The sequence below is a fragment of the Elgaria multicarinata genome, chromosome 6, assembly GCF_023053635.1.
Source record: "Elgaria multicarinata webbii isolate HBS135686 ecotype San Diego chromosome 6, rElgMul1.1.pri, whole genome shotgun sequence".
NCBI lineage: Eukaryota > Metazoa > Chordata > Lepidosauria > Squamata > Anguidae > Elgaria > Elgaria multicarinata.
Window position 1 is genome coordinate 108,384,109 of NC_086176.1, and position 544,036 is coordinate 108,928,144.

At 43.3% G+C, this 544,036-nt stretch overlaps 6 protein-coding genes, 4 non-coding genes and 1 pseudogene across 12 annotated transcripts; 8 read left to right on the top strand and 3 right to left on the bottom strand.

The window, feature by feature from the left end:
* Positions 1–2,872: 2,872 nt before the first annotated feature.
* On the bottom strand, positions 2,873–27,362 carry LIPG (lipase G, endothelial type). The gene is made up of 11 exons (XM_063128802.1): positions 27,103–27,362; positions 25,635–25,675; positions 24,826–25,022; positions 21,005–21,184; positions 17,906–18,017; positions 15,867–16,091; positions 13,394–13,636; positions 8,060–8,180; positions 5,997–6,215; positions 4,614–4,715; positions 2,873–3,324 (listed from the first exon to the last, which is right to left on the bottom strand). The coding sequence occupies exons 1-11, from the start codon at positions 27,360–27,362 to the stop codon at positions 3,303–3,305; spliced, it is 1,722 nt and encodes a 573-aa protein (XP_062984872.1). The 3' UTR covers positions 2,873–3,302.
* A 36,694-nt stretch (positions 27,363–64,056) lies between these two features.
* RPL17 (ribosomal protein L17) lies at positions 64,057–70,682 on the top strand. Its single transcript, XM_063128260.1, has 7 exons — positions 64,057–64,130; positions 65,648–65,700; positions 65,797–65,837; positions 67,572–67,706; positions 68,380–68,478; positions 69,569–69,760; positions 70,593–70,682. The coding sequence occupies exons 2-7, from the start codon at positions 65,661–65,663 to the stop codon at positions 70,638–70,640; spliced, it is 555 nt and encodes a 184-aa protein (XP_062984330.1). The 5' UTR covers positions 64,057–64,130; positions 65,648–65,660; the 3' UTR covers positions 70,641–70,682.
* On the top strand, positions 65,492–65,558 carry LOC134400988 (small nucleolar RNA SNORD58). Its single transcript, XR_010025620.1, has one exon. It is a non-coding gene; the product is annotated as a small nucleolar RNA SNORD58 (small nucleolar RNA).
* Positions 67,349–67,416, top strand: LOC134400987 (small nucleolar RNA SNORD58). The gene has a single exon (XR_010025619.1). It is a non-coding gene; the product is annotated as a small nucleolar RNA SNORD58 (small nucleolar RNA).
* On the top strand, positions 68,233–68,299 carry LOC134400984 (small nucleolar RNA SNORD58). The gene has a single exon (XR_010025616.1). It is a non-coding gene; the product is annotated as a small nucleolar RNA SNORD58 (small nucleolar RNA).
* LOC134400985 (small nucleolar RNA SNORD58) lies at positions 69,334–69,399 on the top strand. Its single transcript, XR_010025617.1, has one exon. It is a non-coding gene; the product is annotated as a small nucleolar RNA SNORD58 (small nucleolar RNA).
* Positions 70,683–74,290: 3,608 nt separating the features above from the next.
* Positions 74,291–82,560, top strand: C6H18orf32 (chromosome 6 C18orf32 homolog). Of its 2 annotated transcripts, none has more exons than XM_063128705.1 (3): positions 74,291–74,367; positions 78,022–78,275; positions 82,343–82,560. In XM_063128705.1, exons 2-3 carry the CDS (start codon positions 78,060–78,062, stop codon positions 82,415–82,417), a joined length of 291 nt encoding a protein of 96 aa, XP_062984775.1. In that variant the 5' UTR covers positions 74,291–74,367; positions 78,022–78,059; the 3' UTR covers positions 82,418–82,560. The 2 variants fall into 2 exon arrangements, with proteins under 2 accessions (XP_062984775.1, XP_062984776.1); XM_063128706.1 differs by lacking the exon at positions 74,291–74,367 and adding an exon at positions 74,382–74,402.
* A 3,728-nt stretch (positions 82,561–86,288) lies between these two features.
* DYM (dymeclin) lies at positions 86,289–314,922 on the top strand. Of its 2 annotated transcripts, XM_063128261.1 has the most exons (19): positions 86,289–86,501; positions 98,547–98,619; positions 104,063–104,255; positions 122,213–122,265; positions 124,527–124,620; positions 126,306–126,439; positions 129,937–130,009; positions 138,320–138,445; positions 143,418–143,560; positions 169,269–169,451; positions 171,309–171,487; positions 175,774–175,899; positions 186,331–186,444; positions 187,486–187,580; positions 213,965–214,129; positions 227,794–227,896; positions 258,531–258,713; positions 266,209–266,322; positions 313,211–314,922. In XM_063128261.1, exons 3-19 carry the CDS (start codon positions 104,116–104,118, stop codon positions 313,358–313,360), a joined length of 2,175 nt encoding a protein of 724 aa, XP_062984331.1. In that variant the 5' UTR covers positions 86,289–86,501; positions 98,547–98,619; positions 104,063–104,115; the 3' UTR covers positions 313,361–314,922. The 2 variants fall into 2 exon arrangements, with proteins under 2 accessions (XP_062984331.1, XP_062984332.1); XM_063128262.1 differs by lacking the exon at positions 213,965–214,129 and having other exon boundaries at positions 86,291–86,501.
* Positions 176,716–181,701, bottom strand: LOC134400124 (F-box only protein 24-like; annotated as a pseudogene).
* Positions 314,923–352,519: 37,597 nt separating the features above from the next.
* On the bottom strand, positions 352,520–356,223 carry LOC134400472 (zinc finger protein 157-like). Its single transcript, XM_063128803.1, has 2 exons — positions 355,876–356,223; positions 352,520–352,633 (listed from the first exon to the last, which is right to left on the bottom strand). Exons 1-2 carry the CDS (start codon positions 356,221–356,223, stop codon positions 352,520–352,522), a joined length of 462 nt encoding a protein of 153 aa, XP_062984873.1.
* A 66,816-nt stretch (positions 356,224–423,039) lies between these two features.
* SMAD7 (SMAD family member 7) lies at positions 423,040–475,763 on the top strand. Its single transcript, XM_063128263.1, has 4 exons — positions 423,040–425,039; positions 426,940–426,993; positions 437,345–437,419; positions 473,289–475,763. Exons 1-4 carry the CDS (start codon positions 424,298–424,300, stop codon positions 473,825–473,827), a joined length of 1,410 nt encoding a protein of 469 aa, XP_062984333.1. The 5' UTR covers positions 423,040–424,297; the 3' UTR covers positions 473,828–475,763.
* Positions 475,764–544,036: the final 68,273 nt, after the last annotated feature.

Sequence of the window (544,036 nt, forward strand, 5' to 3'; positions counted from 1 at the left end):
CAGTAGTTTGATCTGTTGACAGGACTGTCATTAGGTATGTATATCGGAGAGTGACCTGCTATAGAGGACATCCACCATTATGTTGACTTTTTTGTTAAAAATGTTCTTTATTTTGGCTAGTTGACCATCCCAATTTTATGCCTTCTAGAAATTTGACACTGTGCAATGCAATATTTGTCTACTCAAAAGTAGGCTCCAGTGATTTAAATAGGGCTTACTTCCAGGTAATAGAGTATAGACCTAAGACTGCAATCCTATGCATACTTATCTGGGTCTAAGCCCATTGTAATCAGTAAGACTGACTTCAGAATAAAGATGCATGCAGCAACCTGATTCACATTTACTTGCGTGTTCCACTAAAACCACTTTCATTTCAAATGAACATGTGTGGAATTAGGATTTCAAATGGGACAGTTGTTGGAATAGTGAATGCAGGAGATCACAAAGAGAGAGAGAGAGAGAGAGAGAGAGAGAGAGAGGTGCAAGCGAATGGTTAATTTGTTCTTGCTATTTTAAAAGTAGTTAGTAGGTGCGATAGCAAGGTCACTTAGGTTTCAATGTTAATTAATAGCTCAGCCATGTTGCCCAGCAGCCAGGTGGAGCCATATAAGTTTCCTTTTAGCTTGGGTTTCTTGTGTATAAAAAAGACTAGTATGTTCAGTATGTTCTGTAGTAGTGCTGATTTCATTCTGTAAGAAGCCTGACCTGATTTGCTATTTCATACTTTTGGCTGCTTAGCCAGTGGACTTTGTCCATAAACAGATATTTACAGCAGTCTTGTTACAGTTTTGTTCAGCCTGTTTACGACGCAGTAAAGTTTGCCAAGCCCTTCACTTTCTGGATTCAGTCTGCTTCATTCACCCATTTCCTCTAAGTATGCATTTTAGTGAACCAAGTGTTAAACTTGCCCTGTGGAATCCTAGGCCTCAGCTAGACCTACGGTCTAGCACAACGGAGGGGTGAGGATCTCGCGATATTGTTATCGCGAGATCTCCCCCTTGGTTTACACATGGCGCATGACGACCTCAAAGAAACAGGACGTCACGCCCGCCATTTTGTTTTTTCTTAAAGGAGAAGAGTACAGAGCGCTTGTGCGCAAATTGTATTTTTTAAAAAATTTTAAACAATTTTTCCCCCTCACCCCACCCCCTCAGGAGCTCTGCGCCCCGTGCATGGTTCCCAGCTCCTTGCGAGTAACCACGAGGAGCCAGGACAAACCGTGACGCCTGCCTACACATTCCGCAGTCTCAAGACCGCGGAAAAAGCGGGCTACAACTGTAGGGCCATATCCTGGGGAAAAGGAGGAATCATTCTTCCCTGCTCCCGGGATCCCCTGTGCGTCATGTGGACACACAGGGGCGATCCCCGGGATATCCCCCCATCTAACTATGGCCCTAGCTTCAAATCCCTGCTCAGCTAAAACATGTATTGGGTAGCACTGAGCATTACCATCACATCCTAGCCTACCTCACAGGGGACAATAGGATAATCCCCTATACACCAAATTCAGGTCCTTTAAAGGAAGAATACAAATGTCACCAATATATATATATATATATATATTTTAACAAGAAATCGCTTAGTTTATTTTTCAAATTCAAGCTGATAAAAAAAACTTGTTAGATTTTTTCCCCAAAAGTTAAGACTTTTTATACATATAAAAACACAAACATCTGGAAAATAAATAGGGGAGGTGCAAGTATTAGAAAACCTATTATATACACATTAAACTTCACAAGGCTTCAAGATCGTTTGTATAAATATGTAGCACACATGTCACAGCAAAGTTATCAACGGCTTCAGCTCTGCAGGATCAAGACAAATTATGCCGAAAAGAATTTTGACTTTCGGGACAGGACATCGGACAATTCGCCCACGCAGGTACCACTTGCAGCTGAAGAATGCCCAAAGGATAGTTTCTTTGGGCATAGCTTCACGCATGCTCAAAGTAACTGGGCACTTCCGTAGTGTATTTGTAACACTGAATTTTGCAAACATTTTATAGCTAAGGCACAACTTTGTTTCTGAATTACAACTGGAAGCACACTTCACATATACCTGAAAAGGCTTCTTGTTAGTACGTGTGCGAGCATGGGTTGGAATCACCCATGCGCAGTGGAGTCCACCCTGTATGGTCTCTACATCAGTCCCTGCTGTGAGTGTACCTCCTCATGAATGAAGAAAGCAAGTCCACAGCAACCAATTGCAACAGGCCTTCTCTGAGTAATTCAGTAACATCTTGGTTATCCCATGTGTGCACGACTTCATCCTACAATCACATCCAACATGCAGGTAATTGGCCCCACAGCTGACTGGAGAGTTGTGTGCCAGAGCAGTAAATCACAAAGAGATGCAGCAGGTCGCCTCGGTTGGGTACGCCAGAGCCTTCAATGGCTACTAGCTCTGATGGTTGTGTGCTATCTCCAATATTTGAGGCAGTAAGCCTGTGTGCACCGGTTACTGGGGAACATGGATGGGAGGGTGCTGTTGCAACATGTCCTGCTTTGTTGGTCCCTGGTTGATGGCTGGTTGGCCACTGTGTGAACAGAGTGCTGGAACAGATGGACCCTTGGTCTGATCCAGCAGGGCACTTCTGATGTCTAAATTATTATTTAATTAGTTTCTCACAGCATCCTAGCAGTTCTTTCGTGGCCTAGTACACTTTGTGGGAATGACCAACTTAAAGGAACCGAAGGACATGGCTTAAAAAGCAGAAAGGGGATGGGAATGATGGGAGTTGTAATCCAATACTTTCAAAGGCACCAGGCTAGGGAAGGCTGGTCATGTGATTGAGCTGAACGTGAAGAACAGCCTGGAGTGAGGCAATCAAATGATTTTATTGCAACCCTGTGCAACGTATTGGTATTTTTATGAGCAGGGAGTAGGAAAGATGTAGAGCTGGGATTTGGCAGGAACGCTCATCAGGACAAGTACATTTAGGCACATTAAGACAGGCTCTCCAAAAGGAGGGCCAGTTTAGTAACAGGTTGCCCGGTGTTTTTTTCATTTTTGTAAAATAGTCAGAATAACTTATTCTAAAAAAGGTAGCCACTGAAGCCATAAATACATGAAGTTCTGAGAAGTATTGTTCACATTGTCACAGTTCTTCGAGGCCATCCCTCCTTAAACAGCAAGTTGTTGCAAGTGCTAGCAAGAAAGAATAATAATAAAAATAAAAAATAGAAAAGAGTTTGCAACAACATCTTTTGCCTGAGCCATTTTTCTCCTGCAGTAGCTTTCTCCAGTTGATTTGGCTGGTTTGGTCCCCAATGAATGTAGAAAGTCAACCCAGAAAGACATTTTCAGTGCAAATCTGATACTGATCTAAAGGAGAGGGAAAGATTGAGAGCAAGATTTAAATGATTTGAATGCACTTTCATATAGTCCGACAACATTAACATAAGACGAGTTGTGCTGGATCAAGCTACCTAGGCCATAGCTAGGCAGGGCGAAATCCCAGGGCGATCCCTGGGATCATCCCTGTGACACACAGGGGATCCGGGGAGCAGGGAGGGATGATCTCTCCTTTGCCCCGGGATCTTGCCCTCCCCTTTGAGCCCGCTTTTTCCATGGTCTCGGGATGATCCCAAGACCGCGGAACGTGTGTGCGGGCATTGTGGTTTGTCCTGGTTCTTGTGCCCATCAGAGGTGGGGTCGGGAGAGCGGGGAAATTAATTTAAAATTTAAAAACCTCATCTTCTGCGCACGACCGTTCATGCGCTCTTTTCAAAGTATAAAACAACAGTATAAAACCATAATATTATAATATTAACAACAACAAAATGGCGCTCGCAACATCCTCTCCATCTGAGGTCATCGTGCACTGCGTGTAAACAGGGGGAGATCTCGCAATAAAAATATCGCGAGATCCTCACCCCTACGTCGCGATAGACCCGTAGGTCTAGCTGAGGCCCTAGTCCAGTATTCTGTTTTACAGTCTGACCAACCAGAATTCCCAGTGGGAAGCCCACAACCAGCAACCTCCCACTCACGTTTCTCAGCCACTGGTATATTGCCTCTGATCCTAGATGTAGCATATAACCATCACGCCTAGAAGCCATTGATGGCCTTCTCCTCCAGGAATTCACCTAATCCCCTTTGAAAGCCATCCTGGTTGGCTGCCGTTATTACATCTTATGGTGATACTGGGCACTGGGCAGTATCCATTGATACTTCTACATAGAGTAACCCCACTGAAGTGAATGGGCCTAGTGTACCTAAGACTGTCATTGGATACTGCCCACTGTAAGGCAACTGGGGGGGGGGGGGAAGAATGAAAGAAAAAAAGCTCCCAGTTTTTCTTGGGTCAAATTTGCCATCCGGCGCAGCTTATGAAGGGTGTTATTTCAGCTAATGGGCAGTGGACCGCAGAATAAAGATGTCGAGGTTCGAAACACCACTAATGAAGGCTTCCACCCACCACACAAAGTTAAATTTGCCTTATGGTAAAACTGTGCCACTGGCAAGAGTTCAATAAAACTCCGTTTGTGCTCCGTGAGACTTAAAAAAAGTCTTCTAAAGCGGTCATGAAGCACTTGCTATGAAGCTGGGCAGTTGCCCTTTGTACTACTGCAGAAAGCACATGAGCTCCTGGAGTCTCATCAGACCCTTACATGGTTTGGTTCTTCTGCCAGCCGTCTCGACATTTTACAAACCAGAGCTCTTGGCCAGGAGATATGCTGGTCATCTGGAGGTCTTCTGCACAAAAAGTGAACCTGAAACAAAAAGAAAGAGAAAGAAATCCAACTGTCCTAAGATTAGAGCGATACATGTTGTAGAGAGACCTCAACATGGAAAGCGTGATAGCAACCCACATGCTCCAACGCCTAGAACTTTCGGTAGCAGAACTGGTAACTCCGACACTTTCTACACCACCTGGCCTTCTGGGAGGGAGGGGGGAGGATCTCGCGATATTCTGCTCACGAGATCCTCACCCAGGGTCCATACACGTGCGTGACATCCTGGGAGGAAGGAGAGACGTCGTGCCTGCCATTTATTTATTGTTTAAATGAAGATGAGCACACTTGCGCTCCAACAAAAAGGGAGGGTTTGGTGTGTGTTTTTTAAGAAAGCCCTGCTCTCGCTCCCCCCACTTCCCATGGGCACAGAGCGCCTGAAGAGCTCCGTGCCCCATGCCTGTTTACAGCTTTCTCGCGTTTACTCACGAGGAGGTGGGACGGAGCTGGGACGGGCGCCCACACACCTCCCGTGATCTCGGGACATGTCCCCGGGAGTCCCTGTGCATCATTTGGACACACAGGGACTCGGCCGTGACCAGCCCGGATTTTCGGGATGGTCTAGAAACGGCCTCCCACAGAGCCATTTTCTTGTCAATAAGAAGAGCAGGGTCCTCAGCTATTTTGTGTTGGTGGGAACATCTAGAATTTTGGGTTAGTGTTGTGGGCACTCTCATAAAATGGCAGCCATTGGGGAGGAGGGCTTGCCCATTCATAAAATGGTTGCCACGGTGGGCATCGTCACAAAGCCCTCATTTGCCAGAAGGTAAACCGATAAGCCAAAATCAATCAATCAATCAATAACCTACCTAAGTACAAAGCAGAGGTGAGGTTTGGGTCTCACACACAAAACCAGTGCTTTGAACACCAAAGGGTGGTGTTGGATGACAGACCTACACTCTGCAGTATGTCAGCCTCCCAGGTAATTTTCTTTTTAAAAAATCTTAATATTCAAATTAGAAAGGGCAGGGAGCCTGTAGGGGCACTTAGAGAGGTGTCTGTGGTCACAATTAGGAGTGTTTGTGCAATTTGTTTAAATAACCGGAGTCAGCAAGACTATCTCAAGCATCTTGGCCCTGATGGAAAAATGGAACCTCCATTTGGTGGCCAAGTCATTCATTGGTTTCTTCCCAAATCCTGCCATTTTGATTAAAGCCAACCAAACTATCAGAACCAAGAGTCTCTTGTCTGTCTTTCTCTCTGTGTTACTCTCCAGCAGTTCAAGCTGAGCCTTCCTTGCATCTATCCAACCACACTTACTTCTGTTGAGTTTCGCCAGACTTCACCCGGATCCGCCTAATGTGCAGCTCCTTGGCCGAGTTGTCTGGCCGAGCCCAGAAACTTTTCAGATCTCTCCATAGGCTGTACCAGGACTGAGTGGACCCCTCCCAAGTGAGCTTGATCTTCAGAACATCCCCAACGTCTTCTCCAGTGTAGACCAAGAAAGTGTTGGTGAAGTTCAGGCCAATCTGCCCAAACCTGAAAAGAAGGCAGAAGTAGTTTTGGTAAGGAAGCACAGAGCCAGATGGTCAACCCACTCATCTTCGTTCAATGTTGTTCCATGACTTCTTCCCCACAAAATGGCTCCCGGTTCAGCAGTTTTCAAGGCTGTGTTGCAGGGAACCAGGCTGATCAAGGACTCTTCAACAGGAAGGTCAGTAATGGGGAATGTGAAAGCCAGCCTGTCCATCACTTCCCATGAGTTTCACTAAAAGCAAAGTCAATTCTCTGAGTGTCAGTCCTGATGTGGCTGAAACAGCAACATCCATGCACAAGGGTGGGTGGGTGGTATCCCCAGGCTTGGGGAGAACCCCAAGGTTTGCAGAAGTACAAAAGATATAGAGATAAAAATAAAAGTGGGGAGAAAGACATCAAAACAGCCCAATGAATGTTAGAGTTAGATGGGACCACAAAGGTCATCTAGTCCAGCCCCCTGTTCAATGCAGGCTCTGTACTCCGAGTTGCAGCTACAGCATCCCTGACAGATGGCCATCCAGCCTCTGCTTTAATACCTCCATTGAAGACTGAGCAGGCTCAGTAGGCACGAAATGCTGAGTGTTTGCTGGGAAAGAGGAAGCGGAACAGAACGGAGTATCTTGAAACAAGGTATGGCTGGCTGGAACCCTGAACAGGTGCACTTCACAGAGAAATGTTTTGTTGCTGCCTCCATTTCTCTCCCTCCAATATGCAGCCAAAAGAGCATGAGGTGCGTCCTCAGTTCTCACAGAGCAATGATAACCAGCATTAACCCACAGTGTGCCCTCCAATATCCCACAGAATCTTCTGTAATGCACAGGTTCACGGCCCCCATGCAGCGGTTCCTCAGCAGCCAAGCTGAAACAAAGGAAGTGCCTCCACTATAAGGAAGCTGGAAGACCATCATCATAATCCAAGAACCCACTATTCTCGCATGTTGTGATCGCCACTACAGCCTTGTCTTCAAATGCAGCGGGCTAAGGCAATGCGATCTGATGGCGGCAGACTGGACAGAGGAAAAACCCAATTCATAAAATGTCCTTATAAATATATTTAAAAATCCCTGCAGGAAGAAAACTAGCACCACAGGAGGAAAGATTCCAGTCCAGATTGCTCCTTGCTTTCTTCCTGTGGTTTGTTTTTTCTTCTTGGACTTCTGCCTTTGTGAGTCGTCCCCCCACTGTGTGCCACTCCTCTCAGGGAGAACTACCCCCTCAATTTTGATCTAACAGCCCAATCAGCCACAGATTCAGGTCACACACACACACACACACACACACACACACACACACACACACAGACATTAGGGATACACTGCAACATTTTGTTGCAGGGTCTCCACTCATTTTGTTCTAATTGCCAGCTTAGTCTTAAAATTATTGAGTATCTCAGCCTACCCCAACCTGTTGCCCTCCAGATGTGTTGCACTGGAGGGTAACAGGTTGGAGGAGACTGGAATATCTTTTTGAAATCATTCTCCCATCATTCTCCATAAACCATTCCAGGTGATTTATCGCAGAACAGAGGTGGAGGAGCAAAGCAAGAAAAAGGTGCTTCATAAACAACCTATTTTAAGAGCATCAAGTTGAAGAAGGGTGGTGAGGAACAGATTGATCCTGTTCAGGCAAAACACTAAGCCATGATTAGGCCAGTAACCCTGTTGCAGCAAATGGTTGGTGGGCATGTTTAAACCGTGGTTATGTAGCCACCATGGTTAGAATGGTTCACAAAACAAGTCACGGTTCACATGACACATTAAGCCAGAATGTTTAGCTCAAAATGCTTAACCATGTTGGCGGATTGTGGCGTCTGAACAGGGTCATTGATATCTAAAATGCCCCACTTACACTTCCAGAGGGAGAGGCTGGGAATCTCCCTCGGTGCCGTGCAGCGTCACAGAGAACGTTGGTTCCGTTTCACCCATGTTTTTGTAGCTGAAGACGTGCATTTTCATTTGATAGTGGAAAACTGTGGGGACAACAAGCGAAGACACTTAGCAGAGAGGCAACGTTTGGGCTACAAATCCATTGTTCCATAAACAGACATGGTTTGCGAAGCCAGTGCCAGCTGGCAGAGGGTCCCCCTTTTCTTTGCCAAGTAGCATTGCCGGGATTCTGTGCACATTAACCTTGATCAGAAGCAGATAACCACAGATGATGGGGAAATGAAAGAACCTGGAAAGCGTTTGTATGGCTCTGTCATTTCCATCCCAATCCCTCCAAAGAGGAGGAGGAGGAGGAGGAGGAGGTGATCCCTCTCTGCTCTCCTGCAAAGATCAGCCATTTTACACCAGCTGACTAGTTACTTGAAGTGGCAAGCTGGAGTGCTTACTCATGAGGAGCAGTTTTGTCTCCCGCTCGCAATGCAGTTCTTTCCAACTGAGCCAGCAGGTCCATGGCAGCTTTTTGTGGGAGCAGATCCAGCAGTCCAGATGATGAGACATTCAGATCACACATGAGAACTATTTTTTTCTTGAACAAGAGACACTCCTTCATACAATCCAGGATTCGAGGAGCACTCTACCATTCTCCCTAACAACGACGTGACAATGGCCGGTGGAGTACATGGGCTTCATGGAGGATAGATCGATCAATGGCTATTAGCCCCAAGGGCCAGTTGGAGCCTCTATGTTCAGATTCACATAGCAGAGTGCCGTTCATTTAGTGCCTGCTTGTGGGATTCCTAGAGACATCTGCTTGGCCACTGTTGGAAACAGAATACTGGACTAGGTCCATACTTGGTCTGGTCCAGCTGGCCTCCTCTTCTTATGTCCCAAGGCATACCCCAGTGGTGGGAAAAGTACTGATGTGATCTCATCCTCAGACTGATGTGGGTTGGTGTTTGGCTCCTTGCATTTCCTTTCCTGAACGAAAGCTAATGCCAGTGATGCCTTCATCATGATTTGGAGTCAGGAGGTTGGTGGATGTCCAACAGCAAAGCGAACTCTGCTTTGCCTTTCGTAACCCAGGAGCAAGGCCTCTTCCCTTCTTACTACCTAGCCCAGCCTTCCCCAACCTGGTGCCCTCCAGATGAATCATAGAATCATAGAATAGCAGAGTTGGAAGGGGCCTACAAGGCCATCGAGTCCAACCCCCTGCTCAATGCAGGAATCCACCCTAAAGCATCCCTGACAGGTGGTTGTCCAGCTGCCTCTTGAAGGCCTCTAGGGTGGGAGAGCCCACAACCTCACTAGGTAACTGATTCCATTATTGTACTGCTCTAACAGTCAGGAAGTTTTTCCTGATGTCCAGCTGGAATCTGGCTTCCTTTAACTTGAACCCATTATTCCTTGTCCTGCACTCTGGGAGGATCAAGAAGAGATCCTGGTCCTCCTCTGTGTGACAACCTTTTAAGTATTTGAAGAGTGCTATGAGTTAGACTACAACTCCCAGAATGCTTGATCATTGGCCATGCTGACTGGGGTTGATGGTCATTGTAGACCAACACACTCGGAGGGCAACAGTTTGGGGAGAGCCGATTTCTTGACTGCTTCTGGCTCGCTTGCTAGCATTGACAGTACTAGACATAGTTGAGCCACCGGGGGCGGGGCAGGGGGCTGAGAAGAAGAGGGAGCAAGCAAAGAATAAAGACCGCTGTGATGGGGCAAGAGACACCTTGCATATGCAAACAGAAATGGAGATCTATATGGGATAGGGGCACTGATTTTCTCATGCCCATCTGTGCCTCCTGTGCCAGGGTGGACAGAAAGGAGCTCCCCAGATGTCTTGGACATCAGCTCCCAGCACTGCTGACTATTGGTCATTCTGTCCAATGGAGCCCAAGCCCAGATGTTGGGCCTGTTCAGAAGACACCTTAAACCCTGCTGGTTAAGCAACAGGGTTTTAAGGTGTCTTGTGCAATGTGTTTGGCTAAACCCTGCTCACTCACTAATCACAGACCATCTGCAGCAGGGTTAGGAGCTCTAACCGTGGCTTAAACTGTTGTGTGCAACAGCATGGCTTGTGGTTCGCGCGAACCCCAGAGAACCACAGTTTGGCTAACCACAGAGCCTGAAGCGTCACCTGAACAGGCCCTTTGTGACAGAGAGCCCACACTGGGTTTAGCAGCACGAGCCACCAGGAGGTTAGTAGGCCGTGAGGGAGAGGCTCCTTGAGAAACCAGAGAAATTATTATCTAAGAACGGTTAGGAAGACGGTGCTGTTGCAAAAGAGGAGCCGGCATTCGGAGTTACACTGATCAGCAATCAGGCCAGTCTGGCAAGCGCAGGGAAAGTGAGACATGACGTAAGCGAGTCAACGCAGATAACAGTCTGTCAACCAGGATTTATTGCTACCAGCGGGACCTGCAACAAGATGTTGCAGTGTGAATTCCTCCCTATTCCAAGTCCAATTCCTTTACCACTCTGGTTTTCCGTTTTCTCCCCGCCTTGCCCCCAGTCAGTTATCATTCCATGGCCAATCAGCATCCAGTCCTCACTGGGTTATTGCGTAGGGATGTGCTCCGCTTCTAATCGGACCGGAGAAGCAGGAGCGGAGCGGGGGGCTTCGCCTGCCCTTAAGGCGGAGGTGAAGAGGATTGGGGGGCCGGCGGAGCGTGGCGAAGAGGATCGAGGTGAAGGCGGATCCTTCGCCTCGATCCGGAGCTCCACCGGAAAGGTAAGTGGGGTTTACCGGGCCCTGCTGCTGTCGCTGTCGCCCATGCGGCGACGGCAGCAGGGCCCGGTAACGCCCCCCGCCCTCCTCTCCCTTACCTGCCTCCGTCCGCGGTCCGTCAGCGTCTCCAATTGAGCCCGTGGTTCCAGCAGGAAGTCTGGGCTGCACTTGCGGCCCAGACTTCCTGGTGGAACCACAGGCTCAATTGAAGACGGCGGCGGACCGCGGACGGAGGCAGGTAAGGCCCCCTCCCCCTTGGTCCCTTACCGGGCTCTGCCGCCGTCACCGCATGGGTGGCGATGGCGGCAGGGCCCGGTAACCCCCCCTATGGGGGGGGACCGGAGCTCCGATCCGGATCCGGAGCTCCGAGCGGAGCGGAGTGGGCACAGGCGGAGTGGGGGCGGAGTGGAGCGGGCCGATCCGAAAATGGCGGATCTTAAAGTGAAGCGGAGTGGGGGGTCCGTGCACACCCCTATTATTGCGGGGCATGCGTCCCCCTTTAAGGGTTATTTTCCTTTAAAAACAAACAAACTACTTCTACTAATCTTGGCGTTTCCCTGAGCCATTCTAACGGCTTCTTCTTGCCTGTGGGTGGTGCAGTTTTGACTACATAAGCCTCGACACTCACAGCCTGAACATCAGAAATAGAAGGAACGGGATTATGAGGATCTGAATGGAAAACAGCCAGGGGAGGATACAAATTTGTTCGGAGGGACAGTTTCATGGTTTCCCATCCAGCAGTTCTTCTGCTCAAAACTGTCCCCTTCCAAAGGGTTATTCACCTTCTCCCAGCACTGCTCGTCTGCTCTACAGCTGTTTTTTATTCTTAATTGACCACGTAATGTCTAGTTTGGCTTCAGTCTCTTAGCAAAAACAAGCTGACTGGCTACTGCCCAAACGCCAAGGGCAATCGTTTTCAGCTGCTGGCCTACAGATTTAAGCTGGCTCAGCTTCCACCAGCCCTGCATCGATGGAGTCAGGGCCATTAAGCCATTCACCGACCCCATAAGAGGAAACCATTACGGACTCCCAACCCTGGGCCCCTCACATTATGTTGGATTCCAACTCCCATCACCCTTGGCTCACACAGCCTATGTTAAGGGATGATGGGTGTTGAAGTCCAGCATCTGGAAACCCAGGGGCAGTATCCAACTGTATTATTCCATCAGCGCAAATGACGTTGCACCAGCAGAAACTAGGTTCCAAGCTAGGCACAAAAGGAGAATCCACCTAAAGTTATGCTTGTGCAAGCAGTTGTACATTCCATTTGCGCAACCCAGGGTGCAACGTGCTGCTCAACCAGTTGACCATTCTGCTTCAACAAACTGGTGTGCAACCAGCCGCACAACTGCTTGCACAAGCGTAACGGGCAGCTGCCTGCACAACGGAAAGATTCAGCGAAGTTTGGCTAGCACGGTCTGAGTCTGTGGAATGATGCGTTGGATACTGCCCTAAGGTTTTAAAGAAAAATAGCTGTTTGTTTGCCGTTGTCGCTCTACCTAATTTTGGCAGCAAATCCAACCAAGCTTTGCCCAGTCCTGAGTAACTCCTTAAGGGGAAACTGCTGGAATTTGTCCACCCTTGAGTTACTCCCTAAGAAAAACCTTCTGCTCTAGTGGTTCCCGTATACAGGTCGCCCAGATGTTGGACTCAAACTCCCATTATCCCCAGCCTATGTTGGAAGATGGAGTCCAACATCATCTGGTGACCCAAGGTTGGGAACTTCCAAAACTACGCCCTTATCTGGACAGAGATAGCCTAGCTACAGTTATCCATGCTCTGATAACCTCTCACTTGGATTACTGCAATGCGTTATACGTGGGGCTGCCTTTGAAAACGGTCCGGAAGCTTCAGCTGGTACAAAATAGGGCGGCCCATTTACTAACAGGGACTGGCCGACGAGATCACATTACGCCAGTCCTTTTCCAGCTTCATTGGCTGCCAGTCCAGGTCCGGGCCCAATTCAAAGTGCTGGTATTGACATTTAAAGCCCTAAGCGGTTTGGGGCCAGGTTATCTGAAGGAACGCCTCCTCCCATATGTACCTGCCCGGACCTTAAGATCATCTACAGGGGCCCTTCTCCGTGAGCCCCTGCCAAAGGAAGTGAGGCAGGTGGCTACTAGGAGGAGGGCTTTCTCCGCTGTGGCACCCCGGTTGTGGAACGAGCTCCCCAGAGAGGTCCGCCTGGCGCCTACACTGTACTGCTTTTGTCGCCAGCTGAAGACCTTTTTATTCACTCAGTATTTTAACACTTAATTTTAACTTAAATTTAAATTTTACTGTTTTAACTCAGTATTTTAATCTTATAATCAACTTTGCTGTGTGGTTTTATCCTGGTTGCGCTTTTTATACCGTATTTCGTAATTGTGTTTTTAACCTGTTGGATGTTTTTTGCGGTTTTAATTTTTGTGAACCGCCCAGAGAGCTTTGGCTATTGGGCGGTATAAAAATGTAATAAATAAATAAATAATAAATAAATAAATAAAACTTCAGATGTGGGAAGTGCTGTCTTCCATACACACACACACACACACTCCCAGGGACCAATGGGAAAAGGAAGACGCCCACCTTTGAAAGGCATGTCGGCTCGCGTCTTCAAGTACATCTTGGTGTTCCTCTTGTGCCTTATTTTCCTGGCATTGTAGCCGATGCTATTGCATCGGTTCTTTCGGCAGCTCAAGCAGATGCCCTTCTTGAAACGGCCGGGGTCCGTGCACTGGAAGGCAAAGCTCTGCTTATCTTTGTTCACGAGGGAGTCCACGAAGAGGTGCACAGACCGCTCGTGTTCGCACCTCATAACCTCCGCGATATCTAGAAGGAAGGGTGCGGGGGACAACAGACGACACTCGTAAAGCAGGGAAACAGCCATTTGGCACCCTCCACCTCTGCCAGCAGGGAAAAGACACACTTCCAGCAAGATTTACAGACTTCTCAGTCCTTTGAAGCTCGGCACGAGCCACACTTGGCCACAGACCAAGCAGGCCCGTAGCCAGAAGTTTTGCAGTGTGACCCAAAGGCTTCCAAAAAATCCATGCAGAACATAAACACAGGTGGTTTAATATGTTCAAGCCACTGAAATGATTAAAGGCAACATTTAAAATAGGATTAAATGGGTTTGCCAAGGTCTCGTCCATCACCCCAGTGGCTGGGAAAGGTTGAAGCCAAATTCTGTATCGGAATGAGCAGCTGGATAAATCGGCCTTCCCAAAACCTGGTGCTTTCCAGATCGGTTGGACTACAACTTCCATCATTCCCAGGCAGCATGTCCAGTGGGGGTTGCAGTCCAATATATCTGAAGGACACTGGGCTGGGGAAGACTGGAGCAGAATATTGTTGGCATTCTTTTCCTTCATGTTTACATAAGCAAAATGTGAGCGAAGATATAGATAGATCACATCCATACAGCATTTTCAATTGTTCAAAATGCTTCACGTGCATTATCCAGATCAGGTACCCTCCAGATCTTTTGGACTACAACTCCCATCATCACTGACCATGGGCTAGGTTGGCTTTGGCAGTGAAGACTGATGGCTCCAATGTCAGGGTGGTGGTGAATCCGGGTTTCAATCAGAACTCTAAAGGAGCACCTTCAGTTCTTACTGAAACCTGGATCACCACACTACTGACACTGGAGCCTCCACTGGGCTGTGGCTTGTGGGATCTGTAGTCCAGGATGCCTATCCATGAACTAAATCATAGAACCATAGAATAGTAGAGTTGGAAGGAGCCTATAAGACCATCGAGTCCAACCCCCTGCTCAATGCAGGAATCCACCCTAAAGCATCCCTGACAGATGGTTGTCCAGCTGCCTCTTGAAGGCCTCTAGGGTGGGAGAGCCCACAACCTCCCTAAGCAACTAGTTCCATTGTCATACTTAGTTTAAGTCAGTGTTATGTCCCCTATACTACAGGTGGGAGACGGAGGCAGACTGACTTGTCTAGCACCACCAGGGGTTCATGGCACAGGCAAAATTCAAATCAGAGGCATCCTGATTACTACACAGGTTCCTACACAGCTTCTTAAAATCCAATTTAAGTCCTTCTTAGAGCAGACCCATTGAAATGAACGGGACTTAAGTTAATCATGACTAACTTAAATCCCATTCATTCCAATGGGTCTACTCAAAGTATGATACTGGATTTTGCCCAATATTATTAATACTTGACACTGGCATGTTCAAGCACTTTACATGCATTTATCTTGTTATCATCCTTACAAGAAGACTGGAAGGTAAGAGTAGTTTGATTGAAGCAGCCTTCCCCAACCTGGTACCTTCAGATTTTTGGAGTACAACTCACAGAATTCCTGACTACTGGTCATGCTGGCCGGGGCTGATGAGAGTTGAAGTCCAAAACAGTTTGAAGGCCCCAGGTTGGGGAAGACTGGGTGAGAGTGGACATCAGGAAAAACTTCCTGACTGTTAGAGCAGTACGACAATGGAACCTAGGGAGGTCGTGGGCTCTCCTACATTAAAGGCCTTCAAGAGGCAGATGGACAACCATCTGTCAGGGATGCTTTAAGGTGGATTCCTGCAATGAGCAGGGGGTTGGACTCGATGGCCCCTTCCAAGGTTTCTATTCTATGAGAGCATTAGACTTTGGCTGGGGAGATTTGAGCAAAAACTTCCCCACTCTGCCTTGAAGCTTACCAGTTAAGCTTAGGCCAATCACTCTCTTAGGCTAGCCTACCTCACAGGGTCGTTAAGAGGCTAAAGCAGGGAAATCCACACCCATGCATGTCACACTGAGCCCAATGGAGGGAGGTTGGGATACAAATGAGAATAAGAATATCACCATCATTCATGTCGTAGATAAGGCCAAGCCAGCTTTCCTCAAGACCCCTGAGAGCAGCAACTTTTGCCCAGCATGTCGCAGACATGACACGGAATTTGAACCAGGGACTTGGCTTCCTAAGCCCAGCCTTAGCCACTACATTATGCCACTATTCCCAGAGAAGAGCAGTTCTGCCTGGGGAGAAGACTTCGTCCCAATCCGTGCGGCCCCCACGATCCGCCAAAATGCCCGCTTGCAGGAGAACTTACTCCCGGTGGCAATCGCGCCCAAGACGTCGGTGAAGCCGCATCCTGGCTGGGTGTCTCCTCCGTTGGGGTAGACGTCAATGTGGCCCACGGGCATCTGGATCCCAATGCTGAAGCCCAGCGTCTCCGACGTGTACGTGTGCAGGACGTCGACGAAGTCCGCGTCGTCCGGAGAGAGGCGCCTGCTGGGGTCGGCGCCTTCAAACATTGGGCCAGCTGGATCCAAGCCTGCAGGAGCAGAGGTAACTGGTCAGCCCTACTGTTGAGATGGCCACAGATATTTCGCAGGAATCTGGTCACAGTATTTGCCCGTCTAGGCAGTGGAGGCTGGTGGGCTCCGATGCCAATGGGGTGGTGAATCCGCTCCGGGTTGCAGTCAGAACTCTAAAGGAGCTGCCAAGGTGTGAAAACACTAGGGCTGTGCAGGGACCCCCTGATCCGCCCTGGATCTCCATCCGGACCTTCCCGATTGGGTCCGAACCGTTCCGGATCGATCCAGACCTCTTCCAAACCCATCCGGATCTAAATTTAGGGGGTCCAGATTGGCTCAATCCACTCTGGATCCAGGGGTCTTGAACAGAGCAGATCACAGCCCTAGAAAACACCTTGGATATCTCCTTTAGAGTTCTGACTGAAACCCGGAGCAGATTCACTGCCCCATTGGCATTGGAGCCACCAGCTTCTACTGCATCTAGCTTTCCGGGGTTTGCTTTCCGGGGTTTGCTTTCTACTGCATCTAGCTTTCCGGGGTTGCATTACCTGCAACCTGATCTTTTTAACTGGACGTGGCAAAGACTGAACCCAGAACCGTCTACATGCAAAACACATGCTCTACCACTGAGCTGTGCTCCCGTCTCGTTTCAGCTGCTCATTTAATTCCCCGCCCTCTGTTTCTGTAACGCCCAATAGCTGAAGCTTTCTGGGTGGTTTACAAAGATTAAAATCCATTAAAAACACATTATACATACTAGGAAAACCCACTGATATACATACATGTAAATAGTATGTATATCAATGTAAAACCCATTGATATACATACATGTAAACATATAAAGCACACACACAGACACACAAGTATCTAAATCTTTTTCTTTTTTTAAAAAGGTCAGTAAGAAAAATCCAGAACCTGGTTAAAACCTCATCACATGCTGCCAAGTGCCTGAGAGAAGAGGGAAGTCTTAACTTGGCGCCAGGCGGGCCTCTTTGGGGAGATTGTGTAAGAATGGGGGGCCACCACCGAGAAGGCCCTCCCCTTTGCGGACGCCTTCCAAGGCTCCCTCGAAGGGGGTAATTGAAGGAGGGACTTAGATGATGAACACAGTGTACAGGTACGTTTATGCCGAGAGAGGAGCTTTGTCAGGTATTGCAGTCCTGAGCTACATCACATCAATTCCCCCCTAAAGGCCTGTCACTGGCTGCTTTAAGTTGTTTAGAGGTCACAGGAGTCACTAGCAAACCATTCAAGTGAGACCCATTGACACAGCAGTGAGGAACGTAGGCCCTCCAGATGAGGTTGGATTGCAACTCCCATCAGCCCTAGCCAGCATGGACAATGGTGCAGGATGATGGGCACTCCCTGTTCTCGTTGCTTCCCTACGGCAAAAATCTCTAGCTTCCTGTCTCTCAGCTAGATCAGCCTTCCTCAGCCTAGCACCTCTAGATACGTTGAACCACAACTCCCATAATTCTCAGCCAGCATGGAATGATGGGAGCTGTAGTCCAACACATCTGAAGAGTGCCATGTTGGGAAAGGGTGCTCTAGGCTGAAGCAGCAGGCAAGACTGACTGATCTACGCTATCAAGTAGCAGAGTGGGGAAGGTCAGATAACCCAAGTCTGTTTTGAGTGACTTCCAGTCAGATGGGGGGTCTGGGCCAATGGTGGGTCACTGAAGTTGCCTTGCACAGCCTCCAGATTCAACAGGTTTCTCACGGCACAAGGCTGCCTCAACCAGAAAACAGGGCATTTAATGGTTTCAGAAAGACAATGAGCCACATTCAGATTTGGAAGGGAAGAAGGACGGCCACCTGATGGCCGGCTTACCTGTAATTCTGCCTATCGTCCCATGTGCATAGTTTCCAGTAAAGCCGGCAACGTGGGCGCCAAGGCTGTAGCCAATCAAGTGGACATTTTGGAGCTGAAAAGGCTCTTTCTCCTGCAAGGACAACATCAACAGGATTAGCCAATCGTTTGCGGATGAAAAGGGATTATTTAGACAAAGTGGGACGCAAAGAACAGAGGTGGAAAAGGACGCTGAATAGTACCAGCAGAAATATTGCTGGATCACTCCCTCTCAAATCTAGGAGTAGTGTGAAAACATCAATAGCAGTCATTTCAAAGGCAAGCAATTCCAATCCGAAGATATCAACCTGTTTTTCCTGTTCAACCCACTCTGGCTTTACAACCTCCAGAGGGCAATTTTCAGGGCAATCCAGAGCGGAATCTTGAGTGATTCATGCTGTTGTGGACAAATGTTGCTTGACTACAGCTCCCATCAGCCCCAGCCAGCATGACCAAAGGGCAGGGACATCAGGAACTGTAGTCCAACAATATTTGGAGGGCCAAGCTTCCCAGCCTTCATCAAAGGGCTACAGACAAGATGCAGAAGAATGGATCCAAGGTTAGCCAAACTTAAGTCCCATTCATTTCAGTGGGTGTACTCGAAATAGCACTAGACAAAGTGGTTAAATATCTCAGTGGCCCAAACAACTGTGCCCCAGAACAGTTGGTCATGGAACCGATCAGAGGGGACGCAACAATAGATTTAATCCTAAGCGGTGTGGCCCAGGGTCTAGTACAAAGGATGTGAGTGTTGCCGAACCAATTGGAAACAGTGAACACAGGCCATAGCTAGACGGCGCGGAATCCCAGACTGATCCTCGGGATCGTCCCTGTGCATTCACATGATGCACAAGGGATCCCGGGATCAGGGAGGGATGATCCCTTCCTTGCCCTGGGATCTCACCCTACCCTGTGAGCCCGGTTTTTCCACGGTCCCGGGCTGAGCCCGAGACTGCAGAATGTGGCCAGGCATCATGGTTTGTCCCAGTTCCTCATGAGGAGCCAGGACCCGCGCACAGGGCGCAGAGCTCCTCAGGAGCACTGCACCCATTGGGGGTGGGATGGGGGGAGCAGGGGATTTTTTTAAAAAAATAAAACACACCCCTTACTTTTTGCGCATGAGTGCTCACGCGCATCTTCTCCTTTAAGAAAAAAAACCCAAAATGGCGGGCGCGACGCCTCTCCCTCTGAAGTCGTTGCGCACCACGTGTGAACAGAAGGGGAAATCTCGCGATAAAAATATAAAAATATCGTGGGATCTTCACCCCTCTGTCCCGCTAGACCAGTAGGTCTAGCTAAAGCCACAGTATCATCAATATATATTGAAGTGGAAAACTGCCCAGGAAGTCCAACAAAGTCACATTTGACTTCAAAAGAGGAAACATCTCTAAAACAAGGGAACTGGTGAAAAGAGAGTTGAAAGGGGGAGTCTGAAGTGTTAAATCCCTTCAAAATTTATTTATTTATTTAGAATATTTATATACCGCTCCCCATTGAAAAATTTCGGAGCAGTGTACAAGGTAAAATGAAAATAAAAACAGAATAAAACAGTGTGCTTGGAGGTTACTCAAAACCACAATAACCGAAGCTCAGCTAAAATATATACCACAGGTTAGTAAAGGCAGCACTGAGTCCAAGAGGTCACTGGCATGGTTAACAAGCAGGGTCAAGGAAGCTATTAGAGAAAAGAAGGCTTCCTTCAGAAAATGGAAGTATTGCCCAAGTGAGGATAACAAAAGGGAGCACGAATTTGCACCAAGCTACTGTGCAGAGAGAGCCCCTCCTAGACTGTACCATTTTACATGGCTGGTGGGGGAAATCACCACTTTGGACGCTCTCTCACATGAAGACCATGTCTGTAAAAAAAAAAGCAAGCGTGTCTGGGAAAAGGTTAGAGACCAATGCATTAGTTTAGGTACAGATATGTTTTTTCCCCTTGGTGGATGCCCATTCGAGTCTGCAATCCCCCAAATGCAGTCTGAAATGTTATAGTCCAGGAAGGGCTGTACCAAGCAATTCAATATGTAGTTCTGAAGGTACGAGTTCAGTTGGGCAAGGCTTGATCATAGCGAGAGGATGAACAGTAACAGATTGGAAGAACGGGTTTGGGGAGGCTATTCCGGAACAGAGGGAGAGTTTTGAAGAGGTAGTGGACCAAAACAGAACCCACACTGTCTAGCTACGGGGAGGCTGGTGGCCATGCTAGAGCAGTACGACAATGGAATCAGTTACCTAGGGAGGTTGTGGGCTCTCCCACACTAGAGGCCTTCAAGAGGCAGCTGGACAACCATCTGTCAGGGATGCTTTAGGGTGGATTCCTGCATTGAGCAGGGGGGTGGACTCGATGGCTTTGTAGGCCCCTTCCAACTCTGCTATTCTATGATTCTATGATTCTATGAATGAGCCTGCAGTCTGCCTAAGGCAACACTGGGGGACAACCACGTTCGATCAGGGATCTCCTTCCAGTACTTTAGACGGGACTCCTAAAGTATTGCCAGCTGATCACACTCTAGAGGTTTCTTCGATGAGAGTGATACGGAATACACGGGGCCGGCCCTGCCATTAACCAGGCTGATGTGCCCACATCAGGCAGCGGAGCATGAAGAGTGGCGAATTGCACCACTTCCTCCCCCCCCACTAGGAAGGGCTCATTGCTACCTTACCTCCACCTCTAGAGAGGCCTGCAAGCCGCAGCAAAACAGCAACCGGCAGAGCTCTCGAGAGCAACCTGCTCCCAGCCACTGCTTCTTCTTACCACTGCTCCCACCTTGGGCCTTGGCCGTGGTGTCCCCATGAGAGGTGGGCCAACCTCTCGTGGGAGCCCCGGGGCTGGGACACAAGGGAGCGAGCAGCCAGATACTTTGGTCCAGGGGAGTAGCCAGATTCAACTTGCACCATAAGAGAAGCCCAAGCATCAGCAGCACCCTCCAGCCTACAGACCAGCGGCTTGGCACCTGGCCCGCCTTCCGAGGCAGCGAGCGGTGGGCCTTGCAGCAGCAAGCTTGGCGCAAGTTGCAACGGTTGCCTTCTTGCTCAATCTTCCCTGTTCAGCGTGGGGAGGCCGCGGCTCGCACGCCTCACCTGTAACCAGTCCAGCAGCTTTGCAACTTCTTTTCCAACCGCTCTGGTGTTGTTCACAGCATCGGAGTAATGCTGATGGGCCAGGGCGAGCCAGTCCACCACCACCACGTTGGCGTCCTTCTCTCGTCCCTGCAGAGCCGACACCAGGCTGTCCATCCATGCTTCAAACATGCCACTCAGCTGGAAGGAAAGAAACCCAATTCTTCGGTCCTCGGTGATCAAAGGAGGGCTCTAACCGAGACCCCTCAATCGCACGTAACGACAGGGCTCAGCGGCATCAAATGTGCGGCGTCCAGTGCACCTGGCGCGTCTGTTTTCAATTAACGACCCAAGAATGCTCCCACAACGCATCGCCCGTTACCCCGGAGCAGTGAAGGCTGGTGGCTCTAATGTCAGTGGGGCGGTGAATCCGCTCTGGGTTTTAGATGGAACTAGTCAGATCTGTAGAAGAGCTGTCCAAAGTGCAAGTAGAGTTCTGACTGGTCCTGAGCAGTTAACTCCCTTAGAGTAGGGTAGTGAATCCGAAGCGGATTCACTACCCCACTGGCAATGGAACCCACAGCCTCCACTAGGCTGAGCACCACACATCTCCATGCTTAGTCCTTCACTCATGCTGCAATGTACCACACAACTTTGCTTATCTTTAAGGAAAGGGAATCCCCCAAAGTCTCCCCAGGGACAAGACCAGGACCAGGATTAATCAGACCATCTCCAATTATCATGGCCACTTTCTCCAGATGCCACAATCAATCAGCAACTGGTTTAAAAAATAGACATTGTCCCCATTCAGAAGGCACCTTAAGCCACAGCTTTAAACCATGGTGACTAAGGCAATGGTTAAAGCCATGGTTTAAGGAGTATTCTGAGCATGGCCCGGCTTTCTGGCTTAACCACCATGGTTAAAGCTGTGGTTTAAGGTGTCTTCTGAACGGGGCCATTGAAGTCCCTTGTAAAAACTGGGAGAGTCAGAGCAAATCCAGATTATATTGGACCAAACAAGTCACTTCTGGTTGGATAAGCCCTGTGCTGCTGTGGCCCTGTGCAAAAAAATGACTCTGTGGCATTTCTATATACTCCGTCCCACAAGCAAGGTGTTTTCCCAAGTGTCCTTGGAGCCAAACATAGCGAAAACCTGGTTTGTAGCCCAAACCCAAGATTTGGCTAGTCCTTTCAGACCAGTAGGTGAATGTTGCCTTCTTTATAGGGTCACCTTATGGAAAGGAGGACAGGGCTCCTGTATCTTTAACAGTTGTATAGAAAAGGGAAATTCAGCAGGTGTTATTTGTATATATGGAGAACCTGATGAAATTCCCTCTTCATCACACCAGTTAAAGCTGCAGGAGCCCTGCCCTCTTTTGTATCTGGTCACTCTAGTGTAGCTCCTGCAGCTTTAACTGTTGTGCTGAAGAAGGAATTCCACCAGGTGCTGCATGCACACAAAGGACACCTGCTGAAAAAAACCCTTTCAATACAACTGTTAAAGATACAGGAGCCCTGTCCTCCTTTCCATATGGTCACCCTACTTCTTTATCCATGCAGCTCCAGGCCAGCTTGACCTCTTCTTTCTGCTTACACTTTCCGCCTCCCCAGTCTTTCCTCCCTGCTCAGACCTTTTCCCCATTCTTCTCTGTCAACCCTCCTCGAGTCACCAGGCTCCCCATGGATGGCGGCTGCCTTTGGGCCAATATGGCCAGGAATTTTCATATACGCATCAGAGTGGGAGGCTCCCAAGTGGGGTGCAAGCCCTTTTGCATCCTTCTGTGCAAATGCATGAGAATTCAGGGTGGGTTGGGGCATAGGGTGACCATATGAAAAGGAGGACCGGGCTTCTGTGTCTTTAACAGTTGTATTGAAAAGGCAATTTCGGCAGCTGTTGTTATGCATGCAGCACCTAGTGAAATTCCCTCTTCGTCATAACTGTTAAAGCTACAAGAGCCCTGACTAGCAATTCCAGATACAAAAGAGGGCAGGGCTCCTGCAGCTTTAACTGTTGTGATCACAAGGGAATTTCACCAGGTGCTGCATGCATACAAATGGCACCTGCTGTAATTCCTTTTTTCTATACCACTATTAAAGATACTGGAGCCGTGTCCTCTTTTCCATATGGTCACCCTATTGGAGCAGTGTGGTTGCAGTGCTGAGTGAGGCCTGGAGAAAAAGCATGGGTGGGAAGAAACATAAGAACACAAGAAGAGCCATGCTGGATCAGACCAAGGGTCCATCTCATCCAGCGCTCTGTTCACACGGTGCCCAACCAGCTGTCAACCAGGAACCCACAAGCAGGACACGGTGCAACAGCACCCTCCGGCCGACGTGCCCCAGCAACTGGTGTATATAGGCTTACTGCCTCTGGTACTGGAGACAGCACGTAGCCATCAGGACTAGTAGCCAGATATGCTGGAGGGCTATAGAAGGGAGAAGAGGGAGAAGAGAGGGAGGCCCTTTTGCTATCACTTGTATTGCGCGTCAGAAGTGGTTTGTTGTGCAAGTGAGAATTCTGGGGGTGGGGTGGGATGGGGGGAAGACACAGTGCAGCCTTTGAACTGCATTAAAAAGGAGGGGCAGCAAATATGCCAGGGCTCACGGCTGCCAGGTATGAGAAGGGGGAAATGAAAAGAGAACAAAGTGCCGTTATTAATCTTTAAAGCTCTAAAGGGCCTGGAGCCTGGTTCCCTGAAGGACCATCTCCTCCCATACTTACCTATCCAGGCCCTAAGGTCACCTGAGGCCCTTCTCCAGGTGCCCCACCCAAATGAGGCAAGAGGCTGGCTGCAAGACAGAGGAATGTCTCAGTGGCGGCACACCGTCAACGGTGTGTTGTGAACCGCCCAGAGAGCTCCGGCTATTGGGCGGTATAGAAATGTAATAAATAAATAAATAAATAAATAAACGCAGTGCTCTCCCCAGAAAGACTCATTGTGGTCTTTTCGGTGCCAGGCAAAGATCTCTCCCCCCCCCCGCGCATTATTTTCCAAAGCATTTTAGGAATTGTTTTGAGAGCTTTTAGATCTTTGCACAGTTTTATCCCTGCTGGCTGGTTTTACTTTTGCTTTTTATTGTAATTTATCACTCTTATTACATTGCCATTGTTTCGTTAGCCTGTATTTTATTTTTTTGATTTGTATGCTGCCCGGACAATTACTTTGCGGTTTTGAACAGAAATGGCAGCCCCAGTGCTTTCTTCCTTCCTTCCTTAGCCCCTTCTGCCTGTCCTGCCTAGTTAGGGTGACCCTAGGAAAAGGAGGACAGGGCTCCTGTATCTTTAACAGTTATTTAGAAAAGGGAATTTCAGCAGGTGTCATCTGTAGGCATGCAGCCCCTGGTGAAATTCCCTCTTCATCATCACAGGTGAAGCTGCAGGAGCCCTGCCCTTTTTTGTATCTGGTCACACTTGGCAGGGCTCCTGCAGCTTTAACTGTTGTGATGAAGAAGGAATTTAACCAGGTGCTGCATGCATACAAATGACACCTGCTGAGATTCCCCTTTCAATGCAACTCTTAAAGATACAGGAGCCCTGTCCTCCTTTCCATATAGTCACCCTATGCCTTGTAGTTCATCCAAAGGCAGCATTTCAAATAATAGAACTACATACCTTTAAGTTCCAGAGACTAGAAAGAATACCATTCCAGAGACTAGAAAGAATAGGTGGAGAAGCCTCTACACACCAAGTAAGATGCACTCTGTATTGAATCCCTGCACAAGGCTATATATAATATCTGCCTAGATATGGAAATGCTGCCAACACCAAGCACAGCCTTAATTGGGCGGTTTCTCTTGTGCCAAGAGCAACCTGGAGCTATGTAAAGTTTCCCTGCGCTTACCGTCCATCCGTGAATAATGAAGAAGCTTTTAGCGGAGGAATTGAATTTGCAATCTTCTAAATTCTGGTCTTGGCCAATGGTGAGGTAGCAGTCTTTGTCTTCTGAGTCTGCAGAGGTGCGAACGTTGAATTTCACTTGCAGGTTCTGAACATTTGATGGCCTTTTTCCTGGCGTTATCAGCTGAGAAATGCCACCATCTGGAACAAAAATATTTGGAATTTCGCATCACCCAGCAGGGGCGAGTACTTTGAACTAGGGATGTGCTCCGCTTCTCCTCGAACCAGAGAAGCAGGAGCGGAGCAGGGGGCTTCGCCTACCCTTAAGGCGGCGGCGAAGAGGATTGGGGGGCCGGAACCTATGGCCTTCCACATGTTGTTGGACTCCAACTATTGCACATGTCTTACTTGTGAGTTTCCCAGGAGAAGCTGGTTGGCAACTGTTTGAACAGAATGCTGGACTAGGTAGACCCTTGGTCTGATCCAGCATGTCTCTTCTTAGGTTCTTAACTGTAAGCTACAGGTAGCCACAAGCGCACATAATCTTCCCATTCTCCACAGACATGTACAATGTTCTGTATATCTGGCAGCTTTTCAAACTACCTGAGGCACAAGCAAGAACTCACTCCTTATATACAATACTTAGTATATGTGTCAACTGCAGTTCCCATGGATAAAGGCTTCAGCCTTCATTGGGGACTTACTGAATGGCATTGGCTAAGTAACATAGGGTTCTTGCAAATGTTGGCAATGCCATTTATTTATTTATTTATTTATTGCACCGAACAATTGTTATACATTTTTTAAAAGTACCTGGATAATGAGACACTACAATAACCACAAGAGACACAATCCTGTCCAAAGGCAGATAGGAAAAATTAGCAGAGAGCCAGAGATTTAAACATTTGGATTTCCCCCCTCTGCTAAGAAGCTCAGGTCACCCCATTTTTATCCTCACAAAACCTGCAAAGTAACTAAGCATGAGAAATAGGCCGCTCAGTATAACTCCTTTAGTTGAACAGAGTACAGCATTCCGCCTTCTCCACCACATGGGCTTTCTCCTCCTTAATGCCTAATGTTCAGTGTTTTTCAAATCTTCAGGAAAGGTTTTCCACAACCCCTCGGCAGCTGGGAAAGACCCACATGTCTGCCCATTGCAAAGCATTCTGGGGGATCCATGATACACGCTCAGTTCGAGCAGGATTTGAGGCTGTCCTTCTGGGTCCCACCGTTGAGTGGAAAGTCAAGCGGTTCAACTGAGGGCCTTGCTAGACCTACCTGATAATCCGGTGGGGAGTCGGGGCGAGGCCGTGCTACAGCTAGCGCGGGACGTCGCCCTTTTCTACACGTAACACACGATGGGGTAAGGGAAAGCCCCGTCGCGTCCTCCTTTTTTTTTTTTAATTAAAGGGCCATGTGCGCAGGAGCGCACCAACGGAAAAGTAAGTATTTTTTTAAAAAAATTAAAGGGTTCCCCGCTCCCCCTGCCCCTGATTTCCCCCCCCAATGTCTGATGCCCCCCTGCCCGCTTGCTCGCCTGCCCGTCCCCGCTCGCCATGTCCGACCCCGCTCGCCCGCCCGCCCATCCCCGCTCGCCATGTCCGCCCCCGCTCGTTCGCCCGTCCCCGCTCGCCATGTCCGCCCCCGCTCGCTAGCCCGTCCCCGCTTGCCATGTCCGCCCCCCGCTCACTCGCTCGTCCCCGCTCGCCATGTCCGCCCCCCGCTCGCTAGCCCGTCCCCGATCTCCTTGCCCTGGCCCCGTTCTTCTCCCCCCTGTCAGCCATGTCTGATGCCCCCCTGCCCGCTCGCCAGCCCACTCGATCTCCCGCCTGCCATGTCCGATGCCCCCTCTGCGCACCCCCCCCGTCCGTGATCTCCCCACCCTGGCTCCGCTCTTCCCCCCCATCTTTCCTGCTGGGTCCGCTCTTTCCCCCTGCCCCCATCTCCTCCCCTGTGATTCCCCCCCCCGCCAGCCCGATGGGCACAGCGCTCCTATGGAGTGCTGTGCCCAATGCGCGGCTTCTCCTGGCTGCTCGCGAGTAAGCGAGCAGCCGGGAAAAGCCACGGAAGTAGCTAGACCTTCCACAGTCCCGGGTTCAGCCCAGGCTGTGGAAAATCTGGGCCATAAGCGGATCTGGTTATCCCGGGTCAAGGGAGGACTTAGCCCGGCCTGACCCCGGGATCCCCTGTGCGTCATCTGCAAGCACAGCAGGGAGCCTGGGCCTCACACCGGGCTAAGTCCTCATCTAGCAATGGCCTGAGACACCCAATGGTTGCTTACTGCTGGACGTTGCTGGAGAACTCTGCCAGGTTGCCTTTCATGGAAGCTTGTCTGCTGATATTCACGCTCTCATCAAGGACACCCTGATGAACTTCCAAAAAGCCCCAGAGTTCCACAGAAGGTAACACAGCCCCATGTTGATCAAATTCAAATCCTGCCCAGGCATTTGCAAAGCATGTAGCCTCTCCTGTGAGGACAGGGAGCAGGTATAAGCAGGGGTGGGGTGCAATTGTCTGCAGCATACAGCCTCCGCTGTCCATGCTTTAGAACCTTGATTTTCCAGGATTCTGGATCACACCAATGGCCTCCATGGACAAGGAAAGCTCTCTGTCACGTTCTACACATGGAGGGCTATGAGAACAGTGCCCTGGGTGGGGACAGAGCTAGTGTGCGTGTCCCCTTTCCCTTGTAGAGCCTACACCTGGAATCCTCCAGGCATTTTGGGCTGCAACTTCCATATAACACCCAATGGCCATGCTGGCTGGGGAATGGAAGTTGTAGTCCATCAAACCTGTACGGCTTCTGGTTGAGAAAAGCTGCTCTATGTACCACAATACTTGACAGAAGGCACCTCACCCAACGTGAACCTACCCATATACTATGATCAACATCAGAAGCCTTCCTCCAAGCGCCTCCTCTGAGGGAGGTTTGGAAGGTGGAAACAAGGAAGAGGGCCTCCTCAGTGGTGGCCCCCGATTATGAAACAAACTCCCCACTGAGGTCCACCTGGTGTCAACACTTATTTTTTTGGCACCAGATTAAGGCTGTCCTCTACTCCCAGGCACAAGATGGGACATTTATGTCAATTTTATATATATATATCAACTGCAGTATCTTATTGTAACTACTTTAGCTGTTTAAACTGTTTTAAATTTTTTATGTGAGAGATTTATATTATGTCTATATGATCTTGTATTGTGGTGTGGGTTTTTTTGTGAACCACACACAGGAAGGAAAGGAAAGGAACCTCTCGTGCAAGCACTGAGTCATTATTGACTCTTGGAGGGATGCCAGCTTTCACTGACGTTTTCTTGGCAGGCCTTATAGCGGGGTGGTTTGCCGTTGCCTTCCCCGGCCATTATTACCTTTCCCCCAGCTAACTGGGTACTCATTTTACCGACTTCGGGAGGATGGAAGGCTGAGTCGACCCGAGCCGGCTGCCTGAAACCAGCTTCCGCTGGGATCGAACTCAGGCCGTGGGGAGAGTTTCAGCTGCAGAAACTGCTGCTTTACCGCTCTGTGCCACACGAGGCTCAAACCACACACAGAGCTTCAGCTAATGGGCAGTATAGATATGAAATAAAATAATAATAACACATGTAAACACAGACTTTTAAGAAAACATGTGCTTTTCTTTCTTTCCCACCCCGAAAGATAAAGTCTCAGTGCACTCAGCATACCCAAACCCCAACAGAGACTGGCGCTCAAACTGCACTGGACACTACATGCCCGCACAACAGGTACAGAGAACTGGAGAATGTGCACACATAAGGCCAGTAAGGTACACACATTATCACTGTATAAAATCTAAAAAGTACATACAGGGGGTAGTGGGATCACGCCTACTAGCACCACACCCTCTTTATGCACATTCAGTGTCATGTACACACAGAGCTTATGCATGTACAAACTGTTAGGAAACCTGCCAAGAGCAGGGTTTCAAAACAATGTGCACAATAAGTACACATAGGCTTTCTGCATACATTATGCTGAACACATGTTGAAGAGGGGCAGAATTGACAGAAAGTGTCCTACTCCCACTTAAGCGAGCTTTCCCCAACCCGTTGGCCTCCAGATGCATTTTGGACCACAACTCCCATCATCCCCAAACACTGGTAGGCCAGGGCTGATGGGAGGTGTAGTCCAAAACAGGTTGTGGAAGGCTGATCTAAACCGATGTAATGTGCGTACACTCCTATAGTCTCTTCTGAAAATTGGGAAGCCATCCCATTCTCCCTCCAAATATCGCGCCCCTCAAATTCAGCAACCGCAGTGCTGAAAGGTTCGCATTTTAAATAAAGCTTATATATTCCACACATCATGGGTATCTTGAGGAAAAAGAAGACTGTAGTGAAGACTGTTAAATCTAGTTTGAAAAATGCTTCCTCATTACAAGCAGTCGGTTCGGCTTGCTCCCTTTCCACATGTGGGAGACCTAATGATCTATTTTCCGCTCTTTGAGCAAAATTCTAGCATACCCTTTATTCTAGCATACCTTTTCTCTCCTAAAGAAAGCAAGGGTGATAAAGAATCCTTGAAACCTTGAAGCCCCCAGTAAATTAAGCACACCTTCAGCTGTAAGTTGCATGTGTGTTGACATATAAGCCGCTATAGTAAAATTCAGATGCAGGCAAGTGGAATTACACACAGTGTTACACCACAGCGGCAAGTTGGGTTTTCCTTTTTGAAGTCACAGAACCAGTTGAACAGGCTAGACCAAGTGCACGTCAGCAAAAGAGATAGTGTCCTCCAGTGCCATTTCTTCCAGGTCGCCCACAAAATTCCAGAGAGCACCAAAGGCGAGGCACACAGGGAGACAGCAGACAGCAGCTTTTTTTCCTCTTTTTAAAAGAGGCACAGGAGACCCACCAATGAAACGAAATTGGAATATGAAGCAGGCTTGCTTTATCTCTCAGTGCTTTGGGCATGGTTAACTAACAGCACAATCCTATGCATGTTGATTCAGAAAGAAGCCCAACTGCAGCCTTCTCCAACCTGGTACCCTCCAGATTATTTGGGCTTCAGTTTCCACCAGCCCCAACTAGCACAGTCAATGGTCAGGACTGCTGAGAGTTGCAGTCCAAATCATCTGGAGGGCACCAGGTTAGGGAAGCCTGCCCTATTGTGTTCCATGGGGCTTACACCTAGGAAAATTGGCACAGCATTCCAAGTTCAGCTCCTTCTATTTAAGAACTTACACTGCAGATCAAGTTTTCAGTATCATACCAATACAACAATTGCATGAACGCTGGTACTGTTTCTTATGAGTCCAGGCTTATTTCACCTAAGTCTCCACATTCTGCTTTCAGAGCCAGGGCATCAAATTTGCCCTAAATAACCAAGAGCTTCTGCCCATGTGCAGAGTGCCTCTCCTTCCCCCAGCAAGGACAACCTGTCCCTGCCCATAAAAAGGTCTTGTTGATCAGATAATTAAGTTCAAGGCAGTCTTGTGCCCAGGATTATATATTTTTAAAAATGTAAGTGGGAACTAGCCGTCACTTTCCACACCACAAGGATGTATTTATTAGCGTTACCTCCGACCAGCTTTAAAATAAAAACTCAACACATAGCAAAAATTTATCTCTTTAGGCGTTTTCTATTAATAGCGGAGCAAACATCCTAACCAACTCAGTCCCTTTAAACCTGAGAGCCTGCTGCTATAAATCAAGAGCAGCGTTAGCAGAAAGTCATCAAAGCAGAGAGCTAAAATAAGGCCATTGAAAATGAAATCTTGTGCCTACTCAGAAGTATGTCCCATTGAGTCAATGAAACTTACTGCCAGGTAAGTAGGTCTAGGATTGCAGTCGGAATTTCTGCAGGATCAGCTTATTCCGTCAAGGCACACAATCCAGCATGAACTTTTAGGCAAGCCCCATGCGTGAGACGGTACTGGGGGCGTGTGGTGTGTGCCTCTCTCTTGAAGCTCTCCTACTTTTCAACAGTGCTTGACCCACGCGGATTTTGAAAACTTCAAGGGTGCCATCCTACGCGCGTGAAGACAGAAAAACGCCCTAAGCCTCCAGCTAATTTAGAAGTCCAAAAGCAGTCAGGAGTGGAGCACACAAATCGGCACCAAAACGGTTCTTTGAACACACTCCAAGCAAACGCACAATATGCCACACTGCTGCCTCCCAAGGCTTTTCCCCAAAAGCGAAGTGCACGCGTTTTTCCCTAACAGTGAGAAAGAAGGGCTCTACATGCATTTCTCCAAGGAGAAAGCGCCAAGTTCCTTCCCACCCTTTGGTGGTGGCAGTAAGTGGGACAGTAGAAGACTTTTCCATACTCCAAGGCTTAAAATGCTTGTAACCGCTGATCTGAGTACAGTGTGAATAGAAAATCTACATGGGCCAGAATGCTCAGGTGCATCACAAATGCCTCTCCAACCCATTAACGATCACACACTGCCAATCAGGAGAGAGGGAGGGAGGGAGAACACACACTGGTAGCAATTTAAGCCTCGCCTAACCTCAGACCATCATTCCATTTAGCCCAGTGGGGTTGACACTGACTGGCAGTAGCAGTTCTCTGAGATCTCATTCAGGAGTTTTCCAGCCCTACTTGGCGATGCCTAGGGTTGAACCAGGGACCTTCTGTATGAAAAACACCGGGTTTCCCACCGGGCTACAGTCCTCTCCTGCGGGCGCTTGGTTTTAAGCCATCCAAGTACACCCAGCCAGTGGAGGCCGGTGGCTGCGAGACCAGTGGGGCAATGAACCCGCTCTGGGTTTCGGCCAGAACCAGGCAGAACTCTAAAGAAGCTATCCAAGGTGCGTCAGGAGCTACCCAAGGTCCTGCCTGGTTCCGGCTGAAACCCCGGAGCGAGTTCACCGCCCCACCGGCTTCGGAGCCCCCAGCCTCCACTGCAGGCAGGTGCATTTCACCGGCCGGAGCACGACGCCCGCGGCCCGCTCCGCAAGCAGGTGGCCGGGCGAGACGCGCCAAGGCTCCCGCGCTCCGCGGCGCGGCTCGACGGCCAGAGGCAAGCGGTGCCGCAACCCGGCCCCGCCGCCGCCGCCGCACGTGGCGGGGATGGCGCCGGGCACCTCCCGGCCCGGCAGCTCCTCCGTTACCTTGCCGGCGGGACTCCCCCTTCGCCGGCGAGGGGTCCTCCAGCGAGGCGGCGATGGAGACGCACGACTGCAGCAGCAGCAGCGCCAAGTTCCTCATGGCTTCGGCGCCGCGGGGGCTTCCCTCGAGGAACGGCGTCGGCAGTGGCTGGGCGGCTGGCGGGAGCGGGTCGGTGCTGCTGCTGCCGCTGCTGCTGCTGCTGCTACCCCGCAGAAAGGCGGCCGGGCAAAGGGGGTCGCGTTTCTAAATAGGCAGCCGGCAGCGTCACCTGACCCATGGCCAGATGGGATGGGACTCCTTAGGCTGGGGCTCCGATTGGTCACGCCTCCCTGACGCGGAGGGAAAGCCGGCCAAAAAGTTTGAATGAAAACGCCGCACACCCACCTCGAGGGAGGGAGCCGGGCGGGGGCGGGGCGGCGAGACGCGAGATGAGGCGGAGGGGAGCGAGGCGGGAGGGAGGAGAAGCGGGGTGCCGGGGCAGCCCCAGGGGAGCCTCCCTTCCAAAGCAGAGAGGTAGTGCAGTGGCCAGAGAGTTGGCTCCAGGGGGGTTTTTTGGGGACGACGACACCCAGGCAGTGTCAGGGCCTCTTCCCCCAGTGGACGCTGGTGGCTCCAATGTCAGTGGGGTGATGGATCCGGTCTGGGTTTCAGTCAGAACCAGTCAGAACTCCAAAGGAGCTATCCAAGGTATCTCCTTTGGAGTTCTGACTGGTTCTTACTGGAACCCAGACCGGATTAACCGCCCCACTGACAACAGGGAACATAAGAAGAGCCATGCTGGATCATCTAGCCCACCGTTCTGTTCACACAGTGGTCAACGAGCCATCCGCCAGGGGCCAGCAAAGGAGGACATAGTGCAACAGCACCCTCCCGCCCATGTTCCCCAGCAACTGGCGTATAGAGGCTTATTGCCTCTGATACTGGAAGTAGCACATAGCCACCAGGACTAGAAGCCATTGATAGACCTTCTCCTCCAGGAATTTATCCCGCCCCCTTTTAAAGCCATCCAAATTGGTGGCCATCGCTACATCTTGTGGTCCCGAATTCCAATCCGTGAAGAAGTCCTTCCTTTTATCTGCCCTGAATCTCCCACCAATCAGCTTCATGAGATGAGCCCACTGGATTCTAGTATGATGCCTCCCTGTCCACATCCTCCACACCCTGCATAATCATGTACACCTCTCCACTTACTCGCCTTCTTTTCCAAGCCAAACAATCCCAGCTGTTGTTACCTTCCCTCCTAGGGGAGATGCCTCCAGCCTCTGCTGCCCTCCTCTGTCCCCAGGCTCGAATGGGCTTATCTGGCCATGGTACAAGCAGTGCTGGACAGCTGGCTGGGGATGATGAGAGTTGTAGCACAACATTGCTGGAGAGCACCAGATTTGGGAAAAGATGACTCAAGGACATTTTCCACAAAGTCCAAGGCTTCTCCTGTAAACCTCCATGCCCCAGGATTGAGTAACAGAACTCCCTGCTCTCAAGCCACGCAAGTAACATGAACAGCAGGCCTGTGTTTCCTCAGAAGTCTAGAACAACAAGCTGCCCAGAAGTTTTCACTTCTCTTTCTGACGCTCCCTCATTTCACTTTCCATGTATCTTTGCAAAGTGTCACTTGCCTCTATGTCTCCACTTCAATGGTGGTGGATGTCCCCCTCTCCTGCGTCAGCTGTCTCCCACAGATCCCACTCGGATACTCTTCTTTTTTCTAAAGCTTTTAAAACTTGATTTTGATCTGACTTTTATACTGTTAGTTTTACTCTACCCTGTGCCTGTTTGGTGCATTCTCTTCCCCTTCTTATTGTTTTATTATGATTTTATTAGAATGTAAGCCTATGCAGCAGGGTCTTGCTATTTTATTGTTTTACTCTGTACAGCACCATGTACATTGATGGTGCTATATAAAATAATAATAATAATAATAATAATAATAATAATAATAATAATAATGCTTCCAAACACACCCTAATTTTGCCCATTTACACTTCTGCTGGTTTCCACAATGGAATGCAGGCTTTTATTTATTTATTTATTTATTGTTTCATTTATATTCTGCCTTTTTTCCTCCTTAAGGAACCCAAGGCAGCATACAGAATCCTCCTCTCCATTTTATCCTCACAACAACAACAACTCTGTGAGGTGGGTTGGGCTGAGTCTGTGACTGGCCCAAAGTCACCCAGTGGGTTTCCATGGCCAAGTGGGGACTAGAACCCAGATCTCCCGACTCCCAGTCCAACACTTTAGCAGCTACACCACACTGGCTCTCTTATTTGTATTTGTAATAAGGAGGATTTCTTATTTGTATTTGCGTTATTATTCTTTCCTATCTTGTTAACAAGAGGACTCTGTGGTCCCCTACATGCCCAGTATTGCAGCTGAAGCATCAGGGTCTCCAGATGTCTGAAACTGGAACAAGATGCATCCTTTAAAGATGGGTACTTAATGGTCCTTCTAGGAAGACTTACCTGGAAGAAAGCCTCACTGAACACAATAGGGCTTAGTTTGAAGCAAACTGAGGATCAGGATGCAACATGAACTTACCCGTACACTACACTCAACATCTAAGGTCCTCCTCTGAGGGAAGCTTGGAGGATGGCAACAAAGGAGAAGGCCTTTTCAGTGGTGGCCCCCCATTACAGAATGACCTCCCCGACAAGGCTCGTCTGGCGCTGACATTGTTATCTTTTCGGTGCCAGGTCAAGACTTTTCTCTTCTCCCAGGCATTTAACAGCATATGCTTAGTTTTTTAACTGTTGTTTGTTTTTATTTTATGCTTTTTATGGTTTTAAATTTTGTATATTTGTTTTTAATGTTCACTGTTTTTAACCTTTGTAACCCGCCCAGAGAGCTATGACTATGGGGCGGTATATAAATGCAATTAATAATAATAGTAATAACAATAATTCTACGGATGCTTTGTTTACTGAGGAGTAAGTCCTACTGGATTTAGCAGAACCTACTTCTGAGTAAACATACCTAGAATTGGGCTCCACTGCAGAAAAGATTTGGATCCCAAGAAAAAGATGCCTTATTCAGAGACAGAATAGAAGTACTTCAAACAGAAGCACAGTACATAACAGAAATAGGTGTTTGGGTCAGAATATCTGTTAATCCCATGCGCTCCCTTAGTTTAAACCCAAAACAAACAAAGGGAAAAATAGTGTGCTCAAATATTCTGGAATCACAGCTCCGGTTTCCTAGGGGCTTGCTGGGTGGGTTGTTACTGAAATTAATTGCACAATATTAAGAGAGGGAAACACTTGTAGAGTGAAAAGAAGCAAACTCTCATTTGCATGAGAAAAGCCCAAATGAAATTGCAGAGGAGTCTTATCTTCCAATCTGCAATTAAAAATCTAGGGTATGCTTTTGACCTACTTCTGGATTTCCCCTTTTATATTACTTCCCATGCACCTGTCACCCTGCAATCACCCAATACCTAACAGGAATTTTATGTATATATGCCAAAAATATACCCCACCTCCACTCTCTCTGTTTGTATTTTTTCAATGCTCATATAACATTGGCACAAGAGAATAAAAGTTAAGAGGGCCTTGCTGTCACATTGAAAGCAATGGGACCCAAGACTGTTAGTCTTTTGCTGGATCAAGCCTTTAGTAAGGCTGCACTATTTATTTTGGCAAATAATTGCATATGCAGGCGATCTCCTGAGACACCGTTCCCCCAATGCCTGGCTCTGAGGAATGACCCCCTCAGCGCTAGGCATTTCGGCAGGCTGGCTCTCTGGAATGGCTGCTTCCTCTTGACAATACGGCTCTCAAGACAGCCTGCTTACGCTCTTGCCTTGAGATTCTCAGCGTGAGCTAGAGGGCAGATAGTTCAGAGCCATCCTCTGTCTCCTCAGAGCAAAATCTCCTCAGAACACAACAGAAGATGGGCAGCTGCTCTGAAGAGCCTCAGTGGCCATTTGTCACAGCAGGGCTGGCAGGGGACTCTGGAGTCCGAGGCTGCTCCTGAGAGTCCTGGCAGCCCCATTCTCCTGCTATAGCAAAGGTCACTGTGGAAGAGCACTATTCAAATCTTCTGCTGCCTCAGTTTATCTATGTGTGAAATGGGTTTCATAGAATCATAGAATCATAGAATAGCAGAGTTGGAAGGGTCTCCTTCCAACACTGGTCTCCCATCTCCATTTAATTTAAATGTTGGAGAAGTGGGCTTGTCTATAAATGCCTTTCTCTGTGTTGTAAAATACTCTGGATAAATTGTGTTTTTCTAAGACATTTAAAAATCCTGCTCTCTATTGGTTCTGGGAACATACTATGCTGCAGTTATGTAACCCAAACCCTCCCTCTTGCAGTCATTGACTCGTATTTACCTGCTGCCTCAGTTTGCCTGTGTGTGAAATGGGCTTCTTCTTTTCCCACCTCCCCTTGCTTCAATAAGTGGACTCTGCAACAAACGGCTTTCTCTGGCCCTTTCTACACCTAAGGATTATCCCAGGCAAATAGAGGGATCGTTCCTGCCTGCTCCCGGAATCCCCTATGTGTCATTTGGATAAACAGGGATAATCCCAGGATGATCCCGGGAAAACAGGCAGGTGTAGAAACAGCCTCTGTGTTATTCTGGAGAGGTTTCTGGGAGGGAGGTGACCTCCTCGGCTCTGCCTCCAGCAAACCCACTTTCTGCCTCACCAATTAGGTTAGGTAACTGAGGTTTGGGGTGGGGGCACTTATAACTGCATCACACTTAAAACCCCTGATGCTTAAACTTATTCTTGGCAGTTCTCCAAACTATATGCCAGCACCAGCAGCCAACCAGCTAGAACACCCTTGGAAGAATTAATGGGGTTCCTCAGAAAGACTAACTGAACCAGAACTTGACTGGGAGGAGGAATAGTCTAAAATAGATACTCTTCCTCCCGATGCAAAGAGCACACATTGTTCCATTCAAGATGAATAGTTAAGCATTATGAATAGTTAAGCAATTTCTCATGAAGTGAAGGATGCTGGCTTCTTCGCAATAATTGATGATGAAACTAAGGACATACCCAAGCAGGAACAAATGTCAGAATTTCACTGTTATTGCTACAATGGCAATATATATGAACGTTTTGTTGGTTTCCATCCATGCCGTTCACTGAATGCTCCTTCACTACTGAGTTACATAGGGGAAATCTTAGCATGTTGTGGCACAGATATCAAGAACTGCATAGCGCAAACATAAGGTGCCACAAGCCATCTATGTTCACTGTTTCAACCGCAGGCTGAACTTAATTATTGTTGATGTGTGTAAGAATATTGATGTTGTTGCAAACTTCTTTAATCTTCTTCAACAACTACATATTTGAATCCTCTTCTTATGTGCGTCCACATTTCATTGAATTGCAAAGACAAACAAGGAATACAATTACTGAATTAAAAAGATTGTCAGACATTCACTGGGTGTGTCAGATTGCATCGTGTCTAGCTGTTAAGTCGAAACTTCTTATAATTCTATTGATTCTGAATATAATCAGCAATGAATCAAATTCTGAAAGAAGTGTAGAGGCTTGTGGCATTCTAAATCAAACGGATTTTGGCTTTGTGTTTTGCCTGAATCTTTTTAGTGAAGTGCTTCTTGAACTAAAAGTGGAATCAGATTATTTGCAAGAATCCGATTGTGATATGGCTCAAGCATGTGCCCTTGTTAATTCTGTGATTGATAAATTGCAAGATCTCAGAGATCAGGAGGAAAATTTCCGTAAAATTTTGGCAGATGTGAAGATGTTTGCAGAAGAAAATTCAATCAAATTGCAAAATAAAGGAAAGAGAATGTGCTGTATTCCAAAACAATTTCAAAACTATGTTACTCGATAAAATACAGTGGAAAGTATGGATCCAGAAACTGACCATGATTTTAGAATTAAGGTGTTCCTTCCTGTTGTTGATCACACTATTAGTGAATTTCAGAGATTTACAGACAATTGCAATATTTTGAATGGGGTTAGCACTTTCAATCCCAAGTGCTGTTACTTTCTTGATCCAGAAAAACTCAGACCATTTGCAAGTCATTATAGCAGTGACATGGATGGATTTGAAGCAGAACTCAGACTTTTTGAAAAGTTCTAGAGAGGTATGAACGAGAAAGACAAATAAAAATTGACAGAGTGAACTAAGTGCTTACTCTTCTTGAAGAACTGAAACTGCCTTTCAGTGAACTCTGCAGACTTGTGTGCCATAGCCATTACAATACCTCCAACAAGTGCTGGATGTGAACGAACATTTTCATCTCTGCAGCAAATTAAGACATACCTGAGGGGCAGTATGGGTGATGAACGTCTAAGTAATATTGCTATACTGGCAATTGAAAAGCAACTGTCACAAGCCCTGGCCCTTGAAACTGTTGTCAATTCTTTTGCAGGCGTGCATAAGAATCGGTGCATTCAGCTTCTTCAGATCTACATGCTTCTCTATTCCCTTTCAGCGAGTGACAATCTAATCAGCCGGCGACAGCTATAATTCAGATACACAACAACATACATTGGGTTTCCTAGGTGTTCAGGGACCAAGTGTCTCAGTTTGCTCTTACTAAGGGCTCATCTACACCAAGCAGGATATTCCACTATGAAAGTGGTATATAAAAGGCAGGAGCCACACTGCTGTTTTATAGTGGTATCGATGTGCATTGCAGGATTTACACTACTGCTTTATAGTGGTACTGAACTGCACTGACAAATTGTTGGGGCTCATGACACATATACATCAAGCAGGATATAGCACTATGAAAGCGGTATATGGCATGTGTCAGTGGGCCCCAACAATTGTCAGTGCACTTCAATACCTCTATAAAGCAGCAGTGTGGCTCCTGCCTCTTATATACTGCTTTTATACCGCTTTCCAAGTGGAATATCCTGCTTGGTGTAGATGAGTCCTAATAGTCTACCACCTTGGTTCTGCCAGCCCTGGTTGAAAAGTAACTGTTTTCTAAAGGAAGTGTTCGGTCTGTTTAATCTGTATGTCAAGGAAATGCTTCTATACTGACGACCTCGTTTGAAAGCCTTTTTCCTTTCTGCGATTTGAATTTAGCTAATACATGCTATATTTAAAAAAAACCTAAATTAATCAATATATGATTTGTTTCAGAATATATTGTTAGGATGGCAGTTATAGTGTGAGATGTACCATAATTTTTCTTCAGAGACCTTAACAACCCGCCCACCTAGAAATATACTTAGCCCCTGCTGTGCCCCACCGGATTTTTTTTTCTAGTTCCGCCACTGCTCTGGAACTGGATCAAACCCTTGGCCTCCACTGCCGCTGCCATCTTGGCCGTCCCGGAATGCAAGCAATTATAACAGGAGTCCAGAAACTGCAGTAGCAACTGGGTGGCAAGCTCCTTGTTTGGGGTGTGTGTGCTTGCTCCCCTCCGCCTGCCCCCCACTGTGTGGTTAGGATAACAACTTAAACTGAATATTATCCAAATATGAAGCAGTTTTCCTTTCACCCTATTTTTGTACATTTCTTCTTCTGAACAGGGGGAGAGAAAAAAGAATGAAGAAAGAAAGGGGAGCAGAGGGGAGGCGGAAACAAAGAACAAGCGAAGAGAACACATGAGGATTTAATCAGGCTGTGGTTGCCAGGTTGCCTGCCCAGCACACACGCACACGCACACACACTCCACCTAATCTGGGTTTGAGAAAGATGGAGAGAGGGAATTTGTACAGGGAGCAGAGAGGTGCTAAGGAATGAATGGATTTATGGGGGAAGGGCAGCTTTGACTGCAAATAACCTCGCACATAAAGCTTGGGTCTCCGAAAGGGCAGTGAGATGCTTACACAGGCTCAAAAGCGAACACAGGATGACTGAGCAAAGACGTCCAGCTGGCCTTGTAGGCCCCTTCCAACTCTGCTATTCTATGATTCTATGACGTTTAAAAAGCCCTAATAGCCTTTTTAGCAGAAACTCAACAGGTGCCGCTTGCTCTGGCATGGAGATGTAGAAATGGGAAACAACTTGACTGTTGAATTCCTGCTTGTTCAGGCACAGGAAGAGAATAGGGAGGCAGACCCAAAGGAACTACTTAGGCCACGGCTAGACCTAAGGTTTATCCTGGGATCATCCAGGGTTCTCCGCTGCCTGAGCACTGGACCCCCTGTGTGTCACCTAGGTGAACAGGTTTGACCCCTGGACGATCCAGGGATAAACGTTAGGTCTAGCTATGGCCTTAGACTGAAATCTATAGATGTTTTTGGAGAATAAATAAACAACGCAACCTTCATGTTTTGTGTTGAATACTGAAGAAGTTGGTTTGAGGTTTGGAATCATAGAATCATAGAATAGCAGAGTTGGAAGGGGCCTACAAGGCCATTGAGTCCAACCCTCTGCTCAATGCAGGAATCCACCCTAAAGCATCCCTGACAGATAGTTGTCCAGCTGCCTCTTGAAGGCCTCTAGTGTGGGAGAGGCCACAACCTCACCTGGCAACTGATTCCATTGTCGTACTGCTCTAACAGTCAGGAAGTTTTTCCTGATGTCCAGCTGGAATCTGGCTTCCTTTAACTTGAATGGTCTGCCCTGTTCTATTGGTGTCTTGTTTTTGTTTTTAACGGATTCTTTTAAATTCTGCCTGCTGATTTTGCAATTGTGTTGAAAAAGCTGTCTATAGTTGATGTTTATAATACCGTATTTCTTCAATTCTAAGACGCACTTTTCCTCCCATATAAATATCTCTAAAAACGGGGTGCGTCTTAGAATCGTGGGTGCATCTTAGGTTGTTTTTTCTGTTGGTGGTACTGAAATTAGTGTGCATCTTACAATCGATGGCATCTTACAATCGAAGGAATACGGTAGTAGTAGTAGTAGTAATCATCATCATCATCATCATCATCATATGGGCATTTCCTAAATAATACTAAGATTGCAAATTTGTCCCTAATGTGTTTTTTTTAATATATATATATATATATATATATATATATATATATATGCTAAGTATAATTAATGTGTGATGTGGGAAATTTTAATCTGAAATTTAGCTATGTAACAGCACAATCCTATACACGTTGGCTTGGAATTCAGTTACAGGGGGGCTTATTCTGATGTAAGTGTTCATAGGATTGCAGTCCTGAGCACATGTATGTAGGAATAAGCCCTCCTGAACACACTGGGACTTACTTCTGAGTAAACATACATAGGAGTTCACTGCACATCACCCAGAGGCTGTACAGTTTGAAGACACAATTTTGTGCATTTAAATAGATTTAAACTAGGGTGACCATATTTGGGAAACCAAAAAAGAGGACACCTAGTGTGTGTGTGGGGAAGCAGCTTTCTGAGTCCTGCAGAAAGTACGTTATTCCCCCGCCACCTTAAAGAACCCGATTGGAGTGAAGGAGGGGAAAGGATTTCATTCTTCACCACCACCATCCACTCCAATTGGGGCCTTTTCTATAATGTCCACGAATGACCCACTTTCCCCTTTAAGACCTCAATTGGAGCTCGGGGTGGGGGAATGACGTGCCTCAAGAAAGCATGTCATTCCGTCCTGCCATGCTAATGGCAGCCTTAAAGGGGAAGGTGTGTCATTCCAGGACATTATTGAAAATTATAGAAAATCCCCCCTGACACCATGGAAAGAACAAAAACCAGGACAAATCTGGGGAAATCCTGACAGTTGGTCACCCTATTTAAACGCCAGAGTCCTGTGAGTAGAAATGAACTCTCTGCACTGCTTAGGTGTGGGGTAGTGAATGAGTGGAGGTTGTGTGTCACCCGCCCCACCATCTCCACATTATTATTATTATTATTATTATTATTATTATTATTATTATTATTATTGCATCAGCAGTGTACATGGTGCTGCACATGTGCTCATGAAATGCAATGGAGGAGTTACTTCTGAATAATAATAATAATAATAATAATAATAATAATAATAATAATAAATTTCTTACCCCTCCCTCTCCCTTTGGATCGAGGCAGGGAACAACAGTAATACAACAATACAATATAAATCAAATGCATAAAACTTATTAGAGCATATAAAACCAATACAACATTAAAATAACAATCAGGGCATCTTAAAATTCTGGGATTTAAAATTCATCTGGGTAGGCCTGCCGGAAGACACTAGTTTTGCAAGCATCCATCTACCCTTTCCCGTCAGGAGGAAGAAGGCCCCATTGAGGGCAATGGGCAAGTCATATCGTTACTCTCCTTTGTAGTTACCCTATTTCTTTGATACTAAGACACACTTTTTTCCCCGTATAAACATCTCTAAAAATGGGGTGCGTCTTAGAATCGCAGGTGTGTCTTAGGGTTTTCTTTTTCTGTGGGTGGTACTGAAATTAGTGTGCGTCTTACAATCGATTGCGTCTTACAATTGAAGAAATACAGTATGTCCATTCAGTTTCACCCTGTAATGATGCCACTTTCCCTTCCGTCAATCAGAGAGCCCGAATGGAAGGCAGTTCAGGTCACATAAAGTACTCCCAAACCACACTGAAGCTGGTGCAATGAGAAAATCTGCAACGAAACCAGTTTGCAATAACGTGGTTTTTAAAGCATGAAAAAACACGCTAAGCTATGGATGGGGGACGTGCATCATCCTCCACGATAATCTCAGAGGCGCAGTAGACCCAGAGTCAAAGCCCTGTATAGATACCCCTTGGAAATCAGAAGCAGTTGAAAAACATGGAATGATGGTTGGGATGTGGTGGTGAAGGAGAGAGAAATGTCAGTTGCATGCTTCACAACTGAGGCAATACACATGGCCATCTAAAGTCCCTCTCCTCCCCCTCCAAAAGACCATTAAGTCCAAGGTCTAAAATTACCTAGCTGCACCACTGCTTTTAATAAATCTGCAAGGTTTTCTGACATCAAATTGTTTAACAATAGAACTACTAAAAGTCTCTCTCTCTCTCTGGCAGGATCTACACTACTGCTTATAATGGTTTATAAGGGTTTTGAGAACTGTTCAGGCCCAGGACATATTACATATACCATTTTCATACCGTTTTAAAAGTGTTATATCCTGCTTGGTGTAGATTGGCCCTCTCTCTCTCTCAATGAAATGAAGAAAACACGAGAAAAAACCAAGAGAGGATTTTTGTGTGAAAACGCTGAGAGTCCATTCTAGCAAGGAAACCAAATTCCTGGGCTGAGCATGTTCTTCTCTACCCCCACCCACCCTAAACCAGGGGTGCTGAACCTCTTTCAGCTTGAGAGCCAAATTCAACTTTGGAGAATTTTCAGGGGCTGCATTCCGGTGGTGGGTGTGGCTGAAGGCAAAAGGAACCAGGCCCAAAATACACAACATGTTGGTGTGTTATAGCTTAAAGCTCTTCCTGCCATGTAACTAAAAGCCCCATCGCATGACATCTAGGTCAAAACACGCGGCTCCGGTCTCTTCTCTGTCATCACTTCCTGAAAACAGGAAGTAATTAGGCCCATTCAGTCCAGTAGGAGAGAGGAGCAACCAGACTTTTTCTGGGGGTGGGTGGGGTGGATTGCAGCGCAACAAAAGACAGAAGGGGGAAGACACGCAAGAGGCAGACGACCTCATATGAACAATCCGTGAAAGCCCAGTAACGAACGTGCAGTAAAACACTCATCGGATGAAGCTTTAAGCCTTAGCAGAGCCGTTTCAACCATTTAGAATGGGAGGAAAATTGCACTAAAGCAAGGAAACAAGGGCGTGGCCAAGGGAAAGGGCTGTGGCCATCTGGGGGAACCCTGGAGGGCGGAATTGGGAGCGCGGGTGGGCCGGATTTGCCTCTCCAACCTGAAGTTCTGCACCCCTGCACTATGCAAAGTCTTGGCTCCAGTTGGTGGCTCTTAGGTTCTGGTGGGGGTGGGAAACAAGGCAGATTCCACAAGACTGCCATCTGCCCACTCTTGCTTCAATGCATAACCCTTAGGGCCATGTTCCAGGGCACACTTTCAGTTCAGACACAGTGACTCTGCTTAGACAACACACAAAGTCATGGTAGTTAAGCATTTTGAGCTAAACATTATGGCTTAGCATGCTGTGTGAACCATGACTTAACGTATCGTGTGAAACATTCCTCACCATGATACATAACCACAGTTTAAACCTGCTCACTAACCATTTGTTACAAAAGGGTTAGCAGCCTAACCATGGTTTAGTGTGTTGTCTGAACAGGCCCAATGAAACAAGGACCAAAAGGCCTGGCCACCATTTCACATGCTTTGAGTGAGCACCCCTGAACACTTCCCAGAATCCTCTACAAACAGCACATTGCATCCTTTGGCAGAAGTGCAGGAGATCTGATCAATTGCAACTGGGTATTTTGCAACTGTTCATTATGCTAGTGTTGGTGTATGTGCGTGGGTGTCTGTACATGCATGTTTGTACATGTGGAATCAGCCTCCTGCAGTGGGACCTTACAGCCACAGCTAAACCCCTGAGATCTGTTTGAATGTTCTTATCCCTACATGCAAGTATGTCGCTCTGGCTGGTTTGCACAAACCATTTCTTAGCGCTCCTGAAAAATGTTAATTCCCATTAATGTGGCTGCAAAGCTGTAGAAAATGCCTGCGTGTACCTGGCTCCAAGCATCTCCATAGAACTCTTTGAACTGGACTCCTCACAGGGAATATAGCAGCTTCTTGTTGCCAAGGTAAATGAGCCGTTTTTCAGGGAGGATCAGGTCTTTTGGCTCTGTATATATAGCTGCCCTTCCAAATTTGCTCTCATTGGCAAACCCACATTTTCTTTGTCTTTTCTTTCTCCTCCTCCACTTCCACTCTCTCTCTCTCTCTCTCCTTCCCTCTGACTTAATCTGTCCTTCCCCACCCGACCCCCGTCCCCACCCCCGACTTCCCTACTTATCTGGTTATCATCATCAGTGTATTGATATGCTGCTTTTCCACCAAAAACTGTGAAGGGAGGCCCCTTACACATAGCTGAAAAAAGAGGACACAGAGTTGTCTAATATTTGCATGTGCTGATTTATAGGTATAGATGAAAATCTGGAAATAATTACTTTAACTTAAATGGAAATATATCCAACCTACTGTGAAAGACTGTCACCAGATGAGCTGGGTGCCTGCCGAATCTGTGAACTGAGGATGGCCATCTTCAAGGCCCCCTGTTCTCCCATCTTATGGTTATTCATCTTTAAACCGGACTTAGACAGGGCAGATAGAGAACATCTTCAAATAGAGCACTTTATTTATTTACTGAATTTTTATACCGCCCAATAGCCAAAGCTCTCTGGGCAGTTCAGAAAAGTTAAAACCATTCAAAGTATAAAACAACAGTATAAAAACATGATATAAAATACAATATAAAAGCACAACCAGGATAAAATCAGCAGCTGTGCAGAAATACAAATTTAAAATAGCAAAGTTAAAATTTATTTATAGACTGTTAAAATACTGAGAGAATAAAAAGGTCTTCATCTGGCGTCTGAAAGACTATAGTGTAGGTGCCAGGCGAAACTCCTTAGGGAGCTCATTCCACAGCCAGGGTGCCACAGCAGAGAAGGCCCTCCTCCTGGTAGCCACCTGCCTCACTTCCTTTGGCAGGGGCTCGCAGACAAAGACCCCTGAGGATGATCTTAGGGACCGGGCAGGTATTTATGGGAGGAGGCGTTCTTTCAAATAGCCTGGCCCCAAGCCGTTTAGGGCTTTAATTGTTAATACCAGCACTTTGAATCGGGCCCGGACCTGGACTGGCAGCCAATGAAGCTGGAAAAGGACTGGCGTGATGTGGTCTCGTTGGCCAGTCCCTGCTAATAGACGTGCTGTCTTGTTTTGTACCAGTTGAAGTTTCCGGACCATTTTCAAAGGCAGCCCACATATAATGCGTCACAGTAATCCAAACAAGAGGTTATTAGAGCATGGATAACTGTAGCTAGGCTATCTCTGTCCAGATAAGGGTGTAGTTGGTATATCAGCAGAGCCTCGTGTGGTGCAGAGTGGTAAAGCAGCAGTTTCTGCAGCTGAAACTCTCCCCACGGCTTGAGTTCGATCCCAGCGGAAGCTGGTTTCAGGCAGCCGGCTCGGGTCGACTCAGCCTTCCATCCTCCTGAGGTCGGTAAAATGAGTACCCAGTTAGCTGAGGGAAAGGTAATCATGGCCAGGGAAGGCAATGGCAAACCACCCCACTATAAGGCCTGCCAAGAAAGCGTCAGCGAAAGCTGGCGTCCCTCCAAGAATCAGTAATAACTCAGTGCTTGCATGAGAGGTTCCTTTCCTTTCTTTTCCCCTGGTATATCAGCCTGAGATGATAAAAGGTGCTCTTTGCCACTGAGTTCACCTGTGTCTCAAGTGACAGTTCTGGATCCAAGAGTACCCCCAAACTACGAACCCGATCCTTTAGGGGGAGTGCTATCCCGTCTAGAACAGGGTGAACATCACCTAGCCGGGCAGGTGAACCACCCACTAACAGTACCTCCGTCTTGTCTGGATTTTCAAAGAAAGGGCTGCCCACTGCCCACACTTCAAGTAGAAGACTGTCCTCAGTAAAGTAGGGGCATTTCTACATGATGCTTTTATTCCGCAGCTTTACTGGGGCTTCTGATTCTGGATTCTTTGCAGGATTATGTTCGGCTCCTTTTCACATGCTTTTTTCCAAGGTTTTACTTTCTCTATATTACACGCCAACTAGATGGCACCGTGGTAGTGGAATTGTGCAGATACATAAAGCATTTCATAGCACTATTCAAGATATACAAGACTTTCCTCAAATTAAAAAAAAAAACACCTCTTGATATGAGTGTACAATAGGGTGGATTCCTGAATTGAGCAGGGGGTTGGACTCGATGGCCTTGTAGGCCCCTTCCAACTCTGCGATTCTATGATTCTATGAAAAGCCTGATGTAGAAAGGCTCTAGGACACATAACCACCTTAAAACAGTACCTAAAGTTGCTCATAACAATATCAGAATAAGAGAATAACAATGGAAAGACCATAAATCATAACACCCATATTTCTTTGTTATGGAGTACTGTAACCTTCTTCTGACTGGCCTTCCTTCTTCTCACATCAGTTTGTTGGTTTCTATTCACCACTCTGCTGCTAAGATCATCTTCTTGGCTCGCCGCTCTGATTATGTTACTCCCCTTCTGAAATCTCTTCATTGGCTTCCAATTCACCTCAGAATCCAATATAGGCTTCTCCTGTTGACTTTCAAAGCTTGTCACACTCTAGCTCCTTCCTATCTTTCTTCTCTCATCTCAGACTATTGCCCTGCTAGTGCTCTTCGCTCATTGAATGCCATGTTTCTTACCCGCCCAAAGGTCTCTACTTCTCTTGCTCAGCTTCGTACATTTTCTCTTGCTGCCCGTTATGCCTGGAATTCTCTTCCAGAGCATTTGTGGATCACGAGTTCAATTACTGTTTCTAAAGCTCAATTGAAAACTTTTCTTTTTTCTAAGTTTTTAGAACTTGACTTTGTTCTTACTTTCACACTGTTAGTTTTATTGTCCCCTGTGCCTATTTGGTGCATTCTCTTCCCCTTCTTATTGTTTTATTATGATTTTGATAGAATGTAAGCCTATGTGGCAGAGTGTTGCTGTTTTATTCTTCTATGTACAGCACCATGTACATTGATGGTGCTATATAAATAAATAATAAATGGAGGTACAGTCGTTGTGAATGTGTGAACAGCTTCTTCTTCTTCTTCTTCTTCTTCTTCTTCTTCTTCTTCTTCTTCTTCTTCTTCTTCTTCTATCCATAGTTTTTTAATTAGGATATTATTATGAACATGGAACAAGAGTGCTTCTGTTTCATCCAAAAATAATCTTTCAGATAGTGGAGGCTGGTGAATCCTATGTCAGGGGAGCAATAAATCCAGCCTAGGTATCCAAAGTGCTGTACTCAACCCCCCCCCCAATGGCTTCAGAACCATGGATAGCTCCTTTAGAGTTCTGACTGAAACCCAGAGTAGATTCACTGCCCCACTGACATCAGAGCCACCATCCTCCAGACACAGGCCCCTTCCCTTAGCTGTGGGGTTGAAGTCCTATAGAACAGACTATTTGTCCATCTATTTGTACAGCATTATCTACACCAGACTTCCTCAGCCTGGTGCCCTCCAGATATGTTGGACTACAACTCCCATAGTCCCCAGTTCCCATGGTCTATGGTCCATGCAGTGACTTTCTAAGCTCTCAGAAAGAGATGTCTTCTTTCTCACCTTCTACCTGATCGTTTTAAGTCAAGATACCAGGTGGGGTGGGGAGGTCAAGCCTGGGACCTTCTGCATGCAAAAGAGGCGCTCTACAAACCTCTGATGTTTCTCTCACTATTCCATTACCATTGTCTCCCAATGAAGAAACACCAGCCAATCAGCCTCGTCCATTTACATGCAATCCATCTGACAAAGGAATGGCTGGCCAACACCAGTGACAATATTGTAATAAACAGTAGGTGAAGTGGATCAAATTAAGCTTATGAAGAAGACTAGCGCCCCCTGCTGGTGCTCCCTTGAGAATCCAGCAGCCAGAAGCAACGGCGTCGCACCAATTTAGGGGGAAAGGCAGGAGGAAATCAGGCTGCATGGGTGCTATCAAAATGGGTTTATTCATAAAATTTACCCAAGGCCTTTCAAACACATTGCTCTTAGTCATGATAACCATGCTCAGGGGTGGGCAACTTATGGGCCGTAAGATGTTTTGGCCTACAATTCCCATCAGCCCTAGCAGAGCAGAGCAAAGGATGATTGAAGCTGGAGGCCAAAATAAGCTGGCCATCCCTGCTCTAGGAAATGAACTCTTCACCTTGGCTATGCTAGTTGGGTTAATGGGAGTTGTAGGCCAAGTTACCCAACCCTACATGCAGGCATACATTTATACTAACATGAAGAAGGGACTCCAATTGGAGACCATCTCACAGCCTGCTCCAACTGGACTATCCCATCTTCCATCTCCTACGAATTGCCCCCGTGGGAAGTCCTGATGACTTATGCTATGTCTGATAAGCTTTGTTGCTTTTTGATACTTATTCAAGTAAGGTGCTAATGTATCTTTTAATGTTGTGAAGCTCTTTAAAAATATATATTAAGTGGTATAAAACGTTTCCGATAAATAAATATGTTGTAATTATTTATTGTTGTTACAATGCATTTTCATTTTATTTGCAAATCACCTTGGAGATACAAATAACTGTAATAAATAAATACATTTCACTTCTTCATTTGTATTTATTCATTATTTATTTCTTATATTTATAAGTGGCCTGAGAATCCAGATCTCCTGAGAGTCCCAGTCCAACACTCTAGCCACTACACCACACTGGCTCTGTAAGTTTGTATGTTGACTTTGTAGAGTCCAGTAGCTAACCTTTCACATGTGTGGCTGTTGGAATGGGCACGACCAGTGGGCATGTCAGCTTCAGAGGGGTGTGGCTTGAGGTCCTGATCCCACTCTCCCCTCACTCATTCATTCTCCTCATTAAAATTCTCTCCCCTGGTTTTTAAAAAGAAAAGAAAAAACCCATTGACTCCAATGGAGACTTTTTTTCTTTGCTTACTGCTCCCATTGGGAGACACATGCAGAATTTCGGGAGGCAAATAGGTGGATGGGTCAGGGTTTAATCCCCCCCCTGCTGGTATGTACTGGTCGTAATCTAAATTGGGAGCTGCAGACACTTACACTTGAGTTTAAAAAAGAAAAGAAAAGGCCCAGCCCCACGCTATGCAATTAACTTAATGTATGGTTTGACTTTGAAGTGGCTGTCTCATTCTGCCAGTCCTATGGTTGGGACAGTCATGTCACAATATTCTCTTCTGCTCACTTACACCATTCTGAAAATGCCCCCAGCAGTAGCAACCTTGTCCTGCCCTGCCTGATATTCACCCATTAGCATCTCTGTCCAGTTTGTCAGTCCAAGGTCACTAACACTAGATAACTACTGATAGATTGCTCCTCCTCTGTGAATGTGCCCAATTCTTTTTTAAGGACTGCAGTCCTATAACCCCCATGGGACGCAACGGGGACTTCATTCTGAGTAGACTTATATATAAGATTGCAATGTAAAGTTATTTGTTCAACTGGCCATCACAAAAATCTCACATGTCTGGACGGTCAAAATTTGATGTGCTGAAAGAACACTTTTAATAGGGACATCTGTAAAACCACTATATTCAAAAATTCAGCCTTAAAATGTGGAAATACTGCTATTTCTGTCTACATATGTTCAGCTTACAAATATTCCTTCAGTGAAACATGGGTGGGAGGGTGCTCTCGCACCGTGTCCTGCTTGTGGGTTTCTGGTGAACAGCTAGTTGGACACTGTGTGAACAGAAAAATGCTGGACTGGGGTGATTCAGAATGGTTCTTCTTATTCATTGCGTGCACATTGTCTGTTATCCATTTCTGGTCAACACCCTGAGACCCATTTCTCCACACGCTGGAGTTCCCCCATACTCATTCTGGAATTTTAAAAATTCATCCCAGAAGGCTCAAACCTGGATACAAAGGCAGCCCAACTTGATCCAATTTCAGAAATGTGATTGCCTGCTATTAAATGCATATGATATGCTGACAGAACTTGTTTTCTTAGGGTATCACATATTATTTGCAAGCACTGTTTTGGAAGCATGGGATGGAACAGAGTTGGAAGACGGGTAAAAGCTGCTACTTCCATATGTTTTCTCAAACATTCTTGTTTTCTGCATATAGCTTTGTACCTTCTTATCTTTCTGGAATCACAAAGATATATTAATTAAATGGAGTCTAGACAGCCTATCTTCAAGCAAATTATGTTAATTTTTAAAAAATTGCTGATAATTGCGCAATGAGTCATTCTTATTATTACGCATACCTGGATCGTACTGATTGTAATATACATTTCTTGAGTACGACCCAAAAGTAGTTCTTTTACCCACCTCCTCGGTCTGGCAATTATATAGAAGGTGTTCCCAGTAGATAGTAACTTTGGAAATAAGGCAATCCCTCCAGTGACTTAAAAGTTGTTATTTTGGGCTGGATTGGACCCTATGGCTGCAGTCTTTAATTTGTTTATTTTGAATTAAAATCACCGCAGGCAACAAGATAAAACAAAAAAAATTGGATAAAACCATTTAAGGAAAGTTCCTGGTTAGTGACTGTAAAGACCCCCTTCCCACTCCAACAGGATTGGTGCTGATCTGATCTGGACAGGCAGGATGCAATGGGAGTCCTTCAACCTCATGGGAAACCTGCAGCAACAGAGGAATTGGAACATTCTAGTGTAATGACCTCAGGGGAAAAAAACAAGGTTCCTCCTTTCACTTGCAGAAATATGATCCTGCACGTGTTTCTGCAGGTACAACACAGGAGCAATTGCCATTGTAGAACAGATGAATTGAGGTACTATGGAACATGATGACCCTGTTCTTCCTACATTATATGCATGAACACTTCTTCAGGAGCTATACTAGAGTGACAAAATGCAAAAGAGGGCAGGGCTCCTGCAGCTTTAACTGTTGTGATGAAGAGGGAATTTCACCGGGTGCTGCATGCATACACATGACACCGGCTGAAATTGCCTTTTCTATGCAACTGTTAAAGATACAGGAGCCCTGGCCTCCTTTCCTTATGGTCACCCCAACGTAGAACCAAATCACTGCAACGTCAAGTCTATGTGCTGTTGCACAACAGCGCTGCGGTTTTCGACTGCAGAAGTGTTCATGCATATAATGTAGGAAGAGCAGAGTCACCATAGCTCCTCAATTCATCTGCTCTACAATGACACTTGTTTCGGTGTTGTACCTGCAGAAACACGTTGTTGTTGTTGTTTATTCGTTCAGCCGTTTCCGACTCTTCGTGACTTCATGGACCAGCCCACGCCAGAGCTTTCTGTCGGCTGTCGCCACCCCTAGCTCCCCCAAGGTCAAGTCTGTCACCTCCAGAATATCATCCATCCAACGTGCAGGATCATATTTCTGCAAGCGAAGGGAGGAACCGTAATATTTTCTGAAGTCATTATAGGGCATGTGGGAACAAGGCAAGCATCTTTAGCCAAACAAAGTATGTTGGAATATCCGTCTTTAGGGAAAGTGCTGACCTCACACTCCTTCTGCTTTTTGTTACCATTTTCCCTGCTATAGAATCATAGAATAGTAAAGTTGGAAGAGGCCTATGAGGCCATCAAGTCCAACCCTCCGGCTCAATGCAGGAATCCACCTGAAAGCATCCTTGACAGATGGTTGTCCAGCTGCCTCTTGAAGGCCTCTAGTGTGGGAGAGCCCACAACCTCCCTAGGTCATTGGTTCTGTTGTCGTACTGCTCCAACAGTCAGGAAGTTATATTTTGTAATCACAAAGGGTTACATTGAGATTAACCTTGCATGCTGTAGCAAACATTGCATCTTGTTTAAAAGATGTGTTCAATAGGTTGTTAGGAAATAGGGATTTAAGGCTTGAAAGCTTTTCAAGTTTTTATTGGCAGAAGCCCTAAAGATGACTTGGGTAAACGAGGGCTAAGGGTGTGTCTGCACTGGTATTAGTGGATGTTTTCACACTTACTTTGTGTAATTTTTTTCAGAGACTTGAAAATGATACAATAAAATGATTTATGACAAACTGTGTGTGTGTGTGTGTGTGTGTGTGTGTGTGTGTGTGAGAGAGAGAGAGAGAGAGAGAGAGACCTTTTTCCTTCTTTATATCTTGCTTGACTAATATGTTAATTTTTACCAATAGTTTATTAAAATGTTCCATGATCAATATTGCTCCTTTATCTTTAACAATAATAATAAAAATGAGAGAAATATTCTTTAAAAAAAAAACCTGTAAGAACCTTATTTATTTATTTATTAAATTTATATACCGCCCCATAGCCGAAGCTCTCTGGGCAGTTTACAACCTTGAAGAAAAGACACAAGTGTGTGTTCTGAATGGATATAACTTGCAAATGCAGTGAGAAGACTCTCTTGTGTCTTTTGTTCAAGCTTCTTACAAATTTATTTATTTTTAATGAATCCATCCTAAAGCTGAGGAACACCAGGGATTTTCACCACTCCTGCTGGGTGGATTCCCTACAACCAATGGAAAAATCACCCTGCCAGGTCTGAACATCACATTAAGCCGTCCTGTCAACAAGCCACCCTAAACAACCCTACTACAAGACGTAAGATTGGAGAGCGTGCAACATTGCTCTAAAACTCAGAGAGACAGAGGCTTTCTTCATCTGATACATCAGATTGTATAGAGGTATTCTGAAGAATTTCCCTTACTTCCTGTAATATGTGATCAAAAGTAAAAGTATTTCTTTAGAAATTTCTTCAGAAAAGCAGGAACTCAAGCATGCTCTAGCTCTGTGCTTTTTGGGTGTGGTTCCAAAATAGATCCTGAATAGAGAACTGTATGAAGAAAGCCAAGAAATTAAACCAGATATTGTGCGCAAGAAATCCCGTCGTGCAAAGCTCTGTGAAAGCTCTCACGTTGCCTGAAGCAGGAGAGCACATGCCCAGCAACACCCCCCATGGCAAGCCCTGTCTCTCCATCACCCCCCTCAGTTGCATCAACCCCTCCGTCGCATCCCACTCATCCCATGGTCGTCACCTCCCTTCTGGCAGCGAGCCAGAGGGCAAGCTCTCTGAAGAGCCACGTTGACTGCTCATGGCCAGCTCTGAAATTCTCAGATGACCCAGAGGGCAAATGTCTATTCCTGAGAGCCCACTGGCTGCCTTCCTACTGCAGCATCTGCCACCGTTGGAGAGTAGGACCAGTAGGGCTCTCCAAAGCTGCTGCCCGCCCAGCAACACTTCAATGGGTGCTCTGGGCGAGTGGCAGCTCAGAAGAGACCGTTCTCCCACTATGGCAAATGCTACAGGGGCATCCATTGTATTGCTGCCATGGGGGCACTCCCGTTGGCGGGAGCACACAATATGTCACTCCCCCCATGCCTGAGGTGGGGGATTCACTCCACCTCATGAGAGGGCCAGCCCTGACTCACCTTATTGGTGTAGCCTATGTTATACTTCCTGTCCTCATACATTTGCCCCATTTCAATGGAGCAGTGTGGTGTAGTGGCTAAAGTGTTGGTAGTGGAAGTCAGGAGATCCTGAGTTCTAGTCCCCACTCAGCCATGGAAACCCACTGGGTGACTTTGGGCCAGTTACAGACTCTCAGCCTAGTCTACCTCACAGGGTTGTTGTTGTTAGGATAAAATGGAGGGGAGAAGGATTATGTATGCCGCCTTGGGTTCCTTGGAGGAAAAAAGGTGGAATATAAATACAATAATAAACAAATAAATAAAGCAAAAGAGGCAGGCTACACCAACTGGTAACTTTGATTGGTCCAGTTTCTATTGGTGAATAGAACCCTAGTAAATAAAAATGATTTTCAAAGTGTGTCCTGAGAAACCTGGTATAAAAGAACAGTAACACCAGGCAGATTTCCCAGAAGAATGGCTCACCCACCATGGATTGCTTTCCCAAGCAATGCACCCTTGTAGGAGAGCATTGGAAATGTTCTAGGGCAGCCTTCCTCAACCTGGGGCGCTCCAGATGTGTTGGACTACAATTCCCAGAATGCCCCAGCCAGCTGGCTGGGGCATTCTGGGAGATGCAGTCCAACACATCTGGAGCGCCCCAGGTTGAGGAAGGCTGTTCTAGGGCACATGTTCTTCTAGGCTTGCAAGGCACAGCAGCAAAGCTGAACAGACCATGAGCTGAGGGTACATCCTACAAACATGCCTTATGATTATTATTATTATTATTATTATTATTTATGATCAGTGAGGGTTTTCTACCAGGATGCATTGCTGGAGGCTTGGGTCAGAGGTTAATTGTGCCCAGTCCCTTCCTTTTGTTCTGGGGATTAACCTGAGGGGCCTCCATCCCTGGCCTTTTGAATGACAAGACAGTAGCCCTGGAAGAGGTCTTACCTTCCTAGAATTTTATTTATTTATTTATTTATTTATTTATTTATTACATTTATATACCGCCCCATAGCCGAAGCTCTCTGGGCGGATTACAAAACAGTGAACACTAAAAACAAGTATACAAACAAATTAAAACCATCTAAAGCATAAAAAACAACAATATCCATTTAAAACAACTATTCTGGGGTCAGTGAAAAACTAACAAACTCAATCCATGCCGTTAACTGCCGGGGAGAAGAGAAAAGTCTTGACCTGACGCCAAAAAAGATAACAACGTTGGCACCAGGCGAGCCTTGTCAGGGAGATCATTCCATAATTGGGGGGGGGGGGCACCACGGAAAAGGCCCTCTCCCTTGTTGCCATCCTCCGAGCGTAGCGTACAGGTAGGTTCACGTCGGAAGGGATCTTGCTTATCGTAGTCCAGCCCACTTCTCAATGCAGGCTCTGCAAGGCAGGATGCAACTACAGACTCTGCTTACATGCTTCCTGAGAAGGAGAAGCCCCCATCTGGACAGAGATAGCCTAGCTACAGTTATCCATGCTCTGATAACCTCTTGGTTGGATTACTGCAATGCGTTATACGTGGGGCTGCCTTTGAAAACGGTCCGGAAGCTTCAGCTGGTACAAAACAGGGCAGCCCGTTTACTAACAGGGACTGGCCGGCGAGATCACATTACGCCAGTCCTTTTACAACTTCATTGGCTGCCAGTCCAGGTCCGGGCCCGATTCAAAGTGCTGGTATTGACATTTAAAGCCCTAAACGGTTTGGGGCCAGGTTATTTGAAGAAATGCCTCCTCCCATATGTACCTGCCCGGACCTTAAGATCATCTACAGGGGCCCTTCTCCGTGAGCCCCTGCCAAAGGAAGTGAGGCAGGTGGCTACTAGGAGGAGGGCTTTCTCCGCTGTGGCACCCCGGTTGTGGAATGAGCTCCCCAGAGATGTCCGCCTGGTGCCTACACTGTACTCCTTTCGTCGCCAGCTGAAGACCTTTTTATTCACTCAGTATTTTAACACTTAATTTTAACTCAAATTTAAATTATACTGTTTTAACTCTGTATTTTAACCTTATATCAATTGTGCTGCGTGGTTTTATCCTGGTTGTGCTTTTTATATTGTATTTTGTATTTGTATTTTTAACTTGTTGGTTGTTTTATGATGGTTTTAATTTTTGTGAACCGCCCAGAGAGCTTCGGCTATTGGGCGGTATAAAAATGTAATAAATAAATAAATAAATAAATAAATCTCCAGAGACAGTCTATGCCACCGTCAAACAGCTCTCACCAGCCTCTGATGCGAGACAGCACATGCAACCCTGCCACAGTATGCCCCATTTCCACATTACGCCCCCTTCCTCTTACCTCTGCCGCATCTTCTCCCCTTTCCTTTACCACATCATGCCCCCACCTCCTTCCCCTCCCTTTTACGCGACCCGCTGCCCCCTTACATTCAATGTCAGAGGGAGCGGCCAGGGCAGGTTTTCAGAGAGCCGTCTTAGCCAAAATGCCTGGCTCCAAGGGGGTCTTTCCTTGGAGCCAGGCATGGGAGAGATGTCTCAGGAAACAGCCACGGTGCAAAGGCCACAGTGAGAAATTTATTTATTTATTTATTTATTACATTTCTATACCGCCCAATAGCCGGAGCTCTCTGGGCGGTTCACAAAAATTAAAACCATTCATAGTATAAAACAACAGTATAAAACCATAATATAAAATACAATATAAAAGCTCAACCAGATAAAAACAGCAGCAATGCAAAATTACAAATTTAAAACACCATGTTAAAATGTATTTATAGATAGTTAAAATGTTGGGAGAATAAAGCAGCTGTCAGGACCGTCCAGAGCACCCACTGGAGGCGGCAGCGGTGGGGAACACAGCGGTTCACTCCTCCTCCTACTCTGCTGCCTGAACTACGGGCTTCACTCTGCTTCATGAGAGGGCTGGCCCAGGCTCTCACATTTAGGGGGATCCCCTAATATTTAGCTGAAATCTGGTTCCCTGCAATGTCTACCCTTGGTTCTAATCCTGCCTTCTGGAGCAACATAGAACAAGTCTGCTCCCGCTTCTGCATGGCAACTTTTCAAATATTTGAAGACCGCTATCAGAAAAGATCAAGCCGGGAGTCAGAGAACTGAGTTGGAACTCTGGAGGCATTTTTAGGGTGCAAGAGCCTCCCCAAACTTAATGGGGGAACAATAGCTCGGATGTTAATGCTTTAAGTCCCCATCTATGCATGTGTATGAGAGAGAGAGAGAGAGAGAGAGAGAGAGAGAGAGAGAGAGAGAGAGAGACAGAGAGAGAGACAGACAGAGAGACAGAGAGAGAGACCTAATATACACCAAGCAGGATATTGCACTAAAAAAGCAGTATAAAAGCAGTATAGAAGAGGCGTATATAAGAGGCAGGAGCAACACTACTGCTTTATTAGCAGCATTGAAGTGCACTGACAACTGTTGGGACCCATTCACACATACCATATACCACTTTCATAGTGCTATATCCTGCTTGGTGTGGCTCCTGCCTTTTATATACTGCTTTCATACAGCTTTTATAGTGCAATATCCTGCTTTGTGTAACTTAGGCCAGAGAGAGGGGCGGGGGCTTAGCTAGACCTAAGGTTTATCTCAGGATCATCCTGGGGTCATCCCTGCCTGCTCCCGGGATATCCTGTGTGTCATTTACATGAACAGGGATGACCCCGGGACAATCCCAGGATAAACCTTAGGTCTAGCTAAGGCCAGAGAGAGAGAGAGAAAGAGAATATGAAAATAAGGCATATATCACAAAAGCACCATAAGCTTCCAAGGAAACCAGTACCCCAGGCAATGCTTGCACCCCTGGTTGCACTCACTGCTTGGAGAATTGGGGTGTGTGTGCAAGCCCATAGCAATATGAATGAGTAGAGGGACACCCCTGTAAGAAGGAACAGCAAACTAGTGTCCATATAAACACAGAAACCACCTGCACCGCCCTGAAGTGATAAGAGACAGGAGAGGCTGGAGTAGTAAATGTGCAGTGTTTACATACAAGCCCTTGGCTATGCCAGTCCTAGCGCAGAAAAACATACCTGCTAGTTAGCATTTAGAATGATTGATAATTAACTTGCATTAGCTAATAGGTATCTGAATGCCAATCCAGAGCCTCCATAGACCCCAAGGCTATGTTGTTCACAAATACATTTGCGTCAATTGACCCCCGAATGAAGTCAGCGGAGTTCCACTTCACTAGCACAATATTATTTGGAAATGCAGACTTGCTCCGGGGATACAAGAGTTTGGGGGAGGGGGGAAGCGTGTCTAAAGGAAGTCTGTGGAACGGCTGGATGGGCATTACTTTTAAAAGCGCATAAAATAACAATGGAACATTTCATTATGGAAATCCATTTTTTTAGGTTGAAATCCTGAATCCGTGGATGTCGCTAGACTTTACTACGCATAAGTGACGACAAAATTAATCTCATAATGGAAAAAATGCACCCTTTTAAAAAACACACCACATACTTTGGTTGAAAGCAAATAATCTATTAATTGAAGTTCAATGTTCATGAACTTGGAAAACAGTCCTTGGGAGAAACTCCCATCAGTTCCAAGTCTCATGATGCAGAATGTGTGTAGTTATGCAGCTGCATCAGGTTCCACTTCCTGTGGTAGGATTCGTGAGCATTCCATTCATGGGGAGCCAGGGGGTACAACTGCCCCCCACTGGATCCCAGTCAACATCTAAGGTCCTCCTCCGGGTACCTACTCTGAGCTAGGCTCAGGAGATGGCAACAAAGGAGAGGGCCTTCTCTGTGGCGGCCCCTCAATTATGGAATGATCTCCCCAATGAGGCCCACCTGGTGCCAACATTGCTATCTTTTTCGTGCCAGGTAAAGACTTTACCCTTTTCCCAGGCATTTAACAATATGTGATGAACTTAACTGATCCCGGATCTGTTTTCATGTTCATCTGACAGCTTATAGTTGTTTTTGTGTATACTGTACGTTTTTATGGTTTTCAATTTTGCATATTGTTTTTAATTGTTTTAATCTTATGTAAACCACCCAGAGAGCTTCAGCTATAAGGCAGTATAGAAATAATAATAATAATAATAATAATAATAATAATAATAATAATAATAAATGTCACTCTGAGAGCAGCAACAGCTGTGCTGTCTATCTCTACCTTCAGTTTCCAGACACAAGGACAAAGCTTAGGACAGGACAGGCACTCAGTAAATTAAATGGAGGAGTGACTGATGCCCTTGAGTTTAACCTGCACCACAGGAGTGTCTCCTTGTAAGGCAAAGTGGTTGTAGCAGACAGCAGCATGACTATCTTGTTTCTCAAAAACCTCCTGCCTTCTTGGGAGAAGATAACGAGGACTGCTAAGTAATCCACAAAGCTTTATTTAAGCAATAAACTTCTCTTCCCACCTGAAGAGAGTCTAATCTCTTGGAAATTTCCCCTAGGCAAAACTATGCAAACTAAGCAAGACAATTGTCCTTTCAAAAAGAATGGAAAGCCTTTTCCCAAGACCCATTAACATCAGAGAGACTAGTTCTGAGGCAGCTTCTGACGGAAGCCAGCTGGGCGGACTTTCTCTCACCTTCCTTTAGCTCCGCCCGTTTCACTTTGCGGTGTATTCTAGGATCGGCTAACCTGTTAGAGCTCTCTCCTTTGGAAGAATGTTGGCTTCCCACTGACTGTATTATTTGCCCTTGATGAGATGAGCTCTGGAGAGAGTTCACCACCAGCTGGTGAAGAGCCCGTGAGAGCTTTCTCCCCCACTGGTACAGGCTGGCCTGCGTCTGGCGCCGACTCCTCTACATCAGGGTCTGATTCTGATTGATTACTTGAAACACCTTCTTCCAAACGAGGGGGAGTAGGGCTAGACATGACAATGACCAGGTTCCTCCACACCAAACTAGCTTCATTCTGAGAGTGGCAACAGCAAGTGGTGCTGTTTATACCTTAGAATCATAGAATAGCAGAGTTGGAAGGGGCCTACAAGGCCATAGAGTCCAACCCCCTGCTCAATGCAGGAATCCACCCTAAAGCATCCCTGACAGATGGGATCTGTCCCATCTATCTCTACCCTCCAGTTCCCTGCAACACAGGCGGACAAATCCCAGCCAGAGAATGTTAGTAACTTCAACCAGCGGCGGGGGAGTAAGCAGCTCCCCAAATTCATCCAGTCTTCCGGATGAATGCTGTTCAATTCCCAAGATCTTCTGCTACTCTGGGTAGACTTTTAAATGTCATGGAATGACATTTAACAACAAAGGCCCAATTCAGACAACACACTAAACCATGCTGCTTAACCACAAAATCCCTTAACCATTTTGTGGTTAAGCAGCATGGTTTAGCGTGTTGTCTGAACCAGGCCAAAGAGTACATACAAGACACATTCACAAGTGTGTAGTAGCGGTGTGCACTATGTGTGAGAATTATAATCACAAACTGCTGTGCAGCTTTGTTCCTCGCTGGATAAATTCCTGCAGACATCCATGGTAGGATTTCTTGAAAAGAAGGGAAATAGGAGATGTTTCATAGAATAGTAGAGTTGGAAGGCCATCAAGTCCAACCCCTTGCTCAATGCAGGAATCTACCTTAAAGCATCCCTGACAGATGGCTGTACAGCTGCTTCTTGAAGGCCTCTAGGGTGGGAGAGCCCACAACCTCCCTAGGTAACTGGTTCTGTTGTTGTACTGCTCTAACAGCCAGGAAGTTTTTCCTGATGTCTAGCCGGAATCTGGCTTCCTGTAACTTGAGCCCATTATTCCGTGACTTGCACTCTGGAAGGATCGAGAAGAGATCCTGGCCCTCCTCTGTGTGACAACCTTTCAAGTATTTGAGGAGTCCTATCATGTCTCCCCTCAGTCTTCCCTTCTCAAGGCTAAACATGCCCAGTTCTTTCAGTCTCTCTTCATAGGGCTTTGTTTCCTTTACTTGCTTAAGACATAAACTGTATGGTATTATCCAGCCAAAGTCAAGCATTTTGAAATCCCAAAGACGGGAGATAGTTAAGCAAGTGTTTAGCTTTCCTTTTGAAAGAGCTTAATTTTGATTGGATTGTGCCCAATATATTTATACGTGGGGAGAGCAATCCTATAACTCCTAGACTACATCTAGAGGCCATAGGATAGTTTGGATTCCTGAATCCAAGGTCAGAGGCAGCACCTACAGCCATCCCCATAGGATTTCACCCTAACTATTTAAATTTCACAAATCTGGAAGTTCTTCCCCCGTGGTATAATCCAGCCCCTCCCAACCCGGTGCCCTCCAGATGTGTTGGGACTGCAACTCCTTACTTTTATCATTCCCATCTGAAAAACTTCAGCTTGTGGAAAGTTGATATAATCTTTGTGCTTGACTGATTGGCTTTAGAATTCTTGTTCACAAGCCACTGAAAGGATGAAATTGCAGGAGAATCCCAGAAATCTCATAGATCTTATTTTCCATAATGATCTTGAGAATGTCAGCTTTCATTTGGGCGTTTGTTTAATAAAGCAGGTTTTTCCGTTCCTTTGATTGCAGACAGGCTCAAAATTGTGTGGGCTGTATTGTCTGCTGAAACTTGACTATTGAATTCAGGCTCCTAGCAAGGTTTGTTAACAAGGCTCTATACTGGTAGGGCTGTTAATACAACCCTGCAACAGGGTTTCTCCTATCCGGCCTTCCCCTTGTGTTGGACTACAACTCCCATTACCCCCAGCCAGCACTCAGAGATCAGGCTTCAGTAGCCAGCATAATTCTTTGACCCTCCCCATAACTAGCAGAAGTTGAATTTGTAAAATAAGCAAATGTACACAACCACATTGATTTATGTAGGTTACAGAATTCAGCTTTCTTTGGCATCCAGTTTGGTTTGCGCTCTCTCTCTCTCTCTCTCTCTCTCTGTCACACACACACACACACACACAGAACGAAGAAACCGCAACAATTCCACTAGCTGCAATGCTAGATCTTGGGCTCATTTAATGAAGCTGTACAAATTTTGACCATATAACCTCAGACAACTAAAGATTAATTACACATTTAACCAACTGCAAGAATGAGGAGGAACAGTAGTAATATATATATATATATATATATATATATATATATATATATTAGTCTTCAGCATGGAAATGAAAGGGTGCTAAAGAATGATGCATAATTTCCGCTGGTGCACCTAAAATTATGCAGATGTTTGTCAAAATGTCAAGAGAGTATCAGACAGCTCCCCCTGGTGTTTGGTTTTGCTTTTTACTCCTGCAGTGCTGCTTCATTCCTCCTTATCAGGAAAACCTCTTCATATCAAGACTTTAGGGTGCTTTAAGATGAGGGACCATAGTCCAGTAGTAGAGCAAATGTTTCACATGCTGAGGGCCCCATGTTCAGTTCCTGGTATTTCCAGTTAAGTGGGGTGGTAGCAGAGACTTTGAGATTCATCAGACAAGCGTTTTATCGCTCGCTCACTACTGCCCACTTACAGAGGTGAGTGCATCCTTTAAATGACATTGTTCGCCTCCCACACACCTTCCGCTCATTTTTCCATCCCAAAATAGACCTTTAACCCAACTTTTTTTTAAAAAACGGAATGTGCCACAGACTCCTGCATGAAAAACGGCCCCAAATGAGCCATGTGGTCTTTGTTTACTTCCTCTTTCTCTTCCAGGCAGAAAGAGGAAGTATTGAGGGACAAAAGCGGGGGCGGAGAAGCAACAGTAAGGAAACACCATTTCCCCCTGTGTGATGACGCTCTTCTTTTTTGCCCGAGACCTTCCAGGCATTTAACAGCATACGTTGAGTTTCTAATTGACCCCTGATCTATTTTTAGACCTGGCTGAGAGTTTAAAGTTGTTTTTAAATGTATATTGTCTTCATTATTTTGTCTATTTTTATGCTTCTAGGGTTTAAAATTTTGTATATCGAGTTTGAATGTTTAATGTTTTCATCTTTGTAAACCGCCCAGACAGCTTTGGCTGTGGAGCGGTATAGAAATGTAAATAAACAAATAATAATAATTTCACCTTGTCTTGATGAATGGAAATAAAAGAGTGCTGAAGAATGATGCATAATTTCTGCTGGTGCACCTAAAATTATGTTTGTCAAAAGGTCAAGAGAGTATCAGACAGCTCCTCCCGGTGGGTTTCCCCCCCCCCCTTTTTACTCATGCATTGCTGCTTAAATCCTCCTTATCAGGAAAACTCTTCATATGACTTTAAGGTGCTTTAAGAGGAGGGACCATAGGCCAGTGGTAGAGCAAATGTTTTGCATGCAGGGGACCCCATGTATTTTATCAGTGGTTTTATTGTATTTGTCTTTATGATGTATATTGCCCTGAGAGCTTTAGATTCATAAATTGAAATAATAATGATATATTTGATGTTCATGTAATGCACTGGCTAGAGATTTGGATCTGGATGTGAGAAAGTCAGATTCTTGTTCAGCCATGAAGGTAATAGTTACTATTTCTGAACTTGACCTAACAAAGTTATTAAGGCCAGCATGCTAAGGCCGCAATCCTATACACATTTATCTGGAAGTAAACATCATTAAACTAGAAGGGACTGACTTCTGAGGAAGCATAGATCAGACTGGGGGGGGGAGTCGAGGTATTTAAGCTAATATTTTATATTAGTTTCTTGACAATATACAGCATTTTATAACACAGTGTTCTGCATTAATTGCTGTGAATAAAATTTTCTTTGAATAAGGAATTTGCTTGTTGTTTCTTTGTTTTAATGTTTTGTTTTACTGTTATGTTGATCTGACTTTTATACTGTTAGTTTTACTCTACCCTGTGCCTGTTTGGTGCATTCTCTTCCCCTTCTTATTGTTTTATTATGATTTTATTAGAATGTAAGCCTATGCGGCAGGGTTTTGCTATTTTATTGTTTTACTCTGTACAGCACCATGTACATTGATGGTGCTATATAAATAAATAATAATAATAATAATAATAAATTTCAGTTAATACATGTGAAATGTAATATGTATAAATACAGCTTTCTAAAAATAAAAGAGATTATATAAAAACTTCAACAAAAGCAAATCAAATATCCCTACATCCATATATGTAAGCTGCCTTGAGTTTGATTTTATCATAGAAATCCAAGGTATAAATGTCAAAATAACATTAGGGTGACCATATGAAAAGGAGGACAGGGCTCCTGTATCTTTAACAGTTGCACAGAAAAGGAAATTTCAACAGGTGTCATTTGTATATATGGGGAACCTGGTGAAATTTCCTCTTCATCACAACAGTTAATAACTAAAGTATAAATAGCAATACAGTATTATCCTCTGCGTGTTCCATATGAAAGGAACATTGCTCACTGCCCCTTGGCATCTTCTGCGTTTTATTCTCACTTACGCACTTTCCCCACGGTCCCTTACTCACAAATCCGGATTTGTGACGAGATCTCGCGAGACTCGGAAGTAACACGAGTTCCTCCCAGAATCCTTTGCTCTTCCTTTTCCCGGCGGTAGTGGCCGATCTGAGGTGAGTGCAATGGAGCTGCGTCGGGCCCTGGTTGATATCCGCCACCGTGGGCTACCATCCCGCCATGGGGGCCCCGGAGACTGCCCCATATGGAGAGGGGAAGCCTGTAGCAGTTCGATCGCTGCGGTATTTATGTATTTTAGACTGTGGGAGGGGGAAAATAGGAGATGGAGAAATGGGGGGGTTCGGGTGTCGAGGCAGTAAAAAATGGCCGCTGTTGTGAACCTCTGAAAACCCCGGATGTAGAAGCTCTAGCTTTAGGACCACATGCAGGCGGCGGGGGATACAGAAGAGAGAGCGGGCCCGGGAAATAGACCTGGGAAGAGGAGGCATTGTGTAGGTTTCTTGCGAGTTAGTCCTCGTAAAAGGTCAGGATGCCTTTGCTTTGGTTCCCCCAAGTTGGTGGCTTCCACTGCCAGCATCCCTGGCTGTGCTGGCTGGGGCTGATGGAATTGAAGTCACAAAACATCTGGAGGGCACCAGGTGGTGGAAGGCTGGTCTACCTGGATAGCTTGAAAGCAGAACTCAAGCTTTGCAATATCATGGGGCAAACGGTATTAATGGGGTAGGAAGTGAAGCCTTGATGCAAGACGTGTCTTCTCTCCCCCCAATGGTTCTACAGATGTCGGAGGCTTCATTGGGGTTGTTATTGCTAAAAGATCCATAATTAGAACACAAACGATCCTGTTTCTGGAGGGGTAGTCGTGTGGAACTGAGAAGCTCTGAAATGTAATAGGCTAAGAAGTAATAACACTTGTTTAAAGTAATTTTAACAGGGCTGGGTAAAAGTTGATCAAAACTGGCTGTTTCTTCAGCTCTGTGCTGGACTGGCACCATTTGCTAAGCAAATCCATTCTAAGGTTGACATAAGATATATCCTGTATTATAGTATGATTCATGCAAGTCTTCAGTGATGGGAGGCTGAGTAAGGAGTTAGGGGGTTGGTATTTCATCCTTTGCACGGCCATGTGAAATTATTGTGAACCATCTAGTGCTGTGTTATGGCTTTAGTGAGATGTTGTGTTGGTTCTGTACTTAAAATGAGCAGCATGATCACTCTGAAAAGCAATGGTGCACTTCTAACATTCTTTTAATTGTTTTAGGGCACAATCCTATGCATGTTTAGACATTAGAAAGGCCTACAACTCTCAACATAGTTGGCTGGGGAATGCTGGGAGTTTTAGGACTTTTTGTTTGTTTCTTTGTCTAAACATGCATAGGATTACACCCTTAATTGCAGTATACTGATTCTGTGATAATTAAAATGTGAGGAAGTGAGACACTGAATTCTCTGTATACATGAATTATTAGGGGAAAAGAGCTTTGAGGACAGTCTGAAAATCTTGTTATAAAAATAGAAGCTGCATTGATGACTCTCTTAGGACACCTTTGGATTAAATCATGAAAATACTAGGACTTCTGAGCAGCTTTTCTCTAACCATCTCAGTCAACTTGAGAGAGTACAAATACATTACTGCAGCAACTCTGAAATATACATCTTTCTAAATTCTTCCTAGGTAACCTCTTAAAATGGTCCGCTACTCGCTTGATCCAGAGAACCCCACAAAATGTAAGTAGGTGCATGCTTCAAAGAGTTCATTCTCAGGTGCATACTTCAAAGAATTCATGCATGACTAAAACTTTCGAATTCTTTTCCCCCCTATAGCATGCAAGTCAAGGGGTTCCAACCTTCGTGTCCACTTCAAGGTATGTGAAATCTTGATTCCTCTCCTGCCCACAAATGTTTTAGGTGTGGACCAGGATATAACTTTTGGTGCAGTCATTATCTTGGACTAAACCTAGTTTGTCACATTGCTTTTTATAAACATCAGGGGTTCTGCAAATGTTAGTTTGTCATATACAAGACAGTACATTATCTTCCAGTAACTGCCTTCTTCTCCCCCAACTTATTTTTTAATTACATTTATATCCCGCTTTCCTTCCATGAGGAAGGCAGGGTGCATTTAGTTTCTAGATTGTCTGCCATCCAGGCACTGACCACAGGTTAAGACCATGCCCTGGGACTACAGATAGTTTCTTGAAAGTCCTATCTTATCCTTGCCTGTGTAATAAGTAAAAGTAAAAGAACTGAAGAAAAATCTATATATAATGCTTCCCCTTACATATTTATGATGGTCAGTGACAAACTCCAGCCTTTTTCCCAACCTTGGAGCTGCAGAGGTAGGCAGGCAGTCACACAAGACTTCCCAACCTCTCCACAGCTCCACATTTAGAAAGAAGGCTGTGGGTTCCTTAACTGCTGCATTGCCAGTTGCTGCATTAACAGAGTTCCTTGGCCAGGCCAGCAAGTTCTTGGCAACTCTGTACTGCTCCAGAAAGAGAAAAGAGTGGGTTGAGCTGGCTTGCCTGGTTGCTCTTTGCCTAAAGCACCTGAAAGTGGAGGTTGCCCTTTCCAGCTCCAAACCTGGGAGTTGAGGTGTAGAGGCCACGGACTGGTCCCGGTCCGTGTCCTGTTAGGAACCGGGCTGTGCAGGTGAGCTGCTTTCACCCCCCACCCCAGCATATCTGGGCGTGGGGTGCCATCTCGCCTGCCCAGCCAAAGTGAAGTCAGGATGCTGGGGTGGGGTGGGACGGCTTTGGAACAGCGCACCCGGCCGGAAGCCGCTCTGGGAGAGCAACTTCCGGGCGCGCCGTTCCGAAGCTGCCCGCCCCAGTGTCCTGGCTTTGCTTCGGCTGGGCGCCCACCCAGCCGAAATGAAGCCAGCATGCTGGAGTGTGGGGGGGGAACCGGGGGGCCCTAAAACCATCCCCCACACCCACCTCGCCCTGGTCCGTGGAAAAATTGTCTTCCTCGAAACCAGTCCCTGGTGCCAAAAAGGTTGGGGACCGCTGGTGTAGAGGATATGGGGTTGACAGAGGGGAGGGCCCAGGGCCCACATTTTTTTTTACCTTTGCTACTTAAGCTGGTCAAAGAAGGATAGTCAAAAACTGGACACCTGTTCAACTCTTTCATTTTGTCAACCATTTATTGTAATGGGGAAAGCTTGATGTTATATTTAAATCCTTTCCCAGAAAGCTCTGGGATTAGGAAGAGTCATAAATAATTATTTTTTTACATTATCCACATATATATCTTGCTGTGATCAGATGTCCTGTTTTAAGATAACATTCGAACAATCAGTGTGAGATTCTTAGTACCAACGATGGGGGGATCTGTTTTTTTATTTTTATTTGCAGAGCTGATATGTATTTGAGAACTGCAATGATGACCAGCTTAGGACACCTTTGGAATTACCATGAAAACAACTAAGTGGATCTGAGCAGTTACTTACCTGGATTAGTTTTGATGGCTGTACAAGCTTAGACTCATTCTATAGACAGTGGCTTTGGGCTGTGCCCAAGTAGGCAGCTTTGCAGTTGAAATCTGTATACCTGACAGAAAAACAGGCAGTTATGGAATTCTTCTTTTTCCCTCTTTAGAACACACGTGAGACTGCCCAAGCTATCAAGGGTATGCACATCCGGAAAGCCACCAAATATTTGAAGGATGTGACCCTTAAGAAGCAGTGTGTTCCCTTCCGTCGTTACAATGGTGGGGTTGGCAGGTGTGCTCAGGTATGGATTTGGAAAATGGGGTGGTGGTGAGTGTTGATGACAACCGATAGCAGTTTGAGGAAAAACTTCTCAGTAGTTATTCATTTCAGTTATTAGTGATGAGAATATTAGTTGGGCAAGGAATAGTCATTTGAAAAGACTTAAGAAGGCTGTTGATTATGGCTAATGTTAAAAATGGAAGCCTCAATGATACTTGACACAATACAAAAAGTATGTTTGCCACTTGGTGCACATGGGATAAAGCAGCTTCAGGCTTCAAAACGATCCGGCTACATTGTTGTCCTGTCAGTCTAGTGCTAAAATGGCCTATTTCAGCAGCAGGTTATTTTTACTATTTGACTTAGTTGCTAACAATCGTCATATAGGAATTTTGGAGATACTGGAAAGTATCAGGGAAATAATACTTGGTCTTTAATGAATCCTTATTCCCATTTTGAGTAGAAACTAGCTATAAAGTTCTTTGGATAGAATATGTTTGTGACGAGTCTTCACAAGTCTTTTCATGTTCTTCCACACATGCCTGTGGTTGCAATGATGACTTTCTTAGGACACCTTTGGATTAACCATGAAAATAAAGTCTGGTTCTGAGCAGCCTGAGAAACAAAAAAAAAACAGAAAGCATGTGAACATTTTAATTTAAAGGAAAGTTCACACTAAACTCTTTATCTTACAGGCTAAGCAGTGGGGCTGGACACAGGGGCGCTGGCCAAAAAAGAGTGCTGAGTTCCTTCTGCACATGCTCAAAAATGCTGAGAGCAATGCTGAGCTCAAGGTAAAATTAAATACATGTTGGTTCATATTGGAGAGTATTGTGCTGTTGCTTAGGTTTCATTCTGCATTAAGGTTCTCTCCTCTAAAATACTGCTACTGTTTGTTGGGAACCTGACTAGCAAAAACAATAAGAGGGCAAGAATAATAGTGTTATAATCAACTCAGAAGCAGAACAGAGCAAGAAGGATGTCTGGTAGAATTCCAACTGGCTTTTCAAAGTCTTTCCCAGTCCTGGTACCTGAGATACTTTTTAACTGGAATTGTTGGGGATTGAACCCGGGACCGTTTGTAAGGCATGTGTCCTGCCACTAAGCTATGACCACTTCCAAGAGTTTTGCTTGGATGGAATAAACGGAGCAATAGTTTCAGTAATTGATTGAGACCATATTGAATAGGATGGGAGACCTTTTGCTCAGTGTGATTGGTGTAGAGGAGATGAGCCAGTATTTAGTGGGAGAGCTGAGGTTAATGTAAGAAATGGAAGACAAATTGAGCCGATTCATACGATCGCCACATCCTACTGTAACTTACTTAAATCGTGATGGGCTGTGGCATGTGCTGATGGCCATTGAGAATATTCAAGTTGCAGCAGCTAGTAGCCATGGTTTATTGTGATGTCTGAACAGGGTGGGTTGTTGCTGTGTTAAACAAACAACTACCCAAAACAGCCCATGGGTTGTGGGCAGTTTATTAACTACGACAATAACCTCCCCTTGTTGGATTCAGACGATAAGCTGGGACCACCTGCCACAGCTTAAATATTCACAGTGGCCGCTAGCCATGGTGGACTGCGGCAGTCACGCGAACCAGGCTTTTGGCTTATCGGGTAGAATGTAGAAATTGTAGTGGGTTTTAGTGGCGATGATGACTATCTTAGGACACCTTTGGAATAATCATGAAACAAATGCAGATTCTGAGCCACTATGATTGTGTATTAGATTTTCTATTGGAAAGTATTCACCATTCCATTATTCCATTCAGTTTAACTCTTCAGGTGTAGTTTTGGAAAGTTTACGATTCACTTTTAACTAGATAAAGCTACTTTGTTGATGGGATTGTAATGGGAAATTTCTAAAATGTTTATCCCCCAGGGTCTGGATGTAGATTCTCTGGTAATTGAGCACATTCAGGTTAACAAAGCCCCCAAAATGCGCAGGCGAACCTACAGAGCTCATGGTCGCATCAACCCCTATATGAGTTCTCCCTGCCACATTGAGATGATTCTCACAGAGAAGGAACAGATTGTACCTAAGCCAGAAGAGGAAGTTGCTCAAAAGAAGAAGGTATGAAACTTGTTGGCATATCTGCAGAAGGAACTTTTGTCAATGTGTAAAAACAACAACATGGCACCTTGGCATAACTAGAACTTGATTTGCCTTTTTTCAAAGTAATCTGTTTAATGAAATTACATCTTACATATATTTATGAAAAAGTAAATCCCACTATGTTAATTGTACTTTCTCCCTGCTAAGTGTATTTTGGATTGTGTTCTAAGGTATACTTAAGTGACGAGGCAACCATTTCAGAGCAGTATTTAAGATTGATTTTTGCAAACATTTTACAAAGTATTTTTTTGTAGTCAGCAGAACTATGACCCAGTTTGCACAACACTGAGCAATTCCTGTGTTTATTTGTTTAAAGAACACAGAGTTAATCCAACAATAAACCGTTGGGTTAATTGTGGGTTGCTTAACTATAAACAACTCAGAGTTTCTGGGTTCAGACATTATGAAACAGCCGAGGAACGATGCGTTCTTAGGTTGTTCATTGAAATAGGAACTGGCACACCCTTTGTGCACTTTGGTCCTCCCACAATTCCTGGATTAAACAAATCTGCAATGGAAATTAAAGCACAGAAATTTCAAGCTTCAAATTTTCATACATAAATATAATTTGAGTTTTACTGTGAAAGTATGATTTGATTTCTGCTGTTGCAAGATCTTTTTCCTGAAACTTCTCTGGACTTGCTAATAGAAAAAGGCATTGCTGTGATGTACATTTAATAATTCCTTTAGAGTATACTGTGTTGTAAAGGTGGTTGTTATTTTCCTGCGTTCTAAATGTTTGTGATATTTGTGGTGAATGAATATTGATTTGATGTATTTTCCCCCCCAGATATCTCAAAAGAAACTGAAGAAGCAGAAACTGATGGCTCGGGAATAAACATCTATTTGGTTCATAAATAAACATAAAAATTGGAGTTAACTGTGTGCAGTTGCTCCTTTTTTATTTCAAATAAGTTTGTGCAGTACTCATCATATCTTCAATTTTAATATTAATATTTCAAAAGTATTTTTAAGATACATGTTACACTCTTATTGGTTCCTCTCAATTATTTTGAAGTTTGGTGTTTTGAACTAATAATATCCACAATGTGATCCCATGTAGATTTAACATGGACTTCTAAATAAACATGCATTGGATGGAGCTGTAAAATACCATTTCCCTACTCCTTGAGTGTGTGAGTGGGACATAAATTAATAAATTGAGACTGGCTTGCTCGTCAATTGGCTCTTCAAATATTGTCAATTCATCAATTGGTGGGCTATTTGTCAGTGATCGTGTGTTAACAAATATTCCAGGAATGCCACAATGGCTTTATTTAGGTGTAATGAGAAGCCGTGGCTTGTTATAATGAAGATGGCCACGTGGCGAAACAGCTGTTGACCAGGGACCCACAAGCAGGACGTTGTGCAACAGCACCCTCCCAACCATGTTCCCCAGCAACTAGTGTATACTGTGTAACTGCCTCTGATACCGGAGGTTTCACTTAGCCATTAGGACTAGTAGCCATTGATCAGTTAAAGGCCAGTTTGATAGGTGTTATAGAGCAGTATACAAATATTTTTTCTCCGCAGCAATGTTGCAACCTCACAACAATTCTGAGAAGTAGACTGCTTGAAACAGTTATGTAAGACAATTCAGTGTGTTTCATAGTTTTATTGTATGTGAACTCAAAAGTTGTACATTAATCACTACACAAGATTGGAAGTGGCCATTCAGGTCCTCGTAGCTCTATACAGAAATGTAAAGACCTACACCCAAATTATCACTATTAATTTCTTGAGTAATGTTTTGGCAGACAATATATCCAAAGAAAGAACTAAAATGACTGCTGTAGAATGTACAATTGCTTGGAAAAGTTGAAGTTATTGGAAATGTCTATTTTAAGTTAATACACACCTCAGTTCTAAAGGTCCTTTAGGATAAAGACCTAAATGCACCCTTTAAAGACAGGCTTTAAATTGAAAGACTGAGAAATTTATTGTTTATTATTTAATCAGTTTATATACACTTCCCATACCTAAAAATATTTCTAAGCTGTTTATAAAAATCAGTAAAATTACATGATTGTAAATACAAAAACGTATCAGTCAAAATGTTTAAAATATTTAAAACCAAAACTGAGAACACAATTTAACTGGGCAATGCAACTGGTCAGGGAAGGCTTGGGGAAAGAGACGGGTCTTTAGCAGGTGCCTGAAATACACCACAGTTGGTGCCTTGGAAATTTCAGTGGGGAGGGCATTCCATAAGGCGGGTGCCATCATTGGTGTGCATAGTGCTTACAGCTGAAGGGGGTGGGGGGAGGAAGTAGATGTGCAATTATTTAGGACTTCCACCTCCTGGCATTCCTGATGATTTGCCACTGTTGGTAGGGGTGTCTTGAGAGTCCCAAATATCAGATCTATCTTCCGTGAAGGCCAGCTTTACAGAGTCTTAAGGGTAAGTTCCTGCCTGCAGAAGCTTCAGCCGAACATTGAACGAAGGGAAGTGGTGGCATGTTTTTCAAGTTTTTCTAATGTTTAAATAGTATAGCTGTAAAAAAACGTCTTGTAGCAGCCCTGTTCAAATAGATACGGGCAGTCAACATGGCAATATGGTGTCTCGAAAAGGGGTTTTCCTTAAAAACAAGGCGCATGAGCAGGACAATTTTGCTTTAAAAGGAGGTGCAGTGGTGGCAATTTCTACAGGGATGAATGCCCCTGGACTGGCCAAATTGCCCACCTTTGAAATGAATAAGACTAGCCGGGTGTGATTATATGGAAGCTGCAGCCAGCAACAGCTTCCAACATGAAAGCCTACATTGATAGACTAGTATTGTTTGCATAGAATGTATCCAGAGGTAGAAACCTGTTCTTAAATCTCACTTTGAACAAACCTCTCAAACAACTTTACATTCACCTATGAAAAGCTGTATGTCTTTAACAGCTGCATGACAGGCAAAGATTCAACACATGAACCATTGCCATTTACTATAGTAATGTGTTGTGGTAAGCTGCACTTGTGGAATTCTTCTCATTTTGCAACTTATTAGCCCTTCCAGAAAACGATTGTAATCTTATGGGGGGAGATAGCATATTCCAATTGATCTTGACAGATCTAGTGATTTACTTGATTATACCCTAGTGAACTTCACAGTGATACTGTCAGGTAATCATGCAATAGGATGATGCTGTAAATGTTCACATGGTTGTATGTGCTCTATTGCAGACAATCCTGGCTCTTAAGTTACATGAGAGAAATCTCAACATAGTACATCTTAGTCTTTAAAGATGCCACAAGATTCTTTATACTGTATTTCTTCAATTCTAAGACTCGCTCCCCCCCCCCCCCCATATAAACATCAACGGGGTGCGTCTTAGAATCGCGGGTGCGTTTACTGTTTCTTCGAATCAAAGCTTTTTTTCTGTTGGTGGTACTGAAATTAGTGTGCGTCTTACAGTCGATGGTGTCTTAGAATCGAAGAAATACGGTAGTTTGAAAATAGGTAATATGCCCTCCCAGTATGCAAACTACCCAGTCTGAACAAAACTGTTTCGGAATCCTTGATCCAAGCCAGTTCATAAGTTTCTCCATTGCAGAATTTATGGTAACTGAGAAGGGGAGGGGGTATAGTGCATACTCTCCAGCCTAGGTGCCTTCCAGATGTTCTGGACTACATCTCCCAGAATTCCTGATCACTAGTCATGCTGTATGAGCTGATGGGAGTTGAAGCCCCCAAACATCTGGAGGACACCAGGTTTGGGGAGGCTAGTTTGGGGTGGGTGGGTCTGCGTGTGGTTACATGCAGGCAGGGAGCCTATATGCAGTATCTGTTAAACTCCAGAGCTTTCCAAAGCTACAATCCTATACACACTTACCTAGGGGTAGGCCTCTTTGAAAGCAATCAGACTTATCTACTCAAAAGTCAGTAGACATGTATAAGATTGTACTCTTAAAGGTGCAATCCTAAGCATGTTTAGGCAGAAAAAAAGTCCTACAACTCCCAGCATAACCCCTGCCAGCCAATTGTAGAATTTTCCCCCGATCTAAACATGCATAGGATTGCACCCTAAGAATCCCTGGTCCTCTGAACACTCAGGAAGAAACTTCTAGGACTGTAATTATCACGACCACTTCTGCATCCCTGTACAGGAGGCTTTTGTCTGGAAAGGCAACATACATATATTTCTGAATTAATGTTTATTATATGCCTACTGTTTCCATTGCCAATCATCTATCAATAACAGTAGGCATGGAGCTTTACAAAGTCTAAGAGCGTAGATCCCTGCCCCGAAGGGCATACAATCCAAAAACTCCGATGAAACAGGAAGGGGAGACAGGGATAAGCAAGAAAAGAATGCACAGTTATTGCAGTTGCATGTACATGGGTTCTGTTGCAGTAGTAAGGCATGGGAAAGAGTTCAGGGTTGGGGCAAAGATCTTTGATGCCCTGCCTCTAGTGTCATGGCTCCCGCAGTGAGCCACCCACTTCCTGTTGCGTCACATTGCTGCCTGCTTTCCCCATTGGAGCTGGTCGAATGACGACAGTTTTTCCTTCCTTCTCGGAAGTGGTGTTTTTCTCTCCTCTCGTCGGAGCTCAGGTAGACGTTACAGATTCGCGCAGGTAAGTGTGAGGCTGGGACTTGGATAGGTGGCCAGGTAGGCAGGTAAAGGGTTGTTATTTGGGGCTGTGCTTTCTTTTTCTCCTAGAATCATAGAATAGTAGAGTTGGAAGGGGCCTAAAAGGCCATCGAGTCCAACCCCCTGCTCAATGCAGGAATCCACCCTAAAGCATCCCTGACTGGTGGTTGTCCAGCTGCCTCTTGAAGGCCTCTAGTGTGGGAGAGCCCACAACCTCCCTAGGTAACTGATTCCATTGTCGTACTGCTCCAACAGTCAGGAAGTTTTTCCTGATGTCCAGCTGGAATCTGGCTTCCTTTAATTTGAGCCCATTATTCCGTGTCCTGCACTCTGGGAGGATCGAGAAGAGATCCTGGCCCTCCTCTGTGTGGCAACCTTTTAAGTATTTGAAAAGTGCTGTCATGTCGTCCTTCCTTCTCGGCCTCTTCATATCTCATAGAAGATGACCTAAAAACAGTTGCTCATTTCCTGATGTTATTTTTTATACTGTGTTCTCGTTAATTGGGGTGGGTGGGTGTTGCTTAAAAAAGTAAGAAAACCAAAAATATATAGTTGCATAGTATGGTATTCAATATATAGTTGTATATTGTAATTTAAATGCATCCAGACGAGAAAATGATCTATTTTAAAAAACAAAAGAGATAAGGAGGAAAAATCTAGTAATCTTGTAAGTGCCATCCCCCTTCCTAAAAATGGTGGGGAGCTTTTGATAGTAACCAGTAACTTAAAATAATTAGCTTAAGGTGCAATCCTATGCATGTTTAGACAGAAAAAGTCCTACAACCCCCAGCCGGAAGTTCTGGGAATTTTTTCCTATCTAAACACGCATTCTGGGAATTTTGGGGGGAATTTTTTTCCTATCTAAACACGCATCGGATTGCATTTTTAACTGGGTAACTTAAAATGCCTGTCTGTATGTGTTTAAACTAAGCGTTCTATGTGTCATAGATATACTTTTAGCCAATTATCTCCTTTTCTCTATAATTTACTAATTGAGGGCACAATCCTATGCATGTTTAGACAGAAAAAATCCTACAACCCGCAGCCGGAAGTTCTGGGATTTTTTTCCTATCTAAACACGCATTCTGGGAATTTTTTTCCTATCTAAACACGCATCGGATTGCACTTTTAACTGGGTAACTTAAAATGCCTGTCTGTATGTGTTTAAACTAAGCGTTCTATGTGTCATAGATATACTTTTAGCCAATTATCTCTTTTTCTCTATAGTTTACTAATTGAGGGCAAAATCCTATGCATGTTTAGACAGAGAAATGTTCTACAACTCCCAGCGTTCCCCAGCCATCTATGCTGGGAGTTGTAGGTCTTAAGGCTGTAATCCTATACCCATTTACCTGGAAGGAAGCCCCACTGAATTTAGTGGGACTTACTTTTGAGTAAACATGGGTAGGATTGATGTGTTAAGCTGCTGTCTTGGCACACTGTTGAACAAGGTGGGATTTTATTTAGTTGCCTCTTTCTCCCCTGTTTTTTTTCTGGAAAAAGAATTCAAAGCTGCTTATGAAATGAAAAATAAATTATATCTTGATAAAATGCCTGGTAAACAGGCATGGGAACTGGCTATAAATAACTGAATTCATTGCCCTAGTGCACTGTCATTGTTCTCAACAAAAATCAAACAGACATGTTGTAGTTTCTTGCAACAGCGACTTCATAACTTTTTGTCTCAAAATCCCATGAATGAAAACTGATTTAAATGTATGACAGATAAAGTATCTGGACTGGTCAGTCATTTAAGCATTGAACCAGGATTCAAAAATTAAAGAAAAAATGGCCATGTACCATCTGTAACAAAAACTGTCAGTTGTTACTATACTACTTGGAAAGGAAGCTCATTATACTTCAGACAGAACCTGATATATTTTTTAAAACTTGAATGTGATGAACCTTCCAGAAAGCTTTGATTGGCAACTATGTAATGGTGACAAATTGATGCTATGTAGTTTGAGAACTAACCTATGTTTTACTATGATTTTATTAGATTGTAAGCCTATGCGGCAGAGTCTTGCTATTTACTGTTTTACTCTGTACAGCACCATGTACATTGATGGTGCTATATAAATAAATAATAATAATAATAATAACCTAAAAAGGGACAGAACTCAGCTGATTGGTCTTCCCCCTTTTGGGGAGAGCAGCACCAGTCTCTGCCTTTTGATCCATAGTGCAGACTCTAGGAATCAACCGTAAACAATATTTTATGCCATGCCAGTGTATTACTGGGATTTAGATGGGTGTTTTTAAAGCTAGAGTTGGTAGTTCTTTAGGGGTGGGTTGCCAACTAGATTGACCAATAGTTCTGATACTGTTATACCTTTTCTCCACCTCTTTAATATCTAGAAAACCTCTTTCCACTTATTCACCATTTAATTTGTCAGCAGAAGTTTGCTTTCACAGTAGTAGGTTCTGAAATTTCTCGAAGAATATATTTCTCTGGAAATGATTTAAGAGTACCATGCATTGGACCCTGATAAATAAATACACTATGAAACTCAAAAGAGATGAAACAGTCTGTGTTTAACCTGAGTTGTTTTTAGCGGTGTGAGACATGATAGCACTCTTCAAATACTTAAAAGTATTTGTAAAAGTCACACAGAGGAGGGCCAGGATCTCTTCTCGATCCTCCCAGAGTGCAGGACACAGAATAACGGGCTCAAGTTACAGGAAGCCAGATTCCAGCTGGACGTCAGGAAAAACTTCCTGACTGTTAGAGCAGTATGACAATGGAATCAGTTACCTAGGGAGGTTGTGGGCTCTCCCACACTAGAGTCATTCAAGAGGCAGCTGGACAACCATCTGTCAGGGATGCTTTAGGGTGGATTCCTGCATTGAGCGGGGGTTGGACTCGATGGCCTTGTAGGCCCCTTCCAACTCTGCTATTCTATGATTCTATGATTGCATGGGTCCATTAATGCTTCTTCTTGGGGTAGCTAAACCATTCCGCCATTTCCCCCAGTGGATCCAGAATTCAGTTTAGGTATATTCAGTTATGCATGTTACAGCATTTGGATTTCTCAATAAAACTGCCTTTCAAAGCGCAAATTTCTAAAATACCAGTTTTTCAAGTGACTTTATTTTTTGTATTTAAGGCTGCAATCTTATACCTGCTCAAATAAGAGAAAGGTCTTATGGGACTTACATCTAAAGAAGATTGTATAATGTATATCTGTGTATATCTGTATATCTCTCCTTCATCCAGTGGTGTCGCGCAAAGGAAATTTGACTAGAATTTGAGGCCTTGTTCTGAATTACATATGTATGTATTTGAATTCCCTGTGGTTTGGTTTCAGACTTTTTCTCTACTGTTCTATATTTTCTCCTAACAAAAACGAATTGTCAGGAGAAAATAATGCAGTACTTTCTGACTTGCTGTTTTGGGCCAAATTGTGTTGATCATGCGGCTTGATCCTATACACATTGCATCCTCAAGGATTCTGGAATGAACAGGCATGGTTTTATTGATGTAACTTGATTTGTTTTGTATTTTGATCTTTCCTTATTGTATGCCTCTCAGGAAACTTTTTTGAGATATAGAGCAGTTTAATTTTTTTGTAAATAAATGGGACGCATAGACTGCTGGATGTATAAATCTGTTACTGCTTTATGTTGTTATTTTTAGCATTCCAGCACATTCCTGCCACAGGATCTGAACGAACAATGGTGTGCATTCCCTGTATAGTCATTCCAGTTCTGCTGTGGGTTTATAAAAGGTTCCTTGAACCGTATGTTTATCCCTTCGTCTCACCATTTATCAAGAGCTTGTGGCCCAAGAAAGCAGTGCAGGAAATGCCGAAGGAAGACCAAACCAGCAGCACTGAAAGTGGACGTGAGACCATGGACGAGTTCTCCACAGATGAATCCGAACTTTCTAAAGTAAGCATTAACTAAACAAGATGTGGAAAAAAAGCTCCTGTCTGAAATAAAGGACAAGCTAATCATGTTGCTTTGCTAGTGGAAAACATTTCTAGGACACTAACTGCCCTTATTCTAGTTCAACACTCATGTGATCTTAGAGCTGATAAAGCTGCTGATCTGTTTTCCGTTCTGCAGCTGTAGCCGTGCATTCCCAGGAGTGTGATTCTCTGTTCTAGAACAGTCATGGGAGGCAAAGAAACCATTCATTTTGAAGCTGATTTAGAAATATGTTGTGTTTCTACTCTCTGGTGGTTTTTTTAAACCTGGGAAGGATGGGGTATCTCCATAATAATTTCTATGGGTAGTCTGAAGTAGGGATGTGCTCCGCTTCTAATCGGACCGGAGAAGCAGGAGCGGAGCGGGGGGCTTCGCCTGCCCTTAAGGTGGAGGCGAAGAGGATTGGGGGGGCCGGCGGAGCGTGGCGAAGAGGATCGAGGTGAAGGCGGATCCTTCGCCTCGATCCGGAGCTCCGCTGGAAAGGTAAGTGGGGTTTACCGGGCCCTGCCGCTGTCCCCGTCGCCCATGCGGCGACGGCGGCAGGGCCCGGTAACCCCCCTCCCCGCCCTCCTCTCCCTTACCTGCCTCTGTCCGCAGTCCGTCGGCGTCTTCAATTGATCCCGCGGTTCCACCAGGAAGTCTGGGCCGCTTGCTCCGCCGGAAAGGTAAGTAGGGTTTACCGGGCCCTGCCGCTGTTGCCGTCGCCCATGCGGCGACGGCGGCAGGGCCCGGTAACCCCCCTCCCTGTCCTCCTCTCCCTTACCTGCCTCCGTCCGCGGTCCGTTGGCGTCTTCAATTGAGCCCGCGGTTCCACCAGGAAGCCTGGGCCGCTTGCGGCCCAGACTTCCTGGTGGAACCGCGGGCTCAATTGAAGACGCCGATGGACCGCGGATGGAGGCAGGTAAGGTCCCCCTCTCCCTTGGGGATGATGGGACTGCCTTGAGTCTGGGCGTGCGTGTGCACCCCTGGATAAGCTTTCATGGTGGAGAGTTTGAGATTTTTAACATGCAAATTGACGGAGCTATGGAAAGGGGTGTGAATGGGGTGCCCGGTTTTCATAAATTCCCCAAAAATCAGGGGATGATGGGATTGCCTTGAGTCTTGGCGTGCGTGTATATACCTCCATGAGGTGTCATGGTGCCAAACTTGAGGTTTCTAACTTTAACAGAAAAAAAGTTGTATACTTTTTTAGCTTAATGCAAGCCTATGGGGGGGGGGGGGAATGGAGCTCCGATCCGGAGCTCCGAGCGGAGCGGAGTGGACATAGGTGGAGCGGGGGCGGGGCGGAGCGGCCCGATCTGCAAATCGCGGATCTGGAAGTGAAGCGGAGCGGGGGGTCCGTGCACACCCCTAGTCTGAAGTCTTTTCTGTAATGCTCTAAACCTGTGTATGCTTACCTATGAATAAGCCCCATTCAGTGTAGTAGACTTACCTCTGAGTAAACACACATGCTTTCCTTCCTATTGAGTCATCAGACAACTATCATTGGAAACGAAGTAGGGGAGAAGGTAAATTGGGGCTAGAGAGGTAAGCACACACAGCCATTTGAAATGAAGGTGGTTGAGAGAGTTTTGCTTTCATATTCTGAATCTAATAGTAGCACTTGGGGCTTCCTCGACAGTTTCCCAACTGTTATGAATACTGAATGATGTGTATACATTACTGTTGGCAGAAATGGATTGGATGAGGGCAAACAAATTGAAGCTTAATCCAGATAAGACAGAGGTGCTCCTCGTCAGTCGAAAGGCAGATCAGGGAATAGGGATTCAGCTTGTGTTAGATGGGGTTACACTCCCCCTGAAGATGCAGGTCCGCAGCTTGGGTGTACTTCTGGATTCAGCCCTGAGCCTGGATGTCCAGGTTTTGGCGGTGGCCAGGAGTGTATTTGCATAGTTAAAGCTAGTGCACCAGCTGCGCCTGTTCCTAGAGATGTCGGGCTTGGCCATGGTGACACATGCCTTAGTTACATCCCGATTGGATTACTGTAACGTGCTTTACGTGGGGCTGCCTTTAAAGAGTGTTCGGAAACTCCAGCTGATTCAAAGAGCTGCAGCCAGATTGTTGACTGGGGCGGGTTACAGGGAGCAGACAACTCCCCTGTTAAACCAGCTCCACTGGCTTCCAGTCTGTTTCCGGGCACAATTCAAAGTGCTGGTTATGACCTATAAAGGCCTATATGCCTCGGGTCCAGGTTATTTGAAAGACCGTATTCTCCTTTATGAGCCTGCCTGTGCTTTAAGATCTTCTGGAGAAGCCCCTCTTTCAGTCCCACCATCTTCACAGGCGCGCTTGGTGGGAACATGGGAGAGGGCCTTCTCGGTGGCTGCTCTATTGCTTTGGAACTCTCTTCCCGGAGAAGCTAGGCTGGCTCCCTCCTTGATGGGCTTTCGGAAGCAGGCTAAAACTTGTTTGTTCCAGCAGGCCTTTGGAGAATAATCTGCCCCCCCCCATGTTAATGACTTATAATTTTGTTGTGTTTTTTCAATGTTTTTTTTTTCAATGTATGTTTTAAACTTTGTAAGGCCGCCTTGAGGCCCAGTACTGGGCAAAAGGCGAGATACAAATAAATATAATAAGAATAATAAGAATATTATATGGGGGAATGGTGTGGTGATGGTTGTGGGTGTTGCCTTCATGCCCTGCTTGTGGCCTTTATATTACCTCCAGTATTGGTGGTAGTTTGCCTATGTAAACCAGTCACTAGGAAACATGAACTGGAGGGTGCTGTTCCATTCATGTCATGTGGGCTTCCCACTGCGGTGTCTGGCTGGCCGCGTTGCATGCGGAAGGCCCTGGGTTCAATCCCCAGCATCTCCAGGTAGGGCTGGAAAAATCCCTGCCTGAAATTCTGGAGAGCTGCTGCCAGTCAGTGTCGACTGTACTGGTCTAGAAGGACCAAGGGTCTGACTCAGTATAAGGCAGCTTCCTCGGTCCCTGCATTCCTGTGAGTTATTTATTTATTACATTTTTATACCACCCAATAGCTGAAGCTCTCTGGGCAGTTCACAACAATTAAAACAATAAAATACCCAACAATAAAATGTCGATGAGAAAATACAATATAAAAGTTTAAAACTACAGTCTAAAAATTAAATAATCAACAGAAGGTAGCAGCACTGCAAAATTTAAAATACAATACCAGATAAAACAAACTGAAAAACTGAAATGCCTGGGATAATGAATAGGTCTTCACCTGGTGATGAAACGAGCACAATGTAGGCACCAGGCAAATCTCTATGGGAAGCTCATTCCCCGATAGGGGTGCCACAGCAGAAAAGGCTCTCTTACTAGCAGTCACCCACCTTAGGGTGGGGAAGGCTGGTTTTACATGTTCTCAGTGTTTGGCCTGCCAACCTGACAGGGCTGCAGGCAAAGTGCTTTAGGGTACACTCCTATGCATGTTTAGACCACAAAAGATCCTACAGCCCCAAACAGCATGACTGGCTGGGGAATGCTGGGAACCTTTTCTGTCTAAACATACATAGGATTGCATCCTTCAACACTCAAAAAGCACTGATTATAGCTGTAATCTGTAGTTCCAGGAACAAAGGTCCTCAAGACTGTGAGTCTGAAAGACCAGGAGATGTTCAGTTCTGTCTGTACCAAGAAAATCCCCAGAGTTGCCCCAACTCTGCTGGCATCCTGAGTTTATGGCCCCGTCTGACTTTCATAGAATCATAGAATAGCAGAGTTGGAAGGGGCCTACAAGGCCATCGAGTCCAACCTCCTGCTCAATGCAGGAATCCACCCTAAAGTATCCCCGACAGATGCTTGTCCAGCTGCCTCTTGAAGGCCTCTAGTGTGGGAGAGCCCACAACCTCACCAGGCAACTGATTCCATTGTCGTACTGCTCTAACAGTCAGGAAGTTTTTCCTGATGTCCAGCTGGAATCTGGCTTCCTTTAACTTGAGACCGTTATTCCGTGTCCTGCACTCTGGGAGGATCGAGAAGAGACTTTTTCCCATCGCTTACTCCGATGAACTGAATGTGTGATTAACAGCATTTTTTCCCTCTCCATGTGTTTTCAGACCAAAAGCAATGGCATTGCAAACGGACTTGCCGGAACTGGTCCTATGGAAATCTCCGACAAAAAGACTGATTAAATAAGCTCGTGTCGTGGGATTGTGGCTGCTATAAGAAATGAACTGATGATGCTGTTCCCAGTTGGAAATTAATGTCATTGCACTTTTATAAAAATGGAAATGTGGAATATGTATAGACACATATGTATAGGATGATTCTGCCTCCGTAACTGAAGGAAAAGAAGTTTTAATATATTGTCTTGCTCTTTTTGACATTTGTGGCCAGAAGTTGCAGTGCGGCTGAGACTGTTAGAGATTTTAGGCTTCACGTTTTATTTACACTGTTATTGTCAAGGTGGCAACTTGTTTCAAAAACTTTCTTGGAATTCTACTTTCGTAGCTAATACACTTGTCTTTGTATGCACTGTGCCTGAAAAGAGCAGCATTATAAATACTCTAAAGCTAATAATAAATGCTAGTAGCTGCCAAACCCCTGTTCCTAAATTCACCCCTGCAAAACTGTGCACTACATTGTTTGGAAGTGCCTCAGGACGTCATGAAGCAAACTTGGTGTGAGCAGATGCTACTGTTTGAAAGGGCAGCCCTCCTGATACGATAGGAGAAGAAAAATACATCCTTGCTTTTGGTGGTTTTGAGTTATTGTTTGAGGCTTGTTGCCCTTCTGATGGTCAAAAAAGGGAAAAAAGTAAAAGGAAACAAAACATAGCATTACAACTTGCGTGCAAGCTGCTATACTGCATAAACTTCAGAATAACTCCAGGTATAATCTAAAGGTTTTGCCTGTATTATAGCAAGCTGCTGTTCTTAATAAAAGGTGTTTTGTATGGGAGTGGATCCAGGTTTTTCTTCCTTCTTGAGTCTTGCAAATTGAAGAGCAGGGCATAGTGACTTCAGGCAATCCAAGGGCTTGCTTTGCAACTGCTATTTGTATATACCATAAACACAAAGGAGAAACAATAGTTCCGTATATGGCCCTGAGCTCCTTGGTGGAGGAGTGGGATAAAAATGCAATAAATAAATAAAAGAAGACAGTAGGTGGTCGTTTAAGTATCCTAGATTCAAGCCATTTACTTTTGAGTAAATATGCTTAGGATGGCTCACTGAAAGTATTTTAACTGCCATCATGACACACAAGGAAGGAGCTAATAGATTGATAGCTTTATAAGGGGAATTGGAGTCAGTTTTTTTGGGTTCTTTTTTACCTGTGGTGTTGATAAGAATTCACAACTTCAGACAGGGTTATTTTAACCATTGATTCAGGGGGAAAATGAAGGCTAGTATGGGTACACATTCTATTTTCCAATAAGGCTGAGAAAACGGAAAATATTGGGAGGATAATTTCTAATTTCACTTGATACAAATGGTAAAAAAAAACACCACAATTTTGTAGACTGGGATCATTGTCAACATTTTGTTACACCAGAACTTCATCCACAAACTGCATTTTGTGTTCCCCTTTTCTGCATATATTTGCATATGATTATATAATTCAACTACTTTTCCCTTTAGAAGAGTTGTGTTTCCAGCCAGAGGCTGTTCTGATTACGGCATTAAAAAGAAGGAGGAATTATTCATGGCTTCGTCTAATTTAATTTTCCCTTAATGTAGCCATTTCCATTAATGGAGATTTGATACGCTGAGTGGAAAGCACATAATGAATGAAGATGCTGGAACTCAGAACTAAGTAATTTACTGAATAAGATTGGCGATACATCTTAACACTTGCATCAGAACCTTTCAGACACAGCTACATCAAGCCTTCCCAAGGCATTAAAAAGCAATAAATTAAGTGCGTCTAGGTGTGATTTAGACAAAGCTAAACATACACTTAATCCTTACTCACAGAAAAACAAGAGTTAAGCCTAGAACAAGAATCTAGATTCCTATGAATGGAAACTTTTGTTCAGTACTGCATCTAACACACTGATGATTTAGAAATCAATGCTAAAAAGCCTTAGAAACACAGGAGGGTTTGCTGACAGGTGCCTCTTCCTGAGGCTTCCGGTGTTACCTTCACAGTGCAGGAAAGACCTGAGTTCCAGAGGTGCTTTCCAGCAGTCACAACATAGCACATTGATCCATGTTCATATTTATGTAATTTAAGAGCCAGGATTGCCTGCAGTTTCAAATACCATGTTACTTAACGACAAAATGGTTAATGGAATGCAGTGTTGTCAATGGGGCCAGTAAGTCTAATTGGCCCAGTTCAGAAGACACCTTAAACCATGGCTTTAACCATGGTGGTTAAGCCAGAAAGCTGGGCTGTCTTCAGAAGACACCTTAAACCACAGCGAATAAGGCTGCCTTAGTCACCATGGTTAAAGCCATGGTTTAAGGTGTCTTCTGAACACAGCTACTGGATCTCTAACTTCTCAGTAAACATGCATAGGGTCTATGGACAGTTTACTGCATTGTGTTTTATTTTTTAATGTGTATTGTTTTAATTATATTGTAAGCAGGCTTGTAGAGCTATTGGGTTAAAAGGAGATGTAAAAATATGTAAACAAACAGCTGTAGTGCAGTTAACTTGTAGACTCGAGAAGAACCAGTTACTGCTTGGGCAGTTGATGGTGGATCCCCCACCCACCCCATCAAGTTGCTTAAAACAACAGAAGCATATTTCAGTGACATACTAGTCATGTTATTCTGTTGTAGCAAAATAAAGAATTAAATAAGAGTTCTGTGGCATCTTAAAAACTAACATTTTTTTTCTAGAGTATTCACACATAGTAAGCATATAATCGTATGCATATGTAGACAGAAAAAAAGTCTTAAAATTCCCAGCGTTGTAGGACCCTTTTCTGACTAAACATCCATAGGATTGTGCCCCAAGCAAGTCAAGGAATTTCTGAATTCTAGCCAATGTGGTGTAGTGGTTAGTGTTGGGCTGGGACTGGGTGACTTAGGGCCAGTCTCTGACTCTCAGCCTGACCTACCTCACAAGGCTGTTGTGAGGATAAAATGGAGAGGAGGATCATGCAAGCTGTCTTGGGTTCCTTGCAGGAGGAAGAAAAGGTGGGATATATAAATGTAATAAATAAAATGAATATAGTATCAGCTCTTTGTAACTTTTAAAAATATAATGTGAATGAGACTAGGCAGCAGAATGAGCTGATAAAAGCTGTGGATACATTTTTTGAATGCCACCTCCAACTCCCTGCCAATGGAAAACTAGTACATCAAGGAGTGAGTTGAGCTAGAGATTTTCTTCCTAATGTACTCGCTTTTTTAAAAAAATCCTCACTTGCAGGGAGGTGTTTTTTTAAGGAGATAATTAAAAAAAAAACCATGGCACTCCTCAACTGTAGTCTGAGGCGGTATAGCCGACTTCCATCATCATCATCCAAATATCAGGCTGTAGGGTGACCATATGAAAAGGAGGACAGGGCTCCTGTATCTTTAACAGTTGCATACAAAAGGGAATTTCAGCAGGTGTCATTTGAATGCATGCAGCACCTGGTGAAATTCCCTCTTCATCACAACAGTTAAAGGTACAGGAGCTATACTAGAGTGACCAGATTTAAAAGAGGACAGGGCACCTGCAGGTTTCACTGTTGTGATGAAGAGGAAATTTCACCAGGTTCCCCATATATACAAATGACACCTGCTGAAATTTCCCTTTTCAATACAACTGTTAAAGATACAGGAGCCCCGTCCTCCTTTTCATAGGGTCACCCTATATCAGGGGTACAAAAACGAAACGCCTGTTCCTCCCCTTCTACTGACTGAACAGGTCTAGGCTCGGAGGACTACATTTCCCGGCATGCTCTTCAGGTGGGCAAGGAAAGCGTTCGCTTGCTCGCTGCTGAGTGGGTGGCAAGGGGGAGGTGTCGGGCGGGGAGGGGAAAGAGTGGATTGGCACGTGACCTCAGGCCCCGCCCTCCCAGAGATGATGGTGTCGGTAGTGGGGAGGGGGGAAGTTGTGACGACGTGGAAAGATGGAGACCGTTGGAGGGAGGGAGTGACTGACTGGCTGAAGGCGCGCGAGTCCCTGAGGAGGGAAGGCGGGGACGCGCACGCAGAGGAGCGAACTAGGGAGTCGCGAGTGCGCGCGGCAGCTCCCTGAGGAGATCCCGCGGGGCGCGGGTTGTCCACGAAGGGAGGGTGCCGCCGGTTTCCTCTTCCTCCTGGGAGCCGGAGCCGGGTGAGTCACTGCCCCACTCCTTCCCCCACACTTTCGCGCCGCCCCAGAGGCTGCTGAGCATCTCTCTGGCCGTGAATAGAAGAGGAGGAGGAGGAGGAGGAGGAGGAGGGGTGAGGGAGTAGATCCGTGTGTCGCAGAGGGACTTGGCTGTGAGGGGAAGCTACGGGGATGGATGGGCAGGGGGTGCTGAGGGAGGAGAGGGGCTCGTGGCAACCGTGGCAGTCGGGAGTTGGGGGCAGAGGGGGTCAGGGGAGGTCAGGACTTGGAGATGCAGACTCACGGCGGAGATATTGTAGTATGACAGTGTCCCCATATGAAAGATAGAAAGGCTAAGAACAGAGTATTTTAAATATCTATCTATATCTATCTATCTATCTATCTATCTATCTATCTATCTATACACACACGTTTCGGCTTCTGGGCAGGAAAGGGCACCTAAAATAATCAAGGGGCTGGAGCATCCAGCCCCTTGATTAAGGGAGACGTGACAGAGGTGTGCAAAATTATGCATGGTGTGGAGAACGTGGCTAGGGAGACATTTTTCTCCCCCTCTCAAAATGCTAGAACCCGAGGTCATCCTGTGTAGCTGATTGTGGGAGATTCAGGACAGATCGAAGGAAGTTCTTCACACAGTGCATAGTTAAATTATGGAACTCACTACCACAAGATGTAGTGATGGCCACCCATTTAAATGGGTGGTTGGATAAATTCCTGGAGGCAAAGGCTATCAGTGGCTACTAGCCCTAATGGTTGTGCGCCATCTCCAGTATTCAAGGCAGTAAGCCTGTGTGTGCACCAGTTGCTGAGGAACATGGGTGGGAGGGTGCTGTTGCACCATGTCCTGCTTGTTCATCCCTGGCCGATGGCTGGTTGGCCACTGTGTGAACAGAGTGCTGGACGAGATGGACCGTTGGTCTGATCCAGCATGACTCTTCTTATGTTCTTATACTCATGGGGAGATATTGTAGTATGCCAGTGTCCCCATATGAAAGATAGAAAGGCTAAGAACAGAGTATTTTATATATATATATATATATATATATATATATATTGCTAAACGTTTTGGCTTCTTGCCCTCAATGGCAGAAAAGGGCAGCTAAAATGATCAAGGGGCTGGAGCATCTCCCTTATGAGGGAATGTTACAACAGATGGGATTGCTTAGCTTGGAGAAAAAGGCAAACAAGGGGAGAGGTGTACAAAATTATGCATGGAGTGGAGAATGTCCACAGGGAGACATTTTTCTCCCATCTCTCATAATACTAGAACCTGGGGTCAACCCAGGAAGCTCACTGGTGGGAGCTTCAGGACAGAGAAAAAGAAGTACCCATCCACAAAGTGCACATTCAGAAAGATGGAATTCGCTACCGCAGGATGTAGCGATGACCACCAAGTTGGATGGCTTCAAAAGGGGATTGGACAAATTCATAGAGGAGAGGGCTATCAGTGGCTACTAGCCTTGATGGCTATATGCTAACTCCAGTTTCAGAGGCAATATACCTATGTACATGAGTTGCTCAGGAACATGGGTGGCATGGTGCTCTTGCATTTGTGTCCTGCTTGTGAGTTTCTTATGGGCAGCTGGTTGGCCTCTGTGTGAACAGAATGCTGGACTAGATGGACCCTTGCTCTGATCCAGCAGGGCTTTTCTTATGTTGTTTTGTAAGTCAAAATGTTTAGCTCAAATATTTTGCTTTAAATAATGTGTTCTTAGTCTTTTATCCTTCTTATTATCCTGGATCGAGGCGGGGAACAGCATTAAATATACATTCAATACAATATAATACAATATAACATATTTTACCTTAAGACTGACTGCATCCATAGTGGATCCAGAGCCTCCTTGTTACTTTGCTGTTGTGCCTCTTTGCATCTGCTTCTCTCTCTCTCTCTCTCTCTCTCTCTCTCTCTTTCTCATACACACACACACACTTTGTAGCATGCACAGTGTTTGACATATTGGTACTCTGAGCCCTTTGCAATCCTGTGCAGGCTTATTTGGAGGCAAGACCCACCTGTGTGCAGGATTGTATACTTAGTGATTTACTAGGGCATGGTTCAATTCATGCTAGGAAAAAGAAGCTTAAAACATTTCTGTGAATTGGCCCTCAGTTTTGTCAGGTGTTTCTTCAGTTATGCACAGAAATTTCTATTTGAACAGATCCAGTGTGAACTTTGCTGCAACAATACTATTAATTATAACATATGTCATGAAGCCAGTCCCTGGTATGTTTATATATGTTTGTTTTATCAATTTTTTATTGTAAGCGTCAACAAAACAAACAAAAACAAAAAGTGAAATAAAAATAAAAAGCATGTGTAACTACATACTTTAAAGGCCTCAGTATCAAATATTACAATTTTCTAAATAAAAAAGGAAATAAGAGTAAATTACACATGAACTTTTGTAAAGGCAGACGAAATATCCAAATATAAGTCCATTCGGCACCTATATACCACTCTTTCAGATGTTGCAAGTGTTTGTTGATAGGTCTTCAATCCGTTCTGTTATAGGTGGTGAGCTTTTATCTTTCCAATGTTGGAGTGTCAGTCTTTTAGCAGTCAAGAGTGCATGAAAAATCCATTTACACTGGCCATGTGTTAAATTCCAAGTAGCAGGTACATAATTTAAGAGAACATGTACATCAGAAAATATTTGTGTAGAAAAGAAAACAGTGTAACCATTTTTAAGTTTCCCATTTCCTTATTCACAAGCATGTGTGAAAATGAAATACGGTAAATTGGACCTCTGAAGCATTATAAAGGCTGAGGTGTACATGGTGCCAGAAAATGGAAATTCTAGACCAAAATAACCCAAGTTCCAGGCCAAGAATAGATTGTGATCTGTGTAAACCTCACAAATCAAGCAAATTTATATAGTATTTCCTGACTTTACAATTTTGCTATGTTTCTGTTAATAATGGGATGGGGCAAGAATTATGCAGTTAACTAAAGTTCTTTACCAACGGTCCTCTCTGGGTCCTGTGCCCTGGGTGTTTTCTGAAGTTTTGCTAGCATAGGCTTAAAAACATGGGGAACCTTCATAGCCTTACAGGGGAAAAGCTTGCTTATAAAAGCAGGAGCTGTAGTGCTCTAGATACCAAATTAGGTAGACTGTAACAAAATCCATACAAGCTGCACAGAGAGACATTGAGTTATGACCGCTTAGCACTGGTTTCCAATTAGTTTCTAGGCTCAATTTAAAGTGATGATTTTTATCTTTTAAAGTACTTCATGTGACAGGTGGCTCCAAGGGAAAAGCCTAAGTTGGTGGTGGCATCATGGCTGACCAGGCCCTTACCTTGATATCATTTTGGTGTCAGACAAATATCTTTCCGAAAGCTTCGTAATCTTTGTCCATTGCTATTATGCTGATCAGTATTTTATTTATTGCTGCTGATTGCTTTTATACTGCTTTTTATATTGTGTTTTAATGTTTTTGCTTTAATTTATTTTAATATGTTCTTATTTGTTTGTAACTCATTCTAGGACCCTGCTCAAATTTGAGTATAAAACCCATTAAAAAAAAAATCTGTGAGCATAAAATTTTGTGTCTGTGTGTCCATATATTACTCCATACTTGGGAGAATGAGGTTGATTTGCCATCCATGTTCCTGCTATCTATTCTATAATCTGTCTGGAGTAAGGTCACATAAGGGCACTGGGCTGAAATTACTTTGAATATAAAATGATATCTGAGTGTAATTTAATACCTTTTTTGCATGTGACATCCATGAAACAGAAATTTTCCTCTTAAAAGAATTCTTATGAACTGCTTAAAAATAGCACCATATTTTGAATTACTTATCTCATCCTTCACCAGGTGTGCTGATGTGAAGGGAGATGGGTGTAGAAGTATTAACCACTTATAATTCCTTAGCATTGCTGTGCATCTGAGTAATATCTACTTGTTTCCATGGTTCCCTTGGGTTTGTGAACTGTGTTCTTGCTATCTCTTTTACACCTGCTTTCCAGAACAGCCGTACCAGTGAGAACAAATTTTTAAAAATTGATACGTTCAGTGATTTCTAAAAGTGAACCATTTCAGACAATGCTATTTCAGAACTTCTATTGCCCATAGTGACTTGATAAAACAGAAGGTTCAGAAATCATCAGAAATGTCTGGATGGGTTTACTATAAAAGTTTGGCCATGGAACTAGGTCTTGACATTGAGCCAGCCAGACTCTTGTCAGCCTAACCAGCCTCAGAGAGTGGTTGTTATAAGGATAAAATGTAGAGTATATCCCACCATATACACTACCCTTTGGCTTTGGGATGTAGATGTAGATTATAAAAATGTGATAAATTATTATAAATAATGAGAGAGGAAGAGAGTATTCCATACAGTTTTTCCATATCCTTAGCTTTAATTCTCAGTGCTGCTGTGGTAGAGTTCCAAGTATGGTAGTAGAGATTGAGGTGGTTCGAACAACCCTATAGCTTTAAAGTGTAGGAGCTGAGAGCTGGTTTTTATGTTGTTTAACCCATATAAAAAGCCTCTGGAAGACATGGAGTTCAATGCAAAGGACATGTGGTGCTATTTTGTGGACATTGCACACATTGGGACCTGTGTATATAGAATCATAGAATAGCAGAGTTGGAAGGGGCCTACAAGGCCATCGAGCCCAACCTCCTGCTAAATGCAGAAATCCACCCTGGAAATCCACTAACAGTCAGGAAGTTTTTCCTGATGTCCAGCTGGAATCTGGCTTCCTTTAACTTGAGCCCGTTATTCCGTGTCCTGCACTCTGGGAGGATCGAGAAGAGATCTTGGCCCTCCTCTGTGTGACAACCTTTTAAGTATTTGAAGACTGCTATCATGTCTCCCCTCAATCTTCTCTTCTCCAGGCTAAACATGCCCAGTTCTTTCAGTCTCTCTTCATAGGGCTTTGTTTCCAGACCCCTGATCATCCTGGTTGCCCTCCTCTGAACACGCTCCAGCTTGTCTGCGTCCTCCTTGAATTGTGGAGCCCAGAACTGGACGCAATACTCTAGATGAGGCCTAACCAGGGCCGAATAGAGAGGAACCAGTACCTGGTTTTTGTACAGCTTGTAGATCAGATAAATAATAACTAAACTGGCCTGCTGGGCTAGAAATGGTGCATACTGGGGTGTACAATCACTTCAAGCTGTATTCATCTGTGGCTTGGTCTTTCCTTTCTGCTGGGTGCTTGTGTTGAGATTCTGTACATGAGTTCATATCTGTTTCTTTCACCATATTTACTATGACCACTAGTGTTCACAGCATTTCTTCTGAATCCTGAGAGATCTTGGTCAGTTGGCTGTTTTGCAATGGCAGTCTCTTTCTCCAGTAGGCTGTAGAATAAAATTTATAAAAGCTATTTTCAATTTGGGAGTGCTTCCTAAAATTATCCTGAATAATGATCATAACACACTTAAAGTCATTTGTGGCGTTGGCATCTGTGCCTTCTCTAGTATTGTAGTTTTCATAGGGACATCTGTGTTTCTAGTTGTTTCCCTCCCCGATATTAACTTATTGTATACATTCCCAGCAGGGAAAGGAAACAGTTTATTTTATGTTAAATACCCTTTTCCTGAACTTTTATATAAACATTTTAAATACTCCATATCCTGTCCTGGGTCATAAAATACCTAGAAGTGTACTATTGAAGTGTATGGTGAACATGCAGTCCTATGCCATTATTACTATTTATTTCACAATTTCTGTTCAGGCTCTCAGTAGCCTTGTAGCTTATATGTTTCCATTGTAACTCTTAGTGTTCTGAATAAGTTATTCATCTAGCCTGGTTGAATAGCAGAACTTATTTATTTATTGTTTTTCTATACCACCCAATAGCTGAAGCTCTCTGGGCAGTTCATAAAAATTAAAACCATGAAGACTATTCAAAGTATAAAACAAACAACAGTATAAAAACACAGTATAAAAGTACAGGGAAGATTTGATGGTGTATATTACTCTTGACTCAAAGGCTAAATATGCTATAGTGATCATGAGTCTCTGTGGTTGTGGAAGGCCTTCTAATAAATATTAACTTGTTCCATTCCTTTAGCCTTGTTACTGGAGGAAGAAGTTATTTGACTTTACTCTCCCTTTTATTGTTGGGAGAAAAACTGGAAGTAGTGACTGTGCTTTGTAAAGCTGGCCTTACTGATTTTAATTAATTAATTAATTAACAATACTTATGAATTGCTTATATTAGATAATTTTCTAAGCGATGTACAAAAACAGTCTTCATACAGAGAACAAGATTACCTTCCTGGGAATGCCTGTTGGAAAAGTTATGTTCTCAGTAGGTGCCAAAAACCTGGAATAGTTGCCACCTGCCTAACTTGTTGGCAGTTCCAAAAAGTGAGCACTACAATACAAAATTTATTATTTTATTTATTTATTTTATTACATTTATATACCGCCCCACAGCCAAAGCTCTCTGGGCAGTTTACAACAAAAGGCCCTATTCTGAATCATGATTGATCAAATCTCTGAAGTCTTGGGTACCATCTTTTGATGAACACAGTAATCAAGCAGGCTGGTGGGGGATCAGGCTATCTCTGATGTAGATCCCAGAATCTAACAAGTTTGGGACAACCTGCACAGTTTTTGCCAATTCTTTCCAGCATTTTAGAGACTACTTCTTCAAGCCCTCTTTGCTCCCCTTAGTATGGCTAAGCCAATGGAACCATTCAAAATTTATTTGGATGTGGGATCTTCCAGTGCCCCAATTTCCTTCTCTGTGGTGAGGGGAACAAATGCACAATTCTAAGGGCCCACTTCCTACTTGCTGCAGGTAAAATGTGTGTGTGTGTGGGCAGCCCCCAAATATCTGTTCTGAAAATCCTTTATGTAGTCCCTGTGACTAGTTTTGAGGGATACTGTGTATGCGTTCATGCAGCTTGCCAGCCAAAATATTCTGGAAAATTTCTTTATACAGCAACCTGAGTAGATAACCATTCTAGGAGAATGACATGGACCAATTGCAGGAATTATTGCGATGCTTCTATGTGGCACTTCTTATTTCAGAATGGTTTATTCCGAAGCAGAACTCTGCATTTTCTCCCAACAACCATCTAAGCAGTCCCCATAAGGAAAATTTACGGTAGCCAAAGCTTTAAACCGCTCTGTTTTTACCTTGATATGTTGAATATCAGCTTTGGATTTTTTTACGTGTTCAACTGATAGGCATTTATTTGCTGTCACTGCTAGGATTCAGGTGCTCAGAGGATTCCAACACTTTCGAAGCCTTAGGAATTTAAGGAATGCACAGAAAAGAATATGTGTGGTGGAGAAGCCACAGCTGGTAAAAGAAAAAAGAAAAAAAACCTTCTGTGCAACTCTTAAAGATACATATACAAACCAGGCAACTATATGCATGGAAGTTAGTTGGCTGATATGGCATGAACTTTGCCATGTAAATTGAACAAGGCTTTGTTAGAATCACAGTGGATGTGGTGCTTGCATTGGTCATGAGAAGGAAAGCTAAAAATAGTATGCCTGAATTGGCCTTTTCCACTACTGATTGATTTCTTATTCCAAATAGGATTTGTAGTTTCTTCTATTAGGATATTAGCATTTTGGAAGACATTTCACGTTGTGTATTTTATTTAAATTTCTTTCCCCTCTCTTTCTGTTTATTCAAGGCAGGTTGCAGTGTATCCTTAATATTATCCCTTGTGAGGGTAGATCAAGCAGTGACATAATGGCTTGTTTAAATTTTCTAGTGAGTTGTATCAGTGAGCCAGGTCTCTCATGGCCAAACCACTGACTCAGTCAAATGCATTGAGGCCCTCACTCCTCTTTTTCCTGCTTCTCAGAAGGAGAAAGTAACAAAGAGCCTTTTTGTTCTTGCTTTACAAATGCAAAATGGGGCAAGGAGCATTTAATGTGGTTCAGATTAGATTTAAGGTATGCTATAAGTTTTCATACTGTGTCTCAGGGAATCCTGGAGTTTTTCACAAGCTTATTGGAGATTCCTCAGTGAGATGATCAGTACTGAAGGACAAGCTTCTGTGGTGGTGGACAGGCTGACTTTCAGCCTTCTTCTGTGATGTGCAACCTTGGAAGGGTGGAAGCTCATTGCAAGCAGATGCAATAGCTGTGCACTTTATGAACTGTATCCCTGAATTGCCATTTCTGAATAGCTCTGCTCCAGAGCTGCCATCTTGTAGTTGGTTTTACTTGAACGTTGGAGCTTTTATATATATATAATATTTCATGTAAACTTGAAGTTTATGCATCCCATATGTAGCGGATAGTGTGTTGCATTTGGACTGGGGAAACCTAGGTTCAGATTCTGCTTGGCTGTGAAGTTCATTGAGAAGCCTTGGCCCAGTGTGTATGTCAGTATATCTAACCTAATTCACAGAATTTTAGGATAAAATGGGGCGGGGGGAACCCACTGTGTGCCACCTTGATGTCCTTGTAAGAATGGTAGTATATACAAATACAATGATAATAAGAAAAATGTTCTACAATTTCAGTTGATGGAGAAAGCAGAATAGTTTTTTGGGGGATTGGGTGTTCTATAACCATCTGTCACCAGATTTCCTTACAAATGATTTTTTTTCATGTAGCAGATGTCAAATACTTTTTTTGCTGCCAGGCTCGCTGTTGCTCAATCTGCTTTACATTTTTTAAATATAGTATATATATATCCGCTTTTTTCTATATATCAACACTGTATGTCCTGATTCAGGATTTCAGGTCTGCATGGTCAGACGTACTGGTCTGGTGAAATCTATACATATCAAGTGATCAAGTCAAATCAGAGAGTACACATGTATAAAATTGCATGGTAACATTAGCAAGAAATGGAACCCAAGGTGAAGCACTGCAGCCAAGAACAGGTGTGGTTCTTAGCTGGGTTCCCAAGAGGCAAGGAACTAATTGATCTCCCGCCCCACCAGTGCCCCTGAGTGAATCTCTTTTCTTATTCCCAGTTGCCCCATGAGGAAAGTAAAGTGCTGCATTCAGGGATACTGTAGAGATAAGGTCCCAGCTTCAATCCCATCTCCATTTAGAAGGGTTTCAACAGGACCAGGGAAGACCTCCCCATGACGTCTTGGCAGGCCACTACTAGCCAGAGTAGAAGGAACAATAGGCAAATTCTCATCATCATATATTCTCTGACACTGGGTGGCCTCACCCTGAGTGACAGGGATACCACAGGTGGATGTCAGCCGCAGGGGTCCTTACAATATAAAAGCCCCCTCTCATTCTGTATACACATCGTGATGACAGGCATTTTGCTCTCAACTCTAAAAGGTACTGTAACGTGATTGCCAATGCCTGTGGCAAAAATCCCAGTCCGTGTGTTTTTTGTAAACTTCTTTTCTTTTTTTTCTAGTTTTTCTGGCTGTACTCACCCTTTCTGTTCTGGGTTCTCATACTGTTTATCATGCCAAGCTCATGCAGAGAGACAACAGTCTTTATTTTTTGGGGAGCTCCACTATCTTGGCTTCTCTGGTAACCTCTCCCACAGGAAGGTTAGAGGCTTCACAGTGAGACTGCAATCTTGGGTATTATCGGCTGTGTTCTAGGCAGCAAGTGGTGGCTCATCAATCCCTTGCACCCCATTTCCTACTAGCCTTCAAGGTCTCTGGGTTTTGAGGAGGGGGTTATTGGTGCCAAAATATTTCATAGATCTGTTGGAAAAGTTGTTATACCCAGAGGGCATGTCAAGAGGGATTTACTTAGGTTTGACATTAATGACTTTTTGGCCGTGGATGAGAAGTTTACCATTGGTTGTAACTTGTCTCTCTGGCTTGGTAGAGATGACTGTGATCAGACAGATGACAGTGAGCAGAAAGCAAATAAGAATGAAGTTTTGCGATAGCCTGATTCTAACTTGCACCGTTTTATGGGTGAACGTCAACACGATCTTGTTAAAGTTTTACAAGGCTGAGTTCCGTTTCTGCTGTAGAGTGTTTCCAACTTTATTCTTAATGTCACAGTAGCTTGCAGAGTAGTATTACATAAAGTATTACAAAATATTGAACCTAAAGATATAGGTAGTCTAGTGGCCTGGGGAAATAAAAAATATATGGAATCTAGAAAGACAGAGGACAGTTTTTCAGTTAACAGAGATGTATAAGATTACTTGAACATTTAATTACTTGAACATCTTACTTGAACATGTTTACTTCTATAATGCCAGATCCAAAGGATGAAGCCCTTAGAATATCCAAGTAGGCAGCAGCTCAAGTACTTTAAATAAAGAACAAAAACTACCCATCACCCTGGATTAAAATTTAAGTGAAAATATGGAAACTTTTCATTCTGAAACTTGGCCCTTTAAACTTTTAAATATTCTGTGAAGCAATTAATTAAAGTAGCAAGGGCCATGTTCGCAAACCTGCAAAAATGTAGTCCCAGTTCAAGATCTTTAAAATAAAAGCAAACAAGAGTCTTGTGGCTTTTCAATTGCTAACAACTTTATTAGCGGATAAGCTTTTGTGAACTGCAGTCCACATCATCAGATACATGAAGCATTATCCAGTGTTGCAGGTATATGTATATATGTGTGTGTGTCACAAACATGCACGCACACACACACACACACACACACACACGATTGTGGAGGGGTGTAAACTGTAAGGTCAAAGGGAAATACAAAAAGCACTGACAGTGACAATCACATCAACAGTGGCTGTCCACAAAATTGGTGTTTGTTGAGAACACAAACATAATTTCGGAGGAGTTTGGATATGCAGACTTCCTGAACATGTGCATCGTGAGCTATCTATGTATTACATTGGCTCAGGGATTCATTTTGGTTTTGGAAGCATGGCATGGAAAATTGCCAAGAATGTCATTATGGCTCTGGACAGCCACAGAGCAATATTATGTACATGCTTCTTCCATTGATAAAAATAAAAGGGAGTTCTCTGTGACTTATGGAAACATGTTAAATGTCTGCCTTATTGCCATGCCCATCACCCCATAAAGGAACCCACAAGGGTACCTTTGAGTTGGCCAATTGGGAACTTTGGCGGGAACTTTGGCCTAATCCTGAAGCATTCCCATTCCCTAGACAGGTCAACAGGTTCACATACCACCTGGATGATATTGACAATATCTGTTCTGAATACCAGTCACTAATTCTTTTCTGCTGTACTGCTATGGCCTGAGTAGCCAGTCAGAGGCAAGAAACTCCCCGAGCTTACTTTTCATTCCCTACAGCCAACTTATTGTTGCCTTTGTTCTGACCCATCCTTGGTCCAGGCTCAGCCATCAAACCTTTTGAACCCTGTAACTGCTCTGGAGTTTGAGCAGTAGTTCATTCTTTCAGTTTGGCCAGACTTCACGCTGAGGGTCTCAGGGTCTGATTGGCTTTACCTATAGTTCCTTGGGATCTTTTCTTAACATCCTTCACATGATTCCTCACTCCACTCTAGTGCCTATTCCATGTTTCCAAGGCCAAAATTCCCACTTCCTTGCTTCGTTTACAATATATGTCTTGTATATCCAGATAGAGAAGTATTACAGAGCTGAACAAAGACCTGGTTAGAGGCAACCAATTAATACTCATGTTTTACATATGACGACCCCTGAGGCTGAGAGAGAAGTGATTAGCACAAGGTCCATTTTATTTTTTGCAATTTTACTTGCTATTGTCAAAATGCTGGGAGTTGAAAACACTTGCTGATTTAATATAGATCACCCAAAGATGCACCACTACATCCCAGTCGACTTTCTGTCCACCCTGATAACGAAATGTAAGTAAATGGGGGAAATTAGAAGTAGGGTAGTATGGTCCTGTAGTATGAGAAAAGCTCAAACACTGCAGTAAATATGATTCTTAAATAGTCTTCTAGTGGTCCTTCCTAACTGCTCAGGGAAAGTTCTTTGACACTTGCATATCAGCGGCTTGATTGTGATGTTTGTATTAGCATCAAAGGGCCATGAAGCAGGATGCACTAGTGAATAAAGAAAGGTTACTCATTAACTTCCTAGTAATTCTAGATGTTCCATGAGGACTGATTCTCTATGCATAGTCTGTTATGAGAAAACCATGAAAACTTGGTATTGCTGCTTGATTAACTTCATATTTATAAATCTGTCTTGCAGTTTTTGCAGTAGTCGTTGTGTCCTCCCGTAAAGGAAGTCTGAAATTCAATCAGCAGAACAGTGTGCACTAAAGGTAAGAAACTATTTTGGCACATAAAAACTTTTAATGTTGTTGAAATGTAGCTTTTAGCAGAGACTTCACATGTACACCTTATGGAATGTAGCAATAAAAGGGAAGTATGTGGGTACTAACTGTCTGCTTCTGTTGACAAACCGAGGAGCGTCTACGAGGAAGTGAATGAGATTGCAAGTACTTTGCTCGTTCAGGACAATGCATATTTTACACACAATGGTGTGACTTTTAGACTGCAAGGTGGCATTCCAAGGGTGGGCAAGTGACTCTCTAAAACTTGCTCGCTCCCTTCTGTTCCCTCATCAAGTTTTATGATTGCCTGGGAAGAATGAGTTTTGGATTGTTATTTTTCCTGGGGATAAATGGAAAAATAAAATTTAAGATTGTAGATTTATATAGATGTTAATATTAATAGTGGCACAATGGTATGGGATAAATGTCCAGCAAATGTAAACTGAGTAACTTCAAGTTTTGGATATATTAATCCAAAATTAACAAGTAAGCTTGCTCTTCTACATTGAGAAATGGTATTCTGCCATGGAACGTTGCATGGCCATCCAGGTATGAACTAATAATTATAAAGTAATATTAATATTTTACTGGAGTCCTCTAGCATTGGTTGCTATTTGCTTTTTGTTTTAACTTTGAGGCTTTGGCTTTTATTACAAAATCTGGAACATATGTTACATATGTTTAGGGAAAATATTAGAATGAGAAACCAAAATGTATGTGTGCTACTTAAAAGTATTAAATGCTATTGTTACACTTAACTTAAATTGCAGATTGAAATGCTAAGTATTAACAGTCATTTTTGCCTTTGCAGTTGCGACTACTCTGATATGTAGGTTAGTGTTGCTCACATTTTACAGATGAGGAGCATAGGTTAAGAGAGGGTGACTTTCCCAAGACAACACAATGGCTCAATTCTTATGTCACAACAGGCTTTGGCTTGTCTCTCTCCTGATAAGCCAGAGAAAGAACCCAGGGATTATTGTTGGGTTGTTGTTTTTTTGTCTTCTTGGGAAAGAGACAAGCCACAGTTCCTGGTTTCGATGTAGTTCTAAACAAACCACGGACAGAATGTCTGTGGATTGTTTAGCCATGCGACTGGTCAGGCTCATTCACGATAACTCACAGTTTTAAAAAAATGTGCAAGCAGACCCTCTGAATTCATGTAGAAATGGGATTAAAGTAGAGCTACAAATTCCTGCCAAGCCAAGTCATTGGCACTTGTAGAGCCTGGTGAATCAGTAGGTGGAGCCCACAAAAGAGAGAGTATTCATTCTCTCACTCACAGACAAACCTGCAGCAGGCAAAAGTTGCCACCTCTTTGCATTACAATGGAGCTCTTTAGCTATGAATACAGATATTCTGCATTGTTTAGGGTTTATTTATTTATTACAGTTCTATACGTTTCTTGTGTTGTTGAAAATCTACTTGGGGTCCTGGAAATTTTATTCCATGTAAAATGTATGACAGTGTTGGAATTTACTGTGTTTTTAATCCACCCATTAATAAATTTCCTCTGGGCGGATTACAAATCTAAATGATTAAAAACACAATACAAAACAACAGCAACAAAAACTACAGGAGGACAAAAAGCTATTTTGGGCAGAAAATCCATTTGACAAGTTTTGTAGGATTGTGTATGTGTGTGTTTCCACCCATTTCATCCTCTCAAGAATCTCGATATTTAAAATAAAAATAAAAATGCAAGAAGCGTCTCTTAGTCTGCGGAAGTGTGTAGGCTCATTTAGTTAAGTGTCTGTGCATCTCTGAGGTATGGATTCTTGACTGATGGGTAAAGAGGTTAATTGTATGATCTCCATCTGTCTCCGTTTTAATCCACACATCTCCTAAATCCCAATTAAATTTGACAAGTTTTTGCTCTCTTCCTATAGATTAAAGTATTTATAATTGACAGCCAAGAATTTGAGCTGCTTCCTTCTATGTACAGAACTATTACAAAAGTGCTAGTGAAAAGGTAGCACATTTGATTCTGCCAGCATAAAGCTAACTTCATTTGACATGAGCCATATCTATATATGTCTACAGGGAAGTAAGACCCTAGAGGTAGTATCCTGTTGTGCCTTTGGGACCCATCACTCATGTAATGGAGCTTTGGTACTTCAAAAAGTAACCTGAAGCGAGTAGAAACACTTCATTTCAGAACAGGGCTGATCAGTGGAGCTTGCAGAAGGGAACTTCTCTGGCTTGTTTTGATCTAGAAACGAGCATTTCTGGGGTTGTTTTTAGAAGCATGAAAGCCTTGTTGAGCAAGTGGTGAGTCCCGCGGGCGCAGCAGAGCCGCCCCATTGGATAGAGCCCATAGAGTTCAACAGGGCATATTTCCAGGTAAATGTTTATAAGAGTGCAGCCTAAGTTAGAGTTGAGGATCCCATGAATTCTGTGTGCAAAAAGTTCTGCATGCTTGAAGGCTTGTGTGTCTCAAACAGCAGCTCCCATCTTATGAAATGGAAAGGGCCTTCAATAAGATGCTTCCAGCATGGCCAGGGGTTCTGTTTTTTCTTTGAACAGCAATAAAACGTTTCACCAGCCATGTGCAGGCCCAGAGGCAGGCCTAAAGTAGTTCTTTGGATCACAGCCATAATACAAGGTACCAGTTTGGTAGTCAGTGAGCTACTCACTTTCCAAAGCATCTGTTGTATTCACATAGCCAGGATTCCTTGCTTACTATGAGAAACTGAATGATCATGTGCACTACTTCACAAAATATGTAACATAATATTGTATAGTTGGTACAACACAAACTTAAATGTGATAGGTTAGGAAAGATGATATTTTAATACTTGTTAAATGTTTAAATTTCCTATGTTTTCCTTAAATTGCAACATGGTGTTCTTTAGTTTATCCATACTGGGGTATCCATACTGGGGGTGCACAACTTTTTCTGCCCTGAGGGTCACATGTGATGCTGGCTCAGGGGCCATACATATGTGTACACACACACACACTTGCATCCTAATGACCCTGAAACAGATTACTCTTTCCTCACTGCTAGCAGTGGCAGGAAAAGACCGTTCTGTATGAGGATCTCTGGGGGAGGCAGTGGAGAGTACAGGTGGTGGGGAAATTGGTGATGCTAGGAAATTTGGTGGTGGTGGTGGGGTCAGGGCACCATTGGTGGGCCACAGCAAAGACCTTGGGGATCCACAGGTCATGCACTGCAAAACTATACATAAAAGTTTTCCACTATCTATCACTTACAGGTCATTAAATATAAAATCCAAAGAGGTCATTAAATATAAATTCCAGAGTTCCTCCTCTGGAACTTATAAAAAGCTGTTTGGCCATAAGAAAAATTCCAGAAATTATATTAATTCAGTACCTTTATTAGGCTAACAAAAAGATCACAAAAATGTGTAAGCTTCCAAGATCTTCAGATACCTTCATTAGGCATGATGTTTCAAAAAAGCAGGTTGGCGGTGGTGGGGTGGCAATAGGAGGGTGGGGGGAAAGTCTGACAGGATGTTGTAGTCAAGATGTCTGCCTGATCACAATCTTGAGATGGGATGGTGGAGGAAGGTGCCACGACACAGGCTCTGAACACCAGACCTCACGTCTGCCACCACTTATTATGGGGCGACACAGGCTCTGAACACCAGACCCGGCCGAGGCTACTCCCTGCTCAAGTCAAGCACCACCGCTTGATACGCCTGAGGCAAGGGATAAAACCCACCTTCCTCCAAACTATGTGGAGAAAGGGGTTTAAAATGGAGAATGGATTTTAATATATATATAATATAATATGCTGTGAGTTATATCTGCTTAGGTGAATGATTGTCAGAGTGGGTGTTAAATGTGTAAACTTAAGATGATAAATGCCAAACAGACACATGGGACTTTTGTGGTAGTTTAAAAACAAAACAATCAACATTTATTTTTAAAAGTTCCTAAGCTTTGTTTCAAATAACAACATTTAAAAACCTTTTTGAAACCTTTCATACAATCCGGTCACTCATTCACATTCGCGCTTTCCTTTTTCTCACACAATCACTCTTGAACTTTCTTTATTCTCAGTATTGATTAATATACATCCAATATGTGCACCCTACACTCTAAAGACACCACTCACTACACTGACCCTCAAATTTCCCAGAACTTAAGTACCATAAATACAGAGAGCACTACAGACTCTAAGAGTACCTAACAAGTCTCCCTGAAAAGATTCCCTGAAAAAGAACTCACAATCCCCTCAGTCCTTCCCTTATATATCACTCCTCCCCCTCCCCAGACATTCTAACTCCGCCCACTCAGGCCAACATTCTAAAAACCACAGACTTACACACTGCAGACATACATTTGGAACTGACTTGTGGGGTGTAACGCCACAGAAGGGTCTGCAGACGTTCAGGTTTCACAGTCCAAGTGAAACCTGAAACCATCATCACCATTCAAAGTGCTGGTATTAACATTTAAAGCCCTAAACGGCTTGGGGCCAGGTTATCTGAAGGAACGCCTCCTCCCATATGTACCTGCCCGGACCCTAAGGTCATCTTCAGGGGTCCTTCTCCGTGAGCCCCTGCCAAAGGAAGTGAGGCAGGTGGCTACCAGGAGGAGGGCCTTCTCTGCTGTGGCACCCCGGCTGTGGAATGAGCTCCCTAAGGAGGTTCGCTTGGCACCTACATTATATGCTTTTAGATGCCAGGTGAAGACCTTTTTATTCTCCCAACATTTTAACAATCTATAAATTTTAAATAACATGGTTTTAAATTTGTAATTTTGCGTTGCTGCTGTTTTTATCTGGTTGAGCTTTTATATTGTATTTTATATTATGGTTTTATACTGTTGTTTTATACTTTGAATGGTTTTAATTTTTGTGAACCGCCCAGAGAGCTCCGGCTATTGGGCGGTATAGAAATGTAATAAATAAATAAATAAATAAATAAATCTGCTAGTTCCTGGGTTGGGCAACTTGTGGGCCTCCAGATATTTTGGCCTACAATTGTCATCAGCCCTAGCCAGCATAGCTGATGCTATTGCAATTGTAGGCCAAAACAAGTTGTCCACCCCTCCTCTAGCAGGTGATGGTTTCTGGTTTCACTTGGACTGCCCCTAGGGCTGCTTGGAGCAAGAAAGGCAGGAAAATTAATGCCCAATTTTTGAAAATGTAAAACCCAACCATTACTCAAAATGTCTCCATGCTGAGCAAAGCACACGGAAGCTTCTGATCAAACGTTTCTGCCTTTCTTGCTCCCAGAAGCCCTAGGGGCAGCCTCATCAGCTTCAGGTAAAACTTGAAACAGCATTTCCCCTGCCAGAGCCTTAATTAAACATCTGCAGACCCTTCCTTTCCTGGTGTAGTTTTGCTGTTTTGGCATGAATTAGAGCATTATTTCCCTTTGATACTATTTTCGTGTCTACTTTGTCCAAAAGATGCGATGCTGTTAGTGGAGTTTAAGTTTCTTCAATCTGTTTGTAGGCTTTTCGTCAGTGGCATGAAACCTTAAAAGGTGCGATCCAAATAAGGAGAAGATGGGAGCAACTAGCAGCAGCATTAACGAGCTTCCAGAAAACGAGTACTTAAAAAAATTGTCGGGACGAGAGGCGATCTCAGAGAATGACCCATTTTGGAATCAGCTCCTTTCTTTTAGCTTCAACACACCAACAAACAGGTAAGGTGTTTAGTAAATATGTGGAGTTTTTAAACTAAAGCAGTGGCAGCTATTTCCCCAAATGGTTCCTTTTTAACTGGTTTGGCCTGACTCCTACTTTGAAGCTACCGTTTCTAGTTCTTTGCCTGCAGATGATGCCCCTCTCTCTTTAAAAGGTCTTCAGCACAGACACAGTAAGCAGCCATTGGGCTTTTTGCCCACCTTTGTGCCTAGCTTGCTGTAGGAAGTAGATCTTGGGTTTTGCCCTTCAGCAGGTGGGAGAGAAGAATGGGTGAAGGAAGTGGTAGAATAGTGGGGTGAGGAAGGCACAGCAGTTTCATCCTCGCTTGGTATTGCAGAGTTTTTATAAAGACAGGTGTCGTATGTGGATGAAAGACCTAGCAATCTTAGTAGGTTGCAGTTGCTGCTTTTTTTTCTTTTGCAAGAATGGTTCAGTTAGTTTATATCAGGGATGCACAATCTTTTTGGTCCCAAGGACAGCATCAGGGTACACACACACACGCACATACACATTCTCACATGCTCTCTCTTCAGAGGTCTCTGCTGGTGGTAGAAATCTGCAGACTGCCCCAGCCTCTTTGGCCCGATTGCTGCTTTATTGGAGGTAAAGCAGCGATCCTAGCTGCTTCAGAGTTGCTGGGAAAGGGGGGATGTTAGAGGCCCCTCCCTGCCTCAACCACCCAGATCCAATCAGTGCTTTACTGGCACCAGTAGCCCCCAGTGTTGTGCTGCTGCGGTTGTGCAGCAGTGGTTTTTACATTTGAGGGACCAGAAAACAGGGCTTGGACGACTGTGGTTTGTGTGCATCCCTGGTTTACCTGCTTTCTGAACACACTTGCTCCACGCAAACTTTGTTGACGTCTTTGCGGACACATTTGGAGACAAAACTTGGAACTGCCTAGTGTCACCTACTGCTTCATATTATTAAGGAAACTTATTAATGTAATGTGTATTTGCATGAACCGAAGGAAACAGTGTTGCCTTTCTCTGTAGGTTATCCTTGATTTTAAGGTCCATAATGCCAAGTTGGCCTTGACTCTAAGTTGACTAAGTCTGGATCCGAGCCATATTTAATTGAAGTAAGTCTTCCAATGAATGTGGCCATATTGAGTAATAGTTTGGGATGGAGAATGTTGCAGAAAGCAGAATTAAAGGGCCCTACTCTATTTTTATATTTTGCTTTATATCTTGATATTCCCCATAGCTTTGTGAGTAAGCATTATCATTTTGTTAATAATCAGTTCAGTTACAGCTGATTGTACTTGAGTGTCACGGTGCTGGGTTCTAGAATGGTTATTTTATCAAAACAATATTTTAGTTGTTAAAGAAAATTGATTAAAAATGTAGTATGTTGTGCTGAACACTAGATGGTGCTGCTGTAATGACAACTGAGCTATTGAGAGGCGTAGTGTCTGTTACCATTTAACTATTAGAAGCTTCAGATGTGAAGTATTTCCTACATAGATACCGCTTCCATATAGAAGCTTCGATGCAGACCACATCTTCATTGTCAAGTGTTAGAGTCACACACCTATATGTTTTGTTCTTCATGCTCACTCTGATTGGGTATATATGCACGTAGGAACTCTTCTTCATTATCTGCCCATTCAAATACCCTGACATATTTTGCCTCCTTAGGATGGTGAGTTTTGTGTGGCAGTACATAGATTAGACATTTGCATATCAGCAACGCTAAAGCTCCTTGTGCTTCTCTGAATTGCACCTTGATTCGGATTCACAATCTGAATCCGATTGTGAGTTTTGTTTCACTTATTCATATGAAATTGCATGGGTACTTTCATGCACATTTTCCAAATTAACACAACAGTTGTGTGCATCTTTGAAATGTATGTGATTCTCCCATTGATTTAAATATGTCTGTTTACATTTTCATAAATATGCATTTTTCATGTGCATTATTCAAATGTATGCACTGTTTGAATGCATTACCTCCCGCAATAAATCACATTGTGAGCTCAGAAATATATAGATTTTGAACACAGATTGCATTTGGGGCTGTTTTGGGGTCCGAGAGGTGCGAACTGGGTAAATTCTGGTGAAAAACAAACTGAAACAAATATCTTATATATCCCTAAAAAGTGAGAGAGACATCTTTTCCCACTGCCTCATAGTTAATAGAGTAAATGTATTTACTAACTTTGATGTATAAGAGCTCTTGGAACTCTCATTAGTACATTACCTGCACATTTGTTTATGGACAAGTGTGAGCTGCTTTACTGCTGGAAAATGTCAAATTAAAGCAAAGTTTGCTGAAAAACTTAGGCTTCTCTTAATATTTACTGTTTTACTTTGTTCTTTTCCCTTAAGTTTTATTCAGAGCTGATTGAAGAATAGTGTATATGACTCTAATGTTAAAACATAAAGTGGCTAGCTTTTAAGTTGCCTTAATACACTGCATTTTTTAAAAATGGGCACAATAAATTATATGCAGGTTTTCCATGCATCAGTGTCTTATGAATAGTCCATTAAAGTCTGTACTATGAGTGTATTGAATGATGACAAGGAGTGAGGAGAGCTTTACCTAGCCAAGGGACAACAGCATTCATGAAAACTACTTCACACACCCTTCTGCCACAATTGCTTTGGAAGATGTTGTTTGTATGTTATATGAAAAGTCAGGTGATTATCTGTTGTTAAGTACCAGTTGTCTTTTTCTGGTGTGTATTTTCAAACCTTTTTAAAAAGTCCTCTGTGCTGTTAAAAGCAGATTTTATTCAACTAAAAAAAGAATTACCTTTTTTAAAAAAAGAATTTCAAAAGATGTTTATATTCACTCCTTCTTGAAGGAAATGTCTACTCCAGGGTTAATGTGTCAAAAAAAATGACTGCTGTGTGGGCAGCTGCCATCCATTTGGATGTGTAAACTAGCCCATGGCTTGGTATAAAGAGTATGGGTGACACTTGTTTTGGCTGACAAGCTGCGTGTAGTTCACAGGCAGCTCAAGTGTGACTTCTGAGCAAAAAGGTTCATGTGTATTTCCTTTAATGGGGCTTTGAGAAGAAGTTCCTTCTGTCTACTTATGCTTAGAGGGGCAGATATGGCTAGCTGTGGCCAAGGAAGTGCATTTTCCTCTCTTTACAGTGAGTGAAAAGAATAATGGGGAAGGGTGGCGTCTGTCCTATGAAAAGAGGACCAAACTGTGCAAAAGGATATTGGAATATGGAAACACAGGTGAGAGTGGGATGGGTTTAAGGGAACATAGATCCAGCATTCTTGCCATTTATCTGGAAGAGACCCTGATGCGTGCAGAAATGGCAGCAGCACTGATAAAATTAGCTATTGGGCCTTATGGTGTCTTGCAGTGTAGGTGGAAGAGAGAGTTCATGTCCTTGGTGATTTTCTTCCTTAGCTTGCAGCAGTAGCAGTCCTGGTCACTGTTAGTCTATAGGATTTACCTTGACATACCTAGCAGGTATAAACTTGTTCAGACTTTTGCTTTAGAGTCCATTAATTCAAGCTGGGAAATGTGGTCTAAAACTGCAAGGCAGGGTGAATTTTTAATGTCAAGCTCTTAAATGTTGCTTGACTTAATTTAACATCATTTTGACTGTTTAGTCATTTACTACTACCAGTGTTGTGAAACAATTAAAGTTAAGTAGCTCTTAAGATAACTATCATAAATTGTGCAAAGGTTTCACAAGAGCAGCACTGAAAGCCCATCAGTTAACACAAGGATTACTCAGTTGGAAAGACTACAATAACACACACACACACTTTATGTAATGCACACATAATCTCCAGAAAATGTATTTTTCTTTCTCCCTTTGATGAACAAGAATTACACCTTTGTAGATTAGTGCTGGGGTCCTATCTGTTCTAGGATGCCCAGCTCTATATACACAGGACATCTTTACCCCACCCTCTAGGCATGCTGGTGATTTAGGAGACTTGCTGGAATTCTTCAATCTCTGAAAGATCCAAGATAGAGTAAGGCATGGTGTTGCCTTCTCTACTTTAAAAGCATTTTTTGGATTGTTTTAAAAGGGGGTTGAATAAATTCCTGGAGGAGAAGGCTATCAATGGCTACTAGCCCTGATTATGTGCTACCTCCAGTATCTGAGGAAGTGCCTATGTGTACCAGTTGCTGGGGAACATGGGTGGAAGGGTGCTGTTGCACCATGCCCTGCTTTGTTGGTCACTGGTTGACAGCTGGTTGGCCACTGTGTGAACAGAGTGCTGAACTAGATGGACCCTCTGTCTGATCCAGCATGGCAATTCTTACGTTCTATGTTATTACTTCAGTGGCTGGCTGGCTGGCAGTTCTGGACCTTGCTGTCCATTGGTTAAATGGGACAATTGTCTTGGGCACTAGCCACATGGCAGGGCAGGTGAGGTAGGATAGAGAGCTGGCTGCTTAGCATCTCTTTCTTACCACCATTGTTGGAAGAGCCTATGAAGAATGTCCTGTGACTGCCTAACAACTGTGATGTATTCCTTTCCCTTTGATGCAGAGGAGGGTGAGGGAAGGCCATGCAGAAATATGGAGACAGCTTAGTGAAGAATGAAGAATAATGTCAGGGTATTTCTGTTGGAGGCATCAGTGTCAGAAGGGAGGTTCATGTACTCGTGTTCCTGATGTGATATTGATGCTGCAACATCCAGTAACCATTTATGTGAGTGAATAGGCCATCACAGATGTAGCACCACAGGCATAACTTTAATATTCCTTCAAGCACAATGCTTTTTGGTGGAGCTAGTTCACAGATCCAGCTGCCAGTCATCCATGCATCAAGTGGGAGGTGCAGTTGGCCACGGTGTGAACAGAACACTGGACTAGATAGGCCTTTGGTTTGATTCAGCATTGCTCTTCTTATTTATTTATTTATTTATTTATTTATTACATTTTTATACCGCCCAATAGCCGAAGCTCTCTGGGCGGTTCACAAAAAAGCTCTCTGGGCGGTTCTTATGTTCTTGTGTATGTGTGAAACAGCTGTGAGGCAAACCATGTCTTCCTGTGAAATGCTGTAGGCCTTCCATCCCAACAGCATATCGTAGGAATGCAGGGAAGGATGTTTTCTAATCTCACAAACTGTTTTACAGGCATATCCTTTTTCTTGGTTTTGGCTTTTCGTCCCTGGTTTGTAACAAATCTTTTAACTGGGACCAGATTTTCATCTGAGCAAGAGCAGAGGGGCCAGCATCGACTCCTCCCACTGACTTGCTCCAATGTGCGTCAAGATGTAGGCAAAGAGCTCTTTAATCCCTGTCCCCAAGTGCTTTGGTCGAACTCATCCTTGAGGGACTTCAGCTGCCCTCCGCCACTTTCTTGTGTCATGATTTGTGTGTTGGAATGAACGCCTGAGGTGCATGATAAGGGGAGGCCCTGCCAAGACCTCTTGTGCAGTCCACGCTGCAGGAGAAATAGGTTAATGAGCCATTGCCTGTGCTTCCGTATGGGAGTAAATGGGATGTGTCTGTGTGGTCCTGAGGATCTGGAGGTTCTCTTGGGCTGGATTTGGTATCTGAGCCCCCAGTGACATGACACTAGAGTAGAGTGGGTGGGTTAATCTAGCGTTGCGGAAAATATTGCACTTTAAGATTCATGTCAATAGTGTTCTGGGTTTCTTAAAGTCATGTTTGACAATATCAGCAATATATTTAAGTGGGAATTCATGAACACCTGTCAGCCTGGTAAATAAACTTTTACTGCTTGGAAAATACCACCCTCGGGTTAATTTTTCAGAATCAGAAAGCAGTTTGAAGTTTAACAGTGCCACACTGTGGACTAATGAAAGGATCCATACTACCCTCCCCCCTATGTTTCCATCTTGATATTCATTCATTTTTAAATGAGCAGGGCCTCCATAGGGATTGTGGTGCAAAGCAAATGTAATAAATAGGTAACGTTAGTGTTGCTGCTCTTGTGCCACTTCATGAATCTTGGTTGATGACATGCGGATGCATTTTCTACGTAAGTAGGTAAAATAGTTCTTCTTCTGTCTTCACAACAGAAAAAAAAATATCCAGGCAGTTTTTCTACCACTTCTACTCATTTCCCCCCCTGCCATAACGTAGCTGTTACTTATATATTCTGCATTTCCTTGGAAGGTTTGCCATAGCTTCCTGAATGCAAGGTGAGCATTGGCACGCTCTTTGACGACTTAGTTATATCAATTTTGGTTAAGGCAGAGTATTAAGTCGAAAGCCTTTCTGTTGATAATTTCACTTAAGTAATCATGATAGGATAAAAGACATGTTGGTGGATACGATGAATTTTTTTGATTGCTCAAGCATGACAATTGTTTTAAAATTGAAATCATTTAAAGTGCCAGCAGTGGATAGAGAAGAATCTGGAATATGTTTGAATTTGAAAGACTTTGGGAAGGAGCACAGTCTTGAAAATATGAAGACAGAATTGAGTTATATAGGCTAAGATCCAAACCTCAGTTTGGGCACATAAGGGTATATGTGACCAGATTTTACACATGTGCACGCACGCACTGCAGCCTCTCACGCAACCCCTGTTGCTTTGGAGGAGCAGACAAACATATTTGGATCCAAGCCATGGTCTTGGAATTACGACTGTTTAATTCAGGTTTGAAGCTGGTTTGCAAACGTGGCTAAGAGGGAATCTGGTTAATGTTAACCATAGCAACAGTTGCTGCAGAAGTAATGCTAAATCTGAGAAATTTGTTGGAGGGATGTGAGGGGGTGTACAACCCTGCAGGCCCTTTAACAGGGCATCCCGGCTGTGGAATGAGCTTCCCTGAGAGATTCGCCTGGCACCTATGTTATACCCTTTCCGACGCCAGGCTGTTTTATTTTCCCAATACTTTAGCTTTTTACCATCCTGGTCTTTTAACTTGCTGTTTTAAACCTGTGTTTTAAACCTCTGCATTGCTGCTCGGTTTTATTCTGGTTGTACTTTTATATTGTGGCTTAAATTTTATACTTAAGTTGTATTTTATGGTTTTAATTTTTGTGAAACGCCCAGAAAGCTTCAGCTATTGGTCGGTGTAGAAATTCAGAAAATAATAAATAAGTATATAAATAAATCTGCACCAGGCCTGTTCAGATAAATAGGCTCTACCTGAAAGCTGCAATTTCTCTGATTGCATTTTTCAGCAGACTGCAGATGCTACAGTTGCAATTGGGCCTTTCTATTTGAAGGATTTATTTATTTATTTATTTATTTATATAGCATCATCAGTGTACATGGTGCTGTACAGAGTAAAACAATAAAATAGCAAAACCCTGCCGCATAGGCTTACATTCTAATAAAATCATAATAAAACAATAAGAAGGGGAAGAGAATGCACCAAACAGGCACAGGGTAGAGTAAAACTAACAGTATAAAAGTCAGATCAAAATCAAGTTTTAAAAGCTTTAGAAAAAAGAATAGCTGAGCTTTAAAAATTGCGATTGAACTTGTAGTTCGCAAATGTTCTGGAAGAGTGTTCCAGGCGTAAGGGGCAGCGGAAGAAAATGGACGAAGCCGAGCAAGGGAAGTAGAGACCCTTGGGCAGGTAAGAAACATGGCATCAGAGGAGCGAAGAGCACCAGCGGGGCAATAGTGTGAGATGAGAGAGGAAAGATAGGAAGGAGCTAGACTGTGAAAAGCTTTGTAGGTCAACAGGAGAAGTTTATATTGGATTCTGAGGTGAATTGGAAGCCAATGAAGAGATTTCAGAAGTGGAGTAACATGGTCAGAGCGGCGAGCCAAGAAGATGATCTTAGCAGCGGAGTGGTGAACAGAAACCAACGAACTGATGTGAGAAGAAGGAAGGCCAGTGAGAAGAAGATTGCAGTAGTCCAACCAAGAAATAACCAATGCATGAACAAGAGTCTTGGCGGAAGAGACAGACAAAAATGATCCAATCCTAGCAATATTATACAGGAAAAACCGACAGGATTTAACTACTGCCTCAATTTAGAAATTGCAACATGATCTTCGTTTGTTTGTTGTTGTTTTGAAGATAAAATGCAACGATATTATTTTTTCTGCGATAAATTACATAGGTATTCCCTTTATTTCTGCTTGTTTTTTTCCTGAATTAAATGTGAGTTTTTATCATATTACTGGTGTCATTAAACACTTCACATATTTTTGTGGAAACTTTTGTAGTATCATTACAATAAAAATTATAGTTTCAAAAAGGGATTTAGAAACCGTGCTAATGATGATTTTTGTAATGATGAGAAAACCAATGGTAAAGCCGAACAATGTTCTGGTAATCATCTCATCTAGTGGAAGTATATGTTCCATCAGAAAGAAACACTTTGGTTCATGGCCTGCCCTATTGCCAGGGTTTAGTTCCCAGCTCTGTTATGTTACCCAGGTGGGTGCACACTACCGTTTCTCATCAGTCTGTATGTCTTTAAAAACTAAGTTGCTAATTATCCTATTAAGGTAGCAAAACTGAGCACAGCAACTAAGGCTTTCAAAACTAAAATTTGTCGAATGGAGAGGCGTCCATCATGCCACCTTTTGTTTTTAAAATAGAAAAGAAAAACAAAAGGCTGGTTTGCTCCAAAGACAGTGCAGCACTTCAAGTAGCTAGTTAGTACTTCTGCAGCCTAAAATCATTCTATGTCAGGAAGGGATGCATCTTGACGTCAAGCAGCCAGCTGTAATGCTTTAAAATGTGTTGGGAATTACTGGAGTCCCGATTTTTCAGATCCAAGGAACTGTGATGTGTGACTATAGATTGTATGGCGTTCATACTCCCTTTTTCTTTTCTTACCATTTGTCTTTAATTATAGCTGTCTGTTTCTTGAGCTGAGAAAAAGGACCACCTAGGAGATGAAGCTTTAACACTACTTGTATGTAATCAATAGGATCCATTAGACTTCCTAGCTTTGTATTCATATTCCACCCCCCAATGTTCCTGTCCTACTTGTGTGTGTCAGTGAGTGTTTACAGTGTGGATTGACTCCTGTTGGGTGTGTTTCTTTGATCAGACACTCCTCCTTTGTTGCGCTTAAAAAAAAGTACACATATGATAAGAGCGATAAAATATTATGTACAAGAATCAATAAGACATCCCCTCTGGCTTTTTAGAATAAGGTAAACGCATTTTAACACCCACTTATGTATACATTATATGTTTCATATGCAGAATTCAACACCATATTTACCAATAACTTTTTTCTTTTCTTTAAGTACATGCATCTTATAAATAACGAAATCGGGTTATTGAAAAACAAAATTGAATATTTGGATATGTTAGGGTATTTTATCTAAATATTCTTCCCTCAATGGTATTATTTGCACTCTACACTATTTTGCATTTTATAATTTACCATTAAAAGCAGCCTAAACATAATTTTAAATAAATAAAATCATTCTTGCTATAGCCAACATATTAATCATTCTTTGATACCTTTTGGGTGTGTGTGTAAATGGACATTTTCACCATAAATAATAATTTTAAAAATCCTATTGATTTCTGGCATTTTCAACAAATAATTGGATCCAGACGCTTCTGCAACTACTAGCAGTGATAACATCTGTAGTGGTTAACAGGAAGCATTTCTAAGCCCAAAGGTACACTACTACCTCACATGCGCATCTATAACAAGATTGCACAATCATGTGAGCTGGCAAAGCAAAATCAGTGTTCAACTTGGAAAATGGCAAATTGTGGAGATCTGCTATATGCAGTTAGCATGTGGTAATTCCAGGTTTAATTCGAACAGTTTGGGCTAATGTTTGGGTGATAGCGAGGGACATTTCAAGTCAGTGCAAAGCAGACAAAAACTGAATGTAAAGAAGCTAGTATTCTTGCATATGTTTTGTTAAAATTATTTTAATACATTAAACAAGCAATTCTATTGATTATGTCCTCTATGGTTGGAAACCCACCCACCCCCAAACCTAGAGGCTTCTGATCATGTAGTGGAGGCAATCTTCACCTCCCCATTCTCCTGACCTGAATTTTTTGCTAGATGGGCTTCTTTGCCCATCTAACTGGGGCGTTTAGGAGGCAGAGGGAAGGAGGTTGGAGAGACCTCAGGATTCCTCATACCTTGACTTCTCCTGTCACCTCTCCTCCCCACCCACCGAAATGCCTCTTTCCCCCCTCTCTGAGGTCACTTTTCTTACCTCAGAGAGCAGACGGTGTAGTTCCTTCCATGCCAGCTGCGAGGGGTTGGTGGGTTGGATCTCCAACTCCCTCTTCCAAGGTCAGAGTACTGTCTCGACCTCAGATAGGGGAATCCAAACGATCCTATGGCCCCTCAGACGATGTCTGGTGCCCATAAGATTGCTCCCTAAGTAATGCGTTCATTCTAAGCATATTTTTTAAAGTTGTCAAATGTTTGTCAATCATCCTATTACCTTTGCATTTATTGGCCAGAACAATTCAGTGAGAGCAGGGTTACTTCCTATTCAACAGTTGTGCGGAATATTGCTGGCATGTTTTCTCTTATTTCTAACTCTTTTACTTGCTGAGATACAAGTGTGTATTGGTTTTTTTGGTTTTTTAAAAAATGTCTGTTTTAGAGTTGAACTGTCAGAGAAGGGGCATAGAATGTTGCTGGTTGGGGAGGCAATTTCCACTCCTCTAGCTTTGTATGAATCCACATAGCATTAATTACATCAGAGCAAGGGTGTTGTACATCCTTCAGCCCGTGGGCTGAATTCCATTTCAGAAAAGCTCTCTAGGGCTGTGTCTAGTGGTGAGTGGGGCCAAGGGCAAGGATCTGGCCCCCAGGCGGGCCCAATTCTGCACCCCTCCATTAGAATTGCAAGAGTTAATACCACCTGAAAAAGATTGTTTTAGTTCATATTACCTTTATTGTTTCTTTCTAATCAGGGTCATAAATAAATGGTTCATTTATATATCGCATTTTCCGCAAATACACTGTATTTAAAGTAGTTCATAGAGAATAGACAAAATACAGTAGCTACAACAAAACGACACTGCAATATACCATTGATATTTCAAGAATTGCAATTTGTTTAAACATATCCAAAGTATAAATGAACATGAATGGGACAGATAATAATATACAATACTATGCTATATTATATTATACCCACCTTTAACAGTTCATATTAAGAGACCCAGCTAGCTTGCCCATACCGAATTAGTAGTAAAAGAAGAAATGATAAAATTAATGCAATGAAATTGCTCGTAGTGCATGCTCACTTGGAGGCTGCTGCCATTGGTATACACGAACATGTCAAATGCAAAAGCCACAGTTTTGTCTGGTTAAGACCCCACCCCCACCCCAGCTCACTGGGATCTGAACTTTGGCCCCAAAAGAGATTTCTTAGGTGGAAAGGTGTTCCAAGGCACTGTACAAAAGTAAAACTTTGGAAGATGATATTCCAGGGTTCTTCAGATGACCAAAATAGAAACAGTGACTGTGTTTTGGTGTGGCATGGAGCAATGAGAGCATGGGGCAGCCCCTCTGCTCCCAATCTAAGCATGTTCATTAGTCTGTGTATACAGTCCCTATATAAAACTGTATGTGTGGTTGGGAAACCTATACAAAGCAGTTGATAAGTGCATAAGGTCTGTATGCACAGTCCAGTGAATCCATACAGGGGTTGGGGCCCTTTCGCCACAGTCTGGCTCCCCTTTTACATAGTGTTCACTGTATGTGCTTCAACCGCCTGTAGAATTTTGTCTTTTGCATTGTAAGTGATATGTTTGCAAGTATGTGAACTTCTTTTGCAGTCCTAGGAAAGGTCATGTGTCTCTGAAGCCCTCATCAATGCTGAGCTACAAAACCTCTCCAACACACCCCAAAGGTTATAAAGTAGTTTGCAGTTCTGCAGAATGACAGGGTTGCTGTGGTGTCTCAGCTATACACAGAGTCTTGACACGCACACATTCCTGAGGATCATAGCTGATTCATCCATAGTTTGGTAATGTCTAAGTGCAGAAGTTCATGTTTTACAGGCAAATACAAATTTTGGAAAAAGGGTATGTAGTGGCTAACACACATGTGCCATTTGTGGTTGTATGTGTGGTTCAGCAGGGCAGAATCAGCAGGTGGGAGGGATAGCGGTGTTCAGTCTTTGTGTGTATTGTTTCTATTCTACAAATGTCCTGCCCTGGCTTGATTTTCAGCTTGGCTTCTTCTGGATATGGACCTCAGCTGCAAGGAAAATGATAAACATAGCTGAGGAGAATTGGTGGGAAAGGCACTGTAATGCCCCCACTACTCCTCTATTAATGTAACATATAGACCCTGTTCAGACAACACTCTAAGCTATGGTGGTTAGCATTTTGAGCTAAACATTATGGCTTAGCAGGTCATGTGAACCATTCCTAACCATGGTGGCTACATTTGCTGCAGAAGGGTTAGCAACCCAACCATGGCCTAGTATGTTGTCTGAACATGCCCATTTTTTTAATCTTGAGGGTAACTGGTATATATATTTCTTTGCTACTGTGCAGTTTGCCATTACTTACAGGTTCTCTGCTTTCTATATCCGAGTTTCCTTGCAGCGTTGCAACTCAAAGGGCGATTTTGTTGAATCTTATTCCTATAATCTTTTGGCTAGAAGATGAGTGAGATAACCAGACCTCCCTGAAATGAGTTTGCTTTACATCTTAACTCCCTGGAGAAGTTTACGCTTTAGCACGCACCTCTAGTACTTCTACAAATGGAGAATCCTATGGAGAAGATGTGGGGATGATATATAATTATCCCATGAGTAGGCAGACTGGGAATGTACAAAAACATCATTGCATGAGTAGATACTTGAGCTTCAGGACGGCTCTCAAGTGGATTTCTGCTGTAAATGTACTCTGACCTTTTGCAGTGGTTTTGATTGCACAAAGTGGGTGGCAAACAGCCTACCCTAATCTTGGGAAGAAGCAAATTGCTAGAGCTCAGCACTGCTTTTTCCCTGACTTCCACTTCCTTTAAGCACTGTGTGCTGCTGAATGGCTATTAATGGCAAGTAATACTGTTTCCAGCAAGAAAGACCATGAAGCACGCAGTACAATGATTTTCTATACAGCTAAGGGCCATTTCACACATTTTCATTAAACAAGTTGGTATTATGGGGAAATGGTAAGAGTTTCTTCTTTGCTGTTTGCCGCAGATTTGAAGCTGCGATGTACCACAGCTTCCAGACACAAGTACACATGGCCAAATAGACAGGGTGTACTAACGATTGATGAGAGTAGGGAGCATGTAGACTATCTTCCAGAAAGGGTATCAAATCTACTTATGTAGATAAAATGTAATGTATGTGAAACGGCCCTGCTTCAGTAGCCTGTTTCCCATTAACCCATGTGGTCCTCCTTTGGCCTACAGCTCCCATCAGCTCTAGCATAGCCAATGGTGAGGGATGATGGGAGTTGTAGTTAAAAACATCTGGAAGGCCACATGTTGCCCACCTTTGCATTAACCGACGGATAAGAGGTTTTGAATGGAAGACGTTGACCTTAAAGTAAGTGGCACTACTCAAATATGGACCTTCAATCCCGAGTCATATCTGCCCATCTTTAAGTTCTAGCAGTTTCTTGCCACTCTTATCTAGTCTCCGTCCATGTTATGTTGTCCTAGAAAACCCTTTCTTTATTATTTTGGAGAGGCTTCTCTGCCTTGTAGTCTTCCATTGCCTTGGTGGCTCTATCCCTAAAACTGTCCATAGCTGGAGCTTTATGCCTTCTACAGTTAGCAGTTGCACTGCACAAATGTGAAATTTGGCATTTGAATGTGGACTTCAGCATCTTGAGAAGCATGGCTTTCATTTTCAGAAGCAAACTTCTAGCCAGCTCTTGAATCTGCGTGTGGGATAACACGTAGTGGAATCTCAGAAGCCAGATGAGAGCTGAGCAAGATCTCTGGTGTCCATGGGTGGAGCTTCAGCGTTCTGCACGACAGTTTGTCATCCACTATGACTGGCAGGAGCAGTCTGAATTCTGCAAAGCGAGCAAATGTATGCAAGTTCAGCTTTTCTTGGGGCAAGATTTTGATGGCACTTTAAAAACAAAGCGTATGCATCCCTATCTATTGCCAGTGGCACTCTGCTCCCTGCCACTTTTACATCTCTTGCTACTGCCAGTTTCCCCCCCTGGAATTACTGCCTACAGACTGTAGACTACAGGGCACCAGTTAAAATCACCTGATATGGGAAGGGAGACTGCAGTGTACAGAGGAGCAGTGAACACCATAAAGGAGGGAAACGGGGTGTTAGACTCCTTGGATCAATGGACAAGGGTTGCTACTGGCAACTGTGAATCTTTTCCTGGCAATTGCTTACACAACATGAGGCACACCCCTTTCCTCCCCTGAGTTCTCTGTGCGTCGCAGAGAAGGCGGAGTAAAGGGAGGTCTCTCCCTTTCTGCTGGGTGGGAGAGCCAGACTGCATTCCCCCCACCCCAACCCCACCCGCCAAAGATTTGGGGCTGGAGATACTTTGGAGATACTCAGAAGCAACTTGAGAGTTTCTCTCTCACAGCTTTTGAGTATATAGCCTGGTGCCAAGCAAGTGAACAATCTGCCTCTATTTCAAGTCTGAGTTGCACTCTTGGGTTCAACCACATTAAATGAGGAGAATGCTTCTCACTGCTTCTGAATTTCTGTAAGCCTGGTGCAAAGTAGGAGTTGGGAAAGGTCAGAAATAGTGAGAGAAATTGGGAACAAGCAAGTGCAAATAATGTCTGGCTACAGTTTAGAACTCTGCTCAAAAGTTATAGTTGCTTTTTTTTTTTTTACATTTATTAAAATATTAAATTAATGTGTTCAAGTTTGCTGCAATTACATATTTTTAAAGTGTTGGATGTAAAAGAGATGTCATGCCATTGGTTGGTGTTGTCCACCATGTGTGAACACGCCATTAAAAGCCATGCATTGTACTCTGGTAATCTGTGCATTGGCCCCTAAATTCCTGTTTCATACAGCACAGCATGTTTTCATTGTTTTCAAAACCCAATCTGAAGCAACTATTATTCACTAGCATATTTCTTTTTATGAAATGTATGTTTAACTTTTATACAGTTCCTCGATCTTCAGGAGCTGCATTTGTTTTGCTGATGTTATAGCTTATTGAAAACTTGTACATCCCTGAAAGCACTAAGCACACAAAGACAAAGTTTTTAGTAGAATGAACCATGCTTTGAGTTGCACATAAAGTGGCATTTATGTATTCAGATGACTTCCAGATGATCTTGGTTCTACAGGACAATAGGGATAACAGTGTTGACATCAAAGCTATGTTATGTTTTAATTAAGAGTTTGTTTTAACTTGTATTTTATTATTGTTAGTTGCCTTAAGCACAATTTTGGGCAGAAAGCTGGGATATAAAAGAAGTAAATAAAGCCTGAATAAAATCCTGGCATAGACGTGGGAGTGATGAATGTGATCAAGATAACTCTTGAATTATGTAGAAAAGGACAATTATGTGGAGGAAGGGAAAGATGATGGTGATAATGCAATCATGATTTTTCTACTGACATCTATACCGGTAGTTGCAAGAAGACCTGAGGTCAAATCCCACTTCAGCTGTGGATGCACTGAGCAATATAAAACAAATAATTTATTCTCCATATCTAAGCACGTGCCCATGGGGGATGTCTGGGCATTTTTGGTTGCACCCCCTATAGTTCCAATTGTGCCCACTTCTTACTTGTACTAGTAACAACCTGTTTGTACTGAGGACAGGTTCCAGTGTTGCCGGTACAATCAACACAGGTTTATGTTTGGAGGGCAGTGTTAAGTAATGGCATGAGTTTTTCCCATGCCACTTTGTTCCTGCTTCTGTAAGGATACACTCTTACGTCCCCCCTTCTAATTTTTTTGAAAAAGGAATATATTTTATTTAAAGGAATGTATTAGCTGCCTTTCAAAATGAAGTATTTTCCAAATGCAGCAAAGAGTTTATAGTAAAATCAATAAAAGAAATCTATAACGTTATTAAAATTAACAGTTACCTAGGGAGGTTGTGGGCTCTCAGTTACTTAGGGAGGTTGTGGGCTCTCCCACACTAGAGGCCTTCAAGAGGCAGCTGGTCAACCATCTGTCAGGGATGCTTTAGGGTGGATTCCTGCATTGAGCAGGGGTTGGACTCGATGGCCTTGTGGGCCGCTTCCAACTCTACTATTCCATGAACATCACAATAAGGATAAGCAGAAAAACATGACAAAATTAAGCAATTTAATTCTATTGCAGCCAGCCAAGATCTACAAATAGGGCTATTAACAATAAATGCAAATATAATCTACCTTTCCATTTAAAAGCAGTCTGGTATGAAAATGTTTTTAGGGCCAACCCAAAAGAGGGAAGGAGCTGATTATATCATGTGAGGGATGATTATATCATCTGAGGGAGGGAGTTCTAGAAACGTGGAGCCATCACTGGAAAGGTTCTGTCTCTTGGGCCCTCCAGCCCGCCCTACAAGTGGGTCCTGCACAGTTAATCTTAGTGCTCTAGCATGTTGGTATGGGTGTATGTCCTTTCAGTAATGTGGCTCCAAATTGGTAAAGCCTTTAAAAGTCAATACCAACTTTCACACAGATGTACCTTAAAATTAGATTTGCGATCTTCATCAAAGTAAATGCAAGCTTTTGCTTATTAAACATTTTGTGTAAATGCTTATTAATTATTAGATGTTAGCAGTGAAATGTTAATGTGAAGAGGTTCTGCCTTCTTGAAAGCATGAGATGAAGGTTGGTTGCCTTTTGCGTGGTTTTCAAACGGTGTTCCTGGAATTCCTCATTGATCAGGGTTTCCTCAGTGAGAGAACCAATTACAGTGGATAAACTTCCTTGAACGATTGGTAAGGATGGGCAATCGTAGGGTGACCATATGAAAAGGAGGACAGGGCTCCTGTATCTTTAACAGAAAAGGGAATTCCAGCAAGTGTCATTTGTATGCATGCAGCAACTGGTGAAATTTCCTCTTCATCACAACCATTAAAGCTGCAGGAGCCCTGTCCTCTTTTGTATCTGATCACTCTACTATAGGTCCTGCAGCTTTAACTGTAGTGATGAAGAGGGGATTTCACCAGGTGCTGCATGCATACAAATGACACCTGCTGAGATTCTCCTTTCCATGCAGCTGTTAAAGGTACAGGAGCCCTGTCCTCCTTTCCATATGGTCACCCTAGGCAACCTAGCTCTCGTAGTGTGTGGCCAACTGAGAGAGTGGGTTATATTCCTGGTCTTACTTTTCACTCAACTGAGGCAAAGGTTAGCCCCAGTAGGCCTGGCCAGTGTCTTGCATGAATGTCAGGTGTGCCATGTGGCATGTGTGCCCCCAGATTCCTTTGCAAGGAGCAGAGGTTCCATGGCAGACAAGTTGAAGTGGAAACTATTCCCTGAGGGTAGAAAGCTTATAAACCAGTGGATTGTCATAACACTATACAGATGCAACATGTTTCTTTTGTCTAATGCAATGAGGTAAGCCAGCATTCCCCCAACCTGGGTCCCTCCAGACGTTTTGGACTACAACATCCACCAGCTGCTACCTGTATGTCCATTGGTCTGGAGTGATAGAGCTTCTGGATGGAAGCTAATTTTTGTATTATATAATGAAGGAAAAGGAACGCACAGATTACCTTATGTGCCTTCCTTCCAGAGAAACGAGGCATTTGACCATTGTAAGCAGCTCTCCGTTATTAGCTATCTACAATTTAGAGGATGCCACTATATGCTCAGGCACTTTTGTAGATGCCCCAAACTCAGTTAACTTTGACTGTATTACTTTTTTTTTAATTTACCATCTAGTAGCTGGAATTAAAGTGGTATTAATGTAGTTTTAGCTATCTTTGTGCTGTATCACATTTCAGTAAGTTTTTCAGTGTGTGTATGTGTGTTTATATATTGGATTTTTATTTTCACTTACCCTGAGCCCTTGAGTAGGGAAGGGCTAATATTGCAGTTCATAAGAACCACATGCTTCATGATAACAGATGTTAATTGCTTTCCTTTTAAAAAAAATTTCTTTGTGTCCTTATTAATGAACTGCTTCTACAAAAGCTCAGTGTTGGTTCTAATCATTTTTTTTTCTTTGGTCTTCAGTGCCGATTTAAAGCTTTTGGAAGAAGCTGCTGTTTCAGTCTGCAAGTCTTTAGGTAGGAGGCTATTTTGATGTTGGCATTTATTTCCATGTTCTTCATATTGTCAGCTTTCCTACTAAATCGCACTGCTCTATAAACCTTTTGTATCTGTGGTGCATTTAATATCTTCCATCTGTGCTCTGTGCATGGGATTTTGAAAGCCGCTCTTGACTCTCAAGGCTTGATGTAGACATATTGTACCCGCATGTGCTGTTTGAACATAAAGTTTTCACAGGTTTTTCCTTTATTTTGCATGCTGTCACAGGAAGTGGCTTGGGCATAGCGATATTAAGTTGTAGTAGAACAGGTTGTTTTTCATCTTTCTTTTCTTTTAAAAAAAGATTTAAAAGCATTTATTCCAAGGAGAATATGTGTAGGAGGTAAAAGCAGAGATGGAACATGAAAAGGGTCCTGGAATCAGCAGTAGCTGCCTCTTTAAAATTCTGAATGGTGAACCTTCCTAAAACCTATTTTGAATTGAATCATGAACATAACAATTGCCTTGTTGAATTAGAACAAGGCAAACTACCCCTGAACATCGTGATTTGTTTTTTTAAAAAATTTGATCACTTCTGTCATGCCACATGGCTCCTCAGATCTTGTACTATGGGTTCTATTTGGCTGGCACAGCTCATAGCTGTTGACAGACCTACCTTCCATGAATTTGTCTAATACGTTGTCTAATAAGTCATCTGAGAGGGTAGAATTAGACATTATGGGACATATGTGGCTGCTGCTAAAAATGGCAAAACCATGTTAAATTCTTCTACCCCTTTAGAAAGTTCCTATCTATGCTGTGACACTGGAAAAACATGCAGCAGCAGGACATTATGCATTACCGAAGGGGAGGGGACAAGAGTCAAGAAAGAGATGCTGTTCAAAGGCTGCAACTAGTTCCATCTAACCTAGTGCCCATCAATACTATGTGATTCAAGAAAAGTTAGTCGTGAATTTTAACTGATTGATCAATCAAGACTTTTATACAATGAAACCTATTGCTTAAATGCAATAGATGATCCATGCAATAAACATTACATTAGAAGAGGCATTCTTTGATGTGTATTAGAGAAAGGGCAGTGCCTCTTCTGAGATAATGCCTGTCACACACAGTGTTTGTAAGTACAATGGTGTAGTGGTGAATTTTGAAGTTCAGGAGCTCATCACAACAGGCCCCGTAGCCATGTCCTCAAGGATAGTCCAACATTTCCGGCAGCTGTGTTGATCCATTTCATTCGTGTGTCTGTGCGCGCACACACACACACACACACACACACACATACACTCATGCCACTAAATAGCAGCCGTACATAGCATAATAATGTTTAATTAACGTTTCAGCTCCACTACCTCACTGGTAAGTACTTGGATGAAAAGTAATTTTGCATAATTTTTGCTTGATAAATTAGAGCTTGATTAACTGGGGCACCTTTTTCAGTGAAAGAGGTTTTTTTTTAATTACTTTAACCCATCAAGTGACAGAGGCTGCAGTCTAGGACGTAAGCCCCATTGAATTCGGCAGGACTGAAGTTCTGAGTAAGCATGTATGGGTTTGTGCTGCAAATCTTGCAGTCCTGTTATGCATTTGTGAAGAAACTTGCAATATATATTATGAAAACAAAGAACCCTGAATTTTAAAGAATAGGAAGAATAGATAATAGAAGTGTGAATCTCAAAATTATACTAACTAAAGGGGAAGTTAATAGAAGTGTCTTTACCTGTTCTGTCCATGTTTAAGGCAGAACAAAACAAAACAGCCCAGCCCCACTTTAGGGAATAACCTTGTAGTGGCAGAGTGGCGGACTCAGTGTTCTTAGTTGTTATGGTGACATCCAGTTAAGTCCGTCAGTGAAACGGGAAGGGGGCCAATGCTCTCTGCCCACTGCAGCTCTCTGTGCACTTTCAAAATCTACTCTGAAGGGTGGGGTGCCCTCCAAATAGATTTGGGAAGTGTGGGGCGGCCTTTGAGGGCGAGGACTTTGCAACTTGATTCTAAGCACATTTGCTAGGAAGTATGTACCACTGTGTTCAGTTGGGCTTATTCCCAGATGCGTATACATAGGATTGAAGCTTTAATATTTTAAACCTGAAATAAGCTTTACAGCAGCCTTTCTCAACCTGGGGCGCTCCAGATGTGTTGGACTACAACTCCCAGAATGCCCCAGCTGGCTGGGGCATTCTGGGAGATGCAGTCCAACACATCTGGAGTGCCCCAGGTTGAGAACCACTGCTTTACAGGATCTGAAATGGTCTGTAACCTGTTCAATTCTTCCTCCTAGTGGAGAATAATCCTCGGACAGGAAATCTTGCAGCGCTGATTAAAGTCTTCCTTTCCAGAACCAAAGAGTTAAAAATCTCAGCAGAATGTCAAAAGTAAGTGCATTATGTTTGTGAGTTTAAGCTAGCTTTGCTGATTTTTAAATACGAGAACATTTACCACCAGGCTCATCAGTGTGTACTCAGAGCTGGTGGAGCCATGTGGCTGGAAAGCTACTCACCCAGGGGGATAGCTAAGTGAAATGCTGGTTTTAAGTATTTCTCACAACCCTCTCAAACTAGGTGTAGCTTGCACCTCCTGTAAGCTTAGTGAGTCCTGCCTCAGGCCTATTGTGGCTTTAGTACCAAATTTCATCATAGTACCTTGATTTATAACAATGGGTTTTCCTTCTGTTAATTGCCATCAGCAAGTCATACTAACAAGTTTGCATATCGCATCAAGCGACATCAGTAGTGGCATCAGGTCAGATAAAGGTCTTGCATTGTGTAACCAGCCCATGGCACCATCTTCTGTGTTCATTGGCGGCTGTTTGGCAGTGGGTCCAAAGAGGTTGGGCACCTCAATGTGGCTGTTAACATAGGTTCAGGCTGGCCAGCTAATTGCATGAGGCCCACCTGAGCCACAAATGTCTTCCTACAAATACTTCACACATGTAATGTCAAGAGAATCTGGCATTTCATCCATACCAATACTTTCAGAACTGGGGCTGTAGTTAGCAAGGTGCTCTATTCCCTAAATGTCTGTAACCTTATATTTTAAATAAATTTATTTAAAACTCCTTGCATGGTTCAGAATTCTGGGGATGAGTTCTAATGTTGGAAAGCAGTGGTGTCTTAATAGACTTTGCTGCGTGTTCCCAGTTACACAACAAATATTTGCTTACGTAAGTTTGTATTAATCTCTGGTGTATGTCTTACACAGGGCAGTGCTGCCCCATTATTTGCAGAGGGTGGGAAGGAGAGACAATAAAAATGGCGTCCCAATGCTTCTTTCCTAGGTTTATAGTCTGTGACTCAAAATTCCTTGGAGCTTAGAAGTTTTTAAGATAATGATTTAGCAATTATTTTATGTGCGTTCCCCCCCTTTTAGAATGTAGCAATCACTTCTAATGTTGTGCTACCAGCTGTCTAGTTTGCAAAATAAACATTTGTTTTTCAGCTTAAGTGATTATTTTTAGGCGTATTTACAAACCAGCTTGATGAAGCTTTGTCGTTAAACCTCAATTTGTTTTAAATCCAGCGCATTATCTCTGGAATACAGTCCTTTCGTATAGGATAGAAAATGTGACTTTCTGTTTCCTCCACCCCACCCACCCAACACCCACCCCAAACAGAGGGATTGTTTCAGCATTTGAATAGACTAGTTCGTATAGAAATTGCATTCTAGATGTTCTTCATCTTCTTTGAGAAAAGCAAGATGTGCAAGGTACTCATATCCCCAGTATACTTGGGGGTGATTAAATCAAAGAGCTGAGACAGGAAGAACTTCTAAGGCTGCCTAAACAATTTTTTGATCTCATGTCCTTTACAGTAAAATGGTGTTTCTTAGTAACGATAGCTGTTATTTCACATACAAATTTGAATATCTTTTTAAAATTAACTATTTAGATAAAATATTTTCTCTTTTTAATTGCATGCGCAACTATTTCTGGCTCACACAAGACCTTGGTTTTAACTCACACATGTGGCCTATAGAACTTGTGATAATGTGTATTTAAGTCCAGTTTTTGCATTACGATTGATTGGTAGATGTGCCGTTGAAACTTCTGTTTCTCTTCTAGCCACCTCTTTATCTGGCAGGCTCACAATGCACTGTTTATTATTTGCTGCCTGCTCAAGGTGTTGATCTGTCAGATGTCAGAAGAAGAGTTGCAACTTCATTTTACCTACGAGGAAAGAACGCCAGGCTCTTATGGTAAATATTTAACAATTCTAAGGGAACAAATGGCATCACACATTTACTAGGCTAAATAAAGTAATAAAGGCTACTTTATTACTGAAAATGCTGTCTGTTGTTAAGCTTCCCGGTTTTGGGTTTCATAATGCATGCATTTTATGATTGATAAATAGAGAACTCATTTTCAGAATGCCAATCCCTGTGTAACCAAAATGGCATTCTCGATGTACAGTAGGGGAGGCTTTAGCAGGCTTGGGCAAACCCCAATTTTGGAAGACGTACAACATATTTTTTCCAGAATAAAACCCCTAAGCAGTTTTCCTAGGGGGGGAAACCCCAGCCCAGTAAGGACTAGGCAGGCTGAATGGGCATGGAATACTTTTTAATATTTTATTTATTTATTTATTTATTATTTTATTTATTAAATGTATATACCGCCCCATAGCCGAAGCTCTCTGATTATGCTTACTGATTATGCCTCCCACCCCTGAAAAACCAGGGATGGAGAATGGAATGGAGTGGCTGAAAACCTCAAGAGTGTCTTGTTGGGGATATAGGCCGCATGCAAATGTTGCAGCATAAAATTAAATTAATAAACAATCATAAAATTAAATAAACAATCTCAGACTAGGACATGTATCATGTGAAAGCCATTCACTAAAATCCTGTTTCAGTCTTGAGAACTTGCTGTTGCTCTAAAACATCATGAAAAGTAAAATATTAAGATGGTTTTTATATCTCCCGATTTCGAGTAATACTGGAGTGAGGTGTGCTAGTTGATAATTTTATTTTAGCAGGCAATACTGCTTTTATTTGTCTCAGGAAATCAAGGGTGAGCTTTTAACAGCTACAGTAATATTCATTAAAGCTAAATCACTTGCCCGTAGAAGTGCTCCACGCAAGCCCTATCACACACAAATCCATTCATCTTGTGAGTTAGCTTGTTTATGTATGGCGCTAACATGACAGCGAACAGCAGCCTGCGCTGTCGTGCCAACTCTGCATGTGAATGGGCTGACTTGCATAGCAAGTGTGTTTTATGCATGACTGAGGATGACATTCTGCTGAGATTTTGCCCATTTAAATGGGCAAAAGCTTTATCCATAAATACTGTCATATCTGGTTCTTATGGTGGCATAAGGTACAGTGTTAAGTGCTCCCCCATTTTCTCAAGCCATAAGAAGTCCAGGGACATCTCTCTCTTAGTTATATTTGTTTTAGTTATAAATGTGCAAGCACAATGTATTGGAAGCAATTGATTCATACAGCAGCGACCACAGGCCCAGCATCAATTCCTCAAAGAGCAACTGTTTGGATCCCTGCAGCCCTCTACTGCTTCCAATTCAGCTGAGCACAGCTCTTTGCACACACACCCCAACACTCAAAAGCTCACTTCAAACATTTCTCTCTATCCTACTCACTAGTTCTGAACAGTGTCACATTCCAAAGGGAGAGAGAGGCATTAAATCACCCCCATCCATTAAGGAACATTAATTTTGTTCTGTCCCTGGATGGCAAAACTTTTGAGATGGTCCCATCCCTCCGAATCAAGACAGCAAATCTCGCAACAGTATATTGGTTGAAGAAAGTGGCATTTAATTGCCTTGTTTATAGACAACAGCATCTTTAAAAAAGAAGGTGCTTGTGTGTGGTCTGTTGGTTTGGAGCGGGGATCCAGAAGCCAGGAAATTGGAGTTCCTCCTTGGTGTGATTTCTGCTTCACTGTGATCTTCTGCCAGCTGATTGTTTCCTGCTTTAGTTTAGCTCTCTATAAAATTGGGATAATTTCCTCATTTGGGATGTTGTGAGGCTTGGATAATGATGGCACATAACATTCCCTTTATGCCAGGACTTAATTCTACAAACTCATGCATTGAAAGGCGCTCTCTAACCATGTGTAAACTCAAGAATGTCTTGGTTGCAAATGACTGGCGTGTCCTCAAGTAAGCATAATGGAAAGAGGATGGGGTGGGTGTGGGTGGGGGGAAGAATCCTGTTGCCTTTGGACCTGGCGAAGCAGTCAAATGAAAGCTATTACATTTTAAGGCCTTGCTTAATAACTGCATCTGAGAGAAGAACACTTCCCACTACATATTTTTTCAGCTGTGCAGTGCTCATAGTAATTTCATAAGGAAGTGCTAAATTGAATGAGTTGTGTCTCAGCCAGCCAGTTGTACCCATCATTTGACCTAACTTGGTAGTCTTCATAAACTTCTGAGATCCAGGAATTGCCTTTAACCCCAAACTGAAATGTAGGAACAACTTTAATTTTGAATTATATATGTGTCTTCTTTCTCTGTTGCTCTTTTTTTCCTCCATTCGTCTTTCTTTGCTCCTTACCTTTCATTTCTCTTGAGCTAGGCGTCTCTGCTATAAAGTTTAAAACACCAGGTGGAGCCTTTCATATAGCTTTTTTGCTCCTGAAGATCCATGGTGCTCAACCACTTTGAGTGGTGGGACTGATGACATCAAATCAGTACATGTATATTTTCCTTCAGATATGTACCAAAAATGTGAGGAGTTCAGAACTCCAGAAAAGTATCCAACTGTGTCATTCTGCTAGTGCAGATGATGTGTCATTTCTGTCATTCCACAATATGCTGGAGAAGAATCTAACTAAAGTTACACTTGTGCAAGTGTGATTGTGCATTGTGCTTGTGCAACCCATTGTGCATTATACACTTGCACAACCTGTTGTACATTGCGCTTCCACATCCAGTTGCACAAGCGTAATGCACAGTTGCTTGCACAATGGAAGGATCTGGCGAAGCGAAGCTCTGCTAGCACTATTTTACTTTGCGGAATGACACAGTTGGATACTCCCCAAAGCTCTTAATATCCTCCTAGCCTAGCTTAAATTGTTTCTTTGATATGAATGCGAGTATTACAATTTTTAATTATTGAGATCTAATGTGATGAACCAATGACTAGAGAGTTGGGACTCAGAGCTTAGAGTTTGGGGATAAGTCCAGCAAGCTCTATCTTGGGCAAATCAGACTTGATGCCCTATTTTATAGAATTGGAATAATAGTTACCTACCTCACAGAGTGGTTGTGAGAGACAACACGAAAAGCACTGAGCGCACTTTATGAACTCAGTCTCTTCATTTCATTCCTTCACCCCTCTCTGCCCTGTTCTCTTCTTGTGTTTCTACCCACCAGTTCCTTCCATTGTTTTATACTTTATTTCCATGTGACACAGTATACTAACCGTTTTCCAGACAAACTTCAGATACGTTTTGCCATGTTTATACTTTATCCATGGTAGTAACATTGAAAATCTGAAGATTCTGAATTCGTAATTTTGAGAGAATTAAATTCCCATACACCCTTTCGCCAAATTTCAGCATTGTGTTGTTCATTTGTTGTTGTTTTTAAAAAAACAAATTTTGGTGGGCTTGAACTACAGTCAGTGGGAATCTGGATGAAAATTGTGGATTTTCTCTGTAATGAAGAGAAAGCAAGACTGCTAATATTAAAACTTTCAGTAACGGTGTATATTTTTGTTTTCTTTAGGAACAGAATGTGAAGACCTTATAGAAGAGTTACTGTGCTGCCTCATTCAGCTAATTGTTGAGATTCCTCTTTTGTAAGTAGACTTTATATCATACAGGGTATAGAATATCTATTTCAATTGCCTTCTGAGAAGATGTCGTTCTCATTGTTGCAGAATTCCATAGCAATAGAAAATTTAGTCAACATTTTGCCAATTATATAATAGTCAAACAAAAAACACAGGGCAAAGGATACTTCTGTTGGACCAAGTAATGTTTGAAATGCCACAAGCAATCTTTTGAGTATTGGGGCAGGTGTTCAATGAAATAGGTGGTACAATATGTGATTTAAAAGAAAAACGAAATCAAAACAAAATAGTATTTTATGCCCAAGGTGATATTAACCAGATGATGGTGAGTGCTTCTTGAAACAAAATAGTAGGAAACCTTTAAACATAGTTTTAACAGGCAACATGGTAAGTTTATATTTCTATATGGTGGGGTGCTTTCAAAGTTACATTTCCCTCCATTTTTTCTTTTGGAAAAAGCAGCACAGTTACACATCCTTTTGTCCAAAACGTATTTATAGTTTAAGTTGATATTTCCCCCCAAAGGATGGGGTGGGGGTTTAACGAAGCAATCTTAACTTATCGTGTGTTTAGCTACCTCTTTTTAAAATATTTGTACTGGCTAGGCCTGAACAATCTCAGTAGAATTTGTTTTCTGTTTTCCCCAGATTAGCTGCTGAAGTTCATGTTTCTCTCTTTAGAGCCTTTTTATATTTTACATGGCTGATTTCTTTTTCACTTGGACGTTAGACAGCCATTTAGCATCCTGATAAAGTTGCTGCTGTTTTCTTTGGAAGCTTTGCTGTCATGAAACATGGTCCAGTCGTCATTACACTAATTTTGGGGCAGTGGTTGTCTAGTGGGTTTGTGGCATGATTTAGAGAAGTCTTTCTGATTATGCAAAGAGGCATTGTCGGTACTTCCTGCAATAATGATACCTCTGTCTGGGGCAGATTAGAGGAAATGCTGAGAGGTGGAAGGACTGAGTAACATAGACACATTCATAAATCATTCTCTTTGTTGGAAGGCAGCATGGGGCTGTATGGAGACAAGCGATAGCCAGTCACTCCATTTGAAAACAGGCTGCAACCACAGTCAACCCCTATAAAAATCACTCACCAGGATCCAGAGTCCCATGAGCCCAGCAGGGCTTTAGAGGCGTATTTCTTAGTGATCTCATCCCCTTAAAAATGCTGCGTGGCAAGAGACATTTGAATGGCGTTTCAGAAGCAATCTGTGACATGGAATGGGGGCAGGGGGCAATTGTTCAAAGAGAGGTGCCGGGACTAGTGTCTTCCATAAAGACATTATCTGCCCAAGATGCTGGGCTAAACTTAGAACCAAGTATAGCTAAATTAATGGCACCTGTGCCTATCTCTTGGTTTGTCCAAATGCCCACTTTTCTCTGAATAAGGTGCCCTGAGAGAAGAATGCTATTAATCTGAGACAAACCTTCTGCTGTGTCCAGGAATGAATTCGTTGAAAGCAGTTTGCTACGGAGACAACCGATGGCTGGGAAGATAGCAAGATGAAAATCAGCATTGGGAGAGGGGGAATAAACAACCCAAAGCTTCCAGAAATGAAGTGTGCATATTTCTAGGCTTTATTTCAATTCAGGATGTTAAATTTGAGTCAAAATATGGGATTTTGAAAGAAAGAAAAATGCCTTTGCCCAAGAGTGATCTGTATTTCTGACATTTTAATTGTGTTCAAATGAACTCTTTAAATATGGGACTTCTCTGCAATTCGCAACATGCATGAAAGGCATTGACATGTCAGATACCACAAAGGCTTTTATTTGCCTTATTATCTGTTCCTGCCATCTGGGTGTGTATATAGGTATGTTTAAATTTCCCCCTTCAGCCAGCCAGAATTATGGATGCTAATTTAAAAAAACAAGCAAACAGGCTTATCAACATTTTAAAGCCCTTTAGGTAGTTATGGGTACTAGAGAGTTGAAATGCTTAGGAAAAAAATCTGCACCCTAGCTTTTCAAATCTCATAGTCATCTCCCAGTGCCAGGATCATAGAATCATAGAATAGCAGAGTTGGAAGGGGCCTACAAGGCCATCGAGTCCAACCCCCTGCTAAATGCAGAAATCCACCCTAAAGCATCCCTGACAAATGGTTGTCCAGCTGCCTCTTGAATGACTCTAGTGTGGGAGAGCCCACAACCTCCCTAGGTAACTGATTCCATTGTCGTACTGCTCTAACAGTCAGGAAGACCCCGTTATTCCGTGTCCTGCACTCTGGCAGGATTGAGAAGAGATCCTGGCCCTCCTCTGTGTGACAACCTTTTAAGCATTTGAAGAGTGCTATCATGTCTCCCCTCAATCTTCTCTTCTCCAGGCTAAACATGCCCAGTTCTTTCCATCTCTCTTCATAGGGCTTTGTTTCCAGACCCCTGATCATCCTGGTTGCCCTCCTCTGAACACGCTCAAGCTTGTTTGCGTCCTTCTTGAATTGTGGAGCCCAGAACTGGACACAGTACTCCAGATGAGGCTGAACCAGGGCCGAATAGAGAGGAACCAGTACCTCACATGATTTGGAAGCTATACTTCTATTAATGCAGCCCAAAATAGCATTTGCCTTTCTTGCAGCCATATTGCACTGTTGGCTCATATTCAGCTTGTGATCTACAACAATTCCAAGATTCTTCTCGTTTGTAGTATTGCTGAGCCAAGTATCCCCCATCTTGTAACTGTGCCTTTGGTTTCTATTCCCTAAATGTAGAACTTGGCATTTCTCCCTATTAAATTTCATTCTGCTGTTTTCATCCCAGCACTCCAGCCTATCAAGATCACTTTGAAGTTTGTTTCTGTCTTCCAGGGTATTAGCTATCCCACCCAATTTTGTGTCATCTGCAAATTTGATCAGCGTTCCCTGCACCTCCTCGTCCAAATCATTAATAAAAATGTTGAAGAGCACTGGGCCCAGGACTGAGCCCTGCGGCACCCCACTCGTTGCCTCTCCCCAGTTTGAGAAGGTTCCATTGATAAGTACTCTTTGAGTCCGATTCTGTAGCTAACGGTGAATCCACCTAATAGTTGTTCCATCTAGCCCACTTTTAGCTAGTTTGTTAATCAGAATATCATGGGGCACTTTGTCGAAAGCTTTGCTGAAGTCAAGATATATGACGTCCACAGCATTCCCACAGTCCGCAAGGGAGGTTACCCGATCAAAAAATGAGATCAAATTAGTCTGACAGGATTTGTTCCTGACAAATCCATGTTGGCTTCTAGTAATCACTGCATTGATTTCAAGGTGTTTACAGAATGACTTCTTTATAATCTGCTCCAGAATTTTCCCAGGGATGGATGTCAGACTGACTGGTCTGTAGTTCCCAGGTTCCTCCTTTTTGCCCTTTTTGAAGATAGGGACAACGTTAGCCCTCCTCCAGTCGTCCGGCACCTCACCCATCTTCCATGATTTTGCAAAGATAATAGACAAAGGTTCTGAGAGTTCTTCTGCTAGCTCCTTCATTACTCTAGGATGCAGGATAAAGGGCATCAGTAGATTCTCCTTCCTCCAACACAGACACATGTACACACACACACACACACACACACACACACTTTTCAAAAGGCTACCTGCCAAAGCTTGAAAAATTAAAATCAAACCTAAAACTGCAAGAACTGTTTAATCTGTCTGTAAAATATATATGCCTGCCTCTGTAGTAGCTGCATTCAGAAAACATGGTTTGCCATTGTCAGCATGAACAACCTTGAGCATACATACCCCATCTTCCTCTTTTCCTCTGTTGATGGGCTTTTAAAGGGCATCTGGTTGGCCACTGTTTGAAAAGAATGCTGGACTAGATAGGGCTTTGGTCTGATCCAAGATGGCTACTCTTATGCTCTTAGATTAGAAAGTCTGTATCCTGATGAGTGGCAAACCATAGATTTCTGTTTCATCTGAATGTGGCAAACCATGGTTGCCTCATTGAGATGCAGTAGCAAGATATGTTTTTTCATTAATCAGTGTAGGAAGCTTCTAATCTGCTCCCCTTGCACAGAGACAAAGGGGAGAAAGGGGTGCACAAGTTCATTGTTGCATGTGCTCAGAATGGCAAACCATGGTTTGCAGTACATCTGAATGCCCCCAGTTTGTATGGCTAAACCATGCATCTGAACAGTTTTTGTTACTGACTGAGAGTGGGTTGTTGTGGGGATGAAAACTCTTTTGTTTGGTTTAGTCTTGCTAGAAGGAACTCTTCATTTAGGATCGTTAAATTTAGTTTCACATCACTTATATAATTTTTATTTGTATGGATTAATATAATTGTTGGTAGGGATGAGAAATTTAAATATTGAATGTCTGAGGTTTGCCCAAAGAATTACTCATAAACAAGACATCTTTATTTCCCCTTGTAGCCTCTGAATGCACTCCCTTCCTTTTTGTGGAGGTGGGAGAGCTTACTGGGAATATTTCCTGTTCTTTCCATTAAGAAAAGGTTGGCAGAAGAGGTCACTGTTGGACTTTTGCTTTCAATTGCTTTTTAAAAGTAAATTGGGAAGTTTTCCAAACATTTCTTGACAGCCATAAGTAGTGTATTCCTTGCATGCATGTTTGCCATTAGTGGGTGTTAATTTTGGGAGCTTTGCCAAAGAGGGAAGATCATGTTCACATTGAGCTCTTGTATTTGTGTCCTGAGACCGATAACCAGATACTCAGCATTGCTTTTCAGTGTTCTAAACCAACCTATCCTCTTTGGCGACTTCTCTTTCACCTTTCTGGTGGACCCTCAGGAAGTATGGCAGTCAAACCCTGTTCCTGTATCATTTGAAATTTGCAATGTGAATCAGCCTGTTCTGGCAATCTTCCTAAATGAGTGAACTTTGAACTCTTAATGCTTCCAGTGCAATACGTTTACTAGGCTGAAGTTGAAGAATAAGAAATGGCAATTGTTCAAAAAGCTAATGTGGGCCAATCTATAGATCAGCAGTTCCCAGTCTGGTGTTCTCAGCTGTTGGTCTGCAACTCCCATCATCATTTACTATTGACCATGCTTTCTGGGGATGATGGGAGTTGTAGTCCAACAACATGTGGGACCCAATGTTGAGAACTACTACTTTTAGAACATCTCTCCCATCCAGATATCATACATCAGCAAGGCAAAAAAGAGAGAAGAAGTTAAAGTTAAGATGAAAATTATTCAGCTATCGTTTCTGTAAGCTGAAAGTAAGAACCAAGTAGGCTGACAAACTCACTTCGTAATCTTGAATGTAATCTTTTTTTAAAAAAAATCCCCTGTGATTCAGATCACAAAAACGTTTTGTTAGAAAACAACTTGTATCTCTGAAGGGTCCATTTATTATTATTTATTATTATTTATTTATATAGCACCATCGATGTACATGGTGCTGCACAGACCACACAGTAAATAGCAAGACCCTGCCGCATAGGCTTACAATCTAATAAAGTTGTAGTAAACAATAAGGAGGGAAAGAGAATGCAAACAGGCACAGGGAAGTGTAAACAGGCACCGGGTAGGGTGAAGCTAACAGTATAGAGTCAGAACAAACTCAATGTTTAAAAGCTATAGGGAAAAGAAAAGTTTTTAGCTGAGTTTTAAAAGCTGTGATTGAGTTGGTAGTTCTCAAGTGTTCTGGAAGAGCGTTCCAGGCATGAGGGGCAGCAGAAGAAAAAGGACGAAGCCGAGTAAGGGAAGTGGAGGTCCTTGGGCAGGCGAGAAGCATGGCATCAGAGGAGCGAAGAGCACGAGCGGGGCAATAGTGTGAGATGAGAGAGGAGAGATAGGCAGGAGCTAGACCATGAAAACCTTTGAAGGTCAACAGGAGAAGTTTATATTGGATTCTGGAGTGAATTGGAAGCCAATGAAGAGATTTCAGAAGCGGAGTGACATGGTCAGAGCAGCGGGCCAGGAAGATGATCTTAGCGGCAGAGTGGTGGACAGAGACCAGCGGACTGATGTGGGACGAGGGGAGGACAGAGAGAAGGAGGTTGCAGTAGTCCAACCGAGAGATAACCAGTGCGTGAACGAGAGTCTTGGCAGAAGAGACAGACAAAAATGGTCAAATCCTGGCAATATTATACAGGAAGAAACGACAAGATTTAGCTACTGCCTCGATATGTGGAATAAAGGAGAGCGAGGAATCGAATATAAAGCCAAGACTACGAGCTTCCTTGACCGGAGTAAGCGTGACATCGTTGACAGTAAGAGAGAATGAGAGGTGAGGAGAAGGTTTAGGAGGAAAAACAAGCAGTTCAGTTTTTGCCATATTGAGTTTCAAACGGCGATGAAGCAGCCAGGCTGAGATATCTGTAAGACATGCCGAGATACGATTGTGAACATCAGGAGAAAGTTCCGGAGATGAGAGATATAGTTGTGTGTCATCGGCATACAGGTGATATTGGAGGCCATGAGATTGAATAAGTTTACCCAAGGGCAGCATGTATAGAGAAAACAGCAACGGGTCAAGCAACGAGCCTTGCGGAACCCCTACTGAAAGGGGAAAGGAGGAGGACGAGCTGCCGTTAGCCGACACGCTGAAAGAGCGACCCTCTAGATAGGAGGTGAACCAGTTATAGACAGAGCCACAGAGTCCAAGGTCATGGACGGAATCTAAGAGAAGATCGTGATCAACCGTGTCAAAGTGTGCCACTTCTCTGAGAGTGACCATTACTTAGTTGTGGTAAAGTTTAAATGTTTTAAATCAGGGTTCCCCAATGTGGCCCCCACGAAGCTCTCTGTTCCCTTTTTTCTAAAAAAAACAACACTTGTCAAAAATGTTAGGGCAGGTTTCTTTATCTCCCTTTTTAGCTCTCTATTATTGTTCGTGATCTTTCTCTCGCTACTAACCCTTTACCTTGCTATTTCCACCTCCCTGCCGGCCTCCCTGTTTCCGACCCCTCTTTAGTTCACTGTTTTCCCACCTCCTAGCCTCTGGCCCTTCTCTCTCTCTACCGTTTTGCCTTGCCATTTTGGCCTCCCTCCCAGCCTCTAGCCTCACTGTTTCTCTCCCTCACCATCTCTGTGGCTCAGTTTTGATGTGCCAGGTCCCCACAGTGGCCATTTTACGACTAGTCACATCTTCCGAGAGGGCCATTTTGTGATGGTTCCCACAGTAGTTTCTCAATTCCCAAGGTAGGGGGACCCCTGATTTAAATGACCCTATTTAAATGGAGAGTCATTGTGTGAGCCTTTCCCATCACAATTTCCTTGTTTGAGGGCTCTACCTACCGAAAGCATCATATAAACATTATCCTAGCCACAAGGGATGGGAGATGCTTTTATGTGAGAAGCTCTCATGTGGTTGGGTAATATTTAAAGAGAAAAACACAAAAATGCTAGAAAACTGCATACGAGTGACCCACAAATTCATGAATTGCTAAGAGAAAATTATTTAACAATGGAAATGCTCAATTTACGTGTCATGCCTAGCCTGCTTCAAGTACAACATATTCTTCTTTCAAGGCAATTCATTTGTATTAAATATTTGCTATTTACTAGTCTCTTGAATAAGGAGTTTCTTTTCCTTTTCAGAGGACGCTTGTCCAGTGTCCTTTCTTATCTTTTGGGTGGAACTATATATTATGCGCAACACAGGGCTACTGCTAAAAATGGCATCCTTAGGTCAAGACCCAGCTGTGACATGTAGAAACACTTACCCCCTTATTGTGGATTATTGTGTGGTGTGTTACCCACTACTTGCCAGATAATGATGTGGGAGTTGGGAAACACACAATAACACCACAGCATGGGGTAAGGGATCCTCAACATCGCAGGGAGAGAACGCGATATGGGGATGCCAGTTTTGGTGGCCGCACCTCATACACACCTTCTAGCTAAATGTATGCACTTAGTTTATTTGTAGTTATAATGAGACCTCATTCAATTAACTAAGGTTGCAATCCTATACACACTTACCTGGGAGTATGTCTCATTGAACTCAGTGTGGCTTATTCCGGAGTAGATGTTTGTGTGATTATGCTGTAACAGAACAAAGAAAAATTACCTGTAAATGAAGCTTTTCATTTAAATAATTTATAATATATAAAGGATGATGGCTATTTCATTGTAAGACGGAGTGATAAGGATGGTCGAAATGGGAGAATACTGAGTAGTGTATTCTTGACTCATTGCCTGTTTGTAAGTACATGTGGAAGAGAGTCTGTGACTTACTGCTGACAGGAGCCTGGGAGTGGTGGGGGGCATCTTTTCTTATTGTCAAGGACTCCCTTGTGCCAGACTTTTTATAAATGCTCAAAACACTAATTTCAGGCATTTGCGTATAATAGAAAATTTCAGCTAATAAAGATATATTCATTGGTTTGAATTCACAGTTGGCATTATTGTTTTTCCTCCCCATGCAGAGACATAACATACAGCATTTCTTTGGAAGCTGTGACGACACTTGTTGTTTTCCTCTCCTGCCAACTTTTCCACAAGGAAATTCTGCGGGAAAGCATCGCTCATAAATACCTCATGCACGGTCGATGGTATGTCAAACCATAGTGCTGTTAAGTATATGAAAAGAAATACTTGCTTAGTCATTAAAATTGTGTGTGTATGGCTATCTCAGGGTTAAACAGAGAAAGTCTATCTGTGGGCAATTACCTTGAGATAGAGGCTCTTCTGGGAACCTTGCCAAGATTCTAAGTTAGCCTCATCACAGCTGTATGTAATGTAGATAAGAATTGTGTAGATCTGTATATAGTTTCTCACTTGTGTAAAATGGAACTGATCACTGCTTACTGATCACTGCTCTCTGATCACTGCTTACTGATCACTGCTCTATGATCACTGCTCTCTGTGTATGCCTCAGTGTGCTGATCTGAACTGATCTGAATTGAACTGCACAGAAGCCTGAAGGAAATAAACCAGCTCTGCTGTGTAAGACCTGTGTGATGTGTGTTTGTTTCTGAGCACAAACAGAGTTCTAGAGAGAGAAAAGTTCTGGCACAATAACCCAACAAAGGTTATGGGCCCAGTCTAGCCTAGACCAGCCTACGCCAGCCTAATCCAGGCAGAAGAACCAGAACTTGGTGGGAACGGTGCAGTATCAGAACCAGGAGTCTGCTAAAACAGAAAACTGTTGATGAAGGAAGACATCAAGCTAAAGCCAGTGCTGCAAAGTGAGGAAAAATCTCAGTCGGCTGACTCTGAGGAGGACTCTGAGCAGGAGGACGGTGAGATACAAATTCCTAAAGCAGAGGAAATGGCAGGAGCTAATATGTCTGGTTTGCATCAATTGTTGGAAAAGCTGAATGACTCTAACTATGCATTATGGTCTTACAAAATGCAAATGTATCTGATTCAGGCTGAACTGTGGTATGTAGTCACAGAGGATCCACCAGATAGAGCAGATCCACAGAATGCTAAATGGTTTAAGGACGATGCAAAAGCAATGGCAGTTATTGCATTAGCTGTGGAAGACTCTCAAATTTCCTTCATTCAGTTTTTGAATACATCAAAAGAGTGCTGGAATGCGCTACAAGCTGTATATCAAAGAGAAACAGCGGGCAGTAAAATAATTCTAACCCGGAAGCTGTATGGAATGAAGCTGAAACCAGGGGAGTCTATGTCAAACCATTTGAAAAGCATGAGAGAAATCTTCAATCAACTCAGGGCACGAGGGATGGAGTTTACAACTATACACCAAGTCTATGTGATTTTGTCAAGTCTTGATTCATCGTACGACGCGGTTGTCACCATGATGGAAAGTCAAGAGGAGAAAAATTTAACCCTCGAGTATGTAGCTGGAAAACTACTGGAAACCTATGAAAGAAGACAAGCTTCAAAACAACAGAGCCTTAAACATCCTGTGGCTGAATTTCAACAAAGCCATAAATCTTCTGACGTGGTGGCTGCATTAAAGGCAAGGAAATGCTTTAACTGTGGTTCCACAGGACACTTAAGGCGGGATTGCAACAAGAAGAAAAAGCAGTTGACAGCAAAGTGGAGAGAAGAAAACAACATGAATGAAGCTGAATCAACAAAGAAGTGTCTTCTAGCAAGAGTCAAAGAGACAATGAATCCTTGGTTTTTGGACTCTGGGGCTTCAATAAGTATGGCAAAAGACAAACTTTCATTTGTAACCTTGGAAACTTCTACTTCAGAGCAAAAGTGTGTTACCCTTGCAAATGGAACAAAAATCCAAATTTGTGGTGTGGGTAATGTATATTTTGATTGTCTGGGAGTTGAACTACAAAGTGTTTTATATGTACCAGAATTAGAAACAAACCTTCTAAGTGTGTTTCAGTTAACAGAAATGGGATATGAGGTTTGTTTTACTGAAGAAAATTGTACTATAAAACAGGGAAACAAGGTGTGTGTGCAGGGAATAATGAAAGAATCTTTGTATGTGATTAATACTTGTACAGAAAATGAAGTTGTAGCCAGCAAAGTCACAACAAAAACAATAGCCAATTGTAAACCACACCAAGAGTGTATCCATTTAACTCATAAAAGGTTTGGTCATGCTAACTATAAAACAATTTCTAAGATTCCAGAATTGTGTGAAGGGGTGAAAATCAAACCATGTTCTAACTATGTAGAATGCAATGTATGCAGTGAAACCAAGTGTCATAAGTCAAACATTCCAAAACATAGTGAGAGAACAACAAAAAGAATTTTTGAATTAATTCATGCAGATCTTGCAGGTCCTTTTGAGACAAGTCAAGGAGGAAACAGATTTTTCTTGTCTATTGTTGATGATTACAGTAGATTTGGATTTGTGTATGTGTTAAAACAGAAGAGTGAAACTTTTGGAAAGTTTAAAGCCTTTGTTAAGTGGAGTAAAAATAGATTTAAAGAACCTATAGCTAATCTAAGAACGGACCGGGGAGGTGAATTTCTTAGCAACCAATTTAAAAAATTCCTCAGTGATGAGGGTATACAACATGACCTTACTGCTCCATATTCACCATTTCAAAATGGAGTTGCAGAAAGGAAAAACAGAACCTTGCAGAACATGTTAAGAGCTCTATTGAAAGAGTCAGGATTGTCTAATCTGTTCTGGGCAGAAGCTTTGTCCACCTCAAATTATTTGTTAAACAGGCTTTACCACTCTGTACATGAAAAAACTCCATATGAAATGTTTTACAAAAGAAAACCTAGAGTGTCACATATAAGGGTTTTTGGAAGTAAATGTTTTGCTCATATTCAGAAAGAAAACAGACCAGGAAAGCTAGCTCAAAGAGGTTTGGAATGTAAACTGTTGGGATATGATACACAAACAAAAGGCTATCGTTTGTGGTCTCCATATCACAAAAGTGTAATTGTGAGCAGAGATGTAGTTTTTCATGAACAAATGCAGGAAACAAAACAGTATGTAAGTTTGCCTGTAGAACAGAAAGCTGTAGAAACAGAAGAAATTCCTGAACAATCTCAGCAAGAGAGGGAGGGGGAAGAAACTGTAAAGGAGAAAACTATGCCTGTAACTATGCCAAGACGATCAGAAAGGGAACGCAAAGCTCCAATTCGTTACTCAGATGAATACCAAAGCAAACAGGTTTCTCATAGAGCTTTACTAATAGCCTATGAACCTACTTCATTTGAGGAAATTCAGGAAATGGAACCTACAGAAGCTCAGGGCTGGCATGAAGCAATGTCAGAGGAAATCAGAGCAATGGAAAAAAATGAAACGTGGGAGCTAGTACTTTTACCTGAAGGTCGTAAAGCCATTACCAGTAAATGAGTATTCAAAGTAAAACAAAATGAGAAAGGACAGGTGGAACGTTCAATGGTAAAACACAAAGAGATGTTTTAAAGCTGGGTCTCAGATTGTAACACAATTTAAACAACATGCGCAAGAGGAGGACTGTTAAGTATATGAAAAGAAATACTTGCTTAGTCATTAAAATTGTGTGTGTATGGCTATCTCAGGGTTAAACAGAGAAAGTCTATCTGTGGGCAATTACCTTGAGATAGAGGCTCTTCTGGGAACCTTGCCAAGATTCTAAGTTAGCCTCATCACAGCTGTATGTAATGTAGATAAGAATTGTGTAGATCTGTATATAGTTTCTCACTTGTGTAAAATGGAACTGATCACTGCTTACTGATCACTGCTCTCTGATCACTGCTTACTGATCACTGCTCTATGATCACTGCTCTCTGTGTATGCCTCAGTGTGCTGATCTGAACTGATCTGAATTGAACTGCACAGAAGCCTGAAGGAAATAAACCAGCTCTGCTGTGTAAGACCTGTGTGATGTGTGTTTGTTTCTGAGCACAAACAGAGTTCTAGAGAGAGAAAAGTTCTGGCACAATAACCCAACAAGTGCCACTTTCAATATAAGATTGTTGTCATTATTGGAGTTTATTCAATGCTTGTGTTTGCCTTCTCAATGTTGCAACTGCTTTCATTTAGCTATATGTTTATCTGTGATACCAGAGTATCTCTCACTTTATAATACGTATCTTAGAATCTTGGTGAATTTGGAAGGTTCAGCAGATCTAGAACAATTTTTTTTTAAAAAAAATGCTACAGAATTTTTCAGTGCACAAAGTGCTTCATAGTATTATTTCGCTTACAGCACAATCCTGTGCATATATTCCTGCAAGTATAGGGTGACCCTATGAAGAGGAGGCCAGGGCTCCTGTACCTTTAACAGTTGCTTAGAAAAGGGAATTTCAGCAGGTGTCACTTGTATGCATGCAGCACCTGGTGAAATTCCCTCTTCATCACAACAGTTAAAGCTGCAGGAGCCCCACCCTCTTTTGTATCTGATCAAGAGGGCAGAGGGCTCCACAGAAAAGGCCCTCTCACAAGCAGTCACCCACAGAATTTCAGTACGTGGGGGCGCTTGGAGTAGAAGACCCACTGCATTGCCAAAAGTTCTCTTGGCTAACTTCAGTCCCACCTTTAACTAGAAAAAACCAGCATTGGGGAAAGGGAAAACATCCACCCCTTGAGACATGGACCAATACATGCATTATAAGCCATAAAATGTGCAGGAGACCAACCTGTAAAAAGCCAATCGGGGAAATGTATTCTACAATGAATTGTCCATTCTCCATACTACGGGAAGTTGATTTGAACCACTCTGGTGGACCATTTCTGAGATGAGGAAGTACAGAATATTTAATTCTCTGGGTTAGGTTGGCCAGTTCCCTCCAAAGCACCTAAGAATATGTGTGTGTGTGTGCGTGTGTGCGTGTGTGTGTGTGTGTGTCTCAAAATAGTAAAATGCTTTTAAAATGGCAGTAGCCTCATCATGTGCACAGTTGAGAGGATGTCTCGGTACAATCAGAGACTTGAGATTTGTTTCCAAATGCCTGTGCTTGGGTTCTGGGTATAGATTATTTAGACTGAAGTGCTGGTGTTAAGAACCTTTACATGCATCTTTTACTGTCCTGTTGTCAAATGCCTTTTTAAAACTTCTTTAAAGCTTGGCGTTTATGTAACCTAAATATTATTTCTGTGCCGTCATAACTCAACTTAGACATCTGGCTCTTTTGCATTTTCAGTCTCCCATATACCAGCAGGCTTGTGAAAACTTTGCTATATAACTTCATCAGACAAGAGAGAAGCCCTCCCCCAGGCACCCATGTCTTTCAGCCAGAGTCAGATGGAGGAGGCCTGCTTTATGGAATTGCATCAGGAGTAGCAAGTGAGTCTTAATTGTGCCAGTGCTATCTATGTCTGAGTCCCTGTGGCATCCAAGCCTTTGATTTTACTGCATGTGTGGTTTACTTGCCTATCTGTGGGAATGAGGACGGGATTCTGGGAGCAATAGGAAAAACGGAAGCAGAGCAGGACTTGAGCTGTGCTGAGTGGGAGGGATTTTGCTGTGGGTTTAAAAAAAGGCTGAGGGAAAGCCTAGCAGTAATTCTGTAGCATGGATATTTTTCCACTTCTATTTTCATAGTTCTTTTCTAAAATATGCTGTCAGATGGTATGAATTTCTTTTCACCTTTATAAAGAATAGACAACAAAAGTAGCATTGTTTATTACGATCTATATCTGGAGAGTTAGTTGTCTTAATCATTTCACCCCAGCCTGCCTAGCCCATTGAAGCTGGCGTGGCAAAGCCACACGAGTTTCAAATGTAGGGCCCAATGGATCATGCCGCCTTTCACTGTGATACCAAGTGAGACGGAAACCCTCATTTTTATTTATTTCGTTTTTATACCGCCCAATAGCCGAAGCTCTCTGGGCGGTTCACACAAATTAAAAACCATTCAAAATATTCATATTTGGTCATGTGAAGTGCCCTGATCGTGTTGCTCCTACATCTCCCTTATAAGGCCGCCCAGGAGATATGGCAGACCATTTTGAAGGTATAGAAGAGCAAACACTTGTGAGTGTTGGCAGCTGTTTACATTGCAGGGGCAGCTGTGTGTCCCAGTAGTAGACCAGTTTTTTATGCCGTATAAACAGGTATTGCCTCGTTGTTGTCTTATCAAGTTTTAAGTTTTCCTTCTGCTCTGACAGGAATCATATTTTGGTACGTCCTGCCTCCTTGGGTATTTGTTTTCAGCATGAATCAATTGTGTGTCTGTAGGGAATGCTGACAAGTCCTAACCACAGGGCTGTGTGTGGTAGGAAGGCTTTCATATGCGTTTTATTTCCTCTTTTCCCCTCCCCTGTCTGCAACTCTCCTGCAACAAAAACAATTAAAGCAGATTGTCTGCACTTCCTCCCCGTTAAAGACCCCACGGTGAGCAAAATGTTAATCCTAAACATACTGACAATTTTCATTCTTGTGATGTCTCACGGCAGCAGAGAGCAAAGGAGGACTTAAAAAAATAATAATGAAGGGTCTTGGATGTACTGAGTTGCAAACAGTCTACATCTGCGTGGGCTAGATTTAACCCTTTAGTAGTCACAAGTCAGATAAAGAATATCCTGTAGCATTGGCAGTAGACAGTTTGTTGAAGCTGTGGGTGCTTAAAGAGCAGATAGCTTTATTTTTGCTAGTGATTTCGTTACTTGAAAGGCGCCTTCTCCCTGATTAACATCCTCTTCAGAAGCCCTCCTCTGAGAGCCCTTGCCAAATGAAATGAGGTGGGTAACCACTGGGCAGTTGGCCTTTTCAGTAACGGTATCCCAGTTATTGAATAGCCTTCCAGGAGAGGTTAGCCTGGGGCCATCTTTCTGGTCTTTATGGCACCAGGAGAAAATCTTTTTATCAACCCAGAAAATATTTTTATTCACCCAATAATACTGAGTTCTTTAGTTTTCAGTGTGTTCAGACAGTATTAAGACATGAGGGGTGCAATCCTGTGGCCCCTAGACAGAGTCCGGGTGGGGAGGTCAGTGGATACTTCGGAGTCCTGGATCCAAAGTCCCAAGAATCCAGGCTGCACCCTCTCCCTCACAGCTGGTGCAGAGAGGAAGGGAAAGGCGGCATGCTGGTGGACAGGGAGGGGATAGCTTATACCGTATCCACAGGCCACCCCAGCCTCTGCCCTTCCCCTTCCTGCTGTCTCAGAGTAGGGGAAGTGCTAAGGTGAATATTGTCTCTGCTGCTCTTCCCGCTCTGCATTGGATGGCCATAAGCCTCTGAATTTGGAGGCTTACAGCCATCCTGATACGATTGCACCCTTACACACCTTCTTAAAACTCGTCTCTTCACACAGGCTTTCCAGGAAGTATGACACAGCCAACTGTGGTTTGTAGCACATGGTAGAGTTTGCAGTTTTACTGTTGATTAATTTTGCACTGTGTGTTTTATTGCATATTGTATTGTTCTGATGCCATTGCATTTTACATTCACAGCTTTGATACCTCTGTGGAAAGTAGTATATAAATAAAATAAATAATAGTTCGTTGTTGTTGATGTTGTTCCTGGAGGCAAGGACTATCAATGGCTACTAGCCCTGATGGTTGTGTGTTATCTCCAGTATTCGAGGCAATAAGCCTGTGTACACCAGTTGCTGGCGAACATGGGTGGGAGGGTGCTGTTGCACCATTTCCTGCTTGTTCATCCCTGGCTAATGGCTGGTTGGCCCTGTGTGAACAGAGTGCTGGTCTAATGGACCCTTGGTCTGATCCAGCAGGGCTCTTCATATGTTCTTATGTTGTTGTATGGTGTATCTGTCTAGTGGGCTTCCCAGAAACCTGTTGTGGGATGAATATATAGATACTGTTTAAATAAATATGTATTTATCTATTTAATATCCACTTTTATGCCAAGGATCTCAATGTTAAACTGAGAGTGTGTGACTGATCCAGGATCACCCAGTGAGCTTCATGGCTGAGTGGGTATTTGAACTTGGGTCACCCAGGTCATTGTCCAACTCCGGTGACTACATAGCACTGGCTCTCAGCTTTTTGATTTCTTTATTCATAACCGACCCTCTTTCCCTCCCAGGGGGTGGTAAATTTGCAATAGCATCTCGGATGACCGTTGCCTACAAATTGTAGGTACGATTCCGTCTGGGGCTCAGGCATCAAAATACAGCACCATGTACATTGATGGTGCTATATAAATAAATAATAATAATAATAATCTGTCTGTGCAAGGATCCTCATGTGCTAAACTATGGAAACAGGAATTGTTCATGGCTTGGGGAAGCATGGTAGAAGGTAGAATCAGTTTAGAAGTTGGGCGTGAAGTCAAGAAGTTTGAGAGATGTTGCAGCAGTAATACAGTATGTGTTTCTTTTTCCCGCCCTCTGCAGTGAAGTGAAATCCCATGCATGCAAGTGGATAACCTAGAAATATGGGAACTTCTTTTTTTCTTTAGTAAAATCTATCCAGTGACTAATTTGCTGAGCCATATTAAAAAGCAGGCCTGTGTTAACTTGCCAGGAAAGTTTACAGCCCAGCCGTGACAATGCATCTGATTTTCCTCTTGGAGGCAGTAAAAGAGCACTTTGTTCTTTGGGATAAGTACAGGGTATGCTGCTCATAGAACGGGCAGCCACCCACAACCCTTTTTGGCTCTGTTTAATTTAGAAACATGCATATCATTTAACATTTTGACTTGCAAGACTATTGCTGTTCTTTCAAACATAGAGCAGTTTTTCTTTCCTCTAAAGTCACGGATAAATTGCTTAAATTGTTTAGAGATTCCTGGCAGCCATCTTTCCGAACAAATAGGACTCTCTTCCCTCTTGTGCCAGAGACGGGATCGTATAAAAAGTCTTCATTTGTCAGGGTTATCAAAGTGCTTAACGCATTTCCTCCGCGGAAAGGTGACGTTTAGTGCATATGTAGTTCAATGGAGCTTGATTACTGGAAAAGCCTGAAAACGGGTTTCCCCTCTCAAATGTCAGAACATGAAGTCTGCCTTTTAGCAGTAGCTAGGGCTCTAGTACAGAGCAATCCAAGGCATGGCTAGGATGGAAAAGGGTGGATTTGCTGTAGAAGACTGGAATATTTGATACTTGAGAGAGCGCCTTCTCCCTTACCAACCTGCCCGATCACTGAGGTTGTCTGAGGGCATGCTCCTGGTGGTTCCATATGGACCTGTGGCCCGATTGGAATCCACCAGGAGAAGAGCCTTTAGTGTAGTAGCCCCTTCTCTGTGGAACTCCCTGCCCCTGGAGATCAGGCAGGCGCCAACCCAAGGCTGCTTCCAGCGCTTCCTGAAAACAACTCTGTTTCGAGAAGCCTTCCTCAGCTGACTAACCACTGTTTTTCTGGTTCCTTTGTTTTTAAATTGAACAACTCTAATTTGCTTTTTAAAACCTTCTTTCTTTTACTGTTTATACCTATGTTTACTGCTCTGGAATCTGGGTTAGATAATTAAGTGGTACATAAATATTGTAAATAAAATAAATAAATATAAATCTGAAAATAGGACAGACTACTCAGCTGGGAATTCTCCTTTACACAACTTAACAATTTTTTTAATATACATATTCTTGCATGGGAAGTTTTGAGTAGTTTATGTGGGGTTTGCAGCCTTACCTCATCCAGTCACCAATCAGGTCCACACCCATTCAGCTTCGACATTGCTTACAGCATTAGGTCCATCCAGAGCATCTGCAGGTCCCAATCCTTTTCCCCAATGATAGGAACTTATCCATGTTGGCAAATTACAGACTTTCTCTAACCTGGCACCTTCCAGATGTGTTGGACAACAACTCCTATCATTCCTAGCCAGCATGACCATTGGCCATGCTGATGGCAGTTGCTGTCCAGCACATCTGGCCAGGCTGGGGAAGGTTGCTTCGTCTGCTAGAGCAGGGCCCATGGGCACACCTAGAATTGTGTGAAAATGTCATGGGCGCCTTCACAAAATGGTTGCCATAGGGGCATAGCCTTTCACAAATAGGTGCCCTGGTGGGTTTGGCTGGCCACAAAAAATTCATTTCACTGAAGGCAAATTGCTAAAGCTGGGAGGCAAATAGCTTGCCTAAGAAACTGCAAATTATTATTATTATTATGAGCCAAAGGTGAGGAATGACCCATAAAACCACTCCTTTGAATCTACAGTTTTCTACATAATACTTATTTCACATGAGGCAAGTAAATTAAGTTCCCTAAATCATCTCTAAATAGGAAATTAATAGGGAAATTACCCCAGATCAATTCCGCCCAAATTCATTATTCAAATCAATCCATTTAATTCTCAGTCCATTCATCTCCCCTCTGCCGGTCAATTCACCCCCTTCCTCTTTCCCTCCCATGATCACCACTGAAACATACACATGCATCCTCCCTCTTTCGGAAAACAAAGATGGCAGGTGACTTTGCTTTGCAGCGCATCTGGCCACCTTTGGTTAAAAACATTTGTTTTTATTTTTTGGGTAGGGTCAGAGGACCTTTTGGCCTCCAAGGAAGATGTCGGTGGGTACCATGTGGGAGAAGGGAGAGCTAAGATCTTTATTAAAATTCACAAGCAGTTACATTCATTTTTGGCTTATACAACTAATGTGTTGCTATGATTACATCTGTCAAGTGAAAATTTTGTACATTTATTTTTAGCTTTTAGGGGGGAACAGTTTAGACTCTGCTATTACATGTAATTATCATAAAATATCTCCTTCTGCTTGTATGGAACTTAATGTTTTTACCACATCATAGCGATAGGTCACTTGAAGAAAAACAGACAAATCTTCCACTTTTCTTGGTGATTTTTGGGAAGCAACTTTTAAAGATGTAATGAGGAAAGATCGGCTTTATGTTTTAATTGGATTTTTGAGATTTATTGTAACCTATTCTGAGAGGGCAAGATAACAACTCTTGATAAAAATGCTATTATCTGTCTTTTTTGCTAAGTGTAAGCTGCTCCAGGAGCCTTTTTTTGGCTGAGGAGCAGGGTATGTATAAATAAATAAATAAGTAAGTAAGTAGGGATTATAATCAATTTATAAGTAAATAATACTATGAAAATAGTACTATTGAATGTAGCATTACAGTTTCTGGATCCTTGAGCTAATGGCATGCTTTCTAACACTACTGAGGCAAAATGGAGGTTGTATTGCTTTCATAAAATAGTATGTCCCTCCTCATTTCAGCAATAATTTGGGGGACAAGCAAAATGAGGTGAAAAAAAGATATTATAGAGCTGGAAAAAAAAGTGCAGAAAAGGGCAACTAAAATGATCCAGGGGCTGGAGCATCTCCCCTATGAGGGAAGGTTACAACAGCTGAGATTGTTTAGCTTGTAAAAAAGGAGGCTAAGGGGAGACGTGATAGAGGTGTACAAAGTTATGCATAATGTGGAGAATGTGGATAGGGAGACATTTTTCTCCCTCTCCCATAATACCAGAACCTGGGGTCATCCCATGAAGCTGATTGGTGGGAGATTCAGGACATATAAAAGAAAGGACTTCTTCACAAAGTACATAATTAAATTATAGAATTTACTACCATAAGATGTAGCGATGGCCACCAATTTGGATGGCTTTAAAAGGGAGTTGGATAAATTCCTGGAGGAGAAAGCTATCCATGGCTACTAGTCCTGATGGTTATGTGCTTCCTCCAGTATTTGAGGCAGCAAGCTTGTGTGCATAAGTTGCTGGGAGGGTGCTGTTGCACCATGTCCTGCTTTGCTGGTCGACATCTGGTTGGCCACTGTGCGAACAGAGTGCTGGACTAGATGGACACTTGGTCTGATCCAGCATGGCACTTCTTCTGTTCTTCTGTTCAGGGTAAGGGCAGGAAACATCCCCTTGTTCTGATTTGGCATTATGATGTTGTCATATAGCCAAATCTAATTGGGTATGTGGTACAGGCATTATGTTCTGGTGATATGACCCCTGATTGGCTGGATCATGTCACCAGCATGAAGACCCACCCTTTTGGAAGAAAAACGCTCCTAAGCATTACCTGAGAAGGGGAGTAAACAGAAGTGAAAGAGGTGGAAAAGGTGGGCTTTCAGGGGTCTTCTGGACATTGCAAGCCTTCGAAAACTTCCTCTTTTTGCCCGCAAAAGTTCAGACCAGGGCTAATAAAAACACTGTGCACTTGTTTTTTTATATTCTGAGAGAAGCAAGCTTCTGATGTTGGGGTAGCATGCAAGCAACATGAGTAAGCCGCTTCCTTGTGGTCTCAAGGCTGGCATACCGCGTGGAAGAATTTTGGAATTCTCAACCTCAAAATGTTTTGGGCAGCGTTTTGTTAGAAAGGCAGCCAGTACATGTCAAAATAAATAAATGTTTATCTTTCCAATAGCACAGAAAACGTATGTTTAGATATCATCTTCATGTACATTTTTCACTGTATCCTACAGATCTAGCTCCCAGACGTCCCGGCTTCCAGCTTTTTGTGCGGCTTAAGTGTAAACGCTTTAAAGCCTTTGACCCTGCGAGTCTTCCCAAACGTAGGCAGCGTCTCCCTGCCAGCGCTGCACATCCCTGGCAGCCCTGGGCATGGCTATGTTGCAGACATTTGGGCTGACACAGAGATGGCTGGAAGCCTTACACTTGCCTCATGGAGCACTGCCACTGAAAAGTGCTTTTCGGCAGCTTCCACATGGGCGCGGTAATGTTTCAATCGCCCCCCTTATTCTCTGAGACCAACATGGCAACAACTGTCAGTATTAAGGAATCTGTTCTGACAGAAAATGGGCAACAGCCATGGCAAGCAAGGATATTTGTCTTAATTTGCCTTTTTGGATGTGAAGGTTTGAGGGAAGTTTTCTTTTACTTGTCCCATTTATTATTTTTTTAGACATAAAGGCTGGGTTAAGGATGTAGGAAAGTCTCTGACTTTGACATTTATTTCTTTTAATTTAGGCCAAGCTGTTAACAGGATTATAACAAACAACATTATTTTTTCTCCCAACGTTTTAAAAGAACCAAATCTAACAAAATGTGTTCTGCCAAGCTAGAGTTTCCAACACAAGTATGAGATTTTTTTTTTTTTTTACACAACCTCTGATAAATGGCTGTTTTTCCTTTTGAACAAGCCATCAAAAACATTTTCCTTCTTTCTGTGAAAGCTTGCCCAGCCAAATTATAACAAGACTAAAATAGTGTTTCTGCCCTTAGAAAAATAACAGTGTGTGGGTAAAACTAACTACTTAGCTGTCACGGATTAAATTTAATTACCTCCTTCCCAGATCAGTGGTTATAGATGAGTAGATTTGGGGACTAATGTGGCTGCATTTGTGGCAGGGTAGGGTTTGTGTCAGGTCAAACTGTTTGCTTCTCCGGTGGTGTTTCCGGGTGACTTATTTTGCAGGAAAGTGACACCATTATTGGGGGGGAAAATCCAGGTGGAAATATGCTGATTTAAGAATGGATGTCACTGTTTTGTTTAACATAAGACCACAGCTAGCCTAAACCCTTTTGCCACGTGAGGACTGCACCTCCCATGCTACATACAGCAAAGGGGGACAAGTCAGAGCCTTTCCCTCTTCGCCCACACTTCCACTTCCACTCTTCTCTGGAAGTCCTTGCAAAGTGAGTGGATGACTTCTCTTGCTGCCTCATTTTTGGGCCAACCCTACATACGGCAGGTATTTTTAAACTCCCAACCTTGCATGAAACTGGGTGTATTTTCCCCATCCTTAGGACTTCTCTCCATAGTGGATTTGGAAATGATCAGTGAAATGTTTAGAACTTTGTCACATGGGCTTCAGAGTTGGCTCCAGGTTTGAGGGATCCCTGAGAAAACTGTTCTCTGGTCCCTTCCCACCCACCCCTCCATTGGTGGGTCTTGGAGGAGTTCTCTGGCGGTAGCTGCAGCAGCACTTCAAGCAACAGCTGGGTTTAGCCACTATTTTAATTTCCCACAATGCCCTGATGCAGCACTATGGCTTGGTTCAGACAACGCGCTAAATCATGCCGCTTAACCACAAAAGAGTTAAGGGAATGCATTTTGTGGTTAAGCATCCTGGTTTAGCGTGTTGTCAGAACCAGGCCAATGTCAGGTAGATTGTGGGAAATTAAAATGGTGGCTAGACTCAGCTACTCAGCACTGTTCAGATTTCTGAGTCAGATATTTTTTTTGAAGGCCAGTGTCAGTGGTGGTTCCTGCCAGGTTGATGGCTGGCTGGTAGTGGGATTGCATATACATTGGGAGGGTTTCCAAGTGGAGGGGGCAGAGGTGTAAGTGTGTGTGAGAGACAGACAGACAATGATATATGCTGATGCAGGATCAATGAAGATGACACTTTATTTATTTATTTTTAAAAAAGCAGCATCTGCCAGTCTTAGTGCAAATGCCCTGTACTCTTTCAACTGACTTTAGAGAAGCTGACTTCTTGAGATTTCCTCACCTAATTATTATTAATAATCTTATTTGCGTAGTGATTGTTTGTGTTAAATTATTTTTGGACATTCCTCCCCCTCTCACAGAATGTATTACTTCTCTTGCTGTAAGGTTCAAATCACTGTGCTATGTCCCCAGGCTCTGTCGCAGCGATTCCAATATGAGAAGAATCACTGTAATTCTGTAAAAAGAAGGGAAAAAAGGAAATGCTCTTGGCAGCCCTGCCCTGCTGGAGTCTGGAGAGATCTCTTCAGGCTGTGGGCTCAGATGCTTGGCCCTGAATTCTGTGGCTGCATCATTTGCAAGCAGGAGAGGGCAGCCTGGTCCTACTGACTTTGACGTTGGAATCACACTTATTTAAGTGGATGTATCATCAGACTCACCCCTACAAGACTCTGTGAGAAGCAGATGAATCAGACTTCCTTTCCCCCAGTGCAAGACCACAACATGCATCGTTGTACTAGTGCAGCCATGCTTTCGACTAAAATGCCCTTAAACTCTTGAGATAATGCCATCTAAGCCCCGGCCTCTGACTCATTTGGTCTGTAATATGTGCTACCTTGGGGAATTGAGTGAATTGAATTCCAACATGAAACTCCTGTTTGCTGCAAGGTGTATCAAAGCCTAGGCGTTTAAAGCGTTTTGGGGTCTTTCTGAAGGAAGCTGTCCCATGTAGATAGAAGGCCAGGGGCTGTCACTGTGACTTCTTCAAAGAAACCGATGGGGAAAGGTAGGAGTGCTGCCCTCTGGGCACGTGTGGGAGAGAGGGAGAGCAGGTTTTCCACCTAAATGTCTCAGCTCCAGAAGGTTCTGACTTAGGCTCTGCACAGGCCCAGAATTCATATTTGTGCCTGCACAGATGACCACCTGAAGAACTACAGTGACAGGTAAGCAACCTGTCCTAGGAACGCAGGGAATGAACTTATTCCAAGTAAGACGATTGATCATAGGAACATACAAACTTCTTCTGTTGACCTTCAAAGCTTTTCACGGCCTATCTCCTGCCTATCTCTCCTCTCTCATCTCACACTATTGCCCCGCTCGTGCTCTCCGCTCCTCTGATGCCATGCTTCTCGCCTGCCCAAGGATCTCTACTTCCCTTACTCGGCTTCGTCATTTTTCTTCTGCTGCCCCTTACGCCTGGAACGCTCTTCCAGAACACTTGAGAACTACAAACTCAATCACAGCTTTCAAAACTCAGCTAAAAACCTTTCTGTTCCCTATAGCTTTTAAATATTGAGTTTGTTCTGACTCTATACTGTTTAGCTTCACCCTACCCAGTGCCTGTTTACACTTCCCTGTGCCTGTTTGCATTCTCTTTCCCTCCTTATTGTTTACTACAACTTTATTAGATTGTAAGCCTATGCGGCAGGGTCTTGCTATTTACTGTGTAATCTGTACAGCACCATGTACATTGATGGTGCTATATAAATAAATAAATAAATAAATAAATAAATAAATAAATAATAGGGACCTGCCTTATCCTGAGTCAGACCCTGGGTCCATCTGGCCCAGTATTGTCAACACTGACTGGCAGTGGCTCTCCAGGGTTTCAGGCAGGATTCTTCCCTAGCCCAGCCTGGAGAAGCTGGGGTTCAAGCCAGAGACCTTCTGCATGCAAAGCGTGTGCTCTATCACACTGAGCTTTGGTCCTTCCCTGTCCATCTGGCTCAGTATAGTCTACGCTATGGGTGTGCAAGCCACGGCCCACAGGCAGCCCTCTGCTGTATTTTGTGCAGCCTGGCCCTACAAGTGCCCAATCCATTTCCCCCCACCCTAATCAGCTGTGCTGCAGCAAAAGGACAGCTGCTCTAGCGCTGTTATTAGCATCACTAATATGCTAAATAACATATTATTAGCATATAATAATAATATGCAGGGGGAGCTTTAGCCTCCCTCAGTGACCTGGAAGGAGCAGGACCACTGTTTTACCTCTGCTAATGGCAGTGAGAAAGCAGCAATCCAAGTTGGGGACACCTGAGCAAGCTACGACCCTTCCTGTCCTGTTTAATTCCTTCTTGTATTCTAGTCTGTTTTCATCTTCCAACACAGTCTATTTTCTTAGGTTAAATCCCAGCTTTCTTCTTTGACTTTTGTTTTTTGCAGTTCCTTTTACATGGAACTCAGCTTCCACCTTTGTCTGCCTTGCTTGCTCTCTTTCCTTTTTAAAGGAAAAGAAAACTCTCAACCCTCCTGGCTCAACCTGGCTTTTCTTTTTCCCCTATGTGTTTTTTCCCCCATTGCGTCCTTGAGGCTAATATACACTATATACTCCCATCAGTCCAAAATGTATGAGAACCTTACAAAGCATCTTACGCAGTCTTGCCATGAGGGAATGGCTGGTTTTCAGCCAGCAATAGCAAGAGCTGTGGAAATGCTCTTCACCTCAATTAGTTGCAACCCAAGTAATCCAAATTATATCTTGGGGGTGGGGAGGCCCCTGAAAGCACCTCAGGTGGCACAGGGCAATAATATGGTTGTATGAAACATTAATGTGCAGGTATGGCTCACCATTGGTGTGAGAGCATTTGCTCCTTTGTTTATCTCTTGCAATTGAGCCATCTTGCCAAGACACGTTCTTGGAACTTCTTAGATGGTATAATTCATTTTTTTATTTTAATCTTAGGACGTTTAATCTCAGCCAAGCACATCACTCCGTTTTCAGTTTCAACGCTTTTCTGGCCATAAGCTGCTCCCTTTCCCATAGAAGACACCGCACCTAAGATTCAGAAACAAACAGACGTTAGCGAAAGTATCCAGTATCATCACACAGATCATATTGTAGCTATTGAAGCCGGAGTAAAGTATAAATGGCCAGTTCCATTGAAGGCCAGCTACATTCCTATTAGATTAGTTGAAGGGGCAGGCAAATTCTCTGGGTGTTGCTGGAATTTCATCTTATGAGCCAGAGGGAAATGGCAACATAACCTTTCTTGATGCTGCAAAAGAGGCCTTGGGGAGACTGATAAATTTCTTGGAAAAGTCGGTGGATGAGCACTTCCCCTTATTGGCTTTCTTCTGTGACTGAGTGTATCTGAAAAAGTTGAGTAACAACCTCCCAAGTTTCCCCTTTAACATTCTCATCTTTGGTACTTTCTGTTGAATCCTTGGCAATGAGCAAACAATAGACAATGGGAGCTGTAGAGGTACAGCACTAATCTTTGTTTCAACATTCCAGGTTAAAATGCGAGGGAGGGTAGATACATGGTAGAAGAATCTTCACGTCTGTTGCTTTTCTTAGAATCTTTCCAGATTAATTTTCAGACAACTGAATGAATACTGTATCAACTTTATTTAAAAAACGACAAACCCTGCTGGATTTCTGATAATGCTTATTGTGAACCCGTAATATTGCTTTATCTTTGTTTTTAAGGTTTTGCGAAGAATGCATTGCACAGTATTCAGAATATGGCCACAATTAGGTGTTCGGAGGGCAGATGTTTGGAGGGGTGGGACTGTAGCTCAGTGGTAGAGCATTTGCCTTGCATGCAGAAGGTCCCAGGTTTAGTCAACAGCATCTCCAGGTAGGGCTAGGAAGGAATCCTGCCTGAAATCTTGGAGATGGACCATTGGCCTGATTCAGTATAAGGCAGCTTCCTGTCCTCCTATGCTAAGTGGCTAATGTCCTCAACTTGGCAAAGGTGCTTGGAATCAGCCATCCTAGTTTAGCCTTATCTATACTGTCCCTTGACTGTCCCATGCTTACCATTTATTTTTAATCCCAGACCTCTTTTTCCTCTCCTTTTCACTCTGCTTTATGTACCATAGTGGTTTTCAACCCATTTTTAGTTAAGGAATCCCTGTGAGATCCTGCAGAACCCCTCTTTTCTCTCCCTGTTTTACAAAGTACAATGATTTAAAGTAGCCCTAAGTAATTCGGGACCAGGATACCTAAGCAAAGAGTCTTTTCCATGTGTGCACCCAGCCGTCACCTAAGATCTTCAGAGAAGTCCTTGTTGGCCTTTCCACCTCTGAAAATGTCACCATGTAACATCTTGAAAGCGGGCCTTCTCAGTAGTGGTGCCCACCCTCTGGAACACCATTCCTCATATGGCTCAGGAGGCAGAAAATGTGGTGTGTTTAAAACTCCTCCTGAAAACTAGCTTGTTCGTGTAAGCTTCCTCTAGCTTAGAATTGATCATGCTGTTTCTGCTGCTCCATTTTACTGTTTATTTTTATCTTACCTTTGTTGATGTAAGTTGCATTTTTTTTGCTGTCATATTGCATTGTATATGCATTTTTACTGTTATTTTTAATACCTTTGCACGTGAACCGCTGTTTTGTACTACTTGACCATTATAAATTGGAATATTATGCAAGGTGATCAGACAATTGGAATGTTCAAGAACATTCATAATGTAATTTTGAGAGTTTACTTTTCAGTGTGAAACTTATCAAAGTGTCTTGGTTGGGAGGCTGTAAGATTCTAGAGGATGTTCACAGAATCCCACTATTCTACAGTACCCTTTTGAAAAAAATACTGGTCTATCTAATGTAGATTGCAACCACTGAGGAAAAGAACTTTGCTCCTTCTGCATTCTGTACAACACTCAGGCATCTGTTGGAAAGTATATATATGGTAAACAGTTGTAATAGTAGTCTATGAAGAGCCCTATGAAGAGAGACTGAAAGAACTGGGCATGTTTAGCCTGGAGAAGAGAAGATTGAGGGGTGACATGATAGCACTCTTCAAATACTTAAAAGGTTGTCACACAGAGGAGGGCCAGGATCTCTTCTCGATCCTCCCAGAGTGCAGGACACGGAATAATGGGCTCAAGTTAAAGGAAGCCAGATTCCAGCTGGACATCAGGAAAATCTTCCTGACTGTTAGAGCAGCACGACAATGGAATCAGTTACCTAGGGAGGTTGTGGGCTCTCCCACACTAGAGGCCTTCAAGAGGCAGCTGGACAACCATCTGTCAGGGATGCTTTAGGGTGGATTTCTGCATTGAGCAGGGGGTTGGACTCGATGGCCTTGTAGGCCCCTTCCAACTCTGCTATTCTATGATTCTATGAATTCACAGCCAGATTGCTTATTGAAGGAATTTCCCAGAGTTCTTCTGCATCAGTTCTGCATATGTACGTTTTGGCTATCCATTGAGAGCCAGATCAGTGTAGTGCTTAAAGTATTAGATGTGGACCAGGAATACCTGGTTTCAAATTTCTGCTCTGCCATAACTTCACTGGTTGACCTTTGGCCAGTCACACACCCACTCAGTCTAACCTATATCTCGGGGCACTTTTGTAGAAAAAATGGAATAAGAGATATGAACATTAACTGGAGGGTTCTTGGAAGAAGGTTGGAATACAAATGCCATAATAATTCAATTAATGCAGCCTTCCCCAATCTGGGGCCCTCCATATGTTTTAGACTACAACCCTAGTATTCCTGGCCATTGACTATGCTTGCTGGGCTGATGGGAATTGAAGTCAAAAACATCCAGAGGGTACCACATTGTGGAAGGCTGATCCAGTATCTTATGAAGATTTCTCCAGTCATTTGTCCCATAAATTGTCCCACTAAAACAAAAACAAAAAAAAACACGTTCTTGAGATTCTTTTGTCATCAGTTTAACTGGGCAACTCCTTGCAATGAGGCAAGACTCCAGCAGGTAATTACCCACTCAGAAAAAACTTTTTAACAGTTTCCTTGGCGAACACTGAATCAGGCCTGTATATTTTTATTGGAGGAGAACCCTTAAAAAATAATGATCAATGATTACTTCATAGTGCTTTGCTTGTTCAAATTCCTACATAAATGCTAAGTATCTTTATCATTTAAAAAAGAAATAATCCTCTTCATGGACATCTGTTGGCAAGGAAGGCAAGTTTTTACAGGGTTGAGTGCTTCAGGTCTCCCACAGGGTTCTCTCCTTGTGGAATCACATACACAGGCACAGACATGCATCTGGCCAGGGAATCTGAGGCTGAAATCCTATATACGCTTACCTAGATGTAAGTCTCATTCTAGTCTGTGGGAATTCCTTCAAAGTAGACATGTAAAAGGGTTATGCTGTAAGGCTACAGTTCTAAAAACTAAAAATAAAAAAATACTAACCAGGACGTTAGCCTAGCTAAACACAGTAGGACTTACTTTGTAGTAAACATTCATAGGATCGCACCGTTAATGAAAAAAGCAAAGCTTAGTCAGCTTTATCAGTACGGCAGAGGAAGACAATGCACAGTTCTTTATATTTTGGGTACCTGTTTATATCCTCATTTAAAGTTGTTGAGTCAAGTTTTAGATTACATATTGAAATTACTTACATGACTTTCAGGAAGCGATCAACTCAAATAGCGATGCTCTTGGCTAACATGGGATGTGTATATTTCTTGCTTAAATCATTGTTACGTTAAACCACAGTTGCGACACAGCTTTTCCTAACAGTCCCTAATTAGTCCTATCAGCATCAATGTCTAACTTCCAAGAAATGTGCCCATTTCACAACCAATAGTTCCAACCCCCCTAGAAATGAGAGTACCTTTTGCAAGAATAGCTAGAATAATCTCTCTTCACCAGCCAGTTAATTCTTGTCTGCGTCATGCAACCGAAACCTTCTGGCTTTAGGTCATCCATATGTAAGAAGTTCACTCAGGCCTTTAATGTTGAATATAATATAAAAATAGGGCAAATCTATCTTTCTGGTCATCTTTGAGGATTTTTTAAAAAAGCAAATTGTGCTTCCATTTGGCAGTTTTTGTCAATAGTCATGGAAGCTAGAAGCCTACATTTAAAAAACCAAGTATTTTGGAAATGGTGCTGCATGCATCACCTCATCTTCTCCCCCACCCCTCTGTTTAGCACTGCTGCTGGCTTCAGCATACTTGCATGTGAACTATTGTTTTGGTAGGTTTTCATCTTGTATTCACAGTAGAATTATTTCAGGCAACTGGGCTGGGCTGTCCCTAGAGATGCATTAGTGGAGGAGGGCAAACTCTATTGACCCCAACACAAACCTTCAGATTTCAGGGTTGAGCAAGAATGGCTGTCTCAATGTACAATTTGCACGGTACCTGTTAACATACTTCTTTTGGTAGCACAACAAATAAAACGTTCTTCCATTTCCGACTTTGCAGAGCTTTTTTTTTTGCTGGAATGCAAAAGACTTATTGTTCACAAAACATAATAGATAAGGATAAAAAAAAATTCCTGAAATTTGTCAATGGGGAGCAGTAAATAAATATCCTAAATAAATAAATAAAAATATCTAACCTAGATCTCTGCCCTAAGACAGGATGCTGTATGCAACAGCATCTCCTCTTTCTTCCTCTCTGTTTTCCCCACCAGAATCAGGAGTTGGTTCACTCCAGAAAGGTGCTTGCTACCAAATAAAAATAGTTAATTTAAGCATGCATGCCAAGCCGTGTCTCGTAGAGGAAGGCAAAAGTGATGCATCAGATGGTTCTTACGGATGCCTCAACTATTATTATTATTATTTATTTATTTATTTATTTATTTATTTATTTATTTATTTATATAGCACCATCAATGTACATGGTGCTGTACAGAGTAAAACAGTAAATAGCAAGACCCTGTCGCATAGGCTTACGTTCTAATAAAACCATAATAAAACAATAAGGAGGGGAAGAGAAAGCAAACAGGCACTGGGTAGGGTAAAACTAACAGTATAAAGTCAGAACAAAATCAAGTTTTAAAAGCTTTAGGAAAAAGAAAAGTTTTTAGCTGAGCTTTAAAAGCTGCGGTTGAACTTGTAGTTCTCAAATGTTCTGGAAGAGCGTTCCAGGCATAAGGGGCAGCAGAAGAAAATGGACGAAGCCGAGCAAGGGAAGTAGAGACCCTTGGGCAGACGAGAAACATGGCATCAGAGGAGCGAAGAGCACGAGCGGGGCAATAGTGTGAGATGAGAGAGGAGAGATAGGAAGGAGCTAGATAGTGAAAAGCTTTGTAGGTCAACAGGAGAAGTTTATTTATTTATTTATTTATTTATCATATTTATACCCTGCTCCTGAGCCAAAAAAGTCTCTCGGAGCGGCTCACACTTAGCAAAAAAGACAGTTTATATTGGATTCTGAAGTGAATTGGAAGCCAATGAAGAGATTTCAGAAGTGGAGTAACATGGTCAGAGCGGCGAGCCAAGAAGATGATCTTAGCAGCAGAGTGGTGAACAGAAACCAATGGACTGATGTGAGAAGAAGGAAGGCCAGTGACGAGAAGGTTGCAGTAGTCCAACCGAGAAATAACCAATGCATGAACAAGAGTCTTGGAAGAAGAGACAGACAAAAATGATCGAATCCTGGCAATATTATACAGGAAAAAACGACAGGATTTAGCTACTGCCTCAATATGAGGAATAAAGGAGAGCAAGGAATCAAATATAAAGCCAAGACTACGAGCTTCCTTGACTGGAGTAAGTGTAACTAGGTGCTGATCTACAGCAAAGGAACTTAGGATAGATCTGACTTTTGGTGGAGAGGCTGGTATAAAACTGCTGGAATTTCTGTATCTGGGAAAGAAAAGGCAGGCTGGATGAAACAAAATTCGTTGCATATTTCTCCTGCATTTCTTTTCCCTGACAAATCTATTCTTTGCTTTGTCTCTTACCGGGTCATCTCTACTGTAGGGTTGTATCTAGTGTTAGTCCTGCTTAGAGTTAGACCACTGAAATTAATATGAAGCTAGTAATGAATAACTGAAGTCCCATTTGTTTCAATGTGTCTACTCTTAAGAAGGACTAACATTGGATACAAGCCTTAATACCCAAGCCCCGTTGCCGTCTTGCATGATTACAGCTGTACTTTTAGGAACCACTTCGTGTTTAAGATTCTGAGCTGTTTATAAACCATTATTGGTGTTTTAAATAAAAAGCTTAAGAGGTGGGCAACTTGTGCCCCACCCAACTTCTACCATCCCTCCCCATTGGCTATGATGTCTAGGGCTTATGGGAATTGTAGGCCAATACATCTGGAGGCTCACAAGTTGCTCACCCCTGGCTTAAAACATATCCCTGGGTAGCTGCTGTAGATCTGTGTCTGATGTGCTTATGGAATTTATATAGTTGTATTCAATAAAAAAATTAAAACAATCAATTTGGCTTAGCACATGCCACTGAGGGAGAGTGCCATATTCGTGATTTTTTTCTGCATTAATGTTTGACATGAAGTTTTGGTTCCATAGCTGTGTTTGTCCCATCTGGTTTTATTCTTAATACCAGTTGCCTACACCCATTTTAGCACTACACTTTGACTTCTTATAGTCACATGACCATGTGGCATCTTTTCAGCAGCATCTTGATTTGCCAGAACTTTTGCACAACTGAAAATTAAAGAGCTGTGTTTATGGAATGTGTGATCTTTGGAAAGAACTGCTGGTATGAGTACATCTTGAACTATAAATTAGTGGGTTTGAAACTTAGTGAAAATTAAGTAGGCTTTAGAATAAATCTTTGCCAACCATTGCAGATGGAAGCTTTCAAATTTAAATTTCCAGTTAGTGCGTGACATGTAAAGTTAGTGTTGATGTTTTTCCTGTCACTTCATTCTTATTAGGAGGTCAACTGTGAAAAAGTTCACTTTTTGAATAGTAATGTACAGTTCTTAATAGCACGTGTAATACTTGCAATAACTCCCTCTGAAATGTGTGTGCATCTTCATATAATAACGATCCAGCCATGGCACTGATGTCATTTCAAGGTCCATAATAATGGGAACGCGTGTTTCTAGATTTAATGTTGACCTGTTATATGTAGATGAATTTATTTGGATTGATATAGATGCTAAAAAATCCCCATGCTCATTCTGAAAGACCAGTCTCGCTGTTTGGTAAATTGCCCCAAGGACATCATCATCATCATACAGTTGACAGGAGCTGTGACTGTGCAGTTGAATTGAACTGATTTTCTTTGGTGGCTTTCTCTCCCACCCTCAAAAGGGGTGTGTGTGATGACTTACTTTTAAAAACATTTCTTCCTCCTGAGGTTGTTGGTTAAAAAGAAAAAAGAAAAAAGCTCAAAAGAGGCTTTTATTACGAGGCAACAGCGTTTAAAGCAATGCAGTTGGGTCAAACGCCATCCCTAATAACAAAGATACCTATATCCTCCAATATTTAATGGTGTCTAAATTTATGGAGCCTGAAATTATGTGTTAAAAGTGACTGGACAAACAGCCCATTTCGGCAAAAGTGATTACAGAGGCAAAAGGGACTGGCTGAGCCGAAGAGAGAAAACACGGAGCAGAGTTGGCCGGTGAGCAAATATGTCCAGTGAGTCAGGAAGCCGTCATGCCAAGGCGCAGAAGCTGGAGCCTTGGTCTAGCCTGACTGGTGCCAGCGATGTACAGGGGTCGGTCACAAGACCTTGCTATCTTAACTCACCCTGTCAGCTCCCTGCTCTAGCTGTGGATGGAGCTTGCTAGAGGATGCAAGATTCAAGCAGCTTGGCAGTGATACCGGCTTACCCGTTCTTTTGCATGACGTTAATGAAAGCTGACAATTGTACAAATGTTACGTGCACATAAACGTTGAGAGCAGCAGCAGGAGGATTTTGTGCTACAGAATATGTGAACATATTCCTAGTGAAAGGTAAACTGTTTATCCTGTGGTTTTAATTTAAAACAACAACACCAAAATTGACTATCACACATTTTTCGAGGTTCATGAATATTTTATATAAGTATATATGTGTGTCTGTTGTTTACACTTTCCAAAGAGTCCTAATTCAAGGTAGTGTCAAATTAAAACTAAATGTATTTGAGAAGATTGGATAGAGGAGATGAGACCTAGTGTGGTCTCCATTCTAAATAATGCTGGGAAACTCAAATTGGCTGAGGCTAAGCCACCTCTGACTCTGCTCTAGCTGGACTGTACCACTTCTAGCTTCTGTGTACCACTCCTGTGGGAAGGATCCTGATTGCTAGTTTTTTGTTCCTTTTTAATACTGTTGTGATTTTATTAATGGTCATCAATGTTACTTTTAAGCTGCCTTCTATCCTGAAAGGCAGGATATAAATAACTGTAGGAAACGGAGAAGCAATTGTAGTAAATAATTATTATTTATTCTCCCACATCCAAGTATGACAGGGTCTAATCCCTACCCTCATCCACTCAAGATAATCAAAAACAATCTCCCTGATGACCAGAAGGGACCATAAGGGAGGGAGTTTTCTCTTCCCCACCCCACAGTCCAATCCTCCCTATGGTGCCTGATGTACTTCTATGCTGCATGCCATGATAAGTCAACTTGGAGAACGTTCAGTCCAGTCTCCTTTGGGAAATTACATTTTCCAGGACTAGAAGCAGAATTCTTCTCTACCTTAAACTTGGAGGTCATAACACTCACCTTGCGTTTGACCGAGAAATAGAAGTCTTTGTGACATACCTCAATTTCATTTGTTTGCTTACTTTGAACCTGCTCGTTGTGACTCCTGTATAGTTTAGGGTACCAGAGGCTCTGGCTGGGTTCACACATCATGATAAGCTACCCTGTGAATAAGCCACAGGGGACTAGTTGTTCACTGAACATCCCACAAAACACCCGACAGACGATCAGGCTTGCAGTCTTCCCCTCCTCTCCCCTCAATCCTCCAGCCAGCTCTGACGTATGTCGCAGCTGCCTTTGTGGCAGGACCTGTCTTGTCTCTTTGCCTGGTCCCCTCCCCATTCTGATTGCTCCCCCTTTTCAGTTACCACTTTTAAAAAATGGTGCTTTGGGAATATGCAAATATATTCATAAATTTTAAAAATTTAACACCCCTTCCAGTTTTTTCACAAGTGGTGAAGAGCGCACTTTCATCAATGTACATTGATGGTGCTATATAAATAATAAATAATAATAATAATAATAATAATAATAATAATAATAATAATGTTTGATATTTGTAGTCTTTCCTGGTCAATTTCCTTTCTTTGGTATGTTTCATCTGTAAAAGGGAATGGCAAAGTAGAGTAGGTAACATACAAGGAAACTGACAAGACGAGGCTGCATATAGACTGATTTGTGCAGAGTTGCAAAGGTTCTGGGGAGAGATAATAGTAAGAGAAAGGAGGGACCCAGTAGTGCAGTTCAGAAGCACTGAAAATGGGAGGGGGAAGGCAAATGGAGTAAGTGCACCGAAAGGTGGGGGAGACAATATCTCCTCCTTCGCAATGTAATCCTCTTGCTTTGTTGAACTAACACTTGTTAGGGCCCTCCTCCCATTAAAAAAATGGGGGAAGCAGGATTTAAAGAATGAACCCGACAATGGAGTTTTTCTCCTTGCAGTGCACACTTCCTCAAGTTGCCATCCCCTCTTTTTTCATAGAGAAGTGCACTTTTCTATGAAAAAGAAGGGAAGCCAACTTGGTATGGGGTGGACTAGGACACGTGCAAGCGTCCGGTCCACCCTTCCTCACAATCCCATTACGAAGTTGGGAATGTGTAGCGCTTTTCCCCTTAAAAATATATATCTTCATGGTGCTATAGTGCTATTCCCTTGGAGTGATTGACAGCTTCCCAGGACATTGTGTTCCTGTTTGATTCCCCCCACATTATGCTGCTCCTACTTTCCCTATTCTGTCAATGTCATGGTCAGTTTCATCCCTGCTCTTGTTAGCTGCTTCCTCCCCCTTTTTTAATTCTTCATGGTGCTCTAGTGCTTTTCTGCTATAGAGAAATATCGACCTTTTTTAAAATACCATCTGTGCAAATGGCTAGTTCATGAAACTTCTTTTTTAAAAGAAGAATGGAGAAGAAGAAGAAGAAGAAGAAGAAGAAGAAGAAGAAGAAGAAGAAGAAGAAGAAGAAGAAGAATGGAAATGTCAGAGCCTCCAAAGTGCCACTTGAACACTGTTAAAGGAGCTGCCACTGGTGAGGGAGACTTGAGGTGGCTTGTGGTCTGGAAGAGCAGGAGAGGTTTTTGCCGCTCTTGCCAAGCGACTCACATTTGCAGCTTCCTTCAACCTATGATGGATAGGGTGTCCTGGGTTTGGATGACACGCGAACCAATAATGGGTAATGCAACCCTTAGAACAAGCCATTGGCTATTGCTATGGCTTGTTGCAAAATATTAATCCACCCCAGGGAAAGCGGCCTGGGTTCGGACGATATGCTAACCCATCAAGGGTGATCTCCCACAGTGTGTTGATGTGTTGTGCGTACCGAATCCAGGAGGAAAGGGACCTAGTTGTGATCTATGCTAGAGGCAGATGTGGCTAACTACTCATTTTTAAAATTTCTTCATCCCAGCACACTTTGGTGTAAACTGAATAATTAACACAGCCTTCCCCAACTTGTTGTGCTCTTCCAATTTTGGACTACAATTTGCAGGGTTCCTAATAGTTAGCTATGCTGGCTGGGGCTGATGGGACCTGAAGTTCAAAACATCTGGAGTGCATCAGGTTGGGGAAGGCTGCATTTACGCAAAGTATAGGTTGAACCTAATTAGGGTTGCATCCCTATGCACACCTTTAGGTATAGTCCTAATTGTAACGCCCTGGGACTTAACTTCCTAGTAAATGTGTTAGGGTGAGGTTTAAAGTCTACAAGAGCTTCATTATTTGTATAGAAATACTGGAATGACCTGCAGTCCTAAGATGGTGGTTGTGGAAGCTTCCAGCGGGGGCTGAACCCTGTTAAAAATGGTTTTCATTCTCCCTCCCTGTCCACCGAAAGGTCACAGGACACACCCAGCATCATTGTCTCAATCTTGGCTTGAGCATAGAAAACCAAATTTTTACTGATGTTTACTTGCTATTTGAGGCTTGCATAAGTGCATTTACATTTTGTCTGTCTTGCTTAAAAAACTTGTCAAGTGCTAATATCTCAAAGCAAAGCCAATCTACAAGCATTCAAGAATTCAAAACTGTCTTTATTTTGCCAGACTTCATGTCGCCGGGAAATGATGCTTTCATAATTAGTTTTCAGTTGTCTTTTCTTCTGCATTGCAAACTAGTGTCAGTTAGTTTTCTTAGTCAAATGCCATTTACTGGATTCAACTTTCACTCTTAATGCTATTGAAAAATTTAGGAATTTTCTTAAAAATACCCTGGTACTGCTGTCAGTCTTTGAAGCTTTGATTATCTAGTTCTTCTAATGTCTTTCTACTTGAGGTACAGTGTTTTCTTATGCCTAAATATTTAAGAAGAGGAATTCACATTCCATCAAGCTGTGAAATTGCAGTTCTTGAAGGATGACAGAAAGTACAAACTGCTTTCTTCTTGACATATCCAATGCGTCTCTTAGTTTCCATGCCTACTGAGACCACATCACTGAACACTTGGATCTGGGAGTGTTTGTATGCTTCCGTAGTATGTTTTCTTCTGCCTCTGTGATTTTGTCAAAAAGACTTTTCAGTGGAAAGATCATAAACCAAAGGGCAGTGATGTGGGGTGGAATTCCCCCCCCATAACTTTATTAGCAAAAATAAATGTATGTCAATTGCAAATGCAATATCAGGCAGGCCTGGCAGTTTCAGATTTGTAATTAATGTTTTTCTGGTGATTATTCTTAACAAGTATGTGAGAGAATGCATATATGTCTCACAGTGAAATGGGACTAATAAATAGTGATAGTGAAACTGAAGGTGCTCCAAGAACCTTAGCAGAAGAGAGTTGAACTCTGTTGAAATAGATGGCTGCATTCGGACGTCACAATAGCCCACGATGGGTTAATAAGCTTCTCAACAGTTACTTATTTTTTAAATAGTCCACCGTCAGGAGGTGCCCAGTCTACCATCAAACCCCCGAGCATTTACTCGAGAGGAGCAAAACTCCCAAGTGCCCCTAAAACGGGGAAGTGGCTAGAAAACTTTGGGGGTTTGCAGGATCGTGACAAAACTCCACGCACAGCTGCTCCTAGTCAAAGGCACGCAATCCACTAAACCCCATTTACTCCAGAGGAGCGAAAATCGCAATGCCCCGCAAAGGGGGACATGCCTATAACTCCTTGGGGGTTTGCAGGATTGGGGACCAAACCTCGTACCCTGCCTCCTCTGCTAAGGAGGCACCCAATGCACTATGAAAACCCAGCCCAAACTGTGAAAGCAGCGAAAATCCCAGGTGCACCAAAAAGGAAGGGAAGTGTTTGGGGCTTTGTATGTCAACAGGAAAACCTTGAACATGGCTCAATAGCGAATAGGAAGCTAGTGCAGTTCTTTAATACAGGTGTAATGTGTGTATAGCTAGGTGCTCCATTGAGCATCTCAGCTGTTTCATTCTGCACTACCTGGAACTTCCAAACCAGGAGCAATGGCAGCCCCACTTGATGGCCTTTTTTTTTTTGCTCATCTCCAAACTTGCAGTTCAGGGTTGAGAGAAACACCAGTTCAAGGGAGAGAACGCTGGACCTGGGGCCCATAGCTTAGCTGTGCAATAAGCGGAACCACATAGTGCAGCTTTTGCTGAATGGTACCACTTCACTCCATGGAGGGAATAACGCATTTCCCTATTTCCCATGAACTCACCCCCACCCCGCAAATAGAATTATCATGTCATGGAGAAGGCTGGGTTTCTGCATGTGGGGAATTGGGCCGGGGGAGGAGGGGTATAACACGCAAACGAATGTCGTTTCTGAGTAGCCTTGCTCTTATACTATAGGTGCACCATGCCACATCGGGACAGCTATGAATATATGTGTAGAGAGCTTTATTGCTAGGTTAAGCCTGTTTTTAATAACACATGACATTACTATGGGGCAATGGGTATACTTTATAGAGTCCCAAAGGTGCCTTATATGTTTAGTCAGACCACCTAGACAACTGTGTTGCTGTTGCATCTGTGATTGCTTAAGAGAAATTTCACCACAATTGTGTTATAATCAGCGTTTGCTTTTATAAAGCTCTATGGGGTTTGATGCATGCCATTACAAGCATTACTTCTTTGGTGTAATAGAGCAATAGTCAGTACTTACTATACTTTTAAGAACAAGGACAAATTATGATTATTGCATTTGTATCCTGCCCTTCCCCGAAGGTGCTCAGGGTGGCATACGTGGGATTAACGACGTTTATAATGAAATAAGCAGGTGGCATCACTGAACAAAACATGCTTAGCTTCTTTTTAAAATGTTTCTCCTGACCCCTGTATAAAAAGTTGTGTTAGCAGAAACGCGTAGAAAGGAAATATTGCCTCAACAGAAGGAACAAGTGAACTGCCTCAGCCCCTAGTCCTAAAAGTCTGTGCTGCTGTATCCTTTGTGTGTTGTGATAACACTGAGTTGAGGAGCTGTTCGGGAGCTGTTTCTGGGCGCCATGCTACAGGCTAATCCTGATCCAGGGATGATGTGTAAGATGGTGACTAGCGCATTTGCCTTTCCATGGCATCCCCACCCACCCCTCTTTCCAGGCACCTCTGGCTTTTCTTCGGACGTACACGTTGGGCACAATTATTTAGTTCAGAGTATCTAGCTTGTTGTACCAGAACAAGGGGATTTGTTTGTGTTCTTCTGTCCCTCTGTTCTTGGCAAGGGATGCTATCACACAGCATAATACTATGAAACTGCACGTGGAAACGGGCTGCATGTCTGTTTTAAATTACATGCTTAAGAAGGCCCTATTTCTTCATTTTGAGATGATTTCCGTTTTGGCTCTGACGTACTTTGGTTGAAAGAATTCTGTCCTATTGGGGTGAGGTGTAGATACGACTGATATCTGGTCTAAACTTCTAAATCGCTTCCTTAATTTGTACAAACTAAACCAGAGCTCAGAATATTGTTCAAGCATCAAGCCGAGGCTATCCGAGAAATTTAAATCGCACTCTTTCTCCTTTTCATTCAGCTGGTCTGTGGACAGTGTTCACTTTAGGAGGCGTGGGAAGCAAGCGGGCTCCTCAGCAAGAAGAGTCTTCACCTCTAGCTAATCAAAGTCTGCTGCTGCTGCTTGTGCTGACAAATCTGACTGATGCACCAGATTCACCAAACCCTTACAGACAAGCCATTATGTCCTTCAGGAACACACAAGGTATGTGCCTTTTAGAAACTTATCACCTGCCAAGAAACAAAAGTAAGGGGATTTATTACATTCAAATCCTAGCCTTACTCTGGGCTTATTGGTGGTGCTCAAAGTAGGTGTGTGTAAAGTAGAAAAACCTTTAATATTATCCACAAGCGCCAACCCCGGACTCCCCACATCTCATTTTAGCCAAATCATTTCCTCCTTCCCCCCTGTTATCCTTCTAGGACTGGTAGCTAAGGGGGCATCAGAAATGGTATGGGGACCAAGCACGTTCTCTCCTCCCCTTCTCTCCTCCCCCCTCTTCTTCCGTAATTTGGGCCCTGGTTGTTGGGTGGTTATATGTAAGTCTTATCCTCCCAGCCTCTTGTTTCTAATTTGCAAATCAGGAATAATAGTAACTTATGAATTCACATGTGTCAAGTTGAGTTTTATATGCAGATGCTAAATATAATGACTTAGTTGTGTATGAAATCATTCCAGTTACATTGATGAAGTTATATGAAACTGCATCCTATGGGAGTGGGGGGAGACTGTTTGTTCCTAGGAAAATTCAGGATCCTCAACCTCGTGCCTTATTTGGAAAACAAATGCTTGGTGGGCAGTGACAGGGGTGAATGGTCAGGTGGGAGAGTGGCACTTCAACATCCCCCTGCTTGCTGATCTCCTCCCACAAATCACCTTCCCCCTTTAAAATAGTTTTCCCCCCCCTCTAGCTGGGCTCCAAAAGTAGGGCTAAGCTGCAGCGAAGGGAAAATGGAGGGGTGATGGGGAGAGCAGGAGCCGTACACAGGGGAATTCTATGGATATAGAAAGTGCAAAGCACCCCTCCCTTTCACTAAGGCCATAACTAAACAGGGCTTTTCCCCAGGACGATCCCTGGGATTGTCCTTGTGTGTTCACATGACACACAGGGGATCCCGGGATCAGGGAGGGATGATTGGTGTGGCCCACCATCACGGTTTCTCCCAGCTCCTCATCGAGGGTGGGGTGGGGGAGTGGGAAAATGCTTAAAAAATTAAAAAAAAACATACCTTTTGTGCACAAGCGCTGGTGCGCTCCTTCCTCTTTAAAAACACACACAAAATGGCGGGCGCGATGTCCTCTCCCTCTGAGATCATCGCGCGCTGCGTCTAAACAGAGGGGGAGATCTCGAGATAAAAATATCGTGAGATCTTCAACCTTCTGTCATGCTAGACCAGTAGGCCTTATTCTCCCCTACAAATGCCATTTCCACCTTTGCATTTGTGCACATGGTCAAATATGAGGTTGGGGATATGTGTAGTTCTGTTCAGACCTGTGGCAGATCATTGGTCTTTCTAATCTCAAGCTAACTTCTGCTGCTGCTAGCTGCAATTCCAAGCTATCAAGCATTTCAAGTCTTACTCCTTGAAATCCTTTAAACAGAGATGTCAGGAATGGAATCTGTGTAGTTTTCTAGGATCTTCACTAGAGATGTAAATGGAAAAACAGAAAAATGCTAAAAAGATAAAAGTAAAAGACTGTTATTTTCCTGTTTTTTCAGTAATGTCTTCTATCACTGTGCCCATCATAGGTTTTTGGGGTGTTTAGATACTTCCTTTTTTCAATACATACAGAATGTTACAAAGAAATAAGAACTAAACTTAAAACATAACAACAGATATAGCAAGATTTAAAACATTGGTCTTTAACTGGTAGGTTGGGACCCCCTACTGGGTTGCGCCTTTTCTAAGGTGGGTCACAACACCAGCATCAACAACATTCAAATAGTTGTTAAAAAATTAAGCAATGGGTCCCCAGATGTATATTTAGGCTAAAGGTGATTTGTGTGTCTGAAAAATGAATCCTTTAAAAACTATATTTCTGCTGTTTCCTCCCTTCCAGATAGCACAACTCTTCCTACACCAAATCCTCACACTTTCCAGATCAATTTTAACAGTTTGTACACCACTTTGTGTGAACACCAGAACTCTGATCAAGCTACACTTCTTTTGTACACTCTACTGCATCAGAACAGCAATGTTCGAACATATATGTTGGCTCGGACGGATATGGAAAATCTGGTAAGCATTTTACTGAATATTCCACTAATACTCGACACGTATAAAATTTTCAAGCTGCCTTGTTAAATGTTTCTTCTTGTTCTGTGCTTGAGAGAACTAGGCACTAGAGTGAAAGCTCAATCAGGGCGTGTTTCCTTTTCTTTCTGATTTTATGAAATGAGAATTAAAAAGTTATACAACTGTGGTTGCTGTTGGCTGTTGAATTTTGGAAGTGGTGAGACTATCGTGGGGGTGCATGAATGATGTGTGGGTCATATGGTCTGCACTTCTACATGCCTTTGCCTTTTTGGGTATATTTGTGTGTATTTTTGGACATACTTTCACAGTCACTTCTAAATCACTGGCAATATTACAATTAACTGGGACTTTCTGGCAGAAAAATGCCTCTGAAGTGTATGCAGAGTGCGTGTAACTCACCGTTGAACAACCAAGCCACCCACTCACATCTGGGATTATAGCTAACAGAACACAGAGTAGCATCCTTATGCTGCTGTTATGAATGGATCCACTCTTTTATCACCATTCTCTGACTAGCCCAGCTATATGTTGAAAAGGCTAAGGGGCAAATATTTATTGCTAGTATAAAAGTGAAACGTGTAAAATTACATATTTGAAGAACAGCAAAACATACAAGGATAGTAAAATAATACATTTATCAGGATGAAAGCTGACAATGCAGTATGTGAGCTTTTCAGGGCATGGCTAGACGAGGTCTACACATGGCCTGTGATGTCCCAGGGAGAAGAGGACGTTGCACCCGCCATTTTGTGGGTTTTTTTGAATCGGAGAATAGCGCAGGAGTGCTCCTGCACAAAATGTGATTTTTTTAAGGAAAAAAAACCCCTCCCACCCCCCCTGATGCTCCTGAGGAGCTCTGTGCCGGCTACTCGCGAGGATCCGGCACATACCAGTGATGGAGGGCCACACGTCCGCAGTCTTGGGATCATCCCAAGACCGCGGAAATATCGGGAAAAACGGGTAGGGCGATATACCAGGGCAAGGGGGGTGGGATCATACCTCCCTGCTCCCAGGATGCCCTGTGCATCATATGGATGCACAGGGATGATCCCAGGGCAATCCCCGGGATAAGGCCTCGTCTAGCCATACCCTCAGTTACACAGAACCAGTACTGAGCTATGTGGGGAAAAGTAGGTGGACCTTAATGAAATCCAGTCTTCACTCCCTGTCGCCTCCAGTAGTAGCCAATTCATGGCCCCTGTAGCCTTCTAAAAATAATAGCTAACAGGACCATTACAAATGGTAAGGGGTCTTAGCTCCCTCTAGACACCCATCCTCTAGTAATTTGAGCCCTGTACAGAACCTATTCCTCAGGTTGGATGCAATTAAAAAGCGGGGAAATGAATGTTTCTGGGAGAAGGCATAGAATTTTGTTCTGTTTGCAGCCTGTTTTAGTCTTTAGATGACAGTTAAAAAAAAAGTTATTTACTTAAAACTTTCCTCAATAAATAACGTCAGAGGATCTCAAGACTTTACATCTCTGATCTAGAAGGTTGTGATCTATTCTCTAGTGAAAAGTTGCTTGTAACCCAAGAAATTATATTCTAAAGCACAGCAACACACTTTCTAGGAAAAGTTGATTACGTTGATGGGAAGCATGAATGAAAGTCAATCTTTTCACATCCAGGTTATAAAGCAACCGCTGTTGTTGCCATTTAATTCCAGGTTGCTTTGTATGCATTTCGTTTGTTGTTCCTGTGTTTATGCCACAAGAAAAAAGGAATTGAATCTACGCTGTTCTTTCCTTGATATTCCCCCCTCCCCCGAAGTGTCAGTGACAAATTTGCTATGCTACTTCCTAGCTTGTGAGCCTGACTTCTATTTTGTCAGTTGGATTTTATTCCACTGACATTTTTTTTTTTAAAAAAATCTTTTATAGTAATTGATTCATTGTGTCTTGGTACAGTTATACTCTGGCATTGCTCAGTTCTTTCCTGAGCTTAGTTTTCAATGGATCTGTCTCGATCTGTTCATAGCTCTCCTCTCTCCCAATTACTAGCAGCTCTGAAAGGAATTGTATGTATGGAAGCTTGAAATCCACCTAACCCTCCAACCAATAACCTGAATCTGGAGTCTCCTAAGTGTTGCCGACGGACAATAGACAGTTGTTTTGGCGTCCACCAACCTCTCTGCAACTCATGATTTTTATTTTATTTCTTAATTTTTTAAAAAAAATTTTTTAAAACCCAACAACTGGGAAGCTGGCATGCTGTGAAACAAAGTGCCGCCCTCCAGAACCATCTTTATTTGGGTTCAAAATACCAGTTTCTATTTTGGAGCTCATATCCCACCTCTCTTTTGGGCGAATTACTTTTCTTTGACTCCCACGGCTTTGCCTTTTGGGGAATGGGTATTTTGGAACCAGCCATGTCCATCATGACAGCCATTTTACACATGTGCGAACCCCTTGTGACACTCATGGCAGTCTATCAGAATTTCAAATGATTTATTATTATTTATTTATTTATATAGCACCATCAGTGTACATGGTGCTGTACAGAGCAAAACAATAAAATAGCAGAACCCTGCCGCATAGGCTTACATTCTAATAGAATCATAATAAAACAATAAGAAGGGGAAGAGAATGCACCAAACAGGCACAGGGTAGAGTAAAACTAACAGTATAAAAGTCAGATCAAAATCAAGTTTTAAAAGCTTTAGAAAAAAGAAAAGTTTTTAGCTGAGCTTTAAAAACTGTGATTGAACTTGTAGTTCGCAAATGTTCTGGAAGAGCGTTCCAGGCGTAAGGGGTAGCGGAAGAAAATGGACGAAGCCGAGCAAGGGAAGTAGAGACCCTTGGGCAGGTAAGAAACATGGCATCAGAGGAGCGAAGAGCACGAGCGGGGCAATAGTGTGAGATGAGAGAGGAAAGATAGGAAGGAGCTAGGCTGTGAAAAGCTTTGTAGGTCAACAGGAGAAGTTTATATTGGATTCTGGAGTGAATTGGAAGCCAATGAAGAGATTTCAGAAGCGGAGTAACATGGTCAGAGCGGCGAGCCAAGAAGATGATCTTAGCAGCGGAGTGGTGAACAGAAACCAACGAACTGATATGAGAAGAAGGAAGGCCAGTGAGAAGAAGGTTGCAGTAGTCCAACCGAGAAATAACCAATGCATGAACAAGAGTCTTGGCAGAAGAGACAGACAAAAACAATTGAATCCTGGCAATATTATGGGCAGGAGTACCGGTCCAAAAAGTGCACTCAGGAAAAGCTCAGGGTGTTGCAGCAACAAAGTTGTTTCTAGACAAAGAAATGCATTTCAGCATCACCAATTTTTAAGATGGCTTAACCAAGCGAACCACTGCAAATGCTATAGGAGAGAGTTCCAACACCTTCCCTTTGCTTTTAGCATATGTTCCTATCTTTGCTCACTAGAATAAAAGAATGACGATATTTTGCTTACTTGGGGAAGAACAGTATTGTTCTTCCCCAAGAAGAACAATATTGAATATTCAATACTGAATATTCAGTATTCAGTCGTTTCTAGTATAAGAAGGTAACCCATAAAATGAACAGTATGGGACTGAGTTGCTATCTTTAAACTACGCATTATTCAGAAAACAGACTTCAGTTTCTCCTAGCAACAAGACCTGATTGAGGACTTGATTGGTAAAGACGAGAAAAGGGGAGAGGAGAACAGGCATCTTGTACCGAGGGAAGGAGTGTAGCAATCATTGCAGTACATGCTAAGGGAGTCTTCAAAAATAACCTAACAATAAACTTTGCAGGATCTAGTAAACCGTTTAACCATTCTTTGATTTGAAAAATATTGAAATAATTTCAAGGAAAAAATAACACAGGATGCCTGTTTCAAACAGAAGTAGCATAAGGGCCTTCAAACCATGCTGAGTAGTAATACTGGTAAAATATTAGTCCCTCTCCGCTTTACCTGCTGAAGAGATTCAGTTAGACGTGTATTATTATTAGCCCTGTAATGTAAATTGAGATCTGGAAACTTAGAATATAGTGATCCTTCTTAAATGTACCACCAGAAGTCTTGCTTATTAGGAATTGAATTGTAAGTCGACCCACCCAATTTTGTTTACCTGGTTTTTGGTTTGTTCTGGCAGCAGAATAAAAGCACACAAAAGGGTAATTTTTTTATGTCAGTAGAAATTGCTTTTTTATGTTTCTTCTTTTTCTTCCTAATTAATGGCTAAGTAAAAGCAGGAGTGAAAGCAAAAACTGGACCTGCATTTTTGTTCTGGGAAATTTAAAATACTATTCTAATACATCCCTATTTCTCTCTTCCTCACCCCACACTTCAAGGTTCTGCCAATTCTTGAGATACTTTATCATGTGGAAGAAAGGAATTCTCACCATGTTTACATGGCTCTGATAATATTGTTAATCCTTACTGAAGACGATGGTTTCAATCGATCCATTCATGAAGTGGTAAGCTATGAGTTATGTTAAAGTTACTCAAAATAATAATAATAATTAAATGTAGGTCTGTGTAAGTATTGTTGCCAAGTTCACTAGGATGGCTGTTGATTTTATGGATTCAATTTACTCCTCAGCATTTGAGCCTTTCTAGGTTTTTCCTGTAGTGCCATTCCTGCCAAATATTTTTCGAGAAAGTCTTATTGCCACTTCAGTAAGATTCCCTTTGTAGACCCCATTTGAATAAAGTAATACAAAGTAGCCAATTTACCTTGCAGAGTTGATTAGATAAATATTGAGAGTCCTGAAGAAAGAAGTTAGGTTCAGGGGGTTTTGTCTGCATTTGAACTCTAGTTTGTGATCCATCAACAGATGCAAACTGTTAATCACGCTTAGGTCTCACTGAAATCAGTGTGAAAAGTTATTTGTGACAAGCTTAAGTCTCATTGATTTTAATGGGAACTTAATGGGAACTTAATTCATTTGAATTCAGTTGTTTCTATTGGTTTCTTAAAAACCACATTTATGATGAAGTTAATCTGACTGCAAGGTCATCCAATTTTATGTGTGTGTGTCTTTCTTCACCCCTCTCAAGCTCATTATTATTATTGTTATTATTATTATTATTATTATTATTATTTCTATACTGCTCCATAGCCAAAGTTCCCTAGGTGGTTTAGGAAAAATTAAAACATTAAAAACCGTATACAAAATTTAAACCCGTAAAAACACAACAGGCAGTATACACAAAGACAACATCCATTAATCATGAACCATGGTGTTTATAAGGGTGGGGTATTGGGGACAGGGGAAGCCATGATCTGTGAGCTAGTTGGAAGAAGGGGCTTCCTGAAGCTCAGCTGCCTGCTGGATCATCTGGAATGTCACAAGGGGCATACTGCCAACAGTGTCCTCCATCTTGACCATGCGCCCCTCCAGAGTTGGGGGGAATTGTGCAGTTGGCTGAAGTATTCTTCGCATACCTGGGCAGCCATAGTTTCCATGTCACCTGGTGCCACATCGGCACTGCTGTCAGGCAGCTCATGGAAGGCAGGAGCCTCCTCAGTGTCATGGCCAGACAAGATGTAGGGGGCCTTGCAGGTGGAGATGATGTGGCGGGCATCACCTTGATGTGTAGCTGAACAAATAAGGTTCTACCATTGGGCCATCCAGGCAGGTGGCCCTCACTTCTGCAGCCATAGCCCATCAGGTCACTGCTTTGACTGAGGATGAGAGTGCAGTGGGTGCCACAATAGATGTCTATGGGGCACGTGAGGTTGAGCACCTGGACAAGCTCTCCATGGTCTGTCTTGTCCCTAGTGCCCAGCTGACCATAGTGGTGGTTGTCTCTTTGCCTTGTAGATTTGGTCAAATTCAACCACAAGCCCCAGATGCTTGAGCCAAATCTTGACCACCTTGGCTGGGAGAGGGAGTGCCAGGGGTATTTGCTGATCCACCAAGAAGCCCAAGATAAGATATCATAGAACATAGTACATAAAGGGCAAGTTAGACTCAAAGTATGCTGTGCCCTCATCTGTGAGATAGGCAGTGCTGCTCGGGTTTCCCTGCACTTTGCAGATGGAGATGTGGGGAAGGCTCATGGAGACTTTATGCAGCTGCAAGTGCATGGTGTTGGCATCTGGCTAATCTAGCTCTGTCTCAACTACCAGCAAACCGTACATCTTCCCTTCCTCTGTCAAGAGCAAGAGGTACCTTTGTGTCTTCTGCCCCATCAGCAGGATCTGCTGGATCAGATGTGATGGAGGGAGACCAGGGCATTCTTGAGGAAGAAGGGATGCTGTTGTAGTCCAGGATAAAGATGTGGTCCTTTGTGGGCAAGAACTTTTGGTAGTTGTGCAAGATCAGTGGTGCAACTATCTCCCTGTCAAAATGCTTTGGGCGGCTGAACATCTGGACATACAAGCCCTTGGTGCAGTTGAGGATGGCCAATCTCTTCCATGGCCGGTTATGACACAAGTTTTCATTCTGTAGGCAACAGCTGATCCGTTGCCTACAGAATGCCTACACATTGCCTACACAGAATGCCTACCATTGCCTACACATCCACTCACTGTCGCATACCTCGTGGATGTACCAGCAGGTCTGACCCAGAGCCACCACGTCCCTCATGGTCAAGAAGATGATGTAGTACAGCAGTTCTGGAGAGAAGACCAGGATGGAGGTGGAACCCTCCCTGCCCTTCTGGTCTTTGGTGATCCCTGTGGATGAGCTGTGCTGCTCCTGCTGCCATGTTTGGGCTGTCTAAGCATTTCCTCAGTGCTAGAGAAGCCTGTGCAATGAGCGGGAGCTCTCAGAAGCACCCTTGTTGCAGGGCTTAGTGTGGCCAAGGCATACGAATGCCTCTGCTCACAAAGTCAATGGCGCAATATCTGTCCTGATGTGCTGAAGGCTTCACAGTGGGGTTCTCCTGATCAGTGGGGCACTGTGACAGCAGCCATCTGGAAATGTCTTTGTGACCCAGGCATTAGGGACCATCGTGGCCCTGGGATCAAAGACCAAACAGAGTACATGTGCAAAGGGCTCTGGATCATGCAAGCAGCTCGATTTGTACCAGTACATTGTTGTCTGTCCTCTAAAACCCTCACATACTGTTTTTATGTTTTTTAAATTTTTGTATACTTTTGATGTTTACTATTTTTAATTGTTGTAAACCGCCCAGAGAGCTTCGGCTGTGGGGCGGTATATAAATGTAATAAATAAATAAATAAATAAGCAAGCACTTGGATTCTGAGGAGCAGCGGGCAAGGGGAGGAGAGGCCAGGGCTTCTTTCCTTGCAGTTATAGCACGTTTTCTCTTTTAGAACTGATAGGTGAAGTCAGTCTAGAGATAAAATTAAACACACTGGCCAAGATTCATAGAGGTACTTTTGCTCCCACAAGGGGCTTATGGTAGCCCAATGGGAAATATGTGTGTGTGTGTGTGTGTGTGTGTGTGTGTGTGTGTGTGTGTGTATGTATTTCTCTCCCTTCCACCCCTGGCCTGTTATATCACAATCTGCTTTTGAAATACAACTCTGTTTCAAACGCTTTTGTCATTCAACATGGGGGTGGGTGGGAGGGGTCAGGGTCCTCTGTGTTCCTTTTTTTATTTTCTTTAACATAAAGTTTTATTTTAAAACAATGTTGAAAATACGGGGTAAAAAAAGGAATAACATCACACAGCAATACAACGAGATCACTAATTAAGAGGAAAAGGGAAAATGATAATAACTTCAAGAAAAGAAACTCACTGATTCCAACTCCCTTTGGACACATGGAACTAGTTTCATGGTTGTTGATTTTTTCTTCTATTCTAGACATTGTTTTCTGCTCTTCTTGTAAATGATCAGGCTCTAGGACATCCCTGTTGCAATCTTGCTGAATTGTTTCCCATGGATGGGAATTTATGGTGATGGGCAAATGGTCCGAGTTACGGTCAGACATAATAGTCAGGGGTATTATTATGATTATTTATTTTTTACACTTATATACCACCCCCATAGCCAGGGCTCTCTGGGCGGTTTACAGAAATTCTAAAATTGAGATAAAAACAAGTATACAAAATTTAAAATTCTAAAATACGGAACATACACACATAAAGCATTAAAAGCCGTTAAAGAACTTAAACATGTGGGTAATTAAGATGTGCCGCTATATGCCTGGGCAAAGAGGAAAGTCTTAACCTGGCGCCGGAAAGATAACAGCGTTAGTGCCAGGCAAGCCTCGTCAGGGAGATCGTTCCATAGTCTGGGGGCCACCACCGATAAGGCCCTGTCCCTCGTTGCCACACTCCGAGCCTCTATATCTGCCTGCAAAGGGGTGTGGGAGGAGAGGAGGGAAAATTCTAGATTTGGTGCAATGAAATACCTTCCGCGAAGCATATTGGAATGAAGGTTGGTGTACATACTCAAGACACAATTCATTTCATGTTCAAGTTTAAGCGCCATCTTTTGTATCCATTTTTAAGAGAGTTAGGAATGAATAAGGCCTCTCAAAAACTGCTTTGCTGGGTAATTTTTAGCAGGTTTGGAAGGAAGTGGCTTTTGTCCTAGGGTTGAAGACAGAGGAAACACAAATAATGAAGATGTTCTGCATCAGGCTGCGTTTCCCGTTCCATCCTTCATTACCCCTCCATCCTGCTTTTATAACTGTATTGCCTTTGTGAGTCCTTGAATGTATTTTCCTCTTGTGGTATTGTACCCACACTTATTTATTGATAGTTACGATTAATTTTAGTAAGTACCATTTTATAAATCACTGATTATATAGACTCTGACTTGGGTTCCCCCAAGGAAGCCGCAAAAGCTTTCCTGTCTGGTCAAAGGATTTTTGTTTGAAAATAAAATGTGGTTTTGGCTTCCTTGGAAAGAAGATAAAAAAATAAGATCTCCTTCTGCCATTGGCTTCACACAAGCAGCTACCTGTGCCCATATTGAATCTTGTTTTCTTAATAATGGGAATAACAAGTAAATCTAGCAGGACACTGTTTTCTTCAGGGAGCACTTATTTTTCAGATTCTCCGCCTGGACACACAGCACTGCATGTATTATTAAGCTCTAGGCAGGAGTCAAATCGTTAGGAATATTCTGGAAGGAAATAGTTTTGGATTGGGGAAGTTGATTCTCTGCTGTGCTAGTTGAATGCATTTGGTCCCCTAGTAAATAATAATGGTTGCTGCATAGAAAGATATATGTATTTAGAAGTGCACTTCATGATCTCAGACCAACAAAAAGTACTTTTTCTATCCTCCATAAGCTAATTTTCAGCTCTTTCTCCTATTACCTGAGCCAGAGGTCCTGAAGTACTTTGCTGACAGAATGTTAAACTTAAGAACATAATCATAGAATAGCAGAGTTGGAAGGGGCCTACAAGGCCATTGAGTCCAACCCCCTGCTCAATGCAGGAATCCACCCTAAAGCATCCCTGACAGATGGTTGTCCAGCTGCCTCTTGAATGCCTCTAGTGTGGGAGAACCCACAACCTCCCTAGGTAACTGATTCCATTGTCGTACTGCTCTAACATTCAGGAAGTTTTTCCTGATGTCCAGCTGGAATCTGGCTTCCTTTAACTTGAGCCTGTTATTCCATGTCCTGCACTCTGGGAGGATCGAGAAGAGATCCTGGCCCTCCTCTGTGTGACAACCTTTCAAGTATTTGAAGAGTGCTATCATGTCTCCCCTCAATCTTCTCTTCTCCAGGCTAAACATGCCCAGTTCTTTCAGTCTCTCTTCATAGGGCTTTGTTTCCAGACCCCTGATCATCCTGGTTGAACACGCTCCAGCTTGTCTGCGTCCTTCTTGAATTGTGGAGCCCAGAACTGGACACAATACTCTAGATGAGGCCTAACCAGGGCCGAATAGAGAGGAACCAGTACCTCATGTGATTTGGAAGCTATACTTCTATTAATGCAGCTCAAAATAGCATTGGCCTTTCTTGCAGCCATATCACACTGTTGGCTCATATTCAGCTTGTGATCTACAACAATTCCAAGATGCTTCTCGTTTGTAGTATTGCTGAGCTAAGTATCCCCCATCTTGTAACTGTGCATTTGGTGCCATGCTCAATCAAATGCCATGCTGGATCCAGCATGGCATTTGATCCAGTGCCATGCTGGATCAAATCGAGGGTCCATCTAGTTCAGCACTCTGTTCACACAGTGGCCAACCAGCTGTCAGCCAGGGACCAACAAAGCAGGAAACAGTGCAACAGCACCCTCCCATCCATGTTCCCCATCAACTGCCTCAGATACCAGAGGTAGCATGTAGTCATTGATAGTCTCCAATCTCCTTTCAAAACCATCCAAATTGTTGGCCATCGCCACATCTTGTGGTAGTGAATTCTATAGCTTAACTATGCACTCGGTGAAGAAGGACTTCCTTTTATCTGTCCTGAATCTCCCACCAATCAGCTTCATGGGATGACTCTGGGTTCTAGTATTATGGGAGAAGGAGAAAAATGTCTCCCTATCCACATTCTCCACTTCATGCATACTTTTGTATACCTCTATCATGTCTCCCCTTAGCCTCCTTTTTTCCAAACTAAACAAACCCAATTTCAGGTGGGCATGGTGCACTAGTGGCTCACTGGCCAATTTCCAGTGGATGACCTAGTGCCTGCTGATTGCTGGGCTTCTTGACTTCATCTGATCCAACAGTGTGCATCTAATGCTAATAGGTTGTTCAGCAATTGTGCATGGTCAGGATCATTTAACAAAGATTAGTTAAATGCTTAGTTAAACACAGATGTTCTAACTGTTGAGAGTTCCTTAGTGTACACTCTTGCTTTGTAAATTTAAATAGTTAAAATTGTAACATTTAAAATACATTGGAAGACTATGGCTTTTAGTAAAAGTACACCATGCAAGAGTAGGGTCAACCCGCCCGTTTGATGCCTCACTGTATACAGTGAAACAAATATGCATTAATTAGTTGTGCGTCTGCATTGCCATCTCTACTGTATTGTCTCTTTTCGGTGTCTGGATTAAACTGTATCAATATTGGAAAATAAACATACAGTCAAAGAGAGAATCTCTGGGGAAAATGGAAGACCAAGAGAGCTCCCTCTCTCTTACAAGAGTTCTCTGTCTTCTGAATACGCACATGCGTTTCTCCTCCATCACTTCAAAATTCAAACTAGTAGCTTAAACAAATCAGACAAATAACAAACCAGAAATGTTTTAGTAAGACAAAGTAATGAAAAAACAACCACCCATTAATCTTCGAATTAATCTTAATTCTGTCTGAAATTAAGAATCCCCATTTCTGTTTCTCCCCACCTCATTTTAAATTAATAGTTCCATTTTTGGTATTAATTGTAACTGATCTGTAAATTCACAAGTTATTTTCACAGATGGTTGCTGCCTCCTCCTCCTCCTCCTTCTTCTTCCTATTATCATTACCATTACCATTATTGTCTATTTTAACACTAAGAACTTACTTACTCTTTATTTTCTATGCAGGTGTCATATCAGTCATTCTTTTTTCCCCAAAGTTTTGAGTGAATCATGTTTTAGTATTAGAAGGTTTTATTCGCTTACAGGTTTACTGTGTAATTATTATTATTATTATTATTATTATTATTATTAATTTGTATCCCGCATTTTGCCCAATACTGGGCCTCAAGGCAGCCAGTAATTGCCTGGGTGGTTCAGATTTTCTAGAACTCTTAAGTGGTAACTTCATGCTGAACTGGAAAAAAAAATGAGGCTGCTTTATACCATATCAGACCTGATATAGCCCATTAGCAGTAGAATTTCTCCAAGGTCTTGGGCGTAGCTCTTCCCTAGCTATTCTTCTTGAGAACCTTTAATGAGAGATGTCAGGAATTGAACCGGGAACTTCGTGCATTCAAAGCGTGTGCTCTGCAACGTCTTCCCACCTATTTATCCTTGACTCTTTGGAGACGGTTTCAGTTCCAATAATACCATTTTCCTTAGTTAGCATAAAATGTTTACTGGAAATTGTCACACTTCATTATATTTTCTGCAAATTGTTGATCGCTTTCACACTAAAGCCCTGTAGTACTCCGGGGATATTGCCCAAAACAGATGTTCCACATAGTACTTCATATTCTTCTCCATGGCCAAGATCTATAATGTTCACTCCCAAGTAAGCCCTGTTCAGCAAAAGTCCCCTGCAATGTTAATTAAACATTTCCTCCGCTTTCTGGTTGTATTTCTTCCTGTTTTTTGTGACTGCAGGATTAGTAATGGATTCATTAGTAATGAAGGTGTCATTGTTTAAATTACTAGGTCCCTTGCTTTTTTGCTTTCTATCTTTTCTATCAAAATAAGTATGAAACCTGCAAGGAGGGAAACTTTTAATTAAAAGCAGGGAAGCCTTTAAAAGCCTTGAGCGTTTTGCCTGGCCACATTCGATAGGCTGGCACTGCAGTTGTGTGTTATTGCAGCATTATCAGCAGCATCAGATATTAGGTCTGAAAAAATGTAAGAGGGCAACACTAAATACAACAAGTTGGCCACAACGTCAGGCATGAACAAAGAATGGCAATCTAAAAAAAAAAAGGATTCACATAGAAGCAACTCTTATCTCTTTGGCTAGACTTGTATTGTAGTTGCTTTAGCAACAGTGGCAGTTCCCAAAGACCTTGCAAACATTGGCTTTCCTGAGCTCTGAGAGAATTTCAACAGATAAACTAAAGAGCCCTATAAGCTTTTGTGAACTTACATTCATCAGAAGCATAAAGTGTTGCTGTCGTTTGCCAGAGACACCAGCATGGATTTTTGTCTATCATTCATAACTTGTTCAGTATGTTACTGGAAATGGACTTTGCAAAATTACTATATAAAAACGTTTCAGTAAAAGCAGTGTTGCAACATATACATGCAAGTGTGCACATGCACAAATGCGCTTGTAGATGAGAGTGAGCGAACGAGAGATGTAAACAGTAGCCATGAAATGGGAAAAGTACGAGATGTGTTCCTATGAGCTCCCTAATTTGTGAGGTGGGAGTGGGATTGTACCCACTGACTGCAGCCCCCAGCAGCTGTAGGTTCACTGTTACTGAGATGGTCTCCTACGTGCAAGGAAGTACTCACACTTGTTAAATAACCATGCCGGAGCAAGGGTCCATCTAGTCCAGCACTCTGTTCACACTGTGGCCGACCAGCTGTTGACCAGGGACCCACAAGAAGGACACGGTGCAACAACACCCTCCCATCCATGTTCCCCAGTGGTTACTGACCAAGAAAGAAATCTTGAGGTTGTGCTGAACAGCTCGATGAAAATGTCAGCCCAGTGTGCAGCCACTGTAAAGAAGGCAAACTCCTATGTTAGGCATTATTAGAAAAGGAATTGAGAATAAAATTGCCAGTATCATACTGCCTTTATACAAGTCTATGGTGTGACCACACTTAAAATACTGTGTACAGTTTTGATCAACACACCCAAAAAAAGATATTGTAGAGCTGGGGAAAATGCAGAAAAGGGCAACTAAAATGATCAAGGGACTGGAGCATCTCACCTATGAGGGACGGTTACAACAGCTGGAATATTCAGCTTGGAAAAAAGGAGGCTAAGGTGAGACATGATAGAATTATGTGTACAGAATTATGCATGGTGTGGAGAATGTGGATAGGGAGACATTTTTCTCCCTCTCTCATAATACTAGAACCCGGGGTCATCTCATGAAACTGATTGGTGAGAGTTTCAGGACATATGAAAGGAAGGACTTCTTCACACAGTGCATATGGAATTCCCTTCCACAAGATGTGGTAATGGCCACCTATTTGGATGGCTTTAAAAGGGGATTGAATAAATTCCTGGAGGAGAAGGCTAACAATGGCTACTAGTCCTGATGGCTATGTGCTACCTCCAGTAACAGAAGCAGTAAGCCTGTATACACTATTTATTTATTTATTTATTTATTGCATTTCTATACCACCCAGTAGCTGAAGCTCTCTGGGCGGTTTACAAAATTAAGACAATTCAAAACAAAACAATAGTATAAAAACATAATATAAAATACAATATAAAAGCACAACCAAGATAAAACCAGCAGCAGTGCAAAAGTACAAATTTAAAACAGCAAAGTTAAAATTAAAATTTTAACTAGATGGACCCCTTGGTCTGATCCAGCATGGCTCTTCTGATGTTCTTAACTGCTAGATCTCTTGAACTCAGTGCTACCTTTCCTAACCCGTGGGTTGCATTTTAGCTGATCTTCTGTTATTGTGGGTTTGAGCATCTTCCACACATTTTGAAGTGAATTATCCCTCTTGACTCCCCTTTCAACTTCCTTTTCACCAGTTTTCTCATTTTAGAGAAGTTTCCTCTTTTGAAGTCAAATTGTGTTGGACTTCCTGGGCAGTTCCCTACTTAAATATATATTGAGTCTGATAGCACTGTGGCCTCTGTTACCAATGTAAGCATACTCCTGGAATCTTTGTTGATGTGAAAGTTTTAGAGAACGCTATCCTTTCCCCAGTGTTCCTCTTTCTCTCAGCACAAAGAGCATGACAAGCTTTTATCCTGACACTCTAGTTGTCATGCTTACAGAAGGGGTATCTGAGAGGAATATGCGCTTCACTGTGGACCTATATCTCTTACTTTGCAATTTGTGGTCTTTGATGGGGTCCCTCCCCTTAAATACTCTTCATATTGTATAGGAGAAGGCGATCCCACAGGTAGCCTGGACCCAAACCAAGGTGATAACCAACACTTTATACTTTGCTCGGAAACTAATTGGCAGCCAGTGAAGAGATTTTAAAACTGGTGTAATGTGGTCACCCCGGTGACCAACCTGGCTGCCATATTTTGAACTATCGTAGTTGAAGTTTCCGGACTAGGCACAAAGGTAGCCCTATGTAGAGCGCATTGCAGAAGTTGAGCCTTGAAGTTACCAGCGTGTGCACTACTGTCTTTAGAGAATGGCACAATCTTCCCTACTGAAGGACAATAACTTGTGCTCTTTTTTGCCTTTGCAGATATTAAAAAATATTACTTGGTACTCGGAACGTGTGTTAACAGAAATTTCACTGGGGAGTCTCCTGATACTGGTAGTAATAAGAACTATTCAGTACAACATGACAAGAACAAGGGTAAGTGTTGTATTTTGGGCTGATTTCACATAGAACAGATGTGCAATTCCCTGTCATCACAAGCTAATTCCCAACAAATAATAATGATAATGCAAGAGTGCTGTTATGGGAAAGAAAACACACACACACACACAGAGAGAGAGAGAGCATTCTTGCTATGGAAGAATCTAAGGAGAACCAGTTTTAAAATGCTGTCACAGTGGCACATCATTCACAGATAAGAATGAGAACTGAAAATGTTGGAAATGTGAGAGATTGAATATGTTTATCACTTATAGCCAAAATACTAATAGAGACGTTTATGAAGAATGACTTCTAGTAAACGTCTTTTTTTTCCTGTTGACTATATGAAGCTACTTCAGAGAGTAGCCTTTGGTCCGTCTAGTCTGGTACTGTCTACTATGACTGACAGCAAATCTTTAGGGTCTTGGCCGGAAGTTTTTCCCAGCCTTCCTTATCCGAGATCATTTAACGTTGATGCTAGGGACTAACGCATATGAGCTACAACTGAGCTGTGGCCCTTGCCCATATGCTAAATTTTTCAAAAGTGAGAAAACATTGTGAAATAGTATTCTATATGAGTCCACATGGTTCTAACAGCTGGAATTCTGGAAATTCCATTAAAATCAACACCCTTTACTTAGGACATTGAGTACCAAGCTAAAAAGGGAAATTGAACTATTGCAAACCTTTTTTTATTGTTGTTAGAAGTATTCTTTCTATAAAATAAATATTAAAGAGTGGGAAAGTAAGGAAATCTGTTCTTTAGCTTAGCTTCTGACCAGGTTTAAATATGCAGCCACACACAATAGATATGCAGTGACACCTCTGTAAAAGACCCAAGCATATTATGCTGCGATTGCAGGAGATATCACTATGCTTACTTCTAAAATCAGAACACAAGTTTGGTTTGTCTTTATTGCAGCCTTGCCTCCGGTAAACGGATGTTAGGCCAGTGAGCGATTTTCTTTTGACAGGTCTTGCTGTACACAGAAAGGATAGTCTGACGTGTGTGTTTTTCCCCCTCCTCATCTCCAACAGGACAAATACCTTCATACAAATTGTTTGGCAGCTTTAGCCAATATGTCAGCACAGTTCCGCTCACTTCATCAGTATGCCGCTCAGAGGATCATCAGGTAAATATAAGCCTTTTACAAAATATTTAAACTAGCTTCATCCTAAATTCCGCAGGAAAGACACTTGAATTTCCTATTGCTCAAATTTGGATATTAACCCAAGTAAATTCTATTCCGATTCACGGAGTCTGGATTAAATTTTGAAGTGGCATGTGGTATGTTCCATTTATACCAAAGCAAGTTACTAATTACAGCTCTTTATGCCATTCAGAAATGGTATAGATGGCAAACAATAACATTGCTTATCCTGAATGAAAATCAAGTTATTACTAACACTTTTGGGAAAGTGCAATGTAATCTGTATAATTCACTGTATTGGATAAACAAACATACTAGTGTGTTGTGTAAGAGAAGTGTGATTGCCCTAGATGAATATGGAGTCAGGCTCCCTCAAAAGCAGAGAGCGCTATGTGATTATGAGCCTATGACGCATCTTATTTGGATGGATGAAGCTGCTTGATGCACCATTTTTGACATTTTAAACTTTCTACAATCAAGGAACCCTTGCCAGATTGATTTGTCTACTAAGGAGGCCGTGTGCACCAGCCTTAGAAATGCCTGTAACCTGCAAAGGAGTCTAGTGCGCCTTTTCAATTCATAGCTGAGGCCTGTGCCTCAGAACAGGGGAAGAGAAGTAATCATGGATCGAATACAGTTGGAAAACCCCTGTTCCTAAAGACTTATGACTACAGAAAACTTGGGAAATATCAAACATATTCACTTAAAAATAGTCTAATAATATCCTTCTCCCTTCCTGCACCTAGACTGACAGGTTAATCAAAAAACAAAACACTCTGGTTATAAACAGAAGGCCACCTGGAGAGCTTCGGCTATTGGGTGGTATAGAAATGCAATAAATAAATAAATAAATATTCACATGCTGTAGCAGATTAAAAGCTTACTCCATGGCAACTCTGATGTGTGTGAGTCCTATGACTGGTTGACTCCTCTGCTCTCTGCCTAATGGTTTTGAATGAGATACTTGGATGATTCCCATCTCTGCCTTTTCTCTTATGCTTGCTGAGTTCATCCAGTCTGATAAACAGCCTCTACTGTATCAAGCACTTCCCTTTTTAATCATCATCATCATCATCATCATCATCATCATCATCATCATCATCATCATCATCATCTTGATGTCACAGAAGACCCTGTTTGAATCAGAGTTCTGTTCCTCCAATGTTTCGCAAGCCAATAACTCCTCCATCCATCATTAATTCTTTATAGTATTTCTGGGACTAGTCTTGGAGAAAACTTTGGTGTCATTTGATTGACTTTTGAACATCTCTGCTTGACTAGTCTCTAGATTTCCCTCTAGATTTCTCCTGCTACCAACTGTCTCTGCAGAGGCCACCAGTGAGGGAGGAAGCAGCAGCCAGGCACCTCTCCACCGGGCCTGGGTCCAGCTCCAGCTGAGAGCCCCCTCCCTCCTGCTACCAACTGTCACTGCAGAGGCCACCAGTGAGGGAGGAAGCAGCAGCCAGGCACCTCTCCACCGGGCCTGGGTCCAGCTCCAGCTGAGAGCCCCCTCCCTCCTGCTACCAACTGTCACTGCAGAGGCCACCAGTGAGGGAGGAAGCAGCAGCCAGGCACCTCTCCACCGGGCCTGGGTCCAGCTCCAGCTGAGAGCCCCCTCCCTCCTGCTACCAACTGTCTCTGCAGAGGCCACCAGTGAGGGAGGAAGCAGCAGCCAGGCACCTCTCCACCGGGCCTGGGTCCAGCTCCAGCTGAGAGCCCCCTCCCTCCTGCTACCAACTGTCACTGCAGAGGCCACCAGTGAGGGAGGAAGCAGCAGCCAGGCACCTCTCCACCGGGCCTGGGTCCAGCTCCAGCTGAGAGCCCCCTCCCTCCTGCTACCAACTGTCACTGCAGAGGCCACCAGTGAGGGAGGAAGCAGCAGCCAGGCACCTCTCCACCGGGCCTGGGTCCAGCTCCAGCTGAGAGCCCCCTCCCTCCTGCTACCAACTGTCACTGCAGAGGCCACCAGTGAGGGAGGAAGCAGCAGCCAGGCACCTCTCCACCGGGCCTGGGTCCAGCTCCAGCTGAGAGCCCCCTCCCTCCTGCTACCAACTGTCTCTGCAGAGGCCACCAGTGAGGGAGGAAGCAGCAGCCAGGCACCTCTCCACCGGGCCTGGGTCCAGCTCCAGCTGAGAGCCCCCTCCCTCCTGCTACCAACTGTCACTGCAGAGGCCACCAGTGAGGGAGGAAGCAGCAGCCAGGCACCTCTCCACCGGGCCTGGGTCCAGCTCCAGCTGAGAGCCCCCTCCCTCCTGCTACCAACTGTCTCTGCAGAGGCCACCAGTGAGGGAGGAAGCAGCAGCCAGGCACCTCTCCACCGGGCCTGGGTCCAGCTCCAGCTGAGAGCCCCCTCCCTCCTGCTACCAACTGTCACTGCAGAGGCCACCAGTGAGGGAGGAAGCAGCAGCCAGGCATCTCTCCACCGTGCCTGGGTCCAGCTCCAGCTGAGAGCCCCCTCCCTCCTGCTGTCTCTTGTAACTGCTGAACTTTCCAACTAAGATTGTAGTGCCTGAATTTGCTTTCCTTTTCCCCCTCTTCCTCCTCCCTCCCAATCCCCTTTCCTTTTGTGTCATGTCTTTTAGATTGTAAGCCTGTGGGCAGGGACTGTCAAGAAATACTTTTGTAAGCCGCCATGAGAGCCTTTTTTGGCTGAATGGCGGCATAAAAATACTTAAATAAATAAATAAATAAATAAATAAATAAATAAATACAGGAGGTTGGTTCACAGTCAGCTGCCCGTGAACTCTAAATCTGCATTTTTTACCCTCAGTGTTGCCAGTTCTGTGATAAGGCTTTCTCACACTTTTGTTACTTTTGCAGGGTGCTCTATATTTTTTTCTAAACAAATCCACACATGTGTAGATGCTAGCATCTATACATGTGGAGTACCCAGGGAGGTACTCCCTGGGTAGTCTATGTTCCAGGACTACCAGGAGTGAAGCACAGGCCTGTCAAGAAACTCTTTGAAGAGGGCTAATTTACACTTGATTACTGAGGTGCAAATCACTAGGAATTAAACATCAGTTATATCTGGATGGCAGTGTCTGCACTTCAGCCAAGATTTGGTGATAGACACTGATCAGGTGCCAGAAACATGAAACAAATTTCCCCTCCCTTTTGTAAAAAAATTAACTAAGGCTTCATGTCTCACTTGCACTGTGGAATACTTACGTAAGTGTACTTAATTTCAGGACCAGCAACTTCTTTAATGAACACAAACCTCCGTTTGTCCCTGGATGCCTCTATGGGCATGTCTACACCATGTAAAAAGAAAGGGTGTTGTCCTCAACAAAATGTACAACTATTCAGATTCAAAAGGTTAAGGAAAAAGACAATTTTAACAAGGTTTTATCACATAAACACAATTCAACAACTGTATTAAACAATTAAAATGCACTGGCATCTACTGTATACATCTGATTGCATTAATGTTATACAAGAATACCAAAAGAGAAATTTTAAAAGCAGGTCAAACGCGTTTTGACACCGGGGTGTCTTCTTCAGTGACCCGAGGCTTCACAGAGCTCCTGTAAAATGTACTTGTATGGGCTGACTTAATAGAAAAGCCCTGAATTGGGTAGCCAATGTCACTCCCATCTATCCAATAGAGCAAGCTTCGGTCTCTCTGCTCTATTGGATAGACGAGAGTGACTTTGGCTACCCAATTCAGGGCTTTTCTGTTAAGTCAGCCCGTACAAGTACATTTTACAGGAGCTCTGTGAAGCCTGGAGTCACTGAAGAAGACACCCCGGTGTCGAAACGCGTTTGACCTGCTTTTTAAATTTCTCTTTTGGTATTCTTGTATAACATTAATGAAATCAGATGTATACAGTAGATGCCAGCACATTTTAATTGTTTAATACAGTTGTTGAATTGTGTTTATGTGATAAAACCCTGTTAAAGTTGTCTTTCTCCTTAACCCTTTGAATCTGGATTCATGTCTACACCATGCCTATATTCTGGGGTAGTCCTTGGATCATCCCTGTGCATCCACATGACACGCAGGGGATTCTAGGGGTAACCCGGGACTAGTGAGGAGTTACCCCAGGATATCAGGAACCATGGAAAAACTGACTTTTACATGGTTCCAGGAACATCCCTTAGAGTGCGGCTGTGTGGTCGCTGCTCCCGGGTTGTCCTGTCCTCCTCGTGAGTAGTAGGGATCATAAAATGGGCACGGAGCTGCATGGCGGCAGTCCGTGCACATAGGGGGTGGGGAGCAGGGGCGGATTTCCCCCACCTACCTTTAGCGCTGGAGTGCAAGTGCGCTCCTCTCGTTGTTTAAAAAAAATTAATGGCGGCTGCGACGTCCTAGACACCCAGGGAGGATTGCGGAAGCCAGTAAGTCTGCAATCCTCCCCCTACACCCTTGTGGTGTAGACATGCCCTATGTTATGGCAGTCCAGATCCCATTCTACAACAAACGAAAGCGAGGTGAGGTTATTAATGGTAGTGTTGTCTCATCTAAAACTACCTGGATTGATGTTAATTATTTGAATCTAGTCCAGCTTTTGACCTTGATAGAAGCCTCCTTGGTCACCCTGGTGGATGACCTGTGCTGGAGAATAGATGCTGGGGCTAATGCAACCCTGCTGGTTCTCGTGGACCTCTCAGCAGTTTTCGATACTATCAGATTTTTCTGAATATCTCAAGATGGGCCTTGGGGGTCCTATTCTCTGGCCAGCCTTCAAGATCCATTAGATGGTGGGTCCTGATCATCCAGTTGAAGACCAGCGCTCTAATATATTTATTGGTGGTTTGAAAAACAACACTACTTCTCTCTCCATAGGAATAGGCTTTTTCTGATTTTATCGTATTTGAAGATGAGTAGCAGTCGCTCCTATATAAGCAATCGCTTAATATACTCTAAAGTAAAATTTAATTTATTTTTGATAGCATTTCATGGTAACAAAATTTATATGCTGTGACAAAACTAAGCAACCAACTCCAAAAAATGTGGCTTGGATTATAATCACACAACATGACCTTGCTTTTGAGAGTGGGCTAGGAAGAAGCTTTGAGAGACGTAGAATTGTAGTATATAAGTTTTCAGTGGACCTGGTCAAGGAACTGAGTGTCAAGGTTAATTTTACGTAACACATGAGTGTAAAGAGTGAATGAATGATTTTAGGTGAAGTAAAATCCGCTAAGCACAATTTTAATTTTAGTACTTTAGGGTTTTTGTTGTTGTTGTTGTTGTTTAAAAAAAATTAGCTGAGGAACTCTTAACTCAAAACCTACTTAGCCATACAGCTGACAGAGTACAGACGGTCATAATTCAAGATTCACCAGATGCTCTAATAATTCCTGCCTTAATGTGAGAAGTAATTCAGCTTCTATGGAGGTTTTTTTTTAATCCTCCTCTGAGTAAAGATTGCCAATAGTTTTAAATTATGAAGACTATCGTACATTAAAGATTGAATTGATACTCTTCATTTATAGTTCACCAGGAGCGCAATAAAACAGAACTTTATATCACAGTGTAGTTCCCATCACATTGAAAGTTGACAGATTTGTGTAAATCATTTCTTCACACTCGGCTCCTGGCCATGAAATTAAAAGCAACAGATGATTTGGACGGATGTCGCCCTTGCATTTAATCAGTATCGGAACCATCCTTACTTGGGTGTAAATAGGTTCCCAATCTGAGATTATAATGCTACTCATAGTGTTGAGATTGCCTTTTCTTTCTTTTTTCAAACCTTGGAAGATGTGCTAGCGATGGTTCTTATGGGTCAGGTCCCATTGCTGCCATGCTAATTATTGTAGTGTAGATGATCATGCTCATAAAATAGTAACATTATGACCGCTAGGAGATAGGCATTGGGGTCAGCTAGCCCTATTGTAAAGTTATCTTTTATAGAAAACTGATTTTATAATGTTCTTGAGGAGATCCCTTAAATGCACGTAAATGTATGTGTATGGAATTTATTTATAGTAAAATGCCTAAGTGGTTTACATTAAAATGCCATGTAACAATACAGAAACAAGATAAAATAATAAATAATTAAAACAAGTTAACATTTAAACATTTCATCATCTTAACAATAAAATAGGGTGGTCACCGAGTCCCTCACAAGTCAGGGAAAGCCTTTGTGAATAGGTGTATTTTCAAGAGGCATTTAAAACTTGCCATTGTTTCTGCCCCTGGAATCACACCTGGGAAAGTGTTCCAAGGTGCTGTTGCCACCCCTGAGAATGTGCAGCTACCTGATGACATTCCATTGGTTGTGAACGACCAATAAGGCCTCCTCAGAAGATCTCAGGGGCTGACTGTGTATACATAGCTCAGTAGCTAATAGATAGACAGTGCCATTCTTTTAGCATGGTGTAATATGTGTATATCTAGCTGCTACATTGAACACCCTAGCTACTGCATTTTCCCACAAGCTGCAGCTTCCAAACCAGGTGCAAGGGCAATCCCATTATGCATCCTGAATAGAGATGTGAAGGCTTGGGGTGGGGGGGAGACACACCACATTTTTTCTGTGTGTGTGTGTGTCCCAGGACTGTTTTTGGTCTTTTCCTGAAAAAACTGAAAAATTGAACAGCCTTGGATTATGAAACACTTTCATTTAGAATTTAAGACAAAATGTTTATATGTTATTAGCCAGCCTTTACTCCCCCCAATATAATTTCTAAAAACTATATAATAACAACACTTTTATAGAAAGACTAGAGATATAAAATGTCTGGAGATAATGAAGCCATGAGGGGAAATGTTTTTTTAAGCCTCTCTGTAAGATTCCCAGCATAGTTATTTCTTTCATTCCTAATTAAACTTATTAATCTAAAGTATATTTTACTGACATTTATGCACAGTTTCCCAGCATATGATTAGAGTCACCATTGTGCATTCTTGACAGTAAATGTGCATTCTTGACAGTTTGGATTTTGTTTTATAGAATCCTGTGTTTCTGATGCTGTAGCAGTCCTTTAATGTAGCTTTAATCTATTCAGACAATAATTAAAATTTACCAACTGAGTTTATTTTAAAAAGTTTTAAAATATAATGATAATTTTATGAGCAAACGAAGTTATGCATAAAATTCCTTTAGGAACAGAAAGGCTGCTTTATGTTCATAACTCAGCCTCCCCAGCCTGGTTCCTTCCGGATATTTTGGACTACAGTGCCCAGCATTTCTGATCATTGGACATGCTCATGCCTGAGGCTGTTGGAAGCCGAAGTCCAAAATATCTGGAGGTTGGGGATGGCTGCCTTAAAGCGACCAAGTGATTTTAGATCTGTGAAGAGCACTAAAATAATAAGTATTGCTTATTTTTCCAAAATTTCTGTTTTTCCTCAAAACCTCCCCCCACGGACTCAAAATTTCCAGAAATTTTGCATCTCTAACGTTGGATATGCTGTGCTCCTCTTGCCAGATCCCAGGTGGAGTCACTGATCAGTGCTCCATTCTCAGGTCGGATTGCAGGAAAATGAGTTTTTCTTTAATTGTTCTGATATCGCACCAAATCATAAGTTTGGTTTCTCTTCAGATCATATAAATCATAGTTTTGTTTTTGTGTCTGAACCTATGTCCGCGCAACCATAGTAAAACCGGGATATACTACGGCTTGAAGCTGGTTTGCAAAAATCCGCCTTTAAATCTGTATTCACAAATCATTGACAAAATGCTGCACCGCAGAGATGGGAGATGAATTTAAGAAGCTGATTGGATGGAAAGTGAAAGCAGACATGCAGCTTTAAACTATGGCTTGCCCATTGATTCCATGAAGCTCAAATCATGGTTATAATCTTAACTGTGGTTAGCACAAACCATGGTTTGGTGTGATGTCTAAATTGAACCATCCTGGGGCACATGGGAAGGATCATGTCTGCTGCTTGAAACAAACTTAACAGCTGGCAGATCTGCGGCAGCTTCGGATCAGGTAGATCTTCCAACTAGGAAGGACTCCATTTCAAGTGGCAGGCTAGAGCCTCCTCCCCTGAAATACAGCGGCTGATCTTCTCATGAGCAAACATCCCCTTCGGTGCTTACTCACAAGTAGATTAGTCAACAGGAAGGGCTACAGTATATTACTTGAAACAAGTCTTTCCTTGACAAAATATCAGCACTTGATGGGGGTTGTAGCAGAAAAAGGGTCCATTTCAGATAGTAGTGCCTTCAGCCTTTACCAACTTTTATATGCAAGGAAATAAAACATAAGGAGAGGTTTGATTTGAACTGATGGAAGGGGTTTATTCAGTCCAGCTGCTAAGGGTAAAACTCCAAAATGAAAGGAATGCAAGAATATATACCATTCCTAATTCTCATGTATCCCAACAAAAATAAAATAAAAAGTTCTGATTAAGGATGGCCCAACTGAGGGGGAAGAGAGTACATTTGAGTACATTTGTGTGTTGTATGTGGACTGGCTTTCCGGGTCTGTTGCCAGACCATCTGTCACTTTTTTAAAAGAAGGACAAATCAAGCTCCAAAGAGATAATTATGGTACTACACGACTTGTTGTAGTAGAATTTCCAGGTCCCTAATTGGAGTAGCTTTTCTGAAAACCTAACCATAGTCTCAAGAGCTCGCAGAGGGCAAGGCTGCATAGCTGTCTTGCTGTGTATTAATCTCTGTTCATTGTGAATTTGACACACATTGAATCTTCCACTTTCATTGCTTTTGAAAGAGAGCCGTGTATCCCCACCCCACCCCCGAGTCATGATATTTCAGACTGAAGAGCAGTCAAATTATGCCATTTCCGTTCGCAGCACAATAAAGTGTGTGCAGACAAGAGAATTCTGCTAGCTCCAAATGTCTGCCATAACTAATGCAATGTGTGGATGTAGATGGTTGCTCTCCTTCCATTTTGGTTCCACTGTACCCATCCATCTAACTTGATTGCTGCTTTGTCATGCCATTCCAGCATAGTAAAGGTGTGACATTAGCCAGCTGTTGAGAGAGCTTTTGATCATAGAGAATGCAGAGAAGCAAACCCCTGCTCTGCGTCCACTGCCTCAGAGAGGTCCTAGGCCACAGCATACCCCCCCCCCCAAACACACATCAACAAAGGCGGTAGAAAATGTGCATTAGATTTGGGTGTGAAGAACTGTGATTCTATGATTCTATGAACCAGCCAAATGCAGTACGAAATGTGAATAAAACTGTGCAAAACCTAACCAAGTCATCCCGCAGTGCAGAAGATAGACTTAGCTCACTACCCTGAGCAAGCTTATATGGAAGCAACTTCTTTTCAAGTCAGTAGGACTTCTGCCAACGTGTCTTAATATCATTGTGTTTGCATTGAAGATAAGAAGAACCAAGCTGGATCAGACCAAAGGCCTATCTAGTCCAGCATTGTGGCCAAACAGCCATCTGTGGGAAACCCACAGGTAGGATTTGAGTGCAATAGCATCCTCCAACTCATCTTTCCCAGCAACAGGTATAGAGGGAGATACTGCCTCTGAATCTGAAGCTAATTTATAACCATCATAAGTAGTAGCCATTGATAGACTTCTCCTCCATCCAATTGTAATGATGCTTTATAATCTCTCCTACTATGAGACTGGCTAGGAGTGAATGTGTTTAACTGTGCTGTAACATACCTCATCAGTAGTATCAAATGCGCCCAATATGAAGCCACCTAGGGCTGATTATCGGGCTAAGTTAAATAGAAGAAGATGCGAATTACGTGGTGATAGTAGTAATAGGTAGCAAGGCCTGTCTTCCCGTTCCCTCAATTTCCCTCTTGCATACGTACTTACCATCTAGTAAACATTCTTTAGATATCATGATGGAAACTTGATCTCATGGGAGCCTCACAAAATGAAGGCTATGCATTATTGCGGGGAAAGAAAGTCAGCCTGAAGGAGTTTTCAAAGATTGTTTCAGTAAGGTGTTTAGTGTTTCCCACTTTCAGTTCTTTGAACAAGAGTTGGGCAGATCTTAGTTCTTGCCAAGGTCAGGCTTTTCAAGAAAAAAACCCACACCCAATTCCCCCAAAGGACTATCGCTGTAGTCTTGTTGGTGTGGCTAGTGGTAAAAAGCTAAACATTTCTAGAAAAAATGTATTTGTGTTTAGTGATGGAAACTATTTTTTTTGGCTTGGCTATATTCTTGGTTTTTTTCCAGAAATACTGCTAAGAACTTTTTTTTTCCTTTTGGGTCTCTTAATACTATATGGCTCGTGCAGCACGTAATATGGGAAACAGTAATTATAATTTAAAAATAGCCCCTAAAAATGTAGCTGTTTAATTCAAATGCTCTGCTGGGTGTATGTTATCCTGTTCCTGTAAACAGATTCAATTCATCACTAAAGAATCTCAAGCTCCATTCTCTGTTATTGTTTTGTTTTATTTAGAAGATATTTAGGCAGTCCTTCGGTGTTGGGATGCATGAACTGAGCGTGTGCCCTAGAACTTACCCAACACTCATCTGTGGCTAAACATTACAGGGAAACATGGGTACTGATGGTCAAGCTGTCTTTTATTGAAGCTTTTCTATTGTTCCTGATATATTGAGAGAAGGAGCCCTGAAAAGTTTCCAAGGCACCCCAGGGTTCCCTCAGACAGTCTGAAAATTACTGGCGTGGAAAAATACAGCATCTGGATTCTACGCTTGGACAAAAAGGCCTCTCCCTGAGTAGAACATTCTAGGTATAGCATTTCTAAGAGAGCAGAAGCATGAGTGTCTGCATGCGCATAATGCAGGCTGCTGTGAAATCTGCACAAAGATTAAGGCTGAAATCCTAAACACACTTGCTAGGGAGTAACCCCACTGACTGCAACTGGACTTGCTTCGGAGTAAACATTTGCCGGATTGCACTGCCAATGAAGTGAAAAAAGTGTTCTATAAAAGCAACCTTAATCTATTTTGTAGAAGTGTGTACTGATTGAGTTCCACTTATTTTAATGGGAGAAATGTAAGCACATGTTCAAGTCTCCCACTGAAACCAATAGGTCTAGAAAGTGCTTAATATTGGCTTGCTTGTCCATATTATCAATTGAAAAATAAATGCAATGTACTGGGAGTAAATTTTTCAGAGCTCCATCACTGCGCTTGGACCTTGAGGCTTAGGGGCTGTTCATACAACATGCGGACCCACACTCAGTGGTTGAGTGTAGGTTGTTTTGAAGTGTGCGTTGTTTGCTGAACCGTGGGTTATTGTGTTGTCTGAATGCCACCAGGGTGGCTTGTTAACCATGCAGTGTAGCTTATTTTTCTCAAGCAAGCCACCTTGAGAATCTGTGATTTATTTTTGGGTTGTTCAGGGTATTTAACAAGCCACACTGCATTCTTAACAAGCCACCTTGATTGTGTTCAGACAACACAATACTTGTATTGTGCAGACAACACAATACTTGTATTGTACAGACAACACAACTTGTATTGTGTTGTGTTCAGACAACACAATACAACACAATACCCTGTGGAAAATGTGCTACATCCAGTCAAGACACTAACCAATGGTTCAACAAACAGCCCACAGTTAAAAACAACCCACACTCAACCACTGGGTTAGCATGTTGTGCGAATACCACCTCTGAGTAGTTCCTGTTTGCAATACCAACATAGTCATTCAAAGGGATGGAGAACTAATGCATGGACCTCTGAGAGGCATAAAACAAAAGAAACATATGCCAATGGTATTAGTAGAAGCGTGATGACCTAGTTCAGTTGTGGCGAATCTTATAAGCTGATTAACTCCCCAGTTCTGGGAAGTGTCACCGCAATTAGTGGAAAGTATTGTAACAAGATAAGGAGCCTATTAAAATGAGGGCAGAAATTTGTATTGATAAATTATCACAGCAGAGGAAAAGGTCTCCTTACAAAATTAAATCTAATTAAAAGCATTCCATATGAGAGTCATTATTTATATAACACCAACACATCAACCTTTGTTATAGCATTAATGTTTCTCCTGTGCACTAAGTCTTGCTGTTTAGCCGCATCATCAAAATAACAATTGGTTCATGTCCTAGTGTGTGGAGCATATGGAGTTAAGGGTTTAGGCTAATATCTGTAGGTTCCAGCATGGAAATACTGTTGAACCCTGGTTTAAGCCTGGTCAAACCTTCTGGGGATTCCAAAATGGGCACCTGGTAGGACATTAATACATTCATTATCCATCTGGTGCAAACATCCCAGCATACTGCGTTCCATTAGAAGGGCACTGTGAGTTAGGAGGTCACAGGTTAGACAAATTGCCCAGATGGACAGCTTCTCAACATTGGACTTGGATGGGTACAAAACCATGTGGAATATTTTCTGGTAAATGTCTAGACCCTGAATCCCTTCTCTGCCTTTGAAATATGACAGCAGCTCTGAGTTTGGTCTGGAACTGTTGCCAGCACTTGCTTATACTCTCTGAAATGTATTAATGCCTAGCATGCCTGTAAATATTATTAATTTTTTGTAATTGCCAAGTAGTTCGACCTTTTGCATGCTTGATGGTGACCCTGAGAAGAGGCTCAAAAAAGTAGAAGGGAGGGGTTGGTATTTTTGTGTGCCTGTAATTAGGAAATGGGAGTATCCTCGGGAGGAGAAAGTGGCAACATGCTTACGTTAGAGGCCACATTATCTAGAGTTTATGTGTGGGGGATTGTTTTTGTAAACGTGATGGTGTCACATTATGTGGAGCTACAGTTGCTCAACTCTTTTGGCTGGCCTAGAGGTGGCTAGAGCCCCTCTCTTCATGGAGTAGTGCTAGTTTCCATATTTGTCTTGAAATATACATTGCTTGCTTTGAGGCAAAACAGACTCCTTAGTAGCTATGAGACACCGACAGATAAATTAGGTAGCTAAAATCAGTCCATGGTGGGGTCCTCCACCATTTTGGACCAGTGGGCACAGTTGGAATTTTGAGAGTGTTTCATGGGTGCCACCTCAAAGTGGCTGCCATGGAAAGGTGTGGCTAAGAACATAAGAAGAGCCCTGCTGGATCAGACCAAGGGTCCATCTAGTTCAGTACTCTGTTCACACAGTAGCCAACCAGCTGTCGACCAGGGACCAACAAAGCAGGACACACTGCAACAGCACCCTCCCATCCATGTTCCCCAGCAACTGGTATATAGAGGCTTACTGCCTCTGATCCTGGAGGTAGCACATAGCCATCAGAACTAGTAGCCATTGATAGCCTTCTCCTCCAATAATTTTTCAATCCCACTTTTAAAGCCATCCAAATTGGTAGCTATCACCAATACTGTGTGACTGCTGCACCCTTTCTGCCCTCTTTGTGCCTCCAGGTCCTCAGGGGGTTCCACGTGTTTCTCTCCTCACCCCATTGGGTAGATATCCCAACCAGGCCCTGCTGCTTCTTTGTTCTGGTTGGTGGAAGGCATGCAGGAGCAAGCTTTGCATTGGCCCATGTTGTTGCTATGGCAGCAGTAGGGAGAAAAGCAGGAGGAAGATTGGTGACAGGGCCAACTTTGGAACTGTTACTCTTGTGTAACTCTAGGAAGGGAGCAGACAGCTGTGGAAAGCTGCACCAGGGAATGCTTTATTGACCCTGATTGAGAGCAGCAGCATTTTTTAGGTAGCCTTGTGTTTACTAAATGTCCACGTTTACTTTTTTAAAAAATATTTTTATTTTTCTACAATACTTAAACATACACCAATACAATTAAAGAAACAACATACTACATAAATGTTGAATAAATGTTGAATAACAATAATATAATATCTATATAACATAATCAAACATAACATATAAGTGCTCCCCCCACCTCGGGATCTCATTCCTGATTCCAAAATCTCATACTTTCTTCTGCTGGTGGCTTCCCACTTCCCTTAAAAAACACAAATATTAGGAACTGTTTCCAAATTCCTTCAAAATCATTTGTTTTAGCTATACCTCTTCTCAATTTAATATTACAAGTCAGTTTGTCATTAATAGCTAAATCCCAAACTTCTTTATACCATTCTTCGATACAATATTCCCCTTGAATCTTCCAGTTCCTTGCTACAATCAATCTTGCCGCCGTCAGCAAATTCGTTATTAATTCCTTAATTTCTTTTTTACATTTTACATCTTCCAATAGTGACAGTAATGCAACTTTTGGTGTTTGTTCTATCTTCATTCCCACAATTTCTTCAATCTCCAGAAACACCATCTTCCACAATTTTTGTACGTATTTGCATTCCCACCACATGTGTAAATACGTTCCTTTTCCCCCACATCCTCTCCAACAATTTGCTGAATGCTGATTATTTATCTTGTTTAATCTAACTGGGGTTAGGTACCACCTCCATATAATTTTATAATAATTCTCTTTTATTCTCACTGACATATTTCTCAACACTCTTTGTTTCCAAAGTCCCTCCCAGCTCTGTTGTCCTATTTGTACATTCAAATCTGTCTCCCACACTATTTCCCCTGTACTATTCATCGACCCTTTCTCCAACAATATTTTATATATCTCACTCATTAACCCTTTTGACACTGTTCTTTTTCCCTTATCATTTTCTCTTTTAGCTATTAATTCCTCAAACTTCGTCATTTCTCTGCAATCTCTATTTTCTCTTACCCACTTTTTGGTCCACTGTTCTAATTGCCAATAATTTAACCAAGTTAATTTTTTATCTTTTAAAACCTCTTCCATATCCTCTCTTGTATTCATTTCTCTCAACCATTCCCTTAATTTCATTTTATTTTTTTCTATTAAAAATTTACTTAATCTGCCCTTCAGTTCCTCCGGGAAATTCTTTAACATTAAAATGTCCACATTTACATGTGTACATGAACTTGCATATATACACACATGCCAAATAAACCCACAATATAAGGATCTTTTGCACTGGTGTGGTCCGCATACAGCAGGCCATGCACTGTGCTTTGGCAAAAAGTGGGAACGTTAGCTCTTGATGTCAGAAAGAAAAAGGCTCATTTATTATACCACCCAACAAGCACTGGACTGGCAGACTATTCCTAATGTCTTTGTGTGTGTGAGAGGAGAAGACAGAGATGGAGGGTTATGGTTCAGCAAAGGAGGAACGGGGTAGTTAGACAGGGCATAGGAAGTCAAAGCACATATATGACCTTGTTTCAGAGTATTTATTCTATTTTATTTATTTATTTATTACATTTTTATACCGCCCAGTAGCCGAAGCTCTCTGTAAGAGGAAGCCAAAGGACTCCGTTTGTGGGGTTGTCATGGGTGCTTGGAAACTCACACCAGGCATAGGCTACCCTTGGATCCATAGGTTTTAGTCACAAACTGTGGAGTAATCACCTTGGACCATACCATTTTGTGGTGTTTAGTCTGATGCAGACCAAGACTGATATAGGGGGACGCTGTAGCCAATCTGGCTGCAAAAATAGATTTTGGAATGGAGAACCCTGACGTTTTTCCTTAAACCTTGACTAATCAGAGGGAAATAAGAAACACAGAGACAAGGAGGAGAAGTTGTGTGTGTGTATACAGGTGTGTGTGTGTGCATGCATGAGTGGGGGTGTTTGCACTTGGCTTGAGATCCCAATGTCTTGAGCACAATGCCCTAGGCTCCCAGTCTGTTCACCGAATGAGTAAGAGGATAAAGCTCTGTCTGGGTATGCAAAGTGGTTTGTCTCTCTGGGTATACATTGCAGCAGGATGGTCAAGAGAGAAAACTGGCCCAAGAAGCATAGGTTAGGCAGCAGAGTAGGAGAGGGAGAATGTTGGGCTACTATTGGAGTGGTGTGACAGTCTGTCCATGTTAAGTCCCACAATCAAGAAGAGCACTGGGGCACTTGAACTCAAGGACAGTTACAGACTCCAGACTGGGAACTCGAAAGGGCAATTAGTTATGGGTGGACTCAGGATGGGATAGAACAAAAGGGTAGATGGCTTGACTATGGGAAATGAAAGGGAACCTCAAGGAGGTTTCTGCCTACTTGGCTGAATAAAAGCAAGCTGACTAAGCATTACAAAAGCCATGTTTCTGAGAGAGGTATCTAAGTAGAGGTATATAGAACTAAAGGGATACCACCAGGTTATACTTTAACCCGCTGACCACTTTTGAGGTGAGGCTGCTTCAGGATTGGACTGTTTCTCACCAAGGCTAGATACTGGCCAATTTAAAGGTACCCTCGTGGGTTGGCTAGCTGGGGCGGTGACTTGGTAGTCAGGAAGGCATTTCAGTTTACTTGGACCTCTCAGCTTTTGCATACTGCAGAAGGACAATATTTTTAACTTACAATGGAGGACACATCCGTCAATGAACTTAAATTACAATAAAAGTAGGTAACCTAGCATACTAGCACCAAGATCCTCTTGCTCCTAGCTGCCACGTGCCTCCTGCCTATGCAGCTTTTTCCAGAAAAAAAAAGTATTAGATAAGATGCTAGGATTATGCCATCCAAAATCCAAACTACTTGTGCACAAAAGCTCTCATGGCAAGGGCTTCTCAGTATCACTTGTGTTGCAGTTATTAGGTGTTGAGTTCTTTCTGTCTTTACCCACATGTGAAAACATTATCTACAAGTATCTCTTTAAGCGCTAAAGAACACAAATGATTTATGTAGAGTTGGTGCAGAATTTTGGAATGACTTCGAAGTATCAGATAATACAAACAAAAATATCTGCCCAAGTAGTACATGTTCATTTCAGTATGATTTATTAATTGGATTGGGAAATCTAGCCTAGCTTCTGAGAAACATTCCTTTAATATGCAAGACTTAACCACAGTCTTGTTCGTTTGTACCAAGGGATTTTTCTCACACTGCTTGTTCGAACAGCTTCCCCCCCCCCCAGTAATCACCACTCAAACTATTTGCCTTCTTCTTCCAAATACTTAAATGCCATTTCCCCAAGAACTTTGTCTTTGTCTAATCAGAATTATTGTCTCTACTCAAACATAATAACTTTTTCAGAGGCTTGAAGGTGATATTGAAGAGCAACCATTGCCTCATATGCATGTTAATGTTGGCTTTTCAATTGAATAGACCAGAAACTGCCTGCAATTGGGTCCTATCTGAACAAACTTTATTCCTTGAACTAGTGAGTTTGCTTCTCCTCACCCTCCCCATGCAGTTCTGTAGTGACATACAAAAATATATCAAGCTAGAGTTGCTTTCTAGATGGTACAGTGGTAAGAAGGAAAGTCATTTCTTTCGCCCTACAAATATAGATTGCAAATTTGCAGAGAGTTCATTGCCAGAATTAGTACAGTTGTAGAAAGCGAGTCCTTTAATTCCGCTATATTTTTGAATTACTAAACCTGTGTCTAGCCAAAGAATAAAAATGATAGTACACTTTGATAGTATTGTTCCTTAAGCTGGTCTGTCTAGAGGGCCTTTAAAAACTGGCACTTCTGAGTGATTAAATTCATTACGTGCTTTGGTCTTGTATATTGATATTGTAAAAAAACCCAAAAAACCACCAAAAAACTTCTCCTTGTTTTTTTTTTTTTTTAAACATATTTTCCCCATGGTTCAGCAGTTTCAATATTTATTTCTTACATTTCTATACCACTCAATAGCCAAAACTTGCTGGGCAGTTCACAACAATTAAAACCATAAAATAAAATATAAACGTTTAAAAGTTTAAAACTACAGTATAGCATACAAATAAAATCCAAAATAAAACCTAGCAGCAGTGCAATGGAACAGATTTAAAACAACAGAAATTAAAAGACAAAAATACTTTGGAGAATAACAAGTCTTTTTCACCTGTTGATGAAAAGAACTCAATATAGGTGCCAGAGGAGCCTCTCTGGGAAGCTTGTTCCACAACTGGGGTGCCACAACAGAAAAGGCCCTCTTCTTTGTAGACTGCCCTTCCTCTGGCAAGGGCTTCCGGAGAAGGACCTCTGAAGAATAACTTGGAGTCCAGACTGGTATATATGGGAGGAGATGTTCCTTCATTTAACCTGGCTGCAAGCCATTTAGGGCTTTGAATGTTAATACCAGCACTTTGAATCATGCCTAGAAATGGACAGGTAGCCAGTGCAGTTGCAAAGCATGTGATCTCCTCTGAGCATCCTTCCACCACATTTCATTGTAGGGCATGGAAACTGGCCCCGTTCAGAAGATACCTTAAACCACGGCTTTAACCACGGTGGTTGAGCCAGAAAACCGGCTTGTGTTCAGAAGACACCTTAAACCATGGCTTTAACCACAGTGAATAAGGCTTTTTGCCTTAGTCACTTTGGTTAATGCTGTGGTTTAAGGTGTCTTCTGAATGGGGCCTATGTCATGTAATTCAGAATTCAAATAGCTTGTGAAGTCTCCTGAGACTAAACTACATGGATGCTTTGTTGCTCTGAGGATACACCGGGGGTATACACGTGCATGCACAATTGTGCACACACAAACACACTTCTTACCAGTTTGGGCATCTTCCCACCAAGCTAAATTCTATGGATGTCTACTTAGAAGTAAGCCCCAGTGCAACATCTTTCAGTCTTATCTCCAGTCACTGATTTTATATAAAACTGGGGTTTCTCTGCTTACCTGGCTGAAGAAAGCCTCCTTTCTTCAGTCTTCCTGAGTTCCTTCTTTCTGAGGCCTTGAGAAAAGGGCGTCAAGGGGACGGGACACAGCCGCTAGCCAGAGGTGCATTCTGCTCGCAGGTTGTGCATCCAGATATCAAGAGTCCAAAAGTCTGGGAGTGACCAGGGCACTGTTTTGCACAAATGTCTGTCACTCCCTCTATATCTTATATCTATATCTATCTCCCTCTCCTTAGAATTTTTGTTTCCATATCCCATGCCTTTCTATAAGTCCTATGTCTTAATTCCTCACCTGTGACTGCTCCTATACCTCCATTTGAATATAAAATTCCATACTCTGTAGGGAGATTTCTTCTAAACAAAGAAAATGCTCAGCTGTTGTACAGTGTTTGCAAAGTAAATTCATCCAGTTTTAAAAAATAGTTGCAGTATTTGGGGGGTTGTGCTCACAGAAGTTATACCAATATACAATGTCTGATAAACATTGTCTGCCCTGAAGGAATTAGCTGCATAGAGAAAGAACTCACCCTGTCAAAGCCATCTTGCTTCAATACCAATTATGGGACTATTTTTTCTTTTTTTAAAAAAAAATGCTACTCCTTTTAAGATTATCACAATGGGTTGCTCTCAAACTGTGGGTTACCACAATATAAGGCAAATTGAAAACCTCCACATCTGATCGTCACCCACCCTCTGTACATGTGTGTGTAATTTTGAAGCCCTGCAAATGAAGCATCTCTTTAAGAGTTACTTAAACCTCTACTTTCGCTGCTATTCTTTACTGAGACAAAATTTGGGTCACATGTCAAACTAATGACTACATTTGGAAGAGAGGCGGTTAGGACCAAAAAATGTTTTGCATAGCAAACAGTGTGCGTGCATGTGCTTGTGTTGGTCTGATAATGCAGCAGAAACAATATACTCTGTTTAGGTCATAATCAGGTTTGATAGGACTGGGTTTTTGTGTCTCTCGATCTAAGGGAAATTCTGTGGCTTGCAAACCAAAATCTTACTTTTTTGTGAGTACAGATATATGTATTATCCTCATGCTCTCCCTCTGTCCTACTATATTCACCACAGAAAGGCACTATTTTGGATTTATCTAAGTTTTAAAAAAACATTTGTTTAGAGCTTTCAGGAATTCAAGCCCATTCATGTGCATTATGTCGTTGTAATCCATATACCACCACCCCCATGAAGTAAGTTTGTCATACTATCCCCCATATTGCAAGTGGGGGATTGAGGCTAAGAGAGGTCAGCTAGTACCTTCATGGCAGAGGTGAAATATGAACCAGGAACCTCCTGCTTTCTAGCTGTCTCTAAAGCCACTGCACTACACTGGCTGCATTTGCACCTAACACTAAGCCGTAGTTTATGTCAGCCATAATTCGTTGCTTTAGCCATGAATTGTCTTGTAGACAAATAGGCAAGGTGGCTTGTTTTCTCTATTTCTGGTTTGTTTCCCTCATGCCTATATAGATAGATGTTTCAAAAAGGATAAAAGGCACTCACGGTACAGCAGATGCTTGTAAGGACTTTAAAATTTATAATTCATTTTTAATTTCAGCAGAATGGGGAAAAAAGATATAAAATTCTTTGTCTACCTAAATTGAACCATCTCATAAATACCTTGTTACCCCAATTTCTGAAATGAGTACTTAATATCCCTGAGGCAGCCTGGGAAAACAAGTTTATTTCCAAGACCATAGCCTTTTATTCACGTTTTTAAAAATTGCCTGATGCTTAATGTTTAAACGAGGATTGGAACTATATTTGTTCCCGTGGTGCTGCGCATAGTCTCACATAACAGTGGCTAGGCACTTACCACCTGATGCTCCAGGAAGCATGGGTGAGTCATGGAGGGGCTCTTTCCCCCACCCCACACTTTTGCAATGCCAGTTTTCATAGCATTGGGGGCGAGGTGCTGGATCCCACAGTTGTTAGATCACGAGGAGAAACAGCATGAGCCTGCCCCATTTTGAGCATATAATGCTGCATTTTTGGAGAAATGGCAGCTAGACTGACTTAAAGAAGCCACTCTCCTCTTCTCCTGCAGATCGCATGACATGTTGATGCATGTGAATTCATGTGTCTGGTCATTGCTATCTAAACTGGCTTTAAAGTATAGGGTCATCCCACCAATTAACATACAACCTGAAAGCATTTTAGCCTAGCCAGTTAACTGTGAAAACCAACAGCCCTAAGCCATGATGGATAGATATTTTGTTCTGTAAAAGCAGCCTACCCTTGCTGGGTTATGTGTGACTAATCGACTCAAATATGTTTTATTTTAGGGCTACTTTGATTATTATAATTTCCACACAGTGATCAATCTTCTTGATTCTTTTCAGCATAAGTACATTGCTTGCCCAACTGCTCCTTGTATCAGCTGCCTGATTAGTGTACTTGCGGTGAAAAGTACACTCACACCGCAGTTCAAACAATAAGAGCACACAGTTCTTCAAGTTTACAGAGCTTGGTCTTTGTGTTAGAAATTGTGATGTGTGTTTGAGGTGACCCTTAGTTAAGGTGTATTAAATTTGAATTTGTGAGAGCAGCAATTCTAACAGCAGTAGTTTATTTTCCCCTTCAATACTTAACTTATTAATTAAAATGTTTATATCCCACTTCATCCCCAATGGGCTCCACAAGGCAGCTAACAACCATTATTTAAAATAAAATTACATAAAAAGAGTTAATGGGGGAGGGTGGGCAAAGCTGAGCCGATCGAGTCCCTATCACTCTTTCGCTGTTTCGGTGTCAATGTGTGCAGGGCTTCTTTGATCGGGGAAGTCTGTGCATGGTGAAGCAATAGCGCATGGGAATCACTGCTGTTATCTCTTATATTTTATTTTATTTATTTATTTATTTATTACACTTATATACCGCTCCCATAGCCAGGGCTCTCTGTGCGGTTTACAGAAATTTTAAAATTGAGATAAAAACAAGTATACAAAATTTAAAATTCTAAAACACAGAACATACACACATAAAGCATTAAAAACTGTTAAAAAAAATAAACATGTGGGTGATTAAGATGTGCCGCCATATGCCTGGGCAAAGAGGAAAGTCTTAACCTGGCGCCGGAAAGATAGCAGCGTTGGTGCCAGGCGAGCCTCGTCAGGGAGATCATTCCATAGTCTGGGGGCCACCACCGAAAAGGCCCTATCCCTCGTTGCCACACTCCGAGCCTCTCTCGGAGTAGGCACCCGGAGGAGGACCTTAGATGTTGAATGTAGTGACCAGGTATATTCATGTCAGGAGAGGCGTTCCTTCAGGTATTGTGGTCCCAAGCCGTGTAAGGCTTTAGAGGTCAAAACCAGCACCTTGAATTGGGCTCGGAAACATACAGGCAGCTAGTGCAAGCGGACCAGAGCAGGTGTTATATGGTCGAACCTTCTGGTTCCCGAAATCAATCTGGCCACTGCATTTTGCACGAGCTGCAGCTTCCGAACCGTCTTATCTGTGATGTGTGAGGTCATGGTTATCTGTGATCCGAAATAACAGTAAGGATACCTTTCCCCGTCTCCTCCCAAACCTTGGTAGGGCAAAGCTTATGGCAAGAGTGGGACTTGCAGTGTCGAGGGGCAGGTTCATATAAAACAGTGGAACAGTGGAACCAGGCTGATTTCAAAATCTGGGCAGGTTCATACGAAACAATGTAGTTCTTATGATATCCTGGTCACAGGATATTTAAGGCTTTGAAAGTTAGCACCAGCATTTTAAATTGAGCCAATAAATGAAAAGGAAGCTGTTATAAGATGGGACTTATATGGTCCAGGTTCCAGTCCGCATCCTGACAGTCATGTTTTGAACTAGTTACAGTCTTTAACGGCAGCATACACAAGAAGCTTACATAAGGTTGAACTCACTTTTCCAAGTAATCCTGACTATATCTTCACATAGAACATGTCAGAATTGTAGAACTGTGAGAAGCTCCAAGAGACTACCCTTCTTCCACCAATTCTTGGAAATATTACTTTTCAGAGAAGGATAAAATGAATGGTAATTTATTAATATGACAAATGTACCCAACCTAACTAGCGTGTTCAGAGCGTGTTCAGAGGAGGGCAACCAGGATGATCAGGGGTCTGGAAACAAAGCTCTATGAAGAGAGACTGAAAGAACTGGGCATGTTTAGCCTGGAAAAGAGAAGATTGAGGGGAGACATGATAGCACTCTTCAAATACTTAAAAGGTTGTCACACAGAGGAGGGCCAGGATCTCTTCTCGATCCTCCCAGAGTGCAGGACACGGAATAATGGGCTCAAGATAACGGAAGCCAGATTCCAGCTGGACATCAGGAAAAACTTCCTGACTGTTAGGGCAGTATGACAATGGAATCAGTTATGTAGGGAGGTTGTGGGCTCTCCCACACTAGAGTCATTCAAGAGGCAGCTGGACAACCATCTGTCAGGGATGCTTTAGGGTGGATTCCTGCATTGAGCAGGGGGTTGGACTCGATGGCCTTGTAGGCCCCTTCCAACTCTGCTATTCTATGAATCTATGTCCTTTCAAAAACAATGGGCAGAATCAAATGGGGCGCTTATGCCCTTGCCAATTCTTATGCCCTGCCAGTTCTGTTGCGCAAACAACCCCTACCACTTGCACAATGGTGATTTAACACTACTTGGACAACCCGAAATTAGCGGAAACACTCATTTCTGGAAGGAGGCAGGTCGGTGGAGCTTGCATAAGGCATCTCCGCTGACCTTCCTCCTTCCAAAAATGAGTGTTTCTTCTCATTTCAGGGCTTCCCCTAGGAAGAGCTAAATCTCCCTTAAGTAAGTGGTGGGTCCTGCCTGCACAATGGATTTAGTAGGGCCTACCGCTTGCTTAAGGGAATCAGTGGGGCATAAGGGAATCGACGGGCATAAGTGTCCCGTGGAACTCTGCCCTGAGGCTGCTAAGGGCTTTAGGATATAAGCAGAAAGCTTTAAAGGATCCTGAAATATTAAATATGTCCCTTTCTCTGTGCCTGGGTGCATTTGGGAGTGCACGAGCATTTCCACTTTAATAGCTGATGGCTTGATAGCTGGTATATGTCTGTTAATCTTTATAAATAGCTTTTTGCAGTTATTCATTCTCTGAAATAGTGGTCCTAATATCATTTTGAAATTGTTTGTTCTCTTGAGATATTATTTTTATATTAGTTTGGCTGCTCACACTTTTGGATCATATTTTGGATCTTACAGAGTGGTAGTTCAAGAACATAAAGTTGTTGTTTTTTAAATATTTCTTTCGTTGAAACAGAACAGATGATAATATTTTATTTTCTAATAACGCTTCTGATTTATGCAGCACATAACCTTGGCCGGGGGGGGGGGGGGGATTTATACACTGAGAAGGCACTGGAGATATTTTATTGGTTTCATTATCTCCCCAAATGGCAGAGTTTCATCCTTAAGTAAGAACAACTGTTTTCAATAGGAAAACTCCAAACCACACTTATTGATTTCCCAGGCTCCAGTTACCCAGACATTCCAAATGCTAACTTTTTAGATGGCGATATCAAACATTTCAGTGCTTTACTGCCACATAGCTAGAAATTAAGTTTACTGTTTGCAAGAGGAAAATGTGCAGCCTCTAATCTGCTGTGGGTAGCACATGTCTCTTTGCCCCACCCACTCACACAGAGAGAATGCCTGCTGGTTGCTTTCGGGGTTAAGAAGCAGAAAATGTCCCTGGGAGAGTGCATTATTTTTTGCCTTAATCACTTCCTTTTCATTGATTTTAGTAATAAAATACAGATATTAAATACATATTTTTCCTTTCAAGAAGCAAAAGTAATTGGCAGTTTTAAAAAGAGGACCTTGCAGAAGGCACAATCACATACCGAATCTGGTATACAAATCAACCTAATTTTTTCTTCCCAGGAGAAGGCAGGGGTCTTCGAGAGCAGGATTTTGAAAACAGTGTCAGGGCAATCCAACACTGGAGGGTTTTATCAGTATTGTGGGCAGCGGATGGGAAGAATGCAAGACTGATCTCTGTATCAGGACAGCTTGTGGGATTGGGGGGGGGAGGTTTGAGTATGACGCTTGTAAATTGCCATTTAAAATCACAAATTTTAACTAGGAATTAGCTTCAATATTTCACTGATGATGTGTTCAAATACATAAAGTTGAATGTTGAGGGGGGGGGGAAGTGCAAACTTTAAGTCATTGCTCTCTCCAGTGTAGTGTTTTTCCCAATTACAGCACTTCGTTTTTGTCAATAGGAATGAATAACAACTATTCCCCTACATGGGTGAAAATAAGGGGCTGTATTTGGGGATACCACTGGAGCTGAATTTGTTCCTGATGATCTCAGAGCCTGGAGCACAAAGTCATTCCTCCCACCCGTTGAGTTTCAACTGTGTCCCATGGAACATAGTGGGAGCTATTGACCTAGTTTACACGACATGGCAGCCCAACATTTCATTTCCATTAAATCAGTTGCATGTATATACTGCCCAATAGCCAAAACTCTCTGGGTGGTTTACAAAGATTAAAAAATTTAAAATGCATTATAAAAACCACTTGCATGCCAACATATAGCACACACAGAGACATACATAATTCTAAAACAATTTTAAACAACAATAACAAAAAAAACAGGATCTGAATAAAACCTCAGGCCAAATGCACGAGAAAAGAGGAATGTCTTAACCTGGCATGCTGAAAAGATAACAATGTTGGTTGCAGGTGGCCCTCATCAGGGAGGTCTAATGAGAGGGCTACCTCAGAGAAGGCCCTCTCCCTTGTTGCCACCTTCTGAGCCTCCCTTGGAGGAGGCATCTGGAGGAGGGACTTAGATGATGAACATTGTGTACAGGTAGGTTCATGCCAGGAGTGGCACTCCATCAGGTATTGTGGTTCCATCCCCATGGCTTAATTTACCCATGGGGGCTGTTGCGTTGTGTCTTTTTGCTTGGCGCCTGTGGGCACTCAGCTTGCAGTGGGCTGTCGTGTTATGCAGACACAGGCAGCGAGGGTTTTTTGAAGGTTAGACAAGCCTCAAATAACCCTAAAACAAGTCATGGATTATTTGATGTTTGTCTAAGCCTGAAACAACCCCTGCTGCCTGGGTTCGCACCACATGAAAAAAGGAGCATGTGGGTGCCATGCAAAAGTGGTATGACACAACAGCCCCTCCTTTAGATAAATCAATCCATGGTGGGCTGTCATGATATACAAACAGGTCCATTGAGATTTAAGTTGCCCCCCTCAACCTACCCTTCCCCGGGGTTCTGTTTCTTGCTCTCACTACAGTGGGATGAATGCTGTGAATTGGCACAGAGAGAAAGAGAGCTCAATTACAGCAGAGCCAAGTGTCTGGCTGATAACTTCCCAAGAAGCTTCTGTTTGTGCAGCATGAAGACCGAAGTGGATATGTACTGGAAAACAAAACAAAACCCCCAGAACTTAGAGGCAGCATCATGATGATTCATGCACTGCAGGACTAACCAGCCCATAACTCCCTAACTGTTGTGGCAAACTGGGTTATTGTTAACTGCTAGGTTTCTAAAGGCTGCTGGGAGAACCTCAAAGCAGTAACTTAGAAATGAACTTGGCCTTTTCATTCCTCTACTTGAAGATGGCAGTTTGTATAAAACCACACAAGCTGTGTAACTGTTCCCATAACATTTTATATTACTTCTTGGCACAAGGGCGTTTGTCTTCAAGTCGCATGAAAAGGTGGTTTGAATTTTTCCCTAAAAGTAAATCCACAAACATTGGTGTGTTTACACACACCCTCCCTGCTAAAGCCGGCAACCTCTTTTGCGTCACTAATGAAATCATCCTGGGTTGTTGCAGAGACTATCCGCCCTTTCTGCTTTTACAGTTTTTGACTTCTTCCTTTTTTTAAAAGTGCTGCTTTGCTCTTTGACATCTGCCACTGACTTGTTTCGATCATGTTTGGGTGCAGCTTTCTTAAAGGAGAATTCCTGTTTGTTTTTTCTTTTGTCCTTTTCTTTTCTGTGCCTCCCTTTACCCTTGTCTTGCAGTTACACCTGCCGCCACTTGCGGAGATATGTCTATCTCTTGGACAAACTCTATTTCCCCCACTCCCACTGCTCTACGCTGCAGCATTGCTTCTCGAGCCTCAGTGACAATGGAGAGGAGCTGTTGTCTTTAACTTGTTCTCACATTCTCAGATCCTATGCTTCCAGGTTATTAACCTCTGCTCTCCATTTACTGCATGCTGCATGCTCTGTGTGACTGGTCTGTGCATGTGGGAAAGAATAAATGGGCAGAGGGAGGGATATTTCTGGACCCCCAGTACCTGTTCATTAACTAACGATCCCCTTGTGTTTCATAACACATGTAGTTATAAACTGCCGGTCCAACATGGCTAAGCAGTAAGTAGTGTGTGATATAATTTCCATAACTCTACCATAATTTTAATTTGCAAGCATTTCATACCCAAAGTATATAAATACTTTAGAGTCCTTACTTCACAGAACCTTTTCCGCATCAACTGGCGGAACCCCTGGCGTAGGCAAATATTTGGGGGCATGTTCTAGAGAAGGGGTAAGCAACACATGCCTTCTAGGTGTTTTGGACTATGGTTCCCACAATCTGTGACTATTGGCCACGGTGGTTGGGTCTTACGGGAGTTGTAGTCCAAAACAATTGGAGGGTACAAGGTTGGGGAAGGCTGCTTTGTTCTTGGGTCACGCAAGGAGCTATCTGTTGTTCAGAGACGCTCATCTTCTATTCATCTTCTTATTCAGGAATCCCTGGTAAGTTTCCGGGGAGTCTTGGGGTTCCCTGGAACACAGTATGAAAACCATTGCTTTAGTGTGGAATTAGTCATTATGCTAGATCTGGGACTGCTGCTAAAATATAGCAGCAAGTGACATCAGGCAACATGTTTCTCCAGTCCAGTCCATCGGCTGCCACCTACAGGGTAAGGGAAGCTCAGAGTGTGATGATGACTTTGCATGGTTGGATATTAGCTATTAGCTTCCTTCATGTGTAGAAGGGAAGTGGGGCCAAACTGCTTCCTCTGCCCCAGTGCACACCCCTTAACAGGCCCCACCTCTCCTGAGCAGCTGTATAAGCCACGTGTAGCCTCCCCTTTGCAGACATCCATATAAGCCATTGGATGCCAAGGGGGCAAAGCCAGCAGTGGGGCATGACGTTGGAGCAGGCATCTTTCTCTTCTACTCCTGGAGCCCCTTTATGCATGTAATATATTGAAATAGGCTGCTTGATATGTCTACTGTGTAGAGGGGAGAAATAGATAGAAGACTGCCGCTTTTGACTGCATCCCCTTATCATTTCTTCCTTTCTTAGACTGCTGGGGAAATAGCAGTGGTCACAACTAAATTGAGTGATCGGGTGAATTTAGGAGTTGGTTCTACATACCCCAACCTTTTTCTGATGTTCCTAGTGTGCTTGTTCCTTCTTCCAGGAGATGGAGTCAGAAGACTAGGGAAGCATGGAAAGGTTCCTAAGCAGATCTTGCTTTTTACTTGTTAATCCTCCCTTGTTCTGGGACTGATCTGTTTGTCAGGTTCAGGCTAGTTCTTTGGTCCAGGGAATGGCCTAGTAGTTGCTGACGACCGAGCAGTATCTTTTAGCAGATAAGATTGGGAAACTGTTGAGCAGACACTGATACCCAGCAGCAAGTGACACGTCCATGTAATTACTTGGAAATCATCAAAAGCTAATTGGGATAAAGAAACTTTTAAAAATAAATTAATAGCTTTTTTGAGTTGCCTTTCCTATTTGTGAAATGCTCAAGGCAATGTATGTTAAAAGGTCTACCACTAAGAACAAAGCACAGTACCGTTTCTCTGAATAGAATAGTATGTTTAAATTCAAGCTACACTTGCTTTACACGTTCCTTAATGTATTATGACTGGTGCCAAGAATTTTGGGAAAGCAAGGGGTGGGGGGAGGATCGCATGACAAAATTTGACCAGAACATGGAGAGCATCCAGAATGGAAATAACAGTATCTTGGGTATGCAAGCATATAATGGTACAGAGACCACACAGTAAACATAAATAAAACCAGCTTGATTATCAAGGGAAGAAAAAAAAATGTGGCATACAGTTTGAAATAGTTTCCCTCTCTCAGAACAAAAGGAACAGTATAGCGGTTGATAGAATTATTGTTGCGGAGTCCTAGGAGAAGATGAAAACCCAGTGGTAGGAGAGAGGTTTCCAAGCTATTCAAATTAAAACCAAGAGCAAGGAATCTTTATCTGAAGGAACAATGATGTCGCTTGAGGATGCGATCAGAGGCCTCTGCTGCACAAAAGGGGGAATAAAGTTAATCGCTTGCATAAAATGCCCTGGACCAAGGGTGTAGAACCTCAGGCCAGGGGCCAAGTCTACCCACCAGCTGCTGCTAAAGGTTCGAGTGCCAAATATAAGAGGGTTCTTATTGTTTCAAAATGTGCTAAGCACCACTCTTTTGGCAATCTGATCACTTCAAGTAATTCTAATTCTGGGTGTTTTGATTAGGCCAGATGTAATTATTCTGTGCACGCATTCCCTTGGGGTGGGGCTATAGCTCTGTGGTAGAGCATGCAGAAGGTCCCAGGTTCAACCCTCAGCATCTCCTGGTAGGTCGGGGTGGGTGGGTGGGTTGGGGATCCTCTCTGAAACCCTAGAGAATTGCTGCCAGTCAGTGTCATCTGGGCTGCATGGACCAATTATCTGACTCGGTATAAAGTGCCTTCCCGTATTTCTATGTTCCTGTGTTCTTTTCTTTTTCTCTCTCTACAAGATTTTTTTAATTCTCCCCATCCTTTAGGCTCAGGGTTGGTCACAAAATAAACAAATAAGCAAACCAGAGTCAGATTTCATCTAATTCAGTTTAATTTCCCCACCCTTTTCTGGCTTAACCTGAGTCCCACAGAACAGCCCAAGCAGGTGAGCCTTAAAACACTTCAGGATTTTGGCAAATCTGCCATGGGAGGAATTCTTATAATTGGGAGGCAGTACAATAAACAATGCATAATTTAAGGCAATGTCATCTTCACATGAGAGTTACCAATATAACCTGCTCTGTAAACATATGATGCATTTTACATTTGAGAAAGATTTCATGACCAAAGCTTTATTATTAGCTTTATTATGGTAGCTTTATTATTGCTGACTTCTGATCCAAAATCAAGATCATTGATAGGATCACCCACTCTTTGATGTCTGTCCACTGTTTGGTGCTTGTCTGGACTATGACACCCAATATTCTGTGATATTTCTGTTGTTATTTTTTAAATGTATGTAGGCAAGCCCATAGTTTCTGTGATTTGAATTCCTTGCTGCTCTTTATACATATACTTGATAAACTACTTTATATTTAACTTCTAGAGGGTTTGCTATGTTAGTCTGGTGCAGTCTTGTAGCACCTTAAAGTCTTACAGATTTGTTGTGTCACATGTATTTGTGCAAGTGGTCTGTAGCCCACATAAATCTATGCCACACTAATTCTATTAATCTGCAAGGTCTCCTAAGACACTCTGTGGTTTCCAAAACAGCCATATTTCCATGATTTCTCTCACGACCATTGCAACTACCTCCTGGTGGAAACAGCTATCACCAATTTAGCCTTGTCTTCCTTTCTCTTCTGTAGGAGACAAGTCACATTCTAGTTTATTCTCACTTGCTGATCAGCACTTTGATTATTGGATTTGATTCTATCACTCTTTGACACTTAGTATTAGCTAGAAAAATATCCTTCATTGTGCCAGGCAGGTTATATACAAAGAGAAGGCTTATTATGTGTTAGGAACACCACCATCCCCATCCTACCCAGCCTTCCTTCAATGCAACGTTACCTTCCCCCATAGGAATGAATGTGAGCAATTCATCAAAATGGGGAAAAGTTGAGTGGAATGCAGAGGGCTCCGCCTGACTCTCTTCCTTGGTGACCCCCGCCACTGAGATTCAAGTCTGCCTCTACTCAAGTATGATGGAATGTCTGAACGTTTTTCTCTAGAACAGGAGTGGAGAACTACGGGAGCCCCTGGGGCCATTTTCGCCACTTGTAGGCTGCACTGGGAAGAAAATATTTTTTTATATCATCGTTTTGCCACTGAATTTTGGTGACAAATCACTCATTAGTGCTTAGTAGCACTAAAAACATTAATTTTAGCTTGTTTGCCAGCTATATTGGACCCTTTTAGTACTCTGTAGCAGTTACGGAGTGCTAAAATGGACAAATTTAGCTTGCAAACAAGCTAAATTTGTCCATTTAAGTGTGTTGTGTTTCTCAGAACACTCCTGCTTTCGATGGGAGGCAAATGACGAGGCTTGCTAAGTAATCCACAAAGCTTTTATTAAGCAACAAACGTCTCTTCTAACCTCTTGGAAACGCCCTCCTAGGCAAAACTATGCAAACTAAGCAAGACAATTATCCGTTCAAGAAGAATAAGAAGCCCCTTCCCAAACGCCTGTAACTTCAGAGCGCCTGGTGTGGAGGCAGGTTCTGGCATAATCTAACCGACTTTCTCACACCTTCCTTCTCCCCCCCCCGCCCCCGGGTGCATTTGAGCTTCCGGCGGACCCTAGCATCAGCTAGCTTGTCGGGACGCTCACCTCCTGAAGAAACCTCACTTCCCACTGAAACCTCATCTTCTCCCAAAACAGGGGCAGTAGGGTTAGACATGACAAAGTGCTCTCTAGCCATTAGGGAGCGCCATTTTGTTTGGGGAAAAAATAGGTTTTTAGAATTCAGGGTGCACTGTGAGCAGCTTGTTGCCCACCTCTGCTCCAGAGAGAAAATTCTAGAGCACCACTGTTTGATGCACCAGCAGAGTTCATGTGTTATGGGACTTCAAGTGAGCCTTATATGCAATCCTATGCATGTTCATTCAAAAGTATGTCCCAATGTGTTCAATGGGGCCTCCTTCCTAGTAAGTGTGTTTAGGATTACAGCCTTAAACTGATAGCTCTTTAGCTCCAGTTTAACAAAAATTGGGTTTCCCCCATCCCTAACTATGCGTTTCTGAAAAATGAAACCAATTCCAGTTTACAATGTTAAGGGCAAAATAAATATTGGTGCCAGTTCAGAAATTCAATTTCCAGCGCATTGGCCTAGATTATATTTGTGGATTGGCAGTCTCCATCAACATATTATTTTCTTATATAAAAGACTATTCAATCCAGAAGTTCTGCAAGGAAGAAAGTTTCATTATTTATACACACACACACACACACCTGTAAGTCTCTTAGTTTTTTCATGGTACGGAAACAAGCAAGCCAGTTGTCCTGTAACTACTCACTGTAAGAAATGGAGCTCTGACACATAGGAATTACTATGAACTACGATATCGTGACATTCAAAATCTTAATGTGAAATAAAAATTTGACCCCTTTTTAAAGTGAGGGTTGAGGAATTGGGAGGAGGGAGAATCACAATATCCTGCAAAGACCTTGAATTGCAAACATGACAGCAAAATTTAGTCATATGTGAAGGTTCACATAAGTTCACAGAATAAAGGCTAGACTCAACAAAGAATAATGTGGTTTTAAAAAGCACTAATAAACAAAAAACAGTCTTGATGTTACAGTAAGTTTCCACTTGGAATGCTGGACAACTGTATCAGTGAAAGGCAAGCAGTTTTTTTTTTAAATTTAGCACATTTGCATCTATTAAGTCCTTTCTCCTTCCCCGTTGCCCTCTGTAGATTGAGCCATCCTGGCCTGGATCTCTTTTACCCTTGAGGGCCCCTGGCTGGGACAGAGGTTTAGGTCATGGCAATACACCATGTGCTCCCCCTACACATCTGTTGGAGTCCTGCATATAATAGCCAGCGGATGGTGTAGATCTTTGGGTAGGCAATGGGTGAGATCAGTAGCTGAGTGGTGGACCTAGGTAATGTGGAGTGAGTGACCCCTTTAGAACTGCCAGGTATGAGGGTTCCCCCTTTCCCACAGACAGGGCTCCTATGCATTTAAATGTATATCTCCATGACAAGTAGAAGCCAGCAGATGCAGTAATGGGGAAAGTTTCATCGGCCAATTTTTTTCACTTGCCTTGCTGATATTAAAAGCCATACCAGGAAAAAACAGGGACTACATGGGACTGTTTTTTAGAATTGGAGCAATTCCTTACCACGTGGGGCTTAATCAGCATGAGATCTGATAACATTTGGAACTTCATTGGACTGCTGCTCACCTTTAGAACCTGGTCACATTCTAATCCTAAAGTTGTTTCAGGGTTCCTAATAAAATCTGCAGCAGAGCATTAATTGGATGGAGTAAAAGAAAATAAGTTCTTTTCTTCCCTGCCTCCAAACTGGTTCTGTATTGCACAAATCTGCTAATATATATTAACAGTGCCCTGATATAAACAAATGAAAATTAGATCTTGCATGCTGGCCAAAAGGCTCAGCAATACAATCACAGTTTATACTGCTCTTCTAACTTGGCCAGTAATGTGGGATGTGATATTTCTGTGGTTGGATTAAAATGGCCAATATTTGTTCTTATACTTCAAATAATGAAACTCTGAATATGTGAAGGCTGCGTTCGGACAAGTCAACAGTGGGGTAATAATCAACTTGACAGTTGTTTATCTAGGGGTACTCCCCACACAACCTGATATTCCCCTCAGTCCTCCTGCTAGTAGCCCATCAGCCATTGCTGCCGAAAATCTATCATGCTGACTGGACTAGAGTGGCAGTTGCCGCTTTGACCACTCCTGCCTTGCGACTCTGTGGCTGATGAAATAACCAGTGGAAGCCAAGGAAATAACCAATGGTGCCCTCCACACAACATGATAACCAATGTTGGTTCATATAGCCAACTCTACACAGCATTGGTTATTTTGGCCAAATAACCAACTGTTGGTTAAAACACAGACACACACACACACACACACCCGTGCAACACGATAACCTGGGTTAAATAACCAACCGTTGATTATTTGAATCACCATTGGTTATCATGTTGTCTAAACCCAGTTGAATTGTCCCAGTATTTCGTATGTGAAATATATGTGATAAAAATACTGTGTTGGAAACAAATATTGATTGATATATGGTCTCGACTTCCATGGGTGGTAAGAAGTCAAGGGACAGCACTTTAGTTTAGTTTTCATTGAAGGGGAGAGCACACTGAGGACTTTTGGTGTGCTTATTGGAAACCTTTATTTAAAAGCATATAAGCAGAACATTTTGGAACCAAGTAGATTCCTAAAGCTAGTATGACAGTTTATCATTTCAGAGACTGTACTCCAAGGATGCTTCATCATCTCACCATGATGGCCAGCTGAGATTAAAAATTACAACTCTGTTGTAACTTATTTAAGATGAGCATTCCAAGTTATGGAGTTATGTATTCTTTATTTTGCACTATCCCCCCCCCAATCATTTTGTACAAAATAAAACAAGAGCCGTGCATATTCAGCCCAACTTCTGTATGATAAATAACTGTAGTATTTTTACACTCACCCTAGTTAATTGCATTATGTTTCAAGCTACTTAACATTCCTTTGATGCAACTTTGAATGCAGTTTGGGGAAATTTATCTCTCACAGTGGTTTACGAAGTATGTATAACCATAGCAATACTGGTGTGTGGGGAAATAGTGAACTGTTAAACCTTGCTTCTGAAACGTTGCATTTATATATTGCACTTTTGAAACGTTAAACCATCAAAGATGAGAATCCTGCTACATGAACCACAGAGGAGAAAGATCAGTGGGAGAGGGCGAAAAGAGCAACTTTGGGTAATTAATAAAGATGACTAATTGAATAGGCTTTGAGATGCTCCATAGAATCATAGAGTAGCAGACTTGGAAGGGCCTATAAGTCCATCGAGTCCAACCCCCTAGAGTAATGTGTTATATTTCCTTTTATATCTGAGAAAGATTTCTTCTGGCATTCGGTGGGGGTTCATGTTCGTTTGTGGGGGACATTGTCAAGTCTTTTTGGATTATCATGGCTGATCAGCTTGTATCACTCAGTAACTGTTACAGCAAGCGTATCTTCATCCTGGTGCAATGTCCGCTCCATACTGCCTGGCTTTGCTCCTCCAAATGGAACCCATTGTTGAATGCCCTCTTTTAGAAAGGGGGGGGAACCATTAATCTAAAAAGTGAGATATAACATCCCCCTCCATATCGGATCTGGGAGTTTTCCACATTTAGCTTTGTTTGTTGGTTTTTAGATTTTGTTTTGACACAGCAAATTGAAGCTGTGGAATCTGGTCCTCTTTTAGACTGTGAAATTTTTAACCTTCCCTACACCAAGGTGGGCAACAATCTTCCCTCCAGATGTATTGGCCTACAAGTTCCATGGTCCCTCAGCATTGGGTAGGGCTGGTGGAAGCTGTAAGCCAAAACATCCAGAGGGTCAAAAATTGCCCTATACCCTGATCTCCACAAACATGAGCCCCAAATAGATCTGGCAAATGGAAAAATCTGGGTATTATCCTTGTATACTGTTGTGAATGTAGCACAGAGTTACTGATGGTGCATATGGAAAAGGAGTAGGCAGACTTCAGACTTGCTGATCTACTTTAATATAAATCCTGAGACCCACCAAATGGAACCAGGTTCAAAACACATACACTTCGGCCTAATCTACACCAAGCAAGATATTGCACTATGAAAGCAGTATGAAAGCGGTATATGGTCTGTGTCAATGGGCCCTAACAGTTGTCAGTGCACTTCAATACTGCTAGAAAGTGTGGCTTCTGCCTTTTATATACCGCCTTCATACCACAATATCCTGCTTGGTGTAGATTAGGCCTTAGAATTAAAGAAGTGTGAGCCTAGGAGTTTGTTTCATGAACTGAGCTTACAGTCTTTTCTTATAAAAGTCCGCTCCTGGTTATTTCACCCTCCCCTGGTTGTCTTCATTTCAACAGTGTTAATTAAGGGCAGTTTAAACATTTTATTTTACTTTATTTTATTTTAGCTTCTTTTTTATTGTTACATTTATATCTCAATTTTCTTCCTCTTGCAAGGAACTCAAAGCAGCTTACATGGTTCTGCCCCTCTCCTTTTTTATCCTCACAACAACCTTGTGAGGTAGGTTAGGCTGAGAGTCAGTGACTGGCCCAAAGTCACCCATTGAGCATAGAATCATAGAATAGCAGGGTTGGAAGGGGCCTACAAGGCCATCGAGTCCAACCCCCTGCTTCACTGGGCAGGGAATGGAACCCGGATCTCCCAAGTCCCAGTCCAACACTCTAATCATTATTTATTTTTTATTTAATTATTTATTACATTTATATACCGCCCCATAGCCGAAGCTCTCTGGGCGGTTCACAAAAGTTAAAACAGTAAACATTAAACAGTATACAAAATTTAAAAACCATCAGAAACATAAGAACAACAGTATAAAAACAAGAGTATCCATTTAATCAACAACAGTTCTGGGGTCCATTAAAAACAAACAAACTTAGCGTTGTTAAATGCCTGGGAGAAGAGAAAAGTCTTGACCTGGTGCCTGAAAGATAACCGTGTTGGCTCCAGGTGAGCCTCACCAGGGAGATCATTCCACAGTCGGGGGGGGGGGGGGGCATCACTGAAAAGGCTCTCTCTCTTGTTGCCATCCTCCAAGCTTTACACTACACTGACTCTTATTGTTGCCATTGTTTAAAAATTGGGAGTCAGAAATCTTTGCCAATCTACTCCAAATCACCCAAAGATCTGCTCACTGCTGATATAGAGGACTTCTCTTTTTGCAGGGCTATAATCTCTAAAATAGCCACCTGGAATCCCAAGGATAGAATCCCATTGGTTCCAGTTGTAATGAAACCCTGTTTTGTTGTGTTCATATATAACAACGCTGACATCTAAAGCCACCTTGGCTTCCCATTGACTTCACAGTATATGTTCTTTCTTGAACATTTTTTGTATATAAACTTGTCCATGGATTGATTTAACTTGCAAAAGAGCAACAGTTTTTAGTTTAAGATCATGCCTTAGTTATTTTATTTCAACGTTTCAAAGAACATATCAAGTTTCCTCCATGGAAATGAGATTAATTTCCACATAAATTGAATACAATGTAAATCTAATTAGTCTTAAATCTAACTTGGGCCCCAGACTTTTTGTTTTAAAGATCATAGTGGTTATAAAGATGGAAAAACTTGCACAACCATGCTAGTATGAATCACAAGACTATATTGGCCTTCCCAGCCAAATTGAAGTTTATGTATATTTTTTGGTTAAAAAAAAATGTTTCTGCCTTCTCTTAACATATTCCTGTTCCCACCTGCAGTAGCAGCAGCAAATAATCTGAATTTATTGTGGACCACTGCAGGTGGTTTTTTTAATCATCATTATTATTATTTAACTAACTGTATATCTGCATAACATAATTCTCCAACTTATTATACAAGGGGAAAGTGAAGGAAGAAGACGAACATCATCGCTAAAGAACTTCAGGGAATGGTATAGCTGTACTTCTATACAATTATTTAGCGCAGCGGTGTGAAAAACAAAAATAATTGTAATGATAGCTAAACTCTGATAGGAGAAGGCACCCTAAGAAGAATATCTGCTGCACCAATGTTAATGTTAATCACAGTTAGCTATTTGAAGCCTTAACAACTGTGCAGGTAAACTGCTGCACCATGGTTAGGAGATTGGGGGTGCTGTGTCACCACTGGGTGAATGAGAAAAAGAATGTTGCAAATGGCAGGACAAACAGACTGAAATTGACCCAGTTTAGATATAAAAAGAGAATTTAATGCTTTAAAACTGACAGATCTGGCTTCAGCAAGTTCCTAAATGCAGTAGGGCTGGGGCCGATATGTTGCCAGGCTAAGGTCCATCATTCCCTTCTTGTTCAGTATAGGGAGAGAGCCTCTCCTGAAAGCTTTTAGAGAAGTCAAATGTTATCACTGGCCTATTACTAGGGGGTGGTCTTGTAGAGAGAGAAACCCAGGGGGTCAGGGGCGTTTAATGGGTGGTGAGGAGAGGGGTTATTTTACTTGTGCTTTGTGTGAATATTGCTTGTTTCTTTAAGTATGGTTCATGAGTGTTAGCTGGTTTGTTTGTTTTGGTGTGTGTGCATTTTGCCTGGGGTTTGTGTATGTGTTTTGCCTGGTGAGGTTTTTCTCCAGAATTTTTGGAGTCAGGTGTGTTTTACCTGGGTTGTAGCTGCGGGGAGGGTTGACCTGGGGTTTTGTGTGTGTTTCTCTGAGCATCACCAGTTTGTCTTCTGTGAAGTGGGCATTATGCTATGCTTTGTGTGTGTATGGGGGGGGGGGGAGGGATTGGTGATTTAGTATTTGTGGCTCAGATCCAACTTTTTCCTTGTATTCATTTTCTTGGCAAAGTAGTTTGTCTCTATATCTCATCAGTTTGCCTTCTGTAAAAAGGGTGTTGGAGCAGAAAACTAGGTTAAAAAGAGAGATGTTGTGTTTTAGAACTCAGAGCCTACCTCTGCCATGTACTTGGGTCTTGGGAAAGTTATTTTTTTCTTTTAGTCTCGCCAGTTTGCCTTCTGGGAAATGGGTATTTCGTCACTGACCACACCTATCATGGTAGCCATTTTGTGAACTGGCAAGCCCCCTCATGGCAGCTACTTTGTTAGATCCCTACAATACCCTCCCAAAATTCCAGGTATGTCCACAGGCCCAAAAAGGTTGGAGAGCTGTCCTTTAATGTATTTAAGCCACATTAGTAGATGAGGTGTTGGAGTTACTATTTATTGAGAAATGGTTACTTAAGGGATTTGTAAGTGAAACAGATCATTTTATTTTTCTTTTAATTGCAAGGCCTACTGGGTTAGGGGTAGCTGCTTGTAGATACCTAGAGGTTACTAAGTCCACAGAATGAATTGCCTGGAAAGGTAAGCTTGCTTTGATCAGCCTCTACTGAATAACATGAAGGATTTGTATAAATGAATAGTCCATAAATTATTATGTCAGTATTAAGCCCCTAAAATGCTGTGCACATTTCACAATGGCGCATGTGGGAATTGCATTTGTGGTTTGAGGATATCATTAGGCCTGCTTTTTATGTAAGATCTCTATTTTAAACTACTGTTAGCGAAGAGCTAAATAAAATACATCTCTGTCTTTTGGAGCCACATACCTTGTGATATATGGACCACAAGAAAGAGAAGCTACAATCCATAAACCAAGAACTCGAGAACAACCTCAGAGCTTCCATTCAGATCTCTGGGGATATTCAGGAATTCTCTGAAGAGTGTGGTTTGATAGAGTACAGCCTGAGTAAAGCCGGCATGCACAAAAGCATGCTGTATTTCTTGGACTCGTAACTAGAGAAGGTCGTGTTCAAAATGCTGCATAGTAAAATACAGGCTGAAGCCAGTGTGGTGCAGCGGCTAGAGTGTTGGACTGGGAGTCGGGAGATCCGGGTTCTAGTCCCCGTTCAGCCATGGAAATTCACTGGGTGACTTCGGACCAGTCACAGCCTCTCAGGCCAACCTACTTCACAGGGTTGTTGTGAGGATAAAATGAAGAGGAGGAGGATTATGTATGCCACCTTGAGTTCGTTAAGGAGGAAAAAAGGCAGGAATACACTGTAAATGTAATAAATAAAATAAATGAAGCAGCAGTTTCACAGTTGGGAGTATTCCTGGATCCAGCCCTGTTCCTAAATGTCAAGATAGAAGTGACAGCTGAAAATGCTTTTTTACCAGCTTTATCGTATTCACCAACTGCAACCATTTTTGGAGAAAGCAGACCTGGCCTCAGTGATTCATGCTCTAATCAGCTCTGTATTAGCCAACTGTAAAACACTGTACCTGGAGCTGCCTTAAAGACAATGTAGAAGTTTCGGTTGGTTCCAAATGTGGCTGCCAGAGTTCTGAATATCGACAGTCGATCAGATCATGTTGCACTGATCATGTACCAGCTTCACTGCTTGCCGTTTTGTTTCCGGGCTAGACGCAAGCTGCGTGTTTTGAACTTTAAAGCTCCAAATGGCTTGGGATTAGAATTACTTTCCTCCATACGAACCTGCCTGACATCTCTGCACCTTTTACGAGGCCCTGCTTCTGGTCCCCTCAGTATCTGAAAGACAGGAGGTGAATGCCTAAGACAGAGCCTTTTCAGCAGTGGTGCCCAAGATTTGGAACTGCTTCCAAAAGGAGGTCCAGTTGTGGCCTCATTGTTGCTTGCTTTTAGAGCAGTGATGACGGTTTCAGTTCAACATACTTTTTGCATACTTTTGCACAGTTTTATTCTTAATATGTTTGTATGCTCTTGCTGCATTTTATTCTGTTAGTTTTTAAATGTTTCTATAGAGTCTATTGATGTTCTTGTTATAAGTTTATGCTTGTGTATTTTTATTTGTGCTGTGAACCGCCTTGGATATAAATTTCTATAAGGTGGACAGTTGCACACACACACACACACACACACACACGTAAACTTTTCAGTCCATTGCAGATGTAAAGTAATGCAGGCTTTTAATTAAAAAATGAACATCAATCCTTGGTGCCCCAAGCTAGGTATGAACAACTTCCGAATTTGTTTGTGCTAGCTAGTGAACATCGGTCAGCAAACTCTAGTAAAGAGGGTGGTGGGAAATTGCATGAAGGGGGAGGAGCTAAAGGGAGGGGAGCATGTGATTACACAGCCCATTCTCTTAGTTCTACTTCAGTGGTTATCTGTTCACTCTTTTTGGTTTTCAAAACAACATGTCGGTTTTGTGAACTATTTCAAAAATGTTCTGTTATCAAAATAAACCTGTCCTTTGCAGAGTTCCATTTCTAAGGAAACACACCTCATAAAACTTTTTTATATATAAAAAAGTTGACTCCGTAAGATACAATTTTGAAGAGCCTCTACTAAATTGGCAATCTTATTTTATGGAAGCTGAGCACCTTTGATCAATTCTTATAAAAAAATATATACCTTATGTATTTTCTTCTTCTTCCCCAGTTTGTTTGCATTGTTGTCAAAAAAGCACAACAAAGTTTTAGAGCAAGCCACACAATCCTTGAGAAGTTCCCTTGCTTCAGATGATTCTCCACTTCCAGATTATGTGAGTACCAAGCTTAGTGTTTTAGGGAATGTGTCAAAATAGCATCTCCGAATTCTGCAGAAATCTATCAAAGTGTATGACGACCTGGCAACCACCAACACCAAAATATAGGAAGCTCTACTGATGACATCATGTCTGAAAGTCATGAAGAATTTTTAAAAAAAATACATTTGCAAATGGAAAAATAAAAGAAACCACAGCTATTCATAGCTAAGACATTTACTCCAGTCTGACAGCTTGCAATTCTTGAGCATTTGTATTTGATTGCCATGGCAGGGGAGGGCGGAGGGTGAAGTATAACTGGCAAAAGTACTGCAGGATGCTGAGGAAGGAAAACACCATAATGGTTCAGTTCGGACAACACGTTTCTCAATGGTGGTTTTAGAACTCCATGGTGGAGTTTTACACCACCGTTGAGAAATGTGCTGTCTGGTGGGGAAACTCCATGCAATGGTGGAGTTTTTTTGGGAAAACACTCCATGCAGAATATCCACGCTGTGCAGAGGAGAGTTCCTGCATAACTGTTGTATTGCATGTTGTGTGGTGGGCTCCATGGAGTTTTCTGTTGCATTGAGTTGACTTTTCCCACTGGCTACAGATTCCCCTGGCAAGAGTGGCGAAAGGAGCTAGTGCCGCTCTAGGAGAGCTGCTGGGATTGTTTTTTTTTTTCAGCAATGGCTGATGGGATACCATCAGGAGGACCGGGGTAGAAGAGAGGGAGGAGGCATTGTCAATCAAAGATCACAATGGATTTTACTCAACTCCACGGTAGTCCACAGTCACACATTGGTGGAGTTAGAACATGTTTTGTAGGGAGTACCACCTTAAAACTCAACCATTGAGTGGAGTTTTCACGCTGCGTTGACTAACATGTCTGAACTGAGCTAACACTTCCTTTTAGCCAGCATCCACCCATATACAGCAAATGTACACACAGCTGCAGGTTATCATGTAGTTTGGTTTCTAGTTAGCGTGCACAATAGATAGTGTTCTTCATGGGGAAGTACCATGCCTCCAAAATTGTATAACTTGCAATGAATTATATTGAAATAACAAATTTTACTGTAGAACATGTCTCTTTGTGCTTCTGGTCTGCCAGCAGATATTAATAAATACATTTCCCAATATATCCATTAAATTCAAACTTGGCAATCTTTTCTTAGCTTATTGGACACAATGTTTTTCCAGAAGTTATTTGTTTCTTTTAAGTCCTGACATAACTCTCCAGTTCAGCTCTAGTCGTGCTTAAAAAAAATGTCATTTATACATAACTTGACTGGGATTCCTATTAAAGCAATGCAGTGCAAATGGACAAAATCCGCATTGGTTTATTAGTGCACACTTGGGTACGCTCAGTATACACTCACAACTTCTGATCTAGGAAATGGCAGGTGGTGTGCAGAAGCCTTGGGTACACGTGCAGCTCTCTTTAGCTGGGTTCTTGATGTCAGTTTTCTTTATATCCGTGGAAGCCCATGTTTCACTGACTCTCATTTGGTTAGGCTGACTTCATGATGTCGACATATTTAAACAGATATGAATCTAGCAATACGCATTTCTGGGGGGTGTCTTTTCCCCTGGTTTCGGTTTTGGCTACAGTAGCCCTTCCAGCAGACTGTACCAAGGGGGATGAGAAGGGGAACCAGGGCGAATCCACCAGCCATGCCGAAAGCCTTGATAGCCTCCTACCACTTCCCTCCCCTTTCCTTGTGTGCCGTGCTGTTTTAGATTGTAAGCCTGCGCCAGAGACTGTCTTGTTTTACTGATTATATGTAAGCCAGTTTGGCTGAGGAGCAGCTTAAAAATACTTTAAATAAATAAAGACTGAGAGCATTTTTATCCTAGTCTTCAGCTGACAAGGCTCCCGGAGTGGCTTTCATAAGATCATAAGAACAATAACATATAATTAAAACACATAGGCTATTTAAAAAGGTGGCAATGGTGACAATTTCGGGCTTCTTCCCCTTGTGCTGACAGGACAGTTGGCCCTGGCAGCCCTCTGGGAAGGGAGAAAGGTGCTCAGTCCCAGCTGGTGAAAATGATAATGCTGCCAGGTTATCCCACTGGCTTCTTCTGCTGCTGCTGTTCACACCAGCAAAAGAGCCGCGGGAAAAGTAGATATTCGGGATGTGTAGAAAAGGCAAGATTTGGTCCAGACCCTGCTTTGGAGAGGGTTTTGATTTGGTTTGGAGTGCCTTGGAAGCCACCTGCTTCGATTCAGGTCCAAATCAGAACCTTGTCTCGGAAAATCTGAAGCTTCCTATGTTGTCCCTTTGGCTATAATAAGGAAGTAAACAGCTATAAACTGGTTTTCCTTTTGACAGGATTAGATGACATTTGCGAGCCTAGTAGCCCCTTCTGAAGGGATGAAGCCTGCCAAATTTCAGAAAAATAGTTACAAGTAGTCTTTAAAGTTTGATATATTTTTTAAGAAAAGAGCTGCTGTTAGCCTTTTATTTCTTGGACTAGAAGTTCCTGTTTCCAAGAAACACTGGAACCATCATAAAACAGTGCCCCAACTTCCAACCCAGCCAGGAAATCTAGAAGAATAACGTTGTCAACGACATCGAAAGCCCTAGAGAGGTCCTGCAGAACCAAAAAAGGAACATACTCCCCCTCTCTAGGTCCCAGTGTATATCCATCCACCAAGGTGACCAAAGCATCCTCTGTTCCATAACCAGGTCTGAAACCAAGGTTGAACTGGTTCTAGATGATCCACCTCATCCAGAAACACTATGCTCAAGAATGGAATATTTGAGTCCGGCTCACTACTACATGATTGAATCATACACCCTGTTGTAAAGAGGTGTTTACCACTAACCTTACCCATTCAGCCACCCTTAGGATTGCACCCTACTGTAAGTGTTTAATTCAGAAAATAAGATTTAAACAAACAAACAGCAAATTTTGGAAAAGCTCCTCTAGCGAGATTCAACTCCCAAGTAATTCCCTGCTTTCAAAGCTGAGCGCTCTCCCGCTGCTGTCTTTTGCCCCACTACAGAGTAGCCCACAATGAGTAAAATGGAGTTGGGCCTTACTTAGATCATGTGGTTGTCCTGTGTTGGCCCTTCCATGACCATATCATGTGGTTTCTTCCTTGGATATGTAGCCTTATATCTGGCATGTAGCCTTAAGTCTGAAAATACAAATACTCTTTCTAATCTTGAAGCTCACCGCCAAGAAATAGGTTCAGTGTGAACTGCAGTTTGAAGAATGTATCCACCTTTCAAAGCAAAGTGGACACCATAAGAATGTGAACAAAGTTAAAGTGGTCTCTTTTTAGAGTTGAGTTATGCTAGATTTGTGAACACAGTTAATTTCCCTCCTGCCAGAAAACTGAAGTTTTTCTTACCTGCTGTGCAGGTCTGATTGGCAGGCCCAGAACTCTTGATGTAATTCAGTATCCTCCCCCTGTATTAATAATCCAAATAACCCCAGTTACGTTGTTGCTGCGTGAGATGCTTCTCTCAGTCCCTTTCTTTCTCAGCTAATGCTCCATAACGGAGTCAATGAAGCCCCCTGTTTAGATCCATCTTATATTTGTCTATGGTAAATAGAAAGCAGCTGCCAGTTTCAGCATCTAACTCTTGAAAAACTTTAAACCCCTCAAGCATCATCTGGAAATAATATAGCTTGTAAAACAAAGCTAAGAAGAAAAAGCAATGTTTGTTTTATGTGGGATGAATGACTTCAGTTGGGGTCCTTCTAATTTGGCCATTAGGAGGGTTATTAAAAAGCAGTATTACAAAGGTGGTTTCAACAAAAAGATTGTTTTTGTTCTATCTTGTTATTACGTTTGATTATAGCCAAAGCAGTAAGTACTTTATAAATAGCCCTTCATTTCATTCCCCAGCAGAGAAGCAAAAGACCAGTAATCTTACTGTCTCTAAGCATTGGTGGATGCTGAATTACTCCCTTATATTATTTTAGTTCCTTAAAGCAAATTGTGTTTTAGAAGTCATATTTAATTTCCCCTTACATGCCTTGGCATGTGTAGTGTGTTGCAGAATAATCGCACAAAAGTATTAGCCATCGTTTAAGCAAGCTAACAATACAAAAGAATAATGGTTTTGGAATGAATGCTGTCCCTTTTGAGGAAACCTTACGATTTTCAGTACGTGTAGGTATTTGACCTCATACAAACTCCGGTCTGGGATTACTAAGGCCACAGTCATAGGCACACCTACTTGAGCGTAAGTCCTCTTGAGTACAGTGAGACAACTGAGTAGAATATGCATGGAATTGGGCTGTAAGAATATTAACTTTGCTTTACTTGGAAGGGAAAATCAAATTTCTAAACATCACAATTTCAATTTCAAGAGAACAGTTTCACAGCATGTAGACATGTAAGCCAAATTCTGCCTACTGTTCATATAAGGAGACTTGGGGGCTGTTCAGAAGACACCTTAAACCCTGCTGGTTAAGGCTTTTGGTTAAGCAGCAGAGTTGAAGTTGTCCTGTGCAATGCGTTTTGCTAAACCCTGCTCACTCGCTAACCACAGTTGGACCATCTGCAGCAGAGTTAGTGGCTCTAACCGTGGCTTAAAGTGACAGCATGGATTGTGGTTAGTGCTAACCCCAGAGAACCACAGTTTCGCTAACCACAGAACCTGAAGTGTTGTTTGAACAGGCCCTTGCTAGCGGGTTGATAAATTTCCTATGTTTTCTGCCTGCTTGAGAACTGCCAAAAAAAAAAAAAGGTTAATGGAAGGGATTGTCAAGCACACAGCAGGCCACAGCACATAGTGTATTTGGCTTGATGGATCACAGGCTGTTTGGACCTGTTTTGTGCTGTCTCAGATCAATGGTCCATCAGTTCAAATATTCTCAACAATAACTGAGATGATTCTGATGGCCCCAGGCCTCAGTCCTTCCCAGTCCTGACATCCTTTTATTGATGTTTGCAGGAATAGGAACATCAGCCTCCGACTTACAGAATATGTGCTCTACCACTGTGCTGTGGTGGTGAAGCCCTTCTTCATAGAATCATAGAATCATAGAATAGCAGAGTTGGAAGGGGCCTACAAGGCCATCGAGTCCAACCCCCTGCTCAATGCAGGAATCCACCCTAAAGCATCCCTGACAGATGGTTGTCCAGCTGCCTCTTGAAGGCCTCTAGTGTGGGAGAGCCCACCACCTCACCAGGCAACTGAGTCCATTGTCGTACTGCTCTAACAGTCAGGAAGTTTTTCCTGATGTCCAGTTGGAATATGCAAGAGGAATGGCTTGCCCCAAATGTCCAACTTTCAACATAGGAGGCTTTCTCTGCCCTACATATCTTGTGCTCCTTCCACGCCTCTCAAGTCCTTGTTCCTTTTGCTGCTCTTCCCAAAGTGTTCTGCTTCATGGGGAGAACTAAGCACATCTGAGTAGAATTAAGCGCATCTGTACGGAATTTCACAAGTTGCTCAAGGAACCCTGAATTTGGGTTTCCCTTGGATATACCCATTTCAGTCAGTTGGTATGCATAAGGACAATTGAAAAGTCTGTTCCAAAGTCAAGGTATTCCTGTGGGGCTTCTTTCCCCACCCCCTTTCATGTCTAAATGCACATTGGGACGTATCTTTGTAGTATAATGGCTGTGGAGTTCTGCTAATTTTGTTGTTTGTTTGATGTGACTGATCATAGTCAGGAATGGTATAATGGCATGTTTCCATTTGTGGTAGAAGCATTCCAAAGCTTAGCTGGTGTTGTATTGAACTCATGAAGTGTCTCCAAAGAGATATATATGAGACTAGAATTTTTCAGGCTTTCTGTGCAGACCTGGTGATTTTCTAGATTTCAGCTATGAAATGAGGCAGGCAGACATCAGTGGTCTGGTTGGGACAACCCCACATTCTTTGCATCTGTTAACAAGATAACAACAAGCATGTTATCAGTCACTTTGAATTGTGTTTTCTTTACTTATGATGTCTCAGTTGAGACTGTCCATACGTGACAGTTTGAGATGGTGGTTTTAGCGGACCAGACAGCATTTGTTCACTAAAAATGAAACTAGAATGACAGCCTCATTTTCTCACGGTCTACCAGCTACTCATGTAGCTTTATGTAGCCACTTGCGGTTGAGAAGGAATGGTTTGGGGGTCAATTTTTCTAACATTTTATTGGGGGAGAAAGATTGTATGACTAACCACCCACAAGCTTTGTGCTTGAATAATAACTTCAGGGCTTTCAGCTGATTAATAGGGTAGTTAATTACACACAGTATATGCAAGGTATATGAGAGGCTTCGCTTCAGATACTGCATTGCTATTCATTTTGCTCCCACCACCACCCCAAAAGAGGTGCAAGGAATGAGCAGATGTTCAAACGTCACAGAGAATTGTACTGCAGACCCACACGTGCGCGCACAATTTCAGTGCTAAAATATTGCATTACAATGTCTGTTACTTTTCCCCCTTTTTGAAAATGAGTATAGGGGAGATCAAGTGGAGGTTTGAACTTGAAATATAGAATGGTGTCCTAAACATGCGCACAAAGTCATTCCGCTATAGCATTCTTCAAGGCAGATACTGTGTTTCAGTGTGTGTGGCATCATTCTGACATCAGTGAAAACAGGCGCAAGAAGTTGAGGTGCACAATTGAGTGTAAGGAGCAGCACCCGTATCTTCATCCTTTTCCTCCAAAGAAAGGAGGCTGCTTAATGTATAATAATTATTTAGCACCAACACTGTGCTAGGTGCTGTGAAAAGTTTATAAGCAATGCTTCCCAATGGGTTTGCAATCTAGACTAGATGGGTAAAGCAGGGATTGGCAAAGGATTAGCAGTTGGCAAATGTGTAGTGAGGATGGTGCTGGTGGGAGTTGAAAAGAAGAAATTATCAGGTTGCTTACCAAGAAGAAAAATATTCTCCGGCCACAAAAACCACAAGGGATGTGCAAGTAAACATCATTGGAACAATTACTAATTCACTCCTTCGATTAATTACGTTTTAGTGCGGTGATCTTCTTTACTTTTTTTAAAAAAAACTCTGGGACCTTTTTCTAAACCTGCTCTCTTCTCCCTCCCCCCAGCAATAACTATCTATTGCACGAATCTTGGAGTTAGATATGAGAGCAGAACAGGATAACTATGACCCCTGCCTAAACCATGCACAGGAAAACATATGCATCAACTCTTCTTGAGTTCTCTCCCAGATCAAAGAGAACAAACTGATTCTGGTGAAGGCATAAATCTACCCAGTTCTTGGTTGCAGGGAGAGCAAGACTCCACCTGCCTCAAGATCTTGTTACTCTTAAATATTTGTGAACCACCCAGAGAGCTTCAGCTATTGGGCGGTATAAAAATGTAATAAATAAATTAAACATTTCACCTCTGACTCCAAGTATCATATAGTTTCATGGGGTTCTAAATCCAAGGTTTCAGAACTTAGGCTTTAGCTTACTGTTTTCACCCCACACTGAACGTTAAGTTTCAGGCTATTTGGGATCCTTTGGCTCTAGTCTGATTCTCTTTTTGCATTTGGTAAAGCTGCAGATATACGAAATGTTTTTCTGAAATACTGTGAATGGACTAACTTCGGGCATGTCTATGCCATACGTTGTAGAGGGAGGGAGGTGGGACGATCCCAAACTTGCATCCTTCCGGGATCGTCGCAGGGTATCTAGACACGGCGCGTGACGTCCTGGGAGGAAGAGGATGTTGCGCCCGCCATTTTGTGTGTGGGGTTTTTATCTGAAAAGAGCACAGGAGCACTCCACCGAAAAAGTAAGTGGTTTTTTTTTTAAAAAAAAAAAAATCCCGTTGCCCCCACCACACTCCCGATGCCCGGGTCCTGGCTCCTCGCGGTTACTTGTGAGGAGTCAGGACGAAAACGGGATGCCCAGCCACACGTCCCGCAGTCTCGGGATCATCCCAGGACTGCAGGAAAAGTTGGGGTAGAAGGGTGGGGTGATATCCTGGGGAAAGGGAGGGATGATCCCTCCCTGCCCCTGAGATCCCCTGTGCTAGACCGGGTTATCTCCCCGTCTAGCCATGCCATTTGTTCCTCCTATTCCACAAATTAATCTCTGGGTCATATACACCATAGCCTGCACTTTTCCTAACCTTCCTAACACTCATTTAAAAGTTTTCGAAGAAACTACTATCTATTACCATATGAATGAACAAGCTAGCATTCACATTTTGAAGAGGTGTTTTATATGTCTGCCTCTCAGATTTTGCAAGCTACGGAAGAATACGCTATTGAAGATGGTTTTTGTTCATAGCTCTAATTAACCAGTGGTTATATCTGTTTATCCCTGAGGACAACATGGCGTGTTGTCCTATTCTGAATCATTAGCAGGATTTCTCGCATTACTGTCAGTTTCTTGCAGCGTTTCTGGCATTATGCATGTGAACCACTGCAGTTCAGAGGGAGGCAGCCCACACAGTAGGGTGGAGGGGTTGGCCTGAAGGGTTGGGTTAAAGAAAGAGAAGTGTCATAAAGGGCAGGGGAAATGCAGAAGATGTAAGATCTCAATGGAGAGGAAAAATGAAAGTGGGAAGCACCTTCTGACCTTCCTGTTTCTATCCCACCATCTGTAGAGCCTTCTCCTCCTTATCTTTATCCAGCCATTTTGCTGAGCAAGGGAGGAGGTGTTGGAAGCACCTCACAGTTGCTAGGCAACAATTACACAAAATTCCCCGCCTGCTACACTTTTCTACAAACGTCAGGTAATTTGCTGTGCTATTGTGCCTTTTATTTCATAGCAACCTGAATAGGTGCAGTCCTGCAGAGGGTAAATAGGGGCAATTGGTGGCCATATAGACAACTGTCATATACACCTCCAAGCGTTCTCGTGCCACGTAGTTGCCACTGCCATATTATGCACAATTTTGCTGCGTCAGTGAGAAGATGGGGAAAGGGTACTTTTGTCTCTTGCTAGGCAGTGGCTAAATGCTGTCTCCAACCACCTCTAAAGTGGCAGAGGGTTGTTTGTTATTGTGAAGAAGCAGCTACAATTACTTGACAATGTAATGTGAGGAAAAGTGTAGCATGATACTTTTCTTTTGTTATGGACACCCTCGCAAGCTTCACCCACAATGAATCCTCACTCCAATCTCGCATCTCCAATGACCTCGGGTATTTCTGCTTGGATGCTTCATCATCGTCTTAAACTCAATATGTACAAGACCAACATTCTCATCTTTCCTCCCAAGCCCTCTTCTTTTCTTATCCATGCATAATGCTGCTATCCACCCTGTTGAATAGGCTTTATCTTTGACTCCTCTCTTTGCCTTTGTTCCTCATATTCAGTCTGTAGCCAAGCCATGTCACTTCTCCCTTACTACATTGCAAAACCACAGCCTTTCCTCTATCCCCTCAGCAGAAACTTTGGTTCACGCCCTGGTCATCTCTTGCCTAGACTACCGCAGTCTTCTCCTCTCTGGTCTTCCGTTGTCTCACCTTGTTTTCTTCACATCTACCCAGCATTTTGCTCTCTGATCACGTGATGTTCCCCTTAAATCCCTACACCAGCTTCCTATCCACTCCTGGATCTAGCGCAAGCTCTTTGTCTTTAACCTTCAGAGCCCTCTCTAGTCTTGCCCTTCCCCCATATCTCCCCACTCCTGCATTTAAATACAACCTTGCCCATTAACTTTGCTCCTCTTTCATACAAAGGTCGCCTGCTTCCTTTAAAGACTCCACCTTTTGCTGTCCCATATGCTTGGAACTGCCTCCCAGAACACCTGTGGATGTACATTTTGGTTCCCTCAAAGCCCACTTTTTCTGTGTAGCCCTTGGCACAACCCCCTAGTTCCCACGCCCAGGAGTAACTAAACCTGTATTTAAGAATGTGCAACTGAAAAAAAATCATATAGTGCTCCTCTGTTTGCCCTTGCTTCTCCTTCATCCCCCTTCCTCTGTGTCAAATTTTAGATGCTACACTCCTTGGGACAGAGATATGTCCTCTGGCATGCTGAATATAAATATAAATAATAACATATAAGAAAACAGAAAGGGAACACATAGTCTGCTCTTCAGGACTGTAGCCCTTCTGAATTATACATTGTGCAGAAACACAGAATTGCAAGGACTTGTACCTCCTCAGTTCTGTTCCTTTTCTCATTGCGTTTTATCATTTTATTCATCTGTATCTTCATGGTTTCATGCCATAATAATATCTAGATGGAGTCTAGATCTAGATGGAGTATCTCCTATATTGGCAGTCACAGCCTGTTTCTCATATGATAACAAAATGTGTGTGCTGTTGTATAACTTAGAAACGGAGTCTTTAGAAAGTATTTTATTTATTTTAATTAATTTACAACACATCTCGTCATAAAAACCCAAGACAAAACTTTAATCGTAGCCTGATCATCCATAGTCAACTTAAATAGAAAATTTCTTACATTCCTTCCAGAAAACATACATGCTGATTTTGGGAAGGCTCCAGGGGAGGGAATTCCATAGGTGAGGTACAGCCACAGAAGATACCTCTCCATGTGGCCTTGCTGTCCTAACTTGTCCCAGATGGTAAGCGTAAGAAGGCATTGTTAATGGATCTTAAAAGTTGTGATGGAGAATAGAGGCAGAGGTGAATCCCATTTATACAGGTCACAATCAGCACCGTGAATTTAGAACTGGTTCTAAAGCTTTTAGAACTTGATTTTGATCTTACTTTTATACTGTTAGTTTTACTCTACCCTGTGCCTGTTTGGTGCATTCTCTTCCCCTTCTTATTGTTTTATTATGATTCTATTAGAATGTAAGCCTACGTGGCAGGGTTTTGCTATTTTATTGTTTTACTCTGTACAACACCGTGTACACTGATGGTGCTATATAAATAAATAAATACATAATAATGAGCCAGAACAGGCACTGATCTAATATACCCCACATGTAACCCTTGCTGGGACAATAACATGATGACTCTTTAAATCAGGGGTCTCCAATGTGGCACCCACGGGTGCCATTGCGCCTGCAGGGACTTCCAACGACGCCTGATGAAGCTTTCCACTCCCTGCCTCCTTCAGAAAAAAATGTTTTTAATCATTAAAAAACTAGAAAAACGTTTGGGTACAAGATTCTCTTTTCTGTTCATGAACCTGACACTGAACAGCTGTTCATTGGGCAGAAAGAGAAGGAAAGAGTTGCTTCCTGGCCCCACATGATCTTCTATCTTTGTCCTCTTCATTTCGCCTCACAGCCTCTAGCCTTGCTATTTCTTTCCACCCAACCCCTTTCCTCACTCTCTCCCTTCCCTGTTCCTAGACTTTTCTGTTCTCTCCATCTGTAGCCCCTAGCCTGGTCTTTCTCTCCCACTTACCCCGTTATCTTGCTCTCTACTCCCAGCCTCTGGGCTTGCTATTTCTGTCCCCAACACAGCATGGGAGTGCTGTTTCCTCCTTCCCCCCCCCCCCCCGCGCGTCTAGCGTCCATCTTTCTCTTCCCTTCAGCCCTTTGCCTTGCTTTCCCTCTCCTTCCCAGTCTTTAGTCTCACTGTTCCTTACACACACACACACACACACACACACACACACACACACACAGGGCCTGTTCAGAAGACACCTTAAACCATGGCTTTAACCATGGCGGTTAAGCTAGAAAGCCAGGCCATGTTCAGAAGACACTTTAAACCACGGCTTTAACCACAGTGAATAAGGCTTTTTGCTTTATTCACTATGGTTAAAGCCGTGGTTTATGGTGTCTTCTGAACACAGCCCGGCTTTCTGGCTTAGCCACCATGGTTAAAGCCATGGTTTAAGGTGTCTTCTGAATGGGGCCATTCACTTCTTTTGACTAGCCAGGCCTCCACGGCAGCCATTTGTGACTATTGATTGATTGATTGATTGATTACATTTATATACTGCCCCACAGCCGAAGGCTAGCTACATCCTGCATGGGAACCATTTTGTGGTGGTGCCCACAGCAATTTATCAAATCTCCAAATGTACCCACAAGTCCAAAAAGGCTGGGAACCCTGCAAATAATCACGATACTGAGACTCTCACGTTATCCTGTGGGTTACTTAAAAAAAATCAACACTTTGAACTGCTCATGGAAAGCAACAGGTAGCCAGTAGAACTACTGGATTATTGATGCAATTTGCTGTTGACAACCCATCTCCATTTGGAGGTTAGCCTGAGAGATGAGTGGCCCAAACTTGTTCAGTGATGCATGTTCCAACCTCGCCTAGATTGATCCATAGTATCCATCCTTATCGTCTTCCAACGTGACTAGTCACATGGTAAGCACCAAGACTGCAGAACTTTAACCGATATGAAAAGGAGAGGTACAGCTTTCTTAACAATGTAATGACCTTCTGTTTTCTTGTCCAGCGTCCACATATGTTGAACAGCTTGGGATGGATGGGACTATTGTCAGAAACTGAGTGAGACCCAATGGCCCAAATACCACACCCAAGGGCTGGTTTATGGGGGTGGGTTTGATCATAGAGCAGCTTCTGCCTCCACAAAGCGACTTTCATTATAAGAACATATTTCCTAGAGGAACTGGACTGACTTACAGCATTAAGTGGCTTCAGAGAAGGCTGTGAGCTAATTGCCAGCAATCTTTGCTTTTCCTCGCATTGAGAGAGGGGAGAACTGTAGGCTTTGCCATTTTTGCCAATGTACACTCAGCCTGGGGAAAATAAAGAAGCATTCGGGATCATGGTTTTTTCACCCCCAGTTCCCACACTGTTCTTTCAGCATGCTTGTATAGCAGAGTCGTAGAACAACTCATGTTACACTGCCCTGGGAAAAAAAGCTTAATTGGATTTTCCTGAAATATGAAGTCCTACTTTTTGCATCTCACAGTTCATCTTTTTCTCTCTTCACTCTTTCTTATTATAGCCAGTTAATTAAGGTGCCTCGGAAATCTTAGCCTTGAGTTGTTGCTTTTAACTTTCGAGTTAACAATCATCCCAGACTGACAGAATTTATTTTGAGGGTAATTAAGTGGCTCCAAAGTAGATATGCAAGAAGGTAGTGAGGTTCTCTCTCATGTACAGAAACCACAGAGTCAACTCTGTTGTCACTGACAACTCTGTTGTCAGCCTGGCTGCTTCATCGTCGTTTGAAACTTAACATGGCAAAGACTGAATTGCTTGTTTTTCCTCCTAAATCTTCTCCTCACCTCTCATTCTCTCTTATTGTCAACGATGTCACGCTTACTCCGGTCAAGGAAGCTCGTAGTCTTGGCTTTATATTTGACTCCTCGCTCTCCTTTACTCCTCACATCGAGGCATTAGCTAAATCCTTCTCGTTTCTTCCTGTATAATATTGCCAGGATTCGACTATTTTTGTCTGTCTCTTCTGCCAAGACTCTCGTTCACGCACTGGTTATCTCTTGGTTGGACTACTGCAACCTTCTTCTCTCTGGCCTTCCTTCGTCTCACATCAGTCCGCTGGTCTCTGTCCACCACTCTGCCGCTAAGATCATCTTCTTGGCCCGCCGCTCTGACCACGTCACTCCACTTCTGAAATCTCTTCATTGGCTTCCAATTCACTCCAGAATCCAATATAAACTTCTCCTGCTGACCTTCAAAGCTCTTCACGTCCTAGCTCCTGCCTATCTCTCCTCTCTCATCTCACACTATCGCCCCGCTCGTGCTCTCCGCTCCTCTGATGCCATGCTTCTCGCCTGCCCAAGGACCTCCACTTCCCTAACTCGGCTTCGTCCTTTTTCTTCTGCTGCCCCTTACGCCTGGAACGCTCTTCCAGAACACTTGAGAACTACAAACTCAATCACTGCTTTTAAAACTCAGCTAAAAACTTTTCTTTTCCCTATAGCCTTCAAATATTGAGTTTGTTCTGACTCTATACTGTTAGCTTCACCCTACCCGGTGCCTGTTTACACTTCCCTGTGCCTGTTTGCATTCTCCTTCCCTCTTTATTGTTTACTACAACTTATTAGATTGTAAGCCTATGCGGCAGGGTCTTGCTATTCACTGTGTTATCTGTACAGCACCATGTACATTGATGGTGCTATATAAATAAATAAATAATAATAATAATAATAATAATAATAATAACTTTGAAAACATGTCTGCAAAGGTAGCGCTATGTCCCCTTCAGGACACGGCCCACTGCAATTCCTTCGTGTTTCATTTTCAAAGGCATAGCTGCTTCCTTTCCTGATGCAGGAAATATAACCAGCTGAATGGCCATCAGTGCCTTTGAACCTCCTACCTAATGCTTCTGCACTCCCTCCCTCATCCTCAGACCATTTCACTTCTGTCATTTCTTCCTAGGCCTCTGATGTTTCTACCAACTGCATCTTCCTGGACGCCATTGCCTGATTGGTTCAGAGATCACAGTGGACCTTTGTTTCTGGTTCTTGGGGTGGTTTGTTGCATAGACCCCAGCTCCAAATCTATTTACCAGGGCCTTGGATGTTTTCCCCTTAAAGGTGGCCTATAGAAGAATTAAGTAATAGAAATATCAAATCAAATGGGTTAATCTTGCAAAGCAAGTTAGTTGCCTGGCTTGCACATGAAAGCTCCTCTATGACCATGAAGGGCCTGACATGTGCCTGAAGTGCTACAGTGCTTTGACTGGCTTGGCTCCTATGATGTGGCAGAAGGATTGGCAGACTTCAGCCAAAATCATCTCTCTGTTTAGGGCCAAACAAGATGCAGCAGTACAACATCCATATAGTTCAATGTGGCTGAGACCTATATTTTTTTTAATCGGAGAGAAGTGCAGGAGCGCGCCTTGGCAAATTTTTATTTATTTATTTATTACATTTTTATACCGCCCAATAGCCAAAGCTCTCTGGGCGGTTCACAAAAGTTAAAACCATAATAAAACAACCAACAGTTTAAAAACACAAATACAAAACACAGTATAAAAAGCACAACCAGGATAAAACCACGCAGCAAAAATTGATATAAGATTAAAATGCAGAGTTAGAACAGTAAAATTTAAATTTAAGTTAAAATTAAGTGTTAAAATAGAGAATAAAAAGGTCTTCAGCTGGCGGCGAAAGGAGTACAGTGTAGGCGCCAGGCGGACCTCTCTGGGGAACTCATTCCACAGCCAGGGTGCCACAGCGGAGAAAGCCCTCCTCCTAGTAGCCACCTGCCTCACTTCCTTTGGCAGGGGCTCACGGAGAAAGATCCCTGTAGATGATCTTAAGGTCCGGGCAGGCACATATGGGAGGAGGCGTTCCTTCAAAAAAATGAGTTTTTTTTAAGAAGAAAAACCCCTCCCGCTCACCCCATCCCACCCCCAATGGGCACAGAGCTCCTGAGGAGTTCCGTGCCCTAGTCCTGGCTCCTTGCGGTCTCAGGATCATCCCAAGACCGCAGAAAATTCAGAATAAAACTTTAGGGCGATATCCCAGAGCAAGTGAGGAATCATCCCTCCCTGTTCCCAGGATCCCCTGAGCGTCATGTGGATGCACAGGGATGATTCCGGGGTGATCCCCGGAATATCGCCCCGCCTAGCGATGCCCCTAGTGTTATGGAAAGAAGTGAACAGGCTTCTGATGTTAATACAAAAAGGGGACAGAGTCATGGGTTGCTAAACCCTAACTCTTGCAACCCTCCCTCAAGTGTGTGGTTCTCTGACCCCCCACCCACCCCCTGTGCCCAAGTGCATTTCACCTTAATTAAGTTACCTTGGCTGGAAGAAAAGCACTTCAGGGGAGGGACTGCAGGAAAGGCAGGTGTCAGAGATAAAAGGCACAGCTGTGGGGTCTTGCACATCTTAGCTAAAATGTACAAGACTCCACAGCCATACCTTCGATCCCTGACAGTGGGTGTGTTTATTATTTATTCACGTATTTCCAAGATGTATATCTAGGACCTATTAGAGCAGCTTCCAGATGTTTTAAAAACATCTGCCGCATATAGCCTGGCCTTTAGAAGGAGTGGCAAAAGTTTAGAATCTGAAGTCTGTGAACATCTCACATGAATCTCCTCTGTGGCAGTTTGCCATGAACAGTCAGTGGACACTTTATGAATGCAGATTGGTAGAATGGTCATGGAGGTGGTTTTTTATATATAGAAGAAATGGACAATTCTTACTGCTGATCAAATATGAAAATTTGGTATGTTGGAACTCAATTTACAGTATATATGGGCATCCCTCTCTCTTGATTACCAAGCTGTTCTTTGCAGTTTTGGATCAGACTTTGTGGTGTGCATGTGTTCTTAATATCCAGATTTGTACATCGTTGCACAAGCACCTTTATAGACACTGTTGACTTTGCTGGAGTGTGCAGAATCTAAAAAAAAAGCAGGAAAAACAACTTTGGAAAGATGTATCTGTGAAGGCTGACACAATAGGTGGATGTGTTTGAAATTGGAACAGGATAACAAAATGAAAAACAGTTGGTTGTGTGTACAAGTGAGATTAACAGCAACTAAAGCAACAAGATTAAAAGTGCTATATGAAATTAGAGAAAGGTTGAGAATAAAAATATTATGACGTGTTTGTCCAAACTACTGTTCCTTAGGAAAAATCTTGTTTTAAAGTTGGAAGCATTAAATAACAAGTATTAAGTATTTATTAATACTAGAAGCTTGCAGCCAAAATTGTGTAGTTACGTCAAGTCAATGGCTGTGTTTAAACATCACGATAAGTCCTGGTTTGTTCTGACAGGAACAAGCCTAAGCACACTCCACCTTTATATCCTCCCTCGGGGGCGGGGGGGGGGAGAGAGAACCTTTTTCTGCATCCCTTAGCAGTCTTTGCTCCCAAACCATGAGACAGGAAGCTGAATAGCATCACAAGCTTTTGTGTTTATCAGAATCTGCATTGAACTTTTATCCAGCATCCAAGGAAATAAGCTTTAAAAATAATTTGGAATGTAACAAACAACAACACTTAATCTAAAACTATTGTTGTGAGTTCTGCTATTGTAGCTCTCCCTAGTCTGCCGTATCTTTTCCTTCCTGCTTGTACCTTCAACCAAGAGCTTTGGGCCTTTGGAGGGAAGGAAGACACAGTGGATGAAGAGCTTTTGAAATCAATGTGTCTGATATGTTAGACCACAAAAGCGATAGTAATATTTTATTGATTGATTGCCCAATAATACTGGATAATTAATACTTGATTGGTCGATACGCCCAATAATACTAGATACTAATAGTGAAAGACAGTGCTGAAAACAAGAGTTTAAAATAAATAATACTTATGTCTTCACCTCTAGCCATTTCTTAAGTTCAAAACTGTATTAAAAATTCATTTTTGAACTTCCTAGGCTTGCATTTCCTTTCCAGATAATTGTTTCCAAGCTTAAAATATACTTCAAGGATGTGTATGGACATACACGTCTTGAGATATAAAACTATATTTTTTAAGCGTTGCATTTTTGAATAGTTATCTAATAGTACTCTAATTTTACTCTAATTGTGACCTGGTTCATAAGAAAAAATCAATGCACAGACTAGGTTCACACGTTCATCAACAATCCATGTTTAACAAAAATGCAGTGGGACCAAGCATGTGTGCTGGTTCCTGTGTGCACATCCACTACAATAAACAGCCCAGGACACCCTTCCTAGGTTTTTTATTGTGATGTCCAAACCCAGAACTCTGGATTGTTGGGGGACAAAGAGCCCAGAATTTTAACACAGTGGGCATGTGGGAACTGTCACAGATGCTCCCACTGTATTCGAAACAACCCACAGTTTATTAACCATGGGTTGTTGACGATATGAGTACTGGGTGACAGTTTCTAATTTATTTGTAGTGTCAGCGTCCAAAAAAGTAAGTCCGCCAAATACCTTTTCCATGGACAGAGGTGCCACATTGAAGTTCAGTTCATCCTGTTAACCTTCAAAGCTTTTCATGGTCTAGCTCCTTCCTATCTCTCCTCTCTCATCTCACACTATTGCCCCGCTCGTGCTCTTCGCTCCTCTGATGCCATGTTTCTCGCCTGCCCAAGGGCCTCTACTTCCCTTGCTCGGCTTTGTCCATTTTATTCTGCTGCCCCTTACGCCTGGAACCCTCTTCCAGAACATTTGAGAACTACAAGTTCAATCGCAGCTTTTAAAGCTCAACTAAAAACTTTTCTTTTTCCTAAAGCTTTTAAAACTTGATGTTGTGCGGACTTTATACTGTTTATACTGTTAGTTTTACCCTACCCTGTGCCTGCTTACCCTACCCTGTGCCTGTTTGCATTCTCTTCCCCTCCTTATTGTTTTACTATGATTTTATTAGATTGTAAGCCTATGCGGCAGGGTCTTGCTATTTACTGTTTTACTCTGTACAGCACCATGTACATTGATGGTGCTATATAAATAAATAAATTAATAATAATAATAATAATAATAATAATAATAATAATAATAATAAGACCTATATTGATGTAGTCTTACCACTCAGCTATTTAAGATTATATTTTATTTGTTTATTTATTTAAATTTATTTATTTTATTTATTTCATTTCTATACCGCCCAATAGCCGAAGCTCTCACAAAAATTAAAACCATGAAGAGCATAATAAAACAACCAACAATTTAAAAACACAAATACAAAATACAATATAAAAAGCACGACCAGGATAAAACCACACAGCAAAAATTGATATAGGTTAAAATATGAGATGGAAAAGCTCCCAGAGCAGCTTCCAGATCAATAAAAACAAGACAGTTCCTGCCCTCAGGTTTACAGTAAGAAATGCAGAACTCAAAAGGAAAAATTGACGGAGAAGGGAAAAGAAAACAAGATTGCTCAGGCACCCGTTAATGTTATACGGATTTTATCATGAGTGGCTGTAATGCAGCTGGAAGTTGCAAGGTACAAAAATGATAATGACTGGCTGGAATGGAAACAGGTGAAAGAGAAGAGCCAAAAAAAAATATTGCTAAGCTGACGGAGCGGCCCTGCTGCCTAACTCTCCCTCTGCTACAGCCTGATGGAATGGCTGCTGCGTGACATTTGGGAGGGAGGCAAAGCCCAATGGAGCTGACTTCTTAACTAAGCTAGAAGAGCCTTCAGTGTGGTGGCCCCCTTCCTATGAAGTTTGCTGCCTTTGGAGCTCTGGCAGAAGCCAAGTTGTGCTGCTTCCAGTGCCTCCTGAAAACAAGCCTTCCTTGTGTGGCCAGCTGCAGTTTCATCTGAAGTCTATTTCTTTTAAAAATAGTAAATTTAACATGCTGTTCACTGCTCCAAAATGTTGGATGTGGAGTGATATACAAATACTGTATATAAAATAGATAAGTTGGTGATGCCGCTTTGCTTCTCTGCCCCTGCGGCAGCTTGATGGAATGGCTGCTAGATGGTTAAACTACGCATTACTGTAGTATTGAAGAGGAGATACTTTGGTAAGAGAAGGTTGATGTAAACTTTTCTACAAGAAGTATGTGATTACTCCCACTCCCAATAAAATCTTTGGCCACCATCCAGTGCAGAATTATCAGTGGATTTCACTTCTTCACAGTGAAATCAAATACATATCTACTCAGAAGTCACCATGAGCTCATTTGGGTTCATTCCCATGTAGGTTTGCTTAGGGTTTTAACCCATGTCTCTGTTGGATTATGGCTTTTGAACTCCGCAAGGTTTGATTTTTTTCCTATTCAAACATCTATATTGTGGTGTGTGTTTTAAAGATGATAGTAAAACTAAGTTTTGAATCTGGCTTGAAGTTCATCCTTTCATTTCTTTACTTACCATTCCTTCATAATATAACCTCTTTCTAGATTGATTGACTAATGTTTTGGAAGTAATTAACCTGTTCATAGAGTATTTATGGTTTCCTTTGTGTGTGTGTGTGTAAAAAGCTTTCCTATAAATTTTCTAGACATGAGTCAGGAAAAAAGTACTGACGCTTAGAAGTTTTATTCCTAATTGCTGGGAATGCAAAGCATAAATTAGAATTAATATTAGACTCATCGCCTCACCTGCACCCACAGCAAGTTCTCAAAATACCACAGACTTTTTTAGGCTGTAAACCTACACATAGTTACCTGGGAGTAAGTCCTATTGAATGCAACAGGACTTGCTTTTGAATTGACATGCATAGGTTTGTGCTTTTTCATATATTTTGCTTTTTGACCTCTCACTTGTGGATCGAGGCGGGGAACAACACCAGACATAATATAATACATAGAATTAGTTAAAAGAGCATATAAAACCAATACAATATTAAAATAACAATCACAGCATCTTAAAATTCTTAGGTTTAAAAATCTTCTTTGAACTACAAGACTCTGATATCAAACCCATCAAACAAGCACCCACCTCCATCTGATTTCTGCTGCAAATTCAACTGTTTTGTTTCGTGTTTCTCCTTGGCCGATGGCTGGTTGGCCACTGTGTGAACAGAGTGCTTGACTAGATGGACCCTTGGCCTGATCCATCATGGCTCTTCTTATGTTCTTATGTGTTCTTCTGTTTCCACAGGGGTTAGAGATACATATAATCTTGAAAAATGCTTTCTATAGTAGTGCAGTTTTTTCTGAATAGTTGAAAATTTAGATTACCAGTGTAGAAGTAGAGCTCCACTGAGTGAGTCATTATTTCTTTTTTGTAACACTGATCACTCAAAATCCTGTTGAGTGTATATTTAAGCTTGGGCAGTCTCTTATTGTGTTCACAGTGCTGTCCTCCTGTCCTGCATTAGCTAAAATTGCCCTGGCTGACTGTGTGTATGTAAATCCTTGTAGCCACTAAGAGGCTTGAAACAGATACTGCCAAAACTTAACGGGGATCTGCAAACCTGCCATGGCCATTACCACCACCTTTGCAATTCTTATTGGGCCCATATTACATGCCAGAGCCTAGATATACACATATTTTCATAAGCTATTACCTCACATCTCTAGGCCTCTTCAAATGTTCACTTCCACAGGACTGATTTTAGAATGGTTCCCATGTGGAAAATGTGATGGTGGAATTGAAAATCCACATGGATTTCCCAGGAAATATCTATGAGTAGAAGATGGCAGGCGTTTCAGCATCCTGTTCACTGTTCTTTCCTTGCCTGTGTGTGTGTCTCCAGTTTCAGCGTAATGTTTTCCATGTGTATTCCTTAATGGGAACCATTCTCAAAACACTCATGTGGAAGAAGATGTTATATCAGAATTAATTCTCACTTCCCTGACACTTCTTGTCTATTGAAGCATGGATGTATTTGCATACATGTGTGCCACTAAATACCAGTTGCTGGGGAGCAACAGCAGGAAAGGACTATTGCCTTTGGGTCCTGTTCGTGGGCTACCCAAAGGCACTTGGTTCACCACCATGGGAACCATGATGCTGGACTAGATGGACCTTTGCTGTGATCCAGTAGGGTTCCTCTTATGTCCTTACGATGAATTTACCTTTACATGAAAATAAAGGTAGCCATATTGACCATAAGAAAAATTCCAAAATCTATTTTGTTGTAATACCTTTATTAAGCCAACCAAAAGACCACAAATACATGCACCCCAAAAATATGCAACCTTTTGACCTTTGCTACTCAAATTGGCTTCAATTTCATTACCAAGACCAGCATCTACAATTACCTCCTGCTTTGTTAATATAAAGACTGCCTAATTTCTCTCTGTGATTCACTGGCAAAAGGAGCCAGTGTGCTTTGACCAATATAGAAAGCACTCCTGAAAATAGCTGGACTTTATATGTTCCAAAATGGAGGATTCAATATTCCCCCGTCCTCCTTCCCAGTATAACCAGGGACAGAACCATGACAGAACCTGCTGACCTACAGACACTGACCTACAGACACTGAACTTGGAGACAATGTGATCCAGTCACCTCCCCCACCCCCGGCCTTTTATAACAGATCTGGGGATTTTGAAAGCTTGCATAATTTTTGGGTGATCTTTTGGTTGTCCTAATAGAAGTATTGCAGCAACATGGATTTCAGAATTTCATGGTCATTCTGATGTAGTCACAGACATGGATGAAATTGTAACAGGACACTTGTGGGTATTTTTTAAGTGAGTAGAATGTGGCACAGGATGTAAAGATTTTAAATCATGTAGTTGATGATCTACTACCACAACTAATATGGATCCTTAAAATTAACGGATCCCATCCCTACTTTTACATCAGCCCTCAACCTGCAGAACAGATGGGATATGAGAGGATAATTGTTCTTTTAATGTCTCTCATTCTATCTCTAAAACAGCTCAGCATTGTCTGGAAGCATTACAGCATGTGTATTAACAAATTAGCTCCATATACACAATAGCACTCTTATCGCTGAGAAGTTGACTTTGAAAGCTGTTTACACATTGGGCATAAATGCATTTCCTTTTTCTTCTTTCCTCCCCCGCATCAGTTTTGCTGAAGATTTTATTTTCTGTTGAAAGTGCAGGAAATTCAGACAACTGTCTTGGAAATGTCCCAGAATGATTACAAACAAGATACATATGCTTCTCTCATAATGATTCAAAATAGAGGAAACTATCTTAAAATTGTTTACTAATCCAAGTTTTCTTATAAGTTAAAAAGTACCTACCCTCATTGAAGCCCATTTTATGTGTCGCTACCTGAGATCGGGGCTTGCCTCTTGAATCTGATTGGATGGAATCGAGACCAGAGCAGTCAATCAGAGCAGTCAAGCACCATGTACATTGATGGTGCTATATAAATAAATAATAATAATAATAATAATAATAATAATAATAATAGATGCAGCAGGTAGCCTCCTTTTCAAATGGGTGCTTTCAGCTCACAAGAGCCTTTAATTATTTTATCGATTGAGTTTATTTGTGGGATACAAACCCACAAGGGCATACAGTTTCTAAACTGTTAAGCATCTGCAAAATATAGCCAGAGCCATCAGCATATGTTTATTTCAAATAGTCTGCTACCAGGATCTAAGTTTACAATAGGTTTTGCAAAGATAGAGGCAGTAGAAAATACAAGGCTAACATAGAGGTTAGTGTAAGTAAACCGCAAAAGCAAGAGGGCAAGGAATTTGAAGTCATGCAAGACGGAATTGTATAATTGATGATTCTCACCAGTCAGGCTCCTGCCCAGTCACTCCATTACCATCTCCAACATATAATCCAGAATCCAACATGTAAGAAGGGTCTGGTGAGAATAAGGAAGGTACTCATGCCAGTGGCCATGGTAGTTCTGCAGACCTCATCTCTCCAGACAATATCCATATGTTTGCAGGTTTTTGCTGACAGCAGAAACATGTTTAAAATGAAAGCTATGATTGTAAGGATGCCAAACTCTGCAGCCAATACCAGATTCCAACTTGTTAGTTGAACCTGGATTCCTGCTTGTGTTAATACATAGCTAGAAGTGATTAAACAGACTCAGTAATATAATCCCTGTGTTACAAAAAGACATGAAAGCTGTTTAGGTCTAAGCATTGGCACATTGTCTGAAAGACCATTTAAGTGTATCAGGTGAGCAAAATTAAGGTCAGTTCACGCAACCAAATTGGCACGTTAAGAGTTGTGCATTAAGCAAATCCATAGAGCGGATGTCATATGATAGAGCGGTTCTTCAGCTTGATCCCCATCAACCCTGCTACCAAGTTTAGAGTAGCTTAGCAGTACCTTCGTAGATATGGGTTGAGCTGCAACCAGAATATGTAGTGAAACAGTGACAATTTCGCTACTACCTGTATACTTTATATTGTTCTTAGTATAGCAGTTGGGTTGTGTGCAGTGTGGCCCTTTGGGATAGGGCATCTTCAGAGTACTTGCTTGTGATCTCTCACTTTATCATTTTAAATGTCCCTCTTGGTTTTAATCAGCATAGGCTTTATAGATCAGCATAGGCTTTATAGATCAGCATAGGCTTTATAGACAGTATCTGTTTCTGTCTCAGTATTAGCACAATGTCATTATTGCATGCTAGGCAAAGGGAAGAAGCGGCAATTGGCTGTTGAATTTCAGTGGGAAATCAGACCACACTGACATTAGTGGCAAATCGTGCTGCCACAATTCCGTAGCAAATCACTGCTTTTTTTATATAACAAATACTAATGCTGCTTTACAATAGTGCAACATCATTAGCGTTGGTGCTGTGACAGCATTGGAATCCTCCATAGGCTGTCTGTCTTCTCTATCAGCCTTAGGAAAAGGAATAACCGTCTAAATTCGCACAAGTCTGTAGAGTTAGAAATACCCTATGAGCTAACACGAATACAAGGCTAAAAGCTTGGAAAGTGAGCTAGAACTTGCTTCTTGGTATAGTGTTCAGTTTGGGCACAGGGTGCAGCCACTTCACACACAGGGAAAGGAGTTTGGACAGAGCAGAATTGTTGAACCTAGAATTACCTCGCTAGATCGGTCTGATAGTTCTGATAGTTCAGTACATTCTGGATGCTCCCCGTTGTACACTAGAAATATGCTGGGTATGGATATGGAGGCTCCCTTTAAGCTCTCATGGCCATCACTACACTACATTGGAAAGGCAGTGTGGTATAGTGGTTAGAGTGTTGGACTAGGACTTGGGAGATCTGGGTTCTATTCCCCATTTGGCCTTGGGGACTTAGGGCCAGTCCCTGGCCTAATCTACACCAAGCAGGATATTGCACTATGAAAGCGGTATATAAAAGGCAGGAGCCACACTACTGCTTTACAGCGGTATTGAAGTGCACTGACAACTGTTGGGGCCCATTGATACAGACCATGTACCACTTTCATAGTGCTATATCCTGCTTGGTGTGGCTCCTGCCTTTTATATACCACTTTCACAGTGCAATATCCTGCCTGATGTAGATTAGGCCACTGACTCTCAGCCTAACCTAGCCCACAGAGTAGTTGTGAGGATAAAAATGGAGAGGAAGAGAATTATATAAGCCTCCTTCAGTTCCTTGAAAGAACGCGGGGAAAGGTAGGATAAAAATGTAATGATAAATAATAAATAAACTCATTCTCTTCTAATTTGACTAATTATTTTTTAAGTTACTGGTCTCATCACATGGGAAGGAATCCATAAGATTCTTAGGCATTTTAGGAGGAAATACTTCCTTCTGTTCATCCTCTACGTATGGGGAATCACTGGCTGACTCCAAGTTCTTACGCTGGGAAAGAATAAAATTATTTTTATATGCTCCATTTGTTGGCATTTCATAGTTACTTTGGACATGTCTACACCAGAGGAAGGAAAGGAGAGGATCTCGCGATATGCTGGTCATGAGTTCCATCCCCTGGGTTCACATGCGGCACGCAGTGGTTTTACTCTTTTGAGGTTTTATTCTGTTTTAACCCACATTATTGTTCTTTTGTTTTAATATTTGTTATGAATACCATCTTGTGGCTGAAAAGTATTCTATAAATATATTAATTAATTCATAAATACACACCTCGGTAAAGCCAAATTTACTATTATTGCTAATAATTTGTGTATTGTTTCTAATGCCTTTTAATTGTGTATCTCATTCATTCTTCAACAACTTTAGCAAATAGATTGCATTTATTTCCAGCTTATAGAACAGGAACTGCATAGGGACCTTAAACCCATGGGTGACCTGGGATTTGAAGCTAGGTCTTGGTCGGAGTATAATTGGAATGAGCTGGATCTTAAGACAGGTATATGCAAGCTGTCATATCTATTCATAACAATCAAGACTACAAAAATCTTTGCCATGTGATCCTTTTTTACGGGGGCATCTGTGAGGGTAGACTGAACCAGTTACCTAGGGAGGTGGTGGGCTCTCTCATACTAGAGGCATTCAAGAGGCAGCTGGACAACCATCTGTCAGGTATGCTTTATTGTGGATTCCTGCACTGAGCAGGGGGTTGGACTCGATGGCCTTATAGGCCCCTTCCAACTCTACTATTCTGTGATTCTAAGTATAGGATTTGGTGATCTCACTTACAGGGCTGTGGTACTCTTTGATTAGGTCTCACTCACCTCTTCTACCACACTAGCTGAGGTTTATTCAATGCTCTTGGTTGACGTTTCCTTGTTCTAGAAGAAGAAGAAGAAGAAGAAGAAGATTGGGCTGCCTTTTAGGGTAGGAGATGAAGGTATCTGAGCCCTCAACTTTGACCAACCTGCATTGCCTTCACTTTTAAAATGGCATACCCTCTTTTGTGTTTTCCAGAATCTTGCCTGCATGCTGGCCAGACATTCTTGTTCTACATTTTAGTGTTTGGCTACTGTGTCCAAGGATGGATGCTGCCTAAACAAATTTGTAGAATGTTAGGATATTTATCTGCACTAGTCTCATGATTTCAAAGTTAGAAGTGGAGTGGAGGGCCGCAACTGTTTCAAAAACCTTAACTATGTAGTGCAAAAATACCAGTCTAATTATATACCTTTCCTCGTGGATAGCAGCTGTTGCATCGAAGGAAAACGCTGCTAGAACATTTCTCGTTTGACCCATTGTCTTGAGGGAGGAGAGAGATAAATGATGTGTTTCAATTGTTTTGAAATCAGTGCGCAAGTTATTACACAGGGTGATAAAAACTTTCACGTTAACTCTGAAATGTTTTTATAACCTTGTTTATATCTGCCCTGACGCCATGTCTAGATGCAGAAGTCCTTTGCCATACTGATGATGTACAGCAACAAAGCACAGTATTGCTTCCTCTCGTGACAATATTTCACCATCCTCTCATCCACTCATTGTCCTTGGCTTTCTGCTTGTTATCCTGCCCCCACCCCACTGATGTTGCCTCTTCTTAGAAGCCTAGCATTACTCCAAATGCTACAAGTCAACATCAGAGGGAAATATAATACGCTTTTGATGAGAGCATGTAAGAACTTGGGGCGTTTGTCTTGGGACCGCAATACCTGATAGAACGCCTCTCCCGACATGAACCTACCTGTACACTGCGCTCAGCATCTAAGGTCCTCCTCCGACTGCCTACTCCGAGGGAAGCTCGGAGGGTGGCAACAAGGGAGAGGGCCTTTTCGGTGGTGGCCCCCCAACTTTGGAATGATCTCCCCGATGAGGCTTGCCTGGCACCACCACTGTTACCTTTCAGGCGCCAGGTCAAGACTTTTCTCTTCTCCCAGGCATTTAATAGCATTTAACAACGCTAAAGTTTGTTTTTAACAGACCCCAGAACTGTTGTTTTTAAATGGATAATGTTGTTTTTATATTGCTGTCTATATGTTTCTGATGGTTTTTAAAATTTTGTATATATATTTTTAATGTTTACTGTTTTTAACTGTTGTAAACCACCCAGAGAGCTTCGGCTGTGGGGCAGTATATAAATAATAATAATAATAATAATAATAATAATAATAATAATAATACCTATAAAGCCTTACACGGCTTGGGACCACAATACCTGATGGAACGCCTCTCCTGACGTGAATATACCCAATCACTACGTTCAACCTCTAAGGTCCTCCTCTGGGTGCCTACTCCGAGAGAGGCTCGGAGTGTGGCAACGAGGGACAGGGCCTTTTCGGTGGTGGCCCCCAGACTATGGAACGATCTCCCTGACGAGGCTCGCCTGGCGCCAACGCTGCTATCTTTCCGGCGCCAGGTTAAGACTTTCCTCTTTGCCCAGGCATATGGCGGCACATCTTAATCACCCACCTGTTTAGTTTTTTAATGGTTTTTAATGCTGTATGTGTGTTTGTTCCGTGTTTTAAAATTTTAAATTTTGTATACTTGTTTTTATCTCAATTTTAGAATTTCTGTAAACCGCCCAGAGAGCTCTGGCTATGGGGCGGTATATAAGTGTAATAAATAAATAAATAATAAGCTGCAAAAATTACTAGCCTTCAAATGTGTCTACTAGCCTGCTAGGGGTGGAAATGTCCAGCCCTCCTCCAGCAGCCTGCTGCATTTCTACGGTGGGTTTGAAGGGGGTGTTACATCCTTTGGCAGCCTCTGTACTGCGCACAGAGGAGGGGCAGAGTGTTCTAGCTCTTCACCTCTGCCAGACCACTCACTCTCCTGTGTGAAAATACCTTGTTGCCTACAGCAGCCAGGCAAGTGCTTAAATACAAGGCTGATGTACGTATCTACTCTGCAAACTTCTCTCGATTTTGGACGACTTTAACCGCTGTAGCTATCCCTCAAAGAATCCTGGGAATCTTTGTAATAATAAATTCTGGGTGCTGAGGATTCTCTGTTGACAATCCTAGCGCTGCACCGCCAGCACCAAATTACAGTTCTCCAGGTTACTTTGGGAGAGGGAATGACTATTAGGCCACAACTACACCTAAGGTTTATCCAGGGATCATCCAGGGTTCGCCCCTGCCTGAGCACTGGATCCCCTGTGTGTCACCTAGATGAACAGGTTTGACCCCTGGATGATCCAGGGATAAACTTTAGGTCTAGCTATGGCCTTAAACCACTTAAGGAATGAAGTGTCCATACGTCTTGAGTGGTTTAGCACAGATCTTTTACTTCTCCTTGTTTAAAAAGAAGAGTTTTAGGGTTTTTTTCTTATTGCAATGTCTAGCAGGGGATCTCATTAGCTGCAATTCGAGATACAGCAGTATATCTGTGGCATTAAAAGGACAGATCTAAAATCTCATGTCACCAAAACAGCAGGGCGATAGGAGATATACCAACAATAAATATTTGCTCCTGATCAGGGATTCCAACATTTTGTGCCGTGTGTACTGTGTCATGGCGGGAAGATACTTCAGCTAATTATGAATCTGAGTTAATCTATTTCCAAAAAGATTCAAGCAAACGTTGAATTGGGTCCTCACAGAACTGGTTTGTTTGGGAGCCCTAGTTTGCCTTTTCCTGGTTCCTTTTTGCCTGGCTCTGAGGATAACCTTTTTTATCAGCCTAGTTTGTAGGCAAAGAAGTGTTATTTCTCTGTGCACTTGACACACCTGGAGTTCACCTGTATATGCCACTTCAGTGTATTTCTCCCTTAGCTTAAAATACTTTTTCTAAGGAAGATCAACAAAATTATCAATAAAGAACAAACCAACAAACCTAAGAGATGTTATTTTCGTGTGGGTTAACAGCTTGCTCTGCAAACTCAGAGCTCCATTCTCATTCAGGAATATATAAAGGACATAAGAACATCAGAGGTGCCCTGCTGGATCAGACCAAGAGTCCATCTAGTCCAGCACCCTGTTCACACAGTGGCCAACCAGCCATCGGCCAGGGATGAACAAGCAGGGCATGGTGCAACAGCAACCTCCCACCCATGTTCCCCAGCAACTGGTGCACACAGGCTTACTGCCTCGAATACAGGAGATAGCACACAACCATCAGGGCTAGCAGCCATTGATAGCCTTCTCCTCCAGGAGTTTATCCAACCCCCTTTTAAAGCCATTCAATTTGGTGGCCATCACTACATCCTGTGGTAGTGAGTTCCATAATTAAACTATCCGTTGTGTGAAGAAGTACTTCCTTTTATTTGCCCTGGATCTCCCACCAATCTGCTTCATGGTATGACCCTGGCTTCTAGTATTTTGGGAAAGGGGAAAAAATGTCTCCCTATCCACATTCTCCATATCATGCATAGTTCTGTACACCTCTATTGTGTCTCCCCTCAGCCTCCTCTTCTCCAAGCTAAACAATCCCAGCTGATGTAACCTTCCCTCATAAGGGAGATGCTTCAGCCCATTGTTTTGCTTAAGCTATCGTGGTTTTGCTTAAGCCATCAGCTACTTAAATAGTGAGGACTTTGCTACCAATTAAACTGTGTCTAAAAATAATTGTGTCCTATTCTGTGGTTCCTTGAGAATAACAAAGGCAGTTGGTAGCATCTACTGGCAGACAGATCAAGGCAGGAAGTAAATAGGACCTTGGCTAGCTCTAAGTGGGCCCTGCTGACTGGAACTCTCTCTCCTATTAAAATAATAGGAGGATGTTGTCTCAGCAAGGAGATAACAGAGTTCCTACGGAGTTCTGTCTACAACTTGGCATTATGATCTGTTCTGAGGATCAGGGAGGCATGCTGACAATTCTGCAAAGGGGTGGTGTGTCGTTTGAAGATTATATGAACGCATAGATTCCCCCAAGATCTTCACCTTTGCACTTCAAAGAAAATTATTTATTTATAGACTTCTACCATACCTTTTCTCAGCAATTGAGGCACGTACAACATTTTTAAATAGTGAAATTGTACATTATTATTATTATTATTTATTTATATAGCACCATCAATGTACATGGTGCTGTACAGATAACACAGTAAATAGCAAGACCCTGCCGCATAGGCTTACAATCTAATAAGTTGTCAGTGTAATTTAAATGATGGGGAATACATGGGACTAAAAGTGAAAAGAGATATTTGCCTGTTTTGCAAGACAGTTCAATATTATTATTATTAATTTATTTGATCCAGAAGGATTCCCTTTCGATCCAGAAGGATCCCCTTAATCTTTATATAAAATAATAAAACCTAATTACATAAGGGCTGCTTCTACACCTCCCGACTTAAAATATGTCTGCCCTTCCTGATTTTATCATTTGAGATCCCCTTATTAGCTTCCTAGGAACTACAGAATTCTCTGAAACACAGGCATAGCTGCCTGCACTAGCTGACCCTAAAGTTCTTCAGGATGGAGCATTACTTCAATTTCTTGAAGAGCCGCCTTTTGAAATGGAAAATTTTCAACATTGCTGACAGACAGGCTAATCGGACTGAGAGGTATCATCCTATTAGTCCCATAGAATGAAGCTTGGAAAATATGTCAAGGTGCTAACTTCCTCAACGTAATGTGGCCTTCTAAAAGATATCACAGCAGATTTTGTGTGTGCAAAACTTAACATAGACAGTGTGCCCCTGAAGGGCCATTTAGAAAGAAATTAAGAATTGGAAACTGGCTGTACAGTAACTTTTGTTATATAATGTATGTTCTGCCTAATATACATCAACTTGTTTCTTATAGGCACAGGACCTGAATGTTATTGAAGAAGTCATTCGAATGATGTTAGAGATAATCAACTCCTGCTTGACCAACTCCCTACATCATAATCCTAATTTAGTGTACGCACTGCTTTATAAGCGAGATCTCTTTGAGCAATTTCGAACGCACCCCTCTTTCCAGGACATAATGCAGAATATAGATCTGGTAAGTGACGATTAACTTCCCAAGGCATTTGAAAATGCCATTTATATTATTTTCTTAAATAGATACTTTTCATATATATGTTCTTTGCATTATAATTGTTCCCTTCATTGTAGAAGTCCAGTTCATATTTTTCTGGTATTTGCACACATATATGTATAGTTCTCACATCTGTGTACAGACGGCAGAAGTGATGATTTCTATATAAAAGTATCCAAAACCTCTACGCGCGGTACAAAAATGAGAAAGCGGAAGCCTTGCTTTGTAGGCTTGCAATTTAATAGATATGATACTAAAGAAAAAAGCACAGGAAGAAAGACTAAAACATGGAAAGATTGTCCTATGGTTAGCTGTTGTGACTGTTTCTGCTGTAGGGGGTTTAAAATGGTTTTATACAGCTATATTTTATACTGTACTTTTTATTCAATTATAAGCTGCCATAAGAGCCCTTCTAGAGCTACCAGGCATATAATAGCTGCAGTGGAGGGCAGGCGGGTAGAGTTGGGGAGATCTAAATATTTCCTACCTTGCTGGAAGACTGCTGCAATCAGGATGCTTGCTTTCCCCTCTTGCAGAGACACCAGACAAGACAGGAGGTGGCACGCAGTCCTACCTTCCAGCAGGAGAGGGTTTTTGTTTGCTTCTTACTTTTAAGCAATTATAAGCTGCATTCTCTGAAACAGCATATAGAAAAACTGCCTTAAGATAACATCATTAATCAGTGAATTAAAAAAATGCTTTGTCTGTTCCTCCAGCATACACATCTATCGGAAAATAATACTCTTCATAGTTTACTAGCTTTAATATAGTGGAACAAATAAGTCTATACTTATTTGTGCAATAATTACAGAAGTCTGAAAACCCCTCAAAAAGCATAATCTTGAGAGCTAATCGACAAGTATGTGAGGCATGTGAGAACTACCACCCTGTCGCTCATAGGGTAACTTTGGGGCAAGGTTCTTGGCAGCTTCAGACCTTCTTTTAGGAAACTGGTTATCTGGACCCATTTCAGTCTGGTTGCAGGCCAGGGCACGGCACTGAAACAGCCTTGGCTGCTCTGACTGACGACTACTCCGGGTGAAAGACAGGGGAAGTGCGCCCCTGTTGATCTTCCTAGATCTCTCAGCGGCTTTTGATACCATTGATCATGGTATCTTACTGGATCAGCTCTGCAAGATGGGAGTAGGAGGCACTGTGTTACAGTAGTTCCGCTCCTACTTGCAAGGCCGATTCCAGAGAGTGATATTGGGGGGATTCCTGTTCCACCCCATGGCTATTAAGCTGTGGGATGCCACAGGGTTCTGTTCCATTCCCCATGCTGTTCAACATCTAAATGGAGCCACTGGGTGAGGTCATTAAGGGTTTTAGGATTCAGAGTCATCAGTATGCTGATGATACTCCGCTCTACTTCTCCTTGCCGTCGGAGTCAGCTGGGGCTGAGAAGGTGCTGGACCAGTGCCTGAAGGCTGTAATGGCCTAGATGAGGGTTAATAAAGCTGAAGCTGAATCCTGACAAGATGGAGGCTCTGTGGGTTTGTGGTTCCAGAGTCCAGGAATTGGGTAAGCAACCTGTTCTGGATGGGGTTGCACTCCCTCCGAAGGAGCAGGTGCATAGCTTAGGAGTACTCCTAGATTCATCCTTGTCACTGGAGGCCCAGGTGGACTGTGGCCCGGAATACTTGCACCCAGCTTTGGCTGATCCGCCAGCTACAGCCTTTCCTGGACAGGAATAACGTAGCCACAGTAGTGCAGGCACTGGTAACTTCCTGATTAGACTACTGCAATGCAGTCTACTTGGGGCTGCCCTTGAAGAGGACTCAGAAATTGCAGCTAGTGCAAAATGCATCAAGTAGACTGCTGACCAGTACATCCCACAAAGACCATATAACACCGGTCTTAAAGGAATTGCACTGGCTGCCTATACACTTCCGGTTGGACTTCAAGATGCTGGTAATGACGTTTAAAGCCGTAAATGGCTTAGGAACATGGGTGGGAGGCTGGGAAACATGGATAGGAGGGTGCTGTTGCACCATATCCTGCTTTCTTGGTCCCTGATCGACAGTTGGTTGGCCACTGTGTGAACACAGTGCTGGACTGGACCCTCGGTATGATCCAGCATGGCACTTTTCATTCCTAAGCCAACGCAATAATCCCAACTGTCCTGCAACTTGCCTTTCTCACTAAAGCCCTGTGAAAAAAATAAAGTTTTAACTTGCCTCCCAAGCCCATCAACATATTTTCTTTGATAGGGAATTCTGTAATATAGGGGCCACCATTGGGAAAGTTCTATCTTATGTAACCATCCGCCGTATTTCAGATGGTGGAGTAAAAATGAAATGGGAGAAGGCAGTCCATAAGATACCCTAGGCAAAGCAACTTCGTGCACAATCAGATGCATATTTAGGCCAGAAAAGAAAAGAAAAAGAAATCCTAAAACTCCCAGCATTCCTCAGTCTGCTGATGTATTGGAGTAATATTTATGCTCCATGTGGCAAGCCCTGGTTCATGACCTTACTGCCTCATTCATAATTCTGGACATTTCCAGTCTGTTCTGGAAAATGCCAACATTTACTGTTAAATGAGGGTAAATGTGATCATTTGTTGAAGGGACTTCAGTCTTTCCTGGCATTGAAAAAAAGAGGCCAGTAGGAAGATTGTTCATTACCCTGTCTCTATCCCTGATACTTTGGCTGGTGCTGAGAGCAAGTATGCACACAAATGAGGTATGCTGTGCTACTCATACTCATAAAGTTGCATATGCCTACATTATTTACATAATGTTCAGGTTATGCTGGCTGTATTTGTGGGACTGAGTTACAGCAACTCTAATATTGTACAGATAGAAAACATCTGGGTTCACTTCGTAACCAGGGATAGTATGATTTCTGTTTTCATTTACTGCTAAAGTCTGTTCCAGAACTAAATGGACTCCAGTTCTGGAGGTTGTGACAGGCTTATTCTTACTGGTAATTGCTAACGCTGGACTGATGTCCAAAACATTACAGAAAGTTGGTCATTTGTTACTTTTGCTGTGTGGAGGATTTTCCTGCAAGATAGGTAGTTCTGATAAGTAAGTAAGTGGCAAAACATTTCAAGAAGTGGAGAACAATCGTAATAAATAAGTGAAGAATGACTACAAACATTTGCTGCAGTTGCCAGTTGTTGGCCCTTAAGGGTGTTTTTGTAGACAGGGTGTTCACTTGCTGTGCAGCGAGCTATTATTTTCATTTGCTTTAGGGGATATAATGGGACTTGTTAGATTAAAAAAGGAGATACTTGCAGCCCTGAGAACACTGTGGAAGTGTGTGTGTGTGCGTTTATCCTTACCTTCTCTCATGGACAAGATTGGTATAGCATGAAAGGGCTAGAAAGTCCCCAGTTTCAATCCCATTTCTGCCATGAACTCATAAGCTGGCCTTAGGCGAACCGCTCTCTCAGCCTCAGGCAAAGCAACAACCCCCAAGCAACCCAGTGAGGGTGGTCAGTAGCCACAGAAGGTTGAATGGCAGTTGGAGAAGAAAAATGGGAAACTTGGCAGTGGGGCAGGAGTGACCTGCTTTGAGCTCCTTACAGCCAGCCTCCCCTAACCTGGTGCCCTCCAGATGTGTTGGACTACACCACCCATCATCCCAGCCAGCACAGCATTGGCCACGCTGGCTGGAGATGATGGAGGTTGCAGTCCAACCATCTGGAGGACACCAGGTTGGGGAAAGCCTTGAAGAAGGCTTGGCTGGTTGGCAGGAACTCTGAACAGGAGCAGGCCTGCTGAGAGGTGAGAAAGTATACACTGGCCCTGTTTGGACAACATGCTCAACCATGGTGCTTAAGCATGTTGAGCTAAACATTATGGCTTAGTGTGTCATGTGAACTATGACTTAGTGTATCGTGTGAACCATTCCTAACCATGGTTGGCTACATAACTATGGCTTAAATACGCTCAGTAACCACTTGCTGCAAAGGGGTTAGCAGCCTAACCGTGGCTTAGTGTGTTGTCTGAACAGGCCCACTGCAGCATTTTGGTTGCAGGTCTTACCTGTCAAGTATAATTGCAATAAAATTTGAGCTTTTAGTCTTGCAATGTTTGCTTTGTGCTATGATTCTTTTGGGGTGGGGGGAATTTGTTAATGATTTGTAGTAGAGTGTGATTAGACTCAGCAGACTAGTAATTTCTTTACTGAAGAAATGCTTTTCCTATTGAATTTCATTCGCTTTGCACTTCAAGCATATTCTGAAAAGTCTTCTTTGCAAGCCTGACGAGTCTTCTGCTCCCAAAGAGAGGAGATGCCTGTACTTGCTTGCAGCAATGGTGTATCTCATCTGAATCCTAGAGCAATCAAACCATCAGCTCTCTTTTGTTTTACTAATAGCAGCAGAGTTGTAAGGGCCTAATTAGGCTCAAGGGCTCCAGTTGGGAGTCTAGCTCTGCAGTAAAAGGCAACTCAGACCTATAATTGCCATGCTGTAAACCACTTCCCAGTCCTTGAAGAAGATTATCAAAGGAATGTTAGAGCTCTCAATGACATGGGCAATGCTTCGCTTCACAGAAAGCTCCACCTGACTTCTCAAGATTGCGTGCACATGTAGCAGCATTGCTAGACCTGCCTTCCTTTATAACATATTGCAAAAATGATCATTCTAGGCCTTGGAGTGGAAGGTCATCAATGTGGGTTTCACAAGTCAGAGAATGCTCATGGAAAGAGCACCACTCATTACTCTCATTATTTCATGTTCTCTTAGGGAACCTCCTTAACATTTAAATTGGCAACGAAAGCCGTGCTGTAGTGCAGCTTCCAGCAGTGGCAGCACATGTACAGCAGGATTAAAAATAATAATCGTTCAGGTGTTCACCAAGAAGGGGCTGCCCATGGAGAAGAAGCACAATGAATTCTGTGTTGATGCAGATCGATTCGTTTGCTGTATATACTCACAGGCATGCGCACACATGCACGCACACACATGGTGCTTTACATAGGACAGATTAGGCAGGTCCCTGCCCCAAGGGGATTACGGTCTGAAAGCAGACCTAAAAAAATATTAAAGGAAGGGGAGGCTTCACCATAGCTCCTGGGATGCGTGCAATGGAAAAACTATTATTAACGGCACCTTCCTGGCTTCTTTGCTTTCTTTGCAAAGAGGGCTGCTTGTAGCTGCGTGGAGCTAATGTTTATTAACCCAGGATTTGACTATCAGAACGTGGCCATTTGAGAGAGTGGTTCAAAAGGTATGAAGAGAGCCAACTGAGGACATAATCATATGTAGTCTTTATATAGCACTGAGGTCAGTAATGCAGCACCCGTGGGCGCTGTTGCATCCTCACACATTCATTGGCACTTGGGCCACCTAGGGTGGGTTTCAGGACTGGAGTGGAGGAGAAGGGAGGCATGTGCGCCTGCTTGTATAATGCATGAGGGAGGAAGCAGCAGCCAGACACCTCTCCACCGTGCCTGGGTCCAGCTCCAGCTGAGAGCCCCCTCCTTCCTGCTACCAACTGTCTCTGCAGAGGCCATCAGTGGGGGAGGAAGCAGTAGCCAGGCACCTCTGCACCGTGCTGGGTCCAGCTCCAGCTGAGAGCCCCCTCTCTCCTGCTACCAACTGTCTGTGCAGAGGCCACCAGGGAGGAAGGAAGCAGCAGCCAGGCACCTCTGCACCGTGCTGGGTCCAGCTCCAGCTGAGAGCCCCCTCCCTCCTGCTACCAACTGTCTCTGCAGAGGCCACCAGTGAGGGAGGAAGCAGCAGCCAGGCACCTCTCCACCGTGCCTGGGTCCAGCTCCAGCTGAGAGCCCCCTCCCTCCTGCTACCATCTGTCTCTGCAGAGGCCACCAGTGAGGGAGGAAGCAGCAGCCAGGCACCTCTCCGCCATGCCTGGCTCCAGCTCCAGCTGAGAGCCCCCTCCCTCCTGCTGTCAACTGTAACTGCTGAACTTTCCAACTAAGATTGTAGTGCCTGAATTTGCTTTCCTTTTCCCCCTCCTCCTCCTCCCTCCCAATCCCCTTTCCTTTTGTGTCATGTCTTTTAGATTGTAAGCCTGTGGGCAGGGGCTGTCGAGAAATACTTTTGTAAGCCGCCGTGAGAGCCTTTTTTGGCTGAATGGCGGCATAAAAATCCATAAATAAAAATAAAATAAATAAATGAATGGATGCATGTGTGTGTCTGTATAAAACAGGGAGGGAGAGAGAGTGAGTGAGTTTGGGGATATAAATGGGTGATCCAGAGAGAGAGAGAGAGAGAGAGAGAGAGAGAGAGAGAGAGAGAGAGGATTTTGGCTGCTGGGACTGTTGGGGGGCTGCAGTACAGAGTGAGAGAGTTTGGATCCTCAGTGAGAAGGAGAACTGTAGCTTTGTGTTTTAAGAATATAAGAAGTGCCATGCTGAATCAGACCAAGGATCCATCTATTCTAGCACTCTGTTCACACAGTGGCCAACCAGCCTTCGGCCAGGGACCAACAAAACAGGACATGGTGCAACAGCCCCCTCCCACCCATGTTCTCCAGCAACTGGTGCACACAGCCTTACTGCTTCAAATACTGGAGGTAACACAGAACCATCAGGGCTAGTAGCCATTGATCGCCTTCGCCTCCGGGAATTTATCCAACCCTCTTTTAAAGCCATCCAAATTGGTGGCCATCACTACATCCTGTGTTAGTGAGTTCCATAATTTAACTATGCGCTGTGTGGAGAAGTACTTCCTTTTATTTGTCCTGGCTCTCCCACCAATGAGCTTCATGGGATGATCCCAGGTTCTAGTATTTTGAGAGAGGGAGAAAAATGTTTTGGGCCTCAGACCCCCAACTCTGTCATCAATTTTCCCATGTATTCAAGTTCTTGTAGAAGTTACTTGCCTCTTGTTCTCTCCAGTTTGCCTTTCTGTATTCTTGTGACTTGGCATTCCTACGGCAGCTATTTTGTGATGGTTCCCATGACACCTCAAAATTCCAAATGTCCCTACCAGCCCAAAAAGGCTGGAGACCCCTTGTGAATGCTTTCAGGCATATAAACCAGTTCATATGCCTTATATCAACAGACCTTATGAGATAGGTTGGTGTTATTATTCCCAAAGTACAAATAGGTGGAAGAAGTTGAGAAATCATGGCTTCCTAAGGCCATGGGGAGTGCATACATGAGATGAGATTTGAACTGGGGACTTTCCAATCCTCAGATCAGTCTCTTGGCCACTAGATCTGGTATAGGTACGTTTTTGGATCCCTGCCATAGCACATTTGCTCAAGATGTATGTTTCTAAAGAACAGTGCTTAAATCCCCTATGTGGCTTAATTGAATTGTGAATACTAAATAATCTTTTTAATCTAGCATTAAACCTGACAGTTGATGAATATCAGTTAAGTATCCGTGAATGTCACATAAATTGCCATCATGCTCCAGTTTTGGCAGTTTTCAAGGCTTTGACACTTCTAAAAAAATTATCTGGTTGACAGACATCCTGACACTGCTTAATTAACCCATGCTTCCACTTGTTTATATTTTTTCTTATTCCCTTCCAGGTAATCAGCTTCTTTAGCTCACGGATCGAGCAAGCTGGGGCTGAACTGTCGGTGGAGCGAGTTCTGGAAATCATCAAGCAGGGAGCCGTTGCGCTGCCCAAAGACAGGCTCAGGGTGAGTGTTGGCGTAGCCAATCAGGGGGTCATATTCCACACAGTAGCACTTTAAAGATAATTTGTCTTTTCTCTCTTTTTGTTGGAATCTTGCATAGTCTGCTGTGCAGTTCCATGTGCATTGTGTTTAGGGATCTGTATGGATTATTGATCTATGTGCATGCTGCAGAAAAGGAATGAATGAATGGATGTCAAACATAGATTAGCAATTTTGCAACCGTTCACTTTTTAATATTCATTTTTGAGGGGGGTGGGGAAGAGCTTGTCTTATGTTTGGGAATTAAAAATAAAATTCCCTACTCTTGAAAGCTCAGGAGCACAGAAACTACTTAAATATCAAATTAATATTATCAAACTCTATCAAATAAAACATTAAATTGTAGCAATGACCATGAAATAGTAGCTTTGACCTCCCCCAATCTACGCTTGGGGTGGAAGTGAGAATATGCCTGCCTTCCCCCTGCTTCCATCTGGCATGTGGGTGTAACATTTTTCAATACGGTGTAAGCACGTAAAATCCAATATGTGTGACCCAGATTGTGTGGTTAATTCCTGGATTTTATCTAGGGGCTTGAATGCTGTTTGGGCCAATGAAAATTCGACTTTTAATGTGAGCATCCTAGTCATATATTACACCCACACGTGGATGTCCAGTGGTCTTAAAGCAGTTGGTTAGAAAGTAGATTTCCAAATGTTTTGTACTTCAACTCCCAGCATTCCTGACTATTGGCCATGCTCTCAAGGGCTTCTGGAAGTTGAAGTACAAAAACATCTAGAGATCTACCATCTGCCCCCCCCCCCTTCCTTAGAGGATGAACAGGCATGCCTGGTAGGTGGAGAGAAAAGACTTGGGGCACAGCTAGACCTAAGGTTTATCCTGGGATCATCCAGGGTTCGCCCCTGCCTGAGCACTGGATCCCCTGTGTGTCACCTAGATGAACAGGTTTGACCCCTGGAGGATCCAGGGATAAACCTTAGGTCTAGCTATGGCCATGGTCTCACTCCTCCACCACACATGGGGAAAAGAGTATTGTCCAAGCCAGGCTGGTATAATAAAAAATGATCCAATTTCTGGGGGAAGGGAATGCTCATGGCCTGCTCACAATCCCGTAGTTGTGCTTAAGGGTGCAATCCTACAACTCCCAACTTTCTCCAGCTAGCATGTTGGACTTTTTTCTGTCTAAACATGCATAGGATTGCACCCTAAAACTTGTAGTGGCCCCATGACATCTGTGTTGCACAGGACTCTGTACTCTGCTTTCTTTGGATTGGGAACCTTTATACTACTCTTTCTAAAGAAATGCGGACACTTCCTGTTTGTCATCTCTCAGAAAAAAAAGGTCACAAGTTTTATTTTCAAAAGTTTATATAATTACCAGGGTCATTATACAGAATGAAGAGAACAGTAATAAAAATCAGTGGTGTGGTCGGGGCAGGATTTTGTGATAGAGATCCAGGGTCTCACTCAGCAGGGTGAGCAGTTGGGCTCCAAAACGCAAGCAGGGCCGGCTCACCGAGTGAAGTAATACATCTTGCCATCTAAACAAGAAGGCCTAGAAGACCATTGTTTACAACGTTTACTGGATAAAGTACAGTAAAGAAATATCAAATTAAGAAGCAGAGCTGTGTCAGAGGAACTGGTTGTCCACTTAACTTTATGGAGACATTTTCATGACCAAACCCCAACATGAATCTAGAATCGTGTTAACCTGCCTATCCTTGAGAAATTTCATGGAGAACTGATCCTATGTTATATGGCTATGCGTATTTATTTAATGTTAAAAATGTTTTTAGACCACCCTTCATCTTTGTGCAGACCAGGGTGGTATACAAGAGTGTGATCAAAATGATCAAACAAGTTACAATAAAAACAGTAAAACAAATTCATCAGCATCACAAAAACGTAAAAGGGTAGCAAATATGGCAAACAGGCAATTAAAATGCTTAGGAAAACAAACAAACAATCAAGTATTAGAATGTAAGCCTATGCGGCAGGGTCTTGCTATTTATTGTTTTACTCTGTACAGCACCATGTACATTGATGGTGCTATATAAATAAATAAATAAATAAATAAATAAATAAATAATAAGCTGGCACCAAGAAGATTGCAGTGTCAGTGCTAGTCACACCTCCTTGGGGAGGGTTATTCCACACTCAGGGTGCCATGACAGAAAAAGCTCTTCCTTGTTGTCACATAATGTACCTGAGTTCTCCCTTGACCGTCTTAAACATGGGGCAGCACCTTGAATTGGGCTCAGAAGCAAATAGATAGCCAATACAGCTTCTTCAGAATCTGTGTTGTGTGATTCTACCTGGCCATACCAGTTACAATTCTGGCTGCTGCGTTTATTTATTTAGAATATTTATATACCGCTCCCCATTGAAAAATTTCAGAGCGGTGTACAAGGTAAAATGAAAATAAAAACAGAATTAAAAACAGTTAAAACAAAATTTAAAAGAAGCAAAAACAGAAATCCAAGGCTGCATGTTCAAGAAAGGCTTCTTGGAATAAAGATGTTTTCAGGAGGCGCCGAAAGGAGTACAAGGTTGGGGCCTGCCTGACCTCCAGAGGCAGGGAGTTCCACAGGAGGGGGGCCACCACGCTGAAGGCTCTTCCCCTGGTGGATTCCAATCGGAGGATGGATCTAGTTGGAACCACCAGGAGCAGGCCCTCGGATGACCTCAGTGACCGGGCTGGTTGGCAAGGGAGAAGGCGCTCTCTCAGGTATCCTGGTCCCAAGTTGTTTAGGGCTTTGTACACAAGTACAAGAACCTTCAACCTGGCCCGGTAGCGAATAGGCAGCCAGTGCAGTTCCCTCAGCAGAGGAGTTGCATGCTGGAAAGCGGCAGCTCCAGACAACAGCCGAGCTGCAGCATTCTGCACTAGCTCCAGCTTCCGGAGCAGCTTCAAGGGCAGCCCCACATAGAGCGCGTTGCAGTAATCCAATCTTGAGGTTAACAATGCCTGTACCACCGTGGTCAAGCTATCCCTGTCCAGGAGTTCTGCTCCAGCTGAACTTTCTGAGTTAACTTCAAGGGCAGCCTGATGTACAATGCATTACAGTAATCCAAGCGGGAGGTTACCAAAGCATGAACCATCATGCCCAGACTATCCCTGATCAGAAATGGTTGTAGCTAGTGGTGAAACGATCAAAGCTGGCAAAAGGCACTCTAAGCCGCCGAGGCCACCTGAGCCTCAAGTGACAGAGCTGAATCAAAGAGTATCCCCAAGCTGTGTATTTGCTCTTTCAGGGAGAATGGAACCCCTCTGCCCACCCAATTCCACCTACCTTCATGTGTTTAGGAGTCACATCAAACAGTGAGCCCCATGGCCACAAAAACTCATTTCGCAATTGGCTGAATCCTTCAACTATTGGCACTTAAGGAAAGCAGGAGGTTCATATACGCAGAAATGCTCTTTGCATAGAGTAGCATCCTGCACAGGAACATACTGTGAATTAAGATAACAAGGACTTACTGTTGTTTGGATAATTCAGAAGAGGGTGTTTATACTGCAAATGTTACCGAAGATCTTTGCCAGATGTTTGCTTGCTCTCCCATCGAGCATATGTGGCATATGATTTTCACACACTTTGTTGAGTACTTCAGCCCCAGGCTACATAGTGGAAGATTAGATGCTGGACTAGTAAGGTGAACTGTTGGCTTTGATCCAGCAAAACTGTTGTGGTGTTCTGTCAGAGGGCTCTAGCACCAACGTGGAGATCTTTCCAGACACACATTTAGGAGGAAGAGAGTGAAACGTGTTTGACAGTCAGGTCCCTGAGAACTGGAAACTCCCTTAGCGTCTTCACCTGACTGCTGCTCGAGATAAGCGTGATATAATTAGCTGTCAGTTTAAAGTGTCTGCTCCTGGCCGTGTGCTGCGTAGGGCAGGGAAAGTCCAAACCGGGTAATTAGCCTTCTTAGAAGATTCTAGCAGAAGCCGAGAGATAAAGGGGCAGGTGCTGAAATAACCAGCTCTTGGAATTCTCCTTCACCCTGGTGGGAGGAGATAAACTAAGCTAATATGCCTGGCTCTCGAGGTGGAAGCGGCAGCGTTCAGAGATAGAGCTGTCTCCCTTGCAGACAAGCAGCCCACATTACAGGCTCCCTGTTTTATTGCAGAAGATTATTATTAAGAGTAATTTAAAGATCAGAGTGATAAGTTAAAAAAAAAATTGGCTTCCATGTCTATCTTCTCCTCCCACCCCTTCAAAGTTCATAGTCTTGTTCTTTTTTCTTTTTTCCCCCCTTTCTTCCTTTGGGTGAAATTATCTGTAGTTTGAGGATTAGGAGCCTGAGAGGAGTGAGACCATGTCTGGAGTCTGGGAGTTATCTCAGGGTTTTCGTGGAAGTTAGCCAGAAGATAGCTGCAAAGAAAAAAAAATGGTAGTAAGTGGGAAAACCTGTTCTGAATGCCAGACATTATTAACTGGAAGCTGACATTTGAGTTCATAGAATGAGCAACATTTATGAGATCACATTTAAATGCTTTTGAAAGAAACTTCCCGCTGGTTAAGCCATTTGAAGAGAAAACATTTATTTTACAAATGGTTTTCCTCTGTTACATTCCCCAGTATTATTTCACGGTGTATTGTCTAGGTTTTTGTTACTCCTTCCTTTTTCTTTTATGCTTCCCACATACTTGCGAGCGTGTTCCTAACTTTGCCCTTGCCAAGATGGCACCTAAGTATCTAACATTTATTGAAACTTGTTCTACTTAACAGGACACTGAAGCCTGCTCTTTAAAAATAGAGGGGAAGGGCAAAATTGTATTCTGTCTAGCTCATTTCTGTGCTGATCCTTCTTGTCCAAAATGTGTGTGTGTGTGTGTGTGTGTGTGTGTGTGTGCGTGTGCGTGTGTGAGGGGGGGGTAGGGGTTGCAGGTGTCCAGAACCTTGCCTCTTAGACGGCTTCAAAGGGCACTGCTATTTCATAAGAAACAATCCCTCTGAAGTAAGCTAAGGGTATGAAGAGCCAGTGTGGTGTAGTGGCTAAGGAGTTGGACTGGGAGTTGGGAGATCCAGGTTCTAGTCCCCACTCGGCCATAGAAACCCACCGGGTGACTTTGCGCCAGTCACAGACTCTCAGCCCAACCTACCTCACAGGGTTGTTGTTGTGAGGATAACATGGAGAGGAGGATTATGTATGCCACCTTGTGTTCTTTGGAGGAAGAAAGGCGGGATAAAAATGTAATAAAAATAAATAAATGAAGAGCAAATGGAGACAGCGTTATATTTAGAACTAGTGAATGGATCGGGCTTCGCATGGGTTGGAATTGCATTTAGGTTGATACGGAGAAGCCTTCAAGCAAACTTGCTCAGCTGTCACAGTTGGACACCTTGTGCCCACCCCACCTGAGTGCTGGCACCCCTAGGTGCAGCCCCTACCATGATCCGTCCTTATAGCCCCCTGCCCATTCCATCTCCCTTAGATGGAGTTGCCCCATAGCCAAGTGGAGGGGACAGCCCTATAACTCAGACTACTAATCTTCCCTGCTTTCAAAGTGTGATTTTTCGTTTTTCAAATTTTAACTCCCCCCCCCAAAAATATATATATTTGGAGCTTGTTTTTTAATTTCTAAAAATCAAAACATCAATGTTATATGGTTAAAATCTGCTTGCTGCAATGCTGAACCATGATAGAAAGTTTGGTTGAAAGCATTAATATTTATTTATTTATTTATTTATTTACAATATTTATATACCGCTCCCCATTCAAGAATTTCGGAGCAGTGGACAAATCGAATAAAAGAATAAAAACAAAATAAAAACACATTAAAAGTACATTTTTAAAAGAAACAAAATGCAAATAAAACTGCGGCTTGTCATTAAGGGAAGACTTCCTGGAACAAAAGTATTTTCAGGAGGCGCTGGAAAGCATATAAAGTTGGTGCCTGCCTGACCTCCAGAGGCAGGGGGTTCCATAGGATGGGGGCCACCACACTGAAGGCACTTTCCGTGGTGGACTCCAATCAGACAGTAGGTCTGTGTGGAGCCACCAGGAGCATGCTCTCAGATGACCTCAGTGACTGAGCAGGTTGATAGGGGATAAGGTGCTCTCTCCGGTATCCTGATCGTATATGGTATTGATCATATGGTATTGAAGCAGTATATCTTTAAAAAAGATAATTTGCTGCCTTTCTGGTTCAAGATAATGGTTGAAATTTTCACTATGCCTAAAACTATCCCAGATAGAGGTAGAACAAATCCTAAAAGTCTCATAACGTTTGGATGTTACGGTTTGCGAGTCCGTCAATGCATACAAACAGATAGATTACCAAGTTCTTGATCCCAAGACTTGCATTACAAAGTGGGCATACTTGGATGCAGGAATTATGCCATCTCCAAAAGAGAAAATCTGAGAAAGCAAACTGTGAAATTGAGGCCATCAAGCAAATCGTAGTATTGGGACGCAGAAATGGTTAGAAGAAATGCCTTCTCAGTGGCTGATGTTAGGCTCTCTTCTAGACTTTAGGCTCAGAACGTGCCTTGTAAGTGAAACTGTCCCAATCTCTCATCGATGTTGGCCTTGGAAATCTGGAGCATAAGCCTGGGAGAAGATGGCTAAAATGTGGGCATGAACAAAGGAAACATTGCCCTGATGGTCCCCCGCTACAAATTGGAATGTGCCGGGGCCAGGGCTTTTTCAGTGGTTGGCCCCCCGGTTATGGAACAATGTGCCCCTGGAGATTCGACAGGCTCCCACTCTCAATTGCTTCAAACGCCTTTGTAAGGCGTTTTTATTTTCACAAGAGTCTGGGGAGGGGGTGGTTTAAATTGGGGTTGGGGGCTTTTAATGGTTTGAGGGTGAGGGTTTTAATGGAATTGTTTTAATGTGGGTTGAGGGTTTTAATGGAATTGTTTTATGTGTTATTGTAAAGCGCCTCGATGCCAGAAATGGTGAGGCGGCGCTATAAAAATGCTTTAAATAAATAAAATAAAAATAATACTTTGGGAGAACCAACCATTCTTCTGCTTGACCAGCATGGCTGGGGTTTCATTGAATGGTCTAAAGAAGAGCCTGATCCTAAGGACACAGGAGGGCAACACACAGCCCACCGGCCACATTTAGCTCTCCAGACACCAAATTTGATGGTAGCAAAAATTTTGAAAATGTTTTTTTTAATGAAAGTTGGTTGATATAGCTGTGGAGTGCTAAAAACACATTTAGCTTGCAAAATTCCTGAGTGTGGTCTGCAGGGGATGGGGGATGGGCAGCAGGCCAAAATAGCCCATAGACCTGCAGAGTTGCCTACCACTGTCCTAAACAAACCTGGGATGGGAGACTACCTGGGAAATCCACTGCTGTAAATTCCTTGGAGAAAAGGCAGGATGCAAATGTAGGACAAATTGTTTCCTGCTTGAGATATGACTTTGTGGGGCATTGGTATCCTAAATCTGGCACTGGATTTTTAGGCCAAACTCTTTAGTCTGAAAGGAAAGTTCCTTCTTGAGGGGAGACATGATAGCACTCTTCAAATACTTAAAAGATTGTCACACAGAGGAGGGCCAGGATCTCTTCTTGATCATCCCAGAGTGCAGGACACGGAATAACGGGCTCAAGTTACAGGAAGTAAGATTCCAGCTGGACATCAGGAAAAACTTCCTGACTGTTAGAGCAGTACGACAATGGAATCCGTTACCTAGGGAGGTTGTGGTCTCTCCCACACTAGAGGCCTTCAAGAGACAGCTGGACAACCATCTGTCAAGTATGCTGCAGGGTTGATTCCTGCATTGGACAGGGGGGTTGGACTCAATGGCCTTATTAGGCCCCTTCCAACTCTACTATTCTATGATTCTGGCATTTTGAGAACTGTGCAGTACAGTTGGGAGATTCCTATGCTGTGATCCTGAGAAGGGTTCTGCCCCACCATCAGGACTTTGCGCTCCTAGCACAGATCACATGTAGTCAGGTTAATCTCAGCCTGTAGGCAATGTGGACTATCAGGAACTGTAATTGTATATTTGCCCATTTAATCATGGTTGACATCATCTCTACTCTGTAACGTTAATTTACTGCATTGCTTTGGTCAGATTTCCATTTCTTTTGTAAATGCTTGAATGATTTCTGTCCAATTCTGACCATTATTGACACATTGAACTCACATTTTGATAGCTGCAAACAATTCCAACTTCCTTAACATCTCAGCCTTGATTTCAATAAAACAGCCATTCTACCCTCATAGGGTTATTATTATTATTATTATTATTATTATTATTATTATTATTAATTATTTATTTATATAGCACCATCAATGTACATGGTGCTGTACAGATAACACAGTAAATAGCAAGACCCTGCCGCATAGGCTTACAATCTAATAAAGTTGTAGTAAACAATAAAGAGGGAAGGAGAATGCAAACAGGCACAGGGAAGTGTAAACAGGCACCGGGTAGGGAGAAGCTAACAGTATAGAGTCAGAACAAACTCAATATTTGAAGGCTACAGGGAAAAGAAAAGTTTTTAGCTGAGTTTTAAAAGCAGTGATTGAGTTTGTAGTTCTCAAGTGTTCTGGAAGAGCGTTCCAGGTGTAAGGGGCAGCAGAAGAAAAAGGACGAAGCCGAGTAAGGGAAGTGGAGGTCCTAGGGCAGGCGAGAAGCATGGCATCAGAGGAGCGGAGAGCACGAGCGGGGCGATAGTGTGAGATGAGAGAGGAGAGATAGGCAGGAGCTAGACCGTGAAGAGGTGGGAAGTCTTCATGAGAAGGGAATGAGGAGTCTGCTTTAGGCTCCACTTTGCTTCCCGCCCCCACCACAAGACTGTCCATCCCTCCTTCTTTGACCTCCATCTCTTTTCTTGCCTTCCCTTGCCCTATTATTCAGCTGAGCTCACATGCTCATATTTATTTATTTGGTGATGCAGGGAACAAATGTTTCTACAACATTTCCCTGTGCTGAAATCTAAACATTTTTCAAAACAACAACCCTGAAGTACTCATATTATGGCAAGTCGTTCTAAAATGCCCATAAAATGAAATGATCGTTTTTGTATTTTGATTTCCTTAAATTTTAAAATGCCACCAACGCACCCAGTAAAATATCTGCTCCAGAAAACCTCTGAAATTAATGTTTAACCTGTAACTCATTCCAAGGGATTGGTTTATTTTGCTGTCACAAAGAGAAGTCCTTTTTCCACATAAGGTCCTGGTTACATTAAAGTATACTATTGGTCAAAGGATTGCTTGATATAACAGCCGTGGTGTTTATCATGGCATCCGCAACCTCTGTGTGACTCTCCCAAAGAGAGCTTGTTCGTGTTGTAACTAAAACCTTATTTATATATTACTCTCAATGTTTGAAAAGGGGTGTGTGAGCTCTTACCTCTCCCCAGGTATCGTCTGGGTCTGAAATCCTACAGTATTAGTATAGACTTCTTCATGGGAGGGGGAAATCCCTAGATGGGCTGCAGGAAATTCATTTTTAAAATATGGCTGAACATGAGAACTCAAATACCTGAGGTCTGCTGTTATATTGTAGTTGTCAGTCAGTTCTGTAGTTAAAACAGAATTTCTACCTTCATTTGCTTCAAGGCCATGCTGTGGGATTTGTCTTATGGTAAGGAGATGTCAAGGGGGGGATACCTCTCAGGAGGAGGAAAATTAAGACAACTTACCAATGTTGCTGACCAGTGCAAGGACGAAACAGCAATTTTATTTCATCTGTCATTCTGGCATTAAATGTCCTGATGATATCTTGGCTCACCTATAGAAAAGGAATACAATCACCACTTCACCATCTTAACATAGGCAAATGTGCATTAGCAAGGCTCTCTTGAATTTGTGCCATTGAGACTCCTTGCCATGTAATACCAGGTTTTTACTGTAAGCAAGCCACAACGCTCTCCAACAGGACATAATTATCTGGCTTTCTAGCTTATAAGGAGCTCTCCGTAAAACATTTTTCTTTGTAGACCAAGAGTAAATAGTTCTTCAACCCTGTTCCTGTCCGGCAGCCAAGAATGTGAGAAGTTGTGTTGCTTAGCATTTCAAAGAACAGCAGCTTTAAAGGCTGTGAGCTACTGTACATTGTTGTCAAGCAACAGGAGTTTGATCTGAAGGAAAGATCATCTTTCTTATTAAGAAAGATTTAAGTTAGCCTTCTCCAACCCGGTGCCCTCCAGATGTTTTGGACAACTCCCATCAGCCCTGCCACCATAACCAATGATTAAGAGATGTAGTTCAAAACAACTGGGGAACACCATGTTAGGGAAGGCTGACTTAAATAGTTGGATCCTTTTTGGCATTCGGTAAGAAAATTTATTTGGGAACTCTGCAAGATACAGTTCAGAGGAGTATCGTGGCAGCCTTTTGTAGTAAAAACAACACTCTTGTAGCATCTTAAAGACATGATTGTGTTATAAGCTTTTGTCACTTCTGAAGATGAAGTGGGCTTTGACCCCCAAGAGCTAATTCTACATTAAATGTTTTAGTCTTTATGGTGCCACAGGATTCTTCATTGTTTTTGCAGGATAGATACAAACCATGAAGAATTTAAAAATATTCACTCTAAAAGTGCAAAATGCATCAGCTGAGATTGATAAGCAGCAGGTTTCAGACAAACAAGGATTGCTTCGCATAATACACCGTCAACATATGAAACTCATTGTGGTAGGATGTTGTGTTGGCAACTAACATTCTGTTGAAAGGATTGTAGATGAACACATAGTGGGTAGATCTTTCGATGGCTGGTAGCTATGATAGCTAAAAGGGCAACCTCCATTTCCAGAGACAGCATGCCTTGGACTACCAGATGCCAGGCATTCACAACAGGGGATTCATTGTGAAATTCCTGAGACATCTATCCAGGCTCCTGGCAGTTAACCAAATGCCCAGCTAAATGAGCCATAAATCTTGAGCTGTCATGGCAATGCTTAGATTCTCGTTCAATGCTGAAGGCTGAGTAACATCAAAAATGTATCATAAATTCACATGTTAACTGGTATACCAATTTAACAAAGTGGTAAGGGCCAGTTGGGCACTATTTTGTACTATCCCGACAATGTTTCCTACTCTAAAATAGTTATGCTCTGATTGTGCTATGTAAAAATAGTTTGATTTATTGGATAGTTGGAAAAGCTGAAGATAGAGTGCATTCAAGTGTGAATGTGAATGGTGCACGCAGTTTTATCCGATAAGCCTGTTTTTTTAAAAAATGTATATATTATTGTGTTTTTTACCAGTTAATTTGGGAATGGAAGGCTGCTGTCTTTCTTCGTGAAGGTACAATGAAGGTGAAGCTTGCAGACTGAACTGGTAACATAACCAGCAAGCCACTTCCAAAGCCCAGCTGTGTTTATGATAGCGATTATTGGTTTTTCATTTTATCTTCTGCCCTTCAGGGGTCATCAGACTGTGTGTGTATGTATATATATGAAAATATCTTATCTAGAACCATAATCTATCAATAGACTATCAACACTGCTCTATACAATGAACTCATGAACGAGACATTGCTTTTGAAGGTGAAGTTTTTCTGGTTTGCTATTTTAGATTCCAAAATCCACAAAGATGATCAATCTACCAAGACAATGGCTATGCTGACGGTGGAAGCTGGGAGTTGTGGTCCAACACATCAGCTTGGGGGAAGGCTGACTTAAAACAATCTTATAGGAAGTGTATTACAGCCGCTCACGTGTGTGTGAAGTGGTATTGCGTTGTTCTTCAGTAAGAGCTCTAAATGGAGTATGGCACTTCGAGACTTTTTTGCATGGTACTCTTTGGCTCAGCGGTGATAAGCAATAGACAGTCTGGCTCCTTCAAGGAGTCTTTCAGTAATGTCTGAGCCCTCAACAGTTCCGAAACACTCTGGCCGACTTTTCCCAGTGGACCATTCATTTATCAGGAAATGAAATTGGTTACAGAATTCCTCATGTTGCCAAACCTCACTGACGAAATCTGGTTTGCTGCTAGCTTCAGAAACTGCAAGAGTGCAGCCTTGCCCTAAGTTTATTTCTGACATTGCCTAAAAAGAAAGCCTGTTCCATTTAGATTGCAAAGGGATTCAGGGCTGTTGCCTTCATATCCATTCTCAGTATATAAACCAAATGAAAAAGCCGTGGTCCCGACAGTTTCATCCCTAAAAGTGGGAGTCATTTCTTTGGTGTTACACTTCAAATGTTTCTTCTTCAAAGCGGAAATGCTTTCAACTGGTAATATAGCCTGCCTAGCAACCTCAATGGCATATTGCTGCCATGAATCAGATTACACACATAATCCAAAAGGGTTATATGGGGTTGTATTGACTACCCACTATTTTAGTGAGTGATCTCTTTTATGTGTTCTTGGGCTAAAGCTAGATATCGCGTTTTAGCTGCTACCCAGTAATGACGAGCGCAAGCATGTGCCTTCTCTGTTTAGGGATGAGTGGAACATTGTGATTAGGGGCACAGGTTGTTCTTTGGAAGCGCACACTCAGTCAATTTCAACACTGGATGAGCTGGGAGAAGAAAGAGGTGACTCATTCTTGCATTATAGCTCATAGATACTCTGGTCCAAGGATCCAGTGGTATCCCATTGGAACTTTTTAACCGGGCACAGAGCCTTAAGTGACTCTGAATCTGATGGTTCTGTTTTACAAAGAGGACCATTACATCTGATGCTGCAGCTTTGGTGTATCAAAGTATGTGTGGGACCTAGTCACTAGGATCTTCATGTAAAACTTCATTTAAAAAAAAAGTTTTATAATTCATGAATACTGAATTGTCTTAAAATTGCCTCTCTCTTTTTTTAAAAAAATGGCATTGGCCAAGAGATGATGATTGCCTATATAAACCAATTTGTAATAATAGTTGCACATTAAAGGACAATGCATACTCTACCCTTTGTAGTGGGGAAACCTGTTTCTGAGCCCAAAGTATATGCAAACAGTATTATTCATGGATGGCCCACATGAATAAATCATAGCTTTTGCTGGCTAAGTACAGTCGACTGTCAGCCCGGTCTATTGGGCATACATGCGAACTTCTCCAGAAATAAATAATATAATATAAATTTACACCATTCATAAAATGTGTGTGCGTGTGTGTATTTTGCCCTTTAGATTCCAACAGCAAAAAGGAACACATGAGGTGTCCCTGGGTAAGACTGAAAGGCTGATTTCGATCATACTTTGACATCTGCAAACCATTCTATAGTGTTTGTAGCTCTTTTGTTTTCAGCAGAAACCAGACAAGTTAAAAAAAATACACTTTTAATGCAAAATGAAGGGCTGCAGAATTTCTTGGCTTTTGTCAGTGTTATTCACCACTGGATTCTGTGTGCCATAGCAGGAGCAAAGGATCCTTAACAGCTTTTTCAAAGAGCTTCAGGCCCAGTCCTGTTTCCCTGGGTCTTTGCAGTTGATATAATAGAATGTTGCAAAAGGGAATGATTTCAGTGGCATGTCTCCGTGTGCAGCTGCCAGGTATTACAGAGCTGTGTTATCTATCCATATTTATTTATTTATTTATTTATTCATTCATTTTGTTTCTGTACCACACAATAGCCAAAGCTGTCTGGCCAGTTCACGAAGATTAAAACTGCAAGTCGTGTTAGAGGTGTACAAAATTATGCATGGTATGGAGAATGTGAATAGGGAGACATTTTTCTCTCTCTCTTAAAATACTAGAACCCAGTGGGGTCATCCCATGAAACTGATTGGTGGGAGATCCAGGACAAATAAAAGGAAGCCCTTCTTCACACAGTGCATAGTTAACTTATGGAACTCAGTACCACAGGATGTAGTGATGGCCACCAGTTTGGATGGCTTTAAAAGGGTGTTGGATAAATTCCTGGAGGCGAAGGCTATCAATGGCTACTAGCCCTGATGGTTGTGTACTATCTCCAGTATTCGAGGCAGTAAGCCTGCGTGCACCAGTTGCTGGGGAACATGGGTGGTAGGGTGCTGTTGTACCATGTCCTGCTTGTTCATCCCTGGGCAATGGCTGGTTGGCCACTGTGTGACAAGCAGCGTGATCACGGTAGCACAGAATAGTTTATATTTATTGGGCACTAAAGTTCCCCTCAAAATTTATTAACAGGCCCAATCATAAAACACAGCCTTCATGTGGAAGAGGTGAGTTACTAAGACTGTTTGAGTGGCTGCTGTATGAACGCCACTTCACATGCCGTGTTTTTAGGTGCATGCCTAACATGTTCTTCATGTACACTTAAAATGTAAAGTGTGAATATTGCAAACCTATATAAATATATTTGTTATACAGGTGCACTTCTCAGGGACCTGGGATCAGCTGCAGCTCCCTGTTATATGAGGCGGATGGCTACCGGGTTTACTTCTGTTTAATGTGCAAAAATGGCCCTGAATGCAAAACAGCCTTATTGTTCTGTAATGTGTTGAGTTTTCATAACAAGTAATACATTATTATTATTATTATTTATTTATTAATTTATTTATATAGCATCATCAATGTACATGGTGCTGTACAGATTACACAGTAAATAGCAAGACCCTGCCGCATAGGCTTACAATCTAATAAAGTTGTAGTAAACAATAAGGAGGGAAAGAGAATGCAAACAGGCACAGGGAAGTGTAAACAGGCACCGGGTGGGGTGAAGCTAACAGTATAGAGTCAGAACAAACTCAATATTTAAAAGCTATAGGGAAAAGAAAAGTTTTTAGCTGAGTTTTAAAAGCTGTGATTGAGTTAGTAGTTCTCAAGTGTTCTGGAAGAGCGTTCCAGGCGTAAGGGGCAGCAGAAGAAAAAGGATGAAGCCGAGTAAGGGAAGTGGAGGTCCTTGGGCAGGCGAGAAGCATGGCATCAGAGGAGCGGACAGCACGAGCGGGGCAATAGTGTGAGGTGAGAGAGGAGAGATAGGCAGGAGCTAGACCGTGAAAAGCTTTGAAGGTCAACAGGAGAAGTTTATATTGGATTCTGGAGTGAATTGGAAGCCAATGAAGAGATTTCAGAAGTGGAGTGACATGGTCAGAGCGGCGGGCCAAGAAGATGATCTTAGCGGCAGAGTGGTGGACAGAGACCAGCGGACTGATGTGAGACGAAGGAAGGCCAGAGAGAAGAAGGTTGCAGTAGTCCAACCGAGAGATAACCAGTGCGTGAACGATACAGAATACAACAGACAACTCTCCCTCCGAACAAAGAACAAAAAATAATTTTAATGACTGTTACAATTACTGTTGCCCTCCTTGGTTGCTCACTTTTATTTTTATTCACGTACCATAACAACTGGATGCAATACCTTCTCTCCTGTTTACAATATCACAATAAGCCAGGGTTCTGGAAAATCCTGGCTTATTGGGGTCAAACAAGCATGCTGGTGCACACTGGCTCCTGTTTGGCAACTCCTGTCAGCAGGAGCGGCTCATAAACCACGGACTCTCCGTCCGTAGTTGGTTTATCATGACGTCCAAGCCAGAGATTCTGGCTTGACTTTCCTCAAAGCTGTAGTCTTAAGCTTTGGCGGTTTTGTGGTCTTCCGTAGGTGTGTCAGTCGATTTCTGCTTTTCTTGTATTGCTAATTCAGCTGCTAACAAATTACAAATTAATTTCTTACAGAAACATTATAGTTTCACCAACCTAATAGCATTTATGGGAGACAACGTTGAACTTGAATTTCATCATTTTCATAATATTAGCTTGCACCAATTCCCACTGCTTTTCAAAAGAGCCTTATTTAGTTTTCATCTGGATTGTGACATGAACCTGAAACCAAGATATTTTACAGTCATGCTCTAGTCGTTTTCTCTTGTTTATTCGGAATGACTCAGTGGAAAATTAAGGTTCTTGTAGCTCAACCTCTGCCCGTACACTTGAGCTCATCTCCCTAACATTTGCTTCTGCAGTGGACTACCCTGTGACCTGTTCAGGATGCTTGGCTGTCTTCGTTTGCCGCTTTCTGAGATTTACAGGGGCCCCACATGACCAGTCCTTGTCTGGTGCCAACTAGTGGCCTTACTCATTGTCTAGACCCTGCAGGGATAAAGCCATTTAAAACAAAGGCTAAACGGGTAGTTTTGTCTTCCCAAGTAACTGTTAATCACTGAGAATTGCTGAGAATCCTCCCAAATCATGTTTTCAAAGCTACCCCAGCTGTTAAAAACAGATTTACAGGCCTTATAAATATAGCCGCCTCTCTTTATTTGAGATGGGGGCTGGGATATCAGCCTTGGAGAAGAGCCGCTTTCTTAGAAAGCACATAGAAATCATGCAGCCTCCCTCCGGCTCCACCTTTATCCCTCAACTGTCTCAAGCCAGATAGTATTTGCAGTTTTATTTCTGTTACAAATGTAATAGTTATTGCTAAGGTAGGGGCTTTGGTTTTATTATTACTGTTAACATAATTTCTATAAATTTTAGCATACATTTTGCTTTAATCACCCTTACTTTTTTCACACAACATCCTTACAAGCCAGCACGTAAATACCCCCATTTAAAAAATGGCCATTTTTACTGGTGGGAATTCTGGCTCATATACAAGGAACTTGACCAAGACCAGCTGGTAAATTCAGTTTTGTACCTAAGTTGTCTCAGCTCAACATTCATGCATCCATTCATAAAAATTAGACGATTTCCCCATCGTCTAATTTTTTTATCAAAGTTTTTCGTATTAAGATGAATTACTTCTAAATAGATGTGAATGACCTGACAAGCCCCAAATACCCATCCATAGAGGAGGCTTCGTACAGGGCCTCTGCATGATTTCCCATTCTGGCTTTGCCTCCTTCTAATCTGCTTCTGCTGGGGTGGGTAATTTTTGCTCCATGTTGAGGAGGTGATTGAATTGCACATTTACTCCGTATATAGAAACGCAGTAGAATATCACACCTTTAGAAGAAGCTGTGCGTGAGTTGCTGCTCTGGTCCTTCTTCTTTTCGATTGAGAGGCAAGCCCAGAGCAATGACTCCTGCAGAAACTTGGGTGGGGTACTCTGAGGATGGATCATTCTTAATTTTACAGTGTAAGAAGTAAACTTTTTCAGGTATTGGATTGAAACATGCCTCGAATTTATTCTGCTTTTGAAAAGCATGTGTCAGTTATCAGACGTCTGAGAAGTTAAATGTGATGTGTGGAAGTAACCAGGTATAAAATAACCTCTCCATCTTTGACCACCATCATTCCAAGCAGTTTCCGTAATACTGCAGAGTATTTAAGTCATTCAACATTGACTGGCATTGATTGAATGAGCAAATTTTTAGGAAAAGAAGAAAAATGATTTTAAGTGTGCCTAAACGCGTCTTTCAATCTCCTATAATGACAGGAAGGTCATCAGTCTTGACTTTTTCAGAATGCAGGGGAACATGCAGGGATTCTGAGAAAATGGAGTTAGGTTCTACACATTATCAAAATTAGTTCAGCTTATTGCAATTTAGAAAGACTTGGTCCTCCAGCCCTGGGTTTTATTAAGCATGTAGTTTTGATCATACATCGATTCAAAGGAATTGATGAGGAAAGCAATAATAATGTCACTGTAAATTACAGGTGGAGAGAAAGGTAAATGCATAAAATGAGAAATAGTTTGTGGTATTGAATTTTGTTCAGATTTGGAACGCAGTGTCTCAATTTCAAAATTATTAAAGGTAACTGCATGCAGTATTAGGTTTTGTGTAGATAATAACTCAGGTCCATAGGTTTCACAAAAGTACTCTTAGTCTGTAGACTTGTCCCCTCATCACCTGGTAATTCAAACCATGTTTCTTTTCAAGGGTAATTTAGGCATTTTCCCACTTAATGGCACGAGAATCAGAAAGCTCTGTTGGCTTGGTAACAAATTGGAACTACTCCAAAGTGGCCAGACTTGATTAAACCATATCATCCACTCTTGAATATACCTGGTAGATGAAGAGGAGGCAGAAGGCCCCTTCCTTTCTGGGCTTTAAGTGATAAATGTCTGCCTTTAAGGCATCCTCAGCCAAACAAATCCAAAGGAGCAAGGTCTCCTTCTAAATCCTTATGAAGCAGGTGAGGTGAGGTGGCCTATAGCTCTTTGTCAAAAATGTTTTTAAAAGGCCCAGTCTGGAGATGGGAGTTGTTCAAACCCCTTGATCATTTTTGTTTCTGCACTTTTTCCAACTCCACAATATCTTTAGGTGCAGTGACCAGAACTGTATGCAGTATTCTAAGTAGGGTCGCACCATAGATTTGTATAAGGGGATTATGATTTTGGAAGTTTTATTTTCAATTCCTTTTCTAATTATACTTAACATGGAGTTTGTCTTTTTTTACAAATGCTGCACAGTGGGTTGACATTTTCATCAAGCTGTCCACCACAACCCTAAGATCTCTTTCTTCATCAGTCACCACTACCTCAAATCCCATCAGCTTGTACTTGAAGTTAGAAATTTTTGCCCTAATGTGCATCACTTTACACTTGCTTACATTGAACCACATTTGCCATTTTTTTGATGTCCCTTCTCTTAATTTGGAGAGACCCTTTTGGAGCTCCTCGCAATCCCGTTTTGTTTAAACCACCCTAAATAATTTGGTTTCATCAATAAATTCCAGGTCTTTTATGAACAAGTTGAAATACATTGATCCCAATGCAGATCCCTGTGAGACCCCAGTGTTTACCTCCCTCCATTGGAAGAATTTACCATTTATTCCTATTTTCTGCTTTCTGTTCTTTAACCAGTGACTGATCAATAAGAGGACCACTCCACTTATTTCATAAGTTTACTCAGGAGTCTTTGGTCAGGGACATTAACAAATCCCTTTTAGAAGTCCATTAAAATATTCCCCACTTGGGCAGCAGTTTTTAAGAACAATTAAAAATATTTTTAATTCAGGTACTTAAAAAACTGGGGAAGGTGGGCGCCACCTTAGTAGAAGTATTATCCATTCTCTCTCACCCCGGAAGGGCATATTCCCCTTCAGCTATAGTATCTGCTATAACACATGCAGACATCATCTAAAAACACATCATGGATTTTTTTCTTCATAATTATTCTTTACTCCTATGCAGATTTGATTGATTAATCAGTTATTTTTCTAAAGCTTCTTAGCTGGGGCTCAAGGAGAGTACAGTCCTTTATTATTTATTTATTTATTTATTTATTTATTTATTTATTTATATAGCACCATCAATGTACATGGTGCTGTACAGATAACACAGTAAATAGCAAGACCCTGCCGTATAGGCTTACAATCTAATAAGTTGTAGTAAACAATAAAGAGGGAAGGAGAATGCAAACAGGCACAGGGAAGTGTAAACAGGCACCGGGTAGGGTGAAGCTAACAGTATAGAGTCAGAACAAACTCAATATTTGAAGGCTATAGGGAAAAGAAAAGTTTTTAGCTGAGTTTTAAAAGCAGTGATTGAGTTTGTAGTTCTCAAGTGTTCTGGAAGAGCGTTCCAGGCGTAAGGGGCTTTGTAGGGCCAGGTCCTCCAAATTGGCCAAAGCAAAGGAAGAGAGAATCTAAGACTGCAGGGCCAAAAGGTAGGCAAAAGAAGTGCATCTGCTGAATCCGGCAAGATATATGGTACATTAAGCTCGCAAGGGCTAAGGTAGACCTGTCAGTCTCTGATGAAATTGCTGAGACAGTGCTTTAGTAAGGAAGAGAGAAATGGTACCCTATGGAGTACAGCTCAGTTCATAGCACTCCAGTTGGTGTACACTGAGGCTAGGCTCCCTGCTCTGGCTTCACAGTATGCTGGTACATTGCCTGGATTTCTCTCCCTAGAACCATAGCCTGCAATCCTCGCCACCAAATAATCTGGCAGTTATACGACCATCTTGAATTGTAAACGACAGCAATGGCTACCTATGCTTGTTAGGAAGGAGGCCACGACTTTCTGCAATTAGCAATTGCAACATTATGCGCAAAATACAAGTAGTCCGGTCTGTAGGTTACAAAGTCATAAATTAGGGTAGGAGCCTTCTCACTATATGTCCGTGGAGGACATCAGCCTTAGACACACCTGCTACCCAATTGAAGTGATGACTTCTTCAAGCCCAGGTCACGAATCTGAATAGCCGCCAGAAGGTGATCTTCACCACTAGTGGATTCCAGAATCCTCTCTGTATTAGGCTGGCTATATCTGTCTTGAAATAGTGTGGGAGGATTAAACTTTCCTTTCACCTCTTGTTTAGGGTGGGACCTAATAATGAAAACAAGCAATTCAAGTTAAGTGACCTTTTATTTATCTATGTATTTAATATATTTATGAATCTCATCCTCCACCTAACAGTTGCCCGGGGCAATATACAATTAAAATACCATAAAACACAGAAGCACAACCACAAATAAAATAAAATCATTTCTAACTTGAGATGTGCTTGTAGCCTGTAACCTCCGTGCATAGCGTTTTCCTGGAAATCATATCCAGAGCTTGTAGATGAGGACTGGGGTGGATATGGGGTCAATTTTTCTGGTATTGCCCAGGAAAGATGCTGGAAGCAGAAACCAGGCCCCAAAATTAGACTAGTGGTCTCTGAACTTGTTGAGCTCCTGAGATCTCGCCCGATTCCACTGTGAGATTTGCACGGCCTTCTTATTGCATCCTCATCCTTCTTTCTCAGGCTATATGATTTGTAAATAGATTGTAAATCAAACACCAGTAGACTCTTCACTTCCCCTCCCCACCCTCCAAAAATCCCTGACCATGCAAAGGTTATCATGATCTTTTCATTCCTAGGAAAAGAGAGAGCAAAACACACAGAAAGCTCCTCGTTACTTCGGTTTTTTTGGCATTCATTTTCGTTTGGGCTTGCCTACGTTGAGTCCCTTTTCATGGCCAGACACTGAGTCATCACAGAGGCTGCAGGACTTGGGTCATACAGAAACTTAATAGAAAGCTATTTGTCACTGGAATTCTTGGGCAGCTTACTGAAAACATCCCCAGAATCTTTCGTAGCAGCCTCAAATACAAACTGATCAAGGAGTGAAGCAAAGGGAGGGGAGATAAGAATGGAAACCTGCAGAACCCCTCAGGGCTGGTACTAGAAAGATGTAAACAACTGCCCCAGGAAAATTATTATTATTATTATTATTATTATTATTATTATTATTATTATTATTATTTGTATCCCACCTTTTGCCTAATGCTGGGCCTGCAAACAATGCAAACAAGATGTCCATCATCCTCATCTGGAACTTCACTTCCTAGCAAATATGTCTACTTCTCATAGTGAACAGCTAGAGCATCGGACGTTGGGCTCAGTTCAGCCATCACAGTAAACCATAGTTTGTGCAAACCATAGTTAAGAATCATCATGATTTGAACTTTCAGACAAAAAGGAGATGAACCATGGTTTAGAGCTGCTTATCCACCTACTCTGCGCTCAGGATGAATTAGTAGAATCCCATGCATGCCATGCTGAGCTCCTTTGACGAAGGTCAAGATACAAATGTAATGATAATCTACATTGTGCTTGTGGTGATGACGCTTTTGATGCTGATTGGCTGAGCTAATAAGGTGGCATAAAATGTGTTCAGTTGCTCAGGGAAAGAAGCAGTTTTGTTAGTCCAGCTTCTGTGAGAGAAAGCAAAGTTATCACTTTGGCTCAAATTTAAACCACATATAGGGATTAACTGAGGACTTAGAAGAGTTCTTGGCAAATTAATGGACCCTAGAAGCAGGAACGGTGTGGCGTAAGGCAGTGTACTGAGCCTGAGGAGCCTGAAGCGAAGATGGGGTTTGCGAAAAAGGTTGGAGGAGGCAGGGAATCGAGAGGAGAGGGGGCTAAATGTAAAGTGGGGATGGGGGGAGGAAAGGTAGAGACACTGGACAAGAGACAGGATAGCTAAAGAAAATGGGGCAGAATAATAATAATAATTTTTATTTATTTATTTATTTATTTCTTACCTGCTTCTCCCTCTGGATTGAGGCGGGAACAGCATAGAATACAAAAATGTTATAGAAGAAATAAAACTGATTAAAACATATAAAACTAATACATTATTAAAATAACAGCCAGATTTCTTAAAATTCGACTGGGTAGGCCTGCCGGAAGAGATCAGTCTTTATTGCTTTTTTATATTCAGAAAAACTATTGAGTTGGTGGACCTTCTCCCTGCAGGCCATTCCACTGTCTGGGAGCAGCAGAAGAGAAGGTCCTCTGGGTAACAGTTGTTAATCTTGTTTTTGCTGGCTGAAATAAATTCTTCCCAGAGGACCTGAGTGTGCGGGGCGGATTGTACAGGAGAAGGCGATCCCACAGGTAGCCTGGACCCAAACCCTGTAGGGCTTTAAAAGTAATAACCAACACTTTATACTTCACCCGAAACTTTGGGCCTCGGGAAAACACTGTTTGGTGGGAGTCATGGAGTGGAAGAAAGGTAGAGCCAAGGGGAAAAATAGGATGAAAGTTACACACCAGCTGCACACTGTTGGTGGGATTAAAAAGCAGTTTGAGGGGGCTGAACGTTACATGTCGATTTGAATACTAACTAGCCAATTCTTTGGCTGTAGGCATCTAGTAGAAATTGGTTTTTTATAGTGTATTACAACTGTGATTTGTATGGTTATTGCAGTTGAAATTGTTATAATACTACATTTAAATGTGATTTTAATATTATATGTTTACACTTCCCTGTGCCTGTTTGCATTCTCCTTCCCTCTTTATTGTTTACTACAACTTATTAGATTGTAAGCCTATGCGGCAGGGTCTTGCTATTTACTGTGTTATCTGTACAGCACCATGTACATTGATGGTGCTATATAAATAAATAATAATAATAATAATAATAATGTATTTAATGTTTATATTTCTAGAGATGTTATATTAAGCGGTATATACGTATTATTAATAAAGAAAGAAATAGTAGTAATACAAATGAGCTGAGGCACCTGAGCTATCTGATAAATGCATCTCAGGCTATTCAGTCATAGAATCATAGAATAGTAGAGTTGGAAGGGGCCCATAAGGCCATCGAGTCCAACCCCCTGATACCAGCACCCTCATGATCAGCTGTGCCAAAAAGTCATAGAAAGGTATAATAGGGATGATAAAGGCAGCTTATTTCTCCTTTCAATAGGTCAATGTGGGGAGATATGGGGGAAGAGCAAGCCACTCATAGGTGACCTTGTGAGCATCCCATGATTCTCCACATTGTGAGTCTGAAAAGATGCAGTCATCTTAAAGCAAATAACAAACCGTACTCCACCCAGGGTGTGATGCGTGTTCTCAGCCCATCACTATCCGCCTGTCTCCACTTTTCTTTCTTTCTTTCTTTCTTTCTTTCTTTCTTTCTTTCTTTGCCCTAGAACGGTGAACTTTCAAAGACTTTGCTGTTGCGATAACCCCCTCATTTCTCTAAATAGAAGTATGAATTTGATTTTTCTCCCATTCTAATGTCTGGCCTTCTGAACCCAGACGGCAATTCCCTGATCGCTTCTGAGACCTTCAGTTACTTAAGAAGGGAATAATGTCAGTCAGCCACGTACATTTTCCAATACACAAAGATTATGGAGCCAAAGGTCTGCTCCCTCAATAGGGGTGTTAGTCAGCATGTCCTGAACTAAGACAGATAAGGACCCACTTCCTAGGCTGCCCTGATCAGAAAGTTAACAACTGGTGACAGTAAGTCTGTCTCTTGTTCATAAGTAATTGTTATCATTTTGTAATATTTACAGGTCTGGCTTTCTCAGATTAAAATGCACAAAATCTAGGAAGAACTTCTTCCTTTAAAATCTTATGCCACTGTTCACCCCACGGCACATGTTTTGCTGAGGGTCACCCCCACCCCTTTTTCATAAGCAAAAAAGGGAGGAATTTTAAGGCTTGGCACGCCATTCAGGCGTATGGAGGCGGGGGGGGTGGGGAGGCAGATAGCAATTTTAGCTCCGTTTGAGTGGCTACTACTTTATGCAGACAAACTTTAAAATGGGTTCCATGGAGTTCTCTCTTCTTCGGAAACTAATCTGCGGGGACCGATGGGGCAGGGAAAGGGTTTTGGAGATTTCATTTCGAGACAGAGAGAGACCCGTAGTCTTCCAGTGCACGAAACAGACAGCATGTGGTGTTTGTGGGCCCTGGTGAGGTGGCCTTTGGCCCGGTTGTCCAGAGCAGTGTCACTCTGGCTGATTGGGCCTTAAGCCGTGATATCATCCTTGCTTTTTGCACCAGCTCCCAGTAAAAGCATGTCTGGAGCCTCTTCGTTAGAAAACTATGCGGGCTGACTCACTGTATGCCGTTCCTTTTGCCACCCTCCACATGAAAAGGATTTTTATGCAACCAAAACCATGGGAGGCTATTTTTAAATGAGAAAGAGCCTTTTAGCCTTAAGGAGTCCTGTCTGCCTAATCCCTGAAGTTTAAATGTGGTGAAACTGGAACTGTCCCCAGCAACATTGAGGCTCACAGGGCTGGTTTGTACTTCACCTAGAATGGGGAATCCAGTAAACACGAGTTGCGCATGCTGTTTCTGTCCCCATCTTCCACCATAACATGGGAACCAGAGATTGTTCTAAACACTGTGGTGCTTGAGGTGGAAAATCCAAGTGGAATTTGGGGAGGAGGCAGGGGAGAAAAGAACGCGTGTCGTCAGGTCTAGCTTTCTATTTATAAGCCATGGTTTAAAGCGAACCAGCGTTAACATTTGTGTTGAATCTTAGATAGCACTTTCTTCAGAATCCATCAGCAAAGTTCCTAGATTCAGACCATAGCTAGACCTAAGGTTTATCCCTGGATCCTCCAGGGGTCAAACCTGTTCATCTAGGTGACACACAGGGGATCCAGTGCTCAGGCAGGGGCGAACCCTGGATGATCCCAGGATAAAACTTAGGTCTAGCTGTGGCCTCAGTCTGGTATTTTCTGCTGTTAATATATCAAAGCCTGGATCCCAGTATAGTATGTTATTGGCGTTCCAGGGTGATGTTTCTTACAATTCATTTAATGTGCAATTTTATGGCCCCAAGTTTGAAGTAGTTTGCAAAGTAGCATCATCCTCTCCCCACCACAACATGCACACACACACACACACACACACACACACACATTGAGAGAGAGAGAGAGAGAGCTTATATACTAAGCTTCAGCATATCTACATTCCTCCCTATATATGCCGTCTGAGATTTGAGATGTGTTGGAGCAGCCCTCCTCTACATTCCACCAACGCAAAACATGCATTATGGTGGAACATGGGAGAGAACTTTCTCTGTTGTGGCACCCTGGTTGTGGAACACCCTCCCCTTGAAGGCCTGACTGGTGCCAACGCTGGCTTCATTTCAGCACCAAGTTAAAACATGGCTCTTTATCAAAGCCTTTGAGGGCAAAATTCTCCATAGACACACATAGTTTTAATTGTTTTTATTGCTTTTTAAAAAAAATCTGTTGGTTTTAATTTGTTTATGATTTAATACGTTTTTAGCTGTGTAAATTATGTTTATGTTGTTCTGATTTTATCTGCACGCCGCCCTGAGATCCCAGTGATATAGGGAGGGATACAAATGTTTTAATAAATTAATAAATAATAAAATAAATTGTTGTGACTGGTTTTAGGCCTATTTAACTGCTGTGATTTCCAAATAAAGAATCCTGAACAGAGGTTAGGGGCCCTACTGGAGAATTATTAGAATTCCATGAAAATTACAATGGCAAAAGCTCACTTGGAGGAAACTGTGACATCTAAACAAGTTTAAAATCCGTTTCAAACTGGTTTAAATGTGCAGTGTAGCTATACACTTGGGGTGCTGGTGGAATTCCCTGCCTCTGGAGGTCAGGCAGGCGCCAACTTTGTATTCCTTCCGTTGCTGTTTCAAGAAGCCTTTGCTTAATGACCAACCGCAATTTATTTTGCACGTTGTTTCTTTTAAAATGTATGTTAATGTGTTTTTATTCTGTTTTTATTCTTTTTTATTTTCTCCACCTCTCCAAAATTCTGAATGGGGAGTGGTATCTAAATATCATAAATAAATAAATAAATAAATAAATAAATAAATAAAGCAAGCAAGAATATGTTGAAATTAGATTATTTGATTTACTCTAGCTTCAAACATGCAGCATAAAATGACATTTAAGTATTTTGCTGTCAGAACCTTAAGCTTCTGATATAAATTCAAACTATTTTAGTCTAGGTTTATTTCCTTTGGTAACTAGGATTTTACAATGAACAAATAGCTGGTGGATCAAAGACTCTAGGGGATATTTCTGTACAAAAACAATTAGCTTTAGGAAGCACCAGCTGCCTGTTGCGCCAGTGGTCAGTCTTGCATGTACAACAGAACGGGCAGAAATGCATGGGCAGTATTGAATACTGCCCAATGTTTCAACCAAAAAAAGGGGGTTCTTTACAACAATCAATGATATTTAATGCCTCTTATGGATCAGTAATAAGTTAAAGAAAAGGACACTTGATGAGGACTACATGGACAGATCTCACTGTGGAGAAGTCAGGAATAGGGTCTCCCAATCTGTATTGGGTCCACAGCTTTTTAAGTTATTCATAACAGACCTAGAGTTAGAGGTGAGCAGTGAGGTGGCCAATTTCAGTAATGACGCAAATTATTCACAGTGGCAAAAACAAAAAGGAATTGTGAAGAGCTCCAAAATGGATCTCTCCAAACTAGAGAAATGGACAATAAAACTAAGAACATAAGGAGAGCCATGCTGGAACAAACCTAGGGTCCATCTAATCCAGACTCTGTTCACATAGTGCCCAACCAGCTACTGACCAGGAACCCACAAGCAGGACATGAGCGCAACACCACCCTCCTCCCGCCCATGTTCCCCAGAAGCTTCTGTACATAGACTTACTATCTCTGTTAATGGAGGTAGCACTTAGCTATCAGGACTAGTAACCATTGATAGCCTTCTTTTCCAGGAATTTATCCAACCCCCTTTAAAGCCATCCAAATTGGTGGCCATCAGTACATCTTGAGGAAGTGAATTCCATGGTTTGACTGCACTGTGTGAAGAATTACTTCCTTTTATCTGCTCTGAATCTCCCACCAATCAGCTTCATGGGATGACCTCGGGTTCTAGTATTATGGGAGAGGGAGAAAAATGTTTCCCTATCCACATTCTCCACATGACACTTAATTTTGTACCTCTCTCCCCTTAGCTTTAATTTTTTTAAGCTGAACAATCCCAGCTGAGTGTAACATTTCCTTATAGGGGAATTGTTCCACCCCCTTGATCATTTTAGTTGCCTTTTTCTGCACTTTTCCCAACTCCACAATACCCATTTTACGTTGCGGGTGACCCTAGGTTCAAGTATTATTTATTTATTTATTTATTTATTACATTTTTATACCGCCCAATAGCCGAAGCTCTCTGGGCGGTTCACAAAAATTAAAATCATCATAAAACAACCAACAAGTTAAAAATACAAATACAAAATACAATATAAAAAGCACAACCAGAATAAAACCACGCAGCAAAATTGATATAAGGTTAAAATACAGAGTTAAAACAGTATAATTTAAATTTAAGTTAAAATTAAGTGTTAAAATACTGAGTGAATAAAAAGGTCTTCAGCTGGCGACGAAAGGAGTACAGTGTAGGCGCCAGGCGGACCTCTCTGGGGAGCTCATTCCACAACCGGGGTGCCACAGCGGAGAAAGCCCTCCTCCTAGTAGCCACCTGCCTCACTTCCTTTGGCAGGGGCTCACGGAGAAGGGCCCCTGTAGATGATCTTAAGGTCCGGGTAGGTACATATGGGAGGAGGCGTTCCTTCAAATAACCTGGCCCCAAACCGTTTAGGGCTTTAAATGTCAATACCAGCACTTTGAATCGGGCCCGGACCTGGACTGGCAGCCAATGAAGTTGTAAAAGGACTGGCGTAATGTGATCTCGCCAGCCAGTCCCTGTTAGTAAACGGGCTGCCCTGTTTTGTACCAGCTGAAGCTTCCGGACCGTTTTCAAAGGCAGCCCCACGTATAACGCATTGCAGTAATCCAAACGAGAGGTTATCAGAGCATGGATAACTGTAGCTAGGCTATCACTGTCCAGATAAGGGCGCAGTTGGTATATCAGCCTAAGCTGATAAAAGGTGCTCTTTGCCACTGAGTTCACCTGTGCCTCAAGTGACAGTTCTGGATCGAAGAGCACCCCCAAACTACGGACCCGATCCTTTAGGGAGAGTGCAACCCCGTCCAGGACAGGGCAAACATCACCTCGCCGGACAAATGAACCACCCGCTAACAGTACCTCCGTCTTGTCTGGATTGAGTCTCAGTTTGTTAGCCCTCATCCAGTCCATTACCGTGCCCAGGCACTGGTTCAGAACAGTCACTGCCTCACCTGGGTTTGATGAAAAGGAAAGGTAGAGCTGGGTGTCATCCGCATATTGATGACACCTCAGTCCACATCTCCGGATAACCTCCCCCAGCGGCTTCATGTATATGTTAAACAGCATAGGGGATAAAATAGAGCCCTGCGGAACCCCATGGCTTAGGAGCCACGGCACAGAGCAATAATCCCCCAGCACCACCTTCTGGAATCGGCCATCCAAGTAGGAGCGGAACCACTGCAACGCAGTACCTCCAACTCCCAGCTCAGACAACCTATCCAGAAGGATACCATGGTCGATGGTATCGAAGGCCGCTGAGAGGTCTAGGAGAACCAACAGGGTCGCACTCCCCCTGTCTCTCTCCCGACAGAGGTCATCCCACAGGGCGACCAAGGCAGTTTCTGTTCCAAAACCAGGCCTGAAACCCGATTGAAATGGATCTAGATAATCCGTTTCATTCAAGAGTGCCTGGAGTTGTCCTGCAACCACCCGCTCAAGCACCCGCTCAATTATGAGAGAAGAAGAAAAATGTCTCCCTATCCATGCATAATTTTGTACACCTCTGACATGTCTCCTCTTTGTCTCCTTTTTTCCAAACTAAACAATCCCAGCTATTGTCACCTTACCTCATAGGGGAGATGCTCCAGCCCAGCCTTCCTCAACCTGGGGCGCTCCAGATGTGTTGGACTGCATCTCCCAGAATGCCCCAGCCAGCTGGCTGGGGCATTCTGGGAGTTGTAGTCCAACACATCTGGAGCGCCCCAGGTTGAGGAAGGCTGCTCCAGCCCCTTGATCGTTTTTAGTTGCCTTTTTCTGTAAACGAGGTTAAATATGGCAAATGAGGTTAAATGTAAGTAAATGTAAAGTGATACACACTGGAGGGAAAATCTAACTTCACATTACACTGATGGGATGTGACTAGCAGTGACTGATTAGGAAAGGGATGTTAGGGTCATAGTATATATAGCTTAACGAAAACATCAATCCAGTGAGCAGCCGCTATGAAAAAGGTGAATACATTAAGAAAGGCATCAAAAATGAATCTGCCAATATCATAATGCCTTTATACAAATCCAAGATGCAACCTAATTTGGAATTCTGTTGGGTCATTGCACCTCAAAAAGGATTGGAAACGGAACAGAAAGGGACAGCCATAATTATCAGGGAGTTAAAGCGGCTCCTTTAGGAGGAAAAGGTTACAGCCTTCGGATCTATGTAGTTTCGAAAAATGGTTAATAGAGGTATATAAATATATGCATGGTGTCAAATGTGTCAATTTTCTGTGCTTTTTACCTTGCTATATCTGTGACAATTTGTATCAGATTTGTTTGAATTTTTGCACAGTTGTAGACCTTATCAGGTGGAGTATGGTTACCATGCCTCACGTGGTTAACTCAATAGGTGTCATTTTCATAGGCAATAGAATTTTTAGGCTTATAATAGTGGAATATCTTTTTGCACGTATGTGTGACTCACCTTAACTAAAGGGTCACTTGTGTGTGTGTGTGTAAATAATCCTATTTGTTAAGGTTTTCTTTTAATTTTCAGGTTGATAGGTTTATAGAGAGACGGTGGGTTTTTTTAATCATTTTCTGGAATAATAATTTCCATATTAATTTACATGTGCAAATATCCATGTGTTTTCCTATGTCGTAAATTTATTTTTAATATCTTATAGCTTTTTCCTTTTTTCATAATTTAATTCTTATTTTGCCGTATTTCTTTTTATCAGATTTTTTTGTTATGCTATTACTTTATATAAAACTATTCAAAATAAAAGACACGTCGTTATAGTGAGAGAGATAGTGGCTTGCTGATCAAGAGAGTTTCATGGAATAGAAACTAGGTTTCTTACATCTAACTCTGCCCATTGGAAACGTGAAACAGTAATCATACAGAGAAATGCTCTTGAGTTAAAAATCTGCAGTGAAAGCAAATTTTGCCTTCTTCTGTTTGAACACATTCTTGAATTTCAAGGCAACTTTACCACACTTTCTTTCCATCAGTTTTTTTTATTCTTTATATAGGCATCTAAAAAATTACACATATTGCACAAAAAAACATTGTCAGCACAATCCATCCTTAACTTTTCAAAATCCCTGCTTGTTTTCTCTCTGCTAGCTATATAAATAGGCTATCTCAATGCCCTGAAGGAAATATGAATGTCAAAAATATTGTGAACTTCAAGCAGGATGTGTGTCTGTGTGGAGGGGGCAGAATCACAATTTCAAAAATGTTTTCTTTCTCGATATGGGAAATTAGCTTAGAGATGATCCTTGAGGCTCTCTCCAACTTTAGGCATGTTTTTAATTGTTTTTAAAAAAGATTGTTTCTTAGATACATATAGGGCTCACCTACACCAAGCAGGATATTCCACTATGAAAGCGGTATATAAAAGGCAGGAGCCACACTGCTGCTTTATAGCAGTGTTGAAGTGCACTGACAACTGTAGGGCCCATTGACAGATAACATATACCGCTTTCATGCCACTTTCATAGTGGAATATCCTGCTTGGTGTAAATGGGTCATGGGCCTCAACAGTTGTCAGTGCACTTCATTACCACTATATAGCAGTAGTGTAGATCCTTCAGTGCACTTCAATACCACTATAAAGCAGTAGTGTGGCTCCTGCCTTTTATATACCACTTCCATAGTGGAATATCCCACTTGGTGTAGAAGAGCCCATAGACAACAACCTATAAACATCCACATTTGAGGATGTACATGGAGCTCTAGTCATCCCAGAACTGTTCCATTGCCCAATATCCAGCACTGATTCACATGCCCAGGTTGTGTGGACAGGAGCCACTGGATTGGGCTGATAAAAGTCAACCAACAATTTACAAACAATGAAGCGGAATTGTTATGAGATTTAGGGTGGAATCCTATTTGTGTTTAGACAAAAAAAAAAGTCCTACAATTCCAAGAATGCCGTGAATTGTAGGGCTTTTTTTCTGTCTAAACACATAGCATTCTTCCCCTGGCTCTGTCGCTGTTGCATGGGACTTGTGGGAAACAAAAAGTTTGGGTTCCTGTTATTAACATGGAGTGTTGTTGGTTTTTTGAAAGACCAGACGCTGGTGTCCATATATTTGAAAACCCATCTGTCAGAGTTCATATGAATGCACGAGTTGCCTTATCTGAGTGAGGCCATTGGTCCATCTAGCCCAGTTTTGTCTGTTCAGATGGGCAGTGACTCTCCAGGCTGTCAAGGACAGGTCTTTCCCAGCCTTGCTTCCTGAGGTCATTTTTCCTAGAGATGCCAAGGATTGAACAGGCAACCTTCTTCATGCCAAGTCAGGTCTTTCCCACTGCTCTCACGGGCAGTTCAAATGTTTAATCGGAGTCGCTTCGATAGGTTAAGGCACTGGTGTCTTATTTCCCATGTATGGGTTTTGCATTTAGGTGAGGGCAAAAAAGAGGATGCTTTAGCTGTAAAGCTCATGCAGCTCTTCCGTAACATGGCCAGAAATAGCTTCCAGTTGGTATGTGTGCTCTACAAATCCCTCACTAGGAAGCAGTTGATGTCCATTTCATGTCAATAAAGGTTATCCCCCGGTAGCCCCTTAATAGTCTCTTCTCCGTTGGTACGATGGGCAAAGATGACAATATGCAATTGCTGTATTTTAATAACACGGAAATGCAGGTCTGGGGATTATTCTGTATTTCAGTTTTTAATTCCCCAAACTCAAAAACATACAAAGGGATTTTGCTTATCTGTCTGAGCAGTCAATCACTTTGTGTACTTAATGGGGTCACAAATGCTTTGGCAAGGTCAGGAACTAGAATCATTTTATGTTTCATGGGGAGGGGGGGCGTTGCTCAGTAGTTTATTGCTTGTTTGTTTAGTGGGATCTTGTCATTTTCCTCAGATGTTTCTCAATATGTCTGCTTTGAAACTGTTTCCTCGTCAACCATTTCTGTCACGTAGCATGTAACCCTCCCTTGTCTTCCTAATCCCATTATGAAATCGTTCCTCGTGCCCGCCTAATTCCCTACATAAAAAGACAAAGCACCTATTTATTTAAGGGAGTTTCCCCCAATTGGACCCAAATGAATATTAAATTGCATTAAGCTGACACCTCTTTCTCCATTCCCCAAATTGTATGCTCTTTGGTCTCCATTACGTAAGCATATAATTCTGCTTTCCATGCTTTTGCTATAAAAGGCTTTTATCCACATTTGTCCCCAAATATGAAGGACACGCACAACAGCAAAGGTGATTCTTTTATTAGATCCTTCTTTATAGGTCTTTCCATTCCGCATGTTTTAGTATTCTGTACATTGTTAAAGTGTGTATAACCTTTCTCTGATGGAAGTTGATCCAGTGAATGGAATTGTGTTGCTCATTTTAGTTATAATTTCTTTAAGAGTGATGGAGCAGATTCAAGAGATACTTTTTATTGGTCAATTTCTTGTTGGACCTGCAGAAATGAAGCAAGGAGTATACAATTCAGTATTTTGATTATCCTCTGTCCATTTTTACCAGAAGAAAAACACTTAATTTTGGACATGCTCCAGCCAAAGATAAGCACTTCTAAGCTCCATTAATTTCAGTGGGAGAAAGGTGAGCTATGTGGTCTTAACTCTCTCACTTAAATTAATGGAACGTGTTGTGCTTTTCTATCAGCCATCTGAACTTATGCTTGTTTGCTCACAAGTAAGTACCAATGTGTTCAAATGGCATACTCCCCAGTAAGTGTGCATTAAATTATAGCCAAAGTAGACTATCAACTTATTCTGACTCTAATTCTGCAGGACCAACATGGGAATAACTCACTGATTTTTCTTTCTCACCTGTAACCTGCCTATCTTGTTAATGTCTTATCTGCCAACTTCCCGATTAGACTACTGCAATGCACTCTATACGGGGCTGCCCTTGAAGATGACTCGGAAGTTGCAGTTGGTGCAAAATGCAGCAGCAGGACTGCTCACTAGAACATCTTATAAAGACCGTATAACACTGGTCTTAAAAGAATTCCATTGGCTGCCTGTACGCTTCCGGTCAGAATTCAAGGTGTTGACGATGACATTCATAGCCCTATATGGTTTGGGACCTCGGTGCTTGAGGGAGTGCCTGTCCTTATATGTGCCTGACTGAGATTTGAGATCCATTGGAGGAGCCCTTCTCTGCGTCTCACCAACACAAGACATACATTATGGTGGGACGTGGGAGAGGGCTTTCTCTGTGGTGGCACCCCACTTGTGGAATACCCTCCCCTTGGAGCCCCGACTGGCGCTGACAATGGTTTCATTTCTGCGCCAAGTTAAAACATGGCTTTTTATCAGAGCCTTCAAGGGCTAACTCCCCATGGTTACACATAGTTTTAATTGATTTTAATTGTTTTATGGTATTACTTTTAAAATTTCTACCAGTTTTAATTTGTTAATGATTTAATACATTTTAACTGTAAATTATTTATATTTATATTGTTCCGATTTTATCCGTATGCCACCCTGAGATCCCAGTGAAAATAGGGTGAGATGCAAATGTTTTAATAAATAAATAAATAAATAAATAAAATAAAAACTTGAGAGTTCAGCCCAAATGCATAATTTAGATGGCAGATTGTAAAGAAAAAAGGAAAAAAGTACAAGGGCAAGTTCATAGCAGTAGACTCCTTCCCAACTGTTTCATGTCTGTAACTTGACAAATATAACTAAAGCATGCCCATTGCTATGAATAGCTACATTACATTCTCATCCATTATTAATTTCTAAAATATACAAAAGGGATTTGGCTCATATGTTAAGTGGCAGTGGAAATTATCTATCATTTTCCTCCCTTCATCCATTTACTGCTTTTCTCGAGCTTGGGGTCTCTTTTAATAGGTTCCCTTTCTGCTATATATGAATAATTGCCGCACTGCTCATACTAACACACAAGCTGAGGGCAAATCCTTGGTTTTTGGAAATTTTCCTCCATTCTAGTGTAATGTGGCCAGGAATATTTATGGGATTATTCCAGAACAAACCAGTGGTGGTCTTGATGGAGTACTGTGTTGGGCAGTGCTCCATTCTGGGAGTGTCTGCTGTGGGGCTCGAAGAACCCCACAAAGTCAGCTTGGTCATTTTCTTGAACTGTTTTATTAGGAGTTGATTAAACAGCAATAATATATCCCTTCCAGGTATGTGGGTTGTGGTATATTACTTGTTATACACACAAATATTCAAATAAATCAGGGATCCAGTATAGAGGCCAGTATCTAGATTTAATAAACGTTCTGGTAGTATCGTTGGTCAATGGCCCAAGGAGGTGTAATGAAGTTTCTGGAGTACATTGAGGAACTGTATGTTGCCTGAATTATCTCTCATCCAGGGCTTGTGGTCATCTGTTCCATATATCTCATCTATTGTGATCCAACTAATACTATGTTGGATCTGAGCTTTGGAGGTCTTGGTTTATAGCCCTGCTCCCTAGCATGAGTTTTGGGGGCAATGGAGAAAGCATATAATATGCATGCAGGGAATCTCAGTTCAATTTCCAGATTGCTAGTTGTTCTAGGAAAGTCACTCCCTCATACTCAAGCCTAATCTATACCAAGCAGGATATTGCACTATGAAAGCGATATCTGAAAGGCAGGAGCCGCACCAAGCAGGATATAGCACTATGAAAGTGGTATATGGTATGTGTCCAACAGTTGTCAGTGTACTTCAATACTGCTATAAAGCAGTAGCGTGGCTCCTGCCTTTTATATACCGCTTTCATAGTGCAATATCCTGCTTGGTGTAGATTAGGCCTCAGTTGCCCAATCTACAGAATTGAGGTACCCGTATTTCTCCGATTCTAAGACGCCATCGATTGTAAGACGCACACTAATTTCAGTACCACCAACAGAAAAAAAAAAAAGCTTTGATTCTAAGAAATAATAAACGCACCTGCGATTCTAAGACGCACCCTGTTTTTAGAGATGTTTATATGGGGGGAAAAGTGTGTCTTAGAATCGAAGAAATACGGTAATTATTTTACAGAGCTGTATTTTGAGGCCAAAAGACATTCATTGTAAATCAGAAATTTGAAGGGGTTTATAGATTATTATGATATGAATAAAAAATCCAGAGCAAAGCCTTTGACTGTGTGGATCATAACAAACTGTGGCAAGTTCTTGGTGGTATGGGGATACCAAGTCATCTTGTCTGCTTCCTGAGGAATCTGTATAATGAACAAGTAGCAACGGTAAGAACAGACCACGGAACAACGGACTGGTTTAAGATTGGGAAAGGAGTACGGCAGGGTTGTATACTCTCACCTTACCTATTCAACTTGTATGCAGAACACAACATGCGACATGCTGGGCTTGACGAATCCAAGGCTGGAGTTAAAACTGCAGGAAGAAACATTAACAATCTCAGATATGCAGATGACACCACTTTGATGGCTGAAAGCGAGGAGGAGCTGAGGAGCCTTATGACAAAGGTGAAAGAAGAAAGTGCAAAAGCCAGGCTGCAGTTAAACCTCAAAAAAACCAAGATTATGGCAACTAGCTTGATTGATAACTGGCAAATAGAGGGAGAAAACGTGGAGGCAGTGACAGACTTTGTATTTCTGGGCGCAAAGATTACTGCAGACGCTGACTGCAGCCAGGAAATCAGAAGACGTTTACTTCTTGGGAGGAGAGCAATGACAAATCTTGATAAAATAGTTAAGAGCAGAGACACCACACTGACAACAAAGGTCCACATAGTTAAAGCAATGGTATTCCCCGTAGTAACCTATGGCTGCGAGAGATGGACCATAAGGAAAGCTGAGCGAAGGAAGATAGATGCTTTTGAACTGTGGTGTTGGAGGAAAATCCTGAGAGTGCCTTGGACTGCAAGAAGATCAAACCAGTCCATACTCCAGGAAATCAAGCCAGACTGCTCACTTGAGGGAATGGTATTAAAGGCAAAACTGAAGTACTTTGGCCACATAATGAGAAGACAGGATACCCTGGAGAAGAGGCTGATGCTAGGGAAAGTGGAAGGCAAAAGGAAGAGGGGCCGACCAAGGGCAAGATGGATGGATGATATTCTGGAGGTGACAGACTTGACCTTGGGGGAGCTGGGGGTGGCGACAGCCGACAGAAAGCTCTGGCGTGGGCTGGTCCATGAAGTCACGAAGAGTCGGAAGCGACTGAACGAATAAACAACAAGCCAGTTAACATTTTATTTTGAGGGGAAGATTTGATGGACAGATTTTGTGTCATCTTCAGGCCTGTTGCTATTATGGAAGGAACTTTGGCTAGCAACTATGAAGTACTGTATGCAAAACTTTCTGTCAGCCCTGTTTTCAGTTTTGACACATCATAATCTGGATTAATTAGGTTAATCCGTAGGGCATTAATGTGCAGAGAATCCTGCCTTTGACAGACTTGATGATTCCTAGTTATTTGAAGATTTCCCTGTCCTCTCACTCTAGATCCCTGATGGACATTTTGTTTGCCAATTTTTGGCTTTTAATGGTTTTTAATATAAGATTGGTTCTTCTCTGTGGCATTTTTATGATAGCTATGCTATCGCCCAGAGAGCTTTGGTTATTGTGCAGTATTGAAATATAATAAATAAATAATTTTGTGAATTGTCCTTTATATTGGTTGAAATACTTCCAAAGAAGTGCATGAATGTACGCTCAGATATTTTCATAGTTTGTCTGTGATTATACCTGTATTAACCACAGGGATAAGGGGGCTTTAACTCCTGGCCCAGCATCTCATGGAGCCCACTACCTAGCTAGGATTCACAACTTTCAAATAAATTGGAGCAAATCTCTAACCCTTGTAGAACCCAAGATATGAGGCAAAATGTTCAGGCGCTTCCAGTAATTTTGTGAGAAATGGACAATCCTAGATAGAATCAATCCTAACGCTCCCCTCCCCCCAAAAAACCCATTTTTTTTACTGCTTGTAATCATTAAAAAAAAATCTACCAATGTAAATAAAGCCTGCCATTATATCCTCTGTGTGTGTGTGTGTGTGTGGTGTTGGGAGGGGGAGACTGTGGCCTTAGCTAAACGAGGGGTTATCCCGGGCTGATACCCGGGATCGCCCCTGTGCGTCCAGATGACGCACAGGGGATCCTGGGCTCAGGTAGGAATCAACCCTCCCTTGCCCCGGGATAATGGCCCCCACTTTTGGCCTGGTATTTCCCGCGGTCTCGGGCTGGTCCCAAGACCACGAGTATGTAGTCCGTTCCACGGCTTTTCCCAGCTCCGCGCAATTACTCGCGCATAGCCGGGAGAAACTGTGCCCATGGGGGGCAGGGTGGGGAGGAGAGTGGGATTTTTTTTAAAAAAAATCCACTTAACCGAGCACACGAGCATTCATGCACATCTGGCCCCTTTAAAAACAAATTTTAAAATGGCGGACGCGACGGCTCTCCTCGTGAGCTCGTCACACCTGACGTGTAGACGAGGGCGACATCCCGCGATACTTGCATCACAGGGTCTCCCCTCGTCCGGCGCAGATTTAAAGATAGGTCTAGCTAAGGGCTGTTCCTGTCTGGCTTTGATTTACATCAGTATTGCAAAGTAGTCTATGGTTGTTATTCACATATTGCTGGGAGGGAGAGTAGTGTATGACATCACTGCAGTGTAGTCCAGGGTTGTTAGCTTAGTTGGGTAGTGGCTTGGCCTTTTTTTCTTTATTTATTCCTTTTTTAGGAAAATGCAGTGGGGGTAGCAATGAAGTATTTAATGAAAAAAAGGGATAGTTTGCTTCATTTCTTTCATGAAATATTTAATGCATTTAATGTTCTTCTGAACTCACTGTTTGGAATCTTCCAATATGTACTGTGCATAAATCCGAAAAAACAAAAATATTCCGTATGTCTGATGAAGTGGGCTGTAGCACAGAAAAACTTATTGCAGAATAAATTAATTTCTCTTTAAGGTGCCACAAGACTCTTTGTTTTTGCTGTTAACGTTTCTTCGAATTGATGTTCATGCAGAAGATGGAGGCATATGGGTGGGACATATGTGGAACAAGAGGATGTTTTTTTTAAAAAAAAAAATTGAATGTCTAATATGAGTTATAAGAGCTGGTGTCAGGCTTCAGGCTTCCTCCCCAGGGTCTCCATAAAATAAATTTCCAAGTGGGGTATTTGATGCATGTTGTCTGTACTGCATATGCATGTAAATAAACACCAGATGGCCATTTTATGTTTATTTATTTATTATTTATTTATTGCATTTCTATACCGCCCAATAACTGGAGATCTCTGTGCAGTTCACAAGAATTAAAACCATCAAGTACAATTCAAGGTATAAAACAAACCACAAGATAAAAGCACAACCAGGATAAAACTGATCAGCAATGCAGAGAATTATACAGATTTAAAACCGCTTTTAAAACAGCAAAGTTAAAAGAATAAGATGGTAAACTGTTAATATACTGGGAAAAGAAGAAGGTCTTCAACTGTTCTTGAAAAGGGTAAGGCGTAGGTGCTAGGCAAACTTATCTAGAGATCTCATTTCACAGCCAGGGTGCCACAGCAGAGAAGGCCTTCCTCCTGGTAGCAATCTGGGGAGGCTTACTATAAACATATTGAAATATATTTTGCTAGTGGTCAGTGGCCCAGCGAGTTGTCCTTTTCTGTCCATGGCTATGTATTTTGTGCCTCTTTCTCCTGCATTTTGCCATGATGAAGCAGCTGGAGGTAAAAACCTCCCAAAAGCAGCAAAGCCAACAGCAGTGTGCTAGGCCTAGCCAGAAAGGCAGAGAGTGAGGCAGTCGCTGTAGGGCTTTCCAAGGGATCTTATCTGCTATATCATCACACCACATCCTAGTGGGCTACACAAAGCCCATGAGAGCCACTTTGATGCAACGGCTAGAGTTTTAGATGTGGGGAATCCATATTTAAATGCACAGAGAAGAAAGTACTGTTCTGTTTTGTGGTGTGTGTTTTCGTGGTTTCTTCCTGTGCTTCTACTTCAGCACGAAATCTGGAGTGTGGACAGCTCCTGTGGGCAGATGTGTCCTCAACTTTCTTGCACAGTTCCTTTCAAATGACTACACAGGTGTGAACCAGTTTGGAGCATAGCCAGAGGTTCTTTCCACCTTAAAATAAGCTTTATTGGCTTCACAGAGGGATGGCCATCCGCTTCTGTCAACGTCGTGGATGGCTCAACAAGGAAGCAGCGTCTCCACAAGTGGGACGGGAGGGAATATACGAATGAATTAAAGGATTGCGTTCGCACATGCCACCATGCTTTGCTTCTAAGAGATTTCCTTAACAGTTGGGCCAATTTACAGAATCCACTGTAAGGGACCACAAAGTATCCCCACAATCTTCATATGGAAGCACTGCAAGAACTGGTGAACGTATGAAGTTGCCCTTTACCAAGTCAAACAACCTCAGCCATCTTGCCCAGTACTGTGTGCTCTGACTGGCAGCAGCTCTCGGAGGTCTCGGCCCTGCTCTCCAACATCCATTTTTATCTGGAAGTGCCAGAGGTTGAACCTGACACATTCTGTTGCTGAGCCACGGTCCCTCCACGTGCTAAGATTTGAAGCCAAAATCACCTTCCGCTCAGGCTGGTAGAATGAGCAGCGTTATTAGCCCTAAGCAGCTTCTAGGAAGCCAGGCATGCAGTGTGTGTGTGTGTGTGTGTGTGTGTAACAGAGAGAGAGAGAGAGAGAGATGATCATGACATTGGCTCTTTAAACTCTAGCATTAATGCTGTAATAAGCTATATAGTCAAAGCATGCCTGCCAGCAGATGAAAGAGGATAGACCTTGATCTGCCTTGTAAATTTCCACTGGTCTGCTTTGTCTCTCTTGACTGTGAGTTTTTCCACAGTTGATGTCTCTTCTGCAAGTCCAAAAAAAGGCATAAAGATACTATCAGGCAGACATGGTTGCATACCAAGCGGACACTTCAACCAAATCATGTCCCCATTTTCAGCTGATACACGCTGAGGCGACTTTCTGTCGGCAGCGAAAACAAAGCAATGCAAACATTGCTGGCCGAACCTAAAAGGGGGCGGGTTGGGTTGTGCTTGTGAGGCTCAGTAGAGCATCCAAGTTGTCTAATATTCTAGAAAAGACAATGGCAAACGTCACTCCAGATCCCCTGAGCAACAGCATAACCCACCAAATAAATGGATTGCTGTTTGCAAGAGTTTGGCTTTACTGCTTTCAATTATTTTTGCACAAATTGAAACCATTTAAAGTAAATAGAATATTTCAGATTTTTCCAGGGTGGTTAAAGCTTTCCCTTTCTGAACAGGAATTCTGTAGGTCAGCAGGTGTGAGCATGAGTATCTTTGTTACCACCGAAGAAAGGTGGTTTGTTTTCTTGGCGTACATTGCGATGCACGTAGAATTTGCAGAGAGATGCGCTGGTATTATCTGTTCCACAGTTGGCACGAGTGCTGAAGAACGAAGCCAGTCTGTAACATGTCAGGGAATGGAAAGCGAAACTAGTTGCGGACCAAGACTCCTGGCACCATTTCACTCATGGGGCAGTAACAAACTGGTGTTTGCCATCAAGTATAAACATACCAGAGAGCCTCAGCCAGTTGGGAAAGACACATGGGTTTGCAAACAAATGTTTCTCCTGTCCACACTGTACATTTTTGAAATGCGCACTGAAAATATTCTAGGTATATACCCCAAAAAAGTGCCACAGCTATCATGGCCACTTTATACACTATTGGGGTGTCCCTGCGACACCCCACCCACCCCATGTGTGCCATAATACCTGGCAACAGCACATTAAGCATTGGTGAGAAAGAGTCCTTATGCGTGTACAGCCCAATCAGGATTCCTAATTGGATGGAGGAGCATTCAGAAACTTCAGGGGGTTCAGAATGAGGCAGTCAGATTGTTAACTGAGACTTTGCTGATTTGATCGTATCGCTCCAGTACTTGAAGATTTCCACTGACTTCTTCACACTGTGAAGTGCTGGTGATGATGCATAAAATAGCCCAAAATAGCAAGGGTAAACTGAAAGACCGCCGTCTTCCATATGAGCTTGCCCATTGGCTGAGATGGTGATCTGAGGCCCCGCCCCAGGGCTCCCACTTTTAGAAGTTAGATGGGTGGCTATCAAGACGCGGCCTTCTCTTTCATGGCACCCAGGTTGTGCAGCGCCCTCTCCAGAGATATTCACATGGGTACTTGCTTCTTTCTTCTCAGCAGCACGTTAAATTTGGTCTGTTTAAACAGGGTACTATGCCGATTATTTCCTGCTGCTGCTTTGAATCGGCTGTTTTATTTATTTAATTTTAGTCCAGTTTTTGTTTTGATCTGTTTTATATTTTATCTCTGAATTACATTTTTAATTTTCTAGATTAGCTGCCTTGGAGGCTGATTTGTGGGACGAAGGCATAGAAATATTTTAAATAAATAAATACTGGTTAGCAGAAGAAGGAGAAGGCAAATGTGCAGGAGGTCCTTCATGGAGGCTGTAATCTGATCTTTAATGTACTGCAGCAGCCTTTTGATTCAGAGTAGCATTAAATCCTCTGGAGCAAGGCCAGATATGATCGTCTGTTGCTATCTGTGTGATCTTTTAGGTGCCTTTGTGGAGGGAAACTGCACGAAAGTAGCGGTGAAGCTATGGCTGTTTCTGAGCTGCATCTGTTCATGGGGACTTCCTGTGGTTTTGCATTCGATCACAGACTAGATGGCTCAGACAGTCTGGTAAACTTTGGATCTGTCTAGATAGATACTTCTATCCGAAGCCACCAACTCAGACATCTGCTTTGCTTGTGGGGTCGAGAGAGCGGCGTCATTGCGGTTGATTAAATAAATAACTTTACCATTGCAAAGGCATGGGAGGGCGGCAGGTTTACCCTGGACTATACCGGCAGTTCCCATAGCAGTTCTGATGTAGAAGCATTTTCATTCTAGAAATTTATTTATTATTTATTTATTTATTACACTTATATACCGCTCCCATAGCCAGGGCTCTCTGGGCGGTTTACAGAAATTCTAAAATTGAGGTTAAAACAAGTATACAAAATTTAAAACTCTAAAACACAGAACATACACACATAAAGTTTTAAAACCGATTAAAAACTAAACATGTGGGTAATTAGGATGTACCGCCATATGCCTGGGCAAAGAGGAAAGTCTTAACCTGGCACCGGAAAGATAGCAGCGTTGGTGCCAGGTAAGCCTCGTCAGGGAGATCATTCCATAGTCTGGGGGCCACCACCGAAAAGGCCCTATCCCTCGTTGCCACACTCCGAGCCTCTCTCGGAGTAGGCACCCAGAGGAGGACCTTAGATGTTGAACGTAGTGATCGGGTATATTCACATCGGGAGAGGCGTTCCGTCAGGTATTGTGGTCCCTGACATGCCAAGGTTATCAAGGTTCATGCCGACCTTGATAACCAAACATTGTTCACATGATCTAGTATACACTGTGGCATCTTAAAAATAGAGCGAGATCATTTTTAATGAAAACGTCCTAATGGTTAGAGCGGTTAGACAATGGAATCAACTGCCTAGGGAGGTGGTGGGCTCTGCGTCACTGGAGGTATTCAAGTAAAGACTGAACAGCCATCTACTCAGGGATACTTTAAACTGGATTCCTGGACTGAGCAAGAGGTTGGAGTTGCTGGCCTAAATGGCCACTTCCAACTCTGTGATTCTGATTCCCCATTTCTGTTTGGCAAACATACTGTGAGGCCTCAGAATGATGGGTCTTGAGTTAGTTTGGTACATTTGCCAGGGCTCGCGTCATCCGTGCACAGTAGAGGGAGGGGATTCATCCTTTTCCCGCATCATCCTGCTGGTAACAGGCCTTGCTCCCAGGGTGCAACTAGATGAGGCGGTGGAGGACCTATGATCGTATTTCCCACGCTTTCCAAGAGGTCCATGCAGCTGCAGGAGGCACAGTTCGCGTTGCCAGAATGGGGGTCCAACGCATTTCCCCCACCCCACCCTCCCCACTGCACCATTTTTCCAAGCCAGTCACAAACACACAACCTATGTGTGGGGCACAACATACAGATGCTAAAGGCTACAGAACTGATCCAGCTATGCAAAAGGATATTGGTGAAAAGCAAGAGGTCAGTCTCCTCCCACTTATGTTCCCCTTTTTCAACTAATTCCACAATTTACTACCCGACTTGGCCCTGCATACTTTACAGACACGATCCAGTCAAAGACAATCCCTTTTCCCCACTTTGATTTATACGGGAGTGATAAGCAAATGCTGAAATATTTCCCACTGAAATCAGTTTACATGATTAAGCAGAGCTGGATCATGCCCTCTGTTAATTTTTACACACAGAAACACTGAAAAAGAAGTATTTTCTTTACAGCTTCTCTGCTGATTACCTGAAAGTTATTCTCACCTCCCATTGGCAACCAGGCGATTGTCTATTAACAACCCTGCCATTAAAATTGTACATTTTAGTGCAGGGAAACAACTTGATAAAATCAATATTGGACAGATAAATGTAATGCCACCTGTAATACCCTCTTCATCTTTGAAAGGCTGGTATTGTTGGAGTTCTGCACCCCCAAAATGTAGTATTTTATCCCAAAGAGGTTTTTTCCTTGTTCGTCTAAGCCTCGAGGAGAAATTTACCATGAAAGCACTAACTGTACTTTGGCCAAAAGGCTCTTCGGTGGTGCTGTGGTTAACCAAAAATAATATCGCGAGATTGTTTTGTACATGTTTAGGTTACCTTTTGCCATTATCAGTTTATTCCACTAACAACCATGTCACAAAGCGAACTTGAGCAGTTTGCCAAAGTAGCGCATCTCACTTGAAGAACAACGGCTTCTTTGGTGGATGACGACAGCTCCCTGCTATGGATTTGCCCACCACATGACGGGCCTCTTACATCCTGGGTTAGCTGGTGTACCAGCGAACCGAAATCCTCATCAGTGATAACTATGAGGACCTCAAGCCATGATAACTGCAGAGAGGGTTGTTGCTTGGGAATTTAGCCCATATGAGGCAGTTTCAAGGGAATGTAAACGGTCAACATGCTAATATGGTCATTAAAACCTATATGTTAACAACAACAAAATAACCCTACCTGTTTACATTAAAGAAAACCACATAAATGAATTCCGCAGATTAACACTGATTGGCTGAGTAATTTGGACAATTTATTACAAAAGCAATATTTGGTTTTTCTAGGAAACATTTTTTCAGGAAATTAGCAACCACAGAATGAGATGGGGTGCTGGCCGTTCATAGCAATGTCTCCATTGCTTTGCTAAGGGGCTGCTTTGAAGTTCTGCTCCCAAGAAAATGGTGGTTGGGTGTAAAGGCTCACCCCCACGGGGAACCTTCTTACCCAAGCATCCCCTATGGGGATTCAGCTTTTGCTCCCAAGTTTGCCCAAGTTTTCCTAAGGGCAATTCCGCAAAGCAGGTTCCTAGCAAAACTACAGGAAAACATATTGGTGTTTTTGTCAGAATGCTGCTTTTTGGAGTCTCAAATAGACTCAGAAAATGAAGCAAACTATTTCCATCATAAAAAAAAAAACCTTGGTTAATTTCTGAGTCTGTCCTAGTTGGGTGGATCTTGTGAACGTGTGTGGGTATAAACAAGTTTAAAATCTGTGTCAGAAATATATTCGTGTTTAACTGTCTCACTGGAAGTTTGGTATTATTTTTATTCAGAACAGCACGTGGTTAAATCTTTCCCATTGGAATTGATGGGACTTGAGAGTGTTCCATCATGCCCTTATATAGAAGTTCCAGACTGTATGCTGGTCTTTGGGTTCTGCCTTTTATAATCTGACCTTAATCAGAAGTTTAATCAGAAGTCGTTCAGTGTGGCTTCGTTCCAGGCAAGTTAACAGAGCGCTGCAGACTTAAGGCTAAACTACAGTCTATTTTAAAATCGATAGCGTGCAACTCACCTTCATAAGTTGTGAACCGCCCAGAGAGCTTTTTGTGAACCGCCCAGAGAGCTCCGGCTATTGGGCGGCATAGAAATGTAATAAATAAATAAATAAATAAATAAATAAAAATGTTCTTTTCCCCTCCACATACCTGGATTGGGCCCACCACACGTGGTTAGAGGTTTTAAACCTTCCCCGCAGCTGTCGCCCTCCCTAAATTCACACACACACACACACACACACACACACACACACACACACACACACACAGGCCCCTTTCAGAAGACATCTTAAACCATGGCTTTAATCATGGTGGTTAAGCCAGAAAGCCAGGCCACGTTCAGAAGACACCTTAAACCATGGCTTTAACCACAGTGAATAAGGCTTTTGCTTTATTCACTGTGGTTGGTTTAAGGTGTCTTCTGAACACAGCCTGGCTTTGTGGCTTAACCACTGTGGTTAAAGCCATGGTTTAAGGTGTCTTCTGAATGGGGGCAGAGAGAGAGAGAGGTTAAAAAGGTAAAAACCTCCATTGGTTCCAGTGGAGGTTGTTATTTTCCCTCTTTCTTTAGCTTCTGCACGTGGGCGTGGGGGAGAAAGGATGTAGCAGGGGAGGTTTAAACCTCCTCCACCCACTCACAGTGGTCCCAGTCAAGATTGGGTCCTCGCTGGCTTACTTGGAAGTAAAAAAGAAAGCAAGGATCAGCGTCACACTAGGTATCGAATATACCATGTAGTTGAGCCCTTAGTGTGTCAAGTGCTGTGTAATCCACCCTCAGAACAGCCAAGGGAGGTGCTAGGTGGTGCTGACATACTCTGCCCACAGACGCAGGGCCTGCTGCCATCAAAAGAACGTGGCTTCCTTAAGACCACCCTGTGGACTGGAATTTGAGCCCACAGCAGTCCACGTTCCGAGTTGACTCATGGGGGTCACGCTGTCTTTCACGGCCCGTTATTAATGAGCAAGGAGGTACAAGGCCTTTGCCAACATTGCTGTGCTTCTGTCACAGTGTGGCAGTTTGTACATAGTCTTACCCACATCCTTATAAATTACGGAGCGGGATGTGTTTTATCTTCCCTTGAAATGATTGCTGAAATGTGGCTTTTATCTGGACTCCTGCCAAGCCCTTGACAGAGGCGGAATTTAGAAGTCAGTGTTAAAAAAAAAAAAAAAATGAGGGGCAGGGGAGATACTCATTAATTGTTGTTTTTCCCCTTTATGGGCATCCCAACATAAAATAACAGGCATAGCTCTTCCGAAGGATGCCAGAAAGCAGATAGCGGCCACTTCCTACTTATCACAGGCTTGACTGTGTCACAGTAACTGCAGAATACAATATCAAGAAAGGACAGAGGAGGAGGAGGAGGAGGAGGCTTCCGAATCCAGACCCAAACGAGGAGCGTGGTGGGAGGGCTGTTTCGGATGCATTTCTTCCAAATGGTGATTGCGATTAGTGAGTGCCGAGCATTTTTGCAAGTGCTGAATTCTGAGCAGCTTAGTTGAGGAGAGAGGAAAAGACGCAGGATGAGCAGAACGGAAGCCACACCGGAGACCCATTGGCCAGTCTCCCTCCCTCCTCCCCCTCCCTCATAAATGTTTATGGGGGAAGTACTAGGAGGAATAGAAGGCAACGCAACTGCCACACTCCCACCAGAATGTGCATTCTGACACACAAGATAAGAACCTGCACATGAACCTTTTGCAAGGAAGCTGCTGGTTTAGCCGCCCCCAACCTAATACTCTCCAGATGAGTTGGATAGGAGGTATAACCAAACATCTCTAGAGAGGACCAGGCTGGGGGAGGTTGTTCTCCTTGTTTGCTCCTTTTCGGTCTGAGGAATCCGTTCTTTCAACCCACTCTTTCTTACACCAGACATGGCTTCTCAGAAGGAATGATTCAACTTCTCCCTCTCTTTCTCTCTCTGGCTTTCACGCACTCTCTCCTTACACTGTCCTTTCTTGTTTCCAGAAATTTCCAGAACTGAAGTTTAAGTACGTGGAGGAGGAGCAACCTGAGGAGTTCTTCATCCCTTATGTCTGGTCCCTGCTGTACAACTCTGCTGTGGCACTCTACTGGAGCCCGCAAGATGTCCAGCTCTTCACTATGGATTCTGGTTGAAAGGCCGAACAAGTCCAAAGCCAGTGTGTAGGTGTGACCGCCCCCCTCTCCCAGAATGCCTCCCTTCGACCTGAAGCCTACTAAGAAGGAAGTTTGTTACTATTGTACAGTCCCAGTGCGGTTTTCAGGGGTCATGCTAGAAGTCAGAAAATTGTGGGGACTGCAACAAGATTGGATGCTAACTTTTATTTATATATTTGTAAAACCAGGATATTTTTCATTGGCAATGGATGTTGGGTCAGGGGTGTTAAGTACAAAGCAAGACGTTAGCAGTGAAGAATTAAAAATGGGTGAATGCAGGAAAATAAATTTTGATTTAGGAAGGCCTTCAAGCTTCTTGTGGGCCTGGTTGTGCTCCACCCACCCGTTTTTTTTGTTTTTGTTTTTCTCATTTGACCATTGCAACAGTCTTCCCCCTTTTAGTATTGTATGTAACTGAAATGTTGTCTGAATTAATTCAGTTTAAAATACCTTACCACATTAATGATATTTCGTATTGAGGATGTTTAACCAGGATACATGATTTTGCTAAGGCGCTAAAAATTGTCATTCTGGCTATCAATATTTATGAAAGTATTGTAACAAAATTAAGAGTAGTGCATCAGAAATCGCTTCTGCGCAAGATCATCCATCTCAATAAGGCTTATTCAGGAGATGCTCCCTTTGGATCATGCCCATTTGCTTCCAGGGTGTGTGTTATTGTACAGATGCCTATTGCACATGTTTTCTTGTACTCTTTGAAATAGTGAAGAAAAGCACTATTATGATAGTGATCAAAATCCCTTCCAAACGGAAATGCACATATTATGCTTTCAGGAAACCAGAGAAATGCAGAGAGAGATGCATATATACCTCTGAATGTTTTAAAATGAATATTCTACAATACGCTTTTTCATCCTTCCTGGTTTAAAGGGAATTGGCAAAATCTTGTATTAAGTTGGAGGAGGGAATGTTTAATGTAAGATCATCTTTTCACATGGAATGTGGGATTTTGGTGGTTTCCTTCAAATGCACAGTACAGCATGCAGCACTGCAGTGGAAAAGGAACTGATAGATTATACTAGTTTATTGCCTTGCCCAGCATGGTCTATTACAGAACAAATATGGCACAGTTTATTACATTGAGGAACGAGCCAACACTCTTCTGAACAGCTTTATGCAGGATATTTTGCTTTATTTTATTTTTTACCTCCTGACAAATGTTAGAACTGTGTTTTTCCTTCTGCCTTTTTATAGGCAAGGTCATGTAAGGTATTCTGCACAATTCAAACTTAAAAGGGCCTTCATATTTATTTAAAACTGCAAATGTAGAGACACGTACATAGCAAAAGTGTTCATAGGATTTTGCACAGAGACAGATTTGGGGAAAGCGGCAATACGGAGACTGAATTGTCAGCATTTTCGGTGTAAAATATGGGAAGGTGACTGAAAATAGAAGTAACATTTTATGCTGCGCTTGGGTTTGTTTGATTTTCTTTTTTGATATCTTGGTCAAAAGAGGGGAAACTCTTTGTAGTGTTTTCTGCAACCCTTCTCTTTAAATAAAGGACTGTTGGACTGCACAGGTCGGAAAAGTCGGTGTTTTAAAGGTGCACTTCTAAGCTGCAAATTGTAAGGATTCTCTGAATAGCTGAACGTTTTATTTCAATGAGCTACTGTGAAATAGCTAATGTTGTAAGTACGGGATGCTCTTAAATCGACTGGATTCATCATTGATTGAAAGCACCCAAAAGAACATCACCCTACACATTCCTACCAGGTCACCTGGGGCGTTAGATTGGGATGAATGTCGTTCAATCATTTAATCAAAGGCCGGTCAAGAGAGCAGCCCATGCGTTTCAGCCTGGCACATCCTAATGACACATGGAGTTGTTGGAACGCAAGAGAAGTGTTTGCTCTCAGTCGAGTTTTCCCTTTGCATTTTAATTATGAGTCAGCAAGCTTAGAACTGGAGAAGCCTTGGTCTACTGCTGAAACAGCAGAATGGGCCCAAGACAGGAGATGGTTTATATTGAACTTAGTCCTGGTGTGGCTGACTCTTTCAGGCACAATGAAGGTCTATTGAGGTCCTGGAGACTGCAGTCTGGTACGTTCCTGAATACTCCTTTCTGTTCTCCAGATCTATAAAGTGCCATCTTTGGGGATCCTTTTCAGTACTTTGTGCAAAAGATTTACCATATAGTAATAAAATGGGGAGACGACGACACCATGGATTGCAGTGACTTGTGTTCTCTCTTATTATCCCTTACTATCCACAACATTCATCTCATGAGGTTGCGTTTTCTTTGTGAACTATGCTCTGCCTTTACTTTTGTTTTATCCTCTTGACAAGATTGCATCTCGAAGATGGAGCTGGCCCTACCATTAGACAAGGTGAGGCAACGCACCTCTGAGGGATGGTTATTCAGGTATTATGAATGGGCAGCAAATTGAAGGGTATGTACTGCTTTTCTTCTACAAAGTGTCCAAGCAGCTAGAACAACAACAAAAGAATAAAAACATCCATTGAAGCCCCCCCTCCCAAATGGAAACAAAATAATACACCAGCACTAGTACACCAGTAGTGGTACAAGAAGAAATAGACTATCTTCCATCACAGCAGTAGAAAAAACCCACTCAGCGATCAGCATCCTCCAAAGGCCTTCCCAAAGACTCACATCTTTACCAGGCAATGGAACATCCTCAGTGATGGGGCCAGGCATGCTTCCATGAGTGATGGTAACAATGGCACCATTAGTGACTTATCTCTCATATCCACTGGTTGCAGTTGAGATGGGGGCAGGGTGTATACAGAAACGTGGAGAAGGACTCCTAATATTGATCAGAGTGCATGAGCAGGAGCATAAAGGAGAAGCTGGTTCTTAAAATTCGCAAGTTCCAGGTCATTGATGATGATGATGACAATGATGATGATGATGACGAGAACAACAGCCAAGGGCGATGCCATTTTGATACTTTGCCTTTGCACAAAAAGCAGCATAACAGCCACGAAGTAGAATGAAACTCCCCGTCTCCCTTCTCGCTTGCCAGAACAGGCGAGTCTCTCGTTGCGTGTCACAGGCAAGACTGGAGACCTGACTCTGCCATACCCAGAGAGTCCTTCAAGCTAACCATTATGTATAGAACAGCAGTTTTTGGAGCAAGTGGTTAGCTTGTTTCCAGCTCTCTGATTCTTTGCCTTACAAACGAAAAAACGTACGAAGGATTTTATTTGCTGCATTCCATCATAACGTTACAGCTATGAACAAGTCACCTGGGGGGGGTCATTTTGCAGGAGAAGCAGAAATGTAGGACCCTAAGCTCTTAGCAGGAACTTTCACTAAGTAATATTTCTTCCCAAAGGCTTATTTCTCCGTCCCTAGTGATCCTGGACATTTATATAGGGCAGCCTTCCCTAACCTGATGCCCTCCAGAAGTTTTGGACTTCAATTCCAATCATCCCTGATTATTGGCCATGGTAGCCAAACCTGGTGGGAACTCTGCTCCCAAACACCTGGAGAACGCCAGGTTGGGAATGGTTGATATAGTGTGTTGTACATATGCATTAGAAATATTTCACATATGTTCTCAATAATCCTTACATCAGCCTTGTAAAGCAGGCCAGCATTATCCCCCATATTGCAAGTGGAGACTGACAGAACCTCCGTTTGCCAAAGAGCAATCCAGTTTGATCCATAGCTGAATTGAAATTTTAACTGGGGCTTTCCCAGTTCTCACTCTTTCCACAACACTACCCCAAATCAGGGTGGCCGAAAAAGATGACGCCACCACAAAGAGGATACAGACTTGCAGATTCTGGTTTATGCGTATAGATGCAAATTTGGAAAGAACTATACTTGAAATAGAAATTGAATACATCTATCATAGTGGGGAGGACTGGACAGGTAAGCTGTGTGACTGCTGGACAGGTGTGAACTGAATGGGCAACTTCAAGCAGCCACTTGCTCTCCCTTCTTAGGGTTCTGGATTTAGCCTAGGCAACCCTTTAGATGGAGGAGTGTTCCCTATAAAGAAGGACACATGGCCAGTTCCCACCAAACCCCTCCTGTTTAGACATTACTGTGGTTTTCTCAGCAGTGTCCTTAAGATGCAGTTTTTGAGAAGAAGCCCATCTACTAAACAAAGTCAATTTTGCTTTCTGGACTCCAAAATAACTTCTTGGAAACCTCTCTCCTAATTTGCCTATTGGCAAGCAACATTCCAGGGAGGTAAACTCAGCAGTGGCAGGGGAGGGAATTTCATGTTTAAAAGAATTACATTAACCCGGGGGGTGGGGGAGAGCTTCCTCCCACCCCCAAAGAAGAAAATGGCATCTTGAAAACTAGAGGTATAAATGAAACATCTGAACGCCCACTCCTGTCTCTTTGGTTTGGTGATCCTCCCTCCTTGGTAAGAACTGTCCACATTCTCCCCTTTGGTTTGACGTGCAGGGCTGTATTTTTAGCCAGGAAAACATCACGAGAAGAGACCTGAAACATTTAGTCCAGTGCTCTGTCAAGTTCAGGAACTTCAGACCTGCCAACTCCAGGGCTGGTAGGTGACATGGAAAACTCCAAAATAAACCATATTTCAATATTTGCATTTGGACAGATTGCAAGTGTGTCAGGATCTTATCCAAGGCCTTTTCCATGAATTTTCAGTTTTCCTCTAGCTTATTATTTACAAAGATAGTGGGAGAAAGATGCAGACTGCATTCTTCCTACTTGCACGGTTGAGGGCAATGAGTTCAAAGATCTTAACTAGGGTGACCATATGAAAAGGAGGACAGGGCTCCTATATCTTTAACAGTTGTATAGAAAAGGGAATTTCAGCCGGTGCCCTTTGTATTCGTGCAGCACCTAGTGAAATTCCCCTTTCATCACAACAGTTAAAGCTGCAGGAACCCTTCCCTCTTAACTGGATACAAAAGAGGGCAGGGCTCCCACATCTTTAACTGTTGTGATGAAAGGGGAATTTCACCAGGTGCTGCATGCCTACAAAGGACACCTGCTGACATTCCCTTTTCTATACAACGGTTAAAAGATACAGGAGCCCTGTCCTCCTTTTCGTATGGTCACCCTAATCTTAATGTGACTGAAAAGCTCACCTCTTCATCTCGTTCTTAAAACAACTCGATACATCAAATCACACTAAGCATATTTAACTACCTGTATTTTTGTTGAATCCAGATTTAGGTGCATGCAACTGACCTGATGGAAGTGGACTTACTTGCTTCTTCCTCCCCATGGCAGCCTATCCAGCCCCCATAAAATGCCACACAGAATGTCGGGGGAACCAGGATGGATGGGGTGAACTCTTGTGTGACGGGGAGGGAGGATCTCCAAACATTTGGTGGAGATACTTCCCATCCATGAAAGATAGATCCTGGATCTAAAATCTTCTAGTTTTGCAGTTTTTGCTTGGGCTTGTGAAGGCCATCCCTACCAGTAGTCAGCTGTCTCAGGAAGCGGATATTGGGTTGTTTGGAGGTGGTTGTCCCCTCCCTCCTCTGGCTATTCCTCCTAAGTTACCCGGCTTTTCACCTCTGTTGGAGAACAGAGCAGTGTATTATGCCCGGCCTTCCCCTATGGCCCTTAAGCAAACATGCTGCCCCCCGGTGCATTGTGGGATGCAGTGCCATCACTAGCGGAGTAAAATTCAAGTGCTGGTCTAGTCAACCTCTGTATGTAAATGGGGTACCGACCACCACCCCTGATTGGGCCAGAGTGAAGAGGAAGAATAACTACAACTCCATCAGGCTTTTCTCAGTGGGGTGGAGGGCCCACCTTTCTGCCTGCCCTGGACCCAACACTAAAAAAGCAACATTTAAAAATAGCCCACAAAAATGGATGAAGCCAGTGGAGGCTGCTGGCTCCTATATCAGTGGGGCTGTGAATCCACTCTGGAGATTCAGACAGAACGCTAAAGGAGCTATCCACAGTGCTGAACCCAATTCCCGAACTAGGTTCAGCACCTTGCGTAGCACCTTAGAGTTCTAGCTGGTTCTGACTGAAGCCCAGAGCAGATTTACTGCCCCACTGACATTGGAATCACCAGTCTCCACTGGATAAAACGATGCCTACAGGTAAGTGGGTACGGGATTCTAGCCTAAAAGTGATCTGTAGCACGGTGGAGAACTTGAGGCCCTCCAGATGTTGGCTTTGCAACTCCCTTCAGCCCCAGGCAAAGGTCAAGAATGATAGTCATTGTAGTCCAGCAACATCTGGAGGGGCACAGATTCCCCACCCCTGATCAATAGGATTTATGTTACCTGCCTACTTGGTTTTCAATCTTACTTTACCCTCCAAGTGGTTTGATTTTCCTCCAGTTGCATTAATCTGAAGTGTTAGCATTTTATTCGTTAAGATTTCCTAAAACTGAGCCAGCTATAGGTCATATAAAAGGAAGCTGCTTTAGCAAAAGAGAAACCTTTGTGTGCCTGCCTCCCCAAAATACCCCCAGGTCAGTAGATGAATGCACAAAATGTACTGCTTTCTCAAGACAAGTGTTTACAAAATATATTTGAATTTACAGAGTGTCAAACTTTGATCTGTTTTTTTTAGCCTTGAAGTTGGAGGGCATCTTTCTGCATTAGCATGCATTTAGAAAAGTGATCCAGACGAAAGCGCTCCTAAGCATTTGCTTATGAGCAAATCTGTGAGTCGATAAGATATGGTGATGGCCACCAATGCAGGTTGCCAGGTTGGACAAGCCCGTAGTAGCATGACCTGCATCAGGGATGATAACGTCCTAATTGAAGCGAGAAGGCTTGTGCTATTGTGAAACAATTAGGAGTTTTGGAATGATGACCTTATAGGCCCCTTCCAACTCTACTATTCTATGGTTCTATGATTCTATGAAACCTTTGCCCAACTGCTGAAAAACACCTACCAGCAGATCTTGGGCTACCAGAAACTTGTTATATGGCCTCTGAAAATGGCAGTTCCATTTAGCTAAGTTGATAGATGATTTCTCAAATTGCCTAATACTTTGAAAAGCCATCTAAGAGAGGGGTCCTTACCATATCTTTTGATAGAGAGTTCCATACATTATTATTTTTTTACACTGCACTGCATTGCATTGCATGAAGTGGTGGCATTTCCTCTCAATCAGTCTACAGGTCATTCACTTCACTGGGTGATCCCAAATCCCAGTATTGTGAGAGAGGCTTCCCCCACCCCTCTTATCCATTCTCCCTACACCAGGAGTGGTTTTATAAGCTGCTTTTGAGGCCCTCGTGCATCGTATCTTTTAATCTAAACCCCAAAGCCCCAAATTGTAGGTTTTCCATTCACTTGTTTATCATTTTCGTTCACTTAATGAGGTTATACAACTGACAACTTTTGAACTATCTTGCCACAACGCAGGAGAGGTTTGAGAACAACTTGTACAAATTTCCCCAGCTAGATGCTCATCTTCTTCAAGAATCACCTTCTCCATTTTGTCTCTGTCCAAATAAAGTGTTTGGAATCATTCTGTGTACAGAACAAGAGGTTGTCAAAGTAGGTGGGTAAACAGTAACTATTTATGGAATGTCTGCCTTGAGCTCCAACCATGTTTTAAATATACATAATATTGTGGGGAAAGAAAGAAGCTATAAATAGGCCCTTGCTCTGTGGGAGGTTTTGTAAAGCCAGCTGAATAAGTGGTGGGAATAGAATGGCTCTATGAAGCCATGATGGCTCCTGGTTGTATTTTCATATGTCGCTGAAAGTCCCAACCAATTTAGGGCTTCTCTCTCTCTCTCTCCCTCTCTCTCCCCCCCCCCCCCGCCCCAGTTTTCTTTCTAAATAGAGTTTGGTTGAGGCCCAACTTGTATGCTATTGATTTGTATTATTTATGTAAGGGATTTACATTCTACCTTTTGTGTTTGTCTCAAGGCGGCTTTCAAGTCAAACACGATGCAACATAACGTAAAAAACAGAGAAATAAAACAGGAGCAAGCAACTAATAAACTCCATACCCCCGGAGTTGGGTAACTTGTGGTCCTCCAGATGTTTTGACCTATAACTCCCATGAACCTTCATGATTGGCTTTGCTTGATAAAGGCTGATGGGAGATGTAGGCCAAAACATCTGGAGGACCACAAGTTGTCTAACTCCTGCCATGCACCAATAAAAGGAAAGGGAGGGGGGAAATATTCACCAAGAAAAGCAATCAGATACCATTAAAACCATGAAAGAACCACAAAGAGACCTGAAAAATCTCTCTATATAAAACGCTTAGGTTTGTTTCCGTAAAGGCTTCAGCTGATACAGGTTGCTAAGCAACAGTAACAACATGTAACATCAGCTGATACAGGTTGCTAAGCCCCTCGCCCGACTCCTCCGGGCTTTCCAAGGTAATTAATTAATAAACTTTAAGATATGCTACAACGGCGTATGTTACGCCAGGTACAGCTAGTAGTAAAGAAGAGGCCAGGCACACATGACTGGAAGCGGAGTTCTGTATCTCTTGACAGTTTAGCTTCATGCATCAGCTGCAACTTACCTGGTCAGAGATAGCCACAGCGGTCCTTGCCCTCATAACCACCTGGTTCAGCTACTGCAGCCTGCACCAACCTAACATATTTGTCCACCCAGGCTTTGAGTACCTAGTTCTTCAAATTCTGGGTTTCAGTCTTTGTATATTCAACCAATTCATGGTGCTGAATTAGGATTGCCACCTCTTCCCCCCCCCCCCCGCCCCCGATGGGTTATAGCTTGGTAATAGACCCTCAATTTTGCACTCAAAAAAGCCCAGGATCAAACTTGGCCACTGCCTCATGGGTGTTGTCATGGCTGGGAAGGATCGGCGCTGAGCCCTCGGGGGCTAACTGCTCGTTGCAGGATGCCTGGGCTCAGTTTCAGCACTGCAGTGAGCTTTGTGCTTTAAAGTCTAGATTTAATTAGCTATAAGCTACAAAGCCCATTGCAGTGCTGAAACTAAAGGCAGATCTACACCAAGCAGGAGATAACACTATGAAAACGGTTTGAAAACAGTATATGGAATGTGTCCTGGGCCCCAACAGTTCTCAATGCACTTCAATACCGTTATAAAGCAGTAGTGTAGATCCTGTCTAACTTCTAACATAGTACTGGACTAGATAGACCAGGGATGTCCAACCTCTGGGCCCGCATGCCAAATCCAGGCAACCTGGGGTCCCCCAATTCAGCCTTCCCCAGATCGCTACGCCCCCTTTCCCCTGAGCACCATCTTTGGGTGGTTTCTTGGCTTTTTCAGTTTTCCCCATTCCAAAAGGTTGAAATGCCTGTTCTGAAGCTTAGGGCTCATCCTCACCAGGCACGATATTCCACTATGAAAGCGGTATATAAAAGGCAGGAGCCACACTACTGCTTTATAGCGGTATTGAAGTGCACTAACAACTATTGGGGCCCATGAGACATATATACTGCTTTCATACCATTTCCATAGTGTTATGACCTGCTTGGTGTAGATGTGTCTTGGGCCCCAACACTTGTCAGTGCACTTCTTTACCGCTATAAAGCAGTAGTGTGGCTCCTGCCTTTTATATACCACTTTCATAGTAGAATATCCTGCTTGGTGTAGATGAGCCCTTAATTACTGGCAGTTAAGAGTTTTCAGCTGAAATATGATGGCATTCGGGGGTACTTTGGCCCTTCAGCCTCTGGTGCTGCCCACTATTGGGATGTGGCCCCCGACAGCTTCTCCAAAATCAAATCCAGCCCTCAGGCCGAAAGAACTTCGACACCCCTGCGATAGACCCATCAATGATCTGACTTGGAATAAAGCAGCTTCCTATGTTTGGTTTACGTGAATGGAGGCCTAATTTACGGAGCAGCCAGCTTGCAATACAGGCCAAACCAAGCAACACACGTGGAGAAAGCTGAGGGAACGGAGGGGGAGCCGGCACTACAAGCCTCAGCTGCTAGACTCGCCCAGGGTGAGACGGTCAAAGATGGCTTGGCCAAGGCCTTACTCATTGGCACACACACACACACACACACTTCAGGTTGGCCTCATGCCCTCCTGGTTTGTTGATCACCTTTGCCTCCTCATCAAGATAATGAGTCTCCAAGAAGTCATACTTATTATTATTATTATTATTATTATTATTATTATTATTATTATTTATTTATTTATTTATATAGCACCATCAATGTACATGGTGCTGTACAGAGTAAAACAGTAAATAGCAAGACTCTGCCGCAAAGGCTTACAATCTAATAAAATCATAGTAAAACAATAAGGAGGGGAAGAGAATGCAAACAGGTACAGGGTAGGGTAAGCAGGCGCAGGCTAGGGTAAAACTAACAGTAGAAAGTAACAGTAGAAGTCTGCACAACATCAAGTGTTAAAAGCTTTAGGAAAAAGAAAAGTTTTTAGTTGAGCTTTAAAAGCTGCGGTTGAACTTGTAGTTCTCAAGTGTTCTGGAAGAGCGTTCCAGGCGTAAGGGGCAGCAGACGAAAATGGACGAAGCCGAGCAAGGGAAGTAGAGGCCCTTGGGGAGGCGAGAAACATGGCATCAGAGCAGCGAAGAGCACGAGCGGGGCAATAGTGTGAGATGTGAGATGAGATACTGTTGGGAACCTTACGGTGTGACTGTTAGAGCAGTGCAACAATGGAATCAGTTACCTAGGGAGGTTGTGGGCTCTCCCACCCTAGAGGCCTTCAAGAGGCAGCTGGACAACCCTCTGTCGGGGATGCTTTAGGGTGGATTCCTGCATTGAGCAGGGGGTTGGACTCGATGGCCTTGTAGGCCCCTTCCAACTCTGCTATTCTACGATTCTATGATTCTATGAATTCGGTGCAAGGCGAGCCGCCAGCCCTGGTTCACGTTCCTTTCCAGCGAAAGGGCATGCTGCATATGTTCTATATGCCTCGGGAGAGGGAAATTGTAATACAGAGTAGTACACAGCTCATAGAATATGTGGAAGAAGAAGCTACGTTTCCATTCAAAACTCCAGAGAGATCAAGAAACATCTGATGCATACAGAACTGGAACACATGTCCAATGATGGCAGCACATTTCACATGGCCAGAAGCATATCAGTAAAAGGAGATGGGGGGGGGCAGGGAGGGAATGTGACACATAAGGGCTGCTTCATGTCCCCTCTTTTTGCCCAGACTTCATTCCGTTTTAATAGTTTATGCCCTGATCCAACAAGGTAGATCCAGAAGTAGCTTCCAGATGCTTTGGAAATTCAATTACACACCTGGATGTGTATCCCCATCTGCAACGCTTCTCTGACCCTGATGAACTCCCTGGATGCATCTTTTGATGCAAATACTGATGTTTATCCCTACCTGAGACTGCATTACTAGAGGGGGAGCAGCCTTATTCCTTAGAGCAGGGTTGCAAAACCTGAGGCTCTCCAGATGTTATTGAACTCCAACACCCATCAGCCCCAGCTAGTGGTCAGGGATGATGGGAGTTGCAGTCTAATGACATCTCGAGAGCTGTGCAAGTCCCATCCCTCCTGCTACTAGCTGGGGTGATGGGAATTGAAAAGGCTCCCAGGGCGACTTCCATGCAGTCAATAAAAACAAAGCTGTTCCTGCCCAGAGGAAGACACAACACAAAAGGAAAAAGGGAAGAGGAGGGAAGAGGAAGACAAGCAAACTCAGATGCCAATTCTTAAAAGTTCCATGCTAGTTCTTAAAATGACCCACTGGGACGGAAACAGCTCAGGCAGAGGAGTCGTCCAATGTAGCTGGCTTCTCAGCAGAGCCAATGGGGTGGCCCTGCTTTCCGCATCTTATCTCTCCCCATTTTCCCAGTTTACTCCATCAGCTATACAAGCTGCGCTGTTTAGAAAGCTGACATTTAAACTTTCATATTATATGTGATCAATACATTATTGTCCTTAATAATATCTATAAAAGTGTTAGTATATGCAATTTCTCACACTCTCCATTTTGAAACTACATTCAGGAAAAGGCAGAAATAAACGCTGTCAGAACAGCTTGTAAAATTAGCCTTGCAACAGTTGTGAGGAGCTTTAAGCATCTTCAAAGGCGTTTTCATATCCTTTGGGCAACTTTGGATAAAGTCTGTAAAACTGTAATTTTAATAGTGGTGTATTTTTTTCATCCTGTTCCCCCCCCCCCCCCCATTGCAGCTGGCTGTATTCCTGCAAACCAAATTAGATTAACCCATTTGGAAAGATCCTTCCTTCCTAACAAGTAGAGGTTATAAAAGGAACTAACCACACAGGCTGCTGGTTGTGCATGAAGAACAGAACAAAATATGGATTTTCTGCATGTAAAACAATGTTTTCTTTTAAGGAATGAAGAAAACTGCATCCAGAAGTCATTAAGAGAGAGTTTCTTTACAGGCCAAACTAGAGACATGATGTTATTCACATCTTTAGCCCTTGTGTGGTTGATTTTGTTTTAAAAATAAATAAATAGCTGGTGAGGAGGGAGCCATGCTGTAACAGAACCATGACATGGAAAAGGGGTCCTTTAACTCTTTGACACAGCTGGACTCCTGATCTGAATGGGGTGGCTGCACTTCCTATGTGTAATGGGAGAATTTAAATATGTCTCTGCTTACAAAAAGCTGACTGGGGCCCAGGCCAGATCCAGACCCCAGCACCAGAGGACACCGTTTTCCCAGTTAAGATCTCGCCACCACCGAACTGGCCTTGACGATGAAATGAACTAATTAGGATTAGAATTAACTAATATGTTTAGAATCAGAGAGGGATGATCAGTAGATAATTTTTTTAAAGAGAAAATTGAGTTTTAATGTTGGAACAATAAAGTTCAGGATTCAGTACAACCTTATTTACTGCTAGGGGCAATTTAACTGGTAAGAGTTTGATTATGTTTATAACTGTTGTCATCATTTGTAGTTATAAAGAGGGATGTCTGTCTTCTGGAAATCCAGCCCATTTTGGGCCTGATGGATTCCTGCAGCACCTTCAACTTTGCTTGCATTTGCAAGCTGAACAGGGGTTTTGTTCCGAAAATCCGGGAAATCAATTTGTGCAAATTATGGAAAATCTGCCCATAATTTCCATAAATCACACAAATTGCAATCACAGTTTGCACAAATTACAGCCATAATTTGCACAAATTGTGATACAGTTTTAAAACACACACACACACACAAACAGAAATTCACAAACTGGCCCAACTCAATGCAGCTTGAGTTGGGCCAACTGGCAGGAAACTGGTCTGAAGTCCAGGTGGCCAAGATGACAAAAGCTCAGTGAGCTTCACCCCCTGGATGGATTTCCCTGAAGTCCCTATTTATGAATTATACAAAATATTTCCCTTCGTTTATCTACTGGGCGTTTTCTCTGCAATAGGAAAAGAATAAATCAATAAATAATGAAAATAAATTTAAAAGCATGATTTGCATGCAGAAGATCCTGGGTTCAATTCCTGACAACTCCTGGTAGGGCTGGGAAGGAATCCTGCCTGAAACCCTGGGAAGCTGCTGCCAGTCAGTGTCAACAACACTGGGCTAGATGGACCAATCATCTTGACTATGGTCGCTATCTGTGTTCCATTCTATGACCCTTAGTGGATGTAATGGTGCCAAATTTTCTCTGCCCTGATAACAAATGTCTTACAATGTACTGAATGCAGTGCGTCCAAACTCCCAGGGGCAACCTGGTGACCGCCAGGTGTTTTTGGACAATTCCCATAAGCCCTTACCTTTGGTCAGGCTGGCTGCGGCTGATGAGAGCTGTAGTCCAAAATGTCTGGAAAGGACCCAATTGCCTACTCTTTAGCTCCCATGGTCTGCGTGTGACTCCTGATCTGAAAGCCCAGAGCAGCAACTCATTCAGAGGTGCAGTTAACATCCTCTTCTAAGTACGTATATTTCTGCTGTGTTTGTGCATCTGGAGTAACGGAATGACCCAATCACACAAAGTTGCAGAGACATGGTCAAAATTGTGTGTATGGAGGCTGAATGGAAGGAATGCAAGTCCAGGCTGAATGCAAGTCCAGAACACTGGGTGGAGAATGCTGGAAGTTGTAGGACTTTGTTCTGTCTAAACATGAATAAGATTGCACCCTAAATTGTTTCTTGCAGCATACTAGCCATCCCAAGACTGAGCTTAAATATATGTCTATGTACTTTTTAGCACAACCCATAATATAAAGCCCTATATAGCAGCCCCTTTGGCTCAGATCAACTAATCCCATCTAAAAGCATATCTTTTCCCCAAATCTCAAAAAGTACCCTTCCATATCTTACGAGCCCCGGAAGGCACCGGTGGTCTCGAAACACGGATCCCAGAGGTTTTAGGCAGCAGGACTTCAATGACCCATGTAGCTCTTACCCTCCTCTGTGACAAACAGAACCCAAATATTACACATCGTGGTAAAAATGATGGAAAGTGGGAGAGAGAATGCACACTCTCTTGGTTTCCGTAATTTATACAAGTTGCAGAATTCATCTCCAAAAATCGTGGAGCAGAATGATGATGACGACGATGACGACGACGATGACTTTAAGTGAAATATACTCAACAGCCTGGTGATCATCCTGCCCCTGTGTCCAGAAGGTTCTGTGTTGCTTTTATTGTATGTTTCACTGAGGTAGGCCGGCCCGAAAAGACAGCAACGTTGGCATGGGCACCAAGAAGGGTATAGCGGGCCACCACCTCAGCCTACTTTGCAGGGAGCAGCTAAGAAGGCAGCGTGAAGTCTGAACACCCCACTTCTTCAGGATTAAGGTGTCCCACTGGGGCTACCTTGACTGCAACCCCACAGATCCTGGACTTGGCAGTGGTGTAGTTGAGATAGGACCCACAACGGCGAAGTACCAGCACTTTTTTATTAGCAGAGTTGCTGACATCACCTGCCACCACCACCCCTTCTGCCCCGGCAGAATTTCCTGTTCCCTCTTTGCTTAGCTAAAATATTCATCATTTTAATGCAAAGTATTTTGGGGTGACTTGGCCTCGAATGGCCAATTCCGCCTCATTCGTTTTACAAAAGACCTGCTCCTCCCTGGAGAGGAAAACCACTAGAACGGGTTGGTTGATATGGATCAACGAGGATGCAAGGTGAGTAAGCATCCAAGATGAACCAGAAAAAGGGGTAAAATGTCTCAGGATGCTGTAGACAACTTTATTGTGGACATGCGCGACGCGTTTTGGCCTCTGGCTTTCTGTTAGGCCTTCTTCAGGGGGCTGTTACAATACATATATAAACAAGTGAGTGGGTCAATAAAGAACTAAAATCATTACAATTAAGAAAGCATATTGCAAGCAAGCCCTGTGCATATATTTACTGTAAAGCAATTAAATTATTAAATACTCACTTGCAACAATGTCTGCAGAAATCGTTTACAACAAAAATGTCTCATGTCATTACACTGGCGACTGGATAAACCAGAAAATATATCGTATTTCTTCGATTCTAAGACGCCATCGATTGTAAGACGCACACTAATTTCAGTACCACCAACAGAAAAAAAGCTTTGATTCTAAGAAATAATAAATGCACCCGCGATTCTAAGACGCACCCTGTTTTTAGAGATGTTTATATGGGGGGAAAGTGCGTCTTAGAATCGAAAAAATACGATATATATACACACACACATACACACACTTGTACAAGTTGTTTTATTTGAGTTTCTTACAGGTGTTGCCATGGCAGGGCAATCCGCTCAAGGTCTTGCCATATCTGGGCTAGGCTGCAACACCAGGGCGTGTCTCAAAACTTACAGATGGTTACAGGAGTGGTAGAAATTCTAACTCATTTTACCCCTGTGGAGACAGGGGCCCTTTCTACACCTAAGGATTATCCCAGGCAAAGTCAGGGGTCGTCCCTGCCTGCTCCCGGGATCCCCTGTGTGTCATTTGGATGCACAGGGATGATCCCAGGACGATCCCGGGGGGAAAGACAGGTGTAGAAACAGCCAGGGTGTTCAGTTTTAAAAAATCCACTCCAGTTCCTTTCTCAGCAGCTGCTTCTCATCCTTATGGTTAAGTTTTTCCACGGTCCAAAACTTAAGATCTGTTAGAAGATGTTTCTTTTCCCCAAGATGACATACAAGTGGAGAGCCTGGTCTGTTATTTCTGTTATACTCAGGTATTCCCCTATTTGTTTCTTAAGGGGTCTGATGGTCTTTCCTACGTAAATTTTTGGACACGTACACTGGTGGGCATAAATTACATAAATTAGGGTGACCAACTGTCAGGATTTCCCCGGATTTGTCCTGGTTTTTGTTCTTTCCATGGTGTCAGGGGGGATTTTCTATAATTTTCAATAATGTCCTGGAATGACACACCTTCGCCTTTAAGGCTGCCATTAGCATGGCAGGAGGGAGTGACATGCTTTCTTGAGGCACATCATTCCCCCACTCCGAGCTCCAATTGAGGTCTTAAAGGGGAAAGTGGGTCATTCGTGGACATTATAGAAAAGGCCCCAATTGGAGTGGATGGTGGTGGTGCAGAATGAAATCCTTTCCCTTCCTCCACTCCAATTGGGTTCTTTAAGGTGGCGGGGGAATAACGTACTTTCTGCAGGACTCAGAAAGCTGCTTCCCCACACACACATTAGGTGTCCTCTTTTTTGGTTTCCCAAATATGGTCACCCTACATAAATACTGCTGCAAGTTGAAAAATGTCTTAAGGTATATGTTATACCATCGGATGGATTTTTGAATGAGGTGGTTCTAGATGTGTGTTTGCAATAGCTGCAATGTTCACATGGGTCGTATCCCCTTGATATGGATTGACTTTTGCTTTATTCACTGTGGCTTTTGCTTTATTCATAAGGCTTTTGCTTTATTCACCATGGTTAAAGCTGTGGTTTAAGGTGTCTTCTGAACACAGCTTGGCTTTCTGGGCTAACCACTGTGGCTAAAGCCATGGTTTAAGGTGTCTTCTGAACGGGGCCACTGACTGATGTTATCACTGATTCTTCTGTCTCTCTTCCTCTCTCTCTCTTCCTCTCCCTCCCTCCCTCCCTCTGTGTGTCTGTCTCTCTCTCTTTTAACAGCCATTTAAAAACCCTTCAATAAATAAAAGGACAGGCGACTCCACCATTTAACACTGAATCAATTGTCCAGGAACATTTATAGTCGCCCTGACTAATAGCAGGCCTTTAGCCAGGGCACACCTGGTAAAAAAAACAGTAACTTGTGATTACTGGTGCCAGTTTGCCAAGCCTCTGCGATGCCAGCTGTATGAACAAGCTCCGTGCCGGGAATTTCCAGCTCACGAGCGCTATTATTAGGCCCTCCATTTCAAGCGCTCTCAAAAGCTGGGCAGCTGCTCAGGTAACAGCAAGGAACGCCAGGCAAGGTGAGCTTTAGGAATCTGCCTTCATAGGCCGCTCCAGGAAAGGGCAGGCAAACCCAAGTTGCTTCTCAGTTGCTTTTCAACGTCCACTTCAGCCCAAACGCTAAGACCTCTGCTGCAAAGGACACAGGTGGGATGGAGACCCGGTCCTACCAGGAACAGTTGAAGGTTGTGTATGTTTAGCCTGGAAAAGAGACCGTGGAGGGGTAATATGGAAGCCATCTTCAAATATTTGCAGGATTGCTACAGAAATGATGGAGGAAATTTGTTCTTTGTGACTCCAAAACAACCTTTCTCCATCCTGGGGACTTCAGTTCCCATCAGCCCCAGCTAGCATGGCCAATGGTCAAGAATGCTTTAGTCCCAAACATCTGGAGGCCATCAGGTTGGGGAAGGCAAGTGTAGAAAATACTAAACTGGATGGACCCGTGGTCTCGATCTATGTCAATCCTTGTTTTTCCACTTGTAAGCTTTGCCTTCTAGCCTGCCTGTAAATAAATAAGCCTCATTTTGAATATTCAGTGTAGGGTGACCATATGAAAAGGAGGACAGGGCTCCTGTATCTTTTACAGTTGCATAGAAAAGGGACTTTCAGCAGGTGTCATTTGTATATGGAGAACATGGTGAAATTCCCTCTTCATCACCACAGTTAAAGCTGCAGGAGCTATACCTCTCATTTGGATTACTGTTATATGTGGGGCTGCCTTTGAAAACGGTCCGGAAACTTCAGCTGGTACAAAACAGGGCAACCCATTTACTAACAGGGACTGGCCGGCGAGATCACATTACGCCAGTCCTTTTACAACTTCACTGGCTGCCAGTACAGGTACAGGCCCGATTCAAAATCCTGGTATTGACATTCAAAGCCCTAAACGGTTTGGGGCCAGGTTATTTGAAGGAATGCCTCCTCCCATATATGCCTGCCTGGACCTTAAGATCATCCACAGGGGTCCTTCTCCGTGAGCCCCTGCCAAGGAAGTGAGGCAGGTGGCTACTAGGAGGAGGTCTTTCTCTGCTGTGGCATCCCGGCTGTGGAATGAGCTCCCCAGAGAGGTCCGCCTGGCACCTACACTGTAGTCTTTTCATCGCCAGCTGAAGTCCTTTTTATTCTCTCAGTATTTTAACACTTAATTTTAACTTAAATTTAAATTTTACTGTTCTAACTCTGTATTTTAATCTTATATCAATTTTGCTGCATGGTTTTATCCTGGTTGTGCTTTTTATACTGTATTTTGTATTTGTGTTTTTAACCTGTTGGTTGTTTTATTATGGTTTTAATTTTTGTGAACCGCCCAGAGAGCTTCGGCTAGAGTGACCAGATTTAAAAGAGGGCAGGGCACCTGCAGCTTTAACTGTTGTGATGAAGAGGGAATTTCACCAGGTTCTCCATATATACAAATGACACCTGCTGAAATTCCCTTTTTAATACAACTGTTAAAGATACAGGAGCCCTGTCCTCCTTTTCATATGGTCACCCTAATTCAGTGGATCTTGTGGCATGCAATTCAGTCACCTATGAAATCCAAAGCTTGAATCCTTCCTGTGCTATAAACTCAAAAAGTACTTATAAGTAAGGCCCCCACCTCTCTCTCTATCCCAGCTCTTTTTATTATTCTGCACTATGGAGAAATATTAAGTTCTTCTTCGTGGTCTCTGTGCATCACACATATGGGCTCTGCACCTGCACAGAGCTCATATGTGTGAATGCACAGACGGCCATCTGAAGAACCCCAATTACAGATCAGCAATCTGTCCTTACTGTAAGGGATTTTTGTTTCAGGATTGCAAAACTAATCCTGGGAGATGTACACTATGCTCAACATCTAAAGTCCTCCTCTAGGTGCCTACTCCGAGGGAAGCTTGGAAGACAGCAATAAGGGAGAAGACCTTCTCAGTGGTGGCCTCCCCAATAATGGAATTATCTCCCTGACGAGGCCCACCTGGTGCCAACGTTGCTATCTTTTTGGTGCCAAGTCAAGACTTTTCTCTGGCAACTGGCAGCATGTGTTGAGTTTTAATGTGTTTCTGGATTTCTTTTATGGTTTGGCTCATTGCTCAAAGTTGGTTTTAGATTGATTTATTTGACCCTGTATATACTGCCTCTTGTGTGTGTTTTATGTTTTAAAATATTGCATACTGTTTTGAATGTTTTTAATATTTGTAAACCACCCAGTAAGCTTCGGTGATGGGGCAGTATAAAATGATGATGATGATGATGATGATGATGATGATGATGATAATAATAAAGGAGTAAGGAGGAATGCTTTACCTGTGGCACTGATCCTGCACTGATCAGAGGTCTGGACAAGAAGAAGTTGAAGGTTCTTCCTACTCCGTCATTCTATGTCAATGCTGTCCAGGTTCTGTTGATGGACAACCAAGGCCCAACTCTTCCTTCTGATGAGTCTGTCTTTAAACCAGACTTGGACCGAATAGTCCTTTAAATGGAGGAAGTCTTCAAAATAGAGGAGAGTCCTTTGGCAGCCTTTCAAACAGAGGGCTGTCCTCTGTCAAAGAGGACACATGACCACCCTAGGACAATCAGATCTGGCCCTGCCACTATGCAGAGTGACTCAACCTCAAATGCTGGGGGATAGCAGCAGCAGCAGTTTCCCCACTGTGCTTCCTGCACAGCTCCCCCCCCCCCCCGCTATTCCCCTCTGGTTGAGGACAGATCTGTGTGTGCCGCATAGCCTGTCTTGGGCACCCTAATCTAGCCAGCTGCCTCAGGAGCACTGGAGGATGCTGTCCCATTGCCAGTGTTGAAGTAAGCTTCGACTGTGAGTCAAGATGGCTTCTGTACATGGAATGGGTAAGGGGCGCCATCTTGTCCTCAGGCAGAAAACTGTCTTAGGTGGGTCCTGGGGATAGCCCAAACACTTCACAGAAAGGATGGATTTTAAGAAAGGATTTATAAGTACAAAGAAACAGGTCACACAGGTGTTCCGGAAGGGAATTCCTGTCCTAAAGGACAGGAAGGTAAAAGGGAATATAGGAGACTAGAGAAATCCATGTTGGATTCAAATGAGTTCGGATTTCTATGAATCTGATCTGCAGATCCTGCAATAGGCCATCTTTTTCCAGGTCAGATGGATTCCGTGGATTTATGGACTGATTTTTCATATTTGGGAAGGATTTATGCAAGTTCGCACCTGCAAATTCGCACTTGTGCAGGCGGACCAAAATGATCATACATCCCTAAAAATAACTTGATTCCAACAACAGAACAAAGAATCCCTGACACAGGAGAACAGATTTAACATCATCCGTATATTGTTGTTGTTGTTGTTGTTGTCACTGTCATTTATTACATTTATATGCCTCCCCGTAGCCGAAGCTCTCTGGGCAGTTTACAGTATATCCCTATGGGAGACCCATAGGGACATTTGTTAGTGCTGAATGAGTGGAATCATGTCAGTTTCAGGCTTTGGTGCAAGATGATCTCTTGAGGAGCCCCACATCCTATACATCACTGTTGCTCCTGCCCAATCACTTGCCTCCTGAGCCCCCTGGGCCACTACCCAGGGGAACAGGGCAAGGCAAATGGACACTGCTGCTGCTTGTCCTCTCTGCTTGCTCCCTTGGAGAGGACAAGAGAACAGGAAGCAACAGGAAGCAGGAGTAGCACCAGGGTCATGGGGACCTGGAGCTGGTAGTGGGCCCCTACTGGAGCGTGGGCCTTGGCAGATGCCCCATAATGCTGACCCCTGGTGCCGGCCCTTGAGTGAGAGGTGACAAGCAGGTGTAAAAGCAGAAAGTGCAGATAGAGTAAGGCTGCACAGAGCTGTAAAAAAAAGGGCAAGAAGTTTGTGCTGGGCTCTACACTTGTTGGCAAAGAGATGAGATACAATCAGAAAAATAGCGGCCTTGTACACGGAGTGAAATAAACTGGGACCGTGCTTACAGCAACGTCCCTGTGACGTGACCAAAGACATCCAGGGTTACATTTTGGGTGCCAATAATGTAAATAGGAGTGCCATCAGTATAACATGGAAAGCACCCCCACCCCACCCCTGAACACAGACACCCTCCACTACCGCTTCTTTTTGGTCATTTGTCCCACACTGGCTGTTTGTGGAGGTTGGAGAAGATTGGCATCTAAAAGCCACAGGACCTGGAGACAGGAAGTCTGCATTTTCTTCCTGGTTGCACTGTGGGAACGATTCCCAGCCTTTATTACTGGCTCCGTTGTTTCTGGCTCTCTCTCGGTCAGCTCAGATAAGTCACGTATTTTCCCTGGCCCCAAAAGTCTAAGGCTTGAGCAGAACGGGAACTGTCTCGAAGGGCGGTCAGGCGGCAGACTGAATCACAACCGTTCAGAGAAAGGGAAGCTGGTGTTAAATTAGGAAAGTGCGAGGAAAACAGACGGGGACACTGGGCTCATGCAGAGAACCTCTCTGCAAAATGCCCTTGCAGCAATCAACCTTCTGTTGCCACCAGATTAGGCAGACAGACAGGCTTCACAGAAGTCTGGTTGCTGTCTTGACAGTTTTGTATAACTTGAAAACTTGGATACTCCTACAAACTAAAGCCCAACTTAAAGAATAAAAGCCATTACACACAATTTGTATTGTTGTTTGCTTTCTGGGACCCGTCGTTTTTGATACGCTGTCGTCTGCTGGCTCTTGACTACAGGATTTAAGGCTCCACGCGAGTGTTGGCATGTAACTGATATATTTACAAGGTTATATACGTCTCCATGGCAGGACACCCAACACAGGCCTGGAGCAGGGAAAGGCCGAGGGAAAAGAGGGAGGGGTGGCGATACTGGAGACGGCATCGTAAAGTGCAGTGAATTCACTGCCCCAGCACAGTTACTCTCTGTGATATAGGGCTGCCCTACAGTGCCAGCCAGCTTTCCTCTGCTCCATCCTCACCACTCACACAGAGAAAACACGTGTCCGTGTGCGTGGCAAAATCCCCCTCTTTAACACTGGGCAGTCTGATGCAGATGGCCAGACTGATCGTCTGTATCAGGAGCGGAGAACCTCGTTCGTCCCGAGGGTGGGATGGAAGGCAAAAGGGGTGAGGCCAAAAATACCAGCATATTTTAGCTTGAAGCTCTGACTGCCGGTAACTGAGGCTTAGGAGAGGCATTTCAGATTTTGAGAAGGAGTGAAACAACTGCAAAAGTCGGGAAATCCCCAAATGGGAAGAGGGCCTCTGGGGAACCGAGATTTGGCTCCTGGGACTTTGGTTCCCCACACCTGGTCTACATCATCCTATCAGGTGGTAAGGAAATCTTTACCACATGTCAGGTTCAAGCGGTGGGTAGAGAGGAGGAGAAAATGGTCATCTGTAACCATACAGACAACCAGTTTTCCAAGTGGCTACTTGCACAACAGAGTACGTTACCAGTTAGAAAGGGTTGCCTGTCCATCTGCTATTCACTTTTTCTTTGGTGTCTCCTCTCAGCCTGAATTTTGTTTTGCTAATAGGGGCTGCACCTGTATAGTGCCTACCCAAGGTTGCCCATAATTCAGCTTTCCCTAATCTGGGGCCCTCCACATCATTCCTAGCCTATGCGGCAGGGTTTTGCTATTTTATTGTTTTACTCTGTACAGCACCATGTACACTGATGGTGCTATATAAATAAATAAATTAATTAATAATAATAATAATACCATGGTTGTCACACAGAGGAGTACCAGGATCTCTTCTCGATCATCCCAGAGTGCAGGACGTGGAATAATGGGCTCAAGTTACAGGAAGCCAGATTCTGGCTGGACATCAGGAAAAACTTTCTGACTGTTAGAGCAGTATGACAATGGAACCAATGGCCGAGGGAGGTTGTGGGCTCTCCCACACTAGAGGCATTCAAGAGGCAGCTGGACAACCATCTGTCAGGGATGCTTTAGGGTGGATTCCTGCATTGAGCAGGGGGTTGGACTTGATGGCCTTATAGGCCCCTTCCAAGTTTACTATTCTATGAATCTATGAAATCCTAGGAGCTGCAGTCCTACTCATCTGGAAGGCCCCATGTTGGAGATGGATATACAATAAATGAGGTGGAGGAGAACTGTGTTGACACACAGAGAAATTATATCAGCTGTATACAGATATAGTAAAAAGTATACAACTGTATACAGTTAAATATATTGGTATACAGTCAAACTATGGAATTGATTTCCACTATATGTAGTGTTGGGCACAAATTTGGGTGGTTTTAATGTGGGGAATTGGACAAATTCCTGGAGGAGAAGACTCAACGGCTACTAGTCTTGCTGGCTCTATGCTACCGCCAGTGTCAGAGGTGGTGTGCCTAAGTATACCACTTGCTGGGGACCATGCTACTGCACCCATGTGTTGCTTGTGGGCTTCCTGTGGGCAGCTGACTGGCCTCTGTGTGAACAGAGTGCTGGACTAGATGGACCTTTGGCGTGATTCATCAGGGCTCTTCTTATGTTTGTATGTTCTTATCTATAAAGTCTAGATGTTCTGCTTGTCTCGATACATTCAGACAACAGGATGATGTCTGAACTGGCCACAATTAAACGTTTTTTGCATGAGGTCTAACAAGAAAGAGAAACTGCCATGCGTAGTGTCTGTCAAAATACGAAGCTGTAATATAGTGACTCAGAATAAGCCAACGGGGTAATCCCACTTATTCGAGTGCCAACCAGGTTTTTTTATATATCATGGGCAGAAAGGCAATTTAACAGGAGTTAAAAACCGCACATGCACAGTTCTCAGCATGTTTTCAGCATCTATGCTCTTCAGTAAGGGACATAAGAAAAGGCTCACAGAAAAAGACATACACTAACTGAGGAGGAGTCAAATTTTAAAACACTTTTTAAAAAAACATTCCCTGATGAAGAGCATACATGCTGGGAGCAGGGAATGAACAAGAGAAGACAATGGGTCCGACGTCGTCACAGAATGCACAATTAACTTATGGAAATTGCTGCCATAAGTTGTGTGATGGCCACTGCCCTAAAATGGCTTAGACCAGAGTTGGGCAAAAAGTAGACTTACTTCCAGGTGTTTGGGATTTCAACTCCCAGAAGCCCCTGCCAGCATGGCCAATGGTCAGCAATGCTGGGATTTGAAGTCCAAAACATCTGGAGATCTATTTTCTGCCCACCCTTGGCTTAGACCAGGGCTAGGCAACTTGGTGTCTGCCAGAGTTTTGGACTACAGATCCCATCACCACTGGCCATTGGTCATGCTGGCTGGGGCTTATGGGAGTTGAAGTCCAAAACTTTTAAGAACATAAGAACAGTTATGGTGGATCAGACCAAGAGTTCATCTAGTCCAGCAATCTGTTCGCACAGCTGTCGACCAGGGATCCACAGGCAGGGTATGGTGCAACAGCACCCTCCCACCCATGTTCCCCAGCAACTGGTGCACACAGGCTTATTGCCTTGGATACTGGAGGTAGCACAATGCCATTAGGGCTAGTAGCCATTGATAGTCTTCTCCTCCAGGAATTTATCCAACCGCCTTTCAGAGCCATCCAAATTGGTGGCCATCACCACATCTTGTGGCAGTGAATTCCATAGTTTTACTATGCGCTGTGTAAGGAAGTCCTTCCTTTTATCTGTCCTGAATCTCCCACCAATCAGCTTTATGGGATGACCCCTTTGGGTTCTAGTATTTATGGGAGAATCATAGAATCATAGAATAGCAGAGTTGGAAGGGGCCTACAAGGTCATCGAGTCCAACCCCCTGCTCAATGCAGGAATCCCCACCCTAAAGCATTGCTGACAGATGGTTGTCCAGCTGCCTCTTGAATGCCTCTAGTGCGGGAGAGACCATAACCTCCCTAGGTAACTGGTTCCATTGTTGTACTGCTCTAACAGTCAGGAAGTTTTTCCTGATGTCCAGCCGGAATCTGACTTCCTGTAACTTGAGCCTGTTATTCCGTGTCCTGCACTCTGGGAGGATCAAGAAGAGATCCTGGCCCTCCTCTGTGTGACAACCTTTTAAGTATTTGAAGAGTGCTATCATGTCTCCCCTCAAACGGGGAAATGTCTCCCAATCCACATTTTCCACAGGTCACCAAGTTGCTCACTCCTGGCTTAGGCAAATTCAAGGAGGTTAGTATCTTGCCAAAAAGTACAATAGGCCGGTATTGATTGTATTATGGCCCCACCCTCTTTTGCCTCAGTCCTGCCCCTGTGGAGTCGAGCAGAAACTCCCCCATGCTGTTGTCTGAAACTGATCCTGCAAGTAGAAGTGGATCATTCTAACCATTCGTCCCACAACCAACCCACAGAGCTTGGATCAACAAAATACCCTGTGGCCCATGGTATCAAAAGCCGCCGAGAAGTCACGTCTTTAAGGGTTGCACATTCCCTGCCAGTCACCGGACAGCGCCTATCTAGCCATCAAAGTACCCAAAGCTGTTTCATTACAAACCCTTAACTGCTTGCTTATTATGTCATCCAGGAAAGTGTTAAGCTAGAATGAATGCTTTGGGGACTTTTTTAATATCATTTATTTGGCTGTGGATTTGTGTTATTTGTGTTAAATAATAAACCTAATCTCTTGGTTAAGTAAATTTGTGTAACATGGATGCCTGGGTGGATGAGGTCGACTTATCTCACCTCATGCTAATCTCTTTATACTTTGGGGGCTAGATACTAAGAAAGAATACAATAAACCTTGGATAGGATGTAATGGTTAGAGATTAGAACCCCTCTGCCAGAGTAACCCAGGGAGATCTTCAAACCAAAGCGACAACTTCGCCCCGTCATGAGTCCTACATCCCAGTAATCCAGTTGGTAGATTATTTCGAGAAGATCGAGCCCCAGTGCTAAAGTTGGAGGAACTAGGCCCTTATCTAATCCAGCCAGAACTGTAAAGGAGCAGTTCAAGGTTCTGATTCGTTTTGCCTGAAACCCAGAGCAGATTCACTGCCCCACTGACATCGGAGCCACCAGCCTCCATTGGATCATCGTAACACCCTTCCCACCCCTTCCCTGCAGTGCAACCACTTATGAATCGCCCCCAAAGAGGTAGGGTGTCATCAAAAAAGAGGACAGTGATCTGCATACAATACATGTGTCAATTTATGCACAAATCTATGCAAATTTGGGAATAATTTACATAGAAATAGAGTACATTTCACCATAGCACCAAAGATTCGGTCCAGGTGACCTGTGTGTCTGCCTATTTAGCCTACTTCAGGTGCTAAGTGGCAACTGGACAGGACAGTCCTCTAGCAGCCCTTTAAATAGAGGACTGTCCTCTGTAAAGGAAGACACATGGCCAACCTAGCTACCCACCGCCACCTCCCAACAGAAGATACAGCAAGGCAAGTTTGTCAGAGCAAAATTATGCATATCTGGGATGATGTTCCAGTGCCTGTGATGAAAAGCAGGCAATGGCACATGAGGCCTGGAGCATCATCAGATGAGCGTTTTATAGAAGGTCCTATTCGTGAGCGTTTCGCAGGTCCTATTCATGATGCCGTCTGCCTCCCGCGAGTCTCCCGCTCCTTCTGCTCAAAAATAAGATCCAGGACTTTTATTCATAGAATCATAGAATAGTAGAGTTGGAAGGGGCCTATCAGGCCATCAAGTCCAACCCCCTGCTCGGTGCAGGAATCCACCTTAAAGCACACCTGACAGATGGTTGTCCAGCTGCCTCTTGAAGGCCTTTAGTGTGGGAGAGGCCACCACCTCCCTAGGTAACTGGTTCCATTGTTGTACTGCTCTAACAGTCAGGAAATTTTTCCTGATGTCCAGCCGGAATCTGGCTTCTTGGAAGTTGAGCCTATTATTCCATGTCCTGCACTCTGGGAGGATCGAGAAGAGATCCTGGCCCTCCTCTGTGTGACAACCTTTTAAGTATTTGAAGAGTGCTATCACGTCTCCCCTCAATCTTCTCTTCTCCAGGCTAAACATGCCCAGTTCTTTCAGGCTCTCCTCATAGGACTTTGTTTCCAGACCCCTGATCATCCTAGTTGCCCTCCTCTGAACATACTCCAACTTGTCTGCATCCTTCTTGAAGTGTGGTGCCCAGAATTTGACACAATACTCTAGTTGAGGCCTAACCAGGGCCGAATGGAGAGGAACCAGTACCTCACGCAATTTGGAAGCTATACTTCTATTAATGCAGCCCAAAATAGCATTTGCTTTTTTTGCAGTCCCATCACACTGTTGTCTCATATTCAGCTTGTGATCTACTACAATTCCAGGATCCTTTTCGTTTGTCGTATGGCTGAGCGGAACATGCCACTATTTCCTGTTGTGTGCAGGAAAAGCAGTGCGCAAAAAAAAAGGCCCACGTGGTCTTCGTTTATTTCCTTTTTCTTCAGCGGCTGAAGAACGAGGAAGCTGCTCACCCCTATTGTGGGACAGAAGCACAATTCAAAGAGACAGGAGGGAAACGGGGGCCCCGCCCCGTCTGAAGACACTCCTAGTCCCATAGGATGCATACAGACACACAGGCAAATTGGGACTTGCTGTGATTTCTTTCTCCTGCAGCTAGCCTGCCTTCCTCCTTCCCTTCTGCAAGTCCTTGCACTGCACTTGACAAAGATGCTGTCCAGCAAATCAAATGATGATTCAGTGGTCTGCCCGTGTCTCCCCCTATCCTTAAGGGGGGTTATCTGGCTTTTGAATATTTAAAGCCCTGCGTATGGATTGATTTAATTAAATGTGCAATTGTTCCTCCCCCGCTTTCTAAATTATTTTAAAAAGCAAAATCCATTTTAAAAAGATTGGAAAAAAATGCCTTCTTGGAGGAGACAGAGTATCTACATCACTGGTTTCCAGCCAATCACTGAGAGCCAGTGTGGTGCAGCGGCTAGAGTGTCAGACTGAGAGCTGGGAGAGCCGGGTTCTAGTCCCCACTTGGCCATGGAAACCCACTGGGTGGCTTTGGCCAATCACAGACTCTCAGCCCAACCTACCTCACAGGGTTGTTGTTGTGAGGATAAAATGGAGAGGGGGAGGATTATGTACATCGCCTTGGGATCCTTGGAGGGGAAAAAGGCGGGATATAAAAGTAATTAATTAATGACATCAGAGTGGAGTACAGCTCGATTCTGTACCTGCAACAAAATTGGCATCCCCTGAGAATACGTCTAAATAAAACATGGTGCATGAGCTTCCAAAAGTATGTTTGTCTGTGCACTCCTTCAGTACTGGAGGTATTCTGGCCTATACCAGCACACGCATACAACTGATCACTAGACGTGCACAACTTAAGATCGTATTTTTCTGTCTGGCAGGCATGGTTTCTTATTTGCACAGTCTTTCACATGCACCCCAGTGGGGAGCACGTCAATCAGGCATGGCCACATGCACCCACATGTCTGTCACTTACACACTTTGCGCAGAAAACAGCAAAACATCTGGACATCCTGTACAGTAAACAAGGCTTGGAAGACGTGTTTGCCATGCTGCAGATAACTAAATGAAAGATCCCCACAGAAATCTAAAAAGCGAGGGGGGTGGGTGGCGGGATTAATTTGTTTTGCTTGGATACAATTTAAATATGTCAATATTAGAGGAGTATAATTACGTTCCGAGTCATTCAGGCAAACAAGCCGGTAACAGAGACGGCTTAAGGAAAACACGTTTCCGCCTGGCATCGTCTTGAGGCAGGAACCGATTGAATAAAATTAGCTCTCCTGATGTATGTTCCTTTGTCTTCAGGATCAAGTCCAAGGATATCTCTGAATCAAAAGAGCGGTGAAGGCCACGGACCAGTGCAGACAGCATCTGACACATTTGCCTTGTTTAGGAGATATATTGGGACAGGAAAGCTGTCAGGATTCGTTCATTTAAGTTGCTTACAATCAGAGGCCCGAAAGGCGCCAAAATAACAAAGTCCTACAGTACCCTTTCCTGAAGTAAGGTGGTCAGATGTCCTCTTTTAGAGAGGTCAGTCCTCTATTTGAAGCATCGCCCCGTCCAATAGGGAAGGCAGCAGCCTGACACAAAAGATGGAAGTTTAATGATCTTTGCCTTCCCCAACCTGGCACCTGCTAAATGTGTCAGACTACAACTCCTACCATGCTGACAGGGGATGATGGGGTTTGTAGTCCAACCCATCTGGAGGGCACCAGGTTGAGGAAGGCTACCTTAGAGCAAAGATTACTAACCATTTGACTGTTTTGCCCCTGACACTGCTATAATGATCCAATTGTATGATTAAAGTATGCAGAAGAAAATATTACATTTTCAGGACAGGCACATAGGTGGTTTGAGAAACAGGTTTTCCTGTGAAAATACAGATGGTTTATTGCATAAGAACGTAAGAACAGCCATGCTGGATCAGGCCCACAGGTGTGAAGTTCCCCACTCCTGATGTACTTGCAAAATTTGAAGGTAACCAGCCAAAGTCAGTACATTCGGAGGGTGTACTGTGCTGTAGTATTAGGTACAACTCCTGTACACACCAGCAAATGGCACGCAGAGTGAGAAAATGCATACTGTACCTACTTTAAAAGTATGTGTTGTACGTACAAGCTGCACTTTTGCAGGGAACCAAAGAAATGCAAGAGATACTTTCAATGCCATTGCCTCTGAACTCTCTCATCTTGAACATTCTCATCTTGATCCAGGAGGGATCTTCTTACATTCTTATGTAATCAACTTACAATAACTGTAAGTGCTTCTAAATACTAATCATACTTATGATTTATAAAGCACATTTCAAATATTCAAAGTGCTTCAAATACATGACTTTGCCACAATAAACATCAACATAAGAGCTGCCTTGTTGGATAAGATACAGGGCAGTCAGCCAAATGTCCTTCAACTCTAACAATCTTGGGTTGAAGGTGATGGCTCTCTTCTGACACACTTGATCTACGTTTTCATTGAGTTATCCCCCAAGACTCCAAGATCCCTTTCTTAGCCACCCACCAGCATCTCAGACCCTGTCAGCATTAGTGACCCTGTTCAGACGACATGCTAAGGCACAGTGGTTAAGCATTTTGAGCTAAGCATTATGGATTAGCGTGCCATGTGAACGATACCTAACCATGGTGGCTACATAACCAATGGTTTAAACATGCTCACCAACCATTTGCTACAAAAAGTGGAGCAGCCTAACCATGGCTTAGCATGTTGTCTGAACAGACCCTGTGTGGGGTAAGGTATCAGAGCAAACCTCATCACGGATCAGAAGTAACAGTGGGGATTAGCAACATAAAAAGAACCATGCTGGATCAGACCATGGGTCCATCTAGTCCAGCATTCCTTTCACATAGTGGCCAACTAGCCGCCCATGAGAAACCCACAACCAGAACATAAGTGCATCAGCATCCTCCCTCCCCATGTTCCCCAACAACTGCTCTACATAGACATACTGCCTCTTATACTGGAAGTAGCACATAGCCATCAGGACTAGTAGCCATGGATACTTGTCTTCCGTTAATTTGTCCAATCCCCTTTTAAAGCTATCCAAATTGGTGGCCATCAATTCCATAGTGAATTCCATAGTTTAACTATATGCTGTGTGAAGAGGTACTTCCTTTTATCTGTCCTGAATCTCCCACCAATCAGCTTCATGGAACGACCCCATTGAGTTCTTGTATTATATGAGAGAGGGGGGAAATGTTTCCCTATCCACTTTCTCAACATCATGCATAGTTATGATTCCTTGGTGTCAAGTCCCGCCCCCGAAGAAATGCATGAGGTCTCAGTGGGCCAGATGGGGAACCCCGTGGGCAGGATCAGAGGGTACCCAGCCATGTTATAAAGGCAATGCATTGCCATATATGCTAGGAAACTGAGTCTCAAATCCACTAAAGTGAGAGGAATCAGGCCAGTCAAGTGAAAGCCAAAGCAGAGGAGTTGTTCTGTACAAAATTATGCATGGTATGGAGAATATGGATAGGGAGACATTTTTCTCCCTCTCCCATAATACCAGAACCCAAAGGGGTCATCCCATGAAGCTGATTGGTGGGAGATTCAGGACAAATAAAAGGAAGGACTTCTTCACACAGCGCATAGTTAAATTATGGAACTCGCTACCACAAGATGAAGTGATGGCCACCAATTTGGATGGCTGTAAAAAGGGGTTGGATAAATTGCTGGAGGCAAAGGCTATCAATGGCTTCTAGCCCTGATGGTTGTGTGCTATCTCCAGTATTCGAGGCAGTAAGCCTGTGTGCAACAGTTGCTGGGGAACATGGGTGGGAGGGTGCTGTTGCACCATGTCCTGCTTGTTCATCCCTGGCCGATGGCTGGTTGGCCACTGTGTGAACAGAGTGCTGGACTAGATGGACCCTTTGTCTGATCCAGCATCAGGGCTCTTCTTATGTTCTTATGTTCTTATTAGCTTTGTGTATACTACACGCATAGACAGCGGAGTGGGGCCACAAGCCCAGGTCCTACCCTCCCACTGTCCGTGCACCTTCCAACTTTGTCATCCACTATCCACATGTTCCGTGCAATGACAGAAATGAGAGGCTATTGTGACCCTAGAATGGACAGGGTTCCTGAACAGGATGAGAGTCTCTGCAGGTACAACTGTACACACATGAGGTGCTCCCAGGAAGATGGCATCTAGCGCTACTAGACAGGCGCGGAAGGCACATAGAGGTTGGTGGTCAGAGCTAGTGGGGCACCCTCTATGCACACAGTAAATGCTTTTATAACTAATGTCTAGAGAGTGATAGAATCTGGTGGGTTGTAAGTACAGCCTAGCAGAATCAGGTTCACCATCAGAGGAGCTTGGAAAAACTGATTTTTTTTAGACCGCAACGCTGGTTACCTTGACAGAACACCGTTTTACTTGTCAGAGGAATAAAATACTGGCGGGTAGGTCGGCTGACGGGCAACCTCCCCTGATCTAGAACTCGGTTTTTAAATTTTTGCCTCTTGACCTAAAAACGTTCCCACTTCCTGACTCATGCTGATAGTAGCGCCAATAAAACCAGGTCTGGTATTTTAATAGCCGCATTCAATCAAACCGCATTTCTAAATGCACATTACAAAGCACAAACAGTCATAACCCTTCACATTTTAAGCTTGAATAGTAGAGGCAGGGTCTCTTTCTTTCCTTTTTGCTTTGCTTGTGATTTTTTTTAAAATCTGAATTGACTTGTGGATGGAGTTCTGCAAAGCTTGACTTGTTTGGCTCAAAAAGAAGCTCAGTTCTTGCCCACACAAAAAAAGCCCTATTTTTATTATCGTCATAGGTGATGACTCCATTTGGATGCAATGTATCTTGGCTTAATAAACCAAGATATGTATGAATGTTTTGCCTCTGTGCACTGCCCCTTCCCTCCTCCCTCCTTGGCACACCTCAACTGAAAACTTTCATAGAATCATAAAATAGCAGAGTTGGAAGGGGCCTTATTCTAGTCCAAGCCCCTGCTCAATGCAGGAATTCACCTTAAAGCATCCCTGACAGATGGCTGCCCAGCTGCCTATTGAAGGCCTCTAGTGTGGGAGAGCCCACAACCTCCCTAGGTAACTGATTCCATTGTTGCACTGCTCTAACAGTCAGGAAGTTTTTCCTGATGTCCAGCCGGATCTGGCTTCCTGTAACTTCAGCCTATTATTCTGTGTCCTGCACTCTGGGAGGATCGAGAAGAGATCCTGGCCCTCCTTTGTTTGACAACCTTTCAAGTATTTGAAGAGTGCTATCATGTCTCCCCTCAATCATTCTAAATTAAGTAACCATAGTTTCCTTTATGTCCAAACTAGGAAATTCTGGTTACCGGGATCAGAACAAACCAAGATCTGAAACCAACTTCAAGTCTTAATTTCAGGCCGAAAACAAACATTACTTTAAATCTGTGTCTAGCTATTATGTCATTTTAATTTGTTGCTCTAGCATAATTACCGGATCCCCAATTTAGGCCAGGACACTAGCATATGGGAATGTACGGGGGCTTTTAAGATCCGGATAAGTGTCCCAGCACCTTCTGCTGGCTCAAAGAGCTGCAGCCAGATTGTTGACCGGGGCTGGTTACAGGGAGCATATAACTCCCCTGTTAAAACAGCTTCACTGGCTTCTGGTCTGTTTCCGGGCACAATTCAAAGTGCTGGTTATCACCTATTACGGCTCAGGTCCAGGTAATCTGAAAGACCGTATTCTCCCCTATAAGCCTGCCCATGCTCTGAGATCTTCTGGGGAGGCCTTTCTCTCAGTCCCTCCAACATCCCAGGCATGCCTGATGGGTACACGGGAGAGGGCCTTCTCGGTGGCTGCTCCAAGGCTCTGGAACTCCCTTCCCACGGAGACTAGGCTGGCTCCCTCTGTGCTACACTTTCGGAGGCAGGCAAAAACTTTTTTGTTTCAGCAGTCTTTTGCAGCTACTCTGGACCTGTGTTAATGTATTGGGGGAGTCCCTCCCCCTTTTTGATCTGTTACCGTTTTTAAATTTGTTAACATGTTCTTAATTTTACTGTAGGTTTAATTCTATTTTAACTTTTGTAAATGTATGTTTATTTATTATTTATTTATTCATTGCATTTCTATACCGCCTAATAGCTGGAGCTCTCTGGGCGGTTCACAAAAATTAAAATCATTCAAAGTATAAAACAACATAATAAAACCATAAAATACAATACAATATAAAAGCTCAACCAGATAAAAACAGCAGCAATGCAAAATTACAAATTTAAAACACCAGTTAAAAATTATTTATAGACTGTTAAAATGCTGGGAGAATAAAAAGGTCTTCACCTGGCGTCTAAAGGCATATAATGTAGGTGCCAAGCGAACCTCCTTAGGGAGCTCATTCCACAGCCGGGGTGCCACAGCAGAGAAGGCCCTCCTCCTGGTAGCCACCTGCCTCACTTCCTTTGGCAGGGGCTCACGGAAAAAGACCCCTGAGGTTGACCTTAGGGTCTGGGCAGGTACATATGGGAGGAGGCGTTCCTTTAGATAGCCTGGCCACAAGCTGATTAGGGCTTTAAATGTTAATACCAGCACTTTATATTTATATGTTTTAATTGTACATGTTTTAATTTTGTAAACCGCCTTGAATCCCAGTACTGGTAAAAAGGCGGGATAATAATAATAATAATAATAATAATAATAATAATAATAATAATAATAATACTCTAGAGTAAAAGGTAACAAAAGTAGCAATCTATTAGACACAGATTTAAAGTAATGTCTGTTTTGACCTTCAGGTCCTAATTTCTTCCCATCCTGGTAAGTGTTTCCTGGTTCAGAAATAATGGGCAACTATTGTTAATTAACTCAGAAAATCCTCTGTCATGGCTCACTGAGAATAAAGTAGGGAATGGGCAGTGCGTGAAGGCACAAAGCTAATGCTTATCCTTGCTTAATAAACCAAGATATGCTACACCCAAGTAGGCCTGGATCTTCATTCAGCCAGTGGCATCATGAAAAGGTTTTTTTTTTTTTACACCTTTATACCACAAGAAAAAATTATGCTGACCACATTGAGTAAATAGATGTAGTTATAGGTGCACTCTGCAGCCCACCAATCAGAATAATAAATGCATCAATGTTCCCAACTGTACCGACACAGATTGTTGGGACTGTCAGACTTAAATAGTACTACCTTCCGGTGTGGTAGTACAGACAGAGCAAACACTCAAACTATCTGTGGTTCCGTCTTCTGTGGTTGGCACTAAGGTGACCACATGAAAAGGAAGACAGGGCTCCTGTGACTTTAACAGTTGCATAGAAAAGGGGATTTCAGCAGGTGTATATATGCAGCACCTGGTGAAATTCGCTCTTCATCACAACAGGGGGAAGGAGCGTGGCCATCTGTAGGAACCTAGAGGGCCACGTTTGGCCCAGGGGCCTGAGGCTCAACACCTCTGCACTAAAGTATTGGTGCATGTGTGTTGGAGGTATGGCAAAACACACTTCCTGTCCTGGGGCCCACTGGCAAACACCCTCCCTTTGGGGTAGAATATGGTTCTCCTTGCTAAAAGCATGAGATGAAAGTATTGGGAATATTGCAACCTCATTTGCAAGTTTCTGGAATTGGGCAGTGTTGCAGTTAGTTCGTGGCAATTTAGGCCAGGTAGCTTTAGCCTACAATGTGGTTTCCTGTGGTTTCTTCATTTTGCTCCTCCCCTTCCTTCCTCTCTCTCTCTCTCTCTCTCTCTGAACTCCTCCATTGCTGGGAGTACTTCTGTTTGCTGTCTGGCCCCTGTCAGTGTTATGGAACACATCATGAACTGAACAAACTCCTTTTTTTTAAGTCTAGGCTGTACCTGCCTGTTATATGCAAAATTGTATTGTGAGTAAAGCTGTTTTTTTTCCTTCAATGAAGAAAGGTGTGGTCTCCTCTTCAGCCTGGTGTGTTTGTGGGACATATAAAAGCTCATTCTGTTCTGCATTTTGTTTTGTCTTTTTCTTTGCTAACTGCCTTTCTAACAGGAGGCATCCATACTGTATAATTCCCATGAAAAATTCACCCATGCATGGCAGAAGGGTTGCTTTCGTTTCCCAAACACAGCAGCACCGCTGTGTGTGTTGTACTGAGATAATTTAGATCGCAGTTAATGATGCTGAGTTTGTGTGAGAAGCTTGGAAAAACAACCCCAGAGTCTTGATGTGCTCCTTCATTCCTTTGCATATGCTGGACTTCAGCCATCATCTTGTAAATGCTTTAAATGTCTCCCCTGATTATTCATTGGGACAAGTTCCTTGGATTTACAATACTCCAGCTGCGGCAAGAGCTTCTTATATTACTCTATTCACATGGTTAAAATGCCAACATCCCAGGAATACCTTTAAGGATAGAAGCCGGCTCTTAGTTTATGGCAAGTCTTCCCCCCTCCCCTCTGTCTGTCTGTCTGTCTGTCTGTCTGTCTCTCTCTCTCTCTCTCTCTCTCTCTCTCTCTCTCTCTCTCTCGTGAAAATTCTCTCCCCTTTAACTGATTTTGTCAGAGTTTTTGCAGTAGCTTGAGAGTTTAGCCGTGAATATTATGTCCCAATCCTAGCTTTGGGTAAGATGATCAGAGGCACCATTTCCACGCCACAAAGAAGGTTTTGTTGTCAATCTACAGAGAAACAAACAGCTCTCAGAAGGCGACAAGCTGGAGCTCTGTGGGTGTCCACTCCCTGAGGGCAGCCCTGTAATCAGTGAGGCATTATTTTTAGGAAAATGAGATCCAGGGCAGATATCAGCTGCTCCCCTCCAGCTACGCGTGGGCCTCCTCTGTCTGTCTATTTTGGTGCCACTTTTGATGGCAGTGCTAATACAGTCCTTCCCCCACTGCCATCAGAAGATTGTCCCAAATACCTTTACTGGAAAAGCAAATAACATAATTAATCAGACAGACCAATTGTGGGGCCTGAATGATAAAATGCAGCTAGAGGGGAACAAACTTTAAGAACAGAAGAAGCACCATGCTGGATCAGACCGAGGGTCCAGCGCTCTGTTCACACATTGGCCAACCAGCCATCGGCCAACGGACCAACAAAGCAGGACATGGTGTAACAACACCCTCCCACCCATGTTCCCCAGCAACTGGTGCACACAGGCTTACTGCCTCGAATACTGGAAGTAACATATAGCCATCATGACTAGTAGCCTTTTATAGCCCTATTCTTCATGGAATTCCAAGAAATACTGGGATATAAGCAAAATAATAATTTTAACAGATATATAACCGTCGTAAATTAAAACCCAAGACCGTTAATTGGTGAAATAATCTTGAAGGGCTTGACCGTCTTGGGTTGTAGCTCTAGAGGCTTAGGAGGGGAGGGTAACTAACCTCAGACCTTACACGCATTAGAAGATGCCAAGTGATAATTTATCACAAAATGTGAATGGGTCCAATGTTACATTTAAACTCCAGCAGCAAGTGTGGTAGCTTGAGTAATTCCAACTCTCAGATATATATGTGGTGTGCGTGTCATAATGTTTGCTGGCAAAAGTTGACTGAACTTTTCTCCCCCTCCCTAGGAAATTTGAAGCTTACCTTTCCACAGAATTCTCTACCACAAACACCTATGTTGGAAAGCATTCTGGCTTCAGTAAATGACTCAATTCTCTACATGGCCCTGATGCCTTTAAATCCGTCCTCTGAAACCCTGCTGTCAGTAGCTCATTGTGAAGAAGAGACATATATTTAATTTGAACCGCTCTCTTTCTTGTGTGCTGGCTGTTCTCAGATCGGATATGGTCACAGATACAAGAAAAGTTCCATCATTGGAGCCAGGCTGGAGTGATTTCTAAGAGGCAGGGTTTCTTTGTTTGGTGCCAGGAAAGGTCAGTCAAATTATTGTTGGTGCTGAATTGGCATTCTCACAACCTGTTAAATCCTGTCACCTGAATAAGTCTCCAAAAAAATGTTAAAAGAGAGAGGCAGGGGAGGGAGAGGAGGACAGAACTATTTCCTTTCCTCTGAGGAAAAAAGGTATCAAAAGAAACCAACATATTTGTGCAATCCTTTTCCATCCACTATCTACACTCATCATCTGTTAGCAAAAATATCATGTTACCTGTTCTGTGTCTTTGTGTGGGACCAACAAGGAGGAGTAAAAACACTGTGATCTACTATGGAGGGTATCAAATGTTCCAGGCTGAGGGAGGGGTTTTGCAGTCACGGGGAAAAGAAAGATAGAGCTGAGTGTCTTCGAAGCCCGGCACAATGGTGAGAGATGTACTGAGAGAACTCAGGCCTTAGCTAGACCAGGCTATATCCCGGGGTGATACCCGGGATCGTCCCTGTGCGTCCACATGACACACAGGGGATCCCGGGATCAGGGAGGGATCAATCATCCCTCCCTTGCCCCAGGATACAGCCCTACCCTTTGACCCCGCTTTTTCCATGGTCTCAGGCTGAGCCCGAGACCGCAGAGCATGTGGCCTGTTTCCACGGGTTTACCTGGCTCTGCGCGATTACTCCCACGGAGCCATGCACAGGGCGCAGCACTCCTCAGGAGCACTGCGCCCATCGGGGGTAGGGTGGGAGATCGGGGAAAGTAGGTAAATTTTTTTAAAAAAACCACTTACCTTTGCACACGAGCGTTTGTGCGCTCTGTCCCCTTTAAGAAATTTTTTAAAATGGTGGCCGCGACGCCTCTCTTCCTGAGGTTGTCACGCCTCTGTTGTTTTTATGTTTTTGATGGTTTAAAATTTTATATACTTTTTAACGTTCACTGTTTTTAACTTTTGTAAACTGCCCCGAGAGCTTCGGCTATGGGGCGGTATATAAATGTAATAAATAAATATACATGTAAACGAGGACGAAATCTTGCATTAATCGCAACGCAAGGTCTTCCCTCCTCTCCCCCGGAACAAAGGGTAGATCTAGCTAAGGCCTCCGTCAGAGCTGGCCCTACCATTAGGCAGAGTTAAAGCCTGACTGAAACCTAGAGTGGATTCATTGCCCCTTTGACATCGGAGCATGACGTGGAAAGCGACAGGGTCGAGTGCAGAAACTTGAGGCAAACGGTGACATGTTCAAAGCTGCAGCGGCTTTGGACGGGAACTCTCTGTATCCCTGGTCGGCTCCAAGAACATGCCCCAGCAACAGCAGTAGCAGCAGAATGAAAAGAGCGGCCCATGTTGCAAATGCCAGGACTTGAACAACAAAAGCTGATGATGTCAACTGGATACAGAGGCCGGCGCAGAGCTCTGTTATATCCCCATCATGAAAAGTTCGCTCCTCAGCCCTGCGCCTTTTAAATTCAAAACAACCTTTGGCCTGCCAAAATGCCAGCCCATTTATTTGCAGCCAGGACAGAATTCGCAGCCTCCGACTTCCTAAAAGCATGGATCCCTCTACAAAAGCCAAAAAAGAAAGGAAAAGTGAATCCCCGGGGGTTCCCTGTCTTCCTTCCCCCAATGAGTGAGACATACATGCAGTGCTATCACACGGGCTTGTCCCATTTCAGAGGCCTGCCCTAGATGTCTTACATCTTGGCCAGAGAGGCCCAATTTCTCAAGATACTCTGCTGTGATTTACAGGCATCCCTCAATTTGTCACTGGCTGTGGCAAGAGCTCAGGCTGTGTTTTGCATGGCAAAGCGATGGGTTTCCCCTGTTATTTCTTAATCTGCTTGAACAATACAACTCGCAGACGCTTCATTTGAAGCGATTCACACAGCTCTTGCTTTCCCGTCTCTTTTTCTTCTCCTGTTTGCCACAGACATGCTGCATGTGTGTGTACACGTTGCATGCGTTCTGCTGTGGACTGAGCTGTGACACAAGGTTAAGTTAATGCGAAATGAGTGGCTATGCGTCTGCAGCTTCCTTTTGGAAAAAAGACGCCGTCGTAATTGCTGCTGACATTTAAGAGTTTATTTGCGCTAACTTTCTTTCTTTCCTTTTTCTTTTGCAACACGCAAAAGGGGTATTTCCACATACTGAAGGAGAACTTGGATCTGTCTCTTCTAACCCTGGCCCTATAGAGGAAATAAGTCGACAGAGGTCAAAAGCTGGGAGCCATAAGATCAGTACTGTAATTAATGCAGTAAGGTTTCGTGTGGTATTAATGGTGGCAAGGACCAGACCGCTGGAATGACCACCTTCTCCCATAGGCGCCTGCCTGGGTTTTATGATCTTCTGGGGAAGTCCGTCTCTCAGTCCTGCTGCCATCAGAGACATGGTTGGTGGGGGGCGCAACAGAGGGCCTTCTCAGTGGCTGACTCCAGCCTGTGGAACTCACTGCGGAGAGAGGCTACATTGGCTTCCTCTTTCCTGTCCTTCCACTGGCAGGCAAAGATGTTTTATTCAAGCAGCCCTGTTGGGTTGGATGCTGCTTTTATTATTTTGTCGTTGTCTTTTTTAACTGTTAATTTAATGTATTTGTTTTATGATTGTTTTAATTGTGTTTTTATTTTTAATGTTGGCTTGTTAGCTGCCCGGAGTGTCATTTCCTGATAGAAAGGTGGAGTATAAATTAAATAGATAAAGAAAGAAAGAGTTGGCTGAGCTACCATGACGTTATAGAAAGGTGACGGTAGGCAGGACTCTGTCTCCCATTGGTTGAAATGTTTTGATCCTACATAGGGTCAGGAAAGGCAGAGGGACATTAGCAGGACATAATCCTGCATACATAATCCTGTGTACATAATCCTCCACCTCTTCATTTTTATCCTCACAACAACAACCCTGTGAGGTAGGTTGGGCTGAGAATCTGTGACTGGCCTGAAGTCACCCAGTAAGCTTCCATAGAATCATAGAATCATAGAATAGCAGAGTTGGAAGGGGCCTACAAGGCCATCGAGTCCAACCCCCCGCTCAATACAGGAATCCACCCTAAAGCATCCCTGACAGATGGTTGTCCAGCTGCCTCTTGAAGGCCTCGAGTGTGGGAGAGCCCACAACTTCACCAGGCAACTGATTCCATTGTCGTACTGCTTTAACAGTTAGGAAGTTTTTCCTGATGTCCAGCTGGAATCTGGCTTCCTTTAACTTGAGCCCGTTATTCCGTGTCCTGCACTCTGGGAGGATCGAGAAGAGATCCTGGCCCTCCTCTGTGTGACAACCTTTTAAGTATTTGAAGAGTGCTATCATGTCTCCCCTCAATCTTCTCTTCTCCAGGCTAAACATGCCCAGTTCTTTCAGTGGGTCTCTCGACTCCCAGTCCAACACTCTACACCATCCTGGCTCTCAGATTGACCAAAGAGGACAGGCATACTACACAGGAGCTGAAGAGCTACGGAAGGCTGACACTAGATTTCAAAGGCCTGTCTAAATATTGGGCTACACGCTGTAGTAGTAGAAAAGCTGTGTCCACATTGAGTTGAAGTCCAGTCCGCTCAGATGAGCTATTTATTAATGAATACATTTTTATTTCTTTGATTTGTACCCCCACCTTTCTTCCAATACAAATGGCATTCAAGGCTTGCTCTGCACTCATTTCATCAAAGAGCTTTATCACACCAGCGTTATACTGTGAATTGCGTGCAAAGGACTCCGAAGTTTTCCAGTTTATAATCTGCTTTGACTGTGAAGTACTCCCATGCATTAAAGATAAAGGCATCAAAATTGGCACAGTAATAGATATTAAGGAGAGCTTTAAGCATACCAAATTTGAATCGGATTGGGTCATCCGTTGATTTTTTATGATTTTTTACATTTCCCCCTTAAACCCATTTCCTGGTATGCAAAGGATCTTAGGAGCGCTGCCGCCCGGGGTGTGATTTAGCTAGCAACAACAACGGCGACAGCTTAGCGCTGTAGGGGATAATTCGAGGGAAACAGGTACGTGGAATGAAGCTAAATGAGTCGGTAACGTGGCTCGTATGAGTAAGGCTGCATGTAGACCAGCACCATCGTACTGCATTGCTTTTCAGTTTAATCCAACCTTCCGCAAGCTAGGGCCCTTCAGATGTGATGGACTACAATTTCCATTATCCCCAGTCTGCATGACTGTGCGTCTGAAGATGGTTGGAGTTCTAGTCCAATACATTTGGATAGCATGGGTTGGGGAATGTGGATTAATCCTTCATTGCGGAAATGTTGACTATTTCCTGTCCAAATGCACTTCCTCATCTCAGGTATTGCTTTTTCTGTCCTCTTTCCACCCTCTGCCTGCCTTTTCCGCCATCAGTTTCCCACACACACACACAGATTCCCGGGGGGTGTCTATATGCCGCCACCCTGGGATCCACCCCTAGGAATGTCCCAAACCACCAGAGACAGATGAAAGAAACAACGTGGTGGCATTGGAGCAATTGGAAAAGTTGTGGTAAAACACCAAGAAAAAGCGGAGTTGGGGGGTGGGGGGAAGCCCAATGTGGCTGCAAGTTGGCAGCTGCACCATATAAACAACGTAGTGCCACTGTGCAGCCACTACAGGGTTAATAGAGCATATAGACACCCCACCACCCAGGTCAGCCTCTTCCACTGCCTGCCCCCAGCTATTGTTGGCAGGCTCATGAATACCTGTTTCTCTTCTGGCTGAGAACAGCAGTTTGGTCTAGGACAGAACCATCAGAGGCCAAGTTCTTGAAAACCGCTTGGGAAGTGTTCTTGCAAAGTGGTATAGCCCAGACCAAGTTCTTGCAAACTTGGTCTGGGCTATACCACTTTACACTGGGTTGGGGGGGGGCAAAATTTATTTATTTATTGCATTTATATACCGCCCCATAGCTGAAGCTCTCTGAGGCAGTTCACATAAGATAAAACATTTAAAAACAACATACAAAAAATAAAACCACAAAAACATGCAACATTACTCTTTGCATGGATCTTTCAGATGCTTTACCAAATCGTTTTTCCGGTGGTAGCTTTTTCCACAGCGGGGACACTAGACACCTGTTTGCATTCTCTTCCCCTCCTTATTGTTTTACTATGATTTTATTAGATTGTAAGCCTATGCGGCAGGGTCTTGCTATTTACTGTTTTACTCTGTACAGCACCATGTACATTGATGGTGCTATATAAATAAATAATAATAATAATAATAATAAAGGCTTCTCCCCAGTGTGGACGCGCTGGCGTATCAGGAGCTCCCTCTCCGTCTGCGATTGCTTCCCGCACTCGGGGCACGTTGGCCGTTTCCCCGTGTAGACTTCCTTGTGCCTCTGGCGCCGACGGTACTCCCAGTAGTTTTTCCCACAGTACCTGTACTTGAATGGTTTCTCCCCCATGCGGGTTTTCTGATGGGACTGGAGGCTGCACTTGGTGGCGAACTTTCTCCCACACTCGACACAGGAAAAGGGCTTCTTACCTGTATAAGTCCGCATATGTTTCGTGAGGGCTTTCTTGTAGCAGAAGCTGCTCCCGCACTCGGTACATTTATGGGGCCGTTCACCAGTGAGGACCCTCTGGTGGTACATTAGGGCTGACTTGTGCCAGAAATATGACTGAATATTCTTCCATATAAACATTTTTGCCTTGACTTCCCCCCTCACATCTCACTTTTTTTTTAATGTGTGGGGAATGTTACTGTATTATTTTATTTTGCAATTTTGTTATGAAGGACCCTTCAGCCATGTGAACACCACCAGCGGTCTGAAACGCTTACAGCCCAGAAACAGGCTCACTGCCTCACATGCTGTTTGTGAGCACAAGGCCTTAGTGGAAAATGGATGTTTTAGGAAGCCATCTTAGAAGCTCTTTCCAAGTCATTGGAGGAGGAGGAGGAAATAGAGCAAGGAAGCAGCAGCGCAGGGGGTGAGGAGTAGACAAGGCTGACGTGGGTGGTAGCAGGGAGAATGTCCCCCTCTTTAATTAGCCTCGTTGGGTTCAACCAGTTGCAGGTCTTTGAGGGCCCTTGGGCAAGACACCCACAATGGCCCCCTCCCTCAGTGAGTCAACCTTTTTACAACCGTTGTCACCAGATGCTATTGCATCTCATCTTTCCCAACATCGCTCCCACTTGCCTGCTTGCTGGCGGAGAGCCAGTGAACAAGCAGGCCGTGGCATTTGCTCTTCCTCCTCCTCACCACCACCATCGTCTGGGCCGGAGTGAGAGGCAGGTGGACAAGCAGGTTGCCATGGTGAAGAGCAGCAGCAACTCCAGGGGGCTCTTGTCAGTGGGCCCCTGGTGGGCGTGGCCCCTAGGCAGGTGCCCAACCACACCAACTCTTAATTATTATTTATTTATTTATTTATTTATTATTTATTACATTTCTATACCGCCCAATAGCCGAAGCTCTCTGGGCGGTTCACAAAAATTAAAATCATAGTAAGACAATCAACAGGTTAAAAGCACAAATACACAATACAATATAAAAAGCACAACCAGAATAAAAACTATGCAGCAAAATTGATATAAAATAAAAATACAGAGTTAAAATAGTAAAATTTAAATTTAAGTTAAAATTAAGTGTTAAAATACTGGGAGAATAAAAAGGTCTTCAGCTGGCGACAAAAGGAGTACAGTGTAGCGCCAGGCGGACCTCTCTGGGGAGCTCATTCCACAACCGGGGTGCCACAGCTGAGAAAGCCCTCCTTCTAGTAGCCACCTGCCTCACTTCCTTCGGCAGGGGCTCACGGAGAAGGGCCCCTGAAGATGATCTTAAGGTCTGGGCAGGTACATATGGGATGATCTTAAGGTCTGGGCAGGTACATATTAGCATCGTATTTCTTCGATGCTAAGACACACTTTTTTCCCCATATAAACATCTCTAAAAATGGGGTGCGTCTTAGAATCGCGGGTGCATTTATTATTTCTTAGAATCAAAGCATTTTTGTTGGTGGTGGTGGTACTAAAATTAGGGTGTGTCTTACAATCGATGGCGTATTAGAATCGAAGAAATGCGGTATTATTATTATTTATTGCATTTATATCCTGCCTTTTTCCCTCCAAGGAACCCAAAGCGGCGTACATAATCCTCCTCCGCTCCATTTTATCCTCACAACAACAACCCTGTGAGGTAGGTTGGCTGAGAGTCAGTGACTGGCCCAAAGTCACCCAGTGAGCTTCCATGGGAGAGTAGGGACTAGAACCCGGATCTCCTGACTCCCAGTCCAACACCCTAGCCACTACACCACACTGGCTCTACTCTTGGCACCGATCCGGACTCAATACACAGCCTTGCGGACAGTCCGGCTCTGTGTGGTGCACACTCCATCACACTAACTTGCATGATTATCAGTTGTAGATCCCACATAAAAGTGCTGATCTGGGTCACCCTAAAAGATGCAATTTCCTCCCTACGGAGCTTGTGAATCGTGGCCACGCTGAGGTTCCCGGCATTGTTCATTCATCCGGGATGCTTGTGTGCATGTATTGCAGAGCTAGCAGTGACTCAAGAGGGTTATGCTGCGTTTACAGAATGTGATGAAAGAAACAGCCCTTGAACCTCCCCACTTTTTAAAAAAATATCTTGCTATAAAATACAAGGTAATATATTATTCTAGCTCCCACAATTTTCAAAGCACGAAATGGGCTTGCGTAAGGAATCATACATAGAAAGCTTAGTGAGGTGGTAGAATTTTGGACTGTACTTCTTTAGACAGCAGCATATTACATGGCTGTGCTAAATTTCTCTCGCTGGTTTGCTAGTTCTCTACATGCGAGGTGTTTGTTTCTTTTCTTTCTCTTTTGCATGAAGGAGCAATTAGGCTGAAAAGTATAGAGGAAGACAGCCACCCTTTTGCATGAAGGACCCGTCACTCTCAGTCTGGAATGGTACAATCCAGATTTCTACCACTTTGATCTGTTTAATGCTAGAATCTCCAGCACCAAAAGTGTCCATGGCTCCTTGCCCCTCCTGAATTTTATTTTATTTATGATTTTTTTTAAAAAAAAAAATTAAACAGGGAGGCTGGCATGCTTCAAAACGAAGCGCTGCCCTTCAGCACCATCTTAATTTTGGTTCAAACAAATAGCTTTGTGTTGTGAAGCTCAGACCCCCACCTCTGTCTTCTACTTAGAGTCTTGGAGAAGTTTCTTTTCTTTTTGTCCCACCAGTTTGCCTTCTGGGAAAGCCAGATTCTGACTGGACATCAGGAAAAACTTCCTGACTGTTAGAGCAGTACGACAATGGAACCAATCAATGACCTAGGTTGGTTGTGGGCTCTCCCACACTAGAGGCCTTCAAGAGGCAGCTGGACAACCATCAGTCAAGGATGCTTTAAGGTAGATTCCTGCATTGAGCAGGGGGTTGGACTCGATGGCCTTATAGGTCCCTTCAAACTCTACTATTGTATGAAATGAGTGTTTTGTGACATAGCAGCCATTTTATAAATGGGCAGCCCCCTCTACGGCAGCCATTTTGTAAACATTCCAAATGTAGCTGACCCAAAAAGATTGGGACCCCATAATATTATGCTCTAGCGGAAGTTCAAATTATTTTCTAACCTGATTTCCCCCACGGACTATTTTTTTTTATTAGTCTCTTGACTGGGGCCTACTACAAGCCCATTAGACTGGAGTAGGTGGAGGGGGTGTGTCCTGTGATTCCATTTACCTAACTAGATATCTGCACGGTTATTGCAGAGAGTTAGCAGATATGTCTTTTTACTTGGTTGAGCATGTACTTAGTGTACTGTACCACTTCAGATTGAAGGTGCAGGGATTCACATTTTTGAAAGCTCCCGGGGGGGGGGGGGGGACACAACAACTTATTGAAAGTAGGAAAGTGGTAAAGCAAAAAGAAGCTTGGACAGCTAGAATCTCTCCCTGAATATGTTTTATTAAACTGTTCTGGTTTGCAGCTGCAGTTGTTATACATTTTAGCAGTGGAGGCTGGTGGCTCCGGTGTCAGTGAGGCGGCGAATCCAATCCGGGTTTCAATCAGAACTAGTCAGAACTGTAAAGGAGCTATCCAAGGGTACCTATACAACTATTTTGGTTACATCCAAAATAGAATTGCAGTGAGTTTTTTAAAATCCCTAAATATGAATTTGTCAGAAATATGTTTGAGTTCCACAAAGTTTAGGATATTTCACCTTCAAAATCCCAAACATTGCATTAGATCCAGTTTTACCCTGGATCAACTGTGCTGGCAGAAGTCAGCTTCCCTTCCCACCACGGCTTCTCCAGCCCCCTGAAAACGCTTCACAGGGAACCAGGATATTCTTTTGCTGGTATCTCACTGTGTCAAACATGAGCTTGATGTTCCATGAAGAATGCATTTTTAAGGCCACTTAGACTGCAGTGCTAGGCCTCTAGGAGGACATTCTGGGAGGCTGGTGGCTGTGAGGTCAATGGGGTGGTGAATCTGCTCCAGGTTTCGGTCAGAACGAGCCAGAACTTTAAAATGGGTTTAGCCTTTGGATAGCTCCTTTAGCGTTCTGACTGAAAGCTGGAGTGAATTCATCACCCCACTGACATCTGAACCATCATTCTCCACCATAGGGGCCATAAGTTTGTTTAGAATTCACTCTCTGAAGGTGGAGAAAGAGGTTTGCCCTTGGAGCGGGAAATATGGCTTTTGATATCCACTCCTAGCCTCCAGAGAAACTTCTGCAGCTCTAATCTCCCCTACATCAGAGCTCCAACATTGGGAGAAGCAGATTGGGGGCAGATTGGGGATGTGTTGTGAAGGGGATTGACTCCTAGTCTCCCAGTCGTGCCTCCAATATGGAAGGACCATCTGTCAGGGTTCCTTCTGTGTCCTGGACCCCCTGAACAACTCCTTAAAGATCTCTGTCTCCTTAGGAGTCCCGCCTTCCTTCTTTTGCCTTCCCCTTCCCAGTAATGTGGGGTATAGGCTGTAGATGTGGGGTGTTAACACTTCGTTGTGTTAAGCCAGACACTTGTGGCTCAACACAACCATTTACTAGTGAATTAAAACATACAATTTACAATTAAAGGTATTTAGTCAATAGAGCTGAGTGATACAAAAGGCATTAAAGGGAAATAAATGTTGCAAAAATGCAAGTTCTTTTACCCTAAGCTGCAACTAAACTTCTTCAGGCTGCTTCTTTCTGCTCCTTCCTCATGCTTTGGTCTTCCCCTCTCTCCTTGGCTGGCCTTCTCCTCTCTCTTTTTATTCCCTTTCCACCCGAAACCGAAAGTACTGTTCCAACCTTGAAGAAATTAAACTTAACTGAGAAATGAAACTTAACCAGGAAATGAATCTTAACTGGATAAATGAAACTACTCCTCTCAGGGACACACCCTCCCAACAGAAAAAAACCAGGCCTCTAAACCTGACTTTATTACTTTGTCCCTGTAGGCCTCAAACTTTCACAATACCATTCCTCCCTCACTTCTGTCCTGACACATGAACCCAACAGGATTTTGGATGTGGCAATTTGTCCATCTTTGGATCAACCGTCTGCAGTAGCTAGTATTTTTCTGCCTGGCTGAAATCCTCTACTATTAACCTGAGAGGAAGCCCAATTTAATGCAGACTTACTTCTGAGCAGACATGGCTAGGATTGGGCTGAAAATGAACTTCTCTACACCACAGAAGTTTAGGATGCTTAAAATGCCACATAATCCATCTGAGAATTAGCTTCTCAATCCAGCCCCCTTAGAAATTATTGGATTTTTTAATATTTTTATCTGGAAATGATAGGATGAGACATTGATATATGTCCTTCTGCATGCCATTTCCCACAAGGACTTTAAAAAAAAGACCCACATACTTTATTTTATGATCAAGGGGTCATTCATCTAGATCTGCTTTAAGGCCACAGCAGACATTTTGCCAATCACTAATAGAAACTAAATAAACACAGCCAAAACAGTGTCATCTATCTGTGGGTGAGTAATTATGAAGGATTCCTCTTTAAATAGATGTTTCAGTAAATATAGAAATATCGTTTTACAAATGCTGGCTCAAGAGGAGAGGCTTGCTGGACAGCAAAGGAAGGGCAACCTCACTCTGTGTGTGTGTGTGTGTGTGTGTGTGTGTGTGTGTGTGTGTGAAGAGGAGGCAGAATTTACACGTTATCAACATAGTGCAATCGGTGCGCACACATACACACAAAACCAATTCCCCATCCGGTCTTCATGTTGCATTGCTAACATAAAACCAGGGTGGTTCCAGGCTTTTATTTATTTATTGCACTTATATACCACTCCCATAGCCAGGGCTCTCTGGGCGGTTTACAGAAAGGGTCTCCAGGCAAGACACCATCCATTGGCTCTCTGACTCTGACCGGGCAGCCCCCACCCAGAATGAGAGCATGCCTAGCTGAGAGTTGTGTTCTCATTTTCATCCGTGGTCCAGCCAGGTCAGAGGTAAGGCACACTGTCAACAGGATCCAGACTAGTCATGCTTAGAGTAGACCTATTGAAATTAATCGGACTGACATCAGTCATGACTTACTTGCACCATTCACTTCAATGGGTGTACTCTAAGCACGATTAAGTCTGGATCCAACACCGTGTCTCCCTTTCCCAAGCCCCCTGCTCCCCACCAGCGCCGACTCCAGGTTTTTGAGGGCCATTGGGCAAGGCACCCTCAATGGACTACCCGACCCTCAGTGAGTCTACCTTCTCACCGGCATTGTCATCTGCTGCTATGCCTCCTCGCCCTCTTTCTCATCGTTGCTCCTGCTTGCTTGCTTGCTTGAGAGGCAGAAGGCCAGCGAACAAGTAGACCATGGCATGTGCATCACCTCCTTGTCGGCCCGAGGAAGAGGCAGGAGAACAAGCAAGTGGCGATAGTGAAGAGGAGCATCAACTCCAGGGGGCTTTTGTCATGGGCCCCTTCTGGGGTGAGGGTCCTCGGCAGGTGCCGTTGACTTAAAGCAAGAGCACACTGCAGAGGCACCTTGGTCTTGCTTCACACAGGGCAAAGCCAGGTCAGAGACCGCCTGCTTTCAGTAGACCCCTGGACCATCTGAATCTCAGCAAGTGGTCAACCGTGCTGGCTGGCAGGTAGCACTAGCAATGGCTGATCGTTGTGAATCAGGGTTGTTTCCATGCCAGTCTAATGCATCCATAGGGACCAATGACTCTAGCACGTGATAGGACTATGTGATCTCGGTGACAACCCCCACCCCACCCTTGATGATGGGTGCTTTTATATTACTGCTGCAATGCAGAGCCTGTAACTACCACTCCACCTAGACCACCTGCAAATTGAGTCTTAAGCAGCTTGATTAATTAGCCCCTGGCAGGTGTGCTTTTTTATCATCCCACCATCTCTGTTTTATAACTGCACCATCAGCACCTGATATACTGGATGCCTTTTATTATCATGATTTCAGCACCTCCGCTCATTAAAAAAAATTCATTAGGGGTTTCCACATTGTACGAAAGTCTTTATTTCTCAGATGGGGGCGGAAGGGGAGGGGAAAATCTTTGTGACACGACAAGCTTGTGCAATCTGAAGTAATGCCATAATGTGATTTCATGCGCTTACATCCTGTCTGCTTACAGTTGTTAATGATCCAATAACTCCTTTTTGCAAGCGTAAGGGTGTTAACCAAGTTGCCTTCTCTGGCTAGAGGCCAATGCAGGTAATTTCGTTCTCCCTGTAAATTCGTAAAGTCCCCATGCAACATTGGAATACCTGGTGTTATGAATTTATAAATGCCTATACCACTTTTTGATTGGAATACCAGAGATGACAAACAATATCTTTTAAAAAAGAAAACGTACAACTAAAACAATGAACCCAAAGGCCATAGCTAGACCTAAGGTTTATCCCTGGATCGTCCAGGGGTCAAACCTGTTCATCTAGGTGAAACTCAGGGGATCCAGTGCTCAGGCAGGGGCGAACCCTAGTTGATCCCAGGATAAACCTTAGGTCTAGCTGTGGCCATAAAGAGTATAAAAACTAATCTTAAAGACGCTGAATAATCCACAATCAGATGTTGCAGCACCCCAAAATGCCTGAGGAAAAAGAGAACACTTCTTCCAAAAGGTGTGCTGTGAGGTTCTTTCCACAGGAGATTATCCAAAAATTTCATCCCCTGTCGCTTGTGTTCCCACCCAGCCAGCCATACTTCTGATGGAGTGAGAAGTGCCTGGAGCAGTGCCACAGAGTTTGGGCAGGTTCATATAGGAAACCATAAGATCGTAAGAAAAGCCATGCTGGATCAGACTAAGGCTCTATTTAGCCAAGCATTCTGCTCACACAGTGGCCAATCAGCTCCAGCAATGGGAACCCCACGAGCAGGACATGTTGCAACAGCACCCTCCTGCCCATGTTCCCCAGCACCCGGTGAACATACACATACTGCCTGTGATACTGGAGGTAGCACATAGCCATCAGGACTAGTCGCCATTGGTAGCCTTATCCTCCAAGAAATTGCTTTACCCCGTTTTAAAGCCATTCAAATTGGTGACCATCACTACATTTTGTGGAAGTAAATTCCATAGTTTAACTATGTGCCGTGCAAAGAAGTCCTTCCTTTTATCTGTCCTGAATCTCCCACTAATCAGTTTCATGGGATGACCCTGGGTTCTAGTATTATAGGAAGGGGGGAAATGTCTCCCTACTCATCATTTTATACACCTCTATCATGTCTCCCCTTACTCCCCTGTTTTCTAAGCTAAACGATCCCAGATTTTCCAAGCTTTCCTCATAGGGGAGATGCTCCAGCCACGTGATCATTTTAGTTGCCCTTTTTTTCCTGCACGTTTTCGAACACTACAATATCCTTTTTTCAGCGCAGGGACCAGAAGTATACACAGCACTCCCAGTGTGGATGCCCCATAGATTTGGACAAGGGCAGTAGGATCTTGGCCCTTGATTCTTGAGATTCTCTGGTCCCAGGCTGTTCAGAGCTTGCTTGCAAGGTCAAAACCAGCACTTTGAATTGAACCTGAAAATAACTTGGTAGATAGTAGGATGGCCACTTATGTATCACCCCAAGAGAGAAAATGCATCACCAAAAAAGATAAAACAGGGCACCAATTTGCATAACATTTGCATATGCTTTTATATATAGTAATGCAAATTTAGCATCGCTGTTAATAATAATAAAAAATTAATTTCATTTCTATACCATCCCATACCCAAAGCTCTCTGGGCGGTTTACTACAATTCATGAAAATATGGGTCCATCTAATACAGCTCTCTGTTCACACAGTGGCCAACCAGCTGTCGGCCAGGGAACCACAAGCAGGACATGGTGCAACAGCACCCTGCCACCCATTCCCCAGCAACTAATGCACACAGGCTTACTGTCTCTGATACTGGAGGTTGCACCTAGCCATCAGGACTAGTAGCCATGGATAGTCTTCTCCTGCTGGCTTCATCATGCTTCAATGCTTGGTTGAAACTAACACGTGTTGTGAAGTCTGCACAGCTCGCTTCAGCCCACCTCCTCAGGACAACAGTTGATTGTGTGGATTGGTCCTTAGACATAGTTGCATTTTTTTACTTCTTCCTTTCTTTCTGTGAATAGGGGCTTTGCATTGTAATTGATGAATAACACACAGGATCGAATGACATGGAGCTCTCCTAGGCCTTATCCCAGGATCATCCCTGTTCATGTAAATGACACAGGATATCCCGGGAGCAGGCAGGGACGACCCCAGGATAAACCTTAGGTCTAGCTAAGGCCCTAGAATGAACAACAGTGATAGGGGACAAAGTACTTCTGTTGCATCTGTAAAAGGCACCTCTTCATTCTAGAAGAGCAGCTGGAGCCAAAATAACGAAGTCTTGTGGCATTTCCAAGACTAGCACATTGACTACGGCTTACGCTTTTCATGCAAGCAGATGCATCTCATGGAGGCAAGGAGGCTTTAAGGTGCAACAAAACCATTTGTTGCTTCTAAAGGCACAGAGCATTTTGCCATTAACCTAGCGGTAGTCCCGTCCTTAGATTGGAAAATACTCTCTCTTGCCAGCCCAACATATATCCAGTTTAGATAATAGTGGGATGGTTTATTATTTACGTCTTTGACCCTGTTCAGAAGACACGCTAAACCATGGTGGTTAAGCATTTTGAGCTAAACATGATGGCTTAGCGTGTTGTGTGAACTATTATTATTATTATTATTATTATTTATTTATTTATATAGCACCATCAATGTACATGGTGCTGTACAGAGTAAAACAGTAAATAGCAAGACTCTGCCGCATAGGCTTACAATCTAATAAAATCATAGTAAAACAATAAGGAGGGGAAGAGAATGCCAACAGGTACAGGGAAGGGTAAGCAGGCACAGGGTAGGGAAAAACTAACAGTAGAAAGTAACAGTAGAAGTCTGCACAACATCAAGTTTTAAAAGCTTTAGGAAAAAGAAAAGTTTTTAGTTGAGCTTTAAAAGCTGTGGTTGAACTTGTAGTTCTCAAATGTTCTGGAAGAGCGTTCCAGGCGTAAGGGGCAGCAGACGAAAATGGACGAAGCCGAGCAAGGGAAGTAGAGGCCCTTGGGCAGGCGAGAAACATGGCATCAGAGGAGCGAAGAGCACGAGCGGGGCAATAGTGTGAGATGAGAGAGGAGAGATAGGAAGGAGCTAGACCGTGAAAAGCTTTGAAGGTTAACAGGAGAAGTTTATATTGGATTCTGAAGTGAATTGGAAGCCAATGAAGAGATTTCAGAAGCGGAGTAACATGGTCGGAGCGGCGTGCTAAGAAGATGATCTTTGCGGCAGAGTGGTGAACAGAAACCAACGGGCTGATGTGAGAAGAAGGAAGGCCAGAGAGAAGAAGGTTGCAGTAGTCCAACCGTGAAATAACCAGTGCATGAACAAGCGTCTTGGCAGAAGAGACAGACAAAAATGATCGAATCCTGGCAATATTATACAGGAAAAATCGACAAGATTTAGCTACTGCCTCAATATGAGGAATAAAGGAGAGCGAGGAGTCGAAGATAAAGCCAAGGCTACGAGCTTCCTTGACCGGAGTAAGCGTAACATCATTGACAGTAAGAGAGAATGAGAGATGAGGAGAAGGTTTAGGAGGAAAAACAAGCAATTCAGTCTTTGCCATGTTAAGCTTCAAGCGACGATGAAGCAGCCAAGCTGAGATATCTGAAAGACATGCCGAGATACGATTGTGAACATCAGGAGAAAGTTCCGGAGATGACAGATATAGTTGTGTATCATCGGCGTACAGATGATATTGGAGACCATGAGATTGAATAAGCTTGCCCAAGGGCAACATGTATAAGGAAAACAACAACGGGCCAAGCACCGAGCCTTGCGGAACCCCTACTGAAAGGGGAAAGGAGGAAGACGAGCTGCCATTAGTCAACACGCTGAAAGAGCGACCCGCTAGATAGGAGGCAAACCAGTTATAGACAGAGCCACAAAATCCAAGGTCATGAAGGGAATCTAAGAGAAGATCATGATCAACCGTGTCAAAGGCTGCAGTTAGATCAAGGAGAATAAGAACGGAATAATGGCCTTTAGACTTGGCAGTAAGGAGATCATTGGTGATCTTAGTAAGGGCTGTTTCGGTGGAATGCAGAGGACGGAATCCAGATTGAAATGGATCCAAAGCAGAGTTACTAGAAAGAAAGTCAAGACAGCGAGAGTAGACCGCACGCTCCAGGATCTTTGAAACAAATGGCAACAAAGAGACAGGTCGGTAGTTAGACAGAGATAGCCTATCAAGAGTAGGTTTCTTGAGAATGGGAGAGACTGTAGCATGTTTAAAAGCAGAAGGAAATGAACCAGAGGACAGAGAAAGATTAATAATATGTAGCAAGGAAGGGAGGATAGCAGGAATAAGATTAATAAAGACGCGAGAAGGAATCGGATCACGAGAACAAGTGGAAGGCTTCGAAGAGCGCAGTATTGTAGACAGTTCATCCGCAGAGACCGAAGGAAACGCAGAGAAATTTGCAGGAGGAGCTGACAGATGAGGAACAGGAACTGGAAGAGGAGCAGAGCTGGCCAGATCAGAGCGGATAGTTTGGATTTTAGCATTGAAAAAAGAGGCAAAGTTGTTAGCAGACAGAGAGGCGGGGAGAGATGGCGGATTAGGCTTCAGAAGAGAATTGAAGGACGCAAAGAGCCGCTGAGGATGCCTAGCATTTGACTGGATCAGCGTTGAGTAGTACTGCTGTTTGGCCAGTGAGATGGCAGAAGAGAAAGAGGAAAGTACAAATTTGTAATGGACAAAGTCTGCCCGGTCCCTGGTCTTACGCCAAAGGCGTTCAGCTGCCCGGGAACAAGAGCGAAGGTAGCGGAGGGAAGAGGTGAGCCACGGTTGGGGTTGAGAAGGGCGAACTATCCGAGTTATAGATGGAGCAAGATTATCAAGAGTTGAAGATAAGGAGGAATTAAAGAAGGAGACAGCTGAGTCCAAGGAGACAGCCGAACAGACAGAAGGAAGGGAGGAGGCTAGGGACTGGGAAAAAGCCTCGTAATTGATAGATTGCAAGTCACGACAAGAGCGAGAAGCGGGACGTGAAGGAGGAGGATTATGAGTAATATTGAAAGAAACTAGGTGATGATCTGACAGCGGAAAGTGAGCAGTAGAAAAGTCCAACACAGAGCAATTCCGAGTGAGAACAAGATCCAGACAGTGTCCAAGGGAATGTGTGGGTGCATCAGACCAAAGCTTAAGATCATAAGAGGAAGATAATGAGCGAAATCGTAGAGCTGCAGCATCTTGAGGGTCATCCACATGAATGTTGAAATCACCCAGGATAAGAGTAGGACAGTTGTCAGAGAGGAAAAAGGACAGCCACGAATCAAAATCAGAGATAAATTTTGAGGACGAGCCTGGGGGGCGGTACAGAACTGCAACCCGCAGTCGCAGTGGAGCGAAGAGCCTCACCACATGTACCTCAAAAGAGGAGAAGCAATGTGAAGGTGGAATGGAAAGAGGCTGGAACTGGCACAAACTAGATAATAAAAGACCCACACCACCACCCCGACCCTCTGGGCGACTAGTGTGAGAGAAAGAGAGTCCTCCAAGAGAGAGGGCAGCAGAGATGGCAGTATCATGGGCAGGAAGCCAGGTTTCAGTAAGAGCAAGGAGGTGGAGAGACCTAGAGATAAACAAGTCCTGGATGACAGGGGCCTTAGAAGCAAGAGAGCGACAGTTCCATAAGGAACACGAAAAAGGCAGCTGAGAAGAGGGGAGACACCGGATAGGAACTAAGTTAGGAGAGACGAGATTGGAACGAGCCATAAGGAACAGATATGAGGAGAAAAGAACTGAGAGGAGACAATGAGAAGATCGTGACCTGAATCAGAAAGAGGCAGCGACCGGACCGTGGCTGGGGTTTTTCCTCCAGAGTAGAGGATCCGCTTGACCGGCTTCGCCCCACGGCTGAGAGCCACAGGCCGAGAGCCCTTGTGCTCTCGCCCTTCGGCTCGCGCCTCCAGCAAACTGGAGGCTTGAAGTACCTGAAAAGGAGGGGGGAGGAGCAGAAGCTGCAATTCAAACAGAACAATGGCAGTTAGTCAATGCTGCTCAATGGCTTCTCAGAGAGCTAAGTTGCTTCTCCTCTTCAAGTTGCAAACTAGTCCAAAGCACAGTGGCTACATAACCATGGTTTAAACATGCTCACTAACCATGGCTTAACGTGTTGTCTGAACAGTCCCTTTGAAATGCTGTTGATTTTGAGGTGCTCCCTTAATATAGCTTTCTCCAACCTGGCACCACTCAAAAGGGTTGGACTACAATTCACACCGTGGACTGTTCTGGCTGGAGTTGCAGTCCAAGACATCAGGTTGGGGGAGGCTAACTAAATAGCTTAAGATACCAAGAGGGCTGTGAGGTGGGCAGAGGCATCCCAGAGTATTTACCGTATTTCTTCGATTGTAAGACGCCATCGAATCTAAGGCGCACACTAATTTCAGTGCCACCAACAGGGAAAAAAAGCTTTGATTCGAAGAAAAAATAAATTTCTCCAATCAGCCAGCAAAGCAATTTTACGGTACATACACGCAGCGGAGGGGGAGAGGAACAGGGAGCGAGCGAGACACAGACACGCACGCATGCACCCACACACATAGAGGCAGGTTACATTAATGGGACGCAGGAACCAATCGTCCCCTGCCTGGGAACGGACAGCCACACATGCATTCAAAAGCTGGTCTGCACCATTCACACGGACAGGAGGGGGTGGGCGGGCGAGCCCAACCAGCGCTGCTCAGGTGATTCTTCCGCTTCCCATCTCCTTAACAGAGGCGAGGCCGAGCTCTTTGGAAGCTCGCTGGCCTGCCGGAGCTGGAGTCCCTCCCAGCCGGCTCCCGGCGGCAACGTTTGAGATGCTCCGAGACGTTGCCCCTCTCCCCCCCCGCTTCTCTCTCCACTCCCTTCTCTCTCTCTCTCTCGCTCTTCACCCCCTACCCTCTTTCCCCGCCTGTCCCGCTGCAGACTCAACAAATGTAATTACCGTATTTCTTCGATTCTAAGGCGCCATCGAATCTAAGGCGCACCCAATTTTTAGACCTGTTACTTTATGGGAAAAAGTGTGTCTTAGAATCGAAGAAATACGGTAATGCTTGAGATGGGGGGAAAACCCTCCCCAAGTCTCCCTCTCCTAATTGACATAGTGCACACATCAATGGAACACAAGCCCCATGAAAAAATTTCCCTTGTAAGACATCCCATGAAGCTAATAGGTGGGAGATTCAGGGCAGATAAACGGAAGTACCTTGATTCTTGAGATTCTCTGGTCCCAGGCTGTTCAGAGCTTGCTTGCAAGGTCAAAACCAGCACTTTTTCACACAGTGCATAGTTAAACACAAAAGGTAGCGATGGCCACCAATTTTGATGGCTTTAAAAGAGAAGGATATCAATGGCTACTAGTCCTGATGGTTTTTTGTGCTACCTCCAGTATTAGAGGCATTATGCCTATGTACACCAGTTACTGGGGAACATGGGTGAGAGGGTGCTCTTGCACTCCTGTTCTGCTTATAGGTTTCCTGTAGGCAACTGGTTGGCCCGTGTGAAAAGAATGCTAGGCTAGATGGACCCTTGATATGATCCAGCATGACTCTTCTTCTGTTTTTATGAACTCAATATCATTTGAGTCTTGCCAGATTTATTCATTTCTACCAGTTCCCATAAGCTCTGTATTTCATTGTGGCATAGACATACATGTGGGACCGTTATCCTGGAGGGACATGTGGGGACCTCATAAGAACATAAGAACCCTGCTGGATCAGACCAAGATCCCCATCTGGTCCAGCACTCTGTTCACACAGTGGCCAACCAGCTGTCAACCAGGAACCCACAAGCAGGAAATAGGTTTACTGCCAAGCTCTCTCAACAAACCTTCAACTTTCCCTTGTAGAGACATAAGGGAAAGGTTGATGCCGACTTCTCTCGAATTACTCACTAGAGTGTCATACCTCCACTTGATATTATCTTCACACTCATCCCTTCTTGCAGTTCACGCATTAACAATTCACATGTTCTTAGACATACATACCTGTTCTTAAGACATACATACATTTTTATGCAGAACTGATCATACCCTAAGGTGAAGAGCCCAAATGTTAGTTTCTAGAGGGAAGCCAGGTTAGTCTTTTGCAGCAAAAACAACAACTCTTGTGGCCCCTTAAACATTAATTCATTTTTTTAATTTTATTTTGAAATTTTTGAAAATTAATACTCTATTTCCTCCACACACACCATACATGTGATAGTCCAAGCATTCAGTAATTATAATAAATCAAGGCAGAAAAATACAAAATACATTATTCACATGAACCAGAGACCGATATGCTACAGGCAAAGTGTTTATGAAATTGAGTGTTACCAACATACATAATAAATTGATACCAATCCATAGCGAATATATCATGTTCCCTACTTCCTTTTGCCAATTGTAACTTGTTAATATCTAAACACTTTAGCTGTACGTGGTTTCTGACTTTTAAATATAAATTCCTCTATTCTACTCTGCCAAAGTCACAGTGTTTTATATTGAAGTTCTAATGGTAATACATAAAGCAAATTTGTTAACTCAGGAAGGACCATCATCCTAATGGTTGCGATTCGACTAGAAAGTGAACGATTAAATTCCTTCCATTTCATTATATCCTTCAAAATATTTTTCCATAGCTGCCCATAATTTATCTTAAAGAGTTTTCGTGTGTTCCTAGGTATGTAGATCCCTAAGTAATGGAAGCAGTTGTTTACTAATGGAATCCTTCGTTTTTGTGAAACTTTTAATTGCTCACCTGGAGGAAAATTTAGACATAAACGGTCTGATTTCTTATAATTGACCTTCAGGCCCACTGTTTCCTTAAATTTATCCAATTCTACCTGTAAAGCCTGAATTGCATGCAGTGGATTATTTAGAGTGAGTAACATGTCATCGGCGTACAAACTAATCAAGTGCTCTGTTTTACCCACTTTTAATTCCTCTTATTTGTGGATGAGCTTGAAGTCGATTTACCAGGAATTTAATTATGAGGGTTAACAGAAGAGGTGACAATGGGCAACCTTGCTTTGTGCCTCTGTACATATTTATATTACGGGAGTCCAGATTATTGACACGAATCTGTGCCTGGGATGGGATGGAGAATAGATAGCTTGGACTGCATTTAGAAATTTGGGGCCAAATTGGTAATGTCTCAGGGCATTTTTCAGAAAATTCCAATTTACAGAATCGAAGGCCTTAAACAAGTCCAAGGCCAAAATTGCCATCTGGGATTTATGAAGTCTTCTCTCCAATACATCTTTCTAGTTCTATGTCCATCTGCCATAACAAAATGTCTTCTCTTGTCTTCTTGCATGCCTGAACCCTCCCCCCTCCCCACTATGCCCTGAGTACTTACACATCCCAATATTGTTCCATATATATTCTAACTCTACAATATCCTTTTTTCAGTGCAGGGACCAGAAGTATACACAGCATTCCCAGTGTGGTTGCCCCATAGATTTGTACAAGGGCAGTAGGATCTTGGCCCTTGATTCTTGAGATTCTCTGGTCCCAGGCTGTTCAGAACTTGCTTGCAAGGTCAAAACCAGCACTTTGAATTGAACCTGAAAATAACTTGGTAGATAGTAGGATGGTCACTTATGTATCACCCTAAGATAGAAAATGCATCACCAAAAAAGAGGATAAAACAGGGCACCAATTTGCATAACATTTGCATATGCTTTTATATATAGTAACGCAAATTTAGCATTGTTGTTAACAACAACAACAACAAATTAATTTCATTTCTATATCGCCCCATACCCAAAGCTCTCTGGGCAGTTTACTACAATTCGTGAAAATACAAACTGCAACATAATAAAAATTCTTAACATGGAAAAATTAAAAGAATGTAAACAACTAAAAGTAATTTAAATAAACAACAAACCTTGTGGCCCCTTAAACACTATTTGTTCTGACATATTTTAGATGATTCTGAGAATGCGGGGAGGGGGAGTTAAGAAAACATGCAATGTATGTGTGCACAGAAAATATGCACTAAACCTGAGTTATTTTTCATTAATTGGCTCCCCCAGAGTTTAGGGTTGTTCAAAATCTGTCCTTTCTGATAATACTAGAACCCGGGGTCATTCCATAAAGCTGATTGGTGGGAGATTCAGGAAAGATGAAAGGAAGGACTTCTTCACACAATACATAGTTAAACTATGGAATTCTCTACCCCAAGACATAACGATGGTCACCAATTTGGATGGCTTTAAAAGGAAGTTAGAGAAGGTTATCAATGGCTACTAGTCCAGTTGGCTATAATCTAGAATCATAGAATAGCAGAGTTGGAAGGGGCCTACAAGGCCATTGAGTCCAACCCCCCGCCCAATGCAGGAATCCGCCCTAAAGCATCCCTGACAGATGGTTGTCCAGCTGCCTCTTGAATGCCTCTAGTGTGGGAGGGCCCACAACCTCACTAGGTCATTGGTTCCATTGTCATACTGCCCTAACAGTCAGGAAGTTTTTCCTGATGTCCAGCCGGAATCTGGCTTCCTGTAACTTGAGCCCCTTATTCCATGTCCTGCACTCTGGGAGGATCAAGAAGAGATCCTGGCCCTCCTCTGTGTGACAACCTTTCAAGTATTTGAAGAGTGCTATCTTCAGATACTACCTCCAGTATCACAGGCCGTACGCCTATGAACACCAGTTGCTGGGGAACATGGGTGCGAAGATACTGTTGCACTCAAGTTCTGCTTCTGGGTTTCCTGTGGGCAGCTGGTTGGCCAGTGTGTGAACAGTGAGGACTAATATGCATAAGGTTGCATCCTAAGTGACATTCTTCCCAAAATGTTCCAAATTCTCCCAACTCAATTAGATATAGAAAGATCACCTAGAAAACAAATGCATGGAAGTCTTTGTCTTGTATCCGAAGGGTACATTTCTTTGATTTTGTTTAAGCAAAGACAACTCTCAGCTTTGCCCTGCCCTGCCCTGCCCTGCCCTGCCTAATGCCACTGCATCATACAAGTTCTTAGCATTTACGTAGCCTCATTAAGAATGCAAAGCACTGCTCAGCTCCCAGTCTACTACAGACGGTACTTACAACATCCCTGTAAATTAGGGAGCTCAATATGATGATCAATTTATTTTGTCTTTGGTTCTCATTTTACTAATCAGGAACTGAAACTGAGATGGCGATACGAGACAGACGTGGTGCAAGAAAGTTGAGCTGGGGCTGTTTCTGATTCAGGTGTTGCGCACCAGTCAAGGGTCGGCATTTTAACTGAACGTGGACCATTTCTTCATCAATGGAATCACCAGGAATGCAATTGCTTGTCTCTTCCTCCTTTCTGTTGCCACGTCTGCCTGTGCTTTATTTATTAATTTATATCCTGCTCCTCCAGCACACCATTTCGAGTAAGAACAATACAATCAAACACAGATCTACATAAAACCAATATAAAACCTACATCTACATAAAACCAATATAAAACTGAACAAAACGGTAGCAAGAGAAAACACCAAAGCCAGATAAAATAATATAGCACTTGCATTTTAAAAAGGGCCTCCTCCAGGTGCCCCTACCAAATGATGTGAGGCAGGTGACTACAAGAAAGAGGGCGTTTCCACTGGTTTCCCTATTTGTCGCTCTCCCCAGAGTGGCTCACCTGGCTTCTGCATTATGGACTTTCCGGCAGCAAGTGAAAACTGTTTTAGACTCCAAGGCATTTTAAGGGCTACTTTGAGTGCTTTTCGTATTTTCTTCTGCTGGTTTTAATTTGGGTTTTATCTGGCGAAATGGTTTCATCCTTTGCGGCTGGCTTTTATCTTGTTTCTGTTTTGGGGCTGCTCTTATTATCCTTGTGTTTGTTTTGCGTTTTGAACATATTGCACACTGTCCAGAGAATTCCAGTTACTGAACGGTTTAAAAGTAAAGAAAATAAATAAATGAAATAAATAGCCTGGAGGGGGGGATAAAAAGATCTTCAGCTGAGGTCATGCTCAGTGCTGGGGCAGATTCCCTGAGCAGAACAGATGGAGGAACCAAGGAAAAGCCTCTGTAGGAGATCTTAGCAACTGCGCAGGTTCACATGGAAGGTGGCAGCCATATAAGTAGCCTCGTGGCCCCAGGACCTATTGGGCAGCCTTTTCCCACCGAATGTGTTGGATCATAACTCCCACCATTGCGTTGTATTGTGTTGAAGATAGCCAAATTGGGAGGCGGCTGGTATAGGGTTTTAAGAGTCAAAACCACTACTTTTACCGGGCTCTGAGATGCACCAGGAGCCAGGGCAGCTGTCTGAAGAACCAGCAAGTTGTTTTCCATACCACAGCTCCCCTATTATTGCAAGATGCTGCCTGTGGGCTTGCCCTTGAAGACTGGAAACAGCCTAGCATCCGTTTCTTGTCCTGTCATTTCTGAACGGTCTTCAAGGGCATCCCTATAAACAACGTATTACAATAATCAGGAAGTTGGCAGGGCATATGCTTTATTATGGCGAGGGCGTATTTATCTAAGGAAGGCTGTAGCTGGGACATTTGCCTTTGCGGAGGAAAGGCACTGAAGCCACGGCTTCCAAAGGAACGGCTAGAGCCAACAGTGCCTCTCACCCCACCCCACCCGATTGCTTTGGGTACAGTGCAGTTGAACCTACAACTGGGAGTTGGCCTGATCTTTTCACTAGCAGGGTAAGCCCAGGTTTTCCTGTTTTCCCTACTGAAATTAACAGACATGTAAGCCCCAAATCCTACTTCTATCATCTAGTTGCCCCTGCTCTACCACTGCAGGAAATGTCCACTTTTTCTTAAAAGTATTTCATTTTTAAAAGTTGCACCTGTACATTGTTGCACTGCAATGCTTTATTTATTTTGTAAATCTCAATTATTACTTCTTACAGTTGCAAAACTGCTCTGGGGAGAGGTGGAACCGTGACAGTCACTGCTCTCTGAAACTGGGTTTCATTCCAACCCACAGCAACGTTCTCTTTGACTGTTTGACGTCATGCATATGCACCTGACCAGACGCATGTACACTGCAGTCACATGAGATGGTCAAGTATGTCCATTTCATGACATGTACACACAAGGATTTCTTACACAAAGGTGCTTTCTGTTTTAAAAATGTATAAGGTTTAAGTGGCTCTGAGAGGGAACTTGAAACTTCCACCTCCAAGCTCAATACTATCCCTGTCTTTGTCCCCTTAAGTATGGTGATTCATTGTACAAAATGCAGAAGGGGAAAGTTCTCGTTTTTGAGGCTTACGTTTGAGACAGGGCTGGTTTCAGAACCTGTTTTTAGTAGTATAGTTCAGCCCTTGGAGACCTGTGATGTAAAAATAAACACTTATCTTTGGACTCCTGTCCACTGCAATTTCCCCATCCACTGAATAATCCCAACACAGAAATACAGAGCCACGGTTCCAAGGTGAGGTTGTATGATTTCCAGGATCTATACCTGGACACACCTGTAGATTCGTTCTCCCTCTTCCTGCATTGGCTCTCCCACACTAGAGGCCTTCAAGAGGCAGCTAGACAGCTATCTGTATGGGATGCTTTAAGGTGGATTCCTGCATTGAGCAGGGGGTTGGACTCGATGGCCTTATAGGCCCCTTCCAACTCTACCATTCTATGATTCTATGAACCAGGGGAGATTGGTGAGTTCCAACTGGTCCTCACTGAAACCTGGAGTGGATTCACTGACCCACTGACATCGAAGCCACCAACCTCCACTGCCCTTAACACAAAACTATAGAGTTGGAAGGTGCCTTGGAGGTCATCTAGTCCACTCCATGCTCAGTTCAGAGTCTTCAATGCCAGAAGCAACAACAACAGCTGTGAAAGGTATGGCCATTCTGCCCCTGCTTCCCTGCAATTTCCATCCATCAGTTCTAGTCATGCCCTTTGGAGCAACTGAGAACAAGTCTGCTCCTTTATCTGTGTGACATCTTTTCAGAGATTGGAAGATCTCAATCAAGTCTCCCCTTGATCCTTTCTTCTCTAGGCTAAAGCTACCCAATACTTTCAACCAGTCCTTCTAGAACTTGGTTTCTAGACCCCTCACCATCCTGGTCTTCCTGCTGTGGACACGCTCTGCCCAACCAGGCACCCACCCTCCCATCATTCCTGCCACCAGGGTTTGAGTCTCTAGTACTGAGGGACTAGCCATTACTCAGAAGGTAAATCTGGGTCTAACAGTAGTTCCCTGAGTGGTTCACATTGCATCAGCAAGGATCTCTGGCTCCCAGGCATTTAACGATTTCAAAACGAAAGGAGGAAAGCATCCAAGTAAAAAATGTGCATTTTTGCAAGTGCGAATGTGTACAAATTTTGGAAATTGGAAAACAAACCAACCCAATTCTGCCAGTAAGTGAACAGCAGAAAGAAAGCCACCTGACAATCAGCAAAACGCCGATGGTTTTTTTCCAGTTCTGAGACTCCTTGGCCTCGGAATTCTTTAATCCTAAGCATAGGATGTTTACGCCGGGTGGGGGTGGGGGAGATCTAGGAAAAACCAAAAGTAGATCCCACAAGACGTAAGGTTGCCACGCGGGCTCTTACATCTTGCCAGCCAGTTGAACCCTGATTTCACTCTCGCCCTCTGCCACCCCGTCCTTCCCTCTCGCTAGCGGCGTGACGGGCCCGCGCGTCAGGCAGCCAGGCCGCCCGCCCGCCCAGGAAGGAACCCGACTCCCCTCCTGCTGACTCGCTACCTGCCGCCGCCTCCCGCTGGGTTGGAGGGCCCGCCGCGGCGCCAGGCGGAGCCAGCTGCTAACAATCGGGGAGGCGAGGGGCCAGGCGGCGCCTGCCCGCTTCGACCGCCCCCGGGGCCCCGGCGCGCAACGCTGCTGCGCGCTGCCGTGCGCCCTTGGCCTGGCTTGGCCCCGGCTCGCTGGCTGGCCCGCCCGCCCCCATGGCTGAGCCATTCATCGCCTGAGCGTCGGCGGCGGCGACTGCCGGGCTGGCATTGCACAGCCGCCGCCTGAGTCATCATCACAGGGGCCGCCGGCGATGGAGCAACGCGAGGCGGGGAAGGAGGCAGGCAGCGGGAGCAAAGGACAGGGCGAGGGCGGCGAGCCGGGTGCCTCTCCGCGGGGTCACCGCCTGCCTGCCTGCCTGCGTGCCTTCGCCCCTTTGCTGCTGCCGCTTGCCGCTCGGGGCCAGCCCAGCCCGGCCCGGCCCTGCCCGGCTGGGGAAATCCCTCCCCCTCCTGCGCCCTGGCTCCAGCCTGGCAATTGCTGAGCCGGGTCACCGAGTGCGCGCCGCGCCGGAGTGCCCGCCCAAGGCGAGGCCACGCAGCAGGCAGGGAGCGCAAGAGCGCACACGTGAGCCGGGGAGCCGAGCCGGATGTCGCCGCCGCCGCCGCCGAAGGCCTGAAGGGGGGCCCAGCCGGCAGACGCGGGCGCCGCGCTCGGGGGAGGCCGATTCTCGGAGGGGTTTTTTTTCGAAGGACGCGGGGGGAGGGAAGCGGCTGTTACTGAGCCGCTGCCGTAGTCGGGAGGGGAGCTTGGTGCTTCCCTTCAAACATCCTCCCTCCGAGATTAGCCCTACCTAGAGTAGACCCATTGAAATGAATGGGGAGTGAGGGAATTGTAACCCAACACGTATGGAAGGCCCCCAGATTGGGGGGAGGCTACATATGCTCAGACATAGGAAATGCGCAATCCAATCTGTACACATGCGGCAGATGCCTGAGCATGTACAGGCCATGCGTTCCTAGCCGAAGTTTTGGAATATCGTAATGAGCAGATCCCTCTAGAGTGTGGTATAGTGGCTAGAGCATGGGACTGGGAGTCAGGAGATCTGGAGTCTAGTCCCCACTTGGCCATGGAAGCTCACTGGGTGACTTTGGGCCAGTCACTGACTTTCAGCCCAACCTACCTCACAGGGCTGTTGTGAGGATAAAATGGAGCGGAGGAAGATTACATACGCAGCTTTGGGTTTCTTAAGGAGGAAAAAAAGGTGGGGACATAAATGCAATAAATAAATAAATAATAGAGTGCATTATGGTAGCCTATTGTCTTATGTTAACAATGGGATGAGCTGCAGTTACCAGGTTCATATCTGAGGCAAGAAAAAGAATGCAGCCATTACCCAAGAGAAAGCGTTTCTGAAAAGGGCGTTTGGATGAGTGCTGAAATCCAAGCCATGGCCAGACACAGAGTAAGCAATGCAGAACCTGGATAGGATGAAAAGCAGAATCTGGTGTCATCAGTATATGCCAGGCAAATGCCAGTCTTTGCAGTCAAAAGGGCAAATCAGCACTAATGCCCACTCAGCCAGGGAACACAGCATAAATGTACAAAATAAGATAATTCATACAGATATTATGTACATATTCCTAGGAGAAAGCAAGGCCAAGTGTATACCTACAACATACACGTACTCTTATCTTCTATTCAATCAGGGAGCCATCACACACATTGCAGAGAAAAATCAATCCCCACCCCAACAGATAATCCTTTAGCCACTGTGCACGCACATAATCAACCAAGGAGGTAACTTCACACACACAGCACATTTGTGCACACATGCATAGCCTTTAGGGAATGGAAATGCACTAACATGCTTAAACACACATGGGATTTCTTCCAGATTTAGGCAGGAGCCACTGGGGTGGCTGAAGTGGGCTTCCCTGCCACAAACAGCTCCTCCAGCCCCCTGAAAATGCTACAGGGAGGGTTGGGAGACCCTACTGAATGGGATGAGCTGTGGTGTAGGATGGGGTCCCCTAAAATTTAGGTGGAGGCATCTTTTGAGATATCCTGTCCATGGAAAGATGAGACAGATGTTTACCCAAGAAGAGGGTGGTTATGGAATTGCAAAAATTAAAAGATGGATACCAGTACACCCACAAAATCATCTCTACTGGTGAAATAATTCCTGAAACATTCAAAGCCCTTCGCATTTGTTATCTTAACACTCCTTCCAAAAGTCTGTACGGTAGGGTATTATTTCCCCTATATTGATGATGAGGCGGGGGGGATGAGGGGCTAAGAGTTGCTTGCCTTAGGCCAGCTAGATAGAGGCAGGATTTGAACCAGGAAAGTTTGTGGCCTACAGCTCAGTCACATGGCCACAATGCCGAGGTACTAGCTCTAAAGCAGGCACACGCACATCCATTGTGGGATAAATACAAAGCTATTCAATCATAGGTCACACACCCATTCATTCACAGATTAGAACTGTGTTCTTATGAATCACATACTTTAGTCAAGAGGTGTACAGGAAGGTATGCAGTGGCCAAGAAGGATTCAGTCATGTACACCCACACATCAGCCTGGGAACAGGCACGTCCTATCCAGTAAATATACAGATATAAATACTACTAGGAGTCAGTCCATGCTTTTAGAAATATACCTCTAGGTTCTATTCTAGACTGACCAGACATTAAGGGAGTTTCTGGACTGATGTTTGCTGATGTTCCTTTTCTGTTATGATGAATCTAAATCCAATGCTAGAATTAGTTCTGGATGTGACGGATGCAGAGCAACGCCACGTTCATTTGCTCCCTAGGAGGAGGATGGCACCGCTAAATCGATTAACCAGATTAATCAATTAAAGTCCTCCTAATTGACTAAAATGGCATTCCAGTTAATAGAGCAGGAAGTTTTATTAAAACTACAACAACAAATGATTGTTATAGTAATATGCACATGTATGCACACTTAACCAATTAAACACACTGTTGATATGTTCCCAGATTTCTTTAATGGGGTGACAATCCTACTTTTGCTGTATTAATTCTGAAGATGTTCATAGGTGGAGCGAGATTTTCATACCTGGGAGGAACCCTTTCCCCAAAGATGTAAGGATCAGTTCACAAGCGCATGTGCCTCACTTGATCTCTCAATGCACAGCCAAATATGTGAACCATCTTCGTTAAAAACACTGTGTTTATCTTGCTTTTCTACATGTTATTATGAAAAGGGGCTTACATTGCAATCGAGACAGCCAATCAAAGGCAGGAAATGACATGACAATAAATGCAGATGGATAGCACCTGCTTAGTGCAGCCATCATCAAAAGACGAAACTGAGACAAAATGAGAGAAGTACTAGGTTGTATCCAGTGTTAGACCTACTTAGAATAGACCTGTTAAAATGAACGGAGCTTCAATTAGACTAACTTTGGGTACCACCCATTGGATAGAACCCACTAACTGTTCATTTAAAGGCAAGCAGAGATAGGACCTGGAGAATCTCCCAAGGAAGGGTGTTCCAAAATTTAGGTGCCACCACAAAGAATGCCCTAGTTGTCTATAGACAATTAGACCAAGGTTGCAGTTATCCTTGCAAAAAAGCTCTGCTTTTTGCTTTTTGCTGTGACTAGCATTAGGTACATTGTTGGTCTTTCTAGCCTGCTTTTGGCTATTGTGACTAGCAGTAGCTTTCAAGTCTTTCCCACTGCTCCCACCACCAGACCCTTAGCTGGACAAGCAGAGGTTTGAACCCAGGACCTTCTGCAGGCAAACCATGGGCTGGGCCACTGAATGATAGCGCCTGCTGTGGGATTGGCTTTCACAGAATAGTAAGAATTGGAAGGGGCCTATAAGGCCATCGAGTCCAACCCCCTGCTCAATGCAGGAATCCACCTTAAAGCATCCCTGACAGATGGCTGCCCAGCTGCCTCTTGAAGGCCTCTAGTGTGTGAGAGCCCACACTATGCCCTATCCCCAACCCATAGACAGGGACTTAGCAGTTGGGTTTCCCTGAGGTTGTGGCTTCCTAGGAGTGTCACCCCTGTGTGTTCATGGTTAAGGTTCAGGGGCAGTTTGCACAGTCTGAACCAGATACCCAGGTGAGGACACTGCTGGCTGGGGCGGGGGGGGGGAGGATAGGTAGTGGTAGGCGTTCATTTTCACTCACTTCATAGCCCTAGCACGCTTCCCTCTCACCCCCACTCGCCACAGCCAACTGAGTTTCCAAAGGCACCCTCAGATTAAAAGGATGCCTCATTTCTGCAGGTGCAGAATTCTCATTAAAATTAAGTTTTGTTTCTTTTATTACATGAACAGTCTGCTCAAGGCAGTGTACATCATTCTTCCCTTTTTTTATTCTCACAACCACCCTTTGAAGTTGGTTCAAGTGGGGGATAGAGTGACTGACTCAAGGTCACCCGGTGAGTGTCATGGCTGAATGGGGATTTGAATGCAGGTCCTAGCATTAGTACAATATAGGGCTTTCTTGTATTTCCTGGGCTTTATCATGCTGCAGTCCTTACGAAAAGTCTGTAAGGAAGGTCAGCAGGACCAGCATCAAAGGTAGAATCATAGAATAGTAGAGTTGGAAGGGGCCTACAAGGCCATCAAGTCCAACCCCCTGCTCATTGCAGGAATCTACCTTAAAGCATCCCTGACAGATGGCTGACCTGGCATGGTCAGGCACCTGTTGAGGGCCCACAATTGAGCAGGAGACTACAGATGATAGACACACTCACCCTGCAGTTGCTCCTTATTTTCACCATTGCAACCTATTTGTTCCCCTGCCTCTTGCTCAGGTGGTAATGAGGAGGAGGAGGAGATACCACTGCCTGCTTGCTCAATGGTTCTCTGCCTGACAAGCAAGCAAGTGGGAGAAATGATGAGAAAGAGGAGAAGCAAGAGCAGCTGGTGACAATGGCGGTGAGATGGTGGACTCACAGATGGTGTCTTGCTCAAGGAACCTCAAAAAATGGGAGCTGGCACCATCAGACATTATTATTATTTTCTCCTAGAGGAACATCAGACGGGTGGTTTATAGTACACTTCTTACTGGGCCTCGTGTGGCGCAGAGTGGTAAAGCAGCAGTTTCTGCAGCTGAAACTCTCCCCACGGCCTGAGTTCGATCCCAGCGGAAGCTGGTTTCAGGCAGCTGGCTCGGGTCGACTCAGTCTTCCATCCTCCCGAGGTCAGTAAAATGAGTACCCAGTTAGTGGGGGAAAGGTAATAACGGCTGGGGAAGGCAACGGCAAACCACCCCTCTATAAGGCCTGCCAAGAAAACGTCAGCGAAAGCTGGCGTCCCTCCAAGAGTCAGCAATGACTCAGTGCTTGCACGAGAGGTTCCTTTCCTTTCCTTTTCTTACTGGGCACTTGATGGATTTTCGCAGGTCCTTTTCACGACACCAACTGCCTCCTGCATGTTTCCCGCTGCGGCTGCTCGTTTTCCCGATGGGAAAAAAAAAAGACCTGGGAAATCCATCTTTTTTGGCTGTAGCGAAACGTGCCACCATTTCCTGCTGTGTGCAGGCGAAGTAGTGGGATAGAAACGCCCACCGAATGGGCCACATGGTCGCTGTTTGCTTCCTCTTTCTTCCCCGTGTGAAGAAAGAGGAAGCTGCTCATCCCTATTGTGGGACAGAAAAGCAACGGTAGGGAAATGTGATTCCCTCCTCCCCATCTGATGATGCTCCTAGACTGCAGATGGGTGGGCGTTGAGTGGCTTGCTGAACCTAGTGAATTCATAACAAAGGCAAAAAGGCGATTCAGGGACTTGCTGGTTTGTAGCTCTGTAGGGCAGCCCCTTATGAATTGCCAAAAAAGAGGGCACATATTTGCATAAAATCTGCAGGTGCTAATTTATACGTATAGATGGAAATAAGTACTGTAATTTAAATAGAAATACAGTACACCTCATCATGGTGTGGAAGAAAGGGACCAGGTGACCTGTGGTCAAGCAGCAGTTCTGATGGTTTTTTACCTTTTTTCAACTGGAATTGGATGGGAGAGCCCTTCAACAAGAGCAGCCTTGCCCAACCTTGTGCCCTCCAGATGTGTTGGAGTGCAATCCCATCATTCCCAGCCAGCATGGCAGTTGCACTCCAACACATCTGGTGGGCACCAGGTTGGGCAAGGCTGAAAGAGAGGACGCCTTCCAAAAGAGGATGGCCCCGTGTACAAGAGGGCACATGGATACCCTAGCAGGGGCGTAAACTACGGGGGTGGGTGGGGCTCAAGCCCCCTCCGGGATTTCCCAGGATTGGCAAAAATCCCTCCAGGCAACCAGCTGTTATGTGTTTGGGGGGTAATCATCTGGGCAGCACCAATCAGAAGAAATACATTCAGTGTGGAAGAATCCTAGGGGTTCTCCATACGGCTGTTTACTGCGCTGAAAATGCACATTTTCGCATCTTTGAACAGATGACGCAGCCACAAATGTGAAGCCATCCAGGGGGAAACCCTGGAAAATCCGCTCCAAAAAAGTCGGGCGTTTACCCCGACTTTTTTGGAGTGGAGGCAGCTAAGCAGCTGTAAAAAAAGCCAAAAAACATTTTAAAAAACCTTAAAAGTGAAGGAACGCCTCGTCCCATATGTACCTGCCCGGACCTTAACAGGGGCCCTTCTCCGTGAGCCCCTGAAAAAGGAAGTGAGGCAGGTGGCTACTAGAAGGAGGGCTTTCTCCACTGTTGCACCCCGGTTGTGGAATGAGCTCCCCAGAGAGGTCCGCCTGGCGCCTACACTGTACTCTTTTCGTCACCAGCTGAAGACCTTTTTATTCTCTCAGTATTTTAACACTTAATTTTAACTTAAATTTAAATTTAGTGTTCTAACTCTGTATTTTAATCTTATATCAATTTTGCTGCGTGGTTTTATCCTGGTTGTGCTTTTCATACTGTATTTTGTATTTGTGTTTTTAACCTGTTGGTAGTTTTATTATGGTTTTAATTTTTGTGAACCGCCCAGAGAGCTTCGGCTATTGGGCGGTATAAAAATGTAATAAATAAATAAATAAACAAAATTTCTTCTGCTTGGTGCTTTATTTAATTATCTACCCTCACTTCTCCCTCTGGTTAGTTATAATAAATTTATTTAAATCCATAAAAAGGTTTTGTTGATTTTTATCTTGGGATTCAACTTGGATGGTATATTGTATGGGCCTTTGAATGGCGGGGTAGTGTATAAACAATCATAATATTATAATTAAAATGTAATATTTTTGTTGAGTACTTGTTATTTTAATGTGGCTTTAAACACTCTAGGATCCATTGATGAAGGATGGTTTCCAGAAATATAAATATATACATACAGGTAAACAAATAAGCATAGCCCCCTGGCCCAGGTTTAGCTCCATGTGCCCCCCCCCCGGGAATTGAGAAGTCTACGCCCCTGTACCCTAGCTCAGCTGCTATGCTACACTAGTGTGATGTGTGCTGTGCAAGTGGCATGCAAGGTGAGTTTGGACCACTAAATGTGCATGGCCCTGGATATTCCCCATGTGCAGTGTGACACTGCAGGCATGCTCCAGAGCAGAAGTGGTGCTTGGATATTTATCATAGCCATCTTGCCATCAACACAAGCCTTAGCCAGTGCTCAGCAAAAAAAATCCTTGTGGGAAGTTGCCAGCAGGTTTTTGTGTGTTCACAGCTAGCACTTAAGCTTAAAATAGGTTTGATGTATGGAAAACGCCACTGTTCTTAACAGTTTCCAAGGCTCCAACATGGGCGTTCTACCAGCCTAGTCTAGACTTCAAGTCAAAAGGATTTGCAAACATACTTATTAAGGCCTGAAGCTTCTTCTTCTTTTTTAACTAGTTGCTGACAGTTTTTAAAAATATTTTCCCCTTTCCTGTTCTTTTTTTTAAATCTTAAAATAACCATCAATTAAACAAAAAGTCCACCTTGATTGTTGCATTCTTGGTCTCACAGAAATGAAGAACACACCATAGCTTAGCAAAAACTCTTTATGGAACTCACGTTTGTTGTTTTGAAAAGTATATTTTCTTTTGTAAGTTTTCAGATTAGTTATCTATTTGTTACATTTTTATACCGCCCAATAGCCGGAACTCTCTGGGCGGTTCACAAAAATTCAAACCATGAAAAGCATATTAAAACAAGCAACAGTCTAAAAACACAAATACAAAATACAACATAAAAAGCACAACCAGGATAAAACCACACAGCAGAAATTGATATAGATTAAAATACGGAATTAAAACAGCAAAGTTTAAATTTAAGTTAAATTAGGTGTTAAAATACTGAGAAAATAAAAAGGTCTTCAGCTGGCGACGGAAGGAATACAGTGTAGGCGCCAGGCGAACCTCTCTGGGGAGCTCATTCCACAGCCAGGGTGCCACAGCAGAGAAAGGTTTTTCATCAAGCCTAGGTGATGAGAGACAGAGAAACTGAAAAGGAATAGAAGGATAGGTCAAATGAGACAAGACTTATTCCTTGTACTAACTAGAATTAAAAATTTAAATGCAAGTATTTGAGCCATGCAGGACATTTCTTCTTTCTGCGAAAGAATTCTGTGAGTTTCTAAAGCTTACTTTCAGTATTTTAAGTACGAGTTGGTCCAAAATGAAATGATATTTTCTCCACTGACTCCCGGTTTCTTATACTGTGAGTCCAACACAGCTATGTCACTATCCATATAAGTGTGATGTTCACTTATATGAATAGGAGCACTGCCATGTAGTGCAGTTATAAAGCAATCACTTCCTATATTCTGGTTAGACTTTAGATTGTGTTGGGTTTTTGAGATCAAAAGGGATTTCCATGGCTACAGCATTTAGTCGATTAATTGCTTTGGTTTTGTTCATTTTTAAATCCTGATTCTGATAATCTAAAAGTGTGTTCCCCCATTCATTGCTTAGAAGCAGTGGTGTAGCTCCCTGTTGTAATCCAGAGTATTATGGAGGAGGCTTGGGCAATTCAAAGCACAGTCCTCTGTATGTTTAGATAGAAAGCCTCCAACTCCCAGTATTCCTTATGTATATAATCCATGCTGCCTGGGGAATGCAAGGAACTGTAGGACTTTTTTCCTGTCTAAAACACACATAGGATTGCACCCTAAAAGTCATAGGATGAACTGATCGGGATAGATTTCTTTAATAGGATTATTCATTTATTACATTTCTATACCATCCATTTGGCAAAGCGAACCGGGCGCTTTACAAGACAAGAACGACAGAAGTAGAGGTTTCTTCATGATTTCAGTTGTATTTGATGGCTCCTTTAGTTTTTCCCCGCCAGGGCTGTGGTTCCTGTTTAAGATTTTTAAGGAAATGTTTGCCAATGAGACAGCAGAATTATAACGGCAGAGAAGTGGGTCAGCAGAAGCAATGCTTTTAAGCGGGCAGAATTGAGGAGCAAAGAGTCCATAGCTCAGTGGTAGAACACCTGCTTTGCATGCAGAAGGTCGCTGGTTCAATCCCTGGCAACACCAGTAAGGGTGAAAAAATCCGGCCTGAAACCCAGGAGAACGGCTGCCAGTCAGTGTCAACAATACTGGCCATGGTTGGACCAATGGCAGCTTCCTATGTTGCTGTGCATTAAGGACAGGATAAGGCATTGTCCAGGACCCCAACCTGGTGCCCTCCAGATGTGTTAGGCAGATGTGATGCCCTCCAGATGTGTTAATTTAACTCCCACTGTTCCCTCCCTCAGTACCCCTGCTGTCTATTGGTCTAAACAGCAAACACCCTTGATTCCACACAGAAGGCAAGAAGGTGACTAGTAAGAACCAGCGGTTACGGATATGTACTAACCCGCCCGTTATTTCTGAAGGGACCAAGGGACCTCGTCTTAATTTAATTCAGGAGCATTTTACTGTTGCTCAAACAAACCCATTAGTTAGGGCCATTTCACAAGTTACACAGTTAAGGTGCACACTGGAAATGTTTTGTATCAGGGTTGAGCGGTTTTCTGGCTTGTCATATCTTTGTTTTTTACTAGAATTCTGAGTCTTCCACGCTAACTGCAAAAGATGCACACTTTGAATTAAAGAACAGGGTGCCCCTGAGCATATTCTGAGCTCAGGAATTAATTTTCAGTTCCAGAAATGAACTGAGCTCACAGGCTGTAGCTAGACCTAAGGTTTATCCCAGAATCATCCCGGGTTCATCCCTGCCTGAGCACTGGATGCCCTGTGTGGCCCTTAGATGAACAGATTTGACCCCAGGACAATCCTGGGATAAACCTTAGGTCTAGCTACAGCCACAGTCCTTTCACACAGAAAACTAATCTGGTTATTCCAAACTCCCTTTATTTTAGCCACCAAATTTAGGTGGAAGATGCTGTTAATACTGTTGAGCAATTGTGAACTCTTTGCAGATTTACTGCAAATCACCCAAAGGCTAACCAACAGATCCCAATAGACCTTCTGCCCATCATTAGTTTATATGACACTTTAAAACATGGTTTTATTTGGTTTTGGTTTTGGTTTTTTAATTCTAAACCACACCTTCATCCAGAAGGCACCCAAGTATTCTATGTATACAATGGAGGCTGGTGGCCCTGATGTCGGTGGGGCAGTGAATTCACTTTGGGTTTCAGTCAGAACCCTAAAGCAGCTATCCATAAGAACATAAGAGCCATGCTGGATCAGACCAGGGGTCCATTTAGTCCTGCACTCTGTTCACACAGTGGCCAACCAGCTGTCGGCCATGGACCAAGAAAGCAGGACACTGCAATGGCACACTCCCACCCATGTTCCCCAGCAACTGGTGCATATAAGCTTACTGCCTCTGATACTGGAGGCAGCACATAGCCATTAGGCTTCTGTACCTTGGATAGCTTCTTTAGAGTTCTGATTGGTTCTAACTGAAACCTGGAGTGAATTCACTGCCCCTCTGACATCAGAGCCACTACCCTCCACTGTATACATGGGTACATAGCATGGATGTCCAAGAAATGCATGTTTTCCACCCAATCTATTCTAGGTGTGCAAGAGCCAGGGAACTGTGATCAGTTTCAGATCCCTTGTACTTCTCTACATGGGGCTGCCCTTAAAGCTGGGCAAAGTTAAAGGTTCTTGTACTAGTATACAAAGCCCTAAAGAACTTGGGACCAGGATACCTGAGAGAGCGCCTTCTCCCCTATTAGCCTGCCCGGTCACTGAGGCCATCCGAGGGTCTGCTCCTGGTGGTTCCACATAGACCCATCCTCCGATTGGAGTCCACCAGGGGAAAAGCCTTCAGCGTGGTGGCCCCCCTCCTGTGGAATTCCCTGCCTCTGTAGGTCAGGTAGCGTCAACTTTGTATTCCTTCTGAAAACATCATTATTCCAGGAAGCCTTTCCTTAATGACTAGCTGCAGTTTATTTTGCCCTTTGTTTCTTTAAAATTCTAATTTGAATGTGTTTTTATTCTGTTTTTATTCTATTTTATTTTGTCTACTTCTCCGAAATTCTGAATGGGGAGCAGTATATAAATATTGTCAATAAAAAGGTAGATAAATGGTGGAAAACATTGCTTTGTTATCCTTTAACATCTGAAGTGACTGCTAGGAAGAAAACACTTGTGGGAACAAATCTTGCTTCCTTTCCGGTTAAGGGTGGGAAAAGTCAAGGAAGCATTTTAAAGCATTTAAAACACCCAAGCTCATTCCTTAGTGCTTCAGACTTTTAATAACCACAAGCTATATAGAAAATGCAAATGCTCCATGAAGCAACCTCCATACCAAGTTCCATGAAATGATCTCATACTAGGTTTCACAAAGAATGGTCATTTAATTGTAAGGATCCAAACAGTTTTATCACTCATTATGTGAATGGCGCAACCCTAAATATTCGGGCCTGACAAGGCCTGAATAAGTGGGGCTATTGTTTTTTGTATCCAACTAGGTTATGAATTTTAATTCCCAGGTTCGGCTTTTTAAAGGTTTCCTCTTAAGGTAGACAGAGAGGTCAGACGGGGAGTTGTCTTGTTCGAACAAATGCTTGTACATGGGAGTTTTCTTGCTTGTCCAGCCATTCTTCTGCATGAGTTCATTGGAGTCCTTAAAGAGTCCTTGGTGAAATCTTCCTTTTTATTTGAGATCTTAAAGCCTACCTTTGTGGAATGTTGATGTTTACAAGCCAATTGTTTTAGAATTTAACAGAGAAGATTTAGCAAAAACAGGATGCCCTTGGAACACACACGCACATTTACAGACGTTATATCTAAAATTATTTCTAAAAGGTTCAACTCACCCTGCAACGGCCACATCAGCCTTTCAAATACGAACGAAAAATATGATTAGCCCTCTGAAAATGCTACAGACCTTCTATGCATACAAAACCATCACATTTCTTTAAACAGCTCGCACCAGTGCGGTGTAGTAGTTAGTGTTGGACTGGGGAGATCTGGGTTCAAGGCCCCACTTGGCCTTGAGGTTCTCTGGTTGAGTTTGGGCCAGTCACTGACTCTCAGCCTAACCTACTTCACAGGGTTGTTGTGTGGATAAAATGCAGAGAAGGAGGAGGATCGTGTAAGGCACCTTTGAGGAAAGGTGGTATATAAACGGCATATTCCTTCTCATGGCAAGACTCTCTCCATTGTATAGGGAGGGAAGCACTGCTCAATCATCCAGGTAGGATGCCTAAGGTGGCACAGTTCAAAAGGAGTCAGCCATGCCAGCAGCAGCTTTTAGACCTCAGTTTGAGTGTTGTTTATGGCATGTCTTGCTGTTTGCAGAAACTGAGAGTTTGCCCTCCCAGAATCCACTGCAGCTGCAAGACGTCTTGGCATGCGTAAGGTGGCCAAAGAACCACCCCAGCCTCAGGATCCTTCTTAGGCTTAACGCCAAATCACACGTTGTGATGGCTGCCACCACAGATGTTTGGAGAAGGAGACGCCTCCTAGAAGGCAACCAGCAATTGGTCGCCTTCCACCAGGAAGAGGGCGGGGGCAGCTCCAGGACCTGCGTGGCCGCCCAGAAGCCCTGTGCTCCGTCCTTGGCGACAGGACTACTTAATGACACCTTGGGAGATGGAAAGGGAGGGAGGCGGCACCAACCCAGCACCATGAAGACAGACCCTGGTTTGGGGCACATAAAGAATCTCCATGGCTGGATCTTCTTGTGATCTTGTGGATATGATATGAAATGCAAGGCGCCAGTAAGTCGAAATAACTCCATTATTTTCTATGGGAAAGAGCCACTCCTCTTAAATATAATTTGGAACAGTTTAACCCTATTCCCAACATCCTCTCCTTCACCTATCACACATCAGGCCTGGTCAGATGACATGCTAAGGCTAAGCCGTGGTTAGGCCGCTAACCCTTTTGCAGAAAATGGTTTGTGAGCGTGTTTAGACCGTGGTTATGCAGCCACCATGGTTAGGAGTGGTTTACCTGGCATGCTAAAGTCAAGGTTCACACGACACGCTAAGCCACAAGGTTTAGCTCAAAATGTTTAACCACCGTGGAGGCACAAGATCTAGGGCAAACTGCCACTGTGTGATAGAACAGACATGTCCGCCAGGATGGGAAACTGAACATTCAAAGCATATTTAAGTGCATACTGTCCCAAAGAGGCTAAACCAAAAAGCCTCCTGCAAAACGTGGACCTCCACAATTTCTTTTGGAGACACCCCCGTCGGAATCCTTCCCATAGTCCTGGGATCTTGAGAAACTCACGCTGCAGACTATACAAGCACAGCAGCAGACGCAAAAGAATAATAGCAATGAACCACATCATAATAATGCTCAGCACTTAATGACAATGGTGCTGAGGCTGGGCTGGGTCAGTCCGACTTTTGTTTATGGGCTGGTGATATCATTTATTCCCTGCAGGAGGTCAGCAACTCAGATGTCTTAAGATCTTTAGGAGCTAGTAATTGTCTAGCTTTCTCTTTTAAAATGTTCCTGAAATATTTATTTTCCTTTCTGGTCCCCTGGCCTTTTCTTCTTGTTTTAGAAGCCCTTCATCTTTAAACTTTCCCTGGTAGGATGATTCTCAAAGACGGTTCCTCCTTGTCTCATATTTAATGTTTTAGGGCACAATTCTATGCATGTTTAGGCAGAAAGAGTCCTGCAACTCCCAGGCATGGCTGGCTAGGGAATGCTGGGAGTTGCAGGACTTTTTTTTCTATTTAAACATGTATATAGGATTGCACCCTAAAAATGTTCGCTTTTCAGTTATAGTCAAAACTATAACTGAAATGTTCCAAGTGATTTTCTTTCCTGATCATTCAGGATTTTTTTTAAAAAAAATTTTACGAAAACACTACCACAGTTACCATTCCGTTTCCTTTTAACCTTTGCTTTGAATTTAATTGTTTCCTTCCCTTTAAATAGAGCCTTGAGGGTATTCAGAATATATTTATCTGTGGTTTAATTAAGTATTCCTCAATAAAACTATTAAGAAGTTAAGAACAGTGTTCAGAGGAGGGCAACCAGGATGATCGGGGGTCTGGAAACAAAGCCCTGAAACAACTGGGCATGTTTAGCCTGGAGAAGAGAAGATTGAGGGGAGACACGATAGCACTCTTCAAATACTTAAAAGGTTGTCACACAGAGGAGGGCCAGGATCCCTTTTCGATCATCCCAGAGTGCAGGACACAGAATAATGGGCTCAAGTTACAGGAAGCCAGATTTAGGCTGGACATCAGGAAAAACTTTCTGACTGTTAGAGCAGTACAACAATGGAACCAGTTACCTAGGAAAGGTTGTGGGCTCTCCCACACTAGAGGCATTCAAGGGGCAGCTGGACAACGATCTGTCAGGTATGCTTTAGGGTGGATTCCTGCATGGGTGTGTGTGTGTTTGGACTCGATGGCCTTAAAGGTCCCTTCCAACTCTACTATTCTATGATTCTTTGATTCTATGGACACAACAGATGGGTGTGTGTGGAATTGATGGCATGCTACAGACGGGACAACAATGAAAGCAGATGTAGGCAGGGTTGTTTATCTCTCTCTCTGTCTGTCCGCCTATCTCATTTGTGTCCCATTCTCCTTTCAGTTTTGGAATAGATGTGGTTTATCTACTATTTTCCCTCGTCATAATCCGAGTAGCTAGCTTGGAATTAGATAGACCGGCTTGTCCCAGACAACCCAACGAGCTTCAGGGCTGAGAGGGTGATTCGAATCCAGGCTTTTAAGTAAGCATCAAACGAAATAACCCTATGCCTGCTATTCCATCCCTTCTAAACTCCCCAGAGGAGATGCAGAATAAAGAAGTGAGAAATTATAATTATTAATTATACTGACTCACTTCACTGGGGAGATCCAATTTGCAGTATGAATTTCCCATTCAAGCCTCCCCATCTCTCTTTTATAAGCCAAGAAGTCCATAGGGCCATTGCCTTTAGATGAATAGCAGGGCTCTGTGGGGCTGGATTCTGGTTCCTCCACTCTTCCAGTAAGGCACTGAGCTGCTATAGTTTATTGGTTGTACTTCATTCCAGATTAATTAATCTACAACAAGGGAAAGCAACCTTTTCAGTCCCACAAGTACTTATCATTTTTGTGAGGGGATTCATTCTCTTCTTCACCCATGTCTGGATTCCATTATCACCCCCTCCCCCACCTGGAATTGTTCCATTTTTGTCCCCTCCCCCACCTGGAAGTGATCTTTTTTTAAACCTTCCTTTGCCTGGAATCGCTCCATTTTTGCACACTTCCCCCATCCCTTAACCATGATTCCTGCCCCACTGCACTGCCTACCTCATTTCTGTGCCCCCAAAGCCCTAAGAAGAAAGTGGGAAGTCAGCAGACCTGGGGCCCGTCTATACGACAGCGGGATTGCTACTCATTTAATTTCAACGCGAATTTTCGTTGATTCGAATCTAGGTTAAATTGGATAAATTCCTGAAAGAGAAGGGTATGAATGGCTACTAGTCCTGATGGCTATGTGCTACCTCCAGTATCAGAGGCAGTAAACCTATATATACACCAGTTACTGGGGAACATCAACGGATGGGTGCTGTTGCAATTGTGTCCTATTTGTGGGTTCCTGGTCGACAGCTGGTTGGTCACCATGTGAACAGAGTGCTGGATGAGATGGACCCTTGGTCTGATCCAGCATGGATGTTCTTATGTGTTAAGGAGCAACTCATCTCAGAGTTCCCACTGCAGGGCAGGGCAGCACCAAGGGTAGCCATGGTTGGTCTCCTGCTGAGGGCCAATACTCCAGCAAGGGGCCTACTGACAAGCACCCCCCTGGACGTACTCCTTCTCTTCACCACTGGACTGTGTTCATTCATCCTCCTCTCACTCTGACCCCAACAATGGTGGTGGTGTGAAGGAGGAATAGGAAACGTCATTGTTTGCTCGGTGGCTCTGTCTGTCAGGCAAGCAGGAAGCAGCACTGATGGAGAAGATGAACAGGAGCTGGTGACAATGCTGGTAAGAATGTAGACGTGCTGAAGGAGGAGGCCCATTGGGGGGTGTCTTGCCCCCCAAAAGCGGGTTAGACAAATTCTTGGCTACTAGTCCTGATGGCTCTCTTCTGCCTCCACTATCAGAGGCAGTATGCTTATGCACACCAGTTGCTGGGGAACATGGGCGGGAGGGTGCTGTTGCACTCATCTCCTGCTTGTGAGTTTCTTGTGGGCAGCTAGTTGGCCACTGGGAATAGAATGCTGGACTAGAGGGACCCTTGTTCTGATCCAGCAGGGCTCTTCTTACATTCATATATTCTTACGTTCAAAACCTGGATCTGACACTGTCGCTGGGGTGAATGGCACAAGCAAGCTGCCTCCAGAAGGGGCAGGTGGCGAAGCTATTGGGAAAGGGCTGTGTGGAGAAAAAAGGGTCTAGCTGGTGGGTGGAGAGGACAGATCAGGGTCAACCCCAGCTGCTGAAAGTCATCCCAAATAAACATGTTTTGCAATCAGTGCTGTTGAGGGAACTGGCAGCTCTTCAAGCACAAACAACGAGACAGCGCCGGAGCCGGAATTCTGAGTTCAAAAAGGGAATCCGGGGCACGGTCCATTTGGGGCCGCCCTCAGCACAAGCCCCCTGGGGCAAATGGGATTGGCGTAAGAGCATAGAAATAATGTGTATTTGCAGAGGTGACCTTTTGGTGAATCATGTCCTTAAAGTGGAAGATCCTGGGTTATAGGTGAATCCCACAATTCTCCCGCACAGAGCTGAACGTCGTAGGATTTTTTTTTCTGTCTAAACATGCACAGGATTGTACCCTTAATGGTACAAATGTGACCTGCAACAAAACGTTGCAGCGTGTACTCACTTCCTAGCAGAAGTGCTCGTATTGAGGGTTCCAGCCATCCAGCCAAACCTAGGGTGACCATATGGAAAGGAGGACAGGGCTCCTGTAGCTTTAACAGTTGCATAGTAAAGTCAATTTCAGCAGGTATCATTTGTATATATGAAGAACCTGGTGAAATTCCCTCTTCATCACAACAGTGAAAGCTGCAGGAGCCCTGCCCTCTTTTGTATCTGGTAATGCTAGTATAGTTCCTGCAGCTTTCACTGTTGTGATGAAGAAGGAATTTCACCAGGTTCTCCATATATACAAATGACACCTGCTGAAATTCCCTTTTCTATGCAACTGTTAAAGATACAGGAGCCCTGTCCTCCTTTCCATATGGTCACCCTAGACATAGCCACTTCTAGAATACAATTTGTCCTAAGGGGCTCAAGCACGCCGATTCACTCCCCCCGCCCTGCCACACAGTTTGCCAAAGTCAACATTCTGTGGCTCCTGGAGTCCACTGAACATGCGCTGTTGGGGCGGGTGTGAGTGTGTTCCTTTTGGGGTGTTTATATTTCTTACTTCTGCAAACAGCAGGATTCGCCCAAACATTCTATTATCTACCTCCTGTTTCTTGGTGGGTCCATTTTGGCTCCAGTCCTGTTAGCACTCAACTCCTTGAATTCACACTTAGGAGTTCATCGTGGTTTTTTGCGCATTTTATAGGGTGACCATATGGAAAGGAGGACAGGGCTCCTGTATCTTTTAACAGTTGTGTTGAAAGGGGAATTTCAGCAGGTGTCATTTGTATGCAGGCAGCACCTGGTGAAATGTATTTATTTATTTATTACATTTATATACCGCCCCACGCCGAAGCACTCTGGGCGGTTTACAACAGTTAAAAATGGTAAACATTAAAAAGTATACAAAATTTAAAAACCATCAAAAACAAAAACAAAACAGTATAAATGCCCTCTTCATCACAAAAGTTAAAGCTGCAGGAGCCCTGCCCTCTTTTTTATCTGGTCACTCTAGTATAGCTCCTACAGCTTTAACTGTTGTGATGAAGACACCTGCTGAGATTCCCCTTTCAATGCACCTGTTAAAGATAGAGGAGCCCTGTCCTCCTTTTCATATGGTCACCCTAGTTCAGACAACGCTGTCCGCTTCCCACGCACCTCCCGCTCCTTCTTGCCTTTTTTCCGTCACAAAATGGACCCCTTTTAATCTGATTTTTTGTTTTGTTTTGGAAACAGAATGTGCTGTGTGCAGAAAAAGCAGTGTGATGGGCCACATGGTCTTAGTTTACTCTGAATAGGCCATGTAGTCTTTGTTTATTTCCTCTTTCTTCTCCAGGAAGAAAGAGGAAGTATTGTGTGACAGGAGCGGGCGCGGAGAAGCAACGGTAGGGAACTACGATTCCCCCCCCCCCCCCGGTCTGATGCTTCTCTTAAGGGGAATGATTAGGGAAAGGTTTGCTAATGTAAGGGCCAGGCGTCAACAGTTTAATTTACCTCCAACAATGATTTATGCCTCAGGGTCTCAGAGGAAGAGAATCATGTTCCATAGCCTAACTGACTGTACCCCTATCGTGAATAGATTACAAAAAAACACTGTGTAAATAATGTTAAGGTTGTGACCTGCTGTGTTAAAAGGAAGGAACTCTGAAGTTATAACCATATACCTGCCAACAATAGGAATGCTTAGGAAAAAAAGAAAGAAGCATGGTGTTTCCCTATGTTTGGTGTGTTGCAGTTCCATTCTTTTCCCCTGGTCACACCAGGAGCCAGAAAAAATATATGACGAAAAGTCCAAAGCACAATACCATTAATCTACATACTTGCGCTTGTAACAATCCACTTCAGCAGGAATATTTCAGTGTAACTATTGGTGCAATCCTGTCATGCTTATTCAGAAGTAAATGCCGTGGAGGTCAATAGGACTTACTCCCAAGTAGGTGTGTATAAGTCTGCAGCATAAAAAGTAGCGTGACCAGATACAAAAGAGGGCAGGGCTCCTGCAGCTTTAACTGTTGTGATAAAGAGGGAATTTCAGCTGGTGCTGCATGCATACAAAAGACACCTGCTGAAATTCCCTTTTCTATACAACTGTTAAAGACACAGGAGCCTTGTCCTAGGGCGACCATATGAAAAGGAGGACAGGGCTCCTGTATCTTTAACAGTTGTATTGAAAAGGGAATTTCCTCTTCATCACAACAGTTAAAGCTGCAGGCGCCCTGCCCTCTTTTAAATCTGGTCACTCTAGTATAGCTCCTGCACCTTTAACTGTTGTGATGAAGAGGGGATTTCACCAGGTTCTCCATATATACAAATGACACCAGCTGAAATTCCCTTTTCTATGCAACTGTTAAAGATACAGGAGCCCTGTCCTCCTTTTCATATGGTCACCCTACCCTGTCCTCCTTTCCATCTGGTCACCCTAGCTATCATGGTGGCCAAGATTCCCTGAAAGATGGATTTCTCATTGCTACTGTTCCCTCACTAATGATTTATTTCACTGTGTCAATGCCATTTTTCAAAACAAAACCGCTCTCAGGGCAATTCACAAACAGTATTAAAAATATAAAACAACATGTAACATTTTAAACTCACATTCAGGCAACACACTAAGCCATGGTGTTTAAGCATTTTGAGCTAAACGTTATAGTTTAGTGTGTTGTGTGAACCAATTTCTAACCATGGCGGTTACATAACCACGGTTTAAACACACTCATTAACCACTTGCTGCAAAAGTGTTAGTGGACGAACCATGGCTTAGCGTGTTGTCTGAACAGGCCCATAGTAGCATAAAACAGATTCTAGTCCAGCCCAGCAATCCAGATCCATGCTGCCTGGGAACAGTGGAAGTTGTTGTTCAGCACATTCAGAGGGCATCAGGTTGAGGAAGACTGGCTCTACCAGATGTCTAATTTTAGAGTCTACATGGACACTGCTCTAGGCACCAGCCAGGCGCCTTCTCCCTTGTATTTTTAATTCATTTCTTAAGCCTTTTCTTTTTTAAAAAAAGTAAAAGGGGTGTTTTGTTTTAAACTGCCATGTACTTAGTTTCTTGGAGAAGGTATTTTCCATTTAGGCCATGGCTAGACCAGGCCTATATCCTGGGATTGTCCTGGGGTCATCCCTGTTCATGTAAATGACACACAGGGGATCCAGGGATCAGCCAGGGATGATCCCAGGATATAGGCCTGGTCTAGCCATGGCCTCAGTCTCACCAGTATGCCTTCCAGAAAATGAGTGTTTTGTGACTGCCCATGCCCACCATGGTAGCCATTTTATAAATGGACAACACCCTCCCCCATGGCAGCCATTTTGTGAGAGTGCTCATAACACTCTCCCAAAATTCCTAATAATAATAATAATAATAATAATAATAATAATAATAATAATAATAATAATATACATTTATATCCCACCTTTTTTCTTCCAAGGAACCCTCATCCTCTCCATTTTATCCTTACAACAACCCTGCAAGGTAGGTTGGGTTGAGAGTCTGTGACTGGCCCAAAGTCACCCATGGCCAAGCGGAGACCAGAACATGGATCTCCATTCCAACACTTTAGCCACTATACCAGACTGGTTCTATCCATTCCTAAATGTTCCCACTGACCCGAAAAGGTTGGGAACCTCCGGTCTAATTCATTTCAGTAGGACATGCAAAGGGGAACGTCCTGGTGGATTGGGCCCAGTAGGATCGGATGGTCTTTAACAACTGAGCATTCAAATTAAAGGTCTGTGGGGTCGTTTTGGAGCCCTTGTGGTGTATTTTAATTAGGGAAATCAATGCTGACCCACTTGTGGAGGCAGTCCAGACAACACCAGAACAGAATTGCTGACTTCTTCCCTCTAGGGCAGTCCAGACTTTACTTTTTCGGCTCCCTCCTCCTCTGCACGCTGCGGTTGCCGTGCAATTGTGGAACGTGCAGCAGCGGCGCTGTTTGGAAGGCCTTGAGATCGTGGAGCCAGCTCTGAAGATCTAAGGAACCCACCCCGCTCCCAAAGCCTGAGCTTCATGCCAGTAAAAAACCCTGAGATTAACCCAGGTATGATTATGAGCAACGCTCTGTGCTTAACTCAGACCCACCCCGCCTTGCCTTTGTTCCTTTGGGCAAAGGTGTTCCAGTGTGATGCCTCATCCATTTTGGTTCTGCTTATTCCACAAGGCAGAATTAAGCATTAGGGCTTGGCTCCCTTGGAGGAAAACTGAACCTCTACCACCGAGATGAGATGGTGTTTTTACCCTCGTGTGTGGTACGCACAGGACAAAGGTGCAAGGACAAAGGTGCCCTGAGCACACGCTTAGCCGATTTCCTTTATCTGCCACGGACTCCAAAGGATCGGTGAGAAATCTGAAAAAGAGCATGCCATATGATTCACCTAATAGCCATGGCTTTTCAGATACACATCTAACCCATCTCCTGGGACTGGGCCAATGTCTTTTTAGATGACTAGCGAGAAAATATCCTGTACTAAGCGTTTGGCAAAATAGAATGAGTGAGAAATGAAAGGTGGCATTTTGTTTTGTAGTTAAGTAGCTCCATATAAGATTGCAAAAATGGGATATTTCTCTTTTCTCACTGGGTTGTAGTGTAATAATACTAGGGGGGTGGGGAAGAACTCTAACCAAATTCTTTGAGTTTATACCTAAGGGGAAAAATTACACTGGGGGATTAATTATAATTTGATTAAGCAGAATTTAATACCTGCAACTTTGCAGAACATCTACAAATAAATGAGACTTATTTTAAGGCCTGAAATCTTATTTGCAGCATAAAGGTGTGCAGACTTGCAAGGACAATGTTGTTCTGAAAACAAAGAAACCTTAAAAACCTTGCAAGGAAACAGATTTGCAAGGAAACAGATTTGAGCTAAACTGTAAACGAAACTTCCTAGAGCTGTTCGCCACTGGAACAGACTGGGTGGCTCTCCTTCAGATTCTGGCTGGACATCAGAAAAAACTTCCTGATAGTTAGAGCAGTACGGCAATGGAACCAATGACCTAGGGAGGTCGTGGGCTCTCCCACACTAGAGGCCTTCCAAGAGGTGGCTGGACAGCCATCTGTCAGGGATGCTTTAAGGTAGATTCCTGCATTGAGAAGGGGGTTGGACTAGATGGCCTTATAGGCCCCTTCCAACTCTACTATTCTATGACTCTATTTAAGAAGAGGCTGGATGGCCATCTGCCGGGAATGCTGCACTTGCAAGATTCCTGCACAGAGCAGGGGGTTGAACTAGATGCCCTCCAAGTACATTACAGGTCACTTGTTTATTTGCCCATAGCCCAAGGGTTACACCAGAATTGCACAGCTTAAAACATACCAAGCAGAAAGATGCCTCTACCTGCCCCACATCAGTCACCAGTCTCAATAAAACTCCTATTTTGATTTCCTGTCTGGAACTGGGTACAGGGTTGGGGGAGGGTATGTGTGTGTGAACCAGGGGTATGTCAAGTTTTATTTATTTATTTATTTATTTATTTATTTATTTATTTATTACATTTCTATACCGCCCAATAGCTGGAGCTCTCTGGGCGGTTCACAAAAATAGTACTTGGTGGTAGGCCACAATATGTAGCTAGTGGGCTGTATTTGGGTTGGTGTGTTGCAAAGTTGCAAAGACATGATGAACCGCCCAGAGAGCTTTGGCTATTGGGCGGTATAAAAATGTAATAAATAAATAAACAAACAAACAAACACAACCTCTATTTTTTTGTACTTCTGTGTTTCTCCTCCTCCTATGCCTTATTTTCTGTACCATGCAGCCTAATTGAAGACCAGTGATGTAAACAACGCCAGGATTACCACAGGATAACGAACTTGGGATAACAACCTGTCATTAGTTCATTCTGACTGTGTGAAAAAAAAGGGCACAGCAGTGTGCGTATTAAGAACGAAATTCTATGCACGTTTCCTTGAGAGTAAGCCCCATTAAACTCATTGGGACTTACTTCTTTTACAGAGGACAGCCCTCTATTTGAAAGTATCCTCTAGTCAAGGCTCCTTCTATGACCTGAACCCCCTGAGCAAGAGGGGTCCCCACATTCCTTCTTTTTACCTTCCCCTTCCCTGTAACGTGGGCTTTAGGCTGTAGACATGGGGTGAGTAACACTCCAGACACTTGTGGCTTAGCACAACAGTTTACTAGTAAAGTAAAACAAGCAAATTATGACTAAAAGCATTTAGTCAATAGAGCTGAGTGATACAAAGGCATTAAAAGAAAATAAGAGTTGCAAAAATGCAAGTTCTTTTACCCTAAGCTGCTTCTTTCTGCTCCTTCTATAAGCTCTGGTCTTTCTTTGGCTTTGGGGTCCTCTACCTTGACTCTGGCCCTAGTCTGCTCACTCTTTCATACCTTCTTCCCGCAAAACAGAAAGTAAAGTTCCCAATGAACCTTAACTGGAGAAATGAAACTACTCCTCTCAAGAATACCCCCTCCCAACAGAAACTCTTGCTTCTGTAGGCCTCAAGCCTTCACATCTCTTTATGAAGAGCTGTCCAGGCCAAGTCAGGTTGCCCATCGACAGCAATCACCTGGGCAGAAGGCTGAGGAGCACACAGCTCTGGAAAATGCTGACCACAAGTGCAGTCTGCAAGGCTGATGGCTCGTGCTTGGTTTCTACTTATTCAGTAGCAACATGCCTGCATGGTGCTCAGGCCCAGTGTCAGGACTCAGTGTCCTTCAGCAGCTGCCAGTGTACCAGCAGAGTCCACCAGTTCTAACACCTGCCCTGGCCTTCCTGGGAAAAGCAGCTGAGTCTCCAAGCCACTATTTTGATTTTCTACAATGTCTTGGAGCAACGCTACATCAGGAGGCATTGTGGGAAGTGGACATGGAGGCTTCGAGACACCACCACCACCGTTGCAGCAGCAGGTTGGGACTAAAGTGGCCTTACAGAGGTCACCTTGCTGAGGGACCCCTCCAACCTGGGCCCTGACAGTGCTGAGAGACCAGCCCCTGTACCTCTACCAACTTGCCACTGTTGACCACAGGTGAGCAAGTCTTCCGAACACTCGCTTCTTGTACCATATTTCCCTCTCATGTAAAATGGGATTCCGTACTGCCTCAGTTGCATCTCATCCAAACCTGAACTCTGGTTCTCCTTTGCCGTCTTTCTCTGTAGAGCTGGCTATCACCACCTCCCCCAAGGGAGGTCTGCGTGCACCACTCCTGCCTGCAAATCTCTGCCGGTGATCGCTCACTTTCAAAACTGTGGGCCGTATAACCCACTGAGAGAGCTGGCCTGCTGCAAAGTCGTATGGCAGGCCCTTCTATTCATATGTAATCTCATTGCTCCATCTTCAGACAATCTCCCTGGCTCCTGGTTTATTACACAACGACAGCCAAATTGTCCTCTTTGCTGTTTACTAAATCTCCAGGGATCTGCCCCAAGCTTGGGCAGAGGTGCCTTGACTTTTGCTTGTGTTCTCTCGCTCTCTGTTTCTTTCCCTGCAACACTGGCAACATCCTGTACTTTGCCTTCTTGTAAGATGCTTGAAAGATTATAAAAGTGTGAGAAAATGGTGATGGAATTCTCCTCCTTTCCCATTCTCCATCATTATGTTGGTGGCTGTTGTCATCTGTCTCTTTACTAGATGGGTGTCATTTATTTATTTAATTAGAACATTTATAAGCTTCAGCCTAATCTCCCAGGGCGGCGTATAATTAAGAGAACAAAACCATACAATAAAAGAATAAAACAATAAAACAGCATCAGCGTACAGGAATGGCAGCCGCCAACAATAAAACCAGGCTGAACCATACAATGGCAATCAAAAGAACTATTTGACGTGCTGAAATGCCTGAACAAATAAATCAGCCTTTGCCTGATGCCAAAAGGTATCAAAGGAGGCGCCAGGCAAGCTTCTCTGGAGAGGGTTCGAAACGTGAGGTGTCTCAGCTGCGAGCACACTGAACAATGGTGCGAGCACACTTAGAATACTGTGTACTTTTCTGGTCACCACACTTAAAAAAGATATTGTAGAAAAGTGCAGAAAAGGGCAACTAAAATGATCAAGGGTCTGAAGCATCTCCCTGCCACGACACAGGCTCTGAACACCAAGCCTGGCCGCGGCTACTCCCTCCTCAAGCCAAGCACCACCGCAATGGATAAAACCCACCTTCCTCCAAACTATGTGGAGAAAGGGGTTAAACGGAGAAGGATTTCAATATATAAAATAAAACACTGTGAGTTATATGTGCTGAGGTGAATGATTGTCAGAGTGGGTGCTAAATGTGTAAACTTCAAATGATAAATGCCAAACAGACACGTGGGATTTTTGTAGTAGTTAAAAACCAAATAATTAAAATTTATTTTTAAAAGTTCACAAGTTTTGTTTCAAATAAAACATTTAAAAACCTTTTTGAAACCTTTCATCCAATCCTTTCACTCATTTACATACGCACTTTCCTTTTTCTCACACAATCAATCTTGAACTTTCTTTATTATCAGTATTGATTAATATACATCAATTATGTGCACACCACACTCCAAAGACACCACTCTCTATCCTGAACCTCAAATTTTCCCAGAACTTAAGTACCCTAAACACAGAGAGCACTAAAGACTCTAAGAGTACCTAACAAGTCCCCCTCAGTCCTTCCCTTATATATCACTCCTCCCAAGACATTCTAACTTCACCCACTCAGGCCAACATTCTAAAGTCACCACAGACTTACAAACTGCAGACATACATTTGGGAACTGACTTGTGGGGTGTAACGCCACACTCCCCTCTGAGGGAAGGTTATAACAGCTGGGATTGTTTAGCTTGGAACAAAGGAGGCTGAGGTGAGACATGATAGAGGTGTACAAAATTATGCATGGTGTGGAGAATGTGGATAGGGAGACATTTTTCTCCCTCTCTCAAAATACCGGAACCCGAAGTCATCCCATGAAGCTGATTGGTGGGAGATTCAGGACAGATAAAAGGAAGGACTTCTTTACACAGCGCATAAACTATGGAACTCACTACCACAAGATGTAGTGATGGCCACCAATTTCGATGGCTTTAAAAGGGGGTTAGATAAATTCCTGTAGGTGAAGGCTATCAATGGCTCTTAGTCCTGATGGTTGTGTGCTACCTCCAGTATCCAAGGCAGTAAGCCTATGGATGGGTGGGAGGATGCTGTTGTATTGTGTCCTGCTCATGGTTCCCTGGTCGCTGTTGGCCACTGTGTGAACAGAATACTGGACTAAATGGACTCTTCTTCTGATCCAGCATGGCTGCTCTTCTGTTCTTAGAGGGTCACCTCTTGATTCATTACCTTCCTAACTTCAGGTGCTAGTGGGATTCACAGAAGGGCTTCTGATCCAGGTCATACAATTTAGACAGGATCATGTGGTAGGTAGTGATCCTTTAATTCAGAGTGTCACACATCTTCCAGCCCAAGGGGCTAATTCAATTTGGGAGAAATTCTTGGAGGCCATATTTCATTGATGGGTAGGCAAAGGCAAAAGGGCCGAGCCCCAAATGCCCCCAAAATATTAATTTTATTATTACATTTATATCCTGCCTTTTTTCCTCCAAGGAACCCAAGGCAGCGTACATAATCCTCCTCCTCTCCATTTTATCAGTATGTACCAGTATATTTTAGCTTAACCCTCTTATTGCCATAAACTAAGCATTAGGAAGATAGTTATTTCAACCTTTTAGAAAGGGGACACAACATGCAAATAGAATCATAGAAAAGCAGAGTTGGAAGGGGCCTACAAGGCCATCGAGTCCAACCCCCTGCTCAATGCAGGAATCCACCCTAAAGCATCCCTGACAGAGGGTTGTCCAGCTGCCTCTTGAAGGCCTCTAGTGTGGGAGAGCCCGCAACCTCCCTAGGTAACTGGTTCTTTTGTCGTACTGCCTGGATCTCATCAAATGATTGAGAAAGGGTGGGTCAAGGGGAAATGGCTATTTGGGGAACCCTGGAAGGGCAGGTTGGTACCCCGGGTAGCTTGGTCCCGTCACCATTTATTGCTTTATGGGTCCAGTCCAACACTTTGAATGGTGCTTGGAAAGGGACTGGCAGCCAGTATCTCTATGGCCCATTCCAGTTAGGCCATGGCTAGACCAGGCCTATATCCTGGGATCATCCCTGGCTGATCCCTGGATCCCCTGTGTGTCATTTACATGAACAGGGATGACCCCGGGACGATCCTGGGATATAGGCCTCGTCTAGCCATGGCCTTAGTTACCCAGCAGCTGCACCATGTACATACTGAGGTTTCCAAGAACTCTTCAGAGGCATGTACAACACCTTGCAAGCGTCCAATCTAGAGGTCATGGATAACTGTGGCCATGCCGTGTCTGCCAAGGACAACTTGCAGTTAGCAACACCAGTCTTACTGTTAAAAGTGCTGCAATGCCAGTGATATGACTTGGGATTGCAGTGACAATGCTACACTCCCAGGACACAAATCTGGTCCTTTCGGGGAACCACTGACCCATCTAGAAGAGGATGAACACCACCTTCCCGGACATAAGACCCTCTTTCCAACAGGACCTCCGACACGCTTAGAGTTTCAGGCCATAGCTAGACCTAAGGTTTATCCCTGGATCGTCCAGGGGTCAAACCTGTTCATCTAGGTGACACACAGGGGATCCAGTGCTCTGGCAGGGGTGAACCCTGGATGATCCCAGGATAAACCTTAGGTCTAGCTGTGGCCTCAGTTTGTTGCCTCTCATGTAGCCCACTACTGATCCCAAACAACTGATATGGGATGTTGCTTTTCCGTGCCTTTTATACACTACCATCGTTGGTGGGTTGTTGTTTTTTTAAAAAAAACACTGGGTAATGTAACCGGTGTTGTTGACTGCTTTTTGGAGTGTTTATGTGATAGCAGTGGCGTAGCAAGGTAATTTTCAACCCTGGTCTTAATGATCGGTGTGTGTCTTTAGATGGCCATATGTATTACTTCAGTTGTGAAGCACACATCTAACACTTCTCTTATTATTATTTATTATTTATTAATTAAATTTATATACCACCCCATAGCCGAAGCTCTCTGGGCGGTTTACAACTTGTCTTGCTCTCTACTCGAACTGCCATTCCATGCTTTACAACTTCAGTTTGACAACCCCGCTTAAAATAAATAAAGCTGTGAAGGTGTGCAGTTTTGCATTTTAAACTTACTTAAGTCATAGCACCAACTTGACCACAGGTATAGGCCACAGTTTGCTTCTGATGCTGTGAGTGGTCATTCTCCATACAGGGCCATGGTGTGTCCAGGACCACTGCTTGGTAATAGTTACCAGCTGTAGTAATAGCTGTTGTAGTGAACGGCAGAGAGTTTCTATGCCCAAAGGTACGTAACCCAAACCAGGCAGGAGTCCATCCCCAAGACAGACTCACTAAGGGAGGGGTCCCATTGCAGGAATTTTATCCAAGGACACTCAAAAATCTGGAGTTGGCCCTGAATATCAGAAAGCAACATTTCTCAATTGAGTATAACTCATATGATTAAGCTCTAAGATTTATTTGATTGAGTGACAGCATAGATCTATATTTGTATATTTATATCTAGCTAGTAGGCTATACTTACACACTCTCCACTTCCTTGAGCCGTAAGAAGATGCCAGGGCAGAACTACGTAGAGGTTTGGATTTCTTTGGAGGAGAGGCAGCACGGGAGACCTATGGAATTTTTGGTAATATTTGGCTCATTTACAAATATACACGGAGCATAAGTCAAGGTAAGCAACATGTATACTGTCATTGTGCTCTAGTTATGTATTTTCCTGCACAACCCAGAAAGCAGACTTTCAAATACATTTGTGCAGGGCTTTTTAAAAAAAGAAAGAAAAGAAATCCCAGGAGACTTGAAGTTTTATGTTCATGCTGGCAGCTAAGAATCTAAAATAAAAATATGCAGCCCTGTACAGGGCTAGTTCCTAAGAAGCTGAAGTATATTTTTATCCCTGCATTTGTACATTTGCATTGCTGATCTCAGGATGGGGCTGGGGCTGGAGGCAGCTGTAATTGTTTCCAAATCCAAGATGGTGGGGGCGTATTTATTTATTATATTTATTTAGAATATTTTTGGCTTGCCCGTCCACTCAACCAAAGCTGTTCACACAACACGCTAACCCACACTCAAGTGGGTTGAATGTGGGTTGTTGTTGAACCATGAGCTGTTTGTTGAACTGTGGATTAGCATGTTGAAACCAGGACATTTCCTGCAGGGTGGCTCGTTAACTACCCTGAACAACTCAGATACAAAAGAGGGCAGGGCTCCTGCAGCTTTAACTGTTGTGATGAAGAGGGAATTTCACCAGGGGCTGCATGCATATAAATGACACCTGCTGAAATTCCCTTTTCTATTCAACTGTTAAAGATACGGGAGCCCTGTCCCCCTTATATACAAACAGACACACATTTATATTTACAAAGAGAGAGAGAACAACTATATATTTTGTCCTATAGGCCACAGAGAGTCCCGGTAAGCTCTGAATGGTGAGCATTGCCTCAAGTGAATAATTAGCTTAACATAGGGTGACCATTCATTTATTTATTTATTACATTTATATACCACCCCATAGCCGAAGCTCTCTGGATGGTTTACAAAAGTTAAAAACAGTAAACATTAAAAAAGTATACAAAATTTAAAAATAATCAGAAACATAAAAACAACAGTATCCATTTTAAAAACAACAGTTCTGGGGGCTGTTAGAAAACAAACTTAGCATTGTTAAATGCCTGGGAGAAAAGTCTTAACCTGGTGCCTGAAAGGTAACAGTATTGGCGCCAGGTGAGCCTCATCAGGGAGATCATTCCACAGTTGGGGGGGGGGGGGCACCACTGAAAAGGCCCTTTCCCTTGTTGCCATATGAAAAGGAGGACAGGGCTCCTGTATCTTTAACAGTTGTATTGAAAAGGAAATTTCAGCAGGTGTCATTTGTATATATGGAGAACCTGGTGAAATTCCCTCTTCATCACAACAGTTAAAGCTGCAGGTGCCTTGCCCTCTTTTAAATCTGGTCACTCTAGTATAGCTCCTGCAGCTTTAACTGTTGTGATGAAGAGGGAATTTCACCAGGTTCTTCATATATACAAATGACATCTGCTGAAATTTCCTTTTCTATGCAAATGTGAAAGACACAGGAGCCCTGTCCTCTTTTTCATATGGTCACCCTACCTAACGGACTATCTCCTTGAGGCCTCTGTGGCTCTTGAGAAGCTCTTGCGCAACCTCCAAGATCATGTCCATCACCAACTTGAGATGCATCTATCCTGCCTTTCCCACCCCACCCCAATCGCAAGAGCTTCTCAAGACCCAGAGAGGCCTCAAGAAGATAGTCCGTTAGGCTAATTATTAATTTGAGGCAATGTTCACCATTCAGAGCTTACCAGGACTCGGCCTAGAAACCTGTCAAGCCCTGATCAAGAAGGAAGCAGATAAGAAACCCACTTGCTATCCTCAATGCCACACCCAACTCCCATAAACCTGGGGTTAAGGCGAAGGTTTCACTAGCTGGGCAAAGAACAGTTACTCCTAGGAGAGCCTGATCCCGAGTTCCCCTGGTTTTAAGTTCTGCTTAGAGGGTCTTTGCCTTCTAAGCCCATTTTGGGTTTGCAATAAATGAAACATTTGTGCGTTAGTCACCTTGGCAGCTACTGAGTGCACCCTAGTACTGAAGGGAATGGTAAGGGTGTAGAACAGCCCTCTTCCACCTTAAAGTAAATGTCTTTGCTGCTTTTCTGAATGGCCATTGATTGGGCCGCCTCTGCTTGGATTCCTGCCTAGTCTCCTGGAGAACAGTTTTGTTTCCTCGGGGGATGAATTTAGGCTCCAGCGACTGTTTTGTAGGAGAAAAGAGCCTAATGGGCTATAGCAATCGGCTTTTTCCTCCTAACATTTTCAGCCGGTGTCCAGGGCTATCAAAAACAGGATATCCCCACTTAAATGCTAAGCCCAGGCACAGTTAACGACATCAACATTCAAAGGATCATATTTACCTTTTGAATTTAGCAACAAATGAAGGCAGGTCTTCCCGTTTTCCTGCTTACTGGCGGTGTGTCTCCACGTGGCTATGTGTGGAAGACAGACGGTCTAGCAATTTAATGGGCTATTTAATATTTAAATGAGACCTGCAGAAAAATGGATGAGTATACTCAGGACAGGAAAGAGAGAGTGGGGGGAGTTGGAGAGGGTCACAGAGAGAGGCAAGCCACATTTTAAATCCATGGAATTGGGAACTCACTTCAAAGCCCGTTTTCAGGCACTCTGTTGCACCTCTCAAAAAGAGAGAGAAAGAAAATACCCACAAAACGACTTCTATGGCATACACTCCAGCTCTTAAGTACAGGTTTCTGATTTATAGTAAGGGCAGCATGACCCAGCCAAGAATTAAATTCGCTTTGATTTCTTAGGTAGACCCTCAATCATTGGATGAGGGTGAAGAACGTTGGTAGGTTTCTTATGGAAGGGGGTAGTGTGGCCACTTGTGAATTGTCAAAAAAAGAGAGGATATGCATCATGAAAAAAGAGGGTGGAAGAGGACTCCGTTTGCATATTGCATATGCTGATATATATGTTTAGATGCAAATCTAGAAATAATTATTACCCTATTTCTTCGATTCTAAGACACACTTTTCCCCCATATAAACATCTCTAAAAATGGGGTCCGTCTTAGAATTGTGGGTGTGTCTTAGGTTTTTTTTTTTCTGTTGGTGGTACTGAAATTAGTGTGTGTCTTACAATCGATGGCATCTTACAATCAAAGAAATACGGTATAATTTAAATAGGAATGTTGAAGACAGTGACCAGGTGCCTTGCTCAGTTTTCTGCTCAAGTGCTGTTGAAGGGCAACTTCAAGGCCCATCTCTTCCTTCTGATGGTTTTTTATATTTATAGTGGACCTGGACTGGACTCAGCCCTTCAAATAGAGGAGACCATCAATCATAGACAGAGAAAATAGAGGAGAGTCCTCTATGTAACCTTTCAAACAGAGGACAGTCCTCTGTAAAAGAGGACACGGCCGTCTTATGGTATACCTGGATCTGAAGCGGCATTTTGTAACATGAAGTTGAAATCTATTTATTTATTTTATTTATTACATTCCGATACCACCGAATTGCCGAAATGTAAAAGCTCTATTTTTGTTCTTATTAAAACCATGTGTTGGCAGGGGATGTACCTATCGGATGCTTGATTTAACCACTATTTTTATTATTTATTGATTGATGACATTTATAGGCTGCCCTATAACATTGGGTGGCTCAGAACAAACAAACCTAAAAACAATAGAGATGCAAAATAGAACATTAAACCATAAAGGCAAAAGCAATGTAAAACAGAAGAACCAAAACTTACAACAGCCCCCAAATGTACAAAAACAACAACACCAATTTAAAAACGGTGAGCAGATTACGTATATTATTTAGGGCACAATCCTATGCACGTTTAGACTAGCGTGACCATATGGAAAGGAGGACAGGGCTCCTGTATCTTTAACAGTTGCATAAAAAAGGGAATTTCAGCAGGTGTTATTTGTATGCATGCAGCACCTGGTGAAATTCCCTCTTCATCACAACTGTTAAAGCTGCAGGAGCCCTGCCCTCTTTTAAATCTGGTCACTCTAGTATAGCTCCTGCAGCTTTAACTGTTGTGATGAAGACAAAATTTCACCAGGTGCAACATGCATACAAATGACACCTGCTGAAATTCCCTTTTCAATACAACTGTTAAAGATACAGGAGCCCTGTCCTCCTTTCCATATGGTCACCCTAGTTTAGACAGAAAAAAGTCCTACATCACCCAGCATGCCCCAGCTTGAAGCTGCCTCAAGCAGTGAAGAAGAACAACAACATAAGAGGATGGAGAGAAATGTCAGATTCTAGTGTTCAGGGCTGGTTCCAAGCTTTTGAGGGTCAAGACACAAAATGGCCTCCCTCCCTTAGTGAGTCAACCTTCTCACCATTATTACCACCAGCTGCTATTGCTCCTCTTTCTGATCATTGCTACGGCTTGCTTTCTTGACAGGCAGCCAGCCAGTGAGCAAATAGGCCATGGCATCTCCTGCACCTTCTTTTCACCACTACCGTTGTCTGGCCAAGAGCAAGAGGCAGGTGAACAAGCAGGTTGCAATGGTGAAGAGGAGGAGGAGGAGCTCCAGGGGGCTCTTGCTCGCAGGCCCCTGCTGGGATGTAGGTCATAGAATCATAGAATCATAGAACAGCAGAGTTGGAAGGGGCCTACAAGGCCATCTAGTCCAACCCCCTGCTCAATGCAGGAATCCACCCTAAAGCATCCCTGACAGATGGCTGTCCAGCTGCCTCTTGAAGGCCTCTAGTGTGGGAGAGTCCACAACCTCCCTAGGTAACTGATCCTTGGCAGGTGCCCAACCATACCTACCATTGGCGCCAGCCCTGTATCTATTGATGCGAGTTATGTCTTTTCATTTCCCAATGGAAGGGGGCAGTGCTGATATTGTAATAAATGTATTGGGGAGGCGAAGGACTACTCTGGAATCATGGTGGGGAGGCTCTGCTTGCCTGGGTATACTCCGAACTTAATCCTGGAAGCCAAAGTGAAGCATTTTTAAGTTGCATTGAATTTAAGGGGAAAGAAGTGCTCTTCCATGGGTGACAATGGGACTTAGAGGGCTTGAGTGAATTGTGCCCTAGGCTGGATCTCTTGTCCAGAATGATTGGGTTTTGAATTGTGTGGAAGCCTCTATGCATTCAGCTCTAGATGAGAAGGCTTCTCTGCTGCAGGTGTTGGCCTTGTACATGTAGACACCTTTGAGAGAGAGGAGCTGTGCTGTGATGTTTGAATAAGTAGGGTGACCCTAGGAAAAGGAGGACAGGCCTCCTGTGTCTTTAAAGCTAGGGTGACCATATGAAAAGGAGGACAGGCCTCCTGTGTCTTTAACAGTTGCATAGAAAAGGGAATTTCAGCAGGTGTCATTTGTATATATGGAGAACCTGGTGAAATTACCTCTTAATCACAATAGTTAAAGGTGCAGGAGCTAAAGGTGCAGAGTGACCAGATTTAACAGAGGGCAGGGCACCTGCAGCTTTAACTGTTGTGATGAAGAGGAAATTTCACCAGGTTCCCCATATATACAAATGACACCTGCTGAAATTTCCTTTTCAATACAACTGTTAAAAATACAGGAGCCCTGTCCTCCTTTTCATATGGTCACCCTATTAAAGCTGTATAGAAAAAGGGGTTTTCAGCTGGTGTCATTTGTATGTGTGTAGCCCCTGGTGTAATTCCCTCTTCATCACAACAGTTAAAGCTGCAGGAGCCCTGCCTTCGTGACCACACACAGCTATACTGCACTAACTGGAGGTTCTTGATAGTCTTTTGTCACTGCTTTACCCAGAGTGCATTAAGTGATCAAGAAGATAACAGGAAACTCACTTTGTACTTCCCGTTGAAACCACTCTAGGTTGACTAAGATTAACACTTTCTTCTATATCAAACTGCCATTTACTGAGCTTTGCAGATCAGGGCCTCCCAGCTGTCCAGGTACATCTGATGGCAACCAGAGGGTCTTCTCTGTTGAGGCACCCACTTATGGAATTCTCGCCATCCTGCAGTCCAACAGGCACCAACTATGACGCGTTAAGTCCATCTTCACCTCTTTTGTATCTGGTCAAGAGGGCAGGGCTCCTGCAGCTTTACCTGTTGTGCCGAAGAGGGAATTTCACCAGGTGCTGCATGCATACAAATGACACCTGCTGAAATTCCCCTTTCTATGCAACTGTTAAAGACACAGGAGCCCTGTCCTCCTTTTCCTATGGTCACCCTTTGAATAAGGCTAATGTTACCAAATGTAGAAGAAACAAGGAACTGCAGTGCAAACTTCCCCAATGGGCCAGACTACAATTCACATCATTCCCAGACAGCATGCTAGCTGGGAATGATGGGATTTGTAGTCCCACACATCTGGATAGCACCATGTTGGAGAAGGCTGGTATAATGCCAAATAAATCCAATTGGTTTAATAGGACATACCCCCAAGAGTAAGGACTGCAGGCTTAGACCACAAGCCTGTGCATGTCTACTCTGAAGTAAGCGTGACTGAATTCAGTGGGACTTACTTGCAGGCTGCCTGGAGCAGGGGAGAAGAATAATCTTTGTGTATCTTAATGATGTCAGGATTGAAAAGAGGTTTTGGATTATATCTTTGGCATATGTGTGTTTGTGTGCCTCTGCTTTGTCACACCCTGGTGCCGTTAGTAAGACAATTAGTTTAACAGTTCCCTGGCTCCAACTGTCTGCCAAATGTTGAATTGCATTGCAAATTAACCTGAGTTTATCACTCGCCATTAACTCTTCAAAGGCACTTGTGGAACAAGATTTCCAGGAGCAAAGCCCCTTGGGAAGTGCAGTCTGGAAATACCAGTCTGCACAAACCAGAGCCTTATATTATTTCTTGTGGACATTATATCAGGGACAAAAGGTTGTCTGGCTCCATATTAACCATCATCATTTTCCAATTTAATAATAAATATGAATGCCACTGCAAAAATTTTTTAAAAAAATTTCAGAATTGCTATGACTAGCATATTTTTTATCTTTAATACTTTGGAAAGCTTTCAGCATTAAAAGAAAACAAAGCAAAAACAATGCATTTGGAAACAGGTGTATCTAAACTAAGCCGGATGTCTATATCAGATAAAGATATAGACATCAGATATATATTGGATATAGACCACTCTGCTGCTTCTTTATCTAGGTCATTGAACCATCACACTGATGAAAAAGAATGAGTTAAGAAGTTCAGTACATTCTTATCCAGTAATGAGGAAGTGCATTTTAGTCACCTTTAAGGGTTGGGGAAGACACACGAAAGAGACACACTGAAATTGTTAGGTGCAGGTGGACGAACTCAGACCAGGGTCCCATCTATACGACAACAGGATTGCTCCTCATTGAATATAAACCTGATTTTTGTTGATTTGAATCTAGGTAAAGAGCATTACACTGCAGCAGCAAAAGCGACTTATCTCCTGATTATTGTTTTTTGTACTTCGCGTTCAAACCACTATATCAAACTGTCATTCATGTTCTACAGATCATACCCTCCCAGTTGTCCAGGTACATCTGATGGCAACCAGAGGGGGCCTTCTCTGTTGTGGCACCCACTTGTGGAACTCTCTCCATCCTGCAGTGTGACATGCCCCAACCATGATGGTGTTATGGCCATATTTACCTGTTAAAAATGTACCTATTTAACCAGCATTAACTGGTTTTTAATACTTTATAGATTTTCTGGTTTTTATTGTGACTCTGTTTTTATTGTGTCTTGTGCTTCTTTTCATTTTTGTTTTAATGAATTCTATAACACAGGCCTGTAAATCAATCAGTCAATCAATCAATCAATCAATCACACTGTTCCCAGAAGGATGGTTCCTAGCACTACCAGTCAAAAGTCATTGTGTAGCTACCCCATCTTTCCCTCTTTAATGAGTTACAAAATGCAGAAGAGATATAAATGGAAGACAACGATGTCTGGAAAAAAAACCCAACCCACACACACCTTGTAAAATTTTGTGAATGAGGCAGGGCGATTGCACACAAAAAAACCTCATCTGGAAACACCATGAATGATGGTTGGAAGGGGACCAATGAGTGTGGCGTGACGTGACCAGCAGGGAAGGCTGTTGCCAGGATGCAACCCAGAGAGGTGAGGATGCCTTAATTTTTATTAGAATGGATGCAGTGGGAGGAGATGCTGTTCCTGGGGCCTCCTGCCTTTTTTTCCTTTCTGGGTTCCCCCTTCCCTATCTGCTGAACGAAGTAGAACTTCCAATTTGCCCCACGGCAGATGGGGAAGAAGAATCAGTTCCTGGGCCCTTATCGGCTGCCGGGACAGGGAAAAGTTTAGAAGATGAAACTTCCTGCTTCCCTGTAAGGCAGCAGTTAAAAGGCACAGGAATCCTGCCAGACAAAGATGTTGGCGATTCTTCATCCAGCCCAGTCCAGTGGTTAATATAATACCTTTTAACTGTCCATTCTCTACATTGAAGTGAGTCTGTTTCTAAAAGTGTTTGCAGGACTCCGATTTTATTTGACCTTGTTTACCTAGGGACATTGGAAGCTGCCTTCCACCAGGTCAGACTATTTGCCAATCTGGACTGGCCTACAGGATTCAAATTTGGGACCTTCTGCATGCAAAGCAATATGGCCTGCTCCAGTCTTCTCCCACCTGGTGACCTCCAGTTGCATTAGACTACAACTCCCAGAATCCCTCAGCCAGCACGGTGCATTTGGTGCCTTGAGAACATCCTGCATTTTTGCAGCCTCATAGTTGAAGTATTCTTGATCATCGCCTCTGCACTACCTCTGTGTTCCCTGGCTGTGTTTGACTTATCCATCCACCCCAGCAAAATATTATAAATGCTTTTATTAACAGCACCAAAACATCCAGGACTCAATTCTACAGGGCTCTGAACAACAATGTCCTTTATTTATTTATTACATTTATATTCCGCCTTTTTTCCTCCAAGGAACCCAAGGCAGCGTACATAATCCTCCTCCTCGCCATGTTATCCTCACAACAACAACCCTATGAGGTAGGTTGGGCTGAGAGTATGGGGCTGGCCCAAAGTCACCCAGTGGGTTTCCATGGCTGAGTGGGGACTAGAACCCAGATCTCTCTCGACTCCCAGCCCAACACCTTAGCCACTACACCACACAGGCTCATTAATACTCTCCTGTAGTAGTTAGAGTAGCCTTTCCCAAGCTGGTATTCTCCAGATGTGTTGAACTGCAACACCCATCATCCCCAGCCAGTATGTGGCTGGGAATTATGGGAGCTGTAGTCCAACACATCTGGACAGCATCACCGTAGGGATGGCTAAGTTAGAGTGTTGGACCTAGGGAATTCCAGGTTCAAATCCCCACTCAGTGGTGAAGCTCACTGGGTGAGTTTAGATTAGTTACAATAAGGATAACTGGGCTCGGGTAGGAAAGCCATGTACACTGCCTTGAGCTTCTTGGAGGAAAGGTTGGCTTTGAAGGTATTCCCTGGCTTGAGGCCAGGTTATTTGAAGGAACACCTCCTCCCATATGTACCTGCCCGGACCTTAAGATCATCCACAGGGGGTCCTTCTCTGTGAGACCCTGCCAAAGGAAGTGAGGCAGGTGGCTACTAGGAGGAGGGCCTTCTCTGCTGTGGCACCCCGGCTGTGGAATGAGCTCCCCAGAGAGGTCCGCCTGGCGCCTACACTGTATTCCTTCCGTCGCCAGCTGAAGACCTTTTTATTCACTCAGTATTTTAACACCTAATTTAACTTAAATTTAAACTTTGCTGTTTTAATTCCGTATTTTAACCTATATCAATTTCTGCTGTGTGGTTTTATCCTGGTTGTGCTTTTTATATCGTATTTGTGTTTTTAGACTGTTGGTTGTTTTGTGGTGCTTTTCATGGTTTTAATTTTTGTGAACCGCAGAGAGCTTCGGCTATTGGGCGGTAGAAAAATGTGATAAATAGATAAATAAATAAATAAATAAATGTATTAAATACACCAAATTAGAAAAGAAACAAAATTAGAGGGATGTTCTTATGCTTTTCTTGGTTTGAGTAATGTGGAGCTGGGTGTTCTAGAATAAAAGACATCTGTTATGCTCCAGAGAATTGTGATATAAGGAGAGCCCTGCTGCATCAGACCACAGCTTCCTCACAGTGGCCTGCAAGAAGCCTCTCGGAAGCCCACAAACAGGAAATGAAGGCTGCATCCCTTCCCAGCTGTTCGCCCTAGACATTTGGGCTTCTGAAGTAGAGTGCTTATGTACCTGGAGAGTCTACAATAAAGGATGTTCCCCTCTAGGTGAGGCTGACAAACTTAGAGCTTTATCACACCAGCGTTATACTGTGCAATCACTGCGAATTGCATGCAAAGGACTCTGACATTTTCCAGTTTATAATCTGCTTATTGTGAAGTACTCCCATGCATCCTGTTTTAATTGTGCTATAAAGGCAAAAGACTCGCCGTATTTTGAGCTTCATCCCATGTACCTGCTTCCCTCGGATTATCCCCGTAGCGCTAAGTTTTCGCGGTTGCTGTTGTTTTTGCTATCCGGCGACAGCGATCCTTTGCATACCAGGAAGTCAGTTTAAGGGGGGAAATGTAAAAAAAAAATCATAAAAAATCAACAGATGACCCAATTCAATTCAAATTTGGTATGCTTAAAGCTCTCCCTAATATCTATTACTGTGACCATTTTGATGTCTTTATCTTTAAAGCTTACGCAGATGTAAGCATTTCTTTAAAATCCTGTTCCTGCGCACCAGCGGCGGCTCGGAAGATACACTCAAAAAGTAGGGGCTAAATACAGCGAATCTTTTGGCTTTATAGTACATTTAAGGCAGGATGCATGGGAGTACTCCACAATCAATGTAGATTATAAGGTGGAAAACTTCGGAGTCCTTTGCATGCAGTTCACAGTGATTGCACAGTATAACGCTGGTGTGATAAAGCTCTTTGATACTAGTTTTCGAGTGTATCATCCGAGTGGCCATTGGGGCGCAGGAGCAGGATTTGAAGAAAAATTAAACAAATGCTTACATCTGCACAAGCTTTAAAGATAAAGACATCAAAATTGGCACAGTAATAGATATTAAGGAGAGCTTTAAGCATACCAAATTTGAATCAGATTGGGTCATCCGTTGATTTTTTAATGATTTTTTTTTTACATTTCCCCCCTTAAACCCATTTCCTGGTATGCAAAGGATTGTGCCGCCTGGTAGCAACAACAACAACGCCGACAGCTTAGCGCTGTAGGGGATAATTCGAGGGAAACATGTACGTGGGATGAAGGTCACAGAGACACCAGATGACCCAACGTGCTTAACAAAGTACTATTTATCCATTGATTTAATTGGTATCCCACCTTTCTGATCATTACTCAGAATGGCAATGTAGTCAATAAAACCAGCTAATAACAAACTAGTTCCTAAGAATGGTTGAAAGAACAAAAAACCTTCACAAGTTTACCAAAGTTCAGAAGAGACAGGGCCTGCTAAGTCTCCATAGGGTGGGAGTTCCAGAGGATGTGATGGCACTGCTACAGAGAACTCCAATACATTGAACTATCAAGCTGCATTGAACTCTGACATATGTGGCAAATGCATCCAGGTGTCATTTTAATATCTTGATGTGTGTGTGTGTGTGTGTGTAGAATCAAACAGGAGAATGCTCAGACAAAGACATGTTGTTCTCAAGATGTTTAAAATGCAATTCTGTACCCACTTACCTGGGGGGAAACTCCACTGAACTCAATAGGACTTAATTTTGAGTAGACATACCTCTAATTACAGTTTTAGGGTTCAAATATCAAAACTAGAACCTTGAATTGCGCCTAGAAACTGAACGACACATTGTGGACACAATCCTATGCATGTTTAGACAGAAAAAAGTCCTACAAATCCCAGCATTCCCAGCCAACTGGAGGACCTTTTTCTGTCTAAACATGCATAGGATTACGCTTGAAGAGGCCTTATTTCTATTTCCACCTGTGACACTACCTTTTTACATGTTTTACTGATCTGTAAGCAACTGACAACTATTTGCCAGGCAAGTGCAATAAACCTTTAGGAGTCAGGATGTCTGGATGGTGCTCTTGGGTTTTGTGAGCCTGTGTGTGAATTAGGAGTCCCCGTGCCTCAATTTCCCCCACTATAAAATGGATACAGTAAACATTTGCTCCGTAGCATCATTCATAACAGATCACCTGGTTTGGTACAATTGCTAAGGAAGTTGAGCTTAGAGCTGAGAGGTGTGAAGTGTGCTGCAAATGTGCCGTGACCTGCAAAAACGTCTCTTTGACCCTCAGGTGTCACACTCCCTGCGAGGAGACCCACTTTGTAAAATTACGAATAATCTTGGCACTGCAGCCTGACTCCTGGTGGGCCTTGCTCAAATTTAAGGTGCTGATGCACTGCAAAAATGTTTGTGTAGAGAAGAAAGGCCTCAAGGTGAATTCTGCAAGTGAGACAAATTCTGCAAGTTGAGCCAAGGTAAAATACCCCTTCCTCAAGGTTACTAGCCAATTTGAGCTGAGGGGAAAATGCCTTCCTGACTGTCCCAGAAATATCAGCAGATCTCACAGAACTTGAGCAAAATGCACCAATAGGTTATATATTGCAAGGAGATTGTATGGACTGCAAGTCTATGCTACCTCACTAAACATCCTGTCTCTAATTGTAGTGGTGCCACAGGTCATTTCAGCGTGATTATTGCAGAGTTAATCAGTTTCCAGCCATGGAATGTGTGGTGCCAAATGCGCAATCCATTCAGTAGCTTATACCTGCGCTTATCTAAAAACCTGGAGCCTAATTAGTCTGAGTTTCCTTAAGTCCCATTGAAGCCATATGAAAAACCTCTAGAATTACTCTGTGACCAAAAGTTTAGACAGCATCCAGAGATTTAAACATCATACAAGGGAATCACATACACGTCTATTCAGAAATAAATCCTATTGAGTATATCAGGTAAACAGGTATAAGATTGTAGTCATAGAATCATAGAATAGTAGAGTTGGAAGGGACCTACAAGGCCATCGAGTCCAACCCCCTGCTCAATGCAGGAATCCACCCTAAAGAATACCTGACAGATGCTTGTCCAGCTGCCTCTTGAAGGCCTCTAGTGTGGGAGAGCCCACAACCTCCCTAGGTAACTGGTTCCATTGTCGTACTGCTCTAACAGTCAGGAAGTTTTTCCTGATGTCCAGCTGGAATCTGGCTTCCTGTAACTAGAGTCCATTATTCCGTGTCCTGCACTCTGGGAGGATTGAGAAGAGATCCGGGCCCTCCTCTGTGTGACAACTTTTTAAGTATTTAAAGAGTGCTATCATCTCTCCCCTCAATCTTCTCTTCTCCAGACTAAGCATGCCCAGTTCTTTCAGTCTCTCTTCATAGGGCTTTGTTTCCAGACCCCTGATCATCCTGGTTGCCCTCCTCTGAACACGTCTCCAGCTTGTCTACGTCCTTCTTGAATTGTGGAGCCCAGAACTGGACACAATACTCTAGATGAGGCCTAACCAGGGCCAAATAGAGAGCAACCAGTACCTCACGCGATTTGGAAGCTATACTTCTATTAATGCAGCCCAAACATTTGTCATTTTTGCAGCCATATCGCACTGTTGGCTCATATTCAGCTCAAAGTCTCAAAGTCCAATTGATTTCAGTGGGAAAGATGAGAGCAAATGCTTAATTCTCAGGGCTGGGCAGAGGGGGGCCAGGGGGGCCAGTTGGCATGGCCCTATGATTTTGAGGGAGCCTACTCCGAGTCCCCCTGGGCAAAGTTGCTTGTTGTTGATGATGAATTTGCCCAAAGAAAAGAACGTAAAGCATTTCTGAAGGTGAAGGTCTTATATACATCTTGGATAAAAGTGCTTGCCATGACCTTGCTTATAAATCGTTCTAGTTCATATGTATTTAGAACTGATTAAAAAAATACTTAATGATCAGTTTGAAATGGGGCCTACATTTCCTATCTGGTCCGGGCCTATTACCAGCTTTGCCCGGCCCTGTTAATTCTGTCACTGAAAAGAAAAGGTGTCTGCAAGAGCATTTGCACATACGCATCTCTGGTTACCCTTCTCTCACTCTCTCAATGTCCTCATTTTATAATAACAAAGAATCTTGTGGCACCTTAAAGACTAACAATTTATTCTGTTAGTTTTACCCTACCCAGTGCCTGTTTACCCTACCCTGTGCCTGTTTGCATTCTCTTCCCCTCCTTATTGTTTTATTATGATTTTATTAGAATGTAAGCCTATGCGGCAGGGTCTTGCTATTTACTGTTTTACTCTGTACAGCACCATGTACATTGATGGTGCTATATAAATAAATAAATAATAATAATAATAATAATTCTGGCAAATGCTTTTGTGCCAGGATGTTTGTGCCATCAGCGACAACTGCATTGTGATGACCACTGTTAATAGTGTGATTGTCACTGTCAGTATTTTCTGCATTGAATTCCCTTCTGATTTCACTGTTTACAATTCTCTCTCTCCCTTTCCCAGTATGTACTGTATATAAAGCTGAAACTCTCCATAATACTCCATATATCTGATGAGGTGGGCTATAGTCCATGAAAGTTTATGCCGGAATAAATTTGTTAGCCTTTGAAATGCCACAAGACACTTTGCTATTCTTTCTGCAAAAGACTGACATGGCTAGCCTCTGGAATATATATAATAACAGCGCTTCACACTTTAAGAGTGTTTGGAGCATTTCACATGCAATATTCTAAGGTAGATTATTATTTTGATTTTGCAGACAGAGGAACCGAGACTGAAAGTATAGCACGGGGTGGGCACCCTACGAACTTTCAGATTTGTTGGACTACAATTCCCATCATCCATCACCATTGGCTATGCTGGCTGGGCTTGATGGGAGTTGTAGTCCAACAGCATCTGGAGGGTCACAAATTGCCCATCTCTGGTATAGCAACTTGCATCCCTAGCAAGCTCCTGGGAAACATTAATTTGTACTGGAGACATCTTCATTTACAACTTAATGTTTTAAGTTGCAATCCTATGCACTAGGAACTATCACATTCAGCCTGAAGAAGGGTTCTGTTGAACTCAAAAGTTTGCACATTAAAAATTGTATTAGTGCTTTTTTAGACGATTGCACTGCTGCTGGCTTTTATCTTGGTTCCTACTTCAGTTTTATTCTATTTTAAACGTATGGTTTTTATATTATGTTTTACTATGTCATAGTATTTTGAGTTTTGTTTGTGAACCATCCAGGGAACTTTGGCTATTGGGTGGTACAGGAATGTAATAAATAAAGGAATAAATTCTTTTGTGACCTTTTTAGTTAATCCCCCTACAAGTATTATGCTACTGTTCCCTTTTGATTCCCGGCATCCCTCTCCCCCAGTGGGCCAACATGGTGGCCTCCACACACGGAACACAGCGGGGCTCGCTTCTGAATAAGCGTGCCTAGGCCTGGGGCATATGTCACTTATTGCAGCAGGAGCTTTCAAACGTACCATGTAAAAGCTTGCGTGTCTGGCGGGGGCGGGGCGGCAACGGCGGGTGGGGGTGGGGGAGAGGTATAAGAAAATGCCTTTTCTCTAAGACATCTTCTAAAGCACCAGGTTATATAGATGGTGCCAAATACATGCACCAGCAAAAGCAGCAATCGTAGTTCCCGTGGTAGCAATAGCAGTGGCTTCATTCGGTGCGGTTTGCAGCCTCATCTATCTAAGCATGACTTCGCACATAATTTCAATTAGCGTTTTTTCCATTCTCAAATTATTCTACTAATCATGTACAGTTTCCAACGGCCGCCGTTTGAAGATCATCCTATTTTAAAAAATATCTTACTTCCATTATTATTATTATTATTATTATTATTATTATTATTATTATTATTATTATTATTATTATTAAATTTTCCTGGAGACTTCCTGAAAACCTTTCCAGCTTTATTCCTTCCCTCCTCCTCTTTTCCCCGTCCTCCACCTCCCCCCCCACCTCGCTTCGCCTCCCCAGACTTCAGGAATTAAAAAAAAATCGCTTTCAGAAACCCGATGCCTCCTTTGCGCAATACAATCGCTGTGGTTTTTTTTTAAATAAAAAAGCGACAGGGTGTCTAGACGCCCACGTGATAAAAGGCGCGCGGGGCGGGGGGGGGGTTGCCTGGGCAGGGCAGCGCTGCTGCGCAGTCTGGAAGCCACCGAGGCCGGCGAGGGAACGAGGAGAAGGAGGAGGAGACGGAGGCTGGCTGGAGAGGAGGGACCAAAGGCGAGCGTAGCCCCGAGACCCCCGCAGCCAGGCGCACCGGGGATCTGCTGGGGGACCCCCACCCCGTCCCTTCTGGCTGAGCTCTCGCCCCCCTCTTAATATTTTTGTACCTAAAAGAAAAGACATTAAAAGGGCCGGGAGAGGAGGGCAGGGAACCTGGTCGGCTCCCCAAGGAAGGAAGGAAGGAGGAGGAGAGAGGGCGCGAGCAACCTCTCCTTCTGCGTTGGAAAAGGAAGAAGGGAGCGGAAAAAGCAAGGCAAAAACAAAACCTAGCCAAAAAAGAGAGAGAGAGGAGAGAGAGAGAGAAAAAAAAAAGAACCAGCCCGGGCGAAAAGAGCTGGGTGGATTCTCTCACCCCCCCTCCCCACCCGGCTCTCCGCCCTCCTTCTCCCTTTCGGCTGTGTGTGTGTGTGTGTGTGTGCGCGAGTGCGTGGAGAGAAGCGATGCAGAAACTGGAAGGAGGAGGCGCAGCAGCGGCAGGAGGACGGCGAATTGCACACCCAGCCGCCGGAGGAAGGAGCTGAGAGCTGCATTGCTCCAGAGACGGAGGGGCTGGCGACACTTCCAGCCTCCTGTCATTAAAAAGATCATCCTCGGTCAACTTCTCACTGCTTCCTTTCTCCCCCCCTTTTAATTATTATTACTATCCTCGTCGTCCTTTCCTCCCCTCCCCTCCCCTCTCCTCTCCCGCTCGCTCGCTCGCTTTCCCCTCCTTCTTTCCTACCTCCCTCCCCCTCCCCAAAAGAAGAAGGGGAAAAAAAGGGGGGGCCCGCTGGGTGGAACTTTGATTTCGCGTCTCGAAACTCCCCCGTCTGGGAAAAGGAATCCAGCGAGCAGCCAGGAGGCCGTCTCGAAGGAGAAGCAGCGGCAGAGAGATCAAAGCGCTTGAGGAAGGGCGAGACAGACGCCTCCTGGGAGCAACCGGATCAAGGTGCTGCTGGTGGCTGCGCCGGAGATACAAGAGGTCTGTCCGCGCAATGCTTGCTTTCCGAAGAAGAAACACACACGCAAATAAAAGCTGATCTCAGGACGGAAAGGAGCGGGCTTTTAAGAATCTTTGGATGCGTTTCTGCCCTTGCTGTGGATTCTGATTTGCTTCGATCACAGCTTTTTTCTTCTTTTCTGCAAAACGTCCAAACCCAAATTCTTCTCGACAATTCTTTTTTTTTTTTTTTGGCGTGTGCGGCTCGACCTCCCCATCGCCTTTCTAAATACGATTTTGCCCCCCCCCCCCCCGCTCCCGGCGTCTGAACCTTTCCTTTCGGCTGGATTTAGCACCTACTTTGGATCACCAGGGATCTAAAATCTTGTGCCTTTGGGCTTCTGCAATATATTTTTGCTTTGTTTTGGAGGAGGGGGGCTTAAGGGAGAAAACAACCCTCACCATCATCCGCAACCTGATAGTTTGCTTCTGTTTGAACCACCCCAGAAGAAAATATTTCCATCTCCTGTGTTGTTCCTGTTTTTTTTTTGGTTTTTTTTGAGGGGGGGTATTATCCTGATACCCTTCCCCCCCCTCTTTTGCTCCACTGGTTTTTTTTTCCCTAGTGGGGGGGAGAGAAAGCCCACGCACTTCCTTTAAATAAACTGTAGGGATTCTCTCCCCCCCCCTTGTGGATTTAGAAGGATTTTTGAAGAGGGCGAAACGAGAAGGAGAGACGAAGGGGGAATTAAACCCAAGCCGTTTAAGAGACTGGCGTATGCTTCAGATTGCCTTGGCTGCTTCTGCACCGGTTCCACCAGCATCAGCAACAGCAGCGCGGCCGCCGCCGCCGCCGCCATCAGCATTCGTCCTCTGTTCCCACTTCATCCCAATCATTTCAGGCTGCTTATACTGGCTGCCTGGACTCGGATCCCGGATTCTTCATGAGTTGCGGACGACATGCCCGTTTTTTAGCCGGGGAACCTTCTTCTCGTCCCGCATGTTCAGGACCAAACGATCGGTGCTCGTCCGAAGACTCTGGCGGAGCCGTGCGCCCGGCGGGGAGGAGGAAGGCGGCGAACTTGGAGAAGGAGCCGCGGACAGCCGGGCGCATGGGACCGGGGGTGGAGGCGGCGGCGGCGGCGGAGGTAGCCGGGGCTGCTGCATGGGCAAGTCGGGGAAACTCGCCAAGGCACACATCGGATCGGAGGCTGAATTGAAAGCGCTGACCCACTCGGTGCTGAAGAGGCTGAAGGAGAAGCACTTGGAGGGCCTCCTACAAGCCGTGGAGTCCCGGGGAGGCACTAGGACCTCTTGCCTCCTGTTGCCCAGCAAGGTGGACTCCAAGCTGGGTCAGCACTGGTACTCTCTCCCTCTACTGCTGTGTAAAGTCTTTCGGTGGCCCGATCTCAGGCATTGTTCGGAAGTCAAGAGGTTATGTTGCTGTGAATCCTATGGGAAAACTCACCCGGACTTGGTCTGCTGCAACCCTTACCACCTCAGCAGGCTCTGTGAACTAGGTAGGCACAAACTTTATTCTCTCCCCTCCCCCTACCCCCAAGGCTGCATCTTGTACTGCATCGGTGTGTTCTGTCCATGTGTCTATATGTGTGTGTGTGTGTGTGTGTGTACGTTTTGCACGGTCAAAAAAATAAAATAATGGAGACAGTCTGCCTTCATCACTTTGGGATTGTTCTTCCTGGTGGTGTGGATCGGATCCGGAGGCAGTTCCTTGCACCAGGCAACTTCCAGTATTTATGTCCCATTGGGGAATGTTACGTTATGTTCTGGGTTGAAGGGGCCAATCATTTTGAGACCAGGGACCTAATTTTCGACAGTGCACGACATCAAAGCGTACACCTGTCAATTACACTTTTTTTTTTGTCGTATAAAGACCCAAGTTTTGACGCACCACCGAAGCAAGAGAAACTTCCCATACGGTCTGCATGTTCGTCTTAAGAAAAAAATAAGGGAAGAAAAGTAAATACATTTTTTTTTTAAAAAAAAAGCAATATTAAAACAGGATTCCCAGGGGGAGTTTTAATTTTAGCTTTAATAGAACTCGGGGGTGTGGTGGAGAGAGTGAGTTTGCATGTGATTAACATCGGGCAGCCTTTCGATTTGCAAACCTGCTGAATTCTGCGTGTTTGTGTATACGTTTTAAGTTACTGTAGGTCTACAATTAAGGGAAGCCAGTAATGGAGGAGCGAATGAAGCCTGCAATGTAATATTAGAATGTTTTTCTGCAAAAAAAGAAAAAGAAAAACCACAGAAAAATCTGGGGCATTGTTTTAAGTGATCAGGATCTGACAGCCAACATTCTTCAAATGATACACGTTTGCCCAGTGTGGATTTTGCATTATGCAAAGAAGCTGTAGTGCACCGTGCATGAATAAAAAAGATCTGATTGGTTTTGGAAAATCCATCCCCGGATCTTCTGTTTTAATACACAAATCTCCAGTCAGCCTGAGGTTTGCAAAAGTAATCCTGGCTAGTTGTCCTCAGTATTCCCCCACTCAGCCCTCCTTTGCCTCTATAATATAAAAGAGAACACATAATTTCCAGGCAGGAGTTTGCAATGTTGCTTCCTTCCCTCCTCCTACCAAGCTGCCTCTTGGTTTACAAATTGGGAGGGGAGGGGGGGGAAGAGAGAGAAAGAGAAAATCTCGGACAGCATGCATGAAAATGTCAGTGCAAACTTTTCTCTTTTTAATTGAAGTTCAGTCTGTATTGAGGGGTGGGTGGGGGGTAAGATAAATGCTGTGGCATGTTTTAAGCCCCTTTAAGTGACTCCCCCTCCCTGGTCTTAAGAAGCTAAACGCTTTACTCTCCCCCTTCCCCCGGCCCCGTTTTCCTGTCTTCCTCCCCTGAAAACATTGCAATCGCTTGCAAACTTTGGCATAGTTTGGTGTATTAAGAAAACCATCCACTGTGCAGGCTGCTTTGCAGGAATTGGGGGCGGGGGGGGAGGAGGAGTGGGCTTAAGTGGGAGGAAAATGTGAGTCCGAATGGTGTGTCTCTGCCTCTTTTCTCCCCCTCTTCCCTTCCCCTGGCTTTCTGCGAAATGTTAAATGTGCATGCAGCTAGCTAGCCTGGGATTATCAGGGAGCCGGGATCAGTTGGTGATTTCCAGAGCTGGAGTGTTCAGCCCAGCCAAAGAGGCCCCGGTCGAGACAGCCAGAAGAGTAGATAGCACAGAGACTGGCGCCAGCCCGGGCCCTTTGTTTATCTGACAGTTAAATATCAAGGCAATCGCCGCCTGGCCTGCCCTGCCTCCAACCCCCAGAGCTAAGACAAACAGTTTTGCTACAAGAATGCCACTGTTATCATAAGTTCCTATCTTTTCTTCCCCCCCTTCTTCTTCTCCCTCTCTCTTCTCATGGCTCTGCTTTTATTTTCTCTGTATTTTTCTAATTTCAGAGTCTCCTCCTCCACCCTACTCCAGATACCCAATGGATTTTCTCAAACCAACTGGTAAGTAGGCTGTTTTTAAACAAACCAAATTTTTTGGGATGGGAAACTTGAGAACTGAGATTCTTTTGGGTCCTGCATTGCCATAACCCCTTTTTATTCTTTTGTATTATTATTTATTATTATTATTGATTCACTGGTTTATTTGGCTTTTTCAGCTCTTATTTGCTGCCAGCTTTTGTAACACTCCTACATAGTTAATCATGAGCAATTCTCATTAAGATAAGTGGGATTTATTCCTTCGTAAGTGTGGACGCTGGGATTTTAGCCTTTGTTCTTAAAACCTATCAGACTTTACAGGAATCCTGCAGCTGATTTTGTAAGTCTGCCTTCCTTACTTGAAAGTAAAGTTCCTTTCAAGTCAACAGGGCTTTTTTTCCAGTCTGACTGAGAATTAAATATATTTGTGTGTAAGTCCCAACACCAGAAGTTCCGTAGGACAAAGCAATTGATTTTCACCTGCTCCTGGGCATATTTACTCAGAAGTAAGATCAACTGAGTTCAGTGAAATTGACTTCCAAGTTAAGTATGCATAGGATTATAACCCAAATTTCCCAACCTCTTTAAAAAACAGTAAGATGTAAAATTCTATTTACGTTGCAAATAGAAAACACATGGCTTCACATCATTCTAATATTTTGCCCATAATGTTAAGAGGATCAGCAAAAGGAGCACTAGGAACCTATTTATATTTAATTGATGAATAATGGAATTAGTGCATTTCAAGTAATGTGGGTTTCCTCAAATGTTCTATTCGGTATTTAATTTCCCTTATTTTTATAATCCTCTATAGTTTAGCACAAATAGACTCTAAAGAAAAATTACGAAGAGGCACATAAGATGTTTTTAGCACAGTTCTCTCTGCATGCTTGTTGGTTGTAATTGGGTGGCAGCGTGCCAGGGCAGAAGCCCGTTCGAGGCTGGCACCAAACGCTGTTGTGGTTGTCTGCATAAACTTTTGGCTGGCAGCAGGCTCACCCTCTGCTAGATAAATAGGCTGGCATTGTGGAAAAGAGATGGGGGGGAGGTTAGTGAAAATTTTCGTATCTCTCCCGAAGATTAATGAACCATAACACAGATTGCAGAGCAGTTGTGTTTATTGATTATATCCTGATCGTCAGGCAAGTCAGTAAGTTACTGTGCTTAAGAATAGACTTCTTTGTAAAGGACCAACTTCAGGCTGCAACTAACCTCTCCCATCAGCTCTCCCCCAACATCCCAAAACAGCAACTAGGGTTAATTATTTAGTCCTCTGAATCTGGTTAGTTTCATAAATTTAAACATGATTAATCTCTAGGGTTATGAAGTGTAACTATTTGTCTTTTCAGAAGTTCAGCCAGTCTTTGATTCCAGTTTAGGCTTTCAGCTCCTTATAGGTAGGGACCTTTGTAAAGTGCAATGTGAGATCTGGTGTGGTGTAGATTGCATCAGGAAGTCTCTGGTTTCAGTGTTGCCTCTGCCATGAATTCACTAGGAGGTCTCTTAGGCAATCCTCTCTCACTCAGCCTCAGTCTCCCTAACTGCAATAGGGGGGCAAAGAATACTGACTTCCCTTAACAAGATCGTTAGAAGAATTACATCAAGATAACACATGCAAACCACTTTGACCACTTGAAAGCACCACAGAAATGCAAAGTATTGTAATTGGTAATAATTTGATCTAGTGGCCTATTGTCTTTGTGCCATGTATCTTATTTTGTGCCCTGACATTTATCTCTCTTTTGGGCCATAGTCCAGTGCAGGAAGGAAACATAATTGAACACAGTGGTTCTTCTTACTTCTGAGTAAAAATGCATTGCATGAGTTGCCTGTTATCTTACTTGCATTTGCTTTCAAAAGGGAGGCTCCCCCCACCCCCACCCCCCCCCACCGTAACACATGTGAGTAATATAGGTTTATGGCTTACGCAAGCAGGCCAAATTGTCTATTAACTGAACAGGGTTGCAAAGGGATAAAATACTTTTTACATTAGATAATATTACAAGGCTTTACAGTCCTTGTAGCATACTATTTATGACTTGCTTTAACAAGTAATAGTGAATAGTTTCTGATAGACCCACACCACTCCAAGGATAACAGAGAGACTTGTGGTACCTCGAAGACTAACTGATTTATCCTGGCATAATCTTTTGTGGGTACAGCATGAAGTCTGATGAAGTGGGCAAAGTCCACAAAAGCTTATGCCAGAAGAGATTGGTTAGTCTTTAAGGTGCCACAAGTCTCTTGGTTTTGCTGCAACAGAATAACAAAGCAAGTTCCCAATATTCTTTCACATTGTAGTGTGAACAAGAAACAGATCCCAAGATGGGATTGCATAAGGAGCAGGAGCTTTGCTTGATGGCTGAGGTCACTCGGGGGCAAAGAGCAGGTTTTACCCCCCCCCACCTCAATGGCATCTTCAAAGGTACTCCTTTATTTTCTCCCATATAAGTGAATGGGTGCCATTAATTCCTGTGGGAAAAAGGAAAGCACCTGCTCTTAAGCCCTGGTGTTGACACTTACTGATAGGAATCCTGCAGGCTCTTCCTACGCATACAGTGTCACATGGTGATGTTACTTTTGCTGGTTGTTTCACTGAGCATCTCTGCTGTAATAGATGGCATAATAAGAACATAACAAGAGTCATGTTGGATCAGACCAAAGGCCTATCTAGTCCAGCATTCTGTTCACACAGGTGCCCAGCCAGCTGCCTGTGGGAAACCCACAAGTATTGCATGAGTACAATAGCACCCTTCTGTTCATGTTCCCCAGCAACTGCCCCTGATATTGGAGGTAGCATAGTAGCGAATTCAGTGGAGACTGACCTGAGAGACCTGGATTCAGATTACTGATGAATGGGCCTTGGGCAAGTCACTGTCCTTCATCCTCAGTTTCTCTGTTTGTAAAGCAGAAAACCACTTATTTATCCTGCTTTTCAGATCAATGTTGTCTCTGGCTCCTTTCGCTAAAATTATGAGAGTCTCTGCTACAACCTTACAAACTAAAGCCAAAAAAACACATAAGGGAAGGAGAGTGGAAGGGACATAGATCAGTTTGATGATTCCTGAACAAACTCCCCTTGCTGTTGGTCTTGGCTTGGATAGAGGTACTGCAATGGACCCAGGTGCCTTTGTTCCTTTAGCTCAGGGATGGACAAAAAGTAGATTAGGATCTATTAGTTGTTCTCTGGGTGATTTGCAGTAGATCACCAAGGATTTGTGACTCCCGAAGTGTTTATAACTATAGTAGCAACTCCCTGCTAAAATGAAGAAAACTGGGGTGGGGGGGGAGCAGGAATGGCTTTTTGTGTGAAAAGACTGTGATCTTAATTCTGATAATGGAAAATAAAATTCGTAGCCTGAGATTCACTTAGAGGTGCCTTGTTCTATAATTCTAAGTGTGTGTCCGCCTCTCTTTCTGAGCCACTATTTTACATGTGGCTCCATTCAGTGGATCTTGGGATTCTAGGGTGGATGGCGGGTCCCAAGAAGATCCTGTAAACTTGAAGTGTGCCCACTCTTCACTTCTGCAGTCCGGGGGCAATTGGACTAGAGTGTTCTTTCTGGCAATGAGTGAGGAACCAAGCTCCCTATAGCTTCTTCTCTGGCTGATGGAGGGGACCAGACTGCATTTCCACTTGAAATGAAGTTCCTCCCAATGCCCCTGGGACCTCTGGCCAAGTGTACCATTCAAGTGTGCAGTCTAAATGACAAATAAGGGTTACCTGTCTGTAACTTTCAGAGTTACGTTGCCTGACCCCCTGCTTACTTGCTCTGAAGTGACACCCACCCCCTAAGTTCAATCAGGCTTACTCCCAAGGTACCCCAAAAACACCTGCTTGGACAAATGTTCCACTAAAGCCAGTGAGACTTACTTCCAAGTAAAGTTCTTTGGATTGGGGTGTTAAGATTTTTATTCTTTTTTTTTGTTTGTTTATTTATTTATTCCTTATTGCTGCCTCTGTTACACAGACCTAAGGGAATCTGGAAAGAGTGCTGAATAGCTGGCATTAATGTAGCTGTTGGAAAGAATGGTTTAGGGTCTGCCATTTGGTTTCCGGTAAAGATGCTAGGATAAATCTATTAGCAGAAGTTTAAACATCCAGTCTGCCGTTGCCAGGGCCTCATTCTCAGTTGGTGGAGTGATATATTTATTCATTAGCAAGTGTTGACACAAGGTAGCAAAACTGTGTGTAAACAGAGAAAGCCACAAAACTTGAATGTGCCATTTTGAAAGGGAAAGTTCTCTGTATCGGCCAATGGGAAGTGATTAATGGAGCCAGTCGGAAATGTGAAAAAAAAAGAAGACCTCAGTTGCTCAAACCAAAGCCCCCCTCCCCTCCTGGAAGTTCATTTGGCAGTCGAACTCTGACTATTGTAGCACGTGGAACTACGGAGACAAAAATATCCCATAAGTCTGTCATTGCAGGTGGTTATTACAACCTCTGACTCCTATTTAACTTCCTGTTTAATCAAGGCCATTGTGAGGAGAGAGAGTGAGTGAGTGAGTGATGTATAGTGTCTGTATATCACTTGTATGTTTCTGCTGTGAATGTAAGTTTCCCCACATTCCTAAACCTCAAAGTTAAATATTGTTTGCTTGAAACTCCGTAGATGAGGGAATCTTCGTATGAAGTAAATTTCAAGCCTTTCTGTACTTTTTTTAGCTGGGCCATTTGGGGTCGGGATAGAACTATTCATAGTTTAGAGTTGCACAGTATTTTTCATCAGTTCATATGGGAAGGTAGATGCTTCTCTTTTGGTTATAGAGCAATATTAACCAAAGAAAGGGAAATGTTGATTGTTGTTTAGACTAGCCTTCCCCAACCTGGTGCCCTCCAGATATTTTGGACCACAGCTACTAGCATTCCTGACAGTTGCCCATGCTGAATGGAGCTGTTAAGGTTTGAAGCCCAAAACGTGTGTGTGTGTGTGTGGGGACCAGGTTCAGGAAGGTTGCCTAGATAGATGGCAGTCTGTTAATAGCAAAGAAGTTTCTAAGGGTGCCAGAGACAATGTGTAGGTTTACTGACCTATACTAGCATTCATTTTTAAAAAAACGTTTTGAGCTCACACTGATATGGAAAAAAGTTTGAAGCTATGTGCTAGAGGCTCAGAAACATGAAGGCCAGGAAAAACAGCTCTTCATCTATATATATTTTCAAAAGCCCAGTCTAGCAGTGTTCTTTTCACGCTTGAGATTAGCAACTCCAAAATGGGAACATCAGAGAATAAATACATGTCCAGCAGTTGTGACTTAATTGACCTTTATGGGTGGGCAAATAATATATATATAGGTTACCTGTTGCCCTCTGTATGAAGGCTATGAATCCTTTCCCTTTTCCCCTCCTTCTTACCACAGTATTTTTTTTCTGCGTAAAGGAGATGCTTGATAGGTCTGGTTTCGCTTACCATAGTGCTGCAGGCACTCTGGCTCTTCCTCATAGACTGGCTCTTAGTCAAGGGAAGGAATAAGTTGGGTCAGGGCAGCATCATGGCGTGAGAAACTGGACTTGCTGAACTTTTGTATGTCGAAATTTTTTTAAATGGAGGGGTAGATCTGTTTTGTGAGGTCTTTGTGGAACAGGATGCTGATCAAGATGGCTGCTTGTGGTCTCTTCAGAGGGGAAGTACATCTAGTTGGGCAGGTTAATAGTAACAATTGTGAGCTATAACATGAGATAATGTTTAAATACCAGTCAAGGTCAGGATGGTCCAAATATTGAATGAGGAAAACTTCAGGAAAATGATCTCATCTGTTAGAATCAACAAGTAGTGTTATTTCTCTTGACAGTAAATTTATTTATTTCATTTCATTTCTATGCTGCCAGTAGCCAAAGATCTCTGGGCAGTTCACAAAAAATTGAATCATTACCTTTGCAGTAATTCATGGTAGAAATAACATTTTTTTAAAAAAAATCTTTTATGATCCAGCACTCAAGGGCCAGACCTAGCTCCTCCCCCCACAGCTTTAAATGGAAATCAGGCCCCATTGGAAATTCTAGATCAGAGCTTTCCAAACTTTTCATGTTGGTGACACACTTTTTAGACATGCATCATTTTGCGACACAGTAATTCAGTTTTACTAGCAAACCGGAGGTTAAACTAACGCCTTATAAGAGATACAGACAAATACATAAATTGTAATACGTTCGCGCGACACACCTATCCACTGCAGGCGACACACTAACATGTCGCGACACACAGTTTGGAAAGCTCTGGTCTAGATCATGTTGGTGTTCAGGAATTTGAAACCTTTTTCCAGCCCTGCTCTTGACATGGCCACTTTGACATCAGGAATTGCATTTGGAAGACCAATATGCTTGGATCCTGTGCAGTTGATTTGAATTGGATATGCTTGTGAAATGACCTTCCTGATCAAGGCTTCACATAGGCTTTGTAAAAAAATAATTTAGGGATCCTTAGATCAACCTAATAAGATATGCAAATATGTACTTTTAGACAAGTTTTACAGAGAGGTTAGGTAAGGCAAAGAAGTGAATCAGCAATGCTATGCATGGCTGTCAAGACAGTAGAAGTGTTAATTCATATTAGTAGAGGGTTCTCAGAGTGGGTGGGGAGAGAAGTTGGCACTGTGAGTTCCACATGATGGTATGAGGCACCCAGTTGGAATCTGGTGGGTGAAACCGCAGCAGATCTACACACACACCAATGTCGCTTGATTTATTTTTCTGTGCTTGATTACTCTAGAATATTTCAAGTGGTATGAAAGTTCTGTTTGTGTTGTTAGGTCCTGTGATAGTACATTCACACATGCAGACCATCACTTGATATTGCAGTGATCATGTGAACTCAACCCGCCCTGAGTTTTTGGAAGCAGATGGTGCTGTCCAAGGAATTCTAGACCAGTATGCACACTACTTTTAAAAATATGTACTACTAAAAAATGTAGCAAAAGTGTATATATGTGCATAGGTACTTGCAACAAGGAAAATCAAAATGAATCCATTATGTGGCACCGTATACCTCAATTTGATTTTGAAGGTGAAAATTTTAAAAAGACCATCACTTTTTGGAGCTACTGATTCAAGCAGCAATTTTGTTTTGGGAATTGGATAAGTGGGAAGGTTCATGAATGCAAACGGTAGTGGAACTACCTGAACTCCAGAGTAGGGAAATGGGATACCCATAATAGTATTTCAAGTCTCTGCCAGTCTTTGAAGAGTAGAGCCAAAATTACTTCAAAATAGTTCACTGGGAGAGGAAGCTGTAGATAGCTTTGACATAAAAGAGGTCAAATCAAGTAAGTGTTTGTGAATAGTAGTGCAGTTAGAAGGAATTCTGTTGATGGAATTCTCTAGAGCAGCCTTCCCCAACCTGGTGCCCTCCAGATGTTTTGGACTAGTTTGAGGCAGGCTGATCTGTTTAACTGAATTTTTACATAATAGAGTTACTTTATCCAAACTATTAGCTACCTTTTCAGCGTCTTCTTGTTTGTGCAACAGAGTGCTGTCTGTCTTTTTATTTATCTATCACCTTTGCATCCTGGCCTTCCATTTAGCCCAGGGTGATGTATATAACAGTCCCATTTTATCTTTGCAGCAGCTCTGTGAACTAGGTTAGCCTGAAAAAGGATGACTGACCCACCCACAATTGTCCAGTTTGCTTCCTGGCTGAGCAGGGGTTCTTATCCCTGTTCTCCCTTGTCCAAATTCAATGCATATCCACTGCACCACTCTTCCAAAAAACTAACTGTAATTCGATGATGATGATGATGATGATAATAGTAATAATAATGATGATGATGTGCTTAAAAAAACTGGGTCAGGTATTCACATTTGTTTCATTTTAGTCCGTCTGGGTTAAAAGAGTATGGTCTATTATCCAACTCTTTTATTCACATTGCTGTCCTCTGTGTCTTCCTCCCACTTTACCTTTGGAGATCCTCTTTCTTCCCTTTTTCCCTAGAGGTTTACACATAGCAATGTTGTCTCCGGTACTGGAAAGGGCATCTTGGGTCTCTGTTAGCAGCGTGACCCACGGCCCTAAATCAGATGATTCCAAACTCTACTAGGCAAGAAGTATCAGAATTAGGGTTAGCCACACATTTTATAAAGTGACAGGGGCTTCATTTTGACATGGGGGCTGAAAATTGTACAATGTGCGGTTGGGAACATATTGTAGGCCTTAATACCTTAAGCTCTCCGTGTCCAGGTTCACACAAAACACTTAAGCCAGAATTCCATAAAACCCTGGCCTACTGTTCAAGAGAAGCATTGCTAGATGTCTTCTGCTTGGCTCATGCCCGTGTAAAACAATCAGGGAACTTTGTAGCAAGAAAAAGCTTAGTGTTACATTCAAACGTGGCTCCTGGCGTGTCAGTCCTGAGCAAGCCAGGGTATGATAACCAAAAACAAACCCTGGTTTGTGATTCCAGCTTGTTGCAGAAGCCGCAAACTAGGAATCCTGGTTCAAGAACTAAGCTTGTTCTTGCTGGTGAGTTCCTAGTTGATATAGCCACTCAAGCTGGCAGGAGGAGCCAATTATTATTATTTATTTATTTATTTATTTATTTATATAGCGCCATCAATGTACATGGTGCTGTACAGAGTAAAACAATAAAATAGCAAAACCCTGTCGCATAGGCTTACATTCTAATAAAATCATAATAAAACAATAAGAAGGGGAAGAGAATGCACCAAACAGGCACAGGGTAGAGTAAAACTAACAGTATAAAAGTCAGAACAAAATCAAGTTTTAAAAGCTTTAGGAAAAAGAAAAGTTTTTAGCTGAGCTTTAAAAGCTGCGATTGAACTTGTAGTTCTCAAATGTTCTGGAAGAGCGTTCCAGGCGGAAGGGGCAGCAGAAGAAAATGGACGAAGCCGAGCAAGAGAAGTAGAGACCCTTGGGCAGGTGAGAAACATGGCATCAGAGGAGCGAAGAGCACGAGCGGGGCAATAGTGTGAGATGAGAGAGGAGAGATAGGAAGGAGCTAGACAGTGAAAAGCTTTGTAGGTCAACAGGAGAAGTTTGTATTGGATTCTGAAGTGAATTGGAAGCCAATGAAGAGATTTCAGAAGTGGAGTAACATGGTCAGAGCGGCGAGCCAAGAAGATGATCTTAGCAGCAGAGTGGTGAACAGAAACCAACGAACTGATGTGAGAAGAAGGAAGGCCAGTGAGAAGAAGGTTGCAGTAGTCCAACTGAGAAATAACCAATGCATGAACAAGAATCTTGGCAGAAGAGACAGACAAAAAAAGCCAAGTGGGAGAACTCTTGAATGTTAGGCTAGGATTCTCTGGAGTTCTCAGTTAGTTTTTGGTGTGAATGTAGCCATTGTTATCTACTTAATATTAGAACCCCCCATTCTGAAGTGATGCAGCCCAGACTCCGTGAGAACTAGGTCTGTGATCAATGGCAATCTCAAGATGAAGTATTTTAAGTAGAACAAGTTGAAAAACATAAATGCCATATTAAAAAAAGTTTTTATTTTTTTAAAGCTGTTTCCTTAAAACACAGAAAACGCTGTACATTTAGAAAGTGTATAGTATACAGTATTTCACAAGTAACTCAATTTCCTGTCTGCCCCATTGTTTTCAGTTTGATTAAGTGTATCCTGTTAAACTGTATATTCCTGTTCAGGGTTATACTTGACTCTGATAAAATGAGATTACACAGTCTCATACGCACACATAACACGTGTTCTTTCCCTGTCTCTTCAGGAGTAAGTTCTTGGAAAACAATTCCTTGGGGTGGGAGCAGAGGGGATGGCTGTAAAATGTGTGTCCACCTTCATGCCTGTACAGTTGTGTCGTTAATACTGCATGGCTTAACTTTGTATAGTCAGAGGCCATGTTAACAATTCACGTTTAGAAATCTTGTTCCAGAAATATTGAATTAGTAAGCAAATAGGAGCATTTTCTTTTTTAAAAAAAGAAACAGTTTGGAAAATATTACAATGTGTTTGGCAGAGTGTCCTCCCCCCTTTCCCCTTAATTTTTGCATTGTTGGCGCCCTACCTCAACTCAAATCCTTTCTGATCTTGATCTACAGCTTAGGCATGGCAAGTTGGATTTCAATAACCAGCTACTAGCAAGAAAACAAAACCAACCCAACAAAAGAAAGGCGGGGGGCGGCGGGGGGAGAGAGATGATTCCAGCCAGTCTATAATCTTGTGCTCATTGACTAATGTGATTAAGTGGCACAGTGGAGCCTAGACATGGGTGATGAGTTAGGGTGGATGTATCATGAAGAATTGCACTGTCTCTGTGCAGACAATTAGTAATAACTTCCTACTAAACCCTGTGGAATGCGCTTCATTTGGCTGGAGACATTGTTTGCAGTGAGCTGTGTATGTGTGTGTTTAGGTGGTACGTCATGCTTATTTCTTAATTCATTTCCCTTTTCTGTTGCAGCAAGTTGTCCAGACTCTGTGCCTTCCTCCACTGAGACAGGGGGGACTAATTATTTGGCCCCTGGGGGGCTTTCAGGTAAGAAACAGGATTTCATTTGTACCTGTGCTGTTGTACTCCCCCCCCCTTTTTGTTTCAAAACCATTTAAGAAGGCTAACCCTCCAATCCTGTAGATGTATGTCACTGTGATGGTGAACAGAGTAATTTGCAATGATGTAGTATCATAGCAGGGGGAGTGAATTTGCCTCTGTGAATTAGTGGCACAGATCCAACCAATTCCCAAGAATGAGAACTTTTGCATTGACAAATGCTGGGAACAATGAAGAACTCATTTGCCTGAAAATGTCCAACAGACAATGGACCTCCATTTGTTGCCGGACATTAGATGGTAGTGCAAAGAATCCATAAGTTGTCAAGATGCCTTGAATCAGCTTTGTTTCTGCTTTGATAGTTGTCTGAAACCTCAATTGCAATTCCATAGAATGTTAACGACCAGGGCTGTTAACAACTATTTTAGACTTCTAGGAGCTTGACACCAGATCTTAGGCACACACCATGTGCAGAACTAAAAAACTATTTTGTTTTTGTAAGTACCAATATCCTACTCTTAGGAGTTCAGGTGAACAGCTGACTTGGGATTTCCAAGCTTTGATTACCACCAAGTATGAAGTGTGTAGGACTTTGCTGATGCTACCTGGTGATTTGATGGAAGTTGGGACAACACATATGTTATTTTTTGTTTTAATGATATGACTTGTCCCTTTTCAAATCAGTGCCATCCAGCAGTGTTGTGTGATGGTGTAGTATTTTTCACACAGTAAGAAGCAGGGCCATCTTTCATTCACACTAGCTTTGTGGTCCAACAAGTTCATATCCATCCTCCTTTTTCATGAACTGGTTGTGTTCCTAGTCAAGGACTGCTGGTAGTAGACTAGTAGTTACACCACAGCAGTTAGCTGAGGGCACTGTCTGCTTATATGATTTATGTACGGAGAGCTAAATTATATACTGTCCACTGTATGGGTGTGCCAGAGCAGACTCCTGTTTTTTTGCAAGGTTGCAAGTTCAGGCTGGCTTTCAGAGATTAAGGTGATTAAGGTGGGGTGTAAGAAGTTTTGGTGGCTCACATCTTTTTAAGTGTGTGTGTTTGTTTGTGCCTGGAAATGACCAGGATTCGAAAAAGAACTTCTTGAGACCTAGCTTCTGGGGATGAAGTATAAAAGGGTCTGGTTCGGAGAGCTGTTGTTCCCCAAGATCCCTTTGACTTCTAACTTGCTTGTAATGTTTATGACTGCAATTCTGTGCACAGTTAGGGTGCTTAAATCCAGTCAGTTTTTACGCAGCCAAGCCTTTTGCTCTCCCATAGGAGGTGGCCTTTTTTTTAAAGCCGTCTTGTGCTTCCCTCTTTTTACTCGTGAGACTCTTCCTCTTGAGATGCCTAGTGCAGCCCTTAAATGTTTTTTATGAATGCCAAAAAATACCTGTCTGGACTCGTGTGCCTCTTGGAAGATAATTTTCCTTTGCCAAGGTGTCCTGGCTTGATTTATGGTTTGTGGAATGGTTGTACTCCGTTCATTAGTATACGACTGGAATGTCAGAAGTATGTAGGTTCTCTTCCTTTAAGTGTATATAAGTGTGTGTTTCTCTCCAGGAATTGCATTCAGCATGACTGTATTTAAGTGAGCCTTGTTTGCTTTCCTTTTAGTGTAATATATACCCTGCCTGTGTTATTTGAGAGGGGAGTATTCTGTTTGTTCAAAGGGCCCTAATGAGAATTAATCAAATGAGCAGAAGGAGAGGGAATGAGGGGACGGCCAGTTAAGGCTGGCCTCCCCCCCCTTTTATTTTTTCTTTAAAGCAAGTTGTAGCTCTAATTCTCAAGCTGGCCTTCTTATTGGAAAGCTGACCTTATGGAAGAAACAAAAGTGTTAACTCGAAGCAAAAAGAAAGAAAGTGAGAAAAGATCAGAAGAACACAATAAGGATGTTGGGTGATTTAAAGAAGAAGAAAAATTGAAATATGCAAGAGGGTGGGGTTCAGTTCCGCAGGATACCACATGAAATAAGCAAAGGAAGTACTAGCTTTTAAAGGGAGCCTCTTTTTGAAAGGTTTGTGTATTGATAGCATCTTGGTCTGTCTGGTCTGCTGCTGAAAGGGAGGGAAGGAGGGACGGGTGGTTTGGGGCTGCAGGAAATAACATAGCTTGCCTGGTGGTGGAATGCTTTCTTAAGGGGCTCTCTAGGTAACACAGAAAGAATTAGTAAAAGGTGCTTTCAGTGTGTGTGTGTGTGGGGGGGTTCACTGCATTCAGCACTCAGTAGATCCAATACTTCTAGTGTGTTGTCTTTTGGTGAGTTTTGGAGCTTTAGAGTGTCAAAGGGTAAAATCCTCAAAATAAAAAGGGAATCTTTTAAACTCTTTTCATATTTTTACTGGACACTTTGTAGATATTTAGTTTAATGTGGGTAGGGGAGTGTTTTCAACTTACAAAGGAAATGGTGAGCTACATAAACTCTGAAACAAAAGCTGAATATTGCCACACGAAGGAGCATTTGTTTTGAATTTTGCCTGATTTGTTATTAACCCCAAGTTCAGATTCCCTCTGAACACTCGCTATCTGAATGTGAAAAGAAAAAAAAATGAAATAGGGGAATACTATATAGCCACAGTTAAGTGTTTTTGAAGTCCCATTTATTTCAGTGGCACAAATTTTAGGACATGGTTAACTCTAACCTATTGAAAATGTGAGGACTTAAAAAGTGCTTAACTTTGGTGGGAAGGTGCCCAGGATTTCTAGCAGTTTTTCAAAGCTAACTTTCTCTTCTCTTTACACACTTGAGATAGGTTGCTGTAGAGTGTATTTAAACAGGACTTTTAATGAGCTTTTAATGGGCATTTAAGATGCTTTACGTTTATCTGCAAGGAAAAGTTGTAATAACTTATCTAAGTTTAAATAGAGGATGGTTAACAGAAAAGTATACATACTCTTCCCTTTTCTTTATTCCGTCTTCCCTTTCATGCATTTTTTTTAAAGATAGGTGAGTTGCCTTCTCACCTTATCCCAAAAGACGGCTTCTAAAAGTTATCAACCTGGCCCCTTGAGATACGAAGATTCACCTGCAGACCTTTTCACTGATAGCTGTCATATCTCACAGGAAAACAGTTTGGAAGCTAACACTGTTGTTCAGTACAGGCAAGCCTTCAGCTCTGGAGTTAAATAAGGGCCAGTTCACACATTACACTTTTAAAATGTGTAGATCAAAGATGATTTTAAGGCCAAAGTTATAAACGTTAGAGCAAACAGAGTGGGTTCAGCGCCGACAGAAGCAAGTACTTTTTTGCACACAGAAAAGGAAATAAATTGTAACACATCATTAACTTATGGGATTTGTTATGGAGCTTATGGGTCCATCATGAGTCACCATCATTCATGGTGGTGGCCATTAGTTTAGAAGGCATTTGACAAATTAATGGAGAACAAATCTGTTCAGTGGCTATTAGCCGTAACAGCTAAACAGAACTCCCTTGTTCAAAGGCAGTTACCTCTGAATATCAAGTGTGCGATGGTGGGACAAACAAGGGATAGCGATCACATTTTTCCCATGCTTCGGAATTTTCAGAGTTGTCTGACATGCCAGGTTGGATGACAGAATGTTGGAGTGAATGGACTCTTGCTTTAATCCACATTCTTCCTTGGAATGTATTTCTTTGGTGTATACAGTGTGAAAAGGACATTAACATGTGTCTCAATTTTAGTAGGTACACATGGGTATCTGAGATCATAATGGGTTGGAGCTGAACTTAGTCATGCTTGGGAAGCATTGGGGCTTAAGTTAGTCATGACTAGATTAAGTCTCATGGGTTTCAGTGGGTATACTCTAAGCATAACTAACTGAATCTAATGCAGTGTGTTGAAGCAGCCCACTGTATGCTTCATACAGGCCTTATGTATGCCTTTAAAGAGTGCTGCCTGGTTGGTTTTTTGAACCAGTAACTTGCCATCTGATTGTCCATCTACACGCCATTTTACTAAAATGTAGCATGATGTGTAGAGTCGTCTTCTGTGATCCAACACTGAAAGGTTTCTGGCTCTGGAGTAAAGCATAGTGTCCGTTTCCAATATGCAGCTATTTAAGGCTAGGGAATTAAAAGGCTTTTAGTTGGCCAAAGCCATTTGGTGAGAGTCAGAAGGGCATAAGGTAATGATTTACTGAGTTGAGGTGTCAGACGAGCTCACCCTCTTTTAAAGTCCCCTCCATTTCTGTTGGAAAGGTATTATTGGGTGTTTGCTGTTAAGAGGGTATCTTAAAACAGTGGCAATAGAAAAATGGTGCAGTGTGTGTGTATGTGTGTACGCATAATTTACCTGAAGAATTCAGAAGGGCCTGGTGTTTTCTTTAAGGGATGTCTTTTAGAGCTACAAAAACTATTTCGTTCTGCTTCATGTGGCTGAAAGTACTCTCCCTGGTGAATGACGAAGGTGTGGGGATAGCGTTGCCCAGAGGATGTGGGAGGGTGACCAGCCTGGAATGATGAGAGAAATACATGGGAGAGAGGGAGAGAGGCACGCTGCGCAAGTGTTTCCCCCTTGAAAATAACCAATCTGAGTCTCTCTTTCACTTGTTATGTTTGCTGTTTTTCTTCCTGGCTTGGTTGGACTGCAGCGGTTCAAGCTAATGAATGAGGCTCAGTTCAGGGTGGGAGGAAGGCCTGGAGCCTGGAGCCAGTGACTTGATTCTTTTGGCAAGGGAAGAAAAAGAGAGAGAGAGGGAGACAGATATATATATATATAAATAAAATGTGGAGCTGAATGTGAAAACTTAATCCTGTGGGGGTCCTCACAAAGGAACTGGTTCCACCAGAAGTGACCTTTAATTCACTCGGTGTTGCCCTTTCATGTCATATGTGGCATTTGGGGGGGGGGGAATGGGAGGAAAAGGGTGGGAGGGTAAAGATGAGGGTTTTGGAAGGGAGGAGGGAAAGAACCTGGACTGACAAGCCAAATTGAGTTTCTAGGACCTAGTTTTAACTATGTTTTCTTAAAGGAGGATCATCCCAAAGGTTAAAACCTCAACAGAGAAATGTAGGGAGTAAACATGTGGCTTGGATCTATTTTTTTCTCCTTGCATCTCAGTTAATCCTCTTCTCCTGAGGTAAAACACTCCCTAGTTGCCTCTCTTTTCCATTCCTCCTTGAGTCTTTGTCCATCAGCTTCAGCACATTCCCCACCCACCCTTCTAATTTGTTGCCTGCTTTCTGTCTTTTGGGCAGGGATGAATTATTATTATTATTATTTATTTATATAGCACCATCGATGTACATGGTGCTGTACAGATAACACAGTAAATAGCAAGACCCTGCCGCATAGGCTTACAATCTAATAAAGTTGTAGTAAACAATAAGAAGGGAAGGAGAATGCAAACAGGCACAGGGAAGTGTAAACAGGCACCGGGAAGGGTGAAGCTAACAGTATAGAGTCAGAACAAACTCAAAGTTTAAAAGCTATAGGGAAAAGAAAAGTTTTTAGCTGTGTTTTAAAAGCTGTGATTGAGTTGGTAGTTCTCAGGTGTTCTGGAAGAGCATTCCAGGCATGAGGGGCAGCAGAGGAAAATGGACGAAGCCGAGCAAGGGAAGTAGAGACCCTTGGGCAGGCAAGAAGCATGGCATCAGAGGAGCGAAGAGCACAAGCGGGGCAATAGTGTGAGATGAGAGAGGAGAGATAGGCAGGAGCTAGACCGTGAAAAGCTTTGAAGGTCAACAGGAGAATTAATGTTACTGTGGACTCCAGGACAGTAATAATTTGAGTGGATTCCCAGGGTATAATCACCCCCACTCTTTAGCAGTATGTGATGCTCATTCTGGTTAAAGAAGACATGCTAAGGCCTTTATTAAAATCTGGTAACCAAATATAAGGAAGGTCATGGGTCCTAACCTGAAAATGAAAATGATGTTGAGGCATGCTCATTTGGTTAAGGCTTTTCGAGGCAAAATTTGATTTTGGATTGAGGCCCAATCCAGAAGGATACAGGTTATTGTTGGAATAAGTTTTGATTGACCCAACTTTTCTCTGCCTAAACCAAAGAGAGATGAACAATGAGCATAATTTGTTTGGGTATGTATTTTGTGATGATACTTACTTTTACATTGTAGTTACTTTTCAAAGTTGAGTGTGGAGAGATATTTGCAATATACTCCTTTTTCTTCTTAATGAAATAATGTAACATTTGTACTGTTCAGAGAATATATTTTAACTACCTTTTATTGGATTCAGAGGACAATGGTGATTAAATCATCACAAGGCCAATATCCATTGGTACTGGCATATCAACTGGTGTGCTCCACTGCATTTGAAATTACACAGGAATCGTAACTAGAAAGAATTAGCTCAGTACCTGTTTGGAAAAGGGTTCTGTGTAGAGTTGTACTGATACTCTTCAGCAACACCAGCCCGAGACACTTTGCTTCCTGTAGTGAAGGACAAAATGGTGGCCCCATTCCATGTACAGAAGCCAACCGCACTGGACTCACAGTTGACTCTTACTTCAATACTGGCAATCCATAGTGTCCTGAGGGTAGCAAGCTAGTATAGAGGACACAGGGCAGGCTGAGTAGCAGAAATAGCTGTATCCTCCAAAAACCTCACTGCCATTCCCCACCCTTCAACATCTGTTGCCTGAAGCAAGAACTTCACTCTGCCTAATGGTAGGGCTGGCCTTGTTCTCCAGTTAAGATCTGTGAGTAGAAGCTAGTAATTTCGTTGGAGTAGATTTCCCCCCCCCTGAAAAAAATGCTTAGGATGTGCAAATGCTCACCTTTTAAAAATCATATTTAGTATCACCGTTTCCCTTCTCTAGCACTATTGTTCCTCCCAGCTTCTGCATCTTCCTCCTATCTAGATTAGTTACATGAGTGATCCTAGTTAAACAGGGACCATGTAATGAACAGGATGGTGTTATTTAGTCAATGGGCTGTGTGATGTCATCAGGGGCAAATGAGGGCAGTTGATAAGGGAGGTCAGTAAAAATGTATTAGCAAACATTTTCAAAAAGCACTGAAAAACCACTGAAAAAAGAGTGAGCTTTTCGGCAGAGCCAAAAAACTGTAGTGGAAAATTGTAATTTTGGCTCTGCTTTAGTTCTTGGTAACTTGAAAACCACTTACACTATCAGAACTTTTGGTCTTAAACAGTTGTTTCTGTTCCTGAAAAAGCACCCTTTCAGTTTCTGAGTTATTACCATTTTATTTTAAAGCCAGATATTAGATGTACATGTCACTAGCCATATTGTGAAGAGGCACTCTTACGTACCTCGTGCCCCTTTACTTCAAAATGGGCCTCTTCTTATTTAATGCATATGCTTAATTCTACTTCTTTTACTTCAAAAAGCTCTGAAGGGCAGCTAACTGTCGTTCCATTATGAAATAGCAAGCAGGCCTGGAATGTTTCACTATGCCTTTTGATCCTGGCTGGTATCTGTGTCAGCTATGGAGAGGTGAACTTAAATATATATATAAATATAGAGAGAATCTTTCCACAAAAGAAGTTCGATACTTGGCCTTGTTAGTTGCTCAGCTTCTACTCCTTTTTCTTACCTACCCTGCCTGTGCGGCTGCATATCCTACCCACATTTCTAGGATTATTTTATTCAGATAAATTTCAATTTACATTCTAGCCCCCTCTCCTTTAATGGAGAAATGCATTTTATTCACAATTCAACACCCTATTTATAATCTTAAATTGAGGCCCTTCCCTGTTTAACCACTATTATCTGCTTGTCTTTTAACATAAACGTTTGGTAACCTTTCCCTCTCCTTTGTGTTCAGCATTTATTTTAAAACTACCATACCAAATAGAAATACATATATTTCTTTATGTATGGTTTTAAATGTGCCCCTGTATGGTCGTTTTCCTTTTGCTCGCATTAAAAGAGGCTGGTTATATGGGGAATTAGCTTGTACTTAGGCCTTATTAAATGGCTTACCTAAAAACTCAGGTCTGTCCGCAAAAGGACAAGGTTATCAGGGGTTAACGCTAAGATGACAGCAATGGAGCCTTTGAAGTAAAACAGGCCGCCTGCCAGACTAGCAGGAGTATTGCCGTTTCCCTCACACATCATCTGACCATAGCAGTATGTAGCCAGGCCAGCAAAGTGAAGAGAGACTGGCTCTTGGCAAGCCATCCCATGTAGTTTTTGGCCTCTGACACTTCATTCTAGCTTCTCTCTCTCTAATTCCCCCTCCTTCTCCCTCTGGCTTTTCCTTCCATTGGAATGAGAACATTTCAGAAACCTACAAAATGGGAGGGAATCCGTAGACAACATTTCTGGTTTGGGATGTGTTTTGCGAATCGTCCTCAAAACTACTTACTCTAAAGTAGTCTTGCAGATTTCGCTGACACTGCTAGGGAAGCTGTAATTTAAGACATGCCAACTAGCTGACTAGAAACCGACAGAAAGTTAAAACTCTTTTGGCAGGTTTTTATTTTAAAACTCTTTAAGGAAACTTCGGCCTAATCTCACCAAGCAGGATATTGCACTATGAAAGCGGTATATAAAAAGCAGGAGCCACACCAAGCAGGATATAGCATTATGAAAGCGGTATATGGTCTGTGTCAACGGGCCCCAACAGTTGTCAGTGCACTTCAGTACCACTATAAAGCAGTAGTGTGGCTCCTGCCTTTTATGTACTGCTTTCATAGTGCAATATCCTGAACTTATATCCTGTCTGTGGAGTTCAGTAAAGTGAATTAAAGAAAATCTCTTTTCCATAATTATTACTGAGTTTTTAGCAGCAATGAAAGCTCTGGCATGGGCTGGTCCATGAAGTAATGAAGAGTCGGAAGCGACTGAACGAATAAACAACAACACACTGACTGTTCTCGGTTTCAACCTCATTAAATTATTTGAGACTAGTAGGTCAAACGTATCTCAGTTCGAACTTTTACCTCATTGTCCACAGTCAACCTAAAGTTGTTGTGACTAACATCGCAATCCTATGTATGTCTAATCAGAAGTAAGTCCCCTTGGGTTCATTGAGTTTTATTCCCCGGTAAGAGTGTGTAGGATTGCAGCCTACATCCCATTGAAACTAATGGAAGTTCATTGCAGCTAATTTAAGTTTCATTGCTTTTTAAGGGAACTTAGTCATAACGAACTGTAGCTGGATTGCAGCCATTAATAATAAAAGCCAGCATTTGTGGGGCCTTTCTTGATGATGGTTGCGGTGGGAATGAAAAGGAAGCCATGCCCTTTATCAGACACAGCTCTTGCTATAAGGATTTACGCAATTTGTGTGTGTGTTTTTCTAATACATTTTTTTTGCTGTGTTCCCTGACAGTTTAATTCCCCCTCAATTTGTTTTTACATATGTATATGGTTTTTAACCCTTTTTTTAATAAAAAAAATGCAGTCTGAACAAATGTATAGAAGTATCCTTTAAAAAGTCTGTTCTATCCCTAAAGGTGTGAGTATGACTTTATTTATGTATCTGCCTGCTAAATAAAATTTGCCCAAAGGAAGTGGTGAGAATTTTATCACGTGAGACGGTTTACTTCTGCATGTAAGGGTTGGCAATTGAGCCAGATGGGTAACTTTAAATAGGTGCGGTTGGAGAGAACAGCTAGCAAGCTTGCATGAGAGAGCTAAAAGAAGTCTCCATGTTAGGAAATCCTTCTGTCTCTGCACAACACTCTCAGATGCCCCACCGCAGACACTTTCCTTCCCCCATTTCCCTGAAGAGAATAGTGATCGTCTAAGGTCTGGTTTATACAGTTGCTCAGGCAGTGATTGCCTTTGTGTGGTATAGCAAGTAGGCGTGTGCCTCACTCCCCCGCTGGTCATAACATAACATGTGATGTGGGTGCTACAAACAAGAGACCTCCACTTTCTCCCTTCTTTTCCATGGATGAAGAATTGGGGGACTTTCATGTAAGTTGCTTTGTGCCACATGTTATGTTATGTGAGTGGTGGAGTGGAAAGACAAGCCCTTAAATAGGTGCCTTGCTATAGAACAATTAGCTGGATTACAACAAGTGGTTTGAAAAGTTGTCTGTGATAGTGAACTCCTTAGCCTTAAAGAGACAAAAGTTCTGAAGGAGTTAAAAGTCAACGCATGAGGAGAAGGATCAACCCACTGCTTTCATGTGCATTTTCCATTGTCCTGTACTCATTGAAGGCCTCTTTCTGAAGAGAGCCATCTGTATCCATGGAGGCTCTCCACGTGATTGCGGATCCTAGATTTCCATAATTCTCAGTCACGTGGAAAGCCTCTGCAGATATAGCAGCTCTCCTCTTCAGAAAGTTGCTTTCCATGACTACACGGTATTAGAAAAGCGTGACTTTCATGCATTAATTTTTAGCTTTTTCGGAATGCCTGAATAGGGCTCCAGTCCACATCAAATGTGAATGCTTATAAAGGGTAGCACATTCAGAGGTATTATAATTAACCACACACCGTGTTCTGTGCAGTCAAAGGAAACCATGGGAGGTATGATATTAAGTGTGGAGAATAGAGCCACACTTTTCTGTGTAAATTCAGCCTAATGCAGCTGTTGACGCAAGGCACACAAAACAGATGGGGATTTTTTTTTTTTTGGCAAAGGTGACTGTGGCACCTTTCTTTATTCCTGTCCTTCAGAGTACACCTCAGGTAGACTCTCATTTCTCCAGCACATATTTCATATTGCTGTGTCTGTTCTGGTAGGAGAATTTAACATGTTCCTTGATTCCCCACCATTTCACTGTTAACTAAGGTTATTCCAGGGTTATCAGCTTTGCACTATCAATGGCTCATCTCCACAGCCACTCTGACTCTTGTGGGGTAGTTTTGAAGAGCTGCAGTTACCTGACCTCTCAAACCTTTTGCCCAACTATTTGGGCCTGGGCCAAAGCCTTATCAGACAGCGTGGTTTCAAAATGATGAAAGTGGAATTCCTACTGGTGCCGTCTTGTAGTGACCTCGGAGTGAGCCATGTAAAAGAAGATGGCAACAGCCCAGTCAGAGGTCCCTGCCAGCAAGTACCATCTTTCTGAGCAGGATTGAATGACCCCGCAGAGCAACCTGGCAGTTCGCCTAGTGTGACAAAGTAGCTTCCTTTCCAGTTTATTTTCAGCTCAATGATATTATTAAGTGCAGTTATGTGGCCTTAGTTCAATTTGTATCACACAAAGAAAGTAAACTTTGTGTTTATCTCCTTAACTTTTTACCCAAATAGCTTGGTAGTTCTCTGCAGCTGTTCTGCTGACTGTTTTCCGCAGAGTTTCTTCTAAGGTGTAACTGGGGGATAGTCTTCCGCTGTTCAGGAACTGCGTAGTTATAAACAAGAATGTGGGCTGATGCTGTTTCAGGACGCTAACAAAATGGTGGGAACTAAAAGTGCTTGGCAGCTCTCGGGATCTCTAGCCCCTGGCTTTTAATTAGCTCTTTTAACCAACATTAAAATCTTGGGTGTATTCTTAAATTTTGTTTGCTGTTAAGCTTGAGGGAATGGCTTAAGTAATTTAATCACGTGGGTCCAGCATGACTTCAGAAGAATCAGAGCTTCTGCAAGAATATTTTCATTGAGGTTTCTTAAGGGGGATTTCCCCCTTCATCCTCATTTTTACCCAGTTCTGTTAGTGAGAGGGATGTTTCCCATACCCAACTACTGGGAAAGTTTGGACTTTTCCATATAGGCTTCATTTCCTTTCAGTGCCTTGGTGGCAACAGAATCTTCCTGATTTAGGCCTCCTACAGAGTTATAAAGTCAAAGTTAAACACAATTCATCACATATGATGAATACACAGGCTCCTTGACATAATTAGTTGCTCTTTAATTTGCCTCAGCGACATTTTAAATAATTGCAATCAAGGCCCAGTTAATGAGTTACTTGGGCCTTCTTCATGTGGTAGAGGTGGTACAAGCAAAACGTGCTGTATATTGAGGCATAGATTATCTGTTCATATGATCTCACCCCTCCTTTTTTGAGGGGTGGGATAGGGGTAGGGGAAGAATCATGTGAAGCTAATCTTGGTGTCGGGATAGAGTTTCCGTGTCTTATATGTGATTGCATCTGTATAGTGGTGGTGGGGAGGTAGTATATCCTGCTCCTCTGCAATGCAAAGGCCTGGCTAATATATAAACGGGGGCAAAGTGGTTGAAACATGGTAAACAAATGGAATTTCTCATTCGTGTTCTTTATGTTATGTCCACTTGGGGACTGGACAAGGAACAGAAAAGGTATTAGAAGCAGCTGGGACATTGGTCTCTATTCACAAACTTCAGTGGTGATGTAGAAGTTGCTTCCCGAGGCATGATCCCACTCCACTTTGGTATGTGTGTAAATACTGCAGTCAGGGACCAATAGGGAGTGAGAAGGGACACATGATGGGCTGGGCCTCGATGGATCCAAAGTGACCCCAGCGGAGCCATTAGAGATCTGAATGTGTGTTCATGGGGGGGGGGGGGCTGTGGCACAGGGGTTCTACTCAGGGGAAGATAGATCATGTTCTTCTTTGTGAGCGTCAACTAACCTTCAGCCTTTTAATGTTTTGTCGCAAGAGCAATGATTAGCTCCTTAACGTGATAAACACGTCAGAAAACGATTTTACACACAAGTGCAAAAAAGAAAGAAAGAAAAAGAAGATCGAGTACCATTCAGCTTTCATGACTAGAAAACTATTTTCTGCACGATTGTAATGAGATGCCCTGAGGGGGTGGGGGAATATGTTAATAGTAGTATTTTAAATACATAATGGTAACTTTCACCCTTGTTCTTAACAGGAAACATTGAAACACGATAGGATATTGCATCATTGCTTTATGAGAACAGAAAAATCAAGGAAAGGACAAAGCAAAGGAAGGAAAACATAGTTATTAGTGAAAGAGGAGAAAGGGGGGGCAGGCTGTGAGGGCTCCCCCCCCACTTCTAGTATTCACATGTTCTTGTGGGTCTAATTTCCAAAGAGTGATTGAGAGAGAGAGACGTAGTACTTGATTTTATTTTTATTATTTCAAAAAATATTTTAATAGCAGGGTCACCTTTGCTTGAACGTTGCCCGCCGCCTCCTGTCTCAGTTTACTGAAGAATCTTTTCATGATTTTTCTCTCGGCTTCCTTCCCCAAAAGGAGAGGCAAAGAGAGCTTTTTGGCTGGGAAGCTAATTTTGGTTTGGCTGCTCAGACTTAAAATTTGGTCCCCACCCAGTGTCATTATCTAGATTTTAACTTGGGGTTGTGGAGGAGGGGGGAAAAAGACTTCATAAAAATTTGCTCAGCACTTCCTTACCCTTTTAACCTTGCTATGCTGAGGAAAAAATCATATCTGTTTCGTATCCCCTTGAACACTACTGAGTATGTTCATGTGCCTTGAAAAACATTAAACCAACAGCCCTTTTTTCCAGGAATTCCTTTGAAAGCCTCTTCAGTATCTCCCTGTGCATTAGCAAGAACAAAAAAGGAAGCAACTTTTATAGCTGTCTTGGTGGATCTGGCCTGACTATTATATGTCTGTAAAGAACTGGTGCAATTAACCCCATTCTTTAGGGGTGGGGGAAGAAACCCTTTCAGGCCAATTATCATGTAATCACGTTCCAAAGGGGCCGATAATATCCTAGCTTCAATAGTGAAAGCCCTGACCTTGATCCTAAAACTTCTCTCCCCCTTTTTTCTTGGATTCCATTATGTTAACTACTTAAGTATAAATGAGAATCCAGATGCAACTAAGGCCTTAGATAGACCTAAGGTTTATCCCAGGATCGTCCCTGCCTGCTCCCAGGATATCCTGTGTGTCATTTACATGAACAGGGATGACCCCGGGACAATCCCAGGATAAAACTTAGGTCTAGCTAAGGCCCAAGTCAGACAGAATTTGCGCAGTCCATGGATTTTTATGCGATTTCTCCAAATCTTAGCATTTTGTGCTTTGCTTTTGTGATTGCAGAAATACTAAGGAACCAACAGCAAATAAAAATAAGCCCCACACTTTAAATGATGAAAAGTGTTCTGGCTCAGACCAACCATATACATACCCCAGTACTTTGTCTCCAGCAGTGGCCAGTCAGATGAACTGATTGTGGAAAGCCACAAGCTGGTCACTGTGGAGAATTTACCTGGGAAGTCAGTTATCTACTGACCCTCAACAAATGTCATGATTCAGAAGTCTAGATATGAACATTTTTTCTAAGGGCTAAAACCCATTTCAGGTAAACTTATTTTTGTGAACCACCCAGAGAGCTTTGGCTATTGGGCGGTATAAAAATGAAATAAATAAATAAATAATTTCAGAACAAATAAATAAATGTGACAACATACCCTTCAGCTATAAGTTTGGCCCATGCCGTGTTTATGAAAACAATATGCAAATTGCAGATAAATTCCATGTGATTACTGCATGCAGATTAGCTTAGGTCATTCGGCTCATGATGTAATTCCAGTGTAGCCTTTAGAGCTAGACAAATTGCCCACTTCTGGATGTATCTGATTGGCAAAATCCCACAAGCAAATAGACAAAGAATCCAGAGGCACTAGAGTGTCTGGCTTTATACAATTGCTTCTTAAAACTTCATCATCCTTTTGCTACTGCAAAAAGGATGATGATGATGATGATGATGATGATGCCGCCAGTACAACAGCGGACGGACCTATTGGTTGTGTTTTCTTTTTGTACTCTGCACCTAGTTCAGCGTTGGCTTCCTCAAGCAGATCTTGCTCTCTACAGTTGGGTCCTGACCATTGGCAGGGGTTGTTGCCTGTATATGCAATGGAGTTGAGGGAGTGATGAAAGTACACTTGTCAGGATTACACATTGCTGGGTGTGAGCGTAGTGTTTGCATCTAATTTGACTAGCTTTCTGATTTCACATGCATCAGGGAGCGGATGCTTGCTTGGCAAGACTGATATAACTTGAACAAGCACAAACCAGAAATCGTAGCTAGCTTGTTTGCTAGTAAAGTAACTTCATCCTTACTCAGATAGGAGCTATTACAGGAGATGGCAAAAAGCTTGCTTGCCTTTCTTTTCTCTTTTTCTCTCTCTCTCTTTTAATTTTAATTTTGGCTCCAGTTTGTTTTCATAACAACAGTGAAAGCCTGGGGTTGTAGTTGTCAGCGTGTAAAGGTTTCCTGATCCTTCAGTGAGTGTGACTTGTTAAAACACAGCAAGACGCCACAGCAAAACCATGTAGGCAATTTGAAAGACTGAGGTGGCTTGGCTTGTTTCCTTTGCTCTTTTTACTTTTTCTCCACCCCTCCCACTGGCATAATTTTGAAACATCATCTTTAATTTAAAAATCCACATATTAGCAACACTCTCCTTGTTGTTCAGCTGGTGTGTCTCTGTGTGTCTGCAATTTCCCCATATATAATTTTACTCATATACAAAACAGCACGTTCAGTGTGGAAGTCTTGTGTCTATAGATGATAGATTATTCAGGTATGTCCTTAGGAGCCTTTGTGTCTCTGTAGCTGGCTGATGAATGATGGGCCCTTGGAAAATGAATGTTGATCTTGTTTTATTGCTAAAATCTACGTGGGAGGGAGAAGAGGTTTTGTTTTGGACATGGCTGCTCCAAGCATGCATGAACACTTGCCCAGCTCTTGGAAATCCCACTTGATACTTAAGAGTAGTCAAAAGCATTCAGACGTTTGCTAGTGCAACCCTTTCCTGGTTTTTGCTCATGATAGTTCTGTGTCTTTAAAGAATTGATTCACCATAGCAGCAACCACCATTCACTCTGCTTCCAGCATTCAGGAGTGAGTGTCAGTGCTTATGTAAGCAAAATGGCACAAGAATTCAGGAGACAGTGTTCAGAAGACACTTTAAACCATGGCTTAAAAAAAAAATTCAGGGGGAAAAGACCCCAAATCAGAGAGGCTTTTCCCAAAACAGCCCAATGATGACTGAACATGCTCATTGGCCACAGAATATTGACTGGCTGTTGGGAGGAAAAGACCAGAAAATTGGATAAGAGAGCAAATGGAGTGGAGACTTGTAGAGGAGGCACGGGTAACTGACTTGAACAGAAGCATGTCACACTGCAACATTTTGTTGGAGGTCCCACTTGTACCTTTCTAAAAGGCATTGTTAATTAAAAAAGATGGAATCCACTGGGGAAAGGGCCATAACCCAGTGGATTCTGAGTAACTACATACTGATGAGGACATTAAAACCATTCTATAGAGGACACACTTTCCAGACATAAAGCTGCAATGCCTCCTTGTTCTCATTTATCCAGAATGCTTGCTGGGTTTTGTTTTGATTGCCCTTAAATTGCACGATACTAAAGTTTCTTGTCTTGTAGTCCTGTATTGTCATGTCCCACCCCCCCACCCCCGCCATTGAGAGAAGTGCAAAAGAGCTAGTCACACTCTGCTTTGCTTAAAATTTTACAAGGCGCTGGGAGCTTTTTATATAGCAGCAAAGGAAAAAAACATATTTTTTCCCTGTATTGTCAGATCTAGTGTCCCGCAATAGGATTAATTTGCCTGATGGTAAGGGTCTTCATTTGAGGGTCATGTGGGGGAAGCCTTTCTCCGTGGTGTGGGAGATATTTTGGCTGAGAGCATACTAGAAAGACTCCTGTGGTAGTTTCATGGTTATCTGTAGAATTTTGATTGGCTGAAGATCCATTGGAAAGAAGCCAAGGTTATGTGTAGACCATAGTACTTGCAGGTAGAACGGCAGAAATTATTATAATAGACCAGCCTTCCCCAACCAAAACCTCCAGTGGTTTTTTAGACTTCAGCTCCCAGCAGCTGCAACCAGGATGGCTGATGTTCAGGAATGCTGGCAGCTGTAGTCCAAAACATATGGAGGACACGAGCTTACAGGTTCTCATTTGGGAAATTTCATTCAGCTTTAGATAAGAGGTCGAATTATACTTGTAAACAAGATGTGTATATATGTAATGTATATGCATATGAGGCTTGTATCTGATAAACAACATTGGGATTATTACTGATGGTAATTTTCTTTGTTTGGAGATGTTGTTTACATTACTGTGTTGCTTGCCAAGACTAGGTGAAATCAATTTTTCTCTTCAAAATGATTCTGATGCCAACTTTCAATGGAGGCTCTCGTCTGGTAGCTTAATACTCACCCTTCTAAAGACATACAGAATTTATGTGACTTATGTACTCCTAGTTGGACAGACATTCATTAACTTCTGAAGCAACTCTTATTTTGCCCGATGAAAATGTATAAAGAGCTTTCACTTTATTGCTTCTAAAGTTGGCCCCAGGCTGTATCGCTTGTAATGACAACATGGGTGGACTTAATTTATAGATACCAGAAGTTCTATAGCATCAAAGGATAAGTCTGATGGACAGATACTTGCTCAGGTGAGTAACTTTCTAGATCAGTGGTTTCCAAATCGTGTTCCATGGAAACCTGGTATTTTTGTAAGCATATTTCAGGTTCTTCTTCAGTTGGATGATCAATGATAACAGGCAAGCTTTTGTTGGAAGCTAGTGTGCTCGTCTGTACAGCTGTTCTGCTATAAACTGCAGATCGAGCAGAGTAGTGAGTGTGCCATGAGGATTGTGGTGTCAAAGCAGTGCCCATAGGGCCTGTTAGTACTCTAAATGAGCTGAAATGTACACACTGAAATACTTTGTTCTTTTTTATTTTTTCTGTAAGTGATTCATTGTTTCAACTGTATGTCATAACATAGAGCAACGGTGGGCAGAAAGTAGATTTCCAGAAGTTCTAGACTTTAATTCTTTGTGTTCCTGACCATTGGCCATGTTGACAGGGCTTCTGGGAATTCAAGTCAAAACAGCTAGAGATCAATTTTCTGTTCACCCCTGACATAGAGCATCATGCACAAATAAAAAGGGTGTACTGACAGATGACTCATGGATAGTCCATATAGCATCAATAAAAGAAACATTCATAAAAGAAATCTTACAATAAAATTCTCTATTCTGATGTCAATCTGCTGTATGAGTTTCTAGATAAGACGGATGTGGTTCTGCTGCCATAAAAAGCTGAGAGTCACTTTTTTCCTTCATAAACCAGTTGCTGCTAATGTGCAAAAAATTCATCCATCTTGTGAAAAGTTGTGATACCTGGCTTGTAGCTGTGAAAAGACAGAATGCTTAGATAGATTGACTATTGGTCTGATTCATCATGGCTATTCTTAAAAGTCCTTTCATTCATTAGGTTTTCATTATACCCAAACATACAGCAGCAAGAGAAAATTGCTTTGGACTTTAGTGCTTTAGAAATTCTTCTTCTTCTTCTTCTTCTTCTTCTTCTTATTATTATTATTATTATTATTATTATTATTATTATTATTCAGTTAGAGAAAGTTTCATTGCGTTGTGCCCCACACTGGCTTATTTGATGTGTGTTTGATGCCTTCAGCACCTTTCTGGACAAAGTAAATAAATACACTCAGTCATTGTACTTCCAAACGTGAAAGAACAAAGTCAACTAAGGCATGATTCACATTATGGAGCCAAGTGCATTTACTACCTAGACTGGACAAAGACAAACAACGTAAAGCACAAACGAGAAGTATATGTTTGTACACTCATGGACATATGTTGGACATTCTCATTCACACTTTGCAAGTTCTACCATATGGGGAGCAGATGTACTGGCTACCTGCAGTGCAAATTATCTGTTAGTGTTGGTTGCTTTGAGGAAGTAAGTAGCTCAGTTTGATCTTATAGCATCAGATCTGAGTGGGTCACTTACATTTCTTTGGAAACGAGGTTGAGGCTTTTAGTCTTTTTGAAAGGGATGTATGGTTAAATCTAGTAATACAGGGGGGTTGCAATTTTTCTTGTTCGTTTGTTTACTCCTAATAGGGGGAATGTGAAGATATAACTCTCAGGCCTTAGCTAGACCTAAGGTTTATCCCGAGATCGCCCCGGGGTCATCCCTGTTCATGTAAATGACACACAGAATATCCCGGGAGCAGGCAGCGACGATCCCGGGATAAACCTTAGGTATAGCTAAGGCCTCATTTAAGCCTTGCTGAGCACCCTCATAGAAAGACTTTTTACCAATTTGGTGCAGATGGAGACCCAAAAAATGAAACACCAGTAAAACATTGCATATTCAGATTCCTAACCTTCTTAGAAACTTACAGATTCCTAACTATTTTAGGATGTCTTAACTATCTTATGAAAAATCCTATAAATGTTTACTCAGAAGTAAGTCCCATTGAGTTCAACAGGGCTTACTGAATTTGGCAAAGAAGGGGTGCAAGTGGCCCACGGAGGCTGCATGTTGCTCACCCCTGGGGTGTAATATTGCAGCCTCAGGCCAGATCTACACCAAGCAGGATATAGCACTATGGAAGTGGTTTGAAAGCGGTATATGGAGGCAGGATCTACACTACTGCGTTATAACAGTGAAGTGCACTGACAACTGTTGGGGCCCATGACACATGCCATATATCGCTTTCATACCACTTTCATAGTGTTATATCCTCCTTGGTATAGATGTGTCATGGGCTCTAACAGTTGTCAGTGCACTTCAATAGCACTATAAAGCAGTAGTGTAGATCCTGCCTCAATCTATTAAATGTTAAGGGTTTTGATTGAGTGCTGGTGTAGCATAGTGGTCTCTTGACTATGAGCCTGCAAGTGCCTAGTTTGAATCTCTTCTCTGCTAGGAACTCACTAGATGGCCTTAGTCAAGTCATTCTCTCAGCCTCAGTGAGCCCATCTGTAATAAGGAGGCATAATAAAACTTACCGTACAGAATTGTTGTAAGGATTACAACCAGATAATGGATGTGAAGCACTTCACACTCAAAAGTGCCATACAAAAGTTAAGTACTATTATTAGATGGAAATCAGATCTGAGTAAACACTCTGATTTGTATGAATCACTTCTGTTGTTGATATAGGGTGTAGAGGTGCTAGAATTCGCTGGTCATAAGTAGGCAAGAGATAGCAAGATATTCCAGGAGATCTTACAAGCAGGATGGTGGCGATACCATACGATTTGTTTATTGATCTGGGCTTCTGGTATGTATTCTCTGGACACAAGGTGATGCATTTCTGGAAATAATGACCATTACCCTATCAATAGGCCTGTCTTCCGTGAAGATAACTTATCATTTAAAAAAGCTTTTTTACAATAGTTCCTATCTCAACATCCTATGGCAATTAATTCTGCAGGTTAATTATCCACTGTGTGAAGAAGTACTTTATCTTAAACCATATGCCTATTTGTTTAATTTGGGGTGGGGGGAGGGAAACCTTGAGTTCTTGTTATATCCGGACACCCATCACAACCGCCCCATTATTTCATTATTACCGTATTTCTTCAATTGTAAGACGCCATCAATTGTAAGACGCACACTAATTTCAGTAACACCAACAGAAAAAAAACACTCCTAAGATTACACCCGCGATTCTAAGACGCACCCCATTTTTAGAGATATTTATATGGGGAAAAAAGTGCGTCTTAGGAGCGAAGAAATAGGGTAAGTGCCCACTCCCAAGTTGTATTTTTTTTTTCAAATTAACTAAAATAACCCACTGTTTATCTTTCTTCAAGAGGAAGATGGTCATTTAGATGTCTTTTTGTGTACCTCCTCCAGGTCTTTTGTACTATTCTATCTGCTGTCATGCTGCATTTAATTGGTCTTATTATATATTTGATTGATTTTTAAACTGTCTTACGGATTTTATGTTTGTTAGCCACCTGGTATGGAAAGGCTAAGCAAATAGCTAGCTGCCGGAAAATGGATAATGAAGAAGAATGTCCTTATCACACACGTACCTTTTTTTTTTTTTTTTTTTTTTTTTAATTGTCTGCTCTTCCTCTCCATTCTGGACTGGAACTCCTTTAGCCTAGGACACGGTTGTGTGTTTCTCTAGAGACGAAAGCCAGTAAAGGAAGGCCTAGTGGCAACTTGACCTGAATATAGCGCAAATACTGCAGTCTAGACAGAACCTGATTTTGTCATGGTAGCTCAGACTGCTCGTGGGGGTTTAACCCACTTTCTGGTGACGCAGTTTGCTGTCGTCTAGACTGTTGTGGTAAACTAGGTCAGGGGGAAAGAAGTCTAGAAACCTGGATGCTTAGCTGCAGTTTAAATGAGTCTGTAAAAACTGGGGAGGTTTGTGCTCTTCAGCTAACATCAGCATGAACCGCTGCTGGGGCCTACCTTTAAAATGGAGTAAAAATAATTTCTCTCCTCCCCCTCCCAGCTTCCTTCTGCCGCCTGCTTCTCAGGAATGTTGGGAGGATTAATTAGCTTCATGAATGTAATGTACTGTCTTAATTGTTAAGTGTTATTAATCCTCTGAGTAAGGTAGGAGACAGAAGGGGAGGGTTGATGGGAGAGGTTTTTTTTGTCAGATAAGCAGCATGTGGAGCTAGCCTAAATACCCTTCTCTGTTGCTTTTGGCGATTAGCTTTCATTCTTGACTTGGGGGTCACCCCGGGTTTCTATCTGGAGAGTTGGGGGCAGGGAGGGAGGGAGGGAGAGAAAGCGTCCACGTACCAGCTTTTGTAGAGTTGTGTGTGTGTGTGTGTCTTTGTGTGTGTGTGTGTGTGTGTGTGTGTGTGTGTGTGTGTGTGTGTGTGTGAGAGAGAGAGAGAGAGAGAGAGAGAGAGAGAGCTTTTGCTTGCATGCGCTTAGGCACAGAAGTGATTAGATTATGAAGGCAGACAGAAGTAATGATTAACTTTTTCAGTCTGCATGCTGTCTCCAGCCTGGCTGTGTTGTTTTTCCCCCTAAGTAGGCCCTGGCCCTGAGTCGACAGGGTATTAGGTTGTAAAGAAAGACAGAAGGAATGAAAGGCAGGGAGGGGGAGGAGGGAGGGAGGGGAGGGGTGGGAGGTGAAATTGAGGGAGGGTGCTTTTCTTCCATCGGATCCGGGAATGGAATTTATTGGCTGGAATGTAGTAAATGTTCAAAATGCCATCCCATCTAAACAGTTTTCATAATTGTTATTAGCGGGAAGAATCTAGGCTAGATGAGAACATGGAGAGGAGAGGGGAGGGAATGAAATGAATGCTTGTTTCTAAGCCTGTGTTGCTGCCGCTTATATATCTGTACTGAACGAATATTTCCTTCGCTCTCCAGGAAAATGCTGTTTTAATCAAGAGGTTTTTGGCTGATGTGCCTGGTTTGGGGTCTTGCAAGCTGAGAACATTTGATCCATGCGCTGCCACTGAGAAGGGTTTCCTTTATTGGCCGTTCTTTCCCCACCCTCTCGCCAGCTCTCCCCATTATTAAGACTAGACTTGCAGAAAGCATAGTATAGCTGTGTGGAATGTAGCTAGGCCTGCAAGGCCGGGGGGGGGGGGGGAATATCCCCAGTACTGCTGAGTGTTCAGCATCAACTTGGTATACAAGATTACTACACTTCATTGATATATATCTTGGCTGGCGTTTACAAGACTTCTTAACATAGATGTGTTGGCAAGTGAAAGGAACAAAACCTACAAGGTTAGACCCAAAGAACAGACCACCTCCTTCCACCCCCAGATCTATTTCCTTAGCATCAAAGGACACTGGACTTGAAAAATACCACTAGAAGTTACTAGTTCAAAAGCAAACAAATAAAAGCCACAACTTTTAAAAACAAACAAACACATCTTGCCTAATTACTTGAAGATGATTTTTACATGCTGCAGGTGATGAGGGGAGAAACTATTTAGAAAGTATTTTAAAAAGAGTTCTTCAGAACCTAATACCTTTATGTTTGTGCACTTTTTATATATTAGGAAGGTTCATTTCTCTCTCAGCCCTGTCCTCAAGGGTAATCAAGTTCAGTGGATTCATGAGACGCTCGAGATTTAAAGAGGAGATGAAGTATATTGATGGTTTGTTAAGTTTAAGTCTAGCTTGTTGTGAATATAGTCCAGGTGTCTAAGATGAAGGACGAAAAAGAGATTGGTGCTATAGAAACATTGCATAGGCAAAATTGTTTAAAATAGTTTTGGAGTATCTAATGAAGTGAATTCTAAACTAAAGAAGCCATCTTTTTCAATGCAGAAGGCCTTGAAATTTGCATTGGTTTTGTATTGGATGATCAGCCTCAAAGGCGTTAAAGAGAGTTTGTGTTTATTTCTGGAGCAGTTTCAATATTTGAAATGGCATTGAGTTCTTTATCACATTCATCTCAACAACTATATATTAAAGATTCAGAACAGAGGCTGAGGGTTAAGTGATGTGTCTAAGACAACCTAGGGCTCATCTACACCAAGCAGGATATTGCACTATGAAAGCTGTATGAAGGCGGTATATAAAAGGCAGGAGGCACACTACTGCTTTATTAGCGGTATTGAAGTGTCCTGACAACTGTTGGGGCCCATTGACACATATCATATACCACTTTCATACTGCTTTTGTAGTGGAATATCCTGCTTGGTGTAGATGAGCCCTTAGTGAGTTCCCACAACTAGTGGAAACTAGCAGCGGTCTAGGTGAGAATACTTGTTCACACTGACAGAACAGTGATAGGTGTAACTGCATGGCTCTAAGACATTTGTGTTTATTATTGAAGGGTCATAGGTCATACATCCTCCATGTGTCAACTTTCATATTTTTCAGAGCATTAATAAAACAAGTCTTTTTATAAAGATGTCAGGGTCTGGTCTCAGATCATGTTAGCACTAATTGGTCCCCAGTTGATCTTCGTTTAATGCTTGCTGGGTTCTTGTTTTGAAAACTTTGCACTCCTTATTTTTGTCAAAGTTTGCTAAAAGGCATCATACTGACGTTTGCAAATTCCTCCCCCAAAGAACCTCGTTGATCAGTGGTAAGGCATCTTGTAAGCCTCTGGGTGCTATGGAATCTCTCAGCACTCCTCGCCTGTTAGAAGAGTTAACATGCAGCCTCAGGGCTATTGAATGCAGTGTATTCAGGGTCATCATTCTGTTGTCTCTGTTGTGACATTTATATCCCATTCTTCCTTCCTGCATAGTGGTTCCAAAAAGTTTCCCCTCTGGGGTCTGGCCAGGTTCAGACCTGTGTAGCATCACAGATGGAGCCTATACATCAGTTAACTTAAGACTATTTTATGTACGCAGTATTTCAGAGGAATGTATGTTACGGGGGGTGCATTATAATATCATAGAGTTAATTAGCAAAGGGAAGGGTTATGGGGGGTATCATAGAATTGTTTCTTTAGTAGTATAGAATGAAACGGCAAGAGGCTTATGAACACCCAGGTTTCAATCCTGATTCAGTCATAAAGCTCTTGAATAACAACTGGCTGAATTCAGACGACACGCTAATCAATGGTTGTTTCCCATTCTGTTCCTATTACCCTCCCCCAGTTAATCAGTTCCTAGCCTCTACCCTACCTCATAGGGTTATTGTGAGGATAAACAAAGCCTTTGCTTATCCCCAAATGCTGCAGAGATTATTAATGATAATGATTCTTTTCTTTTTTTTCTTTTTTGGGAGCCAGAAAGGAGGAGAAATTGGAGAACTTTGGGGCATATTTTAAAAGAAAAGGGAGAAGAGACGTGCAGAAGGGAAGAAGGTTCTTGAAATTAAAACTTCAAAAATAATTAGGCTGGGCTGTATACCAAACAACAGCAAAGAGGGTCATTTACTGTAAATATTATGAATGGAATTGGCTAGGATTCTTGATTCCCGCCCTTCTTCTAAGGGTTTTTTTTCTTGAGCTAAGTAGAAATTCGGCCTTCAGACACCACAGTACTCTATAATTTGCATGGCTGATGAGGCCTTTTGCCTGGGACAGAGGAATGGAGTCAGCTGGCTTTAGTCTAACCACTAGAGACAGTCAGGCCAGCCCTTTTCGTTTTGTGTGCGTGGATGTGTTTTTTTCCCTAGCTATAAAGCATACTCATTCGAGGACTCCGTGGCTCCTGCCTGTTGGCTTTTAAAGAAAATACAATTAGGCTTTAAAAAGGATTTTTCTCTCCTCCCCCTACCCCCACCCTTCTTCTTCCTCTTTGGATCGTTTGGTAGCAGCAGTAATTGATCACTTGTCATAATTAGACAGCAGCAGTGGCTAATGAAGCATTTAAGAATCAATTTTTGGGTTTATTTTTGCAAAGACTCTTTTTTAAAAATGCTATGAGATACAGGTCTTTCTGTGTAGCATCCTTCTCTAACTACACATATACAATATGGGTAGAGTTGAGGTGTGTTGAGGCATTGGTTCATACCTGCTTCCACTCCATAAGTTGATGTAATGTCTTAAGGCAATATATGCAAACTCATTTCTATTTAGAAAATGTAATAATCATTTTTAATATGGCATAGGGGAGAACTACCTTTTAGATATTATGTAGGATGTTTAGGCAATGTGGGATACAGGCAGGGCTCTAGAGGTGGACAGCTGTAATTTTGCTGTCTTTTCAAAACCAGATTTTATTCCACATTGGATAGAGTGAACAAGGGCAATGTGAATTGATCAGGAATAACTTGGATCTTGGATTCCATGTACATAATTACTAGTATGGATTAGAATCTTTGCTTTCTCCATGAATGGATGCAATAGAGGAAATCTTTCTGCACTCGATTGCAGAAAGATTAGATTCTTCCTGCTGCTCTCTAACCCTTGAGATGGTGTATCTTAACATGAACTGGAACAGAAGAAAGCGCAGACTCTACAACACTAAGGACTTAACAGATGTATTTGCTAACTTCTAAGTTTCCCTTAAGGGAAAAATAACACTTACAGAATTTCATTTTTTTCCCTCTGACAAGGGAAATCTTTCTGAATATCACAGAGTGGTTAAAATGCTTGCACTTTGTAAAATAAAAAAAGACTATACATGTTTTAAAAAATAACAATAAATGAACCCACCTATGTTGAGGGTTCTTGAGTGGGTCCAATTTAGTACAAAGTTAAACATATTTTACTGAAATTTATGGGATTTCAGCACTTTTAAACTGTATGCTGATTTGCACCCTAAATTAGTATAATTCTGCACAAAGTATTTATATAGTATTTTTACAACTTGTCAGTGTTTGAAAAGCACTTGGCACATGTAACAATCTACCTGTAGTATTTGAGTATTAGAAAAATAAGTGATCTCTCTCCATACCTTGATTTGTAACTCTTAACAACCCCATGAATGGGAAGGGATTTTGATTGTGAGCTTTATTACTACAAGTGTAGTGTGTGAATATGGCAAAGATTCTTCAGCAAACATGGCCAATGGCAGCATACTCTTATGAGGCACAGGCCACAAGAGTTTGTGGCATACATGGATCAGAGTTGAGTTTTGCACTGATCTATCTGTTGTTCATGCAAGAGAAGGGTAAGTAAAGCTGAGAATCTAGAGCAGAAGTAATTCCATCATATGTTAAAACATTTAGGGTTTTAAAAAATTGTTTTAGAACATCCTCCTCCTGTTTCAGACTTTTATATCTTGCACCAAACTCCTGAAAATATCCTGAAAAACAGCAAAGGATGTAAGAGCAATACTTCCGTAGTTTATTGTTCCTTAATGTTTTCAATAAGATCAGTTGCTTGCTTTTCAGAGCATGTCTAGGGATTTCTTCTACTCCCAGTTTCGTACTTTAGTGAAAATCCAGGTGTATTCTCCCCAGTCAAAAGTGTGATACAATGTGGGAGACCATATGCTAACATAAAACATTGAGAGATGCTAGGCCTGCAGTACTTGTTAACCACCAAGCTGAATGCAGTCATGGATGGCAGCGCACCAGGGCTCAGTAAACCTTGTTGCTGCCAGCCTTGGTTTGTAAAAGACCCAGTAGTAGAATGGCTTGTCAAGAACCTGGGAGGCCACTGTGCAGTTTTGGAGAATGCCAGGGGAATGACAAAGGATATCCTTAGGCAGATGCATTCATGTTCTCAAAATGCTCTTTACAGCCATAAGGACTAGAAATTTGCTTTTTAAAAAGCAGACAAAACCCCTCAGAAGCCAAATTCTGATCTATATTCCATGGAATGCACAGTACCCTTGTAGGTCTACAATTCTTCCTGCTGCTCTCTAACCCTTGAGATGGTGTATCTTAACATGAACTGGAACAGAAGAAAGCGCAGACTCTACAACACCAAGGACTTAACAGATGTATTTGCTAACTTCTAAGTTTCCCTTAAGGGAAAAATAACACTTACAGAATTTCGTTTTTTTCCCCCTCTGACAAGAAACAGTTTTATGCAAAGGGGTCGTGCTGGATGGGAGTCCTTTAAAAAGAAAAAACTTCATATGCTTTAGCTTGTAGGGTTACTTTATGTGCTGAGTAATAACTGCCTAATTAGATACAGACACAAATTTACAGTCTGGCCTTTAAATCTGCAGATTAAAGGCCCCATAAGCACCCATCCTAAAGAGATATTATGGTCTGTTGTGTCAATAATCCACTGATTAAGGACTCCCTAAGTAAGTGTGACACCACAGCCTGGTTGCTTCTAAGGAATCTATAGTTTCAACCTTTTTGTACAGTCATAATGGAAGAACACACAGACAATTTAGTTTCTTGACCCAATTGTGTTGAAATCCCCAACATTCGAAATTAAGATAAACCTATGAAGAACAGTGTTTTGCTCGTTTCTGCATAAGGATTCAACAGGAATTCTTGAATCCTTCACAGTTTGTCCTATATTAGTGTTGTTCAGATCTGATCAACATCTCTCAAGAGCAAAGAAACAATTAACAGCTGTTGATAAGTCATTACACACAGTATGGATAATCTCATAAAGTTATATAGCCAATTGCTTTAGAAGACACATTGACCTACTTTTTGTTTACTTGAAACATGTTTAGAATGGGAAAAATATTTCACATCACAATGCACCATTATCCAGGATTTAGGTTCCATTTATGTAAAGAGGTGAACTTTTTTTAAAAAAAAATATGTTTAGGTAACATTGTCAAAATTTGAGATTTTTTTCCTTGCCTTGATCCTATAAATCAGATGTGTGCTGACTAAGACATGTGTGGTCTATTTTATTTTACTTTAGGAGAATCCTTGTGGCCCACTACATGTTTATAAGTTTACCAAGCAAGACGATCTCAGAACAATTAGTATAAATCTCTGTTATTACTTGGTCTGATTCTGCAAGATACTTATGTTCTTAAGCAAGAGTGCATACTCAGGATCAACTCTGTGCTCTTGCTTAAAGCAGTGGTATTCAACTGGTGGGTTGCGACCCAAAAGTGGGTTGTGAGATCAGTCTAGATGGGTTGTAGCAAAGATGTTGCTGCCATGTTGAGCATGGAGAAAATTGTGAAAGTGGGTCCCATTTTGCAAGTTGGGTGTCCACGTTGGGTCTCGGGTCTGAACCAGTTTGAAAAACACTGGCTTAGAACACAAGAAATGTCTTGCACCAAAGTCCATCTAACACCATTTTTGCAGGAATCCCAGCAGGGCTATTTGTCCATAGGAAATTAATTGGACCACAGTCTAGTGGTGGACCCCATAATACCTTGCTTTAAATAGTTCTAAGCCAGGGGTGGGCAACTCCAGTTTTTTGGCCTACAAGTCCCACCAGCCATAACTAGCATAGCCAATGGTAAGGGATCATGGAAGTTGTAGGTCAAAACATCTGGAGGGCCACAAATTGCCGACCTGTTCTAAACAGTGGGAACATTTTCTGGGGCATGGTTTAGTGTGTGGCATGAGACAGTTGAAAACTTGGAGAGAGGGTATGAATTTATCACTGATGGTGGTGTTGGTTCTATATAGAGGCCTTGCTAAACTGATGAGTTTGATATCCTAACATTCCACGTCCTAGGGCTATATTCTGTTTGAGCAGAACAGGTAAATTAAACCGGAAAATAAGTGATGACCAAGGCTGATGGGATTGGTACAGCTTTCTTTGGACTTCTGTAGTTATCACTTCTTTCACAGTCCGCATTTACAGTCACCTGGAGATGTCTGCATATGTTTTAGCAGGTTCACAGGCTGCTGTGTGAAACTGACCCAAGATTTGTTTGAATATGTTTTGTTAGAATAGATGATCCTGTGATCCCAGATCCTGTATTTTTAAGCTTTTGTGAATCTCTCTGAACTTTGACTGAAAGGATGCCATTAGCTGCCCCTCAGCTGCAGAAGGGGTTTGCTGTTAGGGAAGTAAAAGTGGGTTCAGAAGTTAAGTTGGCTTTGGTTAGCTTGACTGTATAGAATTCCTGATAACATAAGCCTTGCACTTTTATTCTTATTTGTATTACGTTATCTGGGTATATTTCTATATTTACAAAGAGATTTCTAGGCATTGCGTCTGCAGGGGAAGCATTGCTTCAACTTTTTCTCATGGGAAAGCATTAACGTACTCAGAGAGACTTTCTGCTTCCCTTCCCTTGAGCACTTTTGCTTATCGACATCCTCCTTCATGTGCTGACCCCTATATTGGATCAAGAACTTAGCCTTAGTCAAGTATAATAATACTGATCTTCATACATGTAAGCTTTGGTGGATGGACTTTGCTGGGAGCTAGACAGCCTGGTCACGGCCAAGTCCCTGTGTATCCAAATGACGCACAGGGACTCCCGGGGGCAGGGGGTATGGGCACGGGTTTTCGCAGGGATAAACAATCCCTGGGAAAACCTGATTCCTAACGCGGTCTCATGATCATCCCGAGACTGCGGGAGGTGTGTGGCCGCCCGTCCTGGCTTCTGCCCTCCCCCCTGCGAGTAGCAGGGAGCAGTAGAGGGAAGAAGCCGGGCCAGGAGGAATCGGGGTGGGGGAGCGGGTTCCCCTCCCCTTACTTTTGATGGAGTGCTCCTGTACCTCTAAAAAAAATGGTCGCCTCCACTCATGCAACGTCCTTCCTCCCATCCTGGACGTCGCGCTAGCCATGTGGACACAGGGGACGATCCTGGCAGGAGGTAAACCCGGGATTGCCCCCCTCCCTCTACACTTGTATGGTGTACAAAGGGCCTCTGTTAGTTTTGCTGGATCGCTCAGTAGCTTTTAATGCCATTGACCACCATGGTATCCTTGCAGGACATCTGGCTGGTTTGAGGCTAAAAAGGACCATATTGGGCTGGTTTTCAGAAGGTGGTGCTGGCGGAGGGGATTATGGCTTGGCCCCATAGCCATTGGCTTAAGGGGTTCAACAGATTTCAATTCTCCATGCTATTTAGCATCTACATGAAGCTGCTGGGATAAGTCATCTGAGGTTTTGAGGTTGGGTGTCATCAAAATGCAGCTTAAAGTTGCATACAGATGTACATTGTATATTGTGAAAGTATAAAGAAGTACAATTCCTTGTTCAGGATTGAGTTCAGAAGGAAATAGTTTACACCAGTTTACATCACAAACCTGCTCAAAACAATTTTGCAAGTCTCTTTAAAATGGGGTTTCCTTTTTGTTTAAATAAAATGACAAATGAACATTCACATTAATACACATTCATTCTGTGATTCAGGCAGCCTACCTGAATATTGGGAAGAAATGTGTTTGATGAATGTGTTGCAAAGGTGGAGATAAAACCACCCATGAAGTTAGCAATTTCTATACTAAGACCAAACCAAGAACGAAAATAGATTGAATGCAATGCAAACAACAAACAGTAGTTTGTCACCTGCCTTATTCATGAAAATGATAAGCAAATTATGTTAATTGCATGCAGCTGAAAATGCAAATGAGCTGTAATTCTCTATCTTGTGATATATTACTAATTTGGCCTTTGGTTCTGAACGAATTACACAGCCATGGCACAGAATAATGGGACCATCTGTGCTGTTGGTTTTTCTGGGACAGCTGGAACTTCTTCTGACTCTTTCAGCATTAAGTAAGTTCCATTTTTTGGTCAACTGCAACTGGAAAAATGAGGACTTTGTATCGGTAAAGGCTCATTCAGTGATAATAAGCAGCAAGTGAGTGGTAGATTTTCAAGCCAGTTGGGGTTGCACATTGAGTGGTGATGTGTATCCGTTGCAACTCAGGATAACTGAATGCTGATAAGATTCCTTTTGTCTGTTGTGGATTCTAGAGTAGTAAACCAATCTGAGGGGGAAAAGCAGAAATGCCAACTTGCACACCATACTCAATATTTAGGTTGGTTTAATACAAGCAGCCATTTTGATGAGGCTTATTTTTCATCTGAGGAATGCTTAGGTGCTAAAGTGTACTCCATAGTGCACCCAGGGCAATTTTATTGTGCAATCACCCTGCCTCATCCATGGAACTTTATCTCATTTTAACTTTCTGACAATCCCATGAAATAGGCTTGGCTGAGAGACAATGGCATAAAGAAAATCTCACCCAGTGAGCTCCACAGCTGAGCAGGGATTAGAACCCAGGTCTTTGTGGGACCACTTCCAACCCTCTATGGGGAAATACAGATGACTGTTTACCAAGCAGTAACCACATTCTGCATGTAACCATTTGGTAAACCAGTGCCTGTTTTGTCCTGCCAAGTGGTGAGAAGAACTTTACTGCCACTTCTGCACCTGATTCGAAGTCTTGTGAAGCAGAAACGGATGAGGTGGTTAGATTCTCCTTGCAAGCTTGAGAGGGTGGTACAAATGACAGTTTAATAATAATAATAATAATAATAATAATAATAATAATAATAATAGTACTACATCCAAGCTGAGGCAAGTTACTACTTGGTAAATGACTGTACACGTCATTTATCCAATAGCCCCACACAATCTTTTCTGCTTCTGACACCCATGTAGGAAATTTGGCATTCAAGGAGGTCATGGCAACCTACTTGTGTGTTGAGATCTTCTCTGGAAGGGTCATATATAATGAAATCTCTCTCTCTCTCTCTCTCTCTGGCACACACACATACACACCAGAGAGAGAGGAGCCTGCAATTTATCTAGGCTCGGCAATTAACGTAATCTGAAAACTTCTCTTTAACTGACGTCTCTCTGAAAATTGCTGGGTGGACTGTCGGGTGGAGGAGATGAAAGGAAAAGAATGCAGTCTGAGGGATTTTCTTTCATGCAATAGGGTGGCTTCAGAAAGGTCCTTTTCCATATATATATATATATATATATATATATTCCTGGCTCTCTCTCCCCCTTCAGTTCTCAATTTGTTTTCCTTTCATGACAGTAGGCTCATTCCCTGTCCCTTTTCTTACTTGTACGTTTTAAAAAGTATTCCCTTTGTATCCTGCACCCCTCACTGGCAACTACATTGAAGTAGTTTTTGGAGAGTTAGGTTAAAAGTAATTTGATACAAGCGTTTGCCTCTTTCTCCACCTCCCCTTACTCAGCTCCTCTCTCCCCTCCTTCCCCCCCTATTCAGTGCCAGGTTTCAGTGGGATAGTTATATGAAACAAAGTATTGTGAGGCACTGAAAGGGGGGTGGGAGAGCTGAAAGACAAAATCAAGGCCTACCTCAAAGTAGGGGCAAGCATATCCTACAGCGCTTTGCTGACTTAGAGAGGAGGAGTGTCTCCCCTTCCCACCCACCCACCCCTTTTCCTTTTCTTGAACTTTATCATAAACTTTATCTTTCTAATTTCCAAACACTGGCCCATTTTTAGAAGCTGCCTCAAGCTACTAAGGAAATATTTTCCTAGCTGGCATAAGAATATGGTCAGATCAGAGCCGCTTTGGAAGGGCTGGCTTTTAAGAAACTGTAAATGGGTGTAGAAAATGTGGCTGCTGAATGGTGTGTTTTTAGGGCCAGTTCATATATTAATTACCTCAACAGCATATTTTCCACCTCACAACTGCTCCCCTGTGGCTGGCTCCCATGTTGCCAATTTATCGTATGAAAACGTCTTCTCACATCGATGGCCAGTCTCATGTAGGGCCCCCCACTTTCTCCCACCCACCCCCAGCCAGGTATCCCACAATTAGCGTTGCTTTTACAGGGGAGACCTGTTTAGTTCAGTGTTACTTTTATCTGCATTGATTCCATGCAACTTAAACAGCCTAGGGATCTGCCCCAATTGCCTTTGTGACAAAACTTTGGATCTTCGAATAGGTATTTTCGAATTGGGATATAAGCACCATCCAAACGCCCACTGAAAGGTGTTAGAGGATGTTTTGAAATGTTTGTGTACTCGTGTTTATGTTAATGTTACTTATGGCTGCTATTTAATATAAGGGATGTGTGGCAATTAGTGAGTACGGAGGCTTCAGATCTGAGCCCTTGGTTTACTCTCTCCCCTCCCCCCCCCCTGCAATTCCCTTCCTTTGTTCCTTCATTAAAAAGAACATTTGCAGTGCTTGAGGAGTTCCCAGGTCTTAGCATGTCTGTAAAAAGCTTTACAGAATTACTGGCTAATCTGATGCAAGGACCTGATGCACTATGCAAGTTGCCTACAGCTTTTAAGGGAGGGAGTTTGAGTCAATACTCCCCTTTCCTCTCCTCTCCTTATTCCCCTCCAGCCCTAATTGTGATAATTATCTCTCTTACCCTGTTTAGCCATAGAGGCACAGTTGAGCAGGGAGTGTTTAGTGGGGAAGGAGAGGAAAGGATTCCCCCCTCCCCTGCATTTTTTGCTAACAAATGCAAGACTTCCGGTCTCCACCCTGCTACCACAAACCACAGTCTAACTGCAATTCAATCAGATTTATAGCTCATCTGACGTCTGTATCCTTTAGCATTTATGACCAGAGATCTGGCTATAGGCGTAAATAAGGCCTGTAAATTGTAGCAGATGATCTTACCTTACCTCTCCAGTCTGGACAGAGCTACGGTTAACTCTCCTTTTATTACTCTCTCTCCCCCCACCCCTTCTCTCTTTAATGACGAGGGGGAATTTATTATATGAAATGAAGCTAGGGGTTGGCCTTTAAGAACAGGATGATGTATGCAGTGGGTTAGGCTCTCCAAGACCTAGCTGTCAGCCCTGCTTACCCACATTTGACATCACAAAAGATGTCTGTGGCTGATAAGCCGGTCTTTGGTATTATGTTATCTGCCATTGATTTACTGTTGGCTTAAACTGAACGGCTGCATCCAGGATTTGAAGGCAGGGGTGTGTGTGTGTGTGTGTGCAGGGAAGAAATCGATTATGGGATATCCAAGAGTGCACAACATTTGGTAATTTTGTGTCTTCACCCATATCCCTGACCACAACAAGGTTGTTTGGCCTTGTTCAAGATTAACATAAACAGTTGCAAATCCGTTTGCTTTTTAAGGTTTTGTAGTTCATCACTAGGCCTAGATTACTCTATAGACTTGATTCAGCTCGTAATAAAGCCCTCATTCACATTGACCATTATGACATGGTAATGATATCAAACCCTCCATGAGCTGACATAAAAAGCTCCATCACTCCTAGGAAGAAACGCTGGCTACCGTCGCTTCTCCGTTGTCGCTCAGTTACTTCCTGTTTGAAAACAGGAAGTAAACAAGGAGCACGAGGCCCATTCACTCTGGCGTTGTAATCACGCTGCTTCTCTCACACACAGCAGGAGAGGACAGCAACCAGACTTTTTCTGGTTTTTCTTGCGGCCCAAGGAAGGCCAGAAGGGGTGGAAGGCACGCGAGAGGCAGACAGTGTCGTGTGAGGGACCTTTGAGAAATCCATGAGTGCCCAGTAACAAGCATGCAATAAAACGCTCATTGGATGGAGTTCAAAGGAGAACCCTGCTGGAACAGCCTGAAGTTTAGCATCCTGTTTCTAACCCTGGCCAGCTAGATGCCTCTGGGATGCCTACAAGTGGAGTATAAAGGCAACATAATATGCCCCCAGCACCTGGTACTCCAAAGCATCCTTCCTCTGAATGTCAAGAATTGAATTAGCTATCAGGTTTTGGATATGGTAGCAGGCATTGTGCATGCTCCCTCACCTGCTGAGACAGCAACACATACTCGCATTGGCTCAAAAGGTTTTACAGGATACAACAACAAAATATTTCCATTGGTGTGTTTGTTGTTTATTCGTTCAGTCGTTTCCGACTCTTCGTGTCTTCATGGACCAGCCCACGCCAGAGCTTTCTGTCGGCCGTTGCCACCCCCAGCTCCCCCAAGGTCAAGTCTGTCACCTCCAGAATATCATCCCTCCATCTTGCCCTTGGTCGGCCCCTCTTCCTTTTGCCTTCCACTTTCCCTAGCATCAGCCTCTTCTCCAGGGTATCCTGTCTTCTCATTATGTGGCCAAAGTACTTCAGTTTTGCCTTTAATACCATTCCCTCAAGTGAGCAGTCTGGCTTTATTTCCTGGAGTATGGACTGGTTTGATCTTCTTGCAGTCCAAGGCACTCAGCATTTTCCTCCAACACCACAGTTCAAAAGCATCTATCTTCCTTCGCTCAGCTTTCCTTATGGTCCAGCTCTCGCAGCCGTAGGTTACTACAGGGAATACCATTGCTTTAACTATGTGGACTTTTGTTGTCAGTAGGTGTGTGTACAAGATTTATTCAGTCTAGGATTTCTTACACATTTTGAACTCTCAAAGGAGTTTTTGAGAACCATTCTTTCACCTAGTAGTATTCTCCCAGAAGAATAACTCTTGAGTTCAAAACATGTTGGGAATCATGAACTAAATCTTCTATATACCCATAGAAGTCTTTTGCTATTTTGTACATTTGGGCATTTCTGAATGAGTTGACAGTCACAATGTGTGGCAGAAGCACAGTGGCACAAATACTGAACTGACTGTGATTTTGCAGTGTTGCTGCCACATTCTAAAGGTTCTGTGAATCCTCTCTAATGCTGAACCATAATGCTATTTTATTTCTATTTTTTTTTTTAAAAAAGGCTTTTGTAATGTAGGAATTTGTAGTACATACATACTTGTCACATGTAACCCCTTCCTTCCTATTACCCACAAGATGTAGTTAAAATCTGGAGGTTCTTAGCATGTGTTTAAATAAATAAATAAATAAATCTCCTCTTAGTTTGATACTTTATGATTTGTAAGCCCATTTTTTAAAAAGTTTATTTCCAGACACAACGTTTTTACATTTAGATTAGATAACAGTATTTTAGCACAAAAAATAACGTTTGCTTGGTGTGTGTATTATTTTTATAACTACTTAGTGATATTGATAGATCAATAGTCTGAATTCCAGATAAGGCAACTTTATGCATTCATTAGACAACAGGAACATGGGTGTTCTAAGTAGTCTTTATTTTTATGAGATTAAACTTACATTTCCCTCTCCTTCTTCTCTTTTTCTAGATTCCCAAGTTCTACAAGAATCGGGGGATCCGTCACACTGGTGCGTGGTGGCATACTGGGAAGAAAAGACGCGTGTGGGTCGGCTATATTCTGTCCAAGAGCCCTCCCTGGATATCTTCTATGATCTACCTCAGGGGAATGGCTTCTGCCTCGGACAGCTAAATTCGGACAATAAAAGCCAGCTGGTGCAGAAAGTCCGTAGCAAAATCGGCTATGGCATCCAGCTGACCAAGGAAGTCGATGGAGTGTGGGTTTATAACCGCAGCAGTTACCCGATTTTCATCAAGTCGGCCACACTGGACAACCCCGACTCCAGGACGTTACTAGTTCATAAAGTGTTCCCAGGCTTTTCCATCAAAGCGTTTGACTATGAGAAAGCTTACAGCTTACAGAGGCCCAATGACCACGAATTCATGCAGCAGCCGTGGACTGGCTTCACTGTTCAGATCAGCTTTGTAAAGGGCTGGGGCCAGTGCTATACAAGACAGTTCATCAGCAGTTGCCCGTGCTGGTTGGAGGTTATTTTTAATAACCGATGACTTGAGACTCAGACTGGACTCAACAATGACATTTTATAACTACTTTGCTGCTAAATATCTCCTTCTGAGTGCTTGCTTTTTCATGCAAACTTTTTTTGTTTGTTCTGTTTTGAGAAATAGCTTATGGAAAGATTTCTTTCTTTTTGTTTTTTGGCTTCGATATTTTGGGAAGTTTTTTGTTTGTTTTTTAAGTGTGAATGACCAATAACTCAGAAGGGAAAGGAAGGCACCTGGGGCAGGGTGGGAGTGGGGGTTTGGGATGGAGGAGACTTCATTTGAACGTATTTCACTAGTTTTTTCATTTTGTACCCTTTAAATTATTATCCAAATCTGGTGGGTAAAATTGGATGCGACATGGTTTTTTGCATTGCTCTCTCTCTCTCTCTCTTTCTCTCTCTCTCTCTCTCTCTCTCTCTCTCTCTCGGCATGTCTACACCAGCCATTTATCCTGGGATCGTCCCGGGATCATCCCTGTGCATCCAAATGACACATGGGGGATCCTGGGGGCAGGCAGGGACGATCCCCCCATTTTCCTGGGATAATCCTTAGGTGTAGAAAGGGCCTCTCTTGAATTCAAAAAAATCTCATGACTTCCTCCCCCTACCCTTTGTAAACATACACACACAATCCAAAGATCTGTGTTTTCTTCAGTAGATACACAATGTTCTTGTGCACTTGGACTGTTTCATTCATTTTAGTGGAGGGAGCAGATCTGCACACAGTGCATCAAGATCCATTTTCTCCATTGAAATTAATGAAGAGGCCATCACAGGTAGTGGGGCTCCAAATGCACACTGGAGCTGATAAGCCTGTAAGTGTTTTTATTTAAAAAAAACCCAATGATCTAGCACCAGGTTCCCTTGAATCTGGTGCTAAATCATTTATATTATTCGACTGTTGTGAGGTGCCTTCCTCCTAATCACACACATTGAGCGGGGGGTTGGACTCGATGGCGTTATAGGCCCCTTCCAGCTCTACTATTCTATGATATAAACCCGTCTGTCTTGCTGCAGGTTCTGTATTATGGCAGATCATTCCATCTGCTATTTGTAACAACAAACACACCAACTCCTTAGCTGGTCTGAAGGAAGCTGACCTGTGGTGGTGATAGAAACCCCTCATGGTCACCGGCACTGAATGAATGTACACAACATGCGTGCATACATAACAAAGTCAGTTTGGGGTGCAAATGCAGCAGAATAAAACTTTCGCCAACAACTTTTATGACTTTCTCTTTCCCTCTTCCTGCCCTCTCCACTGTGACCACCTGCTGCTTTAACTCTTCATGTCTGTGTCATTGTGGAGGTAAAAGAAGCATGGGTTTCACAGGACATGCCCATGTTTCACTTATTAGTGATCATTTGTGATGCCACGAAAATGATAAGGTGCATGGCCTGTGCTTTTCAAATGGATCTGCGATGCAGATTTCTTGATACCTTTTTCTTTTTTTTAAAGGACGAAAAGGATTTTCAGTATTTATCCCCTTGTAACCTGTCATGGTCAGGTTTATGATAGTACTGTTTGCATCCAGAAATTGCAGTCATTCATTTATATCTTCTTGAATTCATACACTTAGTATGATAATTTTACACTGTTCTTAGCTCAATGAGCATGTTTAGACCTTAACATAAGCTATTTTTCTAAATATAAAAGGTTTAAGTGAACAAGAGAAGCATTCTCATTGGAATTTTAGCATTGAAGTGCTTTGGAAAATAAAACAACACAACAACAACAACAACAACAAAGAGACTCCTTAAAAAAAACCCTGAGATTTATTAAAGAAAAAATGTATTTTATGTTATATATAAATATATTATTACTTGTAAATATAAAGACGTTTTATAAGCATCATTATTTATGTATTGTGCAATGTGTATAAACAAGAAAAAATAAGAAAAGATGCACTTTGCTTTAATATAAATGCAAATAACAAAATGCCAAATTAAAAAAAAAAAGATAAAAAGATGAGATTGGTGTTTTTTCTCTCCCTCTTGTGCGTGTTACCATCCAGCTGAATGTTTTCCTAAAGGAGTATGTTCCATTACAGGGTTGTTCCTTGGATGTACGCTTGAAAGGATACTGTGCACAGATTGTTTTTTCAGGATGAATTGGTGTCAGGGAAAAAATGGCATTCAAAATTACAGGTGTCTGCATAGCAGAAACTGGTCACTCAGGCAACACTGTAAGTGCAGCATAACAAGGGAGAAGTAATAACAGGGACCTTGAAATGCAGTCCAGCTCCTTGTGTGAGGCTGGCCGGGGACAAAGACATTCAGCATGCTAGAGGTGCCATAATGTTCCAGGTTGTACGGTAATCCAAGACCCTCCATTTCCTCCCTGGGCCATGCAACATCCTAGAAGAGCAAGTATGTTGTGTGTGCAACAAGACCTGTGGCACTTGCTGGGCTGTCCTTTTCTTCCTCGCCACTCAGTAGTGAAGGCAGGGTGGAAAGTGAGGGGAGACAGCAGGAAAGGAACCCAGTCCAGAATCTTCCCTGCCCCCTTTTCTCATCCATGGGTGGCCAGAATGCAATTTAGTTTACTGAAAATTTTATAAGAAATGCAGAAAACTACCAGAGGATCCCTGAAAACGAGGAGTATCAGCCTTTGTGCCAGACTGAGGCCACAGCTAGACCTAAGGTTTATCCTGGGATCATCCAGGGTTCGCCCCTGCTTGAGCACTGGATCCCCTGTGTGTCACCTAGATGAACAGGTTTGACCCCTGGACGATCCAGGGATAAACCTTAGGTCTAGCTATGGCCCAATAGTCCGTAGTAGAGACATGTAAGGTTCCAGGTTCAGCCCATGTCCAATTAAAATGATCCTGGCTAGCAGCTCTGAGAAATATCTTGAGACAGTGGAAAGCTGCTAGTAGACAGAGAAAACAATATTGGGCTAGATGGCCCAATGAACTGATTCAGTTTAAGGCAGCTTCATATGTTCAAGAGAGTCAAGTGTGATGTATTGGTTAAGAGGGCTGGATTGGGATCAGAGCAGCTAAGGTTCAGTTACCTGCTCCTCCATGAAGTTTATTCGGTGACTTTGGGCCAATCTAATCTACTTTATAGAGTGGTTATTAGGATAAAGTGGTGAGAACCATGTATTCATTGGGAAAAAGATGGAAAATGCGTGCAATAATCTGTTAAATATCCCAATAATATGTGAAGAAATGAGTATAGTTGCCTCAGGTTGGAGGTGAATTGGAGAGCCAGTGTGGTGGTGTGGTTAGAGTGTTGGGCTGGGAGTCAGGAGATCCGAGTTCTAGTCCCCACTCTGCCATGGAAGCTCACTGTCACAGACTCTCAGCCCAACTTACCTCACAGGGTTGTTGTTGTGAGGATAAAATGAAGAGGAGGAAGAGAACTACAGTATGTACACTGCCTTGGGTTCCTTGAAAGAAAAAAGGTGGGATATAAATGCAAAAATAAAATAAAAATATAAGGGGAGAGCATGTTTAGGAGCCAGAGGAATGAAAGATCGTGAGGTGAAGTGTCTTTGCATTGTAGAGAAAACCAAGTCTCTAGTCCTTATGGACAGGCAGTAATCCGGCCATATGCTCAATAAAAAAGGTCCTAATAGTATCTTCTAGTCAAAGGCACACCAATCACTAAATTTGTATTATTATTTAACAAATAACTTAAACACAGATTACGTACATTTCGGTTTTTGCTGTTTGCATTGACTTGAAATGTCCTCTTCCCCCAAATTCTGGCTCATGTAGGAATTGGGTGAGGAAGAAAGAAACAGTGCAGCGAGATTAGGTCCTAGGGCAGATAAATCTAGTGAGATTTTGAGGTGGAGAGGATGATGTACAGGAGATCTAGTTAGGTTTTGAAGGGAGGTATAATTGCATAAATGTCCATGGAAGATTGACTTGAGCCACGTTTTCAGCTTTTGACTGTCAGTCGTAAGAGCAAGGCCTAAAAGAGGTCAAGTGTCGTGAAAACTTTCATCGGAGTCTTTCGGTTTAGTTTTTTTTCCGGCTGCTGGCAGAACTTGAACTATTCAATTATCGCATCGCATCTTTCCTATGGCACAATGGCTAGACGGGATGGTGACGAGTCTTTTGTTGCTTCTCTTCCTTGCCCAGCAAAGTTGCACAATTAATACAACTTCAAAGGCCTAAAGAGAAAAGGGGGTGGGCGGGGGAGACTATGAAAGATAGCAGGTCGAATGCCAAGTTCTTGCCTTTCTTCGGCTAAACTGGAACAGCGTTTATCAGCAACGGCAAACTGGGCCATGGAGACAATATGGATGTTTGTTTTATGCTTTTGATAGTAGCTCCTCAGCATCAATGTAAACAGCCTTTGGACTTAAACGCTGACAGACCATGGGGAATCTCATTCTGGCACCTAGCAATGACAGAGACTCTAAGGTATTGTTAACTCAACTTAATAGATGAGGGAAATTAAGCACAGAAGTTAAAACAATGTCCCGAAGGACACAGAGGGCATCAGTGTTTGAGCCAGGTCACCAAAATGGCTGCTCCTACCCTCATTTGAGTAAACCACCCATTAAGGTGGTTAGAAGGAACAGGTATATTTTTAAAATGTCTGGACTTCAGCATATTGGCTTGAGAGAAGAAAGAAGTAACACCACATTGAGTACTCCTGGCTACACCTGATACGGCTATAGTTAATAATTATTGAGGTAAATGTATGTAAAATCTCTGAACCCATAGAAAACTAGCAAAATTTTTGCTGTCTGTGCAATCAACAGTTGTTTGGCGTTGCATCGCTATGGGAAGATCCAGCGGGAGGTTCCCGTGGTTTCCCCAGATGCATAGAAAAGTACTGGTATTGTGAGGACTTTGTCCTTGTAAGCAGAAATAGATGGTAGTGTGGCCCTTTATAGGGTGGTCACACACGAATCATCACAAAACAGGAAATGCATCACCCAAAAAGAAAACAAAAGAGGACATTGATTTGCATAACATTCACATATGTTAATTAATTTATTAATTAACGGGCTCAAGTTAAAGGAAGCCAGATTCCAGCTGGACATCAGAAAAAACTTCCTGACTGTTAGAGCAGTACGACAATGGAATCAGTTGCCTGGTGAGGTTGTGGCCTCTCCCACACTAGAGGCCTTCAAGAGGCAGCTGGAAAACCATCTGTCAGGGATGCTTTAGGGTAGATTCCTGCATTGAGCAGGGGGTTGGACTCGATGGCCTTGTAGGCCCCTTCCAACTCTGCTATTCTATGATTCTATGATCAGGTATTGCGGTCCCAAGCCATGTAGGGCTTTATAGGTTAAAACCAGCACCTTGAATTGGGCTCGGAAACATATAGGCAGCCAGAATCGGTGTTATATGTTCAAACCTCCCTGTTCCAGCTATCAATCTATAAGTATAGATGTAAATTTAGAAAATAATTATTATAATTTAAATAGAAATACCGTACATCTCACCAAAATGTGGAAGACTATATAACCAGGTGACCTGTGTGCCTTGCTCAATCTCCTGTCCGATGCTGTTGGTGCACAAATTCAAGGCCCGGCTCTTCTTTCTCATGGTTCTTTATCTTTAAAATGGACTTGGCCTAGACAGCCCTTCAGATAAAGGATACCTTCAAAATAGTGGAGAGTCCTCTAGCAGCCTTTCAAATAGAGGACTGTGCTCTCTAAAAGCAGACATGTGGCCATTCTAGACTATCCTTCTTTATTCCATGCAAGTAAGTATGGAAGAGCTACTAGTCTCCAGTCAACACAGATTTGTATACCACCTGGGGTTCCTAGGAGGAAAAAAGGTGGGATAAAAATGCAAATAACAACAACAACAACAACAACAACAACAACAACTATTATTATTATTATTATTATTATTATTATTATTATTATTATTATTATTATTATTAATCAGGAAGGCCTTAAGTCAAATCTAGTTTCAGTGACTCTTGGGCAAGCCATAATTTCAGCCTCAACTTTTCTATCTGCTATATTGAGACAATACTGGCCTACTTTACAGGTTTGCTGAAAGGATTAGACAACACAATCACGTATATTAAATACTTCGAACACTGGAAAGTGTGACATATATGCTAAACATCGAGACAAAGCAAAAAGGATCAGGGAACACAAATTGCCCAAAACAGTGGTGGTGCTGACATAAATGTAGGGAGTAAATTACTATTACTGCTCTTTCAAAAATTAGGTGTGAAGGCACAGAGGTCTGAATTAACCAGAGACAATAATTAGGGTTGCTCTTTATTTTAAGGGAGTTTACTTTATTCTTCACCCTCCCAGGCTCCAGAGAATGCAAGTTTTTATAAAAACAACTACAGACTGCAAACACATATCCCTTCTATGAGAGATAAGGATGGGGGGGGGGCGTTGCCTCTTCTAAGTTAAAAACCTGTGCAAGTTTCAAAATAGGGTGAGAAAGTGATGGCAGTTGACTCTTTACTGCCTTCTCCTCGCCTCGTAAGTAAGTATAAATAAATGGCTATCAATAAATAAGAATGGGGATCTCAGGGAAGGAGGTCATCGTTCTAAGGAAGAGAGAAATATCCCATAGAAGGGACCCATTGCTCTGAAGGTGAACAAATATCCTCTCATACCAAGGATGTGTCTCCGTGAGGTGCGATACTTGTGGTCATGGGAGATTTGATCATTGTGACGTCATGTAAACCGCTTGGTAAATTCTCTGCCTGGTGGAAAGGTTGCTGATATCACGTGCCATTTAGATAACTTTGTAGAATCAGTGGTCGTGGCCCATGTTGGTACCAATGATGATGAAAAATATAGTCAGGAAGTCCTGAACACCAAATTTGGGTTGCTAGGCAGGAGGTGGAAATCTAGGACCACCAAGTTTACTTTCTCTGAAATTCTACCTGTTCCCTACGCAGGCCCAGCTAGACAGGTGAAACTGAGGAGTCTTAATGCATGGATGAGACATGAGCCTAATCTACACCAAGCAGGATATTGCACTATGAAAGTGGTATGAAAGTGTTATATAAAAGGCAGGAACCACACTACTGCTTTATAGTGGTATTGAAGTGCACTGACAACTGTTGGGGCCCATTGACACATACCATATACCGCTTTCATACTACTTTCATGGTGCTGTATCCTGCTTGATGTGGCTCCTGCCTTTTATATACTGCTTTCATACAGCTTTTATAGTGCAATATCTTGCTTAGTGTAGATTAGGCCATGGTTGCCATGTCTAACCCTACTGCCCCTGTTTTCGTAGAAGATGTTTCAGGTAATAAATCAGAATCAGATTCAGAACTAGAAGACGCAGCGCCAGACACCAACCAGTTTGTACCAGTGGGGGAGGAAGCTCTCATGGGCGATTCCCCAGCTGGGAGTCAGCCCTCTCCAGAGCTTATCTCCCCAAGACCAAATCCTACACACTCAGTGGGAAGTGAGGTTTCTTCCGGAGGTGAGCGTCCTGACAACTAGATGATGCTAGGGTCCGCCAGAAGCTGAAATGCATGGCGCGGAAGGAAGGCGTGAGAAAGTTGGTTAGATTACGCCAGAACCTGCCTCCGCACCAGGTGCTCTGAAGTTACAGGTGTTTGAGAAGTGGCTTCCTATTCTTCTTGAATGGACAATTGCCTTGCTTAGTTTGCATAGTTTTGCCTAGGGGGACGTTTCCAAGAGGTTAGACTCTATTCAGGTAGAAGAGACTTGTTGCTTAATAAAAGCTTTGTGGATTACTTAGCAAGCCTCGTCATTTGCCTCACATCGAAAGCAGGAGTGTTCTGAGAAACACGACAATGGCGTAGAGAGGAGGGGTTCAGATTTGTTGGGCACTGAAGAACATTTTGGAACAAGCCCAGCCTGTACAAGCGAGACAGGCTCCACTTGAATCAGAATGGAACCAGACATAACATAAAAAGGTAGCAGAACAGCATTTAAACTGAACCTTGGGGAAAAGCCAACAGGAGCTGAGAAGCATTGAGTTCAGGTTGAAGCTGAAAATGATTCTGATTACCCAAATGGGGACGAGGATGGAATAGACCATGAGCATATGGTGAAACATGATTGCCAATCAAAGAGGCCTAAGAAGATGCACATGCCAGAGACATTTGGGAAGGGCACCAGGTATAGGGACTTCTGTGCCAATGCTAGAATTCTCCAAGCAAGATGGAAGAGCGAGATGGAAGAGCCTAGCTTTAAAGGAGAACTTAGATTTAGTTGGCATAGCAGAAAGCAGGTGGAACGGAGAGAACTAGTGAGATAAGGTAATCACAGGATATAAACTGTATAGGAAGGAAAGTGAAAAGCATACCGGGGGAATTGTCCCTCTGTACATCAAAGAAGTCATAGGGCATGTCTACTGCAGCCATTAAATTTGGGCTGGTCCTGTGTGGGTCCCTGTATGTCCATATGCCACACAGGGAATCCCGGGGGGCAAGTGGGGACGGCCACGGGCTTTTCGCGGGATATTGGGAACCATGGAAAGCCTGATGTTTCCCACGGTCCCAGGAGTGGACCACGGGTGGTGTGGCTGCTACGCCCACCTCTTCCTTTCCTCCCTGCGAGTAGTGGGGATCTGAAAATGGGCACGGAGCTGTACGGGGAGGCTCTGTGCCCATGGTGGGTGGAGGTGGGGGAGTGTGTTGGCTGCTGTTGTTTTAACTTACTTTTTGGTGGAGCACAATTGCGTTCCATCTCCCCTGTTTAAAATAATAATGAAAAAGGTGCCTGTGACGTCCCTCTTCCCTTCTGGGATGTCTTGCTGCTGTTGGGACACTGGGGGAAGATCACGGAAGCAGGTAAGTCTGTGATGCTCCCGATACCTCCCTCTACATCTTTAGGTGTAGACATACCCATAGTCTAGCAGGACAAACTCCTCCATAGAAGCACTGTGGATAACAATGCTAGGCTCTAAAAGCAATTTAGTACTAGGGACACATGTATCATCCCCCAGACCTGAATGCTTAGGATGATCTTGAGATGGAAAATGAAACCAGGGAGGAATCCAAATGAGTAACTGTTGTAATAATGGGGGACTTCAATTACAAATCTATTGTGTGACCACATTTGGAATACTGGGTACAGTCCTGTTCACTGATCCTAAAAATGTAGAGTGACCAGATTTAAAAGAGGGCAAGGCACCTGCAGCTTTAACTGTTGTGATGAAGAGGGAATTTCACCAGGTTCCCCATATATACAAATGATGCCTGCTGAAATTTCCTTTTCAATACAACTGTTAAAGATACAGGAGCCCTGTCCTTTTCATAAGATTACCCTATAAAAATGGATATTGTTGAGTTGGAAAAAGGGCAGAAAAGGGCAACTAAAAGGATCAAGGGGCTAGAGCAAGGCCCCTATGAGGACAGGTTTAAGCTTAGAAAAAGGGTGAGTAAGGACAGACATGATAGAGGTGTACAAAATTATGAATGATGTGGAGAAACTGGATAGGGAGAGAATTTTCTCCATTTCTCATAATACTAGAACCCGGGGTCAACCATGAAGCTGATAGGCGGGTGATTCAGTACAGATAAAAAGAAGGACTTCTTCACACAGCGCATAGTTGAACTATGGAACTTGCTGCCACAAAATGTAGTGATGGCCACCATTTTGGATGACTTTACAAGGGGGTTAGATAACTTCATGAAGGATAGGACTACCAATTGCCACTAGTCCTGCTGGCTATGTGCTGCAGTATGCTTATGTGAGTAGTTACTGGGAAACACTAGCAGAGGGTGGGTGGGTGCTGTAGCACTCATGTCCTACTTGTGAGTTTCCCGCAGGCAGCTGGTTGGCTAGTGTGTGAACAGAATGCTGGACTAGATGGACCTTTGGTCTGATTTAGCATGGCTGGTCCGATATTGTGTTATGTTTAGGTCCAATTCCACAAACTTCCCTAGAATGAGCAAAACTGGACTCTCTCTCTCTCTCTCTCTCTCTCTATTAATATTAGGGTTGTGCTCCGCTTCTAATCGAACCGGAGAATTAGAAGCGGAATGGGGTGCTTCGCCTGCCCTTAAGGCGGAGGCAAAGAGGATTGGGGGGCCGGCGGAGCGTGGCGAAGAGGATCAAGGTGAAGGCAGATCCTTCGCCTCGATCCGGAGCTCCGCCGGAAAGGTAAGTGGGGTTTACCGGGCCCTGCCGCTGTCGCTGTCGCCCATGCGGCGACGGCAACAGGCCCCGGTAACCCCCCCGCCCTCCTCTCCCTTACCTGCCTCCCTTACCCGACTTCCTGGTTGGACCGCGGATGGAGGCAGGTAAGGCCCCCCTCTCCCTTGGTCCCTTACCGGGCTCTGCCGCCGTCGCCGCATGGGCAGCGACGGCGGCAGGACCCGGTAACCCCCCCACCCTCCTCTCCCTTATCTGCCTCCGTCCGCGGTCCATCGGCATCTTCAATTGACCCCGCCCTCCTCTCCCGCCCTTACCTGGCGCCACTCCCCTCCACTGCGGAGCTCCGATTCAGAGCCGGAGCTCCGCGGCAAAGAGGAGCGGAGTATGGGCGGAGCGGCGCGGAGCGGGCCGACCCGAAATTTTCGGATCGGCCCGCGGGGCGGAGCGGGGGGTCCGTGCACACACACACACACACACACACATATATATATATATGCATGGTAGAAGCGGTTTCAGCACACATTCACTATATTCTGGACATGTTTATTTTCATGGCAGGAGAATGGATGCCCGAAAGGCTTTCACCACAGTTCATTTTATTTTTTTTATCTTCTCCTTTTGAAACAGCGCAGGAGAAAATGGTCTAGAACTGAAAGAGGCAGTTCAGAAGTGAAGGGAATAATAATAGCTTTGCTTTGTAGATATGTAACACTTTGTCCTAAATGTTTCACAAACATCCTGAACATCCTTACAACCCTGTAAAGTAGACCAGTATTGTTATCCTCATATTTCAGACTAGCAAATGGACCTGGCTTCGCTCAGGACGGAATTGCCCTTAGTTTGATGCAGTGAAACTGACAAGTAAACTTACGCAGCTGTCAGAATTGCCCGCCCTAGCTGAGTGAAGCCACGCATGCTGGCAACTCTAGGTGCACCCCATAGCCCCCTGAGGGAGGGGGTTGTCCGCTCCTTTCCCCTGAGTATAACTCGGTCCCTTGGCCCACTACTTTCCCCTGGCTTCAAACTGTATGGTCTGCAAAGTTATGTGCTAGCTGGGGAAGTCTTGACCCTATTGGCTGAAGACGTTACTGCAGCTTTAAGCCACATCAACACATTAGAATTAATTAAAATTAATTAGTGGGTTTTAAAAACAAAATAACTCTGAAGTGCACTCCTCTAGGGTCCCCTTAATATCCATGCCAAGTTTCAAGTGACAAGGTTTCGTACTCTTGGTGATATGGTGCTAAATGACGGGCACACACATTATTATTATTATTATTATTATTATTATTATTATTATTATTATTATTATTATTGATGGGGGTTGAGCTGAGAGACATAAGGTCTCTTTTTTTTCTTCTTGAAGATTTTCCATATTGGGGAAAAGGTGTGTGTGTAAAAGGATGATTGGAAGATAGAAAATAGCAATTACTTGGAGCAAGAGAGAAATTAAAGAACACTATGATGTTTTACAGTGTGAAGAAGAGCTCTGATTTGAAAAGAAATGAAAATGTGTTACAAGTCTAGGAGATGGTCATTAGTCTTGCTTCACAGATGCTTAGCGGGCAGAGAGCAGAGAAAACAGCATACTATGGGCTCACCCATTTGCCGAAATTTCAGAGCCTGGTGACTCCTGGTTCCCTGATATGGCTTGCTGGACAAAGCAATGGCTTAATGGAGAATGCACAAGTCCCCAGAGCTATTGATCAGACAGTAAAACAGTCCTGTTTCAAGGTAGTCGATAATGTCAGGTTTTGGAGATTAGATGGTGCAAGTACAAATCCCTACCCAGTCATAAAATATTCCGCACTATTTTTATTTTTATTTTGTTTTCATGTTTCTACAGTATGTTTTGAATGTACTGCACACCACCCAGAAAACTTCTGTTATTGAGCCATTTCAAAGTATTGTAAATGAAAAAGCTCAGTTATGGCTTTGCATCCATCACTATTCTATTTCTCAGGATTGTTGTGAAAATAGTAAAGGACAGCTTGTAATCATCCCTAATCTTTTGAAATAGGGTGGGAGAGAAATATGAATTTATATTATTTAATAGTGATAGTACGGAGACCTGGTTATTCAACAGCATTCCAATTCATGCAACATATTTACGTGGGGCTGCCTTTGAAAACGGTCTGGAAGCTTCAGCTGGTACAAAACAGGGCAGCCCGTTTACTAACAGGGACTGGCCGGCGAGATCACATTACGCCAGTCCTTTTACAACTTCATTGGCTGCCAGTCCAGGTCCGGGCCCAATTCAAAGTGCTGGTATTGACATTTAAAGCCCTAAACGGTTTGGGACCAGGTTATTTGAAGGAACGCCTCCTCCCATATGTACCTGCCCGGACCTTAAGATCATCTACAGGGGCCCTTCTCCGTGAGCCCCTGCCAAAGGAAGTGAGGCAGGTGGCTACTAGGAGGAGGGCTTTCTCCGCTGTGGCACCCCGGTTGTGGAATGAGCTCCCCAGAGAGGTCCGCCTGGCGCCTACACTGTACTTCTTTCGTCGCCAGCTGAAGACCTTTTTATTCTCTCAGTATTTTAACACTAAATTTTAACTTAAATTTAAATTTTACTGTTTTAACTCTGTATTTTAATTTTATATCAATTTTGCTGCGTGGTTCTTATCCTGGTTGTACTTTTTATACTGTATTTTGTATTTGTGCTTTTAACCTGTTGGTTGTTTTATTATGGTTTTAATTTTTGTGAACCGCCCAGAGAGCTTCGGCTATTGGGCAGTATAAAAATGTAATAAATAAATAAATAAAATCTGAATATGCAGAAGGGAGGGGATAGGATTATTCCAGCTGGGCCTGCCACTGAACTGTACATGTGCAAGTCAAAGTCTGAATATGATAATATGATAATGTGCAGACAACTGTATGAACATAGGCTCACAACATGTTTTGCAGAGTTCTTTGACCACATGGAGAAAGCTCAAGCATAGGTTCCATTCAGAGCCTTGGCTGTATGTGCAGAGCGTGGGAGCAGGGCCTGTGGGCATGATCTCATTCCTCTCTGTCCACATGCTCATATCTCTGGATATGTCACATCAAGACACAGTGTGAAAAAAGAGCTGAATACATCCGAGGTGACAAGGTTTTAGCTAGTGCTCTTGGCTGGCCATGTTCAGCTCTTGTGAGAAATAGGTTTTCACTTCAGCTTCTGGAGATCTGACATCAATCTTTTTCTCTTGGTGACAGTAATCTTTTGCTTTGTACCAAGGCTCCAGCGTAATCAGTACTAAATCTTCTAATGATATACCGCCATTCAGTAAATTATAGCACAGCTGGGGCTTTCTCGGTGTAACTCCACTGAGCTGTAATTGCAGAGTGCAGTAAAATAGGTACAAACCATGTAACTTTGGGCTGATAAATCACCCGAGAAAAATGCTTGAACTGTCAAGTGCTGATAATAGAACAGGCTCTATAATGTTTCATGCACCATGAGGGACAATGCTAGGATGAAGGGGGAAAGTGTTCTTGAAATTTAATGTGTGTGTGTGTGTTTCTCTCAACAGGAGTCAGAAGCTCAGTCAATCTCGAATGCAAGGCAGGAGTTCTTCTGTAGGGCGAACAGGCAACAGCCATTCACTAAGTGGTACTCGTCCAGTTGAACACAAGAGTTTGTGTCACTGGGCTTCTTTAAACGAGCGAGTTATAGCACACTCATGCCTGGACACTCACGGAAGTTCATGGGTCATTTTGACAACGCTGCGAGCCTCCTGTGTATCTCCCGTTCCTTTCCCCAGTTAATCTGTTCAAAAATAAACCCCACAAACCTAACTCTTTTGAAATATGTCAGGATTTGTCGGGATTTGCTGCGTGTGCAGTCAACGTTGCATTATAAAACATCCACTAGAGGGTGCTGTCCCATTGAACAATATGGGCTGGGAGGTTTTAAATTACAGGCCACATGGTCACTGCTCTTGTCCCATGTAATTCAGCTCATTTCAAATGCGCAAGAGAAACAGGAAGCAGAGTGATGGTAAGGAAACGTGATTTCCCCCTGTCTGAAAGTCATCTTGATCTACCAAAGGAGGCAGTGCAGAATCTCCAAGGAGATATCTAATCCAGGCTTCTTTTCTGAAGGAGAAAAGGAACCATGAGACACTGACAATGAGGTCAGTGTCGGCTCTAGGTTTTGGAGGGCACTTGGGCAAGACACCCTCAATGGGCCTCCTCCCTCAGTAAGTCTACTTTCTTGCTGCCATTGTCACCACCTCCTCCTCCTCCTCGCTGCCACTTGCTTGCTTGACAGGCAGAAAGCCAGGGAGCAAGTAGGCCATGGCATCTACTAATCCTCATCCTCTGCCTGGGCCAGAGTGAGAGTCATGTACCTTGCCCTGTGACTTGAGTTCTGCCTATGCTAATTTGCAGCACATTTGTCCTCCAGAAGAGGCCAGAGGGCAATTACTAGGTCAACAAAGGTTGCTCAATTTGCATGACCAAAGGATGAATGGAAAGGGGGAGATTTTATGCGCCTCATAATTCTCTTATCTATCATTCATTTGTTTTAAATATTTTATTATTCTGTCTTTCAGTGTAAAACAAAACTTCCTTTAGAAATCATAACTGAAACAATAAAAATGCCACAGTGAAATCATGACAAAAACAACACATCAGCCTAAAACAGATGTAAAAAGACAATTGGGCAAATAACAAAAAAAAATTGTTCAGTGTAAGCATCAGGGAGAGAATTCCACGAACTGGGAAGAGAATTCCACAAATGGGGTCACCACTGAAAAGGCCCTTGTCATCACCTGCTTTACTTCACCAGCTGAGGCATGAATGGCTTCTTAATGGACTTGGTCTCACATTCCTGCTTCAGCGTGAAACTGCCAAGGTTCTGCTAGGTATGATTTTAAAAGCTGACAAACTTCCGGTTTGAAATGGCGGTGTAGTCAGATCATTCCTGCTCTGCTCCATTCCCGTTATTTTTCTACAAGCCTTCTGACTGCCTTGTTATCTAACACTTTGTTTTGCTTGCTTTTACTTTCTGCATAATTACTTGCTGTATTTTGTAGGAGGTTTTGAGGATGGCCCCACCAAAAACAAAAAAAAAGCGGTAGGGACACCACCCACACCTCCAGAGCCTCCAGCTATAAAGTCTGCCAAGACTTCTTGGACAGATGGTGAAGAAGATTTGAGTGTTTTGATGAAAAATATATCATTATAGCATTCTCAGCAGTCGGCGTGGCTGGATCTGCTGGATCAACTCCAGACGATCTTGGATTCTATCGGTACTCTACAGGGGACTGTGGATTCAACTGATATTCGTCTTAAGCAAATGGAGTCTAAATTTAGTAAGCTGAAGGATTGGGTGAAACAGCAACTACAGCATCGCATAGTGTGTTATCTGCCAGGATCACCCATTTGGAGAATGATTATCGAAGGTCCCATCTGTGCATTCTTGGTGTTCCTCAACAATCTCAACACACACGCCTAGCAGATTTCACGGAAAAACTTCTACGTGACCTGTTTGCACAGCCTGAAGATTTTCAGCTGGATGTTGAAAGAGCTTACCGAGTGCCGGATGGTACTAAACAAGGACCCAGAGATGGACCTTCTATTATCCAGCTATTACCTGCTTGAGCTAAAGAATTTCTTTTGTGTACAGCTCGGCAGAAAGGCGATCTGCATTAGGGTCCAGATAAAATAAAAATAACGGTCTACCCTGATTACTCAAAGGCTGTGTCAGATCAAAGAAGAAAGTTTACCAAGGCAAGGTTCTTAGCTAAAGATCTCAGTTTAAAATACTACCGTATTTCTTCGATTCTAAGACGCCATCGAATGTAAGGCGCACACTAATTTCAGTAGCAGCAACAGAAAAAAAACTTTGATTCTAAGAAATAATAAACGCACCTGTGATTCTAAGATGCACCCTATTTTTAGAGATGTTTATATGGGGAAAAAGTGTGTCTTAAAATCAAAGAAATACGATATTTGCGATTTCCTGACACTATGGGCTCATCTACACTGAGCAGGATATTGCACTATGAAAGTGGTATGAAAGTGGTATAAAAAGGCAGGAGCCGCACCAGGCCAGATATAGCGGTATGAAAGTGGTACATGGCATGTGTAAGTGGGCCCCAACAGTTTTCAGTGCACTTTAATTCCACTATAAAGCAGTAGTGTGGCTCCTGCCTTTTATATACCGCTTTCATACCACTAAATCCTGCTTGGTGTAGATGAGCCCTAAGTGTGTCCATCATGATGATCAAATCAACAAGTTCTGTATCCCTGAATAAGCAAAATCATTCTTAATTGGACTTAAATCTCGAAAATAAGGTGATGCTGTGTTACTCACCAGCTTGCTTTCCCCCCCCTCTCCTCTTTCTTTTCTTCTTCTTTGTTCCTCCTGAGTTTAGTCTTTTGCTGATAAGAGCTTCTAAGCTTTGAGCCAGTTGCTATATTTACAATACTACTGTTACAGCTCTTCTTTTCATTCCCCCTTTTTTCTTTTTTTTGTTCCTGTTGCTATTTACAATGCAAGAAATATACACACATTAATTTTTTGTTAATTATATGCAAGGTACTTAGCATAAGTTTTAACACCAATGGTTTAGATAAGTTATTATTATGATTTTTCTTCAATTACTGGTTTGTCTCTGGTTCTCTTTCTCACCCCCTTCCAAGGCAGTCTGCTAATATTTATTTATTTATTAGATTTATATACTGCCCCATAGCTGAAGCTCTCTGTGCGTTACAAAAGTTAAAAGCACTTTAATAATACTTGCTTCTTCTGATTATATCTTCATTAATTTAATCCTGGGGTAGGGCAGAATGAGGGGATGCACTGTGGTCCAAATGAGCTTTTTGTTTGTTTTCGGGTGGTTTTTCATAGTTTTTGGTTTTGTTGGTCTTTATTTTTATTTATTTTTATTATGATTTGGGAGAGACAAATATTATTGTGGATTTATTTTTTGTTGTTGCAGACCAATATGTATTATACCAAGGTTTAATGTGGTCTTTGATGTAAATATGAGAAATATTTGCAATATTGATATGGGGCAAATCTACACAGAGTCTTCGGGGCGCCTGGAGTGCGCCCGCAGTGCGCCCCGAAATCGATGATGTAGACAGTACCTTAAGCGTTCCAAGAAGAGGCGGAGGAGGAGGAGGAGGAGGAGGCCCCGCATCGCCCCTCGCAGGGATGGGGTGAAGAGTTGCCGGGCCCAGCGGTTTCGCCGGGGAATCGGCTGCGTCCTTGGTGCAAGCCACCTGCCCGCCGGCCTCCTGTTGCCAGCGAAAGAGCCACCCGGGCCCACCCGGGTAGGAGAGCTCAGCGGAAAAAGCCCCGAAGACTCTGTGTAGATTTGCCCATGATCTGTCTATATGGAGGTGCAAATGGCATGTTTTCTTTTCCTGACCAATGCTTAAAGTGATGTCATGGAATGTCAAGGGACTCCGAAATATTAATAAGCAGAAAATAGTGCTTTCTAAGCTTAAAGAGCTTAATGTTAATGTGGCATTTTTACAAGAAACCCATAATTTGAGATTAGTTGTGGATCTGATAGCTTTAAATAGAGAAAGAAGGGATCAGGCTGCCATCATCTCTTTAGATGCTGAGAAGGCCTTTGACAAAATACATTAGAAGTTTATGCTTGTTACATTGAGTCATTTTGGCTTTCCAACAGAATTTTTGAAGTGGGAAAGAATTCTATATTCCACCCCAAGAACAAGAGTTATGACCAATGGTTGGTTGTCGGCATTTTTCATGCTTGAGCGAGGTACTAGACAAGGATGTCCACTTTCCCCATTGATATTTGATTAATGTTTGGAACCCCTGGTTTGTGCGATTAGACAGAATAGTAGTATTCACGGGTTTGTATATGTTGACTTAGAATTTAAAATTATCCTTTATGCTGATGATCTTTTATTGTTTATTTCTAAACTCCAGGCATCTATTCCTGCTTTGATTAACACCTTTGGTGATCTTTCCAGCTACTCAATTAATTGGTCAAGGTCAGAGTTGATGCTGATTGGAGATAGTATATTTCCTAGTGTGGTGGGTAATGGCCAATTTCAGTGGTGGCTCGATTATATTACCTATCTGGGAATACTCATTCCAGGAGATATATCTCAATTGATCAAAATAATTTTAAATAAACTGATTAGTGAGATTACACGAGATATAGATAGATGGGCACCATTACAGTTGAGCTTCTGGGGTAAAATCAACACATAAGATGAATTTTATACCTCAAATTCTTTATGTTATGTGTGGGATTCCTTTACTTATACCTGGCAAATATTTCTAACAATCTAATGCTTTGTTTCGTAATTTTTTCTGGGGTTCTTCTCCACCTTGAATATCTCTGAAACGGTTGCAGCTTCCAATTAAAGAAGGTGGGTTTGGTTTTCCAGACCTCTGTGCCATGAGGCCTACCTATTGTCTTCTACTAAGTTCTGGTTATCTTCTGCTCCCTCAGAAGTTCCACCATGGTCAGTTTTGGAAGCCTTATGGTTAGAACCTCTTCACAAATGGAGATCACTCAGTTCTCATTATATCAGAATAAGTAACACACACACCCCGGCTACAATTTTGGCTGCTAGAGAGATATGGTGTATAATATCACATCAATTACAGTTTGATCCATTCTCTCATGCTAAATTGACTATATGGGGATACCCAGATTTAAAAATTGGGGAAAAAAACATTTCTGTGGAGGACATGGACAGGTAAGATTATTTTTACTTTGGATCAATTAATAGGCTCAGATGATGAGTTTTTGTCCTTTTCAGATTTGTGTGTTAAATATAATTTACCTGCTACGGCTCAATGGCAATACTTGCAGTTGCAACACTTGCTGGAATCTAGGTTTGGCCCAGCTGCTTTTACAGCCTCAGAGCCTCCAGCATTGTTAGAAACACTTTCAACTGCTGAACTGACACGTAGATCCACAACCCATATATATAAGTATTTAATAGTAGCAAGTAAATATGATACCCATAGTTTAAGACTAGATTGGAATAGAGAATTGGAGGGTCCTATCTTGCCTAACCAATGGACGGTTGCTCTAGCATCTGTATCTGAAGCTTCTATGGATCTTAGGTTATGTCTTATTCAACACTCTTTTTTTGTTTCAGGTCTATTGGACTCCACAACACCTTTTCAATAAGGGTTTGTCTAACTTGCATAACTGTTGGAGATGTAATGCATCTAATGCTAACTCATATGTTCTGGCAATGCTCCGTAGTTGCCTCCTTTTGGGAGGAGGTTATAATAAGAGTGAACTTTGTACTGAAACAATCTACAATAAGGAATAATGTACATCTAATGTACATTATGTACATTTAATGTACATTATGTACATTTAATGTACATTTAATAATGTAAATTACCTACCGGCTTCTTGGAAGTTAACACATGGTCAGTGCAGATGGATCTTCAGACCCCTTATGACAGCCGAAAGACTTATATTATCACGTTGGAAGGACAAATTCACACCTCCCATAATGCAATGGATCGAGGACCTATTGAATGAGTGTTATATAGACGCAACTTGCAAGTGGATAAACGTACAGATATTTGGTTTTGTTTTCTTGAAAACTTTGTATAACTCTTCCTTTTTTTTTAACGGTTCATATGATGGAAATGATGATAATTCTATATACACAATGTATGGGTTCCCCCCTTTTCACGATATATTTTCTGTTTTGTTTGTTGATATTCACAATAAAAAAAGTTTAACTTTTTTAAAAAAGTTGACTACAGAAGGATTCTGCTCTGATTTTTTATTTTTATTTTTTGAGTAAAATATTCATATGTTGTCAAACAATCTCCGAGGCAGTTGTGTTCCACAACAGTTGTGTTGGACAATATATTCCACAAGCTTTTTTTCACCTTGCTGGCTCGATTGAGGTCTCAACTTTACTACCCAAGGGCTGCATGCTTTTAAAAATGAGTTCATTTTCTGCAGACACAATCCATGGGGTTTCTCACCGCATCGGTGTTCCGGTCACTGACCAGAAGGGTTCTGGTCTGATCCGCTTACCTCCAGCAGGATTGGTGTGCCTTCCGACAAAGCCCTGGGTGACAGTTTCACAATGTTCACCACCCCTGAGGCAACAGCAAATACCCTTACCTTTGAGATTCATATACCCAAGGCCTAAGGTGCATACTTAAATACTCAGCTGCTGACATCAATAGTACGATTCCATTCTGAAGCTATAATTTTTACCATTTTCTGTCTGGGTGACTCTTTTGTTTCCTTTTCTGAGTCACAGTGATGAGCCCTGTTCAGGTAAAACCCGTAATTCATCATTACAATCAATGTGCTTCAGAAATAAAAAGGAGATATGTCTTCATTTCATACTTTAAGCAACTTTCTTTGGGTCTGTTCTGTTGACATTTAAGTCCAGGCTGTTCATACTGTATGACACAGAAACCAGGGCAGGATCTACACTACTGCTTATAACAGTTTTTAATGGTTATGACAACTGTTCAGGCCCAAGACACATTACATATACAGTTTTCATACCATTTTAAAAGTGTTATATCCTGCTTGGTGTAGATCGGCCCCCACTCTAACTTTGAAACGTTTCTCAAACTCTCATTATGGTCATGGCTAGACCAGGCCTATATCCCGGGATTGTCCGGGGGTCATCCTTGTGCATCCAAATGACACACAGGGGAGCAGGCAGGGATGACCCCTCCATTTGCCTGGGATAATCCTTCGGTCTAGCTAAGGCCTCAGTGAACTACGTATTGTTTGACGTTTTTAAAATCTTCAAGCTGCATCTAGCACTCAACTACACTGTTCCCTGAGTAACCACGTAATATGCACCATTCTGCTTAGACCATCTTTCCTTCTTGAATGTAAAAAGCTTTCAATATTATAGCCTTGATTATTCCACAGTGGCAGCCACAGGATACTTGAGGTAAACCGAGGTTTCTGTTTAGATGCTATTTTTCTAATGTCTTATTCTCCAGCATGCAGGAGGCAACAATGATTCCTCATTGTGAAAATATTCATATGTACCTTGGGAAGTTATCATGAAACAGCTTAAACTAAGAAAACGTTTTCTTCCTTTCTTTCTCTCTCCGCACCAGCAATAATAGTGTAGCAGCCGCAGCAACTGTAGCCATGGCAATTTGTCTTGCTTTCTTTTGTTTAATTTACTTTGCTCACCAGCCAGCTATTTCTATACTGTGCAAACAAACAGTTCGCCAGATATAATTATATTGATTATTATTAGCAAGTTGACCACCAAATGGGCAAAGGGACAGGTAATTCCTTGCATAACAAGCAAAGTTTGTTTGGCTAAAACTTCAGAGAATGGGCCCCTGGGGCGAGGCATGTGATTCTCTTAAGTGCTACAGAATTGGCCAAAGGCTGTAGAATATAGGAGCAATTTGTCTGATGATAGATCCACATTTTTGCAACATGGAATGCACAGCAGATACAGTGCTGAGGATCTGAGGCGTTTTGCAAATATCATCAGAGATAGACGTGCCACAAAAGGGAAAGTTGGAGGAAGCATTAAGCAAAGCGCAGAGAGAAATGAAAAAGAGACTGACACTTCAGGAAAAAGCTTCACGTTTGGAGAGGCTCCTATTGTTCCATGCCTTGGGAACTTTGCCATGGCAGAATCAGAACACTCATCCCATAGCATTAAAAGACAATTCCCTCCAAAGATGAAAACAACCACTAAGATTCTTTGCAAGCAACAACTCCATAATTACTGCTGTTATTATTGTTGCTGCTTTGCCTCACACACTCTCTCAGTCATCAAACAGGCTTCGGTGCCCTTTGATGATTGGCAACAAGGAGGTGAGGTAAGGTAAGGTGAGGCAGAGTGCCTTGAAACCATTTCTGTATTAACACCCCAGACTGAGTTTCTCATTATGTCGTCTGCGCTGACTGCCTTGGCAATAAGGTCACATTGGAGCTTTCCTGCGCTGTCCCTTATGGAAAACACGAAGCTAGGCAAAAGTACATGGTGCCTTGAAAACAGGGAGTCCCTTGGGCGAGACGTGGCCTTTGGTGCTCCACACAGCCATAGTAAGTTTTGCAGAGGATTTATGGGGCTGGTGCAGGTGTGACATCCATCGAGAATGAAATTGCATCAAACCTTGATTTCTCAGCCACTGTGCTATGGTTTGCACAAGCCAAACATAAGAGGTGCCCTGCTGGATCAGACCAAGAGTACATCTAGTCCAGCACTCTGTTCACACAGTGGCCAACCAGCCATCGGCCGGGGATGAACAAGCAGGATATGGTGCAACAGCACCCTCCCGCCCATGTTCCCCCAGCAACTGGAGCACACAGGCTTATTGCCTCGAATACTGGAGATAGCACACAACCATCAGGGCTAGAAGCCATTGATAGCCTTCACCTCCAGGAATTTATCCAACCCCCTTTTAAAGCCATCCAAATTGGTGGCCATCACTACATCTTGTGGTAGTGAGTTTCATAATTTAACTATGCGCTGTGAGAAGAAGTACTTCCTTTTATTTGTCCTCAATCTCCCACCAATCAGTTTCATGGGATGACCCCGGGTTCTAGTACTTTGAGAGAGGGAGAAAAATGTCTCCCTATCCGCATTCTCCACACCATGCATATTTTTGTACACCTCTATCATGTCTCCCCTTAGTCTCCTTTTTTCCAAGCTAAACAATCCCAGTTGATGTAACCTTCCCTCGTAGCGGAGACGCTCCAGCCCCTTAATCATTTTAGTTGCTCTTTTCTGCACTTATTTGTGAAGAACGAAGTTTGAAAAACCTATGCTCTATGCAACACAGCAGAACAATCATAGGTTTAATTTATTGTTTTTTTAAAACACACACACACATTTGTATCCCATCCTATATCACTGGAATCTCATGGCGGCGTACAGATAAAATCATACAAAAGTATAAAACAATAAATATACACAGCTAAAAACAATTAAACCATTAATCAAGCTGAAACAAGTATAGAATTACAAAAAGGTTTTACTTACAATACTTTTTTGTTTATTTGTAGCAGTTACTATCTTTTGGTAAGCATTCTTTATTTTACAATATCCATTTTTTTAACTTTAAAAATAATAAAGAAAAGTTTAAATAAAAAAGGAATCCTGCTGACATCTTACAGCTTACAGCTTTATTTTATTATTATTTTATATAGTGCCTATTGCTTACAATATCTGAAGTGTTTAAGTGCTTGGTTGACTCAAAGTAAACCTGTGTTCCACTGATTTTTACCTAGCACAAATGACATCAAAGTGGAAATAAAAAAAGAAAAGAAACATACTTTAAAGTGAACTGAGGAAGATCATTTTTGTAGGCGGTACCCAAACAACCTGTAAAACCTTGAAAAAAGGTTACAGAAACTTGCTTTTTGCCACCAGCTCACTGCAGAGAGTACATTAAAAATAGGGTGACCCTATGAAAAGGAGGACAGGGCTCCTGTATATTTAACAGTTGTATTGAAAAGGGAATTTCAGCAGGTGTCATTTGTATATATGGAGAACCTGGTGAAATTCCCTCTTCATCACAACAGTTAAAGCTGCAGGTGCCCTGCCCTCTTTTAAATCTGGTCGCTCTAGTATAGCTTCTGTACTCTAACTGTTGTGAGGAAGAGGGAATTTCACCAGGTTCTCCATATATACAAATGACACCTGCTGAAATTCCCTTGTCTATGCAACTGTTAAAGATACAGGAGCCCTGTCCTCCTTTTCATATGGTCACCCTATTAAAAAGTACACAGCCACTGAACTCAGCTTGATGTTCCCTTCCGGTCAGCTTGGTGCCTCTTTCAGCTCAGCTTGCCTCCACGCCCCACTCACCTCAGTGTCCTGGGTGGCCACCCAGCACGCCCACCCCTAAGGCCTCGCTTGAAAAACATGTATGTCCTGAACTAGGGTGACCGTATGAAAAGGAGGACCGGGCTCCTGTATTTTTAACAGTTGCATAGAAAAGGGAATTTCAGTAGGTGTCATTTGTATATATGGAGAACCTGGTGAAATTCCCTCTTCATCACAATGGTTAAAGCTGCAGGTGCCCTGCCCTCTTTTAAATCTGGTCACAGTATAGCTGCAGTATAGCTCCTGCAGCTTTAACTGTTGTGATGAAGAGGGAATTTCACCAGGTTCCCTATATATACAAATGACACCTGCTGAGATTCCCTTTTCAATACAACTGTTAAAGATACAGGAGCCCTGTCCTCCTTTTCATATGGTCACCCTACCTGAACACACCTTTGCCATTTAATAGTAACAGTGGGGTGAATTTGCAGAGGGAAAACAGTGGTTGGGTGAAGGGTTAAGCATTCCCTCCTGCCTGCGCAATATCCTTTGCAACCCTTCCCTGAAACCCTGCCTCGCTGCAGTTGAGCTTATTTCCGGCTCTGAGTTTGTTGAGAGGAGAATGTGGACAGTAACAACGACAACAAGCTGAGAAAGGGAGTCTGGGGGAGAATCAGTGGTTGGGTGAAGGGTTAAGCGTAACCCGCCCACTTTCTATTTCTCTTCTGCAAATGACCCCTCATCCCTGCATTAGCAGTACGAGGTAAATGTGAGGTTGGAAACATAGATTTGCATTGTGATGTATAGATCTGTGCCAGACGTAGGTGTGTGCAAGGGGTGTGCTGGGTGTGCCCAGGCACACCCTAACGTCTCAAGCAGTAACTGCCAAATTGAGAGGGCCATTGAGTAGGGATCCAGACGCAGCAGGAACAGTCCTCTGGCTGCCCTCTGGCTGTTTCGCTGCAGTGCTGAAGAACCGCTGCCTCTTGAGAGAGCACCGTTGCTCCTGGCAACAGGAGTGAAAAGGAATTGCTCTCCTGGGAACCTCTCTGCCGGGAGCCACACTTCAAAGGAACCAGGAGGAGGGCCCCCAAAGGCTAGTATCACCCCTCCTCCAGCCCCTCCTCCAGCCAATGTCACTACAAAACCCCACCAATACTAGGGGCTTGAGGAGCGTCTCATCATTCTCCCACCTACCTGCAATGGCCCTCCCATGGTCAGGCAAGCTGAACGCAGAGTAGGGCATCAGTGTCTACAGTGTTTAATAAATAAATGAATAAAAATAATGTCCTTTATGATTTAATATTCAATAAATGTTCACCTTTTTTAAAAAAATCCCTGGGTGCACACCCTAATGAAATGTGCTGCACATGGCTATGGTGCCAGAAGCCATATAACTTTGCCAACAGCGTCTCTGGCCGTAGCTAGACCTAAGGTTTAACCCAGGATCATCCCGGGTTTGTCCCTGCCTGAGCGCTGGATGCCCTGTGTGGCACTTAGATGAACAGGTTTGACTCCAGTGTTATACAGATTTCCACAGTTACAGTAAATCAAAGCTACTAACCCTAACACCACCCAGAAAGTCCTCCCAGAGGGAGGTTCCACATACGGGGATGTAAAAGTTACACGCACGCACACACGAAGAAGAGATACAAATCAGTACATAATGTGATGTTTTGGGGGAGTTCCCACAAGCTGAAGACAAAGAAGCATACGTAAGTGATCAAATGGACCAATAAAGTTTGAATACTAACCTCACCAACTTAACCCATAAGCTGCCTTTGCACATGCGTGTTTCCTATCTCAATAAATGTTTGATTGCACTAACAAGCACATAGCAACATTACTAACCACATAGTAAATCACATGGACCAATGAATGTAAGCGGATGGTGTTGATAATATAAATGTATAAAAACAACCCCTCCATGTTTGAGGGGCGTGACATTGTTTTTGCGTGAGCGGCAGTGTTCACCCTTAACTGCAGTTCAGTAAAATGAGAAAAACCCAAGAAGCCTCCGTCGTCTTTCTACCAAGTGTATACAAATCTGAACACTATGTTGCACTTGGTCCAAGCATATTTGTGTAGCACCAGGACAATCCTGGGATAAACCTTAGGTCTAGCTACGGCCTCTGTCAGGAGAAAGCTCCCTTTAAAGATGGTTTGGAAGCTTCAGCTGGTGCAAAATGCCAGTTGTTTGTTGGGTATAAGAACATACGTAAGAAGAGCCATAATGGATCAGACCAAGGATTCATCTAGTCCAGCATTCTGTCCACACAGCGGCAACCAGCTGCCTGTGGGGGAACCCACAAGTAGGACCTGAATGTAACAGTACCCTCCCACCCATGTTCCCCAGCAACTGGTATACATAGGCATATGAAGGGCCTTGCTAGACGAGGCCTTAGCGCGCTGTGAGGCCCGGTTTCCCTACTGTGCGTCCAGACGACGCACAGGGGAATCCGGGGTCAGGCCGCGCTGAAGCCTCCCCTAACGCGCCATAAGCGAAGTCACTTATGGCGCGCCTTTTCCGCAGCCCCGGCCTGAGGCCGGGGCAGCGGAACGTCTAGCAAGGTCCGTGGCTTTTTGCAGCTACTCGCTCACAAGTAGCCGGGAAAAGCCACGGACTGGGCACAGCGCTCATATGAGCGCTGTGCCAATCGGGCAAGGGGGGGGGATCCCGGGGGGGGGGGGGAAGGCCGGACCCAGCAGGAGGGGGGGAGAAGGCCGGGCACTGGGATGGCATCGGGGAGAGGGAGAGCGGGAACGGGCGTGGTATTGGGGACAGGGAGGGCAGGCAGCACGGGCATCGGGGAGAGGGAGAGCGGGCAGCACGGGCATCGGGGACAGGGAGGGCGGGCACCGGGATGGTATCGGGGAAAAGGAGAGCAGGCACCGGGATGGTATCGGGGAAAGGGAGGGCGGGCAGCACGGGCATCAGGGAGAGGGAGGACGGGCACCGGGATGGTATCGGGGAGAGGGAGGGCGGGCACCGGGATGGTATCGAGGAGAGGGAGGGCGGGCAGCATGGGCATCGGGGACAGGGAGGGCAGGCAGCAAGGGCATCGGGGACAGGGAGAGCGGGCAGCATGGGCATCGGGGAGAGGGAGGGTGGGCACCGGGATGGTATTGGGGAGAGAGAGGGCGGGCGGGGAAAGAGTGGCCAGGGAGGCATCGGGGATGGCGGGGGGGGGATCAGGAGCGGAGGGGGCTTAATTTTTTAAAAAAGGCACTTACCTTGTCGGGCGGCTTCGGGGTGCACGTGGCCCCTTTAACAAAAAAACAAAAAAAAATGGCCGACGCTGCAGGGCTTCCGTAGTCCCTGCGTGTCGTGCGTGTAGGAGCCGAGGCGGCGCGTGCTAAAGTTAGCACGCCGTCGCCCCACCTCCCTGCCGGCTTATCCGGCATGGTCTAGCAAGGCCCGAACTCTTCTACTAAAGGTATTATATAGCCACCATGGAATATCTTACCACAGAATGTGGCTGTTATTAAACAAACCTCAAAGTCCTGAATGTTTCAGACTGCTTTTAACTGAACAGATGTTTATTTATTTATTTATTTATTTATTAGAAAATAGAGCTTTTACTGTCACTTTTTTCTCTTTAATTGCTCTGTGCCACTCTTTAGCAAACTGTATGTTATATTTTATTGTTTTTAGAAACTGCCTTGAAAAGACTTTGCCTCAAAAGCCAGTACAACAGTATTTTAAATCAAACAAGCAAGCAGTTGTTATTTGCTCAGCCAGTGTGGACCTGGAATTACACATTTCAATTCTAGTGGCTTTGGACCTTGAATATATAATGTTTCTTCATGGATTTATTAACTTGACTTTAGGCGTGTGTGGATTTAAAAGGGATAATATACTAGATGAAAGGAATTCGGGTTTGCAAATCTTCAGATGCTTGCATCAATATGGTACAATGAACTGGAGGCATTATCATGAATATAGCTCTTGTCCCAAGTGTTTTACATACTTTATCTCAGCAATTCACAACACCCCTGTAAGGTAAATTGGTATTATTTCCCCCAAATTGTAGTGTTTTGAGGGCCGAGGGTAGGAAAGGCTGAAGGGAGAGTTTATGGTGCAGCAGCCTGGCCTTAGGCCTGGGTGTTCCTAGTTTATAGCACATGCTCTTTCACATGACACTACTAGACAAGGTCATACAGGTTTGCTGCCAAATAAAGAGCACCCTCTTTTCATGGAAGAGCATTGCATCACACCGGCCTACCCCCCAACTTAAATTGTATATTTGAGACACAGGTTTTACTGCCTCAGTGAAATGTAGGCACTGGAGATTGGCCAAACGACTGTGTTAGAAAACCCATTCACTAAATGTAAAATCAATGTGCCTATTTCTCTCTCTCTCTCTCTCTCTAAAGTAGCCTTCCTCAACCTGGGGCGCTCCAGATGTGTTGGACTACAACTCCCAGAATGCCCCAGCCAGCTGGCTGGGGCATTCTGGGAGATGCAGTCCAACACATCTGGAGCGCCCCAGGTTGAGGAAGGCTGCTCTAAAGGATATACTGGGGGACATTATTATTATTATTATTATTATTATTATTATTATTATTTATTTATTTATTTATTTATTTATTTATTTATTTATTTATATAGCACCATCAATGTACATGGTGCTGTACAGATTATACACAGTAAATAGCAAGACCCTGCCGCATAGGCTTACAATCTAATAAAGTTGCAGTAAACAATAAGGAGGGAAAGAGAATGCAAACAGGCACAGGGAAGTGTAAACAGGCACTGGGTAGGGTGAAGCTAACAGTATAGAGTCAGAACAAACTCAATATTTAAAAGCTATAGGGAAAAGAAAAGTTTTTAGCTGAGTTTTAAAAGCTGTGATTGAGTTGGTAGTTCTCAAGTGTTCTGGAAGAGCGTTCCAGGCGTAAGGGGCTCTTTCACATTTTTGAGAGAGACAAGGCCTGATTCTACCTTAGCTAGGCTGACCATATGAAAAGGAGGACAGGGCTCCTGTATCTTTAACAGTTGTACCGAAAAGGCAATTTCAGCAGGTGTCATTTGTATATATGGGGAACCTGGGGAAATTTCCTCTTCATCACAACAGTTAAAGCTGCAGGTGCCCTGCCCTCTTTTAAATCTGGTCACTCTAGTATAGCTCCTGCAGCTTTAACTGTGGTGCTGAAGAGGGAATTTCACCAGGATCTCCATATATACAAATGACACCTGCTGAAATTCCCTTTTCTATGCAACTGTTAAAGATACAAGAGCCCTGTCCTCCTTTTCATATGGTCACCCTACCTTAGCATGTTCTGTGCCCAAGGGCTGGCCCTACCATGAGGCAGAGTGAGGCAGCCACCTTGGATAACTGATTTGTGCTGTCATGAAAAGTCACCAAATTGTTAGTTACTGAATTTATTATTGTTGTATTTTTTTACTCTCAGGGAGTGGTGCATGTAGGGTTGTTTTTTGCCTCAGGTGTCAAAATAACTTGACCAGTCTTGGGTACTTTAATAGTGTGTGTGTGTGTGTGTGTGTGTGTGTGTGTGTGTGTGTGTGTGTGTAATTTTCTGTTTCACTTCAAGCAGCAAAATGTCTTGGTCTGGCCCTGTTTTCTCCTGGGTGAGGTTCTTGCTTCCCCGCCATTTTCTAGCCCTCTCTGACAATCTAACATACTTCCTTGACAAAATGGCCACCAATGGAACCTTTTAAATCCACAAAAGCCAAGCTGTAGCCTGGGGTTGTTTTGTTTTCAGCTGCCCTTTCCCTCACCTGGTTACTTTGAATGGGGGATAGAAGTTAGGTCTAGCCACCCTTCTTTGTTTGTGCCACAGTCTTTGGAAATTTCCCACGAATGACTTTTGATGAATGAAAGAAAGCGAGGGATGATATTACAGCAGGGAGACATCAAAGGGAAAGCAACTCTTCTCTTGGCCTGTGTCTGCCATCAGTAATATGTAGGGATCATCTGGGCAGAAGCTCCATGTAATGACAAAGAATATTTCAGCCCTTTACAACAGAGCACTTTTCTCTGGCACCTGTGTCCTGAGCCAAGCAGGAAAAAGCTCTCACAAGCCTTCATTTAACCATTTCAATTTTATTAAAGGCATTTGCTGTCACAGCCTACTTAGTATAGGAACGTGGTGCCAGGCCCAGGTAGAGCCAAAGTATTTCATTTGAACATATTGCTGACTTGAACTGAATTAGATCAGTGATCCAGCATCACGGGTGGGCAACTTGTTGCCTTCCAGATGTTTTGGGCTACAACTCTCAGCACTTCTACCCAGCACAGCCAATGGTGAAGTAAATTCCATGTTAGACGTAACTAGGAAAGAAACCAAAAATAAAACTTATACAAATATATTGTGTGGCCACACATGGAATGCTATGTAGAGTTCTGGTCACCACACTTAGGGCATAACCCTATGCCTGTTTAGACAGAAAAATTCCTAAAACTCCCAGCATTCCCCAGCCAGCCATGTCTAAACCTGCATAGGATTGCTCCTTTGAAAAAAGAACATTGCAGAGTTGGGAAAAGTGCAGAAAAAGGTAACTAAAATGATCAAGGGGCTGGAGCAACTCCCCTATGAGGTGAGGTTACGACAGCTGGGACTTAGAAAAAAGGAAAGAGGAGGTATGATAGAGGCATATGAAATCATGCATAAGACCACATGACTGGGTTTGCCCGGATCTGTCCGGGTTTTTGACGGCAAATCCGGGAGGAGTGGAAATCCGGATTTCCCCCCAAAGAGCAGCTCAATGGCAATTAACAAAAATGCTTATAACTCTGTCATTTTTTAAGATAAAGACATGAAACTTGGCATAATGGTAGCACTTAGGAAGGGCTTTAGTCATACCAAGTTTGAAACAGATCCGTTCATCCATTGATTTTTTAGGAATTTTTTTAAAAATTGAGGTTTTAAAGTTATTTTTAAATCGTCATTTTTAAAGGTAGAGAGATGAAACTTTGCACCATGAAAGGATTTAGGTAGAGCTTTAGCCACACCAAATTTGAAACAGATCCGTTCATCCATTGATTTTTTAGGAATTTTTTTAAAAAATGAGGTTTTAAAATTATTATTTTTAAAACTGTCATTTTTAAAGATAAAGAGCTGAAAGTTGGCACCGTGATAGCTTTTAGGTAGAGCTTTAGCCATACCAAATTTGAAACAGATCTGGGGCTAGTAGCAAACCCTGTTAACAACAACAGCAGCTTGCAATGAGTGAAGATACAGTCAGAAAAGATATTTGAGGGAAGGGGAGAATGTAACACACAGAGTATAGCAAAAGCTTCAAAGTACAGCAAAACCTACAAAAGTAGGAGTGAGTGAAGTTAATTTCAGATACATTGAATCTCTCACTTGTTCTTTATTTCAGTGATTTTAACATTAAGATGTTATGTAGAACAGATTTGTCTTAAATGTGTGCTGTAAAATCAGACATGTGACCAAGGCTATGTTTGGGTGGGCACGCCCCCTTGGTACTGGACACGCCCCCTTGGGGGCAACCATGTTGTCCTCCTTTTGGTTTCCAAAATATGGTCACCCTAGCATACTGTGAAGAAATTGGATAGGGAGACATTTATCTCCCTCTCTCATAATACCAGAACTTGGGGCCATCCCATGAAGCTGAATGGTAAGAGATCCAGGAAAGATAAAAGGAAGGACTTCTTCACACAATGCATATTTAAACTATGGAATTCACTTTCACAAGATTAGTGATGGCCATCAATTTGGAAGGCTTTGAAGGGGGATTGGACAAATTAATGGAGGAGAAGGTTATCTCGAAGTCATGATGTCTATATGCTATGTCTCTGTATGCCAGTTGTTGCGGAACATGATTGGGTGCAATTGGACTCATGTGCTACTTGTGGGTTTTCCACATGCAGGTTTAGCCATGATGTGAAGAGAATACTGGACTAGATGGACATTTGGGGCCTTGCTAGACCTACCAGTTAATCCAGAGAGAAGAAGGAGCGAGGCTGCGCTACAGCTAGCGCAGGCTGTCGCCCTTTTCTACACGCGAGACGCGACGGGGTAAGGGAAAGCCCCGTCGCGTCCTCCATTTAAAAAAAAAACTTAAAGAGGCCATGTGCGCAGGAGTGCACCAACGGTAAGGTAAGTCTTTTTTTTTTTTAAAAAAAATGGTTCTCCGCTCCCCCTGCCCCCGATTACCCCCCACAATGTATGATGCCCCCCGCTTGCACCCCTCGCTCGCCCGTCCATCCACTCGCCCCCTCGCTCGCTTGCCCGTCCGCTCGCCATGTCCACCCCCCCGCTCGCCATGTCCAACCCCCTGCTTGCCATGTCCACCCCCCCCCCCCGCTCACCTGTCCACCCGTTCACCATGTCCGATGCCCCCTCCGCCCCCCGTCTGTGATCTCCCCCCCAGCCCGATGGGCACAGCGCTCCGCTTCTTCCGGCTACTCGCGAGTAAGTGAGCAGCCGGGAAAAGACACGGAACTAGCTAGACCCTCTGCAGCCCCGGGCTCAAGCGGATCCAGTTATCCCGGGTCAAGGGAAGGTTTAGCCCGGCCTGACCCCGGGATCCCCTGTGCGTCGTCTGCACACTCAGCAGGGAGCCTGGGCCTCGCACCAGGCTAAACCCTCGTCTAGGAAAGCCGTTGGTCTTCTTGTAGTAAGGATTAGGAGAGTTGTGGGCCAAAGCAACTGGAGGGCTCCTTATTATCTGCTCAGGCTGGCAGCAGGTCTCCTACCAAGGTCCCAGGCTAGGCAGGTCTTTCCATTCTCCTGATATCTTGATTCTTTAATTGGAGATGCTGTGGGTTGAAGTTGGGACCTCCTGAGGGCCCACCATGCTTTGTATTCTCCCCAACCGCCACTGCTGTTTACCAGTTGCACATTGGAGGCACATGTTATGTACACATGAAAGTTTTGCAAATCACCTAAGAGGAACCAGCACACAGCTCAGATGGAAGAAGAATTGTGATATGGAATTCTTAACAAAAGTGAACACTATGCAACGCGGTCGAAACCTTGCCATTGTTTTCGCTTTTGCTTGTATTGTCTACCTTTTCCCCAGCTCGTGGCTATACACAGCAAAAGAGCTGCCTTCGGCTCTCCTGGTTCAAAATGGAGTCTCTCAGGGTGAGGCCTGCTGATAACACAGCCCTGTTTCCTAGAAACGAATCTCTTGTGCTTGAGCTCTGAGAATCAACTTGCTGCGGCTGAGATTGCAGATAAAACCCTGTGCTGCAGTGAAAAATTCAGACAAAAAGAAAGAAAGAAAATAATTGAAGCAGTGTAATAACAAAAAGGGGGAGGTAGTTTCAACACAGCATTCTCTCCCAAAGGAATGCTTTATGGATTTTGCCTGTGGAGGAAGAATATGAATGGAAAATGTTCCACTGAGATGGTAAATACACTTAGAGTAGTGTACTTGATAGAGAGTATTAAATGTTGACCGGGTTCAGACGACACACCATGTCTCATTGGGTTCAGATGAGCTGCAGGTTGCATATGCAACCCCTGCCCCACGTTAGCCATGTGAGGGTTGTTTAACCCTTGCATAACGCCCACTCATTGGGTTCACATGACACAAAGACCCCCAAGTGGGGCAAGTATATTCAAAATGGCAGCTGCACGTGGGCTGTCATGTAGTGTGGACCGCACCATTGGATGGCTTAGATGCCTCCTTGGAGATTTAGGCCATAGCTTAGGGTGACGATATTTGGGAAACCAAAAAATAGGACACCTAGTGTGTGGGGGGGGGAAGCAGCTTTCTGAGTCCTGCAGAAAGTACGTTATTCCCCTGCCACCTTAAAGAACCCAATTGGAGTGGAGGAGGGGAAAGGATTTCATTCTGCACCACCACCATCCACTCCAATTGGGGCCTTTTCTATAATGTCCACGAATGACCCACTTTCCCCTTTAAGACCTCAATTGGAGCTCGGGGTGGGGGAATGATGTGCCTCAAGAAAGCATGTCATTCCCTCCTGCCATGCTAATGGCAGCCTTAAAGGGGAAGGTGTGTCATTCCAGGACATTATTGAAAATTCTAGAAAATCCCCCCCTGACACCATGGAAAGAACAAAAACCAGGACAAATCCGGGGAAATCCTGACAGTTGGTCACCCTACCGTAGCTAGACCTAAGGTTTATCCCAGGATCATCCCAGGTTCGTCCCTGCCTGAGCGCTGGATGTCCTGTGTGGCACTTAGATGAACAGGTTTGACCCCAGGACAATCCTGGGATAAACCTTAGGTCTAGCTATGGCCTTAGACATGCTTGTGGATGCTGTTTGGGTGAGTCCCCTATGTTGGTAGACGTCTTCTGGCTTACCTGGCACCAGCACAAAAACACTAGGTTTGGGACCCACCATTTTATTTGTCCCCGATGGAGTGTTCTGCCAGAGCATTGTGGGATATTAAAATGGCAGCTCCCAGACCTAGATGCTTTTCCAAAGGGGGAGGGGTCCTCCCAGGGCAAGAGTCTGTTGGCCATTCTGGCAGCTTCCCTGTAAGTGTGGTGTGCTGATGCCATCCCTGCATTTAGGCTCTGATGGGATGTGTGATGTAATAGTTAGGGTAGAGGGGAGGAGTTAGTTGGGTTGTTGTTATTACGGTGTTGGATTGTTGTTGGGAGTGGAGATTGGAATTGTTTGTGGAGTGAGAGGAGATTAATTGCTAGGGATTTAGGATTGATGTGTAGAGAGAGAGGGAGGTGGTTGGTGTGTGGCGAGTTTGGATTAGGCAGGATTGGAAGCATTATATTTTCATTGAAAGCTTTTAACATGACAATAAACTTATTATTATTTTGTTAGCTATTAAATCCCACATGTCAGCTTGGCATTATTTACCTGCCTCACAGTTATCAAACACCCACACCAGAATATACCCACAGTGCATTTAAAACCAGATCTTATATCTGACCTGTTTCCCTCATAGCTAGGGGAAAGGTTTTATTGAGCCCTCTCTCACGTTTTCAAGTGGTGATGCTTGGCCTGAGAAGGGTTTATGCAGCGGGCCTGGTATAGGTGTAATGCTGCATATGCCACTGAAGGGGACTCCTATATAAAGTGCCAGGAGGCACACAACTCCTCCTCATTCCAATGCTGGGCAGGGCTGAAGGCAAAAGTGGGCGGGGGCAAAATGCCAGAAATCCCCCAAAGCGCCAGTGTGTTTTAGCTTAAAGCCCTTACTGCCAGTAATAAAGACACATGAGAGGCATTTCAGCTTATTAGAATGGGTAATAAGGCAGTGCAAAAGGCAGGAGGATGTCACCAGATGATGGCCTCTTGGGCAAAAGGGTGTGCGGCCACGGGAAGGGGGCAGGGCATTGTGGGGAACCCCAGAGGGCTGGGTTGGGACCCAAGGTGAGCCAGATTTGGCCCACAGGCCTGAGGTTCAACACCCCTGGACTATGTAAAGTCAGCATGTTAGGAGCACTATGTGTTCTACTCTACAGAGGATGCCCTTGGTCATTTCTCCCCTACCCCCTGCCCTGTTAGGCTGAAGAGATATGCAAAAGCTGTGGGCCTTCTGCCTCTTTCCTCTGCCGCCCCCCCCTCGCCTTCCACACCTACTATGGAATAAAACAGGAGTACTGCTTCCTTCAGTGGGAGGAGTGATGGGTGAATACCCTGGGCATTTACAAAGGAGAGGGCCTTCTCTGTGGTGGTGCCCAGACTTTGGAACACCCTTCCAAAGGAGATACGATTGGTGCTGACTTCGTTTTCTTTCCAGCGCTACATTCAAATGTTTCTTTTTGCCTAAACATTTTAACTTCATTGGCAGCAAACAGAAATGATTCAGAAGCCACAGCTGCAACTGAAAGATATGGCTGGCCATGCATTTGTTTGGAGCTGCAAATCCTTCCTTTTACACTGTTCCCCAGCATCAGTCTCCCCTCCCAGCAAAAGCTGTACATAATTGATAGAATAACCTTGAAGCTTTACAACATACCCCACTGAACTCCTCTCTGAACAGCAAATGCTTTTGGGTCACGAGGTGAAATCCCAGCGAACTGAATGAACAAGGCCAGCAAAAGCATAATTCATAAGGAGAAAGGTAATTGTGTCATGTGTGTGAGCTGCCAGGAGCTATCCCTCCCACGGCTGAATGTCTTTTGTTGTAAAACGGAGCACTGATGTTCCTATGGAGGCAGCATGAAGGATGTAACAAGGTATGCTTGAAGGTTATAAATAAATGCAGATACCTAGAGCTATGGGTATATAGATACCGATATATAAAACCTTACGTAAATTGAGATATATGTCCTACCAGGCTCTTCTGCTCTTTTATTTCTTCCTTTATATTTGGACCGTTTTCTTCCTTAGACAGGCAATAAGGTTTACCGTGGCAACGAAGAGCTGGGAGCCCCGGCTTCAAACCTCCCTTTTGCCATAAACTTGCCTTCATGAGTGAAAAAGTTCCCCATCCCCTGGTCTATTATGGTGGGGCCATCCCCATCTAGCTCAATAATGTGACAGCATCAGATGTGCTGGTCCTTTTGGTGAAATCTTTGAAGGTAACAGCAGCAAGCATGAAATCAGACTGGACAACGTGCCTGTCTTTCTCTCAATTTGCCCTACAGATTATAAGACAGTTTCCATATAAGCAATGTCCGAATTGCTCACTGAAAGGAAACACTTCTTCGCACACTGCACATAGTTAAGCAAGAGAAACGTATTGCGGATCAATGGCTTTTAAGTCACAATGGCTATTCGCTACCTCCAGTATCAGCAGCAGTATAGCTCTTAACACCAATTGGGAGAGAGAGATTACACTCATGCCCTACTGGTTGGCCAGTAACTGGTTGGCCATGGTGTGAACAGAAGGCTGGACTACATCGGCCTGATCCAGCACAACCCTTCTTCTGTAATTATGTTGAGTTACACTTTCAGAGAACTAAGTGGTACTATCTGCCTATTGTATGGGATTTAGGGTGGACACTTATGAATCTCCCCCAAAAGAGGAAATGCATCACCAAAAAAGAGGACAAACATAATTCAGGTTGTCAAACAGAAGTTGTAAAGCATGGAATAGCAGAGAAGAGGAATGATAGTTCTCTGTTTCACAACTGAAGTAATACATGTGGCCCTCTAAAGCTGCCCCCACAACAAATAATTCAGTCCAGGTTGGAAAATGACCTAGCTGCATCACTGCTACAGCGCACCGGTTCTCAATGCTTAGCTTTATGCTGCAGGAGCTGAACTTATTGCTGCTTTCTGCAAATCAAGCCGATGCTTAAAAGTCACCAAGAGAATTGCTAACCTTATTTCTAGACTTAAAGGTTCTGGTGCTTATGGTACTACTATAGCCAGATCACTTGAGGAAAGCAACTGCCTTTGGATTGTGCAAGGACAAGCAATCACTGCTGTTCCCAGCCTGCAAATGCTTAGGAAATGTGTCATCGTAGGGAGGCAGTCTGCAAGGACAGCCCTTTCACCTTAAGTGTTCCTGTTCAAGGAAATGACAGTGGGCCCCTCCAGCACATTCCCTGGAGATGCTGTCAGAACAGCAATGGTTTAAAACTCACACACATACTGCCTTTTCGCAATAAAATTTCTAATAATTGCCGGGCAACGTGGGAAGCAAAGAAATCATGCTGTACGTTTCAGGTAGTTTCCAGTAAGGCGGCGTCTCGTATTCTTAAGAAACACAGCTATGTAACACCACTTATAGGAAGACAGGGCCTACTTGACGGTCCCTTTAATATATTCCTAGGGGTTCTATATTTGAAATGGAGAGATGTTACCAGACTGAACGGTGCAGGCGCTTCCGAGAAATGGTGGTGTTTGGCTGAATCATTGCGCGGACCCTTGATTGGCAGCAGCTTTTGGGGTTATGGTGATTTGATTTATTTACATTTATACACCACAGCTACACAGATCAGTGTAGTTCACCATCATAGAGAGAGAACTTTCATATCACCTGTTGTCAGCTGAAACTTTTTAGTGGAAACCAAGGGTGTTGCAAGGCCAGGGCGAATGGGCTCCTGGTTGTGAATTTATATCCAAGGCTAGCCACTCATGATGTGGAGTGAACCTCCCCATGTGGTGGTGTGGGGCAACAGCAATTTGCATGCTTCCCTCCATCCACCAAGGCCCTTTCTACACCTGCCTTTCCCCCAGGATCGTCCCTGTGTGTCCAGATGATAATCTCTCCATTTCCCTGGTTTTACCCACAGTCCTGGGATGATCCCAAGGACCGCAGGTGGTGTTGGTGCCCATCCCAGCTTCTTTTCTCCACCCTGTGAGTAGCAGGGGTCAGCAGAGAGAAGGAGCCGGGCTGAGAGGAGTCCAGGGACATCAGGGGTGGGGGGAGCAGGGTCAGGTCTTGTTATTTCCTTCTTTTACTTACTTTGCACTCCAGCTCCTGTGTTGTTGTTTTAAAAAATGGTGGGCGTGATGTCCCTCTTCCCTTCCGGGATGTCGCGCTTCTGATTAGACGCTCAGGGACGATTCCAGAAGCAGGTAAGTCTGGGATCTTTCCCCCTCCCTCCCTAAAGGCCCTTAGGTGTAGAAAGGGCCCAAGAGTGCCCCCCCCCGCTACAGCAGGGTTCATTGAAGCAGCTGCACACCTTCTGACTAAGAATGTCAGAGAAATACATTTGGGGGTGGCCTTCGACCAGTTTTCCTGGGCTCAACCCCACAGACTCCATTTTGATTCCAGCTACAGAACCTGACTTGATCTGCTGAGAGTCAGGCCAGTTTGCATATTTCCCAGGAATACCGCACATTGCCGGCGGCAGGGGGGGGGGGGAAGGTTCTTCAGTTTGCACTGATTTCTGAGCAATTTACCCAAATGTCTGATTTTTCACAAATTACAGCCGAATTTGCATAATGTACACAAATTCTGCTGTAATTTGCTCAGATTCAGTCATAATTTGTGCAAATTGCTTCAGAAATCTGTGTATTGCAGAACATCTCCCCCACCCCACCCCACCCCACCCCTCTGCACAAAATAGTTCCCAGAGCTCAGTGAACAGCCCTCAGCTTGGCTTGCAGACACAAAGCAAGGCGTACATGCCTCGGAACTTTGTTGAATTAAAAAAAGAACCACATTTCCCAGAGGTGGACATCCCTACTTTTGGCTCACTCCAAGAATCTCAGAGCGAGCCAAAAAATGGGTGAGCACTCTGCAGTGCTGTGTCAGCTGGAGAAAGCAGCCAGCCCAAATACCTGGGTCTGTGGGGGTCCTTCCTCAGAGCCAGTGGTCCTAGGATATCACCCACAGTACAGGCAATGTCCTGGAGTATCCCTCCAACAATGCCCGGCTCTGAGGAAGGACCCCTGGGAGCCAGGCATTTGAGCCTGGTCATGGCCAGCTCTCTGAAGAGCCCGTCCTCTGCGTTGCTGCCATAGGGCAGGGAAAGACATGGAGGTGGGGCTGGGACATGGCAGCAAGAGTGACAGGGGGAGGTAGAATACGAGGATGGCACGACGGATAATGGGGGTGGCAATGGGGCGCTGATGTACATGTGCTCTCCCATCTCAATCAACAAGAGAGCTTGCACCCGGGCTGCCAGGACCCTGGATCTATCACATGGGGCCCCAAGTATCCATTGGTGTCAATGGAATGTCTTTTTCCTTAGCTTAATTGTCATCCAAGGGGTGATTTTCAGTGAGGATTGCAGCTGGGAAGGAAACAATTAACTCTCCCTTCTGCGACATTCTCCCCACAAAACCTCTACCTGCATGGAAATGAAGTTTAGAAAATCCCCCCCCCCCAATTCGGTTGGGATGATGTGGGCCAGGGCACCAGTTAAGTGAAGAATTTATTTTATTTGTCCTTGTTCGGATGAGAAAGTAAATGGTTGGCTTTGCCTTCTGAGAAATGTAAATAAATATTAGTGATTCTGTCTACATTTGCACATATAGATATACATCAACATATGCAAATGTTATGCAGCTTTGTGCCTGGTGGACCTGGTCTCCAGATCTGTTAAGTGCCTAGCAATTGCCCTGGTGGAGACAATTCACACATTCAGCTGAGAGATATAAATTGTTAGGCAATCAAGTGATTAGAGTCTGGTGGATTGATCCTACTGGGTTGTGTACGTGTTTGCATAAGATTTGCTTAATGGGCTTTCTTTGGCAGGGCAGAAGCTAGGGACGAGCATTGTTCCCCAAATCTTTTCTATCCTTGTTTACGTTTATGATTTCCCTCCCATTGATTGCCTTCATCTATACCCTCCTCATGGTGTGGCCTGAAACAGGTCTCTTCACTCTGCTAATAATTGTCATTAGGAGCAGGAACTGAATTATTTAACAACGCTTATGGTTTTCATTATCCTGGACTAGCATAGGGTGACCATATTTGGGAAACCAAAAAAGAGGACTCCTAGTGTTTGTGGGGGGAAGCAGCTTTCTGAGTCCTGCAGAAAGTACGTTATTCCCCCGCCACCTTAAAGAACCCGATTGGAGTGGAGGAGGGGAAAGGATTTCATTCTGCACCACCACCATCCACTCCAATTGGGGCCTTTTCTATAATGTCCACAAATGACCCACTTTCCCCTTTAAGACCTCAATTGGAGCTCGGGGTGGGGGAATGATGTGCCTCAAGAAAGGATGTCATTCCCTCCTGCCATGCTAATGGCAGCCTTAAAGGGGAAGGTGTGTCATTCCAGGACATTATTGAAAATTATAGACAATCCCCCCTGACACCATGGAAAGAACAAAAACCAGGACAAATCCAGGGAAATCCTGACAGTTGGTCACCCTAGACTAGCACGGCTACCTGTGTGGTTTCCCCCCTCCCCTAGTATTATCTGCGTAGGATGTTTGACAGCATTCCTGATAATTGCAATAATAACAGACCTAGCAGGGTGGAAGAGAAAATGCAAAGAATCGATTTCAAGAAATAACTGTAAGATATAAATAACCTTTGGGGTAGGGATTACCACTATTTCAAAATAATGCAAATCAGATTTCACAATCACTATTGTTTCTCCCCCTACCCATGGGCAATATATATATTGCAGATTGTCCTTCCAGTATCTATACACTGCGGTATGTATATAATTACCTTGTAGATATAATGCTCCCATAACATGTTTATATATGACACACTCTCACATACGAGCAGACCCACGCACTTAACCTGCTGGTTTCCTCACTTTTACCATGGAATTTATTTAGATACTATGCTAAATAAATTACAGCAAATAAATTATAGCAAATTTAAAATGCTACAAATTTCATAGATACAAATATTTATTGGCCTAATTAACACAATACATGTTTTTGGTGTATATTGAAGAATTGGCTGCTCTTGCAGTATATATTAAGTAGCAAACCTGGGTTTGCTGTGGCATTATTATTATTATTATTATTTATTTATTTATTTATTTATTTATATAGCACCATCAATGTACATGGTGCTGTACAGAGTAAAACAGTAAATAGCAAGACCCTGCTGCATAGGCTTACATTCTAATAAAATCATAATAAAACAATAAGGAGGGGAAGAGAATGCAAACAGGCACAGGGTAGGGTAAACAGGCACTGGGTAGGGTAAAACTAACAGTATAAAGTCAGAACAAAATCAAGTTTTAAAAGCTTTAGGAAAAAGAAAAGTTTTTAGCTGAGCTTTAAAAGCTGCGGTTGAACTTGTAGTTTTCTCTTGGCAAAGAAGGACCCCAGCCTCTTTTTACAACACTGGGATGCAAACTGTTTCATTCCACTTAATTCACATGGGGCTGTTCAAAATGCCAGCAATACAGCCGCAAGCTATTCCCTAGTTGAAAATTCATTTTGCCCCCAGTAAAAGGTATTTATTTGTTTTTTACATTTATGTCCTGCCTTTTTCCCCTCTTGCAAGGAAACCAGGGCAGCGTACCTCACAACAACCCTGTGAGGTAGGTTGGGATGAGAGTAAGTTCAAGGTCACCGAGTGAGCTCTGTGGCTGAGTGGGGATTAGAACCCAGGTCTCCCGAGTCCCAGTCCAACACTCTAACCACACAGGAATAATGGAGTTTCGGCTGGGAAGGAATTGTGTTCATTCTCCCCTTAAAGCATTTCCAAACTTTGGCTCCAGTTCATTGGCTCATAGAAGTAAATGGATACCAGAATGCATTAGAAGTATTGCAAAGCACAAGTTACGCCTTTGACTTGTATGGAGTGAGGGATATAGGAAATTGCCTTTTACCAGAGCAGATTATTTGTTGATTTGACTGGGAGCAATTCTCCAGTGTCTCAGGAAGAGAAAGACCTTCTCATTAATCCTTTTTTCAATGGAGAGGCCAAGGTTTCAGCCTGATGGTATTGCTGCTGCCTGTTAAAAAGGCAGTTAGCAGAGAAAAACAATAGGCAGAACAGAATGAGCGCTCACCAGTCCCACATGCACACAAAATGCTAAAAAAAGAAGAAAAAAGGTCACAACTGTGGGCAAAGTGAAGGGAAGTGTTTGCTCAGTCCATTTTGTGTTCCTTTAAACAGGCAGGAGAAGGAAAGGGAGGAGCCGGAAGCCACACTGTAGGCTGTAGAGATCCAAAATATAGCTATGCCCCCAATTCCCATGCATTAACCAGCTAACTGCACACAGCCCCCCTTCCTGTAATCTGAAGGCAAGATTGTAATATTCCCAATACAGCCTGGCTGGGTTCTTCTGCAATGAAAGTATGCATTCTATCACAGAGCTAGGTTCCTTCCTTTTGTCAGGAACAAGGAGCTGAAATCAGGAAAACCATGGAAGGGCTATAGTTGCTCCACACTTCATACTATAGCCACCTGAATTCCGCTGCCCTAGGCAGATGCCTGTACTTCCAGTTAAGTCGGGTCCATCCTGCCCAGGTGGTGAGAAATGCTCAATCCTGTAAAATCTGAAACACCAAGGGCCTTGCTAGACCTACCTGTTAATCCGGTGGGGAGTAGGGGCGAGCCTGCACTGCAGCTAGCGCGGGCCGTCGCCCCAGTCTACATGTGATGCGCGACGGGGTAAGGGAAAGCCCCATCACATCGGCCATTTTGTTTTAAACTTAAAGGGGCCATGTGTGCAGGAATGCACCAATGACAAGGTAGGTTTTTTTAAAAAAAGGGTTCCCCACTCCCTACCCCCGATTTCCCCCCAATGTCTGATGCCCCCCTGCCTGCCATGTCTGATCCCCCGCCTGCCCCCCTCTTGCTCGCTCGCCCACCACCCCACTCGCCATGTCCGATCCCCTGCCTGCCCCCCCGCTCGCCATGTCCGATCCCCCCCAGCCCCCCACTCACTCGCCCGCCCGCGCCCCCACTCGCCATGTCCGATTCCCCCACCTGCCACCCGCTCGCTCGCCCCCCGCCCCCGCTCTCCATGTCTGATCCCCTGCCCGCCCCCCCCGCTTGCCATGTCCGATCCCCCCAGCCCCCCACTCACTCGCTTGCTCGCTTGCCTGCCATGTCTGATCCCCCGCTCGCTCGCCCGCCTGCCTGCTAGCCCACCATGTCCGATGCCCCCTCCGCCCCCCTGGCCACGATCTCCGATCCCCCCAGGCCGCGGTCTGCCCACCCTGATTCCCATCTCTCCCCCCCCCCCCGCCCAGCCCAATGGGCACAGTGCTCCTATGGAGAGCTGTGCCCAGTGTGTGGCTTCTCCTGGCTACTCACAAGTAAGCTGCGTAGCCGGGGAAAGCAGCGGAACCAGCTAGATCTTCTGCAGCCCCAGGCTCAGCCCGGGGCTGCGGAAATACCGGGCCACAACCAGTGCAAGTTATCCCGGGTCAAGGGAGGGTTTAGCCCGGGCTGACCCCAGGATCCCGTGCGTCATCTGGACGAACAGAGGTGAGCCCTGGTTAAACCCTCATCTAGCAATGGCCTAAGTGCCAAATACAGTATGCAACTCAAGGATCATGATCTATTAGCATAAATGTTATTGATTTGCATAAAACCAGGTTGATGACAATGATGATGACATCACTTGCAGAAACTGCGGAACAGTCCTGGGTTTAAGATCCAGATGATAGTAGCTCCATTTGCTACAGCCTGACCTCCACATTTATAAGGAGATGACTTATTAATGGTGTTAGTGGCAGATCCAACATTACTAATTGATGCATCCAATTTGTTTCCTCTGAATCAAAGTTTAATCAGGAAAGCTGGCCTGGAGGATTTCGAGGGAGGGAGAGAGAGAGGGGGGCATGCAAATGGCTGGGAATGAGGTACAGCTGAAAATGATGAAGATATGTATAATGGAGGAGAAATGTGTTGCCACTGAGCCTAGTACAAATGCAGATCTTGGCTGAGGCTCTTTCCAAGTGAAGATGCCCCTGTCTTGCCCTTATATTTGCCAAGTACCGCAAGCAGCTCAGGCCAGCAAATGAGTGCACGTTCAGCTGTGCAACTGGACCATAAATCCCAAAAGGCTGCACTGGTTCTACAGAGCAGCTGGTCCGAGAGACCAATTGCATCCTGGGCTAGAAGCATCTCTGGATCGCCTGCTTCCATTTCTGCAGCTTTTGAAGGCCTTGTTTTAAAATGGCATTTGTAGCCCAGCTCATGACTTCGACTCATACTTTAGATGCCTGATTTAGACCTGCCAGATAAGATGAAAAATTTGCACACACATGGATGTGATCACAACCAGGAACACACGAACTGGGTGTGTTGAAGATTGGAGAAAAGGCAATGCCCCTCCCCAACACACACACACACACACACTCACATTAAAAGAAGAAGAATGTTAACTCAGTGCTTTGCTGTGCAGGTCAACGTTGTCTAGGATGACCATATGAAAAGGAAGACAGGGCTCCTGTATCTTTAACATTTGTATGGAAAAGGGAATTTCAGCAGGTGTCATTTGTATATATGGGGAACCTGGGGAAATTTCCTCTTCATCACAACAGTTAAAGCTGCAGGTGCCCTTCCCTCTTTTAAATCTGGTCACTCTAGTATAGCTCCTGCACTTTAACTGTTGTGATGAAGAGGGAATTTCACAGGTTCTCCATATATACAAATGACACCGGCTGAAATTCCCTTTTCTATGCAACTGTTAAAGATACAGGAGCCCTGTCCTCCTTTTCATATGGTCACCCTAATGTCAACTTTTACAAATGAAAAACTGTGGCGATACCCACCTTTCTGCCCCTTAGGTATGTCTGAGTTTGTATGTCTAGCGAGTGCGGAATGTTTGACTGAGTGGTTGTGGCTAGTGATGCGGTGAGAGAGGCGGGAGGGAGGAGTATAAATTAGGGTGACCATATGAAAAGGAGGACAGGACTCCTGTATCTTTAACAGTTGCATAGAAAAGGAAATTTCAGCAGGTGTCATTTGTATATATGGAGAACCCGGTGAAATTTCCTCTTCAACACAACAGTTAAAGCTGCAGGAGCTATAATAGGGTGACCAGATTTAAAAGAGGGCAGGGCACCTGCAACTTTAACTGGTGTGATGAAGAGGAAATTTCCCCAGATTCCCCATATATACAAACGACACCTGCATAAATTCCCTTTTCAATACAACTGTTAAAGATACAGGAGCCCTGTCTTCCTTTTCATATGGTCACCCTAGTATAAATAGGTTGGCTGAGAGGATTGTTAGGTTTAGTTTGAGGTTTGGTTTTAGTCTGGCTTGTGTTTCATGAGAGTGTTTGGTGTGTGAGGAGTGAGAAGAGATAGAATTTTAAGGGACTTGGGATTATTGTTTTAAGTATAAAAATAAGCAGGTTTGATCCAAATTGAAATACCAATGATCTGTTAAATTTCATTACATTTTACTTTGTGTTCTGTTACCACAAACCACGTGTCAGCTCGGATTTATTACCTGCTATATTGCACAGTGTAAAAACATCTAACAATACACCTGCAGTTCAGTACCTCAACCATAGAACCTATTTTCCAAAACCCTTTACCTTGTCCCCTCACATATAGGGGAAAGGTGGTATTGTTTTTACCCTTTCCTCAGGCTTTTCAAGAGGTGGTGCTTGGCTTAAGAAGGGTGTGCGAGGCAAGGCCTTCTGTGTGAGGTCGATGCCGTCGCAAAGACGAAAGGACTGGACCAACCAAAATGCCACAAAACTGAGCAAGCTTTCAAGTTCTCCAGAACGCTTCACCAGGTTAGGTGGCACAAAAAGTGAGGGTGGTGTGAAGGAAAGACACAGAAAAGTATAAGAAAATCAGCCAGATGTGACCAGGAGATCTGCAGTTGAGACATCTGGACTGCCTAACCCACTCAGTAATCCAAGGGTAATGGGCATTGTCATGGCTTAAATTACCTTTGCAGCATTACTGTAGTATTTATGTTAATACCTGCCTGTTGTTCCTGTGGGAGAGGAACTGCATGAAGAGGGATTTGTAATGCAAATGAGTATTCTGGCTTGTATAGCTTTTCTATTCACATCACAAATCAGATTGAGTCAAGAAAGTGTGAAAGTGCTTTAAGTCAAAGGCATACTGAATGAATCTGCCTTAAACATCTGATATTAGCAGTGATAGAAATGAACAATGTATATTTATTTATTTATTCATTGTGCTTTAAAACCACTCAGTAACCCAAGTCCTCTGTGTGTGTGTGTGTGTGTGTGTGTGTGTGTGTGTGTGTGTGTGTGTGTGTGTGTGTGTGAGAGAGAGAGAGAGAGAGAGAGAGAGAGAGAGAGAGAGAGAGAGAGAGGTCCTGCTTGTTGTTTTGCTGTGTTTGTTTTGCAATCTCTCTCTCTGTGACTCTGTGGTTTTCTGCTTTTCTTTGGTTCTTGAGTGTGCGTGCTAGTTCTTCTATTCCAATCCCTAATTTCCAAGCACCTTATAGTACCACCCCACACTGTGTGTTATTGAGTGTGTGTGTGTGTGTTCTTGTTCTATCCTATTACCCTATCTCTCTCTCTCTCTCAAAAACACACACACACCTTCTTTATCTTTCCATTCCAATCCTTCTAGAAATCCTTACCTTACCCCATGCCCCCAGTGCCTGCTGTTAGTGTGTGTGTGTGTGTGTGTGTGTGTGTTTAAAGTCTACTACCCCCACTAAAAAATATTTAAAGATACCAGAAAAGAAAAGAAATAATCCTCTGTGAGTTCTGTGTTGTTTTCTACAGTCTGCCTTCTAGTTTGCTTTTCTGTGTTGTGTGTGTGTTTGTGTTCTAGTTCTTCTGCACAAGCAGCACATTTTCCCCTCTATTCTTGAAACTGCTCAAGGTCGTAGACCCCAAAGAGGAGGTTTGAGTTTGAACTTTAAAAAAAAATCCTAAAAATCAAGTCATGAATGGATCTGATTCCTCCTTGGCATGGCTAAAGCCCTACTTAAGAGCTATCACAGTGCCAAGTTTCATCATTTTATCTTTTAAAATGACGGAGCTGTAAGCATTTTGGTTAATTTTCATAGGTTATAATAAGCTGTTTATTCCAACTTTTTAAAAATCCCCAAAAATAAAAGCATGAATACATCTGCTTCCAACTTTGCATGGCTAAAGCCCTACTTAAGAGCTATCATAGTGCCACGTTTCATCACTTTATCTTTTAAAATGACAGAGCTGTAAGCATTTTGGTTAATTTTCATAGGCTATAATAGGCTGTTTATTCTAACTTTTTAAAAATCCCCAAAAATCAAGGCATGAATGCATCTGATTCCAACTTGGCATGGCTAAAGCCCTACTTAAGAGCTATCACAGTGCCACGTTTCATCGCTTTATCTTTTAAAATGATGGCGCTGTAAGCATTTTGGTTAATTCCCATTGACTATAATAGAGCGATCATCTGAAAATGGAGTGCTTCTCTGATGGCTAATCCAATGGGGCAGAGCAAGGGAGCCATTCCAAAAATTGGAGCAGAAACCCCAATCGTCGGAGCTCCGCTCCAAATTTTGGAGCAGAGCAGATGTGCTCTGCACACCCTACAGACCTATTTCCCCACAAAGGAACAGTCAGTCAACACTCAAACACTTGAAGACATATCAGAATGCTAATTGAAATAAAGCTTTATCATGTCTGTGATTGGAGCTACCACAGAGATGGCCCTGATGGATCCCAGCACACCTTTCATTGGTGGATCCTAAGCAAGGCTTCCATGCCAGGTGCTAACAGAGAAATGGCCACATATGGGAGAGGCTACTTTTGTGCAGGACTTAGACCATTAAGAGTTTATTAATAGGTTATCCTAAGCCTTCTTTAATTTTACCCAGTAGCTAACTAGAGTTGTATCACAGAGGTGAAAAAGAGGGGCCCTCCCAGGGATCCCCACAGAGCAGGATTTAGCAGGCAGAACCCCATTTCTCTAGAGCAGGGGTTCGCAACCTTCGTGGGCTGATGGGCACATTTGGAAATTTGAGAAACTATCCTGGATACTACCAAAAGATGGCTGACATGGGAGGCATAGCTAGTCACAAAGGCTAGTCACCATGCGGCTCAGAGGCATTCATTGGATGAAGATGGCAGCTGCTTTGAAGTGATCCCACCTGTGGGTAAGAAAATGAATTAATTTTTGTTGTTGTTTAAGTGGGAGATGCCGGGCTCCTTGGGATGTGCCAAAAAATGGTTTCTGGGTGTGTATTAGCACCCGTGAGCACCACGTTCCCTACCTCTTCTCTAGAGTCATCCTCTGTGTGTGTCTCAATAGGAGCAACTTCATCCATTCCAAGGCTAGCCTATCTTGTTCTTGGCTTAGAGGGAAAAGTGACCACAACAGTAACAGTAACAACAACTACAGTTACGAGGCAACAGCAACAAAGAAGGAAGCTTGTCCACAGTTTGCATAGTTTGTGTTCTGCTTGTGGGTTCCTGGTCAACAGCTAGTTGGCCACTGTGTGAACAGAGTGCTGGACTAGATGGACCCTTGGTCTGATCCAGCAGGGCTCTTCTTAGGTTCTTATGTCTTAAGGATCCTGGAGCAGGAACCTGAGAACAGAAAGGGGTGGGGTTCTTTTGCAGGGGGTGAGGAAGGGCTGGCAGTTGTTCTAAAGCAAAGTCCTCATCAGCTAAAGACAACGCAGCAATGGGACACAAGAGATCTTGGATCCTGGCCCTGGGCAACTGCCCATGCCACCATGCACAGCTTGATCTCACCCTCGGAGAAGTAGGGCTCATCTACACCAAGCAGGATATTCCACTATGAAAGCAGTATATAAAAGCAGGAGCCACACTACTGCTTTATAGTGGTACTGAAGTGCACTGACCACTGTTGGGGCCCATGACACATCTACGCCAAGCAGGATCTAACACTATGAAAATGGTATGAAAGTGGTATGTGGTATGTGTCAATGGCCCCCAACAGTTGTCAGTGCACTTCAATACCGCTATAAAGCAGTAGTGTGGCTCCTGCCTTTTATATACTGCTTCCATTTTGCTTTCATAGTGGAATATCCTACTTGGTGTAGATGAGCCCCTAGTACATTGGACTAGAGAGTGTCCCTCTTTAAATTGGCCTTGGTGAGCAAGAGAGGTCCATCAGAGGCTGATCTCCTGGTGCATCAGCTGTGGCCTCCAGATCTACCGACCGCATCCAACACTGTTGTACTTGAGGAAGATGTTTCTCTGTAAGCCAGCAAAGTACTAGTAAGCCCTTTCCAAAGGGAGTGGAGGGAGGCTGGGTTGTGTGTATTTGCGCTCTGCAGTGACAGTAATGCACAGGATTACAGAGCAAAGATAGATTTTACTGGAAAGATGAAAGGAAATTGCATCTTTAATAATTTAACTTGGGCAGTTTGGAGGGAGCCGCCAGGTTGTGGTCTTGGTGCCGTCAGAAAAATCCCACCATCTGTTCCTGGAAATCTGGCTGGCTCCACCGCCCAGCCAGAAAGACCACAGGAGGCTCTGTTTTCTCATTAAAAAGGGACAGTGGATACTCCACCGTGTCTAGACCAGGGTGAAAGGTTAAAATGCTACAATCCCTGGAACATGTTAAAGTGATATCCCTGGTCAAAAGGGAGAGAAAAAAAGATATGATAGAAAAATGTAAATGAATAAATAAAACTGATCAATACAGCTGGAACTGACGCAGGCAGATAAGAGCTGTTCCTTCTGTCTCTGTTAATAACTTTTGAATCCAGCTTTGCTGCTGCTACTTACATTTTAATTTGCAAATTGCTTTACAGTCCTTGTACTGTGAGGTTAGTCCTGTTAGTTACATTTTACACCTGCAGAGCTGAACCTGAGAGAGAGAGTACATGGAAGAGAGTTAGAGAGAGAGAAACTTCCCCATGGCCACAGTCACTGGCAAAGTGGTACTTATACCCTGGGATGGGCACATGTGGATTTAGAACTTGTCAAGGTTTTTGTTTTTCCACTGCCAATCTAATCCCATCCTGGTACTTTATGAGGTTTTTCTTTCCTGCGCAGAAATCCATACATATTTTGGCACTCATTTTTTGGAATGTGCACATTTTTGTAGGCATGTCCCCATGGACTAAAATCGGTTTGTGTGCCTTTTAGAAATGTACAGTGTTTTTTGAGTATTTTTTAAAAAAAAAATACATTCACATATTATCAAGCACATGTTTTTTTCTTTTGCGGACTGCACTGCAAGCCTGAAAATGTACGGAATGTACGTATTTCTAACTGCAAATTGTGTTTGGTTCCAATGGGGTAAATCCAATGAAAGAAAAAACCTGATGGAACAAATGCCTGACACCTCCCTCTTTCCACCCCAGCCTTGCTTGGCCAGGGCCAAAGTGTTCACCACTGGCCCATGATTTCTCTGTTTGTTTTTGGAGATGGTTCTGAAGCACAGCCGAAACTGCTTCCTTCCTTGCACTCCCATCATCAATCCACTGCATGAAAAAGCCTGCTCTAATTGATAAACCTTCCTTCTGAATAGATGTGTTGCAATTATCAAGCCAATGTGATTATGAGGCAAACAGAAATGTATCTTAGGCACCACCACCAGCTGTCTGGCACCCAGGTCTAGCTTGCAAAGGGATGTTTTGAGGTATTTGGGGAAACTGCAGACAGGTAAAAGCCATCTGCCTCCAGGAGTCTATTATTATTATTATTATTATTATTATTATTATTATTATTATTATTATTTCTCTCTTTTTGTGTTCGTGGCACTTTTCCTAGATGAACATGATGGGCTTTGCCAATTCAAAGGCCGTAGCTAGACCTAAGGTTTATCCCAGGATTGTCCTGGGGTCAAACCTGTTCATCTAAGTACCACACAGGGCATCCAGCGCTCAGGCAGGGACGAATCCGGGATGATCCTGGGATAAACCTTAGGTCTAGCTACAGCCAAAGTGTCTTTTACCGATTCAGGAATTTACTGGCTATTGAGCATGTTTTAAGTATGACTGCTTTCTTAATGTTGGTGTGGATGTATTTTGGTGGGCCCAGTTTCTGAAAGTTTTCTGTATAGTTTTTTGATGTGATGCCGGTGACTGATGTTTCTAATGGAATAATTGTGACCTTTTCCTGTTGCCATAGTTCTTTAACTTCCATAGCCATCGGTGTATATTTCTCTCTCTTTTCTACAACATTTTTGTCATTAGGTATTGCTATGTCTATGAGATAATCCATAACGTTTAGCTCAAAATGTTTCACCATTGTGGCTTAGTTTGTCATCTCAACCAAGGGTCATTATTTTACTCTGGCCTTCTTCTAATATGATTGCTTTTGTTGCTGTTTTTATGGCTGGGTTTGTTGTTGTTTTTATTTCTGTTTTTATTGCGTTCTTACTCTTTTTATTGTGTTTTCATCATTTTTAACATCATACCGGTTTTATGTGTTTTACTGCTGTACGCCGCCTTGGGAGGGATTCTTCCCTGAAAGGCGGCCCAGAAATATTTTAAATAAAATAAAATAGATAACTATGCTTTCCTTTAGCTGTGACACTTCACAGCGCTCGCATTTAATTTCCAAAGAGGTCCACCTGATCATAGAATCATAGAATAGTAGAGTTGGAAGGGCCATCGAGTCCAATCCCCTGCTCATTGCAAGAATCCACCCTAAAGCATCCCTGAAAGATGGCTGCCCAGCTGCAGCTTGAAGGCCTCTAGGCTGGGAGAGCCCACGACTTCCCTAGGTCATTGGTTCCATTGTCGTACTGCTCTAATTGTCAGGATGATTTTCCTGATGTCCAGCTCGAATCTGGCTTCCTGTAACTTGAGCCCATTATTCTGTGTCCTGCACTCTGGGAGGATCAAGAAGAGATTCTGGCCCTCCTTTCAAGTACTTCAGGAATGCTGCCATGTCTCCCTTCAGTCTTCTCTTCTCCAGGCTAAACATGCCCAGTTCTTTCAGTCTCTCCCCATAGGACTTTGCTCAATGCAGGAATCTATCTTAAAGCATCCCTGACAGATGGCTGTCCAGCTGCCTCTTGAATGCCTCTAGTGTGGGAGAGCCCACAACCACAACCACAACTAGGAGGAGGGCTTTCTCCGCTGTGGCACCCCGGTTGTGGAACGAGCTCCCCAGAGAGGTCTGCCTGGCGCCTACACTGTACTGCTTTCGTCGCCAGCTGAAGACCTTTTTATTCACTCAGTATTTTAACACTTAATTTTAACTTAAATTTAAATTTTACTGTTTTAACTCTGTATTTTAATCTTATATCAACTTTGCTGTGTGGTTTTATCCTGGTTGCGCTTTTTATACTGTGTTTCGTAATTGTGTTTTAAACTGTTGGGTGTTTTACTGTGGTTTTAATTTTTGTGAACCGCCCAGAGAGCTTTGGCTATTGGGCGGTATAAAAATGTAATAAATAAATAAATAAATAAATAAACCTCCCTAGGTAATTGGTTCCATTGTCATACCTGCATTATCTATGTAAGGCCATATGGCTTTGTGTCAGGTGGACCCCAACTGGTGGTTTAATTCTCTCCCTTCAAGCCATATGGCCTTAAAGGAGCAGGTAGGAAGAAGCATCCCTTCATATGCCTTAAGGTACTCACCAAATAGGTATCTTTCAAACGGCTGCTGGATTGCTAGTTGGGACTGGGTGATATGATTATATCATGGTAGTGCTTCAACAACTGTGGTGGGACCTGATCCATATTGAGTTCAGTCTTTGTAAGCCCCTTTGGGAGTCTATGACTGGGTTCGGATGACACGATAACCAACAGTGGGTTAAATAGTCAACGGTAGGTTAAACAGTCAGTGGTTGGTTATTGTGTCATCTGTCGGGGCTTTTTCACACAACGGTTGGGTATTCGGCTGAAATAACCAATGCAAGTAAACAACGCTTTGCAGAGTTGATTATTTGAACAACCGTTGGTTATTGTGTCTTTTCGGCAACTACAGAGTCCGCTGGCAAGAGCGACCAAAGTGGTGGCTGCTGCTCTAGACCAGCTGGCAGAACTCGCAATGGCTGATGGGATACCAGCAGGAAGACTGAGGGGGGAGGAGAGACAGGGGAGATGTGTCAATCAAACATACTGTTGACTAATAGTCAACTTGAAACTGGCCTTATCCACCATGGTAGATTATGATCCTCTGTGTGTTTGCCTCTGAACATCACCAGTTTTCCTTGTGTGAAATGGGTATTCTGTTCTCCTTTGCAGGGTTAAGTGTGGATTGGTGTGAGGCTCAAATCCAATCTCTGCCTTGTTCTCAGTTTCTTGGGTGATTGACTTATCTCTGTATTTTACCAGTTTTGCCTTCTCTTCCATCTGTGAAATGTGTATTTTCTTTTGCTATGAGAGGTCAAATATGTGGCATGTATTTGGGGGCTCAAATTGGATTTCTGTCTTGTACTTCTCTTAAGGAAGCTACGTGTTGACCTTAGTAACTAGGCAGACCCCACCCACACACACACACACAGCACAGCCATTTTGTGGTTGTGCCCATGAGTTTTTCAGCATTTCAAATGTACCCAGAGCTCCCCAAAGATTGGAGACCTCTGCACTAAGATCTTCCACGGAGGCCCTTCTTGAAATAACCCCACTAGGGTGCCCGCTTATGAATCGTCAAAAAGGAGGAGACGCATCACCAAAAAAGAGGACAAAAGAAGGCACCGCAACTGTGACCCTTGACCAGTTTGCTGTCCAAGTGCTGTTGATGGGCAACTTCAAGGCCCAGATCTTCCTTCGGAGGGATCTTTGTCTTTAAACTGGACATGGACTGGACTCAGCCATTCAAACAGGGAGCATCTTCAAAACTTAAGACAGTCCTCTGGCAGTCTTTCCCAATCCTTCCTAGGCCCTATCGTGGCATTTTCTACGAAGAGGGAGGCTTTATTTTTATTTTTTGTCACAAGGGAATATTCAAACATGCATGCAGCCAGAGAAGACGCAGTCTAGGAAAAACGTTGCCATGTGAGTCTGCTGAATGTATAAACTGGGCCATAGATATGCGAGTGCAATAGCAGACACACAATGCCTTTCTCCTACGCTTGAGCATCCCTGAATATGGCCTCAGGTGCATTCAAAAAATAGACCTTGTGCTTGCAAATAAAATAAATAAATTGTTCCTGCCCAAATGTTTTGTTGTTTTTGTTTTTAAACTTCAGTAATCTAGCCTGGCATTGGATGAAATGAAAAGGAAATGTAGCTATTGTAGTATGCTCAGAAAAAAAAAGTAATCATATTCATGGCCTATGTGTTTGCCCTTGAGCCTCCGAGGCGCTTCCCTTCTCAGCAACATCCACAGCTCACATCCTTTTATTTCCATCGTGCTTTGCCTCCTCTTCCCCCTCCACCCCTGAAGATATCGAAATAGCGGCCTTTCTACACACTCGCCCCAATCAAGCTGCCTGCGCAGTAACCTAGCTGGATTCAGTAGCCAGGGCTGCACACACGAAGGTCTACCCAAGCCAAAATTGCACCAATCAGCTGTTTTTTTTTGGGGGGGGGGAGGAGGCTGGATTTAATGCCCCATATTTTACACCCTCCTCCCTCAAGAATCAATGCAACTGAGGCTGTGTGCACCACCATTTTCTGGATCACATATCTAAGCGAATTCCTTCTTTTTAAAAAGGAAGGTGAACAGCAGCGTGGCTATATCCTTTGCCCACGTCTCCCCCAATATGCACAGACTGCAAGGCTGTTTCCCCGCATCTCTTTTCAAAGTGCCTTTCTTATTGGAAGTGTGCTACTACGTATCAGGAGTGGGCTTTTCGGTGGTGGCACCCCGGGTGTGGAATGCCATCCCCTAGGGAGGTGCTCCCGGAGAAGGCATTACTGTTTTTTCAGTGCCAGATTAAGAACTTTTAATTTTTAAATTTATTATTTATTTATTGCATTTCTATACCGCCCAGTAGCCGGAGCTCTGTAAAAACTTGATGTTGTGCAGACTTCTACTGTTACTTTCTACTGTTACTTTTACCCTACCCTGTGCCTGCTTACCCTACCCTGTACCTGTTGGCATTCTCTTCCCCTCCTTATTGTTTTACTATGATTTTATTAGATTGTAAGCCTATGCGGCAGGGTCTTGCTATTTACTGTTTTACTCTGTACAGCACCATGTACACTGATGGTGCTATATAAATAAATAAATAAATAAATAAATAATAATAATAATAATAATAATAGCACTGTAATTTGAGAAATGCCTTCGCTTGTTACAGTTGCTGCCTCCTTTTATCATGGATGTTAATTGTTTTATGGAATATTTTAGCATCTTATTATTTAACTGATTAATTATTTATATGTGCTGTTCACAGCCCTGGAAACTATTGGACGAAGGGCGCCATGCAAATGCTATAAATAAATAAATAAATAAATATTGGCTGTAGCTGATCACACATTATTGTAATTAAAAAGGGAGTTGCAGGAGGATGGTGACCCGATAGGCCTGGTCTCATTAGATAGATGAAAGTCCTCACTGCATGGAGGCAGCAGGAGGCAGGTGAAGAGCACAGGGCTTATTGAAGAAGGAAAAAAAATAACGATTCTGCACACCTTTGCAAGTGTGGTAAAAGCATTTCTTTAAAATACTGATTTATATTTTTAAAAAAAACTCAATTACATTCAAGTAGGATCTCACCTGATTAAAGAAATCTTACTGCAGTGCTATGCACAGTAAATCCCATTGAACTCAGTAAGTTACTGCTAAGTAGACATAGGCCATTGCTAGACCAGGCTATATCCCAGGCTGATACCCCGGATCGCCCCTGTGCGTCCAGATGATGCACAGTGGATCCCGGGCTCAGGGAGGGATCAACCCTCCCTGGCCCGGGGATATAGCCTACCTCTTTCAGCCCGATTTTTCCCACGGTCTTGGGCTGAGCCCGAGACCGCGAGCATGTAGCCCGTTCGGCGGCTTTTCCTGGCTCCGCGCAATTACTCGCGCATAGCCGGGAGAAGCTGCGCCCATCGGGAGCAGGATGGGGGGGAGTGAGGAAACCTTTTTTTTAAAAAAAAACACCTGCCTTTTGTCATTCGTGCGCTCCTGCTCAGCCAGCCCTTTAAATCTTTTTTTAAAATGGCGGACGCAATGGGTCTTTCCTTTAGCTCATCGTGCCTGATGTCTAGACTAGGGTGACAGCCCGCGATAGTTGCATCGCGGGCTCTCCCCTCCTCTCGCCCAGATTTTAAGGTAGGTCTAGCAAAGGCCATAGAATCATAGATTCATAGAATAGTAGAGTTGGAAGGGGCCTATAAGGCCATCGAGTCCAACCCCCTGCTCATTGCAAGAATCCACCTTAAAGCATCCCTGAAAGATGGCTGCCCAGCTGCAGCTTGAAGGCCTCTAGGGTGGGAGAGCCCACGACTTCCCTAAGTTCCATTGTCGTACTGCTCTAATTGTCAGGATGATTTTCCTGATGTCCAGCCGGAATCTGGCTTCCTGTAACTTGAGCCCATTATTCTGTGTCCTGCACTCTGGGAGGACCGAGAAGAGATCCTGGCCCTCCTTTCAAGTACTTTAGGAATGCTGCCACGTCTCCCCTCAGTCTTCTCTTCTCCAGTCTATAACATGCCCAGTTCTTTCAGTCTCTCCCCATAGGACTTTGTTTCCAGACCCCTGATCATCCATGCATAGGATTGCATGGTTTGTTGATTAACTGCGTGAGTTTTAGACAATTAGATCAAAGGTTGGTCACTGTGTGAACAAAGTGCTGGACTAATCAGGCTCTTCTTATGTTCTTGTATTTGTAATCTGCAACCACCCAAAATGTGAACAAGTAACACAATGCTTCAAAAGGGAAAAGTATACATGTTTTTAGTCCAGCCTTCCCCAACCTGGTACCCATCGTTCCCCAGCCAGTACATCCACTGTGTGTTCTGGCCAGGTATGATGGGATCTGTAGCCCAACACATCTGGAAGGCACCAGGTTAGAGAAGGCAGATATAATTCATTCTATTAAAACCACTAACTTTTAAAAATCCCTGCTTCCTGCTTTATTGGGACCACTTTTCTTTAGTCCACCAAGAGGGTTTTAATCAATTTCTCGCACTAAAATATTGCAGCAGAACCCTGACCCTAAGGCATATATATTAGAAAGAGGAGGACGGGGTGTCAGTGCATATCAGCAGGAGATTACTTGCATGTAAGAGGAGGGGGAGGAAGGATGGAGCAAGGAGGCAGCTGACTTGCTTGTAGGGTGGCCAGGTGTCCTCTTTTACAGAGATCTATTTGAAAGGCTGGCTGAGGGCTGTCCTCTCTTTTGAAGCTGTCCTTTCTTTGAAGCTGTTGGGTGTAAAGATAAAGACCCGTCCGAAGGAAGAGCTGGGCCTTTGAAGTTGACCATCAACAACACCTGGACAGGAGACTGAGCAAGGCACTCAGGTCACCTGGTCACAGTGTGCCACACTATGGTAAGCATGTATTTGTATTTAAATTATAATAATTATTTCTGAATTTTCATCTATATGTATAAATTAGCATAGACAAACCTTATGCAAACCAGTGTCCTTTTTTTGGGCAATTCACAAATGGCCACCCTGCCCAGACCGCAGTGGTGGTGAGAAGGAGGAGCAGGAAATGCCGCTGCCTACTTGCTCATTGCCTGTCAAGCAAGCAAGTGGCAGCAATGACGAGAAAGAGGAGGAGGAGGAACAAGAGCAGCTGGTGACAATGTTGGTCAGAAGGTAGACTCACCTAGGGAGGGAGGGTGACTTGATCAAGAACCTGGAGTCAGCCCTGGATGGGCATTTGGACTGAGGGTGGGTGCATGGTACTGTCACCACAAGACTCCATTCCCCGATTGAGTGTCTGTGTGGTTGGAGCTTGCAGTAACAGCTGCAGAAGAAGTCTAACAGTGGCTATCAATGGCTACTAGCCCTGATGGTTATGTGCTACCTCCAGTATCCAAGGCAGTAAGCCTATGTGCACCAATTATTGGGGAACATGGGTGGGAGGGTGCTGATGCACCATGTTCTGCATTGTTGGTCCCTGGTCAACAGCTGGTTGGCCACTGTGTGAACAGAGTGCTGGACTAGATGGACCCTCGGCCTAATCCAGCATGACTCTTCTTTTGTGATGTTTTTAACATCTCCAGCCACTATGCTCAGTGTTCCCTAACCAGCACATAGCTTTGCACTCCATACAGTTTGACACCAGGGGGTAATTAACAGGCCATGAGGCGGAGTTACAAGCCACTCGGCTCCCCTTCTGCTGTGGGGCTCCACTCAGACAGTACAGGTACAACGCATCCAACTCTCACAGTTGTATAAGTTTGCTTGAAGGCTTTCAAGTGAAGGGCTGTTCCAGCGTGTAGAAAGCTGGCCCTATATATACATACATTGTTGGAATTGTAATTCTGTGAGGGCCATCTCTAATAAGAGAACATCATGACAAAATCAGTTACCAGGCAGTGGTGCAGCTAAAGCTGGATCTTGGCCACCATATCCCAAGATCCCCAAATGCCCATCCAGAGTGGCTCATGTCCAGCATAAGCACCTGAGCCAACACGGGTGTGCTGGTGCTCACTCTGTTCCCCACATCACCCTTTCTTTCTTCTTATTTAAGAGCACGTACATGTTTACAGATGATCATTTTATTATTATTTTTACATATTATAATACCCTTTTCTGCAACAAAATGTTTCTTATTCCCGAGTAAATGTCTTTTGCATTAGGGCAGCTAAACCAAGCTCCATTTTATTCCCGTAGTCATGACGGTGCTTTGATTTAGGTGAGTTTAAAATATAAAATGGCACATGTTCAGAGTATTTTTGTTTTAAAAACATTTTTTTTAATCAGCTTGGCAACTGGATTTTGCTTGTTTGTTTTGCTCTAATATATCAGGAATGTAGAAGCAATTGTAAACCCCAGGTTGATTGGGCCAGGATGTGGAGGGAGAAATGTTAGTTGGGTGTGTCACAACTGAAGTAATATACACATGGCTGAATAAAGGCATTCCTCCCATCCCGTTAGGGTGACCATATGAAAAAGAGGACAGGGCTCCTGTATCTTTAACAGTTGTATGGAAAAGAAAATTTCAGCAGGTGTCATTTGTATATATGGGGAACCTGGTGAAATTTCCTCTTCATCACAACAGTTAAAGCTGCAGGTGCCCTTCCCTCTTTTAAATTTGGTCATTCTAGTATAGCTCCTGCATTTTAACTGTTGTGATGAAGAGGGAATTTCACCAGGTTCCCCATATATACAAACAGCACCTGCTGAAATTCCCTTTTCTATGGAACTGTTAAAGATACAGGAGCCCCTGTCCTACTTTTTATAGGGTCACCCTATTTATTTATTTATTTATTTATTACATTTTTATACTGCTCAATAGCCGAAGTTCTCTGGGTGGTTCACAAAAATTAAAACCATAATAAAACAACCAACAGGTTAAACACCCTACCCCCCAATCCCCCATAAAACCATTAAATCCAGGGTCTAAAATTACCTAGCTACATCACGGTTCCCAGAATGCATTGCACTATGACAATGAAGGTGCATCGGTGGAGTTGATGACTTTATGTTGGACTGTATCCACAGCTATGTGCAACCATCTTGGATTAAGGCCAATGTATCTGTGAGGGACGATAGTTATTCTTGGGGAAATTATGCAAAATGTCATATGCAGGGCTGCGGCATTTAGTTAGATTGATTCAATGGCAACAGATTTTTAAAATTATTTTTTTTAATACAGATATTTACACAATCCAGAGGTGTCAGTGGCCATCTTAGAAGAGGCCCTCTCATTGACTTGGGTGGGAATGCCTCTTCTTAAGACAATATTCACCGGGACAAATAAATGCATCATCTAAAAGAATAAGTACCCTTTTTCTTCAGAAGCATTATATTCATTTCCAAATTTAATCAATTAAAAGGTACAGTTAATTGAGTTATGGCATGATGTAAAGCATGTTTACTCTGAAGAAAGTCCCAACTCCCCCCCCCCCCCCCGGCACTACTGTGATGGACATGGGGCTACTAGGGTGTTGCTCTGCTTTTTCCTTCGCAGTAGCTTCTCTTGTTGCTGAACAGATTTGGGGAAAACAAAGACTTCTCTTCCCTAAGTAGTTTCGTGTATATCCCCTGTAAGCCATTAAGCGCGCTCCTACACTTCTTTACTTGTAAGTAAATCCCAGTTTGTTCCATTCTACCGTTTAAATAAATAAATAACCCTCTTACCTGAGAATAAGCTCTGCCGAACTCAAGAAGGCTTACCCCCCCCCCCAAAAGTAATAAATGAAACTGTCCCTACTAGGATCAGGGCCAGATCTTAGGGGAAAGGGAAAGAGCACCGATCCCAGGCAGAATTAGGAGCACTGAACACTGCCTGGGATAGGGCTGGTAGAAAGAAAGAAAGAAAGAAAGAAAGAAAGAAAGAAAGAAAGAAAGAAAGAAAGAAAGAGTGTGTGTATGGAGAGAGAGAGAGAGAGAGAGAATCCCACTTCAGTATAGTACCCACCTGGATGGAAAGAGACATGGGGCTCTCACTTCCCTGCTGCTTGATTGAAGGTTGCCTCTCTGCCTCCCCTTGATGCAAAACAGAGCCCTCGCCACACCTGGAATAAGAAAAGAAGCTGCCACTGCAGCCCTCCCAGGATTGGTAACCTCAGCCAACTGCGGAGACAGCTGGTGTCCAAGCCTTGTAGAAGCGGCACCAGGCAAACCTGGTTCCCTTCGCCCCCTTCCTCTCTCTGCTTCGCATGGTGCACCTCTCATACATGCTCCATCTGTCAAACGCACACACACCAGCCCTCTGTGGCTCTCTAGAACTGGAATATGTGTTTACTCAGAAGTAAGACTCTGTTGAATGGGGTTTACTCAAAGGTAAGGCTGCATGACTTTAGCAGTTGAAATCAATGGGATTTACTTTTGAGTAAAGGAACCAGCAGGTCTGTAGTTTATGAACTTGAAGATCTCGGTCCACCACTCTGCCGCTAAGATCATCTTCTTGGCTCGCCGCTCTGATCATGTTACTCCACTTCTGAAATCTCTTCATTGGCTTCCAATTCACTTCAGAATCCAATATAAACTTCTTCTGTTGACCTTCAAAGCTTTTCACGGTCTAGCTCCTTCCTATCTCTCCTCTCTCATCTCACACTATTGCCCCGCTCGTGCTCTTCGTTCCTCTGATGCCATGTTTCTCACCTGCCCAAGGGTCTCTACTTCCCTTGCTCGGCTTCGTCCATTTTCTTCTGCTGCCCCTTACACCTGGAACGCTCTTCCAGAACATCTGAGATCCACAAGTTCAATCGCAGCTTTTAAAGCTCAGCTAAAAACTTTTCTTTTTCCTAAAGCTTTTAAAACCTGATGTTGTTTGGACTCTATACTGCTAGTTTTACCCTACCCTGTGCCTGTTTACCCTACCCAGTGCCTGTTTGCATTCTCTTCCCCTCCTTATTGCTTTACTATGATTTTATTAGAATGTAAGCCTATGCGGCAGGGTCTTGCTATTTACTGTTTTACTCTGTACAGCACCATGTACATTGATGGTGCTATATAAATAAATAAATAAATAAATAATAATAATAATAATAATAATAATAATAATGAAAATGCATAGCTTTGCACGATCAAAGGAATGGAAGATCGATCCTACAATCCTTCGCATTGGTGCAAAACAGAGGAAAATAATTTAAGGGGGGGGAATTTAAAAAATCATAAAAAATCAAGGGATGACCCAAACTGATCCAGATTTGGTATGCTGAAAGTCCTCCTTAAGAGCTATCACTGTGCCAATTTGGATCTCTTTATCTTTAAAAATGAGGGTGCTGCTGGCAAGGAGGGTGCATTCTCCACATTTCTTTTAAGGTGAAAATGCCTACTCAGGAGTAACAACATAGAATTCAATGGGACCTCTTCTTGCTCCAGAGGGACTGCTTATAACCCACATGCAAATTTAATCCATAGATTAATTGATTAATCAACTAAAACTCCCTTTTATTAAAAAGGATAGAGGGAAAGGGGAGGGGAGAGAAGCTAAGCAGCCCGCTGGAGAAAAGGCATGACGCCCCCCTCTTTTGTCAGCAATACCGCCCCTTGAAAACACGCCCACAGAACATCGGATTGAAAACGATGTATGAAAATACACATTGAAGTTTGAGCGGTGTGCTTTCTCAGTACCGGAAGAACCACTTTCTGCACCCCAAAATATGTTGCTAAGAGTGGGGGAAGAACCGCAGTCACAGCAGGACATGGTCGGCGTCATCTGGGTCCTTTGCATGTAATTCACTGCGACAGCAGACTATAACGCTGGTGTGATGGAGCTTGAAATCTTCACAATAGCTGGGAAACTACCCAATGATATGTGGTATGGGGAAAGGGGGTGGGACCGAGGGAAGGAGGCGGGGCCATCTGGGGAATTTTGCAGGGTTGGAGGGGGAGCCCAGAAAGGCTGGCTCCCCACCCCCCGGGGCTGAGGTTCCCCACCCCTGGCTCTACATGTCATATCAGAAGTAAGCATAATTTTCAGTAGGGAAATCGGATACAGGGTTGCAGCTGAATCGGGTGACAAATGAACTAACATGCTGAAGCCAGCATCGTTCGCTAGAAATCAAAAGGGGCTGCCTTAAAGTAGGTTATTTGTGTAAGGTTTTGGTGCGACTGGAGCCTCTGGGAACGGCAAGAGCGGATGATGTTGCAAACAGGACCAGACACACAAATGCACAATACAGTCTGTTCCTCGCCGGCTCTCAAAGTGAGAAATGCTCAACCACTCCTTTATGGTCCTATCCAGACACAGTTTTTTTTTTTTCAAGATTGTTTTGTTTTAAATGTCTTCCTTTCTTTCCTGCTCCACTCCAAGCCAAACAAAATAAGTCCCTTTTAGACCACCAGAACTGATACTGCATATCAACAACGATGGCAAACCGTTGAGCTTGAAACTTTTATTACTCAGATGATGTATTTTATAGCATACAGCGGTTCGGGATGTTCCATAAACAAAACTGAATTGCCATGAAGAATTATCCTCCCACCTTCCCTTAACAGTCTATTAAATGCTGAAAATGATGGGAGCATCTTCCCCGGTGTGGCCCTCCACATATTACAAACATCTAAGTTTTCCCAGTTCCAGAATGTTTTTTTTTTTCTCCTTTTAAATCTTTTTTAAACAAAAGCACTTAAAAAACAACAACAACAAATATGATAAATGATTAAATTAAATGTTGGTTTTCAAACAAAATAAATACATTTTTGCAATATTTTTTTTTTTTAAAAAAAATCAGCGTTAGCACAAGTCTGCATTCTAAAGAAATCACGGCTTCATTCTCGGTTTTCTTTTCTTTTTGACACAGGATTTTGATAGCTTAAACGTTAACTTGTTCTGAAGACCCTAGATATATCCAGGCGGATGATGTGTTAATGATTAGCCAGTTTAAGAAAAACGGTTAGCATTAAATAATCATTGTCTTAATAAAAACAACCAGACACACATCCACAGGAGGAATAAGAACCAAGGCTGCCATCTTTATTTAGGGGTTCACCCCATTGTGCAAAACACTAAAATGGAAACGGGTGACTCCCAGAGCATTCAAATCATGTTTTCAACTACCTTTTTGTCCTTTTCAGTGTCTAGACAATGGGGGCAGATATGAAAATCCATCTGGCCTTTGTTGGCTTTATGGAATGTTTATCAAGATATGTCTGGAAACCTTTGCTCAGCATTTTGGTTGTAGAGGAAATAAACCAAGGCTACAATCCTATACTCAGTTACCTGGGAGTAAGTCCCATTGAACCCAACAGGTCTTACTTCTGAGTAGACAAATGTAAGACTGGCTGCTTCAGAGAGAGCCTTTTATCTGTATTCCATATAAATGTTACTGCAGCCCTCCTAAACTTGGTGCCCTCCGGATGGTTTGGACTACAACCCCCACCAGCCTCAGACAGCGTGGATAATGGTTGAGAATGCTGGGAGATGGTAGTCCAAAACATCTCTAGTGCACCAGGTTAAGGAAGTCTGTTATACTTCATTACAATCTTTGTAAACCGCCCAGAGAGCTTCGGCTACAGGGTGGGTGGGTATATAAATGTAAATAATAATAATAATAATAATAATTGATGATGATGATGATAATTCTGGAAAGGCAAAGAACCTCTACCAGCTTCTCCCCATCATGAGAGGGCCAATCAAGAAATCTGTGGTTTCCTGAACGCCATCCCAGTTGATGACCAATAAAGCACATGAGAAACTTCATTGCTAGATGTTGCCAACTATATTATACATCCTGTTCATGAGGGAGGGGTTAGATTATTCCAGCCCATGAATGGACCAGTGTACAATGAATATAATGGCTCCCCCAAAATACAGAAGTTACCTAGCCCTGGTCTATGCGATCCAGTGTGGTCAAAATAGTATAAAAAGTGGCCCCTCCCACTTCCCCCAAAGAATATTAAAAGTCTCGAGCAAAGATTATAATACATATTAGATTAATTAACCCAGAATGTTTTATAAACATTGAACGGCTCAGGATTGTGGGAATGCTTCCATAAAATCTTTTACACGTTTTACCTGCTTAAAAAACCCACTTGTCAAACAAAAGGATGGTTAGAGGTGCTTTAAGGTTTAGTTGATGTACATTAGCTGTTCCTGGAAGAGTACACGAACACAGAGCATGTTGGGGTTTTGAAATTTTGCAATTAATTGTGAGAACAGAACAAGGGATGGCCGTCATTCCAGATTAGCATTCAGAATAAAAAGACAGTTACCCTAAGAATGCATGGCATGGGATTTACAAGGGAGGATTGTTAAGCCTAAAACCTTCTATTGCAAAAAGAAGACCGGCCAGCATTAAAAACGTTTACCAAGGAAAGAGAGGAGCTGTTCCCCTATCAACACTGCAATATGATTCAACACCAATTCCTTCCTGCAATGGAAAAGTGAAGGCCAATCACTCAGTTTTCTCCTTCATTATTATACTTCTACAGCTATCTCTACTCAAACCCACTTTCCCACATTATGTCACACTTGAGCGTGCCCAGGACGGGGCTATGAATATAGGCGCGGTTTCGATTCTTAATGGCTGGAGTCACCGGGGCATTCACCAAGTTCAGCCATCACCCTCACGGCATCTCAAGTACACCCTCTACTTGCAGCCATATAAATCAATGGTTACCATTCACTCCTATGGGGAACAGTGAAGAGCTGCACCTGTGTTTAATGTTGCAGTGGGGACGAAAGGTGCCCACTATTCCTTCCAGCAGGTGACCTAGTCTCCATCAGCATAGGGAAGTGCACAGTGTCCTTGTACACTCTGGCATGGTGTTCCCTCCCTGGGTCACTGCACAGACCCCCCCCCCCCCCGTTCTGATCCCCATCATAATGATGGACACTTCTCTAGGTTTATATAAACACCAGATCCCAATGGAAGAACTCAAAACCTTTGGGAAGGGGGAGGAGGAGGAGGAGGTGACTCTTGAATAAGAATCACAGGTATTAGGAAATCCCAATAAGAGGGGTTTGGTTAGGGTGTCCCCAAAAATCAATGTAAACATATACAATCCTAGCTGTTAATATTCAAACAGTAGAAAACATCACCTTTGAAGGAAACAAGCTCTTCATTGTCACATACAAATGTTCAAATATGCCCGTAAATGAGGTTGCGCTTGCCCTCTGGGACAAATCAAACCTGGGTCAAGCAGTAATTGCTTCGTTGCAGCTACTTCATTGTGGGCCTAAAGACTTCTGCTTTAGGCCCGCTTCCTGACACGTTTCATGTCTGTGCTCATACACAGGCATGCAAGAGACCAGTCATCGAAGAGAACACCTCAGTTTGCTTTTCATGGGACGATCACGGGGAACCATTTTTACGCCGGGATGCAGAAATTGCTTCAAGCACGTGCGGCTAGGATTCAGGGTATGTACAGTACTGGTGTGCTGTCTACAGATATCTTCCTTTCCTTCTTCCTCATCCCTGGGTGTCCAGCTATGGAGTTTTGTAAAAGCATTTCCAAATTAATTGCAGCGTCAGGTGCACTGAGGCCATAGCTAGGCCTAAGGTTTATCCCTGGATCGTCCAGGGGTCAAACCTGTTCATCTAGGTGACACACAGGGGATCCAGTGCTCAGGCAGGGGCGAACCCTGGATGATCCCAGGAGAAACCTTAGGTCTAGCTGTGGCCTGAGAGTGCGCAAAGGGCACCCACTGCCTTTCTTTTAAGTTATTCCTGCCCTGCCATAATTCTAAGGGCCAAACTAGACATTCCATGAGAAAACATCTGTAATAGTCTCTCACAGGTGGGGGGAAAACGCCTGGGATAAAAAGGCAGGGTACAAATAAATATAACAACAACCCTGCATTACAGTGATGCAAGAGGTAGCCTGGGCCATGCCTTCCAGATTTCAAATTCTATTCATCCATCATTTCTGATCAGTATCATTATGTTGTGAGAAATTGCATTGGCTTGGATTCTGTTAACTTAAGGGAGCCTTTCTGGGGAGGCAAGGGTCCTCCTGAACATCATGGGATGGAGTACAGGGATAATTATCCCAAATTGGGCAGACCCCCACCCAATTTTGAGTGATCCTTCCTCTCCTCCAGCAGTCCCCTGAGGCCCATCCCACATGGTTCAAGACAGGAGAGATTTTTCATGGGGAAAACTGGAGTCACCATGCAGCCTACTGGAGTCACCATGGCCCACCACTGGAGATCCACGAACTCAGCTGATGCACATCTGGATGTGGGTAGTGATGCGACTCATTTGGTCCACCTTGTACTTGGTGGATGCATCTCAAGTACATAAGAATCCACTTTGTTGGATCAGTCCATTCTGATTGTAGCAACTGATATTCACATGCCTCTGGGAAGCTCATGAAGGAGAATGCCTTCCCTTGCTGGTTTGCCTGCAGCATCTGACAAATCAGATATATACTGCCTGAGTACATATAGTTTCCATATAGCTACCATGACTAGCAAATGGGGCAAATGCATTCCCATTTGGGTTGACACACACAACCAACGTGAGCTGAATATTTATTTAAAAAACAAACATTATTGGAGAGAGAGAGAGAGGCTGTTTATAATTTCACCAACATTTAGATTTAGATTTCCACAGACGAGTGGAACAATCAGAATATCGCATTATATAATCAAGTCAATGGTTGGAAAGAAATGAAATTAAAGGATGCTACATATAAATTACAGTCATGAAAGGGCAGCGGACGTGGCTATCGCTAGATGATCACAGATGTTGTTGTCCAAAGGCGGCCAGGAGGAATCCCAGCACCGCAGAACGAAGTAATGGGACCAAATCAATTAAGCTTGTGTATCTGGATCTACGGCTGCTACTCAAAAGCAATCTCTATTAAAGGCCATCCCTGGCCCAAGCTTTCATGGCTGGCGGCAGCGAAGCGCTTTAACAGAATTACTGTCATGCGGGGTTGGCTTTGGCTCTTCGTCTGCCAAGTAAATTGCAAGTGATTAAGTGAAAATTTAGGGCTTTCAAAAGGCAATAACATACAGGTCAGTCTGCAGTAGGGCAGCCCCGTCTCCTCTGCCCACCCCCCACTTTTATTTCTTTTCACAGGTCAAATTGAAAGCACTGAATGCTGAAGACAATCCGATACCTGACAAAAAGCAGTTTGTGTAGGGTGACCATAGGAAAAGGAGAACAGGGCTCCTGTACCTTTAATAGTTGCATAGAAAAGGGAATTTCAGCAGGTGTCATTTGTATATATGGGGAACCTGGTAAAATTCCCTCTTCATCACCACAGTTAAACCAGCAGCAGCTATACTAGAGTGACCAGATTTAAAAGAGGGCAGGGCACCTGCAGCTTTAACTGTTGTGATGAAGAGGGAATTTCACCAGGTTCTTCATATATACAAATGACACCTGCTGAAATTCCCTTTTCAATACAACTGTTAAAGATACAGGAGCCCTGTCCTCCTTTTCATATGGTCACCCTTCTTTAACAGTTGTATAGACATGGGAATTTCAGCAGGTTTCATTTGTATGCATGCAGCACCTGGTGAAATTCCCTCTTCATCACAACAGTTAAAGCTGCAGGAGCCCTGCCCTCTTTTGTATCTGTTCACTCTAGTACAGCTCCTGCAGCTTTAACTGTTGTGAAGAGAGAGTTTCACCAGGTGCTGCATGCATGCAAATGACACCTGCTGAAATTCCCTCTACTATGCAACTGTTAAAGATACAGGAGCCCTGTCCTTTTCATGTATTCGTTTGTTCACTCCTCCGTTTTACCTTTACAGCTAAGCAAAGGGATTGATTTGAGCCTTGAGTTTCCACAAGTGTCTTCGCAACTTCAGAAGGGAGGTTTCTCCCACTATAAAGTTGCTTCCTTCCCTGCCAGTTTGTGGAGAAGAAATTTTCCTGCTTGCCTTGTCCAGAGAACGGGCGCACGGCTCTTTGGCATCAGGAAAAGATGGAGGAGCAGCTGCGCACTTTAGGACGAGCGCTTCTGTTCACAAGACACAAGAAGTTCATCAAGTCTGAAAGAAGCTCTAACCTTGGGAACTTCAGAAGGGCGTTTTACATTTCTATTGGCATGTGGTTGGCCACCATGGGAACCAAGATGCTAGATTAAATAAGCCTTTGGACTGATCCAGCAGGGCTTTTCTTATGTTCTTATGACATGGAAAATCTGCTTGTAAAAATTTAAGGAACAAAAACCCTTCTTTAACAGTAGCCCAAAGAGCTGCTACTTAAGGTGGAGCTCCTCACCATGTCTAATGGAAGGCTTGGGTGTGTGAGATTCCCTCACAGAAGGAGTCCTTCCTTTGGTGTGTAAACAAAACCCATGACAGGTAAAATCGAGTTTGTTAAAGCCTGTAATGTAGGTATGCTTGTAGTTATTTCTGAGTCAGGATGTTCAGAAATATTTTTCTCACCTCAGGATGCTCATTATGTTGGTGTTCAAAAATCCCTGAGCTATGGTAGCACTGAAGGCAGGGTTGGAGGCCCAGTGAACTTGTCCGACTTGTCTAGGCTAGTCCAACTAGGTGTTCTAGAAGTAACCTCGCCACTTGAGGATCTGCTAGAGGTGTGAGCCCTTCGGTTAGTACAATATCAGCTGGGAAGGTCCAAAGCCCAACGCTGAATCCTGCTATGCAGGGATTCTCTCTATCATATTTATTTAATACATTTATATCCCACCTTTCTTCCGTCATGGAATTCCTGTGTAATGTAACCAGAATTATTGGTGGGTATACTTTGTGCACTACTCGATCTCAGTATGTATGGGTGGCTATCAGCAGTTAACCACGACAAAAAGAATCCTGTCATGTTAATATGCCTATGCCGACAGTGCATACTGTAGTTAAACTATGGAATTTGCTACCAAAAGATGTAGCGATGGCCACCAATTTGCATGGCTTGAAAAGGGGGTTAGTCAAATTCCTGGAAAAGAAGCGTATCAATGGCTAGTAGTCATGACAGCTATATGATGCCTCCAGTATCAGGGGCACTATGCCTATGTACACCAGTTGCTGCGGAACATGGGCAGGAGGGTGCTGTTGCACTCAACTCTTGTGGACAGCCGGTTGGCCACTGTGTGAACAGAATGCTGGACTAGATGGACCCCTGGCCTGATCCAGCAGGGCTCTTGTTATGTCACTTAATAATAACTGGGACCACCACTGTCCAGATGCCCTGCTTACCAGCTGCCATTTCAACCGAGGACAGAACCTCAACATGCACTGAGGGACTTCATCGGAACCTTATGCCTTATGCCTTAGTACTTTCACTTCCTTCTCTCGACACCATAATTGCCTTCTCATCTAACGCTTCATTTCAAACGGAGAAATAACCCTCTTTGAGCGGCCTGGTAGTTCAACAAACTTTACGTGGACATTCTAGAGTGGCCTTCCCCAACCTGGGACCTTCCAGATGTGTTGGACTACAACCCCATCATCCCCAACCAGCAAAGCCCTGCCAGTTGGTGGCTACTGTAGTTCAAGACATCTGAAAGAAAGTCAGGGCAGTCTGTTTTATAGTGATGGAAAGCACCAGGGATACGTTTCACCTTAAATTCAGAGGCTCTGCAACACAACACAATAGAAAAATATTGGAAAAATAAAAATATAACCAAGTATTTCTTGCTAGACAGGAACCTGTTTTTAAAACTCTTTCTTTCTTTCTTTCTTTCTTTCTTTCTTTCTTTCTTTCTTTCTTTCTCTCTCTCTCATCCTTTACCTGTTCAAATCTTCAAATATCACATACATACATTTCACCTTCTATTTACTGGCATCTAAAAAACAACTTCAAGTCTTAACTCCCCATCCCACGCCACTTGCTTAATTATTTTTAGGCTCAAATGCCGTGAGCCCAACTTAACTGTAGAATTACAACTACGGACGCAATTGTAAAGCTATTTATAAGCAACAGCAGAAG

Excerpts from the sequence above, each read along its gene's own strand:
- LOC134400472 (XM_063128803.1), bottom strand. The coding sequence starts at position 356,223 with ATGTACCACCAGAGGGTCCTCACTGGTGAACGGCCCCATAAATGTACC. Across the intron at positions 352,634-355,875 it reads AGCTCCTGATACGCCAGCGC|CTCAGTCCACAGCAGAACGC; the intron begins GTCCACACTGGG and ends CTTGTGTCACAG.
- RPL17 (XM_063128260.1), top strand. The coding sequence starts at position 65,661 with ATGGTCCGCTACTCGCTTGATCCAGAGAACCCCACAAAAT. Across the intron at positions 65,701-65,796 it reads TCCAGAGAACCCCACAAAAT|CATGCAAGTCAAGGGGTTCC; the intron begins GTAAGTAGGTGC and ends TCCCCCCTATAG. Across the intron at positions 69,761-70,592 it reads AAGTTGCTCAAAAGAAGAAG|ATATCTCAAAAGAAACTGAA; the intron begins GTATGAAACTTG and ends TTTCCCCCCCAG.
- SMAD7 (XM_063128263.1), top strand. The coding sequence starts at position 424,298 with ATGCTTCAGATTGCCTTGGCTGCTTCTGCACCGGTTCCACCAGCATCA. Across the intron at positions 425,040-426,939 it reads CAGCAGGCTCTGTGAACTAG|AGTCTCCTCCTCCACCCTAC; the intron begins GTAGGCACAAAC and ends TTCTAATTTCAG. Across the intron at positions 426,994-437,344 it reads GGATTTTCTCAAACCAACTG|CAAGTTGTCCAGACTCTGTG; the intron begins GTAAGTAGGCTG and ends TTTCTGTTGCAG.
- DYM (XM_063128261.1), top strand. The coding sequence starts at position 104,116 with ATGGGAGCAACTAGCAGCAGCATTAACGAGCTTCCAGAAAACGAGTAC. Across the intron at positions 124,621-126,305 it reads ATCTCAGCAGAATGTCAAAA|CCACCTCTTTATCTGGCAGG; the intron begins GTAAGTGCATTA and ends TTTCTCTTCTAG. Across the intron at positions 258,714-266,208 it reads TAATGCAGAATATAGATCTG|GTAATCAGCTTCTTTAGCTC; the intron begins GTAAGTGACGAT and ends ATTCCCTTCCAG.
- LIPG (XM_063128802.1), bottom strand. The coding sequence starts at position 27,362 with ATGGACAGCGGAGGCTGTATGCTGCAGACAATTGCACCCCACCCCTGC. Across the intron at positions 18,018-21,004 it reads AGCTGCTGGACTGGTTACAG|GAGAAAGAGCCTTTTCAGCT; the intron begins GTGAGGCGTGCG and ends TTGTCCTTGCAG. Across the intron at positions 4,716-5,996 it reads TCTGGCGAAACTCAACAGAA|GTTCACTTTTTGTGCAGAAG; the intron begins GTAAGTGTGGTT and ends TTTTTGTTTCAG.
- C6H18orf32 (XM_063128705.1), top strand. The coding sequence starts at position 78,060 with ATGGTGTGCATTCCCTGTATAGTCATTCCAGTTCTGCTGTGGGTTTAT. Across the intron at positions 78,276-82,342 it reads ATGAATCCGAACTTTCTAAA|ACCAAAAGCAATGGCATTGC; the intron begins GTAAGCATTAAC and ends ATGTGTTTTCAG.